General features: G+C 39.6%; 16 protein-coding genes, 1 non-coding gene and 1 pseudogene across 37 annotated transcripts; 8 read left to right on the forward strand and 10 right to left on the reverse strand.

Moving 5' to 3' along the window:
* Positions 1-1,561: 1,561 nt before the first annotated feature.
* LOC127659164 (ankyrin repeat and SOCS box protein 18-like) lies at positions 1,562-6,055 on the reverse strand. 2 transcript variants are annotated; one of them, XM_052148838.1, is made up of 5 exons: positions 5,758-6,055; positions 3,795-4,062; positions 2,639-3,152; positions 2,278-2,391; positions 1,562-2,155 (listed from the first exon to the last, which is right to left on the reverse strand). In XM_052148838.1, exons 1-5 carry the CDS (start codon positions 6,032-6,034, stop codon positions 1,970-1,972), a joined length of 1,359 nt encoding a protein of 452 aa, XP_052004798.1. In that variant the 5' UTR covers positions 6,035-6,055; the 3' UTR covers positions 1,562-1,969. The 2 variants fall into 2 exon arrangements, with proteins under 2 accessions (XP_052004798.1, XP_052004797.1); XM_052148837.1 differs by having other exon boundaries at positions 2,013-2,391.
* A 36,033-nt stretch (positions 6,056-42,088) lies between these two features.
* On the forward strand, positions 42,089-64,531 carry LOC127659153 (COP9 signalosome complex subunit 8). Of its 2 annotated transcripts, none has more exons than XM_052148823.1 (7): positions 42,089-42,205; positions 42,639-42,709; positions 42,811-42,859; positions 42,953-43,085; positions 62,874-62,981; positions 63,584-63,646; positions 64,110-64,531. In XM_052148823.1, exons 1-7 carry the CDS (start codon positions 42,134-42,136, stop codon positions 64,187-64,189), a joined length of 576 nt encoding a protein of 191 aa, XP_052004783.1. In that variant the 5' UTR covers positions 42,089-42,133; the 3' UTR covers positions 64,190-64,531. The 2 variants fall into 2 exon arrangements, with proteins under 2 accessions (XP_052004783.1, XP_052004782.1); XM_052148822.1 differs by having other exon boundaries at positions 42,116-42,205; positions 42,594-42,709.
* LOC127659152 (E3 ubiquitin-protein ligase TRIM63-like) lies at positions 58,831-60,380 on the forward strand. The gene has a single exon (XM_052148821.1). It carries the CDS (start codon positions 58,945-58,947, stop codon positions 59,980-59,982), a length of 1,038 nt encoding a protein of 345 aa, XP_052004781.1. The 5' UTR covers positions 58,831-58,944; the 3' UTR covers positions 59,983-60,380.
* A 31,578-nt stretch (positions 64,532-96,109) lies between the features above and the next one.
* Positions 96,110-125,332, forward strand: LOC127659365 (melanophilin-like). Of its 2 annotated transcripts, XM_052149151.1 has the most exons (15): positions 96,110-96,186; positions 98,949-99,102; positions 106,002-106,226; positions 110,768-110,907; positions 112,078-112,119; positions 113,373-113,437; positions 117,387-117,479; positions 118,732-118,903; positions 119,871-120,079; positions 120,324-120,422; positions 120,801-121,037; positions 122,069-122,215; positions 122,337-122,408; positions 122,588-122,624; positions 124,125-125,332. In XM_052149151.1, the coding sequence occupies exons 2-15, from the start codon at positions 98,963-98,965 to the stop codon at positions 124,169-124,171; spliced, it is 1,725 nt and encodes a 574-aa protein (XP_052005111.1). In that variant the 5' UTR covers positions 96,110-96,186; positions 98,949-98,962; the 3' UTR covers positions 124,172-125,332. The 2 variants fall into 2 exon arrangements, with proteins under 2 accessions (XP_052005111.1, XP_052005112.1); XM_052149152.1 differs by lacking the exon at positions 117,387-117,479.
* Positions 125,333-126,175: 843 nt separating this feature from the next.
* LOC127659366 (ribulose-phosphate 3-epimerase-like) lies at positions 126,176-132,531 on the reverse strand. The gene is made up of 6 exons (XM_052149153.1): positions 132,384-132,531; positions 131,943-132,022; positions 131,416-131,555; positions 128,238-128,372; positions 128,077-128,163; positions 126,176-127,201 (listed from the first exon to the last, which is right to left on the reverse strand). The coding sequence occupies exons 1-6, from the start codon at positions 132,503-132,505 to the stop codon at positions 127,079-127,081; spliced, it is 687 nt and encodes a 228-aa protein (XP_052005113.1). The 5' UTR covers positions 132,506-132,531; the 3' UTR covers positions 126,176-127,078.
* A 23,500-nt stretch (positions 132,532-156,031) lies between these two features.
* LOC127659089 (atypical chemokine receptor 3-like) lies at positions 156,032-162,978 on the reverse strand. Its single transcript, XM_052148730.1, has 2 exons — positions 162,869-162,978; positions 156,032-160,239 (listed from the first exon to the last, which is right to left on the reverse strand). Exons 1-2 carry the CDS (start codon positions 162,875-162,877, stop codon positions 159,088-159,090), a joined length of 1,161 nt encoding a protein of 386 aa, XP_052004690.1. The 5' UTR covers positions 162,878-162,978; the 3' UTR covers positions 156,032-159,087.
* A 10,617-nt stretch (positions 162,979-173,595) lies between these two features.
* Positions 173,596-176,743, reverse strand: LOC127658739 (NAD(P)H dehydrogenase [quinone] 1-like). The gene is made up of 7 exons (XM_052148212.1): positions 176,659-176,743; positions 175,054-175,211; positions 174,754-174,921; positions 174,541-174,671; positions 174,343-174,456; positions 174,072-174,173; positions 173,596-173,960 (listed from the first exon to the last, which is right to left on the reverse strand). Exons 2-7 carry the CDS (start codon positions 175,055-175,057, stop codon positions 173,661-173,663), a joined length of 819 nt encoding a protein of 272 aa, XP_052004172.1. The 5' UTR covers positions 175,058-175,211; positions 176,659-176,743; the 3' UTR covers positions 173,596-173,660.
* Positions 176,744-176,819: 76 nt separating this feature from the next.
* Positions 176,820-222,857, forward strand: LOC127658735 (leucine-rich repeat flightless-interacting protein 2-like). 14 transcript variants are annotated; one of them, XM_052148209.1, is made up of 18 exons: positions 176,824-177,115; positions 195,543-195,629; positions 203,849-203,866; positions 204,238-204,294; positions 204,535-204,579; positions 204,894-204,944; positions 209,743-209,778; positions 209,866-209,991; positions 211,263-211,433; positions 212,228-212,320; positions 212,463-212,555; positions 212,791-212,883; positions 213,399-213,522; positions 221,363-221,412; positions 221,533-221,653; positions 221,893-221,972; positions 222,094-222,198; positions 222,713-222,857. In XM_052148209.1, exons 1-18 carry the CDS (start codon positions 177,026-177,028, stop codon positions 222,815-222,817), a joined length of 1,545 nt encoding a protein of 514 aa, XP_052004169.1. In that variant the 5' UTR covers positions 176,824-177,025; the 3' UTR covers positions 222,818-222,857. The 14 variants fall into 14 exon arrangements, with proteins under 14 accessions (XP_052004161.1, XP_052004155.1, XP_052004157.1 ...); XM_052148201.1 differs by lacking the exons at positions 221,363-221,412; positions 221,533-221,653; positions 221,893-221,972; positions 222,094-222,198; positions 222,713-222,857 and adding exons at positions 217,216-218,876; positions 219,009-221,345 and having other exon boundaries at positions 176,820-177,115; XM_052148195.1 differs by lacking the exons at positions 221,363-221,412; positions 221,533-221,653; positions 221,893-221,972; positions 222,094-222,198; positions 222,713-222,857 and adding an exon at positions 217,216-221,345 and having other exon boundaries at positions 176,820-177,115.
* Positions 222,858-224,045: 1,188 nt separating this feature from the next.
* Positions 224,046-229,290, reverse strand: tyw5 (tRNA-yW synthesizing protein 5). Its single transcript, XM_052148210.1, has 8 exons — positions 228,918-229,290; positions 228,681-228,835; positions 228,524-228,593; positions 227,930-227,974; positions 225,226-225,363; positions 224,867-224,954; positions 224,536-224,652; positions 224,046-224,355 (listed from the first exon to the last, which is right to left on the reverse strand). Exons 1-8 carry the CDS (start codon positions 228,996-228,998, stop codon positions 224,048-224,050), a joined length of 1,002 nt encoding a protein of 333 aa, XP_052004170.1. The 5' UTR covers positions 228,999-229,290; the 3' UTR covers positions 224,046-224,047.
* A 13-nt stretch (positions 229,291-229,303) lies between these two features.
* Positions 229,304-245,851, forward strand: LOC127658738 (m-AAA protease-interacting protein 1, mitochondrial-like). Of its 3 annotated transcripts, XR_007972451.1 has the most exons (8): positions 229,304-229,626; positions 233,856-233,927; positions 234,023-234,149; positions 234,357-234,510; positions 234,958-235,070; positions 243,763-243,898; positions 244,143-244,185; positions 245,686-245,851. XR_007972451.1 is itself a non-coding variant. In XM_052148211.1 (5 exons), the coding sequence occupies exons 1-5, from the start codon at positions 229,324-229,326 to the stop codon at positions 235,034-235,036; spliced, it is 735 nt and encodes a 244-aa protein (XP_052004171.1). In that variant the 5' UTR covers positions 229,304-229,323; the 3' UTR covers positions 235,037-235,917. The 3 variants fall into 3 exon arrangements, 1 of the variants encoding a protein (XP_052004171.1); XR_007972452.1 differs by lacking the exon at positions 245,686-245,851 and having other exon boundaries at positions 244,143-244,243; XM_052148211.1 differs by lacking the exons at positions 243,763-243,898; positions 244,143-244,185; positions 245,686-245,851 and having other exon boundaries at positions 234,958-235,917.
* A 12,610-nt stretch (positions 245,852-258,461) lies between these two features.
* On the forward strand, positions 258,462-290,243 carry LOC127658984 (E3 ubiquitin-protein ligase HECW2-like). The gene is made up of 29 exons (XM_052148578.1): positions 258,462-259,163; positions 261,115-261,222; positions 261,340-261,434; positions 268,285-268,354; positions 269,371-269,540; positions 270,697-270,839; positions 271,074-271,174; positions 271,653-272,392; positions 274,654-274,957; positions 275,308-275,406; positions 275,550-275,700; positions 277,124-277,227; positions 277,368-277,492; positions 277,574-277,759; positions 278,245-278,379; positions 278,725-278,806; positions 278,880-278,976; positions 280,721-280,804; positions 281,070-281,158; positions 281,435-281,555; positions 283,586-283,699; positions 284,006-284,158; positions 284,242-284,340; positions 285,291-285,420; positions 285,820-285,966; positions 286,048-286,162; positions 286,326-286,411; positions 286,620-286,732; positions 287,383-290,243. Exons 1-29 carry the CDS (start codon positions 258,857-258,859, stop codon positions 287,492-287,494), a joined length of 4,380 nt encoding a protein of 1,459 aa, XP_052004538.1. The 5' UTR covers positions 258,462-258,856; the 3' UTR covers positions 287,495-290,243.
* Positions 290,244-291,028: 785 nt separating this feature from the next.
* LOC127658972 (serine/threonine-protein kinase 17B-like) lies at positions 291,029-312,218 on the forward strand. 2 transcript variants are annotated; one of them, XM_052148560.1, is made up of 7 exons: positions 291,029-291,808; positions 307,135-307,347; positions 307,465-307,603; positions 307,782-307,908; positions 308,040-308,088; positions 308,434-308,613; positions 309,224-312,218. In XM_052148560.1, the coding sequence occupies exons 1-7, from the start codon at positions 291,690-291,692 to the stop codon at positions 309,459-309,461; spliced, it is 1,065 nt and encodes a 354-aa protein (XP_052004520.1). In that variant the 5' UTR covers positions 291,029-291,689; the 3' UTR covers positions 309,462-312,218. The 2 variants fall into 2 exon arrangements, with proteins under 2 accessions (XP_052004520.1, XP_052004521.1); XM_052148561.1 differs by lacking the exon at positions 291,029-291,808 and adding an exon at positions 297,425-297,470.
* A 637-nt stretch (positions 312,219-312,855) lies between these two features.
* On the reverse strand, positions 312,856-316,509 carry LOC127659202 (mitochondrial protein C2orf69 homolog). Its single transcript, XM_052148905.1, is given in 3 exon segments — positions 312,856-314,426; positions 315,969-316,247; positions 316,249-316,509. Coding segments are annotated over 3 exon segments (1,029 nt in total). The 5' UTR covers positions 316,282-316,509; the 3' UTR covers positions 312,856-313,709.
* Positions 316,510-324,731: 8,222 nt separating this feature from the next.
* On the forward strand, positions 324,732-329,947 carry LOC127658508 (uncharacterized; annotated as a pseudogene).
* Positions 329,948-331,416: 1,469 nt separating this feature from the next.
* LOC127659027 (SOSS complex subunit B2-like) lies at positions 331,417-336,881 on the reverse strand. The gene is made up of 6 exons (XM_052148645.1): positions 335,900-336,881; positions 335,543-335,681; positions 335,140-335,211; positions 334,844-334,928; positions 334,452-334,512; positions 331,417-334,086 (listed from the first exon to the last, which is right to left on the reverse strand). The coding sequence occupies exons 1-6, from the start codon at positions 335,991-335,993 to the stop codon at positions 333,884-333,886; spliced, it is 654 nt and encodes a 217-aa protein (XP_052004605.1). The 5' UTR covers positions 335,994-336,881; the 3' UTR covers positions 331,417-333,883.
* A 767-nt stretch (positions 336,882-337,648) lies between these two features.
* On the reverse strand, positions 337,649-337,730 carry trnas-cga (transfer RNA serine (anticodon CGA)). The gene has a single exon. It is a non-coding gene; the product is annotated as a tRNA-Ser (tRNA).
* A 2,296-nt stretch (positions 337,731-340,026) lies between these two features.
* Positions 340,027-358,315, reverse strand: LOC127659339 (caveolae-associated protein 2-like). The gene is made up of 2 exons (XM_052149117.1): positions 357,654-358,315; positions 340,027-342,000 (listed from the first exon to the last, which is right to left on the reverse strand). Exons 1-2 carry the CDS (start codon positions 358,185-358,187, stop codon positions 341,119-341,121), a joined length of 1,416 nt encoding a protein of 471 aa, XP_052005077.1. The 5' UTR covers positions 358,188-358,315; the 3' UTR covers positions 340,027-341,118.
* A 4,266-nt stretch (positions 358,316-362,581) lies between these two features.
* Positions 362,582-461,188, reverse strand: LOC127659137 (tomoregulin-2-like). Of its 2 annotated transcripts, none has more exons than XM_052148806.1 (10): positions 460,188-461,188; positions 445,719-445,828; positions 415,167-415,296; positions 401,914-401,940; positions 380,577-380,673; positions 368,372-368,520; positions 367,960-368,019; positions 367,718-367,841; positions 364,369-364,527; positions 362,582-362,997 (listed from the first exon to the last, which is right to left on the reverse strand). In XM_052148806.1, the coding sequence occupies exons 1-10, from the start codon at positions 460,369-460,371 to the stop codon at positions 362,901-362,903; spliced, it is 1,137 nt and encodes a 378-aa protein (XP_052004766.1). In that variant the 5' UTR covers positions 460,372-461,188; the 3' UTR covers positions 362,582-362,900. The 2 variants fall into 2 exon arrangements, with proteins under 2 accessions (XP_052004766.1, XP_052004765.1); XM_052148805.1 differs by having other exon boundaries at positions 380,577-380,676.
* Between the last annotated feature and the right edge of the window lie 115,285 nt (positions 461,189-576,473).

The raw sequence follows: 576,473 nt of genomic DNA on the forward strand, positions 1-576,473 counted from the left end.
AACACATTTATTGAATAGTTATATTTTATTCATCGTGACTTTTTGAGCTCCTTGATCTTAAACATCAACAATTGTGAGATTTATTCCATCTAAACGGTTTTGGAAATGTAATCTCTTTGACTGGGATACTATTATTTAATTTGTCTGTCATTATTCAATTATTGTCAAAATGCTACTTATTTAGTGTTTTGCATTAACGACACACTTTAAAAAAACAATTAAAATCAGATGTATTTTATATATTCTGCTAAAATCAGATGACAGCTGCGATATGTTTGCCCCAGGTGGCTTCTTGCCCTATAGTTGGTGGCCATTTATCCCAGTAGTGGGGCAAGATGGGTCCTTTTCATTATTTTTATTCTGTGCTATAAAAGGTATATTAGCAAATGTTTCCATTTATATCCCCTAATTATATATTGGATGGCGCATTGTGATCCTGTTCATGCTAAACTCATCTCTAAATAGGTTACAGTTTTGCTGTTAATGCACACTGTTCTTAAAGTGATAGTTTACCCAAAAATTAAAATTCTCTCATAATTTACTCACCCTCAAGACATCCCAGATGTCTATGACTTTCTTTCATCTACAAAACAGAAATGATGATTTTCAGAATACTTTTTTTTAGCTCTTTTGGTCCATACAATGCAAGTGAATGGGTGCCAAAATCTCAAAAAATCACATAAATCAGTATAAAAGTAATCCATAAGACTCCAGTGTTTAAATCAGTGTCTTCAGAAGCAATACTCAGTCAATCTCCACCGTAAACTTTGTCATTCTTCTTCTTGTGTTTTTGGTGATTCTCATTCTTCAGCCTTATCACCCCCTATTGGGCAAGGAAAATAATTTCTACCAAAAAAGGATTTAAATATTGATGTTTCTCACCCACACCTATCATATCACTTCTGAAGATATGGATTTAAACATTAACTAGGTTTATGGATTACTAGGGATATGGATTACCTTTATAATACCTTTGTGTGCTTTTTTACAGTGTCAAAATGTTGGCACCAATTCACTTGCATTGTATGGACAATATAGCTTATATATTCTTCTAAAAATAATAATTTTTCATACACATCATGGATGGCATGAGGGTGAGTAAATGTTGAGAGAATATTCATTTTTGGGTTCCCCCATTAACAGTGAATAACACTTTTACAGAATGAATTAATCTTGATTAATGTTAATGTCCACATATAGCAACGAATACATTTTATTAAAGTGACATAGGCTGACATACATTTTAAAAATCAATAGTTGTATTTGTTAACATTAGTTAATGCACTATAAACTAACATGAACAAACAATGAACAATTGTATCTTGTATTAACTAAAATTAACAGATTAATAAATGCTGTAAAAATACTGTATATGTTGTTCATTGTTTGTTCAGGATACCTAATGCATTAACTAATGTTAACAAATGGAAAATTATTGTGAATTGTTACCAAAAAATATATATATATTTATGCATTTAGAATATATATTAAATATGCATTATTATTATTTTTAATATTAAAAATATTTTAAGATTTTGGATAGGATTCTCTTTATAATTAATTAATAATGAGTTGGAAGGGAAAAGGTTTGACATTTATTTTTAACAAAAAGTTAGGTTTGATGAAATGTATTATTTTATTGGAGGCCAAACAAGAGATTTCCAAATAAAATAATTATGGATTAAACATTACTATGTGAAGGTGTATATAGACATGAATGAAGGTAGCCATGCATCTAAAACAGTCATTAAACAATAAAATGTGTCATCATAAATCTTTTCTGTAATGCTAATATGAGTTTACACTAAAATATAAAAACAGGAATACAGGTGATATTATAAGCTCTCAAACACATCATAGTAAACTGATTTTACAAAGTGAAATGAAAGACAGCTGTGACAAATTCATAATGATTTATGCATTGCATTAAAAAAAGGCTTCCAAGTTTTCTAAAGGTTTCTCTCAAGGATTAGTCAATGTAGCCCATGGGTTCTAGAAGAAGATACTGTTGTAGCGCTTTAGGCACAGGGAGCCTTGGAATGAGTGAGTAGCAGTTATTCCCAAAGTGTTCCCTCAGTGCAGACCGACACAGATGCTGTAAACTACGGGATTTGTACTCCAGTGCAAAAAGAGACTCATAAAAGGGTCTGTGAAGCTGAAAACAAATATTGTAATGTAGTTAAACAGTATTGTTTGTATTAGCATTAATATGTGATAATAAAGCAGGTAATGTTGTTCAAAATATCTAATAGTATTCTGTAGTGATACAAGACTAACATGAAAAATATCCTCAGGTATGGCTTCCACCCATTTGTAAGTTACAGGAACCAGTTGGTATGAGTTAAATAGGATTTCCACAGTTTTAGGTGCTGCTGCACAGGCTGTTATCACCTTAAAATGAAGAAACAAAAAATGTAAACATAAAAAAAAGAGTATTTATGTGACACAGATACAATGACCTCACAATGACAACACTGCAAAATGTCTTTGCCCAACTGCAATGGCATACTGAGTTGGAACCTTATTTTTACACTCAATGAAAACTTTATGGAATAAGAGGAGTGTTTAATATAGACTGCACAGCCCTATATAGCCATTATTTGAAACTTTGTCCCTTTGCAATGCTATTAGTAATTACCTTCAGCAGTGCTAGTGGCCATATTTTAATTGAGCCGTGGTTTAACAGGGTCTGAACAACTTTATGAGGTTCCCACACTTGTCGAACCACAGAACTTTGTAGCACACTAGATAGTGATGAACACCCATTATAGTCAATGGCATTGATATCAGCCCCATGGTCCAGGAGAAGCTCCACCAACTTGTGCTGAACATTGCGGGCTGCCTTGTGTAGAGGACTGCGCCGTTCATTATCAGACAAATTAATGTTTGCTCCATTGGCCAGGAGGAGACGACAGAGCTCAAGATATTGTTCATCTTGGCTGTTGGCTGTCTTTTCTAGGACTACCCCACAAGCAACCCCCAGTGGTGTTTCACCTGAAGAGTTGACATGGTTCACACAAACTTCAAATCGTAGATAGAGTTGTGCGTGGTGGAGCAGACCATGTCTAGCTGCCACATGCAATGGTGTTTCATCCTCTTCCTCACTAGGTAAGTTCACCTTGGCACCCTTTCTCAACAAGGCTTTTGCACAACTGCAAAAAGATTGCACAACAACTGCTAGCAATGTGAGGAAAACATCACTGCTGCTTGCATAGCTTTTTCTAAAAAATGACAGTACTTTTTGTATAATCCAGTTTTAATTTGTTGTCCTTTTAAGCACCATGGAAGCAGAAACTGTAATTTTAATTGCATTCATATCAAACAAACACCACAGGAGTGGCAATGGATATACTTAGTGCTTTTACTGCATTTTGAAAGTACAAAAAAAGTGCTAAGGTGTCTACACTCTATGTCAAACATCAAATCTGTTTACCTTTTGCACTGTACATTGATAAATTATTACCTTGTTTAACTATACACACATTTAATGGTGAATATTCAAACAAGCACTGAGCACTGAGCTTGAAATGCACTTCCGTCAGCTGTTAAACAGCGATTGCTTCCATGTAGAAAAAAAAAGATGTTAAGTGTTCCATATTGGATGATAATACACTTTGAAAATTCATAAACTACATGACTGAGTACATAGTATATTTTGTAAGTGCATAGTTGTGTGTCATTTGGGAAACAGCTATTGTTTTGTTCAAAGGCACAGTGGTAATATGTCTTGCATGATATTTTGATTACACTATCTCAAGAATTCTATTATAGGACATGCTAGAATAATTTCATACCATATTGATTGTGGTGTGCTGCATAGATGTAATGGAGTCAGCCCCTCTTCTGTCATCTGGTTAGGGTTAGCTCCATGTTCCAGCAGCAGCTCCACACAGTCAGTGTTGTTGTTTGCACAGGCTTCATGAAGTGCTACTTTTCCACCTGCAATAAGGTTGGGATGTGCGCTGTGCTCCAGCAAGTACTGCAGACATTCAGTAAAACCTTGTGCAGCAGCGATACACAGTGGGCTTGTTAGTTCTCTTCTATATTCCAAAGACCAAAGACCTGAAAAAGGACATTGACAGACCATTAAAGCAGTTCTCAGAATTGGAATATTTAGAGTATATGTAAGTTCAACACCTGATAAGTAAAACAATTTAGGCAATTAACTGTTTCTTAATATTCAACCTATCCTGACAAAACTCCAAAATTGCCAACACAAAAAAATGTATCACAATAACGTCCTTTGCTAATGTCAATATATTAAGCTAACAGGGGAGATATTTCCACTGTTGAGTTCCAATACCATATAAATATAATGGGGTTCAATAAATTCAATATTTTGTTTCTATGCTATACAGATGCACTATACTATGCACAGTACCATGGAAGCCAAAGTTCTGATGTCATTGAAATTGTTTCATGTAAACAAATAACATTATAATTTATCTTTAATGAAATTGAATTCCTATTTTATGGTCAGATGCTGAGAAAAAAAGGTTTTACAAAAAACATTCATAGCAACGTAAAATGTTTCTTTCACTATATTTTTGATATACCTAAAGTTCCTGTCCGGCAAATGCCTTTTTTTACCTGAGGGTGGTGTCAGGGTAAGCTTGCTATTCAAGTTCTTCCCTGCTCACATTGTAAAGCACATCAACATCAATATAGTTCCTCTTAAGGAGGGTATGAAGCCCTCTGGAGTCTCCCTTTACTACAGCTCTAGAGAGCCATAAGGAATGTAAATTAGCTCTTTCCCAATGATCCTGCCCTGACCCACAGTTATCATTTAGCAGCTCCTACCATCCATTCAGCTGAACTGTGGAGCAGAGATTATCAAAGTGCATAGTTCTAAGCATTTCCTCTTTTCAAATGGCTCAGGCTTTCAAGGACTTAATTTATAGAGTCCTACTAATGTTTTCCTATGGCTCTAAGCACTTTTTGCTTCTATTTTTAAAAAGCCATTGTTCTCCATCAGTATGTCATTGCTTAGTGGGTCTATATTTAGTTGATGTATGAGATATGCTAAATCCTTTGTGCTGCAAATATTTGTTGTCAATTTGTTGCCTTTCTTTTTATTTTAATAAAAGGCCCGTCTTTGCACAGACATTTTCAACATGCTATATTTTTAAGCAATGTGTAAATGTATATCGTGATAAATATCGATATCGAACAATATGAAAAAGATTATCGTGATAAAAATTTTGGCCATATCGCCCAGCCCTAATCAAAGGTCTTACTAGAAAGAAAGAAATTATGATCTAACGGGAATTTTCTTGATAAAAAAACATGATTGTGCCTGGTAAAGTGTGCATGTAAAATGGCTAGAAATAGAATTTAGCCTAGCATAAAGCTGACAATTTACACAAGGGTTATTTCTATTTCTTCTGCTCAAAACTTACTTCAAGCTTAATTCTCTGTCTGCTCGTATGAATGTAACACATCATAAGGAAGTGTTTCATGCTGTTCAAATGCACTTTGGATCGCATCACTTATATGTATAAATGTTTTCCATCTGAAAGGACTAAATATTAAATGAAACAAATGACAATAAAATGCAAAGAAATCTCTTCAGTAATCAAAATACTTTTTGAATGTAACTGTATTCTAAATACCAATTAATTAAATTGTAACTGTAGTGGAATACAGTTACTTATATGGTGCATAATCCCGTTATATGTATTTTGTTACTCCCCAACCCTGACTGCTTATAATGCATATTTTTAATTTGCAAAACAATGAAGACTAAATGTAACAAACCCTGTTTCTGAGCAGTCCACAGCAGTTCATCACTCTGAAACTCTAGCACCTTGTTCAGTTTATCTGGATCATTGAATCCATGTTGAAAGTCCCTCCAGTGGTTGGCAAGCAGGGCATCCAGAACAGGGGGGCAAAGAAAGTCCCTCCCTGGTTGTTTATAACCCTTGACCTTGTCTTTCCCAACCCTCTGGCCACTTTCTAAAGACGACCGCCTTCTCTCTGTCAAGAATGTGGCCTTACGACTCACAACACACATCCCACTGCCTTGGGAGAACATTGCTAGCAATGACAACACTATCCACTTTCCTTCTGGATACTTAGCTGCCTGTATTTATGCCTATTTATATGATCTCTGTTGCTCTATGTCATGTATTTTTAGTACAGATGACATGTGATTAATGTAGTGCAATTGCATAACAAGAGTGCCTTGATCACTGTTTTTACCAACAACACAGCAGAGACAAAGACTTCAAAGAGGTCAGTTCGATAAATATGCCAGCTGCACAGATGAGTGGGGAGTATTACAGATGATATCACCACTGCATTACCCAAAAATAGAATCAGACCCTCCATTTCAACAAATCATGAGGTGTGACAGCATTGTCCTCCAATCAGACTGGCTACACGTATTACTGGGAATCTTATCCACACCAGTGTTTTACATTGTGACCATAATTCCAAAAGTGCCCTGCGCTGTTAGCTCTAATTTCAGAGAGAGTGAAAGGGCACCATTCTTTCCTTTCATTCTTTTTTTATTGCTACACACTCTTAGCTTTTATTATGACAGTTAATTGACTTACTCACTTAATTCAAGACAAAAGATGTGGACAGTCAAGACAGTGAGATGTCAAAGCAAAGAAGGATGTCAATCTCAAGTTAATGGTTTGCTCTATTGGGTTTAACATTAAAGACAGAAAGAATAGCAAGATTTAAATGTAGGCCTATTTATTTATTGGAAAAAACAACATGCGTTTCTGTAAGGAAATTGATACTTTAATTCACCAAAGTAGCATTCAACTGAACACAATGTATAGTCAGGACAATACTGATTTAAAAAACAGCACCATCACTATTTGAAAATAGTAATTTTGGATCAAATCTAGACAGGCCCCAGTTACAGCAGCTATCACTCCAACAACTTATCCTTGAGTAATCATGCTAAATTTCTAATTTTAAACTAGAAAAATCACTCGCCATTATATAAAACACAGTTGATATTTGGTTTGTTAAATTAAACTGAACATTGTCTTTGTGTTTGTTTTTGAGTTGCCACAGTATGCAATAGACTGGCTTGTCTTAAGGTCAAAATTAGGTCAAAAATGGCAAAAACTAAACGGTTTCTCTAGAAACTCTTCAGTTAATCATTGTTTTGAGGAATGAAGGCTCTACAATGCTTGAAATGGCCAAAAAACTGAAGATTTCATACAAAGGTGTACACTACAGTCTTTAAAGACAAAGGACAACTGGCTCCAACAAGGACAGAAAGATGTGGAAGGCCAGATGTTCAACTAAACAAGAGGATAAGTACATCAGAGTCTCTAGCTTGAGAAATAGACGCCTCGCATGTCCTCAGCTGACAGCTTCATTAAATTCTACCTGCTCAACACCAGTTTCATGTACACCAGTAAAGAGAAGACTCAGGGGTGCAGGGAAGATTTGCAAAGAAAAAGACACTTTTGAAACAGAAAAACAAAAAAGTTAGAGTGGGCAAAGAAACACAGACATTGGACAATAGATAATTGGAAAAGAGTGTTATGAATCTTAACCCAATTGATACCACTTTAGTAGGATCAGTTAAACGGTAAGGTGCGTGAGAATTGTCCAACAATACAGCCACATCTAAAGTGCTACAGGAAGTGTGGGGTGAAATGTCACTTGAGTATCTGGATAAACTGACAGCTAGAAAGCCAAGGATCTGCAAAGCCGTTATTGCTGCACGTGGATGATTTTTTTGATGAGAACACTTTGAAGTAGTTTAAGAAGTTCTTAAAAAAAAAATAAAGAAAATTCTGATTGTAATAGTAATTTTTCATGTTATTAATGTCTTGACAATACATTGTGATCAGATGAATGCCACTTAATAATAAATGTACCAATTTCTTTCCATAAGAACGAAATCTGTTCATTATTCCAAACTTTTGGCCACCAGTGTATGTGGTTGGGATGAGGAGGAAGGTGGGGCAAGGTCGTGAGGACATGAATCGGGCATGAATCGGGCTAAGCAGCCAAGAGGGGCCAGAAGACTAGCTGGAGGCGCCAGTTCGAGAGAGAGACGCACGTGGCCACGTTGCATGTGTGTCTGTTTGTTTACGTTTGTTTTATGTTGAGCTTTATCATTAAACTTTACGCTGACTGTTTAGCTGGTTTCCCCCTCCTTGCCCACCTTACCTGCTTCTCTGATAAGAGTCTCCACATATTTGAAGTCCTCCTTAACCTGAGCTTCTTTAAAAGTCTGAACAAATTCTGATTCAATAGGGTAATCCAATGCAATGTCTTCTTCGGACATAATAGGTTACCTTTCACACTAAGGCTGAGACTGTAATAAGTTTCATATGTTGGTGATCTGTTGTTGTTCTCAGTGATTAAATATAAATATAGACAGGTCAGACTGTAAGTTGATCTAAATGTTTATTAGACTGAGATGAGTACCGACACTGTGAAAACTACCATGTGATTGTATAAGAATGGAAAATTATAAAAAGAAATGGAAGCGAGTACTAATAAACTGTAAAATGCTATTCATATCCTTTCCCCAGTGTCTCAGTATCATTTGTTTTTATTGTTTCAAATATGCAGATAACTTTGCATTATCTTCCAAGTGTGCTCTCTGTGCTTTAACATAGATGAGACAGTTACAGGCCAAATTTCACAATAACGATTTGATTTATAGTGGTATTTGATTTATAAGAGGTATACTAAACACGTTGTGGTGTTATAAGAGGTGGATTACAAGATAGGGATTTTTAGACATACTGTACCTTTCTTACTAGACATAAAGCTGGTGAGCTAGAGCTAGCCAGCACTATCAAGACGATCAATCAATTTGACCACGCAGAAGAGAAATTAGCTCTTGTAAGCCTTATATAATTTTTACTTAATAGTGAGCATACTAGAGTTTTCACATAATACAAAAGCAAAGAATACCTCTACACAAAACCTATTTGAAATAGAGTGCAACAGTCGGTATCCAGAAGTAAAATCCCATTAATTTTAACAATAACTTATAAACCTTTAAATAAAGGCCTACTGTGAGCTCCAAGTATGTTATTCGATAGCATATGCTTCAGTTGAAGCCATCAGTCTGCCTTTTTTCAACATTGTTTTTAAATTTTTTTTTAAATCTTGTTTATTAGCCAAATTCACACTACCCATGAACATGAAGAGAAATATCAACCATTCAGAGAATTGCGATCAACAAAGCATGCCAAACAAGTGCTGCAGCAGCCACCTACTACAATGACATACAGTGAATGATGCAATCGAGTTGGTCTTCCTACACTAGCAAACTACTCAAATATTTGTAAATATCTGAATGTTTTCCAACAAAATTAAAACAAATATTCTTTCAATACTTAGGCTATAATCAGCAACTTTCAATCAATGGTTTTTATTCATTATGTTTTTTTTTTTAACAATGCTTAGTGGGATTGTAGTTCATTCCCTCATGAAAGACGGTAAGAACACAGTCTTTTACCTTTGGGTGCATCTCAATCAGCTCCTCAGTTCAGTGGTCAGGGCACTGATCATGGTGATAACCATTTCTAGGGCTGTCTAAATCACAAAATCGTTCCAGTGCACTGAAATGTTTACTCCCTAAAAATACCCAGAATACACTGTAAAAACCAGGGAGAATCATTGCTCACTATGTTCCTGTCAGGAAACATTGTCATGTCTTCTTAAGTCTTTCAAGTAGTTAGAAGATGAGCACAAGTGTAAATCTATGAAGTTGAAGCCTTATTTTCTCTTTAAAAGACATGTCTTTTGTAACGTGTAATAGTATTGGGTTTGAGTCCACCTTAGACGAGTTCGAGTCAAGTCTGAGTCTTTAAACAATCGAGTCAGAGTTCAAAAGGGGCCGAGTCGGACTCAAGACCAAGTCCATAACAGGCAGAGTCCAAATAGAGTCTGAATGAATGAATCAGAATTCAAATTGTAACTGTAAACTCAACATCAATATTTTAAGCTTAAACTTTCACAACTTCACAATTGTCAATATAAATGTAACAAAAACGGTCCTTCAACACACTTCTTATTTCATTCTTTTGACATTTCAGTTATTTGTTTCTTTTCCCCCTCCTCTCAAACATAGACTAAAGAAAGTGAAACAGTGTTGTTATTGTTTCAAATTATAATTTTGTATTTTATTTCTACTTCATTTTCAATTTGTCCTTTCAATTTAGTTTACTTTTATCTTAAATTATCCCTATGTAAAGAAATAATATATAGGCCTACTGAGATATCTTTTGTCTCTATCTGCTTACTGGTTTGGGAAAATAATGAGTCAAAACAGTAGTAATTAGTGCTCACTGAGAAGTTACATCTCATGACTGCAAAAGCTACATCCGAAAACACTGAAAGCCCACTGATAATATTAGGCCAATTTAACATGGACATGATTGTTAATTAGCGTAAAAAGCGAGCAGTTCAATGCACTGTTTGTGCATCTAAAACCCTGATGCATCCATATGTTATCGTTTTTTAAAAAAAAGAGGTATCATAAAAATGTATTTAGTACCTTGAAGAAGCTGTTTGACAACAGATACCCACATCCTGTATATTCCACAAGACAAAAGTTTACATTCCCTTGGTTCTAAAAGGATTAATTCACCCAAACATGAAAATTCAGTCATTGTTTACTCACCCCTGTATTGTTATAACTCCATATGATTTTCAGTCTTTTTAAAGGCTCTGTTCTTTAATCCATAATGACCATGAAATGGAAAACTGCTCTTTGTTTTCCAGCTGTAGCTCCCCAAAACATAAATGGGCCTCGTTTCCCAAAAGCATTGTAAGCCAAAGTAGATCGATTACGTTTCATCTTAGTTATGCGGCCCATTTCCCAAAAGCATCGTAATTTAAGCAGTAGGACTACTTGAAAATGCTTGTAGATTAAAGAGTGCTCTCTTATGCAGATTTATGCAGACACCTGCAGGACAATCTCGAAATTACACCTGATCCATTTTAAACATCAATAACACTTTATGCTCATTTAATATCAGTATTAGGGCTGTCAATCGATTAAAAATGTATTACATAGTGTCCCGATTAATTAATCGCGATTAATCGCATTTAATCGCATATACAAATATTTGCTGTGAAAGCCCTTCATATAACAATAATTCAATATATAATGATGAAATAAATATACATAGTTATCTTTAAATATATTATATATATATATATATATATGTATATATATATATATATATATATATATATATATATATATATATATATTCAGATAATTAAAATGCTTTACATTCTTGTAGCAGAAGAGTTAATCTTTGATAAGACAATACAAAAAGCGGCTTTAGAATACAATCTATTGTTTACTACCATATTATTGAACATAAGTCAGTCATTGGCATACAGTTCACAGCAATCCATTACACAAGTGAATTTGTCAGTCAGTTGGAGATTTATTATGAGGGCTTGTTTAAGGACACGCAAATTTACACTTGCATCAGACATGCTTGTATAGCGTCTCGGGTGCGTTGCGTCATAAACATAAATGTTTTAGCTCACTGAGACAAGTTAAATATAGTTTAATACTTAGAACACATCTTGAGATCTCTTAGTTCGGATTTGCGCTCCATCAAGTGTTTTGAACGCAAGAACGTAATGCGTGTTTGTGTTGTGCTGCTGCTAAAGGGTTGTTTTGTTCACTGTATAAACTGCGCGTTACCACCCAGCTGAAGTTTTACTTACTGCCCTCTGGAGTAAACAGGTGGTACTACAAGCTTGCTTTTCTCAGGAATCTTCTAGTCCGGGGGCATTGTGATTAATTGCGTTTCATTTTTTAACGTGTTATTTTTATAAAATGAATTGCACTGAATTAATGCGTTAAATCGACAGCCCTAATCAGTATACATACGTTTTAATTGATTATTATTTTTAACCGACAATAATAATAATAATAATAATAGTAGTAATAATAATAATAACAATACAGATAATAAATGCAGAAAATGGTAGTGTTGGGTTTGAGTCCAAGTCAAGTCCAAGTATTCAAACAATCGAGTACAAGTCGAGTTTGAGTCCAGATGGGACTGAGTCCGAGTCAGAATGAATCTGTTCATGAATCTGAATTAAAATTGTAACCGTAAACCCAACATCAATATTTTAAGCTTATTTTAACTTTCCCAACTAAGAAAAACAATTTGTCAATGTAAATGCAAAAAACAAAAGATTAGTATCCTGCTGAACACATTTCAAAGTGGTTTCAGAATGAAAGCATGCTTTATGCATGTGTATGAAGACAAAACCGTCCTTCAACACACTTCTTATTGCTTTCTGTTCACTTTGTCAATTATTTGTTGTTTTTTCCCCTCCTCTCAAACATAGACTAAAGAAAGTGAAAGCTGCATTAGTTAGCTAAAAAAATTATATTTTGATAAGAGTGTGTGCTGCTGCTCTCATGCAGCCATCACACGTAAGGAGGACATATAGGCCTATGTGTGAAAACTGAAGCGCAGCATCAAATACATAGAATGAATGATAATGCTAACTGTAGAGAGCACATCAATATGCCAGATCCCGTGCATTTAGAGGCAATTTTTAAATCCCAGCCAGATGCTTTTTCTAAAAAATAGGACGTGTCTGGGGAAAAGAGGATGTATGGTCACCCTATGTTGCATTATTTTTCATTACATCACAAATGCCCTGGTCTTGACCAACTCTAGAAAATGGTTAGTCAATATTGGGTGAACAGATAAATTAATAAGTAAACAAATAAAGTTATAGTATCCATAAATAGCAGCTTCCACGTCTCCTTATTTTGACCTCCGCAATAGCATGATGAAACTCATTGTATTCAATTATTGCTTGTTGTCATTAGCAGGGCCATACACAGGGTCGCCGCTGTCTTCACTGATCCGGGAAACTTTAATCTCGAGCCACAAAACTTATTTTTAAAATGAAATTTTAAAATGCACATCTGATGAACGAAGCAGTGATTGTGTAAAATAAATGTATGATTCTGCATAAAACGATTGCAAAACAAAATGCAGTTATGTGGTTAATTAAATTGTACATTTAAGAAAATATTTTTTAAATATTTCCAGCGAGCTAAATTACAAACATTTTTGAAGTTATATATGAAGTTGCAATGACGAAAAGCACAATAGAGTCACATTTCAGCACTTCACGTTCACGAACAGCGCCTCTCTTAAGTAGCACTAAAGCGCGTCCTTGCACTTTTATGTTAAGTGCCATATTGGGAAAGGCATATATATATATATATATATATATATTAGTAAAGCTAATAGGACTAGATGTTTCAATCTCTTTAGTAGGAAACTCTTGACAGTAGCAGTCGGTGTGGAGTGGTGAAAAGGAGGATAATGTATGTCATTGGGGTCTTCAGGTGGGCACCCTGCTTCATCGACGTTTCGTTGATTGAAGCCCACAACGTCTCCATAAGGCTCAACAGTGTACCCAGCGTCCCAGGTACACCCCCTCCATGCCATACCCTCCATATCCCTAAAGGACTCTGCATGGCAGGGGCGTCGGGCCTAAGCCTGACCGCATACCATCTATTTCTACCTTACTGCCCAATTGGAGTCGTTACGCTTGATCCAGAGCCAATTACTGCTTTTTTCGGCAGCAGTTGACATGGACGTGATGGCCTGTTGGAGACAGCGACCCTTCACCCCTATCTTTTTCAGCAAACTGATGGTAGATGTAGCAACAAATCCCCTGCATCCCACCTCTACTGGAAAGATGCTGGTCTTCCAGCCACTCTGGGATGCTTCAGCTGCTAGGTTGGAATATTTGGTATAAATATATACCAAAATATATTTTTCCTCTCATAAGCCTCTTCAACTCCATCTTCCCATGGTACTGTTAATTCCACCACATATACTAATTTTGTTGTTGGAGACCACAGGACCATGTCTGGTCGGAGTGTTGTAGCCACTATTTCTGTGGGAAATACAAGCTTCTTATCAAGGTCCACTTCCAACTTCCAATCTCGCTGACTGCAGGATGCTTGTATCCTTAAGTGCTGTACTATGCTCTTGATTTTGGCCAGCTGGTACGAAATTTGTGAAGTTGACCTGTATTGCCAATGTTTGTGGGAGATTGTTTGTGGTGGTTCGCTTCTGTTCTATTATTGATGCCAGTTCTCTGAGTACTTGGTTATGCCGCCAAGTATAGCGCCCTTGGGTGAGACTTGTAGTACACCCTGATAGAATGTGCCTTAGGGATGCGGGTACTTGACACAGGGAACAGGCAGGATCTTCTCCATACCACACTTTTAGATTTTGGGGGGAGGGTAGCAGGTCGTATGTGGCCCTGATGACAAAACTCAGCCGAGCTCCCTCCATCTGCCAGATGTCATGCCAGCTGAGCCTTTTCTTCTCCAGGCCCTCCCAGTTGGTCCATCTCCCTTGCTTGGCCATTGATACGGCTTTGGCATGTCGCTCTCCTTCCTCCTGTTTCCTAATTTCCTCTACCACTAGCTGTCTCTTCTGCACTGATGTTGCTTTATGCCACAGAGGAGTTTTGGGGATGAGTCCGAACCCTGCCCTTCCATGCTGTACTTGTCCAACCACATCTCTGAAATGAAGCGCAGACTTTGCACTCTGAACAGCTTCTGATGGAGTCCACTTTCTTCCTGCTACCACCCGGGGGCTGCTGTTCGAATGACTGTATCCTCAGATTCAGATAGGGTCATGACGAGCCTTGCTTTGGTGCATTTGAACTCTTCTACAAGCCCTGTGATTGGTAATTCCAACTTGCCATGTCCATAAAGTCCAACGGAACTTAAACACCGTGGAATTCCAAGCCACTGCTTCAGCTGTGTGCTTACTAGCCGTTCCAACTTTTCAACCTTGGTGATGGGGATCTCATATACGGTTAACGGCCACAAGAGTCTTGGGAGTATTCCAAACTGAAAACACCATAACTTGAGTTTTCCTGGCAACAAGATCTCATTGATGCACTCCATGTACATGCTGGTATCATTTTTAAGTTGTTCAGACTGCTCGGTGTCTTTGAGCTTCGCATCATACCATCTCACCAAGCTCTTTACTGGCATTTCTTGGCCTTTTACAATGGAGATGCTTCTGCAATTATTGGCCTTTAACTTCATTCTTGCCCATGTTATATTTTGATGAAGTTTCTCCAGCAATCTTTTGGTGCAGGGGACAGTTGTTGTGAGTGTTGTTAGATCATCCATATAGGCTCGAATTGGTGGTAACCTCTGATTACTTTGCAGTCGTTCTCCCCCCACAACCCATCTCGAGGCTCTAATAATGATCTCCATTGCCATCGTGAAGGCAAATGGGGAGATGGTACACCCTGCCATGATACCTACTTCCAGCGGTTGCCAACTTGTGGTGAATCCTGACGTTGTAAGGCAAAACTGTAGATCCTGAAAGTAGTGTTTCACTAAATTTGTGATTGTAGTCGGAACCTGGAAGAAATCAAAGGCAGCCCACAGAACTGGATGAGGAACTGAACCATAGGCATTGGCCAGATCAAGGAACAAGACGTGAAGATATTTTCCTTCTTTCTTTGCAGTCTGGATTTGATGCCATATAATGCTGTTATGTTCAATGCATCCCGAAAAGCCTGCGATACCACTCTTTTGAATTGAAGTGTCAATAAAATGGTTTTGTTTTAAATACTGTGTTAATCGTTGTGCCAATACACTAAAAAAGATTTTGCCTTCAACGTTCAGAAGGTTTATCTGACGGAACTGTTCAAAGGTGGTCGAGTTCTTTTCTTTTGGGATGAATACCCCTCCTGCTCTTCGCCAGGCTTTCGGAATAATTTGCTTGACCCACGCCACCTTCATGTTCTTCCACAGAAATTTCAAAACATCTGGAGCGTTCTTGTAGACACTATACGGTACGGCGTTAGGGCCTGGTGCAGATGCCGATCTTGCCTTTTTCACTGCCTGCTTTACCTTGCTCAGCTTGGGAGGGCTGATATCAAACTGATGTTGTGGTGACGATATTGGAGGGATGTCAGTGGGGACAACAATCCATCTGTATAGATGGTCCTCAGCTGCTCTTCAACCTGGTCTTTTGATATTTTCAGAGATCCACTCTTCTCCTTTGTGAATATGCCTTTCACAAATTTAAAAGGGTCTTTATAGAAATCGGTTCTGGCTTTTTCTTTCTTGTTCCGGCGCATCTGTAAGCTTTCTGCTCGACGGAGTTTTGAGAGCCTATGCTTTAGGTCCTTCTGAAGTACGTTGATACCTTCCCTTTCTTCTACTGTCTCTCTTTTACAAGTTGTTGGATTTTTTGCAGCCGACGGGACTTGGGGGCAGGAAGCATGTCTTTCTTTTTGACTTGTTCCTTTACTCCACATTTCTCCTCTCCGTAGCTGTAGATAAGGTCACCCATCTTCTCCAGCTTTTTCTCGGCTGACCCTTTGATGTTATTTAGGATAAGGCTTAAGTCTGTGTTGATGGTTTCCCACTCCTTACTGTTAGATTTCGGCCATTTTACCACCGGCTTACGTCCATGCATGTTTTCTTTTTTGCGGTGGGCTGCTTGTTGTCTTGGACTGGTTCTGCCCAATGCTTCCTCCTCATTCCCTGGGGTGCTGATTGTCTGCGGACTGTGGGGTTCTTCCTGCCGCTGATTCTCATCCGACTGATTTAACCTTCTTCTTGACAGAATCTGGTCAATGCGGGGCCCTGGGTTGGTGGTTTTCAGGCATTTCTTCCGTCCTTGATGTACCTTAAGACCATATGTTGATGTTACTTTCGCCCATCCACACACGCAATTTTGAAGAACATGTCCAACTGCTGGTTTCTCAAAAGTTTTTCTACTTCTTTCATTCGATGTCATGTCCATTGCAAGGGTCATTACCGGGAGGTCAGTCTGTGAGTCTTCTTGCGCCCCTGCTCTCGCAGACTCTAGGGGTATACTTCTTATTGAACTTTTCGTAGCCTGATAAGGTGGCTCATGTACCCTAATAGGGTGACGGAGCCTGCTGTTATGGGTAGCTGTTGTTTGTGGGAGATTGTTTGTGGTGGTTCGCTTCTGTTCTATTATTGATGCCAGTTCTCTGAGTACTTGGTTATGCCGCCAAGTATGCACTTTTATGTTAAGTGCCGTAGAAAACGCTCTTAACCGCAAAGATCAATTGTTATTGGGAAACAAATCCCAGGTCTACTATTTTATTCATCTATCCACAGTTTTCTTGACCAACCACTGGATGGCGCCATGATGTCGATCTCGAGAGGCCAAGTAAAAACTGCCAAAATGAGTGATCCAGAGGAGAACAACCATTTAAAGGTGGGGTATGTGATTTTCTTTTTTGACCATTTTTTCAAAATAACTTGAAATCCTATTCCTAACCCACTTACTGGCTGTAAATTAGAAGCACTGAAATGAAAATTAAGCAATTTAATCATCTGTGGAACGGGCAGGACTCGAAAAACTCCAGCCGATCATTTTCAAGACCATCTAGAATCATTGGACAGAAAATGTGTCAATCAAACGGTCGTACCATGCCCCCTCCCCCACCACCCTGGCGGCGTGTCCCGTTCGTCATCAGCTGCTTTCAGATGGAGCGGCATTTACTACACAGAGCTGTAGTTCATCACTGACAAGCTGGGCAATTTACCCTTCATTATCACGGCCCAGCTTGTTAGTGAACTACGGCTCTGTGTAGTATACCGCTCCATCTGAAAGCAGCTGATGGCATTTACTAATCAATGAATGCACTTTATGTTATGTGCTTTACTGATCGAGATGCATAACAATCTCATCTGATAACGTTATATCGGTCAGCCCTATATTTAGCCATAAACTTCGGTGACAACCAGGACGTCCAATATATTTTTATATATTTTATATATATTTATACAATATATATTTACATTTCAAAAACATCAATTTTCTAACAATACTAATGATTTACGTGACTGCTGAATGTTAATAATATCTGGTGCAATTTACCGCTGAATGTTGTGCCATGTTGACGGTCTTAGCAGGTACATGGTGACGTCATGCAGAAACTCCAACCTATGCTAGCCTGGCTCGCTCTCGCGCATCTGAGTTTTCGCTCGTGCATGATTGCGCGTCCATGTTTTTCGAATGGGTGGAGTCAGGGCCAGCGTTGGAGGAGAGAAGGTAGGACCTTATGAGTTGTGTATTTTCAAAATCTGCCGGCCGTTTTGCAAATCACATACCCCACCTTTAAGTGTTACTTTGAGTAAAAATTTATTTAAGGCTCAACTTTTGCAAATGCTGGCTGTCATAACAACTCAGAATAATTAATTATATAAACATAACTAACCTCTGACCATCGCTTCATGTCATACACAGTCTATAAAAAAAATGGTAATCTCAAGTTTCATTTTTTTAACAATTTTTACAAATGTAATACCTTTTACTAATATAAAAAAAATATATATTCAAAAATTACAGATGAGCAGGAAAACAGTCATCATTATTTAATTTGGAATATCTCTGGATTTTTTTATTTTTAAGATTAGTAAATTCAGTTACAGGTGCTTGTTCTTGAATGTCCCTTGAACAAAGCACTTCATTTGAGATGTGTAGCCTGCAGAAGTGTCTGCAGGAAGAGTATTTGAAGCATTTAAATGATTGCAAGCCATATATGGGTCTGTACCTGTAGGAGATGGACATAAATCTGACACTATTTGTGGTTTCTTTAAAAGTGCACTATGCACTCAGTATATTTTTGTTTGTGTCATTTTGGACTTACAGTGACACCTAGCGGCCTGGATGCAACATCATTCAAAATCAATAGTTTTCAGTTACAGATGCCGTCGTAGAAATTCACTATTCACAATCAGCCGTGATTCATTTAATCCAAGAGTGAAAGTGTTCAATAACAAGACGGTTACTGAGATTAAGCGAGGATTATTCAGCTGGTCATGTGATTCTAAAATGGCAGCCCCCATGGCGCCCCTCCCCCATGTAGAATAAAAACAGCTTTTATAAAGTTACTGATATGACTGGAGTCCTCAACTCATGTGAGTGGTCATATATAATACACATGTTTCAAAATTACAATTCATTTATTTAGGATTAAAACTTTTAATGAGGGAAAAAAAATACAAAGTGCACCTTTAAAATTTGCCAATTATTCATTGTGGAGTCTGTGGAGAAATGAAGACAACATATTTTTTCATATTAGCATTTTGTTGTTAACATTAACTATATTGTCATGGCTGACCACCAACCATTGAACAACAGAAATCAGACCTGTTGAAACTACTTAATTTTACATGATATTCTGTGACGACCTGGCTAAATGAGATTCTACCATCTAAATTGATTCACCACAGATAGTTCCAAGAGATCCACGCTGCATATCGTAGTGGATTAAATCCATGTTTTAATGGATATAAAATGTTCGGAGCTCTGATATACTGGATGTGTAATAATGATTGTATTTCCTTAAACTTTTTTAATATTTATATTAGCGTATAATGACTTTTGGGCATCAGGGATTTTAGTCTTCTAAAGAATATGAGAGGTTGCTGAGAATTTGGTGTGAATTTGTTTGGTTTGGATGATGACTATTAGCCTATATATATATTATATATTTTTTTGTTTGTTTCGAGAACATACACTGTCCAATTTCTTCTTTAATTTGATATGGGATTAAAATCATATTTTAGAATAACATGTTTTATAATCTGTCACGTATATCACAGAGGTAACAGAGAAATATAAAGCTTTTATTTGATACATTAAAGATTATTACACGCTGATGGCAGCTTCTACACGACAATAGAATAATTATACAGTTACAGATAGATACTGTATGTTAAGTCTCTCAACCTTACATTTTGGAGTGCAAAACATAATGTACAATAAAAATGTGTGTACACAAAATAGTTACACTCAGGACCTTAAGGACTAAAATGTTCCCATTGAAATCCATTAAAATGGCAATGTTTGATTCCAGTGCCATTAAAGCATAACATCATGAATTGTATGAATATTCTATTATGCTTTCATTTCGGAGCCCTGGCTTAAATGTTTTTTCCCTTTTTTTTTATTTCCACCAGATGGCTCTATTTTCCTCATGTTTAGCCGGAGCAAATAAATGTTTCCCCCTATTTTCTGTTTGCTGTATTAAAGAACAATGAAGGGCAATTTAATAAATGATGCAGCTAAAATATTGTTTATATCGCCAGGTCGGTTCTTGCCTCCTCCTTTCCATTGAACTGCTTTACAGGGTTAAAATCCTGAAAATGAATGAATATTTGGTAGCTATGATAAGGACTGAATTACAAGAATTATATATTTTTTTTTTATCCTTCAATGGTCGATCACGATACGGCACCTGTAGAGCAGTTTCATGCCTATAATATACAAAACAATGCATATAACCAGTCTTTAAAATAAACACCAAACTGAAGAGAAAATAACATTTGTTATATGGATGAATTGAAACATTGAAGCTTATACAGACACAGACGTCTACCGGCAGAAGTTAATCTACTAACATTTAGTTAGCCACTAAATATAGGCTATATAACCTGTCAAACAAAATTGCGTATATGCTATATGTCATACTGACAACACTAAATAACATAATATTGTGAAGAGAATCTATTGATGTGCGCGTGCACATTGAAAACTGTCGGTACACGATCCGTTCCACCTGCATGTCACGGCAATCGACGTCATCGCACTACAGTCAGGCCCGGATTACCCAATGGGCATTATGGGCAGGCCCGGATTAAGAATTCAGAGGCCCCTGGGCACAATGTCTTGTAGGGCCCCCCACCCCACCCCACTCACACAATCAAGCTTTTGAATTTTTGGATACTATTTGCTGGTAACACCTATAGCGAGCAACTAGCTGGCATATGCAAGCACATAGTGCCTCACCTTTACCAATCCAGTTATATGAATCAAATTCTTCCATAATTAACACACAAACACGTACACACACCCATTAATGTAGCTTTCCTGTCTGTCTCTCTCTTCCTCTCCTGTCCTCTACTCCTCGGCTCTACAGGGGCTGCCGCTCTTTGTCTCTCTCCCCTCTCCTCTTCCTGTGATGAAACGATGCAAACAGTATAGGTCATCTTAACTCAACTTTTTACTCTTCTTTATACTCTCTTCTTTATACTAAAAAATTCTGCACTTATGTATTTAGCACTTTATTATTCATGGCCCCTAATGGCACTTTGTTTGATGATTGAATGATAGTGAAATGGTAGTAGACACATTACAAGATGCTGTAAGTATTATGGTATAATATTGGTTGCTTACAATACAAATTACAATTGCTGGTGTATGACCTGTCCAACTATTGACAAATGTACTACATGTAAGTCGCTTTGGATAAAAGCATCTGCCAAATGCCCTAAATGTAAATGTAAATCAAATGTAAAATAAAGCAGCTTGTTTTTGTTTTTTTTGATAATACTATATTTCATGTAAGTTGTTCTCTCTCTCTCTCTCTCTCTCTCTCTCTCTCTCTCTCTCTCACACACACACACACACACACACACACACACACACACATGTTGTGTTTCCATGTTTTATGGGGACTTTCCATAGACATAATGGTTTTTATACTGTACAAACTTTATATTATATCCCCTAAACCTAACCCTACCCCTAAACCTAACCCTCACAGAAAACTTTCTGCATTTTTACATTTTCAAAAAACATAATTTAGTATGATTTATAAGCCGTTTTCCTCATGGGGACCGACAAAATGTCCCCACAAGTTCAAAAATTTCGGGTTTTACTATCCTTATGGGGACATTTGGTCCCCACAAAGTGATAAATACACGCTCACACACACACACACACACACACACACACACACAATACCTCCTCCCAGAGGCGTTTCCAGCATTGATGGACATCCGGGGCTTAGCCCAGACCATTTTATTTTCACACTAGCAACCACTTCTCTGTAGTCCAAAGCTGGTGAGAGGGTATTTGAGTTTTGCTCTGGCTGGGCCTGTTTCTACAGTTCCTAAATCTTCCACTCTAGTACTATCTTCAACATCCTCTCTCCTCCCTGAATCATCTGTGATGCAAAAGAACAGATACAGCACATAACTTATTGCAAATCAGCTTCAAACAACTAATTCATCAAGTGCTACATATGTCAAATTGTAGACCAATACCATTGAAGAAAATGTATTGGGAAGAGCAGATCAGTGGGATTGCCCTAAGATCTATCATGATTCTTGAATTGTCATGTACATTACCATAAAGTCATCACAAAAGCGTCATATTATAGTGAGTAAAGTGAAGTAAAAAATTTTTTTTATATAAATAATTTATATTTTTTGACATAAATAGTCAAAATGATGTATAAGATCAAGTTAAAGAAATACATGAATGACTTTAGTCTAAGTTCATTGACACACCATGGCATCAAACTGTATATAATTCTCCATGTTCATCTGTCAAAATCCTTTCATTAGGATCATTGGGATAAACAATGTTTCACTTTTAACTTTCTCTAAAGTAAAGTGACTGATTAATTGTTACCAGTTTCCATGCCTGATTCTGGCACATCTTTGCTACCCTCAAAGTGTATATTTACTACAAAGTAATATCACAAAACAAGTCGGTCCGGGTATCGTTCGGGTCCGTGTATCATCCGATCATTCGATTATTCCATTTAATCTGGCAAACCAAAAACGAAATAACGAATCAATGTTTTGTTTTTCTGTTTTTCTGTATGAACCAAATATGAAAATTTTCGTTCGTTTGATTGCTTTCAGCTCGAAACGGGAAATATAATAAACAAGGAAACCAAAACGAAATAATGGGTCGAATATACGTTGTCTTTATTTTTCTTTATTTGTTTTCCTATTTCCCACGGTGGATTCAATTCTGTTTCGCGCATGCGCAGTGGATAGTTTCAAAGGAGTAGGTCGCTGAGCGCCAAAAGCGTAGGGTTCGGTCCCAGTTGGTCAAACTTTCCAGTTCAAATGGCACTCGAACCATACATGTCTTTTATTGAGGACATGTTTATGAATGGAATGCCATATCATGAGATCTCAGTAAAGATGCAAGAAATGAGTGTCCAGCGTGGAAGCTCTGAGATCAGCATCCGGAGACTACTTGCCTATGGGATCAATTCCATGCCACATATATTTGCAAAAATATAAAGTATTGCAAAATAAAATAAAGTTTTGCAAAACAAAAAAAGTACTGAGCAAAAAAAATTATTTTTTTAAAAACAAAAATTAAGTATCACAAACGTAAAATAAAGTATCGAGAGAAAAATAGAAAGTTTTGCAAACAAAAATAAAGAATTGCAAAATATAAATAAAATATAGCAAAAACCAAGATATAATTAATTGCAAAAATCAATGACTGTTGTAAAAGAAACTAAAGAACTTTTATCCTTTTTTTATCTCTGCAACAGATTTTTAGGCAGCAATGATTTTGCCACACATCTTTTTCTTTGCAATGCCTACTAATTATTTTGCAGTGCTCCTTTTAATCTGCATTTCCATCACGTGTGAGCTCGTGATACCGTTTTGCCTTTGCGCTTCACTTTTCTCTGCGTTTCACTTTATGGCACTGTTTTGACGTGGGGGTGGAGTCAGGGGATTGGGGCGTGTACAACGGGCTCAGTGATGCCTCCCTGGAAGTTACCTCATTAGCTTGAGACACGGATCAAACATCATGGCTGAGCACAGGCGTGCAGGTGGATCTCAGGTATATAAAGTTGATTGTTTCCTTTTATTTAATTAGCATTAAATGTGCTTTAACAGCGTTTGTGTCAGATAAAGAAGTTAGAGATCAGTTAAAGCGGTGGATTTATTAGCCATACGCGCTAACATAGCCAGCATCTGCAGTTTTTTCTCTCTCAATTGATTGGACTATTGATTGATTCTTATGTTTACTTTATAGATTATAATTGTCTATACCATAGTATGTTGTCTTCTAAAGAAATTTAAACTCCATATTTAAAAATATGTAAATAGACGTTACATTATCACTGTTAAAGGAGACAATAAATAGATTTCAAATAAAAAGTTAAACGATCGTAACAAATAAGCATCCCAGGAAACAATCTACAAACAATAAAAGAACATCACTTATAACATTAATTGTGCAAAAGCAAAACAAATTTAACATTGATTCTTAAGAGTAGGTGCTGATAAACTGGTTATATCCTGCTCTACTCGAGGCAGAGAAACAGCAGGAGAAAGCTGTTGTTGTTGCTGCTGACCCTGAGCTGCCTGAATATGACCGAGGCTTTGAGTCAGAACACTAATAAGATTCGTCACGACATCTGGATATTCTTTCTGCTAAATGTGACATGGCAAATCATTACATGAGATGACCTAGATACACGTACATTTACTGTGAGCATCGTAAGAACTTAAGTAGCTTGCGAACAGGTTCGTTGAGCAATGGAGGAGTCAGAAGACAGCGAAGCAGGTTTGAAATCAGCACTTTAATTTCTTTCACGAACATACGACGGTCACCGCCGTAGAAATGTAAACAAAACAATATCACACTCAGTCTGTGGAGCTTTCTGGATCCACTCTCTCTCTCCCTCTCGACACTTGGCGTCCCTTTAAATGTCTCTCTCCGTATCACTACAACAAGACACAGGTGTTAGAGATAATTACAAACCAGGTGACAAGCCTTACCGCTCTCTCTCTCCAGCAGACCGACTCACGACCACGCCCCCCATGCCACATAGCTGTATAACGCAGGGTTAAGAATATAGGGGATGTGAACATTTTATATTTCAAAACTTTATATTTAAAGACAGAACACATGCACGTTTGTTACGATCGTTTAACTTTTTATTTATAATCTATTTATTGTCTACTTTAACAGTGATAATGTTACATCTAAATATGGAGTTTACATTTTTTCTTTAGAAGACAACATACTATGGTATAGACAATTATAATCTATAAAGTAAACATAAGAATCAATCAATAGTCCAATCAATTGAGAGAGAAAAACTGCAGATGCTGGCTATGTTAGCACGTATGGCTAATAAATCCACCGCTTTAACTGATCTCTAACTTCTTTATCTGACACAAACGCTGTTAAAGCACATTTAATGCTAATTAAATAAAAGGAAACAATCAACTTTATATACCTGAGATCCACCTGCACGCCTGTGCTCAGCCATGATGTTTGATCCGTGTCTCAAGCTAATGAGGTAACTTCCAGGGAGGCATCACTGAGCCCGTTGTACACGCCCCAATCCCCTGACTCCACCCCCACGTCAAAACAGTGCCATAAAGTGAAACGCAGAGAAAAGTGAAGCGCAAAGGCAAAACGGTATCACGAGCTCACACGTGATGGAAATGCAGATTAAAAGGAGCACTGCAAAATAATTAGTAGGCATTGCAAAGAAAAAGATGTGTGGCAAAATCATTGCTGCCTAAAAATCTGTTGCAGAGATAAAAAAAGGATAAAAGTTCTTTAGTTTCTTTTACAACAGTCATTGATTTTTGCAATTAATTATATCTTGATTTTTGCTATATTTTATTTATATTTTGCAATTCTTTATTTTTTGTTTGCAAAACTTTCTATTTTTCTCTCGATACTTTATTTTACGTTTGTGATACTTAATTTTTGTTCTTAAAAAAAAATTTTTTTTTTGCTCAATACTTTTTTTGTTTTGCAAAACTTTATTTTATTTTGCAATACTTTATATTTTTGCAAATCTATGTGGCATGGAATTGATCCCATAGGCAAGTAGTCTCCGGATGCTGATCTCAGAGCTTCCACGCTGGACACCCATTTCTTGCATCTTTACTGATATCTCATGATATGGCATTCCATTCATAAACATGTCCTCAATAAAAGACATGTATGGTTCGAGTGCCATTTGAACTGGAAAGTTTGACCAACTGGGACCGAACCCTACGCTTTTAGCGCTCAGCGACATACTCCTTTGAAACTATCCACTGCGCATGCGCGAAACAGAATTGATTCCACCGTGGGAAATAGGAAAACAAATAAAGAAAAATAAAGACAACGTATATTCGACCCATTATTTCGTTTTGGTTTCCTTGTTTATTATATTTCCCGCTTCGAGCTGAAAGCAATCAAACGAACGAAAATTTTCATATTTGGTTCATACAGAAAAACAGAAAAACAAAACATTGATTCGTTATTTCGTTTTTGGTTTGCCAGATTAAATGGAATAATCGAATGATCGGATGATACACGGACCCGTTCGTTCATTTGTTTTTGCTTTCATATATAAAAACGAAAAAACGAGAAAACAACTCCTTTTTTCGTTTTTTTTGAAAAACGAAAAAACTAAATTATGACTTGATTTTTGGTTTTCCCGTTCTTGCACGGAAATCAGAAAAACGACTTGATATTCCGATTTTCCCCTGTGGGTGGGGCTAAATCTGATTGGCAGGATATGCATTCATTGTTTTTCAAATTAAGAGTTTTCCAAACACTGTATTTGTTAGCCTGTAAAATTAATAGTCTATATGCATGCTATTTGTCACCCAATTATTTGGCTTCACTGACTGAAAAAATCTATTGAAATAGCCTAAATGTAAACATGTTCACGCATTGAAGTTGTCACGGTGGTTATCAGACAAAAGGCTGAATGGAGAGAAGGCTCTTCTTATAGTTTATATTGCATTCCATCGCAATATAGGTTACTTTTGCCGTCCCTATACTCCTGCTCACTACAGTTTTGAGGATGCCTTTCAAGACAGTCATTGGCAAACACCTACAGTAGTCAACCAAAATGCCTATTATCGCCGCAGAAAAAATAAACCAGTCGCATTTCAAGTCATTCGCGAAATGACCGCCAGGTGGCGCAAATGGATATTGTGCAAAACAGCAGCAATTGCCGCATTTTGAAATGTAAGTGGGGTTAATGTCAATTAACAGTAAAGATGAAATACTACAACTATGGTAAACAGAATAAAACATTTTTAGCCCAGAAAAATAGAAAAAATAGAGACAAGAACAATATATAGCCTATATATTTCATATTGTAGGCCTATCTTGACGTCGGTTGGCGACATAAGCCTATTCCCGGGCCGGGAGCAGCGCGATAACAAAAAAAAAATCAAATAAACAAACAAAAATAAATTAGGTGCAATTAAGCTGATATTTTTTTACTATTCAATTGAGGAATGAAACGAATGAAGAGCGCTTCTCACTCATGTTAGCGAACACACACTGGAGAAACAAACGTTTGGGTATTGCTCAGTGAGTCATGGCCGAATGGTAGAACTTACGTTATGATCACGACACGGGTTCAAATCCCAAGCAAACACAGCAATTTTTATATTAGCCTATTAATGCATTTAATACCATATTATTAATGCAGAGATTTGTCTAGTTCTAAAACTGTTACAGCATATAGTTTTTTGCTCATATAATAAAATTACCATACTTCCATTTTACACTAAGGAACAAATATTATCCAACAGAATGACTTTACATTTGTATAATAATTTCAAAAGCAGTTCTATATTAAAAAAGCTACTTCACCAATAGACTATATCAAATATATAAAAATAAGTAACAACTGTTACACTTTTGAATCATGAATTAATAATCTCATAGGCCTACAAATATCCACATTTGTCATCTGAAATGTAGGGTAGCTTTCACTAAGATGTTATTGAAATTATATTTCCAATATGCATGGAAACACTTACAGAAATTTTAGCTTGTTACATGCATTTATTTTGATTAAGTAAATCGTTGAAACATCAGATAATCAATAAAACATGAACAATTTTTAGGCAAATCTTTTTGTTGTGTTTATTAGACACATCAACGCATTTTTGAAAGGTGTGCCATTGTAGTTCACTGCCTCATCAAAAAGAACCGAAATGTCAGGCCACTGTTCTGTGAAGTGCTGTTCCACACTGGCTCTGTCCTCTACTGATGTGATGGGATTACTGCCAGACATGGACAAGCAACCTGGTCAGAGTTGACCCAACTTCTTGATGATACATATCTGCTGCAACAGAGGCATTTGGCAGAAACTCTTCATCAATCTTGGCTCTGCATCCACCCTCAGCCAGGCGATTTGGTACTCCTCTGCCTGAAATTTTGACCATCATTAAGTTTTGTTTTGTAGAAAGCCTTTCTAAAAATTTAATTTCGTTTTGTATCATTTGTATCTTATTTTTAATCAATGTTTTATCAACCAATTGCCTGGATTTAATAAATAAGAAGCAAATATAGCAGACAATATAATCAGGACATGGAGGCCGGCAAGATTGCATTGCTCGTGAACTGGAGCTCATCTTATAAATGAACCGAAACTTCGGCGTTTAAGCTGCCTCACAGACACCAGAAATATATAGAAAGCTTAAAAATGTCTAATTTTAAACAAAACAATTCAAAACGAAAAGAAACCGACTAGCCTACTCTCTGCTTATGTCTAATCCGAAATGTGCATTTCTCTATGCTGCGTTAACTACTGCGGTCAATATTGCAGCCGACACATACACTAACAATTAAAATGTCTCCTTGCTATATTTGAAACATTCATAATCATTACTTTTGCCGGTTCCTTGTGACAGCTTTTGCGTTATTGGCAGCATCACCCTCTGGTTACACGGCGTCACCACCGAATCGCACCGAAAACATCGGGATTTTTTAGACAATAATCGCCACGACCTATTCGATATTCTATAATTAAATCAACAAATCGAATATTCGAAAATCGTGACTCATCCCTACTGCTTTATTAATGTATTCAGTGTAAAACCGGACACCCCCACACAAATGTGGCTTTTTGTTAATGACTGTCCTACTACAGGATTTAACACAGAGTAACAGCTCACTACCAGTTACAAAAGACACTGTAACAGTCTGTCACATGCAATTCTAGTTGCATTTTTCATCAATTAATTTCTTAAATTATCCATTGACTATGTTCTGGCCAGCCATCTAGTGTCAAAAATATTTTTTGGCCCGATGCCAACCTTACTTGTCGACCTCTGGAATAAAGGAATCAACTCCCTCATTAGAGACTTGCCACCACCTAATGGCGGTGTTAGTTTCATATAGTTAAAAAGTAGACGTTTCATTTTTTTTCCAGTAATTTCATATTTCTACATACAATTTTTTACATTTAAAACATTAATCTCTTAACATAATTTATGCAATTATAATTTGCTGTGTATGTGTAAATCCACATGACACAGGCTAAACAGCCTGGGTCAATCTCAATCCAAAATCTCAATCCAAAAATGTATTATATTGATACCGACTTCCTTTTATTTGGTCATAGTAACCATACACCAAACACAGTGTCTTTGCATTCTGATTGAATTTGTTGACTAAATTTAAGAATCTGACATAAGAGGACAGATGACAATCCTGCATTATATTGTATTATAATGACGATGTAATATAGCACTAAACTTTGACTATAGCCTGCATGTGGCATATTACTAGGAACCTCAAAGCATATTTATGTGTATGTGCATACAGGCCATAAATAACAAATAGACATTATAAAAAATATATTATTCATAAGAATTTAAGTTAATAAAAACATCTAAAACAAAGAATATATGTATTATTTAAATTTGTATAATGACAACTGTCAGTGCGTGAACAGGCTTTTAGGCTTGAATTTAGGCTATTTCAATAGATTTTTTCAGTCAGTGAAGCCAAATAATTGGGTGACAAATAGCATGCATATAGACTATTAATTTTACAGGCTAACAAATACAGTGTTTGGAAAACTCTTAATTTGAAAAACAATGAATGCATATCCTGCCAATCAGATTTAGCCCCACCCACAGGGGAAAATCGGAATATCAAGTCGTTTTTCTGATTTCCGTGCAAGAACGGGAAAACCAAAAATCAAGTCATAATTTAGTTTTTTCGTTTTTCAAAAAACCGAAAAAACGAAAAAAGGAGTTGTTTTCTCGTTTTTTCGTTTTTATATATGAAAGCAAAAACAAATGAACGAACGATACCCGGACCCAAGTCACACATACATTTTATGCTAATGCTTACTGGTTATCCTTAGAGAAAACAACACCTGATAAACAAGAAAATTATGCTCCGAACAGGACTCAAACCGCAGTCTCCAGCGTGAGATGCAGATGCGTTAACCAGGAAGCTAATCTTTAGACTTTAGGGACAAAAACAAATGTGAATTCTTACCCACTGACTTCTTTCGGAAATTTTAGAAGTCTCATTTGCTTCATTTTTGCTGTCTTTCCTGCTAACTGCTGTTAACTCGCCACTAAGTAACGTAAATTGATGTCAGCTCCTCCCCTACCTGCTGCATATTCAACAGAGAGGAAGAAACGGAGTCGCCCATAGGCTACTGTTGTAAACTTTTTATCCTTCTAGAGAGTGGGAAACTCAGAAGGTAAGACCAGGAGACTCGGTTGTATCTTCAAGCAGGATTCTTTATTGAGAAATTCATGCTGTCAGCAGCTGCAGGGACCAACATCTCACTAAGGGAACTTTATATTGTAATTTATACATGCATTTAGAGGGCAGTGCTTAGAGATAGACACAAAGCACCAAAGTGATAACTTTAAAGCATGCAAATGATGTATACAGGCATAGGAAACCCACCCTAGACTCTAGATTGTTACCAGTCCTAATCCAATCAGCATAACTATTCAGATACAGAGATGCTAATCCAATCAGCCTAACTATTTAGACAACTGGGGCTGGGGCTCCAATAGCCATTAAAAGACAGAGGATGAGATTGTAAGTAGTCTGACTAATTTAATTTACAATAGAGAGAACAGAACTGGAAGGAAATCTCTTGCTGGAATACTCTTTCTAACAGCTGATATATTTATCATTTATACCTTAAATGCTAAATGCAGTCTACTCTACTTTCCCAGTTTATATATATGGTTGTGTTTAACATTTTATAAATTTGTAATACAACAATTCCCCTTTGAGAGTTCTAATAACTCTCACAAAATAAAAATTTAGACACTTAAAAGTTCATTCTTGTAACTTGTGATCGTTACAGGCACATAGCACTTGCTCTGTGTTGTTTTTTTCTGTGATTGCATGCTGACACAGAACAAACATGCAATTAGGGTCCGTGAATTTCTTATGGGTAATAATCTTTTCTGGTTGGAACTGTTATTTTCTCGTGAGGTGCTTGAGTCATTTGTTGAATGAAACACTTGATACTGTGGACGCATAAATAGTACACCAGTAGGAAAAAGAACAGCAGAATTGCTATTTCCTTTATCCACAGCCAGGGTTTACCTAGCAAGTTTCCAAACCATGAAGAATTATTTTCAGTCATCTGATGTAAATTTGCTGCAAGATCAAGAATGTCTTGTTGGATTTTGTTCAAGTTCTCTGTTGGATCCATTAAACCGGTTGCAGCACTCGGGGCCGATAATGGTGCAGGCTCCCCCTTGCGTTGCTAGAATGTAATCCAAGGCCACTCTGTTCTGTAAGATCATTATCTTGTGCGGCGAGAGTGTCCTTGATGTTACCAAGGGCCAAAGCCAGTATCATTGGCCAATTTCTGTACAGAATTTGATAAGCTTCTGACTTGATCAAGGGCCTGCATGACACCATAAAACGTGATTATTGCTCCAAGAGTTCTCGACCACCATGTTTGTGCACAAGTGAGTCCTGGAATGCAGCCATCTTCTTTGTTTGTGGAAGGTGGTGAATTTTGTAAATGTGTAGAGCTTGGGGTGGAGTGTGTATTTTCTCTGATAGCCGGTAAAACATAATCCAGGGTGCACCTGCCATTGAATCGACTGGGTAGAATATTGTAGACAGAAGTTCCACATAACCAAAAAATGCCAGTCGGTGGAGGAATCATACACCACTGATTTATTACCAAGAGTTTTGGAAGGGATGGTGTCCTGTGGAGACACTCTTCTAAGTCTTTGTCCTCTTTTCCTGCTGATGGAGTAATGTCTACATGGGATTTTGTTCTTACTTCGACCACAAAGCTGCAAAGTTCACGAGGAATTTCACCCAAGGGAGTCGAGGCTGGAGCATAATTTTCCATACACCAAGGAAAAGTCATTGGCAAAAGTAGATCTGTCATAATGGGAGGAGCTGAAGTTAGGTTGCAGGATGGTAATCCAGGAATGCAACATGGAGAGGGTGGAGGAATTGTTACATTGTGACATGTATCCTTGTTGTATAATCCACTGGTATGATGATCAAAGAAGGTACACGTGTCACATTTGGAGATAGGGTGTGCCACCCATGGGATTCCTGCTCCTACTGAGGGTGCGTGTGGCATGCAAACGTCCTTTCCTGCAAACAAGGCACTTCTTGACATATTCATCAGCTCTAAAAATATCTTGTTTCTGGAGTCCACACTTTGTGCGATGTCCATGATGGTTAGAAATGTGACAATCTTGATCATGTTGATGGATGACTGAAGATTCCGTATGTGAGTCTCTGTGTTGTGTATTTTTTTTTTTTAAACACAACTGGGCAACTTCTTAAACACAACTTCTTGTGATACTGGGCTTGGCAGTGGGTCTAGTTGTTTTCTGGAAGTTGTGGCCTCATACACAGGTGAGGAGGTCGATGCCCATGGGTCTCGGGACAGCCATCAAGTGGTATCTGCAAAGAGGGTAGAAAGAAAAAACAAAAGACAGTAGAGCAGTATTTGTTCAAACACCCGGGTTGTGTCCTTTTCTGAGTCTGCTAATGTTGTTCCTTCTTTCCCTATTTCATAATTTATTTGACACCTAAAGAACAGTGAGGTAAGGATGGACTAGTGGATGGGGAAGGCCTATGAGGGAGTCTTCACCACAGGGTTTGTCCCCCGATGCATATTGCATTCGGTTCTTCCCTGGGCTCCTCACTGGTCTGTGTCCTATCCTATCCCTGTAGGTGGGGGAACAACTTTGCAGTGTGACACATGAGTCCAGGTTTTCTTTCCCTGACACAATACTGCAGCTGCTGTAATCAACATCACTTGATGTGGTCCGTGCCACTTAGGCTCTAATGGCTTATTTCTGAATGTCTTTATCATGACCCATTGACCTGGGATGATTGTGTGTCCACCTTCTGGTGGAGTTTGCCAACACAACTCAACTCTCTCTTTGGCACTCTGTACTGCCTTTGTGAGGTTTTCACAGTAAGCGATCAGGGCATCTGAGGCAATGTGTACATCAGCATTTCTAAGATCAGTCACACCTGGCATTTGCATTGGGCGTCCAGTAATAATCTCATGAGGGCTCAGTCCTACTGATCTGTTAGGTGACGCTCTCATACTACACAGTACTGCTGGCAGCGCTTCTACCCATGGTACTCCTTCCTGATGCATTTTGCTTAGCCTGGTTTTAATTGTTCTGTTACATCGTTCAACCTGTCCTGATGCTTGTAGTCTGTATGGGCAGTGAAGATTCCACTTAATCTTCAACATTCTAGACACTTCCTTGACTACCTGTCCTGTGAAGTGTGTACCTTGATCTGAGTCAGTGCAATCTGGTAATCCCCATCTGGGTATGAAATCAGTGACAAGACATTTAGCAGTATGTGCAGCTGTAGCACGCCCTGTTGCATAAGCTTCTACCCATCTAGAGAACTTCTCTATTACTACCAAAACGTCAGTTTTTCCCTTACACGGAGGCAATGATATGTAGTCAACTTGCAGGTGACGAAATGGTCCTGGTGGAGCTGGGGTATGTATTGCTGGTGTAGTAGCTGCTGGTACCTCATTATTTTTCTGACATGTAACACACCTCTTTGCTGTTTCAGTGGCTACATTTCAGAATTTTGGATTCCACCATTGATTAGAGAACCTGTGATTCATTGTTGCTGGACCACTGTGACCCAAATTGTGCATTTGTTGAGCCAAATATGGCAGCAGTGATTCGGGAGCAACATACTTTCCCCCTTTGGTCCAGCAGCCAGATGAATCCACTGTGGCTCCTTTGTCTAACCATGTCCATGCTTCATACAGAGGAACGTCTTTGTACAGATCAATTATTGATTCAGGAGGCAGAATTGTCTTCTGTGCTATACTACCTGAACACACTTGTACAGTTGCATAGGAATAAGCTTGTTTAGCTGCTACATCAGCAAGAGCATTACCTTTAGCTTCCATTGTATTAGTGGTGAGATGTGCTTTCACTTTGATTACTGCCAATTTCTTTGGAAGTTTCATGGCAAACATTAGATCTTTCACTAATCCAGCATGCTTAATGGGGGATCCAGCAGAAGTTAGAAACTGTCTGGTTTGCCAAATGATACCAAAATCATGAATGACCCCAAAAGCATACCTGGAATCTGTGTAGATATTTGCAACTGATCCTGAAGCTAGTGTGCATGCTCTTGTTAAGGCTACTAGTTCTGCAGCTTGTGCTGAAAAATGATCTGGAAGATGACCTGAAGCAACCACTTCAGTGGTGGACGTTACTGCATAACCTGCTCGTCTGTTACCTTCAATTACTTGAGCTGACCCATCAACAAACAACTCAAATTCTGAATTCTCTATGGGAGTTTCTTTTACTTCACTCGTAGATGTATATGTAAGCGTAACACAATCATGTGTCATTTCGCCTTCGTCCTCTAACAAAACTTCAGTCATTGCAGACATCATACATGAGGATGGGTTTGTGACTGGTGCACGCTGTAGAACTATATTCGGGGCTGTGAGAGTTGCTAATCAATTTCCCCAACGAGAGGAAGTGACAGAAGTGACCTTTGCTTGATTCATTAGTGCGGACACTGCGTGAGGGCATCTTACGTTTACAGTCTGTCCTAACACCATTCCTGATGAAGCCTGAAGCACTAGATGAACTGCCTGTACTGCTCTGAGGCATGGGCCCATACCTTGAGCGACTATGTCAAGTTTACCAGAATAGTAATGAATTGGGCGTAAACTGCCCCCATGATCTTGCATTAAACATGCAGTCATGAAGCTTAAATGTTCATGGACATAAAGAACAAAGGGTCTATCAGTTTGTGCAATTCCCAATGCTGGTGCTTGACATAGTGCTCTCTTCAAATCATTGAACGCTTTGAGGTGAAGTTCTTCCATACAAACAGTATCTGAATCTTTACCATGGCCTTTTAACAAGTCATAGAGAGGCTGAGCAATCGAGGCATATTCTTCAATCCACGGTCTACAGTAACCTGCTGTTACTAAAAATGAGCGGAGTGTTTTAATGGTAGTAGGCGGAGGTATGGATTTGACTGAAGCCGCTCGATCCTGTGTGATGGATCTATTTCCTGCACCAATTGTTTGACCCAGAAATATGACTTGCTTTTTAGCAATTTGAGCTTTGTGAAAACTGCATTTGTGTCCTTTTTTATGCAAATAGTCCAACAATGCTGCCAATTCAGTTTGATGTACCTCGTGATCTGTTGAGGCAATCAAAATATCATCGACATATTGAATCATAGTGGACTGTTTTACCGGACATTCTGGGTCACACAAATCAGGTCTGACAGCCTGATGGTATATAGTTGGGGAGTTTTGAAATCCCTGTGGCAAACGTGTCCACTGGTATTGTTCATAGTCAACTGTAAACGCTAACCATGGCTGGCTGTCAGAGTGCAACGGTACAGAAAAGAATCCATTAGACATATCAATTACTGAAAAATCTTACACTCCAATGTCAAGCCATTACAAATTGTAGAAGGATCTGCCACTAGAGGGGTGATTTTATCAATATGTTTATTGGCTACTCTGTAGTCTATTGTAAGTCTCCATGTTGCATTGGACTTCTTGATAGGCCATATGGGTGAATTACATGGACTGTTGGTTTTAACTAGCACTCCTTGCGTCAGCAACTTTTCTACAATAGGTTTGATCCCCTGTATAGCTTCCTTATTGATTGGATATTGTTTGGTGACCGGAGGTGGAGTTCCTGTCAATTTGACTGGTTCTACACCTGTCAACAAACCACAATCATCCTTGTCTTTAGCCCAAATTGGATGATTCTGTAAGAAAGCATACTCTGGAGGGATTGCATTATTGGTAGAAACTTGTGCTGAGCAAATTTTAATGCTAGCAGATTCTGAGGACATGTCTAAAGTTAGATGTACTTGTCTCAGGAGATCCATGCCTAAAATTGCACCTGTATTTAATGGAGCACATAGCAGTTTTGTAGTCAGAGTTTTCGGGCCAAATTGTACCTCTATGGGCGGGGTTTCATACAAAACAGAATCTTCACCTATTACGCCAGTTAAAGAAAGTTTGGTTTTCTTGTACGGGATGTCTAAACTTTTAGTCAATTTTGTAGGAATTACTGTAATTTCTGCACCTGTATCAAGCAAAAAATCAATCTCTTTCTCTCGTATGCTACCTTTCACAAAAATTCTTTTGTCATTATGATGGATTACAGGGGAAAGGTAGCTACTCACAGCCCCAACAATTAGTTTTTTTCCTGGTCTTGTTGTGCTCTTAGAAGAGCCTGAACGAGCTGTCCTAAAGTTTCAGTGGACACTTGCTGAACTGCTTCAGGGTTGTAAGCAGGCGGGGGAGGAGCAGAATTATGCATAGCATTTCTATTTGCATCTTGTAACTTCTTCCTACACTCTTTCTCCCAATGTCCTAATTTTCCACAGTAGTGGCATTTGCCTTCTTTTTTAGACCACCTGTTTTTTTGTTTTTCTGTGCTAAATGTAGCTGCTGCTGCTACTCTCACTTTGGCTTTAACATCAGCATCTCTTTCCCATGTAGCCAACCTGTCTAGGTTACTTCTAAGAGTTCTGTTAGACCAAGTGAGATCTAGGAATGGCAAGGCTCTTCTGTACTCAGCTAAAAGGCCATCTGACCAGATGCGGACTAGGGGTCCCTTGTCATCTAACACACTTTCAGAATTATCAACAATTCCACTGTAGGTTACAGCTGACTGACAAAACCTTTCAGTGTATTCACTCACAGTTTCTTCTTTCTTTTGTACACAGCTAGTGATTCTTGACCAGTCTATTTTGGGTCCCATGATATTCTTTAGAATTTTCAAAACACCTTCTCTTATATCGCTTCAACTGGCATGCTGTAGTTCAGAAGTCACTGCAGATTCAAAACTGTTGAATTCAGATTCAGTCAAAATTTGTGACATTAACTGTGTGACTTCTGTTAACGACATGTCATATAGACGCATTTTGTTGATCAATGCTCTTCTAAATTCAGAAAACTGTGTGCGTGCTGAGGGTAAGCTCTGGGATAGTCTCTCTATATCTTTAGGTCCAAGCGCTTTTGTGACTGTTTGTATTTGGACAACAGAAGAGTTGGTAGAAACACTTTCAGTTCCCTCAATTCCCTGAGATCGTCTCCTAGCACCACACACATTGACTGAATTTGCAGGCACAGCAGTTACGGATTGGAGAGCTACATCTGTTTCAAATAAATTTTGTAAGTCAGGGAATATGTTATCCGGCTGATTAACTTCTTCTACAACAGTTTTTTCTGCAGCTTTGTTGTGGTTCAATTTCTTGGTTAAAGAGGATACTCTAGCACGGAGCTCTTTGTTCTCTTTCTCTAGCTCTGAGTTATGCTTAGACTGTTGTGTAGCAAGTGCTAAACAAAATTCTCTGTGGCAGCAGATAATGCCTTTCACATTGTTCTTGCGAATACTTGCTCCTAGTACCTTTTTACACTCATCTACTGACCAAGTCTTGTCTGGATGAATCTCATATTTCTTAGTTAGTTCTTGTCTAACATTCTCAGTGACAATTAGGTTCAGTTGTTCTCCTAACAGTGTTTTGAATTCACTATCTGACCACAAAGGAGTCGCAAGACCACCTTTTTCAGTTGTGGGGATTAGTCTAGCACTTTTCTTAAACATTTTGTGGATTTTCTTTGTTCTGTTATCACACAAACAAACACTAAAACGTCTCTGATCAACAGAGGGTACACTTGTTAACACAGTTCAACTATTGTTAACCTTCTTTGACCCAAGCAAAGGATAACACGAATTACTAGCACTTTATGCTAATCTTCTCTGTCTAAAAACAGAGGGTAACAAATATTCTTCTCTGCAGATACAGAGGATAAACAAAATATTAGCCTTTTATGCTAATCTTCCCTGCCTGAAAATAACAGAGGGTAACCAATATTAACACGTAATGCTAATCTTCTCTAAAAAGACAATTTTAGAGGATAACTTAGTTAACCAAACCTACAGCTGTCTGTTAACCCTTCTCTGATGGCGCAGAGGATTTGTACTGGTCTTAAAGGTTCTTTTGGATAGAGTAGCACTCACCAAACTTTGGTTGTAAGAAAGATTCAGGCTGGAATGCAGTCAGATCTTTGTTGAGCTTGAAGTTTCAATCTGGATTCAGGTGAGTAGCTCTATCCGGGTCACGGCACCAAAACTGTTGTAAACTTTTTATCCTTCTAGAGAGTGGGAAACTCAGAAGGTAAGACCAGGAGACTCGGTTGTATCTTCAAGCAGGATTCTTTATTGAGAAATTCGTGCTGTCAGCAGCTGCAGGGACCAACAGGGACCCTTTACATTGTAATTTATATGTGCATTTAGAGGGCAGTGCTTAGAGATAGACACAAAGCACCAAGGTGATAACTTTAAAGCATGCAAATGATGTATACAGGCATAGGAAACCCACCCTAGACTCTAGATTGTTACCAGTCCTAATCCAATCAGCATAACTATTCAGATACAGAGATGCTAATCCAATCAGCCTAACTATTTAGACAACTGGGGCTGGGGCTCCAATAGCCATTAAAAGACAGAGGATGAGATTGTAAGTAGTCTGACTAATTTAATTTAAAATAGAGAGAACAGAACTGGAAGGAAATCTCTTGCTGGAATACTCTTTCTAACAGTTGATATATTTATCATTTATACCTTAAATGCTAAATGCAGTCTACTCTACTTTCCCAGTTTATATATATGGTTGTGTTTAACATTTTATAAATTTGTAATACAACGCTACCGACAGCAAAGAAACTTATTCTATAGGCTAGATTATGCCTATGTCTATTTTTACAGGCTGTATGCTGTATGTGCAAAGCCAAAGCACAATGAAATAAGGCAACTTGTGATTTCGGGGGTTTACCTAGGCTATTGTCCAGTTTCATATTTGTCAGTCAACTTTTCAAAATTCATTCAGGGCTACACTCAAAACATTCGGGGCTGAAGCCCCGGCAAAATCGGCTGCCGCCGCCTCTGCCTCCTCCTCTCCTCAGGGTCTGTCTGTCTGTCTCATGCTCTCCTCATCTCCTCAGGGGCTGTCTGTCTATCTGTCTGTTTATCTGTCTGTCTTTTTCCTCCTCTCCTCAGTCTCAGGGTCTGTCTTTCTCCTCCTCTCCTCAGGGGCTGTCTGTCTCATCCTCTCCTCCTCTCCTCAGGGGCTGTCTGTCTCATCCTCTCCTCCTCTCCTCAGGGGCTGTCTGTCTCTTCCTCTCCTCAGGGTCTGTCTGTCTGTCTCATGCTCTCCTCCTCTCCTCAGGGGCTGTCTGTCTGTCTGTCTGTCTTTCTCCTCCTCTCCTCAGGGTCTGTCTGTCTGTCTGTCTGTCTTTCTTTCTCCTCCTCTCCTCACTTTTTTGTCTGTCTGTCTGTCTTTCTCCTCCTCTCCTCACTTTTTTATCTGTCTGTCTGTCTCTCCTCCTCTCCTCTCTCCGGCTGCCCTTAAAAAGACTTCTTTCTGGCTTTCCTGTTAGCAAACTCAGTTACAATGTCATCAAAATCCAAGTCCATGACCAGCTGAGATTCAATGGCCATCAGTGACAGTGCACGAATGTGCAGCAATTTCTACAAATAGAGACATTTTTGTGAATAAAAAGTTGTATTTTGTATTAGTGATCATAATTTGCGCATGCAACAAAGAGGATGTAGCAGGTGACGCGTGCATTTATTGACGTCTTTTCTGAGTCGATCTCATTTGAGTGTATTCGGCAATGCTTATAACGTGTATAAGGACTGTCTTCCTCCACGATATGTTAGACAGTATGGTTATTTTTCTTATATTAATGATTTATATGTGCATCTTAACTGTCTTGATGAATGGGGAAATAGGAATCCTGGTAAAGTTGAGTTTACATTGAGAAATAAGGATGGTTCCAGACAATACAGAATTTATTTTTGGCTATTGTCTAAAGAATTGGCACATAAAGCTAAAGAAATTGATATTATACCTTTCATTCTTACTGATCATAAAATTATCCATGTTATAAATAGTTTTGATAGTTTAGCTGAAAAAAGATCTGGGTTTAATTAGAAGTTAAATAACTCTCTCCTTGGAAATGAACAATTTCAAAAAGTTGTTAAAGATATTATAACAGATTTTTATAATAAGGCAAATTATTCTAATGGGAAGCATTGGGAATGTATGAAGTATTCAATAAGAAAGTTTGCTATTAGGTTTGGAAAAGATATCGCCAAAGCCAGAAGGGTTAAGGAAGGTTCCATCATTACACATAATTTTTATATATGGAAATCATAGTTTGTTTTATATAGATAAACACATCTTAGTTAAATTACAATTAGAATTGGATCAAATATTTGAGAATAAAGCTAAAGGAGCATTTGTGAGGTCAAGGCATAAATGGTTGGAAGAAGGAGAATAGAACTCAAAATATTTTTTCAATTTGGAAAAGAGAAATACTGAATCTTTAAAGAAAATGTAATGCTTGGTTTATTAGAGATTTATCTTTGACTGAATATTGCTATCAAAGGCTGAAGGGTTGTCATTATTAGTTTATACAACAATGGTTTTAGGTGCTCCAAATTCAATTATTAGGCAAGTTAATAAGAAAATGTATACTTTTATTTGGAAGAAAAGGCCACATAACGTAAATAGAGGTATATTAGGTCATCCATTTCATCAAGGTGGTTTAAATGCTATTGACTTTTAATTTTCTAATACTATCTATAAAATTAAAGGGATTCAGAATTGTATCAAATCTAATAACAAATTGTGGTATTATATACCAAATTTAGTTTTTAACAAAATTGGTGGTATTAAGTTTCTCCTCAGTTGCAACTTTGATATTAATAAAATCCCCATTAAACTGTTTTTCATAGACAAGCTTTGTTATCCTGGTTGCTGGTGTACAAACACAATTTCTCTCCCCACAGATGTTTGATTTGGAATAATAAAAATATTAAATATAAGAATAAAACACTTTTTTACATTAGTTTAGATGTAATAATATATTATAGTTGCTTTGTCATGATGGTCAATTACTTTCATATGGAGAAATTCTAGATAAATTCAAACTTCCAATATCTGCAAAGGATTACGTAGTTGTTTTTGACGCCATACCTTCTCAATTGTTGCATGTTGCTGATACTGTTGATTTGAATATAACTATTGACCTCGATTTAAAATTAGATTGTATAAGTATTGTTGATAAATAATATATCTGCCTTTTAGAGACCCCCAGCTAAAGGTTTCTGGAATTCACACTTCCAGGACATTGAGTGGGAAGAGGCTTTTGTGGTTTCCAGGAGTTACTGTGTCATCAATAAGATTCGAGAGATTTCATTTTAAATTATTCATTGTATTTATCCAGTAAATCAGGTTATAAAAAGATTTAAGAAATATATTCATTTGAAATGTGTGTTTTGTAATTTGAATGAAGAGAGTATTTGTCATCTTTTTTTAAATGTATTTGCACTAAATTGTTCTGGTGTGATTTTAAGGTCTTTTTAAGGAGATTTCTGGATACGATATTACTCTGGAGGACAAAAATATCAATATTTTTTATGCTAAGCCTTAAGTTCTTAATTTGTTTATTATTTTAGGGAAACATCACATTCATAAATGTCGATGGTCAAAAAATACACATAGTTTTGTACAATTTAAGTTTGAGCTTTGTCAGTATCTTAAATCTTCAATGTGGAGGGTGTTAGGAACACCAAAGCAAAAAAGAATATAGATTGTTGTAAAGCCTTGAAATATTACCCTTTTTAAGGATTTTTGTATTTATTTGTAATTAGAGATATGTTTTTTATTTGAATGCCCCGTGTATATAGTTATTAATTTTTATTTGTATTTTGTTATTTATTATATTTATGTTTTTGTAATAATCTGAATTAATATTATTGTTATTTTTTTTAAATTTTCTTTTAATTATTGTTATTATCATTTTGTATTTGATTATTGTGTGATTTGATACTAAATAAATAAATAATAAAGAAAAAAACAGTCTCCACAGTTGTGCTGGTGTGAGAACGCAAATCGGTGTTGTTTGCATTGCACTCCAGTCCAGCAGGCGGCAGTGTGGCGTCGCAGAGCCAACGTTGAAGCGGTTTGTTTTCATTAGCTGTTAGCCGTTAGCATTGAAGCTTCTGAGAAAGATGCCCGTGTCTGTCATGATTGCTGAACTTGATGAAAAGCTGCTGCTGCAGTTCGAAACTCAGGAGCTGGAGGTAAAAACCGACAGACAAACGAGAGGTGGATCTTTTTTTGCAATTTTTCTTCAGTTTTATAGTGAGGTTTAGTACCTAATGCAGAAGAGTTCTTACTAGAGCTGACAGGGAAATTTAACTACACATGTAAAGCTATACTGGTTTATTTTATTGATTAAACTGTATTATTAAGACTACAGAAGATATACGATTGTAAAATTGACTTTTAGACCTACGTATTTCAATGTTGTCGTGCTCGAGAGACATCCTTAATGTGTAAAGGTGAAATGATGTGTGTGGAAGCTCGTGTAGTTTTAATATATTCCTTTGGGCAGAATCGTGTATTGCACATGAAAGTATTTAAACATGGCTTTACGTGACTGTCTCCGTGTGTATTCATATACTGTAGGCTATGCCATCTTCTTTTTATGCAACATGTTATATTGCATCTCAGGCTCCTGGTGGCATTGCAACGCCTCAAGTGTATTCACAGTTATTGGTACTCTATCTACTGCACAATGACATGTGAGTATATTCACATATAATTAAATTATTGTTCATTTAAATTCATATTAAAAGTTGTTATAAATCAAATCATAAATCATATTCCTTATTCCTTCATACAGGAACAATGGCAGATATCTTTGGAAGCGGATACCCCAAGCAATCAAGACAGTGAGTTTTGTTTCTGTACAATTTTTGTTTCTAATTACTTATGTGTAAGGCAAAAATCTAATTTATAGCTCTGATTGAGTTATGGTCTTGTAGGCAAACCCTGAGTTGGCAGCTATATGGGCTGTAGGACAGCGTATATGGCAGCGAGACTTCCCAGGGATCTACACTGCTATTGCTGTTCACCAGTGGTCTGAAAGCATTCTTCCTGTGATGGAAGCCTTGCGAGGTACTGTGATCATATAACTTGAGGTTTATGCTGTAGGTTTTTTATGCAGTACTCGTACTGTATGAGCAATTCATTTTCATTGGTTATTTACTTTAACGTGGGCACAGGTGAACAAATCTGTTTCCTTTATTATGACCCGTTTGCTGGTTGTTTGGTGTTTCGAGAGGGGATGAGTAGTGGGAAAGCTAACTTTCTGTTGACCGTATTTGAACGTGTAATGTATTTACATTACATGATTCATATGCCTCATCACAATAAAACATAACTCAAGAAAGGCAACGGCTTTGCATTTCGTTGAAAATAAGAGTGGTCGCAAACGAGTCAAGGAAATTTTCCCAGTACGAGCCTCTCTGTGGCTACTGGATGTCATTAATATTAGTCAACAGAAATTGCTTCACCTTCAATGGAATTCCATACATGCGCCACACTGGAATGCAATCGTGGATTGCGAGAGGAAAAGCAGACACAAGATTCACAGCATTAGAAGTGGTATGTGAACCAGATTATTATTTTTATTTGTTTGTTGCTTGTCCAATGGAGATACTATAGCCTCAGTATGATATGTGTACCGTTGATCTGATGATGTTTGGATGAATTGCAGTAGACTGGAAATTCAGAGTTTATGAGGTGTGCTGTGACTGGACACACCGTGCTGTGATTTGCACAATGTGTCATTCATGTGATTTAGATGGACTGGTGTTGGAAGCTGTATGTGCGGTTGAATTGCGTTTTATGAGGTAAAATGGAGGAAGATGAGGCTGCTGTGGTTATTGAACGCAAAAGGGAGCATAAGCTCACATCAAAGGCTTGGGAAGCAAAAGTTGAATTGCTGCAAAAGGAATGTAAATCCAAATGAATAAAATGAAAAAATCGATGAAAGAGCTCATGAAGAATAATGAAAATTCATCCAAGCTTTATTCACTGTTGGAAATACTGAAGCTTTTGTAAGATGATTCCACTGTGTTGCATAAAGGTGTTTTTTGTACCTTTTGAAGTACCTTTTGAGGAACAAATGAAGCAAAATTAATGGTTTGACTCAGTTTCCCAGTACAATAAAGGTTTTGTGGAAGATGTGGAATGAATTTAGAATATCAAAGAGAAAATCACTGACTCAAACTAGATTCTGCACAAAGTAATGAACTTCTTCTGTCTTCTCTTTCTGAGATTGATGGAACACAGATAATGAACATGGCTGTTCAGCCAGGGCTTTCTCTCTCTTATGATTAATTGCCTGTTGATGCAACCTCTGCTTGGGCAAATTCACAGAATGTTCCAAATCAAAGTGAGGAATGTAATATGGTGAATTTTGAGTATCTTGCGGATGAGATAAAACCAACTGATAGTATCTCAAATGTATGCAGCAAGAAATCAAAAGGACCTCTTCTTATGGTTCATAATCTAGTAGGCCATCTACATCATATGCTCGTTTTCAAGCTGAGGCTGAAATGGTGGCTCAGTTAACAAATGTTACAACAGAAGTATGCAGTGGAAGAAGAAGAAGGAACAAATTGAGCTTCAAACTAAAATAGCTGCATCCAGGGCTACAGTTAATGTGTACAGGTGTGCTGAATCAGAACAAAGTGTACAATTGAAAGTGAAGGAGTCAAAAACAGAGAATACTGGAATGATTTCCTCTAATCCTACTGCAGAAATAGCTGTGGCTTCAGTTCAAGATGACACACATGCTGTCACAGTGTCTGCCTGTTAACCATTCATCACAAGCTGTGAGAAGGAATGAAAGGCTCATAAATAATTCTCAGCTTCACTCTGTGCTACAACAAATTAGTTCAATAATTACATCATTACAGTCAACTGCACCAATAAATGTACAGCCACCTGGCAACTGCAGCAGTGAAAATTTACCTGTTTCAAGACAATCATCAATTAATAGGGAACAAGGAAACCTACTGCATCATTTTGAAAAACAAAATTAAATTGCTGCCATGATAGTACTGTACAACAACATAGTACCTCATCACTTACTTAAAGAGAAATTACATACTTTGATGGAGATCCTTTGCAATATCAATACTTCATACGCTCATTTGAGGAGGTTATGGGAAAAAAGGCAAATGGGCAAATGGTGACTGTTTTTATATTCTTGAGCAATATACCCAAGGTCAACATAAAGAGCTAGTCAGAATCTGTCAGCATATGCCTGAATTCAGAATGGTTGTACATCTGTGCGGCACTTCCTCATCTCCAAGTTGTTCTAATTACGTGCTTGGGAAATGTGTAGGGGATCACAGAGATCGGTTTAATTCTAGGACTGCAGATGTCATCCAGAATCACTTTTATGTAGATGATTGCCTTACTTCAGTGCCCACAGAATCTGATGCTGTACAGTTATATAAGGAACTCCTTGCAATGTGTGCTTAAGGTGGATTCCATTTGACCAAATGGATGAACAACAGTCATGTTGAGTGTTATACCAGAAGAAGACAAGTGAAAAGAGGTAAAGGACTTAGACTGGAACCATGATATAATTCCGGTGGAAAGAGCATTAGGTGTACATTGGTATACTGAATCAGACACCTTTAAATTCAAGGTAGTGGTTAAAGATGGACCTTTTACCCAAAGAGGGATTCTTTCTGTGATCTGTGCCATCTACGATCCTCTTGGAGTTTTGTCTCCAGTAGGTATGCTCAAAGATGGACAAACTGGCTAGAAGATCTCCATGGCTTGGAGAAATTTGAGACAAAAAGATGTTTAAAACCTGTAGAGTTTGGAGAAGATATGTCTGCTCAGTTGCACCATTTCTCAGATGTCAGTGAGGAGGTTACGTGTTGTGTCTTACCTGCTTCTCCATAACCATCAACAGATTGCATGATCTGCTTTCTTGCTGAGTAATGCTCAAGTAGCACCACTGAAATGTACCACCATTCCCTGCATGGAGTTTACAGCTGTTATGGAAAAGAGATCTAAAGATGGAATTGCAAGATTCATTTTTTTGGACTGACAGCACTGCGGTGCTGAAATATATAAAAATTGAGTCCTCAAGATTTAAGTGCTTTGTTGCTAACAAAGTGTCTGAGATATTGAGAGCATTCAACATCACTCAATGGAGGTACATATATTCTTAAAATAATCCAGCTGATCTTGCCTCAAGAGGGCTATAGGAGGATCTTTTACTTAAGGATCAGACGTAGGAATCTGGCCCTCCCTTTCTTATTAGACCACAGGAGGAGTGGCCAAACAGCCCAACTGGGTTACAAAAGGTTACAGGTTCAAATTCAGGAGGGATCTACTCCTGTAACACTTCTTATTAATTACTATTCATCGTGGATGCATCTACGGAAAGCTGTGGCTTGGATCCTGAGGCTGAAAATAATACTGCTGGACCTTGGTAAAAAAGAAAACAATTGAAAGAGACTCTTGACTGTTATGAATTGAACCAGTGTCAATTAGAAGCTATTATTGATGAAAAAATTTACAAGTTATGATCCAGTTTGGATAAAATCTATCATTCATTTGATGAGGTAGAGGAAAGAGAACTGGAGATCATACTTTTCTCAAAGGATGGGGTTCCTAGAGGAATTGTCAACTTTACAAAGTGGTGAATAAGTTAAGCGGAGTAGTTATTTGTATAGTCTCAGTCCAAAACTTCAGTCAGGTGATTTAAGAATGCATGGACATCTTGAGAATGTAGTCATGCATGAAGAAACCAAGCACCGGTTAGTATTGGCAAACCATATGCATCTGATCTGCTTTTGAAACATATTCACAATGAAATTGGACACAGCGGATTAAATTACAGGCTGGCAAAGCTCTGTCAAAGATATTGGATTCTAGGAGCCAGTTCTGCCATATGGAGAATTTTATCCAGATGATGGTGCCAGCTGATGGCAAATATTCCTTTTAATTAGAGTTTACTAAATACTAAATACTAAATATACTAGTATTACTAAATACTAAAATATTGAACCATATTTTAAGTTCAAGTTCGCACTTTCACTGGCTTCATCTATCCTCTGCTCTTCCGCGTTTGTCACTTCTCACCGGAGCTTACACTACGCCTACGCCATATGCCGGAACTTGACACTCTTGTTAACGTGTGGACTGCCGTTACCGGAAGCCAATGATTATAGTTTATAAAGTTATAAATATGGATATGTTTCTTACAAAACCGCATCGCTTTGCTTCAGAAGGCCTTTATTAACACCCTGGAGCAGTATGGATTACTTTTTTGATGGATGGATGTGCTTTTTTAGGCTAAATCTAAGGTACTATTCATTCCGTTTATTATCTTGGGTCAACGGCACCGGCGCGTCCTGCTGGATATTTTTGTCATTACAGTGGAAACAATTTAAAATACTGCGTCATTTTTGGGTATACAGATGTACAAGTGTAAGACATCATTAGAGACTATAAAGGGTCTACTTTTATATTTGTACACTCACAATAACAACAAAATCTTGTGCTTTTGTAAAATAAAGAAAATAAAAAGGGTGAGATTTCAGCAGTCTCTGTGTTCACGAGCATATTTCTGAAACACGTCACAAAAATTAACTGAAACATATGTCTAAAGAAAGCTTAAAATGTCTACTTTTAAATAAAATAATTCAAATTTAAAACAAATATTCTTCTGCAATGCAATCTGTATGAAACAAAGCGATGTACAGTTTCTTCTGGCTCAACTCATTAAAGCTAATGTGATCACACCCACCAGCAGAGCGCGCCATTCATACGCTAATGTGCTGAGACGATCAACGCAAATGTACACGTCCCCGACGGTGAGGTTTAATGTAAACACAACACAGCTCAACTTTTCTGCGTGTTTGTAACGATGCACAGGCGATGAAACTCCAGGGTAGTAAGGAAGAGTTAACATTTTCCTCAAAAGAAGAGTGGGACTGATGAATGTTTGTATTTTGAAGAGAGACTTGGTCCAGCCGAGGATACAATTTCAGAGGAGTAAGTCATTTAGTTTTCATTAGTTGACATGCTATTTTATATAAACATGTACATATTTTACTAGTGGGACTGTTTCCAGACTTGCCAGCCAGGATTCAGTGTATTGACATTTGAAATATGACTCCTAATAAGCAAGTTTTAGTTACATTTAAATGCTTTTTCGGCTAAAGCAGGTATTTAAATTGTATGCTGTATAATATAAATATGGTTTGTAATATGATATAAAAATAATATGAATGTTTAGATTATAATTTATATAGTGTTTATAATGCCTCATTATCAACAACAAAGCTTGTGCTTGCGAATATGGGTTCAGGTGGTAAATGAGTAAAATGCACTTTAAATATACCCATATTAGAAAATCTGCATATTATAATGATTTCTGAAGGATCATGTGACACTGAGGACTGCAGTAATGATGTTGAAAATTCAGCTTTGATCACAAATTGCCTTTTACAATATATTTAAATTGTAAAAAGTGTTTAGAATATCAATATTGTATTTTGGATCAAATAAATCCAGTCTTGGTGAGCAGAAGAGACTTCTTTTAAAGGTAGTGTAGGTCTAAAATTAAGTAAAGTCTTTATGTAAAGAAAATGTGTAGTCAGATTTCTTCGTTTAACTTAAAACTTGATTTTGATCATTAAGTCTCCTCACAGTCATTCTCTATCCCTCATTGATAGGCCCAGGGGAGGGGTCTTTTGTCTCTCATGTGTGAATTACCTCAATATCCATGATCATTCACGCCTCCTCCCATATTACCTTTCAACGCTAAAATTGTCTTACAAAAGTTAAATTACTATATTGTTTTGTATGAATGAGTGATCAGGATGATTTTCACATCATTGTGTAGCAAAAACTCTAGGCTACAAGATGCAGTTCTCAAAAGGCTTGTGGACAAATATTTAGTATGTGTTATATGGCCTTATTTCAATGACTTAAAATTTTAGTTTTTTAAAAAACCATGCATAAATGTTATTTTCAAAAAATTACAAACCTGTACACACAGGTTGCTCTCATATTATTGTAGCCCATTTTGTGCTGAATACAGTGTTATCAGACTTCAGCCATTAATATGTTTTTAAGCAACTGAAAAATCACAAATGTCAAGGCATGTCAAAACTTCTCCAGGGCCCAAAATACCCTCAGACCCCAGAGGGTTAAGCTTGGAAGAGCCAAGATTTTTTTTTTATATAACTCAGATTGTGTTTGGCTGAAAGAAGAAAGTCATATACAACTAGTTATGTTCTTGCTCGCATGATGTCTTGGACTGTCTAGTTAGCAGCAACCACTTCATGAGTGTGTCGTTGCTTTCGGCCAATGACAAAAATAGAAAAACATTACACATTTCTGGTGCTGTTTTTTGATCGTTTCGGCAGTCTACAGCCCACCCTTAATGTTTGCAACACACACTCTGCCCCCATGTTGCTTTTAATCAATGCACAAATTAGATTTTTTTTTATTTAAAAACCATGTTTCTAAAATATTTGATTGGGTAGGCAAGACTCACGTTTGGGTGGGCTCAGCCTACCACTTCCTATGCCTACATCTGGCTCCGGTTGTAATGATGTATTTTGCAGTTGTCAACAACATCATCTCACACGGATTAATTTTGGCACTAATAGTGTTGCCATATAAATGCATAATTCTGAGTTCCCAGGGAGTGAACAGCTCCGAATAGAATTTTCGAGTTGCCAACTCGTAATTACGGTAATGACAACATGGCATGAATGCAGCTAAATTCATCTGAATATGACTGCCTCCAGCAATACACCAAATGCCTATTTTTTGTTTTTGCACCCTTGGCTCCGCCCACTGGTGCTCACATTTATGGGGCTTTTCCACTGTACGGCACAGCTCGACTCTGTTAGCTTTTAGGGGGTTTTCCTCTGTGTATAGTACCTGGTACCTAGTACTTTTGTTTTAGTACCACCTTGGTCGAGGTTCCAAGTGAGCCAAAACTACACTAAATGTGATGTCAAAACCCTGCAGATTACTGATTGGTCAGAGACAATCGTTACTACCGGCATCACTGGATTTGCGACACAGGACATCAACCCACCAGTTTTAAAGTTAGCAACAGCAATAGCAGTGTCATTTTTTCACGCGACTTTCGAGTTGTAAAAAGATATCTGTTTGCAAAACCACGCTGTGGTCAATAAACAAGGTGCAGACATTCCTCTCGTTAGTGACAAACGAAACAACGAAAAAGTCTTTCAGGAAGTGTCTCAGCTTTTGGCGACACACGGCTACCACCGGACCTACCAACAGTGTAGGGAAAACTTAAAAGTGACTACAGAACAATCAAGGACTACAACAGCCAGAGTGATTAAAACAGAAGAAAGTGGAAGTGGTTCAAGCAAATGGATGCTCTCTATAGCAATAGATGGGCGAGCAATGGGAGGGAGAGTGCCCTGGACTCAGCAACGGCGTTATTGGAGTCCACGATGGAGGATGGTACGTTTTGTACTTTAACTCTATATTCTGCTTGAAAGCTTCACTTTATTTAGTTGATAAACTACTGGAAAGCTTGCTTCTAAAACAACCAGGCCAATTTAACTGTTACACTTGTGTAAAATTACCATGCAACAACTGCTTTATGCAGCACAATGAGCTAGTAGCTAACAGCTAGCGGTTGTGTTATTGTTTATTGTTAGTAATGTTTGTATCGCGTTTAATACTAAACTGCATTGGAAAAGAAAGCTCAAAAATGTAAAGCGAGCAGAGTCGAGTCAAACCGTAAGGTGCAGTGGAAAAGTGCCAATAGTCGCAGGTGAAGAGGAGATAAGGCCTGTCATGGGAGATTAATCTACAGTAAAGGGTAAGGACACATGACACTTTCATGTGCCTATCTGGATTTAAATGTTTTTCTACACTAGATGAAAGGCATTGACTGTTATCATGCATCTTGCACCATTTTTAAAAGACGCAATATCAAGTTCGAAGCTCTGTATAGGAGACCTCCATTTTGTTTCATTCAGCTGCACAGTGTTCTGTTGTTTTGAAGGCGTCTTGGACTGTTTTTTCACCAATTTGTGCTATTTTTATTTTTTACTTTTGTAAGCATGCACAATATTGACGTAGTTGATTAGTTTATGCATTTCAGGCGATTAGCGCCACTTTTTAAGAGTGGTACAAGCACAACTTTTAAAAACGTGTCTCATTCAGCTGCTGCTACTCACTGGGAAAAATACATGCAGTCCTATGTGCAAACAAACACGGATGATGTGAGGTGTGAGGTCTCTGTTTTGTCCTGTTGAAACCGGTTGAAGGACACAACCTCACCATAGACAGTATTATATTTGTGTATTCAGAACATTTCAGTGTGGATTGTATGTTTTTGGCTAATTTCAGAGTGGATTGCTTGTGAACCAGTCACAGTATGATTCAAGCTTTGCAAAGGAACTGAAAGATGTGGTAGTTAAACACTACCAGACCTGTGAGGAAATGGTTTAATTCACGAATGTTTCAAATGTCATGACTGTTTGATATTTGCTGTAATGTAAATGTATCAACATGAGTGAACATGTTGATACATTTAGATGAAATGGGTTTTCTGTATGTCTTAACCTTGAAATGTTGTTTTATAAATTATAATGTGAATTAGAGGTCGACCGACATATCGGTTTTGCAACACCAATAATTTTCCCTGAATGTGTCCCTTTGTGTCTGGTGCTGGAGCGGCTGGAAGGACGTGCTGTCATTACAGTACAGTATGATAGCGGCCTCTAGAGGCCAAATAAAAACTATCACTAATGCCTTGTGGTGTTTTTTTTTGTCATGTGAGACTGCACGCTGAATGCAGCGGAACACTGCATAGAGCTGAACAAAGCAGATTTAAAACACCAACAACTAAAAGGTTTGTATACAGTACATGTTGACATATCATTATAAAGTAATTAATTTCTTAACTAGATGCTGCATTAATAGAGAACAGCGGTATGTTTGCAGACCAGGCTGAGAGGACGCTAACATTGAAGCTAACCTCAAGCGGTTAGAACAATGTGACAAAAAACACACAAGTCCTACCCAAATGTTTAAAAAACAATTATTACCATCTATGTGCATTAGTTTATATCAGTCACGTTTATACTTTAGCCAGCTAAGTTGTATATTTAAAGGTAGTGAGATTTGAGAAAAACATCTTCATGCAGTCAAGAGAAAGGCATAAATCAGAAACGCATCTGATTTTAATAAATTTTTTATCCTTTTTGGTCATTTTGATTAGATAATCATCAAGTGATCGTGTGTGTAACCAGTTTCTTTGAGAATTTAAACGAGCGTAACAGTGCAAATGTCTTGCAACTAAATTTAACAGAAAGATCTGAATCCTTTAAAGTCCAGATGCAAGTGGAAACATTTAAAAAAAGAAAAATCTAAAATAAAACACTTTTACTTTTTTCTTTTCTACTGAAGACTTGAAGAGTGGAATTACTGTTAATTCTGCTGATACATTATCCAGTATACTAGTTAATAATAATGTGTTTCTTTATAAGCTATACATTTATATTGAAATAATGTGTGGTTAGAGGTTTGTGTTTCTTTACATATTAAATAGTACTCCCAATTAGTTCCACATAATAATATAAAGATATTCTAAAGTGAATATGCAAAAAAACACTGGTATCGGATCGGGATCGGTATTGGCCGATACTAAGATTTCCGGTAACGGAAGAGAAAAAGTGGTATCGGTGCATCCCTACTTTAAATGTTGTTTTTTCATTCAGTATCAATTTTGAAAACTATCGGCCAATTAATCGGTTATGGGCTTGTCTTCCCAAATCGGTATTGGCAAAATCCTATATTGGTTGACCTCTAATGTGAATCTTGTTCATTTTCTGATTGAGTTTCAAATATGGCTGTATTTGAGGGACTGCAGGAAGTTAGCCAATCAGAACAGTGGTTGTTTACTTTGAAGTCTTAAAGGGCCAGAGAGCTTTAAACTGAGCTTTCAAACAGACGGCCAGAGTAAAAAGATAATTTATTATTGAATAATGATTGTTTTGGTGGAAAGAAAAACTTTACTGACATTACAAGTGGACCTCAGGGAAGATATTAAAATTATATTTACATTTACATTTATGCATTTGGCAGATGCTTTTATCCAAAGCGACTTACAGTGCACTTATTACAGGGACAATCCCCCCGGAGCAACCTGGAGTTAAGGGCCTTGCTCAAGGGCCCAACAGTGGCAATCTTGGTGGTGCTGGGGCTTGAACACCTGACCTTCTGGTCAGTAACCCTGAGCCACCACTGCCCATAATTATATATAATTATATAAAATTATATATATTAAGAGTACGTATTATAAGAGTATTCTAAAAATAATATACAATATATGTCTTTATTATTCATTTCTTTAGCAGTAAAGTTATAATAGATAGATGGTTACACACTAAACTAATTAAGATGTACATTACTGTGCTATAAAATCGGTACATTTTAAACAACTTGAGATGAGTATACATTGTAAACAGAAAGACTGCTAAAAGGATAAATGATTCAGTAGCTTGTGCATTTTTGTGACAAATTAAATTAGAAAACAGTGGCACATACATATTAGTAAACCTGTTACAGTAACTGGACAGTGCAGAGGCATCGTGAACGGATAACACTCAAGTATTGTTCGATTCATAGACTGAAGCAATGCTGTCCTGTGTGACAGTGGCTGTGTGGACTGAACAGCATTATTTCTCCAGCTGGAATACGGAGTACCGGAGTACTTCTTTTCTGTGTTTAGGACGTGACAATATGACTTGAGGATGAAAATACAAATATTTTTTGTTGGCTTACTGTAAATTTACAAAACTTTGATTTAATCGGTGGGGTTAAAAGTTGACTTAATGTTTGTAAATGTTACATTTGATGATTTATGATGAAAAAGTTTAAGAAAATATAAAAGTTAATTTAAAAATAATTTATAGATATTTTCTATAATTTCAAATCTTTCTGTAATTTACCAGCTTTACCAATGCTGCCTGAAAAAATCTGGGATTTGGTCAAAAGAGGGTCTCCAAAGGTTCTTCTTTCCATTATTGTGTATATCTTAATTTTTAGACATAAGCTTTCTATAAAAGTATAATGTCAGGTTATGTGGCCTTTGGATAATAATTAAAAGTGACAAAACATGTAAAATCCAATATTGTATTTTAGTTATGAAACTATGAAAAAGTATTTTTTAACTCCGATGTTTTGTGAGATTCCACTCAAGCTGCATCAATAAATTATAGTAACTGTATAAGATCGCAGATGTAAACTACAGTGTTATGAAGTGGCATTCAACTGATCTCATTGTATAGTCAGGATATTACTGATGTAAAAAAACAGCACCATCACTATTTGAGAAAAGTCATTTTTGATCAAATCTAGACAGGCCCCATTTCCAGCAGCTATCACTCCAACACCTTATCCTTTAGTAATCATGTTAAATTGCTAATTTGGTACTAGAAAATCACTTGCCATTATATCGAACACAGCTGAAAGGTATTTGGTTCATTAAATGATGCTGAACATTGTCTTGGTGTTTGTTTTTGAGTAACCACAGTATGCAATAGACTGGCATGTCTTAAGGTAACTATTGGGTCAAAAATGGCAAAAAAGAAACGGTTTCTCTAGAAACTCATAAGTCAATCAATGTTTTGAGGAATGAAGGCTATACAATGCTTGAAATTGCTAAAAAACTGAAGATTTCATATAAAGGTGTACGCTACAGTCTTAGACAAAGGACAACTGGCTTTAACAAGGACAGAATGTGATGTGAAAGGCCAGATGTACAACTAAACAAGAGAATAAGTACATCAGAGTCCCTAGGTTGAGAAATAAACACCTCACGTGTCCTCAACTGACAGCTTCATTGAATTCTACCTGCTCAACACCAGTTTCATGTACATTATTAAAGAGAAGACTCAGCGGTGCCGGCCTTATGGGAAGAAGTGAAAAGAAAAAGCCACTTTTGGAACAGAAAAACTAAAAGAAAAGGTTAGAGTGGGCAAAGGAGGATGTTTTGATGAGAACTCTTTGAAGTAGTTTAAGAAGTGAAAGTTTTTTCAAATTGCAATAGTAATCTTTCACATTATTAATGTCCTGACTATACATTGTGATCAGTTGAATGCCACTTTGGTGAATAAAAGTACCAATTTCTTTCCATAAGAGCAAACTCTGTACATTATTCCAAACCTTTGGCCACCAGTGTATATTTTCTTTATTGAAGCAAAAAAGTTATCCAACACCTATATCAACCATATGAAAAACAAACTGCCCCCTTAAACTTAATAGCTGGTTGTGCCACCTTTAGCAGCAACAACTGCAACCAAATGCTTCTGATAACTGGAGATCAGTCTTACACAATGCTGTGGTGGAATTTTGGCCAATTGTTCTTTGCAGAACTGCTTTAATTCAGCCACATTGGAGGGTTTTCGAGCATGAACTGCCTGGTCCTATCACAGCATTTCCATCGGGTTCAAGTCAGGACTTTGAGTAGGCCACTCCAAAACTTTAATCTAGCTTCTTTTGAGCCATTCAGAGGTGAACTTACTCCTATACTTTAGGTTAGTGTTGTCAAAAGTACCGACTTCGGTACCAAGTCGGTACTGAAATGTTAAAAATGTGACGCTTTGAGCGCTGTTGAGCTGAATAAACACCTTTGATTGGCCATTGTGTTCACGCGCTCATCGGATATGTATGTGATATGTATGTGTCTTCCAAACAGTTCCACTTTCAACTCATCAGTCCACAGAACATTCTCACAAAAGGTTTGAGGATCATTAAGGTGTGTTTTGACAAAATTCAGAGGAGCCTTAATGATGTTCTGTGTTAGCAGCGATTTTTGTCTCACCACTCTTCCTTGATAGCATTTTTGACCAGTGTCTTTATGATAGTGGAATCAAGAACAGTGAACTTTATTGATGTGAGAGAGGCCTGCAGTTCCTTGGATGTTGTTCTTGGCTTTTTTGTGAATTTATGGAATAGTCGTCGCTGTGCTCTTGGAAGATTTTTGGAAGGTCACAAACACTAACTACCATTTAACTGAGCTGACAGGATTTATTGTCCCTGATATCTTTCCTGCTAAAACTACTTATTGTTAAAATGTTTTAGCAACATAAAAAACTCCACAGGAAGTGGTGAAGTCATGCAGTCAGTGACGGACAGATATGATTGTTTACACGGCTGGTCCATGTGGTAATTAATTATGTCGGGCAGGAAATCCAAATGTGGGATCAAAGGATCGTAAAGGATGACCCCAAGAAGGTGACATACAAAGTATGCAGGCAAACTATCACCTGTCATTCATCGACCTTAAACATGGGCTATCATTTAAAACATGTAAGTAGCCTAACATTAGCCAATAAGCATGGCCGCTCGCTCTACATAAAAAAGATAAATATGCGCTATTAGGCTTATCCATTCTTGGAGAGTGGGGAAGTTAAATCAGTACATTGATTACTGCATGTTTAACGTAATGTGCATTTCTCTCTATAAATTAACAAAATGTTTAGACAGTCTCCTTCCTGGTTTTTCTGACACATTCAGAATCATTACCACTTTTGCCGGTGTCACTGCATTTCGCTTTGTGCATGCACTTTTAAAATTAATATTTTAAAGGTTCATTATTACGGTTTAGTATTTCTCTGTAATATAGAACAGTGTTAGCAATGTTACTTATATCATTCTTTCTCAGCCCTAGAACTCAAACCATTTTCTGATTTTCTGAATAAAGAACCCTTATACAAGTGCAAAGAACCATTTCAGCACAAAAGGGTTCTCCAGGATGATATGGTTCTAAATTGAATGATTAAGGTCAGTAAAGAACCTTTGAAGAACAATCTTTTTTAGAGTGTATATCTTCTACATAAGTCAACATCTCCAAGGCATTCAGTGAAATTGTTTCAATGTGCCATACAAGCATTTATTCTTAAGTCTGTGCTTTATGGGGAAATTATTTAAATTATGTGCTTCTTTTCTCTTTTAATGCAGTGTTTATCTTTAGATTTCTTTGGGCCCAGTAGTTGAATCAGTATGAATATAAAATCTACTCTCATTACATGAACCACTCTGGATTTGTTTAGTAGTATGACAAACCACAGTAATCAGAATCATTTACAGAGAAAGTTGATCTGCATCAATAACATAGTCATCAAATAAATAAGTAGAACAAGTAGTATTAACTTGTAAAAACAAACAAACTAATTTTTCATTATACATCTCAGGCAACAAGGTCTCAAAGTCACATTCAAGAACGGTTGCATTTCAAGGAAACTATAAGGTCTTTCATTTCTTTTCTGTGCTTGCTAAAAGAAACTAATCAGCTATAGCAGCTCTGCACCAAGCAAACTGCTGCACAGGATAAAAGGAGAAAGGAATCTAATTGTGCTCTTGGAGTTGCCAAACAGATGCAATACACATATTACAACAGGAGAGAGTGTACTACCAGCATTGTCTGTATAATGTAGTGCTGGGCTGAATTACTCTGATAAAATATTTTAACGTTTTAAGTAAAGGTATAGGATTAACATACAGATTTAATATTTCTTTCCTAAATTTACCAGGCACAGAGAAGATTTCCCTAATGTATTCTTTGACAGTCAAATTTGGTCAGTGTCAAGAACATTGCTTCTGTGTGTATAACTTGTTACAGATAACTTATGTTTGGTTCTGGTTGATTAACTTTCTCTCAGCAAGAATAAAACCTGGGCAATAGACCTTTGAAAGGAGATTGATGGCAATTTAAATTTACTCTGGGAAGTGCCATGTGTCTTGCTCTCAGGTTGCACTTCAAGTGATTCATGACTATACTTAGCACATACTCAGCATATTCTAGGACCAAGTGTGAATACTTAGAAAAATGGCTGCTATTAGATGAAGGGGTACAGTTATTAGTGCGTAAGTTACTTTTAAGTCTTAGTTTTCTCTTGAAGTGTATAATTATTATTTTTTGTTTTGTTTTTTTAAACCTCTTCTCTGTATGTAATATTGTAATCTCATGGCTCAAACTAAAACACAACATTCATTTGATCCCCACGTACCAACACCTGACCCACCCAGGCCAAGGTTAAAAATAATCCTTTGCATGTGTTCATGGGTTCCCTGTGTACTGTTTTTTCAGGACATTGATAGTTGTTTGTGATTTCACCAACAAATTACTCAATTACTTAAGAACATTTGATTGAGTCTGTACAAGTCTTGGGTTTGTATGTTACTTTTGAGAAATATAAAACCGAGGATGACGGAGTATTTTGTTATTATTAGATACATTGAATAAACGTGGTTATCATTCTTATTATAAGTTAATAATGTAAATTGAGTAACGGTAATGTGGAATAATACATTTTGAGATCAGGAAAATACAAATTAATAAGATGAATATTAGTCCTTTATTTTTACATAAAGAATTGTTGTAGGTAACTGGGCATAGTTTTTGAGATGAAAATGACAACTAAATCTATTAGTGTACAATTTGTTATTTTCATCTTGTGGGAAAACCTGTTAAGTAACAAGTCTATGCTTGTTCAGCAAGAGAAATTGGCAATAATAATTCAAAGAGTGTTTTGAAACAGACAGGGGTTTGTTTTCTTCAAACAGACATTGCATTTCCCAACACATGACACTTGTTTGTCCCTGCTCAAATAGTTCACCACTTAAATCTCACTCTACATTGAAGAGTAACAGTGTTATGGTATCATCATGACACAACACATGGATCCAAATGGGTGGGGGCTTTTGCTTTTCCAAAAATGAATCTTGAAAACAAGTGGATAGGAATTTGTGCTCTGATTGGTTGGAGAAATCGCATGTCCCCCACTGGCCAAGGGTTGTATAAAGACCAGGGCCACTGTGCCTCAGAACAAAACTGGTGACTGCAGGACTCAATTACAGACCTGTTTTTTAAACAACCAAGTGCTACAGCAACTAAAGAGACACAGAAAAAGGTGACAAAGCCATTACAGACATGGAAATTCAGCGAACTGCCTCCTTGTTGGGGACTCCTGGTTCCATGGAGAGCCTTGAGAAACAACTGAGCTGTCCGATCTGTTTGGAAATGTTCACCAAACCAGTTGTGATCCTGCCCTGTCAACATAACCTGTGCCGAGGATGTGCTAGTGACCTTTATGACTCTCGAAACCCTTATCGTTTCTCTGGTGGTGTCTTCCGGTGCCCTACTTGTCGTTTTGAAGTGGTTCTTGATCGTCACGGTGTACATGGACTTCAAAGAAATCTTCTAGTGGAGAACATAATTGACATATACAAACAGCAACAAGAGGGTGGTGGTGGTGGTGGAACCTTAGAAACTTCCATAAAACCCAAGAGCTCCAAAGAGCCAATGTGCCAAGAGCATGAGGATGAGAAGATCAACATCTACTGCGTGACCCACCAAATTCCCACTTGCTCCATGTGTAAGGTATTTGGCCAGCACAAAGACTGTGAGGTGTCACCACTCACTAATATCTACCAGGCTCAAAAAGGAGAGCTGAGTAATGCTATTGATACTCTTGTGGCAGAGAATGGTCGCCTTCAGGCTCTGCTCAACCAGATGGAGGATGCCTGCACAGCCATTCAGGAAAACTCTCAGCATGCCAAGCAAAAGCTTGGTGAACGATTTGATTCTCTGTATGCAGCCTTGGAAGAGCGTAAGAATACCCTCTTGGAACGTATTGGTAAGGAGCAGGATGAGAAGGTAGCTGCACTCAGAAGTCTGGCCAGGCGTTATGGAGACCATCTTCAAACAGCTACAGAGTTGACAGAGACGGCAGTGCGTGCCCTGGAGCAAAGTGGTGCTGCCGAGTTCTTACAAGCCTCCAAGAACCTGATTGCACAGACAAAGGACACAGCTAAAAGTTCGCTGGCTGAAGAAAGGCCTGAGCCATGCTTTGAGAGAATGGACCATTTCACTCTAGATACAGAACATGTGGAGACTTTGTTGTCCAAGATGGACTTTGGGGGAGATGATGATGAGGAATATGAAGATGCTGAGGATGAAGAGGAGTGAATCCTGAAGGGAAAGTGTCAGACTTGAATGCTGAATAAATAAGATGTAAGGAAGGACAAGCTCAAGAAGGCTAAAGAACCAGAGACCCTAACAATGACAATAGGTTTCTTAAGTTTTAATGTTTGTATATCGCTGCTAAGCAGTGTCAGCATTTCAACTCATATGATCATATGAATATTTCAGAGTAACATTTTATTTAGGTGCCATTTTTATACTTTTGTATTTTAGTTAATAATCTTCTGTTGTCCCTTTCATAGTTATCTTTTAACTTTTTACATTATACTGAGAACGAGAAATGACAGCGAAGTTATGTTATCTCATTTCGCAATATGTGATTCTGTATGTTCTGTTTACTCAAAATGAATGCTCTAATTTTAAAATAAAATTTTAAAATATTATATATATATATTTTTTGGAACTTTCAAAGTGTACTCGCTGGTTAAAGCAAAGCAGTCTTTGCTCTCAACTTCCTTCTCTGGTTAAAGGCACATTCTATTTTTAAAAGGTAACAGGATGAGATATGGCTGGGGGGACAGATCTCATTCTCCTTGTCATTGCCTTGCTCAGCAGCTATTGCTGACTATTATAGAGGGACAAGTCTAGTGAGAAATCAGAAACTAGGAGTCAGTTTGGCTAGTTTGGATCACTGTTGCTAAAAATAAACAAGCAACATACAAAAAAATTATAAAAAATAAATCCCCTTGAGCTGATCAAGTCCTCTTGTTACTCAGGAGGTGTTAAGACCAAATATATTTCACACATTGAAACTTGATTTCTTCTTGTAGAGGTCATCCTTTCAAATGCCATGTTCTTGTCTGACTGTTCGTTCCATACAGCCCCCCTGTTAGCTGTTAGTAAACCGAGAGTGTTGCTAAGAGTGTTGCTATTTGCTAAAAGTGTCTCTTAGGAGTGAATCACACTAAGCTTTTATTATTACAAAAAAAGTCATATTTGGTTTTGGCAAATTATTATTATTATTTTCTGCTACCTTCTTTGATCTTATGTTGGTGGACAATGTTACTTTTAAAAATTTTTTTTTAGCCTTAATGGAATTAGTTGTAGTTGATGTATATTTGAGTGATCAGAAGTGTAGTCACCAAGAGCCAGACATTTATATAAAGACAAAAAGTCTGGTCCATGTTTGCAGCTCATTCTGTTGAAGAACCATCTGACCAGCATATACAACAGTCAACCACATTTTGCTCTGTTTTAACAACATTTTAGTGGCGGGTACATTTGAAATCAGTGATACCACAATAAAAACGCATTCTAATAATGACACACCAGTCTCTGTGACCGGTTGTATAGACAACATGTGCATAGATTTGAATCAGAATCAGAATTTCTTTCCATCCAAATGTAAAAGCACAGATTATTTGATAGACATATCACAGAAACCAAAGCTGATTGAAGCTGCAAGCAGCGATGAACGGGCCCTCACCTTTTTTAGCACTTAAATGTTGTTAAGAGTGTATCACAGTGTAAAACATGTAATTTTCTGTTGCCAATAGGTGGCGCTATGACTAACTGAATATTGGCAAGTAGGTGTATTCAGGCCAGAACTCTTATAAAACATGTAAAGTTTGGAGCAGATTGGACATTTTATGTTTGAGTTATAACATGGCGTTCATGGCGAAACATCGAAATTTGTCAGGACGCCACAGACACGGCATTCAAAGAAAACTCAAAGGCGTTGCAATTTAGCATTGCCAAGGCCTTTAGATTAGACTGACCGAATATGATATTGATCTGATTTAATCTGTAGGAGGAGTTCTGGCCTGGAAAATGTCAAAAACTGAGTAAAAATTTAAGAGAAACATCACAATGGCTGACTTCTTGTTGGGTTTAAGATATGGTTCTAAGAGACTTATTTGTACGTGTTGCATATGTTACATATGCCTGTGAAACGTAGTAACGGTAACGTGCTCAACAAGCCACGTGATATGATGTGTGTATTGATGTTCTCAGATGCAGAGGCAACTGAGATTCATTGAGACACTACACGAGGACTTGGAGCACATTGGGAATTGGGCATTTCAAATTGGATTGAAAAAGGATTATCAGTTCCCCAAAAAACACTTAATAGTTCAGTATCCATAAATCAGTAGCATTCAGTATCATACATAATGAAAATTCTTACCATTTTTGTGTGCAATATGCATCAGATGGTAGGGAAAAGACTGTTGGTGGTCCTACTGAAGCTGAAACTATCTAAAGTGTGCTAAAAACAGTATGTTCAAAAACACCATTCAATATAGACTGCAGCAACTGTTCATTCAACATATTTGAGTAATTTATTTCAACAAAATGTGTAATGCCTTTGAAACACAGAAGTTTAATTTTACAATAGTATTATATTTCCCTGAAAAACACTATGCGAGAACACGTTTAAACATGGTTTAAGATGCCTTCTGTGTGTAGATTTAAAAGTGCACAAAGTATTTTTTTTTCTCTTGAAAACACAAGATATACAACTAACAACATTTAAAAAAAATGACACTTGCATGGGAGATAGCAATCATATCAGTGTCCTAGACAAAAGTATTTCATTCTACATAAGGGTGTTGACCCATGATGGCTGCCGGTTGAGATAAGAGGACCAGCTGAATACCACTTGCTTTATCTTGGTAACTCCCCTATTATCAGACACTTTCAGTTGCAGAATAATTACATTTTAGGGATATTCCTCAGACAGGACACTTTCACAGTACATACTGTGCTTTTCGATGCTTGGGTGAAAACCATGGTGCAAAGTGTTAAATGTTACAGATTGTAGGCTGAAAGGAAGCAGTTTGCTGCTTTGATGGGAAATGAACACCTTTTGAAAGTCTCTTATGCCTTGGATACATTCTCTTGCATTCTGTGAGTTTTCTTGTTTGTGTTTCTTCTAGAGTCCACCCGTAGGAGGGCATATGGGCTAGTAGCACAAGCTTACACCTCAATCAGTGCAGAGGACTTTGCTGCCTTTGTGGGATACTCTGTAGAAGAAGCAGTGAAAGGTACATAACAGCATATGGTGTGAGACAAGTCTGCTATTAAATGTTTGAGTGCCAGTAGCTTGCTCTAGTGTTACACATTTATAAGGTTATGAATGCACTCAATAACATTTCTGCCTAATGTAACCTGCTCTTTAATTTGAGTCACTTTGAACCTGAAAAACGATTTAAATTGTATGCATTGAAGTAAAAAGGAAAACATTTAATTGATTATATCAGCCATTATTTAAATGATTTTATCTCAGCAGCAGTTTTGTGTAGAAACATATTTACATTAGAAATAATTTAATAACATCATAAGAAAGCTAGGACATTCCTTGTTACTTATTGCATAAAATTAATGTTTTTCAATTAATGGAACTGTTCACATACATATATAAATGTTTTCAGTTTATTGTATTTAATTTTTTTCCCTCCAGTGTTTCTTATATAGTTTTCTCTCCCATATGCTTCTCATTGCCCAGTGTTTGCCATTTTTATGCATGTTGTCTGTTCTACTCCTCGTTTCATATATTTTGAAGGAGTGCATTTGAATAGTCCGCAATTCTCCCAATAATATACAACATTTGATTAAAGTATGAAAATCACATTCTCATTTGCTCAAGGTGTAGTCAGCCATGGGTGGCAGGCAGATCCCAACACCAGGATGATCATGCCACAGAAACCAGGTGGGGGCACTGTTTCAATTCTTTTTACCAATAAGACTAAATGTTTCTTCCTCTGACGTATCACTCTTTAAGGTTTTATTCATAGCCTCTCCAAAAAAAAACTTGTTCCATCGGGTTGACATATCTGCATGGTTATGTCATAACAGGCATGTGAACTTGCTCTCACAGTCTCTACAGACTCTTTGTTTAGAAAATGACAAAGCTTTCTAATCACAGTTCTGCCATTGCTGTCCTTTGCCATTCTTTCTTTGCTCTGCTCAATGAGTTGTGTTTTTAAGGCAAACAGCTTTTAATGTGTTCGCCAGTAACTGTTGAGCACCATTTTATGAGACACATTTATTCCAAAGGAACATGAACGAGCAGGATTGTTTACATTGTGTCTTTGTGTTATAAAACGGATCGTAAAGGACAGAAGGAATCCCCTCTTTTCTCATGTTTCTCTTCTGCCTTTCCCTGTCCGCAGATCCGCCCCCGGTCTCGCTGGTTCCAAACGAACAACAACTGGCCAGACTTACCGACTACGTGGCTTTTCTTGAAAACTGATAAGCACTCCACCATCTCCAACCCTCTACCCCACCACCTCTCAGATACTCTGTTTTAGGAGGAAACTCAGATACTCTGTTTTGTTTTTTCATCTTGTGTCCAGGACTCTCACAAAAACTTGGCCGTCCTGCCCAGTGATGGAACCTCCATGTATCTCTTTATTGTTTTGTTTCTTGAACTAATTTTGTAACCATAATGTTATAGGACAAGATTTCCAAATAGTTTTACTTGTACAAATTTGATACCCGCTTTGGAGTGTGACACTGTTGTCAAAACTGTAAATTATAATTTTTCTTCATATATAAATCACAATAGCCACATATTAAATGGGACTTATGTTTATGAGCGCTGTTTGTGTTGTTTTAATATTACAAGTGAAAATGTGTCCTTTCTGCAACACTTGGTACATCAGACCACATGTGAGAGGGAACAGATCAATATTTAATTAATTCTTTTGGGATGGCATGAGGGTGAGTAAATGATGAGAGAATTAAAATTTTTGGATGAACTAACCCTTTAACTTTGAGAGCAATTTACAGGAATGTGAATCTTTGTCAGTGGTATTATTATGACCCGGTTTAGAGTCAGGCCGCAACAGAGAAGAGATTGAGACTTGTTTTGGTGGTTTGACTTGCAGGTGGTTTATTTTGTAAAAGCGGGAACACAAGCTTCAGAAGCCGACAAGGCCAAAATAATAAACAAAACCCCAGCTTACCCATCCCCATAACTTACCGGACAAATGAAAACAAAAGAAAATACACAGAACTTCCCTAACTCCCTATATAATATAAAACAGCCAAAAATATATACATAAAATATGTGCCTACTTTTCCCAAACACCCAACCTGTGTGCTAGCCCATTTACAAATATAACAATATATACACAACGTTTCGGTTAACAAATCCAAAGGAGAATGCAAAAGTCATAATCACAAAGTATAACAAAAGTTAAAACACAACTGGCAAACAGAACTAAATGGCAGAAGGACAAGCACATGAGAAACACAATCGAGAACAAAAGTCCTTTTAAATGACAGCTGACTAGCACCAATCCGGAAGGTGACACCAATCAGAACAACTACACACTTGCAAACAGAGACAGAGCAGCTTTGTGATAACAATACTATTGGAGTCGTAACACTACACATGGTAGAAGTTTTCTTTTTTGTTTCTTTTCTTTTTTTTAGACTTGTGTTGCAGAATATGTGCAAATGTGTCTTTACAAGCAAAGATTATATTGAACAGTTTACTCAACCAACAGTAGTGAAGGTGTTTATTTTTGGAGGCACAATGATTTGACATGTATTTGGTTGACAGTGCACCTCTGTCTGTCTATAGTTCAGATGTTTTGAACCCCCTAATTGTCTTACACATTGCGGGTTTGAATAAGAAAACATACCAGCTGTTGGCCACTGTTACGTCATTTCAGCATGCAAGCTCCTCTTCACATTTGCTGAAACAACCGTTGCACATGGTACAGATAAAATACATATTGTTCATTTTACTGTTGAGTTGTTTCTGCTAACCTTATCGTACATTGGACTGCATGTTTTTTCTCTTTTTATTTTTTTGAAGTGGCACCAGCATGGTCTTCTCTTTAACTTAGCAAATACTTTTTTATCCAGGACAACTTGGGGTAGTTAAGTGTCCTGTCCAAGTGCATAACAGGTGAAAGAAAGAGCAAGATCTCAGGAACTATAAAAGTTAATTGTTTGCCCCATCTGAGATCAAAACGGTTTAAAAATGAATCTACTTCCAGGGTCTTTTATTTCTTAAAATCTAAACTTGGGCTCTACTTTTGTTTTCCAGCATGATCCTTACACTCTTATCTATTACTTTCTATAATAACACAACTAAACTTTTAGTGAAGTATTGAAAAATATCTCTTCTGGTTCAGCATGGACTTCGTTTGGGGTTTATTACACTGTGACTGGGATTGGCAGTGTTTTTTTTGTGTAAACTGAAACATGGCACCCATGATAGATGAATGTTGCCAGGTGGCCTCCACACTAGTGCAGCTTGGGCAAAATGGTATACTGAAACTACAGACCTTGTTTTAATTGTCACTTGGACATATCTAACTAAGTGAAACTTGATGTTCCCTGCTAGCATTTGAAAATTGGTGCTTTTTCTGTGCATAATAATTGAGTCTGTTGGGCAAATGATAAATCAGCATTGTAATGGTGCAGTGTTTTTCTTTCTTAGTTCTTTGGTGTCTCTCAAATAAACTGAGCACACTTGAGGAAGGTCAATAATGGCCAGGTCTTACTGCTTTTTAAACAGATGTTTGTAAAATAGTGGCCATTACTAATGAGGTCTTTTTTCCAAGGGTTAAGGGTTATGTCTCTATCTCGTCATGCTACATGGCTCAAAGGTGTGACGTCTGGAAGAGGTAAACAGTTCTTACGTCCTTCACTTGCCTCGTTCTAAATTATCTAAAATTATTTTGCTTGTTTCTTTTTGAGTTCAATGCAGACATTGTGTCAGTAATTCAAATAACATATTGCTGAAGCCAGTCTTGAGAGCATTTAATTGAAATCATCTAAATAGTATTTTGCAATGGCCTAGTTCAGATTCTACTAAATGGTTTGCCACCCTATTTGTCTTTTCTTTCTGTGAACGGCATGCTATTAGTGCTTGAATGACTTGAAATTAAACTATAGGGAATGTTAAATCTTATTACATCTGCTGTTGCTGCGAAACCTGTGCATTGCTTCTTAAAACTGTGTTTTTGTTGCATCCTCTTATAGAAATCTTAGCTAATATTGTATATTTTCTGTATCTGCTTAAATTTCTGATTTAATGTATTGACAGTGTTGTCTTCTAATCTGAATTCTGCTTCAGTGAATTTATACAAACAAAAATCCTGCCACATTTGAGGAGAAAATGCTTCCTTGTGGGCTGATGAGTCATAGGCTTGGAGCCCGAGCTAAGAGAATGTGTGTATGTGTGTTAGTGTGAAACAGAGAGAGTTGGAACTGAGTTACACTTAATTATGATAGTAAAATCTTCTGAAGAAGCCATTTGTTCTGGTTGATTAATGGTGCAAAACTACAAAGACTTTGAAGTATTAACAGTTACATTATTGCATTTATTTTTATTTTTAACCCTTTTTCAATTCGATTTTTTACCCATTTGGAGTTGGAAGTGAATTTGGTATAAACCATGTGCCTTAGTCCAGGATAAAACAGCTAGTCAGAGGTGGAAGAGACTGCTTTGTGTCATTGCGGTCAGACCAACAGAAACACCATGTTGTACACTCCACACATTAAGGTGGTGTGTAAACAGTTAACACAAAGAATTTAATACAATTCTCCTCTGAAGAGAACATGTGCTTCTAAATGAGTTAATCTCTAATATTCAATTCAAGACATTCAAACATAAACTGCAGCTGCCTGTTGTTTGACTCCCAAGTTTTTGGGCATTTATTTAAAGCCAGCATTTTATTTAATGTTTTTAATCTTGGAGGATAAGAAGAAGAATAAAACAAATATTTATTTTTCTTCAACTGTCTGAATCACATTGTTTTTCTCTGTATGGGGGTTTAGCTGTCATCCATGACTGTGTCTCATTTCTAATTTAATCTCTGCAGTCTGTTCTGTGTTATAGAGTTTTGTATCTCTTTCTGATCTACAACCTGCTTATTGTGTGCTGCCTGGGCAGTTGACCTGGTGCACATGCAGCAAGGAGCCCAAATTTACCGGTCCCTCACCAGGCCTTCCTGCAATTAGTCAGGACTATTTCTTATTTTTTGCAGAGTGCTGCATGATAGCAAATTGAAAAACATCATTGTAGAATTAATGAACTTGTGAGAATAATAGATACAAATAATTTTCACAATGTTAAACATCGCTGAGAAAGTTCTAGCTATTCCAACCGAACAACTGCACAAGGTTTGGAGTAATGTCCCATGGTCAAGAAATTACATGATACTCATTAGAAGCTGAAGTCTGTCAGGATATGGAAAGGCAGATGTGCTAACCACTCAGCCAAAGTAGCCAAAGTTTTCATGATATTACTCTTCAATTTCAGTCACTAAGAAGACAAAATTGGTAATTTAGAAAGATTTGTTGCACAAAAAACAAGTGGACATTTAAGAAAGTTTGACCAGGGCAGTCAACACTTCCCTTGCATGAAAAAAATATCCACATACCAAGCATTCTGGCCTGCTTAACCCTGTTCTGGTAACTGTTGTATCAGAGCATTGGAGCATGTGGTGTCATTGCTAATTTTTGCATTTTTTTCAGACCCAAAATGGAGACAGAAGAGAAGCATCAGGATTTTGATAGTCAGTGTGGAAAAAGCTCCTTTCCCATCATTAATTTGGAGCAGGGAGATCTTCTTAGGATAGAAGTCCAAAGATGAGTGTGCATTGTGATTGTGCTTTGGTGGGGTGGACATAATGGGGCTGTTTCACAATTGTGAAAATAGCAAGATAATAGTAGAAATGTCAATCTATTAAAAGTTTTAATCAAAGTATACACAATGCTCCATTTAATAAAGTGAAATAATTGCAATTAATTAGTATAAATATTTGCTGAGAAAAGCCCCCAAATGTAAATAATACAAAGACATTACGTAATATCAGACATGGTTGGTGCTAGGGGTGTGCAACCTGTGCTTAAGCCCAGAATGTTTTAGGGGGACCCTTTGAACATTTTGCTTCTTTAATGCAAGACACAACACCTTTAAAACAGGATTCGCACATTAAGCAATTCCCCTGGCTAATGTGTTGGTTTCAGATGTAAAGTATATTACTGTATATTCTGAGGTTTGTGAATTCTAGTCGTTATGGATGTCAACTGTTTTCAGCCTAATTAATGCTAAATTCCTCCTGATCCTGTTGTATAGTACAAAATACATTTTCATTGACTGCACATTTTGCACAGGACATACAATAAACAATGCAGTACAAAGGGATTATGCCAATTTGACAGCTAATTCCTCAGAAAGACTGATAGCACAGCAATGCACAATAACATCAGTGTACCACAGTATGATCTATATGATCAATTTATTCTTTTCAAAACACAGTAAATGTTGTTTAGCTCTCTGGCTTGACAGGCACAATATGTTTGTGTGCTCTTAAAATACATTTTCTTTAAGAAAACAAGCAATCTGCTCTCATTTTTGCCATTTTACATCTGTTTTCTATAAATACCATGGTCAAAGATCATTTCAACCTTAAGTATATCATGATGCCAAGGGATTGGAAAAGAGGTAAAGCCAATGGTTTAGTGTGGAAAGAAAATTGTATAAAAATTTTGAAGGGGCTTGATGTAAAAAAAAAATCTTATATTTAATAATTCATTTTAAAATGGCAAAGCTTCTAAATCAGCTTTCCCACAATCAGGCAAATGGAGACAGTTTTCCCTTCTGACGCAATCTCCAGATAAATAAAATGAACTTATGGTGAGCATTACATGATTTGAAATATGTGGTAGGTTTTGTTTTTATTGCACCTGTGGAAAGTCAAAATGCCACTACAATGTGCCATCATCAAGGGGCCTGGGATAAACCCTAAGCACAGAATGAAGGAGCTTGAACTATTCAGCTGAGTTAGACTGAAAAAGAAAAACAAGAATAAAATATATACTCTTATTTTTCACATGTAATATTATGTATTTGTATTAAGTATGATGAGTCCTGATCAGCATTAGCACTGCACAGTAATTCAAGTTTTGTTGATGTTCAGAGTGCAGTCATATCTACTGAAACTTTTCCCCACATTGATTTAGCAAGAATTCATCCCTTTTTCCACTCCTTTTTTTTAACTCCTTTTATGGTATTTTCAAATAATGGTTGAGAGATTGTTTAGCTTTTGGGCTGTAAAATTCAATTGGTGTTTACCAGGGCAGCATCTACAAAAAAAGCTATATTGGGAGACAAATAACCAAACCAGCATGTGTGATTAAGCATGTGTAATTAAGGGAAATTATTTAAGCATTACTGTCACTCCAGAAATTAACTTAAATGAGCTTAAATTCTGAAAACATATAAAGTATCAGTTTTTTTTACACTGTTTCTAATACTACTAAAACTTAACTGTGCTTTTACTGTAAACAATAAGGAATAAATGTTATATATATATATATATATATATATATATATATATATATATATATATATATATATATACATTTATTCCTTATTGTTTACAGTAAAAGCACAGTATATATATATTACTGGTTTACTGTTTCAATACAAGTTAAGCTTAATCAACATCATTTGTTGCATACCACAGAAATGTATTTTGAGGCAACATTATGCCACAAATGCTGTCAATCGAGCTTAGCTTGTATTGAAACAGAATATAACTTTAAAGGAAGGAGGGAATATTCATAAACAAGCTGTAAATGTCCCATAAAACAGTATGCTCTCATTTGAGTATGCATAGGTTGCATTTGCCTCTCATTTCTTGTTCTCGCAGCAGTTTCCAGACCAGAGTGAAAGTTTAGAGGTATTAAAGGTTATTTTTCTCAAATGAACTTACAGCAGTCTAGAAGAAAAATCACTAAGCACCTATACACGTTCATTGCAGAATAAAAGAAAGGACATCAAATATAAACGTTTTATATAAAAACTAATTTATTTATATCTTTCAATTTCCAAATCAAATACAAAGTTTAAAAAACAGCTTGACAATACATTCCAAATGTTTTAGAAACCAAAACTTGTTTGAAAGTCAATGGTTCCAGAAGTGCATCTTTATTTAAAAACTCATATTCTTTGGAAAAATGAATGATGATCATTTTCTAACTGCCTTTATTAGATGTGCAAACATCAGCATTGGATTTGTTTAGAGATAGCATCTTGATCTTTTGCCAGTGGAAGCCTTCAGCAGTGTGACCAGTGAGAGCAATATGATTCTTTCTTCCAAGCAGTGAAAACTTAAGGGGATTACAATCATTTTAGAGCAGAACTTACTGAATCAAATTAAACAGTCATGAACCTGTCTCATAACTACAAATATTTACTGATATGTTTTGATCAAGATATTCCCACAAGCTTGTCTATAAAACTTAAACATGAGTAAAACGGAATAACAAAATCCAGTGCAAGTTTCTTAGCTTTGTCAGAGCTTCTCGTTCTAGGTGCTATATCCTCTGAGTGTCGTCAGCGGTTAGCTAAGAGTCTTCATTCATTTCTATGTTTTCACTGCAGCAATGACCGCTTGTTAAACAGGTGCTGTTAAAGGTGGTGTACAGTTTCCTCTTAGGGGGTCATAATACCACTTAAGCACAAATTTAGCACAGGTGTCATCTTTTGGTGGCTTGCAGATATCCACACTGGAGTGCAGGGCAACTGCTAGTGTAGTGACAGAATAGACAAAAATGTCAGAATTTAATCCAGAGTTTATATATTTGCAAAACCTTGTTAAATATTTGCATGCTGGATCTTTAAGTAGGTTTTGGATTATTGGCTGTTCTATTTTATTAGTTTTGGTTTCATTTTAAGGGTTTGTCATCAATTGACACTGATTGCCATATATTTAGCATGCAAACAATAATTTCTTGACTTGTGCATGTTTTGCCATACAACTTGCTATAGCTATAATCAGGTGCATAACTAGAGGGAGGGCAGGGTAGGCAGCTGCTCTAGGCCCTGCTAGTTTCTTCAATTGGGCCTGTAAGATCCAAGTTACACCACTGGCTATAATGTTTAATTCTCTAAATACAAATGTACACCATGATTAAGCTTTAATCCTTTCCAGGGTTCACTGAAAAGTTAAGTAGTTTGTGGTAAAGAAAGTCCAAAAAGCTATTGTGCATTAAAACAATTAAGTTACATAACAGAGACATTTACAAGTCTTGACTTCAATCTTTCCAATGTATTTAGCAAGAAAGCATGTCTTCACATGCATTCACAAGGACCACAGCTGTACATTACTATCCATGACATGACATTTTCTTGTCTTTTTGAATAAATAATTTAATCGCTTCCGACTTTCAGATGTATCACATCACATCACATCACATCACATGATCTATCTATCTATCTATCTATCTATCTATCTATCTATCTATCTATCTATCTATCTATCTATCTATCTATCTATCTATCTATCTATCTATCTATCTATCTATCTATCTATCCATCCATCCATCCATCCATCCATCCATCCATCCATCCATCCATCCATCCATCCATCCAGCTGTCTCTCTGTCTGTATTAGATACTGTATATATATATATATATAAAAGGGCTGTCAATCGATTACAATTTATAATTGAATTAATTAATATTTAAAAATTATATATATATTTAAATAAAAAGTAGCAGAAGAGTTAATCATTGATAGGACAATACAAAAAGTGGCTTTAGAATACAATGTATTGTTTACTACCATATTATTGAACATAAGACAATCATTGGCATTCAGTTCACAGCAATCCATTTCACAAGTGAATTTGTCAATCAGTTCTAGATTTATTATGAGGGCTTGTTTAAGGACCCGTCAATTTACACCTGCATCAGACATTTTTTTATTTTTTTTTATTAATGCTTACAAAACTTTTACATCTAGAGCCAAGAGGTATATTAAAAAAACAACAACAAAAAGGGAAATAAATAAATAAACAGTTTAATAAAAATATCAAATTGTTTAAATATTTCAATACACTTTACAGCTTTCTTGTTACTCAAATTGGAAATTGTTCTTAGATATTGCTGAACCTCTGAATTAAAAATTAATACTAATGGTTTATAACCACCATACTTACATTTATGAATACTAAACTTTGCCAACAAAAGCAGAACATTAATAAAATAATATTCCTTATGAAGAGACATGTCATAGCTAAAAAAAAACGAATACAAATTTTTCAAAACAAAGTTGAAAGCTGGGAATAATATGATCTCTAACAATCTTGCAGAAATCAGACCAAAAACAAGTCGAGTAGGGACAACTCCACTCTACAACTCAAATGTTTCCGCCTGCAGACCACAAATTGTACAGAATATATCGACATCACAATTAAATCTTGCTACAAGAATATAATTAGTGGGGTAGTACTTATAAATAAGTTTGAAGGAAATTTCTTTGATTTTATTCGTGATTAAATATTTATGGGGTAATTTCCAAAATCTCTATCAAGCAACACCCTGCGTCAGACATGCTTGTGTAGCGTCTCGGGTGTGTTGCATCATAAACATAAAATGTTTAGGTCACTGTGTCAAGTTAAATAATGTTTAATACTCAATCTTTAAACACATCTTGAGATACCTTAGTTCGCATTAGCACTCCTTCAAGTGTGTTGAATGCAAGAACGTAACACATGTTTGTGTTGTTCTGCCTACTGAAGTGTTCTTCGCTGTATAAACTGAGCGCTGCTCATACAGTTAAAAATTTCACTTACTGCCTTCTGGAGTAAACAGGTGGTACTACAAGCTTGCCTAATTAATCGCACTGAATTAATGCGTTAAATCAACAGCCCTAATATATGTATATATATATATATATATATATATATATATATAAAAGTGCTAAAACTGAATGTGTCATAAAACAACCTTTATCTATAAAAAAAACCTAAGGTTTTCTAGAAGTTTTTTTAACTGTTTCACTGACCTGGAGCTGGTGCTGGAGTGAGGACAGCTTTGATATGCTCGTCGCTTGCTTTTTGCAATAGTCAGTAAAAAAGTCTGTAATAGTCAGTAAAAAAGAAAACAAAATCTATTAATTTTATGTAGTGTAGGTGGTAGTAGTTTAAAAGTAAAGGATCTAGGATAGAAACACGTCAATTATTTCTATGTGATAATGATACCATCAAAGCAGGGAAAAGAAATGAGACAAAATTATTCTGCTAATTGACATTTAGTCTATATGTGTGTGGCTATAATTTTTAAGAATTAATAGGACATCTCGAATGCCACAGTACTTGTGTCAGGGGCTCAAAGGGCACGCCAACCTGTCTTCATGCAGCGCTTGAAGACCAGTCTCAAACCTACTGTCATTTCCTCCACAACCTCCAAACCAGAACTGCGTACAGAATCCAGTCTTTCTATCAAAGTACCAATTAGCAGCATAGTCTTTGCATGGTAGTCCAGAGTCAAAGTCAAGTGAGCATGGGTCCATAAGACTGTTAACTGAAACATGCAAACTAAAAAACAAACAAACAAAGAGACAAGGAGGGTTTATTATGAGAGGGGAAAGACATAGACTGTTAGTGATTAAATTAATGGACACATAATCAGTACATATTAGGAAAGTGGTATATCATTTAAGGGTATTTGCAGAGTATTTCTCATGGGTTTGCTTGATTAAAAAATATTTTTGTATTGATTTTGAACTAATGCATTGCTTCAATTCTTTATAAAATAGGTCTCCTGCACATATTAAACAATTAGGATAATGGTAAAAAACTATTAGCATTTCACACTCGCAGAGGACATCAAAATACAAATAGCATCTTAAAGTTAACAATCAGATGCATTTTGACCTGTATCTATAATTGGATCAGAGCAGTTATAATAAGAAAAAGGTTCTAAGAACGGTGCATTAACTTTTTGTATTTCTGTCAGTCCAATCACCTTAAAAGTACTATGAGAAAAAAAGGTAACACTGTTTGTGAAAGCACACTGTGAAAATATACTTTAAATACAAATGACAGTGAATGGTATTATGCAATGCACTCCACAACAGCAGTTAAATACTGTGATGACAGTTGTGTAAACTGTGTTAACTGGACTCAACAGAGGCAAAACATACCTTTTAAAGAGAACCACTGCTTCTTCTTATATTCAAGTAAAAATTGTACCTTGTTAGTAGTGGTTATCAGTATAAAGTCAGTATAATATGTCAGTCAACATTATTTTGGTTGGTTTTATTATTTTGGATGTTTAAAGTAAAGCCTGCAGTGAATGAGAGGCTGTAAATGGCTCCACTAGTCTATCTGAACTCACTGCTTAACTATGCATATTGTCTCACACAATACAGGGTGAGAGGATGATCACAACGTTTCAGCTCATGAACATAAACAATAAATCATCATTTGCAGATTTAAAAAAATTCAAACACCCTTAAACATAATCCTGAATTTACTACAGTGAATTTCAAAGTTTCTGTTTTTTCTAAACTGTTCTGACACAAACATGCAGACTGACATAATTCACATAACCTCCACTATAAGCTAACACTCATGTCTAAAGCACTTCAGAAAATGTTTAGCTGTTAAGCTTTTATCACTCTTTCTTAACAGAAATTTATAAAATAGCAATTTAAATAAAGCTTAAAAGACATATAACATCTATGTTAACCTGTAACCTCCGTTTTCTAATGGAGGGAATGAGACATTGTGTCGAAGAAGCGACACTAGTTGTCTCTCTTGAGCGCCGAATATGCCTCTGATCTATGAATAAAGGCCAATGGGAATTAGGTAGACAGTATTTGCCTACCCCACCCCCGGACATACGGGTATAAAAGCGGAGAAATACGTTGAGTTCATTCAGGAGTTTTCTAAGGAGGATGGTCCGGCCACTACAATGGCTCGGCTCAGCGATGTGGCTGGGAGGACACAACGTCTCGTTCCCTCCATCAGGGAAAGGAGGTTACATACGAACGGGCCGAGCCTAGCCGGGCCTCTTTTCTCTCTATGTTTCCCGCATAGAGCCAAATGGCTGGGGCCCTTACAAGTATCATGGGAAGGGGGTCTTACCCAGTTTCCTATTCTTTCAGGGGGAAAAGACCCTGCAGAGACCACACCTGCCCAGGAACGTGGAGGTAAAATGGCAAAATACGTCACATGGGCCACTCAGGTCACATGTGGAAAAAATGGCGCGGTGGTGGTTCCAGCCTCAAGGAGGGGGAAGTTGCGACAGCATGGCGACTGGAGGGCAGCTGGAACTGCCTAAGGGAGACGCGGGTCCACTCGCCAGGGGGCTGTACCGCGGAAAATACGCACAGGAGGAGTCAACGCAGGAGTCCCGACCTGTGGAGCACCTATTCCAGTACAGGGTAGATTTGAGTACTCGCAGTGGAATTGCCAAATTGAGTACTCGCAGTGGAATCGCCAAATTGCGGACCCATAGGGCTAGGGAGGAGTCATCCAGGGATCTGAATATACGGAATCTCCTGGGAGAGAAAGCGCACAGTTTTACCTCGACCGAGGGAAAGGGCGCTAGGTCCAAGTGATCCACCCAGCCAGTCCGTCAGCGTGTTACCGAGTTCTACTGGCTTGGACCTGAGAAAACACAGGACGATACTGACTCAACCCTGAGATTGTAAAATCTTGCAAAGGTATTAGGTGTTGCCCAACCTGCTGCTCTACATATGTCTGCCCACAAGGGCGCAACACTCATCTCAGACCCTCATGGGGGGAGGCACGGCCTGGGTGTGATAGGCCAATGAAATGGCGTCCAACACCCAGTGGGAAAGCCTCTGTTTGGAGACAGCATTCCCTTTCCGCTGTCCACCAAAGCAGACAAAGAGCTGCTCAGAACATCTAAAGCTCTGCGTGCGGTCCAAGTAGGTACACAAAGCACGTACTGGACACAGCAACTAAGGGGCTGGGTCTGCCTCCTCCAGGGGCAGCGCTTGTAGGTTCACTACCTGGTATCTGAAGGGCGTGGTAGGAACCTTGGGCTTGTAGCCCGGTCGCGGTCTTAAGATCACATGTGTGTCTGCCGGACCAAACTCCAGGCAAGTGTCGCTTGCAGGTCCCCGACCCTCTGGATGGAGATGAGCTCAATCAGCAGGGCAGTCTTTAGAGAGAGGGCCCTGAGTCCAACTGATTCTAGCAGCTTGAAGAGGGATTTCTGAAGGCCCGTGAGGACCACTGAGAGATCCCAGGAGGGGAACAGACTTGGCCGGGATGGATTTAACCTCCGGGCACCTCTTAGGAACCTGATGATTAAGTCGTGCTTACCCAAAGACTTGCCGTCTACTACGTTGTGGTGCGCTGCTATAGCAGCTACGTACCCCTTCAGGGTGGAAGGGGACAGCTGCTTTCCAGCTTCTCTTGTAGAAAGAAAAGCACTGACCCAACTGCACTTCTCTGGGGGTCTATGGGAAGAACACCACTTAGCAAACACATGCATTTTCAGGGACTAAAACTGACTTTTTTTTTAAACTGGAGCCCTGGCCTGAGTGATCGTGTTAACCACTGCAGGCGGTAGAGCACTTAGGTCTTCCGCATTCCATCCAGGGACCAGATGTGGAGGTTCCAGAGGTCTGGGAGTGGGTGCTAGATGGTACCCCATCCCTGAGAAAGAAGGTTCTTCCTCAGGGGAATTTGCCAGGAAGGTGCTTTTGTGAGGAGCGTGAGGTCTGAGAACCAAGATTGGGTGGGCCAATAGGGCGCCACAAGGGTGACTTGTTCCTTGTCCTCCCTTAACTTGCACAGGGTCTGTGCAAGTAGGCTCACTGGGAGGAATTCGTATTTGCGCAGCCCCCATAGCCAGCTGTGTGCCAGCGCATCTGTGTCGAGGGGGGATCCTGTCAGAGCATACCAGAGCGGGCAGTGGGAGGATTCCCGGGAGGCGAACAGCTCTACTTGTGCCCTGCCGAATTGACTCGAAATCAGCTGGACCACCTGGGGGTGGAGTCTCCACTCTCCCCCGAGCGTCACCTGCAGCGACAGTGCATCTGCTGTGGTGTTGAGGTTGCCGGGAATGTGAGTGGCCCACAGCAACCTGAGTCGCCACTGACTCCAGAGGAGGAGGTAATGGGTGAGTTGTGACATTCAACGCATGTTGTCCATCTGGACCAACATGTGCTTGCCCTGGATCAACTGCAAAATCCTCCGCAGGGTGAGCTGTACTGCCAGCAACTCAAGGTAGTTGATGTGCCAACACAGGCGTGGTCCTATCCAGGAACCGGCGGCTGCGTGCCCGTTGCACATGGCTCCCCAGCCCGAGTTGGAGGCATCTGTCGTAACCACGACATGCCTGGCCACTTGCTGTAGGGGGACTCTGGCCTGCAAGAATGCAAGGTCTGTCCGAGGGCTGAAGAGCGTGATAGCCATGCGATGTGTGCCGTGGCACCATGCATACATTCAGTGGGATTGCCATTCTCCAACTGGATAAGTTCAGCACTGACTGCGCACGCTTGCTTGTGAGGCATGCTGATATTGAGACTGAGTCTAACTCATGCCAAGAAAAGCGATGCTCTGATCCGGGGAGTGCATTCTCTTTCTCCAGTTGACCCAAAGCCCTAAACGGCTGAGGTGCATAAGCACCAGGTCCCTGTGTGCACACAGTAACTCTCGAGAGTGCACTAAAATCAGCCAGTCATCGAGGTAATTGAGTATTCGAATGCCCACTTCCCTTAACAGGGCAAGGGCTGCCTCTGTGACCTTCGAGGGGACAGGGACAGGCCGAAGGGGAGGACCTTGCACTGAAATGCCCCATCATCAAACCTTCCACCGGCATGAAGTGAACGCCGAGGAACCGGGGCGGTTATCTGGCGAATTGAATCGCATAGGAGAGTCAGATGGTTCTGGCCAACCAGTGCGTTGGGTTGGAAAGCGCTAGCCACACATGTAAACTCCAGGCAAATGGCACTAATGGAAGGATCACATCTGACGTACCTGGGGGTGGGGCCTCACTGCGGGGGGAATGCCACGATGGGGAGTGATGCTCCGACCCGAGGTGGCCGAGCTGAGGGAGCCCTCGAAGCACTTACCTTGCTCTGCATACCCAGCATAAAGCGGGCTGGCTACTGAGGAGGAGGGCCTCTTGGGACATCCTCAAGACTTGTCACCACCGGCTGGCCAGGGCTGTGGTTTATGTGGTGCAGCAGGGCACGTGAAGGCGGGGACTCGTGAGGCCCTGGCTGCGAGCGCTCTGTGTCCTGTCGCTGTGGTAACGGTGACCCAAGGAGTGAGGAAACTGCTCTTTTTTTGACAATATAAGGAGATGACTGTGTTCCAGCAGTCATCTCCTTCCTCAGGTCGCCCATCTCAGGGGTGCTTAGGAGCCCTCTTGGGGGTCTTAGCTGCAGGTGGAGAGGTGGGGGGAGTTGCTCTCCAGCGATTGGCTCTACGCTGCTGCCGAGAGCTTGGTTCAGGCTGGGGTGGAGCCACTTGGATTTGTGTCGCCACAGGGGGATGTCCTCGGTGAACAGACAGTGTGTGCACTCTTGAACCATGCCAGGGCAAGATGTGCTGGATCACCTTGGTCTGTTGCTTCACCATCAAGAATTGGTGGGTGAAGTCCTCGACGATGTCGCCGAAAAGGCCGACCTGTGAAATGAGTGCCTTGTCATCTTAACCAGGTTCAGCCACAGTTGGCGCTTCTGGACCACAAGAGTGGACATTGTCTGCCCCAGTGCACACGCCATGACCTTTGCATGATCGGTAGCCGAGCGCAGTTCTTGTAGCACATTGGGATCAGAACTAACCTAGTGGAGCTCTTTTAGTGCCTTGGCCTGATGGACTGTAGAAGGGCCATTTCATGCAGGGTGGAAGTGCCTGACCGGCAGCACTGTAGGCTTTGGTCGCCAGTTCTACAGGCTCGGGTAGGGAGTGTCGGGTGACTACGCCAGGGGGTGGCGCTCAGTGGGCATAGGTGTGCCGTGATCACCTTATCCACCTGGGGTATCGCAGCATAACCCTCGGCCGCTCCGCCATTGAGGGTAGTGAGAGTGGATGAACTGAATGATCGGGTTCGGGCAGTGAAAGGTGCCTTCCACGACCTGGTCAGCTCGTCATGCACCTCCGGGAAGAAGGGGACTCCTGTCTTATCCCAGAACTGGACAGGAGCAAACGAATGTGTCGGGGAATGAGCGGTCCATGGGCGATTACCCAGCGGTACTGTACCCATTGAAGCCCCCAAATCGCCTTCAGCATCAACCGGGGCAGCCTCATACAGCTGAAGTGGCTTTCCCCCGGAAGAAGGAAAGCCACGACTGCAATGTTGCCATGGTCATGTTCAGTGAGAACATGAACCATCCACGAACGCTTCCTCAACGTGATCATGACACAGACACGTGAGGCAGCGATCATGACTGTCAGAGGTGGAGAGGTAACGATCGCACCCAGGAACTGCACAGAGATGAAAGGGCATCTTTAAAAAGACGTATCTTTAAAAAGGCATTCACGTCAATGTGTTTGCTCTAATAGAGGAAATGTACTCTTTAGAGGAAAATACACTTTTAGAGCTGTCGAAGCGCCCAGGGACATACTCTGCACTGAGCGTGCAGATGGAGAGAAAGCTGCTGGAATGCGCCATATTTCCAACAGCAAACACTTCTTGAAGAGGTGAATGGAACAGCAGTGTAATTCAGCTCACTGATACACAAAAGCTTGATTCTGAGAAAAATCTGAATGAACTCTGCATTCCAACACCATAATTAAGAACATTGCACTATCTGACCATTTCTGTATTTTCTTTGAAATATTGATTTCTCCTGCCACTGAAGTTAGATCTGTCTCTGTCAAAAAAGGTACATAAATGAGAACACTGGAGTGCAATTTATCAAGGTTATATCTCTGAAACCGAGTATATCCGCAGACTGTGTTGATGATCTCCTCGATAACTTTAACTCAAAAGTTATAAATACTATTGATGGCATTGCTCCTGTAAAGGTATGGATGATCACTGGCAGGCATATAGCACCTTGGAGAAACACAACAGCAGTGAAAAACATGAAAAGAAAATGCAGGAAAGCAGAACAAATGTGGCGAAAAACACAACTTGAAGTCCAAAATAATATCTATAAAGACAGCCTTCATGCTTTCAATTTGGAATTAGACACAGCTAGGCAGACCTTCTTCTCAAACATTATTAACAGCAATATAAACAACAACCACACTCTTTTTGCTACTGTAGAGAGACTAACAAACCCCCCATCACAGGTTGCCTGTGAAATGCTCTCTGATTTTATGAAGAAGATCAATGATATTAGAATGGCGAGCAGCTCATCCTCATTTTGCACTGAGGTCAAACAGCACCCACCACAAAAACTTAGTCACAGAAATGAGTCACTTTGTCTGATTTTGAGGAAATTGATGGCAAAACCCTGGAAGAAATAGTACGGCATCTTAAAACGTCAACCTGCTGTCTTGACACACTCCCCACAACATTTTTCAAACATGTGTTTAACTGTCTGGAAAAAGATCTGTTAGAAACAGTAAATGTGTCACTCCTTTCAGGCACATTTCCGAAGTCTGTGAAAACTGCAGTTCTCTTACGAGAGGTTCTCTCGTATTGCGTAAGCTAGCTTACGCTACGGGAAAGATTAATCTTTTCTGAGATATTGAAGCCAAAAAATTATCCTTAATTTTGTATCCATTGTCAACGCAGTGCGGCAGCTGCAGACCTTGAGCGGGCTAGCTAGCGAGCTCATTGGTTGCTCTGCGGCAACTGCTGCAGCCTATAGATGAGCTTGGGCGAACTCGCATCCAATGAGAGGCGTCCGCGCGCTCACTGCATCAAAGCCCGCCAAAAAGGGCGTGACTAGAGTGCATATAAGCGTAGTTCGTAGGCTGGAACCCTGATTTTCATCTCTTCAGCGAAGCTCTTCGCATCATTGAACTGGAAGCCGCGTCACCGTTCGAGGGGCATCAAGCAAGCGTGGATAGCGCCGAAGAAGCCGGCCGTCTTCGCCACCTTCAGCCGTCCTGCGAGCTACGCCATCCGGCGACGTATCCTTTTAAAAGCAAGCTAGTTCTTAAAGAACTTCACAAAAGAGTACGAGCGTCTTTTTAAGATGCCTCGCTCCACTTGCGCCTCATGCCGTGCTCCTCTCAGCACTGGAGACCGCCACATCATCTGGCGCCTCTGCCTGGGACTGGGGCATGCAGAGCTCGCCCTCGCCAGGCGGATGCGATCTCTGCGAGGAGCTGCCGATGTCGACCCTGCGGGCTCGACTCGAGCGCCAGGACCGAAGCCGCCGCCACCTTCCGTTCAGCCGTGCAGAAAAAGCGCCGCTCTCAAAGGCTGCCGGAAACAGTGGTAGAAGCGATTGCCTCGCCGGAGCCCATCCCTCGAAAGCATCGCCTTCACCCTCCCCGCCCACCCGGATGCGCAGTTGCCGCCGGCGGCTGCGCTGCTGCCATCTCTGACGAAGAAGCGGAGGATAAGGGCTGTTCCATCATGGCTTCAGACAGCGAGGAGTGGTCAGGCTCACACGCCTCCTCCTCGGCCCAGGAATCCAGCAGGACCCGCGCCGAGTCGAAGGGGAACTAACACGCCTCACACAGGCCGCCGACCGCCTCGGGCTCGAGTGGTCACCGCCCTTGAGCAGGCACCCAACAGACTTGACGGCTGCTTTCTACAGAGCCGCCGCCGTGCAGCACCCGCTACCGGGCCGCTCCTTCCTGCCGGAACTCCACGCCGAGCTTTCCAAATCATGGAACGCGCCTTTCTCGCCAGGATCCGATCCCACGCCTCCACCTCTCTTGCTTCGGTGGACGGCGCCACTGAGAAGGGCTACGCTTCCATCCCTCCGGTCGAGGATGCGGTAGCAGCACACCTTTGCCCGCCCTCCACGAGATGGCGGTCTAAACCAGTGCTCCCGCCTAAGGCCTGCAGAACAACTTCCGCCTGTGTTGGCCGCGCCTATTCCGCCGCCGCCAAGCTGCATCTGCTCTGCACTCTATGGCCAGCCCTACAGATCCTCCAAGCGGACCTTCTGCGGAAGTGGGATGAGGAAAGCAGGCATCCAGAGGCGGTTGCAGACATACGGAGTGCTACGTACCTCGCCCTCCACGCTACCAAAGCTGCAGCCCAAGCTATAGGGAAGTGCATGGTCGCGCTGACTGTGACCGAGACATCTGTGGCTAATGCTAGCCGACATGGGAGAAGCAGAGCGTTCTACGTTCCTCAACGCACCGCTCTCTCCATCCGGTCTCTTCGGCTCCGCGGTGAGTGGTATCATTAACCGGTTTTCAGAGGTCCAAAAAGCCACACAAGCCATGAATCTCTTTCTGCCTCGTCGCGCTAGCTCCTCTGCAGGCCGCCCACGTGAGCCTCCTGCACGAGCCTCTTCACAGCGCCCAGCTCAACAAAGCCAGACTTCTCAGCGTCGACAGGGCGGCCGCCCTCGATCGCGCTCAGACAGCCGCCGCAGACCGCCGCAGACCGCCGCCCCCCCGCGGGCCTCGGACTAGAATTGCGCTGAACCTGAACAACCGGAGTCCTCCTAGCTTTGTTGACAAAACGACGGATCAGTCCCGCTGCGGCCGGACCACCGTCAAAGCTTCGCCCCCTGTCAGTCCCCTTCCTTCAGGCTACTACAGTGGTAGATTCAGCAGCCAACAAGCCGGTGTTAACGCCCGCTTGCCTGCGCTCAAACGCCGTTTTCACGGCGACCCAAATAAATCTGGTAAAGAGCAAGCATGCCATATGTGTAAAAAATAAGCCCACAACCCAGTGTTCACCTCTACACACAAGCATTACACATCCCGTGTCCATACCAGAGAGCAAACATGTCTTATGTGTAGAAAATGTGCCCACAACCCAGTGTTCACCTCTACACACAAGCATTACACATCCCGTGTCCATACCAGAGAGCAAACATGTCTTATGTGTAGAAAATGTGCCCACAATCCAGTGTTCACCCCTACACACAAGCATTACACATCCCGTGGCCCTATCACGGCACACTCACATAAAGCGGTTACGAACCGCTCGAGTGTTAGGGTTAATAAACGCACCCACCTAATCCGTGCGCGACGCTCCATTCTCTGGCCGCTCTGTCACACCGACCAGCCTTATGTGTAGAAAATGTGCCCACAATCCAGTGTTCACCTCTACACACAAGCATTACACGCCCGTGTCCCCATCAGAGCACACTCAAAAGCGGTTACTGAACCACTCGAAGCGTTAGAGTCAATAAATGCGCTCACGAATACGTCGCGCGCTCCATTCTCTGCCCGCTCTGTCACACGGCCAGCAAACACTTCTCTGTATGTAAGTCCCGTGCCCGTGACCATGCTTGCGTATCACTTAACAGACGTGACTCTTTCCCCATTCACCTCAATCGGAAGTCACTCACAGAACAGCCTGTCCATGCTGTCTGCGAGCAGTCCAGCATAAGCACAGTAAGCGCGATCACACATTCTGTTCAGCTGCTGTGTGCAGCAATCAGAGCGATTTGGCCACTCACCCTCTAACATTACGCTTCAAAGCGTGGGAAGATATTCCAGGGATATCCAAATGGGTGTTAAGCACAATAAAACAGGGCTATTTGCTACAGTTCGATCGCCGTCCTCCTCGCTTCGGAGCTGCTCGAAACTACTGTGAACACGGAAGCAGCGTGCATGCTTCGCTCAGAAATAGCAAACCTTCTGTGCAAAAGGGCCATAGAGAGAGTGCCGCCTCCCTGAGCTGAAGTCGGGGTTTTACAGCCGTTATTTTCTTGTCCCCAAGAAAGACGGCGGCCTCAGACCAATATTAGATCTCAGGGTTTTGAACAAAGCGCTTGCAAAAAGACCGCTCAAAATGCTTACAATCAGCAAACTCCTCGCGCGATGTGCCAGGGGACTGGTTTATTCTCGCGATCTGAAAGATGCCTACTTTCAGATTCAGATAAATCCCCTCACAGGCCATTCTTGAGATTCGCCTGACGGCCAGGTTTATCAATACACCGCCCTTCCGCTCGGCCTGTCCTTAGCACCTCGTACTTTCACGAAGTGCATGGACGCTGGCGCCGCGACCCCTGTGGAGTCAGGGTTTGCGAATTCTGAACTATTTGGACGATTGGCTGATTTTGGCACAATCACATACGGAGCGTCTGTCTCACAGGACAGTTCTCCTCAGTCATCTGAACAGTTTGGGCCTTGCAGTCAATTGGACCAAGAGCTCACTACAGCCCAGTCAGACAATTTCCTTCCTTGGAATAGAACTAGACTCAGTGGCAATGACGGCTCGCTTATCTACACAGCTGCGCCGTGTGCAGCGACTAGCCAGCGTCATTTCAGATGAACAGCCTCACACCTCTGAAGAAGTTTCAGAGAGTGCTAGGCTACATGGCCTCAGCCGCAGCAGTACTTCAACTGGGTTTACTGCGCATGCGCTCGCTTCAGCATTGGCTAAACACCGCGTGTCTCGCCGGGCTTGGGCCACAGGCCGCCAGCCAATCAGAGTGACTCAGACCTGTATTTCAGCTCTGCAGCCCTGGACAGTGGCCGAGTGGTATCAGCAGGGAGTGATGATGGGAGCTGTATCTCGCGAAAGTCATCTCGACAGACGCGTCCAACATGGGTTGGGGCGGTCCGCGCAGGGCTCTCCGGTTTTTGGCCTATGGTCAGTTCAGGAAAAGCTCCTTCACATAAATTGTCTGGAAATGATAGCGGTCGAGTACGCCGCGGCGCTTCCTCCCGATCATTCAGGGTCACCACGCCCTGGTCTGCTCGGACAACAGGTCTGTGGTATCCTATCTAAACCGCCAGGGCGGTGTCAGATCCAGGAACCTCTTCCATCTGACCTAAACGCATACTGAGTTGGTCCCAGCGCCACCTGCGCTTGCTGAGGGCGACGCGACGTGCCAGGCCACCTGAACGACAGCCCAGACAGACTGTCCAGAGACAATATTCCCCAGGGAATGGTCCCTGCACGCTCAAACAGTCCAGACGCTATGGCGCATATTCGCAGAGCAGAGCTAGACCTCTTTGCGCCAGAAGAGAACTCTCACTGCCCAATATTTTTCTCGAAGCGAGGACGCCGCTGGCCCAGGACTGGCCCAACCGCCCGCTTACGCCTTCCCTCCCGCCTCGCTATTGCCACAGGTAATGCAGAGGATCAGGGTAACACGCCACTCGGTGCTCCTCATAGCCCCGCTGGGAGAATCAAACATGGTTCCCGGAGCTTACGCAGCTGTCACTGACAGCCGCGGCCCATCCCAGTGAGAGCAGATCTCGCAAGCTCATGGAACGATCTGGCATCCCCACCCAGAGCGCTGGGCGCTACACGCTGGGTGATCAACGACTACCCGTCGCTTTGCCAGAAGGAGTAATAAACACCATCATACACGCTAGAGCCCCCTCCACGAGAAGACTCTATGCGCCAAAATGGTCTGTGTTTTCAAAATGGTGCACCGACAGAGACCTGGACCCCACGGACATGTGGGGTGTCGCCGCTGCTCATGTTTTTACAAGAGCTGCTGGATAAGGGCAGATCCCCATCCACGCTCAAAGTGATGCGTGGCGGCCGCCGCGGCGTTCGCTGAACCCCTGCACGGCCAGTCACAGGGTAAAAACGAGCTGGTCATCCGCTTCCTCAGGGGAGCTAGAAGGATGAACCCTCCGCGCCCCCATCGGTTCCTATCTGGGACCTTTCTATAGTTCTCGAAGCTATGAAAGCCCCCTTTCGAACCGCTTCAATCCGTGGATGTGAAACACCTCTCACTTAAAACCGTTTTTCTAACTGCCCTATCATCAGTTAAACGGGTGGGAGACCTTCACGCGCTATCTGTCAGCGCTGCTTGTCTTGAGTTTGGACCAAGTGACTCCAAGGTCATTTTAAAGCCTAGACACGGCTACATCCCCAAGGTGGTCGGTACTCCTTTCAGAGCACAGATCATTTCCTTGTCGGCGCTACCAGCATCTGATAGCGAACGCGACGCCAATCTCCTTTGCCCAGTCAGAGCACTGAAATTGTATACTGCATGCTCCGCATCTTTCAGAAGCTCCGAGCAGCTTTTCGTTTCGTTCGGAGGGCACACCAAAGGTCTTGCCGCCTCGAAACAGACACTGTCCAGATGGATAGTGGACGCTATTGCTGCCGCGTACGCATCAAAAGACCTACCATGCCCGCTAGGCATTAAGGCTCACTCCACTAGAGGCATGGCCTCCTCATGGGCATGGTCCAGCGGGATTTCCATTCACGACATATGTGTGGCAGCGGGCTGGGCTTCCCCCTCCACCTTTGTCAGATTTTACAATCTGGAAGTACCCGCTCTGCAGGCTAAACTGCTAGCGGTTTAATACGCTACAGCTCCCCTGGTGAGCTGCATTAATGGGACACAGTCCACACAGACCGGCACCGCAGCTCTGTCTATGTGCTTATGTACTACACACACACTGGCCCGCACTCTTGCTCGTCTATAGGCTGCAGCAGTTGCCGCAGAGCAACCAATGAGCTCGCTAGCTAGCCCGCTCAAGGTCTGCAGCTGCCGCACTGCGTTGACAATGGATACAAAATTAAGGATAATTTTTTGGCTTCAATATCTCAGAAAAGATGAATCTTTCCCGTAGCGTAAGCTAGCTTACGCAATACTCGTTCCCTCATCTAGAGAGAACCGAGGTTACGTTAGTAACCGATTCGTTTTCAAGCCCATTCTTAAAAAGAAGAATTTAGATAACTCAATATTGAACAACTACAGACCAATTGCAAATCTTCCTTTCATAGGCAAAATCATTAAAAGGGTTGTTTTCATTGTGCTTTTCTTAATCTCGATTGGCTACTTGGATAATATATATAGTATGGTTTCTGACCACATCATAGCACAGAAATGATATTCAGCTAAATACTGATTCAGTATTCAGTGCTGTATTACTAGATCTCAGTGCTGCTTTTGACACTGTTGACCACAACATTCTCCTAGACAGATTGGAAAACTAGGTAGGGCTCTCTAGGATGGTCCTCAGCTGGTTCAGGTCGTATCTAGAAGGTAGGGGTTACTATGTGAACATAGGCAACTATGAATATGAGTGGACATCCATGATGTTATAATGAATGCAGGCTCTGGGAGGCTCGAGAGGCGGAGCCCTGGGAGGCTCGGGAGGCTGGAGGGGCGGAGCCCTGGGAGGCTCGGGTGGCTCGTGGGGCGGAGCCCTGGGAGGTAGAGCCCTGGAAGGCTCGGGAAGCGCTGGCTCTTGGACGGTCATGGCTACAGGCGCTGGCTCTGGGACGGTCGAGGCTACAGGCGCTGGCTCTGGGACGGTCGAGGCTACAGGCAGTCGTGGTTCGAGAGACGGAGCCCTGGGAGGCTTGGGAGGCGGAGCCTTGGGAGGCTCAGGAGGCGGAGCTGAGGGAGGCTTGGGAGGCGGAGCTGTAGGAGGCTCAGGAGGCGGATCCGAGGAAGCTGGCGCCGTAGGAGGCTCTAGAGGCGGAGCCGAACAAATATGAACAAATACGTTTATTTGGAAAACTTTGACAAAAAGGGTTCAGGATGACAACATTTGTTTCTAATTTTAAAGAGCTGAAATCAGCAACATTTAATGATGTCCTTATTGTGTGGTACAATGCCACAAAAGACATAACAAACTATCTAAATCAGTCAAATTATTTCAAATGGTATTGTAAAGCAATCAGAAAACAGACATGGGCAATGAAAACCTGCCACTCATGTTTGCATCCCTTTGACTGTTACTACATATGATGTGAAGATTATGTAAGTCAAGTTCGAAAACATCCTTGTGGCATTACACACAATGAAGTTATTTTCTAGTCGATGATGTCACAAAGCTGGTTGGCTCAAAGTAAGGGGTCAGTCCTGAGAGGTCAGGTGCTTACTGTAGTGTTAAACTGAATTGTAATATTAGAATACACATCTAATTCAGCCCAGATAACATCTGTTTCTGTTGTTGGTAATAACACTATGTTTAAATGTGGAATGAACTGGCCTCACTGTGCTCTGAATTATATCAGACTTTTTATGAATCTTACACAACTGATGCCTGTGATTCAATGGTGTTGCGATAACTTACTGTAAGTGTGACCAAGTGCCTAATTTCTGTGCCACTATCTTCACCAAACGCAAAAATAATGATTGGTTTTCAGACCGGTTTCCCGAACACTCCACGTCTTACATTGGTTGCACAGACAGATAGTCCCACGCCACAGTCGCACCATTGGTTGAGCCAATATTGCTGTGTCAAACAAATGTAGCATTGTTTTGATGGCACCACCATAAATAATAAATAAATGCATTGAAGTTCAAAAAAGTAAGCTGACAGCACCCTTTCAATAAAGTACCATTAAACAAAAATAAGTCACTAATAAAAATTTATTTTTAAATTGCACTGTGTTTCTAGACCTATTTTGTGCACCAATGTCTCAAACACTCTACCTCTACAGCCATTTTGTGCTTCAGATCAGTTTAAAATAATATCAGATTATTGGGATTCATTTCAGGTTGAAACCAGCAGCATGGCAAACTTTTAAGGTTTTCATGCACTGGACCAATCTAAATGCTTGTAATATTGGACATACATGCTTGTATAGTAACAAACATTTAATGGTGGGAATGATACTCTGTTTATATGTTCCTGGACAAGTTATGTGTTGTCCAAGATTTTCCATGGGTAACTGTATGGATTTTGTGGAGTTGTGTATGTTCCCAAACTGTATCAGAATTTCCTCTGCTTAGTCATGAAGCTGAAGTGAATCACGTGTCTGTAACCTGCCTGCTGGAAGTAAAACTTGCTGAAATTATAATGATGGTGGTTATGGTGTCATTCTGAGTTTTATTTCTTGTTTTATATGTTTACTTTTGCCTCTTATTGAAAGGATCTGTGTTGAGATTTGGACAGGAAAAGTTGGGGAGAAGATGGAGGAAGTGGAAAATTATGTGTTTTGCATCCAAACACACAACAGCTCACATACAGTAAAACAAATCAATACAGTATGTCAGTCCATGTGTGCTAACCACTTGGCCATGCCTCTAGATGTTCTTTGAGTTTTATTCAGCATGTTTATGTGCACATGCATTTGATAAAGTTCTTGTCAATACACTCATCAAATTTTTGTCAAATAGTACTATTCTTTTAGTTTCTAGTTTGTCAGTGCCTTGTCTCTGTTTCCTTACACCATAGAAATATATTTTTATCTCCACAAAATTCACGAACTTACAGAATTGCGACATTGTTACCTTTGTTATTATAGTTAATATATGGTTCACCCAAAAATTATCATTCTCTCATCACTGACTCATCCTTATACCATCACAAATTCAAATGACTTCCTTTCTTCTATGGAACAATAAGAATTATAATTTTTGGATGAACCCTTTCAGGTGGCCATTTCTAAAGCAAAACACATTTCTAAAGTCCTGCTCTCACCATTTCTTAATGTTTGAGTGGAATATCTGATATACCGATTTCATAGCACAGGAATTTTTAAGCTATTAATTTGTTTAGTGTGTAACCATCTCTCTGTTATAACTTTGCAGCCAAATAAACATTTGAACATTTATTATTGTAATTGTCATAATGCATATTTCTGCATATTATGGTCCATAAAGTAGATTTCATCCCCATCATTATTGAATCCTAGTTTTGCATTTTTATATTACATTCTCTGAATCCTCAAACCATGAGATTAATTCATGCAGAAGAGCAGTGCCCAATCACAACTGACCAAAACTTTCCTCCGCAAGTTGCTTGCATTTGACTTTTGCATTTTAACGTTCTCCATGCAGTCAGGTGTTGGGCCTCATGTACTCAGATATGAGACAAAGGCAGGCCTACATACAGTCATAAAGCCTGACTGAGGCCTACAGTACATACATTCATAAAGCCTGATAACAACAACCATGCCAAAATCAAACAAAAGGAGTCCAAAACAGACTACAGATCCCATGAAGCCTTGCTCACTTTACACCTACAGTATGTGTGAAATTCTGAAGGATCAAACTCTCAACTCCTATTGGATGAGTCGCATGACAGAACGTGTCCCTCAACCATGACGCCATCGGGAGTATAAAAATCTCTGCGATCTTTCTGCCCAGTGACAGTATGCGCTGTGACATGTTGCAGCTCTGCTTCTCCCAGGTGTAGCTTTGTTGCCCAAGGAAGTAACATACATACCTGAAACTTTGGCCATACAATCTCCATCTCACTGGATGAGTTGAGATTTCTCTGTGTTCCACCGAGCATGCTAACGGATCCGAAGGAGACCGCCGAGCAATCCGCGACTCACCCATTTGTCTGCAGAAGTGAAGAAAGTAGCTTTCTCTTCCTTCCTCAACAGAGTTGACTTCACTGATTTTCTCCACCGACCTGCCAAGAATCAGCTGTTGTACCGCCCACCGACAGAGCGAGGAAATGGCCTCCTGTCATCACCCGAGCTTCGAGGAACCGAGTCAAACGACGGACAAACACACATTCTACCAGCGTCCTTATGTGACAGCCGTTGAGTGATAAACTAACAGTTGCTTTCTGTTCCATGATTGCACATACACATGACCCCTCATAAACATACCCACACACACACATTTGGCAAACAGATAACTTGGCGAAGGAGTCTAGCTTTGTCCCTAAGTTATCATACCAGGGGAGACATGTGTTGAACGGGCAGATGCCATTAACCATTCTCTCCGCCCACATTCGTGGCAACCTTCTCTGGCTTCACTTAATATACTCTCCACAAGAGCCACGTCTGCCATTTTGTGCGCTCCTTACACACACACACACACACACACACAATGATAGACAATGACAATGATCCCCCATTTAGCCTTAACAGACTGTAGGGGCAAGTGCTGGTAGCGAGCACCTATGACATAGGTACACATACACACACACACACACACACACACACATGTTGTGTTTCCATGTTTTATGGGGACTTTCCATAGACATAATGGTTTTTATACTGTACAAACTTTATATTCTATCCCCTAAACCTAACCCTACCCCTAAACCTAACCCTCACAGAAAACTTTCTGCATTTTTACATTTTCAAAAAACATAATTTAGTATGATTTATAAGCTGTTTTCCTCATGGGGACCAACAAAATGTCCCCACAAGGTCAAAAATTTTGGGTTTTACTATCCTTATGGGGACATTTGGTCCCCACAAAGTGATAAATACACGCTCTCACACACACACACACACACACACACATACCTTCCTCTCATGTATTATTGGCTTATGTGTTACCATATCTAATCATGTTACTGTTTAGTTTGTAGTTGGAAGATGGAAGTTTAATGACTGCATTGTATTGATTATTAATTGATATTACTGCATCAATCAATTTTTTATACTTTAAAGAGAAGAGTTTTGGTACTGTTCTGCATGCACCTGTGTCAAAGGCAGGCAGGGGATGTCAGTGCTCGGATTCAAGCCTTCATTGTTTACATTTTGAATGTCGATGTTCTCCGGACGTTGACTTTCCTAAGAGAACAATCCTATAGTGAGATTCCAGGGTGGTGCCCCTGTGATATTAATCCTCATTAATATTCTGTTGATTTTGATAATTGATAATTACTTTGATGATTGTTGATTTGAGGGATGAATAAGGTAATGTTAATTCTAATCAATATTCTATTGATTTTAATAATTAATAATTATCTTTGATATTAATTAATATTCGACCTGTCCAGGGTGTCCCCCGCCTTTCGCCCAATGTTAGCTGGGATAGGCTCCAGCCCCCCGCGACCCTGTACACAGGATAAGCGGTTGACGATGGATGGATGGATGGATGGATTAATTAATATTCTACTGAATTTGATATTTGATGGTTGTCTTTGATGGTTGTTGATTTAAATGATTAAACAGCTAATATTGATTCTAATCAATGTCCAATTGATTTTAATAATGAATAATTACCTTTGATTCAGATTCACTCAGCAATAGTATTTTTTTCTCCATGAGAATTTGATCTACAGTACAGTCAGACCTTTATGTTCCTATTTGCTGTTAACTTATTGACAAAAATGCATAAAATGCACAAACTTTTAAGTTTGAATTTAATTCCTTGGCCATCAAAATAGTTGTAACCGCTTACAATGCATCAATTCTCCCATTCCAGCTGCCAACAGCAGCCACAGTTTAACCCTCCCTGGTTGCTTCATTGACTCACCAAATCGAACTGAACAATGAACTATACTGAAATCTTACTGGGTGTCCTGAACAGACAGCTGGTGTTTTAAATTCTGACTCTAGTAAACATGACTATAATGCCGCAATGACTAATGCCTCATAATAAATATTCATATTCATACTGAGCACAAAAATAGCTGAACATGAGTCTTGAACAATGACAACCTTTGTAAATGACAGTGTGTTTGAAAATCGTACTAATTTGTTCCATTATGTACATATTGTATGCACTTGTAGCTTTGAAGTTAGAATTTCTATTATTGAAATTTAATACAGCTTTTGTTTGTTTGAAAAGAATAATATTTGTTAGGCATAACATCTCCTGCATGCAACTCACATCTAGCTCAAATGGAAATATTTATTAGCAAACAAATGGAGAAGAAAGAGAGGAGTAGTACAGAAAAGGAACTACATTACAGGAGTATATTGGTCTCCTAATGGTTAAGGGACTGGACGTCTTACACAAAGATTGCAAGCGCATTCCCAAGTTAAGATCTGGAATTGGGATGTTTGGCATGGCCCAAAATAATTGATTAAAGTGTCCTTCATGGAGGATCTCTTCTGCAGGTGAAGGCTAAGTGTTACTGTATGATCTTCATGCAGTTCTTGGCAGAACTAACCCAGTCCACCTCATCAAGACCGTATCAGCAAACATGCTATTATTGTGAAGTTACATGAGGCCATTTACTTATGTTTTGTCTATAATTGATAGGCATCCCTTTTTTGTGTGTGCCAAGTAACCAATAACTGAAATGTCCTGCTTCACCATCCTAGAGTAGAATTAGAGTCAGCATGAAATCAAAATAGACTACTTTTTTTAAAGCCTCGATTTTCATTTTTGGCTAATTTCACAAATTTCACTTTCCATCCCTTCCAAACACCTCCATTCTGGTTGTATGTAACTCCCATTTACATGATCCAATCAAATTGCAAAGGTAAATTGCAAAACTTCTGTCCTACATTCTCAAAAATCAGTCACATTACGAAAGTAAAAGTGGCAGTAAACGATGACTTTAAACTCATGTGATGCAACAAAAACAAGACACAATAAATTATGTGTGCTTATTTTTATCAAATTCAAATCAAGGAAGAGGTCATTCATTGTTTGCTTCCTCAGCAACTAAACCTGATTCCTTTTCTTGACAGCAGATGGGGTTATTGTTGCTAACTATTACCAACTGATGCCAGGTATGGCTCCAGCTCTAAGATGTTGCCTTAGAACTGGTAGAACTAACAGTTGGTTAGGGGTGGGTTGATGGGTATTTGCCAGGATGGGCTGGTACTGGAGCTATATGGTACTGACAATTCATATCACACATTTAAATTGCATAGGCTCTTTAGCACATCATATGCCATACCTGGGTTTTTCCTATATCTACTGATATACAGTATGCATGTATCCATGTATCTTTTCTAATTATCTAAGATTTGTCACTGTGCTCACATTAAATGCCATGTAGTCAACAGATTACTGCATATATTTTAAATAGATTATCATAACCAAATCTTGTCGCTGTCCTTTTCTGCATATCGCTGCACCCTTCGGCATATTGCGGCACCTTTTTGTGGTCCATTCTGCATAACACAGCGGTTTATTTAATCTTAATTCTGGTTCTCCCTGATCGGGACCAGGAAAATGCCCGGTATGCCAGATTACCAATCCAGCCCTGGTAGCTTGGGATTTTCCATAGTCATGAAGAGACTGTCCTTGTTTTAAAAAATGCGTTACAAAATGCATATAGATGAAACATATTACATCTGTTGCAAAAGCTAACCAGTCAGAGTCACCAGCCTAGAATGAATGTATTTTTTTTCCAGTTTAAATAAAGTCATGCGATAGTGCGTTTCCTTCTAAGGTCAGGCAAATGCAGTAATTATCTATAATTTGAATTAGTAAGCAACAGTGTAAACACTTATTTTGAGAGAAAATCAATTAAATCTATAGAATTTCAGCTGATACTGGGGGATTTCTGATATGAACAAAGAATACCTAGACTTTGACCACTTCTCCAACATGTTTAAAACATAACAGTTTAACTACTTCTTGATCAATTTGTCCATGCAATCACACCTCAGCTCTGCTAGATCTGCTGTTGCCTTCTGCTGTTGTTTATTGATTTCTCTCAATAAACACTCAGTCAGTCATCTAAGGGTAGATTTGAAAACAGAAGCCTTTTTCTGCAAGGCTATTAGCGAATAGAAAAATAAGTAGCTAGAGAGTTTTACTGTATATGCTGTGGCTGAATTGCATCTTTCTTGATGCTTAAAATTTGGCTGCTAACTTTGTTGTCCACAACACTTCTAAGACAAACATTTCCAACCAAATGAACAGTATATCACAGAGTTTTCAGAAATCAGGAGTTCAAGAGTTTAGAACTCCCTTACGGGCAATAATTTTATAAACATACAGACTTGCATCTCCCACTCTTATATCTTACACAAACTAATTCTAACAACTTTCCTTAGCATTTTGCAGTATTAAATGCATTTGTATGGTCACAATGCTTTTATAGGTTAAATCTATCACAACAAATAGATAAATGATTGCAACTATTTTTAACAAAGTATGTAATTTAAACAAAGAATCCACATAATTTCCCAATCTTTGTGATTCTTATCTTCATTATACCATATTCTTACCATTTGGCATTTATTTGCATCAGTTTGAATAATTTGATGTTGTGTGTTCATAACTCCAGATCTCAACCTAAGCAACCGATCAATACTTTATCACAGCCACATAACAAATGCAAACACTATGGTATTGTAAATGGTAAAACTATAAAAGCTAAAACTGCACATTATCAATACATGAGTATCAGGAAGAATGCATTCCTAGTTATTTTAATCGCAACTCAAATAAATGAAACAGATTGTGCAGCCTGCAAGTCTACAAAACTTGTATGTACTTTTGTGACATGGACATGAACAGCACCATAAACAGCAATAGTAAAATATAAGCGGATAAGTGAAGGTGTAAATGGAGTGAGCTCATGAGATGCAAATACAGAATAATTTAGGTTAACAGGTTCCATTAATAACAAAATGTTGAATATATGTAAAAAATACAGCCATTATTGTCCAGTTTATTTTCTATAGCCAATTTACAAGATTAAATCAGATGTTTCTAAGAGAACACTGAGTTGGGGTTTAAATGTTTTACTGGCCCGGCCCAGCCCCACAGTTAATTGGACATGTGATAACCACAGCAGTTTGAGTTTCTGTCTTAAATTGTCCAGCTCAAATCCCACTGGATTACCAAAGGCTGCTGAATTGAAGTTCAGGTAAACCTTTTTAATTACATACTTACAATTAAGCTATATAATGACAAAAAACAAAGAAGACACTTTGTGCCTACTGATACATTGCAATGATAGATGACACTCTGATATATAAAGGAAATTGTATATCAGAGAAAACCTAACTCTATATTTGTAACATGTTTGCAATTTGTGTAAGTCTTCATCTACAAACATAAAATTAAGTAACATGCCAAGGGGCTATAGTGTTACTTTTAATTAATTACTTAACAATCCACCTCTTCAAACTCATTTGGCAAAACTTATACTATAAACGACAACACTCATAGTGGTATTTAATCTTAATTTCAGTTTGTAAAATGCTACAAAATATGTCTATGACCTCTTTAAAGCATTTTGCACTTTTCTAATAGAAAGGATTACTTTTATTATTATTATTTTAATTAATTTTTTTGGTGCAATGGCCTGGATAATAGATAACTTTAAAAACAATTATATTTAAAAGTGAGCATATGGTCACTCTAAGGACATGAGCACAGCTCTATATTGCACAAATATTAGTGTGAATTGAAGAGGTGAGAATAATAACTTCCATTTAGCAAAAAGGAAAATCAAGTGAAAAGTTTTTAAATGGGAACTATTCAAGAAGGGCAGATATGTTTTATTTGATAACAATGCAACTTGTTAGAGCACATTTAATGTTGCAGCTGAAATGAGTAGAAACGTCAGAAGGAAACAATATATCTTTGAATAAACGTTGTATTATTGATTCTTTGTCATATGGAATTATTAAAGGAAGATTTTTGGATATGACCAAAGAAATTTCTTCCAGAACTTAAATGTCTCTATCAGCAGCATTTCTGCTTATGCAAGTCACGTGGCTCTCTTCATGGCTAGTCAACTGTCCAGAAGGATAAACTGGATTATTTAGATTCTAACTCAGTGATTTATTTACACAATTGAACAAACTGGTATTGTTTGCATTTAAGAAAATTATTTAGAAAAAGCCTTTGCCTGCAAATAAATTATGAGTCAAAACAGTGAATTTGGGTTCACTCTGAAATTCCTGATGAAGGCCATTATATAAGTATGTCTCACAACGCATGCATGCAAGACCTGTATTATGACGTGCTGGTTAACTGAAGAAATATTCCGAGTTCAATACAAGTTAAGCTCAGTCGAAAACATTTGTGGCATAATGTTTATTACCACAAAATAAAAGTGATAAGTGTAAGTGATAAAATCACTCATCTTTTCTTTGTAAAGTTATGGCCAAACGTAGAACTTTTCTGCCATGACAATGTAATATCAACAAGCCCTAAAACAACTGTAAAATTATGATTTAAACAACTGTACAGCTCAAATAACTTCTGTTTTAACAGAAGAATTAATGCGAGTGCTTTTATAAAATTATAAATTTTACATTTCTGCCTTTAAATACCCTTGTAATTACCAGTTTGTAACCTAAAAAAAAATTCTCTGAATATAAATACATTTTGAAAAATAAATCTAATATTGTGTAGGTCCCCTTCTTGCCGCCAAAACAGCACCAACAAGCATTTCAGAATATCCTTCAGAATATCAATATCATTTCAGAATATCATTCAGAATATCAATATCATTTCAGAATATCATTCTGAAATGCTATTCTTCTCACCACAATTGTACAGAGAGGTTATCTGAGTTACCATAGACTTTATCAGTTCGAACCAGTCTGGCCATTCTCTGTTGACCTCTCTCATCAACAAGGTGTTTCCATCCACAGAACTGCCGCTCACTGTATGTTTTTTTTTTTTTTTTTGGCACCATTCAGAGTAAACTTTAGAGACTGTTGAGATCAGCAGTTACAGAAATACTCAAATTAACCTATCTAACACAAACAATCATCCATGTGATTATCTAATCAGCCAATCATGTGTCAGCAGTGCAGTGCATAAAATCATGCAGATATGAGTCAGGAGCTTCAGTTAATGTTCACATCAACCAACAGAATGTGGAACAAATGTGATCTCAGTGATTTGGACCATGTCATGATTGTTGGTGTCAGATGGGCTGGTTTGAGTATTTTTGTAACTGCTGATCTCCTGGGATTTTCATGCACAACAGTATCTAGAATTTACTCTGAATGATGCCAAAACACAAAAACAGAATGCTATTCTGAGATGCGGGTTGGTGCTCTTTTGGCGGCACGAGGGGTACCTACACAATATTAGGCAGGTTGTTTTAATGTTGTGGCTGATCGGTGTATATATTGAAGGATGTAGCAGTGCAAACTGCATTTGAGCCTACAGAAAACCTAAATACAGCAAAGCAGTGTTGCTCATTTCATATGTGAAGAAGTTTTGGAAGTCCCAGCAGAAGCCCCAGTAGCCCATTTAATTATAAAGGTCAGAGGGAGGGTGAAAAACAGGCAGGGAAATCTTTAATTAATTAATTAATTGAAAAGAAAAAAAAAACTTGACTAACATTTTAAGTGAACATTCCACCTAATCATGAATGGATGCCAGTCTTATGTCAGAAGGAAAATGCAATATACAGTAAGTATTTATTTTACAAATAAGGTCTCTCCCAAATGTTGTTTTATATTACCATTTTGAAATAGCAAAAAAAAAAAAAAACTCAAGGAAATGTTGAGAAATAAATGTGATGAGGAGTAAAATACTACTTTGAACTAGTTGGGTGCTACCAGCATGCAATGAATGAGACTGAACAATTCTTTGTTATGTTGCTGAAAACAACTTTCCACACATGGTACCAAAACGTGGCGCTGTGATTGTGATTCATAGGCTTTCTCACTCAGATGAGATTCGAGATGATGCCCAGCAGTGGTGATGGGAAAAATCTGGATCTCTCCAGACTAACAGATGCCGAAGCCAAGCATGTCTGGCAGGTGATTCAGAGAGACTTACATCTGCGGAAGAAAGAAGAGGACAGACTAGGGTGAGACATCCATAACCACAAAATTCATTTTTTAGATGACACACTTAAAACAAAACTTTATTTCTTGTTTTTAATATGCAATTCATAGCAAAATTGTCTTAAATCAGAAATGATTATTTTATTCAACTCTTTAATTAAAAGACCAAATATGTTGTAAAAAAATAAATACATTTAAAAGCCATGTGATAACCATGTGATTTATTAGAGCCGTTTTGTGTACGAGTACCATCAACTGCCCGCACTTGTTCCTAAATGGTCTTGTCTAACCATCTCTGGCCCTGTCTGATCTGGTGTTTCATATGTGGATCAGGTGATTTGCTGGTTCCCTGTCTCTCGCTCACTTAGACATTGTGTCGAAGAAGCGACACTAGGGGTCTCTCTTGAGCGACGAATATACCTCTCATCTATGAAAAAAGGCCAATGAGAAGAAGGCAGACAGAATTTGCATGTCCCACCCGGGGAAATACATCTGTTTCATTCAGAAATTTTCTTCGGAGCCGATGGTCGTGTATGGCGCGAGCTGCGAGTCACACACACCTGTTCCTCTTACCTCTGAGCGATCTGCTGTTGGATCTACGGCACACTGCAGCGGCTTTCTTCTTCTCTGCACGACAGTGCAGTTTGCCCTTGGGCGCTTCGACAGTGCAAACTAAAAGAGTGTTTGTAAAAGAATGATTTTCTCTAAAAGAGTATTTTCCTCTAAAAGAGCAATACACAGCGGCGTTGAATGTACTTTTCAGGGCACGTCTTTGTAAAGATGCCTTTCTGCCCCTGTGTAGTTCCTGAATGCGGTAGAATGCTCTCCGCTCACACCGAGGTGGATGGTTCATGTTCTCACTGTGAGAACATGACCATGGCAACGTTGTGTTTGCGGCTTTCCTTCAACCGAAGGAACGCCACTCCAGCCCCCCCGCGTCGCTCCTTCTTCCCACGGGATTGAGGACGACGTGGCTGGCGATGGAGGCGATCTGGGAATGGCAGTGGGCTCAGTTTCGCCAGGTACACCCCCGCGAACCACCCGCCCCCCCCGGCATGCTCGTTGACTTCCGTCCGGGCTTGAGGCAACAGCGGCTTGCCTCACAGCCAGCCTGCCTATCCTCTGGAGCCCCCCTCGGATGGAGAGTGGAGGCTTCACCCCCAGTCAGTGCAGCTGATTTGGGAACGGTTCGGCAAGTCTCAGGTAGACCTGTTTGCCTCCCAAGAGACCTCCCACTGCCTGCTCTAGTATGCCTGAACAGAGGCTGCCCTCAGGGCAGACGCACTGACACACCGCTGGCCCATGGGGCTGTGCAAGTAAGCATTTCCCCCAGTAAGCCTTCTTGCACATGTGCTGTGCAAGGTAAGGGAGGACGAGTACGAGGAACAAGTCACTGTAGTGGCTTCCTATTGGCCCACCCGGACTTGGTTCTCGGACCTCATACTCCTCGCGACAGCCCCTACATGGCAAATTCCTCTGGGGAAAGGCATCTGCACCCAGACCTCTGGAACCTCCACGTCTGGCCCCTGGACGGGATGCGGAATATCTAGCTGATCTACCACCTGCCGTGGTAGACACAATCAACAAAGCCAGAGCCCCTTCTACCAGGCAACTTTACGCCCTAAAGTGGCGCTTGTTTGCAAAATTGGTGTTCTTCTCAGGCCGAAGACCCACAAAGGTGCGCAGTCAGGTCAGTGCTCTCATTTCTGCAGGAGAGGTTGGAGGGGAGGCTGTCCCTGTCCACCTTGAAAGTCTATGTAGCTGCTATCGCAGCCCAACACGACGCAGTACGCGGCAAGTCTTTGGGTAAGCACGACTTGATTATCAGGTTCCTAAGAAGCGCCCAGAGGTTAAATCCCTCCCGGCCAAGCCTGTTCCCCTCCTGGGATCTCTCAGTGGTCCTCACGGGCCTTCAGAGACCCCCCTTCGACTTGCTAGAATCAGTTGGACTCAGGACCCTCTCCCTAAAGACGGCTCTGCTGATCACGCTCGCCTCCATCAAGAGGGTCGAGGACCTGCAAGCATTCTCTGCCAGCGACACTTGCCTGGAGTTCGGTCTGGCAGACACACATGTGATCCTAAGACCGCGGCCGGGCTATGTGCCCAAGGTTCCTACCATGCCCTTCAGAGACCAGGTAGTGAACCTGCAAGTGCTGTCCCGGAAGGAGGCAGACCCAGCCCCTTCGTTGCTGTGTCCGGTACGTGCTTTGCGTACCTATTTGGACCACGCGCAGAGTTTTAGACGTTCTGAGCAGCTCTTTGTACACACAGGACTTTTCTGCGGTGCGGTCCCCTTACGAGCGGACCCACGTCTCCCTTGGTCAGTTACCACTGCCCCCCAGTCCCAGTGTCTGTAGCAACTCCTCCCTCTGAAGAGGCGGGATCTACCACCGCGCCACTTCCCACATGTGACCTAAAAGCCCATGTGGTGTATGTCACCACTCTTACCTCCCCCCTCTCTGGGCAGGTGTGGTCTCCGCAGGGTCTTTTCCCCCTGAATGAATATGAAACTGGGTAAGACCTCATTCCCCGATGCATGTAAGGGCCCCAGCCGTTGACGCTATGCGAGAAAGAGGCCCGGCTTGGCTCGGCCCCTTCCCAGGTTGGCAAGCATTGCCTTGTTCCCCTGTCTAGGGTAACTATAAGGATTCCGACAACTTTATGGGGCATTGGGGGAAGGGTACGTGCAGTCTGATACAGCTGGTCGTTTTGGCACGTCAAGTACCTGCCCGCTCCTGTGTCAGCAGTACACGTACACAGCTCAGCGCATGGCGTGATTTAAATTGGACCTCTAGTGTCGCATCTTTGATACAACGTCTCGTTCCCTCCATCAGGGAACGGAGGTTACATCTGTAACCTAGACGATTTTGCTTATCAGAAGTCTTCTCTAGTCTGATCATCTGGTATCTGCCATTTGACTGGAATCTGTGGAATGTCTGTCATACTTTAAACTGCTTCAAAACATGGTTCAGGAACAGTTCCACTGCATTTAGCCTAATGCAAATGCAGCTAATATAAATCTGAAATCATTGTTCTAAGGATAACTTGTTTAGGGAGAAAATTCCTTTTAGTATCCATCATTACTTCTCTTCCACAGAGAATTGTTTGAATCTTCAAACCACCAAAAATGTATTTAGGCATTCTAACCAATTGTAGTGTAGGTTGAAGGTTAAAAATCCAGAGCTAATTATTGCTTTGTATTTGTTTGTGCATTAACAGTTGAATTATATTTTGTGCATATGAAAATTAAGATATGGTTGGATAAAGGCTCATCTTAGGCTCAGCGTAGTTACATTCAGTGAGTAATGGGGGATGATTACCGAAGGATATTGTTAGTTACTTTCATGTATTCGGGAGGATGTGTCTGCCAGCCTTAGACCTCATTAGTAAATGTGTCATAACAAACTGTTACTAATGTTCAGGTAATTGGCAATTTTTCTTTCTTTTTTCTTTTTTTTTTGTGTGGAGTGGTTAATGACTTGGCTAGCCAAGAAAATGTCTTGTGAACGTTATAAGTCATGATTATGTAATGCAAATCATATTGTACGGCCGCTGTCAGGATACATAATGATTTGCTCCTTTTAATCATCCATAACAGGGTCACACATGTGAACATCAGTCAAACTAACAAACATGTGGGAAGTTGTCCATGGTAGACTTTGACTTCAGTGATTGTCCGTAACTGGAACTAAGTATTTGTTTGCTGAGGCTCCCAGTTTGATTCTGGTTGTTAATTTCATGCCACCTGCATGCACTGGCACTATCAGGTCCAGTTCCTAACATTACCAACACTGTTGAAGCTTCCTTGTATTTCTAAAGAGCAAATACTGTAAAAGGCATCTCTTGTACAATCCTGATGTTCGTTCCTCTGTTATTGGTCATTTGCACTAATGTGTCTGCTCTTCAGTTTAGCTTTTGGCACCTTAAATACCATTACAAACAGAGCAAGCCCATGTATGTCTAAATTCCATTCATTTTAAAAGAGGTAATAGGATTTGTCTCAGTATATTGAATAACATCACATGTCTTTTTTGCTTCAATTCTCCCACAGTTGGAAGGCAAATTCTGGTTCATTGAACTCATTATTGACACGTGATGACAAATGAACATAAGGTATATGGATTTAGAATACATTCGCAAGTGCATAGGACACATTTTGAGCGTGCACACAAACTCTTTTGGAAGCATATAGGCTTAATTGAGAGCGTGCGTCCAGTTTTGTCTGCAAAGGAAATCCCTGTGCAAGCTAAGAGATGCGCGCTTGCACAACTGGTATATGGATGCACTCTCGCATGATAGACTATGCATGCATTCATGACATTTAAAAGTATTATAAGACCATAGAACTACGGTCTATTAAAGGGAAAGTTAACCCAAAAATGAGAAATATCTCACAATTTACTTACCCTTACGCCATCCCAGATGTGAATGATTTAACACAAATGAATATTTTAAGAATTTCTCAGCTCTTTTGGTCCATACAATGCAAGTGAATGGGTGCCAACATTTTGAAGCGCCAATAATCACACAAGTCAACATTAATGTAATCCATAAGACTCTAGTAGTTCAAACAATATCTTCAGAAGATATATGATAGGTGTGGGTGAGAAACAGGTCACTTTCACATTCTTCTTCTTGTGTTTTTGGTGATTCACATTCTTCATGCATACCGCCCCCTACTAGGCAGGGAGAATAATTTCATAAATATTGATGTTTCTCACACACATAATTTTGATGCATTTATGTGCTTTTTGAAACGTCAAAATTTTGACACCCATTCACTTGCATTGTATGGACCTACAGAGCTGTGATATTCTTCTACAAATCGTAATTTGTGTTCTGCAGAAGAAAGAAAGTCATACACATCTGGGATGTCATGAGGGTGAGTAAATGATGAAAGTATTTAAATTTTTGGGTGAACTAACTCTTTAAGCTGGACTATGGCTCATTAAGCCATTCATTTGTATTTATCTTCACAACACATTTTTATCGTATTTATGTATCTTTTGATTTTACTTGATGAATTTATCATTAATTTCCGTGCCTCACCTGACATGCTCTGGCGTGCCTCCCCGTTTGAAAACCATGGTTCTAGGGTTTGCAGACTCCAGGACTAAACAATGTGCATTTGTGGCGGAATGAGGATGGGGATTATGCTTCATCACTGCTGTCTTTCAAGCGCACCTCTTCTCAGGGAGCCGGCTTCAAATCTCCATGTGTGCACACACTGGCATTCTTGCACGGCCAGGACCAGAACTGGGACGGTTCAGAGCTAGATGAGATGGTGTGCTACCTGACCAGTTCCTCGGTCCACCAGACATGTTAATGAGTCGCCGGGAGTGAATCCGTTCATGTTGCCGCCGACGGGCTAGATGATGGGCCGCCTTCCCCTCATGCTTACCGCAGGCCTGGGAAGACAGGCCGCCAGTGACACCGCCGCCCCTTGTGGCGTGGACTTTGGTGGGGATCGTGAGCTGCCGATTGACCCAGCCCTTGCCTGGGCCATCCTATGGACACTTCCCTGCCATTTCACGGAGCCCCGTGACCAACATCACCTTCGTGAGACTCGGTAATGACCTCCGTGATCATAAACATGGACAGAGACTGGGAAACGACCTCTGTGGTCGTGAACATGGGCAGAGAATTAGGAATGACAGAAAAATGTTCTCCTCCTTTTTTGGCCAGCAGGGACTGTGGCTACAGGGACGGCCAGGCATGGGCACTGGGACGTTAACCGTGGCAGGCATGGGAACTGGCTCGTTGGCCATGGCAGGCATGGGCACTGGCTCGTTGGCTGTGGCAGGCATGGGCACTGGCTCATTGGCAGTGGTGGGCAAGGCTGATGGCTGGCTTGGTTCTGGGGCTGGAGTGGGGCTGGCGTTGTCTTCATTAGCAGGGCAGATGGTGAATGGAGAGTCACAGCTTACCAGCACCCACTCCACATATCTGGCGAAGGTCCCTCGAAGATCCTCCCCAGACAATGTGGTCTTAGTCATGATGTTGAGTCCGATGTAGTAGAAAGAGCATAAGCATTCGTCTGGGTAGTGGGTAAGGTGAGCTAGATCAAAATACTCACGAATATGGTCCTTGAGGGAATGATCCTTTTGTGAGAGGAGGCAAACTGCCAGTAGATCCATGTTGTTGTGGTCAGTTCTTCTGTCACGAGTTGTGGAAGTGATGATGATGAAGGAGAGGCAAGAGGCAATGGATCAATTTGCAGGCTTTAATGGAGAAGATGAAGACGATATATATATATATATATATATATATATATATATATATATATATATATATATATATATATATATATATATATATATGTGGAGTACCATAAACTAAATAAACAAACCAACACAACTATTACATCGACGAGAACTGACCAAGAATGAACAACACAGGAGGGTATTTATACACAACAGAACTAATGAGTGGATGGCAGACAGGTGAGGATGATTGAGGAACAGCTGGTAGCGATGAAGGAAGTGCACTGTGGGAAATTAGTCCATGGGGAGACTTTTATACTCCACAGCTGTGAAACAGAGAGGTCATTGTGCTGGAAGGCCATCCTTTTGGCCATGATGCTTGAGAATTTGGCACATTAAACATGGAGGAATTTTAATAGAGCACAAGAAAGGAAACCCCTAGGGCAGCATGTCACTTATGTGGAGTCATCTTGTCTCTTGTCTGACCTGTGCTTGTAATCTAAAAAGCAATCTTATCAGCCCAACCCCCACATTTTGCCTTGCACTTGATCAAGTGTATTTGCACAGAACTGCAGTTTAGAACTGCAGCGACTCAAACAGAATTTCAAATATTTAGATTGGCCAACTGAAATGAATATTTCATATGAGAAAATGAGCTCAACATTCCTAATGTTCATGGCTAACACAGTTTTACAGATTATTACTCTGTTGTCTTGCAGGGAGCTGAAGACCAAAATATTAAAAGAGGACACAAAGAGAGAGCTGCTGGAATATCAGCCAAAACTCAGCGATTCTCTCTGCATCCGTTGTTTACAGCCCTTCAAATTCCTTGTCAACAGCAAGCGCCAATGTCTGGACTGCAAGCTCTTTGTCTGCAAGTCCTGCAGCCATTTTAACAAGAAGGACGAACGTGGTTGGGTGTGTGATCCATGCCACATGGCCAGGTGAGCCTTAAAGGAATAGCTCACCTTCATGGCATTCCAGATGTGTATGACTTTCTTTCTTCTGCAGAACACAAATTATGATTTTTAGAAGAATATTTCTGCCCTGTAGGTCCATACAATGCAAGTGAATGTGTGCCAAAATTTTTAAGCTCCAAAATCCACACGAAGGGTCCATAAAATAATCCATATGACTCCAGTGGTTAAATCGATGTGTTGAGACATAATATGATAGGTGTGGGTGAGAAACAGATCAAAAGTCTTTTTTTTAATCATAAATTATCCTCCCTGCCCAATAGGGGGTAATATGCACGAAGAATGTGAATCACCAAAAACAGATGAAGGAGAAAGTTAAAAGTGAAAGAACAAAGGACTTAAATATTGATCTGTTTCTCACCTACACCTGAAGACATGGATTTAACCACTGGAATCATCTGGAGTAGGGATGTGCAAGCATGTCGACAAGTGGACTAGTCTTTCAACAACTGACTAGTCGATTAGTGACATCGATCAGTAATTTTTAAAGAATAAAAATAATTAAAAGGTTTTTTACTTTTTTAATTTTTATATTTAAGACAGTGTGTTAATATTGGAATTATTGTAGTTTCATTATTTAAAGTATAATTTAATTTTTTTTTTGCGAGACATACTACTCAAACACACTTTGCTGACCTTCATAGCCGGATATATAAGACAAAGATCACTGCACGGACCCAGACCAGAACCCTCTCAATGGTGGATGAATGAGCCCATATATATATATATATATATATATATATATATATATATATATATATATATATATATATATATATATATATATATATATATATATATATATATATATATATATATATATATATATATATATATATATATATATAGAGTCTAAAAGAGTCACTTATGTGTTCGCGTCTATTTAAAGATGCTGTTCCGTAAGTGTTCCTTGTGCGAGAGGCACATCTGCCGTCAGATCAGCATGAGAGCTGCATGATCTGTCTGGGCCGCGCCCACACAAAGTCAGCTCTCATGCAAACACAATGCCCTCACTGCAAAGACATGAGTCTCAAGACACTGTGCTCGCGATTCGTCCTGGTTCTGAGGGATAATTCTGCCTCCCGTACCCTCCCACCCAACTCTTCTGTGATACCTAAGGGATCACACAAGTAGGCACGGCAGGGCCGCAAGGTTGAGCAGGATGAATTTGATGAGGACCTCATGCCAGCACATGCCCCGCGAGCCCCTCAATCTCCATGAATTGTGTCTATGCCGATACATTATGTGCGTGACGAGCTCAGACCCTCCGTAGGAGCTTACAGCCTCGTCTCATTCGGCAGTTCTGACTCTGGGGAAGATAACGAAGTCATGTCTCTCGCTGCATCAGGCGAGTGGTCAGTGGATGATGCTACCACCTCTCCCCCAACAAGGGCTAGGAGCGTGTAAGCATCACTGAAAAAACTTGGGAAAAGCCACTCTATTTGATGCTCCGGTGTTTCCAACAGGCCTTTTCGGAGGCTCCGTGAAAAGAATTGCTGAGGGCCACATCACGACTCCCAACAATCACAGGTTATGAGACATTTTATGCCAAAATGGAGCAGTACTTCATCACAAGCTTGCTCCCACTCTGTCTCGGTCACGCCTGGCTAAAAACCCCACACCAGCTGCCTCAGCGCCGCCAAAAGTCACTGCCGAGCCGCTGGTAAAGCCACGCAAGCTGTGTCCCAAACAAAGTCAGTCACTTCAGCACAAGCCCTGCGCCGCCGGGAAAAACCCCCCACATGCAGCAAAGTGCTCCTGACACCCAATACTGTTCCCCTCTTCCCCACTGCTGTTTGTCGGGAAATAAATACTGTTGTTCAATATGTTGTTCAATATGTTGTTGTATGTGTCTCAGATTAATCACATGCAATAAAGTTTGCACATTACACACAACAACTTCCCAATGGTCAGCGGCGCATTATATCATGTATGAACATACAAAGATTGTAAAAAGAGTACAGCACTCGGACGAGACACTCACACTTTTTCAATAAAGGAATTTCCCATTTCAAAGCCCACATATTTTGCACAACCATTTCCCAGTGGTGAGTAGCGCATTATAACATGTTATGAACATACCAAATTGCACTCTGTCCCGTTACGCAGATCCATGGTGAGCTCTTACTGGCATTCTGACTAGGTGCTAAAGAAATTATCGAAGAAACACCCATTTCAACTGTGTTCTGTCTTTCATGGTTCTGTCTATAAACGTGCAAGTGTTACGAGCTGAAATACACTATGTTCTCACAAAGAACGCGATTGAGGTTGTTTCATATGAATTAATAAGTCCTCACAGGCTTGTCAGAGCTGGTGTTTACAACGATTGAGCACAATCTGTGGGGTGACCACACGATATGCTGCATGCACAGACTAAGACACACACAGAGGAATTTAAAGTCGTTCTGGATAAGGTTGGTGCGTTTTGGACCATTCTAGTTCTGAGACACTTCAATCACATGCTTGCGACACGTCCATTCAAAATGTTAACTCAGAAACAAATCTTATCGCACATCATTCCTCAGGACTCATGCTTCATGTACCAGCTGCAACGCGTTACAGGCGGGTTTTAATATTCGCATTTGAGGGAGCTGTGTATCAATTTAAATTCCTTCATTTCAGTCTGTCTCTGGCCCCCCGCACATTCCCGAAACGTATAGATGCGGTGCTCACCCCATTGAAAATGAAAAGTGTGTGTGTTTTGAATTACCTCAGCTATTGGTTATTACTAGCCAATCAGAGGCACTACTGAGTGAACACTGAGACTTGCTGCTTTGCCATATGGAAAATCTGGTCTAATGTCAACTGAAAAAGGTCTAAAATCTCCTTTATAGGAGTTCATATGTGCGTAACTCATGAACAAGCGCATACAGACCATCCTTCGGTGTCTGTTTCAGTTCAAACTGAAAAAACATTACCACTGAAGTAATTTAATTTTCACATGCATCGTGGTAACTTGCCACTGTCTGGCTGCTAAAGCAGCATGGACAGCACCAGCCTTCTACCAACAGGGTGTTATGCTGGGTCAAGTTTTCAGAAAGAAAGTGCTGACCACAAATGCATCCAACACAGGTAGGGGCACAGTGTGTAATCAATCACACACTGATTGATCACACACTGATTGGACGCCTGACTTTCGACACCTGGAAGCAGTGTTACATCCTACAGCTACTGGCTGTCTTTCTAGCTTTGAGAGCTTTTCATTCCGATATTGTGAATCAACACATTCTGATTCATTTGGAAAACACAACAGTAGTGGCATATATATGTCACCACGACGTTCTGGCCCACGAATGGCCGGCGAAACGCATGTATCCGCTATTTCATTCTGTCATCAGCAAAGTCTGAGTGGACATGGAAACAATTCTGTTAATTGTGCCGAAATGGCCCAGTCATCAATGGTTTCCTGAAATAATAGAGATGTTATACAGCTCACCATGGGAAATACAGCTGAGGAGGGATTTCCTCTCTCAGGTTCTAGTCTCAATCTGGCATCCCCAGCCCAAGCTGTGGAACCTGCATGTGTGACCCCTGAACGGAGCATGCTAAATGGACCAGAACTGACGCATTCAGTCATGAACACCAATTTACAGGTTAGAGCGCCGTCCACGAGATGCCTCTACATGCTAAAATGGAATGTGTTCACTGATTGGTGTCTTTCACATGGCACAGACCCAGTAAACTTACCCAAATATCAAGAGCGATTAGAAGCAGGACTCACTCCATCAATGCTCAAAGTTTATGTGGCAAATAAATCTGTGTATCATGCACCTGAAGCTGGTGCCACTATAGGCAAGCATGATTTAAACATAAAGTTCCTTAGAGGAGCAAGACGATTATTCAACTTTGGCCGCTAGAATCCCGATTTGGGACGAAAATTTGGTCCTAAAAGCACCCGCAGGGCCCCTTTCGTGCCATAGTGCTCTGGTCTCAGTAAAACAGGTTGATGACTTTCATGCACTATCAATTGACAATTCCTGTCTAGAGTTCACTGTCAAACCCAGAAAAGGCTATGTGCCTAAGGTTCTAACCACACCCTTCAGAGTGCAGGTGCTTCACCTTCAAGCTTTCTTCCCTCCTCCATTTAATTCAGATGAGTAACAATCCTTGCATTTGTAATGCCAAATTTTGAAGAGATTAAATATTCTTTTAAAAATCTTTGTGTTCAGAACATGAAAGAAAGTAACACATTTGGGATGACATGAGGTAAATGATGAGAGAATTTTCATTTTTGGCTAAACTAACCCTTTAACCTTACGTGTACCTGACATATAGTGTGATGTGCATCATTAGAAACAACTCACAGGAAAATTATATAAAATAAAAAGTCTCAAAACACCCAGGCTATAGTTTTACTCAATATTTTGACATCTTTGACTGATGCTGTATTGAGAAGTAAAAATTAAAATCACTAGAAAAATAAAAACACTTACAAATATCAAATGCATAATAAAATGAAAAATCATATATTCCTACATTTTTCTTTTCTTGTTTTTTGTTTCCCACAGAATCCTCAAGATTGGCACATTGGAATGGTTCCATGAGAATGTACGCTCTCGCTTCAAACGTTTCGGCAGCGCAAAGGTCATGAATTCACTTTTCAAGTGGCTAAACAACGATCGTGCCTGCTCTCAAATGGACCTCAGAGGTAAACTGCAGCTGCAATAAACAAAAAGCCTGTTTAATTAAGTAGCACCTCTCACCTCAGAGAGCAGCCAATGGGACCTTGTTCCATTTAGCACACTCTACTCAACTTCTTGAACATTAATAGAAAAACTAACCTCATGACTAGAATGTGAGTTACAACATTTTTTTATTTGATTCTATTTTAATCATTTGTTAATAACGAACAGACAGCTGAAGCAACATCTAACATATGACTATACTGCATGAAAACTGAAGGAAGAGCTTAGAGGAGAGAGGGTCTCATAACTTTGAAGGATTTAGTTAGAGATCCAGAGAGTGAATTGGCTGGGCCAAGTCATCCATGTGATTTACTTAACACAATCACATGCCTTTTTTTTCTCTGTGCCCAGACTCAAGTGCATCTCTTATCCAATTTTCAAGCTCAGTCTGTCCTGAATACTGAGGTCAGCAAGAGAACATTGCTGTTAGGGTCAAATGAGATTAACATTCAAGCATAAAGTTATAAAAAGATTTCATGATTACATTAATCATATTACACCTATACAAAACAATTAGTTTGAATTTTTCAGGTGTTTAGGGACTCTGCATAAGAGTTGCTACCATATTGTGTTTTAGGAAACAAATAACATTGAAGTGCCCTTAACTCAGGGTCCTTTTGTCCCATTATATCCTACCATGAGCAGAGAACAGCATGTGCGATGGGCTAAATGAAAGAACATTTAAATTGGTTTCGGTCAAATTTGATTTATAGATTAAAAATAATTATGAATTAAATTAAAGCTGCATAACACCTTAAAAGGCCAAAGGAAAAATTCCATAACTAAAGACCACAGGCAGAACACTTAAAAACAAACACACACACATCTAGCCTACAGTTTTGCTTTCATTGTGTTGATTTAGCAAAACCTGGTTACAATAAAAAAAATCAAATAAAATGATGTGACATTTATGGTGTATTCTTTACCAAAAACAGGTCAAAAATTACCTGAAGGCACTAGAATGGTTCATTCGTCAGTTCATTTGGTTTCTGCTTGAGAATTTTGTGGTATGCTTTAGATAGATTTTGCTTCCTGTAACAAATTACATCTCATTTTCTGTCTCTTGTTTTCTTTTGTTTAACTTTTCATCTCTTGCTGTTCCTCCCTAACTGCCACCTCTTCCCATCACACAGAGCCTCGAGACGATGATACGCACAGCATGCCTGAAGTGCACAGTGAGTAAAAAAAGTCCTGTTCATCTGCGATACAGACATTCAAAACACTGATGTCATGCATCAAAGCAATCAGTGAAAGTCTTTCATCCATCCGAACAATACAGCAGACATTTGTTCACAGTACTCACATTATCTCTGATTTAATAACATCGGGAACACAAAGAACAAAATGTATGTGAAAGAAAAAAAATTAACAAACTTAATTTGTTTCTGGCAGAATCAAACCATTTTTCCAAGTTATTTTTGTAAAAACTTTAAAGGGATAGTTCACCCAAAAATGAAAATTCACTCATCATTTACTCTCTCCCATACTATCCCAGAAGTGTATGACTTTCTCTCTTCTGCAGAACACAAATAAAACATTTTGAAGAATATTTCAGTTCTGTAGGTCCATAAGTGAATGGTGAACAGAACTTTGAAGGTCTAAAATTGACATAAAGTAAGCATATCAAATCCATGTCTTCTGAAGTGATGGTGATATGACATACAGTATGATAGGTGTGGTTGAGAAACAGATCAATATTTAAAAGTTCTTTTAAATCAATTTTTTCATGAAAAAGTATACAAAAAGTGTGGAAGTGGACATTCACATTCAGCCACCTACTGGTTGGGGCTGGTTAAAGGTGGAGTTTTAAAGTGAAAAAGGATTTAAATATGATCTGTTTCTCACCCAAACCTATCATATCGCTTCTGGAGGCATGGATTTAATCACTGAAGTTTTATGGATTACTTTTATGCTGCCTTTATGTCCTTTTTGGACCTTCTGAACTCTGCCCACCATGCTCTTGCATTGTGAGGACCAACAACATTGAAACACTTTTCTAAAAATCATAATGTTTTGTTCAGCAGAAGAAAGAAAGTCATAGACATCTGGGATGGCATGAGGGTGAGTAAAAAATTAGAGAATTCTATTTTTGGGTGAACTATCCCTTTAAGAGTTTAAGCAACAAGAAGAACTGCTTAATACATTTAACTTTTATTGGCGTAAAGTTATCAGAACAATTCATTTCTGGACCCAGTTTAAAAAAAAAACTTAAACTAAGATTGGCATATTTGATCTCATCCTTATGAAAAATAAACTTAAATAAACATTAACATGTATGATTTTACTTTAACTTAAAATTACTGGTATGATTATAAATATGTGGATTAATCATATTAGCTCAAATGTATTTGAACAGTCATTCTCTGTGAACATCACAATATCTCTGACATCAAAGGATTCATGTTTGAAATTCTTGTCATCCACACAGCTGGTTCTCTGTATAGCCAGGAGGATGAGCAATCTGAGGGGCCAGACAGACGGCGCTTCAGCCTGGTACTGTAAAATCTCTTTAAAATCAGAAACTGTTTAACATACGAGACTCATATGCTGCAAATTAGAGGTAAAGGAAAACGAGAAGCAGGAACTGCACATCAGACTGCCAGAGGCTCTTGCAGTTCACCACTAGAGGGAGACTGCCCTGTGATGGTCTGAACTTGTTCAAGTGAAATAATCATAGTAACACCTTTTTTCCCCCCCGGAGTAAAATTTTTTTTTTCTTCTTCTTCTTCTCAGTGTTTTCAACTGTGGATCGTGTTTTTATTTATTTTTTATTAAAAAAATTGGCAAGTTAGACAGGTTGCATCATCAACATAGTACAAAGAAATGTACATGAAAAGGAAAAAAAGAACAGAAAGAAAAATAAAAACAATACAAACAGTTAGGGGTTTCAAGACAACAACAAAAAAAATATATTATGTTAAATTATATAAATTAAAGATCTTTACAAATCTTTTTTGTTTACTATTTTTACATAATGTAATCATGTTGTAAAAACCTTGTAAATCTATCAAAAATAAGTTAATATTGGGTTTATTTTCTGACCATTTCAACTTATGTGTAAAGAATCCTCCATAAATAATAAATACATTTATCATAAAAGAAAGGAAATCATCTTTGATATTGTGATGAAAATAAAGTGAAACATTAATAATAATCCATAAATAATAAATACATTTATCATAAAAGAAAGGAAAGCATCTTTGATATTGTGATGAATATAAAGTGAAACATTCGTTTTTTCTTCACATAAATTGAGAGACCTCCTTCCAGAATTTTTTAACAAGATGGCAATTCCAAAAAAGATGGCATAATGTATCTGGTTCATCTTTACAGAATCAAATTCATTATTAATTTCAATTTTACATTTTATAATATAATCTTTGGCAGGGAATATTCTATGAGTCATTATAAAGTGACCACTTTAATTTGATTGGTTATAAGGCATTTGTTACATTGATTCCATACGTTTCCAATATATACAGTATATTCCAAATTAATGTTCCAATATATGACACTAGGGGGAGTATTAATGTTTCTGCAAATAGATCTAACAGTTTTATTATTAAATATTCTAATATCTACACCTTCTAGAGGAATAAAAGCTATAAATCCTCAATATTTTTTAAACTCCTTGTGACTGATGGAATTACCAAAATGGTTCAAAATCTCTGAAAAAGATCCATCCTCCTTAGTTAACTGTATAACCCATACTATAGTCATAGTAACACGTTCAGATATACAAAGCGCTGCCGTCAGATCATATCTAAAGGGTTACATGTAAACTTGCGAATTAAAACAAAATCTTTAAAAACTATTAACACACGTCACATCCATGCGTCTCATAATTCAAAAATAGTGTAGTTTTTGACACGAACGATAACGCGGCAGCAAGGGATGGACTTGTGTTACTGTTTTGTTGTATTGTTTTGGATCGTTCTGCTGATGAAACATTGAAAAAAACATAATTTTAATCAATTTTAGCTGATAAAAAACACATTAGTTGTGGAAAATTAAATATGATCCAAGAGCTTTATAAAGTGCATGCCATTGAAGAGTTTATCCCTCACATTTTTTAAGCAAAGTGCTTGTTGCCCATTTGTGCCTAAGTTCAGCCTAAATGAATGCCACAACAACTATTTAAAACTAAAACCAAATCACAGCATCAGGTTTCCGAGATGGCATTATAGACCCCATTTCCTTAAATAATACTATTTTGCAAGTGTTCAAGAGTAAAGCTGCCATTTACAAAGTAAATCAATCACATAACCTACCTTTTAAAAAGCAGAACACTGAATCTCCTCAAAACAGTGTGCTTCCATTTGGTGTTGTGCGTTTTCGAGTGGAATTACACTTAAAGGTGCACTCAAAATGTTTTTGTTTATGTGGTCTTAGACTTGAAATTGCACATAAGAAATCTTGAATGGATATGCAAATAAACTTTATAAATTCGTTTAAATTGAATGCACTAGGAGGAGGTGGATTTTTTTTAGAGTTTCACATGAGCTAAAATGGGCATTAAAGTGATTGAAATGGTTTACTCTCTAAACTATGACGTGTTTTGACCATTCTTGCATGTGCTATGAGTGTACGATAGCTTGATGTGACTATAGCCCACCGAAAAGTCCAACCTTGGCACACAATTCTTTGAACATAGCGCTTGTCATTTGGAAGTGTTTAACCTATAGCTGGATGATAAAGTGGATCCTTACAATCCGCCAGAACAGTTTTGAGGTCGGGTGCTCCTATGTTTGCGGAGACTGGTGGTGTGTGGGCATCGCATCTATTTCAGCCCACATTACATCAGATATTACACTTATTCTGCTGTGTCTCATGGATGCATTTTAGACACTTGCTCCAATCTTACAAATAAAACTGTCCCCAAAGCAGGGATAGGATATTCAGCTGCTCCATCATGACAAGGTGACTTCATAATAATGCTCATTACGTAGTGGAAGAATATTTGCAACAATTAGTATTTTCTTAAGAAAAATGTTTAGAAATGCGCTTACAAAATGCTAAACATTTTGGATGGAAACCTAGCAACTGACACCTAGTGGCCTGGATGAAAAACACATAGTTTTTAGTTACAGATGGCATTGTAGAAATTTACAGTCAGCCATGATTCATTTAATTTATCTGGTAAAGTGTCCTTCAACAAGGCAGTTACTGAGATAAGGAATGATGTATTTGGCTGGTCATGTGATCCTATATGACAGCCCCCTTGAGGGGACCCTCTCCAAGTAGCATATTTCATATTGTGTCAGGTTACTGATATGACTATGAGTCTTTGTCCAAAGTGAATTTTCAATATATTTGTTTCAAAATTACAGCTCTTTAGAAGTCTGAGTGTACCTTAATAGTAAATGCCAGCTGGGCCTTTCGTTTGTAAAACACTAAGCACCGTAAAAAAAATCCGAGAGCAGATAAAATACATCTCATTGGTCACTGTAGAAGCCCCAATCATACACATTTTGTTGCCAGTAAAACCTAAAAAAGAAAAAGAAGAAGTTAATTGAACACAGATAGATAGATAGATAGATAGATAGATAGATAGATAGATAGATAGATAGATAGATAGATAGATAGATAGATAGATAGATGGATAGATAAACTTACAGACAGACAGACAGATAGATAGATAGATAGATAGATAGATAGATAGATAGACAGACAGACATACAGACAAACAGATAGATAGAGAGATAGATAGATAGACAGACATACAGACAAACAGATAGATAGATAGATAGATAGACAGACAGACATACAGACAAACAGATAGATAGATAGATAGATAGACAGACAGACATACAGACAAACAGATAGATAGATAGATAGATAGATAGATAGATAGATAGATAGATAGATAGATAGATAGATAGATAGATAGACAGACATACAGACAAACAGATAGATAGATAGATAGATAGATAGATAGATAGATAGATAGACAGACAGACAGACAGACAAACAGACAGATAGATAGATAGATAGATAGATAGATAGATAGATAGATAGATAGATAGATAGATAGATAGATAGATAGATAGACAGACAGACAAACTTACAGACAGACAGACAGACAGACAGACAGACAGATAGATAGACAAACTTACAGACAGACAGACAGATAGATAGATAGACAGACAGACAGACAGACAGATAGATAGATAGATAGACAAACTTACAGACAGATAGATAGACAGACAGACAGATAGATAGATATACAGACAGACAGACAGACAGACAGACAGACAGACAGACAGACAGACAGATAGATAGATAGATAGATAGATAGATAGATAGATAGATAGATAGATAGATAGATAGATAGATAGATAGATAGATAGATAGATAGATAGATAGATAGATAGATTGGTACTGTTTTGATGAATACAATATAGAGAATACAAATTAAACATTTCATTCTTTCTCCTTTAAGATCAGAAGAGGCAGACGGCTGCTTCCCGTTGATCCTGTTGATTTTAATCTTGGTATTGAGACCTCTGCTTATTCTCGGCCTCATTTCTCTCTGGTTTGTATATTTTATCAAATACCTCTGATGTAATAACTAAGCAGATGTTTTGAGCTGTGAATTTTAAATATCATCAAGCAAACACTGAAGTTTGCAGAGAATCATAATAATTGCACTGATGCTCAGGGGCCCTCTTTTTTTAACTAATTTACAAAAGGTTTACTTCAAAAGAAATTAATTTTAATATTGAAAATTATGTACAGAATCATGACCACTCATATAAGATGAAGACTCCAGTCATAATATTAACCTCAGTAAAAGCTGCTTTATTCTACATGGAGAGGACCCCTAATTGGGGCAGCCATGTTAGAATCACATGATCAAAATAGTACTCGCTTAGTTTAGCAACCACCCAGTTATTGGACACTTTCAAATGAATCCAAATGCATCAGTAACTAAAAACTAGTGAGTTTGAATTAGAGATGTGCACAGTTACCATTTTTAACATTCAAACAGCGAAGTTTCACAAATGGTTAATCGTTTATTGTTGGGAGTAAGGACTCAGGAATAAAGAATTTTTATTGCAATGGAATTTCCTCAAACACTACTCAAATTAGCAGCAGATAAAGTGCACAGTGAGCTATGAGCCTTAATAGCACAACACATAGATCTTCAAATGATAAAATCAAACAAAATAATAAAACTTTCACTGCTTGTATATGCGCTCTGTCCGAGCAGCTTCAGATTTTCGTGAGGCAGCAAACCCAATATTGTCATGATTGTGGATTTATACTGCTGCAGTTATTTAGCCTCTTTGGTCTGCTTTATTTTGCTAAATGCTTTAATCCCCTTTTTTGTTTTGTAAATGTTATTACTAAATGTATACATTATTCTATGTAAATCTGCACACTGGAGCAAAAGGGAAAAAGCACTTACTGTCTTACTGTTGGAGAAAAACAACCTGGAATAATGTTTAATGGTGTAACAGTCACATAAAATCCCTTTTTGCAACCCAAAGTTTCTCAGAACACAGCACAATTAATGAAACACAACACAGGTGTTTCCAGACGTGTTTATAAAAATAAAAGTTATGTTTAACTTTACTTGATTTCTAAAAATGTGGTGATCTTGAAAGACACTGAAAGAAACATATAGATACCCCCATATTTATACCATGATCAATGGAAACATGTAAATTCTTTTGTTTTCTTTTGTATAGCCACATGCATGTTTTCCTGTGAGTTTCAAGAAATCTTGGCTATGATCTTTAGCAGGTCACTGCTATACGTGACAATCTATGTTATTCTCTCAGTATTCAGGTAGCCAGGAGAAAATAACCCAGAGTAAAGGTTCAGTAGTTAAAGAGGACTGGTCCACAACAGTTAAGCAGATCCTGGAGAATGGAGCTAATGTCAAAGGTGATGAGATGATGGATATGTTTCAAATCAGCCAAAGAAGTCTGGACAAACCTTCTCGTTTTTTTGGTAAGATGTGCCTCAATTTCCTTTACAGACTTCTGAGGATTTATTCTTTTCCAATACTTTTCAAATGTGGATGGGGTTCCCCTTCAAGACATACATTTTATCCTACTGTCAGCGAGTTTTAACTTGTGTAGGGGCTATCGACCAACATAAGACAATGTGGTTAAAAACCACAAAATAAATAATAATAATAAAATAAAAAAAGTTTCATTTTCAGACTGCCCTTTGAACTCTCACACCTCTCACTTAAAGGTGCTGTAAGCAATTTTAGCGTTCTGAAGATTTCACATGACTGGGCCATTGAATTAGCCACGCCTCCTAATTCCAAAACCCCTCCTTCCAAAGATAATTCTGAGACCAAACCGAGCAAAAGAGCAGCGTTGTTTGTTTCTGTGGCTGTCAAATTCCACAGTGGCACAACGGTGCCCTCAACTGACAAACATTATGAATCATAGCCTCAGTGATCCACTTCAAATACAACGCTATTAGAACGAGCAAATTGATTGACAGGTGAAAAGCTTCAATGCACACGATCCGTGGACACACATTTGTTTGCTGTTTACAAAGTCTACAGCTGTCACAGAAACCGGTGAGATATCTCAGGACACTTTTATTATTAATATCTTACAGGGAGTAGGAAGGTTTTTTGCATACTTTTCCATGAAAAAAATCGCTTGCAGCACCTTCAAGTGTTTAAAAACTGGAAAAAAAAATATGTTTTTCACAGCATCATTTTCATGCTAGCTGGTAGACCAGCATAGCAAAGATATACCAGTGAATCTTATCAATTGAAGCTGGTCGACTGGCATGGTCTTTCTGCTGTAGCTATTGACCTTGCTGTTCAAGCTGATTATCAAGCATTTGTGGGGACATCAGCCCACCAGCATCCAAAACACAACATATGCTGGTGATGCAGGTCTTTTCAACAGAAGATATACAGAAGCCAAATGTTTTGTTTTTCATTCTGCAGATGACTGCACACCACACCTAGAGCAGAGGTTGACAAAAGCTTGTTCCCATTCTAAGATGAGCATTTCCTCAGCTGGCAGTTCTAACTATTGCCTCCACCGTGAGCTTTCCTATAGCCTGGATGACTCAGAAGATGATGAGTCTCAGATGAATTTCATATACAGTCCTCCCCTACAGAGGGAGCCCTCACCAGATGACGTTCCCCCACAGGTAAAGTCATTAAAGTCTTGTTATAACTGCCAAACTGATGTGACATAACATGTCTTGACGCCTGTGTTTAAATGCAGAATTGTGATAATACAAAAGTCCATTCATTCCTCTATAGCATAAGGGGGCTTTACAGTTTGGTCCGAGCTTCCCGAAGTTTGATTCAGGCTTTGGTTTACAATTTTTGGTGTTGCTGACCCCTCACATACCCATGTAACACATACATGTTTTATCTATCTGACACAAGATTATTGAGCTCAGTAAGCGTATATCAGCAATCGAGACACTTCTCTGCCGTTTGGAGCAGAAAATGACAGTTCCAGTAACTGGAGAATCAATGGAACAGGTAATTATAAAAAAACTGTGTAAAATCATGCTAAAAAATGAAGGATATTTTAAAGGGATGAAATAAAATAAAGAATATAACCTTATGTTTGGTCAATGAATAAAAAGTGTGTATTTAAAGTTAGTATTATTTATTATACTTATATGTTTATTACTGTTTTGCTTTCAATCTCAAATGAAGAAACCATCCACATTTATGGATAAGTCCATGATAGCCTAAATTAATTATCATCTCAAAAACACTTATCAATAGGACACAGTTGAGAAAAGTTCACATTATTTTCAATTACTAAAGATATTTTTCTTCTTTGCCACCAAAGAAAGCAGAAATCCTTCAGTGACTTCAGATCTTCATGTAGGTTTTCTGCTCTCCTTCTAGGTTGAGCCAGAGAAAGAGGAGGATCTGTCTCCAGCTGACCTAGAGGAGCTTGAGCTCAGGAAAAAACTTGATGAACTTACTGAAAAAATAAGTGACAAAGGCCTGTCCTCTGATGAGGATGATGCAGCAAAATCTTCAGAGGACTCTCCAAAGCAAGAAGCTGTTTATCACACTACAGCTATGAGAAGAACTTCAGCTGGACTTGTCAGCCATGAGTGGCCTTTGGTGGATGAATGGGTAGGGAAAATATTAGCATTCAGCTCTAAAATACTTAAATGTGTAAACCATAATCTGTTAATTCTTATTCATGTCAGAGATTGTCACAATTTCCTCATAAATTCTTCACAAACTCCTGATCTAAAGCCCTTTGCTAGAGACTAAAAAAGACTGCAGTTTAATAATATTTGATAATTTTCCACCCTGTCACTGGCCCTCTGTCTGAAAAGCTCGGTTTTGGCCCCAGCTTCTGCTTTAAACATCAATGTAAATGCCCACTGTTCTGATTGGCTAACATTGTGCAGCCCCTCAAATTCAGCCATTGTTTAAACTTAATTGGAAGAGAATGAACAAACTCCACAAGACCACAACATTTATAAAACTAAATTTCAGGGTTTACAAATAACGCGCAAACAAGAACGAGGCGTTTTGGCAGCTTGGTTTCAGTACATACTTTTATTGCATTGGGGATTACGTTTTGAATTCTGAAATTCACAGAACGTTTTTATAGTACAAAGACCTCTTATTTGTCAAAATATCAAGGAAAATGTGATTCCTCATGACATGACCCCATTAATGTAAATGTAATAGGAATGGTGACAAAATTAGAATTCCTCTGTAAAGGTATTAATGGAAAGGAGGAGGTGAGAACCGGCTTGACAATGTAAACAATATTTTAATATAAAAATGAAACAAAAGACACAAACACACACATATGACGGACAGCAGTCCATAAACACTCTCTCTCTCCTGCACCACTTTCAGCAGTCGGCCTTTATCCCTCTCGGAGGCTTGATTAGCCTGATAAGGGGCCGGGTGTGTAGAATCACGACCTGGCCCTGCCCTGTCACATCCTCCATTGTTAGTTGGCAGAACATAAAATGAGTAGTTCTCACTCACAATGGCTCTGAAGACAATTATTAAACATTTGTTTAGAAAACTCAAATATCTTGTATCATGTTGCTACAATGTTGATGGTTGGAACAATTTGCTTTGAACCCAGTCTGATGTTCTTAATATTTAGTGTATGTTTCTCATTGTGTGTACTCCAGAAAGCAAAGCCGGATTTGCATAAATCCCTCAAAAAGCAGAGGAGGGTCAGTTCCTTTGAGCTTAGTAACACAACCAGCTGTGAGCTGTCACAACTGGAGGGAAAGGTTGCAATGGCAGCAGCCAGTGTTCAGAGCACGCAAAGCGGGGTACGACACTCAGTCTAAACATTAAAATTGAATACACATTTATTTATCCAACTTAGTGTTGTTCTAGACTTCTATTATGCAATAGCTGTCAGTTAACCACAGCCCTTTGCTTCATTTAAAGGTCACAGACATTCAGAAAAGAATGGCTGCTTTGAGTGCTGCGGGAATGTCAATGGAGTCTTCCCGTAGACGGGTATGTACAGTATGTAGAGAACCAGCTGCTCAAAGAATCCCATATTCCTGTCCCATATTTCAGTTAGCTAAACTGATGGTTCTTCTAATGCATTCACAGAGAAACATGTTAGAAAAATGTATTGCTAATTAAAAAAAAAAGGCTAAATATTGTTCTCATGTCTTTCTTCTTTCATGCAGGCTTCTCAGTCTTCAAGGCTGTTGAATGATTTTCCAAGTAAGTGCAAATTCTCAGCATTCTGTACTGTGTAATTTTAATTTCCATTCCTTTAATATTTTAGAATTTAATATCTAATTATTTAGATTGAGCATTTATGTTAAAAAAAAGTATTAAATATTGATGATATTTAAAAAAAAAGGATGACACAACATATTTTTACATGTTTTAAAAAAATCCCTCATAAAAAAAGAAATGCCCATGAAAATCAAATCCAGAGGGCAATTAATGCCGCTTAATTGAAATGTTAATGCTGACCACAAATTTCTTCTGTTAGAGTGTTAAAATTAAACAGTAAAATATTTAGTTGGAGGCTCAGGCTTAAACTCAGAAATATAATTTGAGCAAGATCAAAGTGCTTTTCTAGGCAAGCCAGTCCACTTGGCAGCCATCTTTGTAAAGCTCTCCAGCTGGCTGTGCAGCTATTTTCTTTATAAACCAGCAGCATACAAGTGCAGCTCATTTCTACTTGAAAGGGGGATTACTGGAATCTCCAAAATGGTTAGTCACGATCAAAGAAAATATTTCAAATCAGCAGTAAAATCAGACAAACTGATATCATAAATTGTGCTTCTTTTCCTCAGATTACTCTAAAAGACATTATTTTCACGACATTTTAGAGATGATTGACAGGCGGTGTCAGTGTCTGAAAGTTGATTGGCTCTTTTACCTTTAAGGTGGGACTTCCTTTTCCATATCTGTTGGCCTTTGGGTGTTCCAGTTTCTCCTATTAATTTCAATAGTAGTGGCCTGTCTCTTCTAAATTTCCATTGTTCAACTGGTTAAGCACAACACTTGCAATGCCAAGGTCATGGGCTTGAATCCAAGGGAATGTAGCCTACTGATAAAATGAATAGCTCAAATGCACTAAGGTGCTGCCCATAAAAGTATCTGTCAAATGTATACATGTAAATATAATATTTAAAATTTTGTAAAAGTAGGTGTTCTGAACGAAACTACATTTTTATGTGACATCTTTGGTCAGTTGTCAAGTTATCTCTACACATAATAACGGATGCTAATGTTTAATTCAGTATTTGATTATGTAGTGGAGGCCATTCCAGAATACAAGTGTTAAGTATTTGTAAATCATCATAAGATATCTGAACCTTGCAAGTGTTAGTTTTATTTCTTAACATGCCTCATAATACATTTTGAACCACACACAGTGACTTTCAGATAGCAATCAGGCCCCCTGCTCAGCCTCAGGAACAAATCGACTGTCAACCTCCTGCGGATATGAAAGGGGCTATGGAAAATCTTCAGTTTGGTACTGATGTGAGCTTTAGTGGAATTAATAGAAATGCTTATCAGGTTGCCTTCTCAGAAAATCACTAAAAACTCTTTATTGGTCACTTCCTATCACATTTCCATCAGTTTGCACACATGCAAAGACATGGGAGACACACCACAGAGAAAAGTTTAGTCAGTATTCATGGAGGGGAAAATTAAGGAAACGTTTCTCATGTTCAAATAATGTTCTTTTTGCTTTCTCTGAAGGAGCCAGCAATGAAGCAAGATCTTTACGGAAGCTGAGCATCATGTGAATCAAGCTTATGCACTTTAACATATTTTTAGTAAGCTGTGATGGAATACAAACTCACAAAACACTTTACATAAGGCAAATTATATATGAGAGAATTAGCTGTAAGTGTTTGTGGCCTGGACTCCCATCTCGTTAAGGTGATTAATTTAATTAAGAGTTAAGATATATTTAATAATTGCTTTAGTGCTTTCAGTAGATTATTGTTTAGTGTCAGATTACTCAGATAAAATGAGAGTTTGTAACATGCCCTTTTTTTCTCTTAGAATAGAAAATGTACCAGAATGCCAATTATGCATGACAGAAACTATGTTTGAACTCCTGTTGTTTAAATAATAAAACACCTTAAGAATATGTCTATTATAAAATGTTCAATATTTAATATCTGAATTAAATTCAGATATAGACCTAGTTAACTTTATTTCCCTCAGTATATTGCATACAATATTGTATTTGATACATTTTTCAGATATTATAAATGATTGTATTTTTATTTTGCTCATTAAATATCTTACACTACTCAAATCTCATTGTCCTCTGCTCCGTTTCAGCACTGATTAACTGAACAGCGCATTTCTAACACATATTCCAACATCACATGTTTAGAATAAGGATATTTTGTGTATACATGCATGCTATGTAGTATTCACCCTCCCCCAAAGGGGATATAAATCGGTGGATCACACTAGAGCATCTCCTTAACCTCTTAGAAAGACTCCAGGAAGCCTCTCAATGAAACTCCTTTCACAAACTGCTACCTAGAGGACAAGACACCTATGCTTACTCTTCACTAAAGGATATTTTTATATGTCAATTGAGGATCACAGAATAATACCAGGAGGTGAACAGCTTGCAACATCCTGTAAGTGTCAATACAGAGTTATTCATCAAATTTGGAGGCATGGAAGACTTTAAGAACCCTGAAATTAGAAGCCAGAACCAGATGTTAGCATTGAATTTCTACATTTAAATATTATCCTAAAACAGTAATTATTTTGGTGTTGTACTTTTCATTGTACATTTTTGTATTCGGTTGTCAATTTATTTATATATGTTTTGATTATAGATTTATTTATTTTTTATTTGGAGAAAGACAAATTATTGAGCTTTGATTGTATTGCTGTTTCTTATTCATTTTTGCAGGTGACAAATTCCTCGCTGTCTGGTGCCATGGCTGTAAAGCTGTGTGCGCTGCTCTGTATTCTTATGCTGTTAGTGTGTCTTACCCAGCCAAAATCTCATGATGATCTACCATTACGTTCACTGGAGTTCAGAGGTGCAAATTTCCTACCTAAATATTTCAATTGCTTTTATTGTCACTACAAATACCAGATCCATCCATCTTCTATAGCCGCTTGTTCTATGGAGGGTCAAGGGTACTGCTGGAGCCCATCCCAGCTGCCCCAGGCCGAAGGCAGGGAAACATCTTGGCCCGGGTTTCCCAAAAGCATTGCAAGTTGATAATAGAAACCATTGCCACCAATGGTTTCTAAGATCTACTTAGGCTTTCGATGCTTTTGGGAAATGCAGTCCTGGACAGGCGGACAGTCCATCACACATACATATACATTCATTCACACTCTCACTCACACCTATGAGCAATTTAAGGTCTCAAATAAACTCAACCTGCATGTTTTTTGGACTGTGGGGGAAACCGGAGCACCCAGAGGAAACCCAAGTGATCACGGGGAGAACATGCAAACTCCCAAACATCAGATATTTCTGAAAATGTTTCTTTTCTGATAGTCAATGCAGCATTTCAGTGTAAAATCACAAAATGTTTTCTCAAGAAAACCACAAACCAGCACAAATATTGTTGATTTATAGGGATCAACGTGTCCTATTTTTATTTAATTTTTTTATTATTCCCAACAGATCCAAATATTAATGCCCTGTGGTATAAAGGCAGAGGAATACGGCCAGTTGGAAGGTTTGGGCGAAGGATGGCACAAAAAAGTGAAGGATCAAATTTTGGAAAGCACAGGACTTGCTATCCAGAGGCTGTGGACTGACACCATATGCATACAGATAATTACAAATTTCATCAAAGCATCTGCTTCAGTATTTGGAGGAATTTGCACACTTATTTCCATTTGTTAGTCACTTAAATTATTTAAATTCACATACATTTCACACATTAATGTATGGGTTAATATGTGATAATGAACTGTTAACAGATGTAGCCTTACTGAGTCACTTCAGTGTTCTCAATCTTGTTGTGTTACGCTATGTTCAGTACTGGCTAAACGCTTCTTCATATTTATGACTTCCTTGCTCAAAACAATGAAAAATAACACCATTTAAACTCTTTTAATTAATACTCATTTCAGAGTCCTCAAGTCCAAAAAAAAATGACAGAATGTTCAATAAACAGTAAAATATCACTTGAACAGCTGTGATCTGCAGTCAATTAGGTTATTATAAGTATTACAGTATATATGTGTGTTAACCTGATAAGAGAATGCATGACTGTTTAAAATAAAATAGTAATCAGCAGCTTTATCATCAATGTCTTAGCCATTTGTCCTGTCACAAACACTGTTACAGGTAATATGAGAGAAATTATAAATGAGCTGCAATTTGGTTTGGGGAAACAGATTTTAAATCTGAACATATCATTTAGAGAGGAATGGTCATATTGCTGACAGAGAGACAAGAGACAATCTGTCTGAACTTATGCAGTTCTTGATGGCCATATGCATCTGAAAACTCCTGTGGAATCCAAACAAGAGTCTTTTTAGGGAATGTTATTGGCACCCTTGGCACATCCAGCAGTAGGTTATGTCCATTCACAAGCACCACTGAACATTCAATAACACTTTTCTACATTAAAACTGAATCACTTCAAGATTGCATCAACAATAACTTTCAGCGGTGAATGAAAACGGACGGAGGTAAATAGACAAGATGATCAGCGGTCCAAAGAACGTTTCTGGATTGCCTCAATAACAACGTTTTTGAGGAGGGCGATTACGGAGCGGGGGTCATCACTGCCCACCAAGGCACTGCCAGATACGATCATGTTAGCTCCAGCCTAGGAGAGTTGGAATAGAGGGGGGATTCACACCTTGATGTAATTTCCAGAGGAATGCAGTGAAAAAACTCATTGCAATGCAACCTTTACTTTTGATATCAAATGAAATCTAACTTAGAAATATGTGAGAGAACAGCATAAGCAATTGTGTTGCTGTTGTATTGCTCATTAGACGGCAAACTAATAAGAATAAAGTGGCTCTGTTTAAGTCTAAATGCATTAAAAACTCAGCAAAACTGTAACAAAGCATGTAAACAGCGTTAAAAATAAATACATTTTAAAACGTTCCCACAAATTTTGACCAATGAATTTCCAAGACTTTTCCATGACCTTTTCAGTCAATTGTGATTACTGGATAAGAACTGTTATAATCATTTAAATGCAGACCGATTCACTTACAAAATTATACTGATAAATCTGTTCAACCGATTCTTTGAACAGAAATGACTTGGAACAATGATTCACTCAGTGGTGGTGGCATAGTGGGCTAAAGCACATAACTGTTAATCAGAAGGTCGCTGATTCGATCCCCACAGCCACCACCATTGTGCCCTTGAGCAAGGCACTTAACTCCAGGTTGCTCCAGGGGGATTATTCCTGTAATAAGTGCACTGGAAGTCGCTTTAGATAGAAGCGTCTGCCAAATACATAAATGTAAATGTAAATCGGATATCACTATGGCTTGCAAGAAAGTTTTATTCAACACAAGCGTAATTGCTAGCCTATTAAATAATGTAATATGTATATATATTATACAAATTTCCATTACTTTTTTCCATGCCAGAAAAAACACATCTGTAAAATTCCATGATATTTCCAGCTTTTCCATGTAATGATATTCAAGCTATGTAACAATAGAGAACCCTGGAATGTACCTCAGCACATCTGTGGATGCTGTCTGGGCCAACTCCTCCATCCACCTCTATGTCCAGAGAAGGGAACTGACTTCTTAGCCAGCTCACCTGTGGAGACACACAAGCATCTTCATTGTCCACTGCTACTTTCTGAGGAATCTACACGAGCCTTACTCTTGTACCTTTGGCATCATATCTTCCATAAACTTCTGACCACCAAAGCCAGGTTCAACTGTCATGACAAGAGCCATATCGATCAGTCCAGCCCATGGTGCCAATTCCTCAACAGTTGTCATAGGTTTGATGGCAAGACCGACCTACATAAAAAAAATACATTTTAAATACAACTGGATATTACTGTTTTACATACAACACTTGGTCTAGGTCACACAAACAAGTGTTTCTCTACAGCTAGTTTGTATACAAATGTTGTGTCATGTGTCTCTAAATTCCTCAGTTAGTCAGCAGAGGGCGCCCGAAACCTAAGAACTCAGAATCATAGTTCTTAACGAATAGAGATGTTCAGTCATGATGTCCATTTGTACTCCAACTCCGAACACAAATACAACAGGGCTTCCCTATGGAAGTTTCAATGTGGTTTTAGAATAGCATTTTTTCTACGAGAATTAAGAAAACACCAACTTCAAACTTCACATTTAATGGTATGACTGAGTGTAATTTATGTAGAACAACAAAAGCCTTCAAGTATATTTAAAGGAATAGTTCACCTAAAAATGAAAATGATCTCATTATTTACTTAACCTCATGCCATCCCAAATGTGTGACTTTCTTTGTTCTGGAGAACATAAATGAAATTATTTAGAAAATATCTCAGCTCTGTAAGTCTCTGTGGCCAGAACTTTAAATCTCCAAAAAGCACATGAAGACAGCATAAAAGTAATCCATAGGACTCCAGTAATTATATTCATGTCTTTTGAAGCAATATGATGGGTGTGGGCGAGAAACAGATCAATATTTCAATAATGTTTTACTATAAATCTCAACCTTTGACCAGCACCAACCAGTAGATGGCGATGTGCACGAAGAAAGCGAATACCCAAAAACAAAACAAAAATTTGAAAGTGGAGATTTATAGTAATAAAAAAACTAGGCAAAAAAAAAAAACAGTAAAATACATTTATGGCAAACACTGAAAAGCTTACATATCTACAGTAAATTGCATCAGTGCATAGGCTAATTAAAATAAAAATAAAATAATCCAAGAAAAGAAAAAGCACACACGATGTGCACATAAATCCACTTAAAAACATTATTAAGATGCCAAATAAGTGCAAAAAGTACCAAAGTGCTCAATGCAGAAACAAAACTTTTTTGATTTACTGCATCATCATTGTTAAAGTAAAAAAAAGTGCAACAGATTCCATTTATAAGCCAGAGTAAAGCATTTACTGTATCTCTTCTAACTGATACATACACAAATACACAAATATGAATGTCAAAAAAAGATGTCTTAGACATGCATTATACTTTTATACACTCACCTAAAGGATTATTAGGAACACCTGTTCAGTTTCTCATTAATGCAATTATCTAATCAACCAATCACATGGCAGTTGCTTCAATGCATTTAGGGGTGTGGTCCTGGTCAAGACAATCTCCTGAACTCCAAACTGAATGTCAGAATGGGAAAGAAAGGTGATTTAAGCAATTTTGAGCGTGGCATGGTTGTTGGTGCCAGACGGGCCGGTCTGAGTATTTCACAATCTGCTCAGTTACTGGGATTTTCACGCACAACCATTTCTAGGGTTTACAAAGAATGGTGTGAAAAGGAAAAACATCCAGTATGCAGCAGTCCTGTGGGCTGAAAATGCCTTGTTGATGCTAGAGGTCAGAGGAGAATGGGCCGACTGATTGAAGCTGATAGAAGAGCAACTTTGCCTGAAATAACCACTCGTTACAACCGAGGTATGCAGCAAAGCATTTGTGAAGCCACAACACGCACAACCTTGAGGCGGATGGGCTACAACAGCAGAAGACCCCACCGGTACCACTCATCTCCACTACAAATAGGAAAAAGATGCTACAATTTGCAAGAGCTCACCAAAATTGGACAGTTGAAGACTGGAAAAATGTTGCCTGGTCTGATGAGTCTCGATTTCTGTTGAGACATTCATGATGGTAGAGTCAGAATTTGGCGTAAACAGAATGAGAACATGGATCCATCATGCCTTGTTACCACTGTGCAGGCTGGTGGTGGTGGTGTAATGTGTGGGGAAGTTTTCTTGGCACACTTTAGGCCCCTTAGTGCCAATTGGGCATCGTTTAAATGCCACGGCCTACCTGAGCATTGTTTCTGACCATGTCCATCCCTTTATGGCCACCATGTACCCATCCTCTGATGGCTACTTCCAGCAGGATAATGCACCATGTCACAAAGCTCAAATCATTTCAAATTGGTTTCTTGAACATGACAATGAGTTCACTGTACTAAAATGGCCCCCACAGTCACCAGATCTCAACCCAATAGAGCATCTTTGGGATGTGGTGGAACGGGAGCTTCGTGCCCTGGATGCGCATCCCACAAATCTCCATCAACTGCAAGATGCTATCCTATCAATATGGGCCAACATTTCTAAAGAATGCTTTCAGCACCTTGTTGAATCAATGCCACGTAGAATTAAGGCAGTTCTGAAGGCGAAAGGGGGTCAAACACAGTATTAGTATGGTGTTCTTAATAATCCTTTAGGTGAGTGTATATGGTATACTAGAAAACAAGAAATACATACATTTATGCATAAACGTACACGCCATAAGATATATTGAGAGGAGGACAACAATTAAACAAGGACTTAAATTTGAACTGTTTCTCACCAACACCTGTCATATTGCTTCTGAAGATGGATTTAACCACTGGAGTCTTAAGGATTACTTTTATGCAACCTTTATGTGCTTTTTGGAGCTTGAAAGTTCTGGGCACCATTCACATGCACTGTATGGCCTACAGAGCGGAGATAGTCTTTTGTGTTCTACAGAAAAAAAGTCATACCCATCTGGGATGGCATGGTGAGTAACAGATGAGAAAATTTGAATTTTTGGGGTGAACTATCCCTTTAACCACATACATCATTATATTTTAAAAACCTACAGAAATTATTTGAGGGAATCCAAGGCTTTTAAAAATGCTAGGCTAAATTAACAGCTCTCTAGCAGTCAAAAAAAAAACAAGTGTCCACCTAGAACATAACATGTATGCAAATCGGCTGATATAATACACATGTTAAAAGTTAATCAAAAAGTATGTCTCAATAATCTCATTAACTTGTTAAATGTCTGTGTTTATGCTGTATTTCAATGAAAAGCATAAATAAACAATAACAGCTTCTGCTTTATTCCACAGACCTTCATGCCACTCTCTCTGATTTCCTTGATGAGGTTGCCAGGGTTGGTGGTGGCTTCCAGGTGGAAAGTGTACTGATTGGCTCCTGCGGCAGCCATAGGCTTCACCCACTGCTCTGGCCTGGACACCATCATATGCATGTCTGCAATAAGCAAAACAGTAAGCAAAGCCTTCACACGCGCATGGAGCAACCACTGCAATATTTTACTTAGTTTGTCCTACAGGTAATGGTTATTTAACAACCCAAACAGAGGGTGAAAATGTGAGAGAATCCAGGATAGGATCTTATATTTTTTAAATAATCATACAAAAATGTCAACTGACTGCTATGTGATATAACAATTGTTCAGGAAGAACTGAACATTGACCAATGCAATTGACTTCTGGTCTCTCTAATGGTGGGTGCCAAACTCCAGCTCATAGGCAAATCATTAAAACAAACTGTCCCACAAAGAGGAGGGGAAGCCTGTGTGCAGTTAAAAATCAATAGAAACATGAAGAGATTAAATTCGCAAAGACTGAAACTCACCAAAAAATGGATCAGGACCAACAGAATGTCGTAAACACTCCACCATTGGATGCCCAAATGTGATGTTTGGAACAAAATGCCTGAAGACGCAAAAGAACAGAAGTTCCAGAAAGATAAGTGTTACATTTCTTGACTTCTGACACGTTATGTTCCCAATACCACCCCAACTTTAAGACGAACAAGATTAATTCAGTAATGCTAGTATATGTTTTTATTATTATGACAAATATATAGCCTATTGCTATACTTTAAAATGATAATCTGGTCAGTTTCAGGCATGTGTAATGTATTTTACCAATTAACAGGTATCCTATCAATGAATGACCATATGCCTGTTAATTTGGAATACATTTCTTTTTTGATAATTGAACTGGGTCATTTGGTCGCAGGTCATCATCCGGTGGTGAAGTTAAATGAAGAATTACAAACTTTATTTCTCACCCATCCATAACGTCAAGGTGCAGATAATCTGCACCGCACTCCATCATTCTTTCACACTCCCTCCCGAGCTGTGACAGATCGCTGCTCAAAATAGAAGGTCCTATTTTCGCCGAGTACGCCATGCTCGCTGCCTGCTTCCACTACTGCACACTTCCGCTACTCATAGACGCGTTTCAAAATAAAAGTCATGCGTTATCTCGTTATTGCCAGCAAGTGGCGGTATTTGAGAAGAAAAATAATAAGGATTTATTTTTGACCGGGCCGAGCATACACGGAAAAACACAGACCAGAAGCATATTTTCTTAAGTTACCATTAAAGCATGATGACAAGATGATAAGTTATTATTATTTTTTTTAGTTGGATTGGTGGATTGTATCTGTGTCAATGGGTGTAAGGTAATATGGAGAAATCTGTCTCTTGAGTTCTCTGTGGACCTTTAAGAGAGGCTTAGGCCTATATATTGTGATGCCATCTATAAAATAATAATATACTAATAAAATGGATGACATTATAGTAGGTCCCTGGAAAATACAAATTATCTTTCATAATGTTTTACAAAATGTTTTATATTTCTGTAATCTACAAAATATTATTATGATGTTAAGCCAAAATGTTGTCACTTTAATGTTGTTTATTTGCTTGTTAAAACATCACAGAACACAAGTATGAGCATAGATTTAATAATCAACAGCGCCCCCCCACCCACCCACACACACATCTTCAAAGGGGTAGGAGTTCATAAATGATAACAGGTGTTCTGAAAGTAGCTTGAAATGGAAAGAGGGTGGTCTTTTTTTCATGATGTGGGAGGTAATCAACAAATGAACATCAATGATTAAATGTAGCGTGCTACAATCAATTGAACTTATGGTCAGATTTCAAAATCAGTTTTTTATTGAGCCCTTCAGATCTGCAATGAGCATATTGGCCATTTTATGTGATTAAATCAGATTTACTGTACAACTGTGCCACAAATATTGATTAATATACAAGTATGAATCAAGCAATGGCCTTAAGCTGTTATGTACAGAACAAATTTAGATTGATTATTAATTACAGTTTTCACTGATGTACTGTAGTATCTCTGATGAGCTTGAATGTTTACCAAAGCATATCCTCAAAGCCTCTTCCTTCCGATCCTTTGAATCCATCTGATAGCCCGGCCTGTGACGGATGTGTCCTTTCCCCATCTGCTTCTGCTTCCCCAATTGTCCTCAGAGTTGTTTGTCTTCCTGAACAGTTTTTTTTACCTTTTAATTATAATTTTATTTTTTCATTATTTTATTTTTTTGTCCTCAGGTCAGGATGCTGCTTAAAAGAGAGAGATGCTGTATCACAACAAAAGCCTATTGAAGCATTTTTCAAAAAGACCTTCAGACATTGTGCTTAAACACTAGATATACCGTTGTTGCATATAGCTGTGCGATTTATAGATCTACTTGTCTTTCACAGTTTCGCAGCCAAACTAATAATTAAGCTATTGAAAAAAAATAAAAATAATAATTAAGCTATTGATCAATTTCTTGAACCCATCAACTTTTGAAAACTCCCCATGCTTAGATAGCACATACTTTTAAATATCTCCTTTTTTGTTTGGCCTCTCATCAGACAAGGTGTTAAATTCACTTCCTTTTTGAGGAGAGCATATTGCAGGTTATTGAATATCAGCGTTCTCAATTTGTTTTCAGTTTGTTGTCAGCAGCCAGAGGTAATAATACTTCACAATATCTATTCTGGTCAGAAGGTCTGAGTTTCCGCTGTGTGTCTGAGGGGAATTATGGTTTACATTGCCTCTGGGAATAGTCTTGGCTGCTTCTATATCATTCTTACTGGCTCTGATGTGAGAAGCTCTGTTTCAACTGCATGCTACTGGTCCCTTAGAGGACAGCACTTGTTTTAGAGGGGGTTACAAATGGGAAGAATGGGAATGGATAATGGATTTGTATTAAGAATTATACATTAAATCTATCATATTACTTAATTGGGATAAACTACATGTTGGAGATAATGTCCTTTATTATTCCAAATTTGTTACACAGTAATAACTAACAGACAAACAGAACATAAAACACATTTGAGTAACATCAGAAATCTAGTTTGCATGCTAGAGTTTCCCCTTTCCAAAACAGACCAAAGCTTTCTGATTCCCGTTAATTGCTGAACGCTTCAAGAGATGCCTTAAATAATCAATCTATTGTCAAATCTCCAGGGTTATTATTATTGTATCACTAAAGACTTTTAACCAGACTTTTTATGTGGTTAAATAGTGTTAGTATGTTGGTGCTGTGGTTTGGATCATGTTCCTCTTGGGGAGTTTACCTGTCATGCAATGTCCCAGTGATGAATGATGCTGCCTCCAGGGTGTCTGGAGTCACCTGTTTGTTTATTGGTTTAAAATGAGCTGGGTTCAGAACAGGCCAGTTTAAACAGTCAATGTTTGATTAGGACATGTCCGACCAATTTGAAAAAGCCATTTTTAAAAGGGAAAACACAACCTGTTCTGCATCAGCAAACAATTAACTGAACTATTCATGGATAAAACGGTTCTACTTATGTATTCAGTACGTCTGCTAAATGAATAAATGTAATTGTAAGTAGTGTAATATCTGGACTGGCAACAAAACGACGAAGGTTCAAACCTACAGTTGCAAGGGACAATCAATAAATATGTTTAATTTAGGGGTCCCTGTAATAACCAAGTTACTTTAGATAAAAGCATCAGCTAAATGGCAAATTAGTATGGATTATAGATAGACTGAAGGCCATTATCTTTGACCTTTCAGTCCTAAAGTGATATTTTATTTAAAGGATTAGTTCACCAAAAGATGAAAATTCTCTCATCATTTATTCACCCTCATGATATCCCAGATGTGTATGAATTTCTTTCTTCAGCAGAACACATTTGAAGAAAAATAGAAAACAATCTCAGCTCAATAGGTCCTTAAAATGCAAGTGGATAATGATCAGACCTTTAAAACTCCAAAAATCACAGACAGTCAGCATTAACATCATCCATACAACTCCAGCGGTCTTCTAAAGTGACACGATTGCTTTTGGTGTGAAAGAGCAATCATTTTATTTAACTTTTTAACTATAAATCATTGCTTCCTGAAGTAATTTTACAGAAGTAATCTCACATTTTTCTCTCGACTGAGACATCCTGGATAAGTACACAAAGAGCACACATTGAGAGTAAAAAAACTGATTCTAATACAGATGTAAACCAAAACCAATGAAGCTTCCGTATAGTGTTCCTCCTACTGATTTGAAAACAGCACTGCTCTTCAGGATGTGTTGCATGTGTGTGTTCTCACGTGTCTCTCAGGACAATGCAGTCACAACACGCATATACTGCTGCTGACCGGAAGCAATCCTTTATAAAGTTAAATATTTATCGCTTTCACACCAAAAGCAATTGTATCACTTAAGACATTAATTTAACCGCTGAGTTGTATGGATGAAATTTATGCTGACTGTCTGTGATTTTTGGAGCTTCAAAGGACTGATCACCATCCACTTGCATTATTAGGACCTAATGAGCTAAGACATTTTTCTATTTTTGTTTAAATATGTTATACTGAAGAAAGACATTTGGAATGTCATGAGGATGAGTAAATTAAAAGAGAATTAAAATTTTTGGGTGAACTAAAGTGGTCGTGACATGAGGTATCACATTTTCCTTGATCTTTTGACATTGTACTATAAAAACATACTATAAGTTTCAGAACTCAAATCTTCCTACTCATCTTCCTACTCTCTACAAAAAGACATTTCTTGAAACCAAGCAGCCAAAACAACTCACTCTCTACTTCCTTCACTTTGTGATGTACACTGTTGAAGACATTTGCCTCTGACTGCCTCCACAACAACACATCAACACCTACTTACCTTACATGTCTGTAATTTTAATGGTAAAATACTTTAAAAATGCGATAGAAATAGAACATTAATTGATTAATAAATATTTACTGTAAATATACAGTACATTTTTTTTTAAATATACTTACAGACAATACAGTAGTTTTTACAATAGCATTTTGTAAAAATAAAATTTTAGATGTAAAAAGTCTAATTTGTCCTGTACAATTCATGGGTAAAATGTACATTATGTTAAATGAGAGTACTTTTGTACTTTTTACAGTAAATTATTATTAAAATTACAGTAAAAAAAGAATTGATCATTCCCACAATTCCCTGCTTGACCCATCATATTTCATTATATTTTATGGGAATATTTATGTTTCGTCTTATTTTTAATATCAGTTACGTACATTGGGGTGTTCTGTTTTATATTTAATGTATTTTAGTTCATGTTTACTGCACTATTTAAATTTCACATGTGTTTCACACTGATGGTGTTTAGTGTTTGTGTGAGTGACACTGAGCACTGTCTCTATATGTTTATTGGTCATTGCTCCTTGAAGAGCGACTTTTGTGAACTTCACGTCATCATGTACTCTTCTGTCATCTTACATTGATTAACAATACTGTATAAAGTAAAAAAAAAATGATTTTTACAGTTTCAGAAGGCTAATATCAAGTTTGACATTTTTTATGTAAATTAAATTATTTATTCATTTATTTTTACAGTGTAAAATTTACAGGTTGTTCTGTAAAGTTGTTTACATTTTTTCATTTATTTTTTACATAATTATTCTGGCAACCATAGTTGCCATTTTTTTATTTAATTTTTTTACAGTGTATCACTTCTGTAGCCCGCCTGTCATGTTTATATGTTTTGTTTATGTTTTGTGTTCATGTCTTTTATTTTTAAAGTTTAGTTCATGTTCCAGTTCATGTCATGTGGTTTATGGTCATATGATGTGCTGTTTTCCCTCCATGTTCATGTGTATTGTTTTCATTGGTTTATTGTCTTGTTAACTCGTTATCAGTCTTGTCATGTCATTAGTTCATGTTTTAGTATCTTGTTATCTTGTATATAGTTGTGTCTGTTTATTGGTTGTCTTGTTTCCCTTGTCCATGTCAAGTCAAGTCCAGTCCAGACCAGTCATGTCCATGTTTCTGTTCACAGTTTTTGGATTGGACGTTTATGAATAAACTGCACTTGGGTCCTTTACATCATCATTGCCAAGCTATGTGACACCACTCAGTAGTGGTGAGCAGTGAGATGGCAGTTTAGTCAAGAGCAGAGAGCCAAGCATAACAGTGGGTGTTTACAGATAAGTCTTAAGGGAGAAGCAGTACCAAAACAGATTTCTGACAGAAGGTCAGAATAATGGTGGAAAATTATCATGTTTTACAACTATAGGATAATATTATCTGGGAACCTCAAGGAATATAATTAATAATAAAGGCATATCATGACCCTTTAATGTACTTCAATGAAATTCTTTGCCGTTTTGAGCCTTTTTTGTATTCTGACCCTCTAGTGTGTTTTTGATGTCTAACTTCAGCCCTGGTTTGTATCAGCATGGAAATGCTCTGGGTTATCATCATAACACATCTGTTTACTCAAGCACAAGATACGGTCTGGACTTGAGCCTGTTGGCTGTACAAAGCCTCAACAATCAGAGAAGGGGTCAGAAAAGGGGGAGAGAGGGGAAGCAATGACATTGAGTCAACAAGTTCCTTGTAGAACAGACTATATAGATGTGATGATAGAATTTGATCTGAGTGTACTGTAATTTGGAGTAAGCCTCTGTTGAGGAAAGATATTTCACAGCAATCCCAACTGAGCATGTGACAACTAAACTTTGAAACTTTACGAGTGCTCGAGAAATCATTCCATTGTTGTTAAGACTGGACATGTGATACTGACTTCTGTATTCTACCATCATGTCCCCATAGCCTTAAAAGAAATGTATCACAAGTGTAATAGACATGACCAGCATAACTTTAAAAATGACACACTGGAACACAATGGAAAAGTTTTAATTTTAGTTCAAGTAAAAGGGCAATGGGACATTTCTTTATCATAATTTAAATAAGTGTAGCCCATTTGTAGACCAAAATTTTTTTGTCAGCTGAACTACTATGACCTACAATATTTACATAAAGTACACAATAATACTTAAAAGGGATAGTTCACACAAAAAAGCCATCCCAGAGATGTATGACTTTATTCTGTAGAACACAAAGATTTTAGAAGAATATCTCAGCTGAGTAGGTCCACACAATGCAAGTGAATGTCAGCAGAGGTAGGACCCAAACGTAGAGCAAAAAAACAAAAGGTTTTGTTAATCCAAAAATAAACACAGGCAAAAACTCAAACTACCCCAACGGGGAAAAAACGAGGTTCAGGGTGGTAAACGCAAAGATTGGCTGGGCTGGATAAAGAAGGAAAACACAGGACCGATGGACAGGAACAAGACCGAAGAGCTAGACAAACTCACCAGACAAAAGAACAAGATGAACTGGCACTGGACAGTATGCACAAGGAGACTAAAATAGGGAGAGAAATCAAACAGGTGAATAGCAGGGCAGGTGAGGCAAATTAATAATGGGCAAACAAGGAGGCGGGGTATGATGGAGGACTGAGAGATATGAGGCAAAACAGAAACAAAACAAAACCACATGCTCTCGCAAGAAACAAACACCTGAATGGCACAAGTGCACATCAGCAAGACAATAAGGCAATATGCGTCCATGCCAACTGACAGATGAGATGAAAGAAAGCAATGCCATTCATTCGCACACTTGACAAAGCCTGAGTGTACATCGCAAGGAAAATACCAATTGTTGCACGCAATAGGCAACAACACGAGACAAGAAACCTGTGCGAGAGTTTGGCTACAAATAAACCTGAACATTTTTAAGCTCTAAAATGCTAATAATCACAGCATAAAAGTAATCCACCAGACTCTAGTGGTTAAATCCATGTCTTCTGAAGCGATAAGATAGATGTGGGTGAGAAAAAGATCAATATTCAATTCCTTTTTTACTATCACTCTCCACATTCACTTTTACTTTTACATTCATATTGCCCCCTATAGGGAGTATTTATGGAAAATAAGGACTTAAAAATTTATATCTGTCTCACCCACACTTATTATATTGCTCCAGAAGATATGGATTTAACCACTTATTCTGACTTTAAGTGCTTCTTGGAGCTTAAAAATGTTGGCACCCATTCACTTACATTGTAAGGACCTACAGAGCAGAGATGTTCTTCTAAATATCTATGTTTGTGTTCTGCTGAAGAAAGAAAATCATACACATCTTGGATGGCATGAGGGTGAGTAAGTTATGAGAGAATTTTCCTTTTTGGGTGAATTATCCATTTATGTAATGTTATCTTTTGAAAGTATAATGGGAATTGTACACACTTGCATGCAATCTTACATGTTTTGCTTTGCATTTCCATATTGTAATTGTAACCTTTATTCATATTTATTTAAAAATTATTTGATACATATTTTATATAATTTAATTCAGCATAGGAATTTATTTTACAATGTCATGAACCTCCTGCAGTTTCCTCATGAACCACTAAGGGAATGTGAACCTGTACAAGTTAAATCATAGATTTTACATTAAAATGTTTGTTGGAGACAATGTGATTTTATGTATGAAAATCGCTGTGCATTATTTGTAGATTAATAAACAATAAATAGTTCACCATCTAACATTTAGAACAACCTTTCCAATCTCGTTTTCACTTTGCTGAGTCATTGTGGCAGCGGGGATTGGTCAAGCATCTGTCCAGAGAGAAGAAAAGCGGTAAGGGCGCTTGCACCTGAGCTAGATTATATCTAACACCTGTATCTAATTCCAGTGAGCATGGGGAGAGCGGCATATAAGCAGCCATGCCACCAGCAGAGAGAGAGCCTGGCACAAGGAAGGTCATGGTGTCTGTGAAGCTGATGAGTTTATGAGTGTTCATGTCTGTGAAGCTCATGAGTTTGTGAAGCTGTAAGCATTGAAGATAGCCCAGAAGTGTTCCTTGATCTCTATGAGTGCACCGCTGAGATCTGGGGCTGGCCGCATGATCAATGGACGGCCAGGCTCCTCCTGTTGCTGTCTGGAGAAGCCCAGTTCGCAGCACAACAACTACCGGTGGCTAACCACCTGGGTTATGAAGATCTGAAGAAGACAATCCTGCAGCAGGTTGGCCACAGTCTGGAGTACCATCGCTAGCTCTTCCGATTGATAAAGTTGGAGATGACCGGCAGCCCTTTGGCCTTCACCCAATGGCTCCGAGACGTATAGAGTGATGCATGACTCTCAAACAAAGGAAGATACAACCCAGCTCTTAATAACATGGAGCTGTCGGGAAATGGTGTTCCAGATCCTTTGATGTCCTACACAAAGCTTGGGAGGAGGGACCTTCAACCAGCAAAAATTTAATTCAATACATTCTTGATCTTAGAGCAAATCTCCACAACTTGGGGTAACTTACAAGAATTTGCTCCAAGCTCAAGAATGACAGAGCCGACTGTATAACAGGGGACCTCAGCTGCAGGAATTTGCACCGGGAGATAAACTCGTATTACTCCCCACATCGAGCTCCAAATTGCACGCCAAATGGCAAGGACGGTCACACGATGAGTGGGAGATCTCGATTATGAGGTAAAGTGAACCAATAGAGGGGGCGCGTGTCAAATATATCACCTTAACCTCCTTAAATTATGGAGGGAGGAGGTCCCTGTGATGTTGGCTATGGTAGTTCCGGAGAAGGCAGAGCTTGGGCCGGAGGTGAATACAAACACAATCATATCACCTTATCAACTTGCAGAGGTTGTCAAGTTGCAACAGAAATTTTCAGATGTGTTTGACCCTCTGCCGGGTCATACAAACCTCATCCAGCATCACATCGAGACCGTGCCGGGGGTAGTGGTACACAGCCGTCCCTATTGATTGCCCGAACACAAAAAAAATGTTTTGGGAACAATTGGATGCAATGCTTGATATGGGGTAATAGAGGAATCCCACAGTGATTGGTCCAGCCCGGTTGTTCTGGTTCCTATGAGCGATGGGTCTATCCGCTTCTGTGCGGATTATAGAAAAGTCAGCGCAGTGTCTAAATTTGATGCCTAGCCAATGCCTCACATTGATGAGTTTCTTGATCGGTTGGGCACTGCTCGATTTTATTAGACACTGGATTTTACAAAGGGTTATTGGCAGATCCCCTTGACACTAATATCCAGTGAAAAATGGCATTCTCCACACCGTTCGGATTACACCAATTTGTGACACATCCGTTCGGTTTGTTTGGGGCCCTGGCTACGTTCCAGCGTCTCATGGACCGAATCCTCAGACCGCATTCGGCTTACACCACTGCCTATAGAGATGATATCATTATTTACAGCAATGATTGGCAGCAGCAAATTAAACAACTGAGGGCAGTTCTGAGGTCGCAGCGAGGAGCGGGACGTACAGCAAACCCCACAGAGTGTGCAATTGGGTGGGTCCAAGACAAAAAGTGGATGAGACAATTCCTGGGGCTGGTTGGCCAGGAGAAGCCTGTTTCCCTGTGTCTTCCTTTCATTCTGCTGTGGACCCTTTTACAGTCACAGAGAGTCATTGTGTCCCCCAGGGGTCCATTATGGGACACATGGACATGTGGATGAATAGAAAGAATAGTGGGTGGGGAAAACCTGCTTGCCTGGTTTACTAATAAAGCAACAGTTTCCATGTTAAATTAAATCCTTTACATATTTGATTCAGCGAATTGTATGAGCTGATTTTAGTGGTAAATGTGAAAAGGGGGTAAAGGGTTTTTTTCTTCCTTTCCCAAGCATTCCAGATGTTCTCATTGGGAATTTATGCTGAGTATATAGGAGAAACACTGACATTTTCAGGGATGTGAAAACAAGACTCTGTGATCATCTACACACTCATATAACCTTAGGGAGAAACTTGATTCTCATTGACTTCTCATTGACTGTGGGTTCGGTTATTCATCACGTTATGAATGCTTTTTATCCAAAAAGTCTCTTGCTCAGGGCCACAATGATGATGGGAGAAATGAGCAGCTCTCCAGTACATGCATCACCCCTTCCTGGGTTTAAACATTCCAGGAAAAATTTTGCAGTGCCATCCTGGAGATTTTATATATATATATATATATATATATATATATATATAGGTGCTGTGATTTGAAACGTATCATCTCGAAACAAGCAACATTTTCAGGTTTGTTTGCCATAAATCGGTACATGGCTCAGTTTATTATTGAAACACTTAGTCAGGGCTCGAGATATTACCCATTGTATTTTATAAAACAATTCTACGTGAACAGAGAATTCTAAATGTACAGTTTTGGTAGACCTTTTCTTTTCTGTATGGAAAAAAGCTTCAGGTAAAAGCCACAGTGATTTGAGACATTTTTGGCTGGAGAATGAGTGACATCATCAGGTATATTGGGGTTGTTTAGATACTCTGCTGGTATACTTACAGCAGTACAAGTTACCTGGTTTGTGACAGCTCTCTTTCTAACTGTTAGTTTAGAGAAACAAACTCTACTCTATAAATCCAACTGGTAAAGAAGTAAATGCTTTTAGTCTCACCCAAAAAACTTTCCACACAATCATTTAGTCCCCTAAGAGCTTCTGTAAAATTTCAGGATCCAGTTGAGATGGCAGCTGAACTTGGCCAGTCATAGTACAGATTTGCCATCTTTCTGAAAATGAACAGTTTCCCTTTAAACAGTAAGGTTGTAGTTCACTGTGAAATACCACTTATTTTTGCAGAATGTTGAAACTGTACTGTACAAGTGTGAGCTTGCCACCTGATGTTTGTAACTGTGATGGTGACAGATAGATAGTGAATGTGGATAATGATTCTGTCTTTGACTCATGAAGCAAGACATTTTTGTCTTGCTTCATGTTTGACATTTGTCAAACAACAAAACAGAATTTGTGAAGCCATTAACCTTACAAACTCTTTTTTGCTCATAAGCAACTATTTTAGCTCTTTACTGCCTGATAGTTCTCAACTAACTTAAAAACACCAGGCAAATCAATTATTTGAAACAGACACATGTATGCAATGTTCGGTCGGAAAGCCGAAAGGGACAAAATAAAGTATATAGTGTTATAAGCAGGCAACTTCTAACAAAAGTTAGTAAGAAAGATTTATAGATTTACTTTATATAAATTACACCTTACAGATTTAACAATTGCATTCCAATATTTCATCAACGATGATACCCATATGTGTCCACAGAGGTCTGGGCTGAGCCCCGATATCCTCTGTCCCTAAAATGCCCCCTTGTGTAAACTTTAGGCCCTTTCCCACTGCAGGAACTGAAGACCATTTTAGGTACTTTTACCTGGAAGTAGTTCTTTTCATCGTTTTTTGCACATGAGGATCTATAGTTCCTCTTTGTCGTTTAGAGTCCAACTGAGTCAAGCGGCTCGAAGGAGGGGTCTCTGGAGTCCCGTAAGGATGACCGAGAGATCCCAGGAGGGGAACAGGTTAGGCCGGGAGGGAGTCATCCTCCGGGCACCTTTTAGGAACCTGACGATTAAGTCGTGCTTACCAAGAGACTTGCCGTCTACCGTGTCATGGTGGGCCGCAATAGCGGCGACATACACCTTGAGGGTGGAGGGGGACAGCCTCCTCTCCAACCTCTCCTGTAGAAACACGAGCACTGACATAACTGCGCACTTCTATGGGTCTTCGGCTCGGGAAGAACACCAGTCCGCGAACAGACGCCACTTTAGGGCGTAGAGATGCCTGGTAGAGGGGGCTCTGGCTTGATTGATTGCATCTATGACGGTCGATGGTAGGCCGGCTAGATCTTCCGCATCCCATCCAGGGGCCAGACGTGGGGGTTCCAGAGGTCTGGGTGCGGGTGCCAGAGCATGCCCCGTCCCTGAGAAAGAAGGTCTTTCCTCAGGGGAATTCGCCAGGGAGGGGCTGTCGTGAGGAGTGTGAGGTCCGAAAACCAAGTCCGGGTGGGCCAGTAGGGGGCTACCAGAATGACTTGCTCCTCGTCCTCCCTGACCTTGCATAGCACCTGTGCAAGAAGGCTCACTGGGGGAAATGCGTACTTGCGCAGCCCCGCAGGCCAGCTGTGTGCCAACGCGTCTGCCCCGAGGGGAGCCTCTGTCCGGGCATACCAGAGCGGGCAGTGGGAGGTTTCTTGGGAGGCAAACAGGTCTACCTGAGCCTTGCCGAACCGGTCCCAAATCAGCTGGACCGACTGGGGGTGGAGCCTCCACTGTACGTGAAGCGTACTCTGCCTTGGCGGTTTATGTAGGCTACGACCGTGGTGCTGTCTGTCCTGACTAGGATGTGTTTGTTCCGATTTAACGGGAGAAACTTCTGCAGGGCCAGAAAAACAGCCAGCAGCTCTAGGCAGTTGATGTGCCAGCGCAGCGGGCCTCGGTTCCACCGGCCTGCGGCTGCGCGCCCGTTGTACACTGCGCCCCAACCCAATTTGGAGGCGTCGGTTGTGACCAGAATGCGTCGGGACACCTGTTACAAGGGTACTCCTGCCTGTAAAAAGCAGAGGTCTGTCCAGGGTTTGAAGGTTTGGCGGCAGGCAGAAGTAACTTTTACGTTGTGCGTGCCGCGGCGCCATGCTCGTCTCGGGACTCGAGTCCGGAGCCAGTGCTGAAGTGGTCTCATATGCATCAACCCCAGCGGCGCGGCCACCGCGGAGGATGCCATATGCCCCGGGAGCTGTTGGAAACGTTTTAGCGGGACCACGGCACCTGGCTTGAAGGAAGCGAGGCATTTCAGCGCTGACTGAGCACGCTCATTGGAGAGACGTGCTGTCATTGAGACTGAGTCTAACTCCAGACCGAGAAAAGAGATGCTCTGGACCGGGGAGAGCTTGCTCTTTTCCCAGTTGACCTGAAGCCCCAAACGGCTGAGGTGGCTGAGCACCTGGTCTCTGTGTGCGCATAGTAACTCTCGGGAGTGGGCCAATATGAGCCAGTCATCAAGGTAATTGAGTATGCGCATGCCGGCTTCTCGGAGCGGGGCAAGAGCTGCCTCTGCGACTTTTGTGAAGACGCGAGGGGACAGAGACAGGCCGAAGGGGAGGACTTTGTACTGATACGCTTGGCCGTCTATAGCACCGTTCTGGTGAAGGAGGACAGGAAACAGGTCTTCCTCTCAAGGTAAGTCTTTTTAATTATATTTTTCTCACACTATTTGCGCACACAATACAAATGACAAACACTGGGTCTGCTTGTGGTCTCTCTCTCCGTCTGGAGGCTCTGTGTCTGTTTTTATGCCGCTCTCCTCGTGCTCACTGGAATTAGAGACAGGTGTTTAGGCATAATTTAGCTCAGGTGTAAGCGCCTTACCGCTTCCTCTCCCGGACGGGCGCTTGACCACGCCCGCTGCCACATACCCCTACCGCCTGACTCAGGCCGGGCACCATCTGGCCTGTCTACCACTCCCCCATTCCTGGAGAGAAAGTCGGCGACAGCCATCTGCACCCCGGTCTGTGGACCACCTTGAATTTAAAGGGCTGGAGAGCCAGATACCAACGGGTGATCCGGCGCTAGTATCCTTCATGCGGTGGAGCCACTGGAGTGGGGCGTGATCCGAGCAGAGGGTGAAGGCCCGCCCCAGCAGGTAATACCAGAGGGTGAGGACCGCCCACTTGATGGCCAAACACTCCTTCTCCACAGTGCTGTACTTAGTCTCCCTTAAGGAGAGCTTACGGCTAATGTACAGCACCGGCGCCTCCCCTCCACCACCTGCGAGAGTACGCCCCCAGCCCTCTGTCTGAAGCGTCCGTCTGCAAAATAAAAGGGAGAGAGAAGTCAGGTGCATGAAGAAGCGCCCCCACAAAGTGCGGCTTTAACCTGCATAAACGCCTGTTGACACTGCTCCGACCATTGAACCGGATCTGGAGCCCCCTTTTAGTGAGGTCAGTCAGCGGGCTGGTGACGTCCGAATAATTAGGCACAAACCTTCTATAATAGCCAGCCAGCCCCAGGAACTGCCTCACCCCCTTTTGGTCTTCGGTCTAGGGCAAGTCGCAATCGCCGCGGTCTTATCAATTTGGGGCCGCACCTGGCCATGACCCAAGTGGAACCCCAGATACCGTACCTCCACACGCCCAATCGCAAGACTTCTTAGGGTTTGCCGTGAGCCTCGCCGCCGCAGCGCATCTCAGGACGGCCCTCAGATGTTGCATGTGCCGCTGCCAATCATTGCTATAAATGATAATATCATCTAAATAGGCAGCGGCGACGCGGTAGTGCGGTCTGAGGATCCGATCCATGAGTCGCTGAAACGTGGCTGGTGCCCCAAACAAACCGAAAGGAAGCGCCACAAATTGGTGTAACCCAAACGGCGTAGTGAAGGCTGTTTTCTCACGGGACATTGGTGTCAAGGGATCTGCCAATAACCCTTTGTTAAATCCAAGGTCGAATAAAATCGAAGCAGTGCCTAACCGATCGAAAGCAGTTCATCAACCCGGGCATTGGGTACGCGCCAAATTTAGACACCGCGTTGACTTTTCTGTAATCCACACAGAATCGAACAGACCCATCACTCTTGGGAACAAGAACAACCGGCTGGACCAATCACTGTGGGATTCCTCTATTACGCCCATATCAAGCATCGCATCTAATTCTTCCCGCATCTATTTTCTTTTTATGTTCGGATAAGCTGATAGGCGGCAACGCACCACCGCGCTCGGCTCGGTCTCGATGTGGTGCTGTATGATGTTTGTACGGCCCGGTAGAGGGAAAACACATCCGCAAATTCCTTTTGTAATTCAGAAACCTCTGTGAGCTGCCGCTGTGAGAGTTGGTCTCCACAAGTAACCGGAGTGTTGAGATTGTAGTTTTTGTTTACCTCCGCCCGAGCTCCGCCCTCTCCGAACTACCGTGGCCAACGCCACAGAGGCGCCTCCTCCCTCCATAATTTCAGGAGGTTGAGGTGATAAATTTGACGCGCGCCTCTATCGGTACGCTTAACTTCATAATCGAGATCCCCAACTCGCCGTGGTGACCTCAAAGGGTCCTTGCCACTTGGCGAGTAATTTAGAGCTCGATGTTGGGAGTAATACAAGTACCTTATCTCCCGGTGCAAATTCTCGTGAGCCGAAGCACCCCTGTCATACAGCCGGCGTTGGCGTTCTTGAGCTTGGAGCAAATTCTCCTGTGTTAATCGCCCCAGTGTGTGGAGTTTTGCTCTAAGATCGAGAACTAACTGAATTTCATTTTTACTATTAGAAGGTCCTCCTCCCACGCTCATGGATGACGCCAAGGACACCGCGGGGCGTCGCCCGTACAGCAGCTCAAACGGGGAGAACCCGTGGAGGCTTGTGGGACCTCTCGTACTGCAAACAACAGGGGGTCTAGCCACTTATCCCAATTTCTAGCATCCTCGTGTACTGAATTTACTGAATCATGTTCTTGAGCTGCTTTATTAAATCGCTCCACTAGGCCATCTGTCTGCGGGTGGTAAACGCTAGTGCGAATCGATTTGATGCCCAAGAGCTCGTAAAGTTCGCGAAGTGTTCGTGACATAAAAGTCGTGCCTTGATCGGGTGAGGATTTCTTTCGAATCCCCACCCGGAGATTATCTTGAAGAGTGCCCCTGCAACACTACGCGCGGAGATGTTGCTCAGAGGCACTGCTTCCGGATATCGCGTCGCATAATCCACTAGGACTAACACGAGCGATGTCCGCGTGCTGACCGTTCTAATGGCCCGACGAGGTCCATCCCAATTCTCTCGAAGGGGACCTCGACTAATGGTAGAGGGCGCAATGGCGCTTTTGGGGTGGCCGGTGGGTTTACCAGCTGACATTCACGCACGCCGCGACACCACCTGCGGACGCCACCGCCAATGCCCGCCAATAGAAACGGGCTATTAGACGGAGAAGTGTTTTCCGCTCCCCTAGGTGACCGGCCATAGGATTGTAGTGAGCCGCCTGGAAAACCATTTCCGGCGGCTTCGTGGAATCAATAATTGTGTCACTTCCTCCTTTGTTTGAGCGTCCCGCGCCACTCTATATAACCGATCTTTAATCAAAGCAAAGTATGGGTATGCAATGGCGACGCCCGGCCGGAGCTGTTGACCATCAATCACTCTCACTTGGTCAAGAGCATGTTTAAGAGTTTCGTCCCGCGACTGCTCTAGAGGAAAGTCCCCTTCAGGGAATTCCCTGAGAGGAGGGGCGGCCACCTCGTCCCTTTCCTCGTCATTCCGAGCAGCCGAGGACGGTCCCTGCCCGCCTCCCTGCCAAAGCATCGCACACCGCGACACCTCTTTATGCAGGACCCATCCGCACAAATACCCTCTAATATATCTTTAAAATTCGGCCAATCAGTACCCAAGATTAGCGGATGGGTGAGGCGGAACTAACCGCTGCCTCCACACTATGTTTTTTTCCCTAAATATAATCGCCAACGTCACCATGGGATATTTGTGAACATCCCCATGCACACACCTCACCCTCACCAGTTTAGATAAACCCAAAGCCCCGGGTTGAACCAAGCGCTGGTGGATGGTGGTCTGATTGCAGCCGGTATCCAGCAAAGCTTGGTAAATACCCCCTGATCCTTACCGAATCTGGCATGCTCCAGCCCGATAGGGGGCAGCCTGCGGACGCCGGAGACCCAGCACCACCGCCCCCACCTCCATCAGCTGACACTGATCCCGAAGTGGCCCGGTCTCCGCGACCTCCAACAGGCCGGCCCAGGCGCTGTGGCCGCACTTGTGCTGGCGGGCGCCCCACCTGAGGAGGAGAGCGGCTGAAAGACGGGAATGGGAGGGCGCATTCTCCCACGGCCGGGAGCAGGTCTCTGAACCCTCCACGCCTGCGCTGGGCAGTAACGGGCCCTGGGGAGAGAACAGAAGGAGAAAACACAGGGAGGGGGCGAGGGCATGGGCAGATACAAGGGAAGGGAGAGAGAGAGAGAAGAAGAGGGCTCGTCCGCCCTCGGGATCGCCGCCAAGTGGTCCTCCGCTAGCCGAACAGCTTCCTCCAGCGACGCCGGGCAATGGCACTGGACCCACCCCGCCGTCTTCCGAGGCAGCCGTTGAACTGAACTGTTCCAGTACCACCTGGTCGATTACTCCCTCGACGCCGTGGTCCCCCGCGAGCAGCCAGCGCTGACAGGCGCCCCGGAGCCGTTGGGCAAACGCTAACGGGCGATCGGACTTCTCCAACTTCATGCCCCGGAAGAGCTGGCGACCCGTTGCAGAATGGCCCTCTTCAGGTCAGTGTAAGCCAGGAGATTTGTCGCCGGCAGTTGTTGTGCCGCGAGTTGAGCTTCCCCGGACAGGAGAGGAATTAGACGGGCTGCCCACTGTTCGGGCGGCAAGCCCCAGATTTCGACCGTCCGCTCAAACAAGTCGAGGAAGGCCTCAGGATCATCTGCTGCCCCCATCTTCTGTAACGTGGGCGGGGGTAGCGTAGCGCGGCTGTCCGGGGTCGCGGCTGTGGCCGGCTCCGTCTCCTGGCTGAGGAGGCTCCGGATGGCGAGCCGGTCCTCTGCCTGAGCCCGCATGATCTCAAAAAACCGGCGATCTTGGTCCTGCCGGAGCTCAAGCAGGGATTGCTGGTGGCCTTGATGCAGCGTCGCGAGGGATTGGAGGACTTCTGCCAGCTGGGAGGACTCTATGGGGCTGACTTTGCTCCATAATTTCCAGGGTTTCGGCACCAGTGTAGCACCGTTCTGGTGAAGGAGGACAGGAAACAGGTCTTCCTCTCAAGGTAAGTCTTTTTAATTATATTTTTCTCACACTATTTGCACACACAATACAAATGACAAACACTGGGTCTGCTTGTGGTCTCTCTCTCCGTCTGGAGGCTCTGTGTCTGTTTTTATGCCGCTCTCCTCGTGCTCACTGGAATTAGAGACAGGTGTTTAGGCATAATTTAGCTCAGGTGTAAGCGGCCTTACCGCTTTCCTCTCCCGGACGGGCGCTTGACCACGCCCCCGCTGCCACACCGTCGAATGCGAACCGTAGGAAGTGTCCTACGAAACTCGCAGGTCCAAGATCGGTCGTAAGCCGCCGCCTTTCTTGGGTACAACAAAGTAAGGGCTGTAGAAACCCTTCTTCCTTTCGGTTGGAGGGACAGGCTCTATCGCGTCCTTTAATAGAAGGGAGGCGATTTCTTTGCGCAGGGAAATGTTGGCCGTGTACTGCGGAAAAATGTACGCCCACGAAGGGGGGCGGAGACCTGGCAAACTGAATTGCATAACCGAGTAGAATGGTTGGGCAGTGAAGGCCACGCCTCTAAGCTCCGTGCTAGGGGCACCAAGGGGACGAGTTTTTTGGACGTACCCGGCGGGGCTTCGCAGCGGTGCGGAACAGGTAACGCGGCATCGGGAGGCAACGTGGCGTCCCGAGGCTCTGGTGCTGAGAATAAACTCAAAGCACTTACCTTGCTCCGCGCACCCGGCAGGGGGCGGGTTCGTGACTGAGGAGGAGGTCTGATGCTGGCGTCCTCTGAACTCATCTGAACCGGCCGGCCGGGGAACAGTCGTAGGGCTGAGGGCGGGGATACCGCGTCCGGGAAGCCGGGAGTGTTGAGGCCTGAAAGCAGAGTGCCGTGAGAACGGCATTTGCGGGCCAGGTGACCCAAGAGACAACAAGGAAATAGCTCTATAGAGTGTAAAGAATTTAACAAAAAATTCTCCTCCCGGCCCTCCACCGGGGAACGGAGTGGTCATACCAGCTCCGGAGCTAACGTCTCGGTCTCTGGGTCTGTCATCTCAGGAGCGCCTGGGAGCCTTCTGGGTCCTCAAGGGGGTCAGTGAGACTATGGGCGTCCAACTTCTGCGGGGAGCTCAACGCTGGGGCTGAGAGCTGGGCCCACTCACTTGTTGAGGCGGAGCACCACTTTCTTTCTTTCTTGAAAGCCGCAGGAGGACGCCCTCGGCGAGCAGACAGGGCATGGCCCCTGGCGGCAGGTTTGCGGCAGGGCAGGATGCTTATTTTTTTTTGCTTGAAAATAGCCTTTGTCTGTTTCTTCACCACTGAGGACTGCTGGGCGAAGTCGTCAAGTGGTGTCGCCGAATGGACGGAGCTGGGAGACGGGGGCATTTGAGAAAGCGTGCTTTGTCTGCCTCCCGTACTGCCTGTCCATCGTTGCATTTCTGGACCACGGAGTGGTCATCGCCTGTTTGAGTGCAGTTCCTGCAGAACGTCAAGAACAGGACCACCCAAGTGCAGATTTTGAAGTGCCTTGGCAGACTTGCAGGAGGGGGCCATGGCGTGCAGGGGGGAGCGGTCTGGGACCGTTCTACCACCGAGGGTAGCGAGAGTGGAGGAGCGAGGAAGCTGGGCTTGCTCAGCTCGTCATGCACGTCTGGGAAGGAATCCGGGGGGGCGCGGCTGTGAGCGGCGCACATACCCGCGGAACCAATTAAGCCCGGGGAAGCATAGCGGACCTTCTTGCGTCAGGCTCAGACTGGGCGGAGACCCGAAGGTGGCGGCCCAGGCGAGTTATCCGCATCCGACGCCGCTGTTACGCTCTCCGATGCAGCGGTGATGTCATCATCCAATGCCGGGGAGCTCGAGGGACTGGACGGTAGGCTGTTAAGCGGACCGCACTAATCCCGAGCTCGGGGAAGCAGGCAAGCGTGCCGGGGATGCGGGAGGTTTTCGAGGGGATTTACCCGGCGAAAGCGTCCCGTTATTCTCCCCAGATCGTTCTCCATCACCGTAGGAAGGGGGCGAGGCGCGGGGGGGCGGCTGAAGCCGCTTTTTCTTACTACAAGAAAAAGCCTACGACCACAATGCTGTCATGGCTATGTTCTCGTACTGAAAACATAGACCATTCATAAAAACGCGGCCTGCGTGTGATCGCAACTCAGGAATGCAAGGCAGTTTTTATGGCCGTCAGAGGTGGGGAGAATCAACGCATCCAGAAACTACACAGAGGCGGAAAATCGTCTTTAAAAAGACGCGTCCTGAGAAGGACGTTCAACGCCGCTGTGTTTTGCTCTTTTAGAGCGAAATTCACTCTTTTAGAATAACTCTTTCGAGTTGTCTGCGCTGTCGAAGCTGTGCATGAATGAGAAAGCCGCTGTTATGCGCCGTCAGATCAAACAGCATGCAGAGCGTCAGAGGATTAAACAGGAACTGGGTGTGTAACTCGCAGCAGACTGCATGCACGACCATCGGCTCCGAAGAAATTTTCTGAATGACCTCCCGTATTTGCGCCGCTTAAATACCCGTATGTCCGGGGGCGGGACATGCAAATACTGGGTGCCAACTCTCAATAGCCTTTTTTCATAGTTCAGAGGTGAATATCAGCGCTCAAGAGAGACCCTTAGTGTCGCTTCTCTGACACAACGTGGAGAGAGCGACAGAAGGGGAAATAAGCTTTTCATTTAGTATTTAAACACTTCTGGTTTTAAGCCCCACCCACATTCAGTTGTATCCGAATACAGATAATTTGCCATTGGAACAGATAGATACACATAGATTATGGCTTTGCAACACACCCCTACTAATATTACTACTGTATTATTGCCTCTCACCAATTGAGATTGTGCAAGCACATCAGAAAGTTACTGTATTTCCATCAACTGAAGAAACAAACTGCTCTTCAACATGCTGCTAAGCATAGGTCAGATGCCTTTTCAAATATATATGTGATATCCCCCTGCTCTTCCCTCAACATTATTATGTCAGAAAGCAGAGCCTCTCCTTCACAGTTCACTTTTAGACAGCATCAAAGGCTCGTCTTCCTCTGAAATGATGTGAAAGTCATGCTGTGCTTTCATGAAGAGATCACTTAGATTTCTGGACTCAAGGAACACAAATTGTTACACGAAATGCAGAAAGGGAAAAAAAGACCCTCTCTAGCCCTGACCGAGAAATATAAACACTTACACCAGAGACATGTGAACAATATGAACACATGAATGCTTGTGTTTATTTCAGTATGTGTCATGCAACATGCTTGCTTACATTTACATTTCTGCATTTCGCAGATACTTTTACCCAAAGTGACTTACAGTGCACTTATTACAGGGACAATCCCCCCGAGCAACCTGGAGTTAAGTGCCTTGCTCAAGGGCCCAACAGTGGCATCTTGGTGGTGCTGGGGCTTGAACCCCCGACCTTCTGGTCAGTAACCCTGAGCCTCAACCACTGAGCCACCACAGCCGCTTGTTTGTGGATGTACTGTATGTCCGTGCTAGAGTTTAAAGATGTTTGATAAGGTTTGTTTGTAAAATATTTATCTTCTTGATCATGCATTTTCATGAATCACAGAAGCATTCTTGTTTTAGATCTGCACAAATAGTACAAACAGTATCAACTGACGTTAAAGAACAAATCCTTTTAGCTTTGTTGTAAAACCAACACACAGAAATACCGGCTGTTCACATTACACGCCATCCTGGGCTGTTCATTCAGCCTGCATAAAGCAGTGGATTTTTCTTGAATCGCTTTTGGAGCACCAGCCAAACCACAGGAGGCGACTAAAATTAAAAACAATATTTTTCCTATGAAGACTGATTCAAGACAGGCAAAAATGTAATGAAGGGCTAAGATGAAAGTGCAGGGGTCCCTGTATTAAATTATTTCAATCTTTGGACTATAAGCGTTCAAGGTTTCTCATTAAATATTTTGTATTATATGTAAGGTCATCATAATGACCTCTTAAATCTAGTCTTATTCATATAAACCAGAGATGCATGTCCATTTAAGCAAATCTGCCTAAAAAATAGGTTTAATGATTCACAGATAAGTTTTCTTATTTTAATTGACTCTAAATTCTTGTGGGATGCTTTTGTGCTATGATACATTTCAGGCTACGTCATTCTCTCTACACTGTCAATATTTCACAGCTTTGTTCCGGCTTTTCTGTCTTCGCTCCTTGGTAGCCTTTTAACTGAGGCCCTGTTTAGACGAAAAACAAGTGCTGTGTTTAATAGTCATGACCTGTTTTAAACTGACAGTGTCTTCCCTTTGTGTTAAACTTAACACAGTCACAGCTTACTTTTAGGACAATGGTGTGTTTGTAAGAACATATTTTTATGAAGCTGCATACTGCTTTTTGAGTTTTGACTGTGTTGTCGAACTTTCTAACAGTTTTGTTGTCTTGTATTGTTATTTTACAGACATGAACACATTGAGCATGTAAAAATATATGAATAGTTGCAGAGAAAGACATGGGATGTTTATGGATATAAATCTGTCGCAATCATGATTAATTTGAAACACAGGAATTGAAGGATTAGTGACAATTGAAGCCAAATGAGTTCAAGACTGGTCAAACTATAAACAACTTAAATGCTAATTACTGTATAGGAACTCACTTTTTTATTGAGTAAGAATAATCTTCTTTGATTTTCATACATATGTCCATCATAAGCCATAATCATTCAAACTTGAATGTGGTTCCATCAGATCCATAAAATAAATAGATGCTTTGAGAAAATAATATTGCACTATTAATTTTGCCACAGCCATGCTTTCAGACTATGCAGTATTTTTCCAGGAAACTCAAAAGAAATCTTGGGTTTGTAGTAAGTATTTAAAAAAGATGTTAAAAAAAAGCCAACATTTGAAGAGTGGTGGACTGTGCTGCAGAATACATTTGAAGCTGACCTCTTATGCAACCTTAAGTGGTTTTGCTCAGGCCTTGCTGGTGTCTAAATACAGGAAAGTGTTGAAAGTATTATAGAGCAGACAGCGGCTGCACACTGAGCTAAAATCTGCATAAATCAGGCTCTAATGTGTCTTATCACTGTTCTGCCTCTATTACATGTGGAAATGCTGCTCAACACTGGCTGACTGAGATGCAGAAATGTCAAGGTCAAAGGTACTGAGAAGCCACAATGCTCTGCTATACAATTATATCTGTTGGCTTTGGCTCCTTTTAAAACTGGTAAATGTTTAAAGAGTTTAAACAAATGTATTCCAAAAGTTTTATTCTGCGTGTAAACTGCGTGTCAGACTACATCAAAGCTAGTTTGGTATCTTATGAGGCTGTTGAAAAATAAAAAAAATATCAACATGTGTCCCACTGCACACATATGCACAGAATTATCTGTCCTGCTTTCATGATCGATGCAAATATATCAATTTGGAAACAGAACTTTTTTCTGTGTTTTTAACATGTGAGTTATAAAATAGCACCTGTCTAAATCAATATTGGATTCAATCTAATTGCTGTCATGAAAAGTATTGAAGAAAAGCTTTTTTAATGGACTAGAGTGTGCATAATTAGAAATAAGAATAATTAGCCATTTTCAAGAACAAATGTTCCACTTACTGAACTTGATAGTTATTGTTAAATTAATATGTGATATTGATAGTAAAAATAAAATGATTGCTTATAAATCTGAGTGGTCTGTGTCAGTTATCCCTCTTTACGTTTTCTGACCCAAAGACTAACACATTTGGTAGAGTTAGTAATGTAAAAATTCTCTATGTTAACATTTACAAGCATGAGATTTAATAAATGAATAAATTTAATACATTAAAAAATATATTTTTCATGTTTTTGTGATTAATTAACCTTTGCTAGTTTTTACTGTAGATAAGCTTGACATGCCTGAGACAGTAAGTTCATTCCCACAGTCATTTATGCATTTTCAATGTAGACAATTAACTAATTCAATTTTAATTGCATTAAAATCTAGTCAACCCTTCACTTTTCAAAATGTGCTTTGTGCATTTTTAGCTGCATTGAATATGCAAACCTGCTTGACCATTGCAAGTACTGATATTCTGCAGCCGTGATCATCTTGAAACAATCATTTAAATTAAGGCAAAGGATCCCTGGTTGTTCAAAGACATTTATTGTTGCATTAACAAAGATTGAAGATATTACCTTTAAGTTTTTTATGAATCCCTAAGGGTGTAAATGAAAGGGGCCATCACTGTCGAACACATGGCGAACCAGTTATACCACTGTGGTGTTTATTTAATCAAACATAAAAGGGAAGAGTAGATTGAATCCATATTCAGCTCATGCATGGGTTAATCCTATCCATGCAGTTTCCATAAGATACCATACTGTATATGAGCATGAGAATGAGGAAAAGGAATTTAAAGAAGGGTGATTTGATGTTTAAGAGAGACTAGAGTAATTGAATAGGTTTTCTGAAGAAAAACAAGTTATTTCAAGAACATTTAGGTTTGCAATGTTCCATCAGAACTCTACAACAAAAAAAATATGTGACAGAAGCTAAGTTAAATATAACAATGTATTTAAGTTACCTTACAGAAAATCTAAATATACACATCTAAAAAATGACTCAGTAACCTTTAAGAAAATGCTCTTTCAAGTACACACACAAGAAGCTGTTACAAGATTAAGTCTGTCATTAAACATTATATACATAACAGAAAAAACAACAATGATGTATAAACACAAACACATACAGTTACACTTCATGAACCCTACATGAACACACTCAATCTTTGAAAAATCCAGATATATTCAGATTGTCCCAATCCCATCCTTTAAAATTTTTGAATGAGCTGTTGCAGAGAAGGGAACATGTGTGCACAGACTGTTCAAAATACATAAGTAACACCAATTATCTTGCCATAAAAGACAACAATCCCCTCTATACTAAGTGCTTTGAGCATTCCAATCAATAGCAAGTGAGCAACATCTAAAAATAAACACCGAAGTTGAGCTACATTATACAGTCTGCAAAAAATACAAATAACTTCAAAATCTTATTTTGTAACATTCTTTTAACATGATTTCATCATTCCATCTAATACTATGATTTATTATTATTATTATTATTGTTTATTTATTTTTTATTGAACTTATGTTGCTTTTCAGTAGTAAGAGACTGGTAAGTAAGGAGTAAAAACTAGCTTAAATTCTCAAATATTGTATCATAAATTGCAATATTTCAAGTTATCATACATTTATGAAAAGTCATAATTCAACACACTCTCATAACAATACATCCTTATAACACCATCACCAAAACATCCTCTGGTCTGTTGTCTGCATCAGCAAAATGTTACACTTTTCCATATTTTAAATGTCACTGTTAGAACATATTCGTATAATTTAGGAAGAATTCAAAACTTTACCCAAGACTACATTTTTTTTAAATAAAATAAATTGAAAATTCTGTGCACTCATTGCTTTACTTATGCATTTCATATTTGCTCATTGTTTTTGTTTTGTTCAAAAGGAGTTTTGCATTAATGTTATGTATTAGTTACATTTAAGCGTAGGGGTGGGATTAGGTGTTTAAGAATATCTCTTTTATAGTGTAATGTAAATAAAATAATTGTTACTACATACAGCATACTGCCTGATACATGTTTTAAAATGTTTTTTCTATCAAAGTATAGAAATTGAGTTGGGTTAAGAAATCTTAAATATTGATATAATAGTATAATGACTTTTTGGACTGCTGTTAGAAAACAAATGTTTATCTTTGCAGTTCCTTTCCGTTCAGGGTATTGTATGTTGTATTTTGGCTTTGCTATAAGCAGCGCATCATTTAAATGTATTAAAACTGACTGAATACTGTTCATAGGACTCTATACTGTCATTTAAAGATTCAACTTCTGGCACACTGTGTCACGTGACACAACAGCATGACATCGATTTCCGTGAAGTGCTACTATGGGTGCAGCGCCAACAAAAGTGCCTCTGGTAAGAAACCTCTTTACGTTTTTTTATTTAAACCTGTTTGGTTGTAACAAAGTAGTTGCAACAAGTAGCATCTCTTGTTTTGTTTGATATGCTGCTTTAAAAAATCCATAGATTTTTCACACGTCAGCATGCTTATAAAGAAGAAGTCAACATATGTGGAAAATGGGACCTTGTACCAATAAAAGTTGAAAAAACATGTTAGTTATTTTTAATAATTTTCAACTATAACACATCTGTGGGTCATTTGCTTCATTTTAATATACATTTAGTTATTTCTTATTTTGTTATCACTATACAAAACCGTTCTATTTACTAACATTAGTAAATACATTCCTATTTAGTTACAACCCATTTTCACATTGAGAATAAATGTATTCATCCAAAAGCTGAAAAATGTAGCTTTCAGAGGCTCACTTTATAGGGAGCAAGGGTGCATCCAATAGCTTTCTATGCAGCTAAGTGCATTCAATCCTAGAATCTGACCAAGAGTTCAGTTTCAGGCTGCAGATGATATTTGAACCACTCAAAATATTGGCAGACATGGGACAATGACAATCAGTACATAGATTCAGAATTTTATAATACAAATTTTTATTTAAACATGGTTGGCAGTAATTTGATGATGCTGGCCATAACTTTGAATCAGAATAATTTATTTGGCTTAACAGAAAATTGACTCAAAAACATGAATAACCAACACTACTGGAAACATAATAAACTATATGATTAAAAAAATGTGGTTTTCTGTAGCTTGATATTACTTAAAATGTAGTCCCGATGTCCACATATGTAGACATCAATATTTAGGAAAACTATTTGCGCTAGGTATATTTTATTTTTTGCTTGTTTATTAGGTGCTACTAGTTACAAATTAAAAAAGGAGAATTGAAAATGCACACAGCAGTCACGTGTGGGCCTCGGAAGGTTAATATGCACTCTATTGTTTGGATGAGTGCGTGCAGTTCTTAAGTTAAAATAAGAAGCATCTGTCTTTGGCACATTTCTGCATAATCGTTTTTGGAATTATTCCAAAAGCTCAATAGTGTTCAATGTCTTTGGGGCCACCATTGAACATTTGCTACTTGTTCAATGAAAAACTTGTTGTTTTAATTCAGTTTCACTTATCTGGAAAATCCACATCTGATACATGTCAAGTGAGGTCATGATTTGAAGCAGTGCAGAACTCTGGTTGAGAGTGAAAACCCTGTGCGTCCTAGCTTACGGGTGTAGGGTTGTTCTCCACCATTGCATATTCTGTCTCAATGCCCTGAGAGCCCTCCAATAGCTGTGTCAGCCCTGTACGAGTGGAGTATTTGAAGAAGAAGGCCTTCATGAGGTCATAACGGTAGTGGCGGTGAGCAAAGCTGTAGACCACCGGGTTCACGCAGCAGTGCAGCAATGACAGGCACTGTGTAAGGTGCAGCGCCACAAACAGGGCATTCTCTGCGCTGCAGCCCAGAGGAACCAGCCCCAGCATGGCCATAGCGTCAGCTAGGAGCACAGCATGATATGGTGCCCAGCAAGCTGTAAAGACCACTATGTACGTGAGGATGACCTTCCTGCTCACACTATGATCCTGTTCTCCACTTGAAGGGGCATGTGAGGAGAAGGATGAGGAAGTCAGGGTGTTTGCCAGCAGCGCGTAAGACACTGCTATAACAGGGAAAGGAATGGCAAAACCTAGAACCACAAAACTCAATTGAATGCCCACCATCCACTGCAGAGCGTTATTCTCTGGGTAAACAGGACGGCACAAGGTTACATGGCTGTGTTGTGACTTCACTGACTGGAGGAAGTACGTGTCAGGTATTGAGGCAAACAGAGCTAGCAGCCACATTACAGCACACACTAAATAGCGTATTTGTCTTCCACGTCTGTGAGAGAACTCCCCTGAGCGTGACACTGATAAATACCGATCCATGCTCATGCAGGCCAAGAAAAAGATGCTGGCAAAGAGGTTGACGCTGAAGAGAAGATGTGTTAGCTTGCAAGCCACCTGGCCAAATGGCCAGTGACCACCCTGTGCCAGCGAGCTCACCCACACAGGGAGAGTAGCTACCACACACAGGTCAGCCACTGCCAGGTTTAAGATATATAAATGTGTCTCATGGTAATGACGTTGTGACCGCAAGTTGACCCAAATGACTAGCGCATTGGCGGCCAGGCCCACTACAAAAATTAATACATAGAGGGTGCACATAGCATGGAGAAGAGCAGAACGGTTAAAGGAAGTGGGGCACATTTGCATTTCCACCCGTGTTATGTTATCACTGGCATCTGTGAAATTAAATTCCTCCAACATGTTAAAGAATTCAGTCAGTTCGCTGGCACTTAAAGTCTTCTCATTTGGAGGTGAAGACAGGATCTGTGGAAGGGGAGAGAAACAGCAGTTAAAGCACCCATCAAGATGTTGTCCAGCTTTATACTTTTGATTACCATAAAGGTCTCTGCCCACTACATTTAATTATTACAAATTGTATAATTATGAGGTTAATGCAAATTCATTGTAAATATTCAAACATGCTTTGATTGAATGAATATCAAGAAATCTGTCATGAACAGGTCATGTCCAGGTAATATTCCACCCCAAAATCAAAATATTTTCACATTCAAAAATAAATAAATAACAGGAATGAAAGAACATTTTATTTTTTACAATTTAGCAATTTTCTTCTTTTGATTTTAGAGCAAAATATGACCTGGAAATGAGATTTGACCCGGTTGGCCTTAGAAGTGATATGCCACACTGTCTATATTTGATTTTAGAGCATTTTTCAGATATGATATCAGCAAGCACCTATGTCAAGCTTTGCCAAGAACCAACATATGTGGGCTTTTTGTTGCAGGTTCATAAGTGCAATATGTTCAAAAGAGCACTTAAAACATCGTTTTGATTATTAATTGACATAATAAATTCCAATCATGTGTAACAAACTTGTCAATGGCACTGCAACATTGCATATTTGTGAAGTCATCGCAACATCCTATTATGATTTCATGGTTCAGCTCTGTAAGAAAGCTGACACTATACTTCAAAAGCACAAAGCGGTTTGACTGTAAGCCAGTCATGCTGAAGTATTTTTTAAACTGGTGCTTTTCAAAAATCAAAGTGACTTCACAGTGATACTGTATCTGTGAAGTAATTTCAATTTAGGGATTTTTTCACACATCATAAACATCTAAGTGGCCTTTTCTAAAAGACTTGTTGCTGTGTGGTTGGTGAGGTCAAAGACCTGTGACCTTATTTTTCTCTGGTCACTAAATAATTTTTTAGTGGAACCACTCAAGTAGTGTTGCAACAACGGATATAAATGTCAGTATACCCAGTCTATGTTAAATGAGAGTCTGTCTCATGGTGTGTTGAGAGACTTCTAATAACATAAACAGTGCGTGATTGTGTTTATGTGCTGAAATGATATAATTGGGGTCTTGAATTACACCAAATTTTCCCATACAAAAGGAAATTTCCTGTTGCTCCACCTGCATTCTGTTTGAAGTTCATTACAAAGTTAAACCTAATTGTCTTTCATTTAGTAAGCACACAATAGTGCTGTTTGATGAACTCTTTTAAGATCATGTTTGTTTAAGAATGATTTATGTATGTTAGCCCTAAGAGGAACATTTTTAGGAAGTTAATTCACAAAATGTGATTGATGGATATCATTTAAGCAGGAAAACGTGTGAGGATACACACATGAACACTCTCTTTGCCTCCTTTCTCTTTTTATGCCTCCCCTCTCTCTCTCTCTCTCTCTCTCTCTCTCTCTCTCTCTCTCTCTCTCTCTCTCGCTCTCTCACTCTATATATATATATTATAATTGTAATGGTCCTCTGTCACGGCTGACCATGTGAACTCTGATAGACTTCGGCACCTTGAGGGTCTTGAACCCATGAACCCACTGTCTTGATAACAGGATGTTGAAGATTAAGTAATGATATAGTTGCTCACAATTTACACCTGGTGCATGCACAGTTCATTGAAATTATGCCAAATATTAATGTGAATTAGTATATTACTGTGTATTAAATATATTATACACCTGTTTATATACAGTATTCTTACATTGAAGTATATTTACAATGTCAAATATACCAAGGATAACCGAAGAAAATCTCTAACATAAAGTCTTGTAAGTAATTATACTGTAAATGTTTGCAAGACTTATAATTTAGAGATTTTTCTTGGCAGTTGGCAATCTATATAGTTTCTATTCATTAGTGAACACACAGTCTGGGGCCATAAATGCAGCATTTTTTTTATTTTCAATTAAGATTAAATAAAATTTTAAATACAAGTTCCTGTACCACTTAGAAACAGTGTAAATAAAAAAAATAGCAATTGAGTTCAACTCTAAACATGAACAGATGTCAAACTGAGATTGTTGACAGCAAACACTTACAGAGCAGAACATACTGTATGTTCAGTTAATCCATGGACATAATAAACAATGACAAATATGTAACATATATTAACTTATCCTCAAAAAAATTAAGAAAATAAAAAAAGAACATATGGCTACCTTTAGAATAAAAATGTTTTGTCTCCATGACAGTAAATATTAACATATATTTTCCCCCTCAAAATTAACTTAAATGATGCTGTTAACAATCTGGTCATATTATTTTATGTAATTTTAAATATGCAAAATTAATTTTAAAAAGCCCAAAAGACAAATAAAGTGATTTTTGTACTTTAACGTGTTAATGATAAGGCACAGTAGGCCTAAGACAAGTAAACACCCATGTTCTGAGAAACTTTTTTATGAAAGCAGTCAAACAACACTTTCTGCAAATCAATTTAAAAAATCAATGTGCTGTTATTGGATTGTTACAAATTCCAACCTATCTGTGTTGCTTTTTCTTTAGATAGCATATATTGAGAAATAGCTTTTAGTGCAGGTGTCTGAACCAGTCCATAGGGTAACTAAAAAACAAACTCAGTCTCAAGTATTTAATATTTTGCTCGTTCTTCAGAACAGAAAGATACTGCTCACCTCTGTCATTGTGCCCTTTGGTGATTTGCTAGTATGCGTCGCGATATTAATCCTCAGTTTAGTTGTTATCCATCGGTGAGATGACACGCTCCGTTTCGCACTCCTGTTCTGCAGGTTGTTTAAATAGAGTTCGTAAAAGCGGTGACGCCCATCCCATCTGTGAATAGCTGTTATTAGAGAAAAGAGTTGCGCACATGCACCACAGTCTGAACCCTTTTGCATAATCTGACACCGATGGGGGCTGTCTGTATCATTAAGAATTTTAGGATGTTAACTTTTGAACCTAGTTCAGCACGTCGGCACCTCCTTTAAACACCATGCCAAATACGCGATTACACATTATGAAACATATCCACCCATAACGACAAATTGAGATCTTGAAAAAATCTTGTTAAAACTCGGAATGGTAAGAGATGAGGAATTGCACTGTAAACCCTCATTTTCTTTCTTATACTTTACCAACCCTATGTTTCGCTGAGGGGTTGCATGGGGTCCAGAGAGTTCTCAAAATAATTTAGATTGTTTCCTCTTATTTTCCCTTAAAATAAAATGATGCATTTATTTAGCGTAAAATCAAGTAGCCAGATATTGAAGCTTTATCCCTTTGTTTTACCACAATCTAAGCATGCAATTTTTATAATGTGATTTTTACCCAATATAATAAATAACATTTCTTCAATATAGGGTCAGTTTGACACCAGCAAAATTACATTATAGAAATATACATTAACATTAATCAAAGTAAACAATTGGTAGAAGCATTCAAGGGTGTGTAGCATCAAGCTTGTGAAAAATCATTGTTTTAATTCATGTTTTATCAGCCGGGGGTCTCTGAGACTCCAAACATGCAAAAGTGCCTTGGGATCTTTGGGCCCCAAACTGAAAAAGAAGGTTAACGTCATGTTAATTAAACATCCTATCTGTGTGAATTGTTCTTTGTATTAAAAAATGTTTTAATGTTAAAAGGTCCGACCTTACGAAGGACATGGATTACCGAAGAAGTGATTGTTTCCATCATGATAAACTGCATGAAAGAACAACCTCAGCATGCACGGATATCCATTGTCCCTGGCTATCAAAAGTATCAGAGTAGATTTCAAAAAGTCACTGATAAGCAACCTGGTTCCCCTTAACCCTGTGCCAGTTTCTTTATCTGAGTCTTTATTCCACATACACGGGATGGGAGAGACCTTTTGGTTCCTCTTGGCGGAGGCTTTGAAATAGGGACTGAATGAGGTGTATTATGGAGGGAAGAGAGCAGGGGTCCCAAAGCTGCTGGAACAGAGGAAAATCTCTCTCTACTTTTCAAACATACACTTAACCTCCATTGCTAAGCAACAACTGTTGTGCTGCAGTTATATTAGTGAGTGACTCAGTGCTGAAGAGAAAATACCTTAAGAGAAAAATAGTCATTTCATTTGAGGATTAATTTGATTCATTTTGTTAAATTTAGAGCAATGCTATATCATTTTGTCAATTGTTTTGACACAACGTTGTGAATGGACTATAGCTTGCAGTATGAATCTGGAACACTTTGATGTCTCAATACATATGGAAGACAGGTGGTGACAGCTGAAGGTTGAAAAGCTGCTCTGGATAAACTTGTCCAAGGAAGGCATTTGGGTCATGCTGCCTTCTCCTTTCAGGTCAAGGCCAGGGGCAGGAGATCATGCCTGTCTTTCTGACCAACCCATTACTTAGAATCCTTGCCCAGCTGATAACTAATATGGTGACACAAGTTCTTACCGCTAAGAAAGAGTTAAAGCCAACACACACTCACAGTGAAATCACACTCTCATGGCAAAACCATCAGGATTCCTACGACTATTCTAAATTTAGCTAATTTGTATCATATCATGCGACTGCACTCATTTGAATTCCTACGATTTTCACTAGAGCCAGTGATGTCACTGGACAGCGTTTCCATTTTATATGTGACAACTACTTTCTTCTGTCACACACAACAGCTTGCTATAGTGTTTACACACTACTGATTGGTTAGGTTTAGATAAGGTGTTTGGGTTAGGACATATTATTAATAAATATGTCCTTAACACATCATGTGAGGAACTCACGCTTACTTCTGCATTAGACATCCGTGAATTTGCACGTGATGAATTCGTACGAGTTTATGAAAACAACATTGTGCGAGACAATACAAAAGAGCCAACTCGTAAATTATTAACAACTTTCATGAGTTCGGGTTGCATAAAGCTCTGCTTGTAAATGGTGTGTGTCCCCCTTCTATGCTGGAAAGAGTAAATGTGCTGCTTTCTCTCCATGCAGAGTTTAAAAGCAAATGGGATATAATAGGAGATAAAATTTAATGAATTTTGAGTGTGAAATGGAATGTGTGAAACATTTGTTGTCCAAGTAAATGCCATTTTAGTGTAACAAAGACCAAGAAATACATAAAGAGATCCCTTTTCTTAAATGTAAATGTGTCTCTCTTTCTCTGTTCATCTCTTTGTATTTGCCTGTCCCAAATATTAGTGTTAAAGAGATAGTTCACCATTACAAATAAAAATAGTTTGTGCAAGGGCAACTCCTACTAGGCCTTGCCTACAACTCCAACTGATCTCACAGTGAAATCTGAAATAGTAGGTTGACTTTTCTTTAGCTAAAATCGTTCTGTGCTTACCGAATTGCAAAACACTGCCCCCAGTGGCCAAAGAGGTACATTTTGTTGGGTGTATGGGCACGTGCAAGGTCCATTTTGTGAGTGTAATTTCCACGGAGGGGCACCAAAAGTGAGTTGTGAATTGAGTTGTTTTCAGCTGTACAGGCTTTAATCCATTGAGGTGGAATGCATATTTTATAAACTGTAACCCCCAACCAAACCCCAAACCTAAACCTAACCATCAGTGAAGTAAAAATGGAATGTTAGAGGGGAAAATGCAACCTCTGAATCAGGCTGGTCACTGATAATTCGAATGCACAAAGAATGCAAATCACCAAAAATAAAAAAGGAAGAATGTGAAAGTGAATGTGGAATTATATATATATATCGCTTCTGAAGATATGGATTAAACCACTGAGAGATTAAATTACTTTTATGCTGCCATTTGTGCTTTTTGGACCTTCAAAGTTCTGGCCAGCATTCATTTGCATTGAATGGACCAAAAGAGATGAGATATTCATCTAAAAATCTTTATTTGTGTTCTGCAGAAGAAAGAAAGAAAGTCATACATATCTGGGATGGCAAGAGACAGGGGCAGATTGGCAATCGGGAGAACAGGGACTTTTCCCGAAAGGCTGGCAGTGAAACAGGGCCGAATTGGCCGCTATAAGCTGAAATGGGCTGCCACGTTATGCAGAACGGGCCAAAAAAAGGTGCTGCGATATGCCGAAGGGGGCTATATTACATCCATAACAGCTAATGTTTATCTATCCTAGAACACGTTTAATACAGTATATTATTATTAAGTACATTATAATTAGTCCTGTAAGCTGGTAGGGAATGTTGTAAAGTGGATTATGTTTTTACATGGTGAAAATAATTTTCTGTTACATAACAGGCTTGTGAGCTTGGTATTAATCTGTCTTTAAAATACCTAGAACTTTTCAGAAACTGACATTTAATTTACTATGTAACACACACAGTGTTCAGTCCTTGAGACACAATTGAGTGAAGGCACTACACAACATAGCAGTGCCCAGTCTATGTGTGTGTGTGTGTGTGTGTGTGTGTGTGTGTGTGTGTGTGTGTGTGTGTGTGTGTGTGTGTGTTTCTTTGCAACAACTTTAACAATGCTATAGTACTTCATTGCAACATTACCACAACATAGCAATGCCATTGTGTTACAGCAATAGTGAGATTCATAACATAATCACATCATGTAAACAGAAATATATTATACTAAGTTGTGTCACCACACTAAGTACCTACAGGAGCAGAACAGCAACATGTGGCATTTTCAGGTAGAAGAGGAATTATGTTCTCTTTCATGTAACAGTATCTAACAATATCTAACTAGATAGGGGATTTAGCATAAAAGCACTAGGACAGGGGTGGGCACCCTATTGCCTATTAAGTGCCATTCGAGCATTCACTAAATTATTGTGGGCCATACAAGCTTGCAATTTCTGATTGTGGGTTGAAATTAACATACAAATTCTGTTACGTGCTTACACACCAAGAAACAAAAATTAAAATAGTCTTTCTATCTTACAGTTTTTGCATTATTATTATTTTAAATTCTATATATATATATATATATATATATATATATATATATATATATATATATATATTTTTTTTTTTTTTTTTTTTTTACTGTTAATGGAATCAAGGCCATTTTTTGCTTTTCAAATTATTTCTCAAATGGTCTTGTTGGACGTAAAATGGTCTCACAGGCCTTATATGGCCCTGAGGCCTCACGTTCCCCACCCATGCTCTAGGACGAGTTACAGTCAGAAAGTTTGGTCTTGGTTTATGGATTTTGAAAAAAAAAACTCTTCCCAAGTCTGTAAAATAACAGTTTGTTGGCTTGTCAAATTATGCTGATAACCAGGGCATTTTCACTATCCCAAATCCAACACCCTTAAAAAAGTGATAAAGTTCACTGGAGAGTGTAACTAAAATTGTCAATCATTTGTTCATAATTCATGAGGGTCCAGCCTTTAAACCCCTTCATTCTAAATTGTACAGGACTTGGCCTAATTAAAGTTTACCATTGTTCTTTAATAGTTTAACAGTGGCAATTGTAAAAAAAAAAAAGCCATGACCTCAGGTAAAACCATGGACAGCTACCCATTACCATGGTTAGGTCAGTGCAGATTGTCTTTAAAAAACAAAACACATGTATATATATATATATATATATATATATATATATATATATATATATATATATATATATACACATACACTGATCAGCAAGGACACTAAAACCGCCTGCTTAATATTGTGAGTCACCCTCGTGCCACAAAACAGCACTAACAAGCACAGAATAGCATTCTGAGATGCTGTCCTTCCCACCACAAATGTACAGAGTGGTTATCTGAGTTACAAAGTAGACTTTGTCAGTTCGAACCAGTCTGGCCATTCTCCTCTGACCTCTCTCATCAACAAAGCATTTCTGTCCACAGAACTGATGCTCACTGGATGTTTTTTGTTTTTGGCACCATTCTGAGTAAATTCTAGAGACTGTTGTTCATAAAATCCCAGGAGATCAGCAGTTACAGAAATACTCAAACCAGCCCATCTGGCACCAACTCAGATAACCGCTGTGTACAATTGTTGTGAGAAGAATAGCATCTATGAATGAGATGTGGCTTGGCACTGTTTTGGTGACATAATACACAAAATTAGGCTGGTGGTTTAACTATAGTATGTATATAGTTATGAAAATATCTTAAAGATTTTTAGAAAAAGAATTACTGTACAGCTGTGGTCTAATTGATCAGTTTCTAGCTGATCAGTTTCAATTAAATTATATTCCCCTGGAAGCTCACAGGCCCTCAATGGCCCACTCTCGTTAATTGGTTGAAAAACAGCTCAGCTGGTGCATTGTGCAGTCATATAGTGTGACCTTTGAGAGCAATAGCAGCTCCTGCGGAAGCCATTATTTTGTTCTACAGGCCTAGTGCTTCTCACAAAAGCATTTAACAACCCAGCTCACACTTTTATATTTGTGTAATGAACAGCCCCGGAATGACTTTCAACAATCTACTACTGTCAATATGTATGACGAAACATGCTGGAGGATGCAGTTGCAATCTGTGCAATGTGCAAATGCGACACTTATTGCAAACATTTATAATGATAAACTATTGTCAGCCTACATAAATAAATACAAGTCAAATAGCCCCCCAAAAAAAGTAATTTTGTTTTTGACTGACCATCGCAAAGAAATTGTTCAACCCCCAAAAAATGTCTGTATTTATTTACTCTCTTATTTTACCATCGTGTCGTTCCAAACCCATATAACTTTCTTTTTTCTGCAGAAAGCAAAGGGATAAAATATGGTGACACTCCAATAATATCAAACAACATTAGTTCTTGCAGGTCTTTTGACCAAACATCATGATATCATGACACAAGTATCTATAGCTGGGTTACCATCCAAATATTTTTTTATGTACATTTGGGATATCGTATGCATCATATGTGCATAAAAAAATCTCATACGCTCTCTTGATGTCAAAAATGTGTATTCTATAAACTATGATGGAAACACATTTACCAAATAAACTCATACTGAATTTATAAGGAATACAAGATGTGCATCAAAAAAAGTCATGAGACAATTTGTTCATAACTGGATTCACCAGCAGACGAACAAAGCGTGCTTCTCATTTCTTAAATTGTGCATCCCCGTTTCCTGGTTCCTCCGTCCTTGAGCCCGTGACCATGAAGTCTGCATCACGAAGAAAGTATCACTTCCCTAAAATGCACAGCGAGGATATGAGGACAGAGGAAGCTTCCTGAGGATGGATGAGCAAGGAAGCAAAAGTGGTGGCGTAGTGGGCTAAAACACTGAACTGGTAAACAGAAGATTGTTGGTTTGATCCTCACAGCTACCACCATTGTGTCCTTGAGCAATGCACTTTGCTCCGGGGGTGGATTGTCCCTGTAATAAGGGCACTGTAAGTCGCTTTGGATAAGAGCATCTGCCAAATGCATAAATGTCAATGTAAAAAGTGCATCCTATGCGGAAGACTTTTTGGTCACTTGACGAATGCATACATTCTCCTCCCCTTTCACATCTGGTACAGCAGTTTTAATTCATGTTTCACCTTTGCAGTTTAAATAAACTATAAATGTCACATACTTCAACGGTGCATCTTGAATTATTTGGATTTATTATGAATGTATTAATAAAAAAAATCTTTCAATATCATAACAGCAAGCCTGCCTAGGTGCTGCAACTGTGCAAAAACTTGCTCTGAAGTCACACTTGAGTGAACAGGACTTTCCATTTTACAGATGCATCTTGCTTCGATTCCTCCATCCTCCTTTCCTTCCCTCCTTTCAAGGAAACAAGGAAAAGGAACAAGGAAAGGAAACGAGGATGCAATATTTCAGAAATGAGAAGCACCCGCATAGCGCTCCCAGAACTTTGTAACGCACTGTCGCTCCCATCACATTTATGTTCTTTTGAACACAAGGGATGGAAACTGCTGCTTTATCCACACACTGTTTTTGAGATGATTTTTGAACATAAATAGAATTCACAACTTGGATGGAAACATAGGCACTGAGGTTAAATGATTTAAGCGTAACAGTCATTTTAAGTGATTTAATGCCTTCCGAAGACTTGGAAAAGACTCCCCAATCGCACTGACTACTTTTTTGATACTTAAGCTTTAAAGTGAATCACTATCAACTGTTATTGTAAATCAGAGTTCACAGCATTCTTTAAAGTATATTCTTTTGTGTTCTGCAAAAGAAAGAAATGTATATGTGGGTATGGAACAACATGAAGGTGAGTAAATAATGACAGAATTTTAATTTGGGAGAACTATTTCTTAAGTATTAAGTCATTTTCTTTAATGTTTTTTTTTATTAGTGCAGAAATGGAGGTTATAACTTAATCCCAGAAAAATAATGATATGCTTTACACCACAGTAGCTGTTCCATAAACTAAATATGAGCATGCAGAAGTGATGTACATCAAAAAACAACTTTCGCCTCGAGAAAGCAGCACAACTGTCAAATATGCACATGTGGTGAGTGCCATCGTGCAAGGATGACAGTCTTCAGGCCACCCCATTGTGTTCCAGGAGGTTCTAGTTTCAGTGTGCATTTTCAGTACCATACAATGCTAAAAGCAATGTGGTGGATGTACCTACCCATTCCATCTGACATCAGGGTCTCATGTGTTGGTTGAGATAACTGAACAAAACAGTTTATTGGAGATGTGTATTTATGAATTTCAGGCTACACCATTGACGGAAGAACTCAATCCTTAGATGTTTATAAGAAAGGAACTGACTTGTTTTGGTTTGTCCATGACTCAATATGCCTTTCACTGTAATTAAATATTTGTGTACTGTCAGAGTGTTTGATATGAAAGCCCACCGCCTTCTTGTATAAGCAAAAAAGATGTGACTTTCCACTTTGTAATGAAACAGCTATACTAAAGGTGAAACCTTTAAAGACTGTAGAAGTACAGAGAGCTTAAAGTTATAGTTCACCCAAAAATGAAAATTCTCTCATTATTTAATCACCCTCATGATATCCCAGGTTTGTATGACTTTCTTTCTTCAGAACTATTTTAAAGAAAAATAGGAAAATATCTCAGTAGGTCCTCAAATGAATGGCAGAATATCTCTTTTGAAGCTCCAAAAATCACAGACAGTCAGCATAAAATTCATATGACACCAGCTGTTAAATGAATGTCTTCTAAAGCAATATGATCACTTTTGGTGTGAAAAAGATACATATTTAACTACTTTTTTAAACTTGAAATCATGCTTCCGGTGAGCAGTGTTACGCGTGTGACGTAATCGCATTGGCATTTGAAATACGCAAAAACTGATGCACATGCGTCACAGCTGGCAGAGCAGCGCTGTTTACAAGTGAGGAACAGACGCTTTTTTTTGTTTAGATCTTGGTGCATTTGTGTGCTCATCCATTTTGGTGTTGGGGGGTCATGGGTGTTGAGGTCACAAATATAATAGTCCTCTTAGGCTCTGAATGCAGTAATTTTCTGAATAAAGGCTTTAAATGTGATAAAGACCTTGATTATTACACAGTTCTTTCTGAAAACGTCAGGATTATTAAACAGTTAGACTTGCTTGTGGTTTGCATGTTAATGTCAAGAGTGTCTGTTATTGAATGGCGGTGCCAGGAAAGGTGTGGTGATTGCAAAAACTGCACTACACCCAGGAGACTGTGCATGAAGTCCGCCACCTAAACCTCAAATGCTTCCCCTGCATACCACACAGAACCATCTTACAGGTGACCGGTATTAGCAGCCAGTACGTCTACTGGTTTATTCTGTCCTTTACTAATCTGCAAATGCAGCTGAATAGATTTTGAGGAATAGCAATTGCATTTATTCATGCAATGAAAACACACATTAAAATTGAAGTAGAGCATTAGAAGTCTGGTTGTTTTTAAGTGAATGACAATTGCTTAGTTGGAAGCCTCTTCCCAACTAAATTTATTTGCCTGATTTCTTTTCAATTGATGTGGTTTCCAATACAATAATTTGACAAATGGTTAAAACCAACCATCTTGTGAACAGGGTCTCCAGATGATTTGTTTTAGCCATATGCCAACAGAGTCATCAAAGCTTTATGCATTCCAACGTGTGGTGTAGACAGCTGTATTTGTGACAATCTGGACAAAGTACTTGAAACTGGATCAATAGGCGTTCTCTGTGCACACCATTCTTTTATCTGGGTATTTTTAGGGTGCATATAAACCATATTATCCATTTCTTCTATTGCTCTTAATACTCAAGTTTAACTGAGAACAGGGACTTACATGATACATAAAATTGTGAATTTAATACCGCATCAAACTAAATCGTTTTAATGCAATGGTACTGGTTAAAACAATGGAGTCTCTTCTCTAGAACAAGACCATTTAACAGTTGTGGATAGAAGCACGTTCTCATCACCACAGTCACTATGCAGATCTGAGTTGTTTGTCTGTAGTTGGATTGGAATACTAGCGTAAAGTTGCTCATTACGAATATACTGTACTGCTTTCTAATACTGGGTGAAAAGTACACAATCACCCAGAAACATTTTAAATGGTATCACCTCATGTTGAATGTTATTGAACTCTTTTAGACAGATTTCATACCTTAAAATCAAATTTAGGGTAAAAATGTCTTATTTGGTTTTAATTAGGTCTGATTTTACATAGCTCACTTGTCATACTGGAAATTAAAAGGTCAAGTAAATTGCATTACAGAATACAATATTTCTTGCAGTGTACCCTGTTGTACACCAACTGCAAAGAACATTCTACAAAAATTGGTACACTATTCAAATCCTAGCAAATGTCTAATTTTCTGACCTGCAAGTTGGTCTTCTTTTTGGACATTGGTTTGATATGGACCATGAGCCATCTACCTTAGACACCAAACCTCTCAGATATTCTGAATAGCGCGCACACACACACACACACACACACACACACACACACACACACACTTCACTGGCATTCCACAGACAACAATACCCATTAAAAACTGAGGAAATGGTAAAACCATACACCGCTCGGACAAACGCCCTTCTGAAAAGGATCCAAATAATGACCCCCAAATATTAGCACCATAGCGTGTTACCACTTTTTCCTCAAATGGAAACTAACAATACCTTAGAAGTGGCTGAACAAAAAGCCTCATTTGGAGCCGGTTAATCAAAAAAAAAATATAGTTGTAAAAGTAGTTGTATAAAAGCAACTACTCCATATATGAATGTAGTTAATGCTTCCACCTGATTTCAGGTGTCACCATGCCTGGTGCAACATTTCTACACCAATTTTGTTTAACTCAAGTTCTCACATCCTCTTCAGTTACAGCTGCTTGTAAGATACCAGTCGCAAAAGCCACCTTCACAACTGTACACACCAATTAAGACAAGCTAGTAAAGCCGATCAGTTCACCCGGTTGAGGGGACTTCAATTCCAATGTCTTAGTCTCCAAATAAGTCCAATATTGCACCAAATCAATTTAAAAGGCAAGGAGCAAACATCAATCCTACATGAAGGACTTTAAAAACAACAAACACACTTCAAAACATGAAAGTGAAGTTTATTCCTGTGTAAAATCAGATTCAGCCTCGAATTTAATGACATGGTGCAGTGCTGCCCTCATGTGGTACTGCATCACACTCCAGCTTTCATCTGGTTGTGGGGTGGCAGAGGTTTCTCCAGGTGGTGACCCACAGTGAGACCAAAGGGAGAGTCAGCCTGCTTTTCCTTGACTTCAGGCTTCAGTTGAAAGCCTTTCCCCTCGTCAAAGCTTTCTGCAGGTGGAAAAGCAAGAGTCTCCTCACTCAGCAGACCCTGAAGACGAGAACGCCAGCTTTCCAACAGGTTTTCACGGCCCTCAGGAGAGAGGTGCATGGGTGCCCAGAAGATCTGCGGTGCTAGGACCTGGAAGCCACAGTAGTAGAGGACACCATTCTACAGAACACACACTCCATTACAACATGAACAATGTGTGCAGTAACAAAAAAAAAAAAAAAAGCACAACTCAGTCTGGTTACATTGAGAACAGGGAATAACATCACTTGCCTGAATTGGCCACAATGTAACATTTATGTCTCCATTGATCCCATTAGGGCTAAACACTGACTCATGAGAACCAGTGGAGAAGGACAACATGGCTTTTTTATCCTGACGTGAATAAAATATCAAATTATACCAACAGCAATGTCCTCTTCACAAATTTCTCATTAGTAATCTAGAATTATGCAGTTTGAATTGAAAAGCGGAGATGCAGAACAAAGCACCATCTGTGAGGATTCTAATAAAAGGTTTAGCATTGTGCCAATATAGGACTCACCCTGAAGGTGCCCTGACTGTAGCGCTTTTCTGGGGTGTAGGCAAAACCCAGTGTAAGAACCCGATCCATCCAGCCTTTCATGATTGCAGGAACGGAGAACCAGTACATTGGAAACTGCAATTAGCAGCAGACAGCAAACGGTTTAAAGAATTACAGCACCAAAGAACAGAAAGACTGCACTAGTAAGATAAATGCCACCTGAAAAATAATAAGGTCAGCTTCTTGGAGTTTCTTATGCTCCTCAACAATATCAGAAGCTATTCGCCCCTCCTGCCAGGCCAACATGGTCTCCTCTCCATAACAGAAGTGCTCTGGATTCTTTACAGATCCTGGGGACATTTTGAAAGTAATGCTTAGAGCAATGTTAGAATGCAAACTAATTTTGTAAATATATATAGCGCGCACACGCACCATTAATATCATCCTTGGTTGCTGTGGCCTTGAACTTCATTTCGTACAAGTCAGAAACCAACACATTGCAGCCCTGTTTCTTTAGCACGGCCACAGTAGCATCTTTGGCAGCTGCATTGAAAGATCCCGCGCTCTGGTGCGCGTACACAATAAGCACGGTATTCGCAGCTAAGGAGTACATAACCAGAACATACTTAACATTTATACACACCAATACAACAGTGAAAAGTATGTACAACAAAGTGAAAGAAAAAAAAGATACACGCATTTTAAAATGACACAAAAATAAAACCCACTTACCCATATTGCCTCACTCACAGGTCTCACAGCAACTGCTGAACACGTGAGCACTGAGCTTCCTTTTAACCACCTTTACCTGGGCGCACCTGAGTCATTTTACTGATTAGAGTCTGGACGAGCCTGCCCAAGACTTTAATATCTAGCAGCTGATCTGTTATCTGAGAAGAAGAAAAATTGACGGGAAAACTTATAAATGTAACACGTTTATAAATTATAAAGCTAAATAAATAATAATTCTTGACTGAACGAATTGTCACTTCCATTTATGAATCGTTTTTAACGCACCCCACTATGACCGGTAAGTTCTATTTCTTTACCACTAGATGTCACAATACAACAGCAACTGAAGCAGATGCACTTAATGTATAATCAATATTTTCATGCAATACAGGGAGGCTATAGAAGAAATAAATTAAGTCTTTATGACACAAATAAAAATAAAAATAAAACAGTTGAGGCAAACAGACCATTTGATTGGCGGGAGACAGATGTAATATCTTTTATCAAATATAATTTTAGAGTGGTACAGATAGATAGATAGATAGATAGATAGATAGATAGATAGATAGATAGATAGATAGATAGATAGATAGATAGATAGATAGATAGATAGATAGATAGATATATTTATACATTACAAATATTTGAAAACAGCAGCAGATTATAAAATGTGTCTGTACATTTCACTTAAAATTTTAAACTGTAGGCCTGACTTATTACAAATGAGTGTTACAGTACTCAGTTTTCATAAACTAATTCTAGAACACAGTAATGTAGTTTTTTTTTTTTTTTTTAATCTATTTAGTTGGTAGACAGATAAAGGTATCTCATGTGGTAAAAAAAAACGTTTTCTAGTCAGTATTAGTGCATTATAGCAAAACAGCAAAAAGTGTTACAACTTTACTCTGTCTACCCTAAGGGTCATTCCGCATAACACTGTAAACAATGACTTTAACAATGAATAGCTGATGCCAACTTTTATGACATGTTATTTTAGGCCATTTTCTTAACACATCAGCAACACGTTTTTTCATTGTCTGTCTTTATGTGAGGATGCGTTCTGGCCTGTCCCCAAACCCTGTGTGTGCAACAACATTGTAATTGTGAAGAAAAAATACATGGAAATAAATTCTGGTATTTAGTATGAATTCTCTGTCAATAACTTTTTATATTTTAGTAGATATCATATATATCTTTTAAGATTAAAGTTGTGTTCCCAAAGTTAGGCATCAACCCTGTTACCATTATAACGCCCCCTTATTAAAATATTGTACAATTCCATATAAAATGAAATAATAATAATAATAATAATAATGAACTGTCACAATGAAAATGAACCGATTATGCGGAATGACACATAACTGTGGCTACAACAATGTTTCTTATCTTCAGATGTAACATTGTGTTTATTATTGAAAAGAAGGGAGCATAGGTACACTTGCATGACTTGAAGAAGTGCAAGAGGTTTCGTTTTTTTAGCTCCAGACTCCCATGATTAAAAATAGCAAAGATGGGGTGAGAGAGAGCCCTGAAACTCCCCCCAACTCGGAAAAAAACAGGCGCTCGAGTACAGAATGATGGAACTAAGCAAGAAAAAAGTTTTACCGCTCTGTAAACTGACAATCACACAGTTGGAAAAACGGTCTAACTCTTATCAAACTAAGTTCAGAACGTTTACAGCCATTTTGACAGCACCTCGGGGCAACACGTGTGTCATGAAAAGGCATTTGCGCTCTCAGCGCCAGTGGTGACTCTTCAGTCAAACAAGTACAACAGGAGGAAGAGCGCAAAAGACGGATGTAACACAATGAACAGCGTCGCCAACGACACAACGTAGCCTAGAAGCTGTGGAGATTTGGAGACGCCTTTTCTTCTTATATGCCTTTGTTGGAGGCACGTTTATTGATTGGGATCCGCTCTCGAGCAAAAGAGCGTGCGTTTCTTACAGAAGGAAGAATTAAAGGGGATTCTAATGGGGTCACAAGGGCCAGGGCGTAAAAGAACTACCAGCAAAGTTGGGTTGACTGCCGAGGAAGATGCCCTCAACATCATCGCAAGAGAGGTAAATAATCTCTTATGCCTTAAACCACTTCAGTGTCCTTGGTGGGATAGATAATTAGAGGAACTTGTAGAACTCCTTAGGAAAACATGAATATCACATGGTTCTGCTTCTAAGCCGGTTTATTTATTATACCTAAAATCACTAGACCGGTCTCACGAGTAACTAATTAACATTACAACAACCCGTGCATCTGTTTGACTTTATGTGGCTCTAAATTCTGTAGAATATTAGTATGTGTTCTTATTGGCAAGTGGTAGATAATGTCCTCCCCTAGTTGTCATGTCTGCTTCCTGTGTGTTTTAGTTGTGATGTCTACACCTAACTTCAAATGTCTGAGCTCTGTAGGTCAAAAGTAGTGTCTTTCAGTACCGTTATTAGTGATATTACTATAGTTTACCTTTAAGAATGTGCTTGCTACCAGTGTGCAACATAAGCCAGACTGATGTGTCTGGGAAATTAGTTTGGCCCAGACTGATCTTTGATCTTGAACCTATGATGTTTTAAACTCCATTACACACCCGTGGTGAAAAATAACAAACTCGAGCTGTGTGTGAATTGCACTCATTTTCAAAGACAGCTAAATTGTTCTATTAATTGACAGTGTGTCTCTGACACATGTTCTGTGGTTGGCAGAAGATAGGTCTTCTCGTGCTACTGTCAGCATGAACTGCCCTCTCATTTGATGTGAAACAGTCAGCATAGAAGCATATACAAACCTATAGCAAGTCTTCAGACATGATTCTTTTAACTGATGCTGCTTTTGATAGCTGATACACTCAGAAACTGGATCTGCAAGACACACGCAGTTATATAATCCTGTGCAAAATGTGTAGCACATTAACGTGTTGCAGTCATATGCTCAATCATCTTGGTACAATTGGACTGATTGCAACTTGAAATTAGAAGTCTAACTTGTGCATTTGTACAGTGTGCTCAAGTTTGTTTTCTGTGGCACATTCAGTTGAATTATTGTTAGTGAGCAGTGTTGGGTAAGTTACTCTAAAAAAAAAAAAGTAATGAATTACTGTAACAGTAAAAAGGTAGGTGAAGGAGGAGGCGGGAACCGGCTGATCAATCAACAAACTTTTAATGCATAAATTAACTTAAAACATAAGGACACAGACACACATCCAACGCGGCCACGTGAGTCTCTCTCTCTCGAAATGGCCAAAGAATTTAAATTAGAAAACATATTTTAACATTAGATGTTATATTTAGATTTTAAATTCATTATTGTTTTATATAGAATTGTTCTATAGTCTATATAGTATTTAACAAAATTACATCAGAATTAACTAATTAAATTACTGAAAAATTAAGTTATCCCTTATCAATTAAAAAAGTAATTTAATTACAGTAATTAATTATTTAGTAATGCATTACACCCAACACTGTTTGTGAGCACATGTAGAAAGAGTTTGGTGAAACAGACCTAGTGTGTCATTGAATATCTGATCATGATGTTTTACATTTGCATACTTTCAGCATAAATGCGTTCTATTTCTGCCCTTTATTCCTCTTGAAAATGAAATTGGTCAACATTTTGGTGCAAAAAAAAAATAGCTTGTACTCCCATTTGTACTTTGTTTGAACCTGCAACATCCATGTTGCAGAGCGAGGTCACTTAAGGACCCGTACGAGCGTGACTCGAGGAGAAGGTTTCGTTTCAGTTTGAGGATGAAAAGGGTACTGTGGTTTTAACCCTTTTGTAGCACCAAGTACTTGTGAACTGACACATTTTCAAGGCAGATTTAGCTAAAAGTTCTTCAAGTTAGCTAGGTTTTTGGGGCCATTTTTCTCAAAGCTATTTTGTCTTCTTTCTAGTACCCGTTTAAGTTGTCCTTGCAGTGTTAATTTTACCCTCCTTTGCTCACCTGGTACCTTCATCTGTTACTGACAGGGTGCCATTCCACACTTGCTGGCTACTGACAGACTGGTATTTTGGCCCTCATGTTCTAGCCGATTCTGTAACAAAAGCTTTAAAATAGAAGTCACTTAAAGACCAGCTGTTAAAACATCCAGTTTCAAGAGCAATCATAAAATTTAGAGAGATTAGTAATGAACAGGAGGAAATGGGCATCTGGAACTGGGAACACATGACTTGACCTGCTTTACAAGCTCTGCTTTCCTTGTGGTGTGTAATATTGCTAAACTGGTAGTGTGTCCACCATTACTCCATGTCATACCAAAGGTTTCTTGAATGCTTGACAGATTTTCTAAGGTGTAAATATTTTTTAGTAAACGCACAGCTATGACAGCACAGCTGTTTTATTCTACATGGAGAGGGTCTGCACATGGGGGCTGCCATGTTTGATTCATATGACCAGCCAAATACTACTCGCTTAATCACAGTAACCATCCTGTTATTTGACAGTTTCACTCATTGATTAAAGTAATCATGGCTGACTGTGAATTATGAATTTTTACATTGGCATCAGTAACTGAAAACTATTGTGTTTGAATGATGCTGCATCCAGGCTGCTAGGTGTCAGTGAAAGTTTAAGACAAAATGAACAAGAACTTAGTGCACCTTAAAATGTGAGATGTTGGGGCCTCAGTAGAACATGTGTTAGTAAAGGATTTCCTGTGAAAGCAATTTCAACAATGGCTACTCAACACTTGATTCAGGGTTTTGTTTGGCCTTTTAGTGGCATGCAGAAAAATTGTGGAATCGAATAAGACACATGTTTTGCTTGTTTCTGTTTCCTAAATATTCTGGTTTTATGTGTTTGCATAATAACTACATTCCACAAAGTTATGGCATGTACTGAAAGTTTTATACACATGTACATTCCTCATTCAACTAAATGAGGCTTTTAGATGTTTTCTAAGCCAGGCCAACTCCAGATGCCTTCTGGAACTCCTGAATGTAGCTGCATGTCAGACAACATACCTGTTGATCATTAGTGGTGGATTTCCCATTATAAATAATACACTGATTGAACAATATTCTTTTAGTAGCCCTGTTAAAGACCTCTAGTGATTTTGTTGAGCTATGAATCTATATATTCTCCTCCAAACAGTTTATTTCTGAATTTCATGACTGATTTTATTGTAAAAGCTGATTTGATATTTGGAAGGCCCCTAAAATGCAGTTCCTTTTGTAATAAAACATTAGTGTGCCTAGGGTGTTTAGCCTTTTATGAGTATATTACACAACTTTTAAGAGTATCTAAAACAAATTCAGTGGTAATTGTTCTCAACCTTTTGTGTGAGAATACATATTCAGTCTAATCATATTGTGAATCCAACAATAGTAGTTTGAAAGTTCTTCAGCTACTCTGTCTTAGCTTATGGAAGTTCAAAGAAGGAAGAGCTCCTGTTTCCAGGTGTAATGTCCACAGAGGGGTGCCAAAAGAGAGTTGTAATGCAAGCTGGATTTTATTTCCATTTTAAATGATGCATTTCAGTAGAGAGGAATGCTTATCCCCTAAACTAAGCAACAACCCTAAACCTTACCGTCAGTAGAAAAAAAATGCAATCTTAAAAAAATGGAACCTCCCAAACCATGCTCCTCATTGATCAACTGTGCGATCACTTCCTTTTTTCAACGTGGCACGTGAACCCAGGTCTGTGACACTGATGACGCAATGTGCAGTCAGTCACGCCACAGGAGAAGGTAAACACCGCTGAACTGATGCGAAATGTCTGATGAGATATTGCACTTGTCAGTAACTCAGCAGAATGTGGTTGATGATAGGGTGCTAGAAAATGTGGTAGCAACATGTCAACTTTTTTGTGATTATGTTGTATTATTACCAGGAAGTAGCACGTTCAAGCCCTTAACAGAGTAGCTGTAGGCCTAGCTCAGCTAGTGTTCTCCTCCTTATTATTTAAAATAAAGAGCAGATGTAAAACCCCAATTCCAAAAGTTGGGACTGTATGGAAAATGCTAATAAAACCAAAAAGGAGTGGATGTATATATTCATATATTCATTTTATAATTTATATTAAATTATTTTTATATAAATTATATTAATTTATCAATTTCATTTTCACTCTGTGCTATATCGAATGCACTACAAGAACACATTATTTGATGTTTTACCTTGAGAATTTAATAGTTTTTTGAAAATATACACAAATTACAAATCAGATGATTGCAACATGCTCCAAAAAAGTTGGGTCAGTGTAGTGTTTACAACTGGGTAACATCAACATTTCTTTAAATAACATTTATCAAGCATTTGTGTGCTTTAAGTTTAGCAAGTTCTCCCCAATTCATCCATTATGAAGGTCTTCCATTATGAAGGTCTTCAGCTGTGCAATTGTACGAGGCCTTTGTTGACATATTTCACACTTCATAATGCGGCACATTTAAGACAGTTCAGGACTGATTTAATGGATATTGTGACATGGGCACAGGAATAGTTTGGTAAACCTTTGTCAATCAACACCATTCACCGCTGCATCCACAGATGCAAGTCAAGGCTTTCCTATGCAAAGCAGCAGCCATACATCTACACTCTCCAGAAGTGCCACCGACTTCTCTGTACTCTGTCTTATCTGAGATGGAAAGTACAACAGTCGAACTGTTTTGTGGTCTGACGAGTCAATGTTTTAAATGGTTGTTGGATACAACAGCCGTTGTGTTCTCCAGGCCAAAGAGGAAAAGGACTATCCAAGATGTTATCAGATTCATGTCTAAAATCCAGTGTCTGTCCTGGTACGGGGGTGTGTGTGTCAGTGCCCATTGTGTGGGTAACTTGCACATCTGTGTGGGCACCATTAATGCAGACATGTATGTACACTTTGGAGCAACATAATCAGCCTGGATTACAAGTGTATGGCTGTGTAAGCAGAAAGTGTAGGCGCTAGATTGGCCTGCCCGCAGTCCTGACCTGTCTCCATTTGAGAATGTGTGATACATTATGAAGCGCAAAATATGGCAACGAAGGCCTCATACAATTGAAACCGCTGAAGACCTGCATAATGGATGAATTGTGAAAAAAATCAGATGGCTAAAATCAACAAACTTGTATTTTGACTCTTGAGTGCCTAAATGCTTGAAAAGTGTTATTAGAAGAAATGGCGATGTTACACAGAGGTAAACACTCGACTGTCCCAACTTGTCATCTGATTTGAAAGTGTACAGTGTGTATAGTAAAGTATCAAATAAGATGTTGTTGTAGTGCTTTCAATATAGCACATGGTAAATATAATTTAAAAAGCACTCCTTTTGTTTTAATTGGCATTTTCCAAACTGTCCCAAGTTTTTGGAAATTGTAGCATTGAAAACTAGCATGTTTTTGAAAACTAGCATTTTTAAAAAATATATATTTTAAATTTTTGTATTCTCCTTTACCCCTTTTCTCCCCAATTTGGCATGCCCAATTCCCAATGCACTCTAGGTCCTCGTGGTGGTGTAGTGAATCCGGGTTGCAGAGGACAAATCTCAGTTGCCTCGTCTGAGTCAATCCTCTCATCTTATTACGTGGCTTGTTGAGCGCTTTACCGCAGAGACCTAGCGCGTGCAGAGGCTTCACGCAATACTCTGTGGCATCCACGCACAACTCACCACATGCCCCACCAAGAGCGAGAACCACATTATAGCGACCACAAGGAGGTTAACCCAACGTACCAATTGGTTGCTTAGGAAGCCTGACTGGAGTCACATTTAGCATGCCCAGGATTTGAACCTGTACTCCAGGTGTGGTAGTCAGCATCTTTACTTGCTGAGCTATCCAGGCCCCTAAACTAGCATGTTTGAAGTTTTGCTTCAATGGTGTTCTACTGACACTGTTACAGTGCCATACAATTACCACCTGAGATATTTAAAAGCAGATTAGGATGCCACGAGTCGGTGCCAGACCCTGTAGTCTGGAGGGTTTACATTATTAATCTGGGGTCAGATTTTTGCATGCGGGAGGGGAGCTGACTGACTGTAATGTCTAGTGGACACTAAACGACTCAAGCTCGTCTTCTTTGATGTTTTGAGTCGGCAATTGATCTGCAACGAGAAGTCTTAGATCACACGAAGAACGGTCTTATTGTGTGAACACTCCTGCGACATGGTCAGACTATTCCCAGATGCTACAACAACAGCAATATTACAATATATTATAAATATAATTAGAAAATAAAATAAGATTTCACCCATATCTTCCTACCCACTGTCTTTATTATTTGCAGCTGTTTGTAATATATTGTTCCTTTGCAAACTAGCACAAATAAGTGTAAAAATGGGTGTGAGCCGTTTTTTCAAATTTGTTGAAAAAGGAGAGCAAGGTATTGGGTACCTTACATCTCCCTTCTCACTGTTTTTAATTATTATTTAATGATTATCTTAATTTGAAGATTTTTGGGTGATCCGTTTGAAGCAGGGCGATGCTAAAGGCCACTATATTGGCTGTTTTTTCACCGGTAAAGTGCAGATTTAAAGGTAAATAAGCATACGAATAGAAAATTTAAAAAAGCAAATGCATGAACATGCACAATAGGGACACAGAGATGAGTAGCATGTACACTAAAAGCTCAGTTAAGGTTCTGCATTAAAATAACTCCGAATTCTGCTCTAAACTTAATGTATGCGAATAATTAAAAGAAACTGTTTGCTGGTTTTTAGCGCTTTCTCGTCTTTTACTTTTTACTCTTTATTATCATTCTGTAATACACATATATAATGATTGATGTAACATACCATGACATTTAACTGTCTTACTAGGCTTACAAAGCTAAAATTGCACTGGACAGATTTCCACACAAAGGAATATTGCTTGTATTCAAGGGCTTGATTGTAGAGGATTGCAGGTTAAAGCAAACACTTAATGTAGTAGAAGCCTGCATAGCAAATTCTCAAATAATATCTGTATGCTGTCATCTTTCACTGAGAATGGAACCTCTCCATATAAGGACGAAGATTCAGAAATGGGTTTCTTCCACTGCAGACGTCACTGATGACCCCTGAAGATTATCACAATTGCTTTGCTGTTTATTCTCTGCTGTTGAGAGGCATCCCATGTGAAGGAGTAATGCTGAGTTGCTTTTTCAGTATCTCTAAGTAATTCAGGGATTTGTAGTCCAAGAAAAAGGTTTTCTTTTGTGCAACATTATTAAACGTAATGTAGAAATTACATCAATCACATTTATATATATATCTGTCATGAAATGTTAATGCCCCATTCACAACCTACAGTAGTCTCATAGAATCACATATGTGTCTCGTTGCACTTATCACGGCAGATTCCTGGTGAAATAAACACTAAAGGAGCTCCAAAAAAAGATTTTTTCACATAAATAAACAGCTCATAAACACTTTTCGCCCTGTTTATACATTTTAATGTTTGCATTACATGACAAACTACATTTACAGGCTTATTCGAGCATGATCACATTGCATGGTAGCTCAACTGATTGCTTGTGATGCAAAGGACTAGTATACAAATACGACTTGAAGAGTCTACACTTGAGCTGGAATTGTCATAGGAGCACCACGAAATGTAGTTGCTTCTGCAATTGCATTTTTGCATATCTCATTTGCTTTTTTAAAATGTTTAGGTTTAAATTTCATGGCATGTTGGTTTTGTTGATTTAAAACTTGATAAAACTTAACCTAATCTGTTTGGGAGGAAATTGAACTCCCTTTTGTTTATTATTATAATTCTCTGTTTAATCAGCACTTTTAAAGTCTTTTATCTTCATTTTGTTTTTGTTCTTCATTTTAGTCTTAATGTTGAGTACATGCCACTCTCATGGTCGCTGAAGACATAGAATTATCATTCAATTCTGCAGTGACATTGTGAAGCATTTTTGTCTGAAATATCTTTCAACTCATTTGTAATTGTTCTGTTATGATACATTATGTCCAAAAGCCTAAAAACGGAAAGAGAGAAAATGTTTCTTGTTTAATGATTATACAAGGTCTTATATTGTGGATTTTGGTCTGATAAGACTGTTTGTTAACGACAAAGGAATGCACAGTCAGACTGCAAACTCTTGCTCTGGTCTCGGATTGGTCAGATGTGCAAGTTGTTTGCTTTTTTGACAAATGTAGGTGTGAAACAGCTAAGCTGCAATGAGTCTGATTGTGCATGGGGGAAAAAAGAAATAGTCCAGTGTTCTTTAATTTTGACCTGACTCCAGTTGACCTCTCCATCTCATTTAACAGAGATTCTTACAACCTCGGTTTTACATAAGCTGTATGAGCTGCTAAATAGAAATTGTATTGTCAGTTGAAAAAACCCACACATATTAGAAGTCAGAAAGGACACTAACAAGGAATTAAACCAAAAATGCAATTGTTGGTGGGGTTGGATGGAACTTTATAGGTGTTCTTGCTGTGCCATCAGCCAATTAGATTTGACTAGACATAATTTTCCTGTGGCTTCAGAGTGATCAGTCACATGGCATTTATGGATCAGGTGATTGGCTTAAGAGATTGTAAATTTCTGTCCTCAACTGCCATTGAGTTGACTGCAAATGTTAACCAATAACTCTTTCCTGGTATTATAGACCTCCTTTGTCACCACACTCAATATTTTGAAATGGTCGGCTCTGGCTTCTGACTGATGCTTAACTATATCTTCTAAGAAAATCAACTACATTTTTGTGCTATTCTGCAGTGTAAAGCTTGTACATCCAAGGTCAGGCATTTTTAGATCTGAGAACACCGAGTACATTGAAAATGTTGTTAGGCACCAGATATCAGTAGGTGAGAGGGGAGCTGGAGCTGAAGCTGTCTTCTCCTGTCTCTTTTTTCAGCATTTCAAGAGGCCCGATATTTTGTATTTTTTTTTTCTCTCAGACTTGTGCTATCTTGAGTAACTCCTGTGGTCAGTGAGGCAAGTGTTCTGTGTAGGCCGAGCACACTAGATCCTCTCATTCACTGAAGAGGTGCTTCTGTATGTATTCATTTGAGACGTGTACACTGGCACCTATCTAAACATCACCATGCTTCATATTTCTCAGGGTTTGAAGGTGAAGTGTGTAATTTCCGTACCACTAATGCCATCAAATGGAATTGAATAAATAATGGTGCTAATGCCACTGGTTGAGCCAGAAGTTGACATGTTGAACCGCTCAAACAAACCAGAGCATTACTTTACAATACTCTGGAAGTCATCGTATGAATGGATCACTGGTAGTTCTCTGCACATTAATCATGAGTAGGACAGAGTATTTTAAAATGGAACCAAAAATGACCTTTTAATGCATTTATTTCACAGAGCAGTCTGAGTCCTCTTCTTTTTACACTAGTATTTTGTCTTTGGTTTATAGAAAATAAATGTATGTGGCAGGGCAGAGGGCGGGGCTGGGTCGTGATCCTACACACCCGGTCCCGTATTAGGCTAATCAAGACTTCGAGAGGGATAAAGGTCGACTGCAGAGGATCGTGCGGGAGAGAGAGATCGTTTACGGACATGTCCGTCGTGTGTGTGTGTTTGTCTGTTAAAGTTTCAGTTTATTATGAAATCATTATTTGTGTTGAAAAGCCGGTTCTCGCCTCCTTTCCATTGAATACTTTACAATTTATTACCACAGACTAATGGTTACTTAATCATTTCTCCTGTGGTTTCATCTTTTCCATGCCCAAAATGACCCAGTGATGCTTCCCAAATTTATGTTCCCAAATTCTCTCAGCCCTTAATGGCAAACTCCCATTTCTGTCTATGGCATACTCACTTGTGGCTTGTCTGAGAAAACTCACTTTTAATATATAACTTAACCACAAAACCAGGAGACCTGCTATAATATTCACCCGCCACACACAGATCAGAAATTTTTTGGTTTATGTTTGACTTGACAGGGTGCACAATTTACGTAGGTGTTAATATGGGCAGACCATAAAAGTGGTAACTAGCTCAGACGTCTGCAATGATCTCATATGTTCCAGTCTCTGCCTCTTACGATAGCACTCAATAGACTGTTTATGTCTAATTCTCAAGACGCAGTTAATCCAAAATTATACACATTTTGAATATTGGAATGCAATTTGGCCAGCCTTCCACATTTAGATGATTAAAATTAGCCAGTCATAGTTTTGCAGTTAATAAGTTATATTTCTTGCAACATAGTAGGGGTGGGAACCATCTGTAAGACATGGTAGTAAATTTATTTTTTATTAATATTTGGGTTGCAATTTAGCTATATTTAAATTCTTAATGTTTTGTCGAATGCGTTTGTAACACAAATTCACAGCAGAAGGGAAGGAGAACAAAGGGAAGTGGTTTTTTTTAGACTCTGGTAAGACTTTTAATTAGCCTCTTCAATGCTTTACAACTTCACAAACTCATCAGCTTCACAGGCACGTAGTCACTTAAACACATTAGCTTCACATGCATGTAGTTACTTAGACACATCAGCTTCACAAACATAACAGATTAAATGCATCAGCTTCAGGAGCACTGTGGCCTTCCTTGTGCCAGACTCTCTCTCAGTCTCTGGTAGTGGTGTGGCTGCTTATATGCCGCTGTCACCATGCTCACTGGAATTAGAGACAGGTGTTAGACAATTTAGCTCAGGTGCAAACGCCCTTACCTCTTTCTCTCTTTCCGGATGGACGCTTGACCATGCCCCTGTTGCCACAGCATTATATATATATTTTTTTAAAACTTTTTCATTAATCTTAATTGGATGGTTTGCGCATCAAATGCTGAGCTTTCTTCCTTAGTGAAGAATGTTAGTGTAATTGAAAAGAATATCTGTGGCAGGGAGGAATGTGGCAGGGCGGAGGGCGGGCCGGGTTGTGATCATACACACCCGGTCCCGCCCGCCGCCCTGCCACAATATCGTACCTTGGTTCCAGCATGTTTATCATTTCACGAAACTCCTGTAGTTTAGCTGTGCAGAGGATCTGTATGGAAATCCTTACAGATAAAACAAGTATAGGCTTATTCATATATTGTTTTGAGTTTACATTTTGGACAAATAAAAATAGTTTTTGTTGACCTAATGCCACAATATATGTTGTATTATCACACACGCTCTGAGTGGTGGTCAGATCTCTCTTTCCCCCAAAATATATAAAAATGTAAAAATTAACATAATGTACATTTTTGGCATTAGAATATAAATTAGTGCTGAGACGATTAGTCAAAGTTATCAACAGCATTGAGAATAAAAAATTGTCTACAATAATTTTTGTTGCCGAATAGTCATTTGATCTCATTTAACGTAACATGAGCTCACATTCAACTCTAATGAAGACGTGCGAGAGCAGCACTGCAGTTCGCATTTGAATGAAGCGAGACATACAGTCCAGATGCACTCTAAACTTGCCAAACAGCTTCAGGTGATGTAGACCTCAAAGTTTGAGGAATTGTAATGCAAAAATTACAGAAGCACTCTCATTGTGAAATAAGTGGATCTAGAGCTGCCGCTCCACTGAAGCAAAACTTGTGTGTCGAGCGTCTTTAAAGGAAAACGTTACATCGTAAATGCAGTTATATTTAATGTGTTATAGCTTTATTTAAGTTCAAATAATATGTAAGCAGATCATGTAAATAACTACAAACTCCTAAACTGGCATTCCTCTTTGCGATCTTCACCTCTTCTATGTGTTGCACGAATGTCCCGATCTAAGGGGGAGAGACTGAAACTGTACCCAGCTGATACACACTCTGTCGCGGGGACGCTCATCCCTCGAGCGGGCATGCTTAATTCAGCTAGACTATAACTTGATGGCTTGCAACTTATTGAATCATAATATATGCGTCACTGTGCATTTCTTATCGTGAAAACTGCCAATACGCAGCTTTATTAATAAGAGAGAGTTTGTTTTTGTGTGAGTTAAAGATGGACTGAAGTGAACAGAAAGGTGAGAGAGGGTGGTCTTTGCTCAATTATACACTTTTTGATTGTTTTGGCTTGTTTTCCAATATAAGTATCTAAAACTCCTTTAAAACAACGTACATTTTCTTTAGCAGCTATACTGCAGAACAAAAACTTGTTATCTGAGAATGTTGAATATAATATTAAAAATCCTTAAAAAAATAAAAGATGCAGTCACCTGATAAGCAGCATATACGATATTTAGACTTGGAGAATAGATCTTGAATATAAGTATATTTTGTCTTTACTGCACTCGCAGAAGAATAACCAAGTGAAAAAGTACACTTATGGGGCTTTTCCACTACACTACGGCTCGACTCTGCTCGCTTTTTGGGGGTTATCCACTGTGGATAGTACCTGGTACTTTTTTTAGTACCACCTCGTTGAGGTTCCAAGCGAGCCAATAATAAATGTGATGTCAAAACCCTGCAGATCACTGATTGGTTAGAGAGGATTGTCACTACCAACATCACTAGATTTGTGACACAGGACATGAACCCTCTAGTTTTAAATTTAGCAACAGTGATCGCAGTATAATTTGTCCATGTGACTTTCGAATTGTAAAAAGAAATGGCTGTGCACAAAACCACGCCATGGTCAATAAACAAGGTGTAAACATTCCTCTCGTTGGTAGCCGAGAAGAGGATCCAACGAGAGCTGGATGGGGCGACGCAACTATGATGATCAGCCTATAATCCCACCTACATTGAGGCTGCACTAAACTGCAGTGAAAAAGCAAGCTCAGAAAAGTAAAGCAAGCAGAGTCGTAACATGCAGTGGAAAAGTGCCATTTATACAAAATACACTTATATTTAAGATACATTCTCTTAAAGCAAGTCTAAATATCCTATATGTTGTTTATCAAGTAAATGTATCTTGTTTTATGGATTTTTAGTCAATTTTAAAATGGAAAACAAGACAAAACACTTGATTACAATGGGATTTTTTGCAGTGAATTTCTTTACTGAATTAAACTTATAAAAGTATTTTTCCCCCTTTAATTCAGTGAATGTCATTTAGAGGTATTTAAAAGATATTAAACAATGATTTTGTCCTCTTTATTGTTAGTAAGCATGTTTAATACAACCTTTTAAGTTGGAATAATTGGTTAAGAGCTAACAATTAATCCTTGCAATAATCGCCGAATAGTCCAATAATCGGTCTAATAATAGTTAGATTAATCGACTATCAGAATAATAGTTAGTTGCAGCCCTAATATCAATGCAACTTGTGAGGTAAAATATCAAGTTTTTCCCTCCACCTCCACTCTATAGTAAGTTCTACTTCCAAACTACTTTGCAAGAACACCTCAAATCAATTGAAAAAGCAACTGTTTTGTGGATATCTAGTGTGCCATATTTCCTATTTTTGTGTTACCATGACTACTCTTAATTTTCTACAGCCAGTCTATCAGCAGGCCAGTTGATTACCATGTGCCTGGCGGGCTGGTATAAGGGGTAGTGGAAGATAGAGGTCAGGTGAGCCTGGAATCTGATTCTGTTGTATTTATTTCAACAGATAAGTACTCTGGACTCAGACTTGTCCTGTCAACAGAAACTCCCAGGGACATCTGAATGACAAGCTCTGCCTACATCTCTACCTTAAAAGGCACCAAACAAAGGGTTTTGGTGTTTGCATAGTCATCTGTGTATCATATATATTTACATATATATTACAGACTTCAACTTTTATTGAGAGTTTCTACGTCCCTCTGAGAGTTTCTCCGTCTCTCCAGGGGTGAGACGCTCTTGAGCGTTTCTCCAACTTTATCACCATCATATAAGTGTTGTCAGTACAGAAGAGTTGCTGGGACATAATTTTGTTGTTGTTTCCAGTGTTGTGCACTGGTGTGTACCTGCTCAGTTCGAGCACTGAATGCAAATTTGAAAATTGCAAGAATTACTTTTACGATTAAGTCAACCGCTTTCAGGTGCCACATTTACTTTTTTGTTTTTGGGCTCCATTTGAACATGGTTGTGTTGAATTTTATATATTTATTTATTTTATTTTTTTTGTCATTGAAGAATTAAAGCTGAAGTAGACTAACTCTGCACCAACAAACAGAATTGCGTAATTGGACTTTGTTTTTAAAACAGCTTTCTGTATATGCCCATCTGCCATGGTCAAACAAAGAAATAGTCCCACCCACAACTTGCTCCAATGGTTGAGCGGGTCTATTGGGGCGGGTCTAAGCGGGTCACTCACTCTAAACAAACACAAGAATTTTCAGAGCGCCAGAGAGAAAGAATGTGTACAGATTTCGAGAAAATTAACCTATGAATGGCTCAATTATACTGTAGTTGTCTCTGCATATTAAGCTTGGATAGGAGAAAGAATTTTTAGAACAAAATGTTACATACATCAGCTTCAACTTAACTCGTATGTAAGGTTATAACTCACCATAACTGTTGAGACAGCTTTGATTTTGGGATGATAGAAAGGTCTGTTTATAAAGCATTGAGGTAATCTTGATTTACTGTGTGGCAATCTATTGCATTGACATAATGTGACAAAATGTGTTTATTCAAAAGAGGGTTCTACTAGACATCAGATTATCATGTGCAATGTCTGGCTTATAGAACAGTGGAACTAGCTCTCCGTATCCATTGAGAACAGCCATGTCACAGAACTTTCATGAAATTAGAGCATTTTCGGTATATTGATAGAGCCTGCTCCATTTGGGTCATTAAAAATAGCAGTTGAGGAGAGAGGGAGAGGAGAGAGGTGTGTGAAATAGGCCAGTTTGTTTCTCTTCTGTGATAAGAGTGTGTGAGTTGTCATGATGGGAGGAAATGCAGATGACCCGGGCTTCCATATGCTCACCGTGACAGATATCATGGTCTACTTTGATAACTGCAAGAAGGTATGCCTAAATATGAATGTGGCTTAGGAACGAGTCTTAGGAGTTTGTCCTTTTAGCTCAGTGAGTAAGAATAGTGTATGCGCTCTTTAAAGATGTGAACCAGCTTTTTATGTTATGCATCTGTATGATTTGTTTTATTTATTTTTGTCAAAATCCTTGTTTTATAGGTCTTATGGACTTTTTGTAAAGCATTGACTGACTGACATTTACACCAATAGATTTGTTTCAGTAAAATTATCATTATTATTTTTTCATGTAAATCGTGTGTGTGTGTGTGTGTGTGTGTGTGTGTGTGTGTGTGTACATTAGGATTATGCAGTCATGGGCCTTTTTTACAAGCAGTGGTCGTCCTGTGAAAAGTACAGGAAGGGTGTGATCCAGGCTTGATTGTGAATGCCTCAGCCCTCTGACTTCCTGCTATGGTCAAAAAAGGCATCATTTTGGTTACCCTGTTAGTCGCACAGTTTATAAAGTGCATTTATTTCTGAATGTTTTCAAAAGATTAGAAAGTGTTTTTCTAAATGAAATATTTAGTTTGAATGTTCCACTCTGAGTGCACTGAAAGCTTATTTTAGGTGGAAATATTGTTATTTTTCTAGGTGCTTTGCTATGCATGTAGATATGGCCGCCACTATTCCGCAACTGCTTTTGGGTCCTTGAATAAGTATAACATGTGAGTATGGGCAGCCGGTGGACTTTCTGGTGCCCTGCTAGGGTAAGATGGTGCCCCTCTAGGGAGTTGGTGCTCTATGCAGACTGCGTAGTCTGTTTATAGGGAGCGCCGTCATTGTATGTAGAGAATGTGTGTTTACATTAGTGAGAACCAGTTATTAATATGTTTTGACAGCTGCTTAATGGCTGGTATATGCTGTGGTTACTGTGGTCTCCCATAGTTCATCTTCAGAATTATCTGCTTTCATTACAACAGTAATGATTTAATGTTGATGCATTATGACGTCTGGTTCTAGGGGGAGTGGACATCCTGGGCTTAGCCAATGTATGCCTCATTATACATGGGATACTCTTTAAAATATACTTAAGTTACTTCGTCAAATAGTCCATTTTTAAATTAAGTAAATCTTTTAATATTGTTTGTTAAAGAATACAAAACATTAAATTGATGCCTGAGCAGAAAATGTGTTGAATTGAAAACTTTTCAGATCTATCAACTGTTTTATTCCACCACTACAGACAATCATCCGCAATCCTCCTTAATAATACAGCTCAATGTTATTAAAATTTGTAATAAGACTCATTGAACACATAGGCTTTGTTTAAAACCTACTAATCCAGAGCATCACACCAAGCTGTTATTCCTTGTTTAAATAGAGGAACCTGCCTACTGAACATCCACAAATTTTATATTCATAAAAATAAATGCATGACCACAAAGTGAGAATATCAAACATTCCAAGAAGTTAGACTGACAAACAAAAGGTACGTTTTAACATGTAATCTGCTGCAGCCATTAATGACAGGAACGTCAGTCCATTCATATTATGTTGATGGTGAATCCCAACCACTATATTTTTAGAAGCTATTTTTTGTAAGAATAAATACATACAGTAGATAATATTTATTTATGTAAGCAAAGATTCCTAGCCCATTCGTCAAGCACATATTTATTATACACAAACATGTAGATACAACACACACATTTGTTGAAGCCTAACATAATTAAACATTGAAAAGTGTTGCACTGATAAAATTATGCATCCAGAACAAATCAAGTTACAGGCTACGTGAACCATATGCGGATATCACGGAAACTGAGCGTTCATATAATCTGTGTGTGCTTGTGCGTGCACGTGTGTGTAGAGAAGACTGCGACTGCGGCTGCACGAGGGCAAAAAAGTCAGAAACGTCGCTGCTTCTTTCTCACAAATTCAAATCAGATGATTTAAAAACAAAAATTACACAAAAATGAAAATAATATAATGATGAAATCTATAGTTGTCGCTTAACAGTTACAGGGCTGTTAAGCAACAAAATAGCTTAATTTGACAATGCAAGCAGAGCTGAATTCAGTCAAACAATTTGACTGAAGCAGCAGCATATGGAAGTGCTGATGCTGTCTGAGGCTGTTTAATTCTTTTTTTCAAAGGTCCATTTCAATATAATAAATCTCCTCACCAAGTCAAGTGCACCCCTACAAACCATCTGTCTAAGCAATTAAGGTAATTAAATCAAAAGTTCCAATCTCATTGGCTGGATCGTATGTAACTTCTTATAGATGATTGGCCAGTTTAAATGTCAGTCAGTAGGCCTACTTGTCTGAATGGCGGTTCTTGTCAAGAGTGAATGAACATAATAGGAGACACTCTTTGATGTGCAGGGAGCAGAATAGCGGTTCTAAATAATTTTATTTTACTGTGCGCATGAAAATTATGTGTACAAGGTTATAAAATCATTCGGGGCTTTCCCTGAAACATTTGGGGCTTAACCCTAGTTCCGCCCCAATGTTACAATAATAAAATCTATGATGGTATACTTGTACTTCAAATCTGCAATACGGAAAGAATTTGTTGAAGATGGTCGTGGTCAGGCCCTCATTTACAAATAATTCTGAGTCCAAGTTCCTAAAATTAAATAAAAAATAATCATCAGTTTCTGTTAGTACCACTACAAGTTGCGGTTGAAGCTATGGGAATATTTGCTTTGGCAACGTATTTCTTGAACATTGTTTTTGGAAAAGGCTTTCTGGACACAAGATCTCTGTGGTGAGAAGCAGCTGCTTCTGTGGAAAAGTGGTGCAACTGTGTCCAGGACGGAAGGCCTCGGTCTGAGACAATTTAAGATTATGATCTGACATTTATTCAGGAAGACATCATCATGGACTTTTTCTATTAAAGAACAAACACAGGAATTCATATGTTGGCTTTCCATGTAGACCCCCCTTTACTAAATGAAGAAAGAAATACTTGAAATTAGTGACTGAAGAGGTTGATTCAATCTGTTGTTCCTCTTTTTTATTTTTATTTTCATTTATTTATCTACATATTTATTGGTTGATTTTTTTTTTATGTGATTTGGTTTTGTTTGTGCCACTATGGTGAATTAAAACTTAAATAAATGCAGAAGGTGGGTTGATGTTGAGATTAGTTTTTTTTTCTTAGACAAACTAAGAATTGAAAATGGTTTTTGAAATGACTCCCTATTTTTGGTTAAACTAAAGTATAACATCGAAGATTCTTTGCATTTTCAGAACCGTATAGTGGAACATTTAAAATCACTGTGAATATACAGTCATGGCTCTTGTTTAAAGAGTACTTGTAGTAATGGACTGGAGGGAAGAAAGGGTGGGGTTAAGGTGTAGACACCACTTTGGTAGGGTGTCTGTTATTAAATACTAGGTTTCTTTCTTCATTGCTGTTACCACATTTTGTTGCCGTCATCTACAGGAAGGAAGTGTGGTTGCTCTCTCTCTCTCTCTCTCTCTCTCTCTCTCTCTCTCTCTCTCTCTCTCTCTCTCTCTCCCCTCATGTCTTACAGGGAGTCTTTCCCTTAAAAGGACTTTAGCGTATTATGATTGTGTGTCACCAATACACACATATAAACACTCATGTAAACACAAGCATTACACTGCCTTTGAATTTAAATTTACAGCATTTACGTACAGTAAATGTAATTAGAATTTTTTTTTGTGTGAAACCAGTTTTGCAAACTGACATTTGAGTTTTTTTGTTCGTGCAATAAATATCATGTGTTTTTGTTTATACACATTGCTTATGGGTGCATGGTTATGTTTTTATAATGTTTTCTCTCCCTCTCCCTGTACCCCCACCCTGCCTGCAGGCTGAAGCCCGTTTGGCAGCTAAGAGGTCGGCCCGTGTAGAGGCGCGTGAGATCAGAATGAAAGAACTGGAGAGGCAACAAAAAGAGGTAAAGAAACACCCCTTCACTAATGGCTTAAACTAAAAAATAAAATATTAAAAAAATGTTGCTATACTTAAATGTTTTTATATAAAATTATGATTGGTTTTGATCCTGTATCAGTATTAAATACTGTTGTAATATATATTTTTTACATTTCCTCTTGAATGGTTCCTCCACATTTAAGTCTTTGCAGAACACTGACCTACAGGTGAAAATCGTGCAAAAGTTCAGTAATTTCAGTAATTCAACTTAAAAGGTGAAACTAATATATTATATAGACTCATTACAAGCAAAGTAAGATATTTCAAGCCTTTATTTGATATCATTTTTATGATTATGGCTTACAGCTTATGAAAACCCCAAATTCAGAATCTCAGAAAATTAGAATATTGTGAAAAGGTTCAGTATTGTAGGCTAAAAGTGTCACACTCTAATCAGCTAATGAATCCAAAACACCTGCAAAGGGTTCCTGAGCCTTTAAATGGTCTCTCAGTCTGGTTCAGTTGAATTCACAATCATGGGGAAGACTGCTGACCTGACAGTTGTGCAGAATACCAACATTGACACCCTCCACAAGGAGGGAAAGCCTCAAAAGGTAATTGCAAAAGAAGTTGGATGTTCTCAAAGTGCTGTATCAAAGCACATTAATAGAAAGTTAAGTGGAAGGGAAAAGTGTGGAAGAAAAAGGTGCACAAGCAGCAGGGATGACCGTAGCCTGGAGAGGATTGTCAGGAAAAGGCCATTCAAATGTGTGGGGGAGCTTCACAAGGAGTGGACTGAGGCTTCAAATGTCGTATTCCTCTTGTCAAGCCGCTCCTGAACAACAAACAACATCAGAAGCGTCTTACCTGGGCTAAAGAAAAAAATAACTGGTCTGTTGCTCAGTGGTCCAAAGTCCTCTTTTCTGATGAAAGCAAATTTTGCATCTCATTTGGAAACTAAGGTCCCAGAGTCTGGAGGAAGAATGGAGAGGCACACAATCCAAGATGCTTGAAGTTTCCACAGTCTGTGTTGGTTTGGGGAGCCATGTCATCGGCTGGTGTTGGTCCACTGTGCTTTATTAAGTCCAGAGTCAACGCAGCCGTCTACCGGGACATTTTAGAGCACTTCATGCTTCCTTCAGCAGACAAGCTTTATGGAGATGCTGACTTCATTTTCCAGCAGGACTTGGCACCTGCCCACACTGCCAAAAGTACCAAAACCTGGTTCAATGACCATGGTATTACTGTGCTTGATTGGCCAGCAAACTCGCCTGACCTGAACCCCATAGAGAATCTATGGGGCATTGCTAAGAGAAAGATGAGAGACATGAGACCAAACAATGCAGAAGAGCTGAAGGCCGCTATTGAAGCATCTTGGTCTTCCATAACACCTCAGCAGTGCCACAGGCTGATAGCATCCATGCCACGCCGCATTGAGACAGTAATTAATGCAAAAGGGGCCCAAACCAAGTACTGAGTACATATGCATGATTATACTTTTCAGAGGGCCAACATTTCTGTATTTAAAATCCTTTTTTTTATTGATTTCATGTAATATTCTAATTTTCTGAGATTCTGAATTTGGGGTTTTCATAAGCTGTAAGCCATAATCATAAAAATTATATCAAATAAAGGCATTGAAATATCTTACTTTGCTTGTAATGAGTCTATATAATATATTAGTTTCACCTTTTAAGTTGAATTACTGAAATTAATGAACTTTTGCAGGATATTCTAATTTTTTGAGTTTCACCTGTATATGAATGGTATATAAACAAACCTTATCACACCACTCTCTAGAATACTTGATTCTCATTGGTCAATTGCAGCATTTCGCTTTTAAATATTTTGTATAATGACCGCTCTACTGTTGACCCTGGTAAATGGTTTTCTACATAGCCGCACTCTTTTTCTTCTCCCATTAAACATTTTTTTCAACTGAAAACAAATATTTCATAGTTATTTATTTATTTGGTAAGTTGCCATGTTATAAGATGGAGAATGTAAAGTCAGCCAGTCAATCTCAAAATACACTCGACAGGGTGATCAGGACCCAATTGTGAAGCATTATGCATTTATTAACTTAATAAAGTACTAAATGAAAAGCATATAGTCAGAAAATCCCAAAAGCTACAATGAGATACTTAATTTAAGATGCACATACAGCTACTTATGCATATACATGCAGGGAGGGACACACATTTGTACTTCACCATTGTTCCAGTTCTTAGGTGTCCTGTGGTGCCCACCACTGAAACATGACCTTTGCTGTAAGACTGAGGTATGAAGAGGTTTAGCTCATGGAATAAAAGCCCTGCCCCAGCCTCTTACCTGTTTAACCCCAACCTGTATGATACAGACAGAGGAAATGCCCCCTTTCACTTGGTGTGACAATCACCATACATCTTCCCAGGAGTGACAAGCATCTCAGACATAGGCAGAGATCTATCTGTCTGTCTGTCTGTGCGTGCATTGTCTGTCTGTCTGTCTGTCTGTTTATCTGTCTGTCCCTCTCTGTCTGTCTGTCTCTCTGTCTCTGTCTCACACAGCCTACCTAATGCAGAAGAAGTTCCTCTTTTTCTGAGTTGCGTAGATGTCCACTATCTTCTCTTCTGACAGTTTTGCTGTCAGATCGTTCTCAATGTGCAGTAGGGCAAGATCAGAGAATCTCTTCTGGACCACTGCAGATCAGAAGTTTCTTATTCTCTTCATAACTGAGAAGCTTCTTTCTGAGGTAGCAGAGCCAATAGGCAGAGTGAGTGTCAGCTGTAGTAGTTGGAACAAGTTAGTATACCTGTCCTTGTGTACTTTCTCTTGAAGTTTCTCTAGGCTGATTTATGATGGGATGGTGCACTACAAAAGATTCATTTCAGCTGTCACGGGCTGAGGGTGTATTTTAAGGATCGCCTACATGTCTAATAGTGGGCCAATGCCCTTTTGTTCACAATTAATTATATCATACGCCACACTGTGGGCCATTGCATCACTTGAAAATCTCCTGTCCAATTCAGCCAGCATAGTGTCAAACACAGGGAGATACAAATTACAGTTAAATGAGCAAGATTCTCAGTGTATTTCATTCTCATCTCGCTGACCATGTGTGGTGGATACTACATACTGCGAAAGCACGAGAGATGGTCCAAGGTTCTTATGATTTAAAATGGTTGGGTAACTCTCTGACTCTTCACAAGCTGAAACAACAACATCTTCAAAATGCTTTCACCTGCATCCACATCGCTGGATATGTGTTCTCAGGCTCTTGACTGCCAAGGCCGCATCAGCCATGGTTGTACTTGCACTCTGCAACCTCTTATGAGTTATGTGCACACCACTGAGAATTTCCTCGAGGACAATAATGCAAGTAATGAAGTGCAGGCTCTTCATGTGGTGATACAGTCCACTTGCCTCCACAGACCACTTTTTCCTCTCTTCTTCCTTTTCTTTCAAACAGTGAATTATGGCAGCATACTGTGATTTGACAGTATAGACAATCCTTTATGCCACGAACAATACATGCAGCATCATGGGAACCGTAACAGTCTATAAAGCCTATGAATCACTCCTTAATATGAAGCCCCTCTGTATATCTAATGCAATCAGAAAGTTGTTCAGTCTTTGAGGACATTGCTTCATCAGCGAAAACAGCGAGAAAACCAGTCTCGTGTATGGCATTTGATATGTCCTCCTGAATTTGCTCTGAACACAATGCAATGATTTCATTCTGAAAGTCTCAGTTTGTGCAATTAAAATATTTGGACTGCATGGATTTGAAATCTGAATTGGACTTTGAGAAAAATCTGCATATTCCCAAATAATTTCCCTTTGCTTCTGAATCAAGTGCCATCATGGTGCCCACGGAAAGGCAGGCCTAATTTAGCAAGAAATTTATCAATACCATCAGTCTTGCACAAATACTATTGCATTATCTCTACTGCATCTTGATGGCTGTGGGATAATTTTGCTGATCCACAAGTCCACACTCCACGTATGATCTCAGAAGTAAATAACCGGCATCACACAGTGTGATGTGGTCTAACACAGGAAGAGACATTTCCCACAAGAATGTGCTGAGCTGTATGTTTTTGAAATTGCCTCAGTATTTTGCAGCTGAAATTAATTGTCAGTGTGAAGCTCTCTTTCACCCAAAAAGGAAAATTATTTTATCATTTAACCTCAATCACAGTTCACTTTCAGTTTATCTTTTTTTTCATACAATGAAAGTGAATGACGACTGAGGCTGTCAGTCTCTAATATTCTGCCTTATGTGTTCCATGGAAGAAAGTTATACTAATTTGGAATGACATAAGGGTGAATATATATATATATGACAACCAAATTTTCATTTTTTTATCCCTTCAAGCACAAAACTTTAGTTGTCTCGATATTAAACTGATTTGACTTTTGTGTTGAACTTCCCATGAAAAAAGTCTTTATTCTTAGTTTCTTAATTGAAATGGAGATATGAGAAGGAATCTTTCTCATAGACTTGTTGACTTGCTCATGTTCAACACTACCAGCCTGTTATGTTTAATCTTCATCATGATTGTGGGCTCAGTGTTTTTTAATGTTTAATGTTTTGGCTGGGAAATGGGGATTAGTTAATTACCGCCTGGATCAAGACCTCTGAGAGGCCGTGTAAGTTGATCAGGGCTACAGGCTTTGACTAAGCTCAGAAATTGTATAGTTTTTTTTTTCACTTGAAGGACATACAGATAATGTTGATTTGTCCCTCAGTTTTTAAAAACAGAATGGTTTCAATGGTAGTACAAGTTTCATTCAAAGGCATTAGCCTCTTTAAGTGATTATTTAGGTGTAGCACACAGCAGCGTTACTTTGATTTTGTACTTTGCTGTTTATTTTGGCAATTCCCAACTAACTCTGTTATGCACAATTATATTACAGCATCATTATGCACAGACTCTATTGATTTTTAGTCATTAATTTATTTAGGCAGTTTGTCCCTGCTGATTAAAAAAAAAAAAAACATCTTAATCAACCTAAGATGGTTTGCTGGTCTTAGCTGGCTTGAATTTGTCTCACATCCTGGCCATGCTGGTCTAGCTTGACTTCCAGCCTAGCAAGCTGACAGGTATTCAAAGTCCCTATAAAACCAGCAAGCCTAACCAAGCTAGGAGACCAGTTCAGACCAGCAAACCATCTTCTGCTTATCAGCAGAGTTTATGATACTAGATAGAATATCCCTCATCAAAAAGATAGCTGTATTTAAAGCTAGGGCACTGTTTGATTCAAACTCTTGATGTCCCTCTTCGTTCACTGATTTGTTGGCACTGTGTAATTAGTTTAAGGCTCTATGATACCTGATGCTGACAGCACACACAGTAAATGGGGAATGCAAGGCATGAGTTCAGTAGCACAAAGTACAAACAGACTAAGTAGAAGTAGATTCCTTCATATGCTTGGGGACCATGTGAGTGTTTGATAAAAAAATGAGGTCCCTTCAGAGGTGAGTAAGAATCAGAAACTCCTTTCTTGATACCTGTACTCAGACATAGTTTTATGACAGATTATTTGCAGATTTATGACAGACTCTTTCTTTAGGATATTAGTATGCCTCTGTCTCCCTCATACCTGAGGTAGATTGGGGCACCGTGAGACTGGCAGGATGGCTTGCAGGCAGCTAGCTGGTAGAGGGGCACGGGTAGCGCTCAGTGGGTGGCCCCAGACCCTTTTGCAGAGTAAAGTGAGCTTGAATTTACTAGACAAGCATTGGATGGATGAGAATTTCAAGAATTAATGTGTTAATAAGAAGAATTGTGTAATCAATTAATTCTTTATTGATGGATTTCAGTGTTGTAAGTTAAGTGTTAAACTAGCATTAAGTTATTTGATGCATTTTATTATGGTTTTATTTATTGATTTAATGAAACTTTCTAAAACAAACAGTTAGAAAGTTCATCAGTAAGGGTGTAGTTAGGTAGGTACTGCCAAGGGTTGGTTTGACGAAATGCAAATGATAGGATAGGACCGCTGTGTCACATGGGTTTGCCTGTTCAACCCTGTCAAAGGCAGCTTGCTATGCATTATTATTTGGAGAAAAAACAATATTTTGTTAGAATTCTTTGCCTTTTTATGGTCTACAGTCACCTTCTAAAAATCATCATACCCTGAGAACTTAAACTAGTTCTGCCAAGTGCAAAATATGTTGAATGTGAATATGGTGTGGATTGCCATCTTGCATAAATGTTGTTTGAGAGGAAGGGGCAGATGATAAGATGATGCAAAATGTTTGAAAGAGTACTCGCAGGAAGTGATTTATTACAAGAATGTTGCATATATACCCAAGGAATCTTAGAGGAGCAACTCCTCAAAACTGGAGCAGATTATCATGGGAAAACGAGTTGGGTGAGATTTTGTGGGTTTGTCATTAGGGAGGGTGAAAAGAAGCAGGCAGTGTGCACAGTTGGACTGTGTGGTGTACAAAGGAGCCCAGTAGAAGTAGACTATAAAATAATTGCAGATCATTTATTTCAGATATGTTCCCACTAACTGCAGAAAAGATGTATCTTGTCCTAGTAAACCACTTTTATTAAATATTTACAATGTTTAACCTCCTGAGACCCAAACGTGACCGCTGTGTGTATTTTCCATTTCCCTTTTTGATTTGTAACTAGTAGCACCTAATAAACAAGGAAATAATTTATTGTCCACATATGTGGACATCTGGACTAAGTTGTGAAATTTCAAATTATACCAAGCTATAGAATTTCAGATTTATTTTCATCAAATTGTTTGTTTCCAGTAGTGTTGGTTATTCATGATTTTGAGACTTGCAGACATTTCAGCTGATTTTCTGTAAAGCTGAATAAACAATTATTATTCATAGTAATGGCCATCATCATCATCCAATCACTGCCAACCATGTTAAAATAAAATTTAGCATTATAAATTCTGAATCCATGTACTGACATGTTGAATGGTCCAAACATCATCTGCAGCCTGAAACAGAACTTTGGTTGGATTTTAGGATTGAATACACTTAACTGCATAGAAAGCTATTGGTTGACCCGTTGCTCACTATTTAGTGAATGACTTAACCTCCAGTGTGCTGTCTGTTCAGAACAGTTCAAATGCACCTTATTTTCATTCTAACTCCATATAAATCCTCTGAAAGCAACATTTTCCAGCTTTTGGATGAATACATTGATTTTCAGTGTGAAAATCCCTAGTAAATACACCAGCATTAAACAACATTTAACAAAATTAAAACTTCCTGCCTAATATTGTGTAGGTCCCCCTCTTGCCGCCAAAACAGTGCCAACCCACATGTCAGAATAGCATTCTGAGATGCTATTCGTCTCACCACAATCATACAGAGCGGTTAACTGAGTTACCGTACAAAATTAGGCAGATTAACAGAATTTATATTAAAATGAAGCCAAATGACCCACAGATGTGTTAATGTTGAAAGTTATTCAAAATTACTAACTTATTTTTTCAACTTTTGAGGGAATAATGTCCCAAAATCCACACATGTACAACATTTTTATTATCACGGAAAATAAATGAATTTTTAAAGCACCAGATCAAACGAAACTAGAGACACTACTCTTTACACCCAAACAGGTTTCAATGAAAAAAAAAATGGGTTTATTACCTCAGGCACATTGGTTGGCTCTGTGCCCACCCATAGAAGTGCTTCATGGAAATCGACGCTACCTGCTAAGTCATGGTTTCAAATATAAATGTATCAGTTTAAAAATACCGCTGCATCACTAGTGCAGCTAGCAGTGGTTGTCTGACCACTAGCAGGTTTCAAATGAATCCATGGAAAGAATCCAGTTACCCTATAGACCTGGACACATGACTGTGTAACTGTGTTTCTATGTGTCTGTAGATATTTGAACACTTGCAATTGCATTATGTAATTCAGCTGCCTTTATTAACATGGAATGAGATTTTAAAATTCAAGATTGATCACATTATGATAATTCTCTCTCTCATGGGGATGCCACTGAAGTTTGATAATTGTTGATGCAGCATGACCTTGTTCACACCATGTGTAAGCCTACCTGTAAAGGCAGGTAACATGATACTGGCTCGACCGGATTGCTAAAACTTTAACGGCTTTCCCTTTCCATTGTTTTATCTTTGTGTATCAAATCTTCCTCTTGGATAGTGCTCTGTCAAATAATAAATACCCTCTCTCTTTTTTTCCCTTCTTTGTCTGTTTGGTGTCTTTCCTCTGCTCTTCTGATCTTCTTTTGCTGTCCCCCTATGATGAAGATTTATCAGGTGCAGAAGGTAGAATTGTTTTCCTCTATCTGTTTGCTGCTGCTATCAAACTACTTACATCTTATAAGCTTTACTTCTGTGCACTTTTAATCATTTGGTGGTTTGTGTTTACCTTCAACTCACAAGTTTGATTTAAAAGCCATTTTAAATTTTCGCTTCATTTTGGTGTCTTTGATATGAGGTTTTAAGAATGTAGTATTCATCATAGACTTAAACATCTTACTCTTACCCTCTATTATGATTAAAACTAACTTTATTACATCAAATTACAGGCAGCATCTAGAATGCCTTTGTCGTTTTTCCTTTGCCATTCTTGTTACTTAAACTTCCCTTTTCTCAGCTGTTTTCTCCTGGCTCCTGCTGTATTTCTCTCTTTTTAGAAATACTATGGACTGGATAAGCCCGACAACAAATGGGGGGCTATTGAACAGTGGATGGTACATTGGGATTCAGATTTTCTGCATGTTTTTCTATTTTTCATTGCCTGTGCCTGACTTTGAAAAATCATTACTCTCTTATTATATTTTGCAATTCAGGATGCGCTCATGTTATGTCTATAACGTAGTCATATAGGGAGATTTCAATGTTGGATATTCAGCGCAGTGTTGGATATTCAGGTTTGCTGAGCATTGCGGATCTGCCTCCTTGTATCTTTTTTTCTCTTCTCTTCTTCGTAGGAGGACAGTGAGTGGTATACACGCCTCTCACAGAGACATGCTTTGGTTTGTATCTCCGTGTCCTTTCACAGTCTGTCCTCTTCAACCTGTATTAGATGCTTAATAGGCATCTCTGCCTCTAATTTACTACGGTAAAGATGGTAACTTTCATTAGTCTTCCTTTTATTATGAGATCAGCAGAAAAGATGTTTCATGGTTTTTGTTTGTGAATGCCAAACAACATTGTGAAAACATCATGTCGAGATCAGTAGACATACTGAAATGCTGTTGTATACATGATATACAACGGTTTGTTTTATGTATTAAACTCTTGTTAACTGTTGGTCCTTCTAATTTTACCTCTTTTTGCATCCATCAAGGTGTCAGATGATGAAGAAAGGATGTCAGTGGGGAGTAGGAGCAACATACAAGTCAGTATCTGTATAGCTTGTGTTAATGGGAGAGCATCTGGTTTCTTTAAAACCTTTAGATCTCTGTGTGTTGTCTGATTATTTGGTTGTAAAACAGTCCACAATGATCCTCATGCTGATGGTAGTTTTGTTTGTCTGGGCAGTTGGATTTGGATGCGGCAGATGCTTAGAGTGGGGTAAGAATCTCAGGGTGGGAAATGTTTCTTCAGGCACTAAGGAATGTGTTATTACTTTCAGCTTTCCATTAAAGTGAGATGTGCACATAACTAACTCCAAAAAACTTTGTTTCTGTTGTGTGCATGGTGAGTCAAAACTAAACGTAACAAAATTATGAACTTTAAGAACTGAAGCTACATTGAGGCTACTAAGATTTTGAAGGGTTTCATGAACATTACAAATTAGGGGTTTTGTTCCGTAGTCTGTACTGTGGATTTAAAAATAATGTTTTGTGTCCAAACAGGTTTGCCAAATACTCCTTCTACTTTATTCTCCCCACATTCACATCTGCTATTGACTGGACAAACTAGTAGTTCAAATTGCCATTGGTTGACTCAGAAGTTGAGATGTTGGCAAAGGATGATTGATCATGAAAACACAGCAATTAATTTAATATCCTGACTTCAAAACATTTTACACTGATTGAAATTCAGGAAAAACTTCACACAAATGTGTCAAAAAGGGCCCTTATTTCAAATTTTGTGATTGGATCCAATATCATTTTCATTGGTATCTTGAGGTCCAATTTATCAGACAGAAATTTGCTTAAATGTTGGACATGACAACTTTAATTGTTGGTCTATCTACATACAATAGTAATTCTGGGACTATTCTTAAAAACTTTGTTACTTGCAGTATAGTACATTTTTATAAGCAATGGGCTTGATTCTGATGTGATTTAGAAGCTAAAACAGTTTGCTCATGTATCACGTGTGGTAAAAAAATGCTTCAGAGAGGTCTTTGTGTTTTTAGAATGCCGTAAAGTATTATCTAACACTTTCTCTAATTAAGGGTTCTGCAAGATTGTAACAGGCATGTTTAACCCTCATCCTACTGTGTTCTCAGACTGGTTTGTTATCTATCAGCTTGTTTTTCTGCTCAGGAACGCATCTTGAGTGTGATGTTTGTTAGTTCTGTGCTTTTTTTTGCAAACTTGTAGATTTGCAACTATGTAACCTGAAAAGTCTGTAGCTCTCCATTCCCTTTCTTTTCTTTATCACTTGCAGTTATATATTTATGCCATCTCTCTTGCACTCTGTCTCTCTCTCTCTATGATTCTTGCACTTGCAGTGCATCCAGAAAGTATTCACAGTGCTTTTTCCACATTTTATGTTACAGCCTTATTCCAAAATGGATTCAATTCATTATTTTCCTCAAAATTCTACAAATAATACCCCATAATGACAACATGAAAGAAGTTTGTTTGAGATCTTTGCAAATTATTAAAAATATAAAACGAGAAAAAAAACACATGTACATAAGTATTCACAGCCAAAATTGAGCTCAGGTGCATCCTGTATCCACTGATCATCCTTGAGATGTTTCTAACTTGACTGGACATGATTTGGAAAGGCACACACCTGTGTATACATAAGGTCCCACAAGTAACGGTGCATGTAAGAGCACAAACCAAGCCATGAAGTCCAAGGAATTGTCTGTAGACCTCAGAGACTGTATCGATTGTATCGAGGCACAGATCTGGGGAAGGGTACAGAAACATTTCTGCAACATTGAAGGCCCCAATGAGCACAGTGGCCTCCATTATCCGTAAATGGAAGTTTGGAACCACCAGGACTCTTCCTTGAGCTGGCCGCCCGGCCAAACTGAGCAATCGAGGGAGAAGGGCCTTAGTCAGGGATGTGACCAAAAACCCGATGGTCACTCTGACAGAGCTCCAGTGTTTCTCTGTGGAGAGAGTAGAACTTTAAAGAAGAACAACCATCTCTTCAGCACTCCACCAATCAGGCCTTTATGGTAGAGTGGCCAGTCGGAAGCCTCTCCTCGGTAAAAGGCACATGACAGCCCGCCTGGAGTTTGCCAAAAGGCACCTGAAGGACCATGAGAAACAAAATTCTCTGGTCTGATGAAACAAATATTTAACTCTTTGGCCTGAATAGCAAGTGTCATGTCTGGAGGAAACCAAGCACCGCTCATCACCTGGCCAATACCATCCCTACAGTGAAGCATGGTGGTGGCAGCATCATGCTGTAGGGATGTTTTTCAGTGGCAGCAACTGGGAGACTAGTCAGGATCAAGGGAAAGATGAATGCAGCAATGTACAGAGACATCCTTGATGAAAACCTGCTCCAGAGTGCTCTGGACCTCAGTCTTGGGGGAAGGTTCAACTTACAACAGGACAACGACCCTGAGCACACAGCCAAGATAACAAAGGAGTGGCTACGGGACAACTCTGTGAATGTCCTTGAGTGGCCCAGCCAGAGCCCAGACTTGAACCAGATTGAACATCTCTGGAGAGATCTGAAAATGGCTGTGCACCGACGCTCCCCATCCAACCTGATGAAGCTTGAGAGGTCCTGCAAAGCAGAATGGGAGAAACTGCCCAAAATAGGTGTGCCAAGCTTGTAGCATCATACACAAAAAGACTTGAGGCTGTAATTGGTGCCAAAGGTCTTTCAACAAAGTACTGAGCAAGTAAATGTGATTTTTTTTTTTCTTCGTTTTTTATTTTGTGTAAATTTGCAAAGATTTTTGAATGTCTTTCACGTTGTCATTATGTGGTATTGTTTGTAGAATTTTTAGGATAATAATGAATTTTAATCAATTTTGGAATAAGGCTGTAACATAACAAAATGTGGAAAAAGTGAAGCGCTGTGAATACTTTCCAGATGCACTGTATATGGTATGTGTGCGTGTCCACTTCTAGCCCTCTGGATACAGTAGTTTCCTCAGTAGTGTCTAGGGCAAATTCTGCGTGTGGAAGCCCAGTGGTGAGCTTCAGTGATCCTGACTGTCAGAGTGAATTACAGACAATACAGTTATATTGAGTTGTTAGCTCAGACAGATTCCATTTCAGCTACAGACATGCTTTTCAAGTTCATGAGGTTTTTACTTTTAATATCCCATAAATGGGGCTTAATTGAATGTGGAATTTCTGAATGTGGAGTCAATGGTTGAGTAAACTGTATAAATGGTTGTTTCTAGTCTTTGTCTGTTAATTGTAACTATTTATATAGGTCTGTCACGATAACTACTTATGTTGGACGATATATTGTCCCAGAAATAATTGTAATAAATGATATTATTGTCATTTTAAGACCATTTTATGCCACTGATATAATGATAATATAAAAGCATTATAATGCAAGTACACCCTTTGAAAGAGCAATTCACTTTTTATTAAGAATAATCAGACATTGGAATCAGAATGTCAAAAAAATATATAAAGTTGGGAAGGTCCCTCTCCATCTCCAACTGTGGTTTTTGTTTCCAGCTCAGAAAACTGTATGGGATTAGCTTTTAGGTTAGTTGTATTGCCACTGGTGTCACTGTTTTTAATCAAATTCGACATACCTGCTCGTTCACATTAATGGGCTCTCCTCTCTCATTCTCATTTTGACTTAAAGCCCAAATGTTCCCACACCGGACTTATTCTTCCAAACATTTTGGCAGGAATTATGCAGTCATCCGGAAAAAAACACCTATTAAAACAGATGAGAGGACAGAAGCAGCACGCATTGCTAAAATGTTGGTGACATTAATTCTTATGAAAACAAACATGCATGTAAACACAATGAGAAATATCGAGGTTAGCAAAAATGATCAAGGTCATGTCCATATATCGTACGATAAGTCAATAACGTAATTATAATGACAGGCCTATTTTTATACCTAACAACTACTAAAAAATGTAACTAAAAGTGGAAGGACAACTAAGGTAACGTGTGTGTGTTTTTGTGCATGTGAAAAGCCAACTCTTAAACTTGAATATTTGAGACTTCATAAATAGCTGAAATACCTCTCGCATTGTGCCTGAATTATATTCATTGGTGCTCTCTGGTGGTTTCCAGGAAGACTGCGGCAGCTCAGTGGCTAGTTATATGCACAGCACTAGTATTGATGGCCTCTAGAGATCTTGACCATGTCATCATCCCTGACTTGGCAGATGTTAACGGGAGACCGTATATGTACTAGATTGAAGTTTTGGAGTCCATGTGATCTGTGATGGACTGTGGTGTCAAAGCCTGAGTTTAAGTTTATTTGTCTTTAACACTTCAAGAAATGGCATGTTGGATTGAGATGATGGCCTACATGAAGGATAGTTGAGAAAGTCATGATTGTGAGCATGTGGGGAAAAGCTTTTCTTTCTCTCTCTCTTGAAATGCATCCTGCATTTTTAATTATCTTGAAACCTATTTTTTCTCTCTGTGAAGAGGTAAAAAAAAATATCAGTGATCAATGGATTCAGCAAACCAATTTAACAATTATATCAAAAACTCTGGGTGCCAAGATGTTTGGAAATTTGTATTGTTTGCACTTTGTATTTAATGTAGCAAGGCATATTTGGAGTCTTGTGAATTGCTTGGTTGTATTTGCTTATATGCATTTTATAAGTATAATTAACCAAATACTACCATTACGTTTTGAAACTTTTCAACTTGACAAACTTATTTTCAACAGATATTTGTTTTTGTTGTTGTTTTTTTACTAACATTGTTTTTATGTTGAAAGCATGTTCTCCGTGAACTAATATGCCAAATAAGACACTTGTAAAGAAATGTTAGCTCAAACACAGGGGTATTGTGAGAAAATCTATTTATATTTGTATCTTGTTTATTTACAGGTTAATGACCGGTTGGAGCAAGACTACTTGGAAAAGGTTAGTGGTTTTATATCCATTATATTTTATTATATATATTTTTTTTTCTCAATAGTGCATAAACAATGGCATATTAATATTTTTCAGGGCTCTTCACGAGCATCGACTATATCTGGTGCCACTCTTACTTCTTTGGGTGAAATGTCTTCACGGAGAGGAAGCGGAGATACATCCATCACTGTTGACACAGAACCCTCCATAAGGGAAATCAAGGTGTTTGTTTGTCTTACCATTTGTCTCACATATTCCCATAAAGCATTCCTTTAAACTCATCAGCTGATTTCTCCTCTGTATAACCCCATGATATAAACCCATGGTACACCTTTGGCGTTGACATTAGACAGACCTCAATACATAATCTCAAATATTTATCTATGCTATGCATTTTTGGGTTCCAACCCAGCACATTTTGTACCATTGTTTGTTGTAATTTTCTTTTTTTAGCTTAAATTAGTACTATTTTAATTTGTTAAAGTTATTGAAATGTTTATTCAGTATAAGTATCACTTTCATTGTCTTTGTCATTCCTGTCATTCTTTGTACTTTTCCTGGAGATCTGCCTTCCAGCAGAGTTTAGTTTCAGCTCCAATCAAACACAACTCAACCCGATAATCATGTTTGAGTAGGTAAATCTAAACTCTGCAGGAAGAAAGATCCTGTGAGCACCTTTCTAGTCTATTCAAACAGTTTCAATACTTCAATACAGAACTAGGAATATAACAGAATGTTGTGTCTCGAGACGCATTTTTAAGTTATTTCTAACTTGATACGCTGTCTTAAAATGTGACACTCATGCACAAGATGCCAAAAATAAATAAATAAATAAATAAAAACGTAAAAAAAGCAGCGCAGATGGATCCAAAACTAGTTCGTTGTGAATGGCCCTAAGAGTTAGATTGATTGGTGACTCTGCAAAAAAGAAATAGCGGTGAAAACTTTTGCTTTTTATTATAAATATTGTATCAAGTTCCATGCTAACCAGCAAGTTAGTGGCTCGCCAAACATCAGGTGACCAGGTAATACAAGATTTAATAGTATCTTTTCTAGACTCTCTTGTTCTTATCTGGCTCTCGTCTTGCATGCCCATGCTTCAATGCCACAGACGTCTGTAGCTTGATATTGATTCCTTGCCTCCATTCTCCAAGGCAGACTTTACACCTCTTTCCAGTTTAGAAGTGGAAAAGTGTGTTATTATTGTGTATTTTTAGTTATTATTAGTGCATATTATTTCTGTACTTTAATGCTTGTGCAGCTTCGCTGTGTGGACTTAAGGGAACGGATAAGGGTTTACACTACAAATGCAATGTGTTCACATGCATTACTGACTACCTCCGAATGTGTTTTGTGTGTGTACAAAACATTTTGGACACATTTACACTTGTATTTAGTGCTGACCACTTGTGATCGGATCACCCAAGGTTGATCAATGTAAATGGGGTCTTTGTGAGTATAAGCTGATTTTAATGTTGTGTGAAATCTTACAGGATGTCCTGTTGGAAGTAGAGGAAAAGTACCGGAAGGCCATGGTGTCCAATGCACAGCTGGATAATGAGAAGACCAATCTGATTTATGAAGTGGACACTTTGAAAGACTCTTTGATAGAACTGGAGGAGATGCTCTTTGAAACACGGCATGATCTTGAGGACAAGAATAAGGTCTGTACAGTCATAGTTACGAATTAATTGTGTGTGTCCAGGGCTGGGTTATATGATGATATGTACTGTGCGATGGGGGAAATGTGTCAACTGGTAGAGATTGTATTGTACTCTTTATACCATGATATATCTGGTTTACTTGCAAATTGTGCCACTTGCAGTGTAGACTGCTTCATTGATAATAATGCGAGCAATTTATTGTATTTGCGTTGTGACACGCCACTTGAATCCAGTGTAGATACAGTGTAACTGTAAGTTGTGTTCTGAAATTTAATATGGTACTGACTACAAATGACACAAGTAAAATTATAATCAGTAATGTAATCATTGCACTTTTTATTATGAAATCTTATTACTTTTGCATTATGTAATCTAGATTAAATGTAGTCCATTTCTACTCAACACTGGTTTCAATTTACCACATTAATATATATTTCAATATGTAATATATAAAAAATTCAACCAGAATTAAGTTTATTGTGATATATGTACTGCATCAATGATATAAAATTACTCATACCTTATACCGTAAAGATTTTGATCATATTGCACACCCCTAGAATACTGTATAATATGTAGTTTGTTGTAATAAATTGTTGACTGAAATAATAATGATATTAAAATAATGACTTTTTTTTTTTTTTTGCATGATTGAAAGCCAACATTGTTCACATTGTTCTTGGTGCTTTAACCTCAGTGATGGCACATGTGTAACACCTTCTTAAAAATGTACCGGTACATTAAAACTTTACACAAAAGAAAATGCAATAACTAAATCAGATTTTATGTTTTAGAACCTAGAACGAGAGAAGCATGCCCACAGTATACTGCAGTTTCAGTTCAATGAATTGAAAGTGACATTGAAACAAAGTGAAGAACTTCTAACCGTGAGTATTGTTGTAATAAGTGCTTGGATCTCTTTCGTTAAGCTTTTTGTCATTTCAAATGCTTGCCCTATCTTATTATCTGCCTTCTTAGCAACTTGTGTCTTTCCTCCTTTGCTCCTCCATGCACAATGCCTCTCTATAGGAAATCCGTCAGTTACGACTCAAGCAGGATGGCTCTATTAGGGAGATTTCAGACCTCCAGGAAACAATTGAATGGAAGAATAAAAAAATTGGGGTATGATCCCTGAATATATTACCACTTTTTTAAGTTTGGCCATTGCCTTTATTGTTAGAGAATTATATTAATATAGTAGGGTGGATTAGCATAATTCTAAATCAATTTCCTGCTACAATCTGTCTCTTCTTTGCTAAGCTTTTTTCTTGTTTTCTGCAGCACTGATGTTTTCATGCCTTTCAAAAATCTTTCCTTTTTGCTTCATCTTTGCCAAATCCTTTTTGGTGCTGTTCAGGCATTAGAGAGGCAGAAGGAATTTTCTGATGCCATTCGCAATGAGAGGGATGAGCTCAGAGATGAGGTCATTCAGCTCAAAGATATTTTGAAGGTATTGATCTGTTTGCTGGAAACAGTTAATTGTAGGGCTTATACTAATGTCTAGCATGTAAGATAAAGCAAAATATGACTGAATGAACAGAACCACAACATAATATTGGTGCTTCTACAAATCAAGTAAAGGAAAAATGTACTATCTACTCTGTGTTTCTACATTTATAGGAGTAATTCAATCAAAAATGAAATTGTCATTAGTTACTCACCCTTATGTTGTTTCAAACCTGTATGACTTCTGTAGAACACAAATTGAAATGTTAGGCAGAATGTTAGCCTCAGACACCATTCACATTCATTTTATGGACAAATGATGCAACGAAAGTGAGGCTAAAATTCTGCCTAACATCTCATTTTGTGTTTTAGGGAAGAATAAAAGATAAAAAATAAAACAAAAGTTTGGAACAACTTGAGGAAGAGTTAATGCAATTTTCATATTTGAGGTGAACTATCCCTTTAACCTGACCTATTACTTAACTAAGTATACTCGTATGAATTTATTATTCCATCCAGAAACATGGTATTGTCCTTGGACCTGACCTGGCCACCAATGGAGAAACAGGAGAACAAGCAGGAGAGGCTGATCAGAATTCTCAAACATCTCCTGTTGAAATCAGAGAGCGGAGTAGCGTACTTGGTGAGCTGATTTTCTCTTTCTTTCTCAGTCATTGCATGATAACGTTTTTTTGTGCACATTTGCACTCTCATCTTGCCAAGCCTAATTGTACTGTTTCTAAGAGCCTGGTACAAATGAATTGTCATGTTACCTTCTCACACTTCACTTCTTTCCTGCTTCAGCAAAATCCACACGTCTAGTTTTTTCTTTACTAATGTATAGTAGACAACTTAATTATTGTGATTCTGTTTTCCTAATAAACAAATGAGCAAATGCTATGAATGTCATGTGCTTCAGCTCCATGTTCATTTTTGTTATTACCTGCCAGAGATGATTAAACCAGAACCCACACTCCTCTCTAAGGTTTACTCTGGTCATATATACACATCTGAGGTCAGTCCTGTCAATTCAACTGGTCTATTAAATATATGTATACAGTTGAAGACAAAATTATTAGCCCCCCTATGAAATTTCAATTATTTTGTATTTATTTCCCAAGTGATGTTTAACAGAGCAAGCGGATTTTAACACAGTATTTCTTTTTATGTTTTTCCTCTGGAGAAAGCCTTATTTATTTCAATTTGTCTTGAATAAAGTTATTATTATAAAAAAATAAAAAACTGCAAAGGTCAATATTATTAGCTACCTTAAGAAATTATCTGTTCAATTGGCTACGGAACCAACCACTGTTAAACAATCACTTAGTTAACTCACCTAATTAACTCAATCCCCCAAGCCTTTAAATTGCTCTTCAAACTGAGGATTAGTATCTTGCAAAACAACTAGTGAAGTAATATAAAACTGTCTTCATGGCAAAGACAAAATACATTTGTTTAGACTTGAGAAAATTAATTGTTAATCCTCACAAAGCAGGAGAAGGATATACACATTTATCAAAGCATTTTCAGGTGTCAAGAACTGCTGTGAGAAGTATTATCAAGACGTTTGAAGAGACCCACACAGTGGAGAACAAGACTGGCAGAGGCAGCAAGCGAAAGATTTCAAAAACCTTGGAAAGAAAACTGGTGAGAGAGGTTTCTAAAATCCCAAGAACAACTGCCAAGACACTAGTGAATGATTTAGCAAAGTCTGATATTGATGTCTCAACGAAGACATTCACTAGAGCCCTGCACAGGAATGGACTGCGAGGTTGCAGACCTAGAAAAACTCCACTTCTAAAGAAGAGACACCTCCAAGCTAGACTGAAGTTTGCTAAGGACAACCTAGAGAACAATTATGCATACTGGAATTTAGGAATGCATCGAAATTTCGGCCCGCGAAAATTTTCGGCCGAAAGAGAAAAAAGGCCGAAAATATGAGCCGAAAATATATACCTCCTCGCCCCGCCCCTCAGTGCTCTGATTTCACTCTGGATCGATCTAACCCTTATCACGGTGCTACCAAACAAAGGCCGATCATGTCAGCGGTGTGGAAATTCTTCAAAGTTTCTGATAAGGACATCACATTTGCGATCTGCAGTGTTTGTTCAGCAGAACTTTCAAGATATATATATACACAGAGTACAGCAAGAGATTCTACAGGAAAGTGCCCCGATCCACAGCAGTGCCACAACTAGCGCAGCTACAACACAACTTGAGCCAGAAGCGACAATCCCCTTGACTACGGTCGCATAAATAAAGACCGCTTTCCTTTGCTTGCGCGGATTGCGCACAGGTATTTATCCGCCCAAGCACCAGCACAGAGAGTGAGAGACTGTTCAGTGCAGCATCTCATGTTCTTGATGAGCTTTCTGACAGGAGAGACTGTCAGAAAGTTTAGCAACTTTTGTTCTTGAAGAGAAACCTGTCACTTGTTGTTAAATAGAAAGCGGTCCAATATGATGTGAATAGCAATTACATTCCACTTGTTCTTCACTTGAGGATACATCTGTCGTTTACAGTTGAGGTTGGATTTAGTTCAATTACTGCTGTTTTGCACTGTTGTTTTGCACAATAATGTTCACTTAAAGTGTACATACGTTTACATAAACAGAATAAAGCACTGATCTATATATATAATTATATATTATAGTTATATATAGATCAGTGGAATAGAGGCCCTCTGCCATTCTGTGTTCTGCCTTTTTGTTTTAATTAAAATTACTGTTGCATATTTAAACTTTTTGAAAGATGCTAGCTAAGTTCATTACTTGACTGTTGTTTTGCATATAATAGTTTTCTAAAACTTTACATTATTTGGATAATTGTTAATAAAATCTGTAAAATTAAATTTTTACAGAACTGAATGAAGAATAATATTTAATAATGTTTTAATATATTTTTTGTCCAATATTGGTGTGTTACTTTCAATAAAAGTGTGATTTATTTTATTGGTTTGTAGTTTTTCAATTCAGATTCGTTAAATTCATGAAATTAATGAAAAAGTATAATGTTAATAGAATTATACACAAATGTTTTTTTTTTTTGTTTTTCTTAAATAGGTAAAAAAAAAAAAAAGTAAATTTCGGTTTCGGTTTTCGGCCAAGTGCATCCTGGATTTTCGGTTTCGGCCCAGAATTTTAATTTCGGTGCATCCCTACTGGAAATGTGTTCTTTGGTCAGATGAGACAAAACTAGAGCTCTTTGGCCATAGAGATGTTGCCTATGTTTGGAGAAAGAAGGGAGAAGCCCCAAAGAACACAATTCCCACAGTGAAACATGGCAGTGGGAGTATAATGCTGTGGGGATGTTTCAGTGAGTCTGGAACTGGGAATCTCATCAGGGTCGAAGGAATCATGAAAATGCATGACTACGAGAAGAAAAGACAACCTCAGGCAATCTGCAACAAAACTTGGTTTGGGTCGACATTTCGTCTTCCAGCATGATAACGACCTCACTTATGGTGAAGAACTACTTCCAAACTTGAATCCCATAGAAAATCTGTGGGCCACACTGAAGACTAGAGTCCATGCCAGAAGACCAACAAATCTGGAGGAGCTTGAGAGATTTGTTAAGGAGGAATGGGCTGCGAATCCTCAGGAGAAATGCCTAAAACTTGTTGAGAACTACAACAAACGACTAAAGGGATACACTATTGACTATTAACATCAGATGGCTAATAATTTTGACCTGTAAATGTCTTTATTCTTGGTTATAATTTAGTTTCTATTTGTATTATAAACATTCTAAATTGCCTAAATAAACTATTGTGTTTAGAAATGCTATGTTGAAAAAATCTTTGCTCCATTAAACAGCACTTGGGAATTATTTGAAAAATAACAAAATATTTCATAGGGGGCTAATAATTTAGTATTCAACTGTATATATATATATATATATATATATATATATATATATATATATATATATATATGTATATGTATATATATGTGTGTGTGTGAATTTGATAAATACTTTGACATGCCATTTTAATTATAATAAATCATAATAATTCACCATCTGATATAGTTCATAGCACACAAAGACAAACACTGTATTGGAAGTATTTAACATATAGCTGCAACTTTTTCAGCATTTTCAGGATGGTCAGAATATTTTTCTGTAGAAATCAGAGTAGGCACGGCAGAGTGGCGTATTAAGTGCTTGGCTCAAATCTGTGGGGTTTTCTTCTTTGGGGCATCCTTTACACATGATTGGATTAAGAGCTTTGCCTTGGGGCCTTATTTTTCTTTCTTCCCTCCTTCTTGTTTTGAACTTGAAATATACAGACACATTTCTTTTGGGCTTAATGACCGACACCTTAATCATCTCCCAGGCTCTCATCAGTTGGACCTGTGTAAAGACCAGCACCAAAAAGATTTGGATGAGGAGGTGCAACTGTCTTCAAATGTCCCAATCAGTTCTACAAAGACATCTTTAAAGGCAAATGAAAATGGAGAACATGGGGACAAACTAAATCAGGCTGTAGAGCAGTCTGAGAATAGACCTGAAATACCTCCAAGTTCTGTTGGTGATGAAGCAGGACCCATTGATGAGATCAAAGCCACGGAGTCTGTACCGGAAGATTCAGGGGACAAAATAGTGGAATTAGAGTGTGATGTTCACAGTGATGCACATACGGAGACAGATCAACAAGATGGCATGATATCTGTCGATCTTAGTCAGGTAATCAAAGAGGAAACTCCTATGGTGTCTGTTTCTGTTCCAATACCTGATAAAGATCAACCTGGTGAGGCAGAGCTTGAAAATGAAAGCAAAGAAGAACCTGTGGAATCCTTTAAAACAGAGAAACTTTCACAAACCCAAGATGCAAGTGTTTCAAATAAAAAGAAGAAAAAGAAAAAGAAAGGAAAGCAGAAACTGAAACAAAGCGACAAGAAAGAAAGTGGCACAGAGATGGATGACAAGAATGAAAAAATCTTGACTGAAAATAATCCAAACCAAAAGATGGAAAATGATCAAGAGGCTAACCACGAAGAATACTTAGGGAATGATGTATCCAAAACAACAATGAATACAAAAGACCCAGCTGATTCACAAGATGATAAAATAATAGAATGTGTTGAAATACCAAGCACAAATGTAAATGCTGATGATGCAAGAGACCAATTTCAAACAGTTACAGATGAGGCTGATTCAGGAAAAAGTTCTAAATCCATCTCAAATTTTGATTGCCCTGAATCTAAAACTTGCACTGGTGTTCTTTTAGATGATGTGTCTCAAATCAGTATAACTAACCCCACTACCATTATTGATGAACAAACGGAAGACTCAAAAATTGCAGGCCAAGAGATTGTGATCATTTCCATTGAGATTGATTCTTCAGAAAAAGAGGCTTCACTGTCTCATAAACTTTCTTTTAAGCCCATGGATGATGTTAGCAGGCATGTGGAACACCACCCCGAGTCCATTTACAACTCTGACGTCATTGAGAATTCATTGTTGATAGAAGTGAATAGTGATCTGGACAGTGATACAGTAGAACAGGAGGCAATGCACCAAAATATTGATCCAGATGGGACCACTTTCCGTGATGGTCATGACGACTCCGCTCAAATTCATTCATCCTTCTCTGTGCTAAAGAAGTCAGAAAATGAAGCTGAAACAGAAATACAGGAAAAACCAACAGAGCCCATTGATCAGGTGTTAGAAATTCATCTTCAGGACAGTGTCATCCAGAATGACACTAAGACACAGCAAGCTGAACTAGTCAAAGAAAATCTAATAATATCTAGTGACAAAGTGATAATAGGAGACAACGCTAAATACACTTCTGTAACTGAAACCCTTGTTCAACACATTGGAGAAGAAGGTGAGGAAGAGGACAGATCACTTCAAGTTCAGGTAAAACCTGAGGCTCATCTGTCTGGAGAGGATGAAGCCAATCAGGAATCAGTAGAGTCAGGAGTCTCTCACCAAGAGAACATGCTAGAAAAGGGTGAAGATGATGAAAAAGAAAAATCAGTTCAAGATCAGGTTATACCTGAGGCTCAACTGTCTGAAGCAGATGAAGCCAATCAGAAATCAACAGAATCAGGAGCCTCTGACCAAAAACCCAAGCTAGAAAAAGGTGAAGATGATGAAAACGAGAAATCAGTTCAAGATCAGGTTATACCTGAGGCTCAACTGTCTGAAGCAGATGAAGCCAATCAGGAATCAACAGAATCAGGAGACTCTGACCAAAAACCCAAGCTAGAAAAAGGTGAAGATGATGAAAATGAGAAATCAGTTCAAGATCAGGTTATACCTGAGGTTCAACTGTCTGAAGCAGATGAAGCCAATCAGGAATCAACAGAATCAGGAGACTCTGACCAAAAACCCAAGCTAGTAAAAGGTGAAGATGATGAAAAAGAAAAATCAGTTCAAGATCAGGTTATACCTGAGGCTCAACTGTCTGGAGAGGATGAAGCCAATCAGGAATCAACAGAATCAGGAGCCTCTGACCAAAAACCCAAGCTAGTTAAAGGTGAAGATGATGAAAAAGAAAAATCAGTTCAAGATCAGGTTACACCTGAGGCTCCACTGTCTGGAGAGAATGGGGCCAATCAGGAATCAGGAGAGTCAGAAATATTTGAAGAACTCAATCTAGAAAAAGATGAGGAAGATGAGAAAGAAAGATTATTCCAAGATCAAATTATGCTTGATGCGCAACTTCCTGGAGAGGATGACAACATCCTGGGAGAGTTAGATGAGGAAGACGGGGAAGACGAAGGGGAATCATTTGATTTTGATGAAAACGATCTTGAAGCATCATCAGATGAACATTCTAAAAATAGTCTAGATCAACCAAATATACATCTTACACTTTTAAAAGAAAATGTGCAAGGTCCAAGCCAGGAATTCCAAAGTGATGTCATTGATGAGGACAGGACACAAAAAGATTGTGGAACTCTGGATCTTGGAGCTCAGCAACCAAAGCCAAAAGAGCAGATGGATGATGGACTTGCCATAGAAAACCCACAAACAACAACCGAGGTTGTAGGATATTTAACAGAGCACAGCCATGTTGACAAGGAAGTTCAACCTAATCATCAGCAACATGATACACCTGAAAATAAACAATATACAGTTGAAAAGCATCTGCAAGCAACAGAAGATGTAAGATACAATGAAGGATTTAATCTCATCTCAGAGATGGAGAGAAGAGATGTAGGCCAAAAGATCATTCACCATAAACCAAAGATTTCAGGAGAGCAGGAAGTTCAGAAGGAAACAGCAGGGGGCAACAAGGAAGATGATAGAAAGGAATCTAAAAAAACTAGCAAAAAAGGAAAGGGCAAGGGGAAAGAAGAATGTAAAATGTCTTAATATAGAAGGATTTGCAGAGTCTTTTTTCCTTGGTATCTACTATTCAACATTGCACTTACGTAGGTCTTAAGAACACCATTTTGAAACCAGTACTTTAAAGACTTCTGAGAACCCTAGAATACCGAAGGTTATCTTGCAGTCTTGGCTAAAGACTTAGTCTTATCATCTACCATGTAACTTTCATCACAGGTGTTTTACATGGCTGAAAATTGGCCAAACAGAATGTCTGAATTTTTTTAAATCAGTTGCACATTAAATGCTAGCAGTAAAGAGAGTAAATGGTCATATTTATTTTGAAATTTTAATAACCATATGCTGTTTCAAGTATGTAATAATAAAATTAAAGTTTTTGCAACTTTTTTGCTGATTAACGGTGTTTATGGGAGATACTAACAATTGGAATTATTTTATTTATTCTGATTGGTGACTAAAGATTATGTTGGAACACAGCTATCTTAAAATAAAACCCAAATTAAATAAATACTTCAAAGATAGCTCAGAATCATTTTTTTTGTATGGTGATAAAGGACCTTTTTTTTTTTTTTTATTAAACTGTTATTTACTAAAACTGTTTAAAGTGCATATATACATTAGGGTCAGTAGTTTGTGTCGTAGATAAAGTATGCTACAGTCCATTCCAAATGAGGAAATGGCTATTATTATTTTTATTATTTCAAAAATATAAATAAAACTCCAGTCATGTTAGGTTGTTCTTTCTCTTTTTTTACACATTCTTTGCACAGCTTCAAGTAAGCTCACCCTGTCATTAAGCACTTGTAGTTGATGTTATAGATACACATTTAAGATAGATTGATAAATGGATATACAGTACATTGGATTGAACACTGACATTGAATAAATTGTGCCGTTGCACTGAATGCTGAGTTTGCCGAAGTTTCTGCATGTTATCCATTCTCATCCTTCACATCCCTGGGTCGGATAGCTTCACTTTTGCATGCATTGTCTCCTCCCCCTCCATGCAATTGGCTCCTCCCACTCCTGGTATGTGTAAAATCTCCTATCTAATCTTAGCTCAAGTTTTGAGCATGAGTATGCAGCTGAATGTTTTTTTTAGATCTGTTGGTTTTTTTTTTTTAAGTTATTTTTTTTTGTTGTGTTATGGTAGACTGTTAAACTCTGGACCTGCTTTTCAGAGATTCGCTTACGAAAACTGGTCGATGAGAGGGAGAACTTAATAGAGCAGGTGTGTTTCTCAATTGCTAGCTTTACAAATGCTAAACCTTTATTATTTTCTCATGTTTCTGACTTGTTGATTACAATAGCACAAATGTAAGCACTATTTGTTTGGCTGTTTTATTACCAGGTTAAGAGATTTAAAGGTCAGCTTGAGCAGAGGAAACAAAGAAACAGCATAGAGGATTCCTCAAGTCCAGAGGGAGACGTACAGGAGAACGGCACTGACTCTAACATCATGGCTATACAGCGTAAGGACAATGCCTGCAAACTCAATCGACCTCAGGTTACTAGAGTCCAAAACATTATAACAGTGTATGGAAATGTAAACTGACATTTAGAGTGCTGAGGTGAAGATACGCTTTTTTTCCTGATACTGATTACATCATTAGCAATGTTTTTTTAATAGGTTTCATTTTTGTCCCAGTGAAGAACACTATGCCCTATGCCTCAAATGTTGAGAAATGTGTATTTATTCTTTTTTTTTCAGGGGACGCCAACAGGCAAATCAATGACCTCAAATTTAAGCTTGTCAAATCAGAGCAAGAAATCACAGCTCACGAACAAAATGTGAGTTCTGTTTTTATTTCTAATGCCATCACATTTTAGATGTAGAATTTTTATTATTACTGTAGTTGTGATTTTTCAGAATTGAAGCAGTTGAAATAGCTCTGATTCAAACTTGTTGTAGGCTACAAGACTTGAAAGTCAGGTGTCCCGGTACAAAGTTGCAACAGAAAATGCAGAGAAGGTGGAGGATGAACTTAAAGCTGAAAAACGCAAACTTCAGCGAGAGGTAACAAAGCATTAGGCCAAGTGGCCTAGCCTTAACGGACCCTTTTCACAGACTGTGATGATGCATTACCTCCCTAATTTAGCAGCTATCTATCAAACTTTTGTAATAAAAAACAATTACTTGAATTGATGCAATTTAAAAAGAAAAATGAATTTGTTAAATTCCCGATATTCATTTAAATGTATTTATACTAGTCAACACTGTTGCGATGGGATTTCAAATACAGCAGCTGAGGGAGTGATGGTAAATTTGTCATCTTTCACACTTCTGACTGCTATTATTCATTTTCCCCTATTTTCTTTTGAAAAGTTGTAAAAACGTATTAGTGTATTTATTTTTTTATTTGCTGTTGGAGCAAATGGTAAAGCAAAAATATTTTCTATGAGCTCCCTATGACGCTATATTTTACTTCTGCATTCCAAACCCAGAAATGTGAAGAGGGTCCAAATAACAGACAAAGCCCAAGTTTTCTTTACATATGATATAATGATGGCTTGCTCAACTTTTATGGTAGCTACGGTCTGCAATGGACAAGATTGAAGAGTTGGAGGACAGTAACAGCCACCTCTCGAAAAGGTTTGAGAAGATCAAGTCTGGTCGGGTAACAGCAACTCCATAGTTGTTTCAAATCAGCCCCATAATCTGCCTTTACCTCCACTGCCTGTCCTTTTCCCAGCTAGCAGCCTGAAAGAAAGAGCTCTTTGCTCATCCTCACTCTGCATATTTCACAAAGATAATAAAACTTTTAACAAAAACGAGAACCTGATACATTACATCCCACAACTGTGCCATTTCTTCCTGTTTATCTTGATGTAAGGGTTGAGTTCTTCCACTTTGGAGAACCGAAGCAGCACTTTCTGAGTGTGCCTCGTTCAAAAACTGTTGTTAAAAAGGTTAGAATGGTAATTGTCTTGTTTGAATATATTGAATTTATTCAAGCAAACGTGTAAGGCTGGCAGAATATGTTTGGAAGATAATTCTTAGGAGTTGTAAAGCCCTGACTTTTAAGATCAGGGCATGCTGTCCTGTCAGGTTGGTTCTGCTTATCAAACCTGGGTGGAAATTTGTTTGATTTCTTCTTGAAGATGAAGACCAGTCGCTTCACTGAGACAAGATGGAAGAGTATGTGTGATCGTGCATGTGTGATGCTTTGAATTCCTCCACTCTCATAGACATTTTTTAAACACTAAGTTGACTAGATCTTTATGTATCTGAAGCCAAAGCTTATAGAATGATATTGAGGTCTCACAGCAGGCTTTTGCCAACTGGGTTTATTTATTTCCTTTAATGAATTGTCTATAATGATCTGCCAAACATGCTGTTCCCTACCATCACTACTGGTTTCAGGAAGACTGACTTTATATAAATGAAAATGAATTCCTGATTTCTAAGGGAATGTTAATGTTGCATTTATGCTGATAATCCAACCACCTGAATCAAGTTAGTTGTCGAGATGCGGGGTTTCATGCTGAGTGAACCGCAACTGTTAGACACTCCGGGTGATTAAGACATATTAGATAAGCCTCATCTTGTCCACACAAATAATGGTGAACTTCACATAAACTTGATAAATTGTTTATTATGTGAGCATAAGAATTTGTTGTTTAAGACTGTTAATTGCCCTGTGAGTGGCTGCTCCACCCTGTTTACAATGCTTTAAACCATTTGTAGGTTAACATTAAGAACTGTATTCTTTGTGCAATAAAATTTCAGTTTGAAAAGTTGTCGATGGTCCATATATATATATATATATATATATATATATTCACCTAACAGATATCATGGATTTCTTTTGAAAGTGTAGAAACTACAAAGTCTTCATGCATATTTCTAGGCACAGAGTGATATTTCATTCTGAATGAGTGAGACAACTATGCTTTGTCAATGTTTCATATTCTGCCTCTGTAGGTTGCCTAAGGTACGCCCGGTTTTGAATCCGCAGCACCATGCGACGAGCATAGAAATCACGATAATCACTTGGCAGTTCTTCCAAGATTCCTAGAGTTCGCTCCAGTGCCTGCAGGGCTCGGGTGGCTGCTACTGGGTCTTTGTTTCCATATGGATCTTTCTTATCATAACTCTCAGGTGTTAGATGCCTCCAGAACACATTGACACCAACACCAAACTCCAGAGCCAGGGTATTGTGAAACCAAAGAGCTGAGGAAATTTAGTCACACTTTAATTACATAAAATTAAAGGTTCTTAATGAACAGCTGTTCACATTAGCCAGATGTTCATCATTATTTTAAGATATATCTAGATAAACCAAGATAGGTGTCAAGTATTATCAGATTTGTTGAAAAAGTAACTGATTGACCTGATTTAAGAATGGAATACCTGGAATGAAGAGCATGTCTCCTGGTTCTAAAACACATTCATAGCGACACGCTTTCACAAACTCAGGGTAACACTGCAGATCAGGAGTGTCAATATCCAAAACTTCAGACTTATCCCCTGAAAAAGATACAAGACAATTTCTAACACAAAAAGTCTATTCAAACTACAGTGATTAGCAGCAGATCCAATGTATTAAGGAAATTAACATTTAACAAATCCAGTATCATCACACACATTGTATGTCTTTGTGTGTCTGTCTATATTATAAATGCAATTTTATAACCTATTTATAATTTTAGAATTTAGAATTTCTGAATTACTTAAGGATCACCTGTGAGGTAGAGATAAAGTGCGTCTTTGGGGCTGTAAAGAACAACACGCTTTCTTCCGGTCACCTGAGCTAGCAGGTTGTCCATTACCTGAAGGTAAACATTACACAGTAGACATAACATACCCCAAAAGTTTAGAAAGCATTACAATATACTACATGGCATTCAAGTTATCTAAATTATGAAGAGTGACTAAATCGTGATAAAGAAAACAGAGTTCACATTCACTCTGTAGGGCCAGCAAAAATTGCCATTTACTAAATAGAACTCTGCATTTAGTAAATGGAAATAGAAAAATATTTTCAAGTGATCAACATATCATCAGCGTCCCCAATGTCACCTAAAGGCTTTAAGAACTCACATCATAGTGTGTCCACAGCTGCAGACCAGGGGAACTGATACGAAAGACACTGGAGAAAAATTGCTCAGGTTCAAAGAACTCTGGGATCTGAAAGTCCTCTGCCAACTCTGGGAACTGCTTCCACAAAATAGCAGGTTCCTGAAGGACAAGAAGGAAAAGAACAGCAATCCTACAGTGAACATGTTGAGAACTTTAGGCAGTTTTAGGTTGCTGATTCAGCATATTAATGTAATAGCAATTTTACACTTACTACAACCTATAATGAAATGAAAGGTATAGTTCTTAATTTCTCTCATTAACTCATCCTTATGCATCTCAAACTTGTATGATTTTCTTTCTTCTGCAAAACACTTTAAATCAATTTGAAGGAAATATGTCATGAAATTGAAATGCTTATATCTTAAAATTAGTTTTTGTCTAGGGATGTGCAGGAGTAACTGAGTACTCGTTATGCAACAACTACTCGATTAAAAAACGCTACCTGTATATTGCAAATTAATTTTCCTTTTCACATTTGCCTGCCGTGAGCAGCGCTGAATTACATACTCCCTCTGAATCTCTCACCAAATCTCGGTTACAACCGAGTCCAATTGGGGGCATTTTATGTCATCGATATGTTGGATGTGAGAATATGTGTAATGGCGTCTGTGCTTCTAAGGCAACAGACAAGTTATATTACAAAGTAATACTTATAGTATTTTGATTGTTATTGAATTCTACTCTATTTGTATTCAGTTCTTGTTTGAGTCATGCAAACTAACAGACGAGGATCAGCTTTTAATGATGGAAAGAAAATGCGAAGCAAACTCGGAAGCATGACAGACCAGTAAGTGTTAAATCACTGAACACAGGCAGAGTGCATTTTATAAAAAGCAAATGTAACCTTGTTTTTCTGAATAACAACATAAAACTGATACAAATGTGATGGCCTTAATGTAGAATCAGGGTTTATATCAGTCCATTACTCTGATGCCATCAGTATTGTAACTGTATGTAAACTCCAGGTGAGTGCAAATTATTTGTCCTTTATTTTTAAACCTTTTTTGCTTTCCATTTTTATGAATCTATATTGTTCATAAAAATTTTTCCCAAAAGAAAAGCATAGTGTGTTGAAATCATTTTATTTTGAAACAGTTCTTGGTAATGTTAGTGAATAAAACTAAATATAAGATTACCGTACATGTCATACATGTTATTTTTACAAACAATCGGGTACTCGCTTTTTGTGGGTTAGAGTACACGACTACAAAATTACTTGAAAATGCCCATCCCTATTTTTGTCCATACAAAACAAGTCAAAAAGGCAGCAAAAAAGTTCTTCATATGGCATGAGTGGTTTAATTCCACGATCAGTTTAGGATGAGAAAAAGACCAAAATGTAACTCCTTTTTCACTATCAATCTTGACATCATTCTCCTTGGCGCATTCATGACAGAAGCTCATTCACACTTGACGCATACAAATGTCAAGATTTATAGTTAGAATGGTTACATTTTGGTCTTTCTCTCCTGAAACAAATCGTATCACTTCAGGAGACATTGATTTAAACCACTTGAGACCTTATTCAATGACAGCGCCATTTTTAATTTTTAATGGGAATGACAATGAGGCTGTGAGGGATGGAAGTACAGTCTCTTTAATGGGCTGTACTGCAGTTTAAAGTGTTTCTGGATGGTTCCGTGGAGAAAAAAATTATAAAATATCCATCCAAGAACATTCAGTATAAAAGAACTCCAGACTACACGAATTGTGGAAAATCAGATTTGATCTAGGAGCATTTACAACTTTATACCATTTGTCATTGAAGAGATGGCAAGTCTATACCTCAGAGCCTCGTTGTCATTCCCATTAAAAATGAATAAGGTCTATGGTATGCTACCTTTATGCTTCCCTTATGTACTTTTTGGAGATTGAAAGATTTGGATTCCACTGACTTGCATTGTATGGATATATTCACATCATATACTCTCAAAATAACATTGTTTGTGTTTGAATACAAGTTTGAGACCGCATAAGGGTGAGTAAAGGCCAAACATACTTCACGAAAGTACACAAACGCAGACATGCGCACTTGCATTGCTCTGGTTGTTACAAACCTCACAACACAAGGGGGCGATAGTTTTTTTCAGGTGCCACGAAACCGAATCATGAAAATTTGACTTAGCAGTTCTGTGTTTTATGAAGTCAAAAAGCCATCCCAACATGTCTAAAATAACTGGATATCCATAGCTAGTTGTGGCATCTCCGCTCCGGATGCCTTTCCATTTCTTCCTGGCTTGGACAAATCGGTCACGTAATTGTTCCCATTTTCTCTTTACAGTGTCGTTATCAGAATTTAGGGAAGCTGCAATGTCTTGCCAAGCATTTTCAATCATTGTTTTATTCGAATGGAGAGGGGATGAGGGGTTATATATATGTTTGTATAATCTAATTTGTTAGGCAAGTCTCTCCTCAAATTGCTGCTCCGCCATGGAAGTTGTTGACTAGAAACAGAAAATCCATTCTAGCGCCCCTTGTGGCAACATAGAGAATGCAACACATTTCACTACGCAACATCTACCCGCATCGAGCTTGCGTGTCAAGGTGCTTCTGCTTTCTCGTACTTGCGTGAAGAATGTTTGGGCCTTTAATGATGAGAGAATTGTCATTTTTAGGTGAACTATTCCTTTATTTGAAGTAGGAATTCAGATTACAAATACAGTACCTTACGTGCATCTTCCCCAAGTGAGCGCAAGTAGTAACTTTCATCCTGTTGGAACAAGAAGATCCATTTAAATCACTCTAAAATTTACTTGTATATGTGAACATGAGGTCAGAGAGCCAGGGTGAACATGATGTCAGAGAGCGAGGGTGGAAAACAGTCATGAAAATGCTAAATTCTGAATGTTTTGGAAGGTGACTAACACTGTCAGAGGACCTTAGAAATTTTTTAAAATACCCCCGTCTTAAAGGTACAATACAATAATTTTAACTTTTACATTTATGCATTTGGCAGACGCTTTTATCCAAAGCGACTTACAGTGCACTTATTACAGGGACAATCCCCCTGGAACAACCTGGAGTTAAGTGCCTTGCTCAAGGACACAATGGTGGTGGCCGTGGGGTTAGAACCTGTGACCTTCTGATTAACAGCCCTGTGCTTTAGCCACTACGCCACCACCACTCCAGCCACTTTTACATTTAGCTAGCCAAAACATTCACTTAGTCAGCTGAAAAGAATTATGTTATGTGTAGAATAATATATGTTATATAATCATGATTGTTAGTGCAAATCAGACATCTCTGGAAGGTAACTAACCTCACTTATGAAGAAATCTGTGTGCTTTGCCTCTGCAGCTCTCTGAACAAACTTATCAAATGGCAGTGTCCTGCAATGAAGAGAATTATATGATGATTTTTATTGTTTTATATTATTAGGCACATGCATTTTAAAGGTTTCGTGTTATGTCTCGCACCTGTACACAAAGTTCTTATGAAGAAAGTCCATCCTAGGCTCAGGGGACACGTGCACTTTAACTTCGCGCTGTCCCCCCTTCAGCGCGAGGTAACTTACCGTCCACGCGCGCATACATGGTCCCAGCGGCACGCGCTTCAGCACTGCGGGACTGCGCTGCATGAGACACGATTTTCCAATTAAAACAGTCTAAAAACTGAACTAAATCACTGTTATTATTACATATAACACGGGTTACCAGTGGATATATATCCCTCAAGAAAGTCTCTCGGTCCACATCGGTGTAGACTGGCACCTCCAACTTCTTCTGACTGTCCATTTCTAATAGCCTGAAATTCTAATATCCTGAAGTTTACACGCCGTCCACTACCATCTGCACCCTTTTAGTGGTGTTTCGTTTTGAACGAATCTTTTTCCACACGCTGACTCTTCCGTTCAAGGTCTCAGCTTAAGTCTCTCTCTTTTGTTTAATTTATCAAACAATGCATATAATATACGTTTAATTAAGCATGTATAAAATTAGAGTATGTCTGGGACATACTGCTTATGTCTCTTCCCCGTTTGTTTTGAAGATGGAACTGTTTACTCTTTGGTTGTCAGTCGGATTTTTCTAAGAGATGAACAGCTGAGGATGACGGAGAAAGATGGCGCTGCCCTTACTGAGGTGCTATAGCTGTAACAGGCACTTCTCGATTCTGATCCGGTGCTTCACATCAAAGCCACTTTTACTGAATCAGTCCAGACGACTCGCTCCCGTGGCGTCTGTTGTGTGTGATGTGAGGTCGTACAGCTCTGAGCGCGGCAAACACAAAAAGAATCAAAAGGTTGTGGTCGTTGGTATCCCGAACCCCTTCATCTGGTTCCGAACCCGCATCTACTTCTTTCTCATCCGATCTTATTTCGACAAAGAGTTTAACATCGAGGAGTTCACGGAAGGAGCCAAACAGGTAAGTGCCGATATGGAACCTTAAAGAATGATCTGCATGCAGTTACCAGTGACTTTTATCTCTGTTATGTAAATACAGTCATCAGCACTAAACAGACAACAGTGTTTATGCGAACTAAACGATGAGTTGATGAATTGAAGTGATGAGGAAAATGTCTACATTGCCAATAATGTTTTGAGTTTTTTTTTTTTCTCCGTAGGCCTATAGGCTTTTAATATTCGGTTACTGTGTGAATGAACATGCCAAAGAATATACATGTCTTATTGTAAATGTAATTTTATTTATAAGTAAAATCTATATACACAAATGCCTTACAGTTTTTATGAATGAGATGAATCATTATGTAGTCTAGATACAATTTCAAAATCTGTAAACAAAACGGCAATTAAGGGAATAGTTCACCCAAAAATGAAAATTCTCTCATCACTTTATTCACCCTCAAGCCTTCCCAGATGTGTATGACTTTCTTTCGTCAGCAGATAGGCGGTGGGCCGGACCTCGAAATTATGAATTTAATACTTACCTCACAGCTGTGTAAGTCTTTTTTTGCTGAGGTCATGTAATAAAATCGTATAAGTACTACAGACATTGTTTCCAACTTTGTTGTTTGCACATTTGACGCAAAATGTCCTTACAAACTCTTACTTTTTTAAACTGGCAAATAAGCAGGAGTACTAATCATAACTTTAGAAAACCTCCCGTTTCCTTGACAACCAATGTAAATAATGAACACAGATGACCAGGAAGCTGCGTTCTTGAAATTACAATTTTGCTGTAAATCATTAAAAATGTAAATTTAGTTCTGTAGTTCAGTAATACTGAGGTAAAAATGAGGTGTTTTATCCATTTCGCCTCAAATGTAAAAAGCCCTGTAACCCCCCTTTCCCAGACAAGTTGGGCAAAGATTGTTCAATGTACAAATTTATGGGTGAACCTGCAAACCACAGAGAGTACAGTAGCTGAAAAAGCCATATTGGCATTTAACTTAAATTCCGAAGACGTCCAAGATGTGCCGGCTAATGTTGGATTTCACAGAGAATGCTACATGCTCTTCACCAACAAAGAAAATGCATCTAAGAAGATAGAAAATGCAGCTAACAACAGTGAAGGTTTGTATCAAATGTATAATTTTTATATAAAACGTTTCATTTATATACGTTTAACCCCTTACTAGTCAGCCCCAATTTTGGCAAGTGATGCATTCATGACATCCCCAAAATAAAAAGGTTGCTGCTCAGAAGTCATTCTACACATAACCAACATATATTTAGAAAGCCAACCCTTGAGAGTTTACATTTCAAGACTCAAAATTAACCAGACTGTTATTAATATTGAGATATATAAGCTCAAACATAGAAACAAAAACAACAAATATTAAGAATATATTTATAAAATGTATAAAAATATTATGTGAATTTAGGATTGCAACTTATAACCACAACTAAAACATGGGGATTTTTTAAAGACAATCATCCCAGCACATCCTATTCAATATTCTATAATAAAATCAACTAATCGAATATTCGAAAATCGTGACTCATCCCTAATTAATATAGTATTTCAGTGCAAGTGGATGACATGACAAGTAGCAAAAGGCAGTGCAATATGTGTGTAAGTGGGGTCAAATGTTCATAGCAAATTTAAAATAAAAAATAAACCAATGTAGCAGCATCATAGTGTAAACTACCAGTGTATTTGTGCAAGAGTCAATCAGCTGCCCTTAGGTTATTGGAGGGTGGGGGTGGAAGGAAGAGGCTCTCTATGATTCCCCTAAAGAAAGTTAAGAGGATGGATTTGTGGGAGATGAGCCTTCCTCAACTGTGGGAGGAAGTGCAGAGGTTTTTGGACTTTCTTGGCCAGGTTCTGTTGGTGGTGTCGATAGATCAAGATGGGTCATCTGTGATGTGGATATTAAGCAACTCCGTGATCTTGACCTGCTCCATTCATGGTGCTGTTGATGTGATGATTGTCAACGATCACCTCTGTAGTCATTTGGGTGTGGAGAGATATGATGTTGTCCTGTCCGTGTCTGTGTGTTGACAAACAACTGAATTATATTCAGATAAATAAACACAGAAAGCACACATTACTAGATAATTTTAAATCACATTTTTCATCTTGACATTTGTATTAAGATGCTAACCATCTTAAACGAGCTTGACAAGACTACTGCGGTTCTAACCACAAATAATTGTGTTAAATAGCTCAAAAACATTCATCTTTAAATAAATACCCCTGCCGGTACAGCATGGATGGAGGATGGAGGGAGAATACCTGGTAGTGCACTGGATGACACTGCCCCCAGCACCACAGAGTGTCTTAGAGCTGGTGCACTGCCAATGCAAAACCCTTAAATGTGTGGGAGGGAACTGCACTTGCAAAAAGCATAAGCTACCATGCACAGAATTGTGTCATTGTATAAACTGTGACAATCAACCATAAATGGCTTATGTAACTCCATGACTACCACTATAAAGTTGATTTGAAATCATTTCTTTGTTTTGCTTTGCACTCTTTTTAGCTGATAATTAGTCTAGCTTACTTGTAGCCTAGGTAGCTTGCTATAAACCAATCCAACCTTGACATACCTGTCAAATTATTTCCTACTGTCTTCCCGTTTAAATATTTACCCGTAATTATCCCGTATTTGAATACTCTTTGCTTAGTTCATTGTGTATGTACCGAATGATTTGGATTAGCCTAAGCAACATACCGTTAGACCTAGCTTTACTGCTCCACTACCAACATTCTTTCGTGGCTACTGTTCTCATCAACGACAACGCATATATTCACGACGAAGTATAGCTTGCAGTCTTAAATACAACTTATATGAAAAGCATTAAGATATAGGGGTGTATAATCATTGTAAAACAAACCTTACCTTGACGTTGTCTTGCCGAGACACACCGGTCTTTCCAGGTTGGGTTGTAGACTAATTTGGCTTCAGACTGACGCGAGTCACGCGATGCCGGTTCAACGAATAACGTGATTGGCCAAATCAATTCAACAAGGTAACAACACAAGCGTTGATTGGATCTCACTCCGGCCAACGTTTGTGATCAGCTAGCGAAATTAAATCTATTTTTATACTTTAATGTGCAACAATTGGCGTTGGAAACAATCGGTAATCTTTTTGTGAATTATTCATACAGACAAATAAAAAAAATGAGCCAGACAGTTGCTGGGTAACTATCAAATCAAAAACTAAACGAGATAGACGGACTCGGCCCACCGCCTAAGAGCACAAATGAAGATTTTTAGAATAATATTTCAGCTCTGTAGGTCCATACGATGCAAGTGAATGGTGCCCATAACTCAAAAGGTCCAAAAAGCACTTAAAGGCAGCATAAAGGGGTTTAATCAATTTCTTCAAAGCAATTTTATAGCTGTGGGTGAGAAACTAATCAATATTTAAGTCCTTTTTACTATCAATCTCTAACTTTTACCAGCCCCATTCAGTAGGTGCCTGAATGTGAATGTGAAAGTGAACGTGTAGATTTTCAGTAAAAAAGGAGTTGTATTGTTCTGTTTCTCATCAACACCTATCATATCGCTTCTGAAGATATAGATTTAACCACTGGATTTGTATGGATTACTTTTATGTTTCCTTTATGTGCTTTTTGGACCCTTTGAGTTCTGGTAACCATTCACTTGCATTGTGAGGACCAACAGAGTTGAATATATATATATATATATATATATATATATATATATTTATTTTTATTTTTTTTTTTTTTTTTTTTTTTTTTATCTTTGTGTACTGCAGAAGAAAGTAAGTCATACACATCTGGGATGGCATGAGGGTGAAGGATTCATTTTTGGGTGAACTATCCCTTTAAGACAATTCAAATCTTAGGTGTTATTTATATTTGTCTTGTTCCTTTTTCTTTATTTTTTACCTGTTTCCTTTTGTGTGTCTTTGTTTCATTTGCACTTAATTGACTGATTATGGGAGTTTTAATAAGCGGGTCATTGACAAAGTTGTCAGTGACCCATAGAAGAGGTGAATGCACCATAGAAGGTGTATTCATGTCATTGTTTTGTGTGAAGTACAATTTGTTTTTAACTAGTATTAGAAATATTTAGATCTGGACAAAAAAAAAAAGAGAGTTTTTATATTAAACAGTTTTATGATATTTTAATGTAGGCCTGTTATAACAAACACTGACCCTTGACATACATGACTCTTGAGTCACTTGATCACTCAAACAGAAAACTTCTGCTTTCAGGCTTTTTCACATGTGTCAGGATTGCTGTCTCAGTGTCAGTTTGAGGCTCTGGGGGGTTTAGTCGCTAAAGATGTAAGTACACAAAGATTCCAAGCACCCTTCTGTTTTCCTGTTAAGATTTTATGATCGATAAAAGTCCTTTTTAAATCTTATATTCTCTCCCATAGCTAATAGGGAAACTTGAGGACAAATGCGCTCATTTGCCTTTGAGCCACCAGAGGGCGCTGTCTGCCGAGTCTGATGCGATCATGTTCACAACTACAGGAGACGTTGGCATTTACTATGATGATAGCGGTGAGACCCTCTAAGTTTCATACCCTGCAATATTCGCCCAGGTAATGTTTTTATTATTAAATTGTATGAACAACTTGGGGTTGTTCAGACAATTAAGATAGCAAATTATTTTATGTACAGTAATTGAAAACATATAATTTATTACAAAGCATATCACATGTCCATATGCATGAAAGAAGTATTTGCAGTGTTTTTCCTTGCTTTCAGGGAGGAAATTTGTTAGTATTTTGATGCGCTTCTGGTACATGACAAGTGCGAGACTTCCTGATGACACTGTCGAGGGAGCACGAATATTCCAGGTTGCTTTCGGTGGAAATGGAGATAGACCAGAGACCAAGAGACTTCTCACAGCCAATTATGAGTGAGTGCTGAAATCACTGATCACTGTCAATGCATTAGCTGTCATTAAGTAAGATGGATTACAAGTTTCTCGTAAAACACAGTTTTATTTTATTTCACTTGAGCTATTAATATTAAGGGTCATTGAAAATACTCAATTGTTTTAAAACCATTAATTAATTTCTAAAAACAAAATTAGTATTCCGGGTAACACTTTATTAGCAATGTTCATGTTACTTTGTATTTACATAGGTTATTACAGATTAATACTAATCAAATGCATGTATCATTTGCCTTGTAATTATTTTGTAGAGCTGCTTGTACCTACATATTGTTATTATAATAGTAATTATAGTAATTAATAATTGTAATGTAACATGGACACTGTAAAATGAAGTGTTACTGCATTCTATTATGAATATAGTGAATAAGTGTTTTGTGTCTCTTATGTTTTCCTTGTTTCTGACAGATTCCAAAGGGAATTTACACAAGGCGTGACTCCAGATTGGATCATCACAAGAATAGAGCACTCAAAGCTTCTTAATTAAGTCTGTTTAACTTGGAGAGGACAAATCTTTTTAGGTTTGTTTTTTCATGTAAGATGTTATTCCGAATGGCCTGAAAATAGAGAGATAATTTACTATCCCTCACTGGAAGGACATTGAAAAATTATCTTGCACTATTGTCAGCATCAGAATACTCCCCATGGACAATAGAAAGTTATACATGTTTATTTCACTTGTGTGAAGTGCATAAGATATGTTTTGTCTTCACTGATCTCAAATTATTTTAAGTTATTGTTGCCTCCTTGTTTCATATTCAACTTACACGAGTCAAACTGGCCTAAACATTTTCAAACAACTGTAAGTCTGAATGTTAAACCTGCAGAGGATAAATTGTAAGCATCTAAATTGATCCATTAATGTTTTACCACAAAAATAATTTTAACCACTGCTTGGACCATTTCAAATTCTCATTCAGTAAAATGTAAACTTACTGGTCAGATATGCCACTGTTTTTGTCCAAATGTTCATGTTATGTAAAAGTTATTCGTTTGAAAAAGAGAAGGATCTTAATTTCAAATGGCATATTAAAATGTAAAATTCACTACAAATAATGAACAGCATTTTAATAATTTTGTCAGTGGAGCCAAAAATAAAAGTTTAACAGGATTTTAGCTGTTTTACTTTGTCAGAAAATCCGCTTAGGCCAATATCATGATGGAAAAACTTTAGTTGATTTATATATTTGATATATATTTAATGAAACCAAACTCCATCATTAGGCCTATTCTTTTGTTAAAAATTGCCGTGTGTGTGTGTGTGTGTGTGTGTGTGTGTGTGTGTGTGTGTGTGTGCGTGCGCATAAAAAATGTCTAAAACCTCATTATGGCTGCTTTCTGCTAAAGTGTTCTGACACAAACATGTTCTCTATTAAACACAAAATGTGATTTTGGTCCTTATTTATTTGAAAGTGTCACTATGATCGATCCATACGGAAGCTCAAAGAGGCCTTGCGTTATTATAATTTTTGTCTCATGATCTCGACATAGCAAAGGTTGTTTTCTCGTGATCATGAATTATCTATCTGAGTGCAAGCATATTGCAGTAATGATGGTACTTTGGGGAAAGCACAGAAAGACGTGCTTCTTGACCCCTGTTGAGTGCAGAAGGAAGCGAATCTTACTATATTGATGAAAAAGTGTTTATTAAGTGTTTGTCGTGCTGGTGTTTATTAATATGTTTGATTTAGCCTATGTGAAAGGTGACTGGTTTAGAAGACTCTTGGATAGGGCAGGTGAATATTTTATAACCAAAGTGTAATGAATTAACATAACATTACATTTACATATTGCATATAATAAATGTTATTTTCTGCCAAGGATCTGTAATTGTCCTTCATACAGTGCGTTTAGCCGTTGCCTCCAGATAGCCTTATTGAAAACAACTTTTTGTTATTTCGAGATCACGAGAAAACTAGACAGAAAAATAATTACAACGTAAGGCCTCTTTGAGCTTCCGTAGATCCATCTTTGATTGTGGGTTTACAATGAGGAAAATGGAGTTGCTAATAGGATTGATTTGTGATTAAAGCCAATCCAATTTAGTGGCGACATGTCACTTGCTGTATACGCGTTTTACACCTTTGCTCTTGGACTTTTGCTGCAGGAATAGTTGTTCGGTTTCGAGGAGAACCGATGCATTATGACATACATGTATGAGTACCCAGAATACCGAGTATCACTAGAGAAATAGTCTATAATAATCACTGTTTTTGTCCTTGCATGTTTGCAATTAGCGAAATATGCAATGGTTTCTGGTCAGGGCGGCATAACTAGCTACAGTTCAGTGAAAGGCCATGCATTAGTTATTCTACCCGTTGTTTTGGCTGGAAGCTACAAGCAAGGTAAGATTTATCTGGTTTCTCTTAAGCATTTCAGTATGCATTCAGAATATTTTCTGGTAGACAAAAAGCCCCACCATTAGCTTATAAATGCATTGTTTTATGCTTTTTATGTGTTGCATGTTGGTGCTGTGTAAATTCAGCAGACTGTATACTGAGCAGCACTGTCGGTCACATAATTTTTTTTTTATATATATATATACATTTTATCCATCCAAGGTGTTCCCAGGCCAGTGTTGAGATGTAATCTCTCCACCTAGTCCTGGGTCTTCCCCGAGGCCTCCTCCCAGCTGGCCTCCTTCCTAGGGAGGTGCCCCGGGGCATCCTTACCAGATGCCCAAACCACCTCAACTGGCTCCTTTCGACGCAAAGGAGCAGTGGCTCTACGCCGAGCTCCTCACGGATGACTGAGCTTCTCACCCTATCTCTAAGGGAAAAGTCTGCCACCCTTCTAAGGAAACCCATTTCGGCCGCTTGTACTCGCAACCTAGTTCTTTCGGTCATAACCCAGCCTTCATGACCATAGGTGAGGGTAGGAACGAAAATTGACCGTTAGACCAGAGCTTTGCCTTCCAGCTCAACTCTCTTTTCGTGACAATGGTGCGATGGGGCAGTATAGCACTCGCTCTCACTGCCACGATTCTCCAGCCAACCTCTCTCTCCATTCTCCCCTCACTCGTGAACAAGACCCAGAGGTACTTGAACTCCTTCACTTGGAGCAATACCTCCTTCCCAACCCGGAGTACGCATCGGTTTCCTGCTGAGAACCATGGCCTCAGATTTAGAGGTGGTAATCCTCATCCCAGCCGCTTCACACTCGACTGCCAAGCGATCCAGTGAGAGCTGAAGGTCACTGATCGATGATGACATGAATACCACATCATCTGCAAAAAGCAGCGATGAGATCTCCAGCCCACCAATTCGCACCCCTTCCCAACCCCAACTACGCCTTGATATCCTGTCAATGAATATCACAAACAGGATTTGTGACAAAGCGCAGCCCTGGCGGAGACCAACCCCCTCATGGAACGAACTCGACTTCGTGCCGAGGACCAGGGGCGTCGGACTGGGGGGGTAAAGGGTACCGAGTACCCAGGGCCCGAGGCAGGGGGGGCCCCTTAGAAGTCAGTTTTCTATACATACATATTTGGTACGGGGGCAAAGCAAGATGGTTTGTACCCAGGGCCCAAAATTTGGTGCTACGCCCCTGCCGAGGACCCGGACACAGCTCTCGCTTTGGACGTACAGAGACTGGATCTTCCTAAGAAGAGACCCCCTCACCCTGTACTCCCGCAGCACCTCCCACAGTGTTTCCCGGGAGACCCAGTCATACACCTTCTCCAGATCCACAAAACACATGTAGACTGGATGGGCATACTCCCAGGCCCCCTACAGGATCCTTGCAAGAGTAGAGATCTGGTCCATTGTTCCACGGCCAGGACGGAACCCACATTGTTCCTCTTCAATCCGAGGTTCGACAATCTGCCGAACCCTCCCCTCCAGCACCTTGGAGTAAGCTTTACCAGGGAGGCTGAGTAGTGTGATACCCCTGTAGTTGGCACACACTCTCTGGTCCCCCTTTTTGAAGAGGGGAACCACCACCCCGTTGAACCACCCACTCCTTGGGCACTGTCTCAGACTTCCATGCAATTTTGAAGAGGCATGTCATCCATGACCCCCCCCACCCCCACCCCCCCACCCCCCCCTCCACATCCAGAGCTTTCAGCATTTCTGGTCTGATCTCATCAATCCCTGGGGTTTTGCCACTGCGGAGCTGCTTGACTACCTCAGTGACCTCCCCCAGGGAAATTGAATTTGATCCCCCATCAGCCTTCGGCTCTGCCTCTAGCATAGAGGGCGTGTTGGGACTTAGAGTTCTTCAAAGTGTTCCTTCCACCACCCAATAACCTCCTCGGTTGAGGTCAACAGCATCCCATCTTTTCTGTATACAACTTGGATGGTTCCCCGTTTCCCCCTCCTAAGGTGGCGGTGGGTTTTCAAGAAGTACTTTGGTGCAGTCCTTCTCCATGACTTCTCCAAACTTTTCCCACACCCACTGCTTTGCCTCCCTCACGGCAGAGGTCGCAGCCCTTCGGTCATGTTGATACCTTGCAACTGCCTCCGGAGACCTCTGGGACAACATATCCCGGAAAGCCTATTTCTTCAGTTGGACAGCTTCCCTGACCACCAGTGTCCACCACGGTGTTCGAGAGTTACCGCCCCTTGAGGCACCTAAGACCTTGAGGCCACAGCTCTCCACCGTGGCTTCGGCAATGGAAGCTTTGAACATTTCACACTCCAGTTCGATGTCCCCAACCTTCGCAGGGATGCCTGAAAAACTCAGCCGGAGGTGTGAGTTGAAGATCTCGCAGACAGGGCCCTCCTCCAAATGTTCCCAGTTCACCCGCACTACTCTCTTGGGCTTCCCAGGTCTGTCCAGAGTCTTTCCCTGCCCCCTGACCCAGCTCGCCACCAGATGGCGATCGGTTGACAGCTCCGCCCCTCTCTTCACCCGAGTGTCCAAAACATATGGCCTCGGATCTGATGACACGATTACAAAATCGACCTTCGGCCTAGGGTGCTCTGGTACCACATACACTTATGAGCATCCTTATGTTCGAACATTGTGTTTGTTATAGATAATCCATGACTGGCACAGAAGTCTAACAAAAAACAACCACTCTGGTTCATGTCCGGGGGCGGGACATGCAAATCCTTTTTCATATTCAGAGGTATCGGAGGCTCCCGAAAGAAGCCCCTTGTGTGTTTTGCAGTTGGTTTCATATCTCTAGGTCACACAGTCATTGAGTTTAATAGTTTTATATGGATAATTGAATCTGCATAAAATGTGCAGTATAAAGAATAATATTCTGAGTGTTTTACATTTGGTTTTTATGTTCTAGTAATTATGAATGAAAGACATTACAAACAACATCTCTTTTTAAGGGAAAATAATTGGACTTAAGTTTTACACTTGTGCTCATCATCTAACGACTTGAAGAGACTTCAGAAGACACAAGGACATTTCCGGTAAGGGAACATGGTGAGCAACGATGCTCCCTTTTTTTTTTTTTTTTTACAGTGCATTGTGTGATCTTTTAGGGAGCAAACATAAACTGCAGTAGGAAGAGTGTGTTAAACTTTGCTGCTGCCGCAACGCTGGCCGTGAAGCCTTCACAGCCCGAAAAGTCTTCTGCCCTGAAACAAAGCATGTTTCAAGCTTTATTTACCATCTAACTTCTGGCTTTGACTTACAACTGAACATTTAGCCCTCTTAATAGAAAATACAGAGATGTACAGTCAGGTCCATAAATATTGGGACATCGACAATTCTAATCTGTTTGGCTCTATACACCACTACAATGGATTTGAAATTAAACGAACAAGATGTGCTTTAACTGCAGACTTTCAGCTTTAATTTGAGGGTATTTACATCCAAATCAGGTGAACGGTGTAGGAATTACAACAGTTTGTATATGTGCCTCCCACTTTTTAAGGGACCAAAAGTAATGGGACAATTGGCTGCTCAGCTGTTCCATGGCCAGGTGTGTGTGTTTTTCCCTCATTATACCATTTACAAGGAGCAGATAAAAGGTCCAGAGTTAATTTCAAGTGTGCTATTTGCATTTGGAATCTGTTGCTGTCAACTCTCAATATGAGATCCAAAGAGCTGTCACTATCAAGCAGGAACTGAAGACAGTTGCAGTAGAGGCCTGGCAGAGCATCACCAGGGATGAAACCCAGCGTCTGGTGATGTCTGTGCGTTCCAGACTTCAGGCTGTAATTGACTACAAAGGATTTGCAACCAAGTATTAGAAAGTGAAAGTTTGATTTATGATTGTTAATCTGTTCCATTACTTTTGGTCCCTTAAAAAGTGGGAGGCACATGTACAAACTGTTGTAATTCCTACACCGTTCACCTGATTTGGATGTAAATACCCTCAAATTAAAGCTGAAAGTCTGTAGTTAAAGCACATCTTGGTCGTTTCATTTCAAATCCATTGTGGTGGTGTATAGAGCCAAAAAGATTAGAATTGTGTCGATGTCCCAATATTTATGGACCTGACTGTATATGACAAACAGGAAGTGACATCTCCAAGACAAGGTAGGATCTCCCTCCAAGGTAGGGAGTTCTGAGCGTATTCATCCCATGGCAGGAAAGTGCTCCAATGGTGCTGTTCATGACTACAATAAGAGCGTAAGTAACGTCCAAGTTCTTGATTTACCCACTCCACTTGACCGTTTGCCTGAGGGTGATAACCAGAGGTTAAACTGATATTGATATTCAAATGATGACAAAATGCCTTCCATGCACGTGACGTAATCTGTGGTCCTCGGTCTGAGACTGTGTCATCTGGGAGTCCATACACCCAGAAAATCTGGTTAAACAGGGCCTCTGCAGTCTCCATAGCTGTGGGTAGACCTTTCATGGGAATCAGACGACAGGACTTCAACAATCAACAATGACACAGATGGCAGTGAAACCCATGGAATTAGGGAGATCTGTGATAAAGTCTACTGCTAGATTTGACCATGGTCGTTGAGGGATGGGCAGAGGTTCCAGCAGCCCTGCAGGGAGTAGACGGGGGGTTCTGACTTGTGCACAGACATGGCAGGTATTAACATAATTAGTAACATCATGGAGGAGAGAGGGCCACCAGAAAGATTTACTAACCAATGTTGCCGTTCTTTGAATTCCTGGGTGACCAGAGCCTAGGGAAGTATGCACCCAATGTAAGACCCTTTGTCTGAGATTTTGTGGTATGTAATATCTATTGGGAGGACATTTTGAAGTTGGAGGTTCATCTTGTTGTCCACGATGGATCTCCTCCATAATGTCCCAGTGGATGGACGCGATGAAGACGGACCGTGGCAGAATGGGTTCTGGGAGAGGCGAGGAATGAACTGGATCATGTCTTCCTGATAAGGCATCTGCTTTGCCATTCTTGTTGCCTGGACGATAGGTAACAGTAAAATGTAATCGGGTGAATATCATCAATGTAAACAATTACACAGCTATTGAGAAGATCTCTGAAAATTTAATTGACAAATGACTGGAAAACTGAAGGTGCATTGGCAAGGCCATAAGGCATGACCAAGTACTCGTAGTGCCCCCTAGTGGTAATAATTGCAGTCTTCCACTCATCCCTTTCCTTGATGCAGACCAAGTTGTAGGCACTTCTGAGATCCAACTTAGTAAAGATCTTGGCTTCTCTTAGTTATTCTAGGGCAGATGGGACTAATGGCAGGGGATGGCAGTATTTGACTGTGATAGCATTCAAAGATCTGTAATCTATACATGGTCAGAGTCCACCATCTTTCTTCGCCACAAAGAAAAATCCAGCTGTGGCTGGTGACGTAGAGGAACTGATGAAGCCTGATGCTAGTGCATCCTCTTTCCTGCCATGGAAAGAGGAGGCACTTTCCTGCCCATCCAGGGCTTTGTGATGGCCATTCCAATACCTTGACTTTGTTGTCCTTAAGTAATTTTGCCTCAATTATGGAGGTATGCTTGGGGTCATTGTCCATTAGGATGACCCATTTGCAAACAAGATTTAACTTCCTGGCTGATGTCTTGATATTGCTTCAATATATCCATATCATTTTCTTTCTATTTTTATAATTGCAATCTATTTTGTGAAGTGTGCTAGTCCTCCTGCAGCAAAACACCCCTCAACATGATGCTGCCACACCCATGCTTCATGGTTGGGATGGTGTTCTTTGGCTTGCAAGCCTCACCATTTTTCCTCCAAACGTAACAATGGTCATTATTGGCCAAACAGTTAAATCTTTGATCCCCATGTGCAATTGCAAACTGTTGTCTGGCTTTTTATGGAAGTTTTGGAGCAGTGGCTTCTTCCTTGCTGAGCAGCCTTTCAGGTTATGCCAATATAGGACTAATTTTACTGTGGATATAGATACTTGACTACCTGTTTCCTCCAGCATCTTTACAAGGTCCTTTGCTGTTGTTCTGGGATTGATTTGGTCTTTACACACCAAACTATGTTCATCTCTAGGAGACAGAATGCATCTCCATCCTGAACGGTATGATGGCTGCATGGTCCCATGGTGTTTATACTCACGTACTATAGTTTGTACAGATCAACTTGGTACATTCAGCATTTGGAAATTGCTCCCAAGGATGAACCAGACTTGTGGAGGTCCACAATTCTTTTTCTGAGGCTGATTTCTTTTGATTTTCCCATGATGTCAAGCACAGAGTTACTGAGTTTGAAGAATCCACAGGTACACCTCCAATTTAGTACACCCCTAACAGAAGCTAATTGGCAATTGTCTAAAGGTTTGACGTCATTTTGTGGAATTTTACAAGCTGCTGGCTTACTAGAGATACTGGGTGCAGGCATTGCATTTTGGGGTAGCACAGTCCTCAGAGTTTGTCCACTTCCTGTCCTGTGTGCTTGCTCCACTGCACAGGTGAAAATCACATAAACAACATCTTAACAGTAGCAGCTCTGAACAATGAGCTAGTAAACAAATGCTGATTTAACTAATCTAAATATATAAAAAAGGACAATATTGACACAAATGTCATCTTCTGTGTCTGCAATTTGCTAGAATGTACAATTCTGGGTAATCTTCCAGTAAAAATTATTCTAAATGCATAGTAAATCTAGCAATGATTTATGCGGCATGTGAGTCATATTTCAAGTCTTCTGAAGGCATACAATAGGTTTTGGGGAGAAATAAGATTATATGTTATTTATGTAGGTGCAAAGAAGAGCTATACCAGACGTCAAGATTTTTCACAATGCTCATTTGGTAGTGAGGGTGTGCATGTCTGTGCAGATTTTTTCAGAAATGTCATTTGTGTGACATGTTTGTTGTCGCATTACTATTTGCTTGTTTACAGACACTCAGTGTCCCGAGACTACGGCAATCTTCTTCTTCATAATCAGATTATCCTGATCATCACTCTGAGTGTGCTGGGTGGAGTCACCTGTGGAGCATTGGCCCTAACTGGCTCCACTCTCTTTCACCTTTATAGGGTGAGTGATATATAAACCCTTTCTCAAGAGCTTTTCATACCTACTCCATATTCAGGTGTGTTGGGGATGGTAATATATATATATATATATATATATATATATATATATATATATATATATATATATATATATATATATATATATATATATATATTATTCCATGTATATACATATGAATGTTTTTTTTCCCCTTTTAAAGTGATCTTAATAATTTTGGAATATCTGTCTTTATACAGATGCTTAGATTACAGATGATTGAGAGATAACTGAGCCACATGTTAAACCTGGTATGTATTTTTTATTTATTATTTTTATTTCTCCCAATTTTGGAATGCCCAATTCCCACTACTTTGTAAATTCTCGTGGTGGCACAGTTACTCACCTCAATCCAGGTGGACAAGTCTCAGTTGCCTCTACTTCTGAGACAGTCAACCCGTGCATCTTATCATGTGGCTCGCTGTGCATGACACCGGGGAGACTCACAGCATGTGGAGGCTCATGCTACTCACGCACAACTAACCATGCGAGTGAACTGTGATTGTACCCGAGTGTGTGCGCATGCATTTTTATTTTAAGATCTTTTGAAAATGAGCATGAATGGCTGTTGTTTTTTTTTTCTAACAATGACCATTGAGAGTGAAAATTCCTAATCACGACCACAACGAGGTTACCCCATTTGACTGCCCTCCCTAGCAACCGGGCCAATTTGGTTGTTTTGGAGACCTGGCTGGAGTCAGTCAGCACACCCTGGATTCGACCTCGCAACTCCAGGGGTGGTAGTCAACGTCAATACTCGCTGAGCTACCCAGGCCCCATTGTTTTTGTTTTTTTAATTCACGATATTTTGTCTTTTAAGCCAGATTTGCACCATGGCTCAGTTTGCTCTTGAAAAAAACTTTCTTATTTGCACACAATCATGGTTATTCCCAATGTTGCTCTTAAACTAGGAACCACAGAATGTTTCACAAAACTCGTAAAATGGTTTTCGTGGCAGTGATTTTCACAGTAAGGGTAAAGAATGTAACGGCACATATCTACTCTATAAATCGGTGCTGCAAGACGTCAGAGATGATCTGCAACTCCACCTTATTCTGTCCACATTGCTTTCCCTTCCCATGATGTTCGCCACCCCTTATCCACTGGAATCACAATCTCAGTTAATCATAGTGCGTGTTTACAAGCGCGAATTTACACAGATTACACTTAATAACGTAATAACTTGAAAGTTTATGTAAACACTTTAATATATTATTTTATCGGGAGAATGTAATAAACTGTTAAAGCAAAAACCGATTGGCACACTTCTGCCCAATACCACCAATTTCACCCTGTGCACCTTATCTTCTGTTCTAGCAAGCTTACTAAATGTGTGCATGTCTGTTTTTTTGTGTTGATGTCAACAGGTTTGTGTTTATTCCCAAAGTGGTTTACAAAGAATCAATGATGTGAAAGACCGCTGTGGTGGATGTGGCATAAGGCCTCTAAGATATGTTTCATTTTAAAGAAAAGTTCAACATAAATATAAAAAGTAGAAAGCAGTGAGTGACAGTGGGCATAAGAGAAGAGGGGTGCTTTAAGGGAATGGCACTGGCAGCACATTTAATTTTCTGAAATGGTGTGTATTGTTAAAAGTGCTAAACAAAGAAAAATTACTTGACTTATGAGGCATGCCATGCCTCTCCTTTGATGACTGGTTTCTTTCCTGTTCATGCACAATGATGTCCTCACAGATTGAAAATAGTAGATTGTGCGTGTGTTTTTACACTTATATTATTCTTGTATTACAGTAAACTGATGATGAGCGTGACATCCTGTCTACTGCCACTTTGTGTGGCCATGCTGGCTTTCTGTGTCCTGCACATTTAGGGGTCACTCATTTCCTGTCTGCTGCTCTGACCCTTTTGGTCTGTTCTTGTTACTTTTGACCTTTTCACCTACTTTAAACAGTCTGCACTGAGATTAGAACCAGGCCAAGGATTTGTGTTAATTCACACCAGACCAAAACAGCCTTAGAACCTGTTTGTATTCAGAGGAATTGTATGCACTAATGATATCACTGGACCAGCACATCTGGTGTTGTGTGATTTGTTGTATGTAATCATATGTAGCTTTTGAACAGAGTATTCATTTAGTTAATGCTGATGCATCTGTATTCATGAGCAATATCTGTTGTTCATAAGGCAGGTTTCCCAGACATGTAGACCTATAGTGTTCACTGATAACCCTTTTAATCTAGGACTATTTTAAGTCCATATCTGGGAAACTAGTCTAATTTAGTATGAATGTCAACATGAAATCAAAATGTACCCTATTAACTTTCTAAAATCATGTACCTGATATCGTTCAAGATTCATCAGTGCACATTATTCCAAAGAAAATAGTGTTTGTCAGAATGTAATGTTTTGCTCTGTTTCTGAAGAGGTTTTTCAGCTGAAGTCACATCACATAGGACGAACAAGTTATTGGTAATGTTAACCAATATCCAAATAGCTATTTAGGCATTTAGGCTGCTTTTGTAGATAATGCGGCCTTTTCAAATCTTGCCAAAGTTTAAAGGGATTTTTCACCCAACCATTTGAATTCTCTCATGACTTACCCTCATGCCATCCCAGATGTGCATGACTTTCTTTCTTCTGCAGAAAACAAATGAGAATTTATAGAAGTATACTGTACATCAGCTCGGTTGGTCCTCACAATGCATGTGAATAGTGATCAGAACTTTTGAAGGTCCAAAAAAAAAAGGATGCATAAAAGAAATCCACCCATTTCTTCAGAAGCAATATGATAGGTGTGGTGAGAAACAGATTCATATTTAAGTCCTTTTTTCTATTGGTCTCCACCTTTGACCTGCCCTAACTAGTAGGTGGCTGAGTATGAAAGTGAAATTCACTTCAACACCAGAATGTGAAAGTGTATATTTACAGTTTAAAAAAAGGGTTTAAATATTGATCTCACCCACACATATCATTTCACTTCAGAAGATAGTGATTTAACCACTGGAGTCCTTTGGATTAATTTTATACTGCCATTTGGACCTTCAAAGTTCTAGTCATTTATTTTAATTGTGAAGTCTAACAGAGCTGAAATATTCTTCTAATAATCTTTGTTTGTGTTCCGTACAAGAAAGTCATGCACATCTTAGATGACATAAGAGTGAGTAAATTATTACCATTTTTGGGTGAACTATTCCTTTAATTCCAGTCAACCTTTTGTGACCGGTTACGGTTTTACCCAGAAATGCATCACATTGCGTACTAGGTTGTGAATGCCATCTCATTTTGACTTTAAGGGTTAAACAACGGCTTTAGAATATTATTGCAGGTTCAATATGATTTGAGCTCAATCGACCATATTTCTGGCATAATGTTGATTCCCACAGAAATTGATTTTGACTTGTCCCTTTTTTTAATCTGTAATTGTTAAAACGCTCACCGTTTCAAAAGTATAGCTACAAGACGTAAACTATGAATGTTAACGTAAATTAATATTAACATAATTTAAGTGTGATTTAAATTGCGTACTAACCTTTTTCTATGCACAATTGTATCCAATCTTACAACTTTGTGGCCATGCCACAACCCTGTAATCCCATAAAAATACAATTTAAACAACGTTACAGCTCAAACAATAAACAAGTTTTAACAAAAGAATGAATGTAAGTACTTTTAAAATTATAAGCTTCACATTTCTGCCTTTTAAACCCTTCAAAAATTGGACCCATTCACTTCCATTATAAGTGTAACCTAGATTTTTTTATATAAAGTAAAGGAGGGATGACTTATTTTTTTGTGGTCACCAACTTTATGCCACAAATGCTGTCAATTGAGCTTAACTTGCATTGAAACCAGAACATTCCCCTTTTTTAAATAAAGGAGGAAAAAAAAGGCTTCTCTGCAATTGGCATGACTGTCTGTGTGTGAGCGTCACTACATCACTCTACCTATTTTATCCGTGATTGTCATTTCTGCCTTAAACTATTTGGCTCTGAAAGCAAATATATTTCCTGTAGGTGCTTAAGTATCTCTGTGTTAGACAGATCAGTTACTATACAAACACCCCTGTTGCATTTAGCTAAAATTGTAAGGCAAGTTTCAACATAAAATTTAATTTAGTGATGTTAAATTCATTTGGAAAATGTCAGTCACAGTATTGGATTGACAAGTATTATGATTTTTATATCAGCATCAAAGTGCACAATTTTTGGAGTCCAAAATACTTCACAGTTATGTTTATGTTAATAGTGCAGTCTCATAGAGGCCAATTATTACAATCACTTCCAGAGTCACAGTAGCCATGAGATCATTGCTGTCTGCACAGATCTGTCAACTTGTGGAGTTGTCCGTATTTAGTAAAATTACATGTATTTTTACTGTAATATTTGATGGATGCTGTTAATGGTCCATCTGTGTTCTTCATAAATTGTTCAGCAGCATCCATCTGCTCCATCATCTGATCTGCTCGACAGCTGATTGTTTGATTCGGGGATTGTTTAGTTGATAGACAGATGAAATGAGTTGATATAAAATGTTGTCATCTTTAACTAAATTAAGGAATGGTATCTTTCTTGTAATATGCCTCTGTCTTTCTGATACCCATTCACAATTGAACCTGCTTGTCAGTGAGGACGGGCCATGGTTGTCAGTTTAACCAGCACATCTCGGCAGTCTGATATTTAAATCAGAACAAATGAAAGCGATTTTTGGATGTCCTCCTCTCACAGGATGTAGTTCACCAAAAAAAAATCTCATATGACAAGTGTGTCATCTGCACTGTGATTGTACCCGAGTGTGTGCGCATGCATGTGTATTTTAAGATCTTTTGAAAATGAGCATGAATGGCTGTTGTTTTTTTTCTAAAGTTGTGCTGTTGTTGTGGTGACCGTTTGAGAAATGCTGCTTATTTTTTTCAAAATGATAGTGATTGATTTTATTGGTGTTCACAGTGATGTGCCACAATATTTTGAGGCCAGGATTTGATTGTCTCAATGCAGAAGTGCTGATCTAGGATCAGGTCTGTCCTGGTCATGTAATGATGACAGTCCCCATGGGGGACCCCATGTTCTGATGTTAGTGTGGCTCCTGCTGAATTGCATGGGAAATTTGAAACATGGAAATAATAATAGTTTATCTATTGCAGTTGGACCTCACCGAAATGCAGTTTTATAAAAATGCCAAAACTAAAAACTAATTTTCAAAAATCCACTGAAGTTTACTTGTTAGCTAGTTAATGATGTTGTATAGTATGCTTAAAACCTTGAACCTCAAACCTTTGGCCAGTTCCATCTTCAGGCAAAATTGGAGGGATCGAAAGCCCCAGAACAAATTGAACTTTTCAGTCATGTTCTCTATGAGAAACACAAATTCAGTATTTCCATTGCTTTTGGGGTTAGGCATGAGACTGGCTTAAATTTTAGCTGTGGCTGTTTTGACTGTTTTTATAGAATGCATCTCACTGCCTCATGAACTGAAATATTATAACAATCTACTGTATATTGTTAGGAGGCAACATGTTTAATGGGTATATTGTCACTTTATTACATGTGCTGTCATGTAAATTTTGTTCAAGGAATTAATCTGTTGTTGTACATTGCTTAAACATTTTGCATTATATTAAAGTTTTACTTTTAAATTGTTCACTAGGAGATGTAGAAATCGATAAAAGTGTGATCATAGCGCAGTTTTGAGGTGCTTTTGTAATGTTCATATTTCACTCATGTACAGTAACTATACTGACCTGTTAGAGTGTAAATGGTTATTTTGTACTGATCTGAGTGGAAGCACTGTCTAAGCACAGGTCTGCTAACCTATTTGCACTTCTTTCTGCAGTCAGGCTGAATTAACATCATTGGCATGTACCAGTCTAGCCAAACCGCAGCTCCACTGTGATTTATTTGTGATCATTGTTGTCTTAACGTGGCGATTAGAGCAGCTCATGCTGCGGACAGAAGCATCACTTATTAAATATACAGATATGCTAGAGTGTGTCAGAAGTGTTGTGCACTTGCTTTGCAATTAAATGTTTAAAGTGCAGGAAAACAAGGTAATTATATCTTTGTCTCTGAGCTTTGTATATGGTGATATTACAAAGTGAACTTCTCAGGTTTAAAATGTGTTGGAGTCAGTGGCTTTCATTGTTTTTATGTTTATATATCAATTTGTGAGTACTACTGCTGTTCCAATAAAACTGTTTTCTTGGAGTTGGTTCTCATTTCTTATTCAACAAAGCATACAGTATTAAAACTAGAACTGAACTTGTACAGTGCAATAGAACACATTCAGCTACTAAATGTCATGTTCATTGTTGTCTTTTGTTCTTTTTTGTGCTTTTATGTTGAAGTTTAGTTTAGTTCCTGTTTCCTGTTTGGTTTTTTGTAGTCCTTTGTAGTTGATGTTCACTGTTGTCTTTTGTTTTATGCTTTTATGTTGAAGTTTAGTTTAGTTCCTGTTTCCTGTTTGGTTTTCTGTAGTCCTTTTGTAGTTCATTTTTATGATTGGTGTTCCCTTGATTGTTTCCTCCAGGTGTCCCTCATTCCCTTGTTTGTTCCTTTGTGTGTTTAAACCCTGCCTTTCCTCTGTTTGTTTGTCGATCGTTGTATGTTATGTTCCATGTTTCCAATGTTTTATGCCTGCTCTTGTTCCCTTGTTTGATCGTTCGTGGATGTTTCGTGTTCGTGTGTTTATTTCATTTTCCCATCGTGGACCTTTAATTTGTTCCAGTGTTAGTGTTCTTTTCACCCATGTGTTAGTTTGTGTTTGAGTTACTTTTCCCATCGTGGACCGTTTATTTTTGTTCCAGTGTTTTGTGTTCCTCTTTTTATTTAATAAAACCACGTTTGGATCCGCACCTCTCGTCTGTCTTGTCCTGCTTCCACACCATTCATAACACTAAATCTCAAATTCAAGCTTTGTTTAGGGCATTATATGATGCGATTTCCCCATCATGCCAATTCCATTGTAATATGTGCCGATTAGACATTTTACACCAGATTTAAATATGCTTCACTTTTTTTTCCTTATCCTAACAGATGGCTATTTGTCCTGCTGAGATTTGGCCACTGTAGTTGCCAGAACACCGTATGAATGGGATTCAAATGATGAAAACTAGTTGTAAATGTGTTCATTCAACTTTGTTAAAAGACAGATAGCTTTATATTGAAAAAAAAAAAAACATTGCTAAAGATTGTTAGATGTTACTAGAGGTTACAACTCAAAGATTACATTTTCAAAGATATAATACCTTTATTAATATTATCCAATGACATAAATGTCAGTCTGTTCAACCAGGGGGCTGGGGCCCACTAGGGCATCTCAGGAAACTTCTGAGTGGGCCTTAATATGACTTCAGATTATTTTAAATAAGATGCAGAAATGTGTTAGTATTATGATGTAGGCTTACAATAATTGTCTATCTGTAAGTGGATTACCAGCTTTCTGAGCGGACAGGCAGCAGCTTGTGAAACAGGGGAAATTTACTCCCAGCACCTGTAGAGTCAGCACTGGTGCCCCCCAGGGATGTGTGCTCTCCCCACTACACTACTCTTCTTTTCAGATGACACCACTGTCTTCGGCCTCATCCAAGATGACGATGAGTCTGCATACAGAAAGGAGGTTGAACGGCTAGCTCACTAGTGCAATCATAACAACCTGGAGCTGAACACGCTCAAAACAGATGTGTTCACTAAGAGCTGTCATCAGCTAGCAGCCATATCACTCTGTCGCTAAAGACTGGTTGCATACTGCTGCTAAGCAGGGCTTAGCCAGTTCAATACCTGGATGGGAAACCTGGGAAAACCAAGGTTGCTGCTGGAATAGGTGTTAGGAAATCCAGCAGGAGGTGTTCATATTGTGGACTTTGCAATATGGTTTTCCGCATAAATGTAATGTGCAACTTTGGAAACATAGCTTTTGAATGGAAAATGCCTGAATGAATATTTTTCTAAATGTAACCTTTTAGAGTTCCATGGAACAATACAGCCGGGTTAGAACACATAAGGGTGAGTAAATAATGTCCGTTTTTTTATTTCATTTTATTTAAAAAATGTTAAATACTATTCCTGTACAGATGACTCATGGTCATGCATTCTAATGTGGAAATTGCTAGATTATGTTTTTGCAGTAAAGCAATTTATTCTGTCTCTTCATCAGCAGAGTATCTATGAATTTGTGTTAGCCAGAAAAGGGGATCATGCAATATTTTAGCCTATTTTTAACATTTATGCGTTTTAATTTCATAACAAAATTCCATCAAATTGAATTATGTAATTTTTAACAAATGTAATTTGATACATATATAATTTCTTAAAGATTATTCAAGTTGTTAAAATGTTATGATTTTTTGATTGTCAACAAAGTCTAGGTACTTTGAAATCATTTTTAATGTCATAACAAAATTCCATCAAATTGAAATATGATACAAATTTTATTTGATAATTATATATATATATATATATATATATATATATATATATATATATATATATATATATATATATATATATATATATATATATATATATTATTTCTTAAAGATTATTCAAGTTGTTAAAATGTTATGATTTTCTGAGTGTCAACAAAGTCTAGGTACTTTGAAATAACTTATGAAACATATGTAACGAATTATATAACAAACAATTTACTCCAATATCTTTGACGGCATTAAACTGCTTTTCAATCCCTGCAAATAAGATGAGGAATGATAAAGCACTTTAAAAATTAACAACAAAAACGATCTGGGCTAAGATTGCTGATAATACGTCATAGCCCACCAGTGACTACAGTTTGTAGGCTAACATTTACTCTTTTATTTCTCACACACCCACTGTGTTTGCAGGACGGATCTAGTCCCCAACAACAGCTAAGCACCACCCGCACTCATCCTCACACTGCCTCCAGCTGAAGTTGTTAAAGCGCAAATACTGATGCCGCGGGTCCGCACTGGAGCGCGCTATAACGCGTTTATTACCACCACGCTGCGGGGAGTGAGACGAAGACGGACCGAACCGGGTGGTCACGTTCACGGGGAGACAACCGTCGCTAGTGTAATTTCACCAGCTTCCAGAAGCGTAAGATTTGAAACGGGCAAAATGACCATCTTATCCAGGATGCGATAGCTCTATCAACCTGTGAAGAAGGGAACTATCCCGTCAATACCTCAGTCGTGATTTCTGGCTTGGGGAAGCAACAAAAATCTCGTTTGAATGGAAGTAGAGGCCCTGCGATAATATGCGCCTCTAAGCCATCCGCAACTGAGGAAATCATGATAAAATTGTCGCAGCGCGACATATTATTCACATTTTGCGCCGCGGATTTTGTCGGTGTCAGTGGACCCATCACGTTGATGCGCACAAGGTAGGCTATGTTACACAATGTACCGTGACTGTGTGTTTTGATGCATGCTGTATGCATGTACTAATAAAGAAACAATTTTTGGTTATCAGAACGTTCTGGGAACGTTAGTTTATGGTTATAAAAAGAAACATAAAAAGAACGTTTCTTGAACGTTAGAATTGGTTCCCAAAAATACACTAAATTTAGGGCACGTTCTGTGTTTGTGATTTTGGGCATGTGATTGACTTTAATTTTCAGCTCAGGTATTTAGCTGGTCTCTTGCTAGACCTAATATCAATGGGACTGACTCAGTGGTTCATAAACAGATAAGCGCTGATGAAGGGGTTTGTTAATGCAGCATGGTGGTGATGTGCAGCAGATCATGTTGTGTGAATGTATGACGAAGGGAATTCCCTGTGTTACCCGATATCGCTGCATGCGTGCGTGTCATGCAGCGTTGGAGTCGTGAGAAAAGCCTTAACGGCTCTGAGATATGCGTGTGCGCTGGGCTTCACCTTCATACAAAAATACCATCATGTGATGCTACTGGCTCTTGAAAAAGCTCGAGCAATGACGTAATACACACATCTGCTGAGTAACAAAAACATTGCACGTATTTATTTATTTATTTTAAGGACCAAAAGTGGTCTTAAAAAAATTAACTGAATATCTTCAATGATCCTCATCGATTCATTGCAGGAGAAGCATGAAGAAACCTGCTCCTAAATGGACACTTGTCTGAAATAACTGTACTGAGTTGTGCTTAATAGGTAAAACAGGAAGGCATTTTATTTAATGTTGAATGATTCACACTCCATAGTACATGATGACTACTGTAGGTGCCCCCTTCCTCCCCCCACCATGCTGCATTCATATGCTGAATCACATTTTAACCCTTGTGCATTGTTCAAATTCACTACCCTTTCGTTATCGTGGCTCAAAACAGCCACTACTTTAAACTGCTGTAAAAATGTATCAGATAAATATTTTTTTTCAAATTGTTTTGCATAAACCTATTAATCAACCTCAGTCCTGTTCAAAACTACTAAAGGTTTAAAAAAAAAAAAAAAATCAGGATTTTAACTCTTTAATTGCCAAATGCATAAATGATGTCACTGATTTGGGGGAAAAAAACATACAAAATGACGTATTTTCAATATAAAATGTGATTGTGGACTGGATTTTTTTTAACCTTTTATCACAGTCTCTTTTAACACATGTCAAAGATTAGAAACAACATTGGTTTCGATGCATTGTTAGTTTTTGTGCAGCATCAGATTTTAACTTTTTCTCCCTCATTTACTGTTTGTGGCTGTTTTTGCCCCATTGACTTCCATTATAACCACATTTTTTGATTGCAAAGCCATGACACCATATAATCATGCATTTTTGATTGTGGTTTTCCCTGTTGGGAAGAGGTAAAATTTGTAATTTTTACTGTTGATAACCACGTGGCACCATTAACCCTTTAGATAGGCCTGTGCAAAAAAAAGCTTAGTTTCTGGCTTTTACATGGAGTTATATGGAGAATAATAGCATATTAAAGTGTGTGTGTGTGGGTGTGTGTGTTGGTGTGTGTGTGTGTGTGTGTGTGTATGAGAGAGAGAGAGAGAGAGAGAGAGAGAGAGAGAGTGTGAGAACTCACCTTGTTGCGTCTGAGAAAATCAAAACATGCACCTCAGCTCTCAGAACTACATGGAGTAAACAAAAACAAAGTGCCTTTTGATGGTGAGAAATGCAGAGTAATCAAAAACAAAGCAAGTGGATTTAAACACTTGCATGCAAGCCTGCTGTTCATTTGATGGTGAGAAATGCAGAGTAATCAAAAACAAAGCAAGTGGATTTAAACACTTGCATGCAAGCCTGCTGTTCATTTGATGGTGAGAAATGCAGAGTAATCAAAAACAAAGCAAGTGGATTTAAACACTTGCATGCAAGCCTGCTGTTCATTTGATGGTGAGAAGAGCAGCAAGCAACATGAGAAAGGGCTTGACTTGTAGTGAAGTTTTAGAGATGATAATGAGATAATTGCAGATTACAACCGCTGCAAGGGAGGTGTCGACAATCTAGACAAGGTATGTGCCATTACACATTTGTTACTACATGCATCCTATTCCTGTTAATTTTTACTTGAATTCATGTGGTTGTTAGAGATAAATTTAGGAGATACTGTTTGTGTTTTGACAATGTTTGCATGATTATTCTCATTGTCATGTGCAGCTTCAAAAATACTTATTATGAAATCTGTACTTATTCTTTTCTTGTTCTTTTATTTTTGTAGGTTGTCGGCACCTACAGCTGCAGAAGGAGGACCAATCGGTGGCCACAGACGTTATTTTTTAATATGCTATTATACTCCATATAACTCCATATAAAAGCCAGAAACTAAGCTTTTTTTTGCACAGGCCTATCTAAAGGGTTAATGGTGCCACGTGGTTATCAACAGTAAAAATTACAAATTTTACCTCTTCCCAACAGGGAAAACCACAAACAATCAAAAATGCATGATTATATGGTGTCATGGCTTTGCAATCAAAAAATGTGGTTATAATGGAAGTCAATGGGGCAAAAACAGCCACGAACAGTAAATGAGGGAGAAAAAGTTAAAATCTGATGCTGCACAAAAACTAACAATGCATCGAAACCAATGTTGTTTCTAATCTTTGACATGTCCAAGACTGTGATAAAAGGTAAAAACAAATCCAGTCCACAATCACATTTTATATTGAAAATACGTCATTTTGTGTGTTTTTTCCCCCAAATCAGTGACATCATTTATGAATTTGACAATTAAAGAGTTAAAATCCTGATTTTTTTTTTTTAAACATTTAGTAGTTTTGAACAGGACTGAGGTTGATTAATAGATTTATGCAAACAAAATTTGAAAAAAATATTTATCTGATACATTTTTACAGCAGTTTAAAGTAGTGGCTGTTTTCAGCCACGAACATAACGAAAGGGTAGTGAATTTGCCCACAGTGTACTGTTGAGTTTTTGAAAATTTTCAAAGCATTTTCCTAAAATATGTGTGAAAATAAGATTTGTCACCAAAAATCATTCCATTTGCTGAAACACGGAGAAAGTTATGGCCAAATTACGACTCAACAGCACCCCCTAGTGGCTGAAAACATCCCGAACAGCACACAAGGGTTAATAAGGCACAGAGTTAAGTACGAGTTGACATACAGAGAAAGCATGATGTGGGAAAGTGATTTATACAATTATCTGTGAAAATCTGAAAAAGACCCCCTGGCCTGGTAGTTCATTTATCGCCTTTTTTATTTTTATAGAATAATGCCTTGGACGGTCCTCTGAAGTTAAGGCACTAAACTTAAAAGCACTAATGACTATAACTATGATTTTGAAGAAATACTCCCTGCGGTAATGATCGTGTGTATATGTATACACGATCTATATATATATAGTGATATATATATATATACATACATATCTATATATATATATATATATGATATATATATATATATATATACAACAAAATAGTTCTTTACATTTCACATATTCACAATGTCCCGATTAAGCCTGCGATGGACTGAAATGTTGCTCAATCTTACACATATTCTTCAACCGTGAAGGTTAATTTGGGACTTTAGATGGGAGTTGAAAGACGCAGACCTAAGATCAGTAATGTATGGCACTATAGTATCTTCAGAGATGGTGCATTTTGAAATAAAGATTATATGACAGTAGCGTTACTTTTAGGCTTCTCTTGTAAGTTAAAGTGTGCAAAGTTACTAGACAAAAGGTCTGTTAGTAGCAGGCAGGACAGAGTGAAGTTGCATGTTTGCACCGTGCGTGTTAAAACAACAAAGTTCCTGTGCCATTCTCTGTGCCAGCTCCCCAAGGTGCCCGTTCTGTCAAGAAGCAAAGACTGCAGTAAACTCCACTGGTGCACAGACGGATTCCTGTTCCGGCAGCAAACACTGCATTTATGCATAGGTGAACAGACCTCATTTACTATTTAACTGACTGTAAGATCAGGTGTCACCCACATGCAAACATTGCAGAAAGCTGCCTGTGCTGACATCACCTCTGTTAACGTGATCATACACGCATGTACGCTTACTTAAGCATTTTTCAGACTTGCAATACATTGTTATTTTGCAGTGTAAGATTTCTAATTCAAAATGTTGCAAACAGCCTGTGCACACACACAGTGATCATCATTAATAACTGTAGCACATTTATGTCATAAGGTAGAGTAAATACAGGTAAAGTGTGACATCTTTTGGTGACATTTTCACTGAATTCACCTGACTATATTTAGTGTATAAGTTTGGCAGTATAAGTGAATACATATTTCCAAGTTCCACATTAGATTTTTGTCAGCATAGAGTATGAATGAATAGGGATTAAACAAGTGTAATATTTTGCATTACAATTGCACAAACATTTTTGAATACACCAGAATACATTGTACAGAAAATAATCACATCACTGCCTTTTGTGTTTGTTTAGTAACTGTATTAGTAGTAACAGTATTTAGAAATGTGGTAGATGTTTAGTTTTTGCTTTTATGAGACTGCATTTGTCAATTGTTCACAATATGGTTTTTGAGGTAGTTTAAATTGGGTATGTTGCAGAAATGGAGATACTGCTGAGTTTCATGAAGTAATATCCAGTAAACCTGGCCTGTGTTTACCTGAGTTGCCTTTGAAACTGGAAACCTGTCATGTGATCATGAGAGTGTGTATTTGGGGCGCGATGACAAAAAATGGCAAATTACTGACAAAATTGTGTTTATTAGTCTATGCATGAATCAATAACAAAGAAGATGTCTACATACAGCCCAAGACCAAAGAAAATAATACAAGTATTAGTCACTTACCTGAAGTATTTTTCCTGAAAACGTTTCCTCAAATGCAGTGGTAGACACATTACCCTCTGATGTGAGGCTGAATAGTTGTATCATGTACTGTAGATAGGTTGACTGTAGAGGGCTGCACTTAAGACAAACAAATGCTGCTTGTTCAAGGATTCTTGGGTTCTTTTTTGACTATAGCCTTTTGAAATGCATGCAGTCAAACAAAGTACTGACCTTTATCCCCCTCTCTCTCTCTCCATTTCCCATATCTTTCTCTACACCTCACACCCTTTTTCTTAGGTTCTAAAGACTCTTAGCAGTTGCCTATTTGAATCAAATATATATTTGTCTTCTATTATCTTCAGTCTATTATTTATAGGCAGAACGTTTTGAAATTGTCCTGTTGGGGGATATAAGTTGGATTGTGTTTGCTAGTTGGACACATTGGCTAATCAATAGAAATACCTGAGCTCTTTTAGATTAATTAAACAACTTATTATTAATTCATCAAGGTCATTGGCCTTTACCATAGTCAAAACATCTAGCAGACGAAAGGCCAGTGCAGTTCCTATTTGGTCCTTTTCCTCATTTCAGATACGTTCAGACACTAACTTCCCTTTACCTCCAGCATTGGCTTCTGTGGTGAAAATATTTAAGGTGTAGACTGTAGATCAGATCAAGGTTCTTTCCTAACCCCCTCCAAACCTGTCCATTCCAAATCTGTGATCCTACACAGTTGCCACCATTCGCCCCTCTCTTGCCACAGCAGTTCTCCCGTCCAGGCCCCGCTCCAACCAGGCGTCAGGCATGGCGCCCCAGGGGCGGGATCACCTGGCCACACGGGAGTCTGCAGCTCGTAGACGAAGCCCGAACGTGCGCCACACACTCAGCCCAGAGAACCTTCGGAGTTTGGCTGAGCGCGGTGGTGCCGATCAGGCTGGAATAGGACTCCCCAGGGCAAACAGTGATACAGACCTGGTCAGTTCTCAAGGACGCTCCTCACTCACAGCATCGACTTTAGAATTCACCATGGGAAGGGGCCAGAACTTGGTCATCTCATGGGATATCAAGGAAGAGGTGGATGCTACAGACTGGATTGGGCTATACCACATAGGTAAGAGTTAGTGCTAAAGCTGATTAAAATATGTACTCCTATCCAAGCTGAAAGGATTAATGTAGTTTTAAAATATTTTTCTTCTTTCAATTCTGCAATTGACAGTAACTCACATTAAAGCTTAACAAAGGACCCTAAAGTATCATAAAATTAGTCCATGCAGCTCATGCCACATATTCCAAGTCTTATGACGGCATTTAATAGGCATTGGTGAGAAAAACCAACAAGTAATTTTGTAGAAAGAAATCTTCACATCTGGTCATGAGTGCATGAGAGAGGCTTGTTGACAGTAGCAAGCCTGTTCATGTGAGAACTATTGTATTGTATTGCCTTTAGCACTAAACAAAGCCACTGTGAACATGCCTCTCACATAACGTTCATAAACTTGCAACGGACATCAAGTTTTTCTCTGAAATCCTACTTATATTTTGGGTTGTTTCTCACTAGAACCTACAGAACGGCTTCAGAAGACTTGGAATCTGACGTATGGGCCACATGGACTACTTTTGTAATAATTTTGTGTTCATTTTTTTACTTTAATGTGAGTCATTTTCAACTGACATTGCATTGAAAGACAGAACAAGATACCAATCCTTTTGTTTTATGCATAATGGCGGTCGCACTCCTGACGAGAAGGGCCACTCCGTATCGCGGCTAAGACAGGACACGTCGATGCGGTGCAGATGGCAGTCCAAAGTTGTGAATAGTCACCATACACACAAAGTTATGAAGGTTATTGTACGTGAGCTGATGATTTTGCAGTTTAGCGTATTAAACTGGTGTAACTGCACAAAATAATGCCAACGTTTATTATGCAATTTCTCTGTATGTAGCCTTGAAAAGGTTTCATTCAAGCTATCAAACCACAAAAATGCATACTTGTAACTGAAAATACATTGTGAAGGCTATATGAAAGATACATACTCACAATATATCATCCAGTGATGGCTAGAAAAATCTATGTCCTTTGAAAATTATTTGGGTCGAATTAAATGGAAAACTAAGTGAGTTGAATTCCGTGGCACAGCCTCCAGAGTCATAGCTGAGCGATATCGAGCAGTGGCGACGGTGTGCGTACCTTCATAGAAAACTATTGTTTTGAATTTTAGAATGCACCATGTCATCCACCAGATGTATTGGGTGTGCGACCTCTTAAGAAAGCATGACACGCCAGTTTGGAATGACATGAGGGTGCATATATTTGGGTGAATTATTCCTTTAATGTGCTGATACAAGTATAAATAAATCATATCTTTATTTGTTTCCCTTAAAAAAAACTTGTTAACACTGTGGCATTGTGTTGTTTGTTTGAGTGGCCCGAAATTGTAACACTGGCTCAAGCATTTGCGTGAGATTGGGGTGATTCTGTTTGATACCACTAGTGGCGCACACTTCACTTGACATTTTATTCCATATGTGAATGTTTAGTAGGTGATTGTAGACAAATCCATTCACCTTCGGTGCCCTTCAGTCCCCCTCCTTAAAGACTAAGATCACAAACCTCACAGTCATGTAAAAATATACGACCAAAGCAAAGCGCTACTTCTGGGCGCAAAGCCATTGGCTATCGACTTGGAGGCCTGCAGAAGTTCATTACCTGTGTAAGGGTCTTATCCCTAGGGGGCTTTAAGTTGCAACGGCTAAGCAGACATTCAGCAATGGCCACAATGTAATCTGCCCCACATTTGCTAAGTAGCTGACTATGCAGTGGAATGTAATTTATAGAGCCTTGTGATTAAGAACTGATGATTCTTTATTGCTAGTGAAACTTGTCACCATTATAAAGCACTGGTCTCTTAATTGGATTTATTCTCCTTCCTGTGCCAGTGATTCACCACCTAAAAAGGAATATGGAGACAACATGTCAATAAAGAATTCAATTAACTGTTAAAAACATGCACACTCAAAAACAAAGCCAGGTAATGTACTTTATGACAACCCTTTTCTTTAGATGAGACCTGTCCATCAAATATGTGGGACTGCAAGAACCGTGGAGTTAATGGTACACAGTGTGGTCAGATCGTCTGGAGACTGGAGGCAGGACCATACTTCCTGGAAGGTTAGTGACACAGTCACCAACAGCCGTTCAAAAGGATCAGTAGATCTGACCAAAATATTAAAAATTTTGTTTTTGCATTCATTTATGATGGCACTCTTCTGTTTATGTTTATTCAAGCTGAGACAAGGATCTGTTTTAAATACTATCATGGAGTAAGCGGTGCATTGAGAGCCACAACTCCCTGTATCACAGTCAAGAACCCCAGAGCCTTGGTCAGTATGTGTGTGCCAACAGTACATTTTGCCACATGTAGTATGTAATCTGGTTAATGTTTTCTATGCATACACACAAAATTGTAGTTGTATGTAATTATAGGTAGTATGTTATTTCAAACATTAACTATGAACTTGAATTCTTGATTATAATTTCTATACAATATTGAATGTGTATGATAATTTTTGTATCATATTGCTTGTCCTTTCTAGAAAGTATATACTGTACAGTTTGCAAGTCTACTATATATATATATATGCAGGGTTGCGGAGTATCGAAATTATATTTAAACATATTTAAAATGCTGTATTCCACTACAGTTACAATTTAAATAATTGGTTATTAGAATACAGTTACATTCATAAAGTATTTTTATTGCTGAAGAGATTAATTTCCATTTTATTGTCATTTGTTTCATTTAATATTTAGTCCTTTCAAATGGAAAATATTTATACAAATAAATGATACGATCCAAAGTGCATTTGAACAGCAGTGAAACAATTTGATGTGTTACATTCATACGAGCAGACAGAGAAGTAAGTTTGAATTAAATTGAGCAGAAGTTATAGAAATAACCCTTGTATAAAAAAAAAATTGTCAGCTTTACGCTAAGCTAAAATGCTATTTCTAGCCATTTTACATGCACGTTACCAGCATGATTATATTTTTTTATCAAGAAAATTCATGTTGAATCATAATTTCTTTTCCCTGTCTGTCACTCGCTTCGACGTTGTGTCTCTGCCTCTGATCTATGAAAAAAGGCCAATGGGAATTAGGCAGAGAGTATTTGCATACCCCGCCCCTGGAAATATGCGTATAAAAGCGGGCAAATACGTCGAGTTCATTCTGAAATTTTCTTTGGAGCCGATGGTCGTGTTGCAGTCAGCTGCGAGTCACACACCTGTTCCTGTTTTCCTCTGATGCTTGCCTGTTGGATTCAACGGCGCATTACAGCGGCTTTCTCCATTCTCTGCACGGCAGTGCAGTTTGCCCCTGGGCACTTCGACAGTGCAAGAAACTTAAAGAGATCCATAAAAGAGTGATTTCTCTAAAAGAGTTATTTTCTCTAAAAGAACAATAAGCAGCTGGTGTTGAACGTCCTTTTCAGGACGCGTCTTTATAAAGATGCCCTTCCGCCCCTGCGTAGTTCCTGGATGCGGTAGAGTGCTCTCCGCTTCAGAAGGCCACAGGCGTTGTCTCGTGTGTCTGGGTTGCGATCACACCAAGGCAGCGTTTGTGGATGGTTCATGTTCTCACTGCAAGAGCATGACTATGGCAACGTTGCAGTCGCGGCTTGCTTTCAACCGAAAGCACGCCACTTCAGCCGCCCCCCGCATTGCTCCGTCTTCCAATGGGATTGAGGACGGTGCGGCTGGCGATGGAGGCGATCTGGGGACGGCAGCGGGTGCTGCTCCGCCGGTTACGCCCCCTCAGACCACCCGCCCCCCTGCATGCTTGTTGACTCCCATCCGTGCTCGAGGCAACAGGGGCTCGCCTCACGGCCAGCCTGCCTATCCTCTAGAGCTCGAGGTGGATGAGCTCGCCGCTGCATCGGAGAGCGAGGCGTCTGACGCTGAGCACTCCCCTGCGCTGCCGCCTGCGGGCCTGCATGCCCAGGCTGAGGCCGATGCGCAGATGTCCGATATGCTTACCGGGCCACCGCCAGCGTGGGGCTGGACTTGAACCCTCCGTCTTCCCCACAGCCTTCGCGGTTGGATGAATGGTTCCTGGTGGCTCCGCGCCGCTCACAGACCCCCCCCCCCCGGTCCCTTTTTTCCCGGAAGTGCATGATGAGCTGACGTCTGCATGGAGGGCACCCTTCTCCACACATCACAAAGCCATTCACTCACACGCTCTTCACAAGTCCACCAGGCCAAGGCACTCAAAGATCTGCACGGGAGTAGCCCTGATCCCAACGTGCTGCAGGAACTGCACTCAGCGAACGACCTCACCCTCAGAGCCACGAAGGTCACAGCGCAGTCACTCGGGCAGGCGATGGCCACACTCGTGGTCCAGGAACGTCATCTGTGGCTGAATTTGGTCGAGATGCGTGAGGCCGACAAAGTGCGCTTCCTCAACGCCCCTGCCTACCAGTTTGGCCTCTTCAGCGACACCGTCAAGGACTTCACCCAGCAGTTCTCCACGGTGAGGAAACTGACGGAGGCTATCTCACATATTCTGCCCTGCCGCAAGCCTGCCGCCATGGGCCATGCCCCGTCTGCTCACCGAGGGTGTCCTCCTGTGGTGAAGAAATGCCCTGCTCTGCCTCAACCTGGGCCAGCTCTCAGCCCACACGTCGAGCACCCCGCAGGAAGTCGACGCCCCCCACCTCACGGACCCCCTCGAGGACCCATAAGGCTCCAAGGCGCTCCTGAGGCGATTGACCTAGGGACCAAGATGTTAGCTCCAGAGCAGGTAAGCAGACTGCTACGTCCCCCGGTGTAGGTCCGGGAGGAGAATCTTTTGTTGGATTTATTTAATTTGCTGAACCCCCTACACAGTGCTGCAGTATCCACATTCTCCGTAAAAGAGCTATTTCCTTCGTCTCTGGGTCACCTGGCCCACAAATTCCATTCTCACGGCACTCCAATGGGATTACCAGCATGATTATATTTTGCTGGACGCGGACCCTCTGCCCTCAGCCCCACGACTGTTCCCCAGCCGGCCGGTTCTGACGAGTCCAGAGGATGCCGCTACAGGACCTCCTCCTCAATCACGAACCCATCCCCTGCCGGGAGTGCGGAGCAAGGTAAGTGCTTTGAGTCTTTTCTCAGCACTAGAGCCTCAGGACATGTCTGCGCCTCCCAACGCCATATTTCCTGCTCCGCCCCACTGGGTACGTCAAAAATAATCGTCCCTTTGGTGCCCCTAGCACGGAGCTTGGATGCGTGACTTTCACTTCCCAACCAGTCACACTGGCTGGCCCGGACCATCCGACTCGGTTACGCAATTCAGTTTGCCAGGTCCCCGCCCCCTTCACGGGCTTCCGCTTCTCCGCAGTACACAGCGAACATGCCAAATCCCTGCTCATGGAAATCGCTACTCTTCTACTCAAAGACGCGATAGAGCCTGTCCCTCCAACCGAGATGAAGAAGGGTTTCTACAGCCCTTACTTAATCGTACCCAAGAAAGGAGGCGGCTTACGACCGATCTTGGACTTGTGAGTTTTCAACTGGGCCTTATACAAGCTCCCGTTCAAAATGTTCATGCAAAAACACATCTAAACTTGCGTCCGGCATCTAGATTGGCTCGCAGCGGTAGACCTGAAGGATGCGTACTTTCACGTCTCAATTCTGCCTCGACACCGACCCTTCCTACGGTTCGCGTTCGACGGCCAGGCATATCAGTACAAAGTCCTCCCCTTCGGCATGTCTCTGTCCCCTTGTGTCTTCACAAAAGTCTCTTGCCCCGCTCCGAGAAGCCGGCATCCGCATACCCAATTACCTCGACGACTGGCTCATACTGGCCCACTCCTCAGAGTTACTATGCACTCACAGAGACCAGGTGCTCAGGCACCTCAGCCGCTTGGGGATTCAGGTCAACCGAGAAAAGAGCAAACTCACCCCGGTTCAGAGTATCTCTTCTCTTGGCATGGAGTTAGACTCAGTCTCAATGTTAGCATGTCTCACCAACCAGCGTGCGCAGTCAGTGCTGGACTGCCTCGCCACCTTCAGGCCAGGCACAACAATCCCTTTAAAACTTTTCCAGAGGCTCCTGGGGCATATGGCATCCTCCGCGGCAGTCGCGCCGCTGGGGTTGATGCATATTAGACTGCTTCAGCACTGGCTTCAGACTCGAGTCCCGAGACAAGCTTGGTGCCACGGCACACACCGGGTAACAATCACCCCCGCCTGCCGCCAAACTTTCAAACCCTGGACAGACCTCTGCTTTTTATGGGCAGGAGTTCTCCAGCCGCGGGCCATTGGAAAGGGGCCCGCTGCACTGGCACATCAACTGCCTAGAGTTGCTGACTGTATTTTTTGCCCTGCGGAAGTTTCTCCCATTAGTTCGAGACAAACATGTCCTAGTCAGGTCAGACAGCACCACCGCGGTAGCGTACATAAATCGCCAAGGCAGCATACGCTCCCGCCACATGTCGCGACTTGCCCGTGATCTCCTCCTTTGGAGCCAGCCACGACTCAAGTCGCTGTGCGCCACTCACATCCCCGGCGACCTCAATGCGATGGCGGACGCGCTGTCACAACAACATTGGCCCGGTGGAGAGTGGAGTCTTCACCCCCAGTTGGTTCAGCTGATTTGGGAACGATTCGGCAAGGCCCAGGTAGACCTCTTTGCCTCCCAAGAGACCTCCCACTGCCCGTTCTGGTATGCCCAAACAGAGGCTCCCCTCAGGGCAGACGCGCTAGCACACAGCTGGCCCTTGGGTCTGCGCAAGTATGCATTTCCCCCAGTGAGCCTTCTTGCACAGGTGCTGCGCAAGGTCAGGAACAAGTCACCTCGTACTCCTCGCAACAGCCCCTCCCTGACGAATTCCCCTGAGGAAGGACCTTCTTTCTCAGGGATGGGGCATGCTCTGGCACCCGCACCCAGATCTCTGGAACCTCCACGTCTGGCCCATGGACGGGACACGGAAGATCTAGCTGGCCTACCACCTGCCAGGCAACTTTACGAACTGAAGTGGCGCTTGTTCGCGAATTGGTGTTCTACCCGGGCTGAAGACCCACAGAGGTGCGCAGTTAAGTCAGTGCTCCTATTCCTGCATGAGAGGTTGGAGGGGAGGCTGTCCTCATCCACCTTGAAGGTGTATGTTGCTGCTATCGCATCCCACCGCGACGCAGTAGACAGCAAGTCTTTGGGTAAGCACGACTTAATCATCAGGTTCCTAAGAGGTGCCCAGAGGTTAACTCCTTCTCGGCCAAGCCTGTTCCCCTCCTCAGTGGTCCTCACGGGCCTTCAGAGACCCCCTTTTAGCTGCTAGAATCAGTTGGACTCTCTAAAAACTGCCCTGCTGATCGCGCTTGCCTCCATCAAGAGGGTCGGGGAACTGCAAGTGTTCTCTGTTAGCGACACTTGCCTGGAGTTCTGTCCGGCAGTCACCCATGTGATCCTAAGACCGCGACCAGGCTACGTGCCCAAGGTTCCTACCACGCACTTCAGAGACCAGGTAGTGAACCTGAAAGCGCTGCCCCGAGAGGAGGCAGATCCAGCCCCTTCATTGCTGTGTCCGGTATGTGCTATATTCTGAGCAGCTCTTTGTCTGCGGAAAGGGAACGCTGTCTCCAAACAGAGGCTCTCCCACTGGGTAGTGGATGCCATTTCATTGGCCAGTCAAATCCAGGCCCCACCCCTTGCGGGTCCGAGCACACTCAACAAGGAGTGTTGCGTCCTCGTGGGCACTGGTTAGGGGTACCTCCCTGGCAGACATATGTAGAGCAACGGGTTGGGCAACACCTAATACCTCAATCTCCGGGTTGAGTCAGTATCGTCCCATGTCTTCTCAGGTCCGAGCCAGTAGAACTCGGTAACATGCTGATGAACTGACCGGGTTGATGGCTTGCACCTAGTGCCCTTTCCCTCGTTCGAGGTAAAACTGTGCGCTTTCTCTCCCAGGAGATTCCATATATTCGGATCCCTGGACGACTCCTCCCTAGCCCTATGGGTCCGCAATTCGGCGGAGGAATTCGCTGACCCAATCCACTACAGGTACTCAATCTACCTGTACTGGAATAGGTGCTCCACAGGTCGGGACTCCTGCGTGGACTCCTTCTGTGTGTATTTTACACCGTACGGTCCCCTTGCGAGTGGACCCGCGTCTCCCTTAGGCAGTTCCAGCTGCTAAATATACCTGCCCGCTCTTGTGTCAGCAGTACACGTACATGGCTCAGCGCATGGCATGATTTGAATTGGACCCCTAGTGTTGTTTCTTCGACACAAGTGAGCGACAGACGAGGAACGTCTAGGTTACGGATGTAACCTCCGTTCCCTGATGGAGGGAACGAGATGTTGTGTCCGCCCGGCCACGTCGCTTAGCCGAGCCACTGTAGTGGCCTGACCAAATCCGGCTCCTCAGAAAATTCCTGAATGAACTCTACATATTTGCCCGCTTTTATACCCGTATGTCCGGGGGTGGCGTATGCAAATACTCTCTGCCTAATTCCCATTGGCCTTTTTCGGCGCTCAAGAGAGACCCCTAGTGTCGCTTCTTCGACACAACGTCTTGTTCCCTCCATCAGGGAATGGAGGTTACATCCGTAACCTAGACGTTTTTCTAGGAAGACCTTTGATATTAGGGCAAAAATCATATGTTTTCCTGTAAAAATATCTACAAATCTTTCAAACAAGATCAATTAGATTGATCTTGTTTTAGAAACAACATTACATAAGATATTTATGTTTTTCAGAGAATGTATTTTTAACGTGTATTTTGTCTTACTGTACTGACAGAGTTGAAAAAATCTACCTGTGCTGAAGAAGTAATCCAAAGTATTTAGAATATGTTACTGACCTTGAGTAATCTAATGTAATACGTTACAAATGACATTTTATAGAATGTACATTTCAAAAGTAACCCTCCCAACCCTGTATACGTATATGCTACTGTAACTCTCTTGTTCATTACAGGCCAGGGTATCATTGTTAAAAGTTACACATTATATGACATGTTAATGACTATTTGACACAACCTCACATCTGTGTGGTTGGGGGTCAGACATTTCTTAGTTCCTGTAACTGCAGGCAATTTATCATATAATTTGAGGGACGGAACTCCATATGTGCTTCCTGGCTGTATTGTGAAATGTGTCATATAAGGGATGCGGTACAGCATGGCAGCATATTCATTTTTCCTGGAAATCTGTCTGTAGTGGCTGATATCAGTGTATCTTTTAGGCTGATGGTCAAGCTGAGGGACAACAAGCTTTAGACAGCAGTCGAAAACTGGTCAGCTTCACCCTATCAGGTGAGCGAGAGAGCGAGAGAGCAGAGAGAGAGAGAGAGAGAGAGAGAGAGAGAGAGAGAGAGTGAGTGTGTGTGTGTGTGTGTGTGTGTGTGTGTGTGTGTGTGTGTGTGTGTGTGAGTTGTATTTATCACTTTGTGGGGACCAAATGGACATTTTCTCAGTCCCCATAAGGAAAACAACTTATAAATTATACTAAATTATGTTTTTTGAAAATGTAAAGATGCAGAAAGTTTTCTGTGAGGGTTAGATTTAGGGGTAGAGTTAGGGTTAGGGGATAGAATATATAGTTTGTACAATATAAAAATCATTATGTCTATGGAAAGTCCCCATAAACTATGGAAACACAACATATGTGTGTGTGTGTGTGTGTGTGTGTGTGTGTGTGTGTGTGTGTGTGTGTGTGTGTGTGTGTGTGTGTGTGTGTGTGTGTGTGTGTGTGTGTGTGTTTCAGGCAGAGAAAAAGAGAGGAATATACTTTTCTATCAATGATTTAAACCAGTGGTTCTCAACTGGTGGGTTGCGACTGAAACATTTGTTGCCGATCTGTTCTGAAATGGTCTAACAACAATGCTAAATGGTCATAATAATATAGTGCATCTTACCATATAATCGAGTATATTAAGGTTAGCAAAATAAAAAAGTGCAAAATGTACTTTTAAATGGGAGGAGAAAATGCTTCCTATAAATTAATTGGTTTATGTCAAAGGCCATGTATACAATTCAGTTCAACTGGCCACCAAAGACAGGTTGCATGATGACTTGCCCTAATCCTCTAAAAAACTCAATATTCAAAAATTGTAATGTTGACCAAGGACATTTTAGTTTACTTTTACATAAGAAACAATATTGATACTTTTTCTGGTCACCAGTTGACGTCAATGTAAAACCATTTGAGAACCACTTATTTTATGTTACACAAATAGTAAAGGACAATGATTAATAATGATAGTATCCTGCTCCATAAATGTACTGTATATTCTATTTTTTATTATTAATTTGATTATCATTTGTGTTAGATATCCGTGCTGTAGGGCTGAAGAAGGGAATGTTTTTTAACCCAGACCCATATCTAAAGATGAGTATTCATCCAGGCAAGAGAAGTTGCTTTCCGACTTTTTCCCATCATGGACAAGAGCGAAGATCTGGCATTACAACAAACACCACTAACCCTGTGTGGCATGGAGAGGTGACACATACACACACACACACACACACATATATATATATATATATACTGGCAGCCAAAAGTTTGGAATAATGTAAAAATGTTGTTCCTATGGAAAGAAATGTGTACTTTTATTCACCATAGTTGAATTCAACTGATCACAATGTATATTCAGAACATTAATAATGTGTAAAATTTCACATTATTAATTCAAGTGATCACAATGTATATTCAGAACATTAATAATGTGTAAAATTTCTATTACAATTTGAAACAAATGTTCAGAAATTCTTAAACTACTTCAAAGAGTTCTCATAAAAAAAAATCCTCCATGTGCAGCAATAACAGCTTTGCAGATCCATGGCATTCTAGCTGTCAGTTTATCCAGATACTAAAGTGACATTTCACCACACGCTTCCTGCAGCACTTGCCATAGATGTGGCTGTCTTGTCGGGCACTTCTCACGTACCTTACAGTCTAGCTGATCCCGCTGAGGAAATGTGCGGCATCTATATCTATTTCTCAAACTAGGGACTCTGATGTACTTATCCTCTTGTTTAGTTGTACATCTGGCCTTCCACATCACTTTCTGTCCTTGTTAGAGCCAGTAGTCCTTTGTCTCTTCAGTTTTTTTTTTTTGGCAATTTCAAGCATTGTATAGCCTTCATTCCTCAAAACATTGATTGACTGTTTCTTTTTTTGCCATTAATACTGCATACTGTGGCTACTTAGAACTAACACAAAGACAATTTTAAGCTTCATTTAATGAACCAAATACCTTTCAGTTGTATTTATAATGGCAAGTGATTTTCTAGTACCAAATTAGCAATTTAGCATGATTACTAAAGGATAAGTTGTTGGAGTGATGGCTGCTGGATATGGGGCCTGTCTAGATTTGATTAAAAAAAAACTTTTTTCAAATAGTGATGGTGCTGTTTTTTTACATCAGTAATGTCCTGACTATATTTTGTGATCAAGTGAATGCCACTTTGGGGAATTATAGTTCCAATTTCCTTCCAAAACATCTAAATCATTCCAAACTTTTGGCTACCAGCATAACAAGTACTCACACTCAAATAAACATTTTAAAAGAATTCAGACCAAGATGTTCATGTTCATCATAAGAAACATCTCAAAGTTATTTTCTGACTCTTTGTCTCTTCATTTTTCTATGTAGAAACATACTTTTGTGGCCCTGATGACAGATGTCTTGGTGATTGAGGTCAAGGACAAGTTTGCTAAAAGTCGACCAATTATTAAGCGCTTCCTAGGTCAGCTGAACATGCCAGTGCAAATGCTGCTGGAAAGACACGCGTCAGGGTGAGCACCATGGCAACATCACATCTGGTCACAACCCCACTACATTTTCGATTTTAATGGACATCAACTCAATGAGTTGTTTTGATGGACACAAACAGTGGCAATGTGTGAAAACAAACTTTTGTTGCTGATTCTTCTTTTAATATCTTAGAAGAAACAGTAAACACTGCTAATTGTCATAATATAATTCATCAGAAACTTTGCATGAATATATGTGTGTTTATATGGCTACAGCAACCAATCTCTGAGCTTCTCTCTGTGTCGACGTTTGCCCACTGATCATGTGAGTGGTCAAATGCACTTTAAAGTGGATGTCACATCGATGGACCATGATGGTGAGATCATACACACACACACACACACACACACACACACACACACACACACATGCTAGCTCTGCCAAAAACTACCATAAAGCCACTGCAACAAAACAGAGGACATTCATCAATTTACAATTTAAAATTATATATTCCTAATAACAATTTGAAATTGCGGCACTGCTAACATTGTTGGGTTCTTATGACTAACCATATGTGTTTGTTTTTTCTATATTTACACAATGAGTCACTTTGGATAAGAGTGTCTCCAAAATGAACATGCTTTAATAGACCAATATATTGACTAGGCTGAATAATTTGACATTATTGGCAAACAGTAAATATTCCCCTGATGTAAATGCCCCATGTTGATGATTTGGGCTTAAAACAAAACTGTCCAATAAGAACTTTTGAGATATTCTGCCCAAGTCAAATTCTTAATTACACTGACATTTTTTCTTTTTGCAATAACTTACCTATATGTCTCATCTCATAGATGTTTCCCCTGAGACGATTCTTGGGGCAGCAGCCCTCAATGGAGCTCCTGGAACCCCTTCAGATGATGAAGAGCTGCCTTATGCTCTCCCTGTCTCCTCAGCAGGCCCTTCCCCCACAGGCTCCCTTGGTTGCCACAGAAATGAAGTGAGCAGCATACCCTCTCCAGACACAGAGATCTATGGTGCCACTCTGGATGATGAGGCCCCTTCTTCCCCTGACCTGCTGCAAGGTTCCTTCAGTGAGCAGCTTGATGCCATTGAGGCCCCTAGGGGCCCAGGAGAGAGGCCTCTTGGGGCAGCTTCTCCCAAACTGCGCTCCAGTTTTCCCACTTACACACGCCTTAGTGCTATGCTGCACATAGACTCAGATGAAGAAGAAGAAAGATCAGCTGTTACGGATTCCACCCTGCCAATGATTAATGGCGCCCCAAAAACTCAACAAAAACCCACAAAATCTCTGGTGGAAATTAAAAATACTGTGCTTGAAGGAACTGTAGAGGAACCTCCCAGAGAGACTGGGCTGGAGTCTGAAATTGAGACTGACGTGGCTCCAGAGCCAGGGGTGATGCCAAGTTCAGTAATACCTGAGGTGGAAACCGCCAGCCTGCTGGAGAGGCAAGAGGAGCAGGAAGTGGATGTAGAGGAGGAGGGGCTGGCACCCAGTGAGGAGCTGGCAACTGAAGTCGATATCTCCTCAATGGCATCTGACAGCTGCCCAGTCCCTTTATCTGCCTCTCAGGTCAGTTGCTGATTTATTGAGAGGGAAATTCTATAAGTATATATATATATATATCTTCTGCAGAACAAAAATGAAGATTTTAGAAGAATATTTCAGCTCTGTAAATCCTTACAATGCAAGTGAATGGGTGCCAAAATTTTGAAGCTCCAAAGTCCACATAAGGCAACATGTCAATATCCTCTTTACTTTCACTTTGACATTCTCTTTCTTCTGTTTTTGGTGATTCACAGTCTTCATGCATATCACCTCCTACAGGGCAGAGAGGAGAATTGATGATAATAAATTTGACTTAAATACTGATCTTTTTCTCACCCACACCTATCATATTGTGTCTGAACACATGTATTTAGCCACTGGAGTCAAATGGATTATTTTTATGCTCCCTTCATGTGGATTTTGGAACTTCAAAATTTTGGCCACCATTCACTTGGATTTTAAGGACCTACAGAGCTGAGAAATTCTTCTAAATATCTTTATTTGTGTTCTGCAGAAGAAAGAAAGTCATGCACATTTGGGATTTGAGTAAATCATGAGAGAATCTTCATTTTTGAGTGAACTATCCCTTTAATGTACATTATTCCACGTGTATTTATATCTCTGTACCTTGTGTTATATTATCCAGGCATTACAAAAAGAGAATTTGGCTTCAGGAGTCAGTTAAGATACTCGTAGATAAATACATGTACAAATATAAATAGGGCGTATCATTTATACAACAGCACTCTTTATTCATCTCACCCGCATACAACACAGATTATATACTCCTCAAAATGCATCAAATTAGGTAAATAAATGCTTTAACAGTGTTCAGTATATTAATCTCTAATAGATGAAGGGTGGTAGCAGGAGACTGGTATAAATAATAATAATAATAAAAATAATTTTAATTTATATAGTGCCTTTCCAGAGCTGAAGGACATTTTTACAGTAGCACACATACAAATTCACAAAGAACAGTCACAAAAACACAGTTCAGATAGTACAGTCACTGAGAGTGAATACATAATACATTAAGATAAATGTTGAGATTTAAACTCAGAGATAGAAGAGATGCTGTGAAGAGTCAGGGGGACTGAATTCCATATATTGGGTGCTACTACGCTGAATTACCTGCCACCCATAGTAGAGAGGCGAGATCTAGGGACAGAAAGGAGTCCAGACCCAGAAGACCTAAGCAAGCGGACTGGGTTGTAGGGGAGAAGCAATTCACTAAGATAGTGAGGTGCCAGACCATGAAGTGATTTAAAAGCAAGCAGGATTAGTTTATATTTGATGCAAAAACAAAACTGGTAACCAGTGAAGTTCAAACAGGAATGGAATAATATGAGCTGAGCACTTGGTATGTGTAAGAATTTTGAATATATTGCAACCTAGCAATAGAGTTAGCAGGTAAACCAATGAAGAGGGCATGACGTGAGGATATAAATGCATGAATCAGTGTTTTGGCATCTTTGAGACTGATAAAGGGACAAAGGTGAGCAATGCGGCGAAGGTGAAGCCAGTCATAAAGTATTTTTTCATAAGTGTTGGATGGTTCAATAATAATGATCTCAGTTTTATCCATGTTCCATTTTAGGAAGTTGGAGTTGAGCCATTTTGTATTTTTTTTTTTTGTTATTTCTTAAATGTTTGGAGAACAGCAACAGCGCTACTATACAGGAGTGAAATACTTTCTAGTTTCATTTTTAACAGACTTTCTGTCAGAGGTTCATCTCACAATATCATCATGGATTTGGTGTGAACAGGCCTTTTATAATTTATATGACATGGTAGGTTTTTGTGGACTAGATCTACTTAAGCTGCAGCTACTGGAGAGCAAGTACTAAGATTTGCTTCCTCTTGAACATAAACAGACATGCTGTGTTGAGCATGTAAGACTGCTTAATTGAGCATGCTGCTGCTTCTGCACAATTTGATATACATAGGACTTCTGCTTCAAGATATACATACAATCCCCTTGAAGCAGATCTAAACAGGTGATGCTGGGGAGGAGGAGGGTTTAATTTTAAAATCCTTTTTCATTAGTTTCCTTTTCAGTGTTGGTTTTATTATGATAGTGCTGCCAAAGTTAATGTGTGAACTGGTGTAATTTAAGGCGGTTTTCTTTAAGAGTTTAACTCCAATGTACTGTATCTCAAAATCTAAAACGAATTAGTTGTTAACTGTTTTCATTTTTATTTCAGTTAATTACATTTGTTTTATTTATCTTTCTTTTAGTGTTTGTTAACAATAATAACATTGGTAACAATCCTTCTTTACAGGAGTCAGAACAGGGGGCAGAGGCAGCCATTGACCCAGGGGGAGGAGATCTTTCAGATGATCCACCCACAATTTATGAACCTCCTCGAACCAATGAGCTAGAGGGGGGCATGCCACAACCAGAACCATCAGCCATTGAGGAGGAATGTGAAGATGTGACAGAGGACACAATGTCCAGGAGGTGGAGCCTGGAAGCGATGGCTGGTGTTTCACAGGAGGATGAGGAAGAGGAGGAGTTAATGCCATCAGGGGATGGAGAATCTGTGGATTCTGAGACCTTCGTTACAGAGACAGACACAGAATCAGGTAGATCCTGCTGGTGTTTGACAATTTTTGTTCCTTGTGTTCCTGTGGCTTAACTTGTAGAGAGCATGGTAGTAGCAATGTCATGGATTACATTTCCAGGGAATGCATATGATAAAATGTGTAGCTTGAATGCACTGTTAGTTGCTTTGGTTAAAAGCACCTGCCAAATGTAGACGTAACAAATACAGAAGTCAAGTTTTATTTTTTGCTTAATAATTCTGTCTTATTCCTAATCTGACTCATAGACAGTTATATGAAATCAAACACAAGTTGGACAGAAGTGACAGCAGTCTCTTTAAATAAAAAGTGTTTTTGTAGCACTGGCATGATGCAGTTTAAATATTGTGCAGGTATCCCTCAGATAAATGGAGATCAGTGCGTTCCCCCTCTGCCATCAGTAAGACAAGACATCCACCGATACCAGCGTGTGGACGAGCCCTTACCTCCCAGTGAGTGTGTGTACTGAATGTATTTCTGTACATCTGCATGCACTTCCATGACATTTACCTTTAGCTAAAATGGTCAATTAAAACATAATCAGGCACCATCACACCATACACTCTATGCTCATTTCTCTTCTCTCTTCTCTCAGACTGGGAGGCTCGCATTGACAGTCATGGCCGTATCTTTTTTGTGGATCATGTGAACCGCACCACCACTTGGCAGAGACCCACTGGCCCACCTGCCCCTCAAGGTCTGACCCGCTCCAGCTCCATACTGCAGATGGAACAGCTCAACCGCAGGTTATACCTCAAACCTGACATTTTCTATCATATCACAAAGCTTTGAATCACACTACAGATTGAGAAGACACTTTTGCTTCATTTCACATTGTGGTATTCAGAATTAAAGCAGGTGTTTGCTCTCCATCCTCTTGCTTTACTAGAAATTTAAAACTAAATATTTTTTTTTTTTTATATTTTGCTGGCCTGGTCTGACACTTTATACTCAATAGTACTTTGCTGGTCATTTGACCTCAACATTATGCAGAATAAAACTGCTTTTTTCTAGGCCGCTGATATGACAGAAATTTTCATCTAATGTGATAGTATTGTTTTAAACATATTTGTCAAAAATATTGATTTCTCTTGGTTTAAAAAATTTTTTGTAGTAAAATAATTTATTTGTGCAGCTTTAAATGTTTGCTATTTAATCCATAAATATAATTTTCTGCTTGAGAATTTTTCACTGGGCACATTTCACAGAAGGAAATTAAAGGAATAGTTCAACAAACAAAAAGACAATTTTGATGTCATTTACTCGCCCTCATGTCGTTCTAAACTTGTATGATGTTCTTTCTTGTGTCGAACACAAAAGGAAATATTTTAAAGGAGTGATTTTTTGCACTGTGTGTAAATAGCACCTACCACACAGCACAGCTATTTTCACTCCAATAGTCTTGTGGAAACAAAGAAATGGAAGACAAACTGTGGCCCTAGTGTCGCTGCAGTGGTGTGGGGTGTAACATTGGTGTGGAAGTCTTTTTTTTATGTTGATGGCCCAGGGTTTTGAATTTGCATTTTCTCAACCAGTTTCCTGTCTACACTATTAGTTAATATTTATATTTCCTTTAATACTACTAATAATAATTAATAAATTAATTATTAAAATAATATAAAGGTTGATTTCCTCGCAGTGATTTGGTCATGGTGAAGGTCAGAGAGTTTAGAGAAAGGTTTAATCCTGGTAAAATTAAACATGGTTGTGTTATGTAGTAACAATGTTTTTTTTTTTTTTTGCAAAAGCCATAGTTTTAAGGCAATGAACCATGGTGTTACTACAGTAATATGGTGTTGATGTAGAGTTACATTTTTGCAAGGGAATTTTAGGGTTATGTTTAGGGGTAGGGGGTTGGTGTAGGGTGTCTCTGGGACTAAATAAACACAATAAACTTGCTTCAGTTATGCTCCTATACTGTATGTTAGCATTTTATTAGGAATGCAAATATGATCTGCCATTATTTGCAGTGGTGTGATAAGTAGCGTCTTACAGTATTTGCAATTAGTGCAAAGAATATGCTTTTTGTTGCTATTTACACTATTCCTCTGCAATATTTAAGGAATATTGTGATTGCTGATCTTTAACACTTAAACACACAAAACACACAAAAGTAATAGACAATTTGATACAGTTGTATCTGTGTTTTTGGACATTTTCCTCTGACAGGTATCAGAGTATTCGAAGGACGATGACCAGTGAGAGGTCTGAGGAGCAGAGAGTGGACGATCTCCCTCCTGAAGAGACTGAACTGCTGCCTCAATCTATCTGTGGTAAGCTTTCAATCAAGACAAAATATGATAGTGGTAAAGTTGATGAACTCTATGGTGTGATGAACATAATTTGACAACTGTGGCAGGGTAAAAAATAAATAAAAAGATATCTTTGAGAGGTGTTTGTCCTCTTTGTGTAGAATATCGTCGGGACAGCTTCATGGGTCACACCAGCTCACGTTCTCGTCTGGCTTTGCTGCTTCAGTCTCCTGGTGCAAAGTTCCTCTCGAGTCCCGAATTCTTCTCTGTTCTGCATTCTAATACTGTAAGCCAAAGCAAACACAGACACCACTATCAGTGCTTACATGTACACCTTTCCTGATCTGATCTCTTTGTTTCCCTTTAGAGTGCCTATCGCATGTTCACAAGTAACACTTGTCTGAAGCACATGATCAGTAAAGTGCGGCGGGACACACAGCACTTTGAGCGTTACCAGCACAACCGAGACCTTGTCAACTTTCTCAATCTGTTCTCCAACAAGCAGCTGGAGCTGCCACGGGGCTGGGAAATGAAACATGACCACACTGGCAAGGTTTGTGTGTGTGCATTTTCTCCTTCTGGAACTCTGTACGTGTTCTGTCTTAGACGTGCAAATTAGTATTTGTGGGAATGAAAAACACAAAACAGTTTGAAGGTGTTTGTATTTCATGTATCCCTGTTAAAAAAACAGCTTAAACCAGTCTATGATGGTTTGCTGGTATTAGCTGGTCTCCCAGCCTGGTCAGGCTGGTCTGTTTGCTGGTTTTGAGGGATTTTGGGGACTTGTCATCTGATCAGGTTTGGTGGCCAGCTGGTCAACCAAGTTTGGCCAGGCTGGAATTCCAGTTAAACCATCTAAGATTTGAAGATAAGATGTTATTTTTAAACTAGGAGTGTCCATCTGTTTGTCTTTGTGTCTCTGACAGGAAACAAACAACAAACAGATGCTTGTCTTTTTTATTATTTTGGCCTGTCTGCGGATGTTTTATGTAGTTCTATGGTAAAGACTTTCCCTGTCTATGTGTCTTTGCACCACAGCCTTTCTTCGTGGATCATAACTGTCGTGCCACAACATTTATTGACCCACGGTTGCCCTTACAGAACTCTCGGTCCAGTGGCTTGCTAGTCCACCGACAGCACCTTTCCCGCCAGCGCAGTCACAGTGCAGGAGAGGTCAGAACTCACCCCTGTTATCTACTCTCTGCCACAGCTCTATTTCTGTATACATAACAGAGTTCAAACAGCATTAGAGCTGAACATTGAAAATGTCAGATGGTAATACCATGGTACTTTAAGATATACCGTGATACTGAATGAACCATACTCATACAGTATGCCATGGTATTTAAATGGTTTTACAATATACTTCAAAGAATACCATGATATTACTATCACTAAAAAACATATTATGATGGTTACATGTTCCGAAAACATAGGAATACTTTTGGTACTTTTATTAATTGCAAAATGGCTCTAATTTGGGGGTAAACACGTGTTAAGCCTTCTCTGATGTTTCAGGTAGCAGATGACTCACGCTCCCCGAGTCCAACTGTCCAGGGCCGGTCAAGAAACAGTCAGTACCAGGACTTGGTGCCTGTGGGTGAGTACATGTGCAAACAGTGACATATAAGCACACGCACACAGATACACATTTAAACATCTGTGTTTTACAGCCTATAATGAAAAGATTGTCGCCTTTCTACGACAACCCAACATTTTTGAGATTCTACAAGAGAGACAGCCAGAGCTCGTGAGAAACCACTCCCTTAGGTATGTTTTCCTTACAACATGTATGTTGTCCTGTTACAAATGTATTACTTTGTCAGCCAGGCAAAAATATTTAAAGTAATAGTTATATAGTTGAAAGTTAAATACAAATTTAAATTCTCTTATCATTCACTCACACTTGCATATGACTTTCTTTCTACTGCTGAATACAAACAAAGATTTTTAGAAGAATATTTCAGATCTATACTACATACAGGCCCGATTCTATGGGGGTGCTCAAACGAAACTTAGAGAAACTTAGGTAAAAAACAAGCAAACAACAGCTTAGCGCTCAATAGTGCACAGAGGGGACATGCGAGTAAAACCAAGTGTGAGAGGAATATATTTATTCTTTGTGTTATTTGTAAAAAGCTGAAGTCCCACACACCTGTATGTGAATGTTACACTGGCAGTTATCATTTATCAGTGTCATGCAGCCTGATTAATTCAGTGGTGTGCTGAATGGGGTGCCACACATTGACAAGACCCACATCATGACCCATGAGCTTGTAAACATGTTGATAATGTTCGGAGAATAAAACAAGTAAACAGATCCACTTTGCGGCCAACATTTAAAATAAGCTTTTAGACTCCTGATATAGAGTGTTAAATTGAATACTAAATTACCATTGTATTGAAGTATGGTAACATAATCAATTAATAATTGTATTCAGCCTTTATTCAGTTTTACTAACACATGATAGAAAGTACAGCAGCAAACTGTCAAGCAATCGCAGGATGGTCCCATCAGTCTGTGTACACTTCAGAAAATGTTGCATCATTCATTGAGTGCATGTCTGGGCTTAAAAGATAAAACTATGCAGAACTTTTATCTTCTCTGTTCCATGTTCTACTTAATGGCTGATGTGGCCCCTGTACCAAAATAATTGCACACCCCTGCTCAATTGAATATGCAAGACTAATTCTGTAAATTTGCAAGCATATTTTTTTTTGAATACCAGCAAACACACACAGAAATCCATACATTTTGTGAATGCTCAAAATGCTGCATCAAAACTTATAAACATGTATGATTTTGCAAATCGGTATGTCTTAATTATGATACATCTCCACTTTAAACAGAGCACCCCCACTATTTTCAGAAGCAACCTCAGTGATTTTGATCTGGAACCTGGCCTGCGTCCAATCTCCACTTTAACTTTCACTTTCTTCTTCTTGTGTTTTTAGTGATTCACATTCTTCATTCATATCACCCCCACCTAGGCAGAAGAAGCATTTCTAGCAAAAAAGGACTTAAATATTGTTCTGTTCTCACCCACACTTATCGTATCACTTCTAAAGATATGGATTAAAACACTTAAGTTGTATGGATAACTTTATGATGCCTTTTATGTGCGTTTTGGAGAGTCAAAATTTTGGCACCCATTAACTTGTATTGTATGCACCTACAGAACTGAATTATTCTTCTAAAAATTATTGTATTCTGCCAAAGAAAGAAAGTAATACACATCTGAGATCACACGAGGGTGGGTAAATGATGAGAGAATTTTTATTTTTGGGTGAACTATCCCTTTAATACTTGAAGCTTAAAATACACATTTGTGTAATTTCATGAGAGATGGACAGGTACATGAAGCTGTGTTCCGTGTATGTTTACAATAAAAATGTTCTTTAAATGTTTTGACACTAAATGCTTTTTGAGAGTTTGTGCTACACTTTTAAAGCTTTCATGCTTATTTAGCTGAATACTAAAGTTTTTCATACATATGCTTGGCTGTGTTTCCAGGGAGAAGGTTCAATTCATCCGTAATGAGGGTCCATCTGGGTTGGCCCGTCTGTCTAGCGATGCAGACCTGGTTATGTTACTTAGGTTAGTGGATGTATTGTATGTGCGTGCGTGTGTAACTTTTGCATCCTGTTTAATTAAAGCTGACTGTGCTGGCCTGTTTCCCTTTGCCTGAAATGTCGCGCATGAAATTAGTTGCGTGTGTTTTTACCGTTCATATTTAAAAGAAACTCAACCAAATGAGAAAAATTAGCAACTCAGCAGTGCACATGCTCTTTGATGGCCTACCTTTGGAAGCCTAACTCGGGTTGAATACACACCCCTGTTACACGGCCCTCTCTCCTTGCAGCCTGTTTGAAGAGGAAGTGATGTCGTATGTGCCGCCCAATGCCTTACTGCTCTCCAGCTACTGTCATGCCTCCCCACAGAGCTCCCCTGGTGAGAGGTCACACGGCCCTGACTCACATCCTAATAATTCTTTCACACCCTCTTTCCTTCTTACCCACTATTTTCCTGTCTTGTGTCCTCCATTCTAAGACTTGTAATGAGGTAATGAAAGTGGAAGGCCCAGTAGACTAATCTGTATGTCCATCTGATCATGCATGAATTTTAAAACAGATATTTAAACATTAGAAGAGATTTGCATTATGTATAGTCCTACCAGGTATTTTTCTCTTTCCTTGTCTTGCCATTCACACCCTCTCTTGCTCACAGGTACATCACGGGCAAATGCCCGAGCCCCTGCACCCTACAAGCGTGATTTTGAGGCCAAACTAAGAAACTTTTACCGCAAACTGGAGACCAAGGGCTACGGGCAGGGGCCAGGAAAAGTGAAGTGAGTTCCAGCTCCAAGACATTTAAGGTACCCTGTTGAAAAGACCAGCATTGCTGGTCAACAACATTTGTTGTGATTTGGATGCTGGTGTGCTGGTGTCCTCACAAGGTTTCTTCACTAGCTTAACCAGCAAGATTTCCTTGGTCAACTTCAAGCTTCACCATAATGATTGACCAGCATTTTTCACTGGTGAACATCATGATTATGCTTCTCCACCAGCTAGACCATCACCATACCAGCACTAACCAGCATAAACCAGCCTGGACCACCATGGAAATGTATGCTGGTCAAAGCTGGTCTGTTCAGCAGGGTAGAGAGAACTTGATGTTGCTTTAATTAATTGGGGCTTATTGGTTATTGTCAATGTAATCACTTGTTGCTTTATTAAATCTGTTGGAAAAGTGCAATTATGTCTAATGAATTTGTTAGTGTATTAAAGGAATAGTTCACCCAAAAATGAAAATTATTTAATCATTTGCTCACCCTCATGCCAACTCAGATGTGTATATCTCTACTGAACACAAATATTTTTTGAAAAATATGTAGGTCCATAACAATGCAAGTGAATGGTGAACAGAATGTTGAAGCTCAAAAAAGCACATAAAGGCAGCATAATTAATTAATATGTGCTCCCTTCTCTCCTAAGAGTTTTCTATTTATTTTTGGTGATTTGCATTTTTTGTGCATTTCATCAACTATTTGGGCAGGGAGGATAATTTATATCAAAAAGGACTTTAATATTGATCTGTTTCTCACACAGACCTATTCTGAAGACATCTACCATATTTGCTTTTTTGACTTTCACTTGCATTGAATGTTCTAACAGAGCTGAAATGTTCTTCTAAAAATCTTCATTTGTGTTCTGCAGAAGAAAAAAAAAAATCCTACACATCTGGAATGGCATGAGGGTGAGTAAATTAAGTGAGAATTTTCTTTTTGGGGGGAATATTCATTTAAGCAGAATGTAATTTAACCACGTAGGACATGTGCCTGAATCAGCATCCTTGGTCCTTAAACAACATTCTATCAACCAATCAAGTTTGAGGGTTTAGGGGCTTAAACAGCTTTCTTATCAGCCTGATATTTCTCTCTGATTTAAGGCATGGGTTATGGTTAGGGGACAGTATTAGGACAATGATTGTTTGATAGTAGTGGTGTGACGATTCGCTCTGACAACGATTCGATTACGATCCTCTACCTAACGATTACGATGCATCGTGAACTGTGAAACCAGTAGTTACAGATTAAATGTCATGTGCAGGCAGATAATATCCATGTTTTAATCAAGCAGGGTCATAGAATGAAAAGCTGTCTTTAAGTAGCTTGTAAACACAGGATATGTGGTAACCGTGAGTTCCCTATTCATTTTGGGATTGGGAAAGAACTGCCGGGCAGCTAGATGGAGACACCTCCACTTGTCAAGCCTGTTTAGGAGAATTCAATCGCATTGTCATGCAGGACTCTTTGTGGCACATGCTGGATTTAAATTTATTTTTGCATCTGCCGCACGTCATTGACCAATCACAGGTGACTGTAGTCAACTGATTAGTTCCCTTTAGAACAGTCTGGAATCGCTCCCTATTAGTAGCATTTACTATAAAGAGAACTAATTACTGAGTGCTTTCATTCACAGCCAATGTCTGCCCACCAGTCACATTTATTTAAGCCAAGTTTTATTTGTTGTTAAACTGGTTTATGGAGAAATTACACATATTATGGAGATACAAAAGCAATATTAGCATAATATATTGTAATCTGTGTAGAAGGCAACAACAACATATGATGGTCAAATGGATGCTAACAGGTTTGAATAATGACACAGAAAGCCGAACCCAGCACCATCCATTCATCCATCTATCCATCCATCCCTCCCTCGGGAAATGTGTCCTACCTACACCATGTAATGCTTAATGTCAAGAATTTTAAGAATTATATGGACTGATATGAGATATTGAACCACTTCTGATATGGCTACATTCATCTGTTCTTCGGATTCTCTGCTATGTGGTTTCCTAATATTCCCTTTCCAGGTTGATAATTAGAAGAGATCACCTGCTGGAGGATGCTTTCAACCAGATAATGTGCTATTCCCGCAAAGATCTCCAGAGAAGCAAGCTTTACATCAGCTTTGTGGGAGAAGAAGGGTCTGTATACTTTATTCTCTGTGATGGTGAACTTAAAATTTATTTGAAATAATTGATGAAAATCCTTATTTATTCAGTAATGACAAACAACTTGAACAATCACAATTAAAGGGTGTGGGAACCCTGTTTAATTTAGCATTCTTCATCCCTGTGAATAAAATGCTCCTGTAGTTGTCATTTTACATCGTAAATATAAATGCTGCAACCACATCACAGTAAAAATTATGTTTGGTATGCAGAGTATTTTATGTGTGCATTGATCTAAAATTGGCTTTATATTTGTATTTACTGTCTATTGTTTTTCAGATTGGACTATAGTGGCCCATCCAGAGAGTTTTTCTTCCTTGTTTCCCGTGAGCTCTTTAATCCATACTATGGACTATTTGAATACTCCGCTAATGACACTTACACTGTGCAGATCAGCCCCATGTCAGCGTTTGTGGACAACCATCATGAGTGGTAAGGAGCCCATCAGTGGATGGATTGAATTTCTTTCATACCAAGTCTAAAGTATTTTTAGACTGTAATCTTGTGTTCCTCAGGTTCCGGTTCAGTGGACGCATTCTGGGTCTTACTCTAATTCATCAGTACCTGTTGGATGCATTCTTCACACGGCCCTTCTACAAAGGACTTCTTCGCATGTAAGTCTTTAGTAAGGGTGATACGTATTTGCTTCATTTAAAGGAATAGTTTACCTCTCATCATTTACTCATTCTCATGTAGGTTCCATTTCCATTTTCAGCTTCAGCTTCCATACAATGCAAGTGAATGGTGGCCAGAAATCTGAAGGTCCAAATATGACATCATAAAATTAATCCAAAGGACTCCAGTGGTTTAATCAATGTCTTCTGGACCGATCCAATCTGTTTTGGGTGAGAACAGACCATAATGTAATTCCCTTTTTACTAAAAATCTTGACAGCAGTCTCATTGGCAATCGTGATTTCAAGCTCAATTACACTTCATATAGCGCCATCTAGCGCTCTGTGCATGTGTCAAGCTCTAGGAAGTGTAATCAAGCTTGAAATCATGATCATGCCTAGAGAATGCAATGGCAAGATGTACAGTGAAAAAGGATTTATAGTTTGATTTGTTCTCACCCAAAACCGATTGGATCACTTCAGAAGGAATCAATTAAAATGCTGAGTTATATGGATTATTTTTATGATGCCTTTATGTGATATTTGGAGTTCTGGCCACAATTCACTTGCATTTTGAGGACCAACAGAGATGAGATATTCCTCTGAAAATCTTCATTTGTATTCTGTATAAGAAAAAAAGCCATATGCATATCTGGAATGGCATGAGTAAATTATGGGATAATTTTCATTTTGGGGTGAACTATTCCTTTAAGTCCTCTTTAAACTATTTTTATTTTATTTAAAAATGTTTATACATTTCACTCTCAGAAAACCATCCTAAGAGTTATTTTGTTTTTGGCAATTCTGCATATCGCCATCTAATGGGCAGGGAGGAGAATTTATAGTGAAAAAGGACTTAAATATTGATCGGTTTTTCACCCACACCCATCATATCGCTTCTGAGGAAATCATAGACTAACAACTAAACTGTGATTTTGTTGTCTTTTGCAGCCCATGTGATCTGAGTGATCTGGAATTTTTGGATGAGGAGTTCCATCAGAGTTTGCAGTGGATGAAGGACAATAACATCGAGGATATGCTGGATCTCACCTTTACTGTTAATGAGGAGGTGTTTGGACAGGTCAGAATGGCGTGTGTGTGTTTTGGCTGATGTGATAGCATCTGTGTATTTAGAGGGAATTTCTCTTCATCCATTCTACATTTACATCTGGAAAAGTCCTAAACACTCTCAAGAGGAACATATCTTCAAACAGTGTGCTATTTGTTAGCAGTGTTTGCTAAGGCAAAGATTACTGTTCTTATTGCACTTTTTGGTGCTTAATAACATAAAGTATGCTGGGAAGGTGCTCAGAACAACTAAACAGTAGTGGCAAAATTTTATACAGACAAGCACTGTTCCTCTTTTCTTAAAAAGAAGAATAAAAATGTAGAAGTTAGCTACTAGTTTAGTTATTTATACACATCATAAAGTGATATAGATCATGAGTGAATTAAACGTTTATTTGTCTCTTTATGTCAGATCACAGAGCGAGAGCTGAAGCCGGGTGGATCTGGCATCTCAGTGTCTGACAAGAACAAGAAAGAGTACATTGAACGCATGGTGAAGTGGAGGATTGAGAGGGGTGTGGCCCAGCAGACAGAGAGTCTTGTACGGGGATTCTATGAGGTGTGATGCCATCTGAATTTGTGATTTATTAATGACTCGTGAATGATCTCTGATTGATCCAAGACCCATGTTGCGGCACAGGTGGTGGATGTCCGACTTGTCTCAGTGTTTGATGCCCGGGAGCTGGAGCTGGTCATTGCTGGAACGGCAGAGATTGACCTGTCAGACTGGAGAACAAACACAGAATACAGAGGAGGTATTTTTACTATACCAGATTCACGTGTTATTTTTCACAAGACAGGCAAGAATATCATTAGTTTCAAAGAACTGTCTAAAAGGAGATAGCATATATCATAGTGTGATCCCCTCTGGTCCACAGTGAAAGTCTCCATCTTTATTTCTCATATCTGTCTTTGAAGGTTACCATGACAGTCATATAGTGATTAGGTGGTTCTGGGCTGCAGTGGAGCGTTTCAATAATGAACAGAGACTACGACTCCTTCAGGTACACTCAGATCACACAAACAGCATATATTTTATTTGTTCTTAACAGACATTTGTAGGGAGTCTTATAATGTGATTTATTTCTGTTTTCTGCACCAATTAGTGAGTTCACAGTGCAAAAGTAATGTAAATTCCTCCTCAAACCAAAGCTCTTCTCTTGCTAGCTCAGTGGAATTAACCAAGCTAACATTTGCGCTGCTTCTCCTCAGTTTGTTACTGGCACTTCCAGCATTCCCTATGAGGGCTTCGCCTCCCTGCGGGGCAGTAATGGCCCACGACGATTCTGTGTGGAGAAATGGGGCAAAGTCACCTCCCTCCCACGGTATTTCTAAAACTGTTTGAACACTTGTGTGAAGTGTCTCATTAAATTTCTTGCTGAGGCTTTTCTACAATGTAACAGAATTTTAAATACTAAATGCAGATTTATACGATTGTTTTAATTTTTTTTACCCTGGCATTAACACTGCTGCAACAGGGCATTAGATATAGCTGCTGAAGCAGGGACAGTAAATTTGGCAACTTTCTCTCTTCTGACTGCCATAATATACCACACCCTATTTTTTTCCTCTTTTGGGAAGCCATGAAAATGTAGTAGCGTGTGTGTGTGTGTGTGTGTGTGTGTGTGTGTGTGTGTGTGTGTGAGCGTGTATTTATCACTTTGTGGGGACCAAATGTCCCCATAAGGATAGTAAAACCCAAAATTTTTGACCTTGTGGGGACATTTTGTCGGTCCCCATGAGGAAAACAGCTTATAAATCATACTAAATTATGTTTTTTGAAAATATAAAAATGCAGAAAGTTTTCTGTGAGGTTTAGGTTTAGGGGTAGGGTTAGGTTTAGGGGATAGAATATAAAGTTTGTACAGTATAAAAACCATTATGTCTATGGAAAGTCCCCATAAAACATGGAAACACAACGTGTGTGTGTGTATAAAGTATGTTTGTGTAAATGTCTATTTATGTGTTTGTGTAGGGCTCACACCTGCTTTAACCGCCTGGATCTCCCTCCTTACCCCTCCTTCTCCATGCTCTACGAGAAGATGCTCACTGCTGTGGAAGAAACCAGCACCTTTGGTCTGGAGTGAACTCCCAACTCCACAACATCACAAAAGTGCTATACATTTTTTTCCAGTTCACCATAACTTGGCTCACATTGCAGCCCTGTTCCTCCAGGACACTTACATCATATTTATGTCAGAGTCTGCGGAACTGGAATATATGCCATCAAATGACTTACTGGACTTAAGTGCTAATTCCTGTTCTATTCTGTTTGGATGTAGTACTGAGTACCGACAGTGACTTCATTCTAGACCTCGCAAAGAAAACCTACAAATGTACATATTCACAGACATAAGAGCTGGAGTCTTGATCATCTGGTTTGAGTCTTAGATATTGGACTGGTTAAGACCAGTACATTTTGGTCTGGGTTGAAGGATTCTGTGGTCTCTTCCTTTGGTTTCAGATAGTGCCACGTTCCTAAAAGTCTAGATGTTTCTTTACAGTAATCTAGTCACTTTGATGTTGCCCATTCTATGTTTAAAATGACAACCCTATGATATTATTTTCTGCTGTTCTTTGTCATGGTCAGGTGATTTCAGTCAAGAAGGACTGTTTAAGTTATTATTATTTTCTTTTTTTTTACGGCTCTGGTTTTGCTGGTTTGATGGCTGAAAATGATCCCATTTCGGGATTAGTCTATGCATCTAGAACTATGATTAAAATATTTCATTCTTAATTTTGTTCATTTGAATTCTAGACATAAATTAAAGATTGTTGAGACATATTTTATAATTGTTTGTATTTTAAACAGCAGGGTTTTTTTGTTTAGTTTTTAAAGGTGGAATTGGCTGTAAAATGTATATGATCAAATTACAGGTTAAAATTTTCTTATAAAGAAGAAATTCAGAATTACACATACAAGTCTCTCAAATTCAGAACTCAGAAATTAGGATTGTAATCACACTAGGCCACAAGTCAAGCTTTCATGTATGTTTACAGTTGCGTAAATCCACCTATATAAAAAAAATTTAGAATAACTTTATAATAAGGATCTATTTGTTAACATCAGTTAATGCATTAGGTATCATAAACTAAAAATATAAAAATACATTTTTACAGCATTTATTAATCTTTGTTAATGTTAATGTATGAAAATACAACTGTTCATAGTTAGCTCATGCTTATGCACAATGCATTAACTAATGTTAATGTAAACAACATTTAGCTTTAAAAATCTATTAGTATGTGTGGAAATTAACATTAAACAAGATTGTTAATTGCTGTAAAAGTATCATTCATTGTTAGTTCATGTTTACTGAATTTGATAATGAATGGTAAAGAATTCATCCTTGTAAAGTGTTAACAATCTAAACAAAACATCTGCTGTTTAAAAATGCAAAATTATCAAAAAAATGTAAAAACGCCACACAAATCTTTTCAAAAATCAATTTAGCCTGTGGGTCTTGATGATATTGATCTTGGCTGCAGCTCTGATAACACAATAAGCTGATTTCCCCCATCCAACCAGAGAATGAAATGTGTGAAAACACAAAACTGCATGCAAACCCTCTTATAGAGATCCATGCACCAAATGTAGTGATGACAGCAGAGTGGTTACAAATCTGGGTTACGGGTAACCTTGCGGTTCTGGGTTTAAACCCTTGAACGGGTGAGACATGAACTAGAGTGTTGCAAGAATAACTGGTAACAGTTTACAATAAGGTTCCATTCCTTAACATTAATGCATTAGGTGTCATGAACAAACAATTAACAACACATTTTGTACAGCATTTATTAATCTTAGTTAATGTTAGTTAATTAAAATAAAATTGGTCATTGTTAGTTGATGTTATTTCACAGTGCATTAACTAATGTTAACTAACACAAATTTTGATTTTAAAAATGTATTAGAATATGTTTTATTTAACATTAATATTAATAAATGCTGTGAAAGTATTGTTCATTGTTAGTTCATGGAAAATTATTGTAAAGTGTTACTGAATAACTGGCAAGCACTGAGTACTGTGTAACACATTTTTAAATCATCTTAATTTAAACCCCTCAACCTGCTCCTCTAAGGCACCCCACAAATATTACTTCAAAAATAGTATGCATGTATAAACACTGATCACCATGTGCAATGTGTGTAAAGTATTTTGGATATTTTGGGTTCAGGAGGGGTAGACATTTGTTCTGAGCTTTAATTATACATGTAGGAAGACCTGCATATTGTTCAAAACTGTAGTAACAGACAAAAACAGTGGCCTTGAAATTATTTTTATTAAACTGGGTATTGTTAAAAGCATGTTGTAATGTGTGTAGTCCAATGGGGCTGCTTAAATCTGGGCTGATTGTGTAACTGACTGGTAAACAAGGTAGTTTCTTCTTTTATGGAAAAATAAAGGAAAGTGAAAGTATAAGAAAGACAAAGGAAAAAATGTTATAATGGAAATGCCCTCCAAAACTATCATGTTTAGGGAGCATCAAGCCAAGTTGTGACACCATTGCACAAGTGGTATGAAGTGTTTTGGAAATATCTGTTGACACACACACACACACACACACACACACACACTCACTCACACATAGAGAGAGAGAGAGAGCACACACAACAGTACACAAATGTACACATTCACTACACACAAATGCTGATCTGGCCAAAGCACAACAGCAGTGCTCCTTTATGTTATTGATCTTTGGATTAAATGCATGCAGGGTCAAAGAAGCAGTTTGACCCTTAGATGGCGTTGTGTCATATCTTGATATTGCATGCAGGAATTAGTGAAACAACAGGAGTCCAGATTAGCTTTATTTGCATGAGAAGTTGCTGTTAACAAAGGGGTGGGGTGGGACAAGGGAAGATAACAATAATAATAATAATAAAAAAGTGTCACTTCCATACTCATGCCTTTTTCATACATCTGTGCTGTTATTAAAACATTATGGGTCACTGATTATGTAAAAGGCTGATGAAAGAGCCATCACTTGAATACAGTTGGTAAAAATGTGAACCTGCATGTATTCCATGATGTTTCCATATTTGTATAAAGCTGTAATATATGTATGTCAGTCTTGTCCTGTGTTTAAATTATATTTTGCACTGAATGTACCAAAGGTTTGATGACTAGTCTCTTTTTTGTTTGTCTTTGTGCTTTAATTCTACATTCACACTTGAGAAAAACCTGTTAGGTTATTTTTTCCCTTACACTGGGCAAGTGTTCCTTGAGTCATGGTCCACATTTTATCTTGGAAATGCAATCTGCTTGCCCAATCAAACTGCACCTGACAGCTGTCTCATTGAGTTTGCTTCCCCATGTGAGATCAAAGTCCATTAGCCTACTTCAACAGCCTACTGGGGACAAAACAATCTAAACCTAAAGCAGCAGACATAGCAAAGCACAAGTGCCTCTGCAATTCACAGTGATGACTATATTAAAAGACGATAGCAATGTAGTTAATTCAAACAAGGCAAATCAATTCTAATAAGGGACAAATGTATAAGTAGTATTTTATAGTAGAATAGGACTAATATTATCTATCTATCTATCTATCTGTGAGTGAAGCAGTGACAATAATGATGACGACACTAATGACGTAGCTGCCCGCTGCTCGTGCTGGCATCTGAGCAGAATTTGAAACTGTAGAACCGGTGGCGGACAAGAGCCGAATCCACAATCTTACCGAATTCGACTCAGTTCAGAATGTAGTAACTACATTAGCGTGTTTACTTTTCTTTCATCTGCCTTTAGACTTTATTTTTAGACAGTTTCTCAGTTGAAAGACAGTTGTTATTCTCGTGAGAAAAGGAAGACTGTCCGCACTGAACTTTTAGGTCGTGATTTTGACGTCCGTGGAAAGGAAGCGCTGGCTGTAGCCGTCGGGTTTGAACGAGATGAGACGAATTTCCGTCTACATTAGTCTGTATGTAAAGGACAGAATTTAATCTGGGAGTTTTAGCTGATTCATTGAGGGCTAAGTGTGCTAAGCCGTGCTAGCTGCTGGAGACTAGCATCGGTTATCGCGAACAAACTGAACTAAACCCTCTCCGATAAAACGGCTTCGTGTAGCTTCAACAGAATAACAGCGAACTTAATTATTTCCCTTTCAGTCTCTTCCAACGTTAACGGCGTATTCATCATGTTAAGAGTCCTGTAGTGTTTTTTTTTTCCTTCTCTCTACTGGTGGTGACTCTGAACATGAGCTGTGTGCTGGTGAAGTGATAATAACCAGTCAGCACTCTTCACTGGATACTCGCAGGATCCTCGCCGGAGTTTAGTGGTGATGGCACGGAGGAGGTTGGACAGTCGCAGTGGATCCTCGGCTCTGCTGTCAGAGATCCACACACAGATCCACACGGATACTCTGGACGCGGTGTTTGACATGAACAACGAGCTGGGCAGGTGTGCAACAGTAACACTACTCCCCATCTCTAAATCTGTGTGTTCAATTTCATGCATTTAAATGCTTCATTTCAGGATGCCATTGTGTTTTCGTGTGTGTTGATGAACATCAGTAATTCCCTTATGAATTTAAATTGATTTGATGTTATTTGAATTCTAATTTGGATTTTGTCCTGCTGGTGGGCAAACAACTTGTCAGAAGTAGCTCTTGATAGTTTTCACAGAAGAAAAGCATGTTTTTCTTTTCTTTTTTCTCTCTAATCTCCTGTTCTGTTATTCTTAATTGATCTTTGGTCTATGCATTTTTTTTTATCTCATCAAAACTGTTAGTATGTGTTTATAATAAGCACTAAGGGAATAGTATTATGGTTGCGGATAGGATTTATTTTAGGACCCAGATGTTTACATAAGCAGAGTTCAGATATTGTTTATTGGATAAAAATAAAAACATTGAAATATATTTATATTGCCATGAACTGCAAAGGATACAATATATGCAAACGCATTACCTTTACATAGCGTGTTATGAAAAGTAATTTTTAAAATGAATGAATAACAGCTGAAGTGTGATGTGCCAGCCTAACATGAAACAAACTACAGGTTAATAGAGGTAGACCAATATATCGGTTTTACAGATTAATCTGTGCTGATAGTTGGCATCAATAAACCTTAAATGATAAAAAAAAATATATATATATATTTTTGTGGTGGTGGTGGCGTAGTGGCTACAGCACAGGGCTGTTAATCAGATGGTCACTGGTTCAAACCCCACGGCCACCACCATTGTGCCCTTGAGCAAGGCACTTAACTCCAGGTTGCTCCAGGAGGATTGTCCCTGTAATAATTGCACTGTAAGTCGCTTTGGATAAAAGTGTCTGCCAAATGCATAAATATAAATATATATATATATATATATATATATATATATATATATATATATATATATACACACACACACACACACTCACCTAAAGGATTATTAGGAACACCATACTAATACTGTGTTTGACCCCCTTTCGCCTTCAGAACTGCCTTAATTCTACGTGGCATTGATTCAACAAGGTGCTGAAAGCATTCTTTAGAAATGTTGGCCCATATTGATAGGAAAGCATCTTGCAGTTGATGGAGATTTGTGGGATGCACATCCAGGACCCAACCCTCTATTGGGTTGAGATCTGGTGACTGTGGGGGCCATTTTAGTACAGTGAACTCATTGTCATGTTCAAGAAACCAATTTGAAATGATTCGAGCTTTGTGACATGGTGCATTATCCTGCTGGAAGTAGCCATCAGAGGATGGGTACATGGTGGCCATAAAGGGATGGACATGGTCAGAAACAATGCTCAGGTAGGCCGTGGCATTTAAACGATGCCCAATTGGCACTAAGGGGCCTAAAGTGTGCCAAGAAAACATCCCCCACACCATTACACCACCACCAGCCTGCACAGTGGTAACAAGGCATGATGGATCCATGTTCTCATTCTGTTTACGCCAAATTCTGACTCTACCATCTGAATGTCTCAACAGAAATCGAGACTCATCAGACCAGGCAACATTTTTCCAGTCTTCAACTGTCCAATTTTGGTGAGCTCTTGCAAATTGTAGCCTCTTTTTCCTATTTGTAGTGGAGATGAGTGGTACCCGGTGGGGTCTTCTGCTGTTGTAGCCCATCCGCCTCAAGGTTGTGCGTGTTGTGGCTTCACAAATGCTTTGCTGCATACCTCGGTTGTAACGAGTGGTTATTTCAGGCAAAGTTGCTCTTCTATCAAATTGAATCAGTCGGCCCATTCTCCTCTGACCTCTAGCATCAACAAGGCATTTTCGCCCACAGGACTGCCGCATACTGGATGTTTTTCCCTTTTCACACCATTCTTTGTAAACCCTAGAAATGGTTATGCGTGAAAATCCCAGTAACAGAGCAGATTGTGAAATACTCAGACCGGCCCGTCTGGCACCAACAACCATGCCACGCTCAAAATTGCTTAAATCACCTTTCTTTCCCATTCTGACATTCAGTTTGGAGTTCAGGAGATTGTCTTGACCAGGACCACACCCCTAAATGCATTGAAGCAACTGTCATGTGATTGGTTGATTAGATAATTGCATTAATGAGAAATTGAACAGGTGTTCCTAATAATCCTTTAGGTGAGTGTATATATACACAGTATCTCACATAAGTGAAATACACCCATCACATTTTTTGTAAATATTTGATTATACCTTTTAATGTAACAACACTGAAGAAATTAAACTTTGCTACAATGTAAAATAGTGAGTGTGCAGCTTGTATAACAGTGTAAATTTGCTGTCCCCTCAAAATAACTCAATACACAGCCGTTAATGTCTAAACCACTGGCAACAAAAGTGAGTACACCCATAAGTGAAAATGTCCAAATTTTGCCCAAAGTGTCAATATTTTGTGTGGCCACCATCATTTTCCAGCACTGCTTTAACCCTCTTGGGCATGGAGTTCACCAGAGCTTCACAGGTTGCCACTGGAGTCCTCTTCCACTCCTCCATGACGACATCACAGAGCTGGTGGATGTTAGAGTCCTTGTGCTCCTCCACCTTCCTTTTGAGGATGCCCCACAGATGCTCAATAGGGTTTAGGTCTGGAGACATGCTTGGCCAGTCCATCACATTCACCCTCAGCTTCTTTAGCAAGGCAGTGGTTGTCTTGGAGGTGTGTTTGGGGTCGTTATGCTGGAATACTGCCCTGCGGCCCAGTCTCCGAAGGGAGGGGATCATGCTCTGCTTCAGTATGTCACAGTACATGTTGGCATTCATGGTTCCCTCAATGAACTGTAGCTCCCCAGTTCCGGCAGCACTCATGCAGCCCCAGACCATGACACTCCCACCAACATGCTTGACTGTAGGCAAGACACACTTGTCTTTGTACTCCTCACCTGGTTTCCGCCACACACACTTGACACCATCTGAAGCGAATAAGTTTTCTTGGTCTCATCAGACCACAGGACATGGTTCCAGTAATCCATGTCCTTAGTCTGCTTGTCTTCAGCAAACTGTTTGCAAGCTTTCTTGTGCATCATCTTTAGAATAGGCTTCCTTCTGGGATGACAGCCATGCAGACAAATTTGATGCAGTGTGCGGCATATGGTTTGAGCACTGACAGGCTGACCCCCCCACCTCTTCAACCTCTGCAGCAATGCTGGCAGCACTCATACGTCTATTTCCTAAAGACAACCTCTGGATATGACGCTGAGCACGTGCACTCAACTTCTTTGGTCGACCATGGCGAGGCCTGTTCTGAGTGGAACCTATCCTGTTAAACCGCTGTATGGTCTTGGACACCATGCTGCAGCTCAGTGTCAGGGTCTTGGCAATCTTCTTATAGCCTAGGCCATCTTTATGTAGAGCAACATTTCATTTTTAGGTGCCATGTTGAACTTCCAGTGACCAGTATGAGGGAGTGTGAGAGAGATGACACCAAATTTAACACACCTGCTCCCCATTCACACCTGAGACCTTGTAATACTAACGAGTCACATGACACCGGGTTGGGAAAATGGCTAATTGGGCCCAATTTGGACATTTTCACTTAGGGGTGTACTCTCTTTTGTTGCCGGCGGTTTAGACATTTAATGTCTGTGTGTTGAGTTATTTTGAGGGGACAGCAAATTTACACTGTTATACAAGTTTATATGTATATCACACACACACACAACTTTGTATCTGGTGAATATGTAGGCTATAAAAAGCTTAGGATAATTAGGTAAATATTTACAAATAGAGCACTGTAACGAGTCAAGTCTCTGTCATGTCAAAAAAGAAGTCTGCAGTGCATTTCGGGCTTGTTTATAGTTACAAAATCTGTGTTATGCACCAAATCTTTAGGATTGTGATTGCACACAATAAGCTGCTTTTGGGCTTTTATTCAATTTCAAGCCTCAATATCTTATGGTAATGGTCTTCGCTGGTAGTTTAACGTTCATGGTTACGTACACAAATGTTCTTTATTTCATGTCCTCAATGTCTGTGCCCTTCATAATAAGGAAAGACAGAATTTTTTTCACATTTTATAAAATTATAAAAAAAACTATTGCCGTTTTTAATCCTTAATCAGTTATCAACCTTTTCCACCACGTAAGTTATCGGTATTGGAAAATCCACTATCGGTCGACCTCTAGTATATTAGCTATATCACTATGTGACAGAAAAATTTGCACCAAAACATACCATACATTTTGATCGAACACATCCAGCCAATCTCAAGCCAAAAAATATGGGAAGGATTTTCTCCATCCTTTTAAAAGTGTAAGAGCCTATTTATTTTGCTATCCTATGCACTATTATATGATTAGTTGCACTTTATTGTTTGTATTTGTTATCGTTTTTTGCCTGCTGTCCATGAGCCTCTTGGAGCAGACTTGTGACCAATTTGAAACCCCTGAGAAACACTGAACTATAGGATGGATGTGTGGCCTTTGATTCATGGCAGTCCTCTGTTATGAATATGTATATTTTGCAAGAGGATCATGATTTGAAAACTGTCTTGTGTCCAGAGAGTGAAGGCTTCCTCATAAAGCCAGCATTTATCTGGTATATGGAGTCTGTCCTCCCTTGCTATTCAAGATTGGCCTTGCTCACTGGACTGTGACTAATATGAGTGTGTGTTTGTATGTGTGTGTCATTGCTAAAGCTCTACAGCAAGGCATTGGAGCTTGCAGGAAGGAAACCCATGTGGGAACCAGACCCAGTTTGTGCCATGTTGTAGATTGTACTGTGAATACTGAGAAAGGGGAAGTAACCTTGGTCTCTTCCGCTTTCTCTCTCCCTTTGTCTCTAACACCATTTGCATACATCCATAAGCATTTTGTTCACAGCAGGCTGTGTTGTTTAACAGGAAATAATTTCACAGTTCACTGACAGCCTTAACCCATCAGTATAAAGGTATTTTGGTATGTTTGTTTGTGAGTAGGAGTGTGCAGTTCTGTGGAACAAAAGCAGTAAAATGTGTGTGAATTCTGTGAAATGTTGCATGTGTTATTTTGCTTGGAGAGTTTTATCGAGAGAGGGAACAATTTAGCAAAGATGTTAGTAGAGCAGTTTCATCTTGCATCAGACTTTACTGGCCAAGAAAGCTTGTAATTATAATAGGGTTTCCAAAATCATGGGAAATAGACATATCAGGTTTTTGTTTTTTTTCAGACCTGGAAATTAATACATTTTTAGGCCTAAGTCATAGAAATTTAGATAGTAGATATAATTAGTGAACATATAGGCCTAGTAAATAATTATACTTGCAATAATTGTAGTAAATTGCAGAGCTTTCTTGGGTCAAAAATGGTCTTCGCTGGTAGTTTGACGCTCATGGTCATGTGCACGAATTTGCCTTATTACATAATTGCAGATAATTAATATTTAACTTAATTATGTAGTTATCATGTATACAATGGATGTAAAACTTATGTTTGATCAACCAAGCATCTGGAACAATTTTGATTTTGAAGTTGCGAGGAAAATTCTGAATTAACTTATTTTAAATAATATCTTAGTTCTTTAGGACTAGTTATAATATTCTTACTGTACAATAATATGACTTACTGAGGTGAGACTGTGCTTTTTGTGAATTTGTTTTCCTTTCTTAAAGGGGTCCTGACATGAAAAATCAAATTTTCCTTGATCTTTTAACATATAAGAGGTAATTTTACTATAAAAACAATGTAAGCTTCAGAATTTCCTTCACACTGCAACAAGAGCATTTGTTGAAACCAAGCTGCCGTAACACCTCGTTCTCTACATAATCCACACTGTGTTGTCACACTGTGCAATACATTTGCATCTGACCGCCTTCTCAACAACACACCAACACCTACTTTACCTTATCACTTCTATCGCCTGCCTAGTAGTGGTAAGCAGTGAGATGACAAGGAGAGATCGGTCTCTCAGAGATCAGCAGATCAGTCAAGAGCAGAGAGCCAATCTTAACAGTGAGCATTTACTGACAAGTCTTAAAGGAGAAGCAGCACCAAAAAAGATTATTTCTGATAGAGGGTCAAAATGTGGGTGGAAAATTATCACGTTTTACATGACTGTTTATTGTGCAAAAAACGAATCGGTTACCTACGTAATCTCGGTTCTCTCTAGATGAGGGAACGAGTATTGCGTAAGCTAGCTTACGCTACGGGAAAGATTAATCTTTTCTGAGATATTGAAGCCAGTAAAAATTAATTATCCTTAATTTTGTATCCATTGTCAACGCAGTGCAGCAGCTGCATACCTTGAGCGGGCTAGCTAGCGAGCTCATTGGTTGCTCTGCGGCAACTGCTGCAGCCTATAGACGAACTTGAGTGAACTCGCGTCCAATGACAGGCACCCGCGCCGTCACTGTATCAAAGCCCGCCAGAATGGGCGTGGCTAGAGTGCATATAAGCGTAAGTTCGTAGGCTGGAACCCTGGTTTTCATTGAATGAAGCGAAAATCGCTCGTGGCGCGAGCACGGCCGGCTGCGCAATACTCGTTCCCTCATCTAGAGAGAACCGAGGTTACGTAGGTAACCGATTCGTTCTCTTACGAGAGGTTCTCTCGTATTGCGTAAGCTAGCTTACGCTACGGGAACCCATTGTCAACGCCGTGCGCGCCAAGCATCCACTGCATGAGCCCCGGGGGAGCCCTTGTGAGTGGGGGAATAATATTTGGCCGGCAAGAGTGCGGGCCAGTGTGTGTAATACATAAGCACATAGTGGGAAGGGAAAGACAGAGTGCCGGTCTGTGTGGAATGCGTCCCGTCAGTGCAGCTCACCAGGGGAGCTATAGCGTATTAAACTGCTTGTAGTTTTGCCTGCAGGGCGGGCACTTCCAGATTGTAAAATCTGACAAAGGTGGAGGGTGAAGCCCAGCCCGCTGCCACACATATGTCGTGAATGGAAATCCCGCTGGACCATGCCCACGAGGAGGCCATGCCTCTAGTGGAGTGAGCCCTAATGCCTAACGGGCATGGTAGGTCTTTTGATGCGTACTGCGGCAGCAATAGCGTCCACTATCCATCTAGACAGTGTCTGTTTCGAGGCGGCGAAACCTTTGGTGCACCCTCGAGCGAAGCGAAAAGCTGCTCAGAGCGTCTGAAAGAGGCGGAGCGCGCAGTATACAATCTCAGTGCTCTGACTGGGCAAAGGAGATTGGCGTCGCGTTCGCTATCGGATGCTGGCAGCGCCGATAGGGAAATGATTTGTGCTCTGAAAGGAGTACCGATCACCTTGGGGTCATAGCCGTGTCTAGGCTTTAAAATGACCTTGGAGTCACTTGGTCCAAACTCAAGACACGCAGCGCTGACAGACAGCGCGTGAAGGTCTCCCACACGTTTAACTGATGACAGAGCAGTTAGAAAAACGGTTTTGAGTGAAAGGTATTTCAAATCAACGGATTGAAGCGGTTCGAAAGGGGGGCTTTCATAGCTTCGAGAACTACGGAAAGATCCCAGATAGGAACCGATGGGGGGCGCGGAGGGTTCATCCTTCTAGCTCCCCTGAGGAAGCGGATGACCAGCTCGTTTTTTCCCAGTGACTGGCCGTGCAGGGGTTCAGCGAACGCCGCGACGGCCGCCACTTACACTTTGAGCGTGGATGGGGATCTGCCCTTATTCAGCAGCTCTTGTAAAAACACGAGCAGCGACGACACCCCACATGTCCGTGGGTCCAGGTCTCTGTCGGTGCACCATTTTGAAAACACAGACCATTTGGACGCATAGAGTCTTCTCGTGGAAGGGGCTCTAGCATGTATGATAGTGTTTATTACTCCTTTGGCAAAGCGACGGGTAGTCGTTGATCACCCACGCGTGCAGTGACCAGCGCTCTGGGTGGGGATGCCAGATCGTGCCGCGAGCTTGAGAGAGGAGATCTGCTCTCACTGGAATGGGCCACGGGGCTGTCAGTGACAGCTGCGTAAGCTCCGGGAACCATGTCTGATTCTCCCAGCCGGGGCTATGAGGAGCACCGAGTGACGCTGCTTCCCTGATCCTCTGCATTACCTGTGGCAATAGCGAGACGGGAGGGAAGGCGTAAAGCGGGCGGTTGGGCCAGTCCTGGGCCAGCGCGTCCTCGCATTTCGAGAAAAATACTGGGCAGTGAGAGTTCTCTTCTGATGCAAAGAGGTCTATCTCTGCTCTGCCGAATATGCTCCATAACTTCTGGACTGTTTGAGCATGCAGGGACCATTCCCCTGGGGAAATATTGTCTCTGGACAGTCTGTCTGGGCCGTCGTTCAGGTGGCCTGGCACGTGCGTCGCCCTCAGCGAGCACAGGTGGCACTGGGACCAACTCAGTATGCGTTTTGTCAGATGGAAGAGGTTCCTGGATCTGACACCGCCCTGACGGTTTAGATAGGATACCACAGATCTGTTGTCCGAACGGACCAGGACGTGGTGACCCTGAATGACCGGGAGGAAGCGCACGAGCGCGTACTCAACCGCTATCATTTCCAGACAATTTATGTGAAGGAGCTTTTCCTGAACTGACCATAGGCCAAAAACCGGAGAGCCCTCGCAGACCGCGCCCCAACCCCTGTTGGACGCGTCTGTCGAGATGACTTTTTGGCGAGATACAGCTCCCATCGTCACTCCCCGCTGATACCATTCGGCCACTGCCCAGGGCTGCTGAGCTGAGATACAGGTCTGAGTCACTCTGATCGGCTGGCGGCCCGTGGCCCAAGCCCGGCGAGACGCTGGGTGTTTAGCCAATGCTGAAGCCGGCGCATGCACAGTAAACCCAGCTGAAGTACTGCTGCGGCTGAGGCCATGTAACCTAGCATTCTCTGAAATTTTTTCAGAGGCGTTAGGCTGTTCATCTGAAAGGACGCGGCTAGTCGCTGAACACAGCGCGCGCGCTGTGTAGATAAGCGAGCCGTCATTGCCCTGGAGTCTAGTTCTATTCCAAGGAAGGAAATTGCCTGACTGGGCTGTAGTGAGCTCTTGGTCCAATTGACTGCAAGACCCAAAGTGTTCAGATGACTGAGGAGAACTGTCCTGTGAGACAGAAGCTCCGTATGTGACTGTGCTACAATCAGCCAATCGTCCAAATAGTTCAGAATTCGCAAGCCCTGACTCCACAGGGGTGCGAGCGCCGCATCCATGCACTTCGTGAAAGTACGGGGTGCTAAAGACAGGCCGAACGGAAGGACGGTGTATTGATAAACCTGGCCGTCGAAAGCGAATCTCAAGAATGGCCTGTGACGGGGATCTATCTGAATCTGAAAGTAGGCATCTTTCAGATCGAGAGAAATAAACCAGTCCCCCTGGCGCACATGCGCGAGGAGTTTCCTGATTGTAAGCATTTTGAACGGTCTTTTTGCGAGCACCTTGTTCAAAACCCTGAGATCTAATATTGGTCTGAGGCCGCCGTCTTTCTTGGGGACAAGAAAATAACGGCTGTAAAACCCCGACTCGCTCAGAAAAGGTGGCACTCTCTCTGATGCGCGAGCATAGTCACGGGCATGGGACTTACATACAGAGAGGTGTTTGCTGGCCGTGTGACAGAGCGGGCAGAGAAGGGGCGCGATCACGGATTCGTGGGCGCGTTTATTGACTAACACACTGAAGAAAGCAGCCGTCGAGTCTGTTGGGAGCCTGCTCAGAGGGCGGTGACCACTCGAGCCCGAGGCGGTCGACGGCCTGTGTGAGGAGGCGCGTTAGTTCTTCCTCGACTCCGGCGCGGTCCTGCTGGATTCCTGGGCGAGGAGGAGGCTTGGGAGCCTGACCACTCCTCGCTGTCGAAGCCATGATGGAAAAGCAGCCCTTATCCTCCGCCTCGTCATCCGAGATGGCAGCAGTGCAGCCGCTCGGCGGCAACTCGCGGCGTCCGGGAGGCGGGGAGGGTGACAGCGAGGCTCGAGGGAGAGGCTCCGGCGAGGTAGTCGCTTCTAACACTGGTTCCGGCATCCTTTGGGAGCGGCGCTTCTTTCTGCGCTGGCGAAGCGAAGGCGCGGCGGCTTCGGTTTTGAGTGCTTCGAATCGAGCCCGCAGGGTCGACATCGGAAGCTCCTCGCAGAGGTCGCATCCGCCCGTCAGCAGGGCGAGCTCTGCATGTTCCAGTCCCAGGCAGAGAGCGCAGATGAGGTGGCAGTCTCCGGCGCTGAGAGGGGCGCGGCATGAGGCGCAGGTGGTGCTAGGCATCTTTAAAAAGACGCTCGTTGCTCTTTTTGTGAAGTTCGTTGAGGAACTAGCTTGCTCTAAAAAGGATACGTCGCCGGATGGCGTAGCTCGCAGGATGGCTGAAGGTGGCGAAGACGGCCGGCTTCTTCGAGCGCTGTCCAAGCTTGCTAGATGCCCCTCGAACGGCGACGCGGCTTCTGCAGTTCAGAGATGCGAAGAGCTTCGCTGAATAGATGAAAATCAGGGTTCCAGCCTACGAACTTACGCTTATATGCACTCTAGCCACGCCCATTCTGGCGGGCTTTGGACGCGAGTTCACTCATGTTCGTCTATAGGCTGCAGCAGTTGCCGCAGAGCAACCAATGAGCTCGCTAGCTAGCCCGCTCAAGGTATGCAGCTGCTGCACTGCGTTGACAATGGATACAAAATTAAGGATAATTTTTTGGCTTCAATATCTCAGAACAGATGAATCTTTCCCGTAGCGTAAGCTAGCTTACGCAATACGAGAGAACCTCTCGTAAGAGAACTAAGAATATTATAAGAGAACCTCAAGGAACATATTACATTATTAAAAAAGGTATTTCATGACCCATTTAAAAGATATGTTTTCATCATGCTCTTAATGATAATGATTTTTTTTTTTATGCCCAATTTCCAATGCACTCTTAAGTCCTCGTGGTGGCATAGTGACTCTCTTCAATCCAGGTGGCGGAGGCCAAATCTCAGTTGCCTCCGCATCTGAGAACGTCAATCTGCATATCTTATCACGTTGCTTGTTGTGCGCGCTACTGCGGAGACGTAGCGTGTGTGGAGGCTTCACTCTATTCTCCGCGGCATCCACGCACAATTTGCCACGTGCCCCACCGAGAGCGAGAACCACATATTATAGCGACCACGAGGAGGTTACCCCATGTGACCTTACCCTCCATAGCAAATAGGCCAATTTGTTTACTTAGAAGACCTGGCTGGAGTCACTCAGCACTCCCTGGATTCGAACTTGCGACTCCAGGGGTGGTAGTAAGCGTCAATACTCGCTGAGATACCCATGCCCTCGATTTAAGTCTCTTTGAATGTCTGAAGGCAAACATGTCTGGTTTGTTTCCTAATATAAAAACATAATTAGAAAAGAACATGCAGTATATTACTGAGGAGGACACCTTTGCTTATAATCTGTTCATAAATATTGGAGGATCAGAATGTAAAGCCCTTTATTCTACATTCTGCTTTCCCTTTTGTTTACCATAGTTATTCCACTGTGGCATTTGTAATGTCAAGTCCATGGATGGCTCCTTGCTATGGTAAGACTAAAATAAAATACTATACATAACGAAATTAAAATGAATACTCATAGATTCACCCTGAAAGATCATTTAATATGATATTTCTTATACAGTATTGGTAAGGATGGTGTGTAGTTTATAAACCCTTTGGCATGTGGCACAGTGTTGTAGCTGATTTTGTCATCAGTGATGGTAAGAATGTTGGGGTTGTCTAACCATTTGAAATGCTCGACTGCCTCACATTTGCGACTGAAAATTACTTTGTGCGACTGAAAAAATATTTAGGCGCATTGTTGTGAGTGGGCCGACTGAAGAATCTATCTAAAAAAATCTATTCTTACATAAATCGTTTCTGAGAACGTGGCAGTGCAGTGGTGCTTATGCGCACCAGAGACAGATGTTAGAAACGCGCGCATCCTACAAACTGATTGCAGACTGGATGTATCAACCACACACCATTCATCTCTTATTGAAACTATAATCCTGAAATTAATTCACAAACTCACGCAGATGGAAACGGGAGGGTTGATTTCGTGATTAAATATCAACAAAGAACATGAGCTTGTGCCCGTTATTGTACTAATTTGCACAACAAGGTTTCCCTCGTGAGAAACACCTGAAAATAATGATGAATTTGGGAAAAAATCAAAAGGCCTTGGATAGATTTATTCTAATTAAAAATGTTATAATATTAAATAGAAATTATTAACAATGCTTTAAACATATAAAATGTATTAAAAAATAATTTTTGATGTAGATGAAAAATGTAGATGTATCAAGAATAACTTAAAAATCGAATCATGACTCCAGAATTGGATCGAATTGTGAGTTGCCTAATTGCCTAGTTTCCTTGATTCCAGACCCTAGATTGAAGCTCATGAAGTGTTGTATACAGGGCTGGACTGGTACTCTGGCATTTTCCCGGCGGGCAGACGAACTTTGGGGCAGATCAGGAGCCATCGGGAGAACAGAGCGGGCTGGTTGGTCAGCTGCGATAAGCTAAAATGAGCCGCATTATGCAGAACGGACCACAAAACGGCGCCGCGTTATGCAGAAAAGGACAGTGAACAACTGGCCTTTGGGCCAGTTGCATGTAAAACCCCAGGCCGATTTCTCTTCCCAGTCCATTCCTGGTTGTATGGTACAATCGGAATAAAATGTACAACTCCAAATGCTGTTTTTCATCCCTTCGGTCAACCTGGCCAACTAAAATATGCAGCATCTGATTGTTGTACATTGTGTGACAGGAACATGTATTGTGTTTAGCAGTCAATTTAGAGTTCTTAAATACCTTTTAAGAGGACTAGGGCTGGGACGACGCGTCGACGTAATCGATGACGTCGACTCAAAAAATACGTCGACACAAAATATGCGCGTCGATTCGTCAGACCAAAACAAAGATGGCGGCGCCGGAGAGTAGAAGCAAAACGAGTGGCTCCTCAGACTACCAGAAGTGCAAGGCGGCATGCACTCGTTCCTCTAAAGTATGGGAATTATTTAATTTAAAAGGAAACAATTCCATGATATGTCGTCTTTGCAAAATGGAGATGGCCTTCCATTCTAGCGCCACCCGGGAGCAGCCGCAGATGACAGAGCACCGTAAGTTTTTTTTCAACTCCCTACTTTGCACTTTCGATGTTGGAATAGGCTGTAATACGTTGTGGACACCTAAAGTTTTAAGCTTATAGCTATTAATAATAAGCTTATAGCTATGAATGTCGTGAAAAATACATAGAGGACACTGACAACGCGCTGACAGACAGGACCAAGCAGGTAACATTTAATAAAGCCTCAACTTTCAAATTTGGACATTCAAAGAAAATTAAACCATAAATAGGCCTACTATTTTGTGGCTCTTTAATGTGTCGTGACAGATTGCCTCAGTTAAAGCTGCTCGTGAACCGATCATCTTTTCCTTGGTTAATTTATAGCATCAAATAGGCTAAACATGAATGTAGCCTACATCAGAAGGGCTGTTGTTTTAACCACGGAAAGATGTCAGTACGGTAGCCTACAATCCATTATTCAAATTCAAATCCATCGACGTTAATCTTCTCTCTCCTGATTACATTGTCGGACAAAAATGGCGTATTATGATTGATTGATCAGATTGCCAGTCAATCAAACTCCCAGCAAATGTTTTTTTTTTTTTTTTTTTTTACATTTTATACACCCCCACCCCCGATGAAACCGGTATTACCGGTGTTGTCACAAGTCGATTAATCGAATCGAAATCGAATCGGACTGAAAAAATGAATCGTTAGATTAATCGATGCATCAAAAAAAATAATCGCTAGATTAATCGTTTATCCCAGCCCTAAAGAGGACCACACTTCATCGAATGAACATTGTGTTTTTGGAAGTTACAACAGAGAGTTGTTTACATGTTAAACAAATTAATATACTTTCTACAGTACATTACTGTATACGATGAAATCGGTACATAAACAACTTGAGATGAGCATACATTCATGGGGATCTGTTTAAAGGAAAAGAATATAAGTGTCCATACACTGATTTATGGCTCCAAAAATACATTATTGGCTTACCCTTGCTTGCAACATTTAGACAATAATAAGAATAATAATCTTACAGGTTGTACATTTTCTGTGACCTGAGATAAAAAATAAAAAAAACAGTGGCACACACATACTTGGAGACACACATTTTGGGACTCTCGAAACTGCAGTAATGTTATAAAATACTCGGAAGTCATGAATATTAGTAAACATGTAACAGAAACTTCACCAAACAGTTAAAAATCCACGAGGAGAGTGATTTCACAGCGCTGCTGAACAGTCGTTGCACTCGCTTCCTTGAAACTCTTGCGACACAATCTAACCTTTTTTCTGAACATGAACACGCAAGGACTAATGACATATACCTGCGATTTCGAGCCAAATCCCTCTATACAGTTCTAAATAAATATCTCTGTTGTAGACTTACTGTAGTAAATCGGGGTGAGGCAAGTACATAGTTTGGAAGATGGGTTGTTTGTGTACTCTCTTATTAATGACACAAAAATTGCTTTTCATGACCCCATGAAGCTTGATATTTTATTATCTAATGCAATGACAATTGTGTTAGTGTGGCTTAATGTGAACATACTCTAAAAGCAGTTTATGAGAGCAAACATTGACCCACATTAATCATCTAACCTAACCTAATATAGAAAAGGTGACATCTCTTCAGTGCATCACAAGCATAGAAAAACAAAACAAATTATAATTGAAATGATAGTTGAGCAATATCACAGGAGCAAGTGTGCATTTGTTATGAATATCAGCAAGCCGTGGTGATATTCAGACCAAAAGCATGATTTGGAATGATATTGCTTTTATACAACAATGCAACAAACAAGTAAATAACATTGAATAACTTATGTTTCAAACAAAGGTTGAGTTTGTTCATTTCTTCTCTGCCAGCAAATATAGTTCCTAAAGCAGCCAAAGAATCAAGCACAACTCTGCTTACACCATTGCTTTCAAACTCTGGTTCCGAACCAGTGGTGTTTCCACTGTAGTTTTTGAACTAAACTTTTAAGTGAACATATCGCCCTTGTTGACTTTTATTGTTTTGGTTGTGAACAATTCTGTGGTGCTTAATGAATCACTTGCTCATTTGTCATAACCAAAAAATATGCCACCTTCTGGTAGCGAGATGTTAATTGTAAGAATGAATGAATTAAAAAATCTAAATGAATGATTACTGGTAATCTCAATCCCCACCACTATTTGGAAAGTGGTGAACACAGGGAAGTAAAGTGATACAAATAGTTAAGCACCCCAGTGTTGTTTTCTTAATATCGGCACTCTTGGAATGCTCAAATTCTTCCTCTTTTTATTCTTCAAAAATTCCCACTTGTCAGATTTGTCTCCATCATACTCATGATCATCTCTCTAATTTTTTCTCTACCTCTTTTCTCTCTTTTTCTCCCTCAGAGGGAAGTTTGCAGTGGTGAAGAGGTGTGTTGAAAAGGCCACAGGGAAAGTCTTTGCTGCAAAGTTCATCAAGAAGCGGCGACGAGGTCGAGACTGTAGAGCTGAGGTCATTCATGAGATCGCTGTTTTGGAAGCAGCAAAGAACAACCCTCGTGTAGTGAACCTGCACGCTGTGCATGAGACCGATCATGACCTCGTTCTACTGCTAGAATAGTGAGTGCTGCGATGAGAAACATTAAATGTATACCCAAATTAGCCCTAAGATGATTGTTGCTTATTCTATGAGTTCAGTAGTAATAATAATTCTGTGTGTATTTGCATCTTTGTCAGTGCGGCGGGTGGTGAGATATTTGACCACTGTTTGTCAGAGGAGCTGCTGCCCGAGGGTCAGATCACTCGTCTGATCAGACAGACACTAGAGGGAATTCATCTACTACACCAGAGCAGTGTGGTCCATCTGGACTTGAAGGTCAGATACACTGCTTTTTTTTAATATCCTCATTGACAGTGGCCCTTCAGTGGTTGGAATACTGGATGTTTTTTACAGATGTTCTGGCTCTGACATGGCTTTGATTCAAAGAACCATCTCGTCTTGGTTTTTTTTTTTATTTGTTTTTATAATGTTCTCTCTCCTTCTCCATCTTCAGCCCCAGAACATTCTCCTGACCAGTCTTAGCCCATTGGGGGATATAAAGATTGTGGATTTTGGACTGGCCCGCAGGTTGGGTTCAGCTGGAGAACTCCGAGAGATTCTGGGCACCCCTGAGTTTGTAGGTAAGTTTCATGTTGTGATTCATACATCTTCAAAACCACACTGATTGCATTGGTAATAGCATCATCATAGCAGAGGAGTTCACATTCAATGAAAGCTGATGATTATGTATTTTTTTTAACCATATATTCAGCCCCCGAGATCCTGAACTATGAGCCAATCACAACAGCAACAGACCTTTGGTGAGTCTTAATCTTTTCTATCAGTATATTGAACATGGTAGCTGTAGCACCATATTCACAACCAAGTTATATTCCATAAAGGAACGAAAATAGACTAGCCTCAATCTGAAGTACAACGTACATGTTTGAAGGCCTTGTGTAACACTAGCCAAAAATAAGATTACCTCACCCTTCCAGCCATTCTTTTGTTGTATCACAAGAAACATTTGAAGTGAACAAGCTTCTACATTAAAAACAGTTACTTCTAATGACAGAAATGCCATGTTTGTTGTCATTGTGTCTTTATGTTCCTGGGCCAAAGATGATTTCACTTTTAAACTGTGTGTGTGTGTGTGTTGACATCAGGAGTGTGGGTGTTATAACCTACATGCTGGTGACAGGAGAGTCTCCCTTCGCTGGCGATGATAAACAGGAGACATTTCTAAATGTATCTCAGGTGAACGTGGACTACAGCAGAGAGGCATTCTCAAGGGTCTCTGAGCTGGCTGTCGACTTCATCCGGAAATTGCTGGTCAAAGCACCAGAGTGAGTCTCTCCTTGAGTCTGAGCGACTCTCAATTTAGACTGTAAGAGGAAGTGAAGCTTGTTTTCCAACCTCAGTTGTTGCACTGCACACATGATGAACCCTTGATGAAGAACTTAATTGTCAGTCATATGATAAGGTTTCCAAATCAGTTATTATTCTGGATCATACTGTTTTATTATGCATTACAGAGTTAAAGACATTGTAATAGGGTTACAAATGAACTTTTGTCAAATTATCACACTTTTATGATTCACAGCAGTTGGAATAAGTTCCTGAGTATTTGCATGTTTCTTTCCAGTGAATTATGTACTAATGGTTATCACTGAGTATAAAGTCCAGTTTCATTTTCTTTTTAATTGTCTTCTAACATGCATTTACACAATTGTGGAAAACATTTCAGCATCAACACACTTGAGATAAATGAGGCCAAAATTAACTGTTTAGACAAAAAAATTATGAAACACTGCTGTCTGTCTCAAAACAATTGATTTATGGCACACAGCATAAAACCAGTCCTTGTTCAGTTCTTAGTTTCGACTGGGTGGTAGTTAGGTTTTGTTTCCGGATCTCGCTGTTGTCCTTGATGCAAATTCGTTTCTCCTTTATCAGGGATCGTCCCAGTGCAGCAGACTGCATGACCCATCCCTGGCTGTGGCTCCATTGTACAGGTTCTGATCTGATCCCTGTAACCCCACGCACTCCCCGGGAAAGGAATTTCGGTGGGAAATGGTCTGCGCCACCCGAGGACCCTGAAGACAAAGAGAACATTCTGGAATCACCACACGCCAAGAGATTTCGTTTTGAAGAGGATATGTCTGCCACAGGGGATGGTGAACACTTATGCTGATCCAAAAGGGAATTGCACTTGCACTGAATAGCAACATTTCTAATTTTTGGTCCTTTTTGTTGGCCTGAGGACTCTCCCATGCAGCACCAGCACAAATGCTTCTCTCCTAATGCTGTTTTTACCATCCTTTGGCCACACCAAAGATGATCTTTACACAAAAGGGCCAAGTCTGGTGTAATATTATATATTAATATTATTATAGTGAAATTCTAAAATTTATGTCACTGTCCTGTTTCAAGATTTTGAGTTGTTTTTTCCTGTCTTATTCTGATTTTAAATGTATAATTTGAATATGTTATTTGTTTTTTAATGCCATTCATTATCTTGACCGTAATTCCATTACTCTACTCAAAGCAACAATGACAAGCTACTAAAGCAACAAAAAGGAGGGATTTGAAAACATGTGACAGACAGTGCACATTCCATGTTTTTTATTTCGCTTTATTTATGAAGGACCTGAGATTTTGAGCACATAATATATTTTAAAATGAGTTTTTCTGCTTGTACACAATATAATGTTTTTCTGTGTTTTAGTGTCAATAGGATGATATTTAAATTAATAATTTTAAATTCACAGTTCATTGTTTTGGTTGTATGATTAGACCCCTGTTGATTCAAAAGTGAAACTTAAAAATGTTCAGTATCGGAATGCTCACTGTTTATGGGGTTGTTTTGAATTACATCCTCTTAATTGTCATATTGAAACATCAGCGAGCTTCATAAAAATGTGTCTCAACACAGGCACAACACACCCTAGATTACACAAATATGTGTTTGTATTCGAACTTCCTCCTAGAGAATGACTATAAAAATGCAGGAAAGCGCTTAAACCCCTTATTGTATGAGAATGTCACTAAAATAAGAGAAAACAGAAGATTTTTAACAGTATTGAATTTAGTGAATTAAGTGTATCTATTGATTTTAAAATGAAAATTATCCTCTTATACTATTTCCTTTTTTTACTGCCATCATATTGTATAATAAATGTATTCTACGAGCATTGAATGCTGTTCTTAAGCAACATTCTAGAATTCCCTACAGCAGGCCTAATGGCGTATTAATTTGGGAGCCTATGATATGCATAATTTTTAAATGACAATTAATTTTATCTATGCACCAATCTGAGGTAACTCAGGGTTTTTTGATTTGTTACCTTTTTGTAGAGATGTATTAAGCTAATGTCATTAACCATGGAGGTATCAGTACTTGTTCATTCCAAGCCTTGTTCTCAGGGTTAGCTGTAACTGCACAGTTTACCAGAATGTTTCTTGAGTGCCTTTCTGTGCAGTTTTTCTGTGTTTATGAGCTGGACACCCTCACTTAATCTCGTAGTACAAATACAGCACATTTCACCATTGATATTGATAGATCCAACACACTTTTTGTCAAGTTGGACTAAAAGCTATGAACTTGGTAATTAAAGATATATGCAGTGGGAAATGGAAAGGAAAAAGCAAAGAAAAAGTGTTAATTGTCAATGGAAAAGTGTTTAAGTTATATTAATAGTCTTAGGTAAAAAATATTGTCATGCTCTACATATTCTATGTAAAGAGTTGGCTGTTGGTTTTGGTGCACAAGGATGCGATTTTGATATTTGGATTTTGTTGGATTATGTTCAGATAGTAAAGTATGTTTGGTTATGATGAAAGTAAGGTATATGTGTTCTGGAATGAAATTGAATTGAAGGCAAAGGAATGTTAGAATAAGCAAAACTGATATTATGGTGCAAAACAGATTGGAATAAGAATGCACATCACAAAGTGTGCAGTAAAGCAATGAAAACAAGGCTTTTTTAATTTTATTTAATACTGTATATTGTTGATTGCTTTTGCAACTGGTTGTTAGAACTGGAATTGTTAGTATGTCAGTATTCAGTCTTGGAGGTTGAGGCCTTCAGCTTTTTGTTCTCTGTTTAAGAGGTGTGAAGAGCTCATCTGTGTTTGTGTGCTCAGGGCTTTATGGGTTCCAAGAGATGTCACCAGCATGCACTCATAATAGGCCTATTGTCTCCCAAGACGACAGGCTCTTGTCATGGTCGTGTGCTCACTGTATGCTGTCATCTTAAAGGAAAACTTGAATCTATTCAATCTATTTCCCCTGCCTGGGGAAGCTTAGATGTGGGTAAGGGATGTGAGGTGTTTGAAGATGGAATTCATTAGAGAATAGGCCAGGCTTTCGAATGCATTTCAAAACAGTCATTGTGGTTTTACAGAAAGCTTGCCATGTCTTGACACATACTTTGTAACGTTGCAAGGGGACACTTAAGGGATAAACTTTGTAGATAATTGTCCTACTTTTCTAGGAGTGGCAGGATATGGGAAAATTACTGGATGCTTCATTTGATTATTAAATTTGTGTATTTTGAAATGTACTGGAATAAATGAGTGTAGCCATTGCAAAGTCTTGTAAAGGATGCACCCTTAATATAGATTTGATATTACTAATTTTATGGACAAATTCACAAGTTTAACAAATTCAGTGATCAAACATTTCCCATTTATTTTATAATGAGACATGATAGCCCTCACACATCCACATTATGATTTATTTTAATAATTTAAAAGGGTATAATATCTAAAACTTGTTCTGATACCTGGACTGAATAAATTTGTATATTTCTGAAATTCACCATTGGACTCCTTTTTCTCAATGTCAATGGAAATGTATAAATGTAGAGCTACTGCCTTAAAGTTCAAGGATAGTTAAGCTATAGAGAATAGGTGAGTGAAGATCAGACCAATTTTTCCAGGTTTACCTAAATAAGCATTTAAATTTTGTAAAATGTTAGTATATATATATATATATATATATATATATATATATATATATATATATTCTTTGACAAATAAATCTAAAATATGTGTCCTTGATTTACATTATTCATCTTAAATTCTTCTGAATATTGATGGAAATTGCAAATGTGCATTTGATGTTCTGCATTTTCGGTATACTTTGGATCCCCTCCTTGCTGCAAAATTTCAAGTATTTTCATGTCATAGTTGGAATTGCATTATATAAGGTTAATAATTCTTATTAAACAGAACACAAAACATTTTAACACTTCTATTTAATTACATCAGCAAGGGAACTCTTGGAATGGCTATGAAGCAAGAACTACATTCATTGCATTGAGGAGTTTACATATAAAATTCACATATTCATTATTATGTGACATTCAATACAGATAAAGTGCGCCACCTTGAGAATAGTCATCTGGGATTCAAACACAGAGAATGGAATACCTTTACATACCAAGCTAGCAAAGTTTCTGTAAATACTGTGCAATTATGAAAATTCCACAAAATATTTAGATTTTTTTGTTGTTGTATCTAACAGAATTGAATAATATATATATATATATATATATATATATATATATATATATATATTTATATTAACACACACAGGCACACATGCTCACAATTAATTCCAGTGAAGGTCATCAGATGTTAACAAATCAAAGAAAGCCCAGAAATTGAACACCAACCAGAAAACATTGTTATTATAAACCAATACAATCATATCTGGGAGGATACTCATGAAACCTAGAGTTTAAGGCTGTAACAAGACGTTTAACTCTTAAGAGGATTTTCTTGCCTGTAATATTTTTAAGATAGTGAAAAAATATATATATATTTGTACCAAAATAGCATTAAGAAATTCAGACAATATGCCTTGGTAGAGCAGCAGGGCTCCTAAGAGAAGAAAACAAAAGTTTTACATTCAACATTATCCATTTAGAAAATGAAGGACACAAGCTTGAAATGAAAATGAATGCTCATTAATTCAATTAAGAACACAAATTGGATTTAAATAATTAAATTAATTCATTTCTTTACCAAATTACTTTCAGGTAATTTCTCCTTTCCTTTCTGTGTAGGGAAAAAGAGACCTTGGAACAGGTGGAGGTAATGGTTTGAATGATTTGAGAAGCTTTACAAATCAAGCAAAGTCAACATTCCAAATTGACTATGAAAGAGCATTCAGTCTATATGCAGTTATATGCAATTACCAAACAATAAGGCTTAATGCCATGCAGCTAAACTTTTTACAAGTTCCAGGTCATTCAGCTTCAATATTTCCTCCTATTCATGAAAACTGAAAAGGCAGCATACAATCATTCTCCAAACACCTGGTGACTCAAAGCGCTTGACTAACTGATATATCTGTGCAATACAGAGCCTAATACCCTGCAAGGAATATGCTACTTTCCATGTTAAGACTTAAGAAAGCATAGATGAAGAACAGTCAAAAATCCTGAATGACCCGGAAGTGATTCTCTATGGATGCCGGCTCATCCTCAAAGTGCACTTTCTGGCTTAGACAGGCACCCAGTCCCTCCAGGGTCTTTATAAAGTGCCCATGCTCACGTCCCACCCATGCCCTCAATGGGTCACTTACCTCATAAGGTGTGACGTGGGCATGGACAGCCATCCCACTAGAGGCCAGCACACCCAGCGCACACTTATCAGTCACCCATGTCTCATTACCACCAGGGTGCCCTCCGTCCAGCCAGTACATATCTGAGACACTGTCCAGAAACAGCCTCAGTTCTGGATCTGCTTGAGCTCCAGCCAGCTCATACACTATCTGATTGAGAACAACACATCCTTTACTGAAGCCCACTAGGGTCAGGGTAAAACCAGAAGGAAGAGGGGCAGGGGTGGATGTATCACTAAGAGGGGGTAAAGGATTCGGGAGGCCAGCCTGAACCATGCTGTGACCCAGGAGTGCCCTCAGGTGGCGAATGGCTCCATAGTCTGGAGAGTGTTCTGGTGCTCCAAATAAGTTGCTCTCTACGAAGTTCTGATAGCAGCTGAACTTGTGCAGGTACATGCAGGAAGCACGGACAACCCAGATATGGCAGCCAGGAAAACGGTGGCCAAGGGTGAGAGCCACACGCTCAAGACTCCAGGACTGCCATGGGGCAGCATCAGGCTGGAGGGCCATTTCCTGCTGGAAGTTCTGGACACCGGGAAAGAATAAGAAATGGTATGAGAGTGGATAAAAACATGGTAACATTTTAAAGTGAATGCAGAAAGGGAACAAAGAGCTAACACAAAAAGAAAATAAAGGCAATGAAAACAGTAAATGCCACTTGGTTTAAAATTGTGTTGCTAAAGCAATATCATGAAGACATGTTTTAAGTGTGACTTAAAAGAATAGTTAACCCAAAATGAAACTTCTCTCATCATTTACTCAATGATGTGTCTGTGTATGACTTTCTTTCATCTTGATAAACACAAATTAAGATTTGTAGAAAAATATATCATCTATGTTGGTCCTTACAATGTAAGTGAATGGAGGCCAGAATTTTGAAGCTCCAAAAAGCATATGAAATAATCCATAACACTCCAGGGGTTAAATCCATGCCTTCAGAAGCGATATGATATATGTTGGTGAGACACAGATCAATATTTAAGCAAATTGTTTTGTAGAAATCTCCATTTTCAATTCATTCTTCTTTTGTATTTTAGTGATTCACATTATTTGTGTATATCGCCTCCTACCGGTCAGGACTGGTCAAAGGTGGAGATTTATTTTTGGAGCTTCAAAGTTTTGGTCACCATTCACTTGCATTGTATGGACTAAAGAGCGGAGATACTTTTCTAAAAGTCATACATATCTTGGATGGCATGAGGGTGAGTAAATGATGAGGCCTATTCATGAGTTATCAATGAGTTTTGTGAGAAGAAATTCATCAGAAACCCAGCAATAAAGTGACATTGATGCTCATGTGCAAGAACAATACAGCCTATTCTGCAGTACGGTCTAAGTACATTGTTGTAGCTCAAATACACCGGGGACTCTTATTTTGAACATCTACACTTCACAGCATCCAGCAGCTTACTCAAACAGATAAGGGAAATAAAATGTGCTCTCCTACAATAATCTACAACATTACAGTATAAACAATTAAAAGTAAACATACTTCATCAACATGCATCATCATTATCAACATGTGATCATTAGTGATCGCTTGTCATAGCGATGGAAACACCCAAAAAGCCCTCCCGTGCAAGGAGAAAATACAACAGTCATGTTTTCACTTTGAAGGACGCAGCGCATTCATTTATTTAACTGAATCACATTAGGTATTATCACGATTCCTGCCCCCAAATTTAAGACCACTTTAAATGGTAATTAAGACTTTTGATGTATCATTTAAGACTTTTTATGACCTTACAATTTAGAAAACTGAATTTAAGACCTTTTAAGGATCTGCGGGAACCTTGCAAAATGTACTTTACAGGGGGTATTTCTTGGCACATGCTGACCACAGTTCTGTTAACGCGCAACAGGCCTGGTGGCAGTGAGGACAAAATCGTAAATTGCATAAAATTAAAACCTGGTATAATCCCTGAGACAAAAGAGCGCTCTGTTAACGCATAATTGTTTAGAATGTCTGCATGTATTAATATGGAATAATATTTCCAGGCAAAATAGACGTACATTGACATATGTGGTTCCATCGTGGCAGGTTCAGGTTTGATGACATGCACTAACCTGAATGTCCCCGGGAAAGAAGACTACGTGAGCATTCACGTTCCGCAAGTTCTCAGTCTCGTTGTCACATTCCTTCTGCGTTCTGGTGAGGGGTGTTAATAGTAAAACATCATTCACGCGGTTTTTATCATAACCAGGGACTGAAGTAAGGCGTAGCAGCCCGGGCGCACGCACGCATGATGTCCCGGGCACGCACAGCGCCGCATTGTTCATCTTCCTCGCTAATGCGGCCGGAGATAAACAAGCTATTACTGATCGGATAGTTCCCATTAGCAAAATGATTATGAAGGGGCGACAACACGATCTGCAGCATGTAGCTCGAAACCAGTACTGTAAAACCAGATCGCAGAGAAACGCCACATGATTTAAACTATTATCCTGCGTTCAGGATATGCCAGTGGTCGTTCGGCCGTTATACCTGCAAATAAAGAATCAAAATATTCTGTATAATGAAAAATTAATCGTTATATTTTCAGTTTAATCTACGCCGCCAAGTGGCACTTTACGGGAACGTCAAAACTTGTTCACGAAGTGATGCGCATGCGACGAATTCAGGCCAGAGATATTTTATACATCTTTACCAATTGGAGAGAGCGTAACGGTCAACTAGCGTGTTACGACAGTGAATCACTGTTTGTTGGTACAATACAATTTAATGGGGAGAGCCGTAAACCGACACCTACCTGTCGCAGAAACTCGAGTGGACCATATGGAGTGGACGGACAGGCGATGTCCATTTCTAAAAGATGATTGGCTATTTTTCCTGTAAGGCGGGACTTACATTTTTACATCCGCCAAATTGGGCGTTCGAGTTTCTCCCGTTAAGTTGAAAACAAGTGGTCAGTCTTAGGCTAAACACTCTTTGACGTCCAAGGCAAGCGCTACTACTGATTCGCACCGCATTCGGATAGACCGCACGAACTAAAACACTGCAGTGGTTTGTTTGACAGAATCATGTCCATTCAGCAAAACTTTTATAAAACTCAGGGGGCGGAAACATCTGGGAGCATGTGCTGGAATCTCACGATTTTGAGTAACTGCGTGGAAAGAAAGTATGATAATTATATATAATGTTGTTGATGACCCACACTTGTGTGATTGCAAGCCATTCAGTTATGGACCGTATTTGTACAGTACATTAACCATGGTGCCTTGTTGTCCAATAATCTTTTGACTGTTAAACAGTCCATTGTCCACAAACTGTTATAAACGTTCAGTGTAATGTTGGCGATCATTAGTTGACTTGGGGAACAATTTAACAAAGATGTTATACGTTCTTGAACGTTTTAAGGGAGAACAACAACAACAAAATAGTTTTGTCATAAATGAAAACCTCTGCTCTCTTGAGGGATGTCCTGCTTCGCTCTCTGACCGAGGTAAAGACCATTTCAGTTTGGGCATTCGCGCTGTCAAACCTAAATATCTTTCAAACCAGTTGAGCCACAAACTTTAAGCAAGTGTCATAAAGTTGTAAAAATTGCCCACAACATTGCACAGGTGTTAATTTTCACGATTTGGACATTCGCTTTCCATAGCTAATAAACGTGGAAATGTGAGCAGCATTCCACATTCCTCGTTGAATTAGTTATGGAGCGTAAACAAAGTACAAATGAACATTCTGACCCTTTTGAAGTCCCTGGGTCACATGACAAAGGAGTTATTGAAATGACAAAGTAAAAAAAATTATAATGTAAAATATTGTGAGATGAAAATTGACATACTAAAGGGTAGTCAGTGGATATTCTGACCTTTGTTTGAGGTCAGTAAGTCACATGACCAAGGAGCAATTGAAATTAGAAAGTACATAAAATCATGTAAAATTGTGTGAGATGAAAATTTTGAACCTTGATTGATGTCATTAAGTCACATGGCCAGAGAGCTATAGAAATTTGCAACAATGAAAAACATAACAATTCATGTAAAATCACCTGAACTGAAAATGGACAAACAAAAGGGTGTGCAATATTTAAGGCTAGCGAGTGGATGTTCTTAAAGTAGTTTGAGGGTTGTAGGTCACATGACAAATGAGCTATTGAATTAAAATAATAATTATTTAAAATAGTGTAAGATGTAAATCTAAAAAAAATTAAGTGTGTGCAATATGTGTCTAACCTCGGTACCCTGAGACAAAGGGAATGAGACATTGTGTTTACTAACACATATGGGGAGTGCCTTCATATACAGCCTATTTGAAACCTCTCTACAATAATGGCAATATTCTAATATTGGCTATGGTGTTTGAGCCCCGCTCGTTTCGGCGCGAACTGACCGCTATAAAACAGGTGCACAGACATCATTTCCTCAGAATTTCTGACTGAGAACAAGGAGCGCAATGCTCATGCCTCAAGATCTCTGAGTCTTGTGGTGCGGCTAGTGTTCGCAATGTCTTGTTCCCTTCGTCTCAGGGAACCGAGGTTACGTACGTAACCGAGACGTTCCGTTACGACTTCAGTCCAATTGACTTTGCGTTTACTAACGCATATGGGGAACATAATCCCATCACGCCGCACTACACAACATAACTTCCTAGAGAGGAAACATGGCTGTGCAGTCTTAGGGGACGGTGACCGACATGTGTATGCCGCAGTGAGTGATCCTCGTGATGGCCAGTAGGAGAGCACTCATAATCAATATATGAGCTATAGCCATATAGTATGAATTACTCCTTATGAACCCGGCTGGGAAGGGAGTTTATTTATAATGAAGTGCTTGTGACTTATGGAATTATAACAGCCTGAATGCAGGCAGTTGTGTAAATGATGCAGAGCCCGTACTTAAAAGGGGGCATAAGTGTGTGTATATATATATATATATATATATATATATATATATATATATATATATATATATATATATATATACACACACACACACACTCACCTAAAGGATTATTAGGAACACCTGTTCAATTTCTCATTAATGCAATTATCTAATCAACCAATCACATGGCAGTTGCTTCAATGCATTTAGGTGTGTGGTCCTGGTCAAGACAATCTCCTGAACTCCAAACTGAATGTCAGAATGGGAAAGAAAGGTGATTTAAGCAATTTTGAGCGTGGCATGGTTGTTGGTGCCAGACGGGCCGGTGTGAGTATTTCACAATCTGCTCAGTTACTGGGATTTTCACACACAACCATTTCTAGGGTTTACAAAGAATGGTGTGAAAAGGAAAAACATCCAGTATGCGGCAGTCCTGTGGGCTGAAAATGCCTTGTTGATGCTAGAGGTCAGAGGAGAATGGGCCGACTGATTCAAGCTGATAGAAGAGCAACTTTGCCTGAAATAACCACTCGTTACAACCGAGGTATGCAGCAAAGCATTTGTGAAGCCACAACATGCACAACCTTGAGGCAGATGGGCTACAACAGCAGAAGACCCCACCGGGTACCACTCATCTCCACTACAAATAGGAAAAAGAGGCTACAATTTGCAAGAGCTCACCAAAATTGGACAGTTGAAGACTGGAAAAATGTTGCCTGGTCTGATGAGTCTCGATTTCTGTTGAGACATTCAGATGGTAGAGTCAGAATTTGGTGTAAACAGAATGAGAACATGGATCCATCATGCCTTGTTACCACTGTGCAGGCTGGTGGTGGTGGTGTAATGGTGTGGGGGATGTTTTCCTGGCACACTTTAGGCCCCTTAGTGCCAATTGGGCATCATTTAAATGCCACGGCCTACCTGAGCATTGTTTCTGACCATGTCCATCCCTTTATGGCCACCATGTACCCATCCTCTGATGGCTACTTCCAGCAGGATAATGCACCATGTCACAAAGCTCGAATCATTTCAAATTGGTTTCTTGAACATGACAATGAGTTCACTGTACTAAAATGGCCCCCACAGTCACCAGATCTCAACCCAATAGAGCATCTTTGGGATGTGGGGGAACGGGAGCTTCGTGCCCTGGATGTGCATCCCACAAATCTCCATCAACTGCAAGATGCTATCCTATCAATATGGGCCAACATTTCTAAAGAATGCTTGAATCAAGGTGCTGAAAGCATTCTAAAGAATGCTTTCTACGTGGCATTGATTCACATTGTTGAATCAATGCCACGTAGAATTAAGGCAGTTCTGAAGGCGAAAGGGGGTCAAACACAGTATTAGTATGGTGTTCCTAATAATCCTTTAGGTGAGTGTGTATATATATATATATATATATATATATATATATATATATATATATATATATATATATATATATATTTGGCCAATGAATAGCAAGTGCTCTAAACAGAGAGGACCTGTGAAGAAAAAGACATTACGTCTAGGTTGTAAAACCTTGCAAACGTGTTTTACGAGGACATCCTGCTGCAAAACATATGTCTTGTAAGGACACACCATTCGTCAATGCCCATGAGGTTGCCATGCCTCTAGTTGCTTTAACACCAATTTGGCAATTCTGACCTGGCTATTCATAAGCCAGGGTAATTGCATCAACAATCCAGTGAGAAAGTCTTTGCTTGGAGACGGCCATTCCTTTTGCGCATCTTTCATAGCATATAAAGAGCTGATCAGACAGTCTAAACTGGCAAGTACGCTCAACGTATGTATGTAGCGCCCGCACGGGGCATAACAAATGCAATGATTTTTCCTCATCTGAATGAAATGGAGGGAAGAAGGCCTGAAGATGAACCACCTGGGCTTTGAAGGGTGTGGTCAAGACCTTGGGTACATAGCCTTTCCTGGGTTTGACAGTGGCTCTTGAAAGACCGGGGCCAAACTCCAGACATGAATTGTCGACTGATAATAGAACCGTTTCCTTGTACTCTCAGACTTTGCATATGGCAGAGTGGATCAGGCATACCGGAGGAAACGCATATTTGTTTTTCACCAGCCATTTGTTCCATTGCATCCCTTCCCAGTGGAGCTTGGGACTTCGAATAACAGAGGGCACAGTGGGCATTCTCCACTGAGACAAATAGATTGATTTCTGCTTTGCTGAAAATTTCCCAAATCCTCAGTATAATTTGCGGGTGAAGTCTCCATTCGCCCGGTATCACCCCTTAGCAGGACAGTAGACCCGCACCGTAATTCAGGCAGCCTGGGACATATGTCACTCTCAGGGAGAAATGATGCTTGCTCCATAGGAGGGGGTGACACGTCATTCTCGACAGTGGCGGTGAATTAATTCCGTATTGGCTGTTTATATATACCACAACTGTCATGTTGACTGAGCAAACCAGGACATGACAGCTCACTATTTCTGACTGAAAGCCTTTAAGTCTAGAATTACAGCCAATAGCTCTAAGTGGTTGATGTGCCACACCATACTCGCACCTGTCCAGGTGCCAAAAGTTGGGCGTCCATTGCACACCACCCCCCAACCTGTGTTGGAAGCATCTGTGATCACCACTTTATGCCTGACAACTTGGGACTTTGAGTACCAGAGGGGACAGTGGGTATTCTCCACTGAGGCAAATAGATTGATTTCTGCTTTGCCAGATATTTCCCAAATCCTCAATACAGTTTGAGGGTGAAGTCTCCTGAATTCCGCCTGGCAGTTTATATATGCCACAACTGTCATGTTGTCTGAGCAAACCAGGACATGACAGTTTGATATTTCTGACTGAAAAGCCTTTAAGGCTAGAAATACAGCCGATGGCTTTAGGCACTGTGTGACACTTGACCCAGTGTGACACCTCGCTAGTAAAATGCAGGAGAAGCTGCATTTTCAGCACCACGGCTGAACAGTGACTGGATATAGTGATGCGCATGCGTCATTGGTGCTAAGCACGACACGGCACTTCAGCCAGCACTGAAGAGGTCTCATGTGCAAGAGACCTAATGGACGCTGCTGCCACAAATCCCAATGCTTTCTGAAACAAGTTTCAGTGGAAATGTTCTCCCCAGTTTGAATTGAGAAGGACACTGTAAAATGGCTAAAGCAGTAAAACTGCTGGCATAAGAAAGCCTCTGATTGCGGCAGTAACAGCCAATTGTCGAGGTAGTTCAAGATGTGCATGCCGCTCAGTCTCAGAGGGGTGAGAACAGCACTTTTTGAATGTACGAGGAGCAAAAAAGACAGTCCGAAGGGCAGGACTTTGAATTGATACACTGTTCCCTCGAACACGAATCTCAAAAACGTCCTGTGATGTTGTACAATTTGGATATGAAAGTACGCATCCTGCAGATCTATCAATGCAAAGCAATCGTGTGGGCATACATGCAATAAGATCCTTTTCTGAATAATAATTTTGAATAGGCGCTTTACAAGTGCTCAATTTAAATGTCTCAGATCCAGGATTGGCCATCTTTCTTTGGAACAAGAAAATAATGGCTGTAAAACCATTTTTGTGCTTGACAATTTGGCACAATCTCTATCGCGTTTTTCACGATGAGAGGTATATTTCGGCTCATAACACTGGCGCGTCATTGGATGAAACCGTGGAAGACAGAACGCTGTTGAAACAGGGTGGCTGGTGTGCAAAATTGGATCGTATAACCATGTTTGATCGTTTTTGTATCCATTCTGAAATACCCATTAGGGCTCGCCATGCATCTGCATAATGAGACAGAGGGCAATTTGGTTTGCTCACCGTATGATACGACGCAACGCTCAATATAGGGAAGCGGTTGCGCATAATGTGTGAGCATCTCATGCATTTGCAACGAATGCTGTATTCTTTTTTGCACTTACTAAATTTTTTATTGCATTTCTTTGAGTGCAAGACACAGAAACAACATTTTGAACAACAATATCCCTTTCCCGACAAACAAAAGAGGGGAGATGGGGAACAGTGTTTTGTGTCTCTCCAATCAAGCCTTTTTTGGGAGCAGACCTGGAGGGAATCGCAGGCTCTGCTTTCCGCTTCAAAGGGTTGTACCCTTCAGGAGCGCTTTTGCTATGCATACTGATACGTAAGTGCCTGTGAGGGAGCAGGTATGGGGCTTTTAGTCACTCGCTGACTCAAAACAGAGTTGAGGGCGAACCGGCTGTGATATAGTCCGTGTGGGCATAAAGTGTCTCATAGCCTGTGACTGCTGCTGAATCGTGACATAACGCTCAGCATACTTATTCATAGAGCCGCCAAAAAGGCTGGCTGGAGACACTGGGGCATCCAAAAGAGTGGCTTTTTCCTTATCACTCATTTCTGCCCTGGAGCACCGCCATGGTGTGGAGTGCTGATACAGCTTGTTCTGCTGCTCAGTAAGCTTTTCCCACCTGTGTTGTAGACATGGTTTGGAAGGATGTATATGTTACTCGCTTGGCAGAGGTGTGCCACTACCGCCTCCTCCACAGGGGGTAATTGGGCATAACCGTTTTCTTTCCCATGAGCCACATTAAAGAGGATGGCTTCACTGCGTGAGTGCGCCATATAAGGTAGCGCGCCAGGACTTAAATAGTTTGTTATGAACTTCGGGGAAGAATTGTGTGGGATGCTGCTGTTTGACGCCACCTGGACTGCTGGAACCATGCATCGAGGCAAGACTGTTGTAGGGTTATTACATATATAATTTAGAGATGTGGACGCAGTCAGTTAAAATGGGTAATTTTCACGCATTTTACCACCACTATATGTAGGGTAATTTGCACGCATGCTAAATTTCTGAGGGAATTTAGGGTCTCAAAATATGTGAGCTATGAACTAAATTAAACTGTCCTTACTAGGTAAGGAAATGTATAACGGAATAAGTAGAGTTCGACAACCATATTAAATGAGATAAATGACAAATAACTAGATTATTTGTCTCAATAGATTCTCCACCATTGAAAACGTAATACAATGTCTAATTCTATCAGCTCACAATTTCCACTGTAAGGAATTAGCTTTAATAAGTGAATTATGATTAATTCACTGTGGCAGGGCGGAGGGCGGGGCTGGGTCGTGATTCTACACACCCAGTCCCTTATCAGGCTAATCAAGCCTCCGAGAAGGATAAAGGCCGACTGCGGAGGATTGTGCGGGAGAGAGAGATAGTTAATGGACATGTCCGTCATGTGTGTGTTGTTATCTTTTAAGTTTCTCATTAAAATATTAGTCGAACCACTCGGTAAAGCCTTCTCCAGCACATCCCAAAGACTTTCAAAGCCGGTTCTCACCTCCTCCTTTCCATTGAACTGATTACATTCACTTATTGGAGTGATATTATTCTCATGGCTTATTGAAAATAATATCACATGTATTTAGGTACAGTTTAGCAGCAACATTTTTCAGAAACAGGGATGAGATTATTTATCTAAATATATCACAGTCAAATCGTCTTTGAATACAGACAAACTTTATTGCTATTCTACACATAAATCTAATCTAACACATATATACATGAGACAGGTTGGTGAGTAGTGACAGAATGTGAAATAACTGATCAGTACAGTGAAGATGAACTCTACGGAGTCTGTTGACAATACCTTAAGAACCATTTCATCCTTCTTCGGATTACCCAAAATATTCAATCAATTCACCAGCACTTTGGGTGGTGTTGGAGGTGTTACTTGCTTGTCCTCGCATCCTTTTTGTTGCTCGGTTCTTGGTTGAAAGTTTGATCCGTCGATGTTTTGATCTCTGTATGGTTTAAGTTTATTGTCTGTATGAATTAGGTTGATTGTGAAGTGAGGCCTTCTCACTCCTTCGTGGTTTTCGTGGATCTCACATGGCATGGAGTCAGAAGAGTGAAGAGCCGAGATGAAGAGACAAGAAAGCGAGTTCTTCCTGTTTGGAACTATTTGAACTGAGATTGGCCGCATCCCCCAAAGCTGTCATGTGCCAATCAGAAGTGACTTTTCAGAGTCATGTGGTCAACTGGGCTGTCTTTTCTTATGAAGTTAAACCTTATAGTTACCATTCTTAGTAGAATGAGATACAAAATTAAAGATGATATTTATCAATTATATGTGATTGCGCATCGCTACACACATTTTAAAGAGGTCCATCTGTCTAGAATTATTGATTTGTCAGGCACAAACATTAGTAAATGTAGTAAACTCAATGTCAGGTGGACTGAAGTCGTAAGGGAACTACAGGTGAATATCCAACCTGAAACTGTTTTTACCTCGGTTGCTCTCAGACGGCGACTGGTTGTGTGTCTTCTGAATAACTCAAGAGACGTGAAAAAGAGACCTGGTGGAGACAGTTGCCAGATCAGCCATCACTGACACACACGGTAGACCTCTCATTCACAAATCTTCATGCATGCATGATTTGAAGCTATCAAATTTGTATGCAATCATATTAAAACCACATATTCTTTCAAAATATTGATTTCTTGCATAAGAAGGCACTTGTTTTTTTGTTTGTTTTTTATATCTTTCATTGCACAGCAGTAGTCTTTGACTTTAACTGACACCTAGGGGTATGAATGCAGCATAATTGAAACTCAATAGCAGAACTTCACTATTCAAAATCAGCCATGATTCATTTAAACCTTGAGTGAAAGTGTCTCATCAGGCCCGGACTGGCCATCGGGAGCACCGGGACAATTCCCGCTGGCCTGGCGACTAAGTTGGCCTGCTGCCAGCCAGCATTTTGAAATTTTTTTAATTATTATTATTTTATATTACTACCTTTACCAGTGATCATTTTTGAATTCGTCATTCAATAAAATTATTATTAATATTAATAACAATAAAAAAGAAAAATCATGAATCTGTTAGTCTTGACTGGCAAGGCTACGATTCGACTTTACGCCTCAGACAAACGGTTAAACAGAAAATGCGAGCAGCACCCGATGATGGAGAGTAAATGGCCAGGTGGAGCAGAGAGGGAAAGGACAAAAAAAAAGAAAGCACTCCAAGAAAAAGCAGCAAAATGTTGCAAAATTACTGACCTGTTCAGGGCTTCAAGTGCAGGTCAGTTTCATCTGTAAATACTGTACTTTTTTCCTTCGTTAACTTGGTATTGAACTGCTAGCAAATGTAAGTGGTAGCGCCCGTCTAACGTTACATTCGTGGAGAAATCAAAACAAATGAGTGCACACAGAAAACTCACAGAAGAAATGTACTGAGGTAAAAATTCTAATGGTTGTTTTTTTTATTTATACATATGATTCAGTTTAACATAACACAACTAAGGGAGCTGTTTTGCTGAATATTATCACGATTGAAAATGTTACATTGAATTTATTGTTCAATAAACAAGTAGCGTAGTTAATATTTATTATTAAGTTACTTACATTTTAGACACAAACCATATTAACTGTTTTTGTTCTATTTCACCGACTAAAATAGTTCCAAAGGAAAGCTACAGCAGCGCGGTGTTTTGTTACTGAATGATTCAGCGTTTTGAACGAATCTTTTGTATGAATGACTCACTAATTAAGACGGTCACTTGCCTCCACCTATTGGCGGTTTAGTTTAATGTTTAAGTATTGCATTTTTTTTATATTCAAACATTTATTTAAAACATCAATCTCATAACATTATTTATTGCAGTTGTAATTGCAGTGCACAGGACGTTATGTGCAGACCCATTTGATATTAGGACTCCTTTACTTCTAGGTTGGTTGTTTATGTTTTTATGTTATGGTCATACTGTGAAATAAATGTAATTTGGGGGGGGACAAGGTTGTCCGTGTTTCTAAATTTTATTTGGGTGCATAGGATGGCCTGGATGTGTGTAGGATTTCCCGGCCTGAAATTGTGTCCCAGTCCGGCCCTGTGTCTCATAACATGGCGGTTACTGATATTAAAGGGTTAGTTCACCCAAAAATGAAAATTCTCACATAATTTACTCACCCTGATGCCATCCCAGATGTGTATGACTTACTTTCTTCCGCTGAACACAATCGATGGTTTTTAGAAAAATACCTCAGCTCTGAGATATTGGTCCATTCAGTGTAAGAAAATGGTGACCAAATCTTTGTGGCTCCAAAAAGCATATTAAGGCAGCACAAAAGTAATCTGAATTCTGGGGTTAAATCCATATATTCAAAAGTGATATGATAGGTGTCGATGAGAAACAGACCATTATTTAACAGACCTTGCATTGAATGGACCAACAGAGCTGAAATAATATTCAAAAAATCTTCAATTGTTTTCATCAGGGGAAAGAAAGTCACACATCTGGGATGGCATGAGGGTAAGAGTAGGAGTAATGAAAGAATTTTCATTTTTGGTTTAGCTATTCCTTTAAGCGAGTAGTATTCAGCTGGTCATGTGATCCTAACATGGCCCCCATGAGGGGACCCTCTTTATTTAGAATAAAACAGCATTTGTAAGGTTACTGATATGTATCTTCATCTCATGTGAGTGGTCATGATTTTATACACGTTTCAAAATTTCTATGCCTTTCTAGTGTAGTAAAACTATTTTTTTTTAAATAAATTACTGAGTGCACTGTTAAGTTGTTACAACTCTCTTAATTTTTCCATCATAAGGAAGAAATCATGAGGGTGTCACTGTGCTGAACATCTTCAATGATTTTGACTGCAACCGCTCTGCCATCACTATTGTTGCAAGCATTGACCTAATAAGTGAGTTCTCTGCTTATCCTTGCAGTCCTGTTTAAAAAATATTCTGTTGCTGGGTATAGTTGCTTTGTGAAAAACAGTTCAAAAGAGGGCATTTTTTATTGTTATTGTCAATGTGATCATGCATGCTCTCTGATTGACAAGAGTGCACATGAAGGCATTCACTCATGTATGGACGCAGTGAATCTGGTGCCTCTATATCTGCTGGGGGAGGAGGTGGGCCTTGAGGATTGTGGAAAAGTGTGACCATGAACACACAAAGGATTTTAATGTCTTCTCAGAATCTGCAATTTGAAAAGCACTAAAACAGATGCAATATTGTCTTCTTAAACAACATACACTCACCTAAAGGATTATTAGGAACAGCATACTAATACTGTGTTTGACCCCCTTTCGCCTTCAGAACTGCCTTAATTCTACGTGGCATTGATTCAACAAGGTGCTGAAAGCATTCTTTAGAAATGTTGGCCCATATTGATAGGATAGCATCTTGCAGTTGATGGAGATTTGTGGGATGCACATCCAGGGCATGAAGCTCCCGTTCCCCCACATCCCAAAGATGCTCTATTGGGTTGAGATCTGGTGACTGTGGGGGCCATTTTAGTACAGTGAACTCATTGTCATGTTCAAGAAACCAATTTGAAATGATTCGAGCTTTGTGACATGGTGCATTATCCTGCTGGAAGTAGCCATCAGAGGATGGGTACATGGTGGCCATAAAGGGATGGACATGGTCAGAAACAATGCTCAGGTAGGCCGTGGCATTTAAACAATGCCCAATTGGCACTAAGGGGCCTAAAGTGTGCCAAGAAAACATCCCCACACCATTACACCACCACCACTAGCCTGCACAGTGGTAACAAGGCATGATGGATCCATGTTCTCATTCTGTTTACGCCAAATTCTGACTCTACCATCTGAATGTCTCAACAGAAATCGAGACTCATCAGACCAGGCAACATTTTTCCAGTCTTCAACTGTCCAATTTTGGTGAGCTCTTGCAAATTGTAGCCTCTTTTTCCTATTTGTAGTGGAGATGAGTGGTACCCGGTGGGGTCTTCTGCTGTTGTAGCCCATCTGCCTCAAGGTTGTGCGTGTTGTGGCTTCACACATGCTTTGCTGCATACCTCGGTTGTAACGAGTGGTTATTTCAGGCAAAGTTGCTCTTCTATCAGCTTCAATCAGTCGGCCCATTCTCCTCTGACCTCTAGCATCAACAAGGCATTTTTGCCCACAGGACTGCCGCATACTGGATGTTTTTCCCTTTTCACACCATTCTTCGTAAACCCTAGAAATGGTTGTGCGTGAAAATCCCAGTAACTGAGCAGATTGTGAAATACTCAGACCGGCCTTTCTGGCACCAACAACTATGCCACGCTCAAAATTGCATAAATCACCTTTCTTTCCCATTCTGACATTCAGTTTGGAGTTCAGGAGTTTGTCTTGACCAGGACCACACCCCTAAATGCATTGAAGCAACTGCCATGTGATTGGTTGATTAGATAATTGCATTAATGAGAAATTGAACAGGTGTTCCTAATAAATCCTTTATGTGAGTGTAGAACAATAATGCACTACAGTAATCTTATCAACTCAATACCAAATCAAAAACAGTGCCAGTGTTGGAGATTTTGCCAAGTTGCTGTTATAAACGGTTAGTTATTTTTTAAGGCCAACATTCTGCATATTTCTAGTGTACTTGAGTTTAGGTTTTTGCTTTTTAAATATAAATGTGTTAAGTGATTTTGCTCTCATCTTTATGTACTTTAAAGGTGATGTTTTTCTTGTTTAGCATTAGCCACGGCTCTGACAGAATGAGTGGCAGGTACTAGTGCCTTTTTGTTTGGTTGTGCAGATTCTCCACAGCATCGAGGACTGGCTCAGAGGAGGAAAGAGGTTGGCTGGTTCAGGCTTGGATGTCAACTATACAGCCGGAGTAGGTCCACAGCCCTCCAGGAGATACGGCATTACAGGTTAATTTTGTAAGCTGCAATCAGACAATACAAATAAAAAATTAAACATCAAGGTAGTGTTTTTATAAGCTAAAATAACCCAGCACACTGGTCCAATTGCTTCATATGGATTAGCATCACAATAAAAAAAACATGAAAATGTTTGAACCAAGCGAGACAAAATACATAGCAGGTTTGTCCTCTGCAAGTGTCGTGCCAGTCCCTACGTAATGAATTGCAATGTGACCATTGATTCTCAGGATCTGGCTCTGGGCCGGGGTGTGGCTTTAGCAATTTGTGAAAACAGTACTCATGGTATCCTTGGAGTTCAGGTCTTGGCCTGAAGATCGCTTGCAATGTTGAGAGCATCAGGGTGATTCTCCATTTTTAACTTATGGTGAGGAAACCTGGCAAAGCTTCACCATTGGAGGGCAAAACTTCTGCCATGCTCCAGCCTCACTAATCACAGCATGGGTGGCAGAGTTGTCTGGGCTCCATGGCGTTTCCATTAAAGGCTACCCCCCACCCCACATGAGTGCTAGAGTCTGGCAGAGGGAGCACTGTCGAAAGGCATTGGATAGTACTTGGAAGGAGCTGCGCCATGTGCACGTGTGATCATAGCACAAATTAATCTTCAATCAATCATGAATCAACTTGAGACACTTTGATATCACAATTGAACAGAGTTAATTAGAGGTCATCGACAACAATTAACCAACTCTCATAACCTATTTGTTTGAATACAGATTTTAATAAGTTAGTATAAGTTTTCCAAACAATAGGATGAACATACTGTAGATCCTACATATTCAGTATGAAGTAATAATTGTTGCAAATTAAATTGCTGCTTCAGGAACAGTTCCATGTGGTAGGATAAATAATGTCAAGAAAGTTGTTTTCATTGCAATAATTTAGAAAGTGTGTCTCAATTATGTGGTCAAGTGAGGACAATGTTATTGTTATACAGTTTTTTAAAAATCAGTGGTTTGGTATCGTGTTTGAAGATGTGTGATTACTGTATTTTAACAAGGTTTACTATTAAATTTACAAATTGCTGAATTCTTATGCTGAGATAAACCTGACATATTTCATATCAAGTTCAAATCCAATAACAAGATGTAGACCTGTCTTCATTGGTTGTCATCGATATTATGACGTGATTTTTTGCGCATAGGTTTATATAATTATACAACGACTAATTAGGGCAATGCATTTTGTTCATCACTTGCCAGCAGATGATCATTCAGCGAGCCATTTAGTCTACTTGAGAAAGGAAGGAAAGGGACCTTCCTCAGAATAGTTAACATTAAGTTTTACCTCTGCCTCACAAAAATGCACTGCTGGGTTAGCAAGCAGAGGCACCAAAAGGTACAGTAATTGAATAGGTTTTCCTAGCATTAGAAACTGTGCAATTACATTTTTTACTGGGCTAAAGGAAAAGCATATCACTACTGGAATGCTATATTTATGTTTTCTTTCTGTTTAGTAGATTGAATGAAAAATGATTTTCAAGCTTTTGATTACTACAATAGTCGCCTACATCTTGCTCACTGGGGTTATTAATACAATTATCATTTAATTATTTTTAAACACTATTAAAAATCGTATTTTATCTAAATTACACAATGATGATTAATCGACTTTATACACATTACAGTTTTATCGTCTGTTAATGCTGATATTCTGTAAAGCTGCTTTGAAACGATGTGTGTTGTGAAAGGCGCTATACAAATACAATTGACTTGACAATAAATTAATTGAATATAATTGAAATTCTTATTTGTAAGTCTGGTGTTCAAGTTAAGGAGGTTTTATGAAACAGTGCCAATCTTGAAGAACTAATGAGTAAGCTTGTCATTGGTCCATTTCTGTTGGCATTTAAAAAGTGTTAAATCAGACAACGTAGTACTTAAAAAAATATTCCATCTGTTCACCAGAAATATTAAGCACCAAAGCTTCGTCATGATATGTTGCATCAGTGTTCTGTCAAAAGTTAATTACAGACAAATATAAAGTCTTGGCTACAATAGACCACTAAGCCATTTAAAATTCCTTAAAAAAAAAAAAAAAAAGCAGCACTAAATATGGCCGCTGTGACAAAGGTGTTAAGTTTACAAATTTACAATTTATAGACACTCATATTACAACAAAGCTATTACACGGTTTATAATCAATTCAGTGCTAAACACATCGACTTCTAGGTTCTTTTGGGTAAAATATTTTTCAAGAGAACCACTTGGCAAATACATTTTGAAAATCATTGTGCATTATAAGCACATTCTTGTATCATTTTTAATAGTATGGAGCAGAACGAATTGAATGTGTGGACACATTCCTATTTAGATTTGGAATGAAAAGGTAACATGAGACATACTTACCCATAACTTTGCATTTCCCCCTCAAATAAACCAATTATTACTTGGTATGGTCCAACCCTGGCTAATTGTATTTTAGTGCTTCCATATGCTTGTGAGCTAACATTAAACACAAGAACTGGCAGAAACATGACATTAATATATTAAGGTATTGTCTAATAATGTCATATTGCACATTATATATTCAAAGAAGTCCACTCATTTGGGTCCTGCATTGGCACCTGAGATATAGCTGGAAATGGTAAAAGTACCAAGTTCTGTAGTCTTAAACACTGCAGAAAGAGACACTACCTGATACACACGTTTAAACAACAAACAAAAAATAGCCATTTGGATTTAAGGCAGCGTTATGATGTGGGGTTAATTCAATTGGTCAGGTCTAGGCTTGCAACGCTATGCGGCAATAAAAGGAAGTCAGCTGACTATCTGAATCTTCTGAAGGACCAAGTTATACCATCAATGGATTTTTTCTTCCCTGATGGCACAGGAATATTCCAGGACGACAATGCCAAGATTCATTTGGCTCAAATTGAAAAAAGTGGTTTAGGGAGCACGAGGAATCATTTTAACACATGAATTGGCCACCACAGAGTCCTGACCAAAACACCATTGAAAGTCTTTGGGATGTGCTGGAGAAGGCTTTACAGAGTGGTTCGTCTCTCCCATCGTCACTACCGCCTTTAGCTTGGATTACGCGTACATTCATCGTGGCATTGTTTTGAAAACCTTATACAACGTCACAACATTTATTTCCATACCGATTTTCATACATTTTTGGCCAAAATCTTGTATTGATGACAGGAGAGTCGAACCTCTGTGTTAAGTCTCCTCTAGCACATCTCAAAGGCTTTCAATGGGGTAAGATCAGGACTCTGTAGTGTCCAATTCACATGTGAAAATGAGTACTCATGCTCCCTGAACCACTCTTTCACAATTATATTGATGAGAAAACCTGGTCATTCAGTATATTCAGCTGATTTAATTTCATTGACGCATAAAATTGCTGAGCCCAGATCATAACACTGCCTTAAATCCAAACAGTGATGACTTTTCTTTTTTAGCCATGCAGTGTAGACCACTGCTGGGAACTCAAATCCCCTCAAATGACATTTTTTTAATCTTGGTTAAGGTTAATTTCAACGTACTAAAACACTTTCAAAATCAAGTTATCATTAACGTTAATGCACTATGAATTAAAAATTTACATTTTTGTTTTAACTAAAACTAACAAAGATGTAATAAAAACATTGCTAATTGTTCTTTCATGATACCTAATGCATTAACTAATGTTAACAAATAGAACCTTATTGTTAAGTGATACCGCTTGACTGAAGGTGCCACATGTTTAGAACTACTAGGCTAATACAAATAAAATGGAAGTGTTAGGCTAAAAGCTAAAAAAAACCCTGTCCCTAAAGTATCTGTACATTTATACATTATATAGCATAACATTAACAAAGGTGTTACAGTACAACAATAGGCAGAGCATTTTAGTGTAGTCACATTGCACAATATAAAAGTATATATCTCATTCAATCACTGAATAGGCAAAACTCTTCAGATTAAGTGTAAAGTCAACAATAACACAACCACAGGGATTTATTATCAACTTTGTTCCTTTTTGATTTATTCCTAATTAAATAATCTTAAGTGTCCAATTAAACTATCACCTTTCCCTTTACATGGTCACTTCTGGTTATTTTTGGCAAAAGGGAGGGGAAAGAACACAAAGTAGTCATTCACTTTAAAAAGTTAAATTCCCCTGTTTGCAACAGCAGTAAACCATTCCTGAATTACATTATAGTTAAGAGTTCACTATAAATTAAGAGAAGAAAGTGCATCAAGTGTTCAAGTAGGGTGTATAGTTTAACAACACGTTTAGAGAAAGGACATACGTGGTGGGTTATTGAACTGGCACTTAATGGGTGGAGAGGATGCCAACCTTTACGGAATGTGTATTGAATTAAACAAGTTGAATTCTAAACTTTTGTGATCGCCAAATCATAATTATACAATGCAGTTCTTGGAAATTGAGAAGGCAAAAACACAGGTGGCAAAATCTGTAACATCAAACCTTGTATCTCTTGATTGGCAGTTTTGTTATGTGTATTTTAGGATGGTTTGTGGGAAGATTTAAGGGAGTAGGAACAGGAAAAGTGCTTTTGCAGTAAACGTCTCATCTCTTTAAAGCCCTTCTCAGGTCCCTGCCATTGCTAATGGGGACTGTGGGTTTGGGTAGAGCAGGAGGTCCCCCTACAGTTACTGAGGGTGGCCCATTGCCTGGAACACGCCCGTTGGGTCTTCCTGGAGATCCAAAGTTGGTATCCCGAGGCACAAGTGCAGCATTGTTACTGGGAAGCACTGGCACAGTACCATTTCCTGTTGGCCAAAAATATTTAAAACAAAAACAGACAGATTAAAACAAAATGTCACAGATCCATCAAAAGTATTGTGTAACTAGAAACAAGCAGTTCCTTCCAGTTACCAAGTCATTACGTGGACACTTATCAACTGTAGGAACATTCCGTCAAGTAACCTAGGGTTAAGAGCTCAAGGGCACAATGTGGCAGGGCAGGAGTGGGATCTCTGTAACTCCAGTTTCTGGGTCATCCCCTACCTAAGAGCGTACCTGCAACCATTGTCAGCAGCCCCAATTCCAAAACATTAAAGCTACCCCTACCAAATAATCATCTGCCTGTTCCATAGGACAGACGGTGTTAAGTTCTTGCCTGTTATTTCCTTACCTGTTTGCGCAGGTGTACCTGCATTTTGATTCGGTGGAGAATTTCCCCGCTGTTCTTTACCCTATTGAGAGGACATGAGATTAGACAATTATGTCGACTTTTACATAACAGAAACTTTGCTGGTTTTGGACTTCCATGGTTCACTGCTTTAAACCATTCACACGACAGATGGCACTGTGAAGCAGAAGCCAGAAAATATTTGCGTTTGCATTCATTACTTCATTCCACAATCTTTCTTTGCTCTGCATACACAGCTTTTAAGTGAGGTAGTGTGGAATAGTCCTTATTCAACAATAATTTAAGGAAATTGGGAATAAATCTTTCAAAGGTAGTGCTCCACAGAGGAATCACATTTTGCAATTTGGCATAGGCAGGACAAACACTGGACTCACAGTCTTGTTCTGTTGGTTAGCTTTCGCAAGAAGCTCTGGATTTGGCTCACTGAAATTTGGAACCTCAGAATACACCATACAGAACCTGTGAAAGACATGGCACTTTAAATATCTCCGAATGCCTTTACAAGCTATTGGATTAAAACAAATGTTCCATTTCTGGAAGACATGACATGATTCTTAAATTACTAAACCTGCTTGCAACAAGTAGTTGAATTATAGTTTTTCCCCAATGGCCAATACTGAACTATCAGCTCTCATTAGTTTTGAAAGATATTGGAGTGTGTAATACTCACTCTCCTATTTTCTGCAAGTCTCCTCCTCGTCCAGTGTACAGTGTAAGGCAGCCCTTCCAGATGGAGGCATAACTAACCAGAAGCATAGAACATTTTCAAATTTAAATCTCTTGTCTGGAACATATTTGAGCACTTAAAACACGTCACTTTAAATACAGCTTACACAAGTATATAATGCACTTCTAACACCAAATATTTGTGTTCTATACATTTCCATAACACATAAGCACTTGTTATTGTAATACTATGGTACAGTAAAAGTATGGTGCATGATGCCCAAAACATTTTTGCACTTACCAATGCATTGCACATTCATACACTTATCTATGGTTGTATGAAGCAGTAGTCAGACAGTGTATGAAAGCTCTGAATGAACTACACAGAAACAGCAAGCAGCTCGTACCCTCTTGTAAGGCGTATGATGTCCCCTGGCTGGATGAGGCTCCCCAGCTCATCCCACACAGAGATGGCGATGCTGCCGCTCTTATCCGCCACTCTGCACGAGCGCACCTCGTGCCCGTCCTTTGTCTTGGTCACCCGACCTGCGCGTGCACAAGGAGTTCAGTCAAATCTCAACCACCAAAACTACCACAAACATATACGACTGCCTTACATGACGACTAACACGTTAAAACTCAAAGCCACACGAACACAGCATTTAAAAAGACGTTACACGATATTTGTGAACGTTAGCTAAGAGGAACTAGCTCGGCTTCTGCTAATAAATGATCATTAATGTCATAATAGTGAATCAACTTACCGATTTCCAAAACTATAAAGACGATATTTAGGTTTTTCGATCCGGGCTTTACATCTTTTATCAAGACCACAGCTTCGTTGGAGATAATCGACATTTCTGGGAGCTGAGGTGAAGGCTAGCACACCGGCTAGCGAAACCACAGCTGTTTGTGAGGATTTCTTGATCTTAACCAAATCTGTTCTCCAAATGTGTTACTTTATTTTCCAAATAAACATTATTTGGCAAATAATCTTTGCATGCAAAACACCTTTGGAAAGATTTATGGGTTTCTTTTCTAGCGTTACATACGAGGCGGTGTGTTTTCACTCTTAGCCATCGATCAAAATAATGAAAGTTAAAGGGGGAAATACTCCCTCATCCACGTTTAAAACGATTCGTATAAAAACACTTGATTCGTTTTCCAGATAGTTTATACTTAATCTAGCCCTAAACCGAAACGAATCAGAAGATTTTGAAGGAGCCTAGTGCCGTTCAAAATACTGAGCGTCTAGATACATTTATACTGAGTCACTGTCTGTTTGTTAGCCTATAGTATCACACGACGTCAAGTTAAAGAATATCACTTAAAATGTATGTCTTAAAATAAACATGTCGACTGTATATCGATTTGCGTGTAGAGGTCGATGAGTTCAGCACACACACACACATTACCAGTGAGACTGAACACTAAACACGTCCCTTAATTTCGCATTTCGAAATTAAATGCAGCAAATGTATCGGCATATAAAGTCTACAAAAAGCGACGAAATAATCAATTTTAAAAAAGTATGTCTAACAGCCTAGATATCTATAGCGGGCTAACTTTAATGTGCAATTGAAACCTGGCGTCATGAGCAGTCCTAAACTTGCTGATGGCCTTTTAAATTGATATCAATATAGCATGTTTTCTACATGTGAAGAACTTAAATCTTACTAAAATAAAAGACCAAAACATGTGTCGGGAAATGTCAGTTTCAAAACCCTATCTACTTCTCTCACTAACAAAGCCTTAACCCTTCGCAAACGTGTGTCCTGTTCTTTATATCCAACCGGATGTACCATCGGACTGTTTCACGGGGGGTGAAATAGGGACGATTGATTATTGTAATGTACGCATGTGGTATAAAGGCCAACTTTAATGTAGGCACGTTTGAATGGGCAGACATCACAAATAATTCACGCCACACTATCCATTGACGTTTATATTACACTCGAACTTAAGCTTTCAATGTTGGTTCTTACCAGGTTCTTGTTACATTGAGCTGAATCTCATTGGACACCATGAAGAATGTGCGTTCACACGGAAATAACCACACACAGTATTTCCTTCTACGATTGTCGACATTGTGTAATATGATTTGTTTACATTTACACGTACCAAAATATTTCCAGAGGAATTTCAGTTGCATCATCTCCCTGTCCAGCTCAATGATCAGATGCGCTGTTTCTTAGTGCTGTCTGTACTCAGGGATGGACGTTGCACAAAACCCCGATAAAGCAGTAATGAGTAGTTGTGAAGCCCTTCACACCATCACTGCTGAAGCCCAAAAAGTTGACTACAGTAATGCTATTGCCATTACATTGCATTTGCTTAGTTCCATCAAGTGTTTTGCTTTAAAAATTCATCCAATGTTTCAAAACATGACAGTCCCACAATTTTAATTTACTCTTATTTTTTATTTACTTGGCGTAAGTTTCAGTTGAGTTGAGTTTCTCGGTTTATAGAGCTTTTACAACAGCAATTCGCAACAGTCAAAATACAAAAACCTTCGTCACGAACAGGATTCGAACCTGTGCGGGGAAACCCCATTGGATTTCGAGTCCAACGCCTTAACCTCTCGGCCACCGTGACGCCATGATACTTTTTACATATACAAATACAACTATCTATCTGTCTATCTTGAAGTTTGTGATTAAATTCTGAAAATTGACCATATCACATATGATTGAAGCATCACGTTATATTTTCTGTGCCTAAATTAGAGGAAAATGGTATATAGCTGTTTAGATGCTGCTCACCGATGTCTTCAAAAACCTGCGTTCATCAATTTAGGATGAGATTCTTATTCTGATTATCTACAAACAAACTTGTCATGAACCGCTAATCCTAAATACAGCAAAAAGAATGACTGCATTATAATGAAAAGTAGGTTTTCATATGCAATCAGTGACACATAATAATAATACTTTTATCTGATTAAAAATGCTAAGATTATCGCCTAAAGAGCCTATTTTGTGATATGCGTCAACTAGCAGTTGATGAAATAGCAAACTGACTGTATTTAGCCACACAGTGGAGACAGCAAGTGCAACAAGTGCTAAACTTACCAAAGGCAGTATCACAAACCAGCTTATGTGAGAAGAATGTTACAACTGAAAAAATAGGCTTAGGAAAGTTTGTAGGCTATATGAATCACTTTTATTTTTAATCAAGTTTATTTTCTATCCTGCGTGGTTTCATTTTCTTCTTTAAATAAAAGTATCATAGTACAGTCATTAATTATTTTTTTAAGATATTGTTTAGACATTGACAGGTTTTCTCTGATAACGACAGTTACACAACAACACCCTGGTAGCAAACAATGCCGATCACTCCAGTGTTGCTAAAAATCAGGCCTAATTTTTAATTCAGCATTAAACACTGCACTTATTATAAAATGTAATTTCCCCTTCCTAATTTAAGTGGGTATCTCCCAATTGAGAGTATCCTCTTAAAGGCATGAAAAATCACAGCTACAGACCTCATATTGGTTTAACACCTGCAGTGCTTGTGGTCTTAATCCTTAAATTTGGAGGGATATAGTGCATGCAACCAAGTGGGGGACAACCAAGCTAAATCCCAGGGCACCCCTTGGGCAGTCAAGGGCCCCTGGACACTGTCCCCATTGGCCCGGTCAGTAATCCGTCCCTGTTGACATGGCAAAAAGGGAAATGCTCTGTCCACTAAATACACTATAGCAGGTCACTAACATGTTCAAAAAAACTTGTTTCTGAAGACCTCTAGACATATCAGCATGCAGATCTTATGTAACACACTTTTACTGCTGGATACATTAAATAAATAAATGTTCTCTTGATATTTAGCAGAGTTGATTTAGACAAAATCCACCAAACCCTAACTAAATTGTCCTTGTCTTCATTTTGTTTTGTCATTGTCTGTTGATAAACATGACCAGGTAGGAGTCCTAACCCCTGCAAAGGCAGGATGTAACACCAACAGGGAGCAGTGTGGTCAAAGAGGTTCTGTGAAGAGGACTGCAGGCAGCACACCTGTAGAACATGCAGGCACTCCATACCTCCGCCAACCCTGTGGAAACCATAGCCAACAATCTGTCCCCATCTCTCCTTTCTGCTTCCAGTCAGTGTAAAATGAACTGCGGAGACTGCCATCCATCAGAACCAGGAATGCACCTTTCTCACCTGGTATGTGTGCGTGTGTGAGTGATTGCGTACTGAGTAGTTCAGTGTGAGATGGACGTGACCATCTAGACTGGATCTGGTACAAAGCTCAAGCAGGTACTTGATGGTTTCTTCGATGGGAAAACAATAAGCAGAGAGTTTGGCTTTAGTTTTGAAGTATATTCAGCAGCAAATCTTGTGTATATCTCTGAATGGCTAAGTGCTTCTTTCATCTGAGATTTATTTACATTTTTGTGTCAAGGAGAAGCTGAAACTTTAACATCAGCTATATAAAATGTTTGACTTTACACAAAGACTTCTGCTTCATTGTATGTTTGTAATTGTCAGGCTGTATTTTTGCGTGTCCTTGCCATGCTACAGCAGTAATTGAAGGTTACCATGTAGATGGCAGCCAGTTGTGCTCGCTTTCCCCCAGAAACATTGTTAACAAACTTCCCACAAAGCCAGACACCAGTGGCGGTCTGTGAGGACATTTTTCGTTAAGGAAAATATGTAAATCAGTATTGAAAGATCAAACCAATAAAAGATTGCAGTGGATTCAAATATCATGTTTTATTAGCCTTTATGTGTGTCTGCTGGTAATTATGCTTCCATACACAGATGATCTCCGCTCCGGGTTATCTTGATGACTACCTATATGTTATAATCTTTCTGATCAAATTTCATTCAGCCTCAGTTTTGCCATTTGTGGTTGCATTTTTGACAAAAGCAGATAACGTTGAGTCATGTGAAGATCCATTTTGATTGGTCAGTTTATTTATAACATTATGATAAGCAAACCATTGGGTGACAAAGGCAAGCGCCTAGGATGGCATCACATGGGGGGGCGCCGATCTACTGAGCCAATAAGTATGTGTTCAATCTGAGTCAAACAATATGCGCCCGGTGGGAAAGAGAGTTCAGGCTTTGCAGTTCAATAAATTTCATGTTATTCAACAGCTTCCACAGGAAAATTTAGTTATTTTGCTATTTCATTGTGACCAGTTGTCTAGACTGCTGTACCATTCTCTGGACCTTTTTACAGAATCTATTTAAATGGAATTAAGAACATTCTTAATATCTGAATTTAGTATAATATGTTATTTATTACATCATTACATTATATTTGGGATTAATTAAAAGTTATATCAGCATACATGCTATTTAACATTAAACAAGCTTGGGGACAAGATGCCAGTGGCAGAAGCGAGTAACACTGACCCCATTTACACATGGTATTAAGATTTACCTTAATACCATGTGTAACCTAAAAAATTACGTTTTTGGTGATCTGGTCACATGTGGTCAGCGCTAAATAAAGCGCTAATTTCAGCACAACACCGGCAGCAGCAAAGTGCACCTCACCTGTCATTCAACCGCTGTGCTAAAACAAGAGTTTAAACTCTTGTCAGTTAGGAGCAGCTTTGAAAGGAAATAAACATCCAATCAGAAAATGTAAAAAGCAGATACAAGCACGAGAACTTCATGGATCTTCTTCAGTGTGTCTGAAATCAACTTGTACAGACACATATGAGAAGCCAGAACATCTGCAGCTCAGGTTAATACAGGTAATCCACTAAAATAATGAGCAATTCTGCTCGATATGTTGCTTTTGTGCCATTTTTTTTTTGTTGCTGCTTTCTTTATCTTTTCTGACACACAAGTGGTCACAGGAGACAAATTTGTTTGACCAGGTTTAAACATTGATGTGTCTCAACTGACCACGTGATCGGATCACCCAAGATGCCTCTTAATACCAGTTGTAAATGGGGTCTATTATTCCCAAAGTCTCAAAGTAGATTGAAGTCATATGTATAAAGATTAGAATGCAACTAATAAATTTAAGAAGTTTGCTCAACAGTAACGGCAGTTGACATGGGAGGAGCAGATGCTTCCCCCACAGGTCTTGGTTCTTTCTCCTCCTCCTGCTCCTCCAACTCTCCCTCCTCCACATTTTCCTCATTGTCATCAGCATCATCATCTTGTCTCTCCACATCCTCCTCAGCTAGATTTACAGAGGGACCATTATCAAGATTTCCACCCCCTTCTGTAATAGACACCTCACCATCTGCGCTGCCTGGAGTCGAGGGAGTGTGATGGCCACCTCCATTCACTTTCTCCCCCAACGAGTGTAACTCAGGCAGTGGCAATTCACCATCAGGTCCCCCTATGGAGGGCACCTCTACTGGGCTAAGATTCCTGGGTGAGCTCTCAGGCTGCTGAGAAGAGTCAGCATCTCCATCTCGTACCTTCTTGATGTTGAAAGTCATTGGAGAGACTTTGAAGGATGAGCTCTGGGAAGTGGGACTCTTCGGGTGGTTCGGGGTGAAGCTTTTCTTGATCTTCTCAAGTCGTTCTGGAGGTACAATCTTGTTGATTTTCTTCTCGATGCTGCTTCGAGAGAAGGCCTTTTTCAGACTATCCACCTTCTTCAGACTTGAGCGCTTGAACTTGTCTGCACGAGAGCGTTCCAGACGTTCACTTCCAAAGTCTGGGAGGCTCTCCTCATGCAGATCTACCAGATAATCTGTGCCACCCTCTGCCAGGGGGCTTGCTGCTCCTTTGTCCTCCTCCTCATTAGAGGAGAGGCTGATGGTCTGCAGGCCTTCGTCTTTGGAGCAGTTTAGATCAGTGTGTGGAGTTGGTGCAGATGGAACCATTTCATCCTGAAAGGTGGCCATACCATCTTTAGTGAGCAGAGTGGAGGGGATTTCATTGTCCTCCTAAAATTGGAGAAAAGGAAAATTTATTTTTTAAGAAAGACTATAAGGCATTTGAATATGTAAAGACCTGCTTGTAATGCTAATTGTAGATAGTTGTCTAAATATACTACACTGGAAAAAGAATTGCTAATCTAAAAATGTGCTTAATTTGGTAACATATAAATGAAATGGTTTGATTAAAGTCAAACAAGTTATTTAATACCAATGAATCAACCTGACTAATGTACATTAAGTTACACAAACAAGGCTAATTTTAAGGATTAGATCAAGTAAATATAGCTCCTTAAAGGTCATGAAACTCTAAATGACATTTTATCATGTGTAACACATGATAGAAGACAAAATAAGTATCCATTATTTTTTTATTTTAAGATGAAAGTGTTTAGTTTAGGGATTTCATGCCCTATTGTTGTCTTCCGGGTTTAAAATCAACATGATGTGACGTGTCCCTGTACTATAGTGCATTGTCGTCAGCATCATCAGTGACAAATAAAAATTAATGAGAGTGTGTGGCCTTATCCTATGAGAACGGGCTGTCTCATGATTATTCATTAAACCATGTGACCAGCGCTTCAAACCCTCAAGAGCTTCAGTGTCAGTTGACAGAGTTGATCGTGTCTCTCTCTCGCTCTCTCTCTCTCTCTCACACACACACACACACACACACACACACACACACACACACACACACACACGCACGCACACACGCACACACAGTGCTGAATATTCTCTTATCACCCTCTTGTCCTCAACTCTGCCCTCACAAATGCAAACCCCTGACACATCCCTCTGCCGATATGGCTACAGGAGTTACGATTCACACACTTAAGGAGTCAAATGTATATCTGGCCTTCAAAATGGGCAGATTAGCAGGACAAATGGAGATTTTGCATGCTTACCTGCTCCCTCCTAATGGCACTCAGCACACTCCCAGTAAGTCAGAGTCTGCACCCTATTGCTGCAACTTAGGCTGTGTCTAGTTTTGAAGGCTGCATGCTCCGGAGGTCACATTTGACAACCACAACCTCATTTCAGAAAAGCTAGTAGGACACTCCGAATGCAACCGTCTTTCACAGGAATTGGGAGGATGCATCGTTCATTGGCACTCACAACACACAATTCTTTGCTTCAACGGAAACACACATAATTTCTTTATTTTTATTTTTAGAATTACGCAGATTGACCCGAAAGTATGATGTTCAAACGCAAGTAATGTTAATTCCCAGGTTGAAGTACCTCAGTAGATATGTGCAATGTAGAAAAATATGTATAATTATAATAATTTCTAATGTAAAATTAAGTATTATAAATATAAAAGAACAGTTGCAAAATCCATTTACTTTTCTCTCTACTACATCATTTACCTCAGGGATACCCTTCTCACTCAGAGCGCACGCGGTTACATGTGAGGCGTGATGTCATAGCAATCTGTTTTCGTTAGGGATGGGCGGATCGATACTATAGTATCGATACTTCCGATACTGATGTGTCCCCCACTGGACATTTGTTATTAAAATAAAGGTATTACATTTGACCCCACCAATCCAGAATATTAGGCTACATCTGAACTATTTAGAAGCTGAAGAAATAAATCAGATATTTTAGTCTGTATTAAAGATGCAGCATTATTAATATACATTCAAAGCACTCACAGTTGCTAGGTATAATTATGCATTGTAAATTAGAATAACATCATAATGGTAACCTGATTCCCATGCCCTGCCCTTGTGCACAAAACACAGTGCCATGAACAAGGTGTTGATCATTTGCAAATTGCAGTGAAGGAATTATTACATTTAACAAATAATGCCAATGTCATTCTGACTGATACTGTAGATGAAGAACTTTTTTCCAAAAGATAAATGTGTTTTATAGCTTTGCATTGTGATAGATGTAAAACAGCAACAGTCCATTGGGATGGTACTTTGGGTACTTTGTTAATGTTATGCTTTTGAATACCCAGTAACACCCCAAGGGCACAGATCCAGTCAAAACCTGTGTTAACGCTGGGATAACCAGTTTCTTCATGAGCACACGTACAGAATAACACCCCACAGTGAGATGGAAACTAGAGATGGGAGTTCTGTTAGTTCTTGTATATACTGTAAGTAGCAGCATATCATTTCTGATAACCTGGTTCATATTGTATATATATTATATATTTGGATTCTATTTCATCATTATTGATATTGTGAAACTTAGGCTAGACTATGATATAATTTTTTTCAGTCAACAATACAATTCAGGACTGTATTTTACCACAAATGTTTACTACGCAGAATACATTTAGTGGTTTAGCTGAAAATATCTGTAAAATTGATTCCACAATATGTTGATTCAGTTCAGATCTATTTAGTTTGTATCTTGAGGGTCTTGTCAGATGAAAAGTGCATATTTTAAATATCTATATACTATTAACAACGGTTTACTAAATACAATCAGAAACTATTTACAACTGTTTACAGACCTACAAGCAGAAACTAAAATCAGATAAGCCTGTAGAAAGGACTGTAAAGTGATTGCCTAATAAAGCAGAGCTGGAACTACTAACTTGCTTTGACTGCACTGATTGGAGTGTTTTTGAAGCTGCAGCCACAGACCTGGACAAGCTCATAGATACTGTGACATATCAGTTTATGTGAGGATATGTTAATTCCTTCCTAGGACATTTTTATCATTCAATAACAATAAACCATAGTTTACAGGAAAACTCAGACAGCTTCGTCATGACAAAGAGGATGCTTACAGAAGTAGGGATAAAATATTGTACCACCAGGCCAGAAACACACTGACAAAGGAAATATAGGAAGTATATAGGACACCTCCCATTCGCACTGTAAAGAATAAACAAATGAGTGATGAACGTAATGTGTTTTACTGCAGGTTTGAAAAGCCAAGTCTCACACCCATCCCCCGTTCACTTCACAAACACACTAACACCTCCTGGAACCCCGCTTCTCCCCCTCCTGTTACTCAACCTGCACAGTGGTCTGTGAGGAGGATGTGCTTCAAATGCTCCATCATCATTCCGGTCCTCCCCAACAACAACAAAAAAATCACAATACTTAATGACTACATTATGTGATTAATCCAAGCAATGAAGCAATGAAACTTCTTGAATCAGATTTTGTGAGAGAGATGAGAGAGAGCGAGGGAGAGCGTAAGAGGGAGAGAGAGAGAGAGAGAAAGATACAATCAGATCCCACTTTAAGACCACAGTCTTACTCACACAATTCTATGTATTCACTTGTCCTCAGTTCAGGCAATTAAAAGTGAAAATTGGAGATTCAATGCAAAACAATTCAATTCTCTCTAGTTCGACAGCGCAGTCAACCTCTGCTATGCTAAGCTCTCGAGCAAAAACAGTTGAAGGTCCACAGATGGCCCTCTAAGTATTACTTTCCCATAGTCTTCACCACAATGCTACAAATTGGGGTCTTTGATAGCACATTGCTTTGCCCGGCATCTCACTGAACTGTGGGTTCAAGCCAGTTGGCTATTGGCTTCCATTTATTCTCTCCACCTGGAGTAAGGCCAAAGATTCTCTGAACTTCTTCCACACATCATAAACAGGTAACGGATGAGCGAGCAAATGTTTTTTCTGGTGTGTGCATGTGTGTGTGTATTTCGTGGTCTTTAAACAAAAATCCTGCCAAGTGTAATGAGGCATCACATGTGGGCTGTAAGTCACGTGTTCTATGTCTCCATACCGGTCACACACACACGTGTTGTGTTGTGCAAGTCAGCATACGGGCTCTCACGTCTGTGGTCATTAAGTAATTTGAGAGACTGGTTTTGGCCTATCTGAAGGACATAACTGGACCCCTGCCAGACCCCCTTCAGTTTGCTTACCAAGTAAACAGGTCTGTGGATGATGTTGTCAACATGGGACTGCATTATATCCTGTAATACCTCGACAGACCTGGGAGTTATGCAAGGATCCTGTATTTGAACTTCAGATCAGCCTTCAAAACAATAATTTCTGGTCTTCTTTTAACCAAACTTACATAGCTCTCCATGCCAACCACAATCTGTCAGTGGATCAATAGCTTTCTGACAGATAGGTAGCAGTTAATGAGACTGGGCAAAATCACATCTGGGACACTCACTATTATCACTGGTGCTCCTTAAGGATGCATTCTCTCTCCACTGCTCTTCTTCCTGTACATGAATGACTGTACTGCAAAGGACCCTTCTGTCAAGTTCCTGAAGTTCGCAGATGATACAACGGTCATTGTTCTTATCCGCGACAGTGTCGAGTCTGCATGCAGATGGGAGGTTGAACAGCTGGCTGTCTGGTGTGGTCACAACAACCTTGAGCTGAACACACTCAAAACAGTGGTGATGATAGTGGACTTCAGGAGAAATCCCCCAGCACTCCCCCCCTCACCATCCTGAACAGCACTGTGGCAGTAGTGGAGTCATTCAGGTTCCTGGGCACTATCATCTCTCTGGACCTGAAGTGGGACACCCACATAGACTCCATTGTGAAGAAGTCTCAGCAGAGGTTGTATTTCCTTCACAAGCTGAGGAAGTTCAACCTGTCACTGGATGCATTGAGTCTGTCCTGTGTACATCTATAACTGTTTGGTTTGATTCAGCCACCAAATCAGACAGAAGGAAACTACAACGGACAGTTCGGACTGCTGAGAGGATTATTGGTGCCCCCCTGCCCACCCTACAAGACCTGTACGTCTCCACTCTGGACCCCACACACCCTACCCATTCCCTTTTTGAACTGTTGCCCTCTGGCGAGCTCTACAGAGCACTCAGCGGCAGGACAGCAGGCACAAGAACAGTTTTTACTCTCTGGCCATTTTCCACATGAACAATTAAACTGTCTTCAGGACTCCCATAGTGCAAACTTTGTATGTATATTACCACTTGCACATGTACATACACCATTCAATTTTATATGTCCTATTTTTTGTATGTCTGTTTATACTCTTACCTTGTTTTATATTCTGCATCTCACTATAATGGTCTGTGTGCACTTGCTTGTTTCTCCTATCACACACACACACACACACACACACACACACACACACACACACACACACGTAGTGTTTCCATGTTTTATGGGGACTTTCCATAGACATAATGGTTTTTATACTGTACAAACTTTATATTCTATCCCCTAAACCTAACCCTACCCCTAAACCTAACCCTCACAGAAAACTTTCTGCATTTTTACATTTTCAAAAAACATAATTTAGTATGATTTATAAGCTGTTTTCCTCATGGGGACCGACAAAATGTCCCCACAAGGTCAAAAATTTCGGGTTTTACTATCCTTATGGGGACATTTGGTACCCACAAAGTGACAAATACACGCTCACACACACACACACACACACACACACACACACACACACACACACACACACACACACACACACACACACACACATGTTGTGTTTCCATGTTTTATGGGGACTTTCCATAGACATAATGGTTTTTATACTGTACTAACGTTATATTATATCCCCTAAACCTAACCCAACCCCTAAACCTAACCCTCACAGAAAACATTCTGCATTTTTACCTTTTCAAAAAACATCATTTAGTATGATTTATAAGCTGTTTTCCTCATGGGGACCGACAAAATGTCCCCACAAGGTCAAAAATTTCGGGTTTTACTATCCTTATGGGGACATTTGGTCCCCACAAAGTGATAAATACACGCTCACACACACCCACACACACACACACACCATTGTGAACATGAGCACATTTGGCAATAAAGCTCATTCTGATTCTGATATACATTCAGAATTTTATGACCTGAAACCATATTTGTTCAGAAAAAGTTTAACTTTTCACTCATCATTTGAGTTCTTTGGTGAAGCTGATCTTACCTCAGATTTTATACCATTCTATATACGGTATCATTTTGAGTTTACCGTTCTGTATCACCGTTCCTTAACACTTGTTTGTCAGGCATGTGTCTTGTAGCATGTTAGTGTAGAGCAGTCAATGGAAAGGAGGAGGTGAGAACCAGCTTGGTGATATAAATAATATTTTAATGATGAACTTAAACAAAAGACAAACACACACACACATGACGGACATGTCCGTAAACTATCTCTCTCTCCCACACTATTCTCCGCAGTCGGCCTTTATCCCTCTCGGAGGCTTAATTAGCCTGATAAGGGACCGGGTGTGTATAATTACAACCCGGCCCCACCCTCCACCCTGCCACAGGTGATAAATCAAGACATTTGCTATTCAGATTTCAACCTTTACCTAAATACGCAATGCCTTATGAGCCTCAGAGAAAAAGAAAGAGGAGGAGGAACTAGAGAGAGTGAGAAAACTTTTGAAAACATTGTGTCACATGCCGATACCCCTGGTTCAGTGTGTAATGGGAGTCTGGATAATTAATGTGCATCACTGGAGGCCTCCGGATTTTTTGGAGTGGAAACATCGAAATAGATGAGTGACTGGTTTGTGCATGTGTGTGTGAGCCTCGTAGGACCTGAACAGACAGCACAAGGGTAGGGTAAAACACAGGAAAGAAACAGAGGAAAGACAAATATAAGAACAATAGAGGAGGAGACCATTAGAAATAAAAGACACAGGAAAAGACACAAAAGGAAGGATGTGTCACTAATGGATGACCATTGTGTTTGAACTGAAGGGAAAGTGTTATTGAGATCATTTGAAGGGAGAGAACCACGATATGGAATAATATAAAATTACTAAAATTGATTAGAAACTGACTAATAAAAACATTATCTGTGTAGTAAAATTAAATAAACTGTTCATATTTATCAGACAGGACAACAGGCTGGAGGACACCAAATATAATTAACAAAAAAATTAGTTATTTTTGCCACTGGAAAGAAATTGTTAGTGTTTGTTAGTTAGGCATGGCAAGTTTATTTATATAGCGCATTGCATACACAATGGCTACTCAAAGTGCTTTACATAAAAGGATAAAGTAAATACATGATATATATATATAATTTTTTTTTTTAAAAAACAGTAAAGAACAAAAAAATAAGGATACAAATAAAATACATTAAAAAAGTAACAAATATAAAAAAATGAATAAAACGTAAAAAAGAATAAAGCAATAAAATTATGCAGTATAATCGGTAAGAGCAGCACAGTGCTCAGTGAAGCAATGCACAGCTGAACAGATGTGTTTACAGTCTGGACTGATGTGGTTTCTGTTGGAGCACATCTGACCTTTTCAGGAAGCTAGTTCCAGCTGCGGTGGCTTAATAGCTAAACAGTGCCTCACCTTGTTTTGACAACAAGCAGTTTTGCAATGTATTTAGGACTAGGCCATTGAGTGATTTATAAATAAGTAATAGTACTTTAAAATCAATTCTAAATGTATCTGGAAGGACGTATGAGGTATGTACGAGGACTGGAGTAATACGCTCAAATTATTTTGTTTGGGTGAGAATCCTGGCAGCGCCATTCTGAATGAGCTGCAGGTGTCTAATGATCTTTTAGGAAGCCCATGATAAGTTCATTGCAGTAGTCCACTCTACTTGTGAATAATACATGATCAAGTTTCTCTAGGTCTTGACTGAATACAAAACATCTTATTCTGGCTATATTTTTTAGATGATAGTAGGCTGATTTAGTTACTGCCATGCTGTGACTACTGAAACTAAGGTCTGACTCCAAAGTGACACCAAGATTCCTGACTTGATTTTTTGTCTTTAGACCCCTGGAGTAAAGAGATGATGTTAGTGTTAAAAAAATGCATATTTATTCTACCTATATATATCTATATCTATCTACTCATACAATAGGGGTATAATTCATCATTTTGGAAGGCTGAATTCATTTTTAATACATGTGGTTTAATAAAAAGCCTTAATTGAGTTAACTAACCTCTCAGAATTAAATCTCATTTATAATTCTCCTGTTACATTTACTCCAGATGAAAAACTGCTTACAAATGTTGATACGTGTTTACAATTAAAAGCCAATATTCACATCACAGCTGTGCCCTATGCACATACTATCAGTAGTCTACTCATCTCTCTTCTTCTACCTTCCTGTCTCTCCCTTGGTGTGGTATGTTCTCATCCTGAGATTGTTATTCTACAACTGTCAATTCAACATGGTAATAAGTCATTATTATCTGCACATGCTTTGATTATCTGTTTGTGGCTGCGTGACAATGCGTACAAGACTAAATTTCAAGTTTTTCTTTCCTCTGAATTAGCCCCATTCACATTAGTTATGCTGACTTACACAACACAACACAACACAACACTTGTGTGTGTGTGTGTGTGTGTGTGACTGGTATGGAGACACAGAACACGTGATTTACAGCCCACATGTGCTGCCTCATCAGACTAGGCAGGATTTTTGTTTGAAGGCCACCAAATCCACACACATGCACACACCAGAAAAAATGTGCTCGCTCATTCGTTACCTGTTTATGATGTGTGGAAGAAGTTCAGAGAATTTTTGGCCTTACTGCAGGTGGAGAGAATAAATGGAAAGCAATAGCCAACTGACTTGAACCCACAGTTCAGTGAGATGCCGGGCAAAGCAATGTGCTATCAAAGCCTACAATTTGCAGCATTGTGGTGAAAACTATGGAAAATTAATACTTAGAGGGCCATCTGTGGACCTTCAACTGTTTGTGCTTGTGAGCTTAGCATAACAGAGGTTGACTGCATTGTCGAAATGAAGATAATTTAATTGTTTCACGTTTCATCTCCAATTTTGAATTTTAATTGTCTGAATTGAGGAGATGTGAGTACATATAATTGTGTGAGTAAGATTGTGGTCTTAAAGTGGGGTCTAATTGCACCCCCCTCCCCTCTCTCTCTTTCTCCTTCTCCCTCTCACAAAATCTGTTTCAAGAAGCTTCATTGTCTCTGCCTGTCTGGATGCTTGAATTAATCACATGATTAGTCATGCTCCCTCAAGTATAATTTTTCTAATTAAACAGTATTTATTTGAGTGTGTCTGATAACACCTACACCTGTGTGCACAATTTCATGTTCACAGGGCTTGACATGTGACATTTCAGAGGCTCATTGTACCCAACCTCCTCTCACTTAGCACACTGGCAAAAGAGAAGATCATATGCATCTTTTTATCTTTAGAAGAGTTTGTCAAAGAATACCCTCAAATGTAAATAATCATTTACTAGTTTTTAAGTTTGTATAATTGAATATTGAAGTCAGGGAAAAAGAGAATGGGTGTGGCTTGGAGTTTGCAATTCATTTCTGCATGAAAAAACCTAGTTAAACTCCTAGCTAAGAACCTGGCTAATCTCTTGCAATCTATACTAATCGTAGCCCTGATTCTAACCATTTTTAACCTGAAACCCAAATACCAGTCTAACCAAACTCTAATCCCAATCTTTCCCTATCTCTAATCTAACTCTAACACTAAACTTTATCTGTACCTAATGCCAGACCTATGCCACTCTAATCCTAACAGCAGTATAACTATAACCCCAATCTAATGCTAATTCCAGTCAAGCACTCTTCTCAAAGCTGAAGTGTGTAACCTCTGTGCCACTTACACCACTGAACGGAACTGCAAAAATAAACATTGTTTTCATTCAGTCTACCGATTATGCTACCCATCTGCTGACTGAACAAACAGATTGTCCCAACTCATGCCATTGGTAGAGTCAAAGATGTTGTGTCGGGCTGGATGGGAAGCAAACTGTTTTCGAGGAAATTAACCTACGATTGGCTCATTTATAGGTTCATAAATTGGGATAGGGGAAAGTATTTTAACACTGAACAAGTTACACACTTCAGCTTGGTTAGCTACACACTTCCTAACCCTAACTTCAGTCGGATCCTAACCCTGATTTTAACACTAAACCTAATCAAGCCCTAACCCTGATTCAAGACACACTCTGATTGAGAAAGAGGTGGAGACAAATGCAGGGGTTATGCTAAATTAATTGAGGGTAAGTAGCAGAAGTGTTTGTTTTAAATTAGCAGGATGCAATAAGTACACTTCTGCTGAACTTTCATTATCATCTACATTAAAATTGCTTTTCCAAGTGAAAAAGTGAAGCATCATAAACACATCATGTGGATGATAATAAATCTTTGGATTCATTATATATCCTTGAGAATTGTAAAGAGTTTTAAAATACAGAACAAATAAATGTAAATGTTGTATCTGGTAGCTGTGCATGCCTGCTGTGAGTTTTTTAGTATAGAGATATAGGGAGGAGTTATCAAACCAGAAATCTAGTACAGAGTGCTAAAACATGCCCAAGCAGAGGAGAGCGCTCTCCCCCATTTCATATATCAATTTGTTTTCCACTGTTCCCTTCTCACTTCACTCTATCTGTCATGCTTATCTGCTGTTTCCTCCTTCACTACAGTACATTCTTCCATTGCCTTGAAGTAATATCATGCTTTGTTTTCAAATAATTTCTTTCTTTCTTTCTTTCTTTCTTTCTTTCTGGCCATACATGGTGCACTCACTTTCATACTTAAATCACTCTCCCTCCTTCCACCCACCCACCCAACTCTCTCTTTCTCTCAAACTTCTGTTGAGGTGAATCTTTATTGGTAGAGGGTTGAGCTCAGGGAAGCCTAATAAGTCTAGCTTAGTACAGTACAGTGTTTAGAAGTTAACATGCACTTCATTGTGGGTATGCTAACAGCACTATATCCTAAACAATATGACAATAAACTTTTTCTGATTTGGAGTCCACGTCTGCCAATGTTCAGCGTTAGAACACTCATGTCATCAGGACATCAACAATGAGAGAAAATCAACACAATCCACATTCAAATTAACATGAATGTTCTTTGTAGTTTAAACAAAATGAGATAATATATGTGCCCTAAGTCCTCATGGTGGCGTAGTGACTCGCCTCAATCCGGGTGGCGAAGGACGAATCTCAGATACCTCTGCATCTGAGACTGTCAATCTGCGCTTCTTATCACGTGGCTTGTTGAGTGGCTTACTGCAAAGACCTAGCACATGTGGAGGCTTCACGCTATTCTCCGCAGCATCCATGCACAACTCACCATGTGCCCGACTGAGAGTGAGAACCATATTATAGCGACCATGAGGAGGTTAACCCAATGTGACTCTACCCACCCTAGCAACCGGGCAATTGGTTGCTTAGGAAGCCTGAATGGAGTCACTCAGCATGCCCTGGATTCGAAATTATGACTCCAGGTGTGGCAGTCAGCGTCTTTACTTGCTGAGTTACCCAGGCCCCCGAATGTATATAAATCTTAAAGGAAAACATGCTTTTTTTTTTTTTATTAAAGAATGAGGTTTGTTGTGTAACCCTGTGGGTTATTGTGCCAAAATAATGAGCCTGAATGTTTTCTAATGATCAGAATCTGCTCTTCACTATAAAAAGCTCCTTCATATAATGAGAGGGCCAGTAAACACTGGCTCTTGGATTGTTTCCCTTCTGAGCACACCCCCATTCCATTCAAAATCCGTATGATTTGAAATCTGTGTTCTGTGAAACGCAAAACTAAGCAAATGCTGATGGACCGGTCAATCATAAGGGACATTTGTTGGATCTGAGCAGTTACATTATCACAGTGAAGACATTCCACAGCACCACTGGGCCAAAATAAACCCTGAAAAATGTTCAACAGGATTTCAGAGGCTGAATGAATGAGGGGAATCAAAGCAACTACAAAGGTGTAAAAAATGACAGTTTTCAAATATTTTGTGAACGCCCATTGCAGAGACAGCTCTGCCAAAATGATCCCTCTTTCCAAAAAACTTAATAGTAATAAAATGTGTTTTACGACTATCATAAAGGCCTCATGTTTGCCATCTATCATGCTGCTTGCCAAACTTGGCTTCGGTGAAGACATTTAAGGTGTATGTTGCCGTTGATGAGCACACACCACTTTTAGAAAAGCTGCCAGATGTCATGGAAACATGCACACAGAACCAATATTTTTTTATCTGAGATTAGCAAAAGCAGCTCACAATTGTTTTTTAATAGCATAAGCAATGAGCAGTTGTCTGAACTATTGCCTCCAAAAACATGAACACATTTAAAGGCCCTTTTACAAGTGCTGGCAACCACAAACACACAAAGGCCGAAGTGTGTGCAGTGAAGAGCCCTAGCACATAGAGCCACAATTTTCGAGAATCTACTCTGAGGTATTTTTGCGGACACTGAAATAGCAATGATGCATTAAACATAAACAAATAGGGGCCTAAATGGGCAGTAATTATTGAAGATCATTAGAGCTTGTTAGGGGAAACAAGACAGTTGACCAGGGTGTGTCTCTACACACACACACACACACACACACACACACACACACACACACACACACACACACACACACACACACACACACACACACACACACACACAGAGCCAAATTCAGCATGTTTACTCTTTTTCTTTCTTTCTTTCTTTAGGCCCTTGTATTTTCAAACCACACCTTCAATCTTGAAATGCCTTTGCACAGTACACAGAAAGTTTGTTATTACTGCACAGGCTGGGTGAGCACCATTAGATAACAAAAAAAGAGAAAATTCACAACCAAAGAGGAATAGAGCTCTTATTCTTCCAAAGCAAACATTTGAGATTAAACAGTTTTGTGACAGCTCTCCTTCATGTTTGTGTTTCATATTTACTTAAAATGTCAATCGAGTGTCATAGGGGCGGTCACTCGACAGATCAATGCACCATTGTTTTCGTGGTGTTAATATACATTCAGGGACATCACTTTCCATGAACAAAGAGAAAACAGAAAAATGAAGAGATGGAAAGACAAAACAGAGGAAACAAAAGTGTTTTTACTGACACTTTCTTTTTAGTGTAACTCAATGAATTACAGACTGTTGTATTGATCTTTATATTATAAAATGTGCAACAAATGTGAAACATCACCTGCCACTACGATGCCAGACAAGTGAATGTCAATGTCCCATCAGAAAAATGAAAAGTACTGTACATACTGTGCTGTTTTATCACTCTGTGGGGTGCTTTACCACATGTCAAAGTGTTCAATCAAAATATTCTACATCTACAACAACTGAACAATCTAGCTCAGTGGCAGAAAACACTTGACAGTATCTATTAGCAGTTTCAGACACACACACACAAGTGCCTCTCTGGGACTTACTAAACATATGTGCCTCTCTGTGATTATAAAAATATGCATTTGTCCCTCAGTACACTAACAACATGAGTGCAGCAGAGTTCTGACAAACTAGCTGCAAATTTGCCTCTCATTATTTTCATATGCATATGAGGTTGTGATTCGCTACAAAAGTTTGCCGAAGTGTGCAGCTCTTCACCAGTAGTGGTTAACCTGCAGCAAACCTTGGAAACAATGGAACATTTTCCAAAATTTTGTAGCAAAGCTCATTTGCATGTGAAAAAGTTTAGTGGCAAATTTGCCATGAACTCTCAATTTTTGTAAGGGAGCCCATATAAATGAGTATGTGTTTGTGTACATATTTAGCGACAAAGTGTCCTCAAAACTGAGGTAAATCTGTCAAAACATCCCTTTGGGGATGTCCTTCTTTGGAAAAATATTCACATGTATTTGTATTTTATGTATTTTTTTTTTATATCGAAAAATGCTAAACGTTTTCTTTTAGGGTTATAGCAGCACAGTTGCATGAACTAATTTAACTAATTTGTGTATGACAGGCATCACTTTGGCCAGCTCCAGCCCTGAATACAAATGACTGATATATGTCAGTAATATGCTTCCCTCGTTTCGTTCTAAACCCTGATGTTTTCTTTCCTCTGTGGTACACTAAATTATTTTCCCTATTAAAAGCATTGATAGGTTTAGGGTTTTTGTAAGGAACTAGACTTTAGGATTAGATTTGGGTTTGGGGTTAAACTAAAAAAAATCATAATTACATTGTTGGTTTGTTTATTTTTCTCAATGGGAGCAGAAGTTGTAAGTTTCTGAATGAGCCAACTCGTACTATTTATGTTTTACCATCGTACTTATGATCTAGAGTAAGTTTACAGTAATTATAATTATAACACACACACACACACACAAAACAAAACAATAGAAGTCTATGGTGTGTCCTCATTTAGGTGCATGTGAGCTCTCCTTTTCGGCTATGTTCCCAAATTGCAGATATTAGAGTCTACTGCAGGCCTGCACTCATGCCAAAGTGCTTTAATACCCTAAATACAGGGTGCATAACACTTTGGAAACTCACACGCTACCAGTGATCTAAAATGGAATGTTTAAGAGTGAGAATGAGCATTTCCCATCTACCCTCACTGTTCTACCCCACGTCCCACCCTTCTGACAGCTGGACTCTCTCTACACTGATGGAGTACTCCTATTAAAAGACATAAAGCAATTTCCCCCCAAAATCCTTATAAACAAGGGACTGGTTTCCCTTTGAGCATTTAGCAATGTAATCTTTTTGAATGAATGAGCTTAAAGTGAGACTAAGAATATGTTAACCTCAGCCTGTTTTGGAAAACACTGATGGACAATTAAGCATTTTGAAAAAAGAAGAAGACTGTATTGGAGACTCATAGTGGCTCAAAACCTATTAACTAAAGGCCTTTTTGCCTTACAGAGATGTCTTCTTATGGGAAATGAATGCATTTGAGCCATTTTCTGCTTACTTATTTAGTTATTTAGAGTGATCGTGTGTTGACGTAATGTGAATCCGGATAATTAGAATTTCATAACAATGCTGCCTGATAAAAGGTTTGGTATTTTCATATCTATTCAGTTTATCTCGATATCTTTGCCATTTAGCACATTATGGTATTGAATAACATTAGCTTCAGGAAACCTCTCAGGGATAATAAAAAAAAAGAAATGCCTCTACCTGCTACTACAAGTTAAAGATCATTGTCCCAGCGTGTAGAGCTGCAAGTGGCTCGCTCCAGGGCAATCAGATAAGAATACTATTCTAAAAAGCAAGTGCCTGACACAGCTGCTTAAATCAACATGACGCGCCCTTCAGATTAACCAACCGCCATAAAGTATAATAGCACTTCCTGATTGCGTACAATGGTATTAACTAAACATACAAAGCTCCTCCCTACAGGATCGCAGATTAGAGCAAACAAACTAAACCAGAAGTCACTAAGCTGGTTTAGCCAGAACACCCGACTTAACAATCTCAGTTTGTTTAAAATGTTTGTGAGTTTTATTTATTTTTTGCAGAGTTAATTGTAATCAAAATGATTAGTGGACATTATTGTAAGAAAGATGTTAGATGTTAGAATTTTGCTGGGGCACACTCCTTTACAATGCAAATCAATACAAACTCAGACACACACATCAATTGCACCTTCACATACAAGCATTCCTCTGTACATACTTCAAACATTTCACTCCAGCTGAAGTCACAGGGAGAATTCCCATGCACTTGTTGAGTTTCATTCAAGATGCACGGTCAAACAACAGTTAAACCCTCCAAAACCCCCCAAATCAGATTTTTTTCTGCTGCCATTTTGCACATCCCCTTCCAAAAATCCCAATTTTTGCTATTCATTTCTCTAAAGGATCTAAAAAAAAGCATGTAAGGCCGAATTTCAAATATATATATGTTATTGTAAATAAATTAAAAAAGTTAACTAAACTTTATTACTTTAAGCCAGAATTACTTTAAGCTAGATGGACATATATTTGTAATCTAAGCTTCCTCAAGTGTAGAAAGACACAATTTTCCATCTCTTCTGCTTTGCTTTGTCCACTTACCTGAAAGATGACCACTTTAAAGTGGTTCCTCTTGAGCAGATGGGTGTGGTTGGCTTCCAGATGCTTCACCTGGCTGCTCTGTCTATCCAGACGTTCCCGCACCTCCTTCACATTGTTGCTTGTTTTGCGCGAGCGCTCCAGCAGCTTGGCCACGCTGTTGGCCGTGGACATGTGGCTCTTGGCGAGCCGGGTCACGTCACCCTGCACCACCCTGACTGCCCCCTCCAGCTCAGCCTGTTTCTTCTCCATCCTCTGCTGGTTCTCTTGCACTGACTCGATCATCACAACCAGCTTGTCGAGCAGAGCCACCACCGTGATGGCGCTTATCTGGCCCCCAGTAGCCGTGGGGATGGTGGGGGATTTGGAGCCCAGGCGGCTGAGGGTGTGAACGGGGGAAGAGTGTGCCGACCTAGGACTGAAGCTCGAGATGAGGAGATCCTGAGCATCCATGGCTGGAGCAGGTGGAATCGGGCTGCTCTCCTCCCTGGGTAAGGTGGCTGTGCTTTGCTTAGCGTGAGAGGAATCTTCACCCATCCTGGAGTCAATGCTAGTGAGTAAATGGGATTCTGCAGAAAAAGGGTTTTGAAGAGTGTGGTTGGATTGACTGACATACACACTCTCACAGGCACTCTCTCCTGCCTTGTGCGCCTCTCTAAAACAGCATTCCCAACACTCTTCTTCAAAACACTTCACACACCCTGGGGAGGAGCCTGGTTGCTGTGGTAGTTAGCCCAGCCCATCAGAGTAATGTGAGCAAAGTGTCAGTGATGTGTATGTGTGTGAAAGTCTTCCAGAGCATGTTGCACAATTTTAACAGGCAAATTTGAATGCAATTTCAATATAGGTTTTCTATTCAAAATGAAGCATGTTTTTGATAGTGTTTGTAACTTCCCCACACCACACAGAGTGTACACCCACCCAAATATTCGTGATGAATCTCCTCTCCTAAGCTGTCCCTCAGACTGGAGAAATGTCACATGTTAAAATGAGGAAATCAGTGAACTCATCTGTACCCCCAACCCCCCCCCCCCCCAACACACACACACACACACACACACGTTTGGTTTCCATGTTTTATGGGGACTTTCCATAGACGTAATGGTTTTTATACTGTACAAACTTTATATTCTATCCCCTAAACCTAAACCTACCCCTAAACCTAACCCTCACAGAAAACTTTCTGCATTTTTACATTTTCAAAAACAAAATTTAGGATGATTTATAAGCTGTTTTCCTCATGGGGACCGACAAAATGTCCCCACAAGGTCAAAAATTTCTGGTTTTACTATCCTTATGGGGACATTTGGTCCCCACAAAGTGATAAATACACGCTCACACACACACACACTTTACTTATTTTTTATGTGACATGAGCCACCTGGTAGGTAGCTGTGCAGTGTGTAAACCTCACTCCCCTGGACTCAAGAGATGCACTAGCGACTGATGCTAGAGGCTGTAGCCTTTAGCCTCTTCATTAGCAAGCCCGCCTGCCTCCCATGCCGGAGATGCTGTATCGAATCCCGCTTGGAGTGGGTTGAGCAGGACCGGTTACAGTGGTGTCGTGACATGGATGGGAGTAAGGTTTAGGGAGGTAAGTGTAACGTTAGCCAGCTGGTAGGTAGCTGTGCAGTGTGTTAACCTCACTATCCTGGCACACTAGTGACTGACGCTAAAGACTGTAGCATTTAGCTTCCTCATTAGCGTGCCCACGTCCCATGCCAGAGACGCTGGTTTTAATCCCACAAGGAGCGGGTCAAGCAGGGCTGTTACATTTACTTATCTATCTAAATTAGGACATACCATAGACTTCTATTGTTGTTAAATAAATTTAACTATAATCTTGATAGATTTACCTAATCTTCAGAAGTGATATGATAGATGTGGGTGAGAAACAGATCAATATTGAAGTCCTTATGTTCTACCAATGGCTGAGTTTGGAATATCATACTACCATACTACTCATATTATTTATGCCAGTAGAAGTAGTAAAAGTGGTCTGGATATTATGCCATTCAGAACTCCACTATCTCCACTATCACATTCTTCTTCGTTTGTTTTTGGTGATTTGCATTCTTGTGCATACCACCACCTACTGGCCAGGGATGAGAATTTATAGGAAACAGTAAATATTGATTTTAAGTTTAAGAAGAATTTAAGATGAGCACTTATGTCAGATAGAAATGTCAGATAAACAAAGCAACCACAATACATTATTGACACACAGAGAGACAGACATAGCCAAACAAAATATTTTACAATACAATTACATTTATGCATTTGGCAGACGCTTTTATCCAAAGCGACTTACAGTGCACTTATTACAGGGACAATCCCTCCAGAACAACCTGGAGTTAAGGGCCTTGCTCAAGGGCCCAACAGTGGCATCTTGGTGGTGCTGGGGCTTGAACCCCTGACCTTCTGGTCACTAACCCTGAGCTTCAACCACTGAGCCACCACTGCCCCCAATGTTAATTATTCTCAGGCAAAACAGAGTTAACCTGCAGTGCAAAATAGCAGTACAATAAACACAAGACATTCAGCAGACAACTCATAGTAATAATAATTTAGTGACTGAATAATATATAAATGCATTATCATTGATGCATTTTACCACCTTATTCATCTTGTAAGCAGTCCCTACTGAAAAAATAGTTTGTTGGTCTTAGCTGGTTTAGGCCGGTCTAGCTATGCTCTCAGACTGGCTAAGCTGGTGTGCAGCTGGTTTAGCTGGTCAGACTGCTGATCCCCCAGCCTGACCAGGGGCTTAATGTATAAACTCTATATAATGCTTATTTTGTAGAACCAGGTGCAAACTTAAAATGTTGAATTTCACACAAGTGTCTGGCTCAACTGTTACTTAATGAACAAAGAGAAGAAAAGACAATAACTCATTCATAGATCAGTGGCCATGAAAGTAATCATTGTGAAAAAAGTGCTCCTACATTCACCTGGAAATGTTGTGTGGAGCCTGTATCAAAGATAAACATGCCACATTATTCTGTTTCGACCGGAGGTCATTTTCTGGAGAATGACAATCAATAGAGAGAGAATAACGTTCATCTTATATAACTGCTACAAGGGAATGTTATTAGAGGACAATGAGAAGAATCTAACAAAAAATAAACATTAATCTATTACATCTGTTCATTTCCTGAGACCATAAGGTAATTGTCCCTGCATTACTTGAGATTAAAAGTCCCTCTCCCAGGCTCCCTGTATGCACACACACGCATACACAAAGAAAAACGGTGCAAATGTTTCCTATGTTGCAGTTTAATGGGGTAAGTGCATTTTCCTGTCATTTGCTCAGATTATGGAAACAAAGAAAAGACCATCACCCAAGCGACCCCACATCCACACATGGACATCCACAAAAACACATAACTCCATGCAGTCATACAAATCAGAGAACACTGCCCCACAGAGTAACCTGGAATGTGTGCATGTTGGTTTAGTTAATCATTGATGAGTCACACTTGTTAAATAATACTTAAAACTAGCAGATAAAGGTTTTACATAATCAGGCTAGAAATAACTCAATACCACAAAGCATTTTATTATATATATATATATATATATATATATATATATATATATATATATATATATACACACACTCCCAGAATTGTATGACTTGTGTCTTAGCTTCATGGGAAAATTCCAAGTTTGCAAAGGCATGTTACTGCAGAGCAGACTGAAGTTATGCTGGCATTATTTATAATTGCAGCCTTTATGTAAGACTTGTTGGTAACAGGGTCTTCAATTTGACTGTTACGTTATGTGAATGCAAATTCTTCAGTGCCTGTAAGACTTTGTGCTCGTGGCAATATTGCTGCCATTTTTTTTTTTTAACATTTTTAAAGAAACCAGCAGAGAACTATCTCCTATTGCAATGACAAAAACAGTATATGCCATAACACAAAGGCTACTACTGTACACATGTATGAAGTTGAGATATATTTCCCTAACGGCATTCCACAAAACTGAGATACACTGAAATAGGAAGTCAGCAATAACATTCAGCTAAAAGCAAATGTATTGATTCGACTTGAGGTGTGTTATGAAGGTGCAATGAAATGGGTCAGATAAATGCTTCACGTTTTGAAACACTTGGAAATTGTAAATGTGTTGCTGAGAATGTAAACTATGCCTACTATATACCTGAGACATGTTACCTAAGTTTTGCTGGAACTCTAGCACATATGCTATAACTAACCGAGTAATCAATATAGGAAACACATTTTATTTCAGTAACATTATATAGGCCTACAAGATTCATACTGCATCAGAATGTAACCACGACAACAATTATTTATTGCATTCTGTTTAAAAACTTAGTCTTAATAATTCAGAGTCTGCTAAGTGGGAACAGCACAAAAACACATTTGTAAACATTTAGACAAATATGTGCTCATATCCATGAAGGATTTCTTTCACCCCTGTGGCACAGAACACTGTCAGCCAGGCAGGAAGTGCTGGGACTCCACTGGCCTGGTCTGGGGATGAACTTGGAAGAGCTTTGTCAGACAGCGAATGTCAGGAATTCCACAGTCACTTACTTACTTTTACTAACTAACTAACTAACTAACTAACTAACTAACTAACTTAACTAACTAACTAACTAACTAACTGTCTGTCTATCTGTCTGTCTGTCTTTCCATCCATCCCTTCCTTCATCCTCGGATTTAGGACCAAAGGTATCAGTTGTATTGACTGGTGATTTTGGCAAGTACCTGTACAAATGTCTGAAAATGCAAAACAAAACAAAACTATATTTATCTAGTAAAGGTTTTAAAACAGTTGTAGCCTTATTGCATTTATGTTTTAAAAAGATCTCTACCAGTACCCCGAGAATCACCTGAAATTATGCCAGATCTTCATTAACCTTAAAGGCATCCACAAAAGAAGAGACAAGACATGTTGTGTGATATAAATTATTTATTTACAATACAGAAAAAGGACCCCATCAAGACAAACAAATTAACTACTGGAAATATTACCCATACATAACCAAGTAACAGGACTTGTGCTATCATGGTGTCCTAAAATTCTCTGTTTGTGTCCTGTGCCACAGGTGCAAGGCAGCGTGTGTATCCAATCATCCTCTGTTCAAATCTGCACCATCATCCTCTCCTTTCCATCCCGTCATCCTGTTGGATGAAATGTCTCTGTGTGGGGACGGAGAGCTTATTTTCTGTCCTCTGTCCATGTTTCCCATGATTCTCTTCTCACGATTGCTCCCAGCACTCAGATGAGGCGGGTGGAGGCCCGCAGGGTATTTTCCGAGTTGTAGTGCATTGTGTTCTGCTTCTGTCGGTTGACTTTGTTGGTCCGTGGGCACTTTCTGTAGAGGAAGGAAGCAAAAGAACATCCTTATCTTCTATATAACTCGTCTTCACCCAGGCAGTTTTACGTTATTTCTAATCACCACCAATGCCTGGCTGATATATTTCCGAAAAAAAAGAAAAGCTGATTGAGAGTTAGGTACTTTCATACTGCAAAGTCATATAAATAGGTTATTTTTAAAATAAAGTTTCAGGTATTACTTCTGAGACAATATTGTGAATTTTATAATAAGACCTTAAAGTGCACCAAAATACCTCTAAACAACTCAGACACATTTTTCCGAAGATAAAAGGAAAACTATATTGTCAATGATCCCTATCTTGGAAATCTCTGCACTGCACTGAGACCTGCACTAAACCGTTGTTTACACATCACTTTATCATTACATTAAAGTTAACAACATATGTTTAATTTCATTTTAGGAACTTACTTTTAAAAGTGCACCAAGTAAACTTGTATTCATATTTATCGACAGTGGTCTCTTGGACTTCATACTGACACCTTGAATTATTCAGAGCACCTATAAAGCCCCAATCACATTAGGCTTTGAGTATGCTAAATTATTTTAGACACCGGATCAGACAGGATATGATGTCACACTCGAGGTCTTCTGGCTTCAATCAATAATAAATAATAAATAGCACATAATACAATAATCAAAATGACAAAATATTCCATCTACTCACTTTCTTGCAACAATAAAAACACTCTTTGAAATATGTACGATATTCTTTGTGTTGAGCCAAGAGGTCAGTGCGTTTCGATCTACTATTGGTAACACATCTTCTTGTCTTCTGAATTTGCAGGTCAGAGTTCACCTCAGAATGAGAAATTTCTTTGCATAAGCGTTTGTCTCCAAAGTTCAGATGCGCATGAATGGAAATGAGCGGAGCTTGAAGAGTAGCTTGCCCGCGGGTTAACTTTTTAGATGAAAATATCACACTTTTATCTTTCATCTTAAATCCACAAACACATGCTAAGTTAGACACATGTAGATATAATTGAATCTAACTGTATATTCAGACAGAAGATGGTCAAATCATCTATCAATAAATTCTACCATCTAACATTATTCACAAATGTATTGTATACTCTAAATCTACTTCTCCAGTAAAGTTAGAATTACTGTTATTTAGTGCTGGCAGTGATTTAGTTTTCACTACCACACAGCCATCAACAATGACCTTTCGCAGAGTGTGAAGTGTGTTATTCAGCAGACTCCTGCTGGCAGGAACTTTCACTCTTTAAAAGCTGTGTGTAGGTGTGTGACAGCTTCCCAGGTGGCAGCTGTCCTCATATTTCTCAGCAGTAACAGAATGAGAAAATAACGGTTTGGTTTAAATGTGTATGTAAGTGTGTTTATACTAACCGGGTGATCCACAGCACCACTACACATATGATGGCCACCTGCAGAGCTCCAATGACAGAGGCGATGATGACGTAGCGTAGTTTTCCAGAGCCAGGCACCACATACAGAACATTATATTCCTTAGTGTCACACTGCGGACCACTGAAACCTGAGTGACAGCTGAAACAGCAAGAGCAAAGAGAGAAGCAAAAGACACAATTTTATTCTTACAGAATGTCTGTGGATTTATTCAAGTTGTTTTAAAGCAGCACGACTCAAAACATGGCCTCTGGGCCCAGGTGTTTCTGCAGTGTTATTTAAACAATCCGACTCCAAGCAGAACACATAACCTGAAACAGTGTTGCAGTCTTGCAGCCTCTAGGCTTCTATTGTAAGACTATTGGATATATACATATCTGTACATATCAGCTCTTTTACATTGGCTTCAAACATGGCTTATCCAATCATGTTAATACAGCATAACTGTTTTGAGTCTTTTAAATTAACTTTTAAATTAATGTGAAAAGGTGTTTTTGCATTGATGCCAAACTTATCATTCATTTGTCATTAATAATCTTATTTTATGTCTTGTTTCCACAGTTACAAATATACAAGGGAAATAATGAAATGAGAATTCACTTTTTAAAGTATTTAATTCACTGGATTATTATTATTTTTGGGGTAACATTTTCAGCAAAAATACATTTCCCTTGATATATCATTACCATAATATTAAATTACACATAACGAAATGTAAGATTTTGATCATGCCGTATGCAACAATTTTTCTAGTACTCTCCTTATTAGTATAAACAAACTACTTTGTTTAAGCAGGCTATCCTGCTTTATGGCCCCTGAGCTTTCCAATATTGGGTAATCCTGTTAAGAGTCTACAGTTCATCTGAAGTATTCCTCTCCTCTATGCACACACACCTACCCCTGTCTTTTTTGAGCAGTCTCTGTATCACTTCATTACCTACCAGAGTGACTCTCTTTTTCTTTTATTCCTTTCTCTCTACGTATTCTTCTTTAGTTTCTGTTACTCACAATACTGCTTTCAAATCTTGAACAGCCTTTAACATTTCTGAGCCAAGATCTTTCTTGGCTAGAACACTAGGGGGAGACAATGTACTGTGGAACTGAGACTTCAACGCACTCGTTTTTCTGACATGGTGGGGACTTTTCACACATTTTTATTGTTTTTATACTGTAACTGAACTAATGATATTTTCTATCCCCTAAGCCTTTAGCTAACCATAAACCTAACTGTCAGATAAAAAGTTTTGCATTTTAAATGTACATTAATACAATAAGTAGTTTTTGACTTTCTAGACTAAAAAATACATAAAAAACAGGGGGTGGGGGTGGGTTCTTTACAGGGTTATTAACCATTGATATTATCCAACAGGGGTTTTCAAAGTCTTTGACAGTGGGTGAATAATCCAATGTTATGTCAAAATTGTTTTGAACAAAATATGTTTGGTAGAAAAAGTATGAGAAACAAACATCAGCAAAATATGTTCTGATCTATTGAAGATGAAATGGTACACATCATTTTAAAGCTGGGAGTCTCTGCTTTCCAAAGACACCTAGATTAGGCTTCTAGAAGTCAAGATATTCAACAAAACAGTATGGATGCTCTTAGCACTTCAAAAAAAAAGACTATGGGTGAGTGCTAAAATTAGTTATAGCACCATCTACATTTAAGATAAGTATAATGTGATGGAAGGTGACAGAGGAATAATGATTTTTTCTAGTACTTGCTGCCATCCAGTGGAATAAAATAATACATTTTGCTTGAAAAAAAGAGGACATGGAACTGAAATGGCATGCTTTTAAGCATTCAAAATAAAAAATAATAGGCTTATCATAAAATTGTATACATATTCAATGTTATTTATTAATTATTGCAATTATTTCTTAAAATGAAGGGGGTTATCTGTAAAATTAGATTTTTATTAAATTAATCCACTGTATGTGTGAACATGGAGCTTTTAAATTTGAGTGTGTATATTTTCAGGTGGCAGCCCTAAAATCCTGCAGAGTGTAAGAGGCGAGGCTGCATCTCACAAAAATAACTTTGTTCCACTAAAAACAGCAGTGCATTCTGGCCATATTTTTTAAGTGTTTATTTTGTCCTGTAGTGTTATATATTCATCATAATTCAGGTGTTGGAACAATTCACCAAATGATGGCCATATATTCATTCTGACAGACTCATTCAGCAATAAGTCATACACTGGAGTGCAATAAACTGCTTGAAATATTCCAATAATTTGAAAGCATACTTTATAGCCTTTATTTGTGATAAACTCGCATCACTGTCTCCATCTCTATGTGAAACTGCACCTGTCACAAAAGCATGAAGAGACGCCACCCTGATATCATGTTAAATAATTGACACATTGTGATTTTGTTCCACATATTTTAAGATTTTCTACATATGTGCCACCACAAAGAGTTCTGGAAAATCCTTCAAGCATCCTAGAAAAATGTGTGCAGCTGAGTTTTCCACTGAAGTGACAGAAGACGTGAGTCACAATGGATGTTCATAATTGACAGTTTATATGCCATTAAATTTGCTCAGGTCTCTGACATCATCAGCGAGCATCAGAATATCATTTTTACACGCATTTGTATTTTGCATGTGTATTTTGCTACAGAGGCAGAATATTTGAACAAATTAAGGCAGAGCTATGGTATATTAAGATGAAAAATGTTATAATCATTATTAGCAGTGCTACTACTACTATTATTATTATTAATTTACATTTATCTTCACAATACATCTTATTGTATTTATTTATGGATTGATCCTAGGGGAATCTTTCATCATTCTCCACGCCTCCCCTGAAATGCTCTGGCTGCCACCTGGTAACACCTGGAGTGATTTTTGAACATAGAAGCACCATCGTAGTGGCAAATATCCTGTATGTTTTTACAGACGTTTTAATGCCGCACAGAGAAGGCCCATTCAAGGATTGCAAAATCCCTCGCAATTATGACATGGTCAAATGTTTTCTGAGTGGTTGAAAATGTTAATCTCCAGTGCTGACATGCTGTAAACCTACTGTAACACACAAGATTTACACATTTTAAATGAAAGAAACCTAAAAGCATGAACAGACGATATTTGAGCAAAGAACAGGCAAAGTAAACTGAAAAATATTAAAGAGAGGGCTAAATTGTCCACAATAGCATCACTGTCTTCATCACAGATACAAACGCTCCATACTACACCATACCAATGCTCATGCGAGACATAACTACTTGTGGGTGATGCCCCGTCTCATGGCTCATGGGGCCCCCAAGATTTGCGGTATGCCACTGATAATATGGTGTGTGTGTGTGTGTGTGTGAGTGTGTATACCTGCATGACGGTGTTGAGAGCATGTTAGGATATTCACAGTCTCCATGAACACAATAATTCTTATAGTGGTCAGGACAAGGGATGTAAAGACCTCGTGCCACCTCTGAAACTTCAGGCTTCTCCTCTACAATTCAAACACGGACACACAAAACAAACAGATAAGTGGGCCAAAAAATGTCAAGGGTATCTTAAGAACCATAAGATAGACAGTTAAAATCATACAGATAAACCCACACACTCACCTGTGTAGTCTGTCCTAGCATATTGTCCATCTCCTGCTTTAGTGCCTGTAATCATGTCGCCTACAGGATAGATAAAATTCAAGAGTTAAAAAGACCAACAGATCTCCTTCAGCAAGTCAGCTGATTACATAATACACTTTTTTTTTTTTTTTCCATTTGAACATTGTTATTTTATAAGATGTTATTAGGGAAATTGCTATATACCAGAAAGTATTGATCATCCGAGCTTGAATGAACATGATTATGTAACTATACATGTCATTTATAATTTACATGTATTTAACATCATCTCTTTCCGGTTCTCTAATGCCTGTTTTAGTAGAAGACATCATTTAAAAATATGTAGAAAATAAGTATCTAAAGCAAGCATGAATAATTCTACAGAACAAGCAAACACATTTGGTCATCTCACCCTGACAGTGACCCAGGAACTTGACCTCGATTCGCTCCTGCCTCTGACATGACGCTTCTTTCACCTGGCAGGGGTTGTCATAAGAACGGCCATCTGATGCGCACACTGGATTAAAACTGATGTGGGAGCAGTCAATGTTACAGACACACCTGTGCAGAAAAATGTCACAATTAGTGACTATCAAAACCGTGAAAAAAGATTATTAGAGAAGCAATGTGCTGTTTGATCAAGCTGTATGCTAAGCATAACACTTTAAACTTTAGAACTGGGGACACAGATTGATTTCTTGAGGTAACTCTGATTTTTTGACCTTTGATACTGATGCAAAAGGGTTAATATTACATTAATATCCTTTTTCATGATCTATTTTTTAAAGAAAAATAAAGGAACTTTTTGGGCCTTCTGGCACTTTTTATTGCTATGATACCAGAAAGAGTGCAAGGACAGATGAGTAGGAGAGAAGAGGAACAGGATTGGGAAATGTTTCAAGCCAGATTTGAAGTTGCATTGCCAACTAAGGAGCACTAAGCATTGAGGCTCAATCTTTAGGGGCATGTGTGCTAACCACTACATCACGGCTCAGAATTTTTTTTTTTTGTGGTATGCAGCCATGAAAATGTGAAAATAAAAACAAAAAAGAAATACATAACAGTAAAAGTAAACATACAGTGCACAGTAAATGTAACTTTGCAAGTTTGTCCCACTCACAGCAGAGCCGCGAGAAACGGACAGTTTTAGACATTAAGTCCATTCCAGTGTTGCTGGTAGACACAATCAATCATCCAAACACTTCTTTTTATGTCTACAAGAAAATTGCTTTTGTAAAAACCAGTTCTGCAAAGAGTAAACATTATAGTTTGAATGTAAACCTCTCCATCACGTATGAGTGTGTTAAGATCAGCATTTTCACAGGTGTCCTGTGAGACTAGAGCACTGAAACACACTCACAGATTACAATGGCAAAAATAAATGCCTCTTTATAGAAAGTCTGCATCAGCGAGAACAACAACTTCACATAAACATTAACTGATGTTTATAATTGCCCACTTGGCTTGGGGCTGGATGAATTACCATTAGAAACAGATTAACACCAACATCAACAGTGTTTTTATGATGTGTCTACCCAAGGATGGAATATGGACTGGCGCCAGTGGGCCAGTGCTCCAGAGCCTTTGGCTAACAGGGGTCTCAAGCAGAGAGAAACCGAGAAACAATTCACTAAAGAAGTAAAATCGGCATGTATAGACAATAAATGACTAAATGAGAAACATTATCTGTTCCTGGCATCTTCTTTTAGCACTAATAATCCCTGAAAACCTTACTGCTAGTCATGGTAGATTTCTTTTCTCTTTTGCAAAGTATACGCACAGTACGTTTTCTTTCTTGCAATACCAAATGTATTTATTGTATTTGTGACTTTAGTTCAAGCAAATGTGATTTTACATTATTTCTCATTTTTGTGAAAACATTTTTATTGTAACACTTTACTATGAGGTTGTATTCATTAACATTTGTTACAATGGACTAACAATGAACAACACTTTTTCAACACTTGTTAAAGGTTCACTCAGTAACTTTTTTTTCATGTCATCTTGGACTTACAGTGACACCATGTGGTGTGGATGCAGCATCATTCAAAATCAGTAGTTTTGATTTACAAATGCCATTGTAGAAATTAACTATTCACAATCAGCCATGATTACTTTAATCCAAGAGTGAAAGTGTCCAATAACAAGATGGTTACTGAGATTGAGTGAGTAGTATTCAGCTGGTCATGTTATTCTAAAATGGCAGCCCACATGAGGGCATGCCCTGCCCCATGTAAAATAAAACAGTTTTAATAAGGTTACTGATATGACTGGAGTTCTCATCTCATGTAGTGGTCATGATTATATAATATATATTACTGAGTGCACCTTTAATATTGGTTCATTTCAGCATATAGTAATGCATTTGTAATGTAAATGGTGTTTTGGTATGTGGAGTACAGTATGTTAAAATTAGTTAATGCATTGTAAACTAACAATAACTAACAATTAACAGTTGTATTTTCATAAATTGACATTAACCAAGATTATTAAATGCTATAAAAATATATTATTCCTTGTTGGTTCATATTACATAATGCATTTACTAATGTTAACAAATCCAAACTTTTTGTAAAGTGTTTATTCCATGTTATTTGGACATAACATCTTGCATTTTGCAACAAGAAGTGGCCTTGAATGATGCTGGTGCCCTAGGGCCTAGTAAGACCATAATCTGTCCTTGTGTATACCTTATAAATGCTGATAAGTTTGTCGAGATTGAAAATATAATAAGTATAGCCTGTTTTCATTTATTTCTTCTTAGATCAGTATGAAGCTGGAAGGAAGAGCTTTGAAATGAATCTGAGCAGGATTGAACTGGATGTAGCAGTGATTTTCAATCTATAGTATATTCATGAGTCTATCATCTCAGTGACTTAATGACTAGCACAGAGGACTGGCTTAGCAATGAAGGCTCTGAGAACACATCAGTGGAGAATAATACAATGCTCTGTTTCAAACGGCAGATTACAAGCTCCACCGCTTTGATGTTCTTTCGCTCATTTTAATGGCTGCTCTTATTCACATACCTTCATTAGTGATGGTAATGAATGGTAATATTTTATTGTGTGTGCACAGATGAAAGGCTGAGACAAAGACACATTGAAAGTATGGTATGCATTTGTTTGTGTGTGTGGGTGATGTTTTTCCTAAATTGTGGGAACAAGTGGATTGTAAAACCAACCCAGTCTCATGACAAATCGAAATAATTGTAGGCAGGGGCAGACTGGCCATAGGGAGAACTGGGACTTTTCCCTGTGGGCCGGGCACAAAACGGGGCAGAAATACTGAATTAGTTTACTGATGTTTCCTTTCTTAAAACGTTGGAATTTTATGGCTTTAGTGTCTCAATTTGAAATTCTATTTGTTGATTGGTCGTTGTTGAAGTCAGAGGTTTACATACACCTTACAACTTCTCACTTCAACTGTTTTATATATATATATATATCACACACACACAGGCAGCCAAACATTTGGAATAATGTACGATAATGTACAGTTTTGCTCTTATGGAAAGAAATTTGTACTTTATTCATCAAAGTGGCATTCAACTGATCGCAAAATATAGTCAGGACATTAATAACATGACAAATTACTATTAAAATGTAAAAAAAACAATTCCTCCATGTGCAACAATGACAGCTTTACAGATCCATGGCATTCTAGCTGTCAGTTTATCCAGATACTCAGGTGACATTTCACAACATGATTCATGTAGCACTTGCCATAGATATTGCTGTCTTGTCGGGCACTCACGTACCTTACAGTCTAGCTGATCCCACAGAAGTTCAATGGGGTTAAGATCTATAACACTCATTAATATTACCTGTTGTCCAATAACTGTGTTTCTTTGCCCACTCTAACCTTTTCTGTTTCAAAAGTGGCTTTTTCTTTGCATTTCTTCCCGTAAGGCCTGCACCCGCGAGTCTTCTCTTTACTTTTGTACATGAAACTGGTGTTGAGCGGGTAGAATTCAATGAAGCTGTCAGCTGAGGATATGTGAGGCGTCTATTTCTCAAACTAGAGACGCTGATGTACTTATCCTCTTGTTTAGTTATATGGCCATCCACATCTCTTTCTGTCCTTGTTAGAGCCAATTGTCCTTTGTCTTTGAAGACTTTAGTGTACATCTTTGTATGAAATCTTCAGTTTTTTCAAGCATTGTATAGCCATCATTCCTCAAAAAAATTATTGACTGACGAGTTTCTAGAGAAAGCTGTTTCTTTTTTGTCATATTTGACCAAATATTGACCGTAAGACATGCCAGTCTTTTACATACATTGGCAACTCAAAAACAAGAACAAAGACAATGTTAAGCATCAGTTAATGAACAAAATAGTTTTCAGCAGTGTTTGATATAATGGCAAGTGATTTTCTAGTACCAAATTAGCAATTTAGCATGATTACTCAAGGAGTGTTGGAGTAATAGCTGCTGGAAATGGGACCTGTCTGTATATGATCAAAAATGACTTTTTTCAAATAGTGGTGATTCTGCTTTTACATCAGTAATGTCCTGACTATAGTTTGTGATCAGCTAAATGCTACTTTGGTGAATTAAAGTACGAATTTACTACCAAAATAGCAAAATCTGTACATTATTCCAAACTTTTGGCTGCCAGTGTATAATGTAAACTTTTTCTGTGAGGGCTAGGGGTAGTTTTAGGGGACAGAAAATATCATTATCCACTATAAAAACAAAAAAGTGAAAGGAAAGTCCCCACTATGATAGAAAACAAATTTTGTGAACTGGTCCTTACATTTCTGACCAAGAGTCTATAGCTCATAATGGTGTGAACATTTTTCATCTAGATTCCATGTGCATAATTTTGTGTTTCAGTGAGTGCATTTTGCATGTTAGTATATCTATGAGGAGTTCAGTTGAATTTATGATCTGTACGGTATCTTCATATTCAGGTGTTTGTGTTGTATTCTCTCTCGCTAGTGTGTTTGTGTGTGTGTCTGTGTGACACTTCAGGAACATGTTGAGCAGAACTGACAATTAAACTGCCATTCCCCAGTCACTTCTCGCTGGGCAGCAGCAAACAGACGGCAGTATAATTATAAATCTGTCATTATTTGTGTGTGTGCACGTGTGTGTGTGTTTTTCTTTCTTCAACTTTACTTTTTAATATTTCCACCCTGCCAAAGAGCTTTAGTGAAGTGAAGAGCTATTTTGTATTCTTTGAGACTGGCACTACTGGCGTACTATGCACTGACTACAAATGAGAGAAAAACAACTATTATAAACAGAGACGATGATTTAATTGAACTCTGGCATAGAGTTAATTCACTGGCAGCTTTGATTGTTTGCTGTTGCTAATTGAGGATTGTAATGCAGAGTAATTTAGACTAATCCTCAGAAACATTGGATGTAAGATAAAAACTAAAAAACAGACATAACGATATTGAGCTTTTATTTATTGTGCTATTTCCAAGAGACACCAATGATGCACACACCCATTTGCTCCCTAGTATGACCGTCTGTAGTGGTCATAAAGGCTAATGTGTTTTTAGAGCATGAATATTTAATGGCGCCTCTCACATTCTCTAGACACATGCACACCACAACTGCATTGCGTCAACAACAACAACACACACACACACACACGCGCGTGCGCGCACGCGTTGGTGCGGCTATCCTTATGAGGACTCTCCATAGGCATAATGATTTTATACTGTATGAACTATAGTATTTATACCCTAACCCTACCCATAAACCTAACCCTCACAAAAAACTTTCTGCATTTTCAAAAAAACATTGTTTAGTATTTTTTTAAATGATTTGAATTATAGGGGCACTAGAAATGTCCTCATAAGCCACATTTATAGCATAATACCCTTATAATTATCAGTTTGTAACCTAATGTTGGTCTACCTATCATTATGAGGACTTTCCATAGACATAATGATTTTTATACTATACAAACTATATATTCTATCCCCTAAATCTATCATAACCCCTAAACCTAACCCTCACAAAAAACTATCTGCATCTTTACAATTTCAATAAAACATCTTTTAATATGTTTTTTAAGCTATTTAAATTATGGGGACACTAGAAATGTCCTCATAAACCACATTTATCCTTGTAATTACCAGTTTGTAACCTAAAAAATGGTCCTTGTAAACCACATAAACATGCCCACACGCACGCACACACGCACGCACTCACGCACGCACGCACACACACACACACACACACACACACACACGTGTCAAAGATTTCCAATAGCAAATCAAGCAATAATTGCTTTGGGAGTGAGTCAAACTGAAAGGCTAATATTTCCAGGTTATTTGGATGGTAGACTTTATATGTGTGTGTGTGTGTGTGTGTGTGTGTGCGCGTGTGTAAGTGTGTGTTTATCTTGTTGAGTGAGGGGATATGTCTTATTGATTTGTAAGAGCCATGTGGTTTCCCTGTTATCTAAACTTTGCTTGCATGGCCTGTGGGTTTTCTGTCTGTCCAGTTGCACTTTACTCACACATTTTAGCCCCTCTCTCTCTTTGTCTATCTTTCTTTCAGGCTATACTAAGCCAGTATGTGGAGAGAACCTGTCTCTGCTATGTACTCTGCTCTTGACAGTGTTGAGATATTCTTCCAATTCATAGTTGTCTTTAGAGTTCCCATAAAATTGACTTTGCATTTTCATTTCATGGTTTTATCTCAGTGTTCCAAGCAGATGCTTTTAGATTGTTTAATGATCTGATTGATTCTGATGTTTGAGTTTGCACTGTCAGTCTGAGACTAGTTAGTGTTAGTAGTGTTAACTGATTGTGGTGGTGTGGGCGTGGTTGAGTGTAAAAAGTATAAAAATAAAATCACCTTTTGGGTTGGATTTTGCCCTGCACCCCATCACAAACTTTGATACACTGGTGCTGAAACCTGTGAATTAAAGGAGGAAGAATGCCGCCATGGATGCCTCACCTCTGGAGAACATTTTCAAGACTCTCGCCAGCATCCACTAGACACAACATCAGACCCTCCTGGAGCTGCGCACAGAACAGGAGCAGCAGTTAATTGCACTCCTCCAGGCCTTAACGAAGGACCAGCAGGTGCACCGGAGCTGGTTGCACCAGGAGGGTGCTGCCGCTACAACCCTGGATTCCACGACCATCCTGCCCGATGTTCCGCTAGTCAAGATGGGCCCCCAAGATTATCCGGAGGCGATCCTGGAGCTCTTCGTGTGGGCGGCGGGGGCCTTCGGATGGCTGAGCACCCAGTGGGCGGTCCGGTTTGTACCACTGTTGTCCGGGGAATCCCAACTTGCAGTGCAGCAGTTACCAATGGAGAACCTCCTGGTGTACGCCGACATAAGGAAAGCCATCCTGCAACGGGTTGGCTGGACACCCAGCAGTAGCACCAATGCTTCTGCTCACTGACAATTGGTGAGCACGGCCACCCGTTTGCCTTCGCCCAGCATTTCCAGGACGCTTGCCTGAGGTGGTTGCTGGCTGAGCAACGTGACGTCTGAGTTTCCAGGACCAATGCATGGTGATGGAGGTGGGGACATTGGTTCATGTCCCTGATGCGTCGCATGCTGCCCCCGATCGAGCTGGGACATATCGCATACCTGTGAGTATAAAGGGGGATACATATCAGGCCTTGGTGGATTCGGGTTGCAGCCAAATCTCCATCCATCAATGCCTGGTTCAAGACGAGCCTTTGGGTGCTAGTCAAAAGGTGAAGGTAAGATGCGTGCATGTGGATATCCATGATTATCCTGTAGTGATTGTGAAGATTCAATTTTGGGGGACAAAAGAATAGTGTCGAGGCTGCAGTTATTTCACACCTCACACACCCACAAATTTTGGGCTCGAATTGGCCAGCGTTTTCTACATTATTTAGAGAAATTTGTGCAGATGGGTCCTGTCTATGCCAGCTCCACGTCAGGATGACGTAAGTGAGAAGGAAGTCTCGGTATCCCCAGCCCTTAGAGGATTCCCCGCTAAGGATTTCCCTCTGAATCAGATGCGAGACAAGACTCTTTGACCAAGTGAGAGTAATTTATTGTTAACGCCTTCAGCCAGAAATTGCTGTCGCATATTTGTACTTTTCTATTATAAATGAATGGTTGTATCGAGTGGCACAGGATGCTCAGACAAAAGAAGATACAACCCAGTCATTGATACTGAAGAGCCATCAGGAAATGTTATTCCAGACAGCCCATTATAATCTGATAGTGGGTCACTTAGAGCAGGAAAATACACTGAACCGTCTAATGCCCATTTATATTGACCGAGCATTCATGGGAATGTTCGCAGATGGTGTGGGGCATGACGTAAATGTAAGCTGGTGAATCTGCTGGCCACCACAAAAGTACCTTAGCACTTGCTTCCTTTCAACGAGATCCCCTTCGAAAGAATTGGTATAGAACTCAGGCCATTAGAGCGTACGGCATGCGGGCATCACATTGTGTTGGTTCTGGTGGACTATGCAATGCGATATCTGGAAGCAATACGCAACATTTCAGCACGTAGTTTTGTGGGGGCACTCTTAGGAATTATCTTCCGAGTGGGGATTCTGAAAGAAATGTATAATGATCAAGGCACTACTTTCATGTCACGTACACTACACGAGCTGTACGAATGATTGGACATTAAATCAATTAGGACAAGCGTGTACCACCCCCAAATGGATGCTTGGCCGAACGGTTTAATCAAACCCTGAATAACATTCAGTTTGTGCACGATGATGCTTGGAACTGAGATAAGTGGCTTGAACCCGTTATTCGCAGTTCGAGAGGTCTCGGAAGCCTCCATATGGCTCTTCCCATTTAAATTATTGTATGGGCTTAACCCTCACGATGTCTTAGACGTTGTGAGAGAAAATTTGGTGGAGGGACCTTCAAACAGCAAAAACTAACTAGGGGGTGCCCAGTGTTGTACATCAGCCAGAGACACGTGCATCATCTGTTGGTATCTGGCTCTTCAGCCTTTTATGCTCGAGGTGGTCCACATGCCGGGGGCGCAGGTGGGGGGATTACTTGGTAGGCCTGATTGCTCCCTGGCCTGAGTTGGGCAGTGGGGCTCTGTGGTAGTGTGGGCGTAGTTCAGCACCGGCTTGTTAAAGGAGAGCGAGATCAGGAGATGAGAACAGTAAGGATCATCACTTGACAATTATTGTCTCTAACAGCTGTTTGCCATTGCAGTGAGGGCGGAGACAGGTTTTAAGAGAGAGCCAGACACAGCGAAAGCAGAGAGAGTTGAGCTTCCAGCATGTGTGTGAACCAGAAACGAGTTCTGCTGAAAAGAAAAAATAAAGTGTGTGCTAAATACTGAAAAGTATCAAAATAAAATTACCTTTTGAGTTGGATTTCGCCATCTCCTGCCTCCTGCCTGTACCCCGTCACAAACTTTGTTACACTGGAATAGTGAGTCTCGGAACCAGCGGTCTGAGAGGACCCTTTTCATGGCTTATTCTTGTGTTTGCAACACTTTAAAATGTAGTAAATCTGTGGGACTTGATTTTAAAGTGGGCTGTGTACTATTTTGATTACAATACTTGCTCCTGTCCCAGCCTACCATAATATGCCCATAAGCAATCCTTTTGTAAGTTTATTTCCCTGCAAAGTCTAAATAATTTGGCTCTGTGGCACTATAAAAACATCTGTGGTGGGACTTTATGTTTGTTCAACCAATGGCAGATGAGGGGAGTGTTCAGTACTTGTCATTATTTTTTCAATTCTGTTTTGTGACAACAGAAAATATAACTTCACATTTAAGTGCATCCAAACATAATTTTTGAATATTAATAATCAATGGAAATCAGCCAATTCAGGTTTATATGCATTGTTTGGTGTTCTCTGTAATTTTGTGACAAAATCGCAGAATTCTGTTAGATACTTGTCGGAGTGAATCTGAGTAGACCCCATAAGACACTTCTATACTGCATATACAGCATATAGTGTACAGCCGTGTCCAAAAGTATTCACAGTGACATCAATTTCGCTTTGCAAAGTTTGCTGCTTCAGTATTTGTAGATTCTTTTTTCACATGTTTCTATGTATACTGGAAAACAATGAAAAGTGTTTAATACGTTTTAAAGGCTTTTATTGGCAAAAACACTCTATATATGCAAAGAGTCAATATTTACAGTGTTGACCCTTGTTCTTCATAATCTCTGCAATTCGCACTGGCATGCTGGATATCAGCTTCTGGGACAAATCCTGACTGATGGCGATCCATTCTTGATATACTAGTGCTTGGAATTGATCACAATTTTTGGGCTTCTGTTTGTCTACTCGCCTATTAAGGACTGACCACAGGTTCTCTATGGGATTAAGATCTGGGGAGTTGCCTGGCCACGGATACAAAATTTCAATGCAATGATCTTCGAGCCAGAAGATCATTGCTCCATCATGCTGGAAAATGCCTGGATCATCACCAAATTGCTCCTGGATCGTTGGGAGAAGTTGCTCTTGCAGGACGTTTTGATACCATTCTTTATTCATGGCAGTGTTTTGGGGCAGAATTGTGAGAGAGCCCACTCTGAATGATTACTGAAATGATGTTGGCTGGTCATTTTGTGCCAGGACCAAAAAACTGTGAAATTTGGGTTTTGTGATTAAGTTAATTTATATGTCCAATGAAGATTTTTGCAATTATTTTAAAATGCATCTGATCACTCTACAGAATAATCTAGAAACAATGTTAACCAACACAACAACATAAGGAGAACAATTTGCAAAACACAAAATGTATGTCACTGCAATACTTTTGGCAATGACTTGAATACTGTACTTGCAAACAATAATTTTTTTTTAACACAAAATATTTTCTTCATGAGGTAAACGAATGAGCTGGATTCTAGTAAAAATATAATGTAACATTACTAAATCAACCTAAATACATTATAATACACCAACAAAATTAATTTGAAGGGTTAGATCAGGTAGAAATAGCTCCTCAAGGTAAATATTGCAGGTTACCACTTTTTACAGTGTACTTCAATCTCTCTAACCACACTTAGCCACAAAGTCAGTGTTGAATGCTTGTCACTACACAAAATCAGTGCACAAACACACACAGAAATGTTATTAATGCAGCTTATAGCATTGATTTTATCTATAATCTTTCATCTTATTTTGTCAGTAATCCTTTCAAATGATGCAGGAAGACAGAAGGATTGTGTGTGTGTGAGAGAGAGAGACAAAAAGGCAGTGAGAGTGTTTGGGGGAGAGGAACAGCGAGGTGAGTGAGTCATCCGAAGTCAAGTGTATCAGAGCGAGGGCCTGCCTTGGGACCATCCCTACGACTCAGCCATAAATGCCTCAAATCGGCCAGATATCTCAGAGGAGGGAGAGGGCCAGACTGTTTCATTTTGTTGCCTCCAAACACCTCAGCTCTACAGCTAGTGCTTGCTGAATCTTTAGTGAATCTACATGCTTTCTTTGCCAATGCTGACATGTAATTCCCTTCAGAGAGAGAAAGAGAGAGGCCTTCTTCTATTAAGATTAAAGGGTAGTCTCCTTCACTCCTGTTGGCAGTTTGAGCATTTCACTGACTCCCAAGACAACAACAATGGGTGGTTCTTAAATATAAGACCACCCATGTGGTAATGTGAATCATAATTTATTTTTTAAGTTTACATTCCTTGAGAGGAAAGGCTTGAATAAAAGAGTTTTAACTTGTCATGTGATTAAGCAGTCTAATCAAACGATCATGTGATTTAGACATAAATTAGTACAATTTCAACTGTTATATTGCTTTTACACAACTTTTCTAGAAGCGGCAAGTAAATATTGAGAAAATTACAATGTAGACACAACATAGCCAGATATTTTGTCTATTTTTACTCTGTTAACAATCCTGGGGATGCTGAACTACATATCAGTACTCTTTAAATGGCTTAGAGGACAGGAACTAACTGCTAATATCTGTTAATAAAAATATATATTTTGTTAAAAGATCAAAGTGTTATTAAACACTCAGAATCAGAATTAGCTTTATTGCCAAGGTGCTGGAACTGAATTTCCCCAGTCTCACTAGCTGCTGCCTGTTCGTCAGAAAGCAGGTGATCCACTGACAGATAGAGGTGGGAACAGGGAGTTTGGTTTAGTCTTGAGAATAGACTATACAGTTTTCACTACAGGCTTAGATGATTTCAGTTTCTGCCTGTAGGTCAGAAGAAGATAAACCAGACATTGATTAGAGTGTCCCATAGCTGCTCTAGGGACAGAGCGATATGCATCCATTAATTTTGTGTAGCAGGGATTTCTGCTAATTTCTTTGTGAATATAAATTAGTTCTCAGTGTTGGAGCTAGGCAGTCATTCATTAGTAAAGTCATAATTGTCCTCTTCTGAAATTCACTCTTTAATTGATATCTCCGATATCGCTAGATTATCATATGGCAATCTCTACTTGTTACTGAACAGAAAGATCAATCAAATTAACTAAGCCATTGGAGAAATGCTTATAACTCAGTAATGCATTTGATGTTGAAGCGATCAACAAAATGTCCAATCACTCATCGCTTGCTGTGGTAGCAGCTGGTTTGGACAAAAACATACATGTTATTTATTTTGTTGTTATGTTTTGCACCTGTTCGGATTGTGTTATTCCTTTTAGTGATATTAGCTCCCTAAAATATAGCAATCAATTTTGCAGGTTTCTTACCAGACATCTTCCGCATCCACATCACACTCCGCCCCAAACTGGCAAATGTCACAGGTGGACGTCTCCTTTTGTCCATTCTCTGCAGAACCCTCGTTCCCTGCTTGGATACACAAACACCAGACAAGACAGCATAAGCTATCAAGGGTTTTACAAACATTACTCTGGGCAAGATGGGCAGGCAATTATACCCAATTCTCTCTGTCTCTCACACACTTTCATAAATAGATGGAGAGCCAGAGGACAGACATCATTCTCATTCTCTCTTCGTCTCAGGTTCTGGCTCTCATGAGAAGTTAAAATCCCCCAATGATCTTTCCTCAGCCTAGCCCCTCATTTCATCATGATGATTTCTGATTTGCCGCTGCTGCTCCTTGGCGATAGAGGCTTCCCAGGAGCCGCAGCTTAAAGCCCCTCACTATCACATATCTGCCCTCATCAGTGGACAGGAAAAAGCAATCCCGCACGCCATGGAATTTAAATTACGTCTCCTCCTCTGAGGATCCTCGTTCCTCCTTCAAATCCTGACCCTACATTATGAGGTGCTATTTTTAAAACTTAGACCACAAAGACTGAGAGCTGGAGAAAGAAAGACAGGCAGATAAAATAAAAAAGAAAGAAATATACTTTTTGTAAGAATTTCCTTTACACAAACAGAGAAACCTTTAATTCAAAGGTGTTTCAGTCATTGTTTTGCAAAATTTTGTCCCTTTCATTCTCTTTTTTTATTATTACATGTTTCCATTTTCATTAAAAATTCAGATAAAAGATTTTTGTACACGTGTGGATCCAACACCTATGAATCCAAGCTTTGAGCATACAATGTACCCTTAATCAGAAAGAACAAATAGAAAGGGTGAGGAAGAGTTTGCCAAATGCAAAGCCACATTCTTTATTCACAGATCTTATCAGGGACTTAATGTTTTTGACAAGGATGACCCAATCTTTGCCAGACTTAGAGTCTTTTGAATATATTCCAATGAAACTTTCCATTAATTTTTCTAAATATGCTTATAAAAGTTATTGAAAAAGCAGAACATATCCAGTATATTATATATATTTTGTGATTGAAGATTGCCACCATAAGACCACTGATCTTCACCATGATCAGTAACAGCTAACACATGGCCAGTTGCTGTTTACCAAGAAACCCATCAACTTCCTCAAACTGTTATTGCCAATGTCATCAACTGAGGCCAAAGAAAGCTCACTAAAAACTGTCCCACTGCTAATCCAAAGCAAATCATTTTCATACCATTCTAGGGAGTTACAACAAGGGTGAATGGATCAATAAAAATGAAACAAGATCATTAAGATCGAGTCAGTCATTTGAACTTGAGAACTGTGAACTTTGAACTGTGAACAAATCAGTCAGAAATGGAAAAGATCCAGCACAAAAGAAAGATTCACTACTTTCGTATGGACTAACTTTGATACATTTATAGTGCTTTTGCATTCTTTTCAAAGCTTGAAATCTCCAGTTCCCCTTTCTGTGTTCCTCGGCAGAAAGTCAATTACATTTTGAACATCATGAGAAAATGATGATGACATTTTTATTTAAAAAAACTATTCATCCTTCAACTATTCTTTAATTTGTAGCCCTGATAACAGAATGACTTCCATTGACCTTCACAAGCATTCAATAATAGATCAAGCATTACTCCAAATACTGTATCTCCTGTTTAGTATCATGACCAGAGACAATTAACCTGCCACCCAGCTGCTTGAGGCCATGGCTGGACCCCTGGGTCAGGAAATGAAAGACATACAGGAGAGGAGGGGCAGGCACAATGATCTCCATCTTCTGGTTAGATGGTCCCTCTCGGAATTGATTTTCCCTTACCAGAAACATGATCGATCATGGGCTTCTCATCCAGTTTATGAATATCTAATTTAAGATTTATACAAAACCTCCAGGACAATGCTTGTTTTTATTCTTGTTTTATGGATAATTCTTACAGAATTCAACGAAAGCATCCATTAAGTCCATTAAGGTTTTTGATTGTTATGAATGAAATTTTTTATGTGCTTTTGAATCAATTCAGAACTTAAAACAATAATAAATCTCTGATTTACTTTTTTGTTTGCACATTACATTCTTTGTAGAAATGTAGGCACAATCAGGAATTGGTTTTGCAGTTAACGGTCGAAGGAAAGCAGATCCTCAAATGAAAACACACAAGACAGATGGTGAGTGTCCAAGAAAGTGTCCCTTAATGGGACAAACCTACTTGTGCAGAAAGTAAGGAGAAAGAAAGAGGGGTATGGGATTTAGGGCACAACACTGCCTGTCATACAGATGATGAATGGAAGCCACCCATCTCCTACACAGTGTATGGAACCTGACCTTCAAAAAAAAATAGCAAAAATGTGTGTAGTATTCCAGTCTGGGTCAGAGGAACTGTATAACTACTGTGATCACATGAGCAATGTGAAAATAATACCAAGAGACTGGATGAAAATGTCTACATTGTAAGTTGTTTTGTTTTACCCGGTTTACACAAAATGAGAAGTGCTCTACTCCTTGACTGAGATAAATGCTATTGTATCATATATGAGCATGAGATGGAAATAAATTCCAATTGATTTTCTTGAGTGGTATTCTTGGTTATGTACACAAAGAATAAATGGAACATGACTCCTGGGTAATCTAGTGAAAAAGCAGTTCAGATTAACATGGCAAACATTTTTGAAATCAAAGAGGTTTATCGCATCACATGAAAATATTATCTTATAAAAGAGGGCTATGTGATCCATAAGGTCACATTCTAAAATGTGAATTATTTTGCATGTTATGTCATGATACATTAAAAAACACAAAGGACTCCATTGCCTTCAAACATGTTACTGTAATGCAATGTTTTAATAGGTTGCTATGATAAAACAAACAAACATAATGGAATAACCAAAGAAAGTTGTAAATCCCTTATCACAAGAACATGCTAAGAGTGACAAAAAGGTCAAGTGAATCTCAGAGTGAGAGGGCACACATAATCTCTGAATCAATAGAGAATGTAGAAGGCATAATGCTGACCGTGGAAAGATGACAGCCTGTAAGTGGATACTTGGATTTCCACTGGTTTCCTTGCACTAATGATACTGTGCATGCCAGATTTTCTAATTATGTGTGAGCTTAAGAATTGTCTTTATTGACTTTTTCATAAAATCATCTTTTTTTCCTTCCTTCCACAACCATTGAGGTGTACGTGGGTTGTTTATTTATTGCTCTGAATTGTCTTATCTTTCAGTAACCTGATGAAAATTATATCTGGTTATAAATTCAATATTTATGGAATGGCTCTATAATTTCTGTTTATGGGATTGTATATGATGCATTGTTGAAAAAATTGAATATACATTCAAATGTGAATTTATTGAGCCATGCTTACGGTAAATTTTTTCAGAATTTATGTAAGGCATATTTGTCAGCTTTACAATTTGACCTGTGAACATGTCCCATCAATACAGTACCAGCCTCTCAATGCTGCAATCATGTGCTCAACAACTGAGCCTTCGCTTCAGTGGGGCCATTAAAACTTGCTTTACACAAATAAGGCTCCTCGAGTGACCCAGTCCCACCGGAAAGAGAGTATCAAAAACCCTCTTTGATGGTTTGCCTCTTCTATCCACACCTGACAGCACAGAAGACTGTGCCAATGACCCATTTGCACATGTAATTACAGCAATCCGCTGACGAAAGTGGCACAGAGTGAAGGTGTCTAATTTTGTGGAGTACTCCTGGGGCACTTTTTTCCCACTGGCTGACAGCTTTTGTAGAGTGCTCTGAAAGCCAGATGAGAGTTTGAATCAGCAAGAGGAGTTACAGCCATCGAGCAAAATTCTGGAAAGAGGTCCAAAACGAGCTCCCCCTCTTCAAGGGATTAGGCGAGAAGAATTAGGGGAGGAATTAGGGCTTTACACTTCATTTTTTCCAGCTGTGAACAGATTAAGCAGTGCTCTCTGCAAGTCTTGAATGGAGCGCTTTAAAATCCAGCAGCAAATCTGTGAGTCAGTTTCACTCTGGGTCATTACACTGCACAAGGGTCAATTAGAAATGTGCAGTGTGCTGGCTCTGCTACAGCAAGTATACTACACCCAATAAACACACACAAGCATACCCATATGCCCAAAGACACTCTTAGAATTAAATAATATAAAGTGGGGTACAAATCCACTAGCAAAAATATCTGACCTTTCATTAGGTTAACATGGTCAATGTTAAAAATGTGCTAGTTTAATTAATGACCTAGAAATAGTGCAGAATCTAAAATTATCTTGTTTTTTTATTTAAAGAAAAATGTCTGTTTATTCACGGATTTAAATGATAGCCTGTCTACACCGGACGCGAACAGCACATCACATTTTGTCAAAAGCAAATCGTCACTGTCTGATGATTTTTCTCAAAAACAGAATGAATCGAAAATAACATAATTAGTCACCTTTAGCATCATAAATATAATTATATCACTACACATCTGTTAGTGAACTGTTCTATATTATAATTGTACATGTACTGTATTTTTGTTAGCGACCGTGGACACTGTTTCCTTATCATGGGTGCGTGTAAGCAGCGTGTAAGTCTGAGGTCCAAAAATAAAAAAATAGCAAAATAAAGAGAGACAGAAAGAGAAAAGGTACAGAGAGAAAGAGAGAGAAAAAACATCTCCAGTATCTAAGCGGTTGATGGGCAGTCAATAAAGTGTCACTTTCTGCAAGATAAGAAGCCTTAATGTGAATTTGAACGCAACATGGCTGAAATTAGTGTTTGCATTAGTAGCCGCAGAAACTAGTGATTTGCCCAATGGATGACCTTCCCTAATTCACACTTTCACAATTAGACCCTGACACACCTCGCAAACAGTTTGTAAGGAATTCTTACATGCATAATTGAGAGAACAGATCAGTGAATTTTGAGGCTATGAAGAAGAACAGCATTGAAATACAAGCCCTCTGACAGCAGTCTGCCAGATTTAACTCAGACTTAACCTGATGCTGTTGTATTCACACTTCCTAGTGGTGATGGATCCTAACATGTACAGTAGTAGTATGCTTCTATTTTGCATCTTTGAGAGCTAGCAGTATTGCAATAGCATCCTTAATACTTTGTGTTTCAGTTTCTGTATGTCATATGAAAGCCATCTCGTTTAAACAAAACTAATTTACCTTTTGCTAAGCTCCATCCCCCTTGGTTATCATTGATCACTGACAAGCTTTGCAGACCTTCCAAAAAGGAATGAATGGGAGATTGTTGTGAACGGTGTGTTTTTTGGCATTGACATTGCCTTATGTGGGGTGGAATGAAGAGTGACATTGCAGGGCATAATTATCTTAAATTTTTTGTGAAAGAAATTTATATTTACACAGTAAATTGATTCAAAACTTTGGAGACTGTACATCAGAATTGAGGCAAAAGATTATCAGCCACTTGAAAAGAGAAAAGCATAATTTGATAGCGATTACACACCTTATAACATTAGTGTAAGTGAACAGAACTACTAATAACATTTCATGACACACTCACTATGATGCTGTGAACTCTTTATTTACTATCGACTTTTTTTTACTAAGACCTGAATCAATATGTAAATTAATGAATGTTAAGTTATTAGCTTTAATTTATCTTGGAGCAAATGTTGGTGTCCTTGCTGACGTTATATATGTTAATTTGGGATTGAGGGCTGACAGTTTAAACCATAGCATGCTCCTCTCGAGATTTATTGAAAGATTTAAAAAAATTAAAAACACTGCTTCTATCCTCTCAGGGTACCTCGTATCATTATTACAAGTAGCTTAGTGCTTTTTTAAAAAATTTGTATATAAATTAATTTATATAAAATTCCACTTAAAACAACTTAAACACACCTTACTTTCATAGACTCTTGTTGGAAAAAAGCAAGCGCTTGTCAGAGAAATGGCGGATAGCTACAGGTGCTAAGACAGGATCAGAAACGCTTTTAAGGTGGGTCATAGCGAAGGGTCAATTCTATGTTGAGGAATCTACTGGCTATAGACAAGGCATCCTACCTAGCGACAACCTTTGCAATGAGACACACATAGACAAGCATAATATGGTGGCACACAGAGCAGCTGAAATGTTCCAGCACTGTTGTTGCCAGTCTTTGCTCACTGAGCCCCACTAATCCATCTTGCACCACAGGGCCAATTTTTCACTCCAGTTTTGCCCGCTGATTTTTAGAAAAGATCCAAGTCAGCAGTGCATGGCAAGCTGCTGGAACACAAGAGCTAGCTGCTAAAGGCTAATCCTATCTGCTGATCTAAGCAGTGCCAATCACTGAAGGTCGCTATTAAGTACGCAAGAACTAGTATAGTGTGATTTCTTACAGTACATAAAAATACTATGTTTCAGATTGCCTATTTAAAACAAAGGTAAGTTATTTACCCTGGATCTCAAAAACTATTTTGATGATGAATGATTTAGCGAGGAAGAGATGTTTTCCACCTCAATAGAGCAACAACTACTGTATGTTTTTCTATATCAACTTAAAGGTAATTTCTTGACTCAAAGGAATATGCATTCATTGCTCACAGACCTCTGAGACCATAATTAGATACTGGCATTTAACAACATGCGCCCACCAGGACCTTTTAACACCCACCAGCCAATGCACAATATAAACAAATTAAACAGCTTAGCAATTGTATAATCCACCACAACTGCTGGGTATAAGTAACCGGTTACTCAGTGCTCAATGATATTTCTGAAAAGTAGCATTAGATTAGACAGAATGATGAAACTTAAATCTTAACTAGAGCATAGCAGGAGCAATGGGGCAATGGGAATGTATCCTATAATGTACTCATTATACTTAAACCTCTAGCCCAAAAATAAGCCCTATCATGTTACCGGCATCATCAAAGAAATTCAAAATTCTTTTCCACATTAGAACACCTCCAGCGCAAGCACAAACCCCTGACTTAAGCCCAGCGGAACTCCTTTTTGCTCCTTTACACTTTCTATTCAAAGATAGCCAAACAAATCAACAACCTCAACGGATTTTGCTGTTGCATCCCTGGATAAATGAGCCTTTAAGAATTGAAAGCTCTATAAACAAACAAGCCTTTAGATGTTTACATTTCAAACACTGAGGTTTGCCTCCAAGGAGTTCAGGCTAGGTTCCAGTAATTTGGAAGCTGGAGGCTGGTATTATGATGGGTATTGCAGCATAGAGATTTTTGCAAAGATCTTTGCACCACAGTGGTGTGATTATTTGTTATTTTGACCAGAACATATTGCAATTGGTTCTTTTTCAACGTTACTCAAGAAATGAAGCATACTATTGTAAGAGAATAGTGTCCTAAGATCTTTAACCTGAATTTGGCGATTAACCCTACAAAGGGCAAGGATACAAAGGTTGCCTACCTCTAAAAAATAAATAATAATAAATAAATACAAATTATTACATTGGGACACACATTATACATTTCCATGTTTTCTTTTTCTTGTAAATATTGCTTTTATTTAAAATTTTACAGCTTGTAGAAATCATAAAAATAACATTGAAAAATGTTAAAAGGACCATTTTCATCGAGGCCAGCTACATTTGCATTTAGATAAAGATGTTGATGCTAGACGTAATATACAAAATTGCATGTCCTCAGTATTTGCAGGGACTCCCTTTTCAAAAATTTGGATGGCACTTTATTTTACAGTACTGTTCTACATTTATTTACTATATACTGTAATTATAACAACTACAGTAATTACTAGGTACTAATCGTAAACGTTACCCCAAGACTAACCTTAACCCATATTAAGTACATGTAGTGACCTAATATATCTCAGTACTTTCTTGGGTAAGTATACTGTAAGTATACCAAAAGTACATATACTGTAAAATAAAGTGCAACCAAAATTTGACCGACTCACTAATTGTTCGTCTCCCCTAGGATACAAAAACCGTTTTAGGGTTAAACTCGTTATGGATGCAGAGGCTGAAAAACATAGTAGTTTCTTGATCTTCTTCTTCAATCATCTTACTGTTACCCCCTCTGTCCTTTTTCATCTTCACTCCTTCTGCTTCTGTTATGCAAAGGCAAAACACAGCAACTATACATTTGTGTGAAAATTGAGAACAAAATTGGGTCTGTTTGACTGTGATCTTTCCTGTATCAGATGGGTTTGGCTCAGATATGCTCAGATTCAGAGAAAATTGATGTAAGGGGGTTTAAATGGGCATGGAGGAGGCGAGAACCGGCTTAACAATATAAATAATATTTAATTACTGTAAATAAAAAGACACACACAAACACATACAGGGCAGCTGCCCATAATTCTCTCTCTCTCGAACTGTCGTCACAGGCCGCCTTTATCCCTCATGCACCCCATCAGGCTGATTGGGGACAGGGCGTGCATCATTCCAACTCCCCACGCTCTACAACGGAGTGTGGAAACTGTATTAACTACAAAAATTTTTAGGCGATTTTTCAGTTTTATTGTTGGTGTAGTTAGAGTGTTTTGCCTTTACAGGGCAGCATAAATACTCTGCCCTCTCGCTCTCTCATTCAACCTTGAGGCCATTTCGCCGCTTCCTGTCATGGCTCATCAATCAAAATTCCTCCTGACCTGTCTACCTCGCTAATCTCCATATAATCCTGCCATTACCATGGACGGGCTCATCATTATGTGTCTAGTGTGATTTCTGTTCATCCTCTCTGCCACCTTCCCCTCCCCAGCATACTCATATCATTATTTTGTATTTCCCCAAATACATTATAATAGAAATCCCCTTCTGCCCCAAGGATGACCCACATTAAAACAGCACATTTGAGCAACAGAAGGTTCACACACATCCCTCAACACACCTTTGTCTCATTTGATTTAGATCCCTCCAAGTTTGCCTAAGATTTACTTTTCATCAGCGGAGACCCCGTCTATATTAATAACATCGGAGGTATCTGACAGAGCTTATCATGAATGAGTTTCAGTCATGAATGAATTAATGGATGCTGCCATAAAATGATTGGATATTGCTTAGTCTCTCAAACTGTTTATCCCAAAGGCAAAAAGGGCAAATCTAAAGAGTCTGGTTTGTGATAACTACAATAACAGAAGTACAAAATCATTTTTAATGTTATTTTTTATAAAGGTGATATGGGAGATTTATTGCTTAATAATGAACAAAATTCCATTATTGAATGTGTACATTAAAATATGTGTTCAACACCACTTTCCTTGCCTTATCTCCATTCACTGTTGTAAGCTCACAATAATAATAAAAATTCTGAGCTGTCGGGTCGGATTTGGGGCAAAATCGTATGCTTACATCATTTGTCCTTGTGTATTTACATCATGTCCATGAGCCCAAAAAAAGAAGAGCCGGCTACTGTGTCGTGTGTGTTGGCTGGGGAAGCTGCAGCAGTTTCAGAACAGCAGTGGCAGGACAGCAGTCTGGATCAATGTTTAACTGTTTGGGGAAGTTGTTTACTTGCTATAATACTTGGATATGTTTTCTGGTAGGACTGTTAAAGCTAATATTGGCTGTCATGCTTACATGAATCGAACATTAGTCTGTAAATATTGTGTTTACCAAACTTCAGACATGCGTTCAGACAGAACACGTTGGTCCCACTGAAATCCTTTCAGAGGCTCCTGGGGCATATGGCATCCACAGCGACCACTTCAGCACTGGCTTCAGACCCGAGTTGAGAGACAAGCATGGCGCCACGACACACACCGCGTCCTTGTCACGCAGGCTTGTTGCTGCTTCTCCAGCCCCTGGTCAGACCTAACATTCCTACGGGCAGGAGTTCCCCTAGGCCAGGTCCCCAGGCATGTCGTGGTTATGAGGGATTCCTCCCAACGTTGCTGTGGCACCATATGCAACGGGCACTCAGTCGCCAGCGCTTGGACTGGCCCGCGACTGTGCTGGCACATCAACTGCCTCGAGTTGCTGGTGGTACTACTTGCCCTGAGGAGGCTATTGCCGTTGATCCGGGGCAAGCACCTGTTGCTCTGGACGGCCAACACAGCTACCGTAGCGTATATCAATCTGCCAAGGCGGCCTACGCTCTCGCCGTATTTCACAACTCGCCCGCAGTCTCCTCCTTTGGAGTCAGCCGGTGCTCAAGTCATTGCGAGCCACTCATATCCCGGGCCACCTCAACAGCACAGCGGACACGCTGTCGCGGCAGGTTACATCCAGGGGAGAGTAGAGGCTCCACCCTCAGGTGGTTCAGCTGATCTGGAGTTGATTCGGCCAAGCACAGGTAGACCTGTTCGCTTCCCCAGAATCCTCCCATTGCCCACTATGGCACTCTCTGTCCAAGGCTCCCCTCGGCACAGATGCCTTGGCACACAGCTGGCCCCTGGGGCTGCGCAAGTATGCTTTTCCCCAGTGAGCCTACTTGCACAGACGTTGTGCAAAGTCAGGGAGGATGGGGAGCAGGTCCTCTTAGTGGCCCCTTATTGGCCCTCCCGGATCTGGTTCTCGGACCTCATGCTCCTCGTTTGACTTAGTTATGGTCGAGGAAGTTACACATGGCTTGATGTGTTGAGGCCTGCCGGCCCACAACCTTGCGGTCGGACCGGGTGTTTCCGGTCCCACACCAACAGCAACCAGGTGCAGAAGGAATAGAGATGGAGGTCACTCCAACAGTGACCTTTAACTCCTAAGGGAGTTAAAATGAGAAAGGTGCAAATTTCCAGCGGGAAAAGTTCCTTTGTTTGGACTCATTTGCAGGATTGGAGTAAGCTGGCATTTTGTGCCCTTTTTTGCCTTGAATAATATAACAAGCACACAATGCATGCTATAAGGAGGTGATATATACCAATGTGCAGGGTGTCACACAAGGATTAATTTGATAGGAAGCATGATACCAATAATTTTATATTTATATTATCTAGTGGTTCTGTCATAAGGCATGCATAAAACAGTATACAGTACAAAAATCACTATACTGTATGAAACTAATAATCATACACACAATGTTTTGGGGATATACATGTTCATTTATAGAACACTGTCTATAAATTAATAAAGGTACGTCTGTTTTATGGGCTTTATGTGTCTTTCCTATGGGGAAATGGAGTGAGTTACTCTCCCCACATTCCTTTGCTTTTGCGTGGGGCTACCTTCCCCCACCTGGAATGTCATCGATGTCCACTAGTTGCTGGACCAGTGTCAGAAAGGGGGAGTAAAAGCTGATAATGACCAGTGTGAGAGCAGACATCTCAGAGTCTGCTTGGGCCTACTTGGACCTTTGGTTGATACAGTCTTGAGACTGTACAATCTGTTGGATTATTCATTAAATAATGAATAATTGTGATTCTGATTGGTCCAGATGCTACAGTAGTGGTGAGAGATAAACAGACCAAACAAAAGACATAATGTGCATACTGCTGTTGACCAACTTTTTTTGCTTCGGGAAGTTCTAAGTAGGTCGCATGTAGGGTTGAGTGAGGGTGAAAGGGTACCATTCTTCAATCATATGATCAATTAATGCACACATAATAATAACTTGTAGGTACAATTAAGATGTTCTTGTTATAAAAGTAACAAACATTCGCTCATGAAATGTGGCAAGGAGATATGCCAATACATCTCTTCAAGCTTTAAAGAATCAGTTCACTCAAAAATGAAACTTCTATCATCATTTAATCACCATCATGTTGTTCCAAACCTTTATGACTTTCTTCCTTCCATGGAACAAAAAAAGGAGTTGTTTGGCAGAATTTCAACTGACAGCCTCATTTACTTTCACAATATGAAAAAAGACACAATGAAACGATACCATTTAAAAGTTCACATCTTTCCTAAAGTAATAATATATTTTTTAAAAGTGTGATTCTCTTGCAAGTTTTTTAATTACAATTTTTTTTGTAGCTTTTATATTATAATAGACCATGAGTCAAAATCCGCTTTTAAATCATTGGGCTGAACAGTTCTCATCGCAAAACTGTACCGTTCCAGGCCAGTTGAACGAGAATGTCCAAAACGGATTCATCTGTTGGCACGGCATGAGAGGTAAACAATGGGGTGTAGTGCTGTCAAAAATACCAGTACTGTCTACCCGGTACCCATGCAGAGTCTGGAACTTTTTAACTTTCACAAAAAGCAAAAGATGACGACAAGAAAAGCTGCTGCGGAGTCTCAACTGAATCTTTTCGAAAAGAAAAGTGGAAAAAGCCAGGTTGGGAAATTCTTTGTATTTGAGGTTGATGAAAAGGGAAACATCATAGATCAGCAAAAACCTATTTGTAAACGGTGCTTTTGCAATTTTCTGTCAAAAAGGAGGAAACACATCAAACTTAATAAAACACCTGAAAGACAAGACACCCGGATTAATTCAAGCAACCAAAGCAGGTTAGTTCAAAAGCTTATTGTCATTTGCATTAGGGCTGAAACGATTAGTCGACATTATCGACAACGTCAAAAATAATAATGAGAAAAATCTTCATTGTCGAATAGTCGTTTGATCTCATTTAACGTAAAATGAAATCATAGTAAACTAATGACGCGCGAGAGCAGCACTGTAGTTCAGGCCTGACGGAGGAGAGGAATAATTACACAGATCACAGTCCAGATGCACTCTAAACTTTCACAGCTTCTTCTTATGTAGATCCCAAAGTATTATATAATATTTTATATAAAAATTATATATATATTAAAAAAAAAAAAAAGTAAATTTAGAAGCAGTCTCGTTTTGGAATAAGCGGAGCCGGAGCTCTTTAAAGGAAACATCCTGGCGTTACAAATGCAGTTATATTTAAAGGGTAACTAAACCCTAAACCAACTTTTTTTAGTTAATGATCTGTAAGAATGGGGCTTTATTAGTACTGGTCATGATTCAAGTTGACATTTGTGTATAAAGTGTTTTAATTCTACAATATATGGTGTAAAAACGTCTGAGTGCTGCCCTCTTCAGGTTGAACGGTGGCTACTGCAGTTGAATTTTCCTATTGGCTGTTTGCGGTACTTCGTGACGTAAGCGGTGACAGCTGACGTAAGCAGGTTCCAACTCACCACGCCCTTGGTACGAGCTACCACGCCCATGGCAGTACAAAAACCATCTCGTTTCGTCAAAACCACTGTAGCGAGTCAGGAGTTGGAACTGCGAGTATTGAAAACGATCAGGATAGAGTATTTTAGCATCTATTTAGCATAGCATTTATATAGTTATTTAGATTATTTCGTGTAGCCTAGGTAGTTAATTAGCATATTTGTTAGTGTAGTATTGTTAGAAGCATAGTTAGTTAGTAGCATAGTATTGCGTCAGTTAGGATAGCTTCAAGTTAGCGTAGATTATCTGTATTTAGTACAGTGGTCAGGATGGTACGTAGGTGTAGTGTTTCTGGTTGCAACAGCACTGCTGGACTGTATTGCTTTCCATATAGACTTGGAAATTAGGCACCAGGGGTTGCACGTCCTTGTTCTGGAAGACCGCGAGTTCCTGCCTAGAGCTGGAGGAGTGTGCAAACTGCATTTTACGCGGGATTGCTTCTCCAACGCAATGGAGGTGGAAATGGGCTTCTCCAAACAGCTCGCGCTGAAAAGCGACGTAGTGCTAAACGCTGCTTCTCCTGCATGGACTCCACCACCTCAGCGGCGTCTTGAGGTGAGTGATCATATATATTTGAATCACAATTTATGGTTAGGCTAAAGTTAATCCTCTGGGGTCGACAAACGCTGCGTTAGCGTGCGGGAGTGTTAAGCGTATTGCACCCTTATACATTGTATTACGGTATTGACTGTATAGTTTTATTTGGAGGTATACGGTTTTGTACATGATGACATTACGCTTTACGTCACATTCTTCTAAGTTGAGAGAAACAGCTAACTGATGTTATGTTCAAGTGAAGCTTGCTAAATAAAAATCCTGCTAAAATGATAAACATCACTGAACAGCGTTTCGTTTGTTTTTCCTGCACGCGAGTGAAGGTGAATGCGCACTCGGATGCTCAACAGGGAGATAAAACCGCAGTTTGAGCCAGCGGCTCGAATTGATATGGCTCCGGCCCTGTGTCCACAGACAATTCACCCTCCTCCACTTCAGGTGAAGGTGGGGGAGAAAGGTCCTCGACTTCAAAAGACCGCTCCGTGGCAAAGCTACTTGCGTCACTCCAGTCACTCTCCATTTTAGAGTCTGACAGCAGCTGTCAATTAATCTGTCACTACGGGTCTCAGGTGCACACCCCCCCACCCCACCCCCCCCGCTCAGCCCCGCCCTCGTTTCGTCCCCTCTATCCCCGCTGGGGTCTGCCCACTTTTCGAGCATTTTTCAAATATTGCTAGTGGGTGGAGTCAGACTCTGAGCAGGGGTTTAGTTACCCTTTAATGTGTTATAGCTTTATTAAAGTTCAAATAATTCAGAAGCAGGTCATGTTAATAAATTTAAACTCAGAAACTGGCATTTCTCTGTATGGTCGGTGCCTCTTCAACGAGTTGCGCGAATGTCCCGATCTAAGGAGGAGAGATTGAAACTGCACCCGGCTGAGAGAGACTCTGCCTCGGGGACGCTCATCAGCATAATGCAGCTAGATTAGAACGCGATTGCTCGTGACTTATTTAATCATAATATATGTCACTGTGCATTTCTTATCGTGAAGAAAAATGGCATTATGCAGCTTTATTAATAAGAGAGCACTTTGCACATTACTTTGGAAATTGTTTCTATTCATTCTATTGTATGCTTGTTTATTTAGTTTTTTTTTTTTTCAGTACTTGGTAAAAACTTAAAGTAAAAGTTGCAAAAGTTGAAGCAAATCTTATATAAGAGTTCAAAAATACTTTAAGCATACATGGTACAGTTTCGTTATGATTCAAAAATAATATATTTAAATTAAAGTGTTGCTCAATGGCATATTTCTGTTCTTAGTTCTGCTGCTAATGTTTTGTCAACTTTGTTAATAAAAGAGTGTTGTTTAGTAACCTGTTTTTGCTTTGGTACCGAAAATGGTATCGAGTACCATGAAATTTCACTGGTATTGGTACCGACTACTAACATTTTGGTACCGTGACAACACTAATGGAGTGAGTGTGGCACGCTACGGAGGATGATTGCATATTCCAGTTTTTAGGACTGCTTTTTCCCCTTGTTTTACTCTGCTAACAAACATTTCCAGACTATAGCTAAAAAGGATATTTATTAACAAAATATTATAATTGTATTTTTTTTGAAAACTGTATATAAGAATGTTGATGTATTTTGATGTATTTTGAGTTTAAATGAGCTAGTAATTTACTTCCCTGATGAAAAAGGTGTGTAGAAAAATAAATGTAGGCTACATTTAACATTATAATAAAATCATAAAGACACATTAAACAAGTGACTATGTACTAAAGCCATTCAACCAGCACAGTTGAGTATGGTTAGCTAACCGTGCTGAGAATTCTAGGCAGAGAACAGTTTATAATCGGTCGGAGCTGAACTGTGATCAAGTTGAAATGCTACTGCAACCGTTCCGTACCATGCTCAGAAATGTTCGGCCCGATGGTGGAAAAGTGGCTTAACTCTGACACATGTGTTCCATATTGTGATTTCAACTGTTTGGTTCCTGGCCAGAGCTGTATGGGGCCATATTGAGCATTTAGGTAAATAGCATTTAGGAAAAAACAATTTCATTTTATAATAGAAGTAATTACATTCATATTATGGAGTAGTATTAACAGTTCAATGAAAAACATCATCCTTCAGTGTATTTTATTTCAAATATTAATAATTTTCTTAATTCCTCTCAATAACATTAGGTTCTGACAGGTTCACAGACCAACAGCTTATCAATAGGGATTTATAAGTCTATACAGTTAGGCTTAAGAATTCTATCCGTTGTGATGATTTATAAGCCTATTTCATCAGGAGTGACACATACTGATAAACAGTCCCAGATAGTGTCTAATTCCATGAAGACTGCAGTACAGTGATCATGTTAACACTCAAGTTTGAATGTTATGTGCACAAACTCTGCGCAGCAAGACACTTTTCTATAGTCATCACCTCCCATTCCAAGCGGTACTCTGCCCATCTTTATCGCAGCAGCTGAAACGGGAAGATTCGATTATTCTCTTTCTCATTCCTCTAAGCTTGTTACCATGGTGATACCACAGTGACTGAGAAAGGTTCTCACCCGGAGACGGCTGTGCAGCTGACTGTCATCACCTAAGAAACGTGAGGTCATTAATTTCCAGTAAAAGCTGCAGTATTTTATAACAGTCTGAGGCACAATTTAACAACTGTCCTTGTCTGAAAGATCAAACATGGTTGATTGCAGAAACAAAGACCAAATAAATAAACAACCAAAACATACAGCAGCAGTCAAGGTTAAGTGTAGGAGTATGGACCGAAACGCAGGAATGAGGAAAAAAAAATGCAAAACTACACAATACAAAACAAAACTGTCATGGGGAGAAAATAACAGGAGAAAGCAAAAACTGGCAGGAAAGCAAGACTGACCAAAAGACAGGAACAAACAGGATACAGGACTTGACCAACCAACTATAGTTCACAAGACTAACAAAACAATCTGACAACATAAGAGGGAAGAGGGCACACATTATAGAGAAATCACATTAGTACAGGTGGAGGCAATCAACATAACAAGGACTAGACTAGACAGCAGGTATGGTTAGGAGAATGAGGCAGAGCAAGGAGAGCACATGGCTGGCAAACACACACAGAATACTCCAGCAGGGGTCATGACAGCAGCTTGTCAAAAGCCACCTTAAGGTCTCCTTCCTGTGCAAGACTGTATTGATAATAGAAAATCTACCAACATAATTGATCCATGACACAGAGCTAGATACACAGTAAATTAATTTCATTTGGGGGTAATTAGAAATAGTGAAGTGCTGGTGGAGCCATACCACTGGAGTTTTGACAGCTTAAGTTATACAGCGATTAATCATTGTATAAGATCAGGCCATATCTTTGTTTGCAGTGATGGAACAAAGTTGTTTGTTCCTCAGTTCTCAAACTTAAAGTATGAAGAAAATAAAAGAAGCGGTGAAGTGAAAAAGGAGTCAGCTTGGTATCAGGATGTTAACTCTATGTTATTCGCAAGTAGCATGGGAATTTACACGCATGGATTTAAATATGTTTGGCGGAGATACATTGATGTGGCCAAGTGTAAATAGTATGTGCATATTCAATCGGATAGCAATACAATCAGTAAAAATGCATGAAGTGTAAATACTAGGGCTGCCCCCGACCAAAGATTTTCCTAGTCGACTAGTCGCACATTTATGATATGATGTTAATTTAATAACTTAAATATATATTTTTTGGGGGCATCAGAAAATAGTTTAAGTTCCAGGACTGAGAAAGAATGTTATAAGTAACAATGCTAACACTGTTCTACATTACAGAGAAATACTAAACTGTAATAATGAGCCTTTAAAATTATACATTTTTCAAGCGCACGCACGAAACGAGCCGCAGTGACACCAGCAAAAGCTGTCATCTTGGGGATCAACGATGGTCAGATTGATTGCCAATAGCTGATGCCTTTGACGATGTCAAGAAGATATTTGGATCGTTTTCCTATCGTTTTCAATTATTATTTTTATTATGATTATTATTATTATTAGGCTATTATTATTATCAAATTAATATTACAAATAATTTGGCCATAGACACACAGACACACGCTTAAATAAACTCACTATATTATATAATTAAGAACAGATGACAGAAAATAATTTATGCACATGTATGTTTGTTCGGAGGTTTGCAGTCTTGTGGAACACGCACATGTAAAAGCTTCTCACTCTTTCTTTATTCTTGCAACAAAAAAATTCAGAAGATAGGAACAGTGTCGTCTATGAGAATGCTGTAAATGACCTTAGAGTTTAATTCGCTTTATTTCCGTAGAGCAGTTGTGAACGCAACTCTGCAGCCTGTAAAATTATACAAAATATCTAAAATAATATAAACCTTGTTCACCTCGAACCATGATTTATATTTCAGTGATAATTATATTCATTATAATTATTTTTTTACATTTATAATTGTTTTTATGTTTTCATTTGTGTATGTAATTTTCTGCCCTCATGTTTAGACGGAGACTTGCCTGATGGTAAATGGAAAGGTGGTTATATATATCTTATTGTTTTGATCACTTCATTATTTTAATTGCTTTTTTGATTGGTTTGGAGTGCAATTTGAATTTAGAAGATTTTGTTTTTAAAATAAATTAATTACATTTACAAAATCACTGAAGAAAGAATATTCACCAATCCAGATGTAACTGGATATTGCAATATACACACACACACACACACACACACACACACACACACACACACACACACACACACACACACACACACACACACACACACACACACACACACACACACACACACACTTGTTGTGTTTCCATGTTTTATGGGGACTTTCCATAGACATAATGGTTTTTATACTGTACAAACTTTATATTCTATCCCCTAAACCTAACCCTACCCCTAAACCTAACCCTCACAGAAAACTTTCTGCATTTTTACCTTTTCAAAAAACATAATTTAGTATGATTTATAAGCTGTTTTCCTCATGGGGACCGACAAAATGTCCCCACAAGGTCAAAAATGTCGGGTTTTACTATCCATATGGGGACATTTGGTCCCCACAAAGTGATAAATACACGCTCATACACACACACACACACACACACACACACACACACACACACAAGCAGTATATATACTGTGAAGGAGGGAACATAACTTAGGCTTAACCCTAACCCTGCTTATGAAAATTACCCCATAGTACCACATGGCGTCCAACCAGTGGTAATACTGGTGTTCGTCAGTTTCCTTTGGAGGTTTTTTTTTTTTTTCAACCAAACAAAACTTGGTCGGTCAAGACTCTTCTCATTGACTGACCTTTGGTAGACTTTTGCAGAAAGTGGTGTTCTGGAACATCATGTAAATGCAAAAGTAGCCTTCCTTATGCCATTTAAGAGATAAAAGGCTTTTAATAGAAAGCACTTTAACACAAATTTGATTATTTCAGAGAATACAGCTTATGTGTCCATGTTAATGCATAAGTGGTATTCTTATATGTTTTTGGAGAGTGCGCATGTGCGTATATTGCAGCATAATTTATCTGTCACATTACACAGTGAATATCGCTTTTGTGTCTTCAGCAGCTTTCTTGTATTAAACTGCTTTCTGGTATATGTATAATGAGCTTTTATAATTTGATATCCATTTGATCTCCGCAAAAGTTGTTTTGCCACCCCCTGTGTAACATCATTAACTCTATATTGTTGAAACAACGTGGTTTGAATGATGGATATATGACATAGTACACTTACTACATTTACGGGAAAAGTTTGTGACTAGCTAGTCAATTTCTCCAGCAATGATTCGTATTATGGTGGTTTAGCAATGAGTTTTGTCGATGTATGGGAAATGTACCCATGCCCAAACTAGCAGCATTGCCTCAACCAGTGGTGTGAGACTAGGGTGGGACTATCTGTTTGACCAACCAATGGCAGATGGGGGTGGCTGTTGGGGAAGCCAGTAAGAAAATGAGTTATACCATTATACACTTCACCTTTAATCATTGTGACAGGGTGGAGGGCGGGCCCGGGTCGTGATTATACACACCCGGTCCCTTATCAGGCTAAGTAAGCCTCTGAGAGGGATAAAGGCCGATTGCGGACAGTGGTGCGGGAGAGAGAGATCGTTTACGGACATGTCCGTCGTGTGTGTGTTTGTCTTTTGTTTAAGTTATTCATTAAAATATTATATATGTCGTCAAGCCGGTTCTCACCTCCTCCCCATTGAACTGTGTTACAATAATTTATTGCTCGATACTGTATTAGTCTCAGTGAACAGTGTAAATGGCGTGTAGCTTCTTATACTGATGTAGCTAAGAAGCTAAGAGTCCTAAGTGATTCTGGGGGGCTTAAAGGGTGTATTTTGCCTTTAGTATTCAGAGACCATCAAGCCCAGAGGTCAAGCCATATGATTTATCTGCAGCCATTAAAATCCATTTGATTTGTTTTACTCAGATGGTGCTGTGCTTGCCTAAAAGTCATCTCTCTCTCTCTCTCTCTCTCTCTCTCTCTCTCTATAGTTTCTTCCTTCATGTACCCCATTCTTTATCGTTCCACATTTCTATTCCTCCACTTCACTTATCTTTCATTTTATCAGACTTCCATTTCTCTTTCTCGTTGACTTCCTTACTTCACTCAGTTTATTGTTGCTTTCATTTTCCCTGATTATTCTTCTTTTGTCTCTCTATCCATGCTTACACCTCTCCCCTCATCATCTTGTCTTCTGCAGCATCCCTGCTTCCATCTTTCTATTATTCTGGTCTACAAAGCTCTGCTCTCATCTACTAACAGCAATTTATCCAAAATGTATCTACTAGGGTTTGCAAGAGTTTCAGTCACCTATGGTGAGTCAAATTTGATCTTAATGACTCTCTAATAGTTTCTGTCAGCCTCTGGCTCACAAATAATTAGTTTAAGGATGGTACATAAGACTTTTGGCTTGTATATGGACTCTTTAAATTACAGGTTACTTCACCAAGAAAATAACACACAGCTACACTGTGACAGATTATGGACAGTGAAATGTTCCTTCTGCTGTCACCATTTATAGAACAAATGTATCTGTAGTCATGTGGCCCACGACTAGTCGATACAGACCTGACTTGTAAACTCATGGCAGAACTATTCGATTAGTTGGTGCAACCCTTAATATCTACACATTCCTGATTGCATATTTGGCAAAAGAGATGTTAAAAGGCAAGAAAATCAAACTCTGTTACTTTCAACTAAAGTTCTACCAGACAGTTTAACATGATGTGGATGAATGAAACCCTTCACAAACAAATATACCAACCTGTACTTGTGCAAGCAGCTATTCACATGCATAAAAGGCAAAAGCACCATCTAGCAAACACGATATGGCTGTCAAAATAATACCATAATAATCACTAATATGCAGAGAGATGTTACTGCTGTACTGCTCAATTAGCAGATGTGGATAAGCTGGTTGTGAGAGACAAATAAAAGGGTTGACTGGAAGACAAAGGGATTAAATCAAAGGTGACTGACACATTTCAAGTGATCCTAATATATTGCTTTAACTGCAAAGTGTTCTTCCATCCATCAGACATCACAATTTGGGCGGAACAGTGCAATAATTCCTTTTCTCTGAACAATAAGTGAGTGGGTGTGATTTAATCTCACTTTCAGTGGGTGGTTTGAGGAGGAGTGCAGATGACTGCTGACAGACTGAGAGGAAGTGAGGGTGCGTTTATGAGTATCAGCTGGGGAGATGTGTAAACAAGTGCACAGTGAGTTAATGAGAAGGATGCACAAACAATTAGGTGTCTACTGTAAATTGGAATATTTTGAGAACTTTCTTACCTTCATCTCCTGATCCAGAACCAGCATCTGTAAAACAGAAAAGCAGCTTGTTAGATTAATGTCTCCTATTTAAAATTCAATGGTTCACAAAGCCTACAGTACATATAATTTTAGTTAATTCCATAGGCTATTTCATTTAGATAAACAATTTGCACTAGTAGAATCAATAAAAAGTTCACACACATGTTATCTCTGATCTGGTTGTTTTTCTTACTGTTTGTGTAAGTGTAAAAACACAACAAAATTGATGATGAGTACATACGTGACCCAGTTGTGCAACAGAAACAATGAATAAAAACAGGGCAAAAGGGATTTGTGTCAGGCCTACCCCAAATTAATGCCATCTAGCTTGTTGCTGTTGGAGGAGTGACACGTACCATAAAGTGAGTAAAGTGCAACAGAAATTGTGTAAATAAAAGAGAAATATTAAAACAAACTGAAACAAAGAAAGCCAAATATCTGGAATTGTTGGACAAATGGAAGCTTTTGACAATACGGTCGAAGACTGGGCAACATATAATATGTGGAGAGTTGAGCAGCATTGTTTAGTCAATGACATTGTGAACGAGACAAATGTGGCAATTCTCTTGAGTGTAATGGGTGCTAAAACATACAACCTCTTGCACAGCTTAACTGCACCAGAAAAACCAGTGGAGAAAACAATTAATGACATCGTGGAAGTGTTGCAAATGGATTTGAATCTAAAGTCCTTGATCCTAGCTGAGCATTTTCGTTTCCATAAGTGTAATCATCAAAAGACTGTGTTGTACATGGCCGAGCTCTGAAGACTGGCAGTGTATTGCCACTTGGCGATGGGTTGTCCGATGCGCTTAGAGATAGGATTGTTTTGGGTCTGCACAGCAAGAGCATGCAAAAGTGGCTGCTTACTGAGAGAGAGCTCACTCTGACGCGAGCATTAGAAATTGCTGTTTCTATGGCAGCAGCCGCAAAAGACACTTTCAAATTGTAAACAAAGGTGACAGCTGAATGTCATGTAAACTAATTTGCAACAAAACGGAGTGAAAAAATTCCAGCTTGTTTCAGATGTGGTAAAAAAGTTACACGGTCCCACTGAATGCTGTTAAATACATTAGTGATGGCATTCTGGCTCTTTTCAGTGAGCTGGATCGTTCGGCTCAGCTCACTAAATAGAGCCGGCTCTTTTTGCTCCCAAACGGCTCTTTTGAAAAATATGTTTTGTATTTTTTAAGGTCAAACAGTTTGCGATAGTTTGACTATGATTGGTGTTAAAACAATTCTAATTAAATTATTAGGGTGCACAGATCGCATATGCCGGTGTAGGTTGTGTGTAGAACAGGCTTTGTTTTGGCAAATTCTACACTGTGCTCTAACATTGTCTACATTATTAAACTGCATCCAAATGCTACTGTGTTTCTTCCTAATTTTCCACTTTCCAGCTGTTGTTTTCACAGCTGTCTTTCCTCTCTCTCCTCGGCTGCTAAGTGTGTGTCTGTGGCTGTTTTCGTTTAGAAGGCTACGTCCTCCGGAGATCGCATTAGTCGGCCACATACATCATCGATGCTGTCTCGTTTCATAAAAGCGAGTAGAACATTTCGAATGAGACCTTCTTTCCCGGGAATTCATGATACATGAGGTGTATCATTTGTGGGCACTCACAACCCACAATACTTCGCTTCAACGGAAATGTCTAAATAAAATTACGCCAATTTGCCCGTAAATATGATGTTCAAATGCAAAGTTGAAGTACCTCAGTAGATGGGTGCAGAGTATATAATATGTATAATTATATTTAATATATATTTAAAATAAAGTATTAGACAAAAAGTAAACCTGTAAAATCTATTTTCTTTTCTCTTTACATCATTTAACTCTCATAAAATGTACCTCATACATTCCCTTCTAAAGAGACTCCCTTCTCACTCTCAGCTTGTTAAACAGTGGTGTGCTGTCATAGCAACAAAGTTAAGTTCCGTTTCCATTTGTCCACAAAGGCCGTCTCGTTTAAATAGGCTTGTTTAAAGGAGAACGCTCGGTATACTGCTGCCTTCAAAAGATGCATACTACCTAGCATACAGCCTTCCAAATGAATCACAGCCTATGTCTGTGAGTGAGTTGGCTCCGCCCTCCCTCACGCATCTTTGCTTTGATGGTTGACACTGCATGTCTGATTGACAGGAACAACAGCTGAGGCTGTTAGTCTGAGCAGACAGTCAGAACGATGTGTGTGCGCTTGAGCATTTAGGCTTATATTATTTTATTTATTTTCATGCTTTGAATTAGTTAATTCTATTAATTGAAATGTTTTGATTATTCTTATCTTAATTTTTTATAGTTTTAGAAATAGATTCAGCTCTTCTGATATACTAGCCGGCTCCCAACGTTCACCTACAAGAGCCTGCTCTTAGAGCCGACTCGTTCGCGAATGACCAATCACTATACGACATACACAGGGGAGAAAATTGCACCAGTGGGAAAACTCAAGGTCAGAGTTAAATATAAAAATAATAGGTGTGTATTGGACCTGTATGTGCTGCAAAAAGTTGGAGTTATTTCTTTACTTATTTGGACATGAATGACTTAAGAGCACTCGATTAAACTGGCAGTCCATAAAACAAATGTAAGTTACCCCCAAGGCAAACTCATGCTCCGTATAGGACAAATTAGAGCGTGTGTTAGCTCAGTCTGCCCAAATTTTCCAAAATGTCACTGGAACACTGAAACACATTTAAGCATAGCTTGCCATTGAGAGTGATGTGCAACCAAAATTTCACAAGGCATGTCCGGTACCATATGCAGTACACACTAAAGTGGAGGTCAACCTCAAATGGCTAGAGGATCAAGGAACTCTCTAAATTGGACTGGTCTGACTGAGCTACACCAATAGTACCCATTGTCAAGAAAATTGGTGATGTACGAATCTGTGGTAACTTTAAGGTCACAATTAACCCAGTTCTGCAAGCTGACCACTATCCATTGCTTCAGATAGACATTTTTGCATCACTATCAGGTGGCCAATGCTTTTCAAAAATCGATCTGGCCCAGGTGTACTTACAAATGGAGATTGAGGAGTCCGGAAATAAGTATTTGAAGATAAACGCACACAAAGGACTTTTTGGGGTGTTGTCGGCCCTAGCAGTGTGGAAAAGGGCCATGGATCAAGTTTTGCTAGGAATTCCAGGCCCACAATGCTATTTATATGATATCATATTCACTGGCCATGATGACAATACTCACCTTGCCTAGCTTGTGATGCTTCACCATATGCAATTGGTGCTGTCTTGTCTCACAAGATGACTGATGGATCTGAGAGGATCCATCAGTCATCTTAGATTGCATTTGCATCTAGGTCCTTGACTGGTGCAGAATGCAAATATGCCCAGATTGTTTTCAGAAAGGCTAAGCTTGGTGTGGGGAGTGAAGAAGTTTATCAGTATTTGTATGGAAAATGCTTCACTTTAATTACAGATCACCACCCCTAATAGCAATTTTCAGCCCCAGCAAAAGAATTCCAGCTATGGCAGTGACACGACCACAGCATTGGGCATTATTCCTTGGTGCTCATGATTATACCACTGAGTTTAAGGGTACAAAGTTTCACAGAAACGCAGATGGACTGTCGCATCTACCCTATGAGCCCACAGAGGATTCAGACCTGACATGACTCAAATGGAGCCTTTATCTGATCCAACACTGGCTAAGGTTTTTGACCTGACATTGAAAGGATGGCCAGTTTCAGGAGATCCACAACTCCCAGAAAAGTCAAACCGTCGTTAACAGCTTTCTGTGACACAAGGATGCATTATGTGGGGTACACGGGTGGTCGTGCCACCTAAGCTCCAAGACAAAGTCTTTAATGCCCTCCATAATGGACGCTTGGGAGTTTTTAAAATGAAAAGCCTCACAAGAAGCTATGTTTGGTGGCCTGGGTTAGATCGTCAAATCAAACACCTAGCCAAGTCATGCCTGGGGTGTCAACAAACTCAGCAACAGCTTCAAGCAGCACCTCTGCATGTGTGGGAATGCCCCACAAGTCCCTGGCAGCAAGTCCACATCGACTATGTGGGACCCTTCCTCGAAAAGATGTTCCTTGTATTAGAGGACGGATAATCAAAAACATGAAGAATTTCTTGTCAAAAACGCCACGTCCACAAAGACTGTTGACCTGCTCTGCACATTGTTTTACGGCACTGGCTTACCAGCACAGCTGTTCAGTGATAATGGTACACAATTTACCTCAGAGGAATTCTAGTTATTTGTTAAAGGAAATGGCATTAAGCACAAAACATCTGCTCCTTATCAGCCTGCAAAAAATGGCTTGGCTGAATACTTCATTCAGTCTCTAAAACAGTCAGTGAAAGCCATGGAATGAGAGAGAGTACCACTGCAAGAAAAAAAAGGTCTATAGGAACACTACTCACTCAACCACTGGTCAGTCTCCAGCCACACTCTTCATGGGAAGAAGTCTTTGTTCATGTTTAGACTTACTACAACCTGACCTGCGCCAACATGTGCAAACTAAGCAATGTGGCCAAAGACCAAAACAGTCACCACTCAGAACCTTTGAAGTAGGTCAAAATGTGCTTGCCAGAGACTATAGACAATCACACCAAAAGTGGAATTGAGTACAATACTGGACAAGATTGAACCCCTAAATTATTCTGTACTAGACGAAGTCACGTGATTGGAGACACTGGCTCTGATTAATGCTGATTTGTTCAATACACTTACACACACACCAATGATGGCAGAGCTGCCATGCAAGGTGCTAGCCTGCCATTGGGAGGCTACTTGGGGTTCATTGTCTTGTCCAAGGATACTTCGGCATGTAGAATCATATGGGCCAGGAATCGAACCGCCAACCCTGCGATTAGTGATCAACCCAATCTACCACCTGAGCCACAGCCCCCTATCATGCTCTCCTTCCTCGCAGTGGGTCTCCTGCAGGTCGCTATGAATGGGACGAACTGATATAAGTGGAGAAACTATTTGTACAGTAAACAACTAACAGACATGGACAACAGCACTTCTGGTCACTTCCAAATCAAAATTAAATTGAAATGACTTGAAACATGAAATGGTGTGCTAGTGAGCCGCTTGAGCGCTTGCTCTTAAATGTGGCAGCTCGTCGTTGAACTATACATGAAATATGCTTGTTGCTGTAATCTTGTAGGTATTGTTTTTTAAGCAATGTAAAAATAATAATTATATATGAGCCTTTGATTTGACTTGATTTAATATATATTTTTAACATGAACTAACAAAAATATAAATATTTCATGCTTATTTACAGTGTAAGTTAAAAGGTATTTCATATGGCTTCCTGTGCAGAAGTCTGATATATGGCAATTAACATATATAGTTAATTTTGTTTGGGCATATACTGCATGTACATACATTATAATTTAAGGAAAATATGTGTTGTATATTGGACATCAGCCATTGTTAGTGTTTTGTTACTTTGTTAATACGTTGTTGCATTTTTATTCATATATTTTTATTCCAGGCCAAGGCTACATCCATTAGAAATGGGTGTATGTTAGCATCGTAGATGTATTATACAACTTTATGCAGACCTACTTTTTATATCATATATTGTGATATATCAGATTATAGATTTGTATGGGTTTAATCTGAAAGCCATGTAAATGTCAACTAGAACTGAATAGGATTTTACATTGGATTTACATTGGAAAAACAAAATCCTCAGATGGCATTCTGCCTCCTCATTTCAAATGTCCACCACATGCCACTGCTCTAGACAAGCCATCCAAATTGTCTGTACAGAGACGTATTTGTTTATAGTTGAACTATGGAAGGACCAGTGGTGGATCTGTGACCCATCTGGCCTCTTTTGGCAGAAGCAAGCTTCAAAAATAGGGAGATATTATGAATGCCATCTGGACATGCATGGCTCAGCTTTAGGTTTACAAAAGTAAAAATAAAATAAGTATATATCTAAATCAGTAAAACACTATCACCTGTTTATCTACTGTACTTGTAAGCTTCTAGAGAACATGATAATACTGAACTGCTCTTACCAAATTCGGGGGCAAATTAAGTTTACTGAATAGTTGTAGTATTTTGCATGTAGTATTTCAGCGTATTTCAGTGCTACATCCAGTTTAACAAGGTGCGAAATGTGCTGGAATGTGGTAGAGTTCTGCATGGGACCGTTTTTCTTTCATTCTGTTCCTGCCCGCTCCCACAAGTTTCCATCCCGCACCCGAACGCTCCAGCTGAATTTTACTCCATGTTCACCCGCTCTCAGCTTGCAGTTATTTTATTCCTGACAAACAAATAATGTTTTATTTTCAGTTAATGCCATTGTCAGATAACGCATGACATGAAAACCGTTTGACTTGCCCATTTCTTAACACTTAAATTGACAATTTTCACATCCAGTTTGTCCACGCTTTGCTCTGCCATTCTTGTAAAGCTCCATTGACTATAGCCGGCTCTAAATATTGTATAATTTGATGCCTGTGTTGTATGCACATTTTTACGTTGAATTTTCTGTTTATTGTTATCAAAATTAAATTATTTGTAAAATAAAATTATAATAATTATTCTTTTTTTACACAAATAAAAAATAGATATCCACATCAGATTTTTCAGACTGACCGCCCGCTCCCACACACAACTCATGGACATACTCTCCACTACCACCTTCAACTTGGAAATGTAATCGCGTGCCGCAAGAAATCTGATTGAGTCCCGTGGGTCTTGCTGGACTTACGCGGAAATAGAGACCTCTACACTGTGGTGTGAGTACCGCATTTAAGTAAATCTTTTGAGTGTAAATACACCTCCTATCTTAGACTGTGCCTTTCTCACAAAACTCAAAAACTATTTGGTTGGCCCAACCAAAAAATAGCACTATTTGCAAAAAATGCACCTTTCCCCATTGAGCATTTCTCTGTCCAACTCTGGCCCGGCAATATGGCTCCAAACATTATCAATCAAATCTTGATATCAAATCTCGATATTTTTCAGCCTGTTACAGGATATTTGAAACATATCTTGATAACTGTTTCTTTGCTCAAAAATGATTTTTTAATTAATCCCAAGCCATTTTAGCCAGGTAGGTTCAAAATGTTTATGAAATACAAATCTAGATAAAGATAATGAAGACATGTTTTCCTATAGTGTTTTACTAAATGAACACAAGGAAGAATGGTATTTAATTAATAATATAACGAATATGATTAATATGCACCAATACATCAACACAGTAATGAGAATGAAATATTTATCGACAAATATGTTTACAGCAAAAAATGTGTGAATAAAAAGGGTGTGCAAAAACTACAACTTCACTCACTTATATTTTGGAACCCAGTTGAAAATTATTTAGTATTGTCCAGTCAAGTTTATTATTTTAATATGATACCAAATTATTATTATTATTATAAAACCGCAGAAAACAGCTCATTATTAGCCCTGCACGTAAACACACGTCAACGTCACTCCCTGAAAGTTTTGCAGTCTGACCGGGGCCCCCTGAAATCCTAAAATGAATAATTAGCCATTCTTGCATTCTGAATGCAATATTCTTGATAAGAAAACCTAATACCTAAAGAGTAAGACAAAAAGACATACATTTATTAAACAGAAACAAGGAATTAGTCCTGAGGTATCAGGGTCAAAAAAAAAAAAAAGCAAAAATCTTCCAAAAATTCTAAAATTCATGAAGATCCCTGAGTACATCAAAAAACTATTTCACAGAGAGGATGGAAGGGTAAAGCGAGATGAACAGTTGGTTTCTCCACACACTGCTTCCTGTGAGACTGGCCTCTGCTGAGTCTGCTGGCAGAGAACAATGACAGAAGCCTTTTTAAATAAGAGACCTTTGTTCCTCACACAGAGGTATCAGAGGTATCTTCTCTGCCTTTGTCATTTATTTGGGAGAATCGCTGATTAGGTGACTTTGCACTTTCCTCTGGCTACCATGATGTTGTGGGTTGAGCGGAGTGGAGCTCTGGGCTGATGGTCTCTGTCAACACACCTTGGATGCTGTTACAACATACAATATTCAATTTAAAGAACAGCGAGCTTGACAGACATGTGAGCATCAGGTAACATATTGGTCCCAGGTTGGGAAGTGCAAAACGCCATATTTTCAAATTTGACAAGACTGTGGGTTGCCTGAGCAACTAGTAGACTAATCTGTCTTAAGGAATTCCTGTATAATTACATTGGTTTCAGGTTCACTCGGCCCAGCTCAGACACGTTTCTTAGGAGGCGTTTAACTAAGATGCATTTTTGTGTTTAAACTAGGAGTAAAACAAAATGGAAGGTGTAGGTCGCGAGATGTTTTTAAAAGTTGTACTATTTTTCTTACTAATAGCGAAACACGCAACAAAAAAATTTACAATTCGAAAAAAAGTGCAAGATGCGACAAAACGGCCAAGGATGTCCATCTGAATGTGTAAAACATTAGCAGCAGTGCTTCAAAGGGGATAAATTTAAATGCCACATCCACACTAATACATTTTGGTGAGAAAAAGCATCTTTTTCTCTACACTTCCACCCACACTGAGATGGCGTTTTTGTCAGTGAAAATTTTGCTTTTCAAAAACGCTCTCCCAAATTTGAAAACGCCGTCTTCGCGTTGTAGTGTGGACTTGGAAAGACATTGGAATATGATGATGTATTTGAAGTCATATGATCCATTCAACCAAAACAATCAAGATGGCGGCCTTTGATATAGTGGCGTTGCTGTGCCTGATTTCTTATTTACTAGCATTGTTAAAGATAAATATTACTTTGCACAACATTCACATTGCATTCCTTCAAAGGCGAAAGGAAGTTTAGTCAGAGTTGGTGTTCAGCGACAGAACACGAGGACATTTGCATTTCAGACCGTACGTACAACGGTAATCTGTAATTCAACACATTTTTTGCATGCGCAGAAAGGGTACTCAAGCAACTTTTGGAAAATGCTTAAAAACAGCAGTGTGGACAGAGAATGTTTTGTAAATGAAAACAAATGTTTCAAATGTATCCAGATTAATGTAGAAATAGCCAAAGATAACGTTTTTCTTAAAAAAAAAAAAGAAATTAAGGAAGAAATCTAGATAAACTAGTCGGTTGTTGGATGACCCATCCCTAGTATCGGGTTTCTAAACAGATACAAATAATTAATGATAAAACATGTACTGACATGCCTATTGATCCTGAGGGGTAAGCATATATAAATGTATTTAGAATGTGATAGTCACTGCTGACCATGAGGGAAAAATAAAGATGTCAATAAAAAGTCAAAATAATATCTTTTTTACATTAAGTACATTATACCTGCAGAGAAAAGCTACATAAACACTGGTGGAGTCTGTTATGCAGAATGTCTATTTTAACGTCAAATTCTAGTTTAAAAAATGAACTGCCTTCTCCGCTCTACAGTTTCGCACCACAAAGCTAATGGCTAACTGCCCTAGTGTCACTAAAATCTCAGTATAAGCACTGGCCCATCTCCTTCAGTGACTAAGCAGTGCATTATTCACACTGATCTTATAGCAGCACTCCAGTAAACTCACTACCATTCGTGAGGTAAATAGCCCACTTATCAATGCCAGAGAAAAGGGATAAGGACATACTCAGCAGTTCTTCTCAAAATTTGACACACAAATTCCTTGTGAAAGTTTTAACAGAGCACAGAAAAGACTTAATTTAGACAAATGTGATGGAGGAGAGGTTTAATGCAGTAGTATAGGCGAAATTATTTGATTTACTGGGGAATAACCTGATATAACCAGATAGTATTGGAATTACTGTTGATGAATGTGATTGTTACAGCTATATTTCTTCAGTAGAGCAATAATGGAGATGTCAGCCATTTCATGGAGAAAAAAAAACATGCAATAAAAGTGAATGATTACTGAGGCTGTTATTCCCTTACACTCTGACCAAACTCCTTTTGTGATCAATGGAAGAAATTAATGAGTGAATGTATGAACTTTATACTTATATAGCGCTTTTCTGACTCTACACTTAAAGCACTTTACATAGTGTATAGGGGCTTCTCCTCAACCACCACCAGTGGCAGCATCCACCTTGATGACGTGAGGGCAGCCATAGTGTGCCAGTATGCTTACTACACACCAGCTGTTGGTGGAGAGGAGAGAGTAGAGTGATAGCCAGTTGATACAGCCATGATTTATTAGGGCCAATGGTGGTGGAGGGGGAGGGAGGGGTTGGCCAGGACACTAGGGTGACACCCCTACTTTTTAAAGAAGTACCCTGGAATTGTTATGACCACAGATAGTCAGGACCTCAGTTTAACGTTTCATCCGAAGGATGGTGCCTTTTTACAGTACAGTGTCCCTGTCACTATACTGGGGCATAGGACCCAAACCTGTACTGGCCTCACAAACACCTATTCTAGCAGCAACCATAGTTTTCCCAGGAAGTCTCCCATCCAGGTAACCAGTCTAGAGCTACAGATATGGCTGCTGGCATAGAAAGAAAGTTTGGAACAACATGAGGGTGAGTTAATGATTAAAGAATTTTCAGTTATGGCTGAACTATCATTTTAATTCTGACAATGAACTAATCTAAAGTGAGGGGTTATAGTAAAAGTCCAAAGTGACAAACTTGATGTTTCTGACACCATGCCATTCTGGCAAATGCAGAATTGGTTTCAGCACCACGGACAGCATCCATAAACAGGCACAAAACAAAGAGGAAATCATGGAGAAAGCAGCTGGGAAAGATCTGAACAAGGCAAACTTTAGTTCCCCCCACACAGTTACTGTAAATAAAATGAGCTTTTAATACTTCTTTGGTTATTACAATCAATGTTTTATTTCCTGGTGCTCGAAGCAACTCACATTTAGTTATAAAACTGATGTATGAATGAGGACAGAGGTACAAGTTGCAACCAGCCACAGAAAATATCCCAGTGTGATATCTCTATAGGTCATCTGTTTGCTGCTGGATCATTTGCCAGGGAATTATTAGAGAGGAAATCAGTGTCAAAGAATTAGATGAGCTGGTACAAACATCAGAACTGTGAAACAGTTCATTTCTCTGTCTCTTTCATCCATGTCCTCAGCACGAGCAAGGATGCTGCGCTGAAAGTTTGGAAACCTTCTCTGGCAACAGGAGGGTTGAATTATGAGGCAATGTGGGTATATTAGTTTGATCTCATTTAAAGGTCACTTATCTATCTCTATATAAATCCATCTTTCCATCCATCCATCTTTTTCAGAGTTATGTCAGTCAGGTTCTTAAACTCAGTCCAGTCTGATCCAGACTCAATGCATGAATTTATAGAGTGAAATAAAAACAAATAAAATAAAGGAAACCGCATAGAGACAGACAGCTAATCAAAGAGATGATGAGATATCATTTTCAAACACTCTTCTTGTTTTCTGCTGCTTGTTTCACTAAATTAGCTTTTACCTTCCAGAACTCCTACAGACAGGTACATGCTCACACACATTCAGGTATAGATGAGAAACAATATTCTGCTGTGATTGAATTATGACTTTACCTGAAAACACAAACACAAACACACACACACACACACACACACACACACACACACACACACACACACACTTGTTGTGTTTCCATGTTTTATGGGGACTTTCCATAGACATAATGGTTTTTATACTGTACAAACTTTATATTCTATCCCCTAAACCTAACCCTACCCCTAAACCTAACCCTCACAGAAAACTTTCTGCATTTTTACATTTTCAAAAAACATAATTTAGTATGATTTATAAGCTGTTTTCCTCATGGGGACCGACAAAATGTCCCCACAAAGTCAAACATTTCGGGTTTTACTATCCTTATGGGGACATTTGGTCCCCACAAAGTGATAAATACACGCTCACACACACACACACACACACACACACACACACACACACACACACACACACACACACACACACACACACACACAGCAAATGGAAAAATTGTCATTCTTTAGATGCTTTATAAACAGAAATACTCTCCTCCCACACATTCCTACTCTCTCTCCCATGAGATTCCTGGTTTAGGCACTGTTTAATGGAGTCTGACTCAGCAACACCCAGAGTGCCAAACACCTGCTTTACCCTCACCAATACACCATCTTACTGACCGCAGAACATATTTCTGCATATATAATGTGGTCTTTGACTGATTTGCCATTAACAAGCCACACTCACTCATTATAATGAACATACTATAACAGAAAAAGTAGGATGCTTTCTGTTAACATTTCCACAACAACCACAGATAAAGCTTGCAGTAATCAGGATGCTGATTCACCTTTATTATGTGTTGTCTTTGGCTATTTACATTTGAAGAGAAATCGCTGAAGGAGCTTATTTTTCTGTCCTGTATTCTGTCCTTTTTCCTTATTGAAACTTGAATTTTGGGCGGGTCAAAGCAAAGGGCTTGCTTGCTGCTACTTGCTAATTGGGTAATATTGAGGGGGAAGGGCATTCTCATTCTAGAGAGCATGTTCTTGGACAGAAATCTGTGTAGTGCAAGATAAGTCATCAATATTTTTGGTCAGTAAACTTGAAAGAGAAAGTCTTTTGAGCAAAAAGCTAATTTTAATAGCAAATATATATATGCTAAATGTTACTTCGTGCAACTTTCAAAAGAACATTAGCATTTACAGATTTCTTTAAAGCAGATAGACATGGAATAAAAGCCACAAAACTCAAATTTTAATTAAATGGTGTCTTTAATGTAAAAGTGGCTAACCTGATCAGATTTATTTTTTCTCTCCCCAATTTGGAATGCCCAATTCCTAATGCGCTCTAAGTCCTCGTGGTGGCCTCTATCCGGGTGGTGGAGGACGAATCTCAATTGCCTCAGTGTCTGAGACGTCAATCGATTGTTGAGGCCCACGCTATACTCCGCGGCATCCACGCACAACTCAACACTCGCCCCACCGAGAGCAAGAACCACACATTATAACCCCATATGACCCTCCCTAGCAACCGGGCTAAACTGGTTGCTTAGGATACCTGGCTGGATTCACTCAGAACACCCTGGATTTGAACTCACAACTCCATGGGTGACCTGATCAGTTCTTAAGAGAAAGATTTTTATGGTACCATCAAGGTATTATTTGATAGTATTATTTCACAAATGTGGATAAAACATGCTTGACTAAGAAATAACACGTTTAACACAAAAAAAGAGTCTAAATCTGTTATAAATAGGTCAAAATAAATCTGCCTAAATAACATTTACAGGGTAAACGATTAGGCCATGGATTAACCTTCAAGTAACATGCACACTAAACACAAGGCTGAACATACCGGCAGGGCAGGATCCTTCAGAGACCGCCAGGATTTCAGTCTGCTGTTTGCAGGCATCTCTTTGCAGAAAACACTCATTTTCATAGTTTTCATTGTTGGAGCCACACACAGGAACATAGTCATTGTTGCACTGAAAAAAGAAGAGATTTTAAGCATTAGAAATTTTCTAATCTCACAAAATTCAAATCAAAGATTATAAGTATGCAAAAAAAAAAAAAAAAAAAAAGAATGTACAAAAGCAATTATAAGTTGACATTGTTTTCCACTAAGCAACTTGGTAATGGTCCTATGTGCATGAAAATATAATGGTAATGGAAATATAATAAATTACAATAAATAATTCAAAATACATTTAAACATACACATATTAATGTCATTGGGCCATATTCACAATCTAAAGACTAGTAGAACAGATTTTTGTTTCTTAAATAATTCTTAAACCTATTCTTACGTATATCCCCTGGTAATAAAGGAACAATTTATGCAAGAATGTTTTACATATGATTTGCACACACACACAAAAAGATTTTGGCCGGTTATAGAAGTTTTTTGATAAACCCAGTGTTCTATTCTAAAAAAAAAAAAAAAAAACAAGTGCAAATAAGCAAATAAAATGAAAACACAAATAAAATACATATTTTATTAAGCTGAGTCTGAGCTGGAATAAAAAGTTCATTCTGTAAGAACATGTTTTTATGTATTTGGTAGAGAACGAAGCAGAAAACTGACCTATATATCTCCCAGTTTCATTCTGATATTTTAGCAGCACCTCTTTATTTAAGGGTTTTGGATTAGCTAACAGCAGAGGATACAGAGAAGTGTGTGATGTGAATGTGAATGTGAATAAAGCTACTGTAAGGGCTGAAATACAGTCTGCCAGCTACACTGCCAATGTTCCCAAACCAGCAGAAAAAAGATGATTACAGTGTAAGAAATCACCAGGGAGGAATATCACAAAATGTGGGCAAAACCTTCAAAAATCTACCAGCTACAGTTACAGGTTGTTTAAAACAGACAAGAAGGAACTGTTTACTGAAAAAATTAGCAGTTAAAAATCAGAAACATATAGAAAATTTGGTCATACTATTTCAGAATTTATCTCTGACACAGAATATGCATATACAACTCATGGTTTATTACATATGTCAATGTCTGGCTGATATGTATGAAGACAAACAAAATACAAATCAAAGTAGAAGACAAAAAATCTAGGTCAGTGAAACAAAATTCTGATATATATCAGTAAATCTCTTTAAAACCCGATAAAATTGAACTTTGGGAGGCTTGTTGGAAAATGAAACAGTTCTAAACCTCATGCAGGTATTTTGGATGAGTCTGACTACACCACACACACAAGCACCTGGACACACAGAGATACACTGTGTTTGGGTCCAACATGCAGGGTTTGTCTGAACCCTGGGGAGGCAGGTACAGTGCAGGGCTTCAGTGGCCTGTCAGTTCATATGTTGCCTGAGGGACTATGTGGCTGTTGGCCAGCTGGTTGACAAGGGTCACAAGAATAACTGTGCCCATTGATTCTGGAGCGGGATTTGTACTCGTTGTTTTATCAGCTCAGGGCAATCTTATGCAGGCTGAGAAAGCTCTAAGCTAAAACTGGCAAGAGATCCAGAGAGAGGGGGAGTGAAATGGGAGAAAAAAAATGAAAAGCTGGGTCTACAGGATGTTGATTATGGAATGGATGGATAGAAACATGGATGGATGAGTGGAAAAGGACAAAAGAAAAATAGAAAGTGTGTGTCTATACATGGATTTATTATGTTTTATAACATGACACTGTTGAATGCCTGATTGATTGCGAGGATAATATTGCTTTCACACAACAGTTTTATAAACAAGAAGTTAAGTAATGTACGGTCATCCAGTTGCTATTGCAAAATAAACCCTGCAGGCTGATAAGATTGCATCAGGAGTTTATTACACAGCTTCCTACCAAATAAATAAATAAATGGACATGAAATCAAGGCCATGTCTTGTACATTGGTCGTGGACCACACCTTTTTTGAGGAGGGGGGGTCACGAGTGTTGAGGTCACAAATATAATGGTCCTCTTTGGTACTTTTTAAATTGTAATGATGATGAATGGAATAATTTTCCTAACAAAAGGCTTTAAATGTGATAAAGGACCAAAATGTATGGTTTCAAAAGATATATGTACTTTTGAAGTTCACTCAGTAAAAGACTTTGTATTGCTACTAATTTACCTGTTTCAGTCATATTTTTTTTTTTTTTTTTTTTGCTGTCTCAAAGGAAAGACAAATATAATTTTATTTTCGTTTTGTCATTGATGTATCTGTAAAATTACCTGACTGTGTCAGCTGTCTGACAAAAATGACACTAAATGATTTACTTACCCTCAAGTTGTCCCTCATTGTGTTTTTTTTCCAATGAAATCTTGACACAACCTTTTCTTCAAGAATATTTACACTGCAATTTTCCATACAAAAAAGTTCATATTGACCACTGCTGACAAGGTCCAAAGAGAATAAAAAAAAAAAAAAAAACATCATTAAAATACCATAAAAGTAATCCATACAACACAAAAATGCTGTATGTACCCAGAAAACTTGGAATATAATGCAAAAGTCATATGGACTACATTAATGTTGTCTCTATACTGCACATTTACAAGTGCTTTTTTGTTCATTTTGAAGCTTGACAGTTCCTGCTCACTATTGCTATTCTATGGAATAGTGCTCCTAAAAATATATATATATATTTCTTTCCAAAAATAAAATAAAAAATAACAACAAGTGGTTTTCAAATAACATAAGGGTGAGTAAATGACAGATTTATTTGTGACCTGACAAGTACATACTAAAAATGTAATGGTTTCAGTTCATGTCCAAAATTTTGAATTAATTAAAGTTATGAATCAATTAGTTTGGAAATCTCAGATTGATTGTAAATTATTAACTAATAATATTTGCATTAAAAATATATGACACTGTCCTTGTCAGAATCTAAAAACAATGGAAGTCACAAGTCATTAGGGCTACTTTCATGATATCTTCATGCTGCACCTTTAGTCCTAATCTAAGAGTTATAACAGGGCTGGAAATTGATTTAAAAAAAATAATAGATTCCTCAATTCCGAGGTGTTGGGAATCAATAATTGACTCGAAACTTTGGAATTGACTCCAAACTCCAAAGATTCGATTCCATTAGCAGCAATCTACAGATATGTATTTATTTCATCTATCACTGAACTACTACACATTCCAGATGCCTTAACAACACTAATTCAATTTACAAAAGGATTACAAAATGACTGCAGCTAAACGATCATTACATTGACTCTAAGCCATATGTAGTCCGTCAGCCATCATTAAATCAGCTCTGTTTGTTAATATAAAGCAATAGTCAGTTGCACAACCCTTCAACACATCAGACAGCTGCTTTCCATACATTTATAGTATTATACAGTGTTTTACTTTGGATTAAAGTAATAATCAAGTAAAACGCAATATTTGTGACAGAAAACTGCCATATAATACCAACTTCACCGTGTTACAACTACAACACCCTTCTGCAACCAGGAGATGACAGAGGATGATCAAGTATAAGGCGAGTTATCTAAAAATCTGTAGGTTAAAGTTAAAATGATCAATGGGCTCCACTTATAAAAGCGAGTGTCTATAACCCTTTTCTAATCCTTTTCAAAATTTTTACAGTATTTTAAAATATTTAGCATGAATTTTTTCATTAGCCTACATTTTATATAATTTTGTCAGATTAACATTTTTATTAGTTGATTATCAAACATAACACCGAACAAAGCAAAACATACATGCACAGAGTCAACCATTATCCCCTTTATCCGTAGTAATTCCCTATCCCCCTCCCAGTCCTCAACCCCACCCCAACCCCCAACAAATTTAACCATGGTCCAAGCATGAGTATACACATTTAAACATGAAGAGAAAAAAAAGAAAGAATTTTTTTTTTCACCACATGGCCATCATCGAGAGCCTTCCAGAAAAGTAATGTATTTGTCCCATTTCTTACCATATTCATCTAATCTGCCAAGATGTTTGTATGACATCTTTTCAAATGCTGCCACCCTGCCCAATTCAGTGAACCATTCTTGAAATGAGGGAGAGCCAATTAAATTCCATCCACTGAAAATAATTTGTCTGCCAGTCATTACACTAGTTTGGACCCAGCTTTTTGTATATTTGTCACCTACTTATAGAACCACCCTTCACCCAATATACATATTCTGGGGCAGAATGAAATTTGAGTATCTAAAACTCTAGGACTCTTTTTTTTTAATATTTATGATATATTTATAGAATTCTTACAACAGAAAACCACCAAAACAACACAACACACAATCCCCTGCCTGTATAACAGACTGAATAGGATATAAGAGAACTGTATGTAACATAATACAGAGAGTGACTAAAAAGATAAGCACTGGCTGGGTCCATGGTGCTCAGATAGAAGGGGAGTGATAAAGATACACCATAGGACAAAAAAAAAAAAAGACACCAAGGACAAAGACTTTAAAAATAAAATTACCATACTAACAATATATACTGCGAGCTACTAACACAAAGATAACAGGGTTCAACAAAGAGATACAGGATAATGGTGCAGTACAGGGGACCATTCAGTCAATGGAAACAGCATCCAGCTGCAGGGACTTAACATGCTCTTAAAAGGGTAACACATTTTTGACAATTTTACCTTGGAGCCACGAAGGGAGTGTTTAATTCTTTCCGGTTTTACCTAGAATAGGACATCTTTTATCCATTGAGTATGGGAGGGAGGATGAGGACTCTTCCAGTGTATCAAAATAACATTCCTTGCTAACAGTATGAGAAAAGCTACCAACTCAATGAAATGAGATGGCAACATGTAAAAGGGAGGCAGGACCCCGAACAGGCCAACTAGCGGTGAAGAGTGAATGTTAACAGTAGTAATAGCGGAAAGTGAGTCAAAGAAAGACTCCCAGAATAGAGATAGAGTGGGACAGGTCCAGAACATGTGGGTTAAATTAGCTAGTTCTAGGTGACATTAATCGCAACTTGGATCAGTGCCAGAGTAGATGTGAGTTTTTATGATGTGAGAATCTACTTTTAGAGCAGTGGACTCAGTGGACTACTTTACATTGTAAAACCCAATAACAAGCACAGATGGAAGACATGTGGACACGTTTCAAAACTGACAGCCAAGTCTTGGCCTCTATCTCTATTTTGAGATCTTTAGCCCAAGTAGTGCCCAAATTTTCAGAGGCCAAAGGGTGGCACGTGGATAAGATGTTGTATATTTTTGAGATGGGACCTCTAAGGTAAGGATTAATATTAAAAATGGTGTTGACAAGGGTAGAGGGTGGGATTGCGGGGAACCCTGGAAACTGCTTACAGATAAAGTCTTGAATCTGTACGTATCTGAAAAAATGGGTCCTTGGTAAGTTAAATACCCGAGACAACCGATCAAAAGATCCAAATGTTCCGTCAATGTAAAGATGCTTAACAGAGACAATCCCATGGCCTACCTAGGATGCAAAAGCCCTATCAGTGAAAGGAAGAAACAGAGGGTTGGAGTGCACTGGGGATAAAAGAGGTGTTGTCTGTAATCCAAAATGGCATTACCATTTTGATTCCAGATCTTGAGACAATTTTTAACTATAATATTATTGGAGTATATTGATGGTGTTAACGAGAGAGGGAGTCAAAGAAGAGACATTAAAGAGGAAGCGCCACATGCAGCCAATGAAGTGGTTGGTTATTAAAACAACCCCAGTATAACATATTTCGAACGTTTGCAGCCCAGTAAAAGAACAAGTAATGCTAAACCACCCAACTCCTTGTCTTTTTTAAAATGCTTTTTTTATTCTGGGAGTTTTTCTGTTCCAAATAAACTGAGAAATACAGCTATCAAGAGAATGGAAAAAATGCTACAGAATGAAAACCAGTATACATTGAAAATAAATATAGAAATTTGCTCATTTTTATACAGTTCATCCTGCCAGCTAGAGATAACAGAGACCAGCGGTGGAGATCTTGAGTCAATCGATCCAGCAGAGAGGAGAAATTACATTTAAAGAGGTCTGAATAGTTCTTGGTTACACAGATGCCAAAGTAGTTAAAATGTTCCAGAGATGTCTTAAATGGCAGATTTGAAAGGGGATAGGCTGCAGCTGCAGAATTTATGGGCAAGAGTTCCCTTTTATGAAAATTCAACTTATACCCCGAGATCTGCCTGAATTGCTTCAGCAAGGCTAACACTGGAGGTATGGATCAGTCTGGATCGGAGACGAAATGTAGAATATCATCAGCATACAAAGTTTGTGCTCCGAGCCCCCTTATGATGCCCATCATTTGACTGGACCTGAGGGTCACCACTAGTCGTTCAATAGTGATGGCGAACAGTAAAGGGAAAAGTGGACAGCCCTGCCAATTTCCAAGTTTAAGGGGAAAATAATTAGAGTAATCATAGTTTGTGCGGATGCAGGCTAGGGGGAAGCATATAGAAGTTCAATCCATTAAATAAATGTATTGCCAAATCCAAATCTTTTTAATAGGTGAATCAAATAGGGCCACTCCACCCAGTCAAATTCCTTCTCCTTGTCCATTTAAATAACCAAATCGGCAGTGGATGAGGGTGAGTACAATATATATCAAATAGAAATATAACACTGTGAAAAGAGTGTCTATCCTTGACAAAACCCGTTTGGTCTGTGGAAATAATTGTTGTCAGAACAGACTCTAGACACCTTGTCAGCATCTTGGCTATTAGTTTGGCATCCGCACAGAGCAAAGAAATAGGGCGAAAGTTACTAAAAAAAGAAGGGGATCCTTGCCCTTCTTTAAAATAAGAGAGATGGTGGCCTGTTTTAATGTAGGGGGGAGTATGCTGGACTGTATAATTTATCAGAGTATGCCGGATAATTTATTGGAGAACGCCTTCATCAGGAAGGCCATCAGGGCCTGGACATTTCCCATTCTGCATCGAGAATATAATTTATTTTTGTCTACCTTGAAAGGTTCATCCAGCCAAGAGGATATTTCAGGATAAATGGAGGAAATGTTTATAGACTTAAAAAAGCTTTCATAATGAGTCTCATCAGATGAACAATATGTGTAATATGCTGTGCTGAAGCATATTGTCGAATCTGGTGGGTGAGTATTTTACCTAGTTTATCTCCAAACTCATAATAAATATGACAGGTATTTAGTAGTGCTTCTGTTGCCTCATTAGCCGTCAGCATATCAAATTCAGCCTTTTTTGTGATAATGTTTTCATAAGATCAGAGTCAGGCGCATCCACATCTGGACTGCAGTTCCGCCAAAGCCCTTGAAATACAGATGCTCTGTGGACTGCAGTTCCGCCAAAGCCCTGGAGATACAGATGTTCTTTTCAGTAGTGATCTATTTCAGATAAGCAGAATAAGATATTATTTCTCTGTGCAGGCAGGCTTTGCATGCCTCCCTAATTGTTAATGCAGATATATCTGGGTTAACATTAGTAAAAATGTAGGGGTTAATGCGGTTGTCGATAATTTGAATGAAATCAGGATCAGTAAGAAGTAGCGTATTAAAGCGCCATGGGCATCATGACAGGGATCTACCAGTAAATGTGATATCTACTATGACTGTCACATCATTTGATATTACTATAGGGCTATAGGAACAGGAGCTGACAGAAGAAAGCAGCTTATTGTCAATAAGAAAATAGTCAACTCGGGTGAAAGTACCATGTACGGGAGAAAAGAAAGAGAACTGCTTGTCGCTAGGATTGAAAAAGTGCCATAGATCCGAGACTGCATACTGCTCCATAAACAGTTGGATGACTTAGATGAAGAAAGGGGCTTATTAGATGAGCTATCAAGCGAGGGATCAAAACAGCAATTAAAGTCACCACCGTGAATAAGCTGAAAGAATCTAAATCAGGAAGAGAGAAAATATATATACTTAAGTCCTCATTGTCCCAATTTGGGCCATACACATTCGCCAACATCAGACTATTGTCACAAATTTTCCCTGTAACAATAATAAAATGACCATTGGGTTCTGATATGACTTTAGATACAGACAAAGGCACTAATTTGTCAACAAAGTTTGCAGTCCCACGGGCCTTGAAAATTAAGAATGGAAAAGTGGGCCTACCCACCCTCTAAATTTAAGGTAGTCGGAAGGCTTAAGGTGGGTTTCCTGCAAGAAGGCAAATTTAGTGTTTTTAAAGGTGATTTCAGCCCCCTGACATCCCAACTGGTAAATCTGAAAGCACCAATCAGTGCTGAAAGGGTGTTATAATTTAACATAAAAAGTAAACTTTAGAGCCTGGGCAGGTGATATAGTGCACATCTCTGCACCCATGACTGGTGCCCCCTGCCTGATTCCCAGCAGCACAGAGGAAGAAATATGATAAATGGCTGATTTAAGTATGCTGAGTGAAGAAGTAGCACAGAGTTAAATCAAAGACAGTAAGAAAAAAACAACAACTCAATGAGAAACCTAATTGAGAAAACATTACACATTCAAACCCTAACCCGGCTGCTGTAAAAAGAAAAAATAGCAACAAACAATACTCTGATACAATTATCAGTGTTGCTTAATACTTCCCTACACCTATCGCACTACTCCCACAACCTTGTGCAAATAACCTTAAAGAACAAATGTTGAACCTTTTCAAACACCTAGGGTAAAACACGTTGAGCTGGTATAAACATATATGCGGCTGGTATAAAACACATATGCGGCTGGTATAAACAGGGCTTATAAGAACCTGAAGGCCCTGCTATTGCAATAGTCTGTGGTTAAAATGCCTAGCAAGACAGAATTCACCTTTCAGCAGAGCCACGGTGTGTAGGTATATAAGTATATACAAACACAGAAACATATTGATTCGGAAAAGAAAATTTACAGTTAAGATGCAGTTTAAGTCAATAATAAGGTGAATGTTATGAAAAGAAAAGTCTGCACCACCATAACGCCATCAACAGCACCGCAACATCAGTAAACAAAAGTGTGCCGGTTAGCTTGCTTACAGGTTCCGGGCCCTGGACAAACTTGACAGCCTCCGAAGTGGACAGGAGTCATGTCTTGCCCCTGTTAGGCATAGTGATGCACAGCCTGGCTGGGTAGAGGAGGGCTGTAGTCATTGCACAAGCAGATCTTGTGGCCTTTGTAGAGCAGGTCATCTTGTTTGCAAGCCTTGTGGATCACCAGATCTTTAACTTGGAACCGGTGAAAACACAGGATAACAGGCTGGGGCCCACCCGGGGTCAGCTTGGGTGCGAGGCTCTGATGAGCTCGGTTTTGCTCGGGGGGCGAAGCGAGAATGTCCATGCTAAGAACATTGAGTAGTTGGGAGAAAAACGCTGATGGACAGGGACCCTCAATCGACTTTGAGCTTAAGTAGCTCGTTATCTCTCTGCAAAGCGGAGCAGCCGCCCTTGAGTTGCTGAAGCCATTGGTTGGCTAAAGTAGCTTTAGCCTCCAGAGAATTTATATGCTGCTCGTGATCAGTAACGGTGGAATGAAAGCTGTCCAGCTAGGAAGCCAGAGACACGAATGAGGATTTTAAATAAGCCGAAAGGGCATCTCTGTGTTCGTCCAGTAACAGGATAATGTCGGCCATGTTTATGCTAGCCATTGACAGAGATTCCCATCTTTTTCAAAGTATATTCCTTTTGCTTTGGACATTGTCATATGCACAGTTACCACTAGCATATAAAACTATTGCAAACAACTTAAGTCAAAAATGGCAAAGTTAAAAATAAAAGTGCAACAGTGGGAGCAGGCTGAATACACGGCTACTCTGCACGAACTATATTTTAAAGATAATTTTGTAAAAATCCAAATAACTTTACAGATCTTTATTGTAAAGGGTTTAAACAATGTTTTCAATGCTTGTTCAATGAACCATGAACAATTAATGAATATGCCCCAGTGGAACGGTTGTTGAGACACTAACAGCTTACAGACGGTAGGCAATTATGGTCACAGTTATAAAAATTAGGACACTAAAGAGACCTTTCTACTGACTCTGAAAAACACAAAAAGAAATATGCCCAGGATCCCTCCTCATCTGAGTGAACGTGCTTTAGGCATGCTGCATGGAGGCAAGAAGACTGCAGATGTATCCAGGAAAATAAATTGCAATGTCCGCACTGTGAGACGCATAAGACAGCATTACAGGGGGAAAGGAAGGGGGAGGATGACCGAGCCCATCCTCGCAGTGGCAGACCATGTGTAACAAAACCTGCACAGGATCAGTACATCCGAATATCACACCTGCGGGACAGGTACAGGATGGCAACAACAACTGCCCAAGTTACACCAATAGCCTGTCTGCAATAGGCTTAGAGAGGCTGGACTGAGGGCTTGTAGGCCTGTTGTACGGCAGGTCCTTACCGGATATCACCGGCACAAACCCACCTTCGCTGGATCAGACAGGACAGGCAAAAAGTGCTCTTCTCTGACGAGTCACGGTTTTGTCTCACCAGGGGTGATGGTCAGACTCACGTTTATCATGGAAGGAATGAGCGTTACACCGAGGCCTGTGCTCTGGAGTGGGATCAATTTGGAGGGTTCGTCATGGTCTGGGGCGATGTGTCACAGCATCATCGGACTGAGCTTGTTGTCACTGCAGGCAATCTCAACGCTGTGCGTTAAACGGAAGACATCCTCCTCTCTCATGTGGTATCCTTCCTGCAGCCATACTGCTCATTCTTGATTTCCTGCAAGACAGGAATGTCAGTGTTCTGCCATGGCCATGGGTATCTCAATCCCATTGAACACGTCTGGGACCTGTTGGATCGGCGGGTAAGGGCTAGTGCCATTCAACACAGAAATGTCCGGGAACTTGCAAGTGCCCTGGTGGAAGAGTGGGGTAACATCTCATAGCAAGAATGTGCAAATCTGGTGCAGTCCATGAGGAGGAGATGCACTGCAGTACTTAATGCAGCTGGTGGCCACACAAGGTACTGACTGTTACTTTTGATTTTGACCCCTCCTTTATTCAGGGACACATAATTCCATTTATGTTGGTCACATGTATGTGAAACATGTGCAGTTTATGTCTTAGTTGTTGCATCTTTTTATGTTCATACAAATATTTACACTTGTTAAGTTTGCCGAAAATAAAAGCAGTTGAAAGAGAGAGGATGTTTCTTTTTTTACTGAGTTTATGTGTGATGCTACTTTGCAGGGCCCAGTCATTACGTAGGTATGTATGAAAGGGTTAATAATACAGTTGAAGTCAGAAGTTTACATACACCTTAGCCAAATACATTTAAACTCAGTTTTTCACAATTCCTGACATTTAATCATAGAAATTTCAGCTTTTATCCCTTTCATCACATTTCCAGTGGGTCAGAAGTTTACATCAAATTTCTTAGTATATTGGTAGCATTGCCTTTAAATTGTTTAACTTGGGTCAAACGTTTTGGGTAGCCTTCCACATGCATCTCACAATAAGTTGCTGAAATTTTGGCCCATTTCTCCAGACAGAACTGGTGTAACTGAGTCAGGTTTTTAGTGTGCTCGCACACAATTTTTCAGTTCTGCCCACAAATTTTCTATCAGATTGAGGTCGTAGCTTTGTGATGGCCACTCCAGTACCTTGACTTTGTTGTCATTAAGCCATTTTGCCACAACTTTGGAGGTATGCTTGGGGGTCATTGTGCATTTAGAAGACCCATTTGCGACCGAGCTTTAACTTCCTGGCTGATGTCTTGAGATGTTGCATCAATATTATCCACGTCATTTTCATTCCTCATGATGCCATCTATTTTGTGAAGTGCACCAGTCCCTCCTGATGCAAAAAACCCCGCAACATGATGCTGCCACCCCCATGCTTCATGGTTTGGATGATGTTCTTCGGCTTGCAACCCTCACCCTTTTTCCTCCAAACATAACAATGGTCATTATGGCCAAAAAGTTAAATATTTGTTTCATCAGACCAGAGGAAATTTCTCCAAAAAGTAAGATCTTTGTCCCCATTTGCAATTGCAAACTGTAGTCTGGCTTTTTATGGTGGGTTTGGAGCAGTGGCTTCTTCCTTGCTGAGCAGCCGTTCAGGTTATGTTGATATTTGACTTGTTTCAATGTGGATATACATACTTGTCTACCTGTTTCCTCCAGCATCTTCACAAGGTCTGTTGCTGTTTTTCTGGGATTGATTTGCACTTTTTGCACCAAACTATGTTTTATCTCTATGCGTCTCCTTCCTGAGCGGTATGATGGCTTCTGATAATTCTGCTAATTGTACCTGTGGATGTATTTTAAGTCCATGGTGTTTATACTTGCATACTATTGTTTGTAGGCCTACAGATGAATGTGGTAGCTTCAGGCATTTGGAAACTGCACCCAAGAATGAAACAGACTTGTCGAGGTCCACAATAATTTTGCTGAGGCTTTGACTAATTTCTTTGGATTTTCATATGATGTCAAGCAAAGTGGCACTGAGTTTGAAGGTAGGACTTAAAATACATTCACAGGTACAATTAGCCTATCAGAAGCTAATTGGCTAATTGCCTAAAGGCTTGACATAATTTTCTGTAATCTTCAAACTGCTTAAAGGCACAGTTGACTTGGTGAATGTAAACTTCTGACCCACTGGAATTGTGATATTCTAATTAAAAGTGAAACAATCTGTCTACAAACAATTGTTGGAAAAATGACTCATGTCATGCACAAAGTGGATGTCCTAAACGACTTGACAAAACTATAGTTTGCTAATATGAAATCTGTTAAATGGTTAAAAACTGAGTTTTAATGACTTCAACCTAATGTCATTCATGCTACAGTACCTTAAATAGTGCAAAGTACGCTTTGTAATGAGCTGTTTATTATGAGATTTCACTTTATCTCCCTTTTTTCTGAATCAAAATAGAATCATAAAGATGCATCTGGAATCGACTCTTGGAATCGATTCCGAAACCATATGGAGTTGATTCCAAAATGTCTGGAATCGAACAGCCCTAGGTTTTAACGCTTTACTTTGTATCACTTTTCTGAGACAATGTCAAGTAATTTTCTAAAAGGCTATTTCAAAAGCTTGACAGATAAACACATTCATTTATTCCTTTATAATATATAAACATTCACTCTTTGTCTTAAGCCTGATCTTATTGAGCTTGCGGGGGCAATATGATTATGTTTAGAATATTGTTGTTGCAAATTCTACTAATTTAAACTTCTCACCAAGCTAAAGCTATCTATCTTGCTAAGATAGGTGAGGTTTTTGTCAAAATATAGAGTTATTACATTATAGCTGTATATATTTTCAGCTACTATTGCTAATTTATAACTTTTTTTTTTGTTAAGCAAATGTAAAATTTTATGAAAAAAAGAATAATCTGATTTGTGCTAAAAATAAAATGGTAGGGACAGTGAAAATGTTTGCATGCAAGGCAAGTAAAAATTCCCAAACAGGCCAGCAAAAAAAAAAGAAAAAAGAAAAAAAGAAAATCTTGTAAAATGTCCTCATGCATCAAGGTCAAATGTGGTTTGAGTTCTCTTTTTGATAAAAAATATTCCACTATTAGAACATCTGAGTAACAGCTAAAGACAGAAAGGGAAAAAGTATTGAGTGACAGAGAAGCATAACTGAGACAGGAAAAAGATTGAAATCTCAGAATGTGATCTCAAAATAAATGCAAGAATGAGCAGAGAGAGAGAGAGAGAGAGAGAGAGCGAGAGAGAGAGAGAGAGAGAGAGAGAGAGAGAGATTACTATCTTTTAAACCTTTTACTCTCTTGACATTTCTTCAGTTATTCACTCAATCTTTTAGGCATGGCATGATGCAATAGTGAGAAAGGCTGCCCAGCCCCAGGCTGCCCCAGCATGCCCTGAAAAATGAATTTTTTGCCGAACTCCTTCAGTTTGGTACTTTTAAATTTGCCTCATGTGAGAATGTAGGGCATTAGAACTCTGTATCTGAGAAAGAGAAATAGGCAATTATGATGGAATAAGGTGATTGGGATAAATGCACACCGAAGGTTACAAGATCATAGAGGCAATAATCTGACTTTACCTGTCACAAAAATAATCTTTTGCACTTGCACTTCTGAGGTGTTGGATTGAAACAGCATTTAGATTAAATGGAAGTTGAAAAACATGTTGATAGATATAATACATACACTTAAAATTCGGTAAATTACAAAATAATTAATTACTATTACTATACTAATACTATCATGTGGGCTTAAATAGAAGAAACATACTGGAAATTCTGCAATTTAGCAGTAAAACAGCAGTGCAGTGTTTACATTTATGTATTTGAAAGACACTGTTATCCCAAGTATTTTATTAATATGTGTGTTTCCTGCCAATCAAACTCGTGACATTGATGTTTCCTGTGCTGTGCTACAAGTTGAGAAACAGGAACACAGTAGCATGTAAACAAAGTCAGTATTGTCAACAAAGTCAGCTAACCTGAGAGGTCTTTTAAGGGACTCTCCATTAATTTGGCTTCACAAAAGAGTGAATCTGTAAAGAGCTTTGCAGTCCATTCCTTGTTCATGCTAATTAAATTGAACATGTCACTGCTCAGAAAATGTAGATGTATTTATTTATTTTTTGCACAGAAATGATTTTGAATTGAATATAACCTTATTAGTTATGATGCTGGCAAACAGTAAATAATAAATAACACCTATTATCCTATTTTGGGGAAAAAATTATATTGAGCTTATATTTTGGTTCAATATTATTCTCTCTCTCGCTCTCTCTCTCTCGCTCTCTCTCTCTACTCGCTCTCTCTCTCTCTCTCTCTCTCTCTCTCTCTCTCTCTCTCTCTCTCTATATATATATATATATAATATATATATATTTAATAATAATAATGTATTATTTTTAATAATAATAAATTTTTAATAATTGATCATTTATTTATTTATTTTTTGCAATGGACGAACAATGGCTATTGATAATGAAAATGACTGAAGCCACAGTTAATTTAAAGGTGCGCATGTGTGTGTGTGTGTGTGTGTGTTTATGTGGTTTATGAGGACAATTTTTTAGGTTACAAACTGGTAATTACAAAGGTATTATGCTATAAATGTGGTTAATGAGGACATTTCTAGTGTCCCCAAAATTTAAATAGCTTAAAAAAAAATATTAAACAATGTTTTATTGAACATTTAAAAATGCAGAAAGTTTTCTGTGAGGGTTAGGTTTAGGGGTTGTGATAGGTTCAGGAGATAGAATCTATAGTTTGTACAGTATAAAAACCATTATGTCTATGGAAAGTCCTCATAATGATAGGTAGACCAACGTGAGTGTGTGTGTGTGTGCGTGCGGTTGAGAATGGAGAAGAATTTATCAGTAGTTATCAAAAGAATACACTGTCCTCAACTAAAAGTAGAAGACATAAAATAGATTGATCAATACAAATCAAGTCATGTTGGTAGTTAAATAGTAAAGCCAGCTGAATGACAAATGATTAAACAAGGAGAAAGGAGAAAAGGAAACTGAAGAAAAAAGAGACAATGACAGAGAGGCAGGCATATGGAGGGACAGAAAAAACACAGAGATAAAGAGAGTCATGAGAAAAGGCCATAAGGCCAGGCAGCATGTGTTCAAAAGCAATCTAGAGCAATAAGCCTCCCAACAGAGTCTCACATGCACAGGATGGTGGCCAACAAAGCTCTTCACCCAATACACAAAACCAACACTAGGGTATTTCTACACAACACTGTTGCGTTTAATGCTACAGGTTGTCTCTACCTACTCCTACCTCTAACCTTAAATCTACTACTAAATCCAGCCTGATCTTATGAACATCACACTACCATTGCAACATTTTGCTAAAATAATTATGTGCTTCTTTACACATTTGGCTGCAGTTTACAAGTGAAATTTTCAGCGAAAAGCGGTTGAAATGCCTCAAAATCAGACAAGGTTTTTAAAGTAAATATTAGAGTTAGGGAGGTTTTAATGAGTAAAACGTACCTCTCTAACCTAAAACTTTAACCTAAACCTAACCAATAGTAATCTAATATCAAATGAGAGGTAAACAAAACAGACATCCTTACCCTAAACTGACACTTATACTATTGATATGTTAAAGTATTGTGATATTTTTCTCGTGATATTATATAAATATTAACACGCCAGATATCTATATTATTATTAAAGATTTTCCACATCAATATTGTGGTGATGGGAAAAATGTGTCACTTGCCAATTCGATCTAGGAATTCAACAGTAGTCCCTTTGGTGCAGCTATCATGCTTTACACATAATCACCCTCACTTACTAAAATGTATCACAATTTTACAGTAGTAACATTAACTTGCTATTCTGAGGTATTTTGACAAAAGTGTCAAAAATATTCTAACCTATTAAGTGAAATCAATTATGCTTTTGTGCATTGAAGCTGTGCTGTAATAAATAATGTTTTTAAAGTGTTTAGGCTACTATTATATTCATAAATACTATAATTATTTTAGAAAGACTAGCTACATTAACCTATCCACAGAAATAGGGAGCCATTATGGTCTTATATGCTTATGGCTTTTAATTGTATATAGATATTAGAAAATAAACTGGCCTTGTTTTGTAAACTGCCACTTTTATATTAATTTAACAATAACAATATTTTTTGGTGATTTGGAAACAGTTCTCGTAAATCCGATGAAGACGAATGAAAAATATTGAGTGAAATATCACAATATATTGTAGTTTTGAATCGCAATACACCAAAAATAAAGATTCACAATAATAACCTATCGTGGCCTAAATATTGGTATTATATCATACCTTGTGACTCCCACCCCTAACCTAAATCTAACCAATATTATTGTAAAAGCAAATGCAACATGAAAAGCACATTTTCTGAAGCAACCACGTCACATCGTGTTTCTTATATTACTACTTTAACAGGTGCATATCCAAAAATTTTAATATCGTGGAAAAGTTATTTAGTTTCATAATTTAATTAAAAAAGTGGAACTTTCATATATTCTAGATTCATTACACATAAAGTGAAATATTTCAAGCCTTTTTTTGCTGTAATCTTGATGATTACAGCTTACAGCTCATAGAAATAAACAATCTAGTTCCTCATAATATTAGAATAAAGAAATTATAATACAGAAATGTCGACCTTCTGAAAAGTATGTAAATTTATGCACTAAATACTTGGTCAGGGCTCCTTTTGCACAAATTACTGCATCAATGCGGCGTGGCATGGAGGCAATCAGCCTGTGGCACTGATGAGGTATTATGAAGCCCAGGTTTCTTTGATAGCGGCCTTCAGCTCGTCTGTATTGTTGGGTCTGGTGTCTCTCATTTTCCTCTTGACAATACCCCATAGATTCTCTCTGGGGTTCAGGTCAGGCGAGTTGGCTGGCCAATTAAGCACAGTAGCACTATGGTCAGCAAACCAGTTACTAGTAGTTTTGGCACTGTGGGCAGGTGCCAAGTCCTGCTGGAAAAGGAAATCACCAACTCCATAAAGCTTGTCAGCAGGTGGAAGCATGAAGTGCTCTAAAATCTCCTGGTGGATGGCTACATTGACTCTCGACTTGAGAAAACACAGATGACATGGCACCCCAAATCATCACTGACCTTGGAAACTTCATACTGCACTTCAAGCAACTTGGATTCTGTGCCTCTCCACTCTTCCTCCAGACTCTGGGACCTTGATTTCCAAATGAAATGCAAAATTTACTTTCATCTGAAAAGAGGACTTTGGACCACTGAGCAATAATTTGCAGTAGTTCATGCAAAAGGAGCCCCATCCATGTATTGAGTGCATAAATTAACATACTTTCAGGAGGTCGACATTTCTGTATTAAAAATGATTTATTATAATATTTTGAGACACTGGACTTTTTATTTCCATGAGCTGTAAGGCTTGAAATATTTCACTTTATGTGTAATGAATCTAGAATATATGAAATTTCCACTTTTTGAATTTCCACGATATCATTTTTTTTTTTAGATGCACCTGTATTATATGCCTAGGTTTGAATCGCAATCTTCCAAGACTAAACTCAACACTCTATTAGGTAAGCTTACTTAGCAGTGGGTGAGTAATAGAGCAGGGGGAAAATGCTAATAAAGTCATAATCAGCCTTTGTACTCCTGATTTGTGTGAGTGAGTAAAACACACAGCTGTTGTAGAAACTCAAATGTTAATTTCATCAGAAAGCTGTAGTGAAACGTGGCACATAAAAGTCAGTTTGCAAAAACGTCATAGAAATGCTCATTCTATGAGACTACAGTAGGTTGACTAAATATATCCCTAAACCTAAACTTAGTAACAATGAAGGAGAGTCTTTCGAGATGTGTTACCTTGACACAATCCTTTTGAAGCACAGTCAAGAACTGAATGTGTTATTTGTGTGCCTGTGAGCAGGTGTGCTCAGACAGAACAATCTGTAAGTAAAACAGGTACAGGTATGTGAACAATATTTAGCCGTGGCATAGGAGGAACTAGAAGTGTGTTTCAGTCTGCTCCGTTGATTAGTGATACGAGCACTGAACAGGGAGTCCCTCAAAATGTCCAGATTGCAGTAAAAACCAGTGAGCATTGGCTGCTCACTATATTCACTCACTGGAAATGTTGTCATGGCTTCTTAATTCTTCAAGTTGTCAGAGGTCCGAAGACAAAGCCTTTTTTTCCTTTTGAGATTCTGTTTGTAATGATCTATTATCCCTACTGTGCATAGTTTATGGAAGAAATTTTTATTTACAAAGTAGTGCACTGTGTTGCATTATACATTTTTTTTTATTGCAATTATATATCACAAGACAGGGAACATTTAACTACGTGAGACGCAGCTACCAAAATGAACACAAAAAAGGAAATACATAACCAACAACAAAACAAAAGAAGTAAGTATAAGGAACAAGGCGGGTGGTATACTGAATAATGACACTTAACAAGACCACCTATTTGTTTTTTTAAAGTATTTGAAACTCTGAAATATTTTCTGTGCTGCATGGTATGTGATTTCCCTGGATAACCTCTATCTGATGCACTGCAGTTCCTGTTTCATCCTGCAGGAGCTGCTGTGGGGCTATGATCTGGAAGTGAGCACTAGATCGCTTGCTTTGGATCACATTTTCCTCATTATCTGTAGCTTATTTTAAAATATCCGTTGCTTCACAAAAACGTTGAAAGTACTACAACTGTTAGTGCAAACAGCACACAGAAACCTGTGCTACTATGTTACTGAACGCTTTGACATTTCATTCAACCTTTACCTAAACTGATGTCATACTTAATCACAGACAGACTAGTTATCTGTTATAGACTAGCCTTGAGCAGTTGGAAGTCTATAAATCCTTTGTTTTCCATCTATCAGGTTATTTTTTAGTTCAGCCATTCATTCCCGCATCAGTCAGTCCATCCATCAAGCGGCACAAATCAGCTGTTCTCTTTCTGACAAGTCAATCCATCTGTGCTAGGTACTATACCTACTGCCTTTGCCCGAATAAAGAAACTTCAAGCAGTAGGGCTAGACTGAACCAAGACAGGCAATTAAAGTCAGACACAGTGAGCAGGAGAAGAGTTTGGTGCACTGATAGGACTGACTGTAAACTGCTTCTTTAGTTCTTTAGTGAGAGGAAGAGCTAACAGCACTGAAAACTACCAAAACAGCTGTTGACATATTAAGACACAAGGGTTAACTAATGCTTGAACACCACAATGGGGTCAGGTATTTATTTTTTAGGTGGCAACATAGGCAGTTAGAGTTGAATTTAAGGGGTTTGTTTACCTTTATGTGGGTACCAAAAACATGAAGTATTTCATCTTTTTCTGTCAGAAACTTCGATTGAATCTAATAATCAATTGGTAATACTATCAATCTCAACAATTAGATGTTACCTATACAAATCTAATCAACAAGTGAGTGAAACACTGGGAATAAGAATATCCACCAGCAAGTGTGAAATCTGAGTGAATCATTCACAAGAATAGTGCAGTTGCAAAATTCCCATATGGTCTAACAAAATGAGCCACTAAATACATTTTATGATAAAGAGTAAAAATACAAATGTGTGTACTTGGCTACTTTTCAGTGGGTACACAACAACTTGAAATGAAACAGGCATAGTGGGTTAATTATGCATTGTGGAACATGATATAATCCATTTGATTCATTAGGCATTATGGAGCATTTCTTTTCACCCTAGGGCACATTATAAGGGGCTGAAACAGCACAACTCGAGAAACATGAGAGAGCAGAAGGATGCTCAAAGTGCATCAAGAGTGAGCAGATGTGACTGCAAAGAAAAGACATCACACGCACACACAGACACACAGCTCATTCTGACAAGTACACAGACAGTCACAGACATAAAGTCTGCCTTGACAGTTTTTTTCCACATGCATTAAGATAACGTAAAGCCTATCGGCTGTGTATCAGTAACATCAGCTGATTCTTATCTGGAGAAAAACCCTGTCAAAGCCCTGAGGAGAGTAGAAGCATGTCAGGACACCTTCTCTTTAAATTCCAGTTCTTTAGATGCGACATCCTTAGTGCTCCAACCACCGCTTTCTCAGAAAACACAAAGCTGCCCATGCTTTGAAATCTGAAAATCTCAGACAGCGTGAGTGGCACTTGGATTAGAAGAGTTACAGATCTGATCATTTGGAACACCTGTGGTTCCTCAACAGAAAACAGAGACAGTGTCTTTGAGTGGCCCTGTCAGCTGGGCCTCTGGAGTGATGGATATCCGGCACAGCGTTTGTGACATACTAAAATCTCCAGGGAATGGCGATGGAAAACTGGGCCTTTCTGTCAGATCATTTGTTCCGTACAAAAGAGATGAGTTGGCCTTAATCCAGGTGAGGAACGTGAATGGGCGTGAGTCTCGCACAAGGACACAAAGGTACATATTCATTCATTTGCGATTTGTTCTCTCATCATTCCAAAATGTTGCTTGCTTCAGCTGTCGGACTTAGAAAAAAAAAGCCCCATGAGGATAGACCTGTCCAATTCAGGCGATAGTTTGAGGTAGCTGTCTTAAATTTTGAATTCATATACAGTTTCATTTGGGAAAGAGAGCAACTACGTCATAGTACATTTGGATTCAACCCTTGCTTTCTTAAAGAAGCACATTATCTGTGACAGCTCTGAGGGAGAGTGGCCAATAGGGTCAAGGGAAGAAAAAAAAAAAGAAAAAACAGATGAGGCGCGATGTCCTGGAGAGGCACAAACGAAAAAAAAAAAAAAAATCTGGTGCATGTCTCTCCAGATGATGTATTTTTTTTACCCCTTAGATACAGACGGCCTGCCATTGTGTGACTGAGTGACATTCCCCATTCCCTGGATGCCCGTGATACGTGGGGGGGTCAACTAGCAAGGAGGAAGGAAGTAAAGGCTTCTGGCTCCCTCCTTAACTGCTTGACAGTCTGGTCTTGATTAGAGTAACGCTCTTCCCAGCAAGGAGCTCCCGGGCCCTGTCAGGGGAGACGGCTCTTCAGTAATAGCATCTGACAGGCTGAGGGGAGCCGTGTGGGGACAGATACAGATGCTGCTATCCTGAGCGGCATCAGGCTCAAGCGAACATCACCCACCACTGTAGATTCCACACATAACCAACTCTCCAGCTGCCAACCCGCCAACCAATCTAAAGTCACATGCCAAGTGAGGGTCTGAGTGTACATGCACGTATGACACATACCACATCTAACACAGCCAAGAAGAAAAACAGTTTCTACTTATATGACTACATTTTCAATCCCCCAGAGTTCTTACAGGAAACTGGACCTAATTCTGCACAGAAATAGCTTCCTTCCAGATTTTAATTGCTTCATTTTTTATATATATATTGGTGGAAGTTATCTTCTGCAGCACGTGGAGGGAAGCTATTAGGGGTGATAGAAATGAGGAAAGACAGCTAAAGAAACAGCTTAGGATTTAAAACAAATGGAAGTGAAATGGAAAAATAATCAAGAATGGGAGGTGAAATGCTGGTCAAAAAGACTGACATCAGCTGGCAAAGACTGCTATGTCACAAATCAAAAGCACTTCAAAAGCACTGCAATTTGTTCAAACAAAAACAGATCAGTGTGAATATGGCCTTAACCAGTATTCACATCTGGAACAGTACATCATTTGAATTCTGTATTGTCAAACAAATAATTCTGACTTTAATTTCTAATTAGATGAGCCACTCAAAGTCATTGTAAAATGGTAAAATGTAAAATCTGACTGTACAGTCAAAATTAATAAACAGTTAGGCTAATTAATTTGCCATATTATACAGTCAGGGAAACAAACAAAATCACTTGATTATTACAATTATTAATAATAAATGTAACTATGTATTGATCTCTAGTATATCATGGTTAAAGGGATAGCTCACAAAAAAAAAAAAATAATAAAAAAAAAATCTCTCATCATTTACTCACCCACATGCCATCCCAGATGTTTATGACTTTCTTTCTTCTGAAGAACACAAATAATTTTTTTTATAAGAATTTCTCAGCTCTGTAGGTCCTTACAATGCAAGTGAATGAGTACCAAAATTTTGAAGCTCCAACATCCACAAAAAGGGAGCATAAAGGTAATCCATTTGATTCCAGTGGTTAAATCTATGTGTTCAGACATGATATGATAGGTGTGGGTGAGAAACTGATCAATGTTTATGTCATTTTTTTTGCATAAATTCCCCTCCCTGCCCAGTAGGGGGCGATATGCACAAAGTATATGAATCAGAAGGAGAAGTGAAAGTGATGTGGAGATTGACTGAGTAGAGAGGAGAATTTATAGTAAAAAGGACTTAAATATTGATCTGTTTCTCACCCACACCAATAATATCACTTCAGAAGATATGGATTTAACCACCAGAATCATCTGGAGCACTTATATTTTGTCCTTATGTGGATTTTGGAGCATCAACATTCTGACACCCATTTACTTGCATTGTATAGACCTACAGATCTGAAATATTTTTCTAAAAATCTTAATTTGTGTTAAGCAGATGAAAGAAAGTCATACACATCTGGGATGAGAGTGAGTAAATGATGAGAGTATTTTCATTTTTGGGGGAACTAAACCTTTAATGGTGTTTTAGGCACTTTAGATGCTTTGCATACAAAAATCACTGTAACACACAGCCTCGAGGCGCTTGACTAAAGGGATAGTTCACCCAAAAAAGACAATACGGAGGAAAAAAAGAATCTGGAAAACACATGAGGGCGACTGTCTTTCTTGCATGGAACAAAAAAGGCGATGTTTGGCAGGATGTTAGCCTCAGTCACCATTCACTTTATCTTTTATTCTATAAAATGAAAGTGAATGGTGACTGATGCCTAACATCTACTTTTGTGTTCCACAAAAGAAGGAAACAGGTTTGGAACAACATGAGGGTGAGCATATTACAACAAAATTTACAATTTGGGGGTGAAATAACCCTTGTTGCTTGTCAACAATAATAACATTACAATTGGGTTACTTCATTATTTTACTTGGTGGAAGAATTGTCTGTTGTTGTGATTATTTTTTTTAATAAATGTTATAATTTATTGAACAAAAGTTTCTTGCATCACAGGAATTGCCTGTGTTTTATAAAAATAATAAATAAACCATGAGAGGCTGAGCATTACAGTGAGGTAAGGGATGTTCTCAGGCATGACACAAAGTAGAGTGCCTAAACAGACTTTAATCACACAACCAGGGGGATATGCTCAAATTAGCAGTAGCACACACTTCAAGGACACTTTGTTATTGCACCTGTACAAAATGATTCATACTGGTTATTGTCTTCGGTTTGAAGAGGGGCCGTCTAATGGCACCAGGGAATGAAGGCCCACTTTTAATCTGTCTCCAGCTACAGTGAAACCATGTGTCTGGAGAACAAAAGGACCACAAATGCATGTAAATATATGCAAAGAGGTCTGACTGAAAATGGCTTTGATGATGGGCAGTCGAAGGCCCGGAGGGAAGGCGTCCACCTCCTGCCACTGTCTGCTAGTCCTGCAAGTTCATTCCCAGAGATCACACTGAAGGAGAACATAAGGGCATGTTTCTTGAATGCTGCATCTTGGTTAGAACTCAATCCCGACAGCGTTTGTTATATCAGCCAGTCCGCATCCGTCTGAAAATGGCAACACCTCAGTCATCCGAGGATGGCCGGAGGGATAGTGTATCAACCAGGAATAGAGAACATGAGAGCCAAACCAAGTTGGAAGAAGATGGCTGCGATAATCGATCAGTCAAGTTAAACAAAGTCAAGAGCACAAATCACCAATGGGAAAGTTACAACAACTAAATTAAGTTGCAAACCAGCCTAAAAACAAAAAGCTCAGGCAGTTTGAGGCAAAGCAATAACACCCCATTAGAATGAATCATGTGAATAAGCAATGTAAGTGCACTGAATGACTGAGCATCAGAGCTTTGGATCAGAGGTGTCATAACATAGTGAGTCATCAGCATGAGCATGACTGAACATGCAGAATCACAACAGTATCTGTTATGACATGATGGGACATGTCCAGATGATTCAAATCGAAGATCCACAACATTTAGAGAGCAAAAACTATCATGGCACAATTATATTCTACAGATTCTATGGAAGCAAATCTTAGTAGCAGTATTTACAATTATTAGTTTTGAGCTATAATACAACTTTTAATACAGCGGTATTGGTGAACTATCCATTTGATTAAAATGTATGAAGAACTTTGTTTAAAGCCCTTATTTAAATTACTATTAATGATCTAGTATTTGCCAAAGGGATATTAGAGACTTCAAACTTCAATAAGTTAAAACACTTGTTGAAAATATACTATGAGCTTTGGCACAAGGTATCCAACTTGCTAATGACATTTAATAAGAGCTGTTGGCTCAAAGGAACCCAGATTCAAAACCAGCCTTAGCTCACTTTTAATTCATATGTGCCAAGAAATGCCATATTTGACTTGGCACAGGTTTTACACCGGATGCCCTTCCTGATGCAACCCCCAGTGGCTGGAGACTCTTGAATACAGCTTCAATGAACCGCTTCAAATACAGCTCTATGAGAACGAGCAAAATGATTGAAAGCTAATCTGCGGACACATATTTTGCTTGCTGTATACAAAGTCTATAGCTGTCACAGAGACCAGTGAGATATCTCAGGACAATTATTTCGTTAATATCTTTAAGGAAGTAGGAACATTTAAAAAATATTATCCATTAAACAAATCGCATACAGCACCTTTAACTATTTGTCAAAATGCTACAACCAATCCCTAACTCCTTTGCTGTGTGTCAGAGAGACATGCATCTATATAACAATTGTGGTGATTCTGCGCTTTGATGGAGCAACTACACCGCAGCTGTCAAGTTCACTGTTGTCTTTTGTTTTGTGCTTTTATGTTGAAGCTTAGTTTAGTTCCTGTTTCCTGTTTTGGTTTTTGTAGTCCTTTGTAGTTTCTTCTATTACCATTTCTTGTTTCACTGTTGCCCTTTGTTTGTCATTTTTGTCACTTTTGTAATTCCTTAGTTTTCACTTTTGTAGCTCCGTAGTCTCTTTGTTAGCTTTCGTGTTCTCTGTTCATTGTTTTCACCTGCCCTCGTTAGTTCCCCATTGGTTTCTGTTTATTTCCCTGTTATCTTGTTTGAGTTCTGTTTGTTCATTGGCTCTCGTCTCCCCATGTCCATGTATTTAACCCTGTCTGTTTGTTCAGTCTCTGTCGGTCGTTGTTTGTTAATGGATGTATTTGTTAGCTCCCTGTTTCCAGCCCGAGTTCCCTGTGACTACTCTCTCGTTCGTGGTTCCTGTTCCCCTTGTTGATGTCCCCGTGTCCTTCCAAGGTTCTGTCTCTGTTTTCCCATTGTGGACCTTTCTTTTGTTCCCGTGTTTTGTTTATTTATTGTTTCCATAAAGCCGCGTTTGGATCCTACCTTCTGTCTGCCTTCTCCTGATTTCCCACATCGTGACAGCAGCAAACTTGGAATACTATTTATGGAATGAATGTTGTGCCCCCAGGTTTCAAAGTGAACTTATTCAGTGATGCAAAGACATACTGTAAATTGAATTACAGAAATTGAGAGCTATATTGCACACTTTCCAGCAAATGGCATAAAAAAGGCAAAATTGATTTGGGGGTTAACCATCCTCTCACAAAGCAATAAGGTGCTAAAAAGTTTTTGTAAGTATTACCAGTGCTTAAATTAAATGAGTCTCATTTCTACATTGCTCTCAGTTTCTGCTTTCAGCAGGCCGCAGGGATAATTTGGTGCATTTGATTAATTTTCTCAGCTATATCAAATATCACATTTCACAGTTTTTTTTAACTTGTCCTTAGCATGGATCATAATATTCAGTTATCAAAAAAGAACAAATCAAGATGGTGTTCCATCTGCCAAAAACAACCAGAAATGTACTATGGCTTAATTAAATAATTAAAACCTTGCACAAAAAAAAGCCAGGATGTTTCTAGAATTCCTTTAAAAAAAACAAGATCAAAATCCACATATATTAGTCTTTGAGTCCTATTTCTCTTATTATTATTATTTTGATAATTTCACAGCAATAAGCTTTGGAAGGTTGATTTTTAAGTATATTTTATTTTGCAATTCAATTTGCACTCCAACAGGATAATATTAACTATAGATCATAGCTTACTATCTAGCAGAGTCAATAAGACAGGGATGTCATGAAAGATACTACCCGATGATTACTTAATGATATGCCCCATAGCTAAGTCTTTGGGCTATGTATTGTATGTTAATGAAGTGGCGCAAATCACAGTTTGCTAATTTCCTAAGAACTAAGACATTTCAGCACCACTTCTGTTCACCAGCAGGTGGTAAAAATTGTCCAAAATGTCCAAACTCTGAAAATACAGAGGAACATCAAATTATTTCACTGACAATCACTGTTGTAACCATTGTATGAGACAAATGTATGAGATTTGAGTAAAACCTTCTAGAGGTCATGGTTTATTTTTCAATTATTATTATGTTTATACAGTATTTGCAATTGTATTTATGAACTAATTTGTATTAATATTTTTTTTCAACTTTTGTTTTAGATTGATTTTTAAGTCACTACAAAAGAGGCTGTTGGAAGAAAAGTGTCAAATGTTTGGATTTTACAGGAGGATTTTTGTTATTTTGATTATATTTTCATTTGTTTGAAGTGTAATTTGAATTTTGACCTTTTTTTTTTGGTTTCATTTTTTTGTGTGTGTCTGAATGAATTAACACATTAAAGCAAAATCTACCAGTAGGAGTACAGTGTGTGGAAAAATTAACAGCCTAACCTGGAAGGCTGATAAAATAAGTAAGAGATAATGTACAGTCAGCCAGTTGTTATCGCAAAATAAACCCTTCAGAGGTGATACTAGTATCACCTCTGCAGGGTTTATTTTGCAATAACAACTGGTTGACTGTATATTATCCCACTTATTACATGGCTACAAAAAAAGAAAAATAAATACATGGACATGTAATATTTATTTGCGTTGACATTTTGTGATTTCAGAAGATAGAAATCGCTGAACAGCTGAAATCCACTTCTAGTTTGCGTCAGAGTTTGTTGGTTATTTTGTGAAAATGACTGCCTGACTCCTCAATATTCAGCCTATTACAAGACTTCTTGCCAAATAAATAAATAAATAAATGCATGCCCATGAAACATTGTTTTGAGTTGAAATTATTTATTAGCTTACTGGTAGAATTGCACAGTGATTCGAGAAGCAGGAAAAACGGCTCGCAGTACCCGGATGCTATGTGGATGTGTGGATGTTACAGAGCAATATCGGACCTCTAGATGGTGCCATTGAACAATCAGAATTGAGTACTCTAGAGAGCCGTGTATTAACTGGAAATATATACCATGATTTTATTGCCACTTGATAAATATGATTAAGAATTTAACGGAGCCTACATCCAAATTCTGAATGTAGGAGCAAGTCACCGTCATAGAAATATACCTGACATTCAGCAAGGATGCAGTTAATGCACAAGAGAACATAAGTCCATATTTCTATTCTTCGAATTCATTGCATACAGTCCATTTAAACTAGCAACTTCTTATGAATGTGCTGTCTTTGTATTTACTGTATCGCTGGTGCTTTACAGGGAATTGACTACATAATTGGATGCAGACAGTGTAACAACCGGAGAAGAAACTCAGAATTTAAAGTGCACTTGACCCAGCCCATTAGCACTTTGCACATGCACAAGATTAGACTTAGCGCATGCTTGCACGAAAATACCAAATTACCATGACTATGCTCATTAAAGGGTAACTAAACCCTAAACCAACTTTTTTTAGTTAATGATCTGTAAGCATGGGGCTTTATTAGTACTGGTCATTGATTCAAGTAATTTTTTTGACATTTGTGTATAAAGTGTTTTAATTCTACAATATATGGTGTAAAAAACGTCTGAGTACTGCCCTCTTCAGGTTGAACAGTGGCTACTGCAGTTGAATTTTCCTATTGGCTGTTGCGGTACTTCGTGACGTAAGCGGTGACAGCCGACGTAAGCAGGTTCCAGCTCACCACGCCAGATTCATGTACATGTGGTCGTGCGACCGTGTGAGGAATAATAATAACATAGAGTCTGACAGCAGCTGTCAATTAATCCGTCACTACGAGTCTCAGGTGCCCCCAAACTCAGCCCCGCACTCGGTTCGTTCCCTCTATCCCCGCCGGGGTCTGCCCACTTTTCCTGCATTTTCAAATATTTCTAGTGGGTGGAGTCAGACTCTGAGCAGGTGTTTAGTTACCCTTTATCTTTGAACGTATGAATTACCATAAAGGTGTGCCTACGCTTAACACTCTTAAAATAAGGCCCTTTGACCCTTACTAGATCACATGCTTTCAGGTATTTAATTTTCACCAGGCCACAATTGTAAAATTATTGAAAATTCAGTGTTGCACTTGAGAAATAAAGTCATACAGATTTTGAAAAGCATGATGTGAAGTTGAGGATTACAGAATTAAAATTTTAGGATGAATTATATAATTAAATTATAAGGGTTTCTTTCTTCTCAGATGTAGATGCAGGATAAATAATTACATAATTTCCAAACCCAGCCAGCCTTGTTTTGGTAATCCCTGTAGAAATTGGTAAAATTCAACTACCAGACATAATGAATCCTTACAAAAACCCTTAGAGAACCAATCTTAAGTAAACATCACAGTGTAAGTTGATGTGCCAGGCACCTCCAAGAGCTGGTGTCAGGTGAATAAACATTACCAAATGAACATCAGGGGCTGAATGACCTCTATTCATCAGCAAAGATCAAACTTTCTTCCTCTCTTCAGCCACACAATCTCCCTGACTGTAGACTTTTCTCTGGCTTCATACCAGACACAAGCCTCTAGATGATCCTTCTTTGATGAATTATTTTATCTAATGGAATAAAGACATGGACCATTATTAGGTTTAAGCTAGCTGATGCCAAAGTTTCACTGCACACATGTGGTGTCCAGGATACTTGAATTAAGCTTATCCTATCCTAGCCAATGGCATTAGTGTCTGAATTGAAAACAAATGAAAACAATGTGACCCAGTGTAGCCAGACACAAAATGGGGTTTGTCCTAAAAACAGAGTACTATCATTGAGTCTGAGACCTATTTGGAAGGGAAAAAAGAGGAGGGTAGGGGACAAACAGGTAATGCTATTTATCTCGCCAAAGAAACAAATGTTCCCTCGCAAGCTAGGATATAAATAACAGGTTCATTGAGTGCCTGTTTGCTCATTGCCTTGGAAGGGGTCTAATGCATTTTCTTTTAGACCAACCTCAGATGTGTTATTAGGAACGACTCTCTCTGTCTTCATTTCCCTGTGAGCTCAAGGCTGAAGTAGAAAAAGCGGGCAACTTCCTTCAAACAAGAGAGTAGAAGTCCTACAAAAATTTGGGCCTGTATTCACAAAGATTTTTATCTTAACATTAGGAGTTCTCCAAAGAGAGCCTAGCTAAGAGTTTGAGCTAAGAGTTTTAAGAGTTGACCTTGTTGCTATGGATGACGTCACATTTTATGAGTGCTCTTTTAAATCGGCCAATGTATATTGGTAAAAAGGGAAGCGCTATTTGTCAGCAAATTCCTCATAGACAGATAGCGGGTTACATATAACAAATATAACAGACAGACAGACAGACAGACAGACAGACAGACAGACAGACAGACAGACAGACAGACAGATAGATAGATAGATAGATAGATAGATAGATAGATAGATAGATAGATAGTTTTACTAAGTGAGAAACCACTCCAAATGATTCTGTGAAAGTGGTCCAAATGAAACCATCATGAATCGATTCAAACCACTTTGCTAACCTGTTTGGCCATATTACTGAAAAGAACCGACTCAAAAGAATGGTCCATTTGCAAATAGGGCATCGCTAGTTCTGATTCTACACAGGTGACAGAAATACAGACATATTTTCAGTCAGAGAAATGTTTTTCTGAAAATTCGGATCGCTCATGGTACGCACAGTGTGTACAACCATACAGCTGCATTTGCCACTTAATAATAAAAATAATACTTTTTTTTAGGGGACTCGACTGGTCTCGGAAAAATGTCTGATTCCACACTTGTTTGTCCAAGACCATAAAAATATGGTCTTGAGACTATCCGAGCTGGTTCATAGTGAAAGTGGTCTTACCTTGAAGTTGCATATACATGTTATGATGTCCCCGATTCTGAGACACTCGCCGTCAAACTTGCAAGTGTTGGTGTCACAAAGGAAGAGATCCGTGTCCCGATCATCATCACCTGCAACACACGAGACCCACAAAACATCATGAATTTCAGCATACACATGTTAGAAGTGACTATGACAAGCAAGATCATAGTTGTTCAGATGCTTGCTAAAAATGCTAAAACTGAACAAACACTTTATCCCAGCAGGCTGGCTGGCAGTGCTTCTGAAGTGCTCATCAAGTTGTGACAATCACCTCCAATTACCAAGACTATAGTTTGTTCTTGAGACCTTTTCTAGATGCGAATAAACAAGCATCCATGGAGGAATAACGATTCAGCACATGGTGAACTTCTAGGAATAGCCGCATGAGCACCTTATTCAGCTTTTATTATAAGCTGAGCACAGTGTCTGTAAAATATTCTAATTGTGCTGAGGAGTTGGACAGACTCAAAAAATCTAATTTCATAAAAAATCAAGAGCTGGCAGACAGTTTAACTCCGCACGGATTCGCTGAGATGATTAAAATAAAGATGAGTTGTCTCTAAGATTCTTGGTGATTTTAATATTCATGTCTGTTGCCCAACTAAGCCGATGGTGAATGAATTTTTAGCGTTACTCGACGCTTTTAATCTCACTCAATCAATTTGTGGCTCTACTCATATTAAGGGACACACATTGGACCTCGTTCTGTCATCAGGGATATCAGTTGATAAACTTGATATCACTAACGTTGCTATCTCTGATCACTTTTTGATTGAATTTGAATTTTCTAGCTACAGTCCTCTTTCTGTCCCTCCCCCTTCTTACGTTTTAGCTCGTTCATTTAACTCAGCTACAGCTTCTCTTTTCTTAAATTCTTTTAAGTTTGCTCTCCCTCCCTCCCTCTCTGCTGACTTGCCATCATGCACTAATATTGATGAGCTTGTCTCTAGTTTTAACTTGTCCTGTACCGATACATTGGATCAGATAGCACCTGTAAAATTAAAACGAGTAAAGTCAAACACTTTAACACCTTGGGTGGATAGTTTCATACAAGTTTTCCGTCAAGACTGTAGACAAGCTGAACGGAAATGGAAAAAAGATAAGCTTCAGGTCTCTTATGACATATTTTTACAACATCTGAAAGCATATTAAGTCACTGTTAAAAAGGCAAAAGCTAATTATTTCAGTGGACTTATTAACTCTCAGGCTAATAGACCCAAAGTTCTTTTTAAAGCTATCGATACATTTTTAAATCCGGCTAATACAGTAGATACATCCTTAACTTGTGATGAGTTTTCTGATTACTTTATCCAAAAAATTGATCTTATCAGATCTGGCATCACAGCCCAGGGTTGCATCTCAGTTACATCTTACAGTCCTACCAACTTTCTCCAGTATTTCACTCCTCTATCTTTCCCTGAGTTGTCTGAGATTGTTTCTCACCTTAAGCCTTCTTGCTGCCCTTCTGATATTATTCCCTTTCGTCTCTTTAAGGAGGTCTTTGATGTCCTTTCTCCAATTGTGTTAGCTATAGTAAACTGTTCATTATACACTGGTGTTGTTCCATCTGGTTTTAAGCACGCAGTGGTACAACCACTATTAAAAAAAACAATCTTGACCCTAATGATCCTGGAAATTTCAGACCTATTTCTAAATTATCGTTTATTTCTAAAATCCTGGAAAAAGCAGTTTCAAGCAGATTTCTTCTTTCTTGACTAATTTTAACATACAGGATAAATTCCAATCTGGTTTCAGAGCTCTACATAGTACAGAATCTGCATTACTTAAAGTTTATAATGACATTCTTCTTACCATTGACTCTGGATCAAGTGCATTACTTATCCTCCTTGACCTTAGCGCTGCCTTCGACACTATTGATCATGGTATTCTTACTGATCGCCTGGAAAATAGTGTCGGATTACAGGGCCCTGTCTTACGCTGGTTTAAATCATACCTGACAGAGAGAACATTCTCTGTTAAACTGGGTGCTAAATCATCCCCTCCAGTGGATATTAAATATGGTGTCCCTCAAGGATCAGTTCTTGGTCCCCTGTTATTTTCCCTATACATGCTGCCCCTTGGCTCAATCCTTGAAAAGCACAACTTAAGATACCATTGCTATGCTGATGATACATTACTGTATTTACCCATTTCCCCTGGTTGTACTTCAGATATCGATACTATTTTTAACTGTTTGGAAGACATTAAATCATGGATGGCAGAAAATTTCCTTCAGTTGAATACTAAGAAAACAGAGATGATTTTGTTTGGATCGTCCCCCACTTCAAAACACTGGAGTAATGCCCTTGGACCTTGGTCATCAAATTTGCAGAATATGGTCAGAAATCTAGGTGTCATTTTTGATAGTTCTCTTAATTTTAATAAACAAGTTAGCTCTGTTGTTAAAGGTAGTTTCTATCAGCTTAGAACAGTAGCTAAGCTGAAGCATTTTTTATCCAAGAAAGATCTTGAAACACTCATTCATGCTTTTGTTTCCTCACGCTTAGACTACTGTAATTCTCTGTATACAGGTCTAACCAAACATAATTTAAATAGACTTCAGTTAGTCCAGAATGCGGCTGCAAGACTTCTCACAGGCACTAAAAAGTATGAGCAACCCCAGTTTTAGCTGAGCTCCATTGGTTACCAGTGAAATTGAGAATTGATTTTAAAATTTTACTTTTCGTTTTTAAAGCTCTACAAGGTCAAGCTCCTTTGTATATTTCTGAGCTTTTGACTACTTACTCTGCCGTCAGACCACTCAGGTCTACAACCCAACAGCCACTTGCTATCCCCAAGACACGTCTTAAAACCAGACGGGACAGAGCTTTTTCTGTAATAGCTCCTAAACTCTGGAACTCCCTCCCACTTCATATTAAGTCCTGTAATACAATTGGTAGTTTCAAGACAAATCTGAAAACACACTTTTATTCTCTTGCCTTTAATTCTTTTTTTTTTTTTTTTTTTTTTTTTATGTATTTAAGGAGTCCTGTACTCATTTTTATGAATTTGTCAAGGCATATTGTTTTTGCCTTTCCTGTTTTAACCTGTGAAGCACTTTGGGTCAACTGTTGTTCGGTTAAATGTGCTATACAAATAAAATGACTTGACTTGACTTGACTTAATAACAGGGCCTCTTCTGAGTCAAAATTCTGTTCTTTAGAGTACTGCAGCTGGCTGCTACTTCTTTCACAGCAGCCCCCCAAAATGAGTTTATGTTCTACACCATTCAGCTCTATCCGATACCTTGAATAATTATGCAAGATACAGTATATGCATCTCTATTTTTCGTGCAATATCATAAAATGGCATATACTTTACACAAAGAATAATATCTCATGATAAGTTCTACACTTCCCTGAGTCAAAGCTCCATACATCATCATAATAACACTACATGACAAAAAACAGTGGGTTTGCTCATGTGCCCTGGGTTTTTTACCCTATGTTATCCGGTGAGGCCTGGAAGCTAAAATGAACCAGAACATTGCTCATTGTAACAACAACATGCAGTTACTTAAGGACCCTGCTAAAGGGCCAGATACAGCGTGGCAAGATGTCTTACATAACCTTGTGCCTAATTTGCATTTCATCTTAAGAAATTACCAGTGGACCTTAAAAACTTACAGAGGTAAACAGCAATAGATGTGTGAGAAAGTTTTAATATTAACATGTGTCTCAGGTAGTTGTGGCAACTTGATAAATTGTGCTGGCTGAAGTTTGCATGTGCATAATTATATTATGTAAAAGTAGAGTAACTGTTCATATTTATAACTGTAGCACTGATAATGGTCTTTGATTGTAACAGGAACAGTTCATTAAAATTAATCTCCTTTACAATCTGTTCTTAAGGAGTTGTGATTAACAGACATTCAATCAATTCAGCCTACTGAAGCAACAAATACAAGTCAGAGTATTTGCCAAAGCGAATTAGTCAAAAGCATTGTCATTTCAATAACTAGCTTACCATCCTTTTTTGATAAGTGAAGTATTCTAGCATTCATTTGAGTGTAGTGTTTTTAAAACTCCGGCAAATCTTGACCTTGTATTATTAACACAAACACTCTTTCTGATAAGTCATACAGATGCAACAAATTTTGTCACAACTATTTTACTTGGCTGCCCTTCCAAAGCTGTGTCATAACAGAACTTGACCTCGCAACACATGCACAATGCATCAGAGTGCATGTCTGAGCCATGCAGATTACATACTCAATGATGCATTTGGCTACCAGAGTGGGAGGCTTAATGGTAGGGCAGATCATGCAACGGTGGAGAAGAAGAACATGGACTTGTGAGTCACAGGAGCTTCTCTCTCACTAGAGCAAACGCACAAAATCCCACTACTCAGGCTAATTAATCTGCAGTAGAGACACCCTGAGGTGATACTGCAAAAGCATATTCCTTCAAAAATAACAACGGTACATTTTTGTGATGCCTAGGAGCTCATTTCAAGGCCACTATAGTCTGATCATTTTAGTAACTGTGTAAGAGACTCTTACAAACGTTTATTCACAAGCCAACCACCAATGAATCTTAGGAAGATAGATTCCAATACAACTAATAATTCTAGTCTGTTCATCCTGCATTGAATAACATAAGAACACTTATAGCATATAGGTACAGGTCATATGGACTGCTTTTATGTTGATTTTGTTTTATTTCATTTTGGAGTTTGATAGCCTCAGTTCCCATTCAGTTTCATTATATTGAAAGAGTAGTAAGGAAATTCTTTAAAATGTTCCTTTTGTATTACTGAAATGAAGAAAAGTAATACAGTTTTGGTATGACAATGATTGAAATGATGAGAGAATTTTCCTTTAGGGTGAACTATTCCTATAAGAATAGCATAAAAGTATATTCTGAACCATTGCAAAATATTTCTTCACTGCCATATAAGGTTAGGATGGAGAAGCAAATAAAGAGAATCGGAAGATTCCTCTAATCAGAAGTTAGCAGGCCACACTACAGGAAATGAGTTCTGCAAAGAAGCAGTGGCATGCTTGCTATTTTATTAATTTCTTTATTAAGGACACTGAAAGGCATTTAATTTAATGTGTAACAAGATTTTAAACTTTACCAAGACGTCAGTCAGAAAATATTATTATAATTTTAGATGTCTGTTAAAAACATGCTTTAGGACAGACATGGGCAACATACGGCCCACTGGCTAGATCAGGCCCTCCACATGGATTAATGTGGCCTGCAACTCATTTATTGTAAAAGCGTTTTTTTTTCATTGGATATTTCAGTTAACTTCCATTGGGACCTAAGCGTTTAACATGCTCAGGGTTACCAGATAAGAGACGCAACACCCCCTGTTTGAGATTTATACTTGCACAAATTGGAAATAATCTGCCTAATGTTAAACTTATTTTGGCATCATTGACATGTGAGCAAAAGCAAGCCAGAGATGAATATGTATTTTTTATTTGTACAATTTAGAAATGTTGAAGTCCCTTCGCACCTGTATGTTAATCTAACTCTTGCAGTAATCAGTCATGCAGTCGGTGTTATTCAGTTGTGTGCTGAAAGTCAAACCATCTACGTTTTTAGCATGTAAACTTGCCCGCTTTGTGACAAACATTAAAAGTTCTATAAAAATTGTTTTTTATTATTTATTAAAACAGACCCCTGATGTAGAGATTGTTAAATTGAATAATAAATTAACAGGGAAGTAAAATAAATTTATAAGCTCAGCCTTTATTCCGTTATTTAATGCCTGATATAAAAGTATCTATCTTTGTAGAGCAATACAATACTTTAGGCAATTGCAGAATAGTCCCATTAGTCACAGATACACTTCAGAAAATTGAGTACACAACTATTTCTGGGCTTAAAAGATACAAAAACCAAAACAATGCAGAACATTGTATCTCAAAAGGAATACAATGTGGCCCCCTATGCACTACTTAAAGCCCGATGTGGCCCCTTTACCAAAATAGTTGCCCACCCCTGCTTTAGGACAACAATGAGCTACCAAGAGAGGAATGGAATTGCTCTGCTCTCTTTAAAGTCTCTCAGGCAGAGCAAACTTTCAGTAGCTGTCTACATAGACAGATAAGATCTGTTTCCCCATTCTTTTTGATAAAGCGTTCTCTAAGAATGGACACAAACCAAAAAGTGAAAAATTCAATAAAATAAGTCATTCCTTAAAGTTACAGAGCAATGATTATGGTAGTCAAAAACGAAATTAAAAATGTAATCCTAAGAAGTACTAATATCTGACTGTACAAAAAACAAGTTAAAGCAACTCCTTCTAAATTAAAAATAAAGTTTCCGTACACATGAAAACACTTCAAATTAAACATCAGGTTCTTTAAAATATGTTCCTCACAAATCGTATGAACCAACAGACTGATACACAGTGAATTCAGAAACAGTAGGTTGACTTTTCTTGAGCTAACCTTGGTCTGTGCTTACCGAAATTCATGAAATGGGAAGTATTTTTGAACGTAAAGGCATGTGCCCTGGAGTGAGCTCCAGTTTCCAGGTGAAATGCACACAGAGAGGCACCAAAAGTGGGTTGTTTTTAGCAGCAAATTATGTAGAGTGAGGAACAATGCATAGGGTACAACGAGGTTACAGGTAAATGGCTCCTTTGATTTTATTTTCTCTCAAAACAATAAATATCATTAAAAATCTATCACAGCACTTTCCTAAACACTTGTTTGTCGCTATGCACTGCAAAATATTCCTGATCCATGAGATCATTGCATGTGATGTCTAAACTTTGATTTTGAGGTCACTGAATCTCGTATTTAATCATTTTTTTGATGTTGCAAATTTATGTAGTTTATGAATATCCTGCAAATTATCACAATAATTTTGAGACAAAATAAATATTTGTCATTTTCAATTTTGTTCACGGTGATTATATCAAAACATTTTCAATAACTGTCCAATAAGTGAAAGTATAGTATATTGGTGTAAAAAAAAAAAACCTGTTGCAGGGGCTAAAGCAGGGGTGGGGAACCCTGCTCCTGGAGGGCCACTGTCCCGCAGAGTTTAGCTCCAACCCTAATCAAACACACCTGCCCTTACATTTTTAAAGTAATCAAGACCATGGTAATTGTCCCCAGGTTTGTCTGATTAGGGTTTGAGCTAAACTCTGCAGGACAGTGGCCCTCCAGGAGCAGGGTTCCCCACCCCTGGGCTAAAGGCTCCTATTAAACACTGTTCCCTGTCAAAAAGCTACACTTTGATGCTGCGCTGATTTAGCGCTTTAGGAACAACTTTAGGTGTGACCAGCTGTGAGTGTGTGTGCAACACGTCAATGAAATTGACCAGAATTTATAGCCTCTGCTGGTGACATCATTGGATGCACCTGTAGCAGGGCTATATATAGATGCATCACAGGTGCATCGTCAGATCTTTTGTCTTAAGATCATTCTGTGTTTGTTGTGCTTCTTGACTGTCAGAACTTTCTACTTTCCTCTGTTAAGAGTTAGAATTGTTAGGCAGTGTGCAGAAACCACAAACAAATGTGTGTGTTCCCATGTTTATGCTCTATGGCTGAAACTCTATGGCAGTTTTTTGAACCTCTGAACATTCCACGCACAATAATAAAGCGGCTGAGGAATTACTCAAGGTGGTTACTTGGGCTGTGGCCAGGTTACAGTTAGACACAAATGCTCCAAACTAGAAGACTCTCCCCACAAAGCCATGCAGGACCACCTCCACACTTGTGGGGAAGGCTTATCAGGCAGCAGGTCAGGCTGGCGCTGCCCTGCACACTATGGCAGTGTTACAGGCGTACCAGGCTGATCTGTTGAAGGACCTGAGTGCGGGCACCAGTGTCCGGGCAGCAGAGATAAGGACAAAGTTTTCCTTCTCAATGCCCCGGTTTAACCCTCTGGCTTATTTGGTGATGCTATGAATGTAGTTATCACCAGGTTCCAGGAGGCAAAAAGCCACGAGGAAGCCTTCCGGCAATTCCTTCCTCCCTGCACTCAGGGGGAGGGGCCGTCGGCCACCCAGCCCCGCCCCAGTCCTTCTAGACTGGAGGCTCAAAACCAAAGCGTGGCGAATCATACTCCCCCTCGTAAACACTGGGGGCCAGTTCGTCGCCCTCAGCAGCCCCCAAAGCAAGACCTCAGGGCAGTTATTTCTAAAAAGAAAAAAACCCTGACCGTTTTGCACCCAGCCTAGCCCACAATATCGAGGTTCTTCCATTCGGTCTAGCCTTATCACCCCACTCATTCAAGGAATGCATGGATACAGCACTGGTATCCATGCTGTATCCATGCTTTGCTTTGCGTATTCTGAATTACATAGACGACTGGCTGATACTAGCACAGTCACAAGAACTGGCATTACAGCACAGGGATATCATCTTAGCTCATCTGGTTTCTCTGGGGTTGAGGCTCAACGCCAAGAACAGCGTCCTGTCTCCCACTCAGAAAACTACCTATTTGGGGATCGTATGGAATTTGATCACAATGCAAAATTGTGCACCCATTTCTGAAGTGGCTATTCTGAACATTATCTTAATCTGTTTCCCAAAAAAAAAGCATCTTGCTGTCTCAAAAGTATTATCATTAGTTGACAAATTATGCCCTATAATTATTGCCCCGGTATCTGCACGATTTCACTATAAACCCCCTGGGGGGCTTTTATCCCAAGTGAGGGAGCCTTTTACCCCAAGTGTGTGGTAAAAGGCTCCCTCGCCACCTTTTATTAATAAAAATGAGTTTTATTCAAAACAACCTTCTATTTTTATTTATTTTCACACAAATTATTTTCCTCCATCATTAGTCAATAAAAAATGTGCTTAAAGTGGACGAAAAACATGCAGGTACTCTCATTTTTAGTAATAAACTTGATTTTTGGGGGGAAATATAATATACTCTTTGTACTGTTTTTGTTCGCAACATAGAGTATGTTTATTTTAAAATAAATAAACTTGGGGTTTTATAAACTGAACTGGGGCCAAACTTTTTTCCAATATTTATCTTACCTAACATTTTTATTGTAACTAACATGTTAACACAAAAACCAAAACGGTTAATAAAATGTGTTTATTTACAATAAATTAGTAGTGATGGCACACATTCGTTTGCATTATAAGGACCAACAGAGCTTTACCATTTTTCTAAAAATCTTAATTTGTGTTCTGCTGAAGAAAGAAAGTCATACACATCTGGCATGGCATCAGGTTAAGTGAATAATGAGAGAATTTTAATTTTAGGTGAACTAATACATTAAGATTTGGCTGAAGAACAAACATGACCTCACACCCTCAACTAATGAAGGGTTTGATTAACTTTACTTTGAAAATAAAAAAAATACATGAAAACTGAGGAAGAATATTAAGATCTGCTGAAGTCTGTATGTTTGACAATATCAACCTGCATAAGTGAACAATGGCAATCTAATATAGAACTGTCTTTTTACACAAAATTAATGTAGCCTAAAACTGAAAAAAGAACATTATGTCTATTTTTCCTTTTTTATATATATATTATCCTCCCATTCAATGAGGGCAAAAGTAGACTTTTCTTGTCCTGCACACATGAATTTGCACACAGGAGCCAGATACTTGTGCAGATAATCACTTGAAACAGAGAATAAACTGATTTGATGATGTTCAGGATTGTAAACGCAGACACACATCTGTATATAGAACCAAACACAATCAGGAGATATACATGTTTGCCACTGCAGCTTCATATAATCTTTCTAAAAGCACTACAGAAAAGAATGGAGAACAAAATGCAAATTTTCCTTGTGTATTTTCTTTGAAGCTTCGGTTTTCATCATTGATTTACCTTTTGTGAAAAAACGTTGAGCATGTAAGCTGACATCACTTCTGTAAAAGCTCTGACATTTTTTTTTAAAGTCTGTACTAGTTTTGACAGCACCCAGCAGCTAAACAAATGGCATAAATACATTTGAGTGAATAAGACACGATAAAATGTGCTCCCCTAAAAGTTGCTGGTGTATTTTGGAGAAGAGTGTAACTGAGCTATGGCCAGATATGCTTAAACACCAAGCATACATGTCTGGAAAATGTCCACGGATCACTTGACGACCACTGAGGCTCTTGCATGTGTTGAGTGTTGTTAACCTCACTGCTGAGTTTTGTGCAGAGAGCACTCGGGTGTTAACTGTGATTTTATCTAAATGTGATTGGTGGGCCTTATCAAATCCCTGACGTACATTAAATAAAAACATTACATTGTACTGGGAGACTCTGAGAAGTGGTAGTACGCAAGAAAAACTTCAGGTACTGCGTACCGTTGAGTACCCACCCACATCAAGCACTGAATAAAAAGAAATGGATTTTCCTGAATCTTGATACATTTTGTGGCCAGACAAAAGCACATTTTCTTTAGGGTGTGCCTTTAGCTCCATTGTACCCTGTTATATTACTAAACGTAACCATTATTGGGGTAAAAATTAATGGGGCCAATGTCAGGATACCAGAACATTTGGAAGCAACATGCCGACTTCCTGTGAGATCATGTTGGAACTAAATCACATCAAGGTATGTGTGCAGGAAAATGTGTTTCATGCAAACAGCCTGCGTGGCACACAGTTGATAAACAGGATCAGTTGATGCATGACTGTTTGCAACAATGGTTTACAGAGGCTATTGGAGCTGTCACCAGCTCCAAAGCATAGCAAATACTATATTTCACGTCTTAACTAATAGCCTTATATTGACAACTTATATTGACATGAAACAGACTGTGACATTCTGAATTTAGTAAACAACAAAAATACAATATGATAGACTTTAAGGGCAGTTTTACAATTAATTGTTTTCATGTAGCATTCAATCAAAAACTCAATATAATCATATCAATAAAACCAAAACAATAACACTAGAATGAATTAATTAATAATTCCACTTCCAATAATATAATTAGCCAACAATGTCAAATCAATATAAAAGAGCATTCTGAATGGCCAACTGAATAACTGTTCTAATTAAAGGTGTTGCTCTGCCAATGACATCTCCAGCTGCTTGTTTCTTCTGTCTGCAGTGAAATAAGAAACTTTGTTTGGCTCAAACACCTGGTCTTGCAGTTCTCCTTTCTCTCCCAGAGAGCATCGTAATTTTATCAAAACAAACGAGAAGAGTGAGCCAATGTCACGTCTCACAATGTGCCAAACAGGAGAGTATTGGGGGAGATGCTGATTGTTCTTTCTGCCTTGCCAACAAAGTGAATAATTGAAAGAAACAAGCTGGCAGAGACACAAATAATCAAAAGGTGAAATTTAGACAACTCTTGTTAGTTAGGCATCAGACCAGTTGTCTGGCCATTAAAGAGATTTAATGTAAGGACAATGTGATCAGTTGAAAATGTTTAAGTGATAACTTTTGCTTGAAAAGTAATACACAACAGCAGTGCCTTTAAGAAGAACATGACTTGCGGTTCTGCTATTCTGAATTCTCTATAGTCTAGTGGGCAACACCTTTCTTTAGTGATTGAGGGGCATAACAACATGGAGATGCTGCTAATTAGTAATCTGAATTTGAACAAATCTGGATATCTCGTAACTCATTTGAACACACTCAAACATCAAAAACTGAATGCAAAAGTTTAAGGGCTTAACTTGTAGTTGACAGTCTTGTGTACAGTATGTCTCTTCAATTTCATAAAAGTCTGCTGTCTCCTCTCACTCCTAAATTATGCTTGACTTGTCTTCTTTGCAGCTGATAAGCAAAAGCATTTATTGAGCCAGCACTGCAAAAAAAAAAGTCTCTAAAGAGGGCCATTGGTATCTATAAACAATTCAAATATAAGCTTTCTGCCCTTAAGGTTGTGACTAAGACAGTTTCATTCATGGCTACATAAAACTGACACAAAATAACTTACAAAACAGATCCTGATTTCTAATGCTGCGTAGAACAGAAAAGACATTTCAGTGATTAGGCACTATCTTTGCAAAATTGTTCACACCACTTGTGTCTATTGCCAATGGCCTTAGGTTTACTTTGTGGAACAGCTGGCTTCCATTTGTTTCACTGAACATTATTGCTACAACTGTATGTCCATGACATTATTCACTGCTGGAAACTTAAACTATATAATACGATAATGCCAAGTGCATCTGATAAATGAAATGATTTATATATTGACACTGTTTATATATTTGCTGTTTATACTGTCTTCTTGATTCAATTTTTTTTAAAGAATACAAAACATTTCACAGCTGTTTAAATAATAATAGTATTTGTCTGAGCTTTTAAATCTTTAAATCCCAAAATATGATCTCCACTCCTCCAAATCTGGTCTCTTAGCTGTCCCTCAGACTTGTCTACGCTCTATGGCGGACAGGACTTTTCTGTTTTATGTTCCAACATTGCACAACTTGCTACCAGCTGACTTTATTGAAGCACAGTCTCTTAGTATATCTAAATCTGGTCATAAAAACATATTATTTCAGGAAATGTTTTACTTGATTATTATTTTATTTTGATTTTTTTATTCTGTTTCATTATTAACTCTGTTTGGATATGCATGTTTATATAGGCTACTCTATGTGTTTTTTACACTTTTATTCTTATATTATTGTTCTTATAAAGCGCCTTGAGCAGCTATCTTTAAAAGAGCTTTATAAATAATTACGTTTATTTTTGTTATTAACAGTCACTAAATAATTTTAAATTGGTTTTGCATTCAAGAAAATTAGATATGCTGTTATGTGGTTAAAAAAAAAGCCACTTTGTAGTTCCAAACTATCAACATGCAACAAACAGCCTCACATGTTGTTTGAAAAATAAAGCAATAGGCCATTAACAGGTATTGTTTGATTCAAGTAATTAGTGTTAAATTGCTTTGTCTGCAATAGTGGTATTGTTGCATTTGTTGTCATTTAAAACGTTTTAACAAACATTCCTAATCTAATAGGCTATCAATATTTGTAAATCAAGTCAACACTGAAGTGGCCTATAGGCATGTCTGTGGTACATCTTCTCACGTCATTCTTGCATGCCATTGCCATGAGTTGTATAATCAAAGTTAAAGCAAGCGGTAAGTATCGACATTTTGGAACGACACCTAATTGCCCACGGTGACCTGCTGATTGATAGCCAGACGCCATGACGCGAAACTGAGCAAGAAATATGCAGTACGTTCCTCAGGGCGCGCACGATGATTATTCACGTGCATCCGCAATCATCTGAACGGCGCTACTGACAAAACCCACTTTGTCCGAGTTATAACGGATTGATGCCTAAGGATTATTACGCATGCAAGCTTGATAACGTTCCTTCTTAAAAAGCTTTCAGATTGAACAAAATATCGCCACTTGTTCATTAGGCTATACAGATACATATAGACTACTCGAACTTTAGAATGTTAAGTTTAATATGTGCAAAACCAACATATCCACTAAGTAATTCATTTGGTTTTAGCCTAAGTATTATAGCATTGAACAAAGTTTCCAGTTTTAGGGCCCAATTTATAGCCTACTCTAAGAATTAAAAACAAATAATGATTATTATAAGATGGTGAATTGATGCGTGGTTGTTGTCATCGATTTCCGCTGACTTGAAAGAGTAAGGGGAGAGAAAGATATAAAAAACGAGTTTTAGGATAATTAATTCAGAGTAGACGCTTCCAATAATGAAAATAAATGGGTTTAACGGTAATCTCCGAGCAGCCTTTAATCTCTACAGAAACTTCACAGGTGATTGACAGAATGACCACAACATTATCGCGTTACTTTTTTGTACTGTTCATATTCACCTGGTTTGCTGCTTCATAAGGTCGTTGGTGTGACAGTTTGTGTGTTAACGTAGGCCACAAATCATCCGTTTTTCCTTTGAACGCACTGAACTTGAAAAACAAGTCAATTAATGAAAAAGAAACGTGAGATCATCGACTGTTGGTAAACACTGTCTCATCCATGTGAACGAGAATAAGCCATTTACGCATTGAGAATGCTAGAAAATAGTCTAAAATTGAAAATAAAAAAGACTTTATCGCGGAACATAATGAAACAATTTTAGAATTTTATGGATTTATGTACATTATGGATTTTTACATTGGTAGAATATTAGAGATCGATTATTGCACTATCATTTCCTATAAGAAATGTTCTTTACGTTTCTCAATTATTTAGTCTACATCTTGCGCGACTTATAATGGCTCATAATGGCTTATCTTTAGGTCCCCAAGGTGTAGGCTAAACATAATACTGACGTGTCATACGTAGCCATCAATAGTCTAACTAAAAAAGGTCTTCAACAGCTTTTAAGTAGTGAATCGAAAAATCTTTGCACCACAAAATAATAATAATAATAATAATAGTAATAATAATAATTGCAATTAAAAATACAAAAATAAACATGTTTAACTCTATAACTTTGTTATGCCATTTATAAAATAAACAGCCGTCTTTTGTTGCCAAGTACATGTCAGAGTGCATTCCCCAAAAACCTCAAGGCAAGTAACGGACCGGAGCAGCGGCCGGAATACTTAAAATATCTTACCCGAGCAATTCCATCCAGTTGGTGTCTGACAGTCGCTGAGAGAAGACGGAAAAGCGCCAAGTTGTTGTACCGGAAAAGTGGCGAGAAATGACAAGACCGCAATCCATACCCAGTGTCCCACTATCCGGCTCCACTGGTGCGGACTTGGGGGCTCGCGTAGGGCCGCCGCCACCGAGACACCCATCTCAGTTCCCCCGACACAGTTCACAGACGCGCAACGACAGCCCTGGTCCTAATGTTATCAACTTCGTTGGTGCGCCTAGAAGCCGAGAGAGGGACATTTTCCGACTGAAGGAGTGTGCCCCATGAAGCAGTCGTTTCTGGATGACCGGAGGATCCGCCCGAAGCAAGAGGGTGCAGATGCGGATTGAGAGAGGTCTGAGTGCTGAGGTGTAGAAGGCAATGCCAGGAGTGGTATCGAGAGGAAATTACAACGGGTGATCGGTGAGTGAGATGTTACAACAGCCAAGAGAAGAATACAAAGAAAACTAAAGAAGACGCAAGAGGTGGTTTTGAGAAACAGAAATGAGGCATAAAGCATATATCCCATTCGAGTGACACACCGAAGTTATTACATCCAGTCCTCACTCCGTGCGCTCGGGAAGAGCCGCGAGTTTGCCAGTCTTGCGGAGTGCCATTTCTCTGTACCTGTTTACCACAATAACGCACTGTAGGCGAGCGGCAGGTTTCCAGACCGCTCCGGATCACATGGTCTCATGGAATCGGGAGGGGTGGGATGGTATTGTGGCTCTCATTGGTGGAGAAAGATGCAAGAGGCGATGGTCCAGCTCCAGCATATCGACGGCCAGTAGAGAATAGTGTTCCATGTAGTCTTCTTTCACAGGACTTGGGGTTTGCAAACGCGTGGGCGAAGAGCCATGCCGAGAAAGTCTTCCCAGTAATTGAGCACTGCTGTTCCGAGTGCGATGGCAGTAGAAATCGATGCGAAACTGATAATTGGTGTGTTGTGAAATGATCCCTATGCCCTTAACAAAAGACTGCATAAGATAAGAGAACCGAGGGACGTGGAGGAGGCAGATCAGTCCGCTGTGAATGTGAGGACGGTCACGGATGCCAACGACGATGGAAACAAACATGCAGATAGAGAGAGACAGTTTAATGGATGCGGGTCGCGAACACTAGAAATGACATTTTAAAGACTTACATTTCGTTTTTAGAAAAGCCACTTTCGCAAAGTGTACCATTACGCTTGTGACGATAATAAAACAACTCACTTATGACCGCAAAAACAGCAACTGCCTTGTTACATGTTAAAGAAGTGGACATGTATTATAAAGTAGGTTATCTCAGTATAGTTGTGAGCACAAAAAAATGAGAATGTCTATTTAGGCAATATTGTATTCGCATTCAGACGTCGCCTATGTGCATGCTTTTGTTTCATATATTTCTCACGAAGATGGACAGAGAGATTTGGCAGGGGCTTGAAAAGTATTTGAAAACTTAAGCCCCATTTAATGTATGAATGCAATTGGAATAGACAACATAATATCAAATCAAGTGACAAAGATAACACGAGCACAGTGCTTTGCAACTTTGTTAATAATTTTATAATTTACTCACACCCACGTTGTTCCAAACCTGTATGACTTTCCTCCATGGAACAAAAAAGTAGAAATCTTTTTGAGAAATGCAGCTCTTTTCCATATAATGAAAGTAGTGACCAGGGGCTGTGTGCTATATTCCAAGTCTTCTGAAATCATACGATAGTTTTTTTTTGAGGAACAAACCGCAATTTAAGTCTTCAACAAAAGATGAATTTTAGTTTGTTCATCAACCAAAACTATTTTATGGCTTCAGAAGACTTGGAATGTAGATCACAGTGGCTAATTCTCAGGGCCAACAAAGCCTTCTCTGCTGGCCTATCATGATAAATAAATAAATACATATTTTTTATTCTTTCATTCTCAATCAGATTTATCAGCCAATCAGATTGATTTATTTGTTCTTAGTGGGTGTGATCTTTAGGATATGTCCCGGTCGAGTCCCTTGCTACAGCTTGCTAGCTTGCCTTGAGTGACGCAATCACGCTTTAAGTGATGTAATTTGAAAGCAAAGAGCGTGAGATCTTGTTGACGAGTTGACTGTCATCACTGCTGCTATTGCCATTGAGAAAGAGATCCTTATGGATTTAAAAACCTGAGATGTTCTGCATGACCGTGTGATTGCTTCATTTATTAAACAGGAAAGGAGGACTGATTTTCACATCAAGTAAATTACACAAACGTGTCGACACTCAGGGAGATATACAAAGTAAGTGATAAACATTCACTTTATTAAATAATATTGATAAATGAGTTTGTTTCCACATTACATGATATTAAAGCTTGTTTAAGAAACGCCTGCAGAAACAGGTGCATAAAACATTATAATCTCTTTTGATAATTGTAGTCCTGAAGCACAAATGCTAGCGCTGCAGCGTTGTTTAACAGTTGGGTTGTTAGGAGACATCTCTAATGAGAGTCAAACCCCTGCTAAGCTAACGGGAGTGTTGCAGTTCCGAATATTGGAGAATGAAATGCATTTATGGTCGGAGATATCAATTAGGAGTATCCCACATCCAACTTGAATGGAATGCAGCCTAACCGTGTACCCTGACGAAATGAAATTTATTGCAAGCAACATTCAAATCACAAATATTCTTAGATAGATTTTCCAGGTATTAAAGACCTTGGTAGATTCATATGAACAATTATGATTTTTTTTTAATGTCTGTTTGGGAGATGTTCATTTCACAAACAGTCATGCTGCAGTTAAGATTAGGCTTCCTTATGCATTAAGTGTCGTTTCAAGTTCTGGCTTTCGTGCTTGGACGTGTTTTTAACATGTCAATTGGTATTATTATTTAGCTGTGACATAATGTATGATGCCCAAAGGCATAGGGTGTCTTATTCATTGTGAAACTCTGTTTTCCTAATGAATCACAGTGAAGGCCTAGACTTTTTATGTACGGCCCACCACTGGTAGATCATGAGTCATATTGATTACTTTAATGGTGCTTTGTTGTACTTTTTGAGGCTTGGCGGCCCCTAATCACTGATAAATAGCTGCATAGACGTTCTTCAAATATTTTTTATTTAGAGTAAATGATCACAGAATTTAATATTTTTGATGAACTTTAAAAAAAAAACATGATGCTCTTTGTCCAATTTTATTCTGGAGAATACAGAGTTTTTTATTCCTTTATAGGCCTTTATGAAGACTTATCACAGTTAAGTACAGTGGGAATACTTCTAATTTAATTTTGAAGGCTGTTTGAGTGTGACACTAATAAATGACAACAAAATACTGACACGACTCATCTATCAAATTAATATCAGCAAACAAAAGGATGCACAAACTCACAATTTTCTGGAAAAGTCATCATTCAGTCCACTTGTTTACGTCATGGCCACAATATAATACTATAAAATAGGCAAATAAAAGGCACTTTTCTGTATGCTCCTTACATGTGAGTGCCTATAAATGTAATACAATGCACTCCAATGTCAAGGTGGGAGAATGATTAAATATACATTTTCCATATAATATGCTCTATTATATTGATTGATTACAGACGCTCAACAGAATAGAACAAAGACATTACATTAACATACTGTCTTGATATATATGTTAACAGTTTATATATATATATATGCCATCCCAGATATGTATGACTTTCTTCTGCAGAACACAAATTATGATTTTTAGAAGAATATCTCATCTCTGTAGGTCCATACAATGCAAGTGAATGTTGGCCAGAACTTTGAATATCCAAATCACATAAAGGCATCATAAAAGTAATCCATACGACTCCAGTGGTTTAATCAATGTCTTCTGAAGCAATCCAATCGGTTTTGGGTGGGAACAGACCGCAGTCTCATTGGCAATAATGATTTCATGCTTGATTACACTTCCCATAGCGCCATCTAGTGCACTGCACATGCTTCACACGCTAGGAAGTGTAGTCAAGCTTGAAATCATGACCATGCCTAAAGACTGAAATGGCAAAATGTACAGTGAAAAAGGAGTTATAGTTTGGTCTGTTCTCACCCAAAAGCAATTGGGTCACTTCAGAAGACATTGATTAAACCACTCAATGTCGTATAGATTACTTTAATGATGCCTTTATGTGATATTTGGACTAGAAGTCTGCACAGGCCTTAGAATAAAACCCAAACCCGGCCTGTACCTGAGACTGCGTGGCCCTACCTGGCCCGAACTATACCGTCAGATTATAAGCCTGAACCGAACCCTAACCCGACATCACTCACTATCTTTATCATTTCTTCTCCAAGCAAATATTGTTGCAATAGGCTGTATTTTATGTAAGCATATAGGCAACATTCGTAACAATATTGAAACTGTAAACATATACAGTTTAACAAGGCACGGCAGCCCCTCAGTACACTAGAGCAGAAAGTATTGCCTTACTGTTTTTGCAATGAAACTTTGCTTTGCGGAGAACAATCTGGAATAATTTGAAACAATGCAGCCTGAACTTGTTCAGAGCATTGAATATTTGTGAAATTTTTTGAAATGTGTTTCTTTTTAACTTGACAAAGTGTTTATAAATTGCCGGCAACCTCAGCAAGTAAGGACGCTGACTACCACACCCGGAGTCGCGAGTTCGAATCCAAGGCGTGCTGAGTGACTCCAGCATTGGGTGCCAGCAGGCTGCTGGCTGTTGCCGGTGCTGCTGAAGAAACAGCGAGATGCGGTGCAACGGTCAAAGACATTCGTCCAGCATGTTTACATAGGAAAACAATGGGAAAACAGAACAGACGCGTGCAAAAATACGTTCGGTGTGAACGGCCCCTAGCACGTGCACAAAACAAGTTTGGTAGGCCTGTTTATTTGTCCTTCTTAAAAAACTGACTCAAATCCGATAATCAAATCTGAATATCGGGTCTCGTCGGACCCAAGTCGATTGTTCTGGCCACCATTCACTTGCATTTTGAGGACTTACAGGGCTGGTATATTCTTCTAAAAATCCTCATTTGTGTTCTGCAGAAGAAAAAAAGTCATGCACATCTGGGATTGCATGAGGGTGAGAAAATGATTAGAGACTTTTCATTTTTTGGTGAACTATTCCTTTAAGACTTCTTTAATAGAGTCACTCATGTAAATGTGCAGCATTTTGCATGAAGGGAACATTTAGAAAATGGTCTGAAACCTGTTGCAAACTAAATTTGGACCTCTGGTCATGTCCCCAAGAAACATTATATACAGTACTCTAAATTGTTCACTTCTCTTCCACCTTATCGTTCCCACATTTATCCCAAGAGTCTGGCTCCATACCAGCTCTGTATTATTACCATGGTTCAGAGCTTCACTAGAGAGCAGCTGGCTCTGGGCTATCACCGACAGACACCCTTGACAGATAAAACAACACACCCTTGCCATAGGATTTATGTAGTTTTCTCACTGCAGTATTGTGTATCGCATTATGGATTTGACCTTGTAATTAAGACAATGAAAATTGTATTTATCATTTCTTTTTGTGAAAGACGTGGAAAGGTTCATGTCCTTTAGGATGTGTTCGGAACAAGGAAGACAGGTGTAGAAAACAGACTTTTAAGAGCTTTTTTTTTTAGCCTACTGGCAAACCAATGCCAGTGTTAAAAAAGGTTAAGTAGTTTGGAATGACTAGACTGCATATTTATCAAAAGATTATTTCATTGATAGGAATAAAAATGTTTAAGCCAAACAATGTCAGGGTTTAACTGCAGGGCCATGTGAAAGAAAAAACGTTTTGAAAAGGAGTCTTGGCAAGTCTCCCTCAGCTGCTTTTATTTATTTGATCCAACAAAAATGTTCAGGATCAATGAATACCTAGTACAACATTTTCAAAGAAAAATATACTTTACAATATGGATTTAATTAAGCATTTGAAGAAGTGATTATGTCAAAGATATCTTGATAAATTATGTTTTAAGAAGCTTTTCTTTGTTCCCTCTAGATTCAATACCTTAACCTGGATGTATTCCTCACTAGTCCTCATATATATTCTTTCCCTTCACTTGTAAAGAGACATTAAGTTTGTGCTCACTGTCCAGGCCCACCTTTGAAAGAAAACATCTGTTACTATTCCTGCATTAGAGCAACTGTGGTAGATCCACACCATTTATAAATCATTTACATCATATCTAGAACTGTATGTCATCTCTCACCTAGACTGGAAAATCCCCAGGGGCACATACTGGGAGAGTTGACATGGCAACTGAAGTCTCATGGTTTCATTATATGTAAGTCTCGCTCCAGTATCCACACTGGAAGACTATGGTGAGCAGGGTAATGAGGGAGGCTGCCTGGGGACTGGTGAGAAGGTCACATCTCTGGAGGGAGCGTGTGGTGTTTGAGTCTTCAAGCAGCATGGGAGCCTCTAATGATGCAGGCATTTTTAAACGTTCCCTAACGTTCCATTTGTGCTTTGCTAGTCCTGCTGAGTAGCTGTTCTGTTTATCTGCATGTGCTTGGTAGAATTCTTTTACATAACATGTGAATAAATATTGGATAATGATCTGTTTTGCATGGGACTATTTAAAGGGATAGTTCACCCCAAAATGAAAATTCTCTCATCATTTACGTACCCTCATGCCATCCCAGATCTGTATGAGTTTCACATTTTCTGAAGAATATCTCAGCTCTGTTGGTCCAATATATACAAGTGAATGGTGGCCAGAAGTTTGAAGGTCCAAAAAACATAGAAAGGCATCATAAAAGTTATCCATACTCCAGTGATTAAATACATGTCTTCAGAAGCGATATGATAGACGTTGGTGAAAAACAGACCAATATTTATGTCCTATTTTACTATAAATCTCCATTTTCACTTCTTTTGTTTTTGGTGATTCACATTCTTTGTGTATATCGCCACCTACAGGGCAGTGAGTAAATTTATAGTAAATGTGGACATAAATAATGACCTCTTTCTCAACCACAACTATCATTTCACTTCAGAAGATATGGATAAAACCACTGGAGTCATATGCATTACTTTTATGTGGCCTTTTTGTCATTTTTGGAACTTCAAAGTTCTGGCCACCATTCAAGTTCATTGTTCGTTTGTGTTTTACAGAAGAATGAATGTCATACAAATCTGGGATTGCATGAGGGTTAATGATGAGAGTTAATGATGAGAAAATTTTCATTTTTGGGTGAATTATCCCACCCCATCTCTTAACCATCACATTATCTCAACATTGTGGCCCTCTCACACAACAACTTGGTCTTGAGTCACGGCAGTCAGCTATCGGCTTTGGTTACTGCTAGTTCGACAGCAGTAAAAAATAACAGTACCACTGGCTGGCTGCGACTTCCAGCTCTCAGCCGCAGGGTCCCTGCAGGCCTGCTGTGGCAAAGAGAGACAGAGACAGGGCTTGTTTCAAACAGAGTGGGAGATGATAAAGTGAAATACAAGCTGAAAGACAGCTCTTCCAGTATTAAGGAAAATAATGGCAGAGATTGGATCAAGATCAGCATTATTAAAAGCATTATTTACCACTTTGCTGGGCCAACAAACCAGTGATTGCTTAAATTTAAAGGGATAGTTCCTTAAACAAATTTAAATCCATTGTTAGCCTCATTCACCATTCACTTTCATTGTATTTCTTTTCCCGACACAATGAAAATGAAAGATGACTGAGCCAACATGAACATTTCCATGTTCCACAGAAGAAAGTAAATCATACAGGTTTGGAACGACATGAGGGTAAGTAAAAGATGAGATAATTAAAATTTTTAGGTTAACTATCCCTTTAAAATATGCTGCATGCATAGTAAGTATAAACAAATTAGCAAAATGTAAGCTGTCTGATTTTTTCTTCTTTGTCCTGTGGAAAACAAAAGTCTATATATAGCAAAATGCTGCTCTTTTGCATACAATGAATATTGACAGTGACATGTGACTGTCAAGTTCCAAAATGGATGCAAACAAAAGCATTATCTGCTGCGGTTTTTATTTAGTTTTTCTTTTTTATTGTGCATGAATAAAACTCATGATGAGAGATATTACAGCAAGCTGTTTTCTGAATGATTCCTACTTGTGGACTGCAAATATGTAAACAATAACAAGAGATCATACCTCATTAAAGCCACACAGCATCTATTGTTTGCTTGTAAGCTACTGACCAGAGAGTCCCTTACCAGACTCTGACTTCATGACCACATGTGGCTTGTAAAATATTATGAGAAATCATTATGTGTTACATATGGTTCCATTTCCAGCCATTATTGTGTGATTTGGTGATTTGTGCACAGCTGTAACTTTAAATACAGCTGTCCATAACTGATGCATATTAGCTAATTATATTTGGCTACTATTTTGAAATAATTAGATGAAAGTGACATCATTACAGCATTTACCTGTAGGAGATTTTGATGTGTTTTTTTTTTTTTTAGAGCAAAGTTGACTCCTGAAAATTGAACCTGAAAATTAATGGTCAATGTTGTACCACAATAGCTTAAAAAGATTCTTGGATGAAAGCCACTATTTCTAAGATTATTTCTGGCCAGTTTAACAAACACATTTTATCAAGTAGTGGAGACTAGTATAAAAACAAAGGTTGAAGGACAGATGGTCTCCCACAGTGAAAGTGCACTCTCATTTAAGTATGTGGAACTTTAAATTATTTTACGAGGATCAGTCAAAGTGAGACCATGAAGAAAACATTATACACAATAAATATAAAGAACTGAATTAAAAATGACCTTTTTCATATTAGCTTAAACTAATATTAGCTGTGTTTCTAGCCATAATTTTGATCTTCACATTCTCCCTGAACCTAACTTTGAAATAAACATAAGATCTAATCACAAATATAGGTATTTTAAAAATCCACAATCCAAATCAGAATCAGCTTGGAGACAGAGAAGTGTGGAATTCATTACAGAGATGTCCAGTTAGTGAACCAATTCACTGAACCCCAACAGTTTCACATGTTCATGTTCATCATTGCTGCTGTCTAGATGGATGTTTATCTGTTATCCATTTGGCAAGGTTGTTTACCTGCTATAACGCTTGGATACTGTATGTTTTCTAGTAGGGCTGTTGAAGTTTATATTGCTTGTCATGCTTTTATGAATCGAACATTACTCATGTGTAAACCGATCCCGATGTATCTACATTGTTCAGTGAAGTTACTGTGACATGTTTAATATGTATGACTTCTGTAATTTACTTCTTGTTATTGTTATATTGAATATTTAAGCATATTCTTTTTTACATTTTTTAAAGTATATTTTATCCCCATCATTACAGAATCCTCATTTTATGTTTTTATTTTATGGTGTTATTGTGTGCATTGCATAGACATGCTGTTGTAGTAGCTGAGGCTGGACAATACAGTATAAAAAGAATAGTCTTTTATTTAACTCATATCAGCCATATTATGAGTTTAACCTCTTAAATTGAAAATTGTAATACAATTCAAACATTAGTAGTAGATGAAACACTTGAATATCCTATTAAGATCAGCTGGTGGTGGCTGAGGAGAGTCCCTTGTTCTCTATCTAAAAGTGCTTTGATTGTAGTGTCAGAAAAGAGATTATCTTCATCAAAGCAAATAATATTTCCATTTAAAATGTTTAATCGCATAACATAATATCAACATGAAAATAGCACGATATGACTCTGTCTCCAGTCATGATCATTCAGTACCAGAACACGACTGACGTAGTGTATTCTTCTGTAAATTGCTTGCAATTTTAAGTTTCAACCGCAGATGTCGCTAGACAGCACAAATTTATGTAGTGCAGCTTTAAGCATACTTAATAAAATAAAGGTCTCTGAATACCTTTATTATTGTGATGACAAGATTAATTCAGTGTAACAAAGAGAGATGATTCTGACAGATATTAAGAAGTTTTGCATTAGGCAAGTAAAAAGGTGCAAGTTCTCTCCCAGAGAAACTTCTAACATGTTCAAGCACTGAAGATTTTGATTTCAAGGTCTCAGAACAATGTTTTTGTAATTTTACTTATACATTTTCAAACATGTAAATTTGCTCTTGTTAAAAAGACCTCAGCTTACTCTCTTAGTGTACTCATTGTAAACTACACTTTATTTCGCTATACACTGAGTGTAACTTACAGTAAGCCACCACACAAAATAGTTCACTTGGAAAATCTGAGTGACATAGTGCTTTGTAAGGCTGAGCAAGCTGCCTGAAGAAATATCATGCTCTCTGGCTTTGAAATCCAACTCCTCCTTTTTCTGGCTAAGCTGCAATGATGAAAAAATATTGATTCACTGTAGGGACACACGACAGCCTTATCTGCTGAACCTTTATGTTCCACAGGCTTAAACCGTCATCCACACAGCCACATGGGTTTGCTCACATATATTTCACCACTCCATCCTGTCTCCTGTGGACAGTGAAAGAACTGAAAGAGCAGTGTGGACTATCTTAGTAGTAGTATGCACATTTTATAATATACAAAAACAGGACAGTGCTTTTGTCTGTCTGTCGATACTGTATGTCTGTCTGTCATTAATGAAAATGCTTAGTTTCATATATACTTGAGTTTGAAATAAATCATTTTAAAAGTGAAGTCTGTTATTTCTGCACCACTAGCAGCACCACAAAAAACTGCAACAAACAACTACAACGATATATCAGATTTATTATTATTATTATTATTATTATGGTAAGTAACAAATAGTTAAACTTTTACACCACTGTAATATCCAGTTGTAATGTAACCATATTCTTATATACGAGCAGTTTAATTCTGAGCCTTTTCTTTTAATAGTTCCTTTTAATATCAAGCTGAAAATGTTCCCAGATACATTAAGCAAAATGCATCATTGTACCTCCAAATGAATCATTTGAACTTGATTTTCACAATCTTTAACTTTCCAGCTAATCTCTTTTGCTCCTAGATCATCCCACTTGATATAAAATATAAGGCATTTAGTGAACACTCTTAGAAAAAGTGTTTCAGCTTCATTGTGTACTAGTCAACCTAAGTAGTATCTTTCTGAGCCAGAACATTTCTCAGAGTAATGGAGCATTTACAGTAAATAGGTTCATTTGAACACCAGAAAAGGCCTTTGACTGCACCGCAGCTCTATTATTAAGGGTCTGGTTTAAAAGCAGCAGTTAAAATGTCAAACTTCAAATAGGTGTTGTGGATTGTGTAATAAACAGCAAGCATTTCTTGAGAACCATCAACTGCCAGCCACGATCAACGTGACAATATGAGGACTGCTAAACAGCTTTTAATGGGGCTGTTTAGTAGCAGTTTATTGCTTCTTCACAATATCCAACAGAGCAATAAAACTATTCATGCTTTAAAAGAAAAAGGATTTCTGTGAGGTTAATTTTAGCAATACAATTTATTATCTTTCATCTAGTTCACCCAACATTTTTTGTAGTTATTTACAATTGAAGTTTATTCATTGCTGTGGCTCAGGTGGTAGAGTGGGTCAGCCACTAATCGTAGGATTGGTGGTTTGAATCCCAGCCCACATGACTCCACATGCTGAAGTGTCCTTGGGCAAGACACTGAACCCCAAGTTGCTCCCAATGGCAGGCTAGCACCTTGCATGGCAGCTCTGCCGCCATTGGTGTATGAATGGGTGAATGTGTCACAGTGTAAATGCTTTGAATACCGTTAAGGTTAAAAAGGCGCTATATAAGTGCAGACCATTTATATTGCTTCAAAGCCACTTTATTTTTTTTCTGTGAAAGAAAATCTAGGCTCTTTTATTGACGTCCAAACTACGCTGTAGTCCGCACTTGGGTGCTGTCATTTGGAGTTGATCAATGATTTGATTTGAGAGTTAATAATGACTTAAGTTGTGGTCCGTTTATTCCACACAAAGTGACTGCATGGCTTAGAAGACTCGTAATTTGGGGAGCTTGACCGCATAGAGTCACTATTCACATACATTATATGGCAAAATGCCATTTGAGGATATTGGTCCACAAAGAAAGTCATACAGGTTTGGAGCGATAGTAGGGCGAGGAAATAATGACAACATTTTCATTTAAAAAAATAAATAAAATAAGAGGCCACTCAGATATGGACTTTTAAATCTTTCATCCCAGGTGATCACAAAACTCCAATGTCTCCAGTGAGTACCACCTTCTTTTATCACTTTTTATTGCCAAGCTCCTTCATGTCCTGATTTTTACAGACATTCAAATTAGCCTTGTGTCAAATACCAATCTCTCTGCCGTGAAAAAGGTCCACTAAAGCTCATTGTTTGGATTTAGTCGAATGTTGAACACAACCCATGCGGGCACGTTTCTTAATGTATCTCGACAACATCCGTCTTGAAATGCTGTGGTGCTGTCCATCACTAATTCACACACTCACTAGTAATTAAACACCTAAATGAACAGATTAAGAGATTCCCCATTTGGAAATCACATTACCATTTCTGTAACTGGATTCCAAATTTAATTAGCACTCCTCTGCAAAACAGCAGGTGATGTTGAGGTGGCAGACGAATGCTGTCCAAGTACAGAGAGGTCACGGAAAGAGTTTGGGTGCTGTCATAGCACAGAACACAGTATATAGTAGTCATAATTTCTCACCTGTTGCACCACAGAGAACGGTATATGCATGTAACTATGGATTTTAAGGAGTTAATCTAATGTAAATTCACTTTGTACACTAACGTATCGGTTACCTAACATAACCTCGGTTCTCTCTAGATGAGGGAACGAGTATTGCGTAAGCTAGCTTACGCTACGGGAAAGATTCATCTTTTCTGGGATATTGAAGCCAAAAAATTATCCTTAATTTTTGTATCCATTGTCAACGCAGTGCGGCAGCTGCAGACCTTGAGCGGGCTATCTAGCGAGCTCATAGGTTGCTCTGCGGCAACTGCTGCAGCCTATAGACGAGCTTGGGCTAACTCGCATCCAATGAGAGGCGTCCAGCGCTCACTGCATCAAAGCCCGCCAAAATGGGCGTGACTAGAGTGCATATAAGCGTAGTTCAGTAGGCTGGAACCCTGGTTTTCATTGACTGAAGCTGAAAAGTCGCCGTGGCGCGAAGCACGGCCGGCTACGCAATACTCGTTCCCTCATCTAGAGAGAACCGAGGTTACGTTAGGTAACCGATACGTTCTCTTACGAGAGGTTCTCTCGTATTACGTAAGCTAGCTTACGCTACGGGAACCCATTGTCAACGCCGTCGCGCCAAGCATCCACTGTATGAGCCCCAGGGAATTAAGGGGGACCGGGGAGCCCTTATGAGTGGGGAAATAATATTTGGCCGGCAAGAATGCGGGTCATTGATTGTGTAATACATAAGCACATAGTGGGAAGGGAACGACAGAGCGGCGGTGCCGGTCTGTGTGGAATGTGACCCATCAGTGCAGCTCACCAGGGGAGCTGTAGCGTATTAAACCGCTAGTAGTTTTGCCTGCAGAGCGGGCACTTCCATATTGTAAAATCTGACAAAGGTGGAGGGGAAGTCCATCCCGCTGCCACACATATGTCGTGAATGGAAATCCCGCTGGACCATGCCCACGAGGATGCCATGCCTCTAGTGGAGTGAGCCCTAATGCCCAACGGGCATGGCAGGTCTTTGACGGCGTATGCAGCAGCAATAGCGTCCACTATCCATCTAGATAGTGTCTGTTTCGAGGTGACGAGACCTTTGGTGCGCCCTCCGAATGAAACAAAAAGCTGCTCAGAGCGTCTGAAAGTGGCGGAGCGCGCAGTATACAATCTCAGTGCTCTGACCGGGCAAAGGAGATTGGCGTCGCGTCGCTATCGGATGCTGGCAGCGCCGATAGGGAAATTACCTGTGCTCTGAAAGGAGTACCGATCACCTTGGGAACATAGCCGTGTCTAGGCTTTAAAATGACCTTGGAGTCACTTGGTCCAAACTCAAGACACGCAGCTGACAGACAGCGCGTGAAGGTCTCCCACACGTTTGACTGATGATAGGGCAGTCAGAAAACGGTTTTGAGTGAAAGGTATTTCAAATCCACGCATTGAAGTGGTTCGAAGGGGGGCTTACATAGTTTCGAGAACTATAGAAAGATCCCAGATAGGAACCGATGGGAGCGTGGGGGTTCATCCTTCTAGCTCCCCTGAGGAAGCGGATGACCAGCTCGTTTTACCCCATGACTGGCCGTGCAGGGGTTCAGCGAACGCCGCAACGGCCGCCACATACACTTTGAGCGTGGATGGGGATCTGCCCTTATCCAGCAGCTCTTGTAGGAATACTGAGCAGCGACGACACCCCACATGTCCGCGGGTCCAGGTCTCTGTCGGTGCACCATTTTGAGAACACAGACCATTTTGACGCATAGAGTCTTCTCGTGGAAGGGGCTCTAGCGTGTATGATGGTGTTTATTACTCCTTCTGGCAGAGCGACGGGTAGTCGTTGATCACTCACGCATGCAGCCCAGCTCTGGGTGGGGATGCCAGATTGTGCCGCGAGCTTGAGAGAGGAGATCTGCTCTCACTGGGATGGGCCACGGCGCTGTCAGTGACAGCTGCGTAAGCTCTGGGAACCATGTCTGATTTTCCCAACGCGGGCTATGAGGAGCACCGAGTGGCCGCTTCCCTGATCCTCTGCATTACCTGTGGCAATAGCGAGACGGGAGGGAAGGCGTAAAGCGGGCGTCTGGGCCAGTCCTGGGCCAGTGCGTCCTCGCTTTTGAGAAAAATATTGGGCAGTGAGAGTTCTCTTTGGACGCTAAAGAGGTCTATCTCTGCTCTGCCGAATAGGTGCCATAACGTCTGGACTGTTTGAGCGTGCAGGGACCATTCCCTGGGGAATATTGTCTCTGGACAGTCTGTCCGGGCCGTCGTTCAGGTGGCCTGGCACGTCGCGTCGCCCTCAGCGAGCGCAGGTGGCACTGGGACCAACTCAGTATGCGTTTCGTCAAATGGAAGAGGTTCCTGGATCTGACACTGCCCTGACGGTTTAGGTAGGATACCACAGATCTGTTGTCCGAACGGACCAGGACGTGGTGACCCTGAATGACCGGGAGAAAGCGCCGCGGCGTACTCGACCGCTATCATTTCCAGACAATTTATGTGAAGGAGCTTTTCCTGAACTGACCATAGGCCGAAAACCGGAGAGCCCTCGCAGACCGCGCCCCAACCCGTGTTGTACGCGTCTGTCGAGATGACTTTTCGGCGAGATACAGCTCCCATTGTCACTCCCCGCTGATACCATTCGGCCACTGTCCAGGGGCGTGAGGCTGTTCATCTGAAAAGATGCGGCTAGTCGCTGAACACAGCGCGCGCGCTGTGTAGATAAGCGAGCCGTCATTGCCACGGAGTCTAGTTCTATTCCAAGGAAGGAAATTGTCTGACTGGGCTGTAGTGAGCTCTTGGTCCAGTTGACTGCAAGACCCAAACTGTTCAGATGGCTGAGGAGAACTACTCTGTGAGACAGAAGCTCCATATGTGACTGTGCCATAATCAGCCAGTCGTCCAAATAGTTCAAAATTCGCAAACCCTGACTCCACAGGGGTGCGAACGCCGCATCCATGCACTTCGTGAAAGTACGGGGTGCTAAGGACAGGCCGAACGGGAGGACGCTGTATTGATAAATCTGGCCGTCAAAGGCGAATCTCAAGAATGGCCTGTGACGGGGATTTATCTGAATCTGAATGTATGCATCTTTCAGATCGAGAGAAATAAACCAGTCCCTCTGGCACACATGCGCGAGGAGTTTCCTGATTGTAAGCATTTTGAACGGTCTTTTTGCAAGCACCTTGTTCAAAACCCTGAGATCTAATATGGGTCTGAGGCCGCCGTCTTTCTTGGGAACAAGAAAATAACGGCTGTAAAGCCCGACTCAGCTCAGAGAGGGTGGCACTTTCTCTATGGCCCTTTTGCACAGAAGGCTTGCTATTTCTGAGCGAAGCATGCACGCTGCTTCCGTGTTCACAGTGGTTTCGAGCCAGCTCTGAAGCGAGGAGGCGGCGATCGAACTGTAGCAAATAGCCCTGTTGTATTGTGCTTAACACCCACTTGGATATCCCTGGAATAGCTTCCCACGCTTTGAAGCGTAATGCTAGAGGGTGAATGGCCAATTCGCTCTGATTGCCGCACACAGAGCTGAACAAAATGTGTGGCGGCGTTTAGTGTGTTCATGCATGATTGCTCGCGAGACAGCATGAACAGGCTGTTTTGTGAGTGACTTCCGATTGGAATGAATGGGGAAAGAGTCACATCTGTTACGTGATCGCGCAAGCATAGTCATGGGCACGGGACTTACACACAGAGGAATGTTTGCTGGCCGTGTAACAGAGCGGGCAGAGAATGGGCGCGCGACGTATTCGGTGAGCGCATTTATTGACTCTAGCGCTCGAGGGGTTCAGTAACCGCTTTATGTGAGCGTGCTCTGGTGGGGACACGAGACATGCAGTGCTTGTGTGCAGAAGTGAACACTGGATTGTGGGCACATTTTCTACACATAGGGCTGGTGGGTGTGACAGAGCGGCCAGAGAATGGTAGCGCCGACGCATTTGTGAGCGCCTTCATTGACTCTGGCGCTCGAGCGGTTCAGTAACAGCTTTATGAGAGCGTGCTCTGATAGGGGCACGGGATGTGTTATGCTTGTGTGTAGGGGCGAACACTGGGTTGTGGGCACATTTTCTACACATAAGACATGTTTGCTCTTTACAAGATTTATTTGGGTCGCCGTGAAAGCGGCGTTTGAGTGCAGGCAAGCGGGCAGTGTCACCGGCTTGTTGGCTGCTAAATTCACCACTGTAGTAGCCTGAGAGAAGGGGACTGACAGGGGCAAAGCCTTGACGGTGGTCCGGCCTGGCGGGACTGAGCCGTCGTTTGTTCAACAAAGTTAGGAAGACTTCGGTTGCTCTGGTTTCAGCGTTACCTTAAATCGAGGCCCGCGGGGGTGGCGGTCTGCGGCGGCTGTCTGGCGCTGATCGAGGCGGCCGCCCTGTCGACGCTGAGAAGTCTGAGATTGTTGAGCTGGGCGCTGTGAAGAGGCTCGTGCAGGAGGCTGATCACGTGAGCGGCCTGCAGAGGAGCTAGCGCGACGAGCCAGAAAGAAATTCATGGCTTGTGTGGCTTTTTGGACCTCTGAAAACCGGTCAATGATACCACTCACCGCGGAGCCGTAGAGACCGGATGGAGAGAGCGGTGCGTTGAGGAACGTAGAGCGCTCTGCTTCTCTCATGTCGGCTAGCGTTAACCACAGATGTCTCTCGGTCACAGTCAGCGCGGCCATGCACTTCCCTATAGCTTGGGCTGCAGCTTTGGTAGCGCGGAGGGCGAGGTCCGTAGCACTCCGTATGTCTGCAACCACCTCTGGATGCCTGCTTTCCTCATCCCAATCCCGCAGAAGGTCCGCTTGGAGGATCTGTAGGACGGCCATAGAGTGCAGAGCAGATGCAGCTTGGCCGGCGGCGGAATAGGCGCTGCCAACACAGGCGGAAGTTGTTCTGCAGGCCTTAGACAGGAGCACTGGTTTAGACCGCCATCTCGCGGAGGGCGGGCAAAGGTGTGCTGCTACCGCATCCTCGACCGGAGGGATGGAAGCGTAGCCCTTCTCAGTGGCGCCGTCCACCGAAGCAAGAGAGGTGGAGGCGTGGGATCGGACCCTGGCCGAGAAAGGCGTTCCATGATTTGGAAAGCTCGGCGTGGAGTTCCGGCAGGCAGGGAGCGGCCGGGTAGCGGGTGCTGCACGGCGGCGGCTCTGTGAAAGCAGCCGTCAAGTCTGTTGGGTGCCTGCTCAAGGGCGGTGACCACTTTCGAGCCCGAGGCGGTCGGCGGCCTGTGTGAGGAGGCGTGTTAGTTCCCCTCGACTCGGCGCGGGTCCTGCTGGATTCCTGGGCCGAGGAGGACGCGTGTGAGCCTGACCACTCCTCGCTGTCGAAGCCATGATGGAACAGCCCTTATCCTCCGCTTCTTCGGTCCGAGATGGCAGCAGAGCAGCCGCTCGGCGGCAACTGCGCGTCCCGTGTGGGTGGGGAGGGTGAAGGCGATGCTCGAGGGATGGGCTCTGGCGAGGCAATCGCTTCTACCACTGTTTCCGGCAGCCTTTGAGAGCGGCGCTTTTTCTCGCTGGCTGAATGGAAGGCGGCGGCGGCTCGGTCCTGAGCGCCGAGTCGAGCCCGCGGGGTCGACATCGGCAGCTCCTCGCAGAGATCGCATCCGCCTTCGGCGAGGGCGAGCTCTGCATGCCCCAGTCCCAGGCAGAGAGCGCAGATGATGTGGCGGTCTCCGGTGCTGAGAGGAGCGCGGCATGAGGCGCAAGTGGAGCGAGGCATCTTGAAAAAGACGCTCGTACTCTTTTGTGAAGTTCTTAAGAATTAGCTTGCTTTTAAAAAGGATACGTCGCCGGATGGCGTAGCTCGCAGGATGGCTGAAGGTGGCTGAGACGGCCAGCTTCTTCGAGCACTGTCCACGCTTGCTTGATGCCCCTCGAACGGCGACGCGGCTTCCAGTTCAGTGATGCGAAGAGCTTCGCTGAAGAGATGAAAATCAGGGTTCCAGCCTACGAACTACGCTTATATGCAATCTAGTCACGCCCATTTTGGCGGGCTTTGATGCAGTGAGCGCGCGGACGCCTCTCATTGGATGCGAGTTCGCCCAAGCTCGTCTATAGGCTGCAGCAGTTGCCGCAGAGCAACCTATGAGCTCGCTAGATAGCCCGCTCAAGGTCTGCAGCTGCCGCACTGCGTTGACAATGGATACAAAAATTAAGGATAATTTTTTGGCTTCAATATCTCAGAAAAGATTAATCTTTCCCGTAGTGTAAGCTAGCTTACGCAATACGAGAGAACCTCTCGTAAGAGAACACACTTGCACAGGCTAGGGATGGGCAGATCAATCTTGAAATAGCGATACATTATTGATTCTTACATAAAAAAATAATTAGTGTTGAACAAGGACTATTTCTCACTCATATGAACACAGCCGTCACAGATACCACTCAGTCAGAGCACTTGTTCAAGCTGAGAAAGCGGTGCTTGCAAGAGGTCATGATGACAAAGACTAATAGAAACCTCATGTGGAGTTCTTCCATTCCACTAAATAAAAAACATACCTAATATGGTCCCCCCACTTTAGGCCAACCCTCAACTGAACTTAGGCTGACATGAAAATGCACACACTTCTAATGCCTCAGTCCAGATTAAACAAACAGGATCAGATATATCTCACCAGGGGTAACTAAACAAATTAATTAATGTCATAACATAAAACAACATACAGTAATTAACATCAAACAGAGCTTGAAACATAACTATATCCCTCAATTACTTTTAAATGTAAATGAATAACAACCCCAAACAGTCTCCAAAACCTACAAAGATGTACCTCATTAATTATACAAAGACAACGGCCAATAGCAAATCCCCAAGCATAAACAACAACAGACATTACAGTATATTCCTGGAATGGACTATAATTTCATGTAGTTTTAGCAACTAACCACTGATCTACAAAAGCCCCAGACCATGAATTGCTTTGTATTCTATTACTGGCGATGAGGATATAACTTTAACCCTTACCTCTTCATATTGAATACAACATGCTGTTTTTTAAATGGTATAAAACACAGGGCATATTGTGCTGGCGCAAATTTGTTGAATTCAGACAAACAATACCAGACACATAAAAAGGAGGAACCTATGCCCAAGAAACTGCACTTGAACCAATACAGTCTTCCAGAAGTATCTGAAACTGAAGACAGCTGTCTCAAAGGTATGTGTGAACTGTGAATATAATTTCTCAGTCTCTTTCTATGTCGGTGGTGTGGAAACAGATTTTAATCTCATTAGTTAGATTACGTCCACATTCGAACTGTGTATGGAGACAGTTTTGATTAATATTTATGTGGATAACTAACTAGTCACTGTAATTTTTACAGTCTTGGAAGCTGGTCTGTATAAATTTCCCATATTGACTGCAGAATGTTGTTGCGATGACGTAACAACCAGCTCAGTTTGCGGCCCCTCACTTCAAAACTTGTCCCTGCGCCATCCAGTGCCTGATATAATTCGTAATTTAGGCCTATTTATCGTCAGTAATGGCTTTGTAATGAATGGCTTTAATTACCAATTTTATTCCCAGAAATCACAAAAACTTTGCATTAGTGTATCAATATCAGCAATATTGGCTTTACTTCAGGTAAAAAAAGAAAGTTATTGTAAATCCCTTGCACATGCCTCATATTATTTACTCACCAATTGCACCTCCTTTGCCATCAGTTTGCAAATTTGTTCAATACATTTAAAATAGAGTATCACATCAACAATGTAATTGCATAAAATATGAATATACATGCACACAGTCAAACATTGACTCGTGTTTATAGTTCAGATATCTTGGCACTTAGTCAATCCTAATTTGATGTCCTTTTTTCTAACAGTCAAGGAGTTCATCCAAAGGAGTGTATTTCTTTTTGAAATAGAGATGACTTTTCTGTGAGCATTCCTGTTTTTACAAAGGACTAATATTACTGAGGACTAATTTACAAAGCCCCTTTGTAAAACAACATATTGCTGATGATCTTCTGTGATCATGGTAATAAATTTAATCTAAAAACAAAAGGAAAATTTGTCAAAGTAAATCCAGTGTAGATTGAGGCAGGATGACAGAAATAAAAGAACTACCATGTGTCGGCGACTGGTATGAACTTAATGCAGACAACGTGGGATCTGTAATTAATTTAAGAGGAAAACAAAAACCTCATGAAGACATCTCATGGGCGACATATGTTAGAGGTCAAGATCTTATGAGTTCAATAATTAATCATCATTCATTAACAGGGAAACTTTATAATAACTTTCAATGGTGTGTGGTTCATTTGGACTCATCGCATATATGATTGGGCCATGAAAATGTACCGCAAAGATATTGTATCAAATACTGAAGATGGAAATTATTTGTTATTTTTATTTTATCACAATATTCCATAAGTGATACATTTCTATTATTCTTTTTTAATAATATTCATCAAACTAACAAAAACCCTTTTGTAGTTATAATTGTGTAATTATCACTAACGGTTTTCTTGCAACCGGCAGCAGTTTCTTTATGACATCCTCCCCCAGAAAGTGACATTATTTTGGAGGGAAAACGGCAGCACTTAAATTAAAAGAGATTAAGTAATGGATTAATGGATTAATGAATTAATGAATTCTGTGATGTTTTGTGGTATCAGCTGTTTTTTCCTCATTCTAAAACATTCCATCATGTCATTTTTGTTTTTTACAGAAATATAATATCATCACAATTTCTAAGATGATTAAATATCAATTTTAACTTCAGGTTGACTCCCTCATGTAGCTAAGATGGGAGCGTATCTATGTTCCCAGGGTCCCAAGTGTGGTGATGGGGGGCGTGGCCGAGCAAAGTTTGCAGAGAGTGATGCCAGGAGGCAGTAAGGATTGACACCTGTGGGAAATAACCTCTAACAGCTGATTTCTGTTTGCAGTGAGACTAGAGAGGGATAAAAGGGCAATCCAGCCCCCCGAAGTGGAGAGAGAGTGACACACGCAGCAGTCTTGTGTGTTTGTGTAGAACACTGAAAAGCATTGTAAATAAAATATTTACGTCTACTGTTTACCTGGCCTCCGCTTCCTCCTTCATAAGAGTTAAAGAACATATCACACCAAGTTCCTATTTTCCCAGGGTCATACATTCCCCAATTCAATATTCTGTTAACTCGCATTAACCCTCCTATCAAATTTTACCCGTTTAAATTTAAAATATCTAAATATACATAAATATTATTTAAAAAATTAAATTGGAACATTGGTGTGCGATCTGCACGTGCACATCTCACATTCTCTTTGAATAAAAATAAACTAGCATATGCTACTTGGAGGCAAAAACAATCAGGATTAAATTACATACTTAAGTCATGATATCATGTTTTTTTTTTATATCAGTTAGAAAACAGATGTGAAGAGTGATAGTTAGATTCAAACACATTTATACTAGGCAAGTTTTCACCTAAGGAATCATTATGCTATAATCTTTAGTGATTCCATGACTCCAACCATTTGATAAGTTCCCTCAAGTGTAGGCCTATTATATTGACAGTACAGCAGTGCTGGGGAACAGAAACCCGCTTTGATGAGTTCTCACAATAGCCCATGTCATATTAAGTGAATATAGAGCTGGGGAACATGGGACCCTGGGAACACAAGACACTGGGAGCATAGTAATGACTCAGCTAAGTTAACACTGCCTCACTGAGCCATGACTAAATAGCTCTTAATTTCCACAATCTAGTTATTGTAATATCAGAAGGGGTGAAAAGAATACTGAAAAATCATACTCAAATAGAAGTACTGTTACTTCCCAAAATATTTAGTGTGAGTAGAGTAAAAGTAGCATTCCAAAAAACTACTCAAGTAAGAGTAAAAAAAAGTAGCTCATTTAAAAGTACTCATGAGTGGTGAGTATTGAGTACAGAGTTGCAAAACCTCTGCCCCATTATAATGAACACTGTATGCCAACTTTTAAAATTAATTACCTATCTATGATAAACACTACATGAATCTGATTCCAAAAAATAAATGGGAGATATGAAATTAAAATATTAAAATGTTATTTTCAAAACACTGATCATAATTTTAAATCGTAATGTATGAAACAATTACACTAAAATCAGTTTATGTGTAGGGTCTAAATTTCCTTTAACACAGACAGAGCATTACTGTTTTGCATAAAACATGATCAAATCAATGCAAGGAATGCAAAAAAATGCTAAATAAGCATGATCACTTGGCACGTCATGTCTTGCACAATAGAGGAGGTAGAGCAGGCACGGGAAAAGCTGTTTGGTACAGGGGCTACATCATGCTTAAAAAGGAGTAATTCACCCAAAAATTAAAATTCTCTAATTATTTGCCATCCTGGATGTGTATGTCTTTCTTTATTCTGTAGAACACAAATTAAGATGTTTAAGCTCTTTGGTCCATAAAATGAAAGTGAATAGGTGCTAAAATATTGAAGCTCCACAAATCACATAAATCAGCATAAAAGTAGCCTAATCCATGAGCCTCCAGTGCTTTAATCCATGTCTTCAGAAGCAATATGATAGATGTGGGGAGAAACAGATCAATATTTAATTCCTTTTTAATATTAATTATCCTCCTTGCTCAGTCAATCTCCACTTTAACTTTCACTTCTTTTGTTTTTGGTGATTCGCATTATTCATGCATATTGGCACCTACTGGGCAGGGAGAAGAATTTCTAGCAAAAATTGTCTTAAATATTGATCTGTTTCTCACCCAAACCTGTCATATCAATTCTGAAGTCATTGATTAACCACTGGAGTTGTATGTATTATTTTATGCTGCTTTTATGTGCTTTTGGAGTGTCAAAATTTTGGCACCCCTTCACTTACATTGAATGGACCGACAGAGCTGAAATATTCTTCTAAAAATCTTAACTTGTGTTCTGAAGAAAGAAAGTCATAGACAGATGGCAGGAGGGTGAGTAAATTATAAGATAATTTTATTTAAAAATAAATAATTATTTCTTTAAGTAGCACATGGAGGGCCACATTGACCTCTTTTTGAGATACAATGTTCAAGATTGATTTAGTTCTTGTATCTTTTAAGCCAAGAAATAGTTGTGTTCTCTTTCTACTGCACAATTTTCTGATGTTTGAGACTGGTGGAATGTTCTGCTGAAGTCTTGCTCTGCAAATGTTTATCTTATAAAGGCTAAACATAATTATAAATAATTGTATCATCTCTACTTTCCAGGTAATTTATTATACCAATTAACACACTCTCTACATCAGGGGTCAGTATTATTTAAAAACGAACAATATTTAAAAAAAATATTATTATAAAAAATATCACTGTTTTATTCTATTACATTAATACTTCTAAAGCTACTCAAGTTATTAAGCCAAAAGCAGTGAGTGGTCTTCTTGTTTCCTTGTTATTGTTGTTTGATTAATATCCTTTATATGACATAGCCTACTAGACAGTGCTTGATTCGTTTACATTTTTGTCCGTTACAACTGGGTTTACATTAAATCCTCACCAAGATGGCCATTGGCAGAATTATAAAGTGTATTTGATAATTTAGGCGTGAACCCGCATTAGCACTCAAACATTAGCCGCCTGTCAATCAAACAGCGCGTGGCTACAGACGTCAGGAAATATAAAGTCAATCTTTTATATTTCATCTAGATCAACCAACCAGTGGTGCTCTTGCTATCGCGATTGATGTAATGAACACCCCTATTCTATATGTAGAACACAGGATAAATATAGAAAGCGACTCAAAAGTTTGATAAAGGACATCGCTCTTTTTTCCGATAAACATCTAGATAATATTATTGCGCAGCCTTATTGATAACATTGCATTAAACTCACAGCAGCCCAATAATATTAGTGATAGATAGTTAAATTACAGGCTACGTTATAGACACACAGAATCTAGTAAGTAGAAATATGACATTTACCTTGATAAGTTTCTTCAAATTAGAGGCAGGATTAATGCTGATATCTGGCTTGAGCAAGTTAAACTCATATGACACTATCATGCAATTGGTGCGGCCGGTTATGTTCAGCTGCAAACTGTGCTTGAGGCATTCTCCATAGTTGGCGCCAAATCTGCAACTGCCATTCAAGTTTTTTTTACGTGTGATTTGACGGGAGTCATGAGACTCTCCCTAGCCAATCATGTTGATAGATAAAAATAAAATCAGGACAGGGAATTAGTGAACACAGACGGTTGGAAAATAGCGCAGTAAAAGTACAATTCAATTAAAACGTACTCATGTAAAAGTATACAATTATTTGTAATTCGTTACTTTACACCCCTGAATATCAGTGCTCGATCTAGACCAGAGCAAATTCTAAAAATGTGGTAGTCTTAAAGGTGCTGTAAGTGATTTTAGCATTCTGAAGCTTTCACGTGACTGAGGCATTGAATAAGCCACGCCCCCTCATTCCAAAACCCTGCCCTCCAAAAGATCATTTTGAAAACAAACAAGAAAAAGAGCAGCGTTATTTGTTTAAATATTTGTTTAAAAATCCCATTAATTTATCCCATAGACTAATTGATTTCCCACTATAACTTATAAACCTTTAAAGACAGACCTACCATGAGCTCCGAGGTTGTTCATCAATGATATATGCTTCCGTTGCAGCCATCAGTCTGCGTGATCTCAACTTCATTGTTTAGAAATTGAGTTTGATAGTGGAATTCATGGTAAACAACTGCATTACCCCTGGTCCAGCAGAGAAAGATCCATCAATCAGAGAACCACGTCCAACAAAACCCACGAAACGTGGCTCAGAGCGACCTCATGATGCACTGTGAATTATGCAATCGAGACGGTGTCCCTTCACCCTTAAACTACATATATTTGAACATATCGGGATATTTTGCAATAAACGTAAAATGTATTGCATCTACACTTATAATCAACAACCTAAAATCTATAGTTTTATATATTCCCATCGTTTTTTTATTCAAAGACAGAATTCGCAATGCTTCATGGGATTGTAGTTAGTGCCCTTATGAAACACGATAAGTACACAGTACCTTTGTCTTTGTCCAATTTTCAAATACTTTTTTGCCTCAAAACCAAGTTTCAAATGTTGTGATTCACCTCGGAGCCGGTTGTTATGGTTTTATGAAGGATTTTAGTGTTGTCGTGGTGTCTTAAGAGGTGGACATACTGTGAATTCATGAAGGACCCCCCAGTTTTATACAGTACATACACTGACCAGCCACAACATTAAAACCACCTGCCTAATATTGTGTAACTCCCCCTCGCGCCACTGTAACGGCACTAGAATAGCATTCTGAGATTCTTCTCACAACAAGTGTACAGAGCAGTTATCGGAGTTCTCGTTGACTTTGTCAGTTCGAACCAGTCTGGCCATTCTCTGTTGACTTCTCTCATCAACAAGGTGTTTCCATCCACGGAACTGCTGCTTACTGGATGTTTTTGTGTTTTTGGCACTATTTGGAGTAAATTCTGACTGTTGTGTTTGAAAATACCAGGAGATCAGCAGTTACAGAAATACTCAAACCAGCCCGTCTGGCACCAACAAACATCCACTCGATTATCTAATCAGCCAATCGTGTGGCAGCAGTGCAGTGTATAGAATCATGCCGATATATATTTTAGTTTGATTCCAAAATTTTTTGTATAATTGTAAGAGACCACTGTAATGCGTGTTTGTGTCGGTTGGGGTGGGGGAGTGTTCAGGGGCAGGGGTTTAATTTATATAACTGATTCCATATTTTATGTTTTATTTATTGTTTTTTGTGGAAAGAATCAATAAAAATGTTAATAACAAAAAAATATATCAGCTCACACAGTTGAGGGGCAAACAAAAGAGATTCACACTCATAATTGCAGCTTCCTTTCCTCACATTATATAGACTTGTACAAAAAAACTAAACAATCGGCGTCCATGTAAAGCTGTACAGTGGAATGGAGGAGGCGAGAATCGGCTTGACAATATAAATTATAATCTTAATAACAAACTAAACGAAAAACACACAAACATAAACACACAGAGCAGCTGCCTGTAATTCTCTCTCTCGATCGAACCATCGTCACCGGCCACCTTTATCCCTCTTGCCTCCCCATCAGGCTGATTGGGACCGGGCGTGCGTTGTTCCAGCCCAGCCCCGCCCTCCTCTGCTCTACAGTCCAATTAAGTGATCTATGGTTGGACATGTTTTAAATTACCTTCAAGTGACTTTTCAGTGCTGTTATCTTTTTAAATCTACCTAAATTTCACACAAGCTGCAAAGGAATGAAGAGACTTGTCGATCAAAGAGCCCCATTTTACAGAGGCCTTGGAGGTGTGCAGTACTGGAGACCACCAGGGATGTCAGTGAAAGCTCCAATAAATGACAAAGCGATAAAAAATGTCTCTGAACTCTATCCATGAAAACCATCTGAACACAGATGGAGGATTAGTGGGCGATAACATGAGAAACAAACTTCAACATCACAACAGCAACTCGAATGAACTGTCTTCTGTACTGTATGTATTTTATGGCTAGTTCTCCCACCCAAAAACATGATGTAATAATTTACTCTTTTAGTTTTGTGTCTTCCAAACACATATGACTTTCTTGTCATTTTGTGGTCCACGGAAGATAGGCAGATTGTTTTAGACTTAAGCCCAAAGATGCAAATGCTAGGCATCTGCTTAGATGTTTGACCGATTTTTCTAACTGTAGTGTACACTGAATGTACAGTGTCCAAAGTATACTTTGGACTTAACAGCCTCTATCAACTTCACTTTCACTGTACAGAATGCAATGACAGTATGCAAATGCTCCTTGAATTATTTGGAATAATAAGTGGGTCCATAAGATGGCAACACTAACCTTTGAGCTGTTGCGGTCACAATGAAGTGCTAGAAGATGTAATCTCCGCTAAACTAAAGGAGACGAAGGCCAAAACAATAAAAGTGGATGTGCACGTCAAGAGCACATGCAGTGTGAAGTGGTCAGGAGATACCTGCATATGTATAACTAAAGTCTAAAGGACTAAAAACATGTGTATGGGTTTAAAGAGAAATATTCCAGTACCGCATAGCAGTCGTAGTGTGAATGCTCCAACGCTAGTTGCTGTTTCTTCATACCCGTTTTCACATCTGTTTCATCTGTCGCTTCATTGTTTTTTTTTTTTTCAAACTTGTTGCACTACATTTGTCTTGTTTCTGTATTGTACAGTGCAAAACATTAAAGACAGTGGAAAAAAATATCTCATTATAATAACATAAGAATGTTCTGTATGTTGTTCCAGAAATGAAAACCAGACAGATACACATACAAAAAACAGGCCTATTGGCACGGGGGCCCCCGTGAACTGCCCCTGACGCTAAGCTTTTGTGTCAAAACCGAAGTATACTTTGGACTTAACAGCCTCTATCAACTTCACTTTCACTGTACAGAATGCAATGACAGTAAGCAGATAATAGCTTTGTCTATTTGTCAGCTTGTGCTTTTTAAAATCAGTTTGTACTTCCTGTAGATTTACCTCTTCCTCCACACTGTCTGTTTTGTTTCTACTGTAAATTGTTGAATCTACATTCAAGTAGGGTCAGTGCAAAATACAAAGTCAAAGGTCTGCGTTTAGCCACAAATCCAGTTTGGCAGTCCAATCTCGAACCTTTCAAAAACAATTCCAGCACTAACAAATTAAACAAGGAAGTGACCTGTGCTCCTGCATTTAACTGAGAAAGCCAAGTCAAGCCTGGTGTGCTTTATCACCACAGACAGATGGAAGGGAAGTGGACGGCAGATTACATTTATGAAAGATGTGCTGTATAAATCAAAGCTAATACAAAAATCATACTGTTGGAAGGTATTCAGTTTAAAAGGGGTGAATTCGAGTGATCCTATTCATGAAGATGTAATTCAATCCCTGTTGTTGTTTATTTTTAATTTTACAGTTAAGAGTGGACAGCATTCATGAAAGAAACAGTATACAGAACTATAATAGGAGAGACCAGGCCCTGCTGGCACACTTTTTACTCTTGTAAATATTTAAGTACTGAAAGAGTTTCTGTATAGCCGCATACCTTAAAGACTTGGCTACAAAATAGTCTATTGAGCATTTTCACCCTGTTATTTTGTATATTTAAACAGTTAAACTATTATGAAACACAAAAAGGTTAATACAAAATTAAACAAATTGTAAAAAGGTAATGTACCAAAATATCAAACCATAGTTTTGTCCAACAAATACTGTAATTAATGAATTGTATAAATGCATTAAATTAAGACATTATTATTTAAGGCCCTGGCCTAGAGAAAAATGCACTCTACCGTTCATTGGGATGAGTGTATTCATTTACAGTCAATGTTTGCCATTCTACCTGTCATTAAACTTTAATCACATTTTCTACAAGAGTAGTCAATATAATGTGGCAAATTTCACAATATGATTGATGGATGAGATAAGAGGTTGATTGATAAGATAAGGGGGGCAGGACTTAAGGGTGTGGTTGACCAGATGCGTGTCAGATAAGGAGTGACCATTGGCGACCAGATGCGTTTGTGGTTGATAAGGAATGTCAGTAAGGATGACCGGATGTGTGTTTATCTGAAGTTGTGACCATTTGACTGGATGTTTGTTTATCTGATTGTTTGACAGTTTGTGGTTAGTGGATGTTTTTAACTGATAAAGTTTGTGAGTTAGGATGACCGGAACTGCGTTTACCTGAATTGTTGACCATTTGTGGTTAACGATGTGTGTTTGTCTGATAAGTTTTAAGCATTTTTGTCAAGCGAGTGGTTTAAAAGGTGTGTGTCAATGGTGTCTGGTGACAATGACCACTGAAATGGCTGAAGATCGACTTTTTCTATCAAAGAGAGCGTGGAGTCCGAGTTTGACAACATTTCTCCACAAGCGTTCTGGCAGTATCAAGTATCAATTTAATTGATCTGGTAATCACCTATGTAGGCCATGTATGATTTTGAGTAAACAAACTGTGAAGTGAAACTGTACAACACGGATGCAGGTTATGTGTGGGATGAAGACCTTTACTTGTTTTTCACGGAAAAAGACTGGAAAGTTTTCTATAATGTCTGGTTGTATTTGAATGATCACGGAGATGAGCCGCTATTCATTGGAAAATGGGATAGTGCGACGAATCCTTTCCCTAGATATCGCGTAGTCGGCGACCGTACCTGAAAGAACCCGGAGGATTACGTCTACATATTCTTCTGTTCGACAAGTCGGAACTTGTGAGCGCATCTATCCAAATTCTGAGACCGAGCACAAGCAGTTTTAAATAAAAATTTTATTTCAGTGTAAAAACCTGGAAAAAGACGTACAATCACTACATTCAAGTGAAAGATAAGATGTTTCACACCGATTTGTGTGCGTAGCCATATAGACCATCACGTAACACCGTCCACCTACAAGCGATACGTGTGACTAGTGTGCCTAAATTTAAACAAATGTTGAATTAAAGTTTAATTCTATAAAGTATAAACGATTGTTAAAACAAATGCACTTACACCTGTCATTTAACAAACTATTATTTTTAAACCCTTTATTTTTAAGACTTAAGTTTTAATGCACTCACAGAGACGGGTTTACGATTTCTGAGGCCCGAAGCAACCGACCAAGCGGTTTACAATTTATTTTAAATTTAAATCCCATCAACCATTGTAGCCAAGTACATTCAAAATGTTTCATAAAATAAAAAAATTGTGCTTTTAGAAAAAAAAAAACTGCTTTTAGAACATTTAACACACTTCTCTGCCCTCCCCCTCCACCACCTGACACATCACTGACAGCAGATATATTCACCACATTTTTTACTGATAAGGCTACAGCCATCAGCAATACATTCACAGCACCACACCCTGTCAAACACCTGGCTCCTGTATGAAACCCTTCTTTCCCTATGTTCTCTCCTTTAACTGACACTGAGGTCTCTAAACTCTTCCTCTCCAACCACCCCACAACCTGTTCCCTTGACCCCATTCCATCACACCTTCTCCAGGCCATCTCTCCGTCCATCCTACCGGCACTTACACACATAATTAACACATCCCTTCTTGCAGGCACTTTTCCCACTACATTTAAGCAGGCTCGAGTAACCCCACTGCTGAAAAAACCTGCACTTAACCCCACACAGATAGAACACTACAGACCAGTCTCTCTCATCCCATTCATGGCAAAAACACTTGAAAGGGCAGTTTTCAATCAGATCTCCGCCTATCTCTCACAGAACAAGCTGCTGGATGACAATCAGTCGGGCTTCAAAAGTGGACACTCCACTGAGACTGCCCTGCTGTCTGTCATAGAGTCGCTGAGACAGGCGAGAGCTGAATCGAGATCATCCGTTCTGATTTTGCTGGACCTTTCTGCTGCCTTTGACACAGTCAACCATCAGATCCTACTCTCCACCCTCTCTAAACTGGGTATCACTGGAACTGTGCTTGACTGGTTCAACTCTTATCTCTCAGAAAGGTCCTTTGAGGTAGCATGGAGAGGGAAGTATCCAAGCCACACAAGTTACTTACTGGGGTACCTCAGGGATCAGTGCTTGGGCCACTTCTCTTCTCCATATACACAACATCACTGGGACCCATCATCCAGTCACATGGTTTCTCTTACCACTGCTACGCTGATGACACGCAACTCTACTTGTCTTTCCAGCCCAGCGACACCACAGTGACCATTCGAATCGCTGCCTGTCTGGCAGACATCTCGGCCTGGATGAAGGAACACCACCTTCAACTCAACCCTGCCAAGACCGAACTCCTTGTCTTTCCAGCCAACCCGGCTGTTGAACACAACATCACCGTGCAGCTGGGTCCAACTACAGTTTCGCCTTCCAAAACGGTCAGAAATCTAGGGGTAACCATTGATGATGAGCTAAATTTCACAGACCACATTTCAAAAACTGCAAGATCTTGTAGATTTACACTACAATATCAGGAAGATAAGACCCTTCCTCTCTGTACATGCCACACAACTGCTCGTTCAGTCCCTTGTCATAACTAGACTGGACTACTGTAACGCTCTCATTGCAGGCCTTCCTGCATGTGCTATTAGACCTCTCCAAATGATCCAGAATGCAGCAGCACGTCTGGTCTTTAATGAACCTAAGAGAGCACATGTTACACCACTCTTTGTCTCTCTCCACTGGCTGCCGGTTCATGCACGTTTTAAATTCAAGGCCCTGATGCTGGCATATAAAACAGTCACTGGGTCTGCTCCAGCATACCTAAAAACATTTATGCAGAGCTACGTTCCCACCAGAAGCCTGCGGTCGGCTAAGGAACGTCGCCTTGTCGTACCAAAACAAAGAGGCACCAAAACACTTTCCCGGACTTTCAGTTTCATCATACCACGGTGGCGGAATGACCTTCCCAACTCAATCCGGGAAGCTAACTCACTCTCTATCTTCAAAAAACGGCTAAAAACACCTCTTTTCCAAAAGCACTTAACCGGTCACTAAAAAAAAAATAAATAAATAAAAAAAATTTACATTTCTTGTTGCACTTAAGTCTGTTTTGTATACTATTATGATGATAGTGAAACTTTGTAATATGGCACTTTTTGTACCACTGTCTCCCTAAGATGATTCGCTGATGTTCTTCCTCTTTTGTAAGTCGCTTTGGATAAAAGCGTCTGCCAAATGAATAAATGTAAATGTAAATGTAAAAATCTAGTTAAAGATAATTAATGCATGTTTTCCCGCTTTTCCACAATACAGCTATCAAAAAAGAAATATTTACCATAAATTTATACAAAACAATTTTTTTGAACAGGGTGTGCAAAACCTACTACTTCACCCAGTAACATTTTGTAATTCAGTTGTTATTTATTATTTTTATAACCCAAAATGTATTTATTGTTGTCCAGTTTGCCATTATAATTATACAGTATTTTTATTACTTTTTGTTGTATACAATAGTAATATATTCCTGTCTTATTTACTTATAGTAGAGTTTATATTCTGATGCTGAGGCTGTATTTTATGTAACCATTGTAGGCAACATTCGTAACTGTAACAATAAACTTACAAAGCATGACGGCCCCTCAGCACACTAGAGCAAAAGAAAAAAAAACATTGCCGTTTATCAAGCATTGAAACTTTTCTTGTTGCAGAACAATCTGGAATAATGTTACACATTGTAGCAGTCCCCTCTTTGCAACCTGAACTTGCTCAGAATGTTAATTTTGTGACACCTGCACTCATGGCTGGACTGCTCATTTTAGCTTATCGCGGCCCATTCGGCACATTTTGCGGCCGACCCACTGGCCCACTCGGTTCTCCCAATGGTCAGTCCGCCCCTGATCGGCCCCAAAGTGCGGCGGCCCACTGGGAAAATGCCCGCTATGCCAGTCCAGCCCTACCTGTAAAAAAAAAAAAACTATCTAGACAGTTCATCGACTGATACAGTCCAGCCCTTCACATCCTCACACATGCTACCAGCTACATACCCGCCTTTCACAACTACACAAATGCACTCCTCAACCCCTCTTTTCACACCATCACAACCTCACCACTACCATCAGCACCTGTCTGCGGTCCTGTCCTGCCTCAAAGCTAATTGAGGATGCTACAAGTTTTGGAGGAGTAGTTTCATATACAGTAAGATACATGTAACACGTGCACAAAGTTTCTATTATTTATTTAATTCCGTTTTGTGTTAACTGGTTACTTCATTGACTCTTAAAATGGCAATTCCATTTGAAGTTCATAATTGTTCCAATTGGCGTTTAAAGTGAAAGCTTTTGACAATTGTATGAATGAATGAATGTTTTGCAATGTTGAGTTTGCACTTTAATACATTTGTATGTTGAAAATATTTGAATAAATGACTGAAATGTGATCATGAATATTTTCTTTATTTCAGTCATAACAAATAGACTTTCACTGTGACATTTTAATAAAAAAAAAATGTAAAGCGATTCAATACATTTTTAATATCATTAAAAGTGTTACAAGAGAGCAGAATCAAATACACTGTAAATCCCAACTCATCCATGACACAATTTTAGTTTATATTCTACACAAATGGCCAGAAATGTCAAAACAACTTAAAAATGTTGTTCACTTGACACAAAAACACATATGTTGGTTTGACATTTTTTTTTTAATGTTACGTCAACAAGGTTTAATTTTTCAGTTAACTGTACTAAGATTTATAAAGCATATATAGCCTAATGTGCTCAAGTTCAATTAACAAAAAATACATTGTGCACTTAGCATATCATTTAACAGTCTACTGAACACAAATCTTTTTAGTTTTTGCTGCTCAATAAAACGTGTTACTGTTGTAACCGCCGTTCCCTGAACGACCTTCTTGAAGGCCTCGGTTACCTCTGAACTTGAGAAGAATTTGGCAGACAGAATTTGCATGTCCCACCCCCGGACATATGGGTATAAAGGAAGGAAATCATGCCTCTGTTCATTCAGGTTTTGCACTGAGGAGCCGAGAATAAGGTTCGGCCATTGCAGTGGCTCGGTTCAGCATCGTGGCCATGGGGACACAACATCTCGTTTCCTCCATCAGGGAATGGAGATTACAACAGTAACCTAGACGTTCCCGGTCTGTCACTCACTTCAACGTTATGTCGAGCAAAGTGACACTAGGGGTCCCTATTCAGTCCCGCCATGCACTGAACCGTGAACATGCACTGCTGATGTAGGTGCAGGCAGGCAGTTGCATGCCAAAGACTGCACGTACCCTTCCCCAATGCCCCATAAAATTTTTTGGTTCTTGGCATCCTGAAGGGGGGAACAAAGTGACGTGCCAAGCATGGGAGCAGGCCTCTCTGTTTCTAGCATAGTGTTAAAGTGGCTGGGACCATCTTCACGCTATCACATGCATCGTGGAAGGCGTTCTTTTCCAACTCCTATTCTTTCAGGGGAAAAGGCCCCATGGTGACCACCACCTACCCAGGCTGGGGGGAGGTAAAGAGTGGCGAAATACATCACATGTTTTCAGGCCACATGTGGAAATGGCGCGGTGGTAGATCCTAGGAGGAGGAGTTTCTACAAACATGGGACCGGTTGGCAGCAGGGACTGCCCAAGGGAGATGCGGGTCCGCCCGTAGGGGGACTGTACCTGGGGGAAAAGAGCACATGTGATCACCTCAGTGGAGGGGAAGGGCGCTATGTGCAAGCTTAACACCCGGTCAGATGTTCCGCATTCCCGAGTTCTACGTGCCAGGACCTGAGAGAACACGGGACGTGACCGACTCAACCCTGAGATTGTAAAATCTTGTAAAGGTATTGGTGTTGCCCAGCCCACTTCTCTACAGATGTCTGCAAGGGAGGTGCCATTGTCCAGTGTCCATGAGGACGCCACACTTCTCGTCGAGTGTGCTCAAACCCGCAAGGGGGCGGTCACGGCCAAAGCGATGGCATCAACATCCCAGTGGGAAAGCCTCTGTTTGGAGACAGTGTTACCTTTCCACTGTCCACCAAAGCAGACAATGAGATGCTCAGAACATCTAATAGCTCTGCGTGCGGTCCACATAGGTACGCAAAGCACGCACAGGACACAGCAACGAAGAGGCTGGGTCTGCCTCCTCCCGGAGCAGTGCTTGCAGGTTCACTTCCTGGTCCCTGAAGGGGGTCGTAGGAACCTTGGGCACATAGCCCTATTGCAGTCTTAGGATGACTTGGGTGTCTGCCGGACCGAACTCCAGGCAAGAGTCGCTGACAGAGAATGCTTACAGGTCGCTAACCCTCTTGATGGAAGCGACCGCGTTCAGGAGGGCTGTCTTCAAGGAGAGGGCTTTGAGCTTGACTGATTCTAGTGCCTCAAAGGGGGGTCTCTGAAGGCCTGAAAGGACCATGGAGAGATCCCATGAGGGGAACAGGCATGGCCTGGGAGGGTTCAGCCTCCGGGCGCCTCTAAGGAAACTGATAATCAGATTGTGCTTCCCTAGGAACTTACCGTCCACTGTGTCGTGGTGAGCCGATATGGTGGCTACATAAACCTTCAAGTTGGAAAAGGATAGCCTCCCCTCCAGCCTCTCTTGTAGAAACAAGAGCACTGACCCGGCTGTACATTTCTACGGGTCTTCAGATCGGGAAGGACCCCACTTTGTGAACAAACACCACTTTAGGGCGTAAAGTTGCCTGGTAGAGGGAGCTATGGCTTGGTTGATCGTGTCTAAAACAGTAGGTGGTAGGCCACTTAGATCTTCCACATCCCGTCCAGGGGCCAGATGTGGAGGTTCCAGAGGTCTGGGTGCAGATGCCAGAGGGTGCCCCGTCCCTGAGAAAGAAGGTCCTTCCTCAGGGGAATTCACCAGGGAGGGGCTATCGCAAGGAGCGTGAGATCCGAGAACCAAGTCCATGTGGGCCAGTAGGGGGCCACTAGAGTGACTTGTTCCTCATCCTCCCTGACCTTGCACAGCACCCGTGCAAGTAGGCTCACTGGGGGAAATACGTACTTGTGCAGCCCCGGGGCTAGCTGTATGCCAGCGCTCCTGTCCCGAGGGGAGCCCACTATGGAGTACCAGAGCAGGCAGTGGAAGGTCTCTTGGGAAGCGAACAGGTCTGTGCTTTTCTGAACCGTTCTCAAATCAGCTGGAAAGCCTGGGGGTTGAGCCTCCACTCCGCTGCAGTGTTGAGGTTACCCCAGATGTGAGTGGTGCGCAACGACCTGAGTCACTGCTGACTCCAAAGGAGGAGATGACGGGTGAGATCTGACATATAATGGGAGCACATGATGCCATGGCAATTTATGTACGCTATCGTAGCGGTGCTGTCTGAGCGAATCAAGACATTCCCTTAGTGGGGCAAGGGCTGCCTCTGCGACCTTCATGAAGACGCGAGGAGACGAGGATATTCCGAAGGGGAGGGTCAGTGACAAGGCAAGATAGAGACGTGGAAGTATGCGTCCTTCGGGTCTACCGATGCAAACCAATCTTGATGCTGGATGAAAGTTAGAATGTGTCTTTGTGTGAGCATTTTGAATGGGGGTTTGTTAAAGGTCCGGTTGAAAACTCGCAAATCCAAGATCGGTCATAAGCCGCCACCTTTCTTGGGTACGATGAAGTAAGGGCTTTAGAAATCATTCTTCATCTCGGCTGGAGGGACAGGCTCTATCGCTTCGAGTAAGAGGGTCACGATCTCAGCACATAGGGAATTAGCGTCTTCGCCGTGCACCGAGGTAAAGCGGACGCCACCGAAAGGGGCGGGGGCCTGGTGAACTGAATCACATAGCCAAGTAGGATGGTCCTGACCAGCCAGCATGACGGTTGTGAAGTGAGAGACACGCCTCCAAGCTCCGTGCGAGGGGCAATAAGGGGACGATCATTTTTGACATAACCTGGTGAGGCTTTGCAGCAGGGCGGAGCAGGTAGTGTGGCATCGGGTGGCAAAAGCGCATCCCGAGGCTGTGGTGCTGAGAGAAGTCTCGAAGCACTTACCTATGTCCGCACACCCGGCAGGGAGCAGGTTAGTGACTGAGGAGGAGGTCCCATGTAGGCATCCTCTAGACTTGTCAGAACCGGCCAGCTGGGGGCAGCAGTCCTGGGTCCGGAGACGAGAGGTCCGCGTCCAGGGTGCCGGGACTGCTGAAGTGTGGCACCGGGTTGCTGTGAGAATGGTATTCGCAGGCCTGATGGCCCAAGGAACAAGGAGCGCACTGGAGCAGCGGCAGGGCATGATGTGGGAAATGGCATACGTCTGTTTCTTCACCACCAAGAACGGCTGGGCAAAGTAGTCACGAGGCAGGGGCGTTGAGAAAGCGAGCTTTGTCTACCTCCCGCATCTCGACCAGGTTCAGCCAAAGTTGGAGATGCTTGGCTGTGAGCGGTGCCTGGACCCGAGGAACCAATCGTCTAGCCATGAAGGCTGTGGGGAGGACGGCTGGTTCCAGTCCAACCCCTCATCTCATTATCCAGCTCAGGGGGCTCGAGCGTGTAAACAGAGTGCCCGTGAGGTGAGCCGCTCTCACTTCAAGCTTGGACGGAAGTTAACAAGCGTGTCAGGGTACGGGTGGTTCGTGAGGATCTACCCTGCAAAACAGAGCCCGCTTCCATACCCTAATCGCCTCCATCGCCAGCAGGGTTATCCTTAATCCTGAGGGAAGAAGGAGCGATGCTGGAGTGGCGTTCCTCTTTAAGAAGGAAAGCCGCCACCGCAATGTTGCCATGGTAAGTTTCTCGCAGTAAGAACACGAACCATCCACAAACGCTGCCTGAGTGTGATCGCCCAGACACACTGGGAATGAATATTTCGTTTACTTCACTTAAAATTAAATTGTTTTATTGTGGGGCAGAAGTGGCTCAGGTTGTAGGGCAGCTGTGGCTCAGGTTGTAGGGCGGGTTGGCCACTAATCGCAGGGTTGGCGGTTTGATTCCTGGCACACATGACTCCACATGCCAAAATGTCCTTGGGCAAGACACTGAACCCCAATTTGCTCCCAATGGCAGGCTAACACCTTGCATGGCAGCTCTGCCGTCATTGGTGTGTGTGTGAATGGGTGAATGAGATGCAGTGTAAAGTGCTTTGAATACCGCTATGGTTAAAAAGGTGCTATATAAGTGTAGACCATTTACCATTTAAAATATTTGAGTAGAAACAACACCTAAATTTGTGTAATGTGTACTCAAAACTTTCATGTTACTGTGCTGGACTAAACAAAAAGTTTTATGTGCAAGCCGTTCCACAAACAATTTAAGTAGATGTGGGCGAGTAGTGAAGCAATTTAGAGAGCAACCAACAAATACCACAAAGCAAAGGAAAAATTACATCTAAGAATAATATACAAGCATAAATAAATATATAAATTACAGAATTTGCTAACTATGTACATTACAGTGCATATACTATTCAGCTTTCTCTAAATGCAGTCTTCCTACCATGGCACCTGGCCAACAAGTGACACAAAGTAATCTCTCAGGAGATTATGTTGTTGCTTTGCAGTGAGGGTGGGGTTCCGTGCCTTTCCGTCTTGCACACTCTGCATGGACCCAATGTCCGTCTCTCCTCCATGCTCCCTTGTCCTCCCAGTCTGCCAGTGCTGGTGGCATGTAGGCCTCTGAACGGCACTCACAAAGGATGTTGTGGAGGCATGCTGAAGCCAGGGTGATCTGGGTGAAGGAGGATTGTGGAGCAGAACACCCAAAACCTATTGGCGAGAATGCCAAAGGCATTTTCTACGACTCGCCATGCCTGTGAGAAGCAGTAGTTGTAGATCCTCTGGTTGTGGTCCAGCTGCCTGAGGGGTAGGTTTTCATCAGATCTATTCTCTGAGGGTATGTCTCATCCCCCACAAACATACAGGGCAGCACAACATCAGAATTAGGAAGCTTTTCTGGAGGAGGAACATTAGGAGATCCAACGCTTTCTTCAGGTCAGAATGGACAAAGAGCCCAGCATCTGGGGCCCTGCCCTGAGTACCAACACTAAAATAAATGAAATTGTAATTTGCATCTACAGCTGCCATCATAAGAACAGAAAATATACTTTTATAATTTTGTCACTTGCTGCCACTGTGGGCCGGGGGCTGGATGCAGATACTATGCTTTTCGTAAAGGGCACCCAGGCAATGTGGGAGTTGCCATTTGTCCACAAAGTCCTTGGCAATTGCTCGCAATTCCTCTGATTTTGGAGTCTGCATATATGAGAGCAGAATGATAGATGCATAATATAAGTTAAATACCATGTGCATTTACAAATTATTTACAATTCTCAAGATGAGAGATTTCTCCTCACCTGGTCTCCCAGAACAACTATTTAATATCAACCCCACCTGCACTGCATTCCTAAATATATTCATCCATTTTATCCCCCCACACACATATACACACTCTCTTACACACTTACTTAACCCACCCCTACTAGAAGTAAATCCATGGTTCAATCATTTCTCCCCAATCAAGCATACTACCTTATACCATGCCCACCACATATATGCATTCTGTTATTTTTATGTGTTATGTCCTCTTTCAGTTTTTCATTATGAACTATGCTGTTTGTCTTCATATTTGTATGAACTGTATGCCATAATGTCGATTATTTTGATGGGATTAGGGATTTCTAACCTTTAGAAACTAATCTTTCAAGACCTGATGCAGGGCTGCACATGTGTCTTTCACTATAAAAAAAATTATAACATACAGCAAAATGAAAAGACAAGAAACTAACATGTACATTTGATATCAATACAAACCTGTTGCCAAGAATCTGAGGGTCAAGGAGAGCCTCTCCCTGGCAGTAATTGCCCGCCTCAGCTTGGTGTCCTGTCTGGTAATCAGGGGTTCTACTCTCCCTAGCAGGATTTCAAATTCATCTGAGGTCATCCGCAGCAGCTCCTTGTAGCCTGACCGGTCCTCCAACTCTAAATAAACAAAACAAAAATAAAGAAAATTAATCAAATTTTTAATAAGGTTAACCCATATTAAATTAGCCACAGTAGCCTATACAAGTGTTTCCTTTCCACAGCTCATTTGACCCCTAGGCCACAGAATCAAAGTTCCACTAGCAAAGAAATCGAAACTACAATATCCTGTATACCTAGCACTACACTTGCTGCCCTCAATGCATCCTACTGACAGCAGTTTGTATAATAATATCTAGCCCATTTAATTGTATTTTAGTGCAGTTAATGCTCTGTGATTAAGGTTAGCTTCTCAAAATGTAAAGATGCCTTGGCAATATGTACAACATCATGTACAGTATAGTGTCCATAAAACCAAATGATAAAAACATATCAAAATAAAACAAAGTATACAGTTACTGTCTGAAATATGTGAGAGTGAGAGAGAATGAGAGAAAAATAGAGAGTGAGAGAGACCACATAAACCATACAAACTGATCAGAGAGTGACAGAGAGAGAACTGTGCAACTCAAGATTTAACATTACATGCCTCTACACTGAAAAACCTGATCTAGCCAAGACTTGCAATCTTATATCTAGCCATAAAGTCTTATTGATCTTGTTTTGAGAATAATATGCTTTGCAAGAGCAGATTGTGGAAGATTATTAAGATTGTTATAAGAATATTTGTCTTTTTTGTCTTAGTAAATCTTAAAATTTGTTATTTTACATGCACATCAAGTTAAATTACTATCAGAGATACAAGGTTTATATTCAAGGTTACATTTTGTCAAAACATACACACTGTTTTTGAAACTGATTGGATAATAGAATATATGATCAACTATCTTTTCAGCATCCATCAACTCTGTTGCTTGGGCAAGATTATATGGAGGCCCAAACCTGCATAAATAATAAATTAATGAATGTAATAATAATAATAAAAAATAAAAAAAGGAATAAATGTCTTGATAAAACAAATATAACTAGTTTTTAATTACATTTATTCCTAAATTTATTATTGTATGACTTTATACTTTTACTATTTTCTATATTTAACTTTATTTTTATTCTTTTTAACTTTTAATTATTTATTCATTTATTTTGCATATTTTTTTATTTATGTGTTAATTTATTTTTTATATTTATTCCCACATATATTTATTTCCATATGTATATATTCCCATATATATATATATATTTATTTATACATGTATTTATTTTTACTTTTCTGTGTGCAACATGGAAATGAGGGAGGAGGTCCTTGCGTAGCTCCAGTGCATCATTTGTTAAGACTCAATAGTACTTATCGGAAGCAGATGGACGTCCCACCTTAGCACCCTCTGACTCGCACAGATTTTGAATATGCAGGGAACGTTTTGAAGAGAGTTTAACAATCCAGGATGTGCTTCTACATTCATACCGGCATACAGCTCTCCTAAAACATCAATAAGCATCTCTACTCTAAATGAAACATAATCATTTGATGTGCAGTTATCGACTTAATTTGCAAGTTGCGCAACTCTCTAGATGTGAAGCGTCAGCTATAGTTTTTTTTATTTAATTTATTATTATTGCAGAACTTATATATGCATACATACATAAACGATGAGGGAAATGAAGCATGGTTGTATCTTTTACAATGAACAATCATAACAGAAATCAATAGTATGGATTTGCGGATGTTACAAACCCTTTTCGGTCTAGGGGAATTAGGGTGCAACATTTAAAAACACTGCAGGTACTGGAAAGCAATCTCATCAACAAACTTAATATAAGGTAGAAAAAAAATCTGTATTTATTATAAAGAATAATGGGAGAACAAATATCCCATAATAAAGTATTTTAACACAAGGAAAAAGGGAAAATGAAAAGAACTAAATAAATAAAATCAAATCAAATAAATAAATAAAACAATAACCAATCTTACTAAAAGAAAATAAACATCCCTAATCTAACTCAACAATTAAACTTCACAAAACAAACCATATCAAAAGAAAATTAATCTACAGAACCCTAAATAACCTACTCTCACTATAACAAAAAAAAAAAACAAGGGATGGCACGCATCACTAACCTAGTGTTCTAACACAATTGAAACCTCAGTGTGGCACATGTATATCATGTGATATCTTACCTGTCCTTTTCCTTTCACCATTTAGTAACATCAGTTAAAATCTAAATCTAAATATGAAGTTACATACACAGAAAAAAAAGAAGCATAAGGTTAAATCATATCATTTATGAAACTTGCTCATTTTGTGGTTTTGTTGAAACAGCTCCCCATTAATTTAAGATTGTAGTATAACTAATAAATCTTGGATTGACTTCAGCTATTTGTGGGGCTAAAAACACAAGAGCTTTAGTTCACACAATATGGCTATGACCTAACGTCACATAAAAACAAGTCAAGAGTAATCGAGCACATGCTTCAATCTACAATAAGCCAATGGTAAGCAGGACCCACCCACATAATTATCATACAAGAGACAGAAATGTAAGAATAAATACAAAAATAATTAAATGTGGGAATATTTAAATATAGAAATAAATACATATGGGAATAAATACATATAAAAATAAATGAATGCATAAATAATAATAAAAAACAAACAAATGAAAGAATAAAAAACGTTTTAAAGAATAAAAATAAAAAGAGAAAATAATAAAAGGAAAAAAAGACATACAAAAATAAATTCAGGAATAACTTTAATAACTAATTATATTTGTTTTATCAAGACATTTATTCCTTTATTTTCTTATTATTACATTTATTTATGTATTTATTTATTATTTTTGCATGTTTTGTCCTCCATAAGATTAGGCACATCATTCATACGCTAAAAGATTCAAATACAGAGTCTCATAAAACTGATATTCGAAACAATACAACAAACAGTCTACCACATAAATGTTTTTATAAGTCCAAAGACAGGCACTGTCCCATTTGCATTGGTGATTATCAGAGACCTTTCACTGATGTACTTGTTACCATTGAGAATAAGCCACTTTACTATGACTGCATGTTGAATGCCATCAATCCCCAAAGAATCTCTAATCTTTGCTGTAATGTACTCCATATTTCTCACTTCTGAGACAGGACCTAATTCCTTCTCATGTAAAAAAGGAAAAAAAAAAGGGATGCTCAGTGCCCATTTAATTTTGACAACTTTCAAAAAGCTGATTATGGTTCGCAAGTGACTTAGACATTTTTGAATTTCGGTTTTGATGACAGCTGCTTTTAAAAAAACAAACAAACAAACAAAAAAAAAAAACAAAAAAACTGTGATTTTACTCAAAAACTCATGCCTTATAAAAGGCCCCAGAGAAAGAATTTAAGCTGCAAGGCACTCAAGTTTGGTAGCATTAGCATTCTAATTATTCAGTGGCGAGTTCTCCGGGCCAGCAAAGCCTTCTATGCTGGCCTAACATGCCAAATAGAGAAAAATTTAAAAAGTTTATCCAGTCAGAATGGATTCTTTGATGCTTACAAGCAAAGTGTGACAACTGTTTCACAAATCACATGCCCAAAGCCAAGCTCCTTAGCCGAAGAATCGCGTGAGTCTGAGGTCCAAACTCTCAGGCCTTCAGAATTTCCACAGAATCCCTCCACAGTGCAAATGAATGGGTAACTAAAATCAGATTGCCAGATTCATCAGCCAATTTGTTCTTAGTGGGTGTGATCTTTAGGATATGTCCCAGTCGATTCCCTTGCTACAGCTTGTTAACTTGGCTTGAGTGACGCAATCACGCTTTAAGTGATGTAATTTGAAAGCAAAGAGCGTGAGATCTTGTTGACGAGTTGACTGTCATCACTGCTGCTATCACCATTGAGAAAGAGATCCTTATGGATTTAAAAACCTGAGACGTTCTGCATGAAAGGAGGACTGATTTTCACATCAAGCGAATTGGTAAGTGCTTTTTGCATTGTTATAGCAACATCAGGAGTTTTGTGGAAATTAGGCTGCTGGAGCATTCAGTGTCAGACTAGGTTTTGAAAAAGTAGTGCTGCATTCCATTCAACTCGGAGTGTCGGATTTTCCAACTTCCTACTAAGAAAAGTGCAATGGAATACATCTTGAAGTCAGAATTATAACTTGTAGGCTTGTGCAGCAATTCACAACTCAGATTTCGCTGAGATGCAGAGGCATGATTTCACACAAACATGTCGACACTCAGGGAGATACACAAAGTGATAAACATTTGTAGAGTATTACATATATAATTTAGAGATGTGGACTCAATCAAAATCAAATCACTTTGTCACACTACCATGTACACACAGCCTACACACAGTGCAACAATAGGTAAGTCTTGTGTGCATTTCCGAGCAACATAGCAGTCATGACAGTGACGAGACATATACCAATTACAATAAACATACTTACACAACACAATAATAATATACAATGTACAGTAAACAATACACACAATATAGAGTGCACATACAATAAAAATAAGAGTATATAAAAAAATATATATACAGTAGTTATATTGTGGAGAATATATTTGACAGTCCAGTGTGAGATAATAAGATTAATAAAGTGCAGTGCTGATTATTGATCGTGAGAGATCAAGTGTTCAAAAGTCTGATTGCTTGGGGCAAGAAGCTGTCATGTAATCGGCTGATGCGTGTCCTGATGCTGCGATAACGCCAGCCTGATGGTAGCAGTGAGAGCAACCCATGACTCGGGTGGCTGGAGTCTCTGATGATCCTCCAAGCTTTTTTCACACACCGCCTGCTATATATGTCCTGGAGGGAGGGAACCTCACCTCTGATGAAGTGTCTGGCAGTTTGCACCACCATTTGCAGGTCTTTGCGTTTGTGGGCGGTGCAATTGCCATACCAGGCAGTGATGCAGCCAGTCAGGATGCTCTCTACAGTGCTGGTGTAGAACCATATGAGGACGTGGTGGTTCATTCCAAACTTCCTCAGCCATCTCAGGAAGAAGAGGCGCTGGTGAGCCTTCTTCACAATGGCCTCAGTGTGGACGGACCATGTGAGTTCCTCAGTAATGTGGACACCGAGGAACTTGAAACTGCTAACTCCCTCCACCGGTGCTCCATTAATGGTGATGGGGCTGTGTTCTCTGTCTTTCCTCCTGAAGTCCACTACAAGCTCCTTGGTCTTACTGACATTGTGGGTGAGGTTGTGCTCCTGACACCAGCGTGTCAGAGTGTGCACCTCCTCTCTGTAGGCTGTTTCATCATTGTCAGTGATCAGACCTACCACCATCGTATCGTCAGCAAACATAATGGCGGCATTGGAGCTATGCGTTTCCACACAGTATTCCATAGGGAATACAGGAGTGGGCTAAGAACACAGCCCTGCAGGGCTCCAGTGTTGAGGGTCAGAGATGAGGAGATGTTGCTGCCCATTCTAACCACCTGACGTCTGCCTGACAGGAAGTCCAGGAACCAGCTGCACAGCGAGCCATTTAAGCCCAGAGCCCGGAGTTTGTCATCAAGCTTGGATGGCACTATGGTGTTGAATGCTGAGCTGTAGTCTACAAACAGCATTCTCACATACAGTGGGGAGAACAAGTATTTGATACACTGCTGATTTTGCAGGTTTTCCTACTTACAAAGCATGTAGAGGTCTGTAATTTGTATCATATGTGCACTTCAACTGTGAGAGACAGAATCTAAAACAAAAATCCAGAAAATCACATTGTATGATTACAATTATAATTAATTCACTGTGATATTAATTCACTGAGTGATATTATTCTCATGGCTTATTGAGAAAAAAAAAAAAAAAGCTATTAAATTTCAATGCCCCCTGACCATAATAAGGAAGATTCCTGAGAAATGCAAGCTTGTCGTTCCACCTGTTTACTCGGTTCAACACGCAGTTTATACAGAGAAGAAAACAACCCAAAACACAAACATGCATTATGTTCTTGCATTCAAAACACTTGGAGTGCAAATCAGTACTAAGAGATCAAGCTGTGTTCCAAGTATTAATCTATATTTAACTTGACACAGTGACCTAAAAATTTATGTTTATGACGCAACACACCCGAGACACTACACAAGCATCTGACTGACGCATGTTTACATTGACGGGTCCTTAAACAAACCCTCATAATAAATCTCAAACTGATTGACAAATTCACTTGCGAAATGGATTGCTGTGAACTGAATGCCAATGATTGTCTTATGTTCAATAATATGGTAGTAAACAATACATTGTATTCTAGAGCCACTTTTGTATTTTCTTATCTATGATGAACTCTTCTGCAACAAGAATCTCCATCCATCCATCCATCGTCAACCGCTTATCCTGTGTACAGGGTCGCGGGGGGCTGGAGCCTATCCCAGCTAACATTGGGCGAAAGGCGGGGGACACCCTGGACAGGTCGCCAGTCCATCACAGGGCGCAACAAGAATGTAATTCATTTTAATTATATATATATTTTAACTATTTAGCTGCCTACACCTATAACAGCCAGTGTTCAATACACTTATTTCTTTGGATTTTGGCAGATTTATTAATTAACATGTCCCATGCACTCAGGCTTTTTTTTGTTTCTCTCTACTGATAAGATGTGTGATGAAAAGTTGAAGCTAAAAAGGTGAGTGTTGGGCCATAGTAAAAGATGTTCAAAGATTCATAGTCGTGGTGCTTCTGTGACAGGTTAAGTACATCTTCAAGGGCTACACAGAAATTAGGCACATTACTACTGTGCATGTTGCATGTTGGTAGCTCAGTGGTAAAGACGCTGGCTACCACCCCTGGAGTTCGCTAGTTCAAATCACAAGGTGTGCTGTGTGACTCCAGCCAGGTCTCCAAAGCAACCAAATTGGCCCGGTGGCTAGGGAGGGCAGTTTCACATGTGGTAACCTCCTCATGGCCACTATAATGTGGTTAATTCTCGGTGGAGCACGTGGTGAGTCGAGCGTGGATGCCGCGGTGAATGGCATGTGGCCTCCACACGTGCCATGTCTCACGCGCTCAACAAGCCATGTGGTAAGATGCGCGGGTTGTCTCAGACATGGAGGCAGTTGGAATTCGTCCTCCGCCACCCAGATTGAGGCGACCACAGGACTTAAAGCACTTTGGGCATGCCAAATTGGGAGAAAAAGGGGAAAACAATTACAAATCATCAGCAGTCATCTTCCCTTTATATGTGAACTTCATTACTGTCAGAAACAGTTTATTGATCTGAAAGATCTTTTGTGTTACCTGAATACATCTGTATCCCGAACTATGTTTATATATGGCTATTACTAAAAAATAGCTCATACCACCTTATGTCAAAAAAATCCCTAAAAAGTTCCTTAAAGGGTTATTATATGTACATTGGACTATAATGCTTACATAACCTTCATTCACATGCAAAGTAATTCATGTCAGTCTTACATAGACTTTTCCAAAAGACTCACTCTTGCATACTGTATTCTTAAAATTGAATATGTGTTAAGTCTGATAGTACCACTGATGCATCTACACAAATTCTAATCATATTTTAAGAATAAAGTAGGTTCACACTACTGGAAAAAGACCGTTCAATTTTTTCTTGATTATTTAATTTTTGATTACTTGTTTATTTTGACTCCTTAAAACCCATTTGGCAAAGAGTATTTTCATTTGTATAACAAATTGTTAGAAATTGCACACAATTTCAAGTTTATTAAGCAAGAATGCTGCAAGAGGTAAAATTGTTTTCTGTTTTGGTCTGTTGGGACAACATGATTATATAAATGTTAAGAACAGGACGCAAGTGTGTGCCGATTGTTTAAAAGCTGTATTGTAAAGCTACATGTCATCATTCTATAATTTGTCATTCAACCACATTGTTGAATTGGAGGCCAAACATTTTCTGTAGATTAAAATAAGTAACAGTTTCAAACGGTAAGTAAGAAAGATAATGTAATGCTGCTTTTTCACAAGTCAATACCCATTTTAACACAAAACGATTGTAATTATGATCATAATATTAGTGTTTGGACATTTGAAAGTTTAAAGTTAAATCAAATCAGTTTTTCATAAAATTAAATAATAAACCCAAATAATAACTCTTATGCATTATTTGACCATATTTATATATAATTTCATTGTTTTTACACAAGTAAATATCCTTCATTAAACATTAAAAAGCTTAAAAATAAATAAAAAAAGATCAAGTAAAAGTAAAGCTACAAACTGTATTTTAATTATGGAAAATTACTGTATTTTTAAAAGAGTGACTGCAATTTTTTTTTAAATATTAAGTTTTTTTTACAGTGTATAGGACAGGTAAGGCTTTGTGAGTGCAACATAAAAAATGCAGTCCACAAAGTAAAATTGAGTGACTCTTTTACTCTAAAGGTCTAGATTGATTTAGAACTGTAGGAAAATTTGTTGTAATATTTATTTCATGAACACCAATAATATCAGCAGAATGGGGGATTTAATTATATTTAGAGTTGTACTTTAAAATCTGCTTAAAACAATAGTTAGTAATAGTTAGTAGGCCTAACTGTTTTCTCAGATGGTTCAACTTACCCTGTCAGCTGGATCAATTTACCCCTAACAAGTTGAGCCACAAGACAACTTTTTTGGGACCCTATATTTAGTTGTTTATTTGAGTTAAACAAACCGTTTCAGTTGATTGCACACATCCTGAAATTGCTTTGTATGCACTGGTTTTATTCATGTATCATATACCCTTGGTGGACTTAAATATGTACTGTGGGGTAAGATGAGCCGTTTTTTATTTAAGTAATTAAAATAAATAATAACTATCAGATTTCTTGTAAGTTCTTTGAGACAAATTCTAAAGTAAATATTTATGATGCTTATAATTTAAAGTTTGTTTTAAATGTACAACCATGATTACTCACAGAAAACTGTGATCACATTTTTTTTATCAATTCACAGCCCATACTACATATTATTTGCACAACAGATGTTAGTATACAGCTACATTTCACATTTAAACTTTACCTTAACTTCTCAAACCACTGTTCTTACACCTCTTGTTAGTTTATCGGCTTTTAGCTCCTAATCCTGAAGTGACTGCTTTCAAGACTTCATAACAGTCTCAGCGAGAGTCTTAATTTTGCACTGAACATTAACGAGACAGCTTCACTATGGGGGAACATGGCACATTAGTGCACAGTAGCTGGCATGCTAATCACTAGTACGAGGTTGAGATGAACTGAAGGCTTAGCTCCCCTGCTAATGCACGCTAATGCTTGCTAATGTGCTGGGAAGATGTAATTGGGGTCCAGCAGTGAGAGCTCTGTGGGTGTGTGTCTGCCCTCTGAGGACTGCTATTTAAAAGACATGTCCACCCAACTTTAAAAATGTGTCGGTTTACTGTACATGATTATATAATTTTGAAAGATTAGCCAGCGACATCAGCAGAAATTAGATACAGACATGAACTTGATTTCTGTTGTTGCATTAGTTTGTATCAAACGAAAGCACCACAGGGGACAGGTGTTAAAAGCATGAATAGGAAAATCCCACACGTTCTGATCAGCCAGTGGTTTAATTCTGCTGGTGGCACTTTCTATATTCATCTATTCAACAAAGCATAGAAATCTTCAACAAATCGTTAGGGTACAAATGTGCCAAAAGTCCCCCTCAAATAATTATCTTCTTTTTTTGGTCCCAAAGTATGTGACATGAAATATTAAAAATATAGCAACACAATAGTAAATGTGATCTCAGTCATTTAGACCGTGGTATGATTGTTATAATACAAGTATATCAGAAAGGTTTTTTTTTTTTTTATTTAAATTTAATATCTAGAAAATTCAAAATACCATTTGTGAAAATGCACTTAGAATCTTACAAACATATCACACATTTATATACAGTATATTGCAAAAAGAAATAGGCTAGACATTTGAGCAAATGAAAATGGCTAAATATGTTCACATCCTTCTGCTAACAACCAAAACACATTGCAAATTAAACATATCTTTAGACAAGTGTTCTTTTTTAAATCGCAGTTGGCAGACGAATTGCAAACATGTAAAGCTTGATTCAAAAATAACATTCACAAACACAAATCATGATCTGCATGTGCATTATACTGTGTATTCAATATATTTATAAAGATATTTGCATTGCATATGCAAATATGCTCTCTAAGCCACTCAAGATTTGCCATATGCAAGACAGTTTGCAATTGACAATGTCAAAGTTTATTTATATAGCACATTTAAAAGAAACGGGAGTTGAAATATATATAAACATACACAAAATTCTTTCTAGAGAAAGAGATGCAGGAGAGTTTGAATTAAATGTACATTGATTGCATTTACAATCGTAAGCAACAAATATATTTTTCTGCAATCTAATTTCAAGTCTGTGAAAAGTTTACTTTATTTTAGTAAAGATAGTAATGAAAACTATGATTTAATTTCCACTGTTAGGATACGATACATTTCGTGAATAAATTATTTACAATAATACGTCTTTAAAATGTATTTTCAGGCTATATGTCACGTACTCTATAACAATGTAAATGCCCCTATGCCAAAAGATGTTTAGCGCACATCATTATCACAGCGTGCTCGGCTAACCTGATCAACTTAGTACAGCTCACACTTAAGAGTATCCGTGGGTCATTAAAAGTATTAAAAAAGGTATTAAATCAGTTTGGTAAAAATCAGGCCATTAAAAAGTCTTCAATTACATTTCCCAAGGTATAATGTTTTTTGTTTTTGTTTTTTTGAGTTTGAACTTTTCCCTCGTGTCTTAAATTTGGCCAGGCCTCGCAGATTGCAGAGAATAGAGTGGGCAACATACCCCTTGATGTTCATTCATCGTTCTATAAATTGGAGAGAGAGATGCTTTGGCAATATTGTATGTAAACACAATCATTCCATTAACATACTTTAAAATTGAAGAGAGAGAGAGACAGACAAATGGAGCGTTGTGCCTCACTTTGTTTGAATGGCCAGCTACTGCAATCAGTCACTAGCAACTTTAAAGAGTATAAATACATTTATTGTTTCAATTTCAAAATAAAAAAAAGTGACATCATTTGAAAGCTGAGACTAAAACCCTGTTTCTCCAAAAACAAATTACATCTGACTCAAATGATGGAGCATGTCACAATTTGTGCATATGTAGCTGTAACCAGTTCTGTCCTGTGCTTTCAAAATAAAAGGCTCATATTGAATTCATTCATTTTAAAATACGAGCATGAATAACAACACAGATTATTTTAGGATATCATACAACACAGATTATTTTAGGATATCATACAATATAGTAAAATTAACTTTTATATTAATATGCTTTACAAAAACACAAATAATTCAATAAAAAAAAAAATCTGCTACATAGCTAATAGTAAAACTGTATGTATCAAACACAGTCTATATGCGCAATGCATAACAGAAGCGATCAACAGGAGTCTGCAGTTGCATGTAAGTGTGTTTATTTCATTGTTTCACTTTGTTTTAGAGTAGTATTCATCGCTAGACTTGTGCTTTTTGTTTAGTGTGTTGTACTGTGTTGATCTTGCGTTGCTTAAGCGTGTGTACGTGCTACATTGTTTTGACTTGTCCAAGGGTATTCACTGATAGGTTGAGTTGTTTGTTTATTGTGTGTGAAACTAGCATTGTTTTAGTGGGTTTCTAAACAGTGCTTCACTTGTTTTAGAGTATTATTTACTGCTAATGTTTAGTCGCATTTGTTCTTGTGTTTGTCATCTCGCATGACCCTTAGTTTCGATTACCCATTAAGCATTAAGGCGTGTCCAGCTTTTTTCACTTAATGAGCCCATAGCAGCATGTATATATTTGACGTGAATACTGACACAGAAGCGGCAGCCCTGCTGTAAATCCCTTGTGTACATATCAGCAAGTTTACCAGTGCGAGTCCACCGACAAGACAAAGCACTTAAGTATCTTTTTAATTATAATTTTTTATAATTTTCCTTACACATTTGCATATGTCTTCTCCACGCATAAAATGTACTCTCAAGCACATCCCTGTTATCGGTTACACGATACAGACGCAGGACACAACGCAACCCACACAACCAACGGCCACTTTGCACATCAGCACCTGCTCCGATCTCATTTTCGGTGGGACTCTGGAACTGCCTGTTAGCTGTGAACAAAGCTTACTCCATACCAGCCTTCAGCACAGAGTCCACCCTCAGCATCCTTGCACTGACAGAAACATGGATACACCCAGAGGATACAGCAACACCCTCTGCCCTCTTCAACAACTTCTCTAAAACCTCTTGACATACCAGTAGGGGTGGGGGAGCAGGTTGCTCATTCCAAACAACTGGACATTTTCACCACACTCCTCTCTAAGTAATTATACTTCTTTTGAATTCCATGCTATCACTACAATATAACCCACAAAAATCCATGTTTTTGTCAACAATAGCCCTCCAGTCCAGCTGGCAAAGTTTCTTGAGGAGCTGGATGTCCTGCTACCCTACTTCTCTGAAGATGGTAGGCCACTTGTGGTTCTTGGGGATTTCAACATACACAAAGACAAGTCCCAGGCCATGGAACGTCATGATGTTCTAACCTCATTTGACTTGGAAAGACTAAGCACTAAAGCAACTCACAGATTGCGCAACCAGCTGGACCTAATTTTTTACACATAACTGTACCAACACACATATTCTTGCTTCTCCTTTACATTAGGGATGCACCGATCCGTTATCTAGATCGGTATCGGCTCAGATACTGAAGCTTTTGGACGGGTTTATCGGTCCGACGAGCCCGATCTAAATCTGATACTGTGTTTTAGTCATGTTCATTACTGTAAAGCTAAAAAAAAGACATAACAAAAGTAGTTAATATAACTTGTACATTTTATTCAAAGCCACATGAAGATGTGTAATAGCTCTGTGAATCACAAAAGGCTGTGTTTATTAAGAAAATGTATCAATTGCACGCGTAGCTCCAGCGCGTCAGTGAATGGCGCTGCTCTGTTTACCCACACACGGCTATTTTAAGCCTTCACGCGGTGCGCAACATTTGAGTGCTACTCACAAACAACATTTCAGATGTAGATAATCACAAGTTTGGTTCACTTATATGCATTTATAAAGGCACCGGAGGCGTTTTTTTTTTTTTTTTTACCAGAATTTGAAAAAGAATCGAATTAAACTACTGTGAACTTGCCTACAAACAGACACACTCACAGGACTTCCTGGAGAGTTCACAATAAAAGCATGAGGGTTTAAAAGTTAAATGGTGCATGATTGAGATATATATGATTTTATATTACTATTATAATATATTATAATTACAATTTGTTTACAAATTATAATATTATATAAGTTGAATGGGTTCCAAAAAAAGTGTGAATGAAAAGTGAGCTGATATCTCACAACTGTACAAAAAAAAGAGATCTGAATCCTTTAATGTCCAGATACAAGCTGAAACATGTTCCCTCTCGAGAGGTCTCTCCTATTGCGTAAGTAGCTTTCTCGTTTCTCGAGAAATATTGAAGTCTTTATGTAAAACGCATTGCAGCTGCACAGCAGACAGCAATGAGCGAGGCAGCTCGGTCATTGGCTATGCTGCGGCAACTTGCTCGAACCAATGACGGGGCGACTCTGCGCTCGCGCGCTCAGAGCCCGCCAAGATGGGCATGGCTAAGGCTATATATTAGGCGCCCCATCATGAGAGTTCTTTAGATTTAATCTCCTTCAGCAAAGACCTTCTCTTCGCTGGATCCTCCGGATTATTGGAGTCTTTTCGCCCGTCGTCGACAAGCCTACAGCAGGACTGCTACGAGGACGCCGGCGCCTTCAGCCGCCTTCAAAGCCTTCTGCTACGCCATCCGGCGCGCATCACCTTGATATCCTTTTACTAAGCTACTTTGCAAGTGTTCGCCTCTGCGACGCTTTTTTGTCATTTAGTAAAAGAGCAAATTCGAGCGTTGTTTCAAATGCCTTCGACCTGCGCCTCATGCAGAGGCCCTCTTCCTGACGGGGACCGTCACATTTTCTGCGCCGCTGCCTGGGACCTGACCACGCAGAAGCTGCTCTCACTGAGGCGGATGCCCCGAATGTGACTCCCTGGGCCTCACCGAGCTGCGCTCGCTTTGCCACCTTCGCCGCGAACGAGCCTGCTACCACCGTGCTGCCATCCCTCTGTTCGAGCCACGCAAGAAAAGCGCCGCTCACGGAGGCCGCCAGAGCACGCGGACTTCAGTGACGCCACGCCGGGCCAGTCCCGCGTGCTTCACCACCACCCGAGGAATCCCTGCCGCCAGTTCAATTCACGCAGGCAGACCAGCACCCTCCGGAGAGGTGGGTCTCGTCTCGCTCGGGCGCATCAGGGGACGACGGTGAAAAGGATGACAGCCTTTCCATTGACGCTGCATCCGACGACTGGCCGGGCTCGGCCTTTGACCCGCGCCGTCGACATTAACGGACACGAGCAGGGGCACCAGCATGGACTCAGAGATCGTCCGCATCCTGTCCAAAGCCGTGGAAGACCTCGGGCTCGACTGGTCTTCTCCGGAAGAACCCGCCCGCAGCTGGCTGGACGAGTGGTTCCTGCAAGAGCGCCGCAGGCCCTCGACAGAGACCCTCCCTTTCTTCCCGAGGTTCACGACAAACTCACAAAGTCGTGGAAAGCCCCGCACTCTGCTCGCCTGAAGCCTTCTTTCTCTTCCTCGCTCTCCTCGGTGGACGGCGCGAGAGAAAGAGGCTACGAGGGAACCCCGCCCCTCAAGGAGGCTATGGCCAACCATCTGTGCCCACCCTCCACCGCTGGATGGAAAGCCAAAGCTTCTCATCCCTTGAAGCCCTGCCGATCTACCTCAGCTCTCGCCAGTCGCGCATACGCCGCCGCCGGCCAAGCTGCGTCAGCGCTTCATTCCATGGCTGTGCTGCAAGTCTATCAGGCCAAACTCCTCCGCACTATGGACGGCTATGGCTAGGGCGGCGCCTCCCATTTCCCAGCCCAGACCTGAAACGGACGCTCAACGCCGCTCGCGTTCCGCTAACCGAAAGCAGCCGCCTGAGCGACGGGGACCTCGGCCCAAGATCGTGCTGAACCCAGAGCCTCGTAAGTCTTCCTAGCCATAGGAAGAAAAAGAGAGAGTGCGTGTCTCGCAAAAGCCGGACCACTCTCTCCAAAACGTGTAAAACATTACCCAGTCCCCTTACAGGCGGCTGGAAATGTCTGTACAGCAGTCAATGGGCCAGTCACAGAACTCGCTCACCTGCAATCAAACGCCGTTTTAACGGCAACACACAGAAATCACAAAAAGAGTCATTTTCTGCCTGTGTCACTAAGGGGTCACGTGTCCACACTAAAGTGCGCATTCCCACATATCAATACTGTCCAAACAGTGCCGAATACTTCCCCAGCTCAAGCTGGACGCCCCATAAATGTGGATCGTGTGCCTGCTGTCATGCTTGCACCCCTACACACAAACACTGTATGCATGCCCAAAAACCCCCCGCCGCGAGCGGGAGGCTTTATGAAAATGGCGCACGTGCCTACTACGGTATATGCACCCCCACCCATAAGCGCTGCCCATACAGTTTCAAACAGTTCTCTGGCTCATGCCGCGAGCATCACAGATGCGACGCATGAGCTAAGAAACTCCCCGCTAAGAACGGGAAGCTTTATGAAAGTGGCGCGCTTGCCTATTACAATGTATGCACCCCCACCCGTAAACACTGTCTATACAGTTTCAAACATTTCTCCAGCTCATGCTGCGAGCATTACGGAGATAGCGCGCGTGCCTGTAATCTCACACGCACCCCTGCACTTGGCACTCAAAGCTGCTCAGCGCGCTCCCGCGCCTCTGAGAGCTGTAAGCTCAGTGTTAGCACAAAGGCAATTCGCCGGCAGGGCCAATACGTCACTGCGACACACCCCCAGCCAGCATTCAGCCCATATCTGTGCCTAGCAAAAGCCTGGGAAAAAATCCCTGACATGCCGAAATGGGTTTTGAACATAATAAAACACGGTTACTCGCTTCAATTCGCCAGAGACCACCCGCTTTTCAGCGGTGGTCGAGACGAAAGTGAGGAAAGATGTTTCACATGTTCTACGCACCGAGGTGCTCAAACTGATAGAGAAGGGCGCTATAGAAACTGTTCCTCCCTCTATGAGCTAGGCGGGTTTTTACAGCCGCTACTTTCGCTCCGAAAAGGACGGTGGCCTCCGCCCCATCCTAGATCTCAGACATCTGAACAAAGCTTTAATGATTCAGCTCGTTCAGAATGTTAACGACCAAACATATCCTCGCGCAAGTTCAGCCCGGGATTGGTTTCTATCAGTGGATTTAAAAGACGCTTACTTTCACATTCGATAGCGCTCATCACAGGCCATTTCTGATATTCGCTTCGAGGGACAGTCATACCAGTACACAGTACTACCATTCGGCCTATCATTGGCCCCCCGTACATTCACGAAATGTATGGACGCAGCACTTTCCCCCCTGAGACAGCGGGGAGTGCGAATACTGAATTACCTCGACGATTGGCTAATCCTAGCACGATCAGAGTGTCAGTTAACGACGCACAGATCTTGGATTATCAGCCATCTAGAATGCCTGGGTCTGAGAATCAATTTTGCAAAGAGCATGCTATCCCCCAGCCAGAATCTCTCTTTTCTGGGAATAGTGCCAGACTCAGTGCAGATGGCGCACGCCCCGTCAAACGATTTCAAAGGATGCTCGGTCTCATGGCCTCGGCATCAGCTGTACTCCAGCTAGGATTGTTGCACATGCGTCCTCTCCAGCGCTGGCTCAAGAGCCCTGTCCCCACTCACGCGTGGCGCTCGGGCCACTTTTTAATCAGAGCGAATCACGGCTGTATAAAAGCCCTGACGCCCCAGAAGGCCGTCGACTGGTATCAAACCGGCATGAGTCTGGGCGTGAACACACGGAGAAAAATGATCACGACAGATGCCTCCAAAATAGGATGGGGGGCCCTTTACGAGGGCAGGCCTGTCTCCGGTTTTTGGTCAAACCCGAAAAGCTCTACATATAAACTGTCTGGAAATGAAAGCGGTCGCCTTGGCTCTCAGAGCCCTGCTTCCGTACCTGAAAACGAACACGCCCTGGTCCGAACGGACAACATGACGGTAGTATCGTATATAAATCGCCAGGGTGGACTCAGGTCGAGCTCCCTGCACTCTATGGCCAGGAGCTCATCTTATGGTCACAGCACAACCTGCGCCGCTGAGTGCAGCGCATGTGCCAGGCGTCCTGAACCAGGGAGCGGACATGCTGTCCAGAGACAAAGTTCTCCCAGGAGAATGGTCTCTCCACCCCCTGACGGTTCAGTGGTTATGGCAAACCTTTGGCGAGGCAGAGGTCGACCTCTTCGCCTCCAGGGAAAATGCGCACTGCCCTCTTTTCTTCTCAAAGAGCACGGATGCGCTCGCCCAAGTCTGGCCGAGCCGCCCCTTGTATGCTTTTCCCCCAATCACGATGCTACTTCAGGTCATCAGTCGGATCAGGGAGGTGAAATGTGCAGTGCTCCTGGTAGCCCCACTCTGGAAGAACCAGACGTGGTTTCCAGAACTAATGCAAATGATGCAATCTGCCCCATGGCCGATTCCGTTGAGGCTGGACCTCCTCAGGCAGACCAACGGGATGATTCTTCATCCCCGCCCCGATCTGTGGGCCCTTCATGCATGGCCCCTCAACGGGTTCCAGAGAACCTCCCCAGCGGAGTGTTGAGAACCATCACTGAGGTGCGAGCGCCCTCTACGAGGCACTTATATGCCCAAAAGTGGAAAGTGTTCAGTGACTGGTGTGATACCAAGAGCTTGAACCCCAAATCGTGCGAGATACCAAGTGTACTCGCCTTTTTGCAAGAGCTGCTGGAGGCGGGCCGCACACCCTCCACGCTCAAAGTCTATGTGGCTGCCATATCGGCGTCACACAATCCTGATAAAGGACGCTCATTAGGGAAAAACGACCTAATCATTCGTTTCCTAAGAGGCTTAGGAGGATGAACCCTCCTCGCCCCCTCGGTACCGATCTGGGACCTGGCCACGGTCCTGGACGCACTCAAGAGTGCCCCGTTCGAACCTCTCCGAACCGTGCACCTTAAACAGCTCTCGCTCAAAACTGCGCTCTTGCTGGCACTCGCCTCAGTCAAGAGAGTGGGCGACCTGCACGCGCTGTCATCAAGCGCTGCTTGCTTGGAATTTGGACCTAACGACTGCAGAGTTGTCCTTAGGCCAAAGCACGGGTATATTCCTAAAGTGCTCTCCACACCCTTCAGAGTACAGCTGAGCATTATCTCCTCCCTTATAAGGTCCGTCTCTGACTGACTTAGAGGGTTTTTTTATGCATATCAGTAAATAGAAAAATCAGTACATAAGATATGTGCTTGTGTTTTTACAATGAGCGCCCCACCATGGGCCACCTTGGGGCAAAGGCGCTCTGTATTATCCCATTATATAGCTCGCCGTTGGCCGGCTCGTTGAATAATCACTTTGCTTTAAGGCTCAGGCATCTGCCTCTGGCTTTATAGAGCGAAGTCAGCACGCACAGCGTTTTGCATGGTGTTCCCGTAGCGTAAGCTACTTACGCAATAGGAGAGACCTCTCGAGAGGGAACGAGTATTGCGTAACGTAACCTCGGTTCCCTGAGAGGAGGGAACGAGTATTGCGTAAGCTGCCGTGCTTGTGCTTGGTCAGTCGCTTCAGTCGATTAAATCTAAAGAACTCTCATGACGGGGAGCCTAATATATAGCCTTAGCCACGCCCATCTTGGCGGGCTCTGAGAGCGCGAGCGCGAAGCGCGCTCATTGGTTGCGCGTTCAGAGTCGCCCCGTCATTGGTTCGAGCAAGTTGCCGCAGCACAGCCAATGACCGATCTGCCTCGCTCATTGCTGTCTGCTGTGCAGCTGCAATGCGTTTTACATAAAGACTTCAATATTTCTTGAGAAACGGAGTTTTCCCATAGCGTAAGCTACTTACACAATACTCGTTCCCTCCTCTCAGGGAACCGAGGTTACGTTAGTAACAGAGTCGTTTTGGGAGAAAAAAAAAACCCTACTTATGGCTTATACTGGAATAACTTAATTTTGCAGCTACATTATCCAGTATAGTTCGTTTTTCTTAATAAGCTATAAATTTATAATGAAACAATGTGTAGTTAGATGCTTGTGTTTCTGTACATTTTAAAGAGTACTTCCAATTAATTCCACACAATAAAGATATTCTAAACTGATTATGCAAAACAACAACACTGGTATCTGATCGGTTTCGGCTGATACTGAGATTTCTGATATTTTCTACATCCAGGCTGGAAAATACGATTTGTGTGGGAAGGAGGTGGTAAACACTGCCACAGACACTCTAGGCTCTAATTTAACAAACTGTCTAGGCAGCATCTGTCCATTCTCCTCTAGGCCAGCACGTATGACACCACCCAGCCCCTGGGTCTCTTATGTTCTTTGTGAACATCAGACTGACCTCAGGGTGGCTGAGCAGAGATTATCTTTTACAGATAACATTAAATCTGCAACAATTTCCTATTACCAGGACAAGATCAACACCTCACTGATAGCAGATGCTTTCGCCACATTTTTTACTAATAAAGTTACAGCCATCAGCAACACATTCTCAAACACCTGCCTCTTGTATGCAGCTCTTCTATCGCCATGTTCTCTCCTCTGACTGATACAGAGTCTCTAAACTCCTCCTCTCCAACCACCCCACAACCAGTCCCCTATACCCCATTCCTTCCCACCTTTTCCAAGCCATCTCTACGTCCATCCAACCTGCACTCACAGACATAATTAACTCATCCCTACTTACAGGATTTTCCCCCACTACATTTAAACAGGCTCGACCCTGGTGCTAAAAAAAAAAAAACTGCACTTAACCCCACACAAGAAGAACACTACAGACTCCCTCAGACTCTCTTCCCATTACCCTTAAAAGGGCAGTTTTCAATCAGATCTCTGCCTCAGATCTCTCATAGAACAAGATGATGGATGACAATCAGTCAGGCATCAAAAATGGACATTTCACTGAGACTGCCCTGCTGTCGATCACTGTGTCGCTGAAACAGGTGAGAGCTGCATCCAGATCATCCGTCCTGATTCTACTGCACCTTTCTCCAGCCTTTGACATGGTCATCCATCAGATCCTACTCATCACAGGAACTGTGCTTGACTGATTTTAGTCCACTCTCTCAGGTAGGACCTTTAAGATAGCCTGGAGAGGTGTCCAAGTCACATCAGCTACTTACTGGGGTACCTCAGAGCTCAGCGCTTGGGCCACTTCCCTTCTCTATATACACGTAATCACTGGGAACCATCATTCAGGCACATGGTTTCACTTACCACTGCTACATTGATGACACACAGCTCTACTTGTCTTTCCAGCCCAACAACACCATGGTGACTGCTTGTATATCGGCCTGTTTGCCAGACATTTCGGCCTGGATGAAGGAACACCACATGCAACTTAACCCAACGAAGACTGAGCTCCTAGTCTTTCCAGCCAACCCTGCTGTTGAACACCACATCACCATTCAGCTGGGTTCAAAAACAGCGACACCTTACAAAATGGTCAGAAATCAACCAACTCAATTTCACAGACCACATCTCAAAGTCAGCACAGTCATGTAGATTTACACTCTACAATATCAGGAAAATAAGACCTTTCCTCTCTGAACATGCCACACAAATTCTTGTTCAGTCACTTTTCATTACTAGACTGGACTACTGTAATGCTCTCATTGCTGGCCTCACTGCATGCACAATTAGGCCCCTGCAAATTATCCAGAATGCAGCAGCACATCTGGTCTTTAATGAACCAAAGAGAGCACATGTTCCTCCTCTCCTTAACTCTCTTCACTGGCTGCAAGTTGATGCACATATCAAATTCAGCGCTCTGATGCTGGCATACAGAACAGACACTGGGTCTGCTCCAGCATACCTAAAATAATTTCTGTAGAGCTACGTTCCCACCAGAAGACTGTGGTTGGCTAATGAGCGGCGTCTTGTTGTACCAACACACAGAGGCACCAAAACACATTACAAAAAAATGTTTCAACCCATTAAAAAGTTTTATTCTTAAAAATAATGAATTGTAATTTTGAAACGTGTATAAAATCATGAGCACTCACTGATATGTCTAAGAGTCCTCATCTCATGTAACCTTATAAAAGCTGCTTTATTCTACACGTGGGAGGGTCACCTTCATGGGGGCTGCCATTTTAGAATCACATGACCAGCTGAATACTACTCACTTAATATCAGTAACCATCTTGTTATTGGACTCTTTCACACTTGGATTAAATCAATCATTGCCGATTGTGAATTTTTTTCAATGCATCTGTAACTGAAAAGTATTGATTTTGAATTATGCTGAATCCACACCACTAGATGTCAAAAAGTCCAAGATGATACAAGCAAAGTTACTGAGTGCACCTTTAAATCCTTTTTACAATAAATTCTCATCCCTGCTCAGCCAATCTCCACTTTAACATTCTTCTTGTGTTTTTGGTGGTTCACATTCTTCATGTATATTGCCCCCTACTGGGCAGAGAGAAGAATTTCTAGTAATGAAGTACTTAAATATTTATCTGTCTCTCACCCACACCTATCAGATCACTTCTAAAGATATGGATTAAAACACTGGAGTCGTATTGATTACTTTTATGATGTGAGGACCCACAGAGCAGAAATATTTTTCTAAAAATCATTATTTGTGTTTTGCAGAAGAAAGGCAGTTATACACATTAGGGATGACATGAGGGTGAGTAAACGATGAGAAAATTTTCATTTTTGTGTGAACCATTCCTTTAACATATGTAGTGTATGGATCAATCCACAATTCCCAAAGGGGTGTGGACCCCCATAAGACTGGACTCAATTTGAGCACTGTATATAAGCATGGATTCTCTGGCTCCTGCTGGCTGCTCTGAGATAGATGATCCACATTAGCTTTCCTCTTGTAAGAATAGGGGAATTTTCAGGGGGCCCAGTGAAAAATTGACCATTTGAAAGTGGGGCAGACAGTCTCTGCTCAGGAGACAGCATGTTTGTCAGAGAGAGAGACAGATTGTGAGATTTTTCTTTTTGTTTAAAGTGTGCTGGTTAATATATTGCATGACTGTAATCAACATATTTATATTTAGAATACATGTATGTAGATGTGTAAATGTGTGTGCGTTATTGCATATGTGAAGGGCCTCTGTTATTTGGTTTACTGAAGAAAAAAAATAAATAAAATAAAGAAAAAGAAAAAAAAAGAAAAAAAAAAAATCACCTATATATCCATCTCATGCTCATTTGTTTGCATTTATGTGTGTGTGTGTGTTTGGTTTTAATCAGGCCAGCATTTGCTTTCAGAGAGCTAGAGAAAGAGATGCTGGAGAGTTTGTGTATGATGGCAGCATGTATGTGTATATGAAGGTAATCAGGCTGGCTGACAGCACTTATACTGGGTCTGTATTAAGGCCTGCACCCTCCAGCAAGCCAATATATTTCCCAGGTGATCCAGAAGGTAAATTTCAGGATAGCTGTTGTACAGTGTTCTCTTTCCGCTGTCCACCAAAGCAGACAAAGAGCTGCTCAGAGCGTCTAAAGCTCTGCATGCGATCCAAATAAATGCGCAAAGCACGCACCGAACACAGCAACGAAATGGCCAAGTGATGATATGCCACTTCAGGGAGTAGAGCTGCCTTGTAGAAGGGGCTCTGGCCTGAGTGATCGTGTTAACCACAGCGTGCAGTAGGCCAGTTAGGTCCACCACGTCCCATCCAGAGACCAGGCATGGAGATTCCAGAGGTCTGGGTGTGGGTGCCAGAGGGTGCCCCGTCACTGAGAAAGAAGGTCCTTCCTCAGAGGAATTCGCTAGGGAGGAGCTGTCACGAGGGGTGTGAGGTCTGGGAATGGTGCAACGAGGGTGACCTGATCCTCGTCCTCCCTGACCTTGAATAGAAGGCAAACAGGTCTATCTGTGCCTTGCTGAATCAACTCCAAATCAGCTGGACCACCTGAGGGTGGAGTCTCCACTCTCCCCTGAGCAAAAACTTGCGCGACAGAACATCTGTGATGTTGAGGTTTCCCGGGATGTGAGTGGCGTGCAGTGATCTGAGCCGCCACTGACTCCAGAGGAGGAGACGACGGGCTAGTTGTGACATGAGACCGGAGCGTAAACTGCCTTGCAGACCCAGCCGGTCTTTGAGGTGTCCGTCGTAACCACGTGTGCCACTGTGCCATACGTGCCTCAGGTCTGGAGCCAGTGATGTAGCGGTCTCTTATGCATCAACCCGAGCGTCATGACCGCAGCTGAGGATGCCATATGCCCCAGGAGCCTCTGAAAGTACTTCAGTGGGACCTTCGTTTGCCACCTGGATAAGTTCAGGCAGTTCAGCACCAACTGCACGCGATCGTTCGTGAGGCACGCTATCATTGACACAGAGTCTAACTCTATGCCGAGAAAAGAGATGCTCTGAACCAAGGAGAGCTTGCTCTTTTCCCAGCTGACCCGAAGCCCTAAACGGTATGACCCGATGCACACAGTAACTCTCGAGAGTGTGCTAGAATCAGCCAGTGCGTATGAATCAGTACATGTACGCCCACTTCCGTTAGCAGGGCAAGGGCAGCCTCCGCAACCTTCGTGAAGACGCGGGGGGGACAGGAACAAGCCGAAGGGGAGGGATACTGATATGCCCGACCGTCGAACATGAACCATAGGAAGGGTCTGTATTGAGGTAAAATCGAGACGTGAATGTACGCGTCAACGAACGGTTCTTGAAATGGTCTGTAGCATACTCCATGTGAGTGCCTTGGATTTTTGGCTTGATGTAGCCTACCAACAACATGATTCTGTAAGACCAGGTTGGATGAATTGGGCAATAGGCAACACTTTTAATACACTTTTGGTGTTTAACATTTACCTTTTTGATACAAAAAGGTTTAATAAAACAGATGAATCCAACTCCAGAATTGAACTTCAGAACAACTAAAAAAATGTCATCAGTTGCAGACAATAATTTGACTCCCATTAATCTCCAATCAACTAATTTAAGACTACTAATCCTAACCATTTAATCATCATCCTTCCAGTTATAAACATTAGGGGTTTAAAATTATTATAATTGTTAGAAAAAGTGCAGCAGTTGTGCATTACTAAAACAGATGAGGTCTTACATCACACAACCTGATGATATTTGATGGGTCTTCAGACAAGGTGTATGTCAGACCAAGCAAGGCTGCTGTCCTTCGCTCATTTGTGTCCTACAAGATGTGTAAATTATGCAGTAAGAGATGGAAATTAGAAATGCACAGATATGGAATTTATGGGCCAATGACTCGCTGTGGCAGAAACTGATAAGGAATACTTTATGCTGCCTTTATCTGCTGACACCCATTCACTTACATTGTCTGCACCTTCAAACCAAGGCTTTCCTTCTAAAAATAATTTGTGTTCTGCTGAAGAAAAACAGTGTTACACATCTGGGATGGTATCATGTGAGTGGTGGTGGCGTAGTGGCTAAAGCACAGGTCTGTTAATCAGCAAGGTTGCTGGTTTGAACCCCACGGCCACCACCATTGTGTCCTTGAGCAAGGCACTTAACTCCAGGTTGCTCCAGGGGGATTGACCCTGTAATAATTGCACTGCTTGTCGCTTTGGATAAAAGTGTCTGCCAAATGCATAAATGTAAACGTATCAGGTAAGTAAATAAGAATAGAAGTTTTTCTGGGGGTGTACCAATCCTTTAATATTCTTGACGCAACATAACACTTGCTAACCCCAGTCTGCTGCATGCTTTCTACACTACGCAATTGAATGTTGTTGAAGGGACCCCACCACACACAAATGCACGCACAAACTCACAGTGACATCACTGTATAGAAGTCCATAAAAGGCTGTTCACGAGTGTGTATGCACAACAGAAGCAGGATACCTAACAAGAACTGTTGTATACAAACAATATCACACTTACAATCATTCTGTTGTACTGAATATCAGCATGACTGCGATTACCTACAGCACTCAGACTGTTGCCGAAACAAACATACTGATATTTAGAACAATAACCTGATTTTGAATACGATATCGCTTAATTAAATTTTCCCAGTTATATTTGGATAAAAGCGTCTGACATATGCATAAAAAGTATTTATAATACAGTATATTGACACCTCTAATGGAAATGTTTTCACACACCTAAACAATGACATATTTTGCTCTCATAGTTTTTTCACTTTCATCTGTCAAGAAACGTAAAAATGCTTTTGAGTGCTGGTATTCTCCCAGACACTACTGCAGCACGGTACTCCTCCAACTGTCTTGGGTATAGACCATCAAGTCCATAAGGAAAAAACTAGGGATGTCCCGATCCGATACCTAGATTGGTACCGGCTACGATATTGACGTTTTTAGACGGATCAGGTATCGGTCTGACGAGCCCGACCCAAATCCGATACTCTGTGTTAGTCATGTTCGTTACTGTCAAGCTTAAAGAAATGACATAAAAGAACTGTTAAAACACCATTAAAGCGGTTCATATGACTCGTGCATTTTATTCAAAGCCACTTGAAGACACGCGATAGCTCTGTGAATTGCAATAGGCTGTGTTTAATAAGTAAACATATAAATGCACGCGCAGCTTCAGCCCGTTAGTGAATGGTGCTTCGGTTTGCGCGCGCGGCTATTTATAGCCTTCACACGTGCACAATATTTGAGCGCTACAAACGAACATCTCAGATGTAGATGCTCAGCAGTTCGGTATGGACTTAGAACGGCACTGGAGGTGCATTTAACCAGAATATAAATAAGAAGCGAATTAAACTGTGAATAAAAAGGGTGAGGGTTTAAAAGTTAAAGCTGTCATGGAGAGACGCACAGCAGAGATATGAACTCTGCAGGGTTTATTGAGCAGAGGATTGAAACAGTGATGTAAACATTGTGAGTAAATCCAGTTAAGCAGAGTGGCAAACAGCAGGTAAATAATATCCAGACAGTGTATAGACACGATGAAAGAGATAACTTACAACAATTTTATGATACTTGCAGACAATAATGAAGACACATGTTTGACATAGTAGAAAGTTCTGGAGTCTCAGAAATACTATCGATGAGAACACGCACAGAGTGTGAAAGTGAGAGAGAGAGAGAGAGAGAGAGAGCGCGCGGGTGAGAAAGCGGGGTATTTATGCAGTCATTGATTAGCCACTAATGATATGCAGGTGCGTGTAATCAGAACTCAGGGACTGCCAGTATCCAGTATGCTAGTTAATAATAAAGTGTTTCTTAATAAGCTATACATTTATACTGAAATAATGTGTAGTTAAAGGTTTGTGTTTCTTTACATATTAAAGAGTACATCCAATTATTTCCACACAATAATGTAAAGATATTATAAACTGATGCAATAAAACAACACTGGTATCGGATCGGGATCGGTATCGGCCAATACTGAGATTTCCGTTATCGGAAGTGGAAAAAGTGGTATCGGGACATCCCTAAAAAAAAACTGCATAAGGTCTGCGATGATGATCCTCTGAACTCTGCAATAATCTAAAGAAACAGATCCATGACACACCTGAACATGATATACAGTAAATTTAATTTGGAGTGTTGGGGAAGCTACTTTGAAACAGTAGACATCCAAGCTAACCTATTCATGATTTATATTAGTTGAGCTACAGCCAAGCCACTCTCTTAAAAAAATACTTTATCTACAATTGGGTCCATGACTGTCTTTGTAATGAGAAACTTTTTTTTTTTTTTCATTTTATGTGACAAAATTGCAAAACTTACAAGTCCACTTCATCCAATCACAGCCAAACAATGTGTGAATCAATATATCAATAAATATAGTATTAAATGTCAAAAATAAACTTGTGTTAGCTCATATTAACTCATGGGGCTTTTATACAAAGTGACAACTTTTTTTTTAAATACATTTATAGACACTATCATAAAAAAAAAAAATCATAAAATGTTATTAAAAATAAAAATGATACATAATAGACTAACTCCCTGTTAGCATATGGCCAAGTGACGTGGCTTGCGATCTCTCACTCATCGTCCTTTAGAGGCAACACCATGATGTGCCAAGCAGCAAGTTTCTAATACATATGGCATGCATAGTTTACAGTTATTGGTGATTCGGGACAATATTTAATGAAAATTTAATATATAATGCTCCCTACCAGCCCTCCCTTTAAGCCTAAACCTGTCCCTTTAAACCTGTCCTCATCTCCTCTCCTTGACTTAGCCTCTCTCTCTTTTTAATAAAGGGAGGGCTGGTAGGGAGCATTATATATGAATATTGAGACTGTGAAATAATAAGAGAAGAGAAATTACCATTCTACCTCCATTTTCATTTACCATCCATTTCGCAGGTTCGTCGATTGGCCTTCCAACTGGCTGTCTACTACAAGTGCTCCTACCCTGAAACCTGGAATGAGTGCTCCCTGACTGGCCGGGATTGGTTTATGGGGTTCATGAAAAGACAGCCCAGTCTGTCTATACGGTCTATACGGTACGGAACACAAGCTTCAACCGTTACAATGTATCCTTGTTTTACGACAATCTTGCCAATGTGCTTGACAAAAACAAATTTGAAGGGAAGGACATCTGGAATATGGATGAGACCGGGGTCACAACTGTCCAAGAACCAGAAAATGTTGTTGCCGGGCGCGGCGTCAGACAGGTGGGGGCAGTAACCTCCGGAGAGAGAGGAACACTGGTAACAGTTGCATGTGCAGGCAATGCATTAGGGAACATGATTCCACCCATGTTCATATTCCCGCAGGTTAACTACAAGGACCATTTCATCCGCGATGGCCCGCCAATAAATCAGGGTGGATGATGGAGGACCATTTCCTTCAGTTCCTTATACATTTCCACCACCACACGAGGGCCTCATTGGATGCCAAAGTCCTCTTGATCCTTGATAATCATTCCTCCCATCTTTCTGTAAGAGGAATAGATTTCTGCAGAGAAAATGGCATTGTCATGTTATCATTTCCACCCCATTGCTCCCACAAATTACAGCCACTGGATCGTACCTTTATGGCCCCCTAAAACGTCATGTCAACACATTTTGCGATACCTGGATGAGAAGTCACCCAGGCCTGACGATGTCCATCTACGACATTCCTGGAATTGTTAGGTTGGCCCTCCCATTGGCTGGAACACCAGGAAATGTGCAGAATGGCTTTAGCACCACTGGAATTTGGCCTTATAACCGTGATAAATTCAAAGACAGTGACTTTGCACCATCTTTGGTGACAGACCGGCCGCCGCCACCACCAGTTCTTCCAAAGCAAGCTGGGACATCTGCTCCTTTGGAAGTTTCTCCAGTGCAAGCTGGGCCTTCTGCTTCTACTGCAGTTCCTCCAGTGCAAGCTGGGCCTTCTGCTTCTTCTGCAGTTCCTCCAGTGCAAGCTGGGACTTCTGCTTCTCCTGCAGTTCCTCCAGTGCAAGCTGAGTTCTCACCTGAGACTGTTAGACCTCACCCCAGAGCAGGACCACGGAAGATAACGAAAGCAAACAGTAGGAAAAAATGCAAATCGGCCATCTTGACAGACACCCCCAAAAAGGAGGCTTTGGAGAGGGAGAAAGCAAAAGTTAAGAGAAATCCAACAAAAGTTAAGAGAAAACTGACAAAAAAACACACCGGAAACAAGCCAAAAAACCAAAACCGAGAAGAAAAAGCATACAGAGAAGGACAGTGACTCGGAGAAAGAAGAAGATTTTTGCATTGTATGTTTGGAGAGCTACTCCAGACCAAAAGAGGTGTGGCTTCAATGTTGGCAGTGCAAGGCATGGGCTCATGAAGTCTGCACTGATGGTGGTTCCATTTACATTTGCCACAATTGTGAGTCAGATGGGGAATTGTGAATACTTGATGCTATGAAATAATCAGTTTGTTGGTGTTATGAAATAATCAGTTTGGTGGTGTTAATCAAATTGTTACTGTTTGTTACTACAGTTGAAACTTTAATATTTTGTGTAGCCTACTTGTTTTTTACTTGAATAAGTTAACTCGATGAACTCTGGTCTCAAATAAACAAAAAAAAGATTTGAAAAATTATGCAGAAGTATGAGTTTTATTACATCTAAATGACTGTTGCAAATGCCCCTCGGTACAGTTGCAACTTTCCCCATATATGGGGACAGTCGCAACATTTTTCAGGGTCCATTTAAGTACAAATTACATTCATATTATCATGTACACATGTTGCAACAGTATGGGCAGGTAGGTGACATATATGGGTTTAATATTTTATTTTTTTGACTTTCTAATACAAACAGTCGCTGAGAATCTGAAGGAAATGTAAAAGTGTAACCGCCCCCACTCTCAGAAGACGGGGCAGGTTCACCAATCAGATAAAAGTGACGTTTCAGTGCCCAGTTTCTTTTAAGCATTAAATTGTATTTTATATTGTTTGTTAAGGTAAGGTACATAAAATAAAATATTTTAAATGGATATCTATGGTATGGAATAAATTTAATTATTGCTAAAACTGCTTAAATTACGAGTTCACGTAGAGTAAATAATATGGCATATTCAATATTAAAACGTATTAACAGCCAATTTAAATCGATGTTACTCTGTTCAGTAAGCCTGGGGGACCAGGGGACCATTCATCCCGTTGATCTTCAATAGTGATCTTGTTTATGTAAGATCATCGTTAGATAATTTTTGGCCTCAGTGGTTGCACTTAAAAAGTAAAATTATGGAAATTAAAAAGTAATTTGTTAAATCTACCAATACCAGCTGCGTAGCAAATGAGTCTTATTAGAGCAGACGATACCAATGACGGCGCTTCCGGAAATATGCAGCTGCGTAGCAAATGAGTCTTATTAGAGCAGACGCGATAACAATGACGGCGCTTCCTGAAATATGCTAATCATGCCATACCCAGATAGCAAAAAATATCCGCACGGCTTCTTTTTGCCGCCGTCCCTAAGCTGTCGGCTATAGGTGCGTCCCACTGGCGGGGATGAAGCGTTTGCTGCCGAATTCGTCACGCCCATTTCCCAGATAGAAAAAAATATCCGCACGGCTTCTTTTTGCCGCCGTCCCTAAGCTGTCGGCTATAGGTGCGTCCCACTGGCGGGGATGAAGCGTTTGCCGCCGAATTCGTCACTCCCATTTCTTGCGACATGCGGGCCACCCGCTTCATTTTCTCTGGCGTTTGCCTCCGGCTGATCGAAGGCGGGCGGCAAGCCGCTTTGAAATGCAAGGATTTCTACTCTCAAAATCGACCAGCCATGTTGGCTATTATTATTTTTTGCTCCAAAGCCATTAGGGTTTATAACGGAGGCTTGACTCTTGATTCCATGATAAGGTAAGGTTTAGGAAATGACATTTAAATTACTTTGAAACTCTGAAGCGATTATACTGTAATATTTGTAAAATATATTGAATTATTTTATGCACTTAAGTGAAAATTGTTTACATTTCTTTGATTGCTGCGCATTTGAGACATGCACCAATAAACCAAAAATAATTCCTTTTGTAAAACTTACTTGGCAATAAATATCTTTATGATTCTGATTAGGTTTTAAAATAGATATTTAATTCATGGTATGAACAATTTAGCAGAATAAATTGATGAAGTTAGACTTTTCACAAATGCCTGATTATCAGTGAACAGTGAAAGACATCTGCAACATGGCCAAAATATCGGGTATACTTTAATTTTTTTTTATTAATTTGCAACCATGGTGATATCTATCATAAACATGAAAATCCCTGTTTTGACGTGAAGAATAAACTCAATGAAAAAGCGAAATTATCCTCTGGTTTCACAGTTGCGCAGAAATTTCGTTTATGTCTACATTTTTTCCAACCTCGATTTTTTTTGTTATTTTACCTTTTACAGGTTTTGCAATTATGACCTGTACAAATGTTTAAGAAAGTGTTAAAGTCCCTGTAAAGGCAATAAAGAAAATCTAAACGCATTATAAATGTTAAAAATGTATTGCTAAAACACATGGCAAAAACTGAACAGTGAAGTTCCGCTGTCGCCATATCTGTTTCCGGTTTACTTGCGCGTCGCCCAAAATGTCGGTTTTTACTCGATGTCTCCAGAATCTTTCGAAAATACGCGTCAGCGATGTTCATCGCATTGTTGATGCCTGATCCCCTGCTCCGACAAGCAAGAGGGACAAGGGCTTTAAACTCTACATATCGAGTTATCTGCACAACTACAAGGGTAAGTATTTTAATCTAATGTGGTGTGCCGGCATATAGCGGCTAAGCTAGTTCGCCACGTGTTCATTTTTAATGTAACGTTAGTATAGAAGCTTGTTTTTTCTTAGTTTTAAAGCAGACTGTTTGTTAATTTTTGTGATAATTGTGATATCAATTATATTAACTTGGTCTCCTCTCAGTTTCTAATAAAGATCAGGACACCGGTGAAGTCACTGTCAGGGCATTGTGTTTCAGGTCCATAAGGAAAGCAGATAAACCTCACAGTTTGTGTGTATGGTGAAGCTAGAATTAATAAGACCGCAGTTATAGGCTTGTTACTTTAATAGCCCGATGTTCCTGGGGACTCGGCTAAGGTTATTCATGATTAATGTAACTCAAATGAAAACAGTTATTGTAGGCAGGTAAGTTTCCCTAGCTGGTCCCCTCTGTGTAAAATGCGTTCTTATTCAAGTTTTCAACTCAGTCATTCGTTTAAGATGCAATCTTGTGTTATAAGTATTAGGCTATCATGATAATACAGTGAGCAAGCTATATAAATAAGTATTTAATATAATAAAAGTGTAGAGCAACAACCGAGGGTGTAAGGTAAAGGCTGAATATTGTAGATTTAGTACAATATGTTGCATGTTTGAATTAAAATACCTGTGGATATGCAGGAGCACACACTCTACAAAGGCCTGACTGGAGATTTGCCTGATCTATCCGTCCTTCAGGTGAGTAGGGATATAACAATAGCACATTTCACTGTACAGTATGATATATCAACCAAAATCTGTATACCAAAATTTCTTTATTTTCTTTTTCCTCCCTTTTACAAACAAATATTCTGCTTCAAAGAAAAAAAATGAAATTGATGTTATCATAAGGGTTCTTCATTATGAACTTGTATGCCATGCATAACATACTGTGGATAGAAATTACAGGGAAAGTTACTGGTATGATAATTGTGGTTATATTATATTACTATTATATTTAGTGTATTGCTAATCAATATATTGTTACTTCCCAGATGACAGCTGCTCGCTTCAAGAGCAGGTGAAGCAAGTTGGGACAATGTTGAAGACATTTGCTCGCGACTGGGCAATCGGGTACAACTTGCAAACAACACCTGTGGTTGTTGGTTTAATTCCCACTGGGGCCACCTGTACATGTAGTAGACCTAGATATAAATGTCATAGTTTAGTATTTGAAGGTCCAGGACTGACTACTTTATTCTTTTATTCTGGGAACCCCTGTAGGTGCAGATCAAACCCTAATGCTGCGACGTCTTGGAGTTTGGCGATGTTGTGCGTAGCATGGACGACAAAATGCTATGCTGCAACGTTTCAGTGCCAATGTGTCTGTTGGAGAGTTATCCCTGACAGGGGATCTGTTACTCCCCCCTAGACACCCAGGAACATTTGGCGTTGCTTGACAACAGTTTGAGGCAGGATAAAGAGCTCCAGCAACGATTTGTAAGTGTGCCGATTTCGTTTATAACGCCATAGGGTAATCTAAAAAGTAAAATTAAGATCGTACACTGCATATTCTACAGTCTGAATCCACAGCCTGTCACATTTTAAATTTATGAGAAGCTTCAGAGAAATGTAATTTGTAACATGTTTTTTTTTGTATTTTCAGCTTCGGTTTTGGCAATCAAATGTGGGAGGGACCTAAAGACAACCGTGTGGCTGAATGCTTCAGAGTATCTTCTCTAATCACCTTTCCATCAATACAACCTGGACTGGTGTAGGAGATAAAGCATGTTTTAGAGACATGTTCCTGAAGACCATTGTTCAAAGTAAGTTGGATATTTTTTTTATATTTAAGTAGATGTGTATGACCTTATGCCATTCAAATGGAATGACAGATCTTTATTTTCTAAAGGAGCCATCCGGAAGAACCCGGCAACACAGGATGCCACTGATGAGGCGATCCAGGTTAACGTTACGCGTTACCTGAAAGGAGCATCTGAACATGAAGGTGGAAAAAGGTGCCGCACAGCTGAGAGGGACCCACAGCCGACCCCTTAAACCTAGGCTGACTACAGACACCCCAGCATCACTGACAACTGGAACCCTTTCTTTATCCTGCAGTCAGTAACATCAAGACCCCTAAAAAAGCCTGCTAAAAGTGTCAGACTACACTCACCCAATCCACACTGTTCACTGTGGAAATTGCTCTTTTTTTTTTTTTTTTTTTCTCGTGACCCTGCTTTGAGGGCAGCTCCTTGGATGAATATGGGATGGTTTGTCCTTTTATACAGGCGTACGAGGAATCATTGAAGATATGCCAATTTGCACTGCCTCATTCTGGAGGTTGGGAAAACCGGTGATTCTTAGCCCAGAAGTCCCCAACCTCTCCAGACATTCTGATTGGCTGTGTTCTCTACAGCCAGATTTTCTGCTGTTAATTATATTTATTCCCACTTGTTGTCATGTGTAAGTTGAATGTCAAAATGTATATTATACCTGCACATTCCTTGATACCAAAGATCTCAATTATTTCATATACAATTTGCTGCTTATTTCATTGTTACAGTGCTTAACTATTCTATTTTTAAATATAGCTTGTAAATCCTAGATTATACATCTAATACTTGATATTTGCCCATTATCTGGTATCAAATATTCTACTTACCGTGACTTTAGTATTGGCTTATTTCATTCCGTCAGTGCTTAACAATTCTATTATAGTTTGTAAATCCTATTTCATACCTCTGATACTTGATATTGCACATTAACTATTACCAAAAATTCTACTTTCATTCCGTCACAGTGTTTAACTGTTATTCTATTGTTACATATAGCTTGTAAATCCTTGTGCCACAGGTCAGCATTGCAGTTATAATGGTATATTCTACTCCAGAGCTTTACTCTAAATTATTACCACTTAACCTATTGTTAGAAATGACTTGTAAATATGATGTTATACCTCAATTTATTTGGTATCCTGCACTTTCTTTGGTACCAAATATCCTCATTGCTTGTGTTTACTGGTAATTCTTTTCATCCCAGAGCTGACCTCTTTATATTATTAACAATTATTGTAAGTGTTACAATAGTGTTTTTAAAAAAAAAAGAAATTGGAAACCTGCATGTTCTTTAGTGTGTGTGTGTATATAATGTTTGTATTTTTCTGTTATTTATATTTCAGTGATCTGACATCTTGTTTCAATGACAGTTACTGTACTTTGAAATGTGGAATTAAAACGCCAAATGGAAATTTGTCTGGTTTGATCAATCATTATTCTTGATAAACTGCATGCTATATATATATATATATATATATATACAATAAGCGGCGGCAGATCGCTCGAAAAAAGCGTTTCGGGTCCGCCTTCGATATAACGGCGGCGGAGCGGCGGCTGGCCGTCCGCGTATCGAAGGCGGTAGGAAGGCGGCTGCCGCTTTTAAAAAGCGGCTGACGCCGGCGGACCGCCGTCGAACGTGTTTGCGATATCGCCATTCTGCCGCTTCTACTGTCGCCGGCGCACCGCCAGCGGACCGCCGACTTCTTGCTATCTGGTAGCTCAATTTTGATGTTTTTAATTTTCTGCACGCAGAAGATATGATACTTTTCCTTATTCAATTTTTTTATGTTATATTGTCCCTTCGCCATGGCAACACCGTTCAATATATCAGAAAACCCTCCGCAATTAGCATCGTCAATGTCTTGGCATGATTGTCACCCACATTTGGTATCATTAAATCCCTGGGAGGAGTATTTCAGATTTCTCAGCATGCCTATTTCAAACGATCCAAAATAATTGCAACAGTTTTTATGATATCAAGAAACCCTTCAGAATTAAATATGTGCAATGCCTTGACATTAATCAGTATTTTTTTAAGCAATTCAGGCGAACATAATAGGGATGTCAAAGTCTGTTAAAAATGACACCCTTCCTTCCGCCAGTTGGTGGCGCTACGACCGTGACCCACAATAATCACATCAAAGTGATCAGCCCACAAGGACAAACATTTGGCTCAATTTTGATGTTTTTAATTTTCTGCACGCAGAGGATATGAGACTTTTCCTTATTCAGTTTTTTTACATTATTTTGCCTCTTCGCCATGGCAACACCGTTCAATATATCAGAAAATCCTCCGCAATTTAGTATCACCAATGTCTTTGCATGATGTTGTATTGTTTTTGAAGCAATTCAGGCGAACATAATAGGGATTTTCATTGTCTGTTTAAAGTGACACACTTCCTTCCGCCAGTTGGTGGCGCTACGACCGTGAGCCACAATAGTCATATCAAAGTGATCAGCACGCAAGGACAAACATTTGGCTCAATTATTATGTTTTTAATTTTCAGCACGCAGAAGATATGAGACTTTTCCTTATTCCATTTTTTGACGTTATTTTGTTGCTTCGCCAAGGCAACACCGTTCGATATATAAAAAATCCCTTTGCAATTTAGCATCGTCAATGTCTTGGCATGATGTCACCCACATTTGGTGCCTGTACCATTAAATCCTTGGAGGAGTATTTCTAATTCCTCAGCATGCCTTTTTCAAACAATCCAAAATGCAAACTTCCTTTTGGACAGAACCTATGACTGTCAGCGCAAAAGTTGTCCGGCTTGATGAGATCTACAGTATCTCACAAAAGTGAGTGCAGCCCTCACATTTTTGTAAATATTTGATTATATCTTTTCATGTGAAGAAATGACACTGAAGAAATGACACTTTGCTACAATGTAAAGTAGTGAGTGTACAGCTTGTATAACAGCGTAAATTTGCTGTCCCCTCAAAATAACTCAACACACAGCCATTAATGTCTAAACAGCTGGCAACAAAGGTGAGTACACCTCTAAGTGAAAATGTCTAAATTGGGCCCTAAGTGTCAATATTTTGTGTGGCCACCATTATTGACCAGCACTGCTTTAACCCTCTTGGGCATGGAGTTCACCAGAGCTTCACAGGTTGCCAATGGAGTCTTCTTCCACTCCTCCATGATGACATCACCGAGCTGGTGGATGTTAGAGACCTTGTGCTCCTCCACCTTCCGTTTGAGGGTGCCCCACAGATGCTCAATAGGGTTTAGGTTTGGAGACATGCTTGGCCAGTCCATCACCTTCACCCTCAGCTTCTTTAACAAGGCAGTGGTCGTCTTGGAGGTGTGTTTGGGGTCGTTATCATGCTGGAATACTGCCCTGCGGCCCAGTCTCCGAAGGGAGGGGATCATGTTCTGCTTCAGTATGTCACAGTACATGTTGGCATTCATGGTTCATGGTATCTTCAGGAAGCTCGTCGACTCAATCCTCGCCAGGTATGATGGGCCCTCTTCTACACGTGCTTTGACTTCACCATCTCCTATCGTACAGGGGCCAATAACTTCATAGGGGATGCTCTTTCCTGTCTCTTCTCTCCAGAGGAAAACACAGAGGAACCCAAAACCATACTTCCTCCATATGTCATAGTGAGTCCCATCCAGTGGTCCCTGGACGTTAGCATTGTGGGAGCTGCTGCCACTGAACCTGCTCTGCCGATTTGCCCCACCAACAGGACCTATGTTCCCACTTCCCAACGTCTGACACTCATTGAGCCTGTACACTCCTCTTTGGGCACTGGCCACCCAGGGACCAATACGTTGTTTCGGAAAACAACGTATTGCTCCATGTCCATGTATCACGCTCATTTACACAGCACGTAAGAGCGCCAATGAGGACGGAGCTGTGTAGAAAAACAAAGAAAAAGTATGTGCTGTGTAACTGAGCGTGATCATAGAGCGTGATACATGGACATGGAGCAATACGTTATAACCACCAGCCACAATAGCAGCACGCAGCTATATATATCTGCATAACAGAAGGGGCCAACCAACTATTAACATAACACTGCTATTTATTATTAGTTTTTCCAGTGGGTTGTCACAAACACTACAGACAAGAAATATTTTTTTATACCTTTATATGAATTATGGTTTTGGGTAAATCAGAAGAAATAAACAGAACAATGCATGTACGAGAAAGAGAATAAATTGAAATGACACCAGTACAGTCAAAACAATATACCAAAAGACAGTCTGTAAAGTAATGTAAAGTAAAAAAATGGCAATGACAATAAACATAAAAAAACTTATCAGATCGTAGATGAATGATTCATTAGGCAAGTATGGAATCACTATCATGAAAGTTTGAAATGGTCAATGTTTAGGAAGATGTCCAAATCCCTTCGATGTTGAAGAGAAAATCCACTCATACAAAAAATAGAAAGTCACCCTTCAAGTGCTCTTCAATTACTCAAAAAACAAAACAAAAACAAGATCGTTCACAGAGGTACATTCTTGAACTCTGGATTTTTAATAATGCACAAGGCAATTGCAGTGAGAACAATCCATTGGGGAGAAACCATTTGATATTCACATATGTATTGCCTTTGCGACTACATATAAAAATTCAAGATGACAAAACATAAAACAAGATTTCAAGAGTCCATATGATTGAACTGGAAACAAAGTTTCTCAATAAAGACTCCTTTGAATTTTGCTTGAGGTGTAAGGATAATCCCATGCTTCCCTCTTCCAAACAAACTGACTTCTTCTATCATACATGCCAGATTATATACTAGGGGTTTCAGCGCTCAAGCGCCCCTAGTGATGAGTATGGTACAAAATACAAATGTAACAGCTAAGACCATTGTTGCCAACTTATTTTTAGCGACTTTTCAGACCCCTTTATCGACATTTTTTCAAAAAAGCGACTAGCGACAAATCTAGCGACTTTTTGGACAAACCTTAGCAACTTTCCAAATTCCAAATATCGCCATTACTGCAAGCGTGAGGTCTTACTTCCCCGCTGCGTCTGCTCTGTTCAGTGAGCGGCTGAGAGGAGCAGCACATTCCGTTGACTGCACGCCAGCGGACATAGACACGAATGAGCTGCGCATGTGCACGCTGTGTTAGCAGGAACCAATCAGTGATCACATAGCAGCTGCCGTTGTCTAACAGAAAATATGTAATTGAGAACCGTTTTAATGGACATTCGGCTATATACTTATATAAAAACAGTATGAGCACGGTTTAGGGGAGATAACCGTTATTATAAACTGAAGTAGGCTACAGTACCGACAAATTAGGCAGAATGCAAATATGACGCGATGACGTCATTAATATGCTAATGACGCATGACGTCATCTGGCGACATTTAGCTACTTTTCGAGCAGGCTTTAGCTACTTTCCATTGAAAATAGTTGGCAACACTGGCCGCACGCGCATTTTTTAATTACCGGAAGATATCTTCAACACCGCGACCGCGGCAGCTGGTAAGTGGGGATTCATTCCCAGTGAAGTGATTTTGATGTTTATTTACTTATTATTATTATTTTACAAGAACGATGTGAAGAGAGCATGCAGATATGTTGTATATATTGCTGTGTGTAGCCTGTAGAAGTAACGTTACGTTAGCTTGCTGTTTGAGGGAGAAAAGTTTCACTCACAGACGTCGAGGGGTCTTGTCTTTTTTATGCCTTTTGACTAAATTATTATTATTATTTCAGTATTTATTTTAAAAAAATGTAGAGTGCCTTAAAATAATTATCACAACAACACTGATAAGGCTTATACTGATTTTCTCATTCTCTGAATTATCATTATAAAAATAAAACAATTCAGAACAGGATTAAAATATAATTATATTTTAAATGACAAAAATATTTTCTTTCTACAACAGCAAAGACCACTATTCAGAGACGCTTTAAAGAGGAGATAATTCCAAATGGGAAATATTGCATGCCTTCCATTGCCTGACAGTCCCAGAGAACTGGAAAACAGCTAGCATTCCAACAGCAGCACTCCAAGCTGTGAAGAAACTGTGCCAGTTCTACAATATTGAAGATGAAGACAAATTGCAGACAGAATTGAAGGTCTTCCATACGTCATACTCGTGCCCACCACCAGCCAATGTGTCTTCTATTCTGTCAGTGGTCAAGGAAAACAATGCACATCTAGTTTTCCCCAACATGACTCTGCTGCTGAAGACATATGGCACACTTCCGGTGTCCACAGCAACTGTGGAACGTTCCTTCTCAAAACTGAAACTTGTGAAAACCAAACTTCGCAGCCTTTGCAAAGAGGAGAGATTGTCTGACCTTCTTCTGTTGGCCATTGAGAAGGACATTCCAATAAATGACAGTAAAGTCATTAACATTTTTAGGGACATGGCCAACAGGAAATTTCTGTTATAAAAGTCTACAACAACTCATCCTCCACTTATTGGTAAGATTAATGCTACACTGTGATTTTTAGTAGGTGCCAACAGAATGAACACACACATACACATTTTAGTTTCTTTATTTATATTTTTGATTAGACATAATCAATCAAAATCCAACTACATCTCAGAGTCACAATGCAACTTGAAATCATGATCACAGTATTGTGTACTGTAGACAGACAAGCACACACACCTCTGTCTATATAGATGTTTGTGTCTCACTCTTACATAACAATTGTTTAATCAGCTAATATATCTCCTATATGTTTGTTGTTTTAATGTCTACAGTCTCTCAGATCAACTCCAGTATTAGCAGCAGCAACAGCAAAGGCAGCATACTCACTCAAGGAATTTAGTAAGATTTTACCAGAACAGGTATCACATTAATGTAAAAAATCTGTTGTATTTGCTGTAAAATAAAATTGCTGTATTTTTTCTGTTTGCTTTGTTTTTGTTTTTATTATATTAATGGAACTCTTGTATTTTTGTAATTCAGTTTTTGCCATTAAAATAGCCACAAACGCTGACATGGCATTAAATAAAACTATACTCTACTGTACGAAACATGGGCCACGTTGATTTTACTATAACGTTTACTATAGTTTTTACTATAACGGCTGTTCTTAATTATTCTGTATAATAGAGAAGAAAAAGCCATCAGGTTGGTACAACTTAAGACACTTGAGTTTCTAATTATTCTGGACAGAAAATATTTTTTTAACTTTTAAACTTAAAGGGGTCATGACATTTTTTTTTTATTGTATTATTATGTTCCCTTAGGTGCAATTATAGTATTAATATATTTTTTTTTAAGAAAAACTTTTAAAATCTAGTGATTTATGACCCTTTCCCACCCTGTTTCTCATCCTCTGATTCAAACAGTCTGTTTTGGGGGCGTTTTCCATTTAAGACTTCAGTGTTAACGCCCACTGTTATGATTGGCTAACGTCAGTGCCTATGTATCAATTATTGACGCCTCCAGCCAGAACAATATGCAAGTAAACTAAGTAAAAACACTGTGATTATTCATAATGAATGAAATTGCGCTTTAAAAAGTAGTTTAAAGTTTAAAATAGATTACTTACAGTTTGCGTCGTCGTTGTTCCCAGAATAGTCGGCACGGACTTATCTTTGAGCAACAGTTTTCTGGCAAAGCCAGCATCATATTGAGATTTGTTCTCAAAACAGTCATCTTTAAAATGTACAGAACAAACGCTTAAGTTAACACTGCCGTGACTGGAACGTCCGCAAAAAATAAACTGCATCCATATTTCCCTGACGCCTGGATCTTTCGGCAGCTTATTCAGAGGTTTTGTTTGACCACAGCCAGGAACAGCACATCTGTGTGGCATCGTAATTTTCCTGTGCACAAGTAGTCTCTGTCAGAGCTCGCTGTCCATCAACTGAACACTTGTGAGGCGACGGCAATACTGAAATGAGCGTAGTTGTCTTGGCGCTTAGAGCGTAGTTATCTTGTGCTGGAGGCGGTCATATGCAAACGCTGTTACGTCACTTCTAACCGACACGTCACTTCTAACCATGAATCCAGAACGAGCTGTATTTTGAGTTTGATTAAATAAATGATTCGTTTAGAATGGGGAGGACGTCTTAAAATATTAAACTTGCAGGACGTTTTAATGATACAAAGACCTCTTATATACCAAAAGATCAAGGCAAATTTGGTTTCTCATGTCATGACCCCTTTAAAATTGTCTTTTCTGTTCTGTTTCTTTTCCAAAACTGCATCACAGCATTTGCTGCCGTATCAATACAGAATCATCCGTATGGATACGCGAATCAGCAAGGAATGTGTCACAATATATTACTGTATTGAAATTTTGAGCACCGCGCTATTTAAAGCCTTGTTCCATGTGCCCCTTTTATACTTCGACCTCCAAAGGTCTCTGCACGGCCCTGATGTAACGTTAGCTAAGTTCCGTTCCGTTGTCTAACAGAAAATATGTAATTGAGAACCGTTTTACTGGACATTCCGCTATATACTTATATAAAAACAGTATGAGCACGGTTTAGGGGAGACAGCCGTTATTATAAACTGAAGTAGGCTACAGTACCGACAAATTAGGCAGAATGCAAATACGACGCGATGACGTCATTAATATGCTAATGATGCATGACGTTATCTGGCGACATTTAGCTACTTTTCGAGCGGGCTTTAGCTACTTTCCATTGAAAATAGTTGGCAACACTGGCTAAGACTGTTACAACGTTGTTTTCCGAAACAATAAAAGAGTCTCTCTCAGGGATGAAGACATGACTGCGGAAAAACTAAGTCGCATTTCACATGTGCTCTATGATCACATACTTTTTATTTTTTTTCTACACAGCTCCATCCTCATTGGCACTCTTGTCACGTAAATGACCACATCCGGTCTCGGAATATGAACAAATGGTCCTTTTTTCGTTTCTGTTTTAAAGTAATTTTATTTTTTGTTATCCGAAATAGAAAATTAAACTCAAATTATTTTTAAAATATCATTCATCCCTTTTTGACACTGAAAAGAGAAACACTTTGTATTTTAATTTAAATTTTTGTATTTTAAAACAAAAATCAAATAGCCACTTGTTCTCTTACGAGAGGTTCTCTCGTATTGCGTAAGCTAGCTTATGCTACGGGAAAGATTCATCTTTTCTGAGATATTGAAGCCAAAAAAATTATCCTTAATTTTGTATCATTTGTCAACGCAGTGCAGCAACTGCAGACCTTGAGCGGGCTAGCTAGCGAGCTCATTGGTTGCTCTGCGGCAACTGCTGCAGCCTATAGATCTAACTTGGGCGAACTCGCGTCCAATGAGAGGCGTCCACGCGCTACTGCATCAAAGCCCGCCAAAATGGCCGTGGCTAGAGTGCATATAAGCGTAGTTCGTGAGGCTGGAACCCTGATTTTCATCTCTTCAGCGAGCTCTTCGCATCTCTGAACTTGAAGCCGCGTCGCCATTCGAGGGGCATCTAGCAAGCTTGGACAGCTCGAAGAAGCCGGCCGCCTCCGCCACCTTCAGCCATCCTGCGAGCTACGCCATCCGGGCGACGTATCCTTTTTAGAGCAAGCTAGTTCTTAACGAACTTCACAAAAGAGTAACGAGCGTCTTTTTAAGATGCCTCGCACCACTTGGCGCTTCATGCCGCGCCCTCTCAGCGCCGGAGACCGCCACATCATCTGCACTCTCTGCCTGGGACTGGGGCATGCAGAGCTCGCCCTCGCTGAAGGCGGATGCGACCTCTGCGAGGAGCTTCGATGTCGACCCTGCGGGCTCGACTCGGCGCTCAGAACCGGCCGCCGCGCCTTCCGTTCCGCCCAGCGCAGGAAAAGCGCCGCTCCCAAAGGCTGCCAGAACTGGTGATAGAAGTGACTGCCTCACGGAGCCTCTCCCTCGAGCATCGCTCTCACACTCCCGCCCCGGACGCGCGCAGTTGCCGCCCAGCGGCCGCGACTGCGCGCCATCTCGGAGGACGAGGCGGAGGATAAGGGCTGTTCCATCATGGCTTCGGACAGCCAGGAGTGGTCAGGCTCCCACGCCTCCTCCTCGGCCCAGGAATCCAGCAGGACCCGCGCCGGAGTCGAAGGGGAACTAACACGCCTCCTCACACAGGCCGTCGACCGCCTCGGGCTCGAGTGGTCACCGCCCCCTGAGCAGGCTCCCAACAGACTTGACGGCTGCTTTCTTCAGAGCCGTCGCCGCGCAACACCCGCGGCCCGGGCTGCTCCCTTCCTGCCGGAACTCCACTCCACAAAGAGCAAACATGCCTTATGTGTAGAAAATGTGCCCACAATCCAGTGTTCACCCCTACACACAAGCATTACACTTCCCGTGTTCCTATCAGAGCCCACTCACATAAAGCGGACACAGCCCGCTCGAGTGTTAGAGTCAATAAACGCGCCACCGAATCCGTGCGGCGTGCCCTTCTCTGGCCGCTCTGTCACACGACCAGCCTTATGTGTAGAAAATGTGCCCACAATCCAGTGTTCACCTCTACACACAAGCATTACACTTCCGTGTCCCGATCAGAGCCCACTCACATAAAGCGGACACAGCCCGCTCGAGTGTTAGAGTCAATAAACGGCTCACGAATACGCGCGCGTGCCCATTCTCTGCCCGCTCTTTCACACGGCCAGCAAACACTTCTCTGTATGTAAGTCCCGTGCTCGTGACTATGCTCACAGCATCACTTAACAGATGTGACTCTTTCCCCATTCACCTCAATCGGGAAGTCACTCACAGAACAGCCTGTCCCTGCTGTCTGCGAGCAGTCATGCATAAGCACAGTAAGCTGCCACACATTCTGTTCAGCTGCTGTGTGCAGCAATCAGGGCGATTTGGCCATTCACCCTCTAGCGTTACGCTTCAAAGTGTGGGAAGCTATCCCAGGGATATCCAAATGGGTGTTAAGCACAATAAAACAGGGCTATTTGCTACAGTTCGATCGCCGCCCTCCCTGCTTCAGAGCTCGGCTCGAAACTATTGTGAACACGGAAGCAGCCTGCATGCTTCGTTCAGAAATAGCAAACCTTCTGTGCAAAAGGGCCATAGAGAAAGTGCCGCCTTCGCTTAGCGAGTCGGGGTTTTACAGCCATTATTTTCTTGTTTCCAAGAAAGACGGCGGCCTCAGACCAATATTAGATCTCAAGGGTTTGAACAAGGTGCTTGCAAAAAGAGCGTTCAAAATGCTTACAATCAGGAAACTCCTCGCGCATACGCGCCAGGGGGACTGGTTTATCTCTCTCGATCTGAAAGATGCCTAATTTCAGATTCAGATAAATCCCGTCACAGGCCATTCTTGAGATTCGACTCGACGGCCAGGTTTATCAATACACCGTCCTTCCGTTCGGCCTGTCTTTAGCACCCCGTACTTTCACGAAGTGCATGGATGCGGCACTCGCACCCCTGCGGAGTCAGGGCTTGCGAATTCTGAACTATTTGGACGACTGGCTGATTATGGCACAGTCACATACGGAGCTTCTGTCTCACAGAACAGTTCTCCTCAGCCATCTGAACAGTTTGGGTCTTGCAGTCAATTGGACCAAGAGCTCTCTACAGCCCAGTCAGGCAATTTCCTTCCTTGGAATAGAACTAGACTCCGTGGCAATGACGGCTCGCTTATCTACACAGCGCGCGCGCCGTGTGCAGCGGCTAGCCGCGTCCTTTCAGATGAACAGCCTCACGCCTCTGAAAAAATTTCAGAGAGTGCTAGGTTACATGGCCTCAGCCGCAGCAGTACTTCAGCTGGGTTTACTGCGCATGCGCCCGCTTCAGCATTGGCTAAACACCTACGCGTCTCGCCGGGCTTGGGCCACAGGCTGCCAGCCGATCAAGGTGACTCAGACCTGTATTTCAGCTCTGCAGCCCTGGACAGTGGCCGAATGGTATCAGCGGGGAGTGACGACTTTTCGGCGAGATACAGCTCCCATCATCTCGACAGTCGCGTCCAACACGGGTTGGGGCGCGGTCTGCGAGGGCTCTCCGGTTTTTGGCCTATGGTCAGTTCAGGAAAAGCTCCTTTACATAAATTGTCTGGAAATGATAGCGGTCGAGTACGCGCTTGTGCGCTTTCTCCCAGTCATTCAGGGTCACCACGTCCTGGTCCATTCGGACAACAGATCTGTGGTATCCTACCTAAACCGTCAGGGCGGTGTCAGATCCAGGAACCTCTTCCATCTGACGAAACGCATACTGAGTTGGTCCCAGTGCCACCTGCGCTCGCTGAGGGCGACGCACGTGCCAGGCCACCTGAACGACAGCCCAGACAGACTGTCCAGAGACAATATTCCTCCAGGGGAATGGTCCCTGCACGCTCAAACAGTCCAGAAGTTATGGCGCATATTCGGCAGAGCAGAGATAGACCTCTTTGCGTCAGAAGAGAACTCTCACTGCCCAAAATTTTTCTCGAAAAGCGAGGACGCGCTGGCCCAGGACTGGCCCAACTGCCCGCTTTATGCCTTCCCTCCCGTCTCGCTATTGCCACAGGTAGATAAACAATGGTGGGAAGCAGGTTTCCCTTTCAGAGCTTCCCGAATGTCGGGAAACGTAAAAAAAAAAACACAAAAAAAAACCTCAAACTTGGATCCTCTTCAACCATAACTTAACAAATCCCAAAAAATGTCTGGATCGAACATTTAATTTGATGACGACAATCAATATAAACTTGGATTAGTATAAATTCAGCAATGTCTACTCATACAGATACTTTCCTCTCTCTCAGAGTGCCTAATAAACTTTCCAATCAGGCATCTAAATGTTCAGGAAGACTCACATCTTTTATCAATCCAACTCTATAGTATTTTATTCACTTTTAGTCCAAAACAAACAATTAAACCCACATTTATTTTTGCTGAATCCTTTTTTTATTTTTGCACAGACTCTTCTTTTTTCTCTCATTTCCCTGTCTCATTTGTATATTCTTCTGGTTTCCATAGTACCTCCAATCAAATGTCGCAACACATTCCCTTATATCATTATATTACATTTAATGCTGAAGTGTGTAATCTCTGCACCACTAGTGCTACCGAACAGAATTGCTAAATATATATACCGTATATTTTTTTCAAACAGCCTTTCAGATATGACCCTTATCTTACGTAGGTCAGTGTTATTGTGTCTGCCTGGACAGGTCACTCAAAACAAAAAGGAATATTTTTTAAAAGTACTGCAGAGAGACAGTGTTTACAGTTGAACCTACAAATGTCTTACTTGCAATATAGTTGTGTCTGCATATTAAGCTGGGATTCAAGAAGGGATCGCAAAATAAATCAATAAACGTAGAAAAAGTTAAACACTTCAACTTATAATACTGTATTTCATAACATTCTATTCTAGGGCAATCTATTTTTGGGTCTTGAATGTGCTAATATAAATCTGCTTTTTCATGAAAAACAAAAAAACTTTAAAAACTATTCCAAAACCTGAAACGGGTTTATATATAAATTTACCATGAAAGTAGAGAGCTGTATAATCTAACATTTAAGCAGAGCATTTTTTTGTTAAGCATTATTTACAGCTACTTTTGTATTCAATGTTGTTTTATAGACTGCTGATTATATAGGTAATTGTCCAGACTCTGAAATTATTTGAATTATTTGATTGATTGGACTCCCTCACTGAGTGGTATACTGTATATGCTCATAAAGGTATAAAGCTCAAAGTGCAATCGATTCAAATTGAAAATCAATTTAAGTAAGATAAATATTGCCAATTATTACAAGATTCTGTCATTACAGATTTTAGCGTGCTGTGCTGTTTTTAGCCCTAGCTATTTTTCGACCCTACAGGGCCACAAAGGTCTTCAGGCACAATCAGAATCCATGTCATTTGGATAAACCAAGCTGGAAAGCTGCCTTAAAGTGAAAACCTTTCAATGGGATGATCCTCATTCAGTTTTGGCATCTGGCTCACATCAAGCATATCTGGTCAGATGCACCTCTGGGTGGAAAGAGAGAGAGGTGAGGGATATTAATGAGATTGACAGAGTTTGTCAGAGAGCTTATGGTGCCCTGGGCAAGAGGCAGATAATTCCACTAGCTTTTTGCTCCCTGGTGTAATTGCTGTAAAATTGCTTATTGAGCAATATTGTGGAAATCGTTTGACTAATCAAGTGGTCCCATGAATATTAATGGTCTTTTGTCAAATAATTCACATTATCATGCATAGAGAACTAATTTGTTGAGTTTTTTTATTTATTTTGTGTGTGCGTGTGAGTGAGTGATAATGACAAAAATGAGCTCTTTCTGTGAAATATTACTATTTATCTGTTGTTTGCTAAGCTCTTCTTGCGTGCATTAAATAAGCTCTTTCTTTGTCATTCATGTTCGCCATGCTAGGTGTCTCAGAAAGGATCTCTTTGATATACTCAGGCACTTGTAGGGCAGCTCTCCAGCTGGTATTTGGGCCGGAAAAGACGAATGCCTCCCCACCTGGGCAGCATGCCTAATCCATCTCTTTCATCCAGAAGAGAAGGAAAAGGGAATCAGAGGGTTGGGAAAAAATGATGGTAAAGAATGTAGGAAAAGAGGGATGTGGAATGAGGAAAGAGAGATGGTGATGTTTAGGACATGAAATGAGGAAAGACTCTAGAAATAGAGAAGACTACAGGAAAGAATAAAAGACATAAAACTAATTTAAAATGCCCAAGAGGTTGTAGAATAAAGTTCATTATGTACTTCCACTATTTATCTAGTAGTTTAAAGAGCCCTTCTAAAGGATTTTGGCCAACTGCCTGGTTTTTATATTTCTTAATCCACTCCTGATTCTACTAATACACTATTGAATTTAGTGATTACTAAATGAGCTATCAATATCTAGAGGTCAATACCATTAATTTAATAATTTTAAACAAGAATGGAAAATGTATTGAGCTAAGTAATTTCTATAACGACATGAGTGTGGAACATAAAACAAGTGAGGAGTGTATTTTAACCATGTCAAAATAAGAAGCAATCTAGTGGGATAATTATATTTGAATTTAACATAAATCAAGTATACAATTGGGAGGTATTGTATTAATATGTAGTCAATGCTTAGTTAACATAACACATTATTGACGGCTGGTATAAAGACTGAATTCATTTTCACTTGAAAGAATGATTTCTTTGCTTAAAGTATTAGTGAGTCTTCCCATTGTCTTATTTATGACCAATACACTCATCTAGTAAACTATGACTTTATCATCCCATGATAAATTGTGGTTTTAATTATTAAAGTGCCTTTCATATGACTGACAGCGTAAATACCGGAGTTCAGTCATATATGTATGAACCAGAGTCGGACAATGATGAATGAGAGACTCTGGCAGAAATCACAAGTGTGAGAATGAACTAGGATGTTTCTGAATGGTTAATTGACACTACAAAGCTGTGGTGAGTCAGTCTGGAAAGAAACATCCCTCATGGTACTGATATGTTGTGCAGATGTACTAGCATTTGCAAGTAAATATTCCACTTTTAGTACAAACATACATTGTTTTCAAAAAGACAATCACCTTACTGAACTGTGCATAATAAAGGTGCGGTTATGATTTATACAGAGAGTAAGCTAAAAAATAACAACATAGCTCTGGTCTCCGTGAATAAAATCGGAGACAATGGTAACAGATAGTAAGCGTTTTCGGGTTAAAAATAAAAAATAACAACATAGATCTGGTTTCCATGAATACAATCAGAGACAATGGTAACTTTAGCTGGAACACGAACAGTTGGTACTGATCCATGCTTGAGAATCAAATTATTTGAAAATCCTGCTTTGTGTGGTGGTGGTGTAGTGGTCTAAAGCACATAACTAGTAAAATGGTAATCAGAAGGTCGCTGGTTCGAGCCCCATTGTGTCCTTGAGCAAGGCACTTAACTCCAGGTTGCTCCAGGGGGATTGTCCCTGTAATAAGTGCACTGTAAGTCGCCTTGGATAAAAGCATCTACCAAATGCAAAAATGTAAATGTAAATATTGACACTTATTCACAAAGCAGTCTGGTGTAAATTGATTTGCACAAATAAACACTCATTTTAGTATGTTTTGTGGCACATTTCCTTCAAAAACAAAACTTGTCCACTGCTTCTTCAGTGGCTCTGATGCTGGGAGTGCATGAAGACTTTTATGTTAATTTTTACAGCCAACAGCAAAACATGACGCTTACCAAGCTGAGACATAATTTTTTCTCACTGTATCTGCTCCAGCATGGAAAAAAATGGCATCACTCCAGCATGGAAAAAAATGGCATCACTCGGGAATATCTATGATAATAGGGTTGATTCCGTCACCAGCCGTGGGCGAGGCTGAAAAGTTCCTGGTTAATTCCGTAACCTTTGTTCCCTGATGGAGGGAACAAGAAGTTGTGTAGATGTAGTGACACTAGGGGTCACTCTTGGAAGCTTGAGACACCTGTGATCTTTGATAAAAGGCCAATGGGAATTGGTGAGTGGTATTTGCATGCCACTCCCCCGGACATACGGGTATAAAGGAGCTGGCGTGCATACCGCTGATTCAGGTTTTGTGCTGAGGAGCCGAGAATAAGGTCCCGGCCATTTCAGTGAGCAGACACAAAGTCTTGTTCCCTCCATCAGGGAACGGATGTTACGCTACTGTGAATCAACAACGCACGTCTTCAGCTCAAGGGAGGTAAAAGGTGCTTTGCGCAAGCTATATGCCTGGCCGGCTGACCAAGACTTACCTGTTCATTCCTGCTAAGACACGGGAAGAAACCAGCTCAACCCAGAGATTACAGAACCTTGCAAAGGTGTTGGGTGTAGCCCAGTCCGCTGCTCTGCAAATGTCTGTTAGAGAGGCGCCACTGGTCTAAGCCCAGGAGGCCATCACACTCCTGGTAGAATGGGCTCGTAGCCCCGCCGGGGGTGGTACTTGCAGAACTTGGTAAGCTATATTATGGCGTCAATGATCCAGTGGGCGATCCTCTGCTTGGAGACATCACTTCCTTTCCGATGTCCACCAAAGCTGACAAAGAGCTGCAAAAAGCTCTGTGTGCGGTCCAAAAAGATGCTTAAAGATGCACCGGACACAGCAACTTAAGGGCTGCGTCTGCCTCCTCCTGGGGCAGTGCTTGCAGGTTCACCACCTGATCCTTGAACGGGGTCGTGGGAACCTTGAGAAAATAGCCCAGTCATGGTCTCAGGATCACGTGAGAGTATCCCGGACCGAAATCCAGGCACATTTTTCTGACAGAGAATGCTTGCAGGTCCCCTACCCTCTTGATGGATGTGAGTGCCGTCAGGAGGGCAGCCTTCAGAGAGAGTGCCTTAACCCTCTGGGGTCGACGGATGCACCGGCACATCTTGCTGGATTTTTTCGTCATTAAAGCAGAAACAACTTAAAGTACTCTGTCATTTTGGGGCATACAGATAAGTGTAAGACATCATTAGAGACTATAAAGGGTCTACTTTTATTTGTGTACACTCACAATAACAACAAAACCTTGTGCTTTTGTAAAATAAAGAAAATAAAAAGGGTGAGCTTTCAGCTGTCTCTGGGTTCATGAGCATATATCTGAAACACATCACAAAAATGAACCGAAACTCCGCGAATGCTTATCACACAAACATGAAACATATGTCTAAAGAATGCGTTAAATGTCTACTTTTAAATAAAACAATTCAAATTTAAAACAAATATTCTCCTGCAATGTAATATGTTTGAAACAAAGCGATATATAGTTTTCCTGGCTCAGCTAATTTATAAACGCCCCCGGCTTTGTCTTAAAAACAAGTTTTCTAATTTTTCTGCGTGTTTGAAAGACAGCACAATACACAAGTGAGAAAACTCCTGGATAGTGACGAAGAGTTACAATTTTCCTCAGAAGAAGAGCAGGACTCCGATGAACATTTGTATTTTGAAGAGAGACTTGATCCAGCCGCGGATACAGTTTCGGACGAGTAAGTAATTTAGTTTAGTTTTATTTTATTTTATATAAACATGTACATATTTTACTAGTTTCCAGACTTGCCAGCCAGGATTCAGAGTATTGAAATTTGAAATATGACTCCTAATAAGCAAGATTTAGTTAAATTTAAATGCTATTTCAGCTAAAGCAGGTATTTAAATTGTATGCTGTATATAAATATGATATGTAATATGATATAAAAATAATATGAATGTTTAGATTATATTTTAACTATGTTTATGCTGCCTCATTATCATCAACAAAGCTTGTGCTTGCAAATATGTGTTCAGGTGTAAATGAGTAAAATAAACTTTAAATACAGGTGAAACTCGAAAAATTAGAATATCATGCAAAAGTTCATTAATTTCAGTAATTCAACTTAAAAGGTGAAACTAATATATTATATAGACTCATTACAAGCAAAGTAAGATATTTCAAGCCTTTATTTGATATAATTTTGATGATTATGGCTTACAGCTTATGAAAACCCTAAATTCAGAATCTCAGAAAATTAGAATATTGTGAAAAGGTTCAGTATTGTAGGCTCAAAGTGTCACACTCTAATCAGCTAAACACCTGCAAAGGGTTCCTGAGCCTTTAAATGGTCTCTCAGTCTGGTTCAGTTGAATTCACAATCATGGGGAAGACTGCTGACCTGACAGTTGTGCAGAAAACCATCATTGACACCCTCCACAAGGAGGGAAAGCCTCAAAAGGTAATTGCAAAAGAAGTTGGATGTTCTCAAAGTGCTGTATCAAAGCACATTAATAGAAAGTTAAGTGGAAGGGAAAAGTGTGGAAGAAAAAGGTGCACAAGCAGCAGGGATGACCGTAGCCTGGAGAGGATTGTCAGGAAAAGGCCATTCAAATGTGTGGGGAGCTTCACAAGGAGTGGACTGAGGCTGGAGTTACTGCATCAAGAGCCACCACACACAGACGGGTCCTTGACATGGGCTTCAAATGTCAAACGTCTTACCTGGGCTAAAGAAAAAAAGAACTGGTCTGTTGCTCAGTGGTCCAAAGTCCTCTTTTCTGATGAGAGCAAATTTTGCATCTCATTTGGAAACCAAGGTCCCAGAGTCTGGAGGAAGAATGGAGAGGCACACAATCCAAGATGCTTGAAGTCCAGTGTGAAGTTTCCACAGTCTGTGTTGGTTTGGGGAGCCATGTCATCGGCTGGTGTTGGTCCACTGTGCTTTATTAAGTCCAGAGTCAACGCAGCCATCTACCGGACATTTTAGAGCACTTCATGCTTCCTTCAGCAGACAAGCTTTATGGAGATGCTGACTTCATTTTCCAGCAGGACTTGGCACCTGCCCACACTGCCAAAAGTACCAAAACCTGGTTCAATGACCATGGTATTACTGTGCTTGATTGGCCAGCAAACTCGCCTGACCTGAACCCCATAGAGAATCTATGGGGCATTGCTAAGAGAAAGATGAGAGACATGAGACCAAACAATGCAGAAGAGCTGAAGGCCGCTATTGAAGCATCTTGGTCTTCCATAACACCTCAGCAGTGCCACAGGCTGATAGCATCCATGCCACGCCGCATTGAGGCAGTAATTAATGCAAAAGGGGCCCAAACCAAGTACTGAGTACATATGCATGATTATACTTTTCAGAGGGCCGACATTTCTGTATTTAAAATCCTTTTGTTTTATTGATTTCATGTAATAATCTAATTTTCTGAGATTCTGAATTTGGGGTTTTCATAAGCTGTAAGCCATAATCATCAAAACTATATCAAATAAAGGCTTGAAATATCTTACTTTGCTTGTAATGAGTCTATATAATATATTAGTTTCACCTTTTAAGTTGAATTACTGAAATTAATGAACTTTTGCACGATATTCTAATTTTTCGAGTTTCACCTGTATGCCCATATTAGAAAATCAGCATATTATAATGATTTCTGAAGGCTGCAGTAATGATGCTAAAAATTTAGCTTTGATCACAAATTGCATTTTACAGTATATTCAAATAGAAAACTGTTCTTTTAAATTGTAAAAATAGTTCAAAATATCACTGTTTTTACTGTATTTTGGATCAAATAAATGCAGTCTTGGTGAGCAAAAAGACTTCTAAAACTTTTATACGGAAGTACAGACTTTAAAATTAAGTCTTTATTTAAAGAAAATGTTTAGTCAGATTATTTAACTTAAAACTTGATTTTGAACATTGTCTCCTCACATTCATTCTCTTTCTGTCACATTCCTCATTGATAGGCCCAGGGGAGGGGTCTTTTGTCTCCTCAGGTGTGAATCACATCAATATTCATTATCATTCACGCCTCCTCGCATATGACCTTTCTAACACTAAAAGTGTCTTACACAAGTTCAATTTCTATATTGTTTTGTATGAATGAGTGAGCAGGATGGTTTTCACATAATTTTGTTGCAAAAACTCTAGGCTACAAGATCCAGTTCTCAAAAGGCTTGTGGACAAATGTTTAATATGCGTTATATGGCCTTATTTCAATGACTTAAAAAAATTGTTTTTTCAAATACATGCATAAACGTTATTTTCTCAAACATACAAACATGTACACAAATGTTGCTTATATATTATTGTAGCCCAGTTTGTGCTGAATACAGTGTTATCAGACTTTAGCCATTAATGTGTTTTTAAGCAACTGAAAAAAGCACAAATGTCAAGGCATGTCAAAACTTCTCCAGGACCCAAAACACCCTCAGACCCCAGAGGGTTAAGCTCTGCTTACTCTAAGGGCTGATAGGGAGCCCCTCGTAGGACTTGCAGGACTACAGAGAGGTCACACGAGGGAACAAGGCGTGGTCTGGAGGGATTCAATCTCTTCAATCAGGAACCTGATGATCAGGTTGTGCTTTCTAATGACTTACTGCCCAATGTGTCGTGGTGTGTAGCTATAGCAGCATCGTACACTTTCAAGATGGAGGGGGACAGCCGTCCCTCCAACCTCTCTTAAAGAAAGGAAAGCACCAAGTGCCTACCTGTATCAACTCCAGATCAGCTGGACCACCTGAGGGTGGAGTCTCCACTCTCCCTTGTGGGTATCCTGCCATGACAGCGCGTCCGCTCTGGTGTTGAGGTCGCCCAGGATGTGAGTGGCTCGCAACGACTTGAGGTGCTGCTGACTCTAGAGGAGGAGACGGCGGGCGAGTTGTGACATGCGATGGGAGCGTAAATCACACATTGCTGTGTTATATATTCAAGCCAGCACATGCTTGCCATGGATCAACGGCCGGAACATCCGCAGGGTGAGCAGTACTGCCAGTGCTGGAGTGATCTCATATGCATTAACCCGAGTGGTGTGGCCACCGCTGAGGATGCCATATGCCCCAGGAGCCTCTGAAATAATTTCAGTGGATCCGCTGTCTTCTGTTTGAATGCCTTCAAACAGGTCAGCACCGACTAGCCGTGCTCATTGGAGAGGCGTGCCTTCATCGAGTCCAACTCCAAACTGAGAAAAGAGATGCTCTGAACCGGGAGGACCTTGCTCTTTTCCCAGTTGACCCTAGCCGGCTGAGGTGCGAGAGCACCAGGTCTCTGTGTGCACACAACACGTCTCGAGAGTGAGCTATGATTAGCCAGTCGTCGAGGTAGTTGAGAATGCAAATACCCACTTCCCTTAGCGGGGCAAGGGCATTCACTGCGACCTTCGTGAAGAGGTGAGGGGACAAGGACAGGTCAAAAGGATGTACTTTGTACTGGTACGCCTGACCCTCGAATGCAAACTGCAGGAAGGGTCTATGTCGAGGTAGAATCGAGACGTGGAAGTACGCGTCCTGGATTCATTTTGACACACTGCTTTTGATTAATAGAAATAATAGAAAGAGGAGTGGGTGGACTTTTAACATTGTATAAGATTACAGAATTACATTTTTTAGGTGAACTATCCCTTTATGTGTCCAAAGTCCCATATTACCCAATGTCCCAGAATAGCCTAATTCACACTACCTTTCAATTTTCCAGAGCAAAGGAAAAAAAACATAAAAAACATCTCAAACGAAAGAAAGCTCATGATAAACATGTACCCAAATAAACATGTAACATACTTATTTACTCTTGCTGCAGCCATCTTAGCTAGGACACTTGTCAATTTTTGTCTTCAGGAAACAGTATTATGGATTTCTCCATGAGATATTTGTCATTATATTTGGGAGATGGTTATTTATTGATATCAACAGAAGTAAAATAAGAACACCTGTAAAATCAGAGACTACGTAAAGGACAACAGAGAATATGTTTATGTTCTTCCTGAATGATTTAGTTCAGACTTATTCAGACTTATACTTGTATTGCATTGCCCCCTATCTTTTATATCTTGTCTTGAAGGACTTCCAGCAAGGAGAAAGGATTACATTTTGTTCTTGTAATGCATCCACTAAAGAGAGCTATCAATGGCAGCTGCTCAGCTGGCACAGGACTCCTCTGAAGTATGACATTTGAAATCTGCATAAAAAAAAAACTTTTATCATGGGTACTCAGAAACAAATTCATATATTTATATTTGGCTTTTCACATGAGCCGTAAAATCCATGTGACAAATTTCTCTGGAGAAACAAGAAAATGCTTTCATGACAACGCTAATTGGCTGATGGTACCAAGAACAGGCACAGTTCCAAACACTTCACTCAGGACAACCTTGAGCAGACAAATATGCCCATTTCATGCTTAAAAAAAAAGAAAACGCCACAGGTGAATCATATACGCTGATATAATAAAAAAATTGCCATTTACACATTGCTTGCCAAAATTTCTCAGAAAAAAAGCTACTTTTGAATGGCCAATAATGGAGTAAGGCCTTTGGACCCAGATGCTGTAATTACAGCATCCACCAGTAGGGGCTAAATGGGCCATACTAACTAGTCAAAATCTTGACCCATTGGCCATAAGGCAAGGTACATGGCAAGGTATGGCTACAGAATGCTGCTGGTGTAATGATGAGGTGTGTATTGTATTGCTGCCTTAATAAAGGCAGCAATACAACTCTCATAAAAGAGACAGGTCTCCTCCACACATGCACAAGGTGTCCTCAAAGTACAGAAAGGGTCACAATAATAAACCCTAAGACAAAAGTGCCTGCCCCAGCGCTTCTGGACCTACCTTCTCCTACACATCCCAACCTTCTCTTCCTCTAGCATCAAAGACACCACAGTCCTTTCGATTTTTATGCGCTTCCTTGAACATGTTTATTCCTTTTGATTTGTTTCTTTATTTAAAATAAAAGCACTTTCCAAGCATGTCACATCCAATCCCACTGTCAGCCTTTACTCCCCACAACATAATAAAACAACATTTTGAAAATCTAAATGGGTACTTTAAAATTATGGTATCACACAAATGCACTAAACTCATATGGCCACATACTTGGCCTTTAAGACCAGTGAAATTGTACAATGTAAGCAACCAGTCTTTCGCCAAACTCAAAAATGGGATTTTTGATGCTTGTTAAATTTAGTTTATTTAAACTATTTATTTCAACAAAATGGGATCTTCAAACTAAGTACATTAAGAAATATGAATTTTACCAATTTTATTTTATCATTATTTTTTTATAATTTAGATAACATTTTAGCTTTTAATTTTTTAAATATTCCATGTATGTATGGGTGGCTGTTGCTCAGGTGGTGGAGTGGGTTGGCCGCTAATCGCAGGGTCCTGGCCCACATGCCGAAGTGCCCTTGGGCAAGAAATTGAACCCCAAGTTGCTCCCAATGGCAGGCTAGTGCCTTGCATGGCAGCTCTGCTGCCATTGATGTATGAGTGTGTGCGTGTGAATGGGACACAGTGTTAAAGCTCTTTGGTTATGGAGGCCCAAACCTGCATAAATAATAAATAAATAAATGTAATAATAAAACAATCGCAAGTGTCGCAACTCTCTATATATGTGAAGTGTCAGCTATATTAAAAAAATTTTTTATTGCAGAACTTATATATACATACATACAGTATATAAACGATCAGGGAAATGAAGCATGGTTGTATCTTTTACAATGAACAATCATAACAACAGAAATCAATGGTATGGATTTGCGGACATCAAAATATGAAGTTATATACACAAAAAAAAAAAATTAAAGCATAAGGTTAAATAATATAATTTATGAAACTTGCTCATTTTGTGGTTTTGTTGAAGAAACAGCTCCCCATTTATTTTGTGATTGTAGTATAACCAATAAATCTTGGATTGACTTAAGCTCTTATGTTTTTAGCCCCACAAATAGCTATAGTTTATACAATATGGCTATGACCTAACGTCACATAAAAACAAGTCAAGAATAATCGAGCACATGCTTCAATCTACAATAAGCCAATGGAAAGCTGGACCCACCCACATAATTATCATACAAGAGACAGAAATGTAAGAATAAATACAAAAATAAATACATGTGGGAATAAATAAATATTCAAATAAATGAATGCATAAATAAATAATAATAAAAAAACTAATTAAAGAATAAAAAAAGTTTTAAAGAGTAAAAATAAAAAGAGAAAATAATAAATAAAAAGAGAAAATAATAAATAAAGGAAAAAAGTCATTTTCTTATTATTACATTTATTTATTTATTATTTTTGCATGTTTTGTCCTCCATATTTGGTAACCTCTAAAAAAGGTAAACAACGCTATACATAAGTGCAGACCATTTACCATTTAAATGCCATGTTAATATAAAACAGAACATCTCGGGTTTCTTAACTGTAACCCTTGTTCCCTGAAAAATCAGAACGGGATGGTGCGCTTCTAGAGCTTTGGGAACATCTTTTAGGAGTGACCAGCTGTGAATATGTGTCCAACACAACAATGAAGTTGACTGGAATTTATAGCCTCTGCTGGTGATATCATCAGGATGCGCCGGTACCAGAGACTATAAATAGATGCACCACAGGTGCATCGTCAGGTAAGTCCTGGGGCATCCTCAGTGCGGTAATGAAGCACAGTATCTCGTTCTGCTTTTTCAGGGAACAAGGGTTAAGGTTAAGTAATCCGAGACGTTCCCTATCAAAAGCTACACTTTGATGCTGTGCTTGATTTAGCGCTTTGTGAATGAGAATACCCACGCCGCTGCACTGTGGATGTCTGGACCCCTTACGGTTGTGTAGTTTGTGCTCACAAGAAAGCGAGAGGTCTCAGACATGAGTTTGTGATTTTGAATCAAGGACGTAAGAGCCCGGAGTGGCATGAACATCCAAACTATAAAATCTTATGAATGTATGCAGAGAGGACCAGCCTGCCACATTACAAACATGCTGTAGAGGGACACCTCCAGCTTCCTACTGGCAAAGCTTGACCGCGCGCTTCATAGGCCAGGGCAATAGCATCCCTCACCCAATGTGAAATTGTTTGTTTGGTGGCGGCTGTCCCCCTGTTACGGCCCCCATGACAAACAAATAGTTGCCCTGACTTATGCCACTGGCTAGTGTGGTGGACGTAAGCCTGAAGAGCACAGACTGGAAACAGTCTGTGAAATTTCTCCTGAGCCGGTGTTGTAAACAGCGGGGGACAGAAGGCTTCAAGAGTGACCGGATGTATGGTCGAGAAAGGAACTTTAGGCAGGTAGTCAGGATGAGGATGCAATATTGCTTTAGCCATTCCTGTGGCAAAATCTATGCAGTCCCCAATTCTTTTTAAAGAAGTAATCGCCATAAGAAAAACCATCTTGAGAGTCAGAAGCTTATCAGATGCTGACTCTAGAGATTCAAAGGGGGTCTCAACCAGACCCTCAACGACTATCGCTAAGTCCCATGAAGGGATACTGGTCCTAACAGGAGGTCTCAATCGCATGGCCCCATGAACGAAGCGAGCAAGCAGAGGATGTTTCCCCAATGACATCCCGTCAATCAGGGCGTGGCAAACCGATAGAGCAACCAAATAAACCCTGAGAGTGGCGGGCATGTGCCTGCTGATAATTTTTCCTGCAGAAAATCCAGAATTGAAGCAATCTGGCAGATAACTGGATCTTTCAAAGACACCCCATTTATTGGAATAACTTCTTCTAGTAGAGGGAGCCCTAGCACTCAGAATGGTCTTGATAACTTTAGGTGAAAGCCCATTTTCCCTCAGTTGGTTCCCTTCAGGGGCCAAACATGAAGGTTCCACAGCTTGGGCCAGGGATGAAATATCGTCCCCTGAGACTGAAGGTCCCTCCTCTCCGGAATCGCCCAAGGCGAGCTGTCGAGGAGAGATATTATCTCCGAGAACCATAGCCTGTTTGGCCAACACGGCGCTATCAGTAAGAGGCAGGACCCTTGCTGTCGAACTCTGGCAAGAACTCCCTGGAGCAGAGAAACCAGAGGAAATGCATAAAGGTGCATTTTGGACCATGTTTGCGCCATCGCGTCTATACCCAGGGGTGCTGGGTGACTCAGAGAGAAGTAGAGGGGACATTCTCAACCAGATTTGTCTCACTACCTCGGGGTGGAGTTTCCACTCCCCCATCGGTATTTTCTGTCTGAACAGTAAATCTGCTCCCACATTCAGGCATCCAGGGATATAAACTACTCTGATTGACAGGAGCTTGCCCTGGGCCCAAAGGAGACTGCCGTGCCAGTCTGTTTAGATGACATGAAAGTAGACCTCCTTGATGGCTTATGTAAGAGACTGCCGCAGTGTTGTCCACCTGCACCAGGACATGGCAGCCTCTCAGATACTGGAGGAAGTACTTCAGGGCCAGAAATATAGCCATCAACTCGAGACAGCTGATGTGCCAATCAAACTAATGACCCTCCCATTCCCCTTGAGCTGGACGACCATTTAAGACCACTCCCCAGCCCGACAGGGAGGCGTATGTCTTTATCAAATTACGATGGCAAGATGCACCTAGAGAGGGACCCAAGGTGAGGAACCAGGGTCTGAACCACATAGAGAGGGTACGTAGCCCGCGGTGCGTAACCCTTATCAGCCTTAGGGGACTGGCCCTTGGATGAAATCCCCGGGCTTTGAGCCACAAATGAAACGGTCTCATGTGCAGAAGGCCCAAATGGATCACCGAGGACACAGATGCCATGAGCTCTAGTATTCATTGATACTGAAGAACAGTGCAATCTTGGCCTAGCCTGACTTTGCTCAGGGTGTTCTGAATGGTCTCGATTCGAGCGGGCGACACTTGTGCCCACATCGTGTTCAAATTACATACGATCCCCAGATATGTAGTTCTCTGAGTAGGAAAGAGAATGCTTTTCTTGTCTCAAACCCAGATAAACCAGATGAGCTAAGAGGATATACCTGTACTGTAATGCCAGTATGTGTGACTGTGCTAGTAGCAGCCAGTTGTCTATATAATTCAGAATGCGGATGCGCTGGAGTCGCAGAGGAGCCAGTGCTGCATCCATGCACTTCATGAGCGCTTTGAGTGCAAGAAAAATGCGTTATAAATAAAAGGTATTATTATTATTGTTATTATTACTGTGGTTAGTTTTACGGTATGGACACTGTAATTTAATATACAGTACGACATACAAAAATATAGTTATCAATTTTACAGTACAGCACATCCTAAATCTTTATACAGTATGCTGCAAATTAGTTTTGCAGTAATTTTACTGTGGTATGGAATACAGCAACTTGCTGGCTATTTGTTGCCAGTAAGTTACTGTTGAGTTTACGTCAACATTTTTTACAATATAAATATGATGTCTTGAAAGTACATAATTTAGCCCTTACATATACACATGTAAACACTGGTGATCAAAAGTTTGAAATAATGTACAGATTCTGCTGTTTTGGAAGGAAATTGGTACTTTAATTTACCAAAGTGGCATTCAACTGATCTCAAAGTATAGTCAGGACACTAATGATGTAAAAAACGGCACAATCACTTTTTTGAAAAGAATGCTTGAAATTGCCAAAAAACCTGAATATTTCATACAAATGTGTACACTACAGTCTTCAAAGATAAAGGTCAACTTGTTCTAACAAAGACAGAAAGAGGTGCAGAAGGCAAGATGTACAACTAAACAAGAGGATATGTATGTCAGAGTCTCTAGTTTGAGAAATAGATGCTTCACATGTCCTCAGCTGAGAGCTTCATTGAATTCTACCCACTCAACACCAGTTTAATTTGCAACAGTAAAGAGAAGACTCATGGGTGCTGGCCTTATAGGAGAGTTGCAAAGAAAAAGCTACTTTCGAAACAAAAGAAAAGGTTAGAGTGGGCAAAGAAGCACAGACATTGGATAACAGATAATTGGAAAAGAGTGTTATGGATTGTGGCGTGGGGATGTGGTCATGTGTCAGTCTGCGGGAGAGAGAGAGCGAGTGGTAAGGCTTGTCACCTGGTTTGTAATTAACCCTAACACCTGTGTCTTGTTATAGTGATATGGAGCGAGACATAAAAGGATTGCCAAGTGCCCAGAGAGGGAGAGAGAACCCTGAAGCCTGACATGTGCTACAGGGAGCGTTGGGTGAAATATCACCAGAGAATCTGGACAAACTGACAGCTAGAATGTAAAGGATCTGCAAATCTCTGAAATAATTTTTTATTGAGAACCCTTTGAAGTAGTTTATTGTTTTAAGATGTAGTCATTTTTCATGTTATTAATGTCCTGACTATACATTGTGTTCAGTTGAATGCCACTTTGGTGAATAAAAGTATACATTTCTTTCCATAAGAGCAAAATCGGTACATTATTCTAAACTTGTTGCCACCAGTGTATATATAAATATACAGTATCTCACAAAAGTGAGTACACCCCTCAAATTTTTGTAAATATTTGATTACATCTTTTCATGTGACAACACTGAAGAAATGACACTTTGCTACAATGTAAAGTAGTGAGTGTACAGCTTGTATAACAGTGTCAAATTGCTGTCCCCTCAAAATAACTCAACACACAGCCATTCATTTCTAAACCGCTGGCAACAAAAGTGAGTACACTCCTAAGTGAAAATGTCCAAATTGGGCCCAATTAGACATTTTCCCTCCCCGGTGTTATGTGACCCATTAGTGTTACAAGGTCTCAGGTGTGAATGGGGAGCAGGTGTGTTAAATTTGGTGTCATCGCTCTCACACTCCCACAAACTGGTCACTGGAAGTTCAACATGGCACCTCATGGCAAAGAACTCTCTGAGGATCTGAAAAAAAAAAGAATTGTTGCTCTACATAATAATGGCCTAGGCTATAAGAAGATTGCCAAGACCCTGACACTGAGATGCATTACGGTGGCCAAGACCATACAGCGGTTTAACAGGACAGGTTCCACTCAGAACAGGCCTCGCCATGGTCGACCAAAGAAGTTGAGTGCACATGCTCAGCATCATATCCAGATGTTGTCTTTGGGAAATAGAAGTATGAGTGCTGCCAGCATTGCTGCAGAAGTTGAAGGGGTGGGGGGTCAGCCTATCAGTGCTCAGACCATACGCCGCACACTGCATCAAATTGGTCTGCATGGCTGTCGTCCCAGAAGGAAGCTTCTTCTAAAGATGATGCAAAAGAAAGCCCGCAAACAGTCTGATGACCATTCTGATGCTGTGTCCAGCGTGTGTGTGGCGGAAACCAGGTGAGGAGTACAAAGACAAGTGTGTCTTGCCTACAGTCAAGCATGGTGGTGGGAGTGTCATGGTCTGGGGCTGCATGAGTGCTGCCGGCACTGGGGAGCTACAGTTCATTGAGGGAACCATGAATGCCAACATGTACTGTGACATACTGAAGTAGAGCATGATCCCCTCCCTTCGGAGACTGGGCTGCAGGGCAGTATTCCAGCATGATAACGACTCAAAACACACCTCCAAGATGACCACTGCCTTGCTAAAGAAGCTGAGGGTGAAGGTGATTGACTGGCCAAGCATGTCTCCAGATCTAAACCCTATTGAGCATCTGTGGGGCATCCTCAAATGGAAAGTGGAGGAGCACAAGGTCTCTAACATCCACCAGCTCTGTGATGTCGTCATGGAGGAGTGGAAGAGGACTCTAGTGGCAACCTGTGAAGATCTGGTGAACTCCATGCCCAAGAGGGTTAAAGCAGTGCTGTAAAATAATGGTGGCCACACAAAATATTGACACTTTGGGCCCACATTGGACATTTTTACTTAGGGGTGTACTCACTTTTGTTGCGAGGGGTTCAGACATTAATGGCTGTGAGTTATTTTAAGGGTACAGCAAATTTACACTTTTATACAAACTGTACGCTCACTACGTTACATTGTAGCGAAGTGTCATTTCTTCATTGTTGTCACATGAAAAGATATAATCAAATATTTACAAAAATGTGAGGGGTGTACTCACTTTTGTGAGATACTGTATATAAGGGCTGTCAATTTAAGATGTTAATGCAGTGTGATTAAAAATATATAAAAATAAAGCATTAAAAAATGTAACGCAATAAATAATATCCCTTGACCATAATAAGGAATATTCCTACCATCAGAGCAATCCAAGCTTGAAGTACCACCTTTTCTCAGTAGGGAGTATTAAGCAAAACTCCAGCTGTATTGGCAACATGCAAGCTGTATGGACAACCAACCATACTTACTAACAGCAGTCAGCACAAGATGAGGATGCACTTTTACGTCCACAAACAGCTGCTTTGAGCGCAAGTGCAAATGCTGATGTTCAATGCAATGGAAATAAAGAATATATTGTTTTTTAAAGCCACTTTTTGTATTGTCTTGCCAATGCTGTACTCATCTGCCACAATAATTAAATTTTTGTGTTAATCTGAATTAAAATAAATTACACATTGAAATATTGTTATTTAAGTGTCTTTCTCAGCAAATATTTAGATATGCGACTAATTAATCGGTGTATCATGTAATTAATTTAATAAAATTTTTGTTTGATAGCCCTAATATTATGCATGAATATATATATATTATATATATATATATATATATATATATATATATATATATATATATATAATGTTATATATAAATGTTTCTTTATTGTTGTTTTTGATCAACAACTGACAGTAAAAACAGAAAGGGTATTAAAAGTGACATTCAATGAGAATTGGACTGCATAGATCTCATCTTTTGACACGTAATACAAGGAATATGTCACGCCCCATGTGCCCCTCATGCCTAAATCTGCTTCAAATAATGTTTAGATTTTTTTTTTTAAAAAGTCTTAATTTAATTGGATGGTCAGTTTTCCCCCAAATTAAGTTGTTGAATATACATTTTGGAGATTCATGACTTTTGTTTTTTCTTTCTCATTCTATGATAGAAAGCCTCTGTGTTTGGGAAACAGTTGGATGGTAAAGGCACGTGAAGCCTTGTGCTCTGAGCCATGGTTTGTGCTCAAACTGAGTCCAAAAATCCCAGCCCTGTTGTTTGCCACTTAGCTTCAACACCACACAAGAGTGCAAGAGTTCACTCTGCTGTGTCGAAAGAACATAAGCTGCAGATCTCTCAAGGAGTAAGATGCTTGAGTCAAATGCTCATGGAGGCAGTTCTAGTCCAACAACCCTGGCCGTCCACCCTTACATGTTTAGATGCGACCATGAACATCTGTTGGGGCAATAGCTATACATTTCCATAAGTTCCTCTCTGGTGCTGATAATTTCTGCAGCACTAGCATCTAGTGATGACCAGTTTGTGAATGAATCGGTCTTTTGAACCAGTTCTTTTTAGTGAATGAGTTGAACTAGTTCACCAAATCGGACTGAATCATTTGAAAAAATGTGCATCTCAATTTAACATTAATCCACATGTTACTCTATCTTAACTTGTCTCTCAGACGTGTCTAACATTCCAAATCGAAATGAGCCGATAACCAAGAGTAACATGATCCTATAACTGCTGATCTGGTTTTGCCAAATCTTCTTTGAAATTAACCACTTCTACTAGTTCACAAATCAGACTGAACACTCGAGTTGCTTGTAACTGTTCTTGAGTCAACAGCACACTGAACTAAGAATCGCCTCTTTCGGAGGTGTCCGACATACTGAGAACTGATGAGCTGCTGACATTGAACATGTTTGTGATTAAGGGGCAAAATGTATGTTTCAGGTGTATTATGCTGAACAGCAGAGAGTGTAACAAAGAAAACATACTGCAAATATGTTTTTGACTTGATTGTATTACCGTTTTATCAAAGTATGAAGATGATCCAGTCTACAGCTCTTGAGTCAACAGTATATTGAGTCAATCACAGCGGTTCTAAAGTCAAAAGTACACTGATCCGTGGACAGCAGTTCTCGAATCAACAGTACACTGATCTGAGGACAGCAGCTCTCGAGTCAACAGTACATTGAGCCGATCACAGCAGTTTGCAAGTGAACAGCACACTGATCTGAGGACAGCAGTTCTCGGGTCAACACTACATTTCTCTGAGGACAGCAGCTCTCGTGTCAGCAATACATTGAGTCTATCACAGCAGTTTGCCAGTTCATTAAGATTAGTTTAATCACTTTTTATGCTTTAACCCTCTGGGGTCTGAGGGTATTTTGGGCACTGGAGAAGTTTTGACATGCCTTGACATTTGTGCTTTTTTCAGTTGCTTAAAAACATATTAATGGCTGAAGTCTGATTACACTGTATTCAGCACAATCTGGGCTACAATAATATGTGAGCAACATGTATGTACAGGTTTGTATTTTTGAGAAAATAACATTTATGCATGGTTTTTGAAAAAACAACAATTTTGAGCCACTGAAATAAGGTCATATAACACATTCTAAACAGTTTTTGCTACAAAATGATGTGAAAACCATCCTCATCACTCATTCATACAAAACAATATAGTAATTTAACTTTTGTAAGACAATTTTAGTGTTGAAAGGTAATATGCGAGGAGGCGTGAATGATCATGAATATTCATTGTAATTCACACATGAGAGACAAAGACCCCTCCCCTGGGCCTATCAATGAGGGATAGAGTTAAGTCCTGTCCTGCATGGGGGTAGGCTCCTCGCCCGTGCCTCTTATATCCGGCAGGATATGATGGTTACGAGTACAACTTCTTCGGACCGCCAGATGGGGCCAACACCAAAGAGAGACATTACTTTTCTGTTTTATATTCATCAAATAAATGTCATCTTAAATTTCACTCAAGTCTGCATGACTTCCTGATAGAAATATAGTGATGTGTGTAATGATTTTTTTGAACCAGTTCATTGAAACGAACCATCCGAAAGAACCGGTTCACGGAGTTACTTTCCATCACTACTCTATTGCAAGAATAAAGATTATACAAACAGGCTTCCTGGACTCTCCCCCATCTGCCACTGGTCGGGCAAACAGACAGCCATGCCTCAATTTCAACCCATCAGGATACTTAAACAAACAGGATAACATTTTATAGCACCACAGAGTCACAGGGTTCAACTCACATATGGCTTACAGCTGCATTACATAACTTTGTGCTCTCTTGTGACATCTGTGGTTGAAATTTAAAATTGCATGCAATTTGTAGAAGGACACATTACATCTGTTGTGTTTCAACACTGCTGCTCTGGCAGGTGAATATAGCATTAAATGTTGGACAAAACAGCGCAAGCGTATAAACACAGCGCGCAAGTGAATTTCAACAGTGTGAGCACCATGACACAGTTCGCACGTAAAATGTAAACCTGTAGAACTTGCAAATCCCATACTCGAGCACAAAAATATATGATTGTACACACAAATTAACAAGTCGCAATCAGAAATAACAAAAAATGATCTGAACACGCGCACGCAAGTTATTTTCTGCACACGCGCGTGAGTTATTTTCAGATCTGAACACACGCGCAAGTTATTTTCTGCACACACGCGCAGCTGAAATCTTTATGCACACAAGTCGGTTTTGATACTCGGGGTGGGGCCCTATCCTTTCTGTTAACAAATGCTATTGGCTGCTTACCAAATCCTGTATAGATTGGCTGCATCTCTTCGAATCTCTCGTGATTGGCTGTTGGAAATAAAAAATATACATCAGTAGGAAAAATGCAATTATTGTCAGTGTAAATGAAAGAAAGGCGTCCCCTACACAATGCTGAACAACAAAAAGCAAACAACAAGGGGGTATTACTTAAAAAAAAAAGTCTCGAGAGCAAAAGGCTAGACAAAAAATAAAAATATTAAATAAAAAATACAATTAAAAGCATAATTTTGACGTAGCATACAAGTGAATATTTGGATATATCACTACACATATTTCTTGAAATTTCATAAACCATGAAAAAGAAGGCTTTGAATATCTCCACTTACAACAATGAATATGATATTTACCAATGAGAGCAATCATATTAACCAAATCAGATAGGGATGAATCTACATTATCCATATAAAAGTGAATGTGTGATAAGTCAAACGTCAGGATGTCATCAATCATAAATGACAGCAAATTATGTATATCAGACCAGAAGCTTTTGGCCATAGGACATAACAAGAAGAAGTGTTCCAGAGTCTCATCAGCTGCCTCACAAAATAAACAGGGATCTAATTCAAATTTGAACCTCTTTCTAAGAAAGTCAACAACCGTATATATTTTAAAGGGGTCATGACATGGTTTTTTTTATTGTATTATTATGTTCCCTTAGGTGCAATTATAGTATTAATATATTTTTTTTTAAGAAAAACTTTTAAAATCTAGTGATTTATGACCTTTTCCCACCCTGTTTCTCATCCTCTGATTCAAACAGTCTGTTTTGGGGGCGTTTTCCATTTAAGACTTCAGTGTTAACGCCCACTGTTATGATTGGCTAACGTCAGTGCCTATGTATCAATTATTGACGCCCCAGCCAGAACAATATGCAAGTAAACTAAGTAAAAACACTGTGATTATTCATAATGAATGAAATTGCGCTTTAAAAAGTAGTTTAAAGTTTAAAATAGATTACTTACAGTTTGCGTCGTCGTTGTTCCCAGAATAGTCGGCACGGACTTATCTTTGAGCAACAGTTTTCTGGCAAAGCCAGCATCATATTGAGATTTGTTCTCAAAACAGTCATCCTTAAAATGTACAGAACAAACGCTTAAGTTAACACTGCCGTGACTGGAACGTCCGCAAAAAATAAACTGCATCCATTTTTCCCTGACGTCTGGATCTTTCGGCAGCTTATTCAGAGGTTTTGTTTGACCACAGCCAGGAACAGCACATCTGTGTGGCATCGTAATTTTCCTGTGCACAAGTAGTCTCTGTCAGAGCTCGCTGTCCATCAACTGAACACTTGTGAGGCGCACGGCGATACGAAATGAGCGTAGTTGTCTTGCGCTTAGAGCGTAGTTATCTTGTGCTGGAGGCGGTCATATGCAAACGCTGTTACGTCACTTCTAACCGACACGTCAGTTCTAACCATGAATCCAGAACGAGCTGTATTTTGAGCTTGATTAAATAAATGATTCGTTTAGAATGGGGAGGACGTCTTAAAATATTAAACTTGCAGGACGTTTTAATGATACAAAGACCTCTTATATACCAAAAGATCAAGGCAAATTTGGTTTCTCATGTCATGACCCCTTTAAAGTGAGTCTCTTTGGCTTTAAGGGAAATGGACCATTTGATGAATTTGAAATGTGGTTTATCTATGGACAAGGCATTCATATTTGGAACTTGTACACACAATCCTCTATTATAATCCAAAAACATAAAAAAAAATCATTAATACATTTGTTATTACATTTACTGTCATATAAATTACATAAATTAATTACTAGATTTGGTAAGGTTGGTGAAAGTCTCATTTTTGCATACATCAATGTGTTTTGGATTAACTGTAATATTGGTAACGGTATTGCTTTACACATCTTATTATATTCTCTATAAGTGCGGTTAAGATTTTCTTGAGCAAAAATGCTATATGTTCCAAGAAGTTACCATTATCATCTTATATATCATTCACAAACACAATACCTGTCTCATACCAATCACTTTTAAACAATGATTTCCTATTAATTATAATGACCCTGTTATTCCATAGGGTAGATCCATGGGGAGAAACATTGTGGGTAAATATAATTTTACAGTATTGGAGAAGTTGTTTGTGGAAGTCTGATAATTTAATAGGAATCTTAGATACCTCAATCACATTTTAAAAGAAATTCAAGCCCACCTATTTTATTAAATAGAGATCTAGAGATCTATTACATAGAGTAAGTATGATTTCAATCATTTACACATAAATGCCCCAAAAATGTATTCAAAGTCCAAGGTGTTGATACCACCCTTATCATACTCTTTCACTAACTGTGATTTCCTAATATAATGGGTTTTATTTTACCAAAGGAGGGAACTGGAAATATTGGGAATCGGATGATGGCAGACAGTATAGAGGTTATTGTTTCTTTCTAAATTCCTCCTTAATTTCTTGTAGCTGTAAGATGTTTTGTGCGTTTATATATTTATATATATATATATATATATATATATATATATATATATATATATATATATATATGTGTGTGTGTGTGTGTGTGTGTGTGTGTGTGTGTGTGTGTGTGTGTGTAAAGGGATCAATGGAAAGGAGGAGGCGAGAACCGGCTTTTCAACATAAATACTAGTTTAATAGTAAACTTAAAAGAAGACACAAACACACACATGACAGACATGTCCGTAAACGATCTCTCTCTCCCGCACGACACCCTGCAGTCAACCTTCATACCTCGGAGGCTTGATTAGCCTAATACGGGACCGGGTGTGTATGATCATGACCCGGCCCCATCCTCCGCCCTGCCACATTCCTCCCTCGTTCTCTCAGGCTGGGGATCCCCCGGCCTGACATACACCACCCCCCTCTTTCCCTGGGGGAGGGCGCGCCTTCTACGCTGTCTGCTGGCAGGTCATCCCCATCTACCTGGATGAGAGAGGGGACAAGGGGAGGGAAACAGAAATAATAAAAATGTGGGGGTACTTCCTGTAACAGTGTAGTACCCCCCAAAACACTGTAAAATTTAAAAGAGGGTAAAGGCCAACGCAGAGCGACAGTGAGAGGGAGATAAAAAAAAAAAAACCTCGCCAGTTCTCCGATACGCCGCAGCTTGTTCCTCGGCCACTCCTCCACCCTCTATCGGACAACAGCCGTGCCTCTCCGGGCGGATCAGAGGCAGTCCTCCAGCTCCTGGCGGACGGAACGCCACGCCGCGTTCTCGGGGAACAGAAGGGTTCTCCCCCGCCACTGGCAGTGGTTCTCTCGCTCCAGGCGGTCGGCAGCGAGCCCCTCCCCGCTCACGGTCGGTGTTTGATCACGACCTGGCCCCGCCCTCCGCCCTGCCACAGTGTGTTTTCTGTCTTTGATAATAACTGAAAATAGGTGGAGATATAGAACGCAGCAAGGCGTTTAGTGAACCTGTTGAGTGGTACCCTATCTATCCATCTAGCGTTAATTTTGAAGGGAATGTTAGCGTTTCACAAAATGGTAAGTGTAGATAGCTAGATGTCAGATAGTTCCCAGCTTGTTAGTGTGTTACTGGGCAACGGAACTTTTAGCTAGAGAACAGGAGACTCTCCTGAATCAACACCAGTTACAAGTATATTTTAATATGATTATTCAAGTATTGTATTGACTATTAATGTTTGTACTGTATTATACTTATCAATTTAAGAAGTGAAACTCGTGATACTGCTGACTGAAGTTAAATGTAAGACGTATTATTTTTACATTATTAATCTTGTCAATGAAATCAATGAGGAAAATGTTTGTTGTGGAAAGTTTTTTGATTTCGTCAACAATAACAAAGACGAGACGAAAAAGGCGCATCGTGGAGATTAATAAATTATTTTATTAAAGCATACTGTTGATGAAAATATTGATGATAAAAATTATACTGCAGAAGAAGAAACATCTTGGTAATCTGTAAATAGAAGAAGATATATTAGGTATGAATTCATTAATCCAGTGTTTTGTGCATTTCTCCACTTGAGCTGCGTGAGTTCAACTTGCTAACATATACAGGTGAAACTCGAAAAATTAGAATATCGTGCAAAAGTTCATTAATTTCAGTAATTCAACTTAAAAGGTGAAACTAATATATTATATAGACTCATTACAAGCAAAGTAAGATATTTCAAGCCTTTATTTGATATAGTTTTGATGATTATGGCTTACAGCTTATGAAAACCCCAAATTCAGAATCTCAGAAAATTAGAATATTACATGAAATCAATAAAACAAAAGGATTTTAAATACAGAAATGTCGGCCCTCTGAAAAGTATAATCATGCATATGTACTCAGTACTTGGTTTGGGCCCCTTTTGCATTAATTACTGCCTCAATGCGGCGTGGCATGGATGCTATCAGCCTGTGGCACTGCTGAGGTGTTATGGAAGACCAAGATGCTTCAATAGCGGCCTTCAGCTCTTCTGCATTGTTTGGTCTCATGCCTCTCATCTTTCTCTTGGCAATGCCCCATAGATTCTCTATGGGGTTCAGGTCAAGCGAGTTTGCTGGCCAATCAAGCACAGTAATACCATGGTCATTGAACCAGGTTTTGGTACTTTTGGCAGTGTGGGCAGGTGCCAAGTCCTGCTAGAAAATGAAGTCAGCATCTCCATAAAGCTTGTCTGCTGAAGGAAGCATGAAGTGCTCTAAAATGGCCCGGTAGGCGGCTGCATTGACTCTGGACTTAATAAAGCACAGTGGACCAACACCAGCCGATGACATGGCTCCCCAAACCAACACAGACTGTGGAAACTTCACACTGGACTTCAAGCATCTTGGATTGTGTGCCTCTCCATTCTTCCTCCAGACTCTGGGACCTTGGTTTCCAAATGAGATGCAAAATTTGCTCTCATCAGAAAAGAGGACTTTGGACCACTGAGCAACAGACCAGTTCTTTTTTCTTTAGCCCAGGTAAGGCGTTTGACATTTGAAGCCCATGTCCAGGACCCGTCTGTGTGTGGTGGCTCTTGATGCAGTAACTCCAGCCTCAGTCCACTCCTTGTGAAGCTCCCCACACATTTGAATGGCCTTGTCCTGACAATCCTCTCCAGGCTACGGTCATCCCTGCTGCTTGTGCACCTTTTTCTTCCACACTTTTCCCTTCCACTTAACTTTCTATTAATGTGCTTTGATACAGCACTTTGAGAACATCCAACTTCTTTTGCAATTACCTTTTGAGGCTTTCCCTCCTTGTGGAGGGTGTCAATGATGGTTTTCTGCACAACTGTCAGGTCAGCAGTCTTCCCCATGATTGTGAATTCAACTGAACCAGACTGTGAGACCATTTAAAGGCTCAGGAACCCTTTGCAAGTGTTTAGCTGATTAGAGTGTGACACTTTGAGCCTACAATACTAAACCTTTTCACAATATTCTAATTTTCTGAGATACTGAATTTGGGGTTTTCATAAGCTGTAAGCCATAATCATCAAAATTATATCAAATAAAGGCTTGAAATATCTTACTTTGCTTGTAATGAGTCTATATAATATATTAGTTTCACCTTTTAAGTTGAATTACTGAAACTAATGAACTTTTGCACAATATTCTAATTTTTCGAGTTTCACCTGTATTATTTTGAAAACTAAAATGTTATGTAATTCTTGTGAAATGGACAAAAAATTCTGAATATAACATGACAAAATATAACTTTTTTTAAAGGACATTTTTGTCAAATTCTAAAACTAACTCAAATTAAAAACTGAAAGAATTAACAAAGCAGTTGATAAAGCAAGTTAAACTTTTGGCCTAATAGCACTGTAAACTAAAAACATAAAATGAGCAATAATGGTGATAAAATATGCTTTATTAAAAATTGTAATAATATGTACAAGAAGTTAATTTCAGAAGTCATACATATTAATAAACATGCACAGTAACTTCCCCTTACAACGGATCGCGATCTGTAAACACACGAGTAATGTTCGATTAATAAAAGCATTACCCCAATCAGACAACATACTAAATCAGATTCCAAGCATTATTGCAGGTAAACAACTTTACCAAATGGATTACAGATAAACATCCATCTAGACTACAGTGATGCCATTTTGAACAGTGTGACTGTGACTGACTGAAATGAACTGACTAGAGTCCTCAGCCAGAACAAGTGACAGCTGGCACTTCTTTCCTGTGTTTACGAACATGACGTCATGACGCAAAGATGAATGACATAAGCCAGTGATTTCGTGCCAAATCCAACCTGGCAGCCCAAAATACAAATAATCTTCATAGGCTTACCAAAATGAATCTGGGTAAGGTAAAGACATTGTTTTGTCAATTTGTTCATTTTTAACCAAAAAAATCTTACATAGTGCAGCATTAAAATGTCTAATGTCCCTTCTTAATATGTCCATCCATCCATCTTCAACCGCTTATCCAAACTCGGGTCGCAGGGACAATAGCTCCAGCAAGGGGCCCCAAACTTCCCTATCCCAAGCCACATTAACCAGCACTGACTGGGGGACAACGAGGCGTTCCCAGGCCAGTGTGGAAATGTAACTCGACTGCCATGCGTTCCAGTGAGAGCTGAAGGTCACAGACCGATGATGACATGAAGACCACATCATCTGCAAAAAGCAGCGATGAGATCCCCAGCCCACTGAACTGCACCCCTTCCCCACCCCGACTACATCTCGATATCCTGTCCATGAATATCACAAACAGGACTGGTGACAAAACGCAGCCCTGGCGGAGACCAAACCCCACATGGAACGAACTCGACTTTGTGCCGAGGACCCATGCATGACTGCACCAATTGGTGTCCATCCCTCAAAACTCAAACAGTCCATGTACGCCTGCAAGAACCCCCACAACAACTTTGCCATCGGATTGCTCAAAATATTTTGTGTGACAGAATTACATAACAGAAAATACTCTGTAAAACAAACTCCAGCCAATAGGCAGAATAAACACAAAGAACGTGTAGATTAATTCACAAAACTGTCCCGAAGGTGTGTTCCTCCACAAAACAAGCTCCAGCTGCTAGCGGAACCAGCACAAATTTTATAAATAAATACAAAAAAATCCATTCAATTTCCTCAGACAGTCAAATGAATGTTCAGAGAGCTGGCTGTTTATGAGTGCAGCAGATGACCTAATCCTTCCAATGTCCTGCAAATAATACTCCACAAAACAAACTCCTGCCAATAGGAGGAATAAAGGAACATGCAGATTCATCCACAATTGTCCCGAAGGAGTGTTATTCCACAAAACAAACTTCGGCCGCAAGGTTGAACCAAAACAAAAAATAAACAAAACAGGCACCCCGTTTCCTCAGATGGTCAAATGTGCATTCAGTGAGTTAAGCTCATTTGGGAGCAATGTGAGAAACACAAGATGACATCCTCAGTCCATTTATTTTATGAAAGACATCGTTTGTTGTGGGCATGTAAATATTTTGCGCCCATCCTTAGTATCTATTCTCAATGTGGCCGGGAACATCAGTGCAAAAGTGACCTTCCATTGATGGAAGAGATTCTTGAAGGAGTGTTATTACACAAAACAAACTCCAGCCGCTAGGCGGAACCAACACAAAAAGAAACAAAAAGGTGCCCGGCTTCCTCGGACAGTCAAGTGTATGTTCAGCGAGTAGAGCTCACTTTGGGGGAACATGATAATCACCAAATGGCTTATTCACCCCATTGACTATGAAAGACAATGCTTGCTGTGGGCATGTTAATACTTTAAAAGGTAAATCAGAGCAAAAGGTTTTTCCGTTAATGTAAGAGTTTCTTGCATTCCTTGAATCAATCACATTTCTCTCTTGTTGAATTTGCAAAGTCTGGGAACAAGAAAATACTGTGGTTCTTCCAAGAAAGCCGTCCTTTACTCCTCGCCTCACGAAAACCAAGATCATTATCGGATGATCTCAGAAATTTAGACAAAATTGACCGGGGCCTGTCTCCCTCCATGAATCTCCGAGCCCGGACCCCGTGAGCTCACTCGATTTCCAGCGTATGGCCTGTTATGTACTCGGGAAGAGCTTGTCTAGGAATTTTACCATATCTCGGCCCTCCTCATGCTCAGGAATTGCAACAGTTCGGACATTGTTTCACTGATTACAATTTTCAAGGTCTTCCTTTTTCGAAACGTGTTCCAAATCTACTTTGGTCGCTAGCGGGTTAGCAGCTAATTCCCTCTCTGATGACTCCAGATAATCTATCCTTTTCTCAACATCCGACATTCTTGTAACCAACTCAGAGAATTTTGCCTCCATGGAAGTGATCAATCGATGTTTTACCGCAATATCCTCCAAGTCCTCTACAACTTTTGCCAGCATTACAGATATTCTGGACAGTTGACATTGAATTTCTCCCGCCACACCATCCAAACTGAGTCCTTGGTCTGCTGCCCTGTCTGGGGTATCAACTTGAGCACGTACAGTTGAAGACAAAATGATTAGCCCCCTATGAAATATTTTGTTATTTTTCAAATAATTCCCAAGTGCTATTTAATGGAGTAAAGATTTTTTTCAACATAGCATTTCTAAAAATAATAGTTTATTTAGGCAACTTAGAGTGTTTATAAAACAAATATAAACAAAATTACTTCTCACAGCAGTTCTTGACACCTGAAAACACTTTGATAAATGTGTATATCCTTCTCCTGCTTTGTGAGCATTTGTGAGCATTAACAATTATTTTTCTCAAGTATAAACACATTTATTTTATCTTTGCCATGATGACAGTTTTATATTAATTCACTAGTTGTTTTGCAAGATACTAATCCTCAGTTTGAAGTGCAACTTAAAGGCTTGGGGGATTAATTAGGTTAATTAGGCAAGTCATTGCATAACAGTGGTTGGTTCCGTAGCCAATCAAACAGATAATTTCTTTAGGGGGCTAATAATATTGACCTTTGCAGTTTTTATACAAATAAATAATTATTTTATTCCAGGCAAATTGAAATAAATAATACTTTCTCCAGAGGAAAAATATAATAAGAAATACTGTGTTAAAATCCCCTTGCACTGTTAAACATCACTTGGGAAATATTTGAAAAAGAAATGAAATTTCATAGGGGGGCTAATAATTTTGTCTTCAACTATAAGTGTCTTTAATGTCTCCAGAGCCATCTAATTTTGAATTCTTTGACATGTTGACTTATTAGAACAGTTATGTAGCAGGGTGTATTGAATCTTACCAGTTTAAGACACAAAAAGAATTAAAACTAGCAAAGTGTGCAGAGCTTGCCGTTCACACATGCCACTCCACTTTCTGTTTATTCTAAGCACGCGCTGAATTTATGTTCACAGTCAAGAAAATAGATGTAGATGAACTGCTACTGGTCCAAATTTCACAAAGAAACCAAAAGAAAAACAGATGGATACAACTTCAATGGACACAGGACAATGCTGTCAACATTAGCTCCCGATACCTTAGGTAATTTTATGCTATCAGCTTGTAATAGCTTTTAATTTTCTCGAAGAAGAATGCAGAAAAAAAATTGCCGGTTCTTGAGCAGGAGTTTCCATTTTGTTTGTGCGTGTATTAAATGGCGATCTGTTGCTGGAATGTGTTACTTTGAAGATGAGTGCTTGAGCCCTTTAAAGTTGGATGGGTTTTGTGTTGTGGACACCACTATTCTCTTAGAGCAATTTTGTAAATTTTATGGTTATAGTTATTATTATATGTTATTATTTTTTAGAGTGAATTGGATTTTAATCTTTGCCTATTCCCATAAAGCTTACAGAAGCATTCACTCAAGAAGAAAAAGGACATGAATTATTCATGCTTTTGGTGGACAATTACAATTTGATCTAATTTCCTCATTGAGAATTGTTCAAATGTCAGCATACAAATGAGTCTTGTCCTTTGACTGAAACTAACTAAGGTTTTGGCAGATGAAAATTCCTGAAGCACCTTCACTGTGACACAGGGCATTTAATGCAGTTATTGTGAGTTATATATCAAAACCAAATTCATCAGACATTTCAAAACATGTCTTTGCCGTTGCAGTGTTTAAAACAGGGAAGGTATTGGTCCATGATGTTCCTTCATCTGTCATTTTTATTGATGTACATATGGTTTGAATAACATTCTGAAGTGCAAGGTGCCATTTTGCCAGAGAGTAC

The sequence above is a fragment of the Xyrauchen texanus genome, chromosome 18 (genome assembly GCF_025860055.1).
Source record: "Xyrauchen texanus isolate HMW12.3.18 chromosome 18, RBS_HiC_50CHRs, whole genome shotgun sequence".
NCBI classification, from domain to species: domain Eukaryota; kingdom Metazoa; phylum Chordata; class Actinopteri; order Cypriniformes; family Catostomidae; genus Xyrauchen; species Xyrauchen texanus.

What these genes read in the sequence shown, in the direction of transcription:
- LOC127659164 (XM_052148837.1), bottom strand. Translation starts at nt 6,034, where the DNA reads ATGTTCTCCCAAGGCAGTGGGATGTGTGTTGTGAGTCGTAAGGCCACA. An exon ending in GTGGACTGCTCAGAAACAGG is followed by an intron (nt 4,063 to 5,757) that starts GTTTGTTACATT and finishes GTCCTTTTTCAG; the next exon opens with GTCTTTGGTCTTTGGAATAT. An exon ending in GGCCACTAGCACTGCTGAAG is followed by an intron (nt 2,392 to 2,638) that starts GTAATTACTAAT and finishes CTTCATTTTAAG; the next exon opens with GTGATAACAGCCTGTGCAGC.
- LOC127659153 (XM_052148822.1), top strand. Translation starts at nt 42,134, where the DNA reads ATGCCCGTGTCTGTCATGATTGCTGAACTTGATGAAAAGCTGCTGCTG. An exon ending in TGTAGAAGAAGCAGTGAAAG is followed by an intron (nt 62,982 to 63,583) that starts GTACATAACAGC and finishes CATTTGCTCAAG; the next exon opens with GTGTAGTCAGCCATGGGTGG. An exon ending in GATCATGCCACAGAAACCAG is followed by an intron (nt 63,647 to 64,109) that starts GTGGGGGCACTG and finishes CCCTGTCCGCAG; the next exon opens with ATCCGCCCCCGGTCTCGCTG.
- LOC127659152 (XM_052148821.1), top strand. Translation starts at nt 58,945, where the DNA reads ATGGAAATTCAGCGAACTGCCTCCTTGTTGGGGACTCCTGGTTCCATG.
- LOC127659365 (XM_052149151.1), top strand. Translation starts at nt 98,963, where the DNA reads ATGAGATTCGAGATGATGCCCAGCAGTGGTGATGGGAAAAATCTGGAT. An exon ending in GGCCTTTGGTGGATGAATGG is followed by an intron (nt 121,038 to 122,068) that starts GTAGGGAAAATA and finishes TGTGTACTCCAG; the next exon opens with AAAGCAAAGCCGGATTTGCA. An exon ending in GCTGTTGAATGATTTTCCAA is followed by an intron (nt 122,625 to 124,124) that starts GTAAGTGCAAAT and finishes CTTTCTCTGAAG; the next exon opens with GAGCCAGCAATGAAGCAAGA.
- LOC127659366 (XM_052149153.1), bottom strand. Translation starts at nt 132,505, where the DNA reads ATGGCGTACTCGGCGAAAATAGGACCTTCTATTTTGAGCAGCGATCTG. An exon ending in TGGTCCTGATCCATTTTTTG is followed by an intron (nt 131,556 to 131,942) that starts GTGAGTTTCAGT and finishes TGCTTATTGCAG; the next exon opens with ACATGCATATGATGGTGTCC. An exon ending in GCATCCACAGATGTGCTGAG is followed by an intron (nt 127,202 to 128,076) that starts GTACATTCCAGG and finishes CAACTCTCCTAG; the next exon opens with GCTGGAGCTAACATGATCGT.
- LOC127658739 (XM_052148212.1), bottom strand. An exon ending in CTGACCTTATTATTTTTCAG is followed by an intron (nt 174,457 to 174,540) that starts GTGGCATTTATC and finishes TGCTAATTGCAG; the next exon opens with TTTCCAATGTACTGGTTCTC. An exon ending in TTACATTGTGGCCAATTCAG is followed by an intron (nt 173,961 to 174,071) that starts GCAAGTGATGTT and finishes TGTGTTCTGTAG; the next exon opens with AATGGTGTCCTCTACTACTG.
- LOC127658735 (XM_052148195.1), top strand. Translation starts at nt 177,026, where the DNA reads ATGGGGTCACAAGGGCCAGGGCGTAAAAGAACTACCAGCAAAGTTGGG. An exon ending in CCTCCATAAGGGAAATCAAG is followed by an intron (nt 209,992 to 211,262) that starts GTGTTTGTTTGT and finishes GAAATCTTACAG; the next exon opens with GATGTCCTGTTGGAAGTAGA. An exon ending in GGAAGAATAAAAAAATTGGG is followed by an intron (nt 212,556 to 212,790) that starts GTATGATCCCTG and finishes GGTGCTGTTCAG; the next exon opens with GCATTAGAGAGGCAGAAGGA.
- tyw5 (XM_052148210.1), bottom strand. Translation starts at nt 228,998, where the DNA reads ATGGACAGTCAGAAGAAGTTGGAGGTGCCAGTCTACACCGATGTGGAC. An exon ending in CATAAGAACTTTGTGTACAG is followed by an intron (nt 228,594 to 228,680) that starts GTGCGAGACATA and finishes TCTTCATTGCAG; the next exon opens with GACACTGCCATTTGATAAGT. An exon ending in AGACATGCTCTTCATTCCAG is followed by an intron (nt 224,356 to 224,535) that starts GTATTCCATTCT and finishes AAATTTCCTCAG; the next exon opens with CTCTTTGGTTTCACAATACC.
- LOC127658738 (XM_052148211.1), top strand. Translation starts at nt 229,324, where the DNA reads ATGGCGCTGCCCTTACTGAGGTGCTATAGCTGTAACAGGCACTTCTCG. An exon ending in GGGGTTTAGTCGCTAAAGAT is followed by an intron (nt 233,928 to 234,022) that starts GTAAGTACACAA and finishes TCTCTCCCATAG; the next exon opens with CTAATAGGGAAACTTGAGGA. An exon ending in CATTTACTATGATGATAGCG is followed by an intron (nt 234,150 to 234,356) that starts GTGAGACCCTCT and finishes CCTTGCTTTCAG; the next exon opens with GGAGGAAATTTGTTAGTATT.
- LOC127658984 (XM_052148578.1), top strand. Translation starts at nt 258,857, where the DNA reads ATGGCGCCCCAGGGGCGGGATCACCTGGCCACACGGGAGTCTGCAGCT. An exon ending in AACATGACCACACTGGCAAG is followed by an intron (nt 277,760 to 278,244) that starts GTTTGTGTGTGT and finishes TTTGCACCACAG; the next exon opens with CCTTTCTTCGTGGATCATAA. An exon ending in CCAGGACTTGGTGCCTGTGG is followed by an intron (nt 278,807 to 278,879) that starts GTGAGTACATGT and finishes TGTGTTTTACAG; the next exon opens with CCTATAATGAAAAGATTGTC.
- LOC127658972 (XM_052148560.1), top strand. Translation starts at nt 291,690, where the DNA reads ATGGCACGGAGGAGGTTGGACAGTCGCAGTGGATCCTCGGCTCTGCTG. An exon ending in CTCGTTCTACTGCTAGAATA is followed by an intron (nt 307,348 to 307,464) that starts GTGAGTGCTGCG and finishes CATCTTTGTCAG; the next exon opens with TGCGGCGGGTGGTGAGATAT. An exon ending in TTGCTGGTCAAAGCACCAGA is followed by an intron (nt 308,614 to 309,223) that starts GTGAGTCTCTCC and finishes CTCCTTTATCAG; the next exon opens with GGATCGTCCCAGTGCAGCAG.
- LOC127659027 (XM_052148645.1), bottom strand. Translation starts at nt 335,993, where the DNA reads ATGTCGATTATCTCCAACGAAGCTGTGGTCTTGATAAAAGATGTAAAG. An exon ending in CTTTATAGTTTTGGAAATCG is followed by an intron (nt 335,682 to 335,899) that starts GTAAGTTGATTC and finishes GTGCACGCGCAG; the next exon opens with GTCGGGTGACCAAGACAAAG. An exon ending in CTAACCAACAGAACAAGACT is followed by an intron (nt 334,513 to 334,843) that starts GTGAGTCCAGTG and finishes TCCTCTCAATAG; the next exon opens with GGTAAAGAACAGCGGGGAAA.
- LOC127659339 (XM_052149117.1), bottom strand. Translation starts at nt 358,187, where the DNA reads ATGGGTGAAGATTCCTCTCACGCTAAGCAAAGCACAGCCACCTTACCC. An exon ending in TTAAAGTGGTCATCTTTCAG is followed by an intron (nt 342,001 to 357,653) that starts GTAAGTGGACAA and finishes CTCCAATTTTAG; the next exon opens with GAGGACAATGAAATCCCCTC.
- LOC127659137 (XM_052148805.1), bottom strand. Translation starts at nt 460,371, where the DNA reads ATGGGTGTCTCGGTGGCGGCGGCCCTACGCGAGCCCCCAAGTCCGCAC. An exon ending in GTGGATGCGGAAGATGTCTG is followed by an intron (nt 368,521 to 380,576) that starts GTAAGAAACCTG and finishes TTTTCTGCACAG; the next exon opens with GTGTGTCTGTAACATTGACT. An exon ending in GTTCCTGGGTCACTGTCAGG is followed by an intron (nt 368,020 to 368,371) that starts GTGAGATGACCA and finishes TCTATCCTGTAG; the next exon opens with GCGACATGATTACAGGCACT.